This window comes from Mangifera indica, chromosome 16 (genome assembly GCF_011075055.1).
Source record: "Mangifera indica cultivar Alphonso chromosome 16, CATAS_Mindica_2.1, whole genome shotgun sequence".
Taxonomy (NCBI): Eukaryota; Viridiplantae; Streptophyta; class Magnoliopsida; order Sapindales; family Anacardiaceae; genus Mangifera; species Mangifera indica.
In genome coordinates this window covers 527,380-1,052,369 of record NC_058152.1, presented here as the reverse complement: position 1 = coordinate 1,052,369, position 524,990 = coordinate 527,380, and the positions used below count along the sequence as shown (strand labels likewise).

The following is a 524,990-nucleotide window of genomic DNA, read 5'->3' as shown; positions in this document are numbered from 1 at the left end:
GCTTGGTTGGCTAAGGTGGTGGCAATTGTCAAGCTGACCATGCCATCCAAGAAAAAGAGGATGAAAGTAAAATAAAAAGGGGAATAATAGGATGTTGCTGCAAAATTCATATATAAAAGGATATTTTAAAAATCCTTGTTAATTTAGGATGACATGCTAATTTAATTTCTTAACACGATGTTAGGATTTTTTTTCTATTGGAGTTTGGTTTTGGGTGATAAAATGTGATTTATCCCATCAAGGGTTAAAGAAGTGTTTTTGAGCTGAACCTTGGGTGGTAAAGTGATTCGCCCTTTTTTTAATGAAACCTTTGAACCATTATCTAAAAATTGATTCCACTGACAGCTAGTCACCTCATGTTCTAATTGTAGTTTATTTTTTTAATGGCCAAAACAATTATTCCCATATAAGGTACAGTAAAATTTTAAATTTTCACCCTTTAATTTTTTAAAATGTAATCATCCATCTATAATTAAATTTATATTAAAAATCTCAGTTAAGGTTAAAAGTAAAATCGTCATTTATTTAAAAAAATAAAAGTTTTATCACATTTTTCTTTCTTATATTTAAAAATCTTACATTTCTCCTAAATCTAAAGTTTGAAAAGTGATAAATACCCTTTTAGAGTTTGTTCCTCTTCCTTTGATACTGATTTCTCCTTCTTCGACCATCAATCATCGATTGTCCTCCTTTCTCCCATATCTCTCTCTTCGGTATTTCTCCCTTGCCTCTCTGGTTGTTTTTGATTGGAGATGAAAATAAAATTATTTTCATCTAAGATGAAGATACGTCGTCTTCATTTGAGATGAAGATATGTTATTTTCGTCTCTCAAAACGATGTATCTTTGTCTCAGAGGAAGAGCGTTCGTCTTCATCTTCAATTGAAGATGGTTGAAGAGGTAAGGGAGAGATAAAGGAGAGGAAGGACGATCGATGGTCGGAGAAGGAGAAATTGACATCGAAGAAAGAGAAACAAATCTTATGGGATATTTATCACTTTTCAAACTTTGGGTTGAAGAGAAATTGTAAGATTTTTACACATAGGGAGAAAAAATATGATAAAACTTTAATTTATTTAATAAATAACTGTTTTACCCCTAATCTTAACTGAATTTTTAACAGAAATTTATTTATGGTTGAGTGTTTGAGTTTTTAAAAGTTAGAGGGTGTTAAAAGTTCACTATACCTTGGGTGGGGATAAATCTTTTGGCCTTTTTTAACGGGATGTTCAGCCCAATCCAAAACCTTAAATGAAATATCATCCAACGGTTGAGATGAATGGATTAACTTTTACCCGAAGGTAGTTGTTGTCAGAAAATCAATGTACTGTGAATCAACTACCATGAAAGTGACTTGAAAACGAACATAATTGAGCCTTGGCTACTCAATAATTCTTAACCCACCCGGATCATGAGGCCTGCATTTTTTAAGGACGCTTTCTAATAATTGCAGGTTAAATTCTGTAAGGTGGCATCTCTTTCATTGGCTTCTTTTAAGCTCCATGGAGAACAAAGTCACTTATTATATTGGGTTCTAGTCGTCGTCCCCACGATCTGCTGCCTGATTGAAGGCGTTTTCCCAGTCACCATCATCATTCATGGCCAGTCTGTAAGTCTCGAATTTCTGTTCGTGTCACGATAAGTTATATGGGTATAAGTTGATTATGGTGGAAGGAATCTTTTGATGCTTTTATCTTTAAGAAGAAAAACCAATGAAAGGCTTCGAAACTGTCGGCTGCAAATTTTTTAAGCTTCCAGAAGAGAGAATTCAAAGAAATGAAGGGCTCTCAACAACCCAAGACAGCATCTTGTCTTACTCTAATACTTTCAAATTTGTTAGTATGCCAACCACTCTTCTCGTGGTGTCCCAAATAGTATATTATTGTTAAGATAAATGGGAGAAAAATGTTGGAATAATAAATGGTAAGATGTGTCATCAATTCTGTGGTTGGGCAAACATACGACTTGGTCTAGTAGCCTGATTGTTAAGAATCCATCATGGTTTTATCTTTGATGTGAGATGTTTATGTATATAAACTCAACACTTTTAAATACCTAATATTTCTCTTATATTTTGTTTTGGAGTGTTACAAATATGTCATCAATCTTGTAATTGGGCATACATCTTCCTTGTGTACTATCAAAATCATATCTAATATTTCTTTTGTACTTTGTTTTGAGTATTACGAATGTGTCATCAATCTTGTAATTAGACATATATCTTCTTTATGTACTGTCAAGATATTGATTGACTTACAGATTCAATTTATTGACTTTTACAAGATAAGAAAAACATATTTTGACAATTATATATTATTTAATCAGTTTTATCTTAATATACTCAATTGATGTGAAATATTCATATAAACTGAATTTTTTTTTTGTGTTTTATCGATGTGAAACTTTATGGTATAAGTATGACATGAATTATATTTTCTTTTTGATCTATATAATTGATGAGGCTTATTGGCTCCGAAATTATTGAAGACAGCGGCAGGCAGTGCTTATCTTGAAATAAATCCTTGTGCTGGTGAATGCTTTGCTCACATTACATGGACCCTAGCTTGCAAAAACCATGTCCATTCAACCTCACATGATAATGTTGCTCAAATTATAGTGAAAATACCTTGATGGGTTGGTTCACAACAAAAACCAACCAAAAATAAACACTTGTCGCTCTAATTATTATGATCTAGTTTAAACAAATTTTCAAATAGAAAACAATTAGAAAAAATTATAAACAAAACATAAGAAATTTTCACTACGAATGAAAAATTTTATAAGGTGAAAGAGAGATTAATTTTACCGTTTGGCATATGCTTGACAGTATGTTTGCATATCATCTATCCATGATAGGTAGCCCTTTTCTTGCTTGCAGCTTGTACCTGCTTTATGACAGATTGCTGCTATTCTACTCGCAGTTTGTTGAATTTACTTAAGAATGATGAAAAGTTCCCTCGTTGCAAATCCAAACTCCCTGAATTAGCATAAACCCTTACAGAATTTGGCCCACTCACCACTATACAACAAAGAGCATTTCTCATCTGGTGGCAAAGGGAACTTCAAGAACTTTTAAAACAAAGCTCTCTTTTTCTTCTCGGTTCAGGCCATGTAAGAAATCTGAATTAGAGGCTGCCTTAACTTGGAGTCAGAACAATAATTTCAAAAGGTTGGTGGAGATTAGAATTCTGGAATTGTCTGAATATGTTTTTGTCATTGTCTTGTTGACTAGTTGTTGTATATATGGCCCAAACATTGTGGAACCCTTCATTTTTTCGGATAGGTTTTCCAGTACTGTTCATCTCAATTGTTTTTTTCTGGATTTCAACAATCTTCAGCTATTTCTGTGCATAAAGCAGACCCGTGATGCTTTCACTGCTGTCTTATCCATGAATTACTCCATTGAAGTTAATGGAGAATATTAATCGAATCTCCATGTGAATGACTTGGGGCTCCATGTACTTAAGACATGGACCCCCGAAACACATGGACATGGCTCATGGGGCCTGCAATTGTTCTTGGAGGATTCCTTCTGATGATTAAAGATTAATAATTTCTATGCAATCAGTGATAGACCAAAAATAAAACTTAGAGGGTTAATATTGAATAAAGGTAAAATATAGCAATAGCCATTTTTTTCTCTAGGCCTGCCATTGATTCGAATTAAACTGAATTAAACTGATTTGTATCTTTTTTGTTTTGTGTTGGCAATCATTGACATCTTTATATAAGGCAAACCCATGTGGTTTCTTGGTTGTTATTGTACAGTTCTTTGTTCTACTATAAGATTTGCTTGGCAAAATCCCATGTGATGTTAGGTCCAGAGAACAGTAACTTCATTTGTGCAGATCTTTGCCTTTAATTCTGATCTGTAACTATCAAAATTGTTAAGAGGAAGAATATGTACTTCACAAAGCGTTTCCGAGAATTGAAGGGTAACCAGTGTTTAATAAAACTACGGTAAGAGACCACAAGAGTGACTTGACAAAAGGTTTCACCTACTAGGGGTTAAGCTTCTGATAATTGAAGCTAAATATTCCAAACTGTTGCCCCTCTGAATAAGTACTGCAGCTATGATATATGTATCCGATTGAATGAATATTAATTCTTCAATTTTGTTGGTGGGTATGACACCATATATTGCATTTTTCTCCAAAATTGTTGGAGTTTGTTATTATCTATACCAGATATTCTTTATCTTTCAGAAATTTGAGGAGAACATTGAAAGGCTCCGGACAATCCAACTCAGCCACCGATCTCTCTTTTGGCTTCATCTTTGCTAGCATGTCAACCACTTCTCTGTATGTCTAAAACATCTATCTCTGTCTTTGCCTTTACTGTAACTTCCCCTGGGGTAGTTTGACAAGTCAAACCAAGCGTGAGGCTGGCTTGAGCTTGGATTGAAGTCATGATATCCAGCTCGATTGGTGCTCATTGTCACCAAATGGTTGCTAGTGGAGTGAGTAGTATTGTAGTACCATCAGATGGACAAATGCGTCAAACTAAAACTTTAGCTGCAAATCAACTCAACAGTGGATTTAAGCCTAACCAACTAGAATTGAATCTGTAACATGCTAATTCAATAGCCCAATCGATGTCAAAATATTATTTATTTTGAATGCTTAGACTTTGCTTTTGGTCTTTGTAAGGTAAAACACCTTTTAATAGTTTAGAAGTTCAGAGGGAGTATTGTCTTATCATCCTGAAGCCATGTGTTATGTCCATACATATGAATCGACATCTTTTTCATGTTTTGTTAATATCTATATAATATATTGATAATGAATCAGACTATACTGTAATGTTATTGGAGCCAACCACTGCTAACCTAACCTTGCTCAGTGTTTGTCTTTATTGAAACATCTTCTACCACTTTGCTGAGTGGGGTTCAAAGATATCTAAATTGGTACTTTGACTCCTTTAGCAAGATGATATTCAGGTTTGAATCGAACAATATGTAATGAGTACGGAAATCAAAAGTTCAGTCATATCTTGAAGAGGTTCACCATCATGTGCTTTTGGATTCGGCAAACTTGGAAGATTGATATGCCTTTTTCTTTTGATGCTAGAGATTTACCAGTTCATATTCTATGTATTGCCCTGTTACTTTTGGCGCATCTGAGACCTCTCTCCAGCCCAGAATATTCTGTAAAACTTAAATTTTTATGTTAGGAGGATGGCCCGCTCATAAAGTATTTCAGTTTGGTCTAAATAAACTGCTGTATAATAACATTTCCTTGCAGTGATAGGCTACAAATGATTGAAGTGCCAGGCAATAGGATCTCTGCTATCCAATGGCTATCCTCTTCCAAATTCAGAATCTTTGTAGAATATGCACTGAATGCATCATGCACTATGAAAGTTTGATATCATCTTGACATATTATTTGAACATTCAATTGGGTACTCAAAATTGGTACATATAGTTTTTTTGAATAAATTAAGATGACTGAAAGGAAAATTTTGTGATTGTAACATGCATAGGCCAGTTTGTCTCTTACAGAAACTAATAAAGTAAAACTTTGAAGAGATAACAAAGTTTAATTAGAAAGAAAACAAGCTATGATCAATGGCACTGGCTGAGCTTCTCCCTGAGAGTAAACTTTTGCACCTTTCCAGTTGAATTGACTGGTATATCTTCAAAAACCACAGCCCTGGGAACCATATAGTTTGGTAAATGATCCTGACAAAATTTAATGAGTTCTTCAGGATTTGAATTACAACCCCCCTTCAATTTCACAAAAGCATAAGCCACCTGCTGCAATTGATCATCAGGTCTTCCAACAACAGCAGCCTCTGAAACCTTCGGATTACTTAACAACACTGCTTCCACTTCCAGTGTGCTAATAGTCTCCGCCCCAGAAATGATGATATCGTTTTTTCGGTCCTTTATTTGTATGTAACCATCAGGATTTCTGACTGCCAGATCCCCAGTATGATACCATCCATTCCTGAAAACTTCCTGAGTTTCTTCCGGATTTTTATGGTACCCCAACATTATAGCATTGGCCTTGAACATTATCTCACCGACTGTTTTCCCATCATATGGAACACTTTTCATGGTGCTTGGATCCTTCACATCCGTTTGAATGAAAAGGCTGTGAAGGCCTTCGTGGCGTCTGATCTTTTCATGTTCATCCGAGGTTGAAGAATCCCAGTCAGGTTTTTTCCAGGGCTTAACAGTGGCTATTCCAAGTACTTCTGTCATTCCATAGGCATGGCCAATGTTGAATCCTAAGCTTGAAACTTTCTCCAGGATTTGCGCCGGTGGCAATGCACCAGCAATTACAACATTTACCCTGTTCTGAAGGGGCATTTGGTCGCTTGCTGAGGCGTCTGCGATGATGTTCAGAATGGTTGGTGCACCGCAAAAGTGAGTGACTTTGTGGAGGACTATTGAATCAAATATGAGCTTTCCGGAGACATTTCTGAGGCAAATATTAGTGCCACCAAGAGCTGCAAGTGCCCAAGCGAAGCACCAGCCATTGCAGCGAAACATGTCGACTGTCCAAAGAAATACGGGCATTTCCCTCATGTCACAGCGAGAAATTTGTGCCAGTGAATTGAGATAAGCTGCTCTGTGGCTGTAAACCGCCCCTTTAGGATGCCCAGTTGTGCCTGAAGTAAAACTCACTGAAATCGGACCACATTCATCCTCTGGTTGCTGCATTTCAAAATGATCAGAATTTCCCACCTTAAGAACTTCATCATAATCCAAACAACCAGGCGGCAGATTATTTGCTGTTGAAGAAGCTGCTGCTTGATCAAACTCTGGGATTACCACAAGGAGAGGTGACTTTATACTCTTCTGAGAGAGAATGTTGAGTGCTTTGAGGACAAGTTCAACAAACTGATAATCAACAAACATGATTTTGGCCTCAAGCTGTTCAAGAATTGATGCTACCATGGCGGCATCAAATCTAGTATTAAGTGCAGAAAGAACTGCCCCAGCCATTGGGACTGCAAAATGGAGCTTGTAGAGTGCTGGAATATTTGGGGCCAGAGCTGCTACCTGCTCACAAAAATTAAATGGAACTCATGTTTGAACTTGAGCCAGTTTAATTTGCGATTGATAAATCATGTTAATAACCATGATTGAACTTTAAAGCGTCTAGATATTCATATAATCTAAGTCCTATGGCCGCCCACCTTGCCAAGACCTACAACTAAAGGACTGGCTTTGTGGGTTGTGCTGACTTGAGGCACTAATAATACCTGGATGTGCCTCCATAAGTTTTTAGTGGGCTGGTCTATACACATTATAAGCTAACCTGCCAAAATTTTTAGTTTTTTTAACGGTTCATATTGAATTAACTCATAAGTCTTATCCTGAGACTTCACACATCCCATTAGCTTTGCCCCCATGGGCTCGGTATTTTTTGCCGGTCAGTTTGACCTCTTGGACATATCTAATAATTAATTGATGATTCGGAAAAGATGATTATTATATATATCGATAATTAATATATTATTATGTAATTGAATAATTTATTTATTTATTTTATTATTAAATAAAATTACTTAATTATACGATAAAATATCAATTTATTATCATCAATTTGTTATGATTAAAAGTTTTATTGAAAATAAAAATCCATCTACACACTAAAATCAAACATGGACATTTGACAAATGTTCAAAATACTTACTGCTTGCTTTAGTGAACAAAAAATTATATTTGACTTATAAATCAAACATTAAACCCTACATTTATTATTATCTTTTCTTGTAAAATTTCAATGAACTTTCTCTCCGAAAGGGTTTTAAGTTTCCAAACAGACTAAAACAAGAGAAAAAAAAAAATCTACTTCTAAACTTCTTCATGGCTGACTTGCCTTAATTTGTCTTCAGTTTTCTATTTATTTTCAGTCAAAAGGAAAACCATATACGTATTATCATTGATATATAAATTAATATTTAATTATAAGTATACATAATTTTATTATAAATGTAATTTGGCAAAATTAATATTATGTACAAAAACGTTTCAAATTTTTAAGATACGAACTAAATATGAGCGTGTTATTGTTAACTTCACCAACTTTTGAATCAAAAGTATTTAACCCTAAAATTTATATAACTATTAAAAACAAATATAAAATGACTAAAGATTATTTTGATAAAATAATTAGACCCTAAAAGGATGTCTTTCTATATTGGAAAAAAAAAAAAACTCAATAATGTATATTCAATTAGATTATCAGTAATAAGGGACCACAGTGGATGCCTCCAGGAAATTTCTGAGATTATATTATATTCATGGAAGAACATGGACTTGCAGTCATCAATGGTGACACGAGAACGACTAAAAAAACTAAATGAAAATTGACTAAGTTTTAAAACGTAATGGCTCCTCCATTAGTGGAGCTGAACTTAGTTTAGTATTAAAAATTTACATGTAGAGCAATTAGAGAAATTTTTATGGCTAGATTCATGATAGTTGAAAATTTTGTTACAAATTTGTTTGTGGCTTGCTCAAACCTTCCTGTAAGATTGGTTAAAATACAAAGAAGAGGAAGGATCTTGATGAACTTACAATATCCCCCGGAGAAATCTGCAACTTGGCCAAAGCAGAAGCGAGTTTGAGGCAGCTTTCATACGTTTCTCTCCAGGAATATCTCACAGAGGTGCCATAAACAATGGAAGTTCTATCGCCATAGACATGAGCAGCTCGCTCTAAAAAGCTGATAGGCGTCAAGGGGACGTAGTTTGCAGAGCACTGAAGCAGGCATTCCATTTGCACTTCTCACGTCTAGTTAGGGTTTCCTACAGAAGGGAAGATAAGTGAGAGTCTATTAATAGAAGGTCAGGACGAGGGGGGTAGTTGGAGATGAGTCAGCTTCCTTATAGTAAATAAATAACGCTAGCTGGGATTTTTTTCGTTTTATATGCATAATGACAGAAAGACTTGACGTTTGATTGTTGGCGTCATACAAGTTTCGTATGAGCTTGCTCTGATGTTACTTCTTCTAGGGTTTAGAAATTTGTCAGTCAATGCCATTAACGAACAACTCCTCATCTGAATAACAAATGTATCCCTGTAAATCAATTTAATGAAGAATTTTCTTCGTCCAAATTTGCAACTATGACATCTAGCCAAAATTTCCTCATTCAAATTTACGTATACGACATCTATTAAGTTATAATCAACAACTAATCATAACGATAATGACTAAACTTATTTTTTTTATGTTTTTGTTTGACAAGTCTCTTACGACATTTAGTAAGTTATAATCAACAACTAATCATAATGATAATGACTAAACTCATTTTTTATACGTTTTTGTTTGACAAGTCTCTTACATAAAGATAGCAAAAGAATTTTATAAGATCGTAAATCTTTTAAATCTTTTAAATATTTATAAACTATTTTTCTATTCTTGTGATGTCTATAAGGATTGAAAAGCTATCATTTCCAACCAATTGAGGATCATGTAATATTAATATAATTATAATTTGTTTTTGGTTATATAAATATGAAGTGATGTAATCATGAACAATTGTTGATGATTTTATTGTATTTATTTGTTTATATCTAACCATCAGGTTTATATATATTGTACTACCATTGATGGACAGTCGTCGATGAAAATGAAGGGTCAACAACATATTTCTCATAAAAATATATATGAATAAAGCATAAAGCATGGTTGATTACCGTAGTTGATCATGCATTTGTTTGAACATCTAGAAAGAAGAATTTTGGAGATTTGGGGGTAAACTTTTCTCCTTTTTACACTAAAAAGTCTTCTTTATATATAAGTATATATACATTTATGTATTTAAAATGAATACTTATAATATTGATTTTTTTATTATAATAAAATTATATATACCTATTTTAAATATACAAATGAGTATACATTTGATATGTATTATTATATGATTGAGTAATTTTAAATTAAAAATAAATATACATAATATTGTTTATTTCCGTTAATGTTACTATCATGATATTTATACATAAATTTAAGTTGTTTCATTTTTTGTGTAAATTAAATCTTAATTGTGATTTTTATAATTTAATTAAATAAACAAATGTAGCGCGGAATCCGTCAAATGATCCAAACAAAGCATCATTTTTGCCCTAATCAACCCGTGCTTGTCGGGCCATAACATGCTGAGCTCCTTGCTTCACGCTCAACGCCAAATTTACTGTCTAAAATCCGCCATTTTAGACCTTCCTCTACCTCTCCTTCCCTCCTTTCACATATGTCAAGACGCACCGTCTCACACGTCCCATATTTATCCCAGATTGGCATAGAAGATTCATTCTTCCCGTGTTCCTTACAACTTCTGCTCGAATATTTTGTGCATTTTGCTTCCATTTTTCGGTTAAGGTTCTCCCTGTATGGCTGCAAAACAGTGGTGAAATTTCAACACAGTTGTTTTGCCGTCTATTCTAATTCTTGCATTTTGTAAGCCATGTCATCGAAGGGGAGTTCTGTGCCGAAATTTGGCGAATGGGATGTGAAAAATCCTGCCTCAGCTGATGGGTTTTCTGTGATTTTCAAAAAGGCTAGCGAAGAGAAAAGGGCAAGCATCTCTCGTGGTCGAGCGCAAATTGTGCCTCCGTCGAGGAAATATTATGAAGAAAATAGTAAACCTCCCGCCATTAAAAAATGGATTTGCTGTGCTCGTCTTCCTTGAATGAAAGTACCATTTTCTCTTCTGGTGTACTTGTATGGAACAGTTTTGTTGATTTACATCTAGGCATATATAATCATACTGTATTTGTTTGTTTGTATTTTGACAAAGTGGGGAGGAATTGCTTCTACTTTAGGGACTGGTGAGCGATCGTTTGAAAGGATCGCCACAGCTCATAAGAAAGTCTAGCCAGATTACTATAAAATTATGTACAACTTATTCACTGTATAACAGCTTGCCTGTATATCCAGTAAATTAATAGAAGCATGCATTCATGCTTCATGATGTTAGCTAGCCACAATGGATATCTATTCTTAATTGTCCTTCTCAGAAGATATGGGATGTTTGCATATAAAATTATATTTGATAAAGTTTATTATCACGAGCTAACTTTCTGCCCTGCCCATGTATCATTCTGCTTTCTTAAATATTAGTTTTGTATGCGTCTACGTTATGACTTAGAATCACTAGTTTTATCTTTTCTTAAACTCATTAAAGGAGTGATTCTAGCTTCCAACCATTTTGTGTTGGGACGATATAGTCCCCCTTCAATGTCACCCCTCAACTCAATTGTGCATGCCTCATGGCTGGAACATCTCCCAACAAACAATAACACACCTACGAAACTAATAACTATACACACTTACCTTTTAGGTTACACATACATTGTTTCTACCCAAGCCTTTGCCACACTCACCAAACTTGAGCCTTAACGTTATGTAGCGTGCAGAGCATCATCAAACACTCAACTCAGACTCTGGAGTGGCACTAGAATTTGATTATAAACGGTAAGCTTTTGGGTAATTACGTAAAACTATGTATACCCAATTTTGAATATTCGATTGACTATTCAAATGGTATATCATTATGCGATTGAATACTTTTAAATTAAACATAAAATAATATCTAATTAGGTATTCAAAATTAGGTGTATATAATATTACTCTGAGGTATAATTTTCTAATTATGCTTTGACTGTTTAATGCCACCCAATAATTAATATATTAAACAACTGATCACTACAGCTATTTAACTAGAAAGATCATCTGGTGGATTACAAACAAGGCAAGCACTAAGTAACTTTTAGCCAAGGATTATGACGAATAGACTGCAAAAGAATATCTCCATTGTGCGATATGTATCTGATCTGACAAAATTTCTGCAGAAGCTGCATGCGACCCAAATAATATTGATTTTGAAGCAACGGATGGCGATATAGTCTGAAAAGAGAACATATAATGCTGATCTATTATTTTATTCTTCATGCAGGCATGTCAGCATAATCAACTAAAACTAATCTGACTTGAGTGAGCGTGTTTTGGTGGCGAGCTGTCAAGTCAATTTAGGCTGTCATTCAGTAATCCAAAGTTGGAATGGAATAATAGAAATTGCAGAATGTGAAACACCGAGTCACAAAACCACTTTTCCACCACCGAACGGACCATAATATGCACTAAGATGAAGTCATTCCACTGCTTTGAATAGAAAGATTTGTCAACAAAGACAACACAATTCTGTCCACTCTAATCCATGTAGCTTGTACCATTTAAGTTCACAAAATAAGAACAGAAAATATAATGAAGCTCTACACTTTGATTCTGTTCTCCTCAACTTTGCTGATAGGTGCCAGGGTGAACAATGTGGAAGACAATAAGCTGGGGGAGCTGTCTGTCCAAATGGCTGTGTTGCAGTCAACATGGGCGGTGACTGGTGTGGCTCCGCAACAGAGTGCTGAACAACAGGTTGCCAGAGCAATGTAGGCGTGGTGGTTCCACCCCAACACCAAACCCTGGAGGAGGTGGTGGTATTATCAGCTAAGCTCTTTCTACAATTGGTAAAAAGAGGAGGAAGCTCACCTGGCAGAGCCCAACTATAAACCCATTAACTTTGGGAAAACTAATCCAAGAATCAAAGTTTTTTACTTTGATACCAACAAAACAGAAAATGTTAGTATATTCACTTAAATCCATTTGCAAGAAAGTAAAATTAAACTCCAATCCTCTAACTTCAACGCTTAAAAATTTCACAATTAAAAAAAAGTATGATATTATAATTGTATTATATTTGTAATATTATAAATCAATACATATATAACATATTTACTTTTAAATTGAGTAATAATTGAATTAAAATGAAAATAAGTCGTCAAATTTGACCAACTTTGGTATGACCCATTATATCAATAAGTCATACTAGACCAAGACTTGTTTTAATGTAAATTTTATGGGTTAGCATAACCCACAAAAATCGTAAGGCCCACAGAACCTTTAACAGGACAATTCGTATATTTTTATGGGCCAATTCATTAAATTATATAATTTATAAAATATTTTAATTTTTAATAATTTTTTACGAGTCAAGTCAAACTATCCTAAGAGTCTTTTATCTCAAAGCCCCCGCGTGGTCAGCCGGACCTGCAAACCGGGCAAAATAAGAGGGCCAGGGCTTGACATGTTTAAATCAGTGACATATTAATTTGAGCAATACTATGTGTATCCATTTTGGATATACAAATATATACACACTCATATATGTCATCATATAATTGGTTATTGTTTTATTCTTAATTCAAAATCATCCAATCATATGATGACATATATAAATATGTACATATTTGTGTATCCAAAATAGATACACATAGTTTTATTGTATTAATTTATATGTATTAATAGTAAAAATATTGTGGAACTATATGAAATTTCTAACTTAAAAACTTAATTTAGAGAAAAGTAGAAGCTATCCCGCGACATGCTCATCAAATTGGCATAAATTTGTTTCTTTTTTATGAAAGGAAATGTTAGAATCATGTATATGGTCTCTATCTAAGCATATATATATACTGAGTATGCAAGATAGAAACCAAAATTAAATTGCGGAATATTAAACACTAACCTCCAGCCATTGCTTGACGATTTGATGCAGAATAATCCTCTGGAAATTGTTGCAAACTTTCGTCTTCCAGGTGATCTCTTTTTCTCATAGAATGGTGTATGTTTTCAGTGTAGAAAAAGCTCACCCAGGGACCCTATTTATAGCCTGAAGAAGCATTCTACCATCAAGAATGCTACGCAAATTGTGGAGTTATGGCATGGGAGTTACAGACCATTACACCATGAAGAAGTAACTGCATGAAGCAGTTACCATTATCTCATGAAGAGGTAACCGCTGCAGTTACCATGCATGAAGCCATGAAGAAAGCAGTTACCATGCATGAAGTCATGAAGAAAGAAAAACTAACAGGAAAATCTTACTTACAACCACAACCCACTGTCTCATTGTTTGGGCAGTCCCACGTTTAACATTCAAGCTAACCTGCTTAAATTTCAATTTCTTTCATTTGTTATTCTATTGTTAGGACCTAATTTTACAGGCTAATAATGTTTTATGTTCATTAATCGTTATATATCTTTGAAAACAATGGCTGCCATCCTGATCTTTCACCATCAGCCTCGAGACAATAGCAGTAGGTCCACTACCCGCATTCTCCTCCACTTTGTCGTTATCTAATTTGCTTGCCGTGCGAATGGATTGATTCTGTGCTAAATCTGATAAGTATCTTCCAGTTCTGCTCGTTCTCACAAATCCAATCTTGACACCTATTCACACATCATAAATGCGGAAAAAGGTAGAAGCCGCCGCTGTTGAATGGTCAGAAATAACCGCAAGCATCAGCACATTTTGATCCATTTACGCCACCCGCTCTTCTTGCTCTATCTATAAGTACCCACCCCCATTTTCTTAGAACTCACGAGTCACTACAAGTGATCTAATTAATTAACAGATTAGAATGAGGTTGTGTATGTGCTTATGGGTGCTAGCAGCAGTTTGCAGTTTGGCCTCTAATCTGGGGGCCTTGGCTGAGCAATGCGGCAGCCAAGCTGGAGGGGCCGTATGTCCCGGAGGGCTTTGTTGTAGCCAGTACGGTTTCTGTGGCACCACTAATGATTATTGCGGTGCTGGTTGTCAAAGCCAGTGCACTGCTGGGGGCTCGCCGTCGACGCCCTCCACGCCAACTCCTACCCCCAGTGGCGGCGGCGGCGATATTAGTTCACTCATTAGCAAAGACCTGTTTGAACAGATTCTAAAGCACCGTAATGATGCTGCTTGCCCAGCCAAAGGCTTCTACACTTACGAAGCTTTCATCAACGCCGCCAAGTCCTTCGGCGCCTTTGCAACCACTGGTGATACAAATACCCGGAAAAGAGAAATCGCCGCCTTTTTGGCTCAAACTTCTCATGAAACTACAGGTGGGTGGCCTTCTGCACCAGATGGACCCTATGCTTGGGGATATTGCTTCAAGCAGGAACAAGGCAACCCTCCAGATTATTGTGTTGCAAGTCAACAATGGCCTTGTGCACCTGGTAAAAAATACTATGGCCGGGGTCCCATCCAAATTTCCTAGTAAGTGTGAAACACTTGATGAGTGAGTTACATTCTCCCACCCAATGTTTAGAGTTCTTACCTTTTTTACCCCTAGTTAGCAAATTAACACTTTTTAACTCAAAATCAAGTATAAATAATATTTTGTCACTCAAAATTAAACTCTATTAATGAAAAAAATAATATTAAAGGGTTAATTATTATTTTATCCTTACTATTTTATTTTTTAAAATTATTATATAACCTTAAATTAACACAAATTAAAAATAATATTTTATATATTAAAATTATGTTAAAAAACCTTTTATTTATTTTTTCATTCACTTTTATTCATTTTTTCAATAGATAAAAGTGTCTTTATCATATAATTATACATTAAAAGGTAAATTATATTTTTTTAAGATATTAGGGCTTTTATAAAATTTTTAAGAGTTATTGAAAATTTGAAAAAAGTTTAAAGGTCTTTCAAAAATTTTTGAAATATAATTTGCTCCTATTAGTTTTAAGATTTACACTTACATTCCTAACGAATTGAACAAAATGTAATAAAACTTTTTAAGAGTTAAATTATTATATTAAAAATATTTAAGTTTGATAAAAATCAATTTTTTATTTTTAAAATTAATAGACAGTAAAATTATTATATTATTTTTATCAATAAAACTATGTGTATCCACTTTGGGTACACAAATATATACACATTTATATATGTCATTATATGATTGGATGATTTTGAATTAAGAATAAAACAATAACCAATCATATGATGACATATATGACTGTGTATATATTTGTGTATTCAAAATAGGTACACATAGTATTGCTCTATTTTTATAATGTAAATTTTGCAAAGCCTTTAAATTTGGATAAAAAAATATTATTTGTAATAATTATGAGTGAAAAGCTATAGTTATGTCAAACCTCGGGTGTAAAAAGAAGTTGTTTACTCTATATTTGAATGGCTCTTCCAATTTTCTCAAATAATTAAGTTAATGGGTTGACATTGACCTTGACTTTTGACAGCAACTACAACTATGGCCCAGCAGGAAATGCCATAAACTATAACCTGTTAAACGACCCAGACGCAGTGGCAAACGACCCTGTTATTTCATTCAAGACTGCTTTCTGGTTCTGGATGACTCCACAGTCACCGAAACCTTCATGTCACGCTGTAATCACTGGCCAGTGGCAGCCGTCCGCTGCTGATACTCAGGCGGGGCGGGTCCCCGGCTATGGGGTCATCACCAACATCATCAACGGCGGTATAGAATGCGGCAAAGGTTCCACGCACAGATGGAGAATCGGATTGGATTCTATAAGAGATACTGCCAAATTTTGGGAGTGGACACTGGCAGTAACTTGGACTGCAGTAATCAAAGGCCTTTTAATGCTTAAACAGAGCCAAAATGAATCAATAATGTTACATGTTGATCAAATAAAACATCAATAATAATAAGTTGATCACTTCTATATTACATATTAATCAAGCTCTTTCCCTCGTAAATTTAACTTATGATCTTATTTGTGTACAACATACAAACAAGCCCACTTGATCGCCATTAATTCAATCTCTCTTCTCCCCCGACAGATCAACTTACCATATTTTGCTTTCCAAGGCCTGCAAAAGTATCTGATTCTAACCTCTCTGCTGTTCGTAAAACGCTCAATTTGATGATCAATAAGGGGATCATACCGAACCAGTGTAACACCGATATCGCTGTAGGGTTACTTTGCTTTGTTAATGGTGTTGATGATGCCATTGAGTTGGACGTTGGTAAAAGAATTACCATTGAAAAAATCGCTACCTGATACATTTACTTAAAAATTTTCTTGGCAAGTGTTTGTGCCAGTGTAGCGCTTTGAGAAGTGATTGTTTATGATATGAGAGGTCTAATCTTGTTGCTAATATAATCTTGATTGATCATGTTTGTAATACTAAGAATATAAGAGAAGGTGTGTATGTTGAGTAAAGCCACTGAAGTCACAAAAGTTGTAGGGGTTTATAAGCAAATGAAAGAGGAAGGTTAGAGCTTGATCTTGCTACCTTTCACACAGTTAATTTTTTGGTTGTTGAAATCTTAAGAGAGTAGATGAAGTAAAAAAATTAGTAAAATAATAGTAGAAACTGGTTATTTTTCAGATTATATTAGATATACTTTGGCTGTGGAATTGTGTCTTGAATCTTATCACAAAATAAATTTTTTAAAGGTCTTATCTCCCTTTGTTAAGAAGATTTGTAAAAGATATTCTCCTATTTTATTTTTAGTTTAATAGTGATAAAGAGTTTTATGATTTTTCCCATTTAAAAATCACACCCGAAAAGTCACATAGCTAATTAATGTGTTCATTAGGTTTGAAGTAGACCATTTGACTCTTCTCATTCTAAGAGTCATATAATTGAATGATTTATTGATTGAGTTTACATTAGGTTAGGTAAAGATCAGGTTAGAGTTTGATCTTGCTACCTTTCACACGTTAATTTTTGGATTGTTGAAATCTTAAGAGAGTAGATGAAATAAAAAAGTTAATGAAATAATAGTAGAAGCTGGTTATTTTTCAGATTATGTTAAATATACTTTGATTGTAGAATTGTGTCTTGAATCTTATCATAAAATAAATTTTTTAAAGGTCTTATCTCCATTTGTTAAAAAGATTTGTAAGAGATGTTCTCCTATTTTATTTTTAGTTTAATAGTTGTAAAGAGTTTTATGGTTTTTCCCATTTAAAAATCACACCCGAAAAGTCACATAGTTAATTAATGTGTTCATTAGGTTTGGAGTAGACTATTTGACTCTTCTCACTCTTAGAGTCATATAATTGAATGATTTATCGATTGAGTTTACATTAGGTTAGGTCAAGATTAGGTTAGAGCTTGATCTTGCTACCTTTCACACGTTAATTTTTGGGTTGTTGAAATTTTAAGAGAGTAGATGAAGTAAAAAAGTTAGTGAAATAATAGTAGAAGCTGGTTATTTTTCAGATTATGTTAGATATATTTTGGCTGTGGAATTGTGTCTTAAATCTTATCACAAAGCAAATTTTTTAAAGGTCTTATCTCTCTTTGTTAAGAAGATTTGTAAGAGATGTTCTCTTGTTTTATTTTTAGTTTAATAGTTGTAAAGAGTTTTATGGTTTTTCCTATCTAAAAATCACACCCGAAAAGTCACATAATTAATTAATGTGTTCATTAGGTTTAGAGTAGACTATTTGACTCTTCTCATTCTAAGAGTCATATAATTGAATGATTTATTGTTTGAGTTTACATTAGGTTAGGTCAAGATCAGGTTAGAGCCTGATCTTGCTACCTTTCACACGTTAATTTTTGGATTGTTGAAGTCTTAAGAGAGTAGATGAAGTAAAAAAGTTAATGAAATAATAGTAGAAGCTGGTTATTTTTCAGAATATGTTAGATATACTTTGGTTGTAGAATTGTGTTTTGAATCTTATCACAAAGTAAATTTTTTAAAGGTCTTATCTCCCTTTGTTAAGAAGATTTGTAAGAGATGTTCTCCTATTTTATTTTTAGTTTAATAGTTGTAAAGAGTTTTGTGGTTTTTCCCATCTAAAAATCACACCCGAAAAATCACATAGTTAATTAATTTGTTCATTAGGTTTGGAGTAGACCATTTGACTCTTCTCATTCTAAGAGTCATATAATTAAATGATTTATTGACTGAGTTTACATTAGGTTAGGTCAAATTAAATATTTTTTTATTTTGCTTTTTTGGTTTACTTTATTATTTTTATGGATTTAGCTATCATCAAGGTGAGGTTTATGACTGGGGAGAAAGCAAAGTATGATTTGAGGAAGAGCTTGAATCAAGGAAGGAGTTTGAGTTGGTGGGAAGATTGAAGATGTTCAAGATGTTGGGTATTTTGCTGAAGTTGTTGAAGGGTTGAAAGATTCAAGTTAAAGGAGAGGGGAGGATTTCTTGGGTTGTGACTTAAATCTTGTCTCACAAAACTTATTTAAGGAAATTTGTAAAGGATATTATTTGTTTAAAAGATTTACAAGAAACTATATATATATATAAATTATTCTGTTTTTAGATAAATTAAGTAATCTGAAATAATAAGAAATACTGATAGAATAACTAGTGATTATTGAAAGATGTAATAAAACTTTTTGAAGTTAAATAATTGTAAGGAATTTAATGGTTTTTTTTCTTCTAAAAGCCACACAATTATAAAGAGTTTTATGATTTTTCTCATTCTAAAAGTTACATAGTTGGATGATTGGGTATGAAGAAAACTCTTAAAATCTTTTTGTTTTAACTTTAAATAGAAGGAGAAATTGATAAATATATAAGTTATGAGAGATTTAAAATAATTTTTAAAATTTAGGGGTTAAAAATTAACTTTTTAGTCAAACAAAAATTAATGTTCTAATGACTTAACAAGTTTGAGCTCAAGTTCTATATATATGTATTCAAACCAAGCTTGAGCTAAGTAATCGATTGCATCCCTCTAACTCATTTCCAACTCTATCCACACTAATCTCGTCTCCATCAATTTATTCTGCATATTTATAGTCATTCCAACTCATCTCATCATTTTCAACTCCTTTTGACATCAAACTTGTCACTAAAGATGACTCATTTCTTTAATTGATCTAATGATTCAACCATAATTAAGTGTAGTTTTACCAGTTCAACTACAATTCAAAGTAGTCCAGTAGTTAAAGTTATTGAACTATCACCTATAACCACTATTACCTACGAACCTTGATCAACCCAGTTAAACTGCCAATTTAAACTGCCAATTTAATCCGAGCTTTAAAACCATGAAAGTATTTATGATTGATTTGCAATATTGAAACTACAATGTAGATATTTCATTTCTGTCAAAGTTGAATCCATTTGAAGTGATTGAATCGGCTGCATAGTATTTATGATTCATTTGCATACATTTTCTGGGCTTCCGAGTGATTGGATTCAAACGGTTGGGCCTAAGTAGTCAGAAGCTTAGGCCTTTTGACTTATTCCTCTCCCCTGTCTTCTTTCTTCTTAAGTCTCAACGCCTGCTAAACCCTAACTCTGTTGCGCCTTCATTCACCAGTTACACTGTTTCACACAGGCTCAAGTAGCAGAACAGAGTAACAAGAGCAAAATGGGCAAAATCCCACCTGTTTTACGCTCGTCAGTTTCAGCCAGTACCCTTATAAGAGCTCCATTAAAAACTGAAAATTCCCAACGCCATCACTTCAACAAAATACCGTCCAAAAAGCAGCAGCAAAAAGATTCTGACGATTCTCATAAAACGAAAATAATCCCATCTCTGTTTAAGTCGCCTGAACTCTCAGAAGCCAAGAAACTCCTTAACTCCTTTATTTCTACGAAACAAACCCCACCCGATCGCCCTTTCCACAACTCTATCCTTCAGTCCTACGCTTTGGTGTCCACCGTTGATGATTCAATCTCTCTTCTCCAGCACATGATTAAAACCAACCCCGCTTTCTCTCCTGACCGTTCAACTTACCATATTTTGCTTTCGCAGGCCTGCAAAGCACCTCATTCTGACCTCTCCCCGGTTCATAAAACGCTTAATTTGATGATCAATAATGGGTTTGAACCAAATCAGGGGACCACTGATATTGCGGTACGATCACTTTGTTCTGTTAATCGTGTTGATGATGCTGTTGAGTTGGTAAAAGAATTGTCATTGAAAAAGTCGCTGCCTGATATATATACTTATAATTTTCTTATCAAGTGTTTGTGCAAGTGTAGAGCTTTGAGTAGTGTATATGGTTTCATTGATGAGATGCGTAGTTCTTTTGATATAAAGCCTAATCTTGTAACTTATACAATCTTGATTGATAATGTTTGTAATACTAAGAATTTACGTGAGGCTATGCGACTGGTTAGTGCACTTAATGAGTCGGGGTTTAAGCCGGATTGCTTTGTGTATAACACTATTATGAAAGGTTATTGCATGTTGAGTAAAGGCAGCGAAGTTATAGGGGTCTATAAAAGAATGAAAGAAGAAGGTGTAGAGCCCGATCTTGTTACTTATAACACATTGATTTTTGGGTTGTCAAAATCTGGGAGAGTAGATGAAGCTAGAAAGTACTTGAAAATAATGGTAGAAGCTGGCCATTTTCCAGATGCTGTTACATATACTTCATTGATGAATGGGATGTGTAGGAAAGGAGACTCATTGGGTGCCCTGGCCTTGTTGGAGGAGATGGAGGCTAGGGGATGTAGTCCAAATGCTTGTACGTATAATACCTTACTGCATGGTTTGTGTAAGTCAAGGTTTTTGGAGAAAGGAATTGAATTGTATGGGCTGATCAAAGAGGGAGGCATGAAGCTTGAGACGGCTAGTTATGCCACATTTGTGAGGATGCTTTGTCGAGGTGGTAGGGTTGCCAAGGCTTACGAAGTTTTTGACTATGCAGTTGAAAGTAAGAGTTTGACAGATGTTGCTGCTTACACAACATTGGAAAGTACACTTAAGTGGCTGAAGAAAGCTAAAGAAAATGGTCATGCAGTCTAATTGGTAAGTTTTGATTACTTTTGCACTCTATTTTTTTAATTTTTTTTCTTATAGGTTTTCCTGTGTTCTGTTCGCATTGTGGTAATCAAATTATATCCCTGTGCTACAATTTGGTATTGAATCTGAATTTGTAGTGTGTTAAATTTGTTTATAACTGTTATTAGGAATAATCCTTTCTCTATTTTTTATTCCTCAAATGAATTTCTTATTATTATAATTCACTGATGCCATCAGATCACAGTTTCTCAAGGTTCATTTAAGGATATAGGCCTATCCTTTTGTATTTTAGCATTAGAGGCTTCTCCAACAGTTGAAGTTGCATTCTAGCATTCCTTAGCTCAGAATATCATGATTTTTTTTTTCTGGCAATAATCCCTCGAAATAACTTGGATGTGATTCTCATTATTTAGAGGGTTATTTTGTTGTCAGGTCATATCCACTGCATTATTTCTCAGCATAACTTCTTGAATTTCACACATGGTTCTAGATAAATGCTGCATGCTACTACATGAAAACAATATACATAACATATTCAGCAACACAGCTTATTTATTTTCTTATTTAATTTTATATGTTCATGTTATCTATTAATTTGTAGTTTGCTTGTGAATGATCCAGTGCTATGTAAATGCTAGTGTGCAACGTTCTTGCACCATTATGATCTTATTATGAGAACTGAGATTAAGAATTAATGTACTTTTGCCTCATTTATCTGGATTTATATTTGTAGTCTACCATGAAGGCTATCCATTTTTTTTGGTTAGTATTTCCCCATTTTAATGCATCAAATGTTGCCAAATTTTTAAATTTATGTATTCACCTTTTCTCTCTTTGACTACTCTACGATGATGGACGACTGCTTGTATCCATTGATGCATTTCTTAATTTGCTAATCCCAGCAGAAAAGGGTTCTCGAGCCACATATGAGAACTTTTTCCTATCCTTTACTGTTTTAGCATTGAGAGGCTTCTCTTAAGAATTGAATCTCATTCTAGCACTCTTCAGGCTTAGAATATCATGATTACATCAGGCAGTACTCTTCTGAAATAACCTGAATATGGTTCTCTTTACTTAAAGGATAATTGATTATTAGCGTGTTATACTCCCTGCATAACTTTTTTCATGTGAGAAAATTTTCTTCATAAAGTGTTGAATTCTGTGATCTACAGTTCTTACTGGCCTTAGATAGAATGCTGCTTAAAGTTACTGCATGACAACCATATACATAAGTTGTTCGGAAACTTGGCTCACTTATTTTCATATATAAGTGAAAATAATTAAACTGAAATAAATAATATGCCTGTGTATCATGTTATTACCAGCGTATAATATGCCCAAATGATCAGACCCAAAGTAGATAATTAAACTGTGATGTCTCATTGACCTGGAATTATATCTGGAGTCCATTACCATGCCTATTCATTCTTTCAGTTCCTTTGGATCCATGTTGAGGTTTCTTCTTCATGATTCTGCAAGCTGTTACATACTAACTTTAAGTTGTCAAAATTGGGACTGGAATGACTTCTTGGCTGCATTTCTTAGATCCATGTTGAGGTTTCTTCTTCATGATTCTGCAAGCTGTTACATACTAACTTCTTGTCAAAATTGGGACTGGAATGACTTCTTGGCTGCATTTCTTAATGGCAGCTCTTCGAGGTTGAGGCTCTTGTTGGTTGGGATTGAGTTTTCTGCAACAACTCCTTGGAATAATAAAGAAATGATCCATATGTAATTTCCCTTCTGACAGTCTACCTAAACAGAAAAGGTAAATCAACATGACAACTGTTTTGGGACATAAGACTGCTACAAGTTACAGAATTGCAACAATATTGTACTGTCTAGGTGATTCCTGTGGTATACTTTTTGTGTGTCTTGTGAGGATGCAAGTTTTCTGAATCAATGAGAAAAATCGGGGTGCTGCCAGTAGGTTGCGGAATCAAAGTTGTTATCTTGGAAGTACTGTGATCCATTCCATACTGCTGCTAAGGCTAGTGGATTATCACTTAGATAATGAAAGAACCACCAAGCATTTTTGAGTAGGTAGAGTTGGTTGAACTAAACTTTGTTATTGAAGATTATTGGAAGTTCTGCCATCGTGTCGTCTTGCTTTTTAGGTTGTCACCTTTTACTGAACTCATCAAACGGCTGATATAGTATTTATGATTGATTTGCAATTGCGAAACCACCATGTATATATCCATTTTTGTCAGAGTTTAATCTTTTTGGATCACAAAATTTTCTCTTCTACTTTTTTCCTGTCTTGAATGGTCTCTTCCAAGTTTTAGTTGGGATGTGCAAATTAGATAGAACTTTGACATGGGAAATCTAAGCAGAGCTCTCAAATCTGCTGAGCCTGTGTTTGCTCTCACAACATGTGCTGTCTGTATATTCATTCAGCTTCTCTCTCAATTCATTTGGAGTGATTTTCTTGCCATTTCTGCTAGCATCACTGTCCAATAATTAAACCCCCAAACTCATATTGGGAAGGCAAAAAAATTTATGCTCTGTGTAAACCATGTGAATTAGGCTCTCTGTGGCACAAATGCAACCAACATTTTGTCTACCAAGTTATTTAGAACTAATTGTTTCCCTGTCTTCAATTATAAGTTTCCCATTTGAGAATTTTGCTATTGCAATATATATATGTTAAATACTCCTCATATTACCCGTAGATTCTTGGATTTGAAGGCCAATTCTCTTGCAAATTCTGGTCTCCCTTTGTCTTTTTCTATCATGGTTTTCTCACAGTATTTCATTCCACTTGGTCAAGTACTGTTTAATTGAAAAGTCGACAACAATGAATTGGCCAGCCTTTTATGTTTTAAATTAATCTATCCTTCTCTATTATAGAATCCTCCTTTACAACAAGGCAATACCCATGATTGGGGGAGACAAAGAGGCATCTCAATCTCACCACCATGACCACTCAACAAAACAAATTTTAATTTCCCATTTCATGACCAAAAGACTAAAGAATGAATTGCTAGCACATTAAAGAATTGAAGTGTGAAATGGAAAACTGCATTTTCGTGTATATTGAAAGTGAAGGATGGCTGGGAATATGACTTTTGAAACTAAAGATCCGAAAATTGTCATTTTCACAAACCTATGGTGAAAAAAGTCTTTTGACCCATAAAAAAAGGATGAAAAATTGTTGTTACCCCCCAAAATAAATGCATAGAATCATGGACACAGAGCCATTCAGGTGCGGGCGGCCAACAAAATTTTATAGAAAAATTAATGAATAAATTCAGCATTTCTTTGACCCCCTCAACTTTTTAACTTAATATTTCACCCCATAAATCATAAATGTAACTTTCTTAAAATAACATTAAAAATAGCTTTATTAAGCAGATGTTCAGCAATCAGCACTAATATTTGCAGTGCCTGCTGCCAATTTCAATGGGGTTATTGGTGTTTTTGGCTGAGTAGGCTTAAACTGTGTGAAGCGAATGAAGTTTGCATTTAGAAAATCCTTTTGTACCCTGTGTGGTTTTTATTAAATTGTGAACCACGGTTTGTAAGAATACGCAAAATTGCGTGTATATGATATGATACTGAAACAATCCAGCATCGTCTTTCTCTCTCTCGTTCATCCTCCTTTCACATGCACTCAATATTTTTCCTTTTTTTAATACACATGGCTCTATAATGTACTGGAGTTTCTCTAAGTTTGAATAAATTAAGCATGGCCATTTTGGCCATGGGAATCGAATTCCTTCAATTAATCTGTCAATTCAGGCAGGCAATAATAGCAATAATATAACTGTTGTTATGAGCTGTATCACGGGCAAGCATCAAGCTTATTGACTGATAGAAAATGGGTAGGTGATCATTTTCATGGTGGTTGCCATTTTCAATCAAAAGAGAGCATGCCATGGCTGTCATGGTGACCACGTTTGAAAGCTGTGTTGCATGAAAGGGAACAATAAGTTTGGAATCTGAATTTAAAGCTAAAAATTTCAACACCTTAAGCAACAACAACAAATTTCCTCAACCTCTATCATAAGGACTAGGGATGCAAACGAGTATTGTTTGGCTCGAATTCTGCTTGATTGAGCTCATCTAGAGCTTGAACTTTTATGCTAAACATACAAATCCAGAATCCAACTGTAGCTTTGCCCTCAGAAGTTGCTCTAGCAATAGCCTTCATCCATGGCCTATAATTTAATCATTTTCAAAGTTGTTTTAGTCTTTAATCAATGAGAAGACAAAGAATAAAACTAGGTTTAATTATGGTAGATAGAAAGCATGCATCAAGATTGATGATTGGGGAGGCAAAGAGGCATGCAGCAGCACAAATGGCCTGCAAGGGTTGTTTACTTATTCCGTGAAATAAACGTAGCCCAATTTATGGCCACAGATTTTTAAAGAAATAATTTATGGTTACAGATTGTTGTCTAAAAATGTTACAAGGGAATCAGGAAGTTAGATGACCCACAGTGCCATCACATGAATTCTGCTATGGCTTTGACAGGCCAATCACTTGAATGTTCACGGCTTTGTTTATATATATAGATTGATTGATTCTTTGCCACTCAAACATCTCTTGCATTCTGCAGATTATTAAAACTAAACTGCTGAAGTAAAAATGGCAGGCTCTGATGATGTTCATCCTCCTAATAGGTCCATTAGTCTGCCGTCTAGAATTCACCCCAGTTGTGTTAAGTTAGAATCAAGATTAAACCAGCTTAAAGCCTGGAAAATTCCTTCAACTACAGCTAGCGCCGATGCAATCCAAAACAGCCTTGTTGGTATTGCAGAATTGTACAATTGAATTGAAGAATTCATCAACTCCCCACAAGCACAACAAGCTCTTCTTCGCCATCGAAATGGGAAACTGGTGGAAGAAGCTTTAGATGGATCAGTCACATTGCTGGACACTTGTGGCACAGCGAGAGACGTATTACTGACAATGAAGCAACACGTGCAAACTCTTCAATCTGCTCTGCGGAGAAGAGATGGAGACTCAAGCATTGAAAGCCACATTGCAGCCTATTTTAGCTTCAAAAAGAAGGGGAAAAAGGCCATTGCAAAATGCCTCGCAGAGTTGAAGAAATTGGAAAGCAAAGCTTGCATGTCTTCTGACTATTCTTCAGTCTTAGAAGCTGATCATCATCTATCATTTATAATCAAAGTTTTACAAGAAACAAGCGCCATTAACATCTCCATTTTTCGAACCCTTCTGCTATTCTTGTCCACGCCAACTATGGTTACAAAGCTAGCTGGGTGGCCATTGATCTCAAAGTTAGTCTCCATGAGACTATTAACTTCTGATCAGAAAGAGCAAAAGTTGATTAATGAAGTAGAGAATGTGGATGTTGCTCTTTACTCTCTACAGCGGACGAGCAATGGGAAGAAAATCCAATCACAGATGGCTCAAAGATTGTTAGAGACTCTTAATTTTAGTGTTGAAGCGCTTGAAGGTGGATTAGAATCCATTTTCAGATGTGTAGTCCAAAATAGAGTCTCTTTCCTTAATCTCCTCACAAATTAGTACTGTAAATGAGACCAAACTGGCCATGGCATCCGCATTTTACAGGACTGCCATTGTTCCAAATATGTGCTTCTAATGCTGGAACAACTTATTCATCAAACAAAGCATTAAGTGCCAACTGAAAGTAACTTTATCTGAGAAATTGCATAACTATTTTAATCCGCAAAATTTTCTGAAACTCCATTGACATCACCTTCCAAGATAAAGAAATATCCACTGCTTAATGCTTCTTTGTCTGCCATGGACACCTCCAAATTCTCTGTCACTTGAAATTATTGTAATTCACAGCAACCAAGTAGTCTATGCGGCCTCAAAATTTTCTCTTTGTAATTCTTGACAGACAGGAAGCACAAGATGCAATATTAATCATGTTTGCAGACTGAATTAAATTCTTTGAAATATAATTTTCTAACTCTTCTTTCATCATTTGTTTACTCAATTATTGTGTTCATTGAATTGTGAGAATTCATCCTAATTCATGATAAAAAGTTAACTAGAGTCGTTTTTGGCCTAAATCTGTAAATGAAGAATCTTTTCAAGGACAATATGTTACTGTGTTAAAAATAAGAATTGAAGGGTCTAAAGACAATATTTAACTTGTAACAATTTATGCATATTTTACTCAAATTGAATAATGAATTTACAAAATTCATGAGACCAACTCTCGAGTTCAATTTGAAAGTGAAACTCGACTTACTCATACTCAATTCAAAAACCAGACTCGAATTATTAATACTCATGTTTGACTCGACTTTGATCAGACTGAGCTTGACTCATTTATAATCTTAACTGCTTCAATGGCCTCGTCATCACCAGGCCTTATGAGAGACCACCACTTGTCCCATACACCTACTTCCAAACTGCTGCAATCCATTTTCATAATATTTTGAAGCACACATGCTCCAACGGCGAGCAATGTACGCGTCCTGATGATCCCTTTTGTGTACCTTCGTAATTGCTGATGACATCAAAGAAAAATAATAATAAGATATGGGAAACTTCATAATGAAAAAGATAAATAATCCATGGAGAGAGACAAGAGGAATACAAGCCACTCGTGCACATAATAGTTATTCATACAATAATATATCTTACCCCCTCATCGATCTGTGTGAGATCTGGATCTTGACATTTCTTAAACTGCCAATGGAGACAACCAAGACAGCCCACGTAGCAGCTGCATTATAATATTTTGAGATGGCGAGCAAGGTGGCAAGAGGGAAGCAAGCTGACCCCTTTCTTTGTGGACTGAAGTGTAAGATCTCTGATTTAATAGTTTTTGTTTGGATATAGGTATTATTTTTAATTTATTAGCTAAAAGTATCTTGATAATTTATTTAATTAGTCTTATTTTAGTATATACTTATCTAATCTTATCTTAGTCTCTCAAATAATGTTTGCTGTTTCTTGCTGATGTAAGATTATTTTGAGGGTGTCCTACAAGATTAATAAAGAAGTTGCATATTATTGAAGCTATGTTGGTCAGCATCTTGACAAGGGAACCGCATTCAGTGGAGTCTCAGACTCAATACACATGCTCATCATCGCATTGCTGTATAGAGATTTGTTTATGTTTATGGATCTTCAATGTGTCCCTATAAATAGAGAGTCATTGAGCTGATAGAACCACCTCATCATCATGGCTAGTAAATACCATGTTAGATGTATTAGTTTGCCTTCAAGGTCTCATCCTACCACCATTAGAATTGAAGAAGAGTTGAGCAAGGTTAAGTCATTGGAGGAGTCAGCAAGATTGTTATTAACATCGGGATCAATCTGCAGGACTCTTTCAGGGCTTGAGGAGTTGTACATGTGCTTGGATGATCTTCTGAATATGGCATCAAGCCAACGAGTTCTCTCTCAGAATCAGCATGAGAAGTGTATTGAGGAATTGTTGGAAGGATCTGTAAAGCTCCTGGATATCTGTGTCATCACAAGAGATGCCTTGTTGCAAATTAAGGAACATGTTCAAGCTCTTCACTCAGCCATTCGAAGGCGAAAGGGGGATTCAAGTGTTGAAAACAGCATTGCTAATTTCACTTGTTTCAGGAAGAAGATTAAAAAGGATGCTAAGAAAATGATTGTGACTCTGAAGCAAATGGATAACAGTCTTTTAACATCCCCACTCCAGGAAGAAGATCAACAACTCTCAGCTGTGATTCGAGTTCTCAGAGAAGTTAATGCAACAAGCAGCTCCATCTTTCAGTCTCTCTCGTTATTCTTGTCAGGGTCGAAGCAAAGTCTAAGCAGGTGGGCACTGGTGTCAAAACTGATGAACAAGAAAGTCACAGCATGTGAAGAGAAGAAAGAGATTGTGAATGAGTTGGAAAGTGTGGATACTGCATTGTGCAGCTGTGATGTTGAGAAGATGGAAATTATGCATGAAAGTCTAAAGGCTGCAGAGGCCAGCATTGAAAGCGTGGAGAAAGGTCTAGAGAACATGTTCAGGTGCCTGATCAGATCAAGAGCCTCCTTCCTGAACATAATCTCCCAATAGGCCATTTTTCCTTATGAGAAATCCTGCATAGGCATCCAAATTTTAGAGGATAAGCTATGGATTTCAATGTCAAACTAAGTATTGTAAAAATATTAATATATGCAGTTACACTTTGAAATACAAATAGAAATTTTCACTATTCAAATTATCATGTTTTCTTCTTTTTTGATCTGCAGTCTGATCGATTTAAAATTTGAGTTCGAACCAAGTTTGAGTAGATTTCAAAATGGATGTTGTTCAAATCCAAATCGAATTCAACCCTAACTAGATGTCAGTGTCATATAGCTATTAGATATTCAAAATAATTACTTAACCACCATAGCTTTCCTAAAATTGATGCCTCATATTACCAGGTTGCAATCCTTAAAAGAGAGATGGTGACATAACAAGCAAATTCCTGTTTTATGCTAACCACTTCTTCCATGTAATCCTGATGAGCCTGCAGAATATAATATGTTCCCCAACGAGTATCTACCTGGCCTTTCCAGATCCAAATGTGGTGTATTTCAAGGTCCTGTAAATTATGCAGAGAGTTTTGGAAAACGGTACAATATTTTATTGATGATTACCAACTTCCATGAAAATTCTGGCCTGGAGGTGGCAATGCCGGAGAGTGTTAATGGAGAAAGCTTAAACTTTTAACGCAAAATTATGTACTCAGAGAGATGTAGCATACCTAGATAACAACCATGTTTTTGCATTAAATAAGATGAGTTTTCACTATGTTTCTGGTGGAAGACGTGACAACATAACCCATTCCAAAGAAAAAACCACATTGATTCACATGCCAAGGGGCCATGGCATAGACAGAGGCACATCAAGATTGCTTTGTCTTGTCTAGATTAATGCAAAACTTTGCTGTGCTAAGACTGCATATATAACAATTTGACACTAAACCACGCATTTAAAGGGTGTTTAATTTGGGTAATTTTTATTATCAAAATAAAGAAATTACCTCAAAGATAGATTATTGAGAAGATTATTAAATATAAATGATTACTATATTTGATAAAATTTGATAAAAATAGATGATTTAAATAATTAATGTGTTTGGTTAACGATAATAAAATAATAATAAAAAATTATTTTACTTAAATACTTTTGAATATAATTATTTTTAAATATTTTTATATTATTTGTTATTTTAATTAAAAATAAATTTATATCTTAAAAAATTGATAAATAATAATATAATTATAATAAAATTAAAATTACTTTAATAATCTTTTAAAACCTAAGGTAAATATGGTAACAAATTATCATCTATATTATCTATCATATCAGTATTGATAGTAAAAAATTATTATAACTGATAAATCAAATAAAATAATATAATTAATATATCAAACAAAATAATATAAATAATAAAAAATAAATCACTAAAAGAATCTTTATAACATCACAATCAAAGGGCGTTGGGGTTAAAACAACAAAGACTTGAATTCTTATTGGCATTGGATTCTTCCACACGTGTAATTTTGCTCGTGTCAAACAATGTAACGGCTATATTTTGGGTAGGAGAGCTCGATCACATTGTCAATGAGAACGAGCTAAGTCGGTGCCAAGTGCCTGGAGCCTGCCTCCAAGAAGGACCCACGTGGCCCACTCCACCAGTAAGTGCTAAAAGATCAATCTTAATTCTAAAACATCCCTTTCTCATTCAACGGACCGTTTCTCATTCTGTCTTTTTTCACTGGAAGCTACAATGACTGTGTCTGTGGCTCATACCAAGAAGCTCATGAAGCTTGGTCTATCTCTTTTCCGCAGAGGCTTCAGCTCCTCCGAATGGTATGTTGCTTTTGTTCTTAAGATGGTTTTCGTAATACCCTTCAACTTTCTAAATTCCAAGTTTTATTTATTTATTTATTTGTTTTGTTCTCATAAGCAAAACGGCAGCGAAGATGGCCGTTGCTAGGATTAAATTGTTGAGGAACAAGAGAGAGGCCCTGGTTAAACAAATGAGACGTGACATTGCTTTGCTTCTTCAGTCTAAACAAGATGCCACTGCTCGAATCAGGGTACCTTTTTTTCCTTTAAGGCAATATTGATTGAACCAAATTTTACATTTATGATAGTAAAAAGATATTTTTCTCTTATGGGTTATGGCATTTTAGCTCTGTGTTCACAGTATTCTGATTTCAATTGCTCGTTCTTAAGCAAGACTTGGTATTCAGGAGAGCTTGTAGGTGCATTATGTCTGAGCTTGTTTTGGTTTTAGGCAAAAGATCATGTTGTTGAAAGGATTCACTTAGACCTGTTGACTTGGCTGATCCAAGCTTATATCTTCCTTCTTAGGCTATGCTTTTTAAACTCTGAATTATTCTCTCCAGAGTAACTATATCTTCGTATAGACACAATGTTCTTCAAGTGAAGTAAGTTACAGACTATTTCTCTAATCATGCCATAGCAATATTTGACAAGGCCTCTCTGCTTACAAATCAATTTGGTAATGTATGTGCTTTAGAATTATGGTTTTAGCACCTTGGATGTGGCATGTATACATTTCAAAGGATTGTTTGTTTGCATGAATCTGGTTAGATATTTTCACTCGCCAATAAGTGTTTTGTGTTTTTGTAGGTTGAACATGTGATACGAGAACAAAATGTTTTGGCTGCAAATGAGTTCATTGAGCTCTTCTGTGAGTTAATTGTGGCCAGACTAACCATCATTGCCAAGCAAAGGTTTAAAAAAATATATAAATTATAGTACTGCAAAGCTAAAATACATCTGTGATGTTGTTCTTAGCTAGATCCTATATTGCAGGGAGTGCCCTGCCGACCTAAAAGAAGGGATCGCCAGTGTGATATTTGCCTCCCCTAGGTGCTCAGAAATTCCTGAACTAGTAGCAATGAGGAAGATTTTTGAGAAAAAATATGGGAAAGATTTTGTATCTGCAGCTACTGATCTGCGGCCTAATTCTGGTGTTAATCGAATGGTAATAAAAGATTTATGACTTCAGAATTTGCAGTTTTTCTCATTCTTTTTTATATGCATTCATACTATCATGAATATCCTCATCAACTAGGTAAATTCTAGTTATATAAAGATTGAGATGGTAAATGCATGAACATTACTGCATATTATTTTCCCTTGTCGCATCACAGTATCTTTTCATACAACTTCATAGTGCTTGGCTTTACTTCCAGTTGATTGAGAAACTCTCTGTCAGAACCCCTCCTGGAGAAGTGAAGTTAAAAGTGATGAAAGAAATAGCGAAAGAGTATCAGATAGGCTGGGATACAGCAGAATCAGAAATGGAGCTTCTCAAGCCTCCAGAAGAGCGGATAGTGTGTTTTCCTCTCCCCGTCTTGTCTTTTTCACATGTTTTAACTTCAAGTTTGTTGTTGAGCTATTTTTCATTAATTCATCTCTTTGATAGGTACCAGATGTATTTGTTAGACCTACAAGCTTACCTGTGAATCATATGCCACCAGTTCAGCCTGTCGAACCTAATAAGCCAGCTACCAGGTGACTCAATCAATCTCATTTTATCGGCTGCCAAACATTTTAGACTATGAAGTTTTTCCATTCTTTTTGTTAACTTCTTCAGATTGTTGGTGCAGATCAGCAAGTAATGGAGGTAGCAGCATGCATTTTGAAGACACAACATCAGCTGCTGAAGCAGCTGCACAATCAGCAAAGCTAGCAATTGCCGCTGCAGAAGCTGCTGCCTATCTTGCAAGCAAAGGCTCCAAGCAATTCACTCAATCATGTAATTTTGATGAAATTCCAAAAGCTTCAAGCAACAAACCTGGATCTGCAACCCTCTCTGGAAATTCAGCCAGCCTATTCATGTCAAACAATCCCCCAGTGAGCGCTGAAGATCATCAACCAGGTAAAATGTTTGAATCACAGAGATTTGATAGGTCTCATTATCTTGACCAAGAAGAGAGGAGGCCTGCTCATACTGAAGGTGGAAACATCTATAGGAGGCACAGCTTCAATGCCCCTTCTGCACATTCAGATATACAGTTTGATGAATCTGATTGTGATGAGGAAATCGAAATGGAAGAGCCTCCTGCTGGCATTTATCAACCACCTGATCGACCTCCACCACCAGTGCCTTCAGTTCTTGACAAACAGGATTCAGTACATCGTGTTCATCCTAAATTGCCAGATTATGATGATCTTGCTGCACGCTTTGAATCTCTCAAGTACCGTAAATCATAAGCCTGTATCTATCTTCTTCCTTCCTTTACTGATTTTGATTTGTTACTTTAAGCTTCAGCATGAGACCTATTATATTAATGAGATAGCATTCTAGACTCATCCTCATCTTGGTATGTAATGCAACTAGTTTACTGAGCCTGACTCATCCACAAACTTCTGTAAATCAGTGCTTTCACAGGTCCTCTTCCTCTTGTTTCATAGGAACCAGTAAAGGCCAGATCTGAAATTGAGTGGATGATTAGCGTGGTTAATGCGCTTGGGAAAATTGCTTCTTACTTGTAGAGGCCATAATCTTATCCTAGAGATTCTAGTTATGTTTCCTTTTTATTTTTTGTATAAATTTTCATAACAAACTCTACTATTAAGTAATTAAATTAAATGTTACGGGCTGTCATTAGGGATGGACTCAATCCGAATGGCTCGAGCTCAGATTGTACTCGGCTCAAACGAGCTGAGTTTGAGGTGAAAAAATTTTAGCTCACACTTGACTCATCATGAAATAAAGCTCATACCACTGTCGATATTTCTTCCTTCCAGTTCTTCATATCCAGTGATCAGGATTTTTTTCACTTTTGACTATTCTTCTTCTCCAACAATTTGAACAAATCAAACTCAAATCTCAAACTGGTCTTTATCTGAGTTTAACTCAATTTGAATCCTCCCTAGTTACTATGCTTTCAAATGAGAATCAAGGTACCGATGTCAAAATGGCCCGGGGCTGCATATTCAATCATGCCTTTATGCGTATTCCCTATTGCAATTGGCTGCTATTGGGCTTATTTATGGCAATAAGGTAAAAAACAATCCGTCTACTTGAAAAAAAATTAAACCTCAGTAAAATTGCATTCATGTTCATTGAACAGAGAGCAAACGTGGAAAGGATGCTAATCCTTTCATCATAGATAAAGCATTAACCTCTTTACCAATCTATGCGAAGCCTCACCTTGTCATCAACACTGGTATTCAAGCAAGCTTCTTTAAGCCTTGAAAATTAAACTAACCTATCAAATGGAAATCTACACCATATTACATTGTATATCCGTGAACTGGGTAATCTTCCATTGGCAAATTGCACCTACTGTAATGCCATGCAGTAAAAATAACAAATGAATGTAAAACCATGCTCTCAAATAAAACCCAGCAATAAATTGTGTGGGACAAATGAAGTCAATGATACAAAGCCCCGAGATGTCAGCAGCAACGGCAAGTTAAAAAATCGAAGCATGAGTAGGGTCTTGACTTTTCTTCAAGTTCCAGGGCTGTCGGCAACCTTTCCAAATTAGTTATGCTGCTCCTAACACAACAGAATTCGTACAGATTTCTGCAGACTCCTTTACTGAAGGGATATACCCGTTCAGGAATCCCCCTGAAGTTAAAAAGAAACAGAAACAGAACTAAGAAATTGGTAAATGCATAATTTTTAAATGTTCAGTCTTTTTGACACGCCATACAATCTCCAAAAAAGCAGATCCATGGAAAAATCAATTAAATTGTCCAAGCTTCAGCTAGACATTTCTTGTAATGCATACCAACACTTTCTTCCATTAATCAACACTCAATAGAATGAAAAATGATATATAAAAGCAAAGTAAGAAGATAAGCTAACCTTAAATAGGGGATGCGTCTACGTCTTACAAGTTCATAGGTCGTCTGATTTGTCAGAATAAGATAGCTGAAATCAAAATGATATTAGAACTATAACAATGGCATTCTTAAAGATATATGACTATGTCTTTAACTTAAGTGACAGACTCCAAATTTGGTCTCATTGTATTACAACATTGGAATGGTGAGAGGAAGGTGAGCCGTGGAAGAGGTGGAATCAAAGAAAACAAGACAAAGCATTGAATACCATCTCTTTGAAAAAGCCACTTAAAACTAATTAGCCACTCAATTGTAACATAAATCTGGTGTTATGGCTCCGCACTGCTTAGAATACATGGAACACATGAACTCTAAAAAAAGTTTTCTTTTTCCAGTAGTATCTGCAAACCACTAAGCAGATATTTATTTTTACTTATACCATGTAAAATTTGTCAGAGAAGAAGTTCGCAAAGCTCCTAACTCAGGGACTTTACTAGGTAATCTGTTTTATCTAGTAAATATTGCCAATCCTACATGTCAGCATAAGATTGATGGAGGAAGATCTGTTGAGCAAACAACATGACAAGTTTATTGACCTCTAGTGCAAACATGAATCCCATACAACTTTTCTGAACTGCAATACTACATGGAAACTAGTGCAAACACTATTTTTGCCAGTCCAATATTATGGCAATTAGTAACAAACCATTACAGCACATAACATTGAAATGGAAAGTAAATTTAATATAGTATAAATCATTCAACTAAACAATAGGATTGCATCGTAAGGACACAGAACAATCATAACCATTGTAATTACCAATTCTGACTTTGTTGCTGACAAAGTGCAAGAAAAGTTTCTGCTAAAACATCAAAATAAAAATTAGAGGAAAACAAATATAAACATAAGTACCTATGAAAAAGTAGTAGTAGGAGCAGGAAAATCAAAGTTATTGCCAAAATAATCAGTAGAACTATCATGATTGCATCCTTCCACCTGAAATGATATGATTTCAGGAACAAATTCAGATTCAAGAAAAGGCAAATTGTGCAAGAATTAAAACTTAAAGTTGGCAGTATTTAAGAATAAGTTTACTACATAAAACATTGAAGCCCTCGAGTAATGCTTTCATCAAGACAAGATATTTTCAGCCATGAAATAAATTTATTACAAGATCATATGACCCAAAAAAAAAAAGTCACAATAATACATCATACCAAGCCCTTGATATGTTAGCTTTTAAATATGTAATGTACAAGATGCCAGTCCAGAGGCACAATGCTGTTTCTTCACAAATGTACCACCTACAAACATATATGTAAGAAAAACAAAAAGGAAAAAAAAAAAAAAAGAACTTGGTTAGCAAACAACATTTAAAAATAAAATGGGATACATACATCATTAATTGGTTGAATTATAGTCCTATGGTGGGAAGATATACAAACAATTACTAGAAGGCCCTAAAATATTTGCTCATTATGCTAATACTATTTTTTTTTAAAAAAAAAAAAGAGCTGCAACCAAATCAAATCAAATCAGATGATATTCTAATTGATCACAAAATAACAAAAGAACTACAAAGGTAAAAGGCTAAAATCTGAAGAAAATCAAAGAATCTATAAAAGAAAATGAAATTTGGACCCATAAGTTTATCTATCTCAACCTCAATATGAATATAAATATGGAATATATCTAGCATTTATTAACATTAAATACAATTATAATAAACATATCACATTTTATTTCACAGTGGCTGTTACATTTTTAAACTCACTGACCCCAAAACAATATGATAGGGATCACTAGATCACCACAAGTCCAAATAAAATCAATCACTTTTTCTCCAATCTCCACACTGTTAATTTGTTAAATCTACAAAAGGATAAGACATCTGACAACAATGTAAACTCACCAAAATCGACAGTGATTACCCTGGCCAACACATGTTCCAAGCCAAACACAATGATGATCAAACTGAAGAACACATCTGTCACAATCGTGACAATGCTTTGCACGTGGAGGCTGCAATTAATAACAATAAGAGGTTACATTAAAAGCAATTCAGGGATCATCAAGAAATAATGGCCAAGACTCAAGCGCGAAACCTTCAAGTGATACTATCTAAACCGACTAGTCTGTTACACTACTAGTGTGAAATATAAGTTGGAAAGAAAAAAGATTCCCAAAAACAAAACTCTAGTTGTAAAACTTCTAATGTAATGGACTAACTAATATTTTCAAGCCAGTACTATCCTACTACTTTCCTCTATAAGAAAATTAGTTAAAAGAGTGGGTAATAGATAGTTTACTTGGTGGATTGTTTATGGATCAAATCTCACTGATACCAAAGTAGGGAGTGTGGGATTTAATTTCTAATATTGAAAAAAAAAAAAATGGTTAAATTAGTTAAGAATGCTCAGATGATAAATTTAAGGGGTTGGTGAAAAATGAACACAGATAAATCAAAGCTTTTTCTCCATTCTGCCAAAAAATAGATATACGACAACCCTATATTTTCTATCACATACATATTCTACAGGCAAAGAACCTACTGAGTTTAGTTATTTAACATCAAATATTTATTAGGGTAACTCTTTAATGCCAATGGTAGCAACGCACAAAGAAATGGAAATTTTCATTATTCAATGAGAAACAAAATGCTTACAGAGGAAGTATAATCAAGTACAAAAGTGGTTCCATCAGATTTTGATTCATACAGAAAGGGGAATTAAACTTGGTAAGAAATAATGTAAATGCGGGATAATAACTGTATGGTGCAGAGCTAGCACACAGGATCAATAAAAGAACATACACAATAATGAAACCATACCTGTTCAACATTACAATATGGGCACGTCAAAGATCTGCAGAAAGCAATATAATACAGTTAGTAAACCAGCTGCTTTTTTTTTCCCTTTTCCTTTATGGGGGCAGAGGGCTTCATCAACATAATTCACATGATTTCATCCAACATAATGACTCATCAATACAAGACTGCAAGTGGCACGCAGATGAAGCTTGCCCATCTAAAGTTGTTTTGGTTACAACTGGAGTGACAAGCCAGACACAAGCAGTGATGACATCTCAAAGCATTTATGAAGTCCGTTCATAATTGATTTTGGAATTCAAACAAGTAAAAGAATATAGATCTTACAATTCAAGCAACACAACCAAAACAAGATCTCTATAGTATGGCAAATGGAGAGTTGTTCAGTAATTAGACCCGTCCCTCTCCAATGGACCAGCCTCGTTAACTCAGACCTAGTAGACACTATATCCACAATCTTTCTTAATCCAGAGCCCAGGCAGTTGCAGGGTGATAGGACACACAAACTAACCGAAAAGAACTCATTATTATATCAACATTAACATCATTCATATGTTAAATCCCACATAATCAAATCTCAATGGACCACACCTCAAAGCATTTATGAAGTCTGCTCATAATTGGTTTTGGCATTTAAAAAGGAAAAAAAATATAGATCTTACAATTCAAGCAACATAACCAAAACAAAATCTCCATAGTATGCCAAATGGAGAGTTTTTCAGTGATTAGCCCTCTCCCCCTCCAATGGACCAACCTCATTAACTCTGACCTAGTGAACACTTTAGCCACAATCTATCTTAATCCAGGGCCCAGACAGTTGCAGGGTGATAGGACACACAAACTAACCAACAAGAACTCATTATTATATCAACATTAACATCATTCATATGTTTGATCCCACATAATCAATTCTCAATAAAAGATTGGAAGTGGTAAGCAGATGAAGTACGCCAACATAAAGTTATGTTGGCTATGAATTGGTGTTACAAGCCAGAGACAAGCAGTGAAATCTAAAAGGATTTAAGAAGCATGCTTGTAATTGGCTATGGCATCAAAACTACTAACAGAAATATATCTTCAACAAATCAAGAAATATCATGAAAACAAAACTTTATAGTACACCAAATGAATAGAAGACAGAAAACCTAACTAAAATGAATTCCTTACTATAACCGCTATTAAAAAGGACATATGAGTAATACTCTGGACCATGTAAGGATTGTCATGCATGGACACACATCGATTATGCAGAACTTTTAAGAACAAGAAACAATGTAATTGCATACCTAATGGATGTCCCGGGGGGATACATCTCAAGGACTAGCTTTGTCCAGGATGTTGCATTACTTCCTGGAAGATATCTCCCTGACTGACTTTCCTCAACAGCAATGACCATGTTCCCATTTTTACTTGAAGCAGGTTGTCTTTGCTTAAACATTGCAAATAATAAATTAACAATCATGTTTAAAAAATAAAAAATTCAAGTCCATATCTTGTCAGATTCCTCATTAGTAATAGTCAAGACACACAAAAATCAAAATTAGTACTTACTTTGAGGATATGGATACCCGTCTAAACATAGCATTTGTCTCATTTACTTCTCTCATTGCATCAAGAACATAACTAAAAGTACAAAAATAAAGATGCAAGAAACAGCATTAGGCAGGAAACAAAAAATATTAAAGGTACCACTTCTCCCGATAAATATGTTACCAGTCAATTTTGAAACAAATACGATTTCATTGGCATTACCTGGGAGAAGAACCAGAGGCCACAAAATATTGCACCAATGTGATGACAAACAACAAAAGATACAATCCAGTATACCTGTAAAAAGGGGTGAAAATGTTAACTACAATGCCGCAATTACATGCTAAGAAGTTTAAATGAATAAGAAATATAACATACCAACGAATTTCTACCTTTTAAAAGATAAATAAATCATTCTACTAAAGGCAGTAAAACTCTAAGCTAAGCAAATACCTATCTAAGCAATGAATGTAAGTTTCCTCATATTCCAATTTAATGTAACGCAGAGAAACCTAATTGCAAAATACACATACCATGGTTGATGCTTGGTTTTCTCTATCAAATCACTATCGAAAAGAAAGAGAACGCCGAGAAATACCAGATGCAGCATCACTAGCGCTGCTTTCAATCCCAAAGATGATCTCCGAGCTGTTCCATTTTTTTTTTTTCGCTTTCTTCAGTTTAATTTTCTTATCAACGAAAACGAAAGCGACAAAAAAATAAATAAATAAATAAAACGTACCAGGATCGGCGAGACAAGGGAAAACGCGATAGCATCGATCGAGAACTCCGCCACCGGAGTCTCGAACGGTGGGACATAAAGCCGACAACATCGTCGTCAAAATCAAACGGTATCAGATCATTAAACAAAGGAATTTGAAAATGATTTATGTTGCCTCAGTAGCATCAGAATGTTTGTATTTGTTATATTTTCAAAATCCTATTTCTCGAGAGAGTGATAGAAAATTTAATTTTTATTATTATTATTCGATTTGGACCAAAAAGGAGCGAAGTTGCGATTGTAATCTTCACAATTACGTAGCTATTCTGTACTCGCCTCCTCTCCTATTTGGCCTAAACTTCGCGTATTTTGTCATGTGCGTATTGCGCACCCTTCACTGCATTAGAACCACCTGGATCCTGCCGCGCCGACTTGTTTTTTATTTTTTATTTTTTTCCTCTAAACTTAACATTAGGATTAACGGCGGCCGTTGGTTCATGGTAAAAGCTCCATTGTCAACCGTTAAATCATGATCCAACGGCTGGTAAGCTTTGAAATTTTTATTTTTGTTGTTTTATAAAATTATTTTCCAAAAAACAGAAAAAGTTTTTAACCCTATGAATTATTAAATGGAAAAAGTTTATAACTTTATGATTTTTTTTTTTTTAAGAAATAATCAGAAAACTAGGAAGTAATTAATTAGAGGTGTTGGTGCATGGAAAGTTTGTTGCCACCGAAACATTCATCCAACGGTCAACATCAATTTAGGAAAAGTCAAACTAAAAAGTCAACAGACCTAACAGCTTCAATCTAGCCTTTTTGTCGAAGCGGAACGTGCTTCCAAACGATTGGTTGATTTGATATTGAAGAGTAGTTGATTTTGATTGGCCCACTTGTCGTTCAAGTCTATGGAGATTTATAATGTTTAATTTAAGGCAATTAAGGCAGAGAAAGGATGGGTAGCTTTCACAAATGTCAATGGAAATTATCGAACTATGCAATTTTGAGCATGACGACAATCTGGCTTTAGTTATTCTAATTGTTGACCTAATTTGGTTCATCCATTGATGATAGTGAAGTTCTTGTAGCTGGATTAATACAATTTGATTGATACTAGGCAAGAAGGGCAATCAACACTTTCGCCTCTAAACAATCTTTGATAATATTACATATATAATTTTTAAATATAATTTTATATATAAATAACGATGTATCATCATATAATTTTATATAATTTAATATTATTTTATTTTTAATTTTTAAATATTTAATTATATAATAATATATCATTATTTTTATATAAAATTATATATAATTACCCGACTTAACTATTCTCAATATTTTCATTTGCCTCATCCTTGATTTCACCCCGTCCAACCACATTATAATTAATTAATTTAAAGACCATTGACTAAGTTAAGAACAGAATCCTTTCATTCTCCAAAATGTACATGTTGGTTAATTGGCAATTCCATCATTCATTTCCTTAATTGCCTCACCTTTATTTGGTTTAAATCGTAAAATCAGATTGAATTATTAAAAAATAATTATTTGGTGTAAATTGATAAATTTTAAAAAATTGATTTACAATTTGAATTACATTTTAAATAGATTTTAAACTATAAACTGTATTTTTTTTTAAATTTATATATAAAAAACTATTTTTGATAAATTTTTTTAATAAACAATTAAATGTATCACTTGTTTTTATATTTAATTTGTCATTTTTTTTACACGTTTATTGTATATGTATTTCATTTTTTTATATATTTATATTATATCATAGAAAACTATATTTAAATTATTATTTATTAAATACAATATATTTAAAAATGAATAATTTTTAATAGGTTTAAACTATAATCCAAATTGAATCAAACCAAATTTTTTAAATTTTGTTAGAAATTTAAAATAATTTGATTTGATTTAAAAATTTTTTCAATTTAGTTTGAAAAAAATTTTAAACCACATTAAACTAAATCGCCTATACCCTCATCTTGTATTATTATGTTAAACTTATAATCCTGAAAAAAAATTTGCTAAGCTACAGTACAAAGCTTAGGAGAAATCAAGATCTCCATGAGGAAAAAGCTGCAGGATATTCTTGTTTATGCATGAGAAAGAGACTGAGCATGAAATGCACGCCGCATAGCAACGGCATCCTCTTCATTTCCGCCAAAGCTTGAAAGCTCATAGGAAGCACCTGCATGTCGCCACAAAATCTACAATAATTCTTTCTCCCAAGGCCAGGACAAATATGAAGTGCTAATTGTCTGCCAGATGCACGTACGGCTGCAGGCAGTGCCATTGATCTAAGGGAAATGCAATTAAATGGCGATATTTTTTATGCTTCACACATACCTTCTTTTTGACAGTTAAGATTAAGCTGAGTTACAGTAATATCAGTAGCCTTGATGGCAAAAAAATTTGAGTGATAGAAAAATCTATATTCTAAGATAATATAAATTTAAGTTTATTATGAGAGAACATTTTAAAATTAAATTATGAATTTATTTAGTCTAATAATTATATGTTTGATCACATAACTCAAAATTTAACTTATTTGATATAGTTAATTCAAGATTTGAAATAATAATCGTACTCTAAGGTTTAACTTATTTGGTGTGGTATCTGTACGATTACGAGAATATTTTAGCCATTAGGAGTATCCGCCCTTGTTTTTCTGCCCGGTTTACAGGTTGGAACTTGGAACAATGACAGATTATCGTTACTCTCTTGTTTATTACTGAGCTCAATGTTATAAAATGATTCAAAGAGGCAAGTGAGAAACACAGAGATACCAACGTAAATGAAAATGGCAAAGAGGGTTCCTTCAGGTTTTCTTCTTTCTCTTTTCATTTCATCACTGAACATTGCTGTGGCCCTCTACATTCCTCCAACAAATGTTTCAGCGATGCCAGCAGTGTTTCTATTTGGTGACTCAACTTTTGATGTGGGCACTAATAATTTCTTAAATGTGAGCCAAGACATCAAAGCCAACTTCCGTTATAATGGAATAGACTTTCCTTACTCAAACCCAACTGGGAGGTTCAGCAATGGCTACAACACAGCCGATCAAATAGGTAAAAATTGCATGCCTGATGATTAATTTCTGTTAATCTGATCAGCCTTAACTTTAAATGTTTGATTGGATTAACGCATTAGTGAGGCTGCTGGGATACAAAAGGAGTCCGTCATCCTTTCTTTCTCTCCTAAATCATTCGTCCACCTTCAAGGATAGAATTCTCCGGGGTGTCAACTTTGCTTCAGGAGGCTCAGGTCTTCTTAACACAACTGGGAGTAGATATGTAAGTATATATTAATCTATACATATTGTAACAATATTTTGGTTCACTGTCAAAATATTGTTCACTTTGGATAAAACTATAAGCAATCCTATATGTATTTATTTTGGATACACGAATACGTACACGTTTATATATGTTATTATATGAGTAAGTATTATTTTATTTTTAATTTAAAATCAACTAATCGCATAATAACAGATATAAAATATGTATTTATTTATGTACTTAAAGTGAGTATATATAATTTTATTGTAAAAGTATTTATAAATATATTATCCACTTTGGATAACGTTTTTTAACTAGAATGTGTGGACACACATTCCAAACTTTCAAATTACTAGTTTTGTTTTTGAGTTTTATAAAACTAAACGCATATTTAACCAGTTTTATTTTAATATCCCGTCAATATGTATTTGATGTGACAGAAAATGTCGCTCTAGATTCAGTAGAAAATGAGGAAAGCTAACTTCAAGTTATATTTACATCGTTCACATGAATATTACAGAACAATTCGCTGTCATTGGGAAAGCAGATTGAGCAATTTTTTACTGTCTACGCAAACATTACAAGTATAACTGGCCCAGAAGAAGCTGCCAATATGGTTTCCAAATCACTGTTCCTCATTAGCGTTGGAAGCAACGACGTCTTTGATTTACAGGAGAAGACTAGAACCACGTCTCCTAGGAGCCTCTTGGTCACCATGTTGTCCGCCTACCGTGAAAATCTACAGGTGCTTACTTAATGGAATCAACAGGATCCATCGTATTTTATTTTTGTTAGCGAAGATCTTATAAGATTTCATTCACATAAATAAACATAAAATCATTCAATCCAAATAATATTAAACTTAAGGATTATAAAAATATTTAGAACACCATGCATTTAGTATTCATGTTAAAATTTTTAAAATTACTTGTATTAGAGTGATTGATCCTTCATTTTTGAGACCTCTTTAAATAACATATTTCAATGAGTAAAGTTATGCTCCCTTAGTTTTAAAGAAGAGATCTAAGTAGGTGGATGAAATCATCAAAGGCCCAATAAATTTTAAAATTCATACTATTATTATCTATCCAGATTATAACTTTTAATTATATTGAGTTTAACTTTATTGATATCCTAAATTTATCTATAAACTATCATTTGGATTATTTGATTACTTTGGTATCTATATGCAGAAACTTTATAATATTGGTGCCAGAAAATTTGGGATTATCAGCATTCCACCAATCGGCTGCTGTCCAGCTGAACGTGCAAGAAATCTTACTGTTCCTGGAGGCTGCATTGAGGAAGCAAATGAGTTTGCCAGAGAATTCTATAACGCCACGGAAGCACTTCTGGGTCAAATGAAATCAGAACTTCCTGGATTTATATATTCACTGGGAAATTCTTATGAAATGACCATGACTGTGATTGAAGATCCTTATGCCTTTGGTAAGAAATTTACTTACACATTGCTATTGAAAAATCACTGCAATATCATTTAGAGATTGAAAATTCTGATTCAGTTTATCATCTATAATTCTTAAGGAATCAAGGACACCACAACAGCTTGCTGTGGGGATGGATTTACTCAGTGTAAGCAAAATACAATTCCTTGTACAGATCGCAAAGAATACTTGTTCTGGGATCGATTCCATCCAAGTCAGAAGACTTCACAATTGGCAGCAATAATACTATATGCAGGCTCTACAAGATTTGTCAGCCCTTTCAATTTTAGTATATTGGCCACGGTTGATGTCTGAGATCTTCATTATTTCACTGCTGCAGAAATCATAACCCAAAAAAAATAAAAAAACACGTAATCTTCTGTTTTCTCGATCTGATTCAAGACAAGGAGTAATTTCTTTGTCATTGTGACATTGTTGTAATGTACTCGTATGATTCTAAATGACAAAGTTACCAAATTGAATAAAACTTACTCCCCGGTAACTCTTTAATGGTGATTTAAAGTAAGTGTGGTCATGTGAGAACTTTATCTCCTAGTCAATAGAAGGAGAATTGATTGGTACTAAAACATTATATGAACATGTAACTTTAATCTGAACCACAGGATTGTCGCATAAATTATAAATACTACATAAAATAATTTTTAGAGTTATATAAATACTTGAATAGTCATTCATCCACAATTCACAATAAAGATACCATGATTATTTGTATCAGAATGATTGATTTTGATTTTTTACTTTTGAACACTCAATAACAGTTTTAATGGGTAAAGTTGAAAAGAGAATCTAACCAATTGAAGCCTTTATAAAAAATCTAATAAACTTGTGATGCATACTAATATTTTATATTCGTATAATAACTTTTAAATGTATTAGATTTATATTTTATTAATTACTTAAAATTTATCTATAAATTGTTATTAAGTTATTCAATTATCAGATTTTATTAAATCAAAATTATAACTAATGTTAGTATACATTAAGAAATTTTCTATCAGCAGTATGATGAATGCAATATTTGTAAGAGAAGTAGGGAAGTGGGGAAGTGAGAGAGTCGACAGCATCATATTCAAGAGCAGAAACTTTGCAGAGATAACAAGGGAAGGGCATTAGCTAGCTAGCTTTCTTTGGCTCAATTCTAAATAGTGGCGTCGCATCCATCTCGACAACATCATGTTCATATGTCTAGCATCTTTGGCAGACACACACACACACACTTTAGCTAGCTTACAAAGCGGGGATTTTATTGTAAACTTTATAACTCCTTTAATTTCCACCAAGTTCTTTACCTTTTGTACTCACCCACTCCCAAAAGATCTGCATAACCCTCCTTTTCATCCCATGGATTCGCTTATCTTCATCCTCACACCTGCTACACCAAATCTTAAGCTTCTTTAATCTGTCTTTCTTATGTCCATGGACTTGATGCTCATATAAGCACAGTGAGAGTAAAGACGAACATATCCTGCCTGTGCCTACCAATTTATGCATTATTCTTTTAAGATATGCACATATATCCAGATAAGAAACTTTTAAGTTTCCAGGACAAACGCAATCCCCATCCGGTATATTTTTTGGAACTATACCAAACAGATAAAATTCTAGATCCAGTGATCCAAAATCATTGCATCAATCAATCAAGAATTCAATTTTGAAATATTGTCAAAAAGCATTTAAACTTTACTCTTTTGTGCTTAAATCTCTTCTCTTGTCACTCAATCGCCTGCATACCCTTATGTCTAGAGTTTTATATTGGAATCCCTATCCAATATTGCTATATTGATAATATTATCTTGAAACAAATTCAACTGGGGTTTTACTAGCGGGGCTGCAACATTAATTTGTATCTAATCTAACTATCAGTTTCAGAATTCACTGAGATAGCTTGTGCCCAGATTATTTCTAGTTTAAAACTGTATAGAACTTCCAAACACAATAATCTTGAAAAGAAGATCTCGGATAAATCAGAAAAAGGAACAGAAGAGATCAATTCGATTCTCTTATTTAGATTTAAGGCCATAGTATAAAGAGAACTTGTTCTTCAAAAAGATCGTAAAACAGGAAAATTAACCCATCAGTATTACAGCTTGCAGATTACAATCACAATTCACAACCCCAATTAAGCAAAATTTAAAGTGCAGTAGTCATTCTGCAATGGAACAATCCAAAAGGTCGTTTCAGAAGTGAATCCATACAGGGTAATTCCACAGTGTTTATTTCCAGAAGTCATGGCTTTCGCCATGACAACGCATGAGACCCGTCATCTCCCTGCTCAGAGCTTATCATTGAATAGGGAAAGGAGAGCTGTTTTACTTCAACTACACGGAATAGACAATGATCTTCACTTTTCCTACATACAAGCGACAAGTAATGTTTTTTACTGAACTGCTTTGGAATCAGCAAACTGCTTGTCTTTTAGTCGATTTGAATATCGAAGGTTCAGCCGGTTGCTAATTCCAATGGACATGACAAATCAATCAACTCAAAAAAGAGAGTGTTGGTATGTTAATTTCTGTTTTTTTTTGGGCGGGGGGTGGGTTCATTATGTTACACGAAGATTTTACTTTATCACCAACCGTTGGATCAGTCATACGTCAGCCCTAGATTATAATCAAGGGTTGAAAAGCGTTAACAGTATCTTTCTTTGGTAAAACCTTCACCGAGAAGAAAATGGCTGAAACAAAATGGAAAATGAGTAAACTTCAATCACATTTGCATCAAATTTAGTAAATATAAATTAAGTGGTAATTTTCTCGGGAATTTGGCAGTGAAGTTCTTGGGCTAGAATTTGGTCCTCTTACTCTAGCTAAGGATTAAATATTATTTTTATAATCAAGTTAATTCAAATATTTGAATTTAAATCAATTTAGATTGAACTCAAAATTAAATTATTTTTATTAAATTTGAACTTCTAACTTATCGTATCCAGCTCAGAGGGTTTAATATCAATTACAAAGACAAATGCCTTTCAGAGGTTTTTTTTAACAAACAACCAAGTTTTAAACAAGGACAAGAGAAAACGAGCTAATCTCACTTTGTCTTACAAGTAGAGGATAAGAGATAAAAGATAAGGTTTTATATATAAAAAAGTTGATGATATTTTAAAATTAAAATTTTAATTTACCCGATTCAAGAGTTTAACTTACTTAATATATTCAGATAAGATTTCTCATTATAAAAAAAAAAAAAAAGGTTAAGCGTCTTAATTACGAAACAAACCCTGAACAAAACTAAAAAAAATAACAAAACAAACCATTAACAACCTGGAAGCTCATCTTCTTTGGAAGGCCATTCATATCTATAATTAAATTAGAACTATATTTCAAACTGTCTAATTATTATGGTTGCTTAGTCAATAACAGCAATTATTTACTTGCTGTTAAACTGGCTTTGAAATCAAGAAATTCAAGTTGCAGGGCTGTAGCTAGGGTAAAGTGAAGAAATTGCAACGTTTTCTTTAGAAAAAAAAAGGGTTCAAAAAAACAAGGTTACAGGAAATGTCTTTTTCTTTGAGATTTTGGTTTGGGATTAAGAAATAAAGTGTAGAAGCCATGAGGGTACTTTCAAATATATATATATATATATATATATGGCTAAGTGAAAGTTCAATTATGAATTTGGAACCAATCATATCACATTTGCCACTTGTCGAAATGGTATTTGCAAAATCCAATAAAATCAGATTTACTTGTACTATAAATGACAGTATCGATTGAACGTGTCTGTGTTATTGGGACTATTGAAAAAGCAAACGTTAATCCGCTGTAAGTCTATAACTTATTATTTAAAGCTTGACCTATGACCCTTTCCGACTCAGAGTTTGACATATAAACCTTGTACACCCTTAAATATCATAATATCACATTCTTACCTAAAATCAAATTCTATTAGAAAAAACTAATAGTATAAATAAAGAAAAAAAAAATAATTTTATCGTTTGTTAGTTGCGAAAAAGTATTTAAAAAATAATTTATTTACGATTAAACCTAAATATTTAAAATATGGTAATTTAACTTTTAAAAGATGAAAAAACTCATAAATTAATCTTTAAAATTTTTTAAAATTGTAGTCACTAACATTGCTCCTTCATTATTGTCATCATCATCTTTTTTGTTATGATAAAAGTTGTCATCAATAATAACTTTCTATCAATTGATTCGATGACGAATTGATCAATTCAAAGTTGTCAATGACAACTTTCAATTGATGAGTCAATCTATTCATTATTAAATTGATTGACAATCGGTTCGTCGATTGAATTAAAATAGATAAATTGATCTAAAGAAAGAAGAGGAACGCACAAAGGAATAGAGACGAAGAGAAAGAGAGTGAAATTGACGACGACCTAAAACCAAGAAGAGTTTAGGAAGAAATTGTGAGGGTAAAAGAAAAAGAGAAACAAGTGGGTTTTTCTATAATTTAAATATTATTATATACTAATTTTAAAAAATAAAATAACAATTTTAATTATTAATATTGTGTCATGTATCTTTTTAATAAATACTTTTATTATTAAAAGTTGTTTAATCTCACGATAAATTATTAGTTTTTATTTTCGTAATTAAATAGCAAATCTGTCAAGAATAATTATCAATACTAATATTAATTAATAATTGGATTTTATTTTTTAATTGAAACTATAAAAATGACATATATTCTACAAAAATACCCATACTTTAAATAAATAAAATTACTGTGGCTGTGACAGAATAAAAAAGTAATTAGGGGCAAATTTTCGGTGGAATATGTCATTTTAGCTTTAAAGTTAGTTAAGTGTCAACTTTGAAATAAAAAAAAAATCTTAAATATTCGATATTCCAATTGAAATTAATTAATTTAGGAGAACTAAAATATAAATTAATTAGGCCCCCTAATTTCTATAAATAACCCTACTTGATCACCTCATCTCCCACCAAAGACTTTCATCTACATGCTGCTCCTCCGCTTCATTTTCTAGTTTTTAATCTTTTTCTTGTTCTTCGTCTAGGGTTAGGGTTACAGGTTTCCCTTAAGCAGCCATGGACCGAAAGCTTCGCGACTGGTCTACTCTTCCAGTAGACTTACTTGCCGTAATTGCAGGCGGCCTGAAAACGCCAAGCGACAAGCTGCGTTTTGGTGCGGTATGCAAGAAATTTCTGCTAGCCATATGTTTTCACAAAAACCGACCTTCCTTTAAAGCCCTCAGAATCCCTGTCCCTGCCCCAGCTTCCAAAAAAGACATTAAACCTCCTGAACGTTGCTTTCAGGGATACCTTGTTCTCACTGAATCCGTTTTTTACGCCATTGAACCCTTACCCACCAGAACCCCAGATAGAAATGTTTCAACATTCATCATCAGATTAGAAAAATCTTCCCTCACTGGAAGAATGAAAGTGAAGGAGCCTCTCTCCAGGTTCCGCTTTCGGCAGTTAGCAAGGTCGTTACCCAAAACCCTTAATTTAATGGACTTTCAGGTCCATGAGTTACACGAATCGTACGGTCTAGATTTTTTTGTTGTCAGGAAGAGAAAAGATAGATACATGAATTATGACCAGATGGAGTCTTCTTCTTCCTTCCATAAAGTTGTTGTTGCAACGTGTCTCGACAAGCATTATCGTGATTTCGCAGTAATGGCGACACAGGGATTTGGAGAGTTGAGCCTTTGGAGAATCGGTGAGCCGGAATGGATTAGCATTTATGAGCTAAGTAAGAGAAGTTTTTCTGGGGTTGATGTTGTGTATCACAAGCACAGATTTTATGCCATTGATGTTCGTGGATTTGCAATATCCATTGACCATCGAACTTCAAAGATTTCTTACGCTGCAAATGAGTTTTATGAGCCAATTCCTGGGCTGAAATATTTAGTGAGCTCTCTTGATAATTTGTTTCTTGTTGTTAAAACGCATTTGCCTTTTCGGGAAGAGCTTGGCTATGGGATTTGCATGTCTGTTTATGTGCTCGATGAAGTGAACCATGCGTGGCTTTACGTTGAAGGGGGCCTCGATGATCGAATTTTCTTTGTGGGGGATGATTGTTCTTTCTCTGTTTCTGCTGAGGATTTCCCTGAGCTCCGAAGCAATTCTGTTTATTTTAACGATGATGAATTTGCTGAAGCCAGTGAGGCGCATCCAGGGTGGTATCCTGGAATTTATGACGTTAAGTATGAAATGATCGGGCCAATTTCAGGATTTCCTCGTCACTCAAAGCTGTTTTGGCCGCCACCCAACTGGTTGGCCAGGATCCCCGCCGCCAGCGCTGGTGCTAAATGTAATGTTCTAAACTTTCTCTTTCATATATAGTTGTGCTGCGCATGTTTAATTCTTTCACCATTTGCATATCATTTGATGCACCTAGTTTTACTCAGTACATTCATTTAAAATCACTCAATATAATGAATATTTAATTGAGTATTTAAAATTGAATGTCCATAATTTTAGTGTTAAAATTAATGTGTCTTAGGAGTTGGGACTTTCTAATTGTTCATGCTTAGCTATTAATTTAAAGATATGCAAACCCTCAAATATGTGAAGTTGAAATTTGTTTATACATATTCATGAACTAGGGTAATTGCTTGAGCAAGAAATTAATCAAATTGTTATGAATACAATTTGAAACATCTCATCAGCTTTTTGATATGGAATACAGAAATATATGTTTTGGGATTTCTCGAATTCCATGTTTTCAATTTTCTCTACATCACAATCTGTGAAGCACAATTATATTCTATCTCGGATTTAAACTGTCTGTACTGTTCTAATTCTCTGCTTTGGCTTCTGTGAAAAGACTAAATTATATATGTACCAGAAGAGATCGCGACAGTCCCTTTGAATAAACGACATGCTATTTTGTGAATTTGTGTAATTAAGAGTTGCCCTTGTCACTAGCTTTTTTAAGTATTGATGGAATACTAAACTAGATATTAACACTATTATTATTTGTAATTAGCTTAATCTAATCTTAAATTTTCTCTTCCTTCTCAGTGGATTTGTCTTTTTTTGAAACATTGTGCAGGTTAGTTAGCTAATTGCATGGTGGAGCCAATCCTTTTATGCATTTCGGAAGCAATTTATCATCTCCTACTAAAGAAATTTCGTACTAATATAATAATTATTTCTTGCAGTCGAATACGAAGAATACTAGTAGTTTGTTTATTATTTATCAGTTTACTGGTGCTGTTGTTGCTTTGAACTTATCATACACCATTCAACTTCTAAATCTGAAGACATATAGTTATTAATTATGTTTTATATAATGTGCTAATTAATTAGTGTCATCTTGATTTTTTCATAACTATTCTGCTTAATTTTATTATGTGTTGTTGGATTAAATTCCTATTTTTTCTTAGGAACTCTCTTCTTATTTTTATTTCCTAGTAGAGTCTACTATTTTTGGAAATTAGGAATTACCAATCCTTATGATAGTTGAATTTTCATGTATGCTAGATTTATAAATTAATTGTTTACCTTATTTTATTGAGATTTCTTAGATTTGCTAGTTTATTTTCTTTATTTTAATTTTCTTGTGTAAAAAGGAATATTTTAATTATCAATAAAACTATACGCATCCAATTTAGGTATATAATTAATGTGTATCATCATGTGAATAAATGATTTTAAATTAAAAAAAACATTCACTTATGTAATGACATATATAAATGTGTATCAATTTGTATGCTTAAAATGAGTATACATAGTATTATTTTTTAATTATTAGGAGAAACGTTTTTTCTATTGAAATTAGTAGAAACGTGTTATTGAATCATAAAAATATAAGCATTCTCCATTTTATCCGAGAAGCAAATTGTGCTACCGATTGGATTGTAAGAAAGAGTCTTCCACTAATGCTTCCTTTATATTTTTTGAGGCTCCTCCTAAACTTCAAAAGATCCTAAAATGTGATTTTAGGGGAGCCTTAGCTCTCTCTTGATTTATTTTCTTTCTTAATTTTGGGCTTTGCCCCTGTTTTACCTAAAATTAAAAAAAAAAAAGATTTAGTATAGACAAAAGCGGCGAAAATAAATATATTTGACATGTATTAGTCTTTGAAATATATTGAGCTGATATTAAAACCCTAGCAATTGTTATTCCAAAATCCCGAGTCAAAACCGTTCAAAACTAAGAGACATTTGAGATATGTACTTGGGGCTCTTATGAAGAAACCCCATATGGTCTCTATTGAAGAGAAAAAGATCGCTCTTAAAACAAGGACTCACTGAGGTCTTCCATTAATTTGCATCGATTTATATAGTTTCGAATATCTAGTGCTAAACTTTATTTTAGATGTTTTTGCTGGGACCTAGATGCCTAAAATTGTTTTGTTCTTCACTCTTCAAGTCTTGTAAATTTTAGAGAATTTGAATTTGTGGAAAAATCAAAATTCAAAGCTTTTGTTGTGTGGTCTATGGATCATGAACTCAAATCCTCTCAAAATCATAGTTATCAGTATTATACAATATATAATACATTTCTTATGATACGATCCGATATAGGTAAAAAACTATACGTATCATAAAATGCATCAAATTAATATGATACGGTAAATATATCGTATGATACGATGCATGTATTATGATATAATACATATAACTGATATAACTCGATATTCCTTTTTAGTGAAAATGATAATGTTGTAGAATTACATATAAGAAATTTTAAACTTTTAAGGGTTTTTGGGGTATTTTTCAAAATAATTATGTATCAATTAAAATTTTGTAATATTTTATTTTTTAAAGATGTATTATACAATACAATACACAAAACACGATATAAAAAAATTAGGTTTTTAATACATAATATGATACATGATTTTTCTACTATACTTGAGATTATATAGAAATTCCACATTTAACCATTCAAGCTACACCGTAGGGCGAATTTTCCTTTCAAATTACACACACACACACACACACATATATATATTTTGGTAACCAAGACCCTGCCTGTATTCATTAGATAATTAAGGTTTCATAAGTATGATAGAGACTTGAACCAATAATTTTACCTTAAAAGTTCTAATGCTTCACTAGTTTTGCTAACCCTATCTTACACCTTTTATTGGAGTTGTTTTAGCTGACGCTTACTGGGGAAGATATTGGACTTGGCTGCTTTCTCCACAGTTTTCTTTATTGTAATTCTTCTTGCTTTTAACTACACCTGTTTCTTTTGACTACTTGTCTTTTGCTTGTTGTAAGTCTCCACAGCCTTCTTTGGGTAGTCCTGTAAATTAATGACTAGGGTCTCTCTCTCTCTCTCTCTTTTTTGTAACTTTCCGGGAGCCGTAGTCCAAAATGTTTTTGAAATGCATGAATGGCTTTTGAAGAATATTTTTTGTCAACCTAAGCTATTATGTATTAATTTGCTTGTATAATTGGTGTTAATTGATGACTATTTCAATTTAAGTATATTCAATTTTATTGCAAAATAGTAAGTACTTTTAGTTTTGTTTAAATTGTGCATGATTGGTATCACTTTGATTTAGTGACCGGTAGATATTTATCATTAATATTATATGTCATAGCCATATATACGCCATTTCCAAGCACAAAGAAATTTTAATAGTAGAACAATTAACACATTCAAGTACTTATAATTAACAAGGTTCATAACACTGTTTTATGGCCTGCATAGACCCAAAAAAAAAAACAAGAAAGATAAATCAAACTATTATATTTCCTACTGGAAGCACTCGGAAACTTTATTAATGTGAAAGTTTTATTTAAGTTGAACCATCCTTTAAGGTTGTATAGACTATACAAAACAGATGAAACATTAAATCTCACCAAAAAAAAAAAAACTAGCATTAGCAAGAAAATAAATAATAAAGGGATAATATCAGATGGTTAAAAGTATTTTTATTTATAATTTTAGTGATTAAATATTTACATTTTCATTAAAACTAAATAAATTTATGATTTTAATAAGAGGAAAATAGTTATTAAAAATTTATTTTTTAATTAAAAAGTTTATCAATATGAAAAATCTCATCGTTGACTGTCGTTATACCTTTTCTCATTAAAAATATTAATGGAAAAAATAAAATAAATTTTCCCGTTGTTAAAACATTTTTTTTTGTAGTGTTTAGTATTGAAATAGTCATTGCACTACATAAATCAAAAGTTTAATATTGATATATTACCACTTAATTTTAAATTCATACTCTTTTGTTCGGACCTACACCCTACCTTTATTAGTAAAGATATCCCCTGGGGACAATGTTTCTTTTTCATTTGGCACTATAAAAAGAAAATATGTGGTTTGGTTTGGTTTGACTCTCGCTTGTTTATTTCAACTTTGCCCTAGATAAATTATAGGGGACTCCTACCCTTGATTTGGCACTACAATTGTATAGGAGGAGGTTTTGAGTTTTTGCGTTTGCTTCTTTCTCCAGTATCTAGGGTATGCTGTTTGTACTACTATATGTTTTTCGTATGTATAAAATTAACTTTAACAAAAACTTCTTCCATTTTTTATAGTAAAAGGTTATGATTGTTTGCCTCTTATTCATTAATTAATTAATTATCCCAACTATATATATAAGACGTTAGGTTTTATAAATTATAGAAAGTAAGCCATTATAAGTAGAGAAATTATAAGTGAAAAAATTTTCGGTAAGATAATATTAATTAAATTTTTTTTTTTATTTTAACATCTTGCAAATTATGACTGTAGTTAGAGCTTTAAATATGGGAGCTACAAGAACAGAGAAGGTTCGTTAGAGCCTTAAATACAGATAATTCCAATGAGCAAACATCCTGCCAAAAGGAACCATGCACCAGAGCCCAGAGGGTTAATTAGCTAGGTTGGCTATGGCCACAGGTCTAAGGGCTGACTGGTTCTGCCGCTGGTAGTATGGTTGGGGTGGCATTATATGTGACTTACTTTCTAGGCTTCCAGGTGTTGAATGTTGATCACGACTTTGAAACTTTTCAGAAACCCTAAGTGAATTTTTGTTTACAAGAAGACCAAGTCAGAACAAGATAAATCACCACCCTTATGCTGTAACTAGCTACCATTTTATCATAAGTCAGTCCTGGTTGAACTTATGCATGAGATAATGCTGAATCCTTCAAAGTTTGATCATGAAATGTTGAATACAAGGAGTAGGTAAGTGTGTTCAGTCGTCTGTACAGTACTAGAGCAGGGGAAAAACAAGGCAGAATTAATCTGAAAGATTCCATCTTCTTTAAATTCACTCACCACGACTGAGTTCGACTAGACTAAAGCAAAGCAAGAGCACGAATGGCTTTTAGTAGAATACTGGTACCACAATGGCTTTATTTTTACACATGGAAAGATTGTAAGCGACCTTGGGTTAATAATGCATGAATTGACCAGTGGATCAAAATTAAACCAAGTTCTTAATTTTATATAATACTGAAACATATATGTTAGGGTTTGTATGTTAGTTTGGCTTGGGAGAGAGAAGCGTGTCTTAGTGACGCGTGAGAAATGAATCTGAGTATGGATGGGACGTCGGAAAAAGAGGAGACGAGACGAGACGAGACAAGACAATGCAGCAGTAGATTGAGTCTGGGAAATTGGAGATATGATTGGAGGGGGAGATGGCCCCCCCGGCCCCCCCAACAACGCCGCGCACCCCCAACCTCCCGACTCCTTCAACTCTACATTTCTTTTTATTGCTGTCAATGTGTAAGCCATTTCCAATCAACAGACGACACGATATGTATTGCTTTTTATTTTATGTTACATCATAGTCAGAATGGCAGATTAAAGTTGATAGGTAGCCAATTAGATCTTGACACAACCAACCAGAACTCAGGTACTTTGACATGTTCTTCCTTCTCGTATCCAACAAAAACTTTATATTGGCATAGCTAAAAGCCCTGGAAAGTTGCCCACTCGTCCGCGGATGGTTTGGGTGGTAAAAGGAGGCTTCCAAAAGGGGCATTTAGGTTCAAATATCCAATAACATATTAAAATAATACTTATAAGTTATTCAATTTAATAGTTGGTTTTGCGTAGTCTTCGGTTTAGGAGTTAGACTTATTTAATATAGTTAGTTTCATCGTATTCCTGAATGACACCCAAAAAAATAAAAAAAATAAAGTTTTTGCACTTGCTCTTTATACAAGGCATGTGGTTGGATTTTAAGTTTCACACATTTTTTACGAATCACTCTAACTTTGAAAAGATGTTTTGATTCAAATAAGGATAATTCATTGAAAAAAATTGGATACCTTCTTTGTAGAATTTTAATAACTAGTCTCTCACACTAAAAAGTTTAACCACAAAATCAAATTAAGAAGTGCATATAAAGCAGAATCTTGGATAATTTTGATTAGTGAAATAAAAATATAATGACACATAAGTAAGTTTATTAATCTATCTAAAACCTTTTCGATATAATAAGTTCATTAAACACTTTCCCACCTATAAATGACAAATAATACTTTTTAATCCAAAATCCACGTCCTTTCACGAGTGCTTCACATTATACATATAAACTACTGATGTTTCTTCCATTTGATTTTTCAACCAATCATTTTTTAAGTCTCTTGCATTCCACATTATTACCATTTATTTATATGATTTTGAAAAATGTAATTGACTATCAGAATATCACATGATGCATGTGCAATTGGCTTATTAATTATAATAAATTTAGCGTGCTTAAAAGGACCACCTCTTTCTATCCAATTTTATAAGAACAATGCTATATATATATATTTTCGATACACAGATTAGATGTATAGATACTGTGTTATTATGAAATTAGATATTATTTTATCTTTAATTTGAAATCATCCAATCACTTAATATAATATCATTTATATACTCAAATTACGTATTAAAAATAGTTTTATTGATTTTAAAATCAATTGTACTATAAGTTGATAGATAGAGAAATAGCAATGCAATGTGTGTCCATGAGTTTTGAATATAGAAATGGATATATACCCAAATGTTATGTTATTTATCATATGATTAAGAATTATTTTATTTTTAATTTAAGATAAGAAAATAATCTTATAAATATTGAAGTTCTTCTTGTTATCTCTTAGTAATAAATTTATTCATACTCCTAAACAATTGATGGATAAAAGATATGTTTAATTGTTGTTATTATAGCTAGATATAGATCATAATGCATTAGATGTTGTACGTGTAAATTCAAATAAAATTAAGTTTCAGTTTCATGGTATAACACCTTCATTAGTTGTCGATATTCTTTGTATATAAAATTCAAACATAAACCCTAGTTGACTGCAAGTGGGGAAAAAAAAAAAAAGGATCAAAGCAATTATTTTGTTCCTATATATATATATATATATATATATATAAACCAAATCCCTTTATAATGAGCAATATCAGTCGATATCAATGTGTAAACCCCACAGTATAGCACGGAGTTTAACTCTTTGGAGTTTGACCAGCCATGTTGTAGCTGTGTTGAGATGGTCACCTGATAATTGGTCATCCCAGGTCGTAGCTTAAGTTGGAATGGCTTCATCATTTCAAACACAATTACAATATTTATTTAACTTGGAAACAGCACAATATATACAACTTAAATCATTAAAAACAGATGTTCATTTTTAATTGATAACAATATTCTCGCCTACATATGATAAGGGAGTTTTGAAAAGAATATTTCTGGTGAGTAATTTAATCAGGATCATCCAACACAAACGGATCATCAACATGCTACAGATGAATATATACTATATAGTTAAATATAAATTAGAACACCCTAGTCTTAAGTTATTATTAGAATGATTTCTCTAGAAGTATCAATAAAATTACGGGCACTCAATTTTATGTATTTAATTAAATATTCAGATAATATATCATGATGTAATCGAATAATTTTGAATTAAAAATAAAAGATGAAAAGACTTATTTCTAACCAGAGATTGTTTATTTTTTAAGTTTTTATTCTTTAATTCTAAAAAACTTTTTTACTAATTTATAAATCGTTAAATTTATTAAAGATAAAATCCTTATTTTATATGGTGATGACAGATTCTCTACAAACCCAAATGGGTATTCGAAATTGACCCATTATTAAATTTTTTAAGGAAGTCAAACAACGGATCTATCATTTGTGTATAGCATTTATTTAAGTTAGGTAATCGCGAGATGATGCGACTAATCAATAAAGCAATTGTATAAATGACAAGTGTGCAGCTGACCCTAAAATCAGATATCCGATAAATTATATCATAAAATATGACTAAATTGATGGAGACTCATATTGTAACAAGGAAAAGATCGGCTCTCAAAAGGCCACCTACATGCCTTTGACGTTAATTTAACTAGAAATTAAGAAAAGAAAATGGAGACTATATTTGTGAATTAGACTTTAAGAGAGTCTATTCATTAATTAGCAATTAATAAAGGTTGAAATTAAAATAAGAAAATAAGAGGTTATTTTGTATTCATTAGACTTATAAAACAATCAAATTGTCGGCACCTAACTCTGCCTACGACGCACACATGATATGTATGATTGGATTGTGAGGTTATTTTGTATAATTAAATAAAATCATTCGATCCTAATTTTATAGAATCTATATATAAATTATAAAATATCGAATTAAATTTTTTAGAGTTATAAGAATAATTAGAACGTAATACAATTTTAATTTGTAAAATTGTCAAAATTATTTGTTAAGATTATCTCTCAGCGTGATTGATCTCTATTTTAGAAACCTCTTTATATGATAGCTTTTAATAAGACACACTATACTGCATGCGGTTTTGGATTAGAGACTTAATCAATATTTAGTATATTAATTAACCCTCTCATCGAATGTTTAAAAAAACCTTAAAACCAACGCTAACATTATTCACCCAAATCATAATCTTTTAAGAGTATCAAGTTATTTATATTGATTAATTAAACTCATCTATAAACTGATATTAAATTATTAATTTTATTAAATTAAAATCATAATTAATATTAATATATATCATAAAATATATAATATTGATAAATAATAATAAATTAATACTTAATTATATAATAACAAGTAATCTGAATATACAACTCCATTCCGGGTGCGCATAAGGCATTCAAACTCTACATGTGCATGCATGAAATTCGTCTTCTCCGGCTGATGAGGCAGTTTCAATCAGAATAAAATACAAAAAGCTTAGGTTGATTTAGCTGGAATTCTGCTTCTGCCTTAGCCAAGCGGGTGGAGGCCAGAAAGCCTCCAAGCATTTCGACAGAGCCTCCGGCTGAGCTCCCGGCGAAGTATTCTCCAAGTCAAAATAAGCAATATCCTCCGTCGGAGGATAATAATCAAAATCAATTCCAGACAAATCCATATACGTCAAGAATCCACAATTTCCTTTATACGCAGGAAACTCCATAGCTGAAAGCATGAACGAACCGTCTTCACCTAAAAACAACACTTGATCTTTCAGGCCATCTTCCGCCATCCACTTGCATTTCTCTTCGTCAAGCTTGAAAACATCCAAACGAATCCTTCCCAACGGAGGACCATGTTGAAAGTATTTGTATAGCCAATACGTGTTGAGCAAAAACAGATCGTCGCTTGATTTCACCAGGAAGTGCATCATAAGATGCGATTGGGATTTTTCGGGAGCCGCCGCAGCTTGAGTGACGTTCAGAGACTTGGGATCCACTGCAAAAGTAAAGCCGTCGAATCCCATGGCGTAGAACTTATTGTTATGATAGATAAAATCTTTACAGTAAAAATTTTCATAACCGAAATCTATGATCACCCATTTTTGGTATTTGCTTCGCCAGACGCCCACTCGCCCTTCACTGATTAATGCCATCAGTGTGAACTCGCCAGCGTTGTTATCATCCGAACAGACGACGGCCTTTTCAGCGTAAAAAGAACTGGAATTTGACACAATCTCGAGCCGCCAGGATTTAGCTATTTCCTTGACGCGATAATCCAGCAAATTGAAGGACTCGGGCAACATCTCGGAGGAGTTTTTGATGCGAAGTTTAAACATGGGATCCATGATTTGGATTTTGCCAGAGTGAGACTCTTCTACTTTGACCAGCCAAGTTTCGGTGGATTTTTCCAGGGGCTGGAAGGCGTAAACAGTGGATTCGGTGAGCTCAAGGTGGCCGTCGTCTTTCAGGCCTGGCGGGAAGGGAATTTTGACATGCGACAGCGGCGGGAGCGGCGGACGGACTGAGGTACGAAATGAGCTACAAACAGCTCGGAAACAAAGGGTTTCGATTTTTGTATTGAGGCATTCTGCGATTGAAGCAAGTACATTTTCAGGGAGATTGTCCATGGTTATGGCGATTGAATTGAATCCTGTTGAATTCCTTCAAAGTTGATAAGCATGAACATGGCAATTTCACAATTTATGTCAATATGGAAGAAGTACAGCCTGGTCCTCGTTAAAGCTTAGAGAAGGAGAATAAAGAAAGGGGAAAATCTTATTAAATAATCCAAAGGCTATGCATCTGATTCCAAAGAATCTGCATTCACACTTAAACGTTAATACGAAAGACAAGTAGAACCTAATCCCCGTACGGAAGACCTTCGATTAATCAACAGAGTAATAAACAATCAACATGTTCCTCGTAGAGGTCAACATGAATGAATATAATAACTCGCAAAGAAATGCAACATATCAGCCATCAAAATCTGACCTTTGCAACCCATTTAACTATTCTTAGAAAACTGCATCTCAGAAAGAGCAAAATCATTTGCCTGGTCCAGTATTTGTAAGATCAGTCCATAGATCTAAAATTTTATTTATTTAATATAGTGGTTTCAATCTTGTAGGAAATTGTCTAACTTAAATAAGAGTTTTTAGTTAATAAAGAAAAAATTCCCACCCTAACTTTGACAAAACAATTTTCAACCTTTTAAGTTAAAAAAAAAAAAAAAATCATTTTTCCGCTCATCATCCATCAAGTGTTAGTTTTAACAAAGGACATTTTGTCACTTTGAATAATAGGGTTAATAAAAGTTACACCTCTCGTTAACATAAATAAATTATATTTTTGTCCTAACTAAATAATATTTTTCATCTTTACCTTACTTTCGTCCTAGATTGATTAACATTGACCACCAATTTTTGGTGAAGTTGATTGAAATTGAGTAAGGAGAATTGATAATTAGAATGTTAGGGTTTTGGGAGGAGAAAGTGTTGCAATTGATGAGTCTAATCAGCCCTGCAAATTTTGTGAGGACATTAAGCTGGAGGACAAGGGAATGGAAGGAGAAGGGTGAAGAGTTAGGGTTTTTTTTAATTAAAACTTTTAACAAAATAATTAAAAAGTGTTCTCATCTTTTAGTATAAAATTAATTGATGGGAGGAAAGATAGACTTTTTAAACTTAAAGGGAGAGACTATATTACAATGTGAACTTGGATCCGATTTCAGATGTGAATTTAACAGTTCGAGAAAGATAAGCTGACAACTTTGTGGCCCAATCTTTTCTATTGGGAGTTCATTAGGTAGAGAGCCCTTTATGGCTTTGGCGAGGATCCATGTAAATCAGATGGGTTCACGGTTATGGGGATTTATACCGGCGGGTGGAGGAGCTGGGATGAGGGGTGGACTACGATTAATTTTAGTTCTGATAGAGTTTTCTTTGAAGATGACGTTTATGGTAGTGATAAATTCTATGCTTTGACGTCAATGGATCATGCTATAACTGTGGATTCGAAGTCTCTGAAAGTTAGTGAAGTTCTTGCTCCTGTGAGTGATGGGAATTACTTGGTGCCGGCTTGAAAGGATCTGGTTTTGATTGATTAACACGTGTTGGATAACTTCATCAAGCTTGGCTTTGAGGACGAGTATGATGAATGGTTTTATCCAGTTAGTTTGAATGTGATTATGATGAAAGCTCTTGTTTGAATGTGTTTAAGCTCGGGGAGGAGCACCATGTGTGGTTTCCGGTGATGAATTACTTGGAAGACAGAGTGTTGCTCTGTAGTTCGCATTGTTCAATCTCTATTTCAGCTAAAGAGTTTGCAGGGTTTTATTTTACTGATGATGCTTTCGATGAAGTTCATGCTGATCACCCTGGATTGGATGCTGGGATAATATATGACTTGGAGGATGATACTCTTGGGGCAGTCAGAGATTTCCATGGATATCCCAAGATCTTTTGGCCACCTCCAGGGTGGCTTGAGCCGACTGAGTAATTAGCAAGCGTTTTTCTTCTCTCTTATAATTATTTTGAATTCTGATTGTATTATTATTAGAAAATTCCCTATAACCTGAACAATTGAAAATACCAGGTATATTTGTCTTTTCTAGAAAACTTTGCAAGAATGATGGTACTAATTGACTGGGGAAAAAGAAACTGTAACAATCAAATATGCATAGCAAATTCTGATTTTACTGACCAATAATCTCATCTATTGGAGAAGCATTGCAGGGCATGAAGGGTGGGCTCAGAATTGAGATGCTTGCATGAGATTGAGAATTTCAAGTCGCCCTGAAGGAGTAGGGACCCCGGAGCAAGCATGATGTCTATCAAGTTTTATATTACCATGATGAGAAAAATATTTAGCATCTTCAATAATAAATGTAGATGACTAATGACACTGCTCAAATAGCCTAAATTCAGATAAATAAATCTTCTGCACACTGCTCATAGGTCAGTAAAAATTTGGCCATAGTGTCTAGGATAAATGAGGTTGTGCTAATGTTTTATGATTGTAGACTATAGTGTCTAGGAAACCATATTCATCTATGGTCATAAGATCGATGTATGCCAGAGTATTATCACACTGATCATAGGTCAGTAAAATTTTGGCTGGTAGAATCTGTCTTATGGATGCAATCGATCATAAGCGAAAGGATAAATGTTGAGGAGTCAGAAAGTAAGACAAAAAGTTCAGAGAATTATATTAGGATAGCACTAATAAAAGAGAAGACAAGAATATAATTCAAAATGATTTTCTTTTTTCTCAGTACAATACCACTCAAATCTTGCTAATAGTCAATCTGCAACTTTAACATGTCATAATAAGGAAGATGAAAATCAACATGGCACAATGCAGCAAGAATGATAATGTGGCCCATGATTCTAAACAGCATGGAAATCTGTAAAACTAGAGTAGAAGATGAAAGTTCGTTTTTTGAAACATGATTACTTTGAGGCATTATCGAGTTTATTATTCTTGTTGCAAGTTGATCAACATACAGAAAAGAATATAAAAACACAATTGCAGTTTTTGTCCCTTTGCAGGACAAGAACTGATCTAAACAAGAGTCTTTCAAAGTCCATGCTGCTGATACTTTTTTCTAATTAGAAGAAGTCAGAAACTAAAATTCCTATTTTCAATCAAGTTCATGGGAAATTTACATGGCAAAAGCATGGTAGAGGTGATACCGGCAGCCTAGAGAGTCTAGGTATTTAATGTAATTGCTCTAGTATTTATTTTAATGTTTCCCTAGCTTGAATAAGAGAGAACCCTTTATTTGGGTTGTTCTTCTTGCCTATAGGGGGAGGAGATTTTTATTTATTTCTATAAGTTGTTTTTATTGTCTAGTTATTATTTTCCATATTCTATTCAGGATTTGGCTCAGTGAATAAAACCTTAGTTGTAATTTATATTCTTTGTCCCTTATTCTTAAAGCAAAGCTACATCGTTAGTTTAGTTATTGATGTGTAAATTGGGGACCACTGAATAAGCTTAGGAATTAATCAATTTTTATATGGCATTGACAAAAGGAAAAAATACTGTGTATATTGATAAATTAATTTTCTCTTTCATTACATGTTTTTAAGTAGGCTTAGATTTACTTATTTTTTCCTTTTGTTTACTCTTGTTGTGATACCTCAGGATGCTCATTTTTTCAATATTTTATGTTTTCGCCAAATGTGTTGTTTGCTGGATGGTTAAAGTTATGAATGAAATTTTTCTTTAAAAGTTTTAATGTTTCATTAGTTTTATTAACCTTTCGGGTCTTGTTTATTTATTTATTTATTGTTTCTATTCACTTTACTTAATATACTATGGTACAGACCTGGAGGATAAAGAACTCTCAACCCAGAAAGGTGCAGCTCTCCAAAAGGTTGCAGTTCCAGGGCAGCAGAGTTCCCAGAAATGCAACACCACACAACACAGTCCAACACAGGCAGAATAGTTTTCAATGTAACAGTGCAATGTAATTCATTCAATTCGACAAAACAAACATGATTCTTGTTTTCATTCCATTCAACTTGCTTTTGATTACAATAAAGGAAGATTTCCTCTGTCTGTTAATTAAAATACCGATTCACAAAATTTACAAGGAACAGTAATTCACAAAAACACAACCGTACAGTAACTTCACCAAACACAACTATACATCAACCACAGCTGTTCGAGAGGTTGTACTCTCCCCTTCCCAGCCGCTATCCTCAAAATACTTGGCTCCCCATACTTCCATCCCCCAAGTCTATATCTACTCTTCCACTCCTTTGCCTTTTCTCTGCCACTCAGGATTTGCTACCTCATCACTTAAATTTCCCAGAATCAGGTACAAGCTCCTTGCCTCGGTCACCTGCTACTTTTGACTTCAGAGACTTTCCTGGCCTGTCTGATTATCCTCTGCCCCTCCAGCTTGGTTGCCACTTGTTATTCTTCCTTTCTTGGTCTTCTTTTTAACATATACCTTCACCCTAACATATTATCTACACAATTTCGCTCAAAAATTTGGAAAAGGATGATGCAACAACAAAGTTTCAGTTCATTTGTATCTATTCTTGTCTGGATTTGAATCTCCCTGAAAATCGTCCTCATCATTTGAAATTTGGTTTTATACTTGACTAAATTGTTAAATATTGGTGAACTGAATGGAAGTTTTAGAAACAACCGATTATGCAGAGTTTGATTTTGGGCATAGTGTGATGCCCATTCAGGCAGTCCCTCAGAAGGTTCTGGTTTCATAATTATGAAAGTATCTTTTATATTGAATGTATTTTACCCCATAATTAAGTAATTAGATGCTTCCATATTCCCAGTTATTAAATTATAAGCATGGCATAGCCATAAAGCATGCATGTTCAATTATATTTGTTCGATTGTATGGTACATATAATAATGGAAGAAAAGTTTGTCCATAAGTGCTATATAAAAATGACTTTTCTTTATATTGAAGAAGAGAACTAGGATTCATAAAGAGATCTCAAAATATGAAAAGAGGGGCAAATTTGTACAAAAATAGTGATTAAAATAGGTTAAAAACTAATGTTCATGATCCTCCCAAATAAAATTTAAGTTGTGTTTGAATGGTTCTGATCAATTAGACAGCTTACAATGTTGGGATATATCTTTGCAGGTCAGCGAATTGGATAGCCATTTTTGCATCACTGTGACAACTTCTATGCGCGTGATCTGCAGAAATTTGTGCTAATTCAGCAGCTCATAATCACCTTCCATTGTGCTGAGTGCAATCTAGGCTTGAAACCAGCAAAGGTAAACTGAATTTTGTGTTCATATTTAATTTATTGGTTTGATTGTGTGAAACAAGTAGGGATAAAGGACAAAATTTGTCGGCAAACTACCTATATGAGATACTAACTGCAGTTTAAAAATGATTTTCCTTACCAATTAAACCATATTAAGAAAGAGATTGAAGTATACCAGGGAATTATAGACCGATAAAAGCATCAAAAAATGAAGAAAACGAAGAAAACACAAGGTTACATGTAGCAACGTCAATATTATTTTAATATTTTCTCATTTCTCTTCACAATGAATGCATATGTTAATGAAGTGATATCTCATTCATACAAGAAAATACAAAAGAATAATATGTCTATATGCTAGGATTTTTATTCTGAAGAAAAAAAAACATACTAAAATTTGTACACGGAAGACAAATTTTAAAGCAGTTCTTCATAAGTTAAGCCTAAGCCGCTTATGGATTTAGGGTATTGTTCTATATCCCCCACCTATTGACCAAAAAATAGGATCCCATATGCATCGCACCTTATAATCGAAGTGGTCATTAATTCTAACATAAAAAACACGTTGTCTCTAACCTAATTAGAACGAACAATGGCAGAGTTAGTAATTGAAAATTCATGATTTACATTCAAATGGAATATTATTGTCTTGACGTAATGAATGGATTGCAGGCGGAGTCAAAAGACAAAAATAATTCAGATTTTGTCATCCACAGCATAGTCATTTCCTTTGCCTATTTTAGGGATTAAGTAACTTTTCTATTTCATTACCAAAATAATGAAAAAAATTTGCATGCCTCACCATACTTTACACTTTAATATTCATGAACCACCTTCACTTCAGTCATTATTCACTAGCTCCGTGTGATGATGATTATCCAAGGAACCTACACCTTGTTTCTGTTATTTAATATTTTTCTACATGGTTAGCTCTGGAAAATGGTGAATAGAGTTTTGTACTTGACTAAATTGGTAAATATTGATGACCTGAATACAGGTTTTTTAATCCTTGATCTTTATTATGGACTTTTTTAATCTTTTATTATGAATGCATTTTCATTTTTTGGGGGCTATTTGACCTCACAGTTAAGCAATATAAGGCTTCTATATTCTCAGTTATTGAATTGTCAACGTGACATAAAACATGCATGTTTCAGAAAAGCTGAATTATGTAATCTTATTTAGCTACATTAGTTTGATTTATGGAATATATTGTTGATAAGATTTTTCATCACTAAAAAGTTACATTTTAAGATAGATTACGGTAGTGACGGTAGTTATTAGACAATTAACTCTATTATTCATTACAATGTGAAATAAATGAATAAGAGCAATACTATGTGTACCCACTTTGGGTACACAAATGTATACACATTCATATGTGTCATCATATAATTGGTTATTATTTTATTCTTAATTCAAAATCATTCAATCACATGATGATACATATAAATGTGTATACATTTGTGTATCCAAAGTGGGTACACATAGTTTTATTGAATGAATAAAGTAATGGTCGGACAAAGTATTTCTTCAACATGGTTTGGCTTGTTGTTTAAGAGTCAGCATCCACACTTGTGGTATTAATCACTTTAAGGGAATACTTCAATAAAATATGAATAAAAATTTCAAAATAAATGTCTTGAAAATGATTGATTTAGGACCAAAAATTCTTAAGAGAGTTGATAGATTTTACGAGAGTTACTCATCTCACTTAAGACACTGAAAGAAAAATGTTACGATTTTAATCTGGAGTTAATAAAATAAAAAGTTTTTACTTTCTATCGTATACGACACTAAAAAAATATTAACTAATAAATTGCATTCTTTAAATGAGGAATGTCTATCCATAAACAAAGATGAGAGTTGTTATTTTTGTAGTTAGTCACGTTTGTTAGAGTCATCTATTACACATAATGATAAATGACAAGTTTGTCTATAAGCTACCTAACTATAAGAGACACTAGCCCTTAAAAAAATATGATATTTCTTATGAAAGATATGAACTATATTAAAGAAGATTATTGAATATATCAAGAATAATAAAAAAAAGGTCATAAATCTAAAAATGGTTCAAATCTATACCAGAAGTAAAGACAAGTTCCATCTTCCATCTCCACCCAATTAACATATATAAAGAAAAGAAGAAGCCTCTATATTCAAATGACATGTTTTTTATTTATGTGTTTGAATGCATTGTTGGTGATGAATCATAAGACAGCTTTTATTTTACTACTTGATTCAATCTGCCTACCGTTGGCATGAAGCTGTCTTTCATCTTTATTCTCATGGTTTCTGAATTAATGAAAGAATATAAAAAATGATGAATGATTTAAAGTTTTACCTACTTAAGATATCCACTTCAATTTTTTTTTATGTATCTACAAAATTCAAATTTAACTTTAGACATATTATAATGAATACGAGTAGATTTGATCTGATCTTAGCTGTTTGAGTTTATATTACTATTTGGCTAGATTCAAACTCTCTTGCATTGTCAACGTTATCAAAACAGAGCTCATATCATTAACAATTCTTTTTTCTTTTTTTCCTTTAACAATTCTTTTGTTTTTTCTTCAATGATTCTTTTAAATTTGAATAATTCTTCCTTTCGATGATTTTTCATCATCTTTTCTAACAATTTTTGTGATTTTTATCTAACAACTTTTGTTTTACTTTTCTGACAATATAGTTTATCAATCGAACAATCCAAACTTGAGTTGGCCGTTATTTAGGTTTGATGCGACTCAAATCTACTTTTACTAATAGAGATGACGTTTACAATTATGTCAAATTAAGACCCTCATTGAGAACACTCGAATGATAAAAGGTAGAATTCTTGAATTTTTTTGTTCCCCAAACCTATCTTAAATTGAAAATAATATCAATGAATAAATAAGAAAAATTATCAAAAAAGAAAAATCAATCGAACTCAAAAGAATTGTTGAAGAAAAAATAGAATCATCGATGAAACAAATTTCGATGCAACAACACTAACGAAGTGAAAGGATTTGAGCCGAGTTGAATAATAATCCGAGCTGAGATAAAAAAATAAAAAAATAAGGAAAGAGAGAGCGCGAGGAAAAGATTCCCATGTAGGTTAACCTGGGTTCAGATGCCAGAAAATCACAACGGTGACCTCAGAAAAACCTGATTTGATTGCAAAAAGAATTTAGCTCTGGGTTCAGAGTCTTCAGGCTAATCTATATTTCCCGGTTAAGAAAATAAATAGGCCTGCACTGCAGCTTTCCTCTGATTGTGGTGTTCTTGGTTCCTCGTAAACCAGCACCAGTTCAGACTCCAATATTATCTGATGTAAAGAGAATTCAGAATTCTTTCTTTTTTTCCATATAGCAAAATAAATCTCCTAATAATTTAGAACCACATATTATTGCAGTGAATTGGTGGTGATTTATTGCTTATTATTGGTGCTTCAGCTGACAAATTTTTGCTGAAATGTTATTTTTTATATTGGGTTTACAAGAATATTTCATTTTCTCCACTTATTCAATCATTTTTCCCAGGCAAAAAACTCTCAACATTTCAAGTTTTTGTTTTATTTTCCAACTCAACTTATTTTCCCATTTTAAAGATTAAAAACTTTTGTATATTTTAAGGATCATTCGACATTTTTCTAGTCAAGGATTGTCTCCTTGACATTTTCTTACCCATAAATAGCAAAAATACCTTTCTACTTGGACCTGTGAAACTAGCATATAAATCTTAGCTATGGGTGAAAAATTTTGTTGAGGCAAATTTTCGGTGAAAAATTGTTATCTAGCATTAAAAAAGTTGTGAATTTTTTGTATACGGGGAATTTGGTCAGATAAGTAAACTTGCGTATAATGATTAGACCTGTAATTATTGTATTAGATAATTCAGAATTTCATAAATCATGAACCAATGTAAAAGATTGTGAATTATTATTTTGTTTCTTTGAATGGAACATACAAGAACAAATGAAAATTCCTCTAGTGCTGTACAGAATGATTTTTCTTATCAATTCCATCAAAACTATGGATTTTCATTATTAAGACTATCAAAAGCAGAATAAACCAAAAAATAAAGCAAAATTTAAATAGAAAGATTCCCAGCATAATACCAAATTACCCAAACCCAGTTGCCTCGAAACCAGAATGGTGATCTTACAATAAACAAGAAAAGAAAAAATTGAAATTTGAACATGAATTTGTCAAAAGGAATTCCCCTTTAAGTTGACATAGTATTCATCCTAATCCACTTTTCCCCATTATGGCAATCAATAGCCCTGCTGCATTTCTCTTCTGGTTTCGCTGTTCTTGATTCCTCAAAAACCAGAAAACATGCAGAACCCAGAATCACGATAAAAGAGAAACCAGAAAATAGAGAAGGAAAAGAGAAAGATTCCCAGCTCGCAATGAAGAAAAATTATATTTTGAGTGCAAAAGAATTCTGCTTTCGGATTACAAAGTCTTGAGGCTCATCAACTTTTGCTTGTTAAGGCAATAAATAGGCCTGCGTCCGTAGTCTGATCATTTTCGTGTTCTAGCTTCCTGAAAAACCAGGAACAATGGAATGCATGCAGAGCCCAAATTTGTGATAAAAGAGAAAAGCAAGAGGAGTCATACTCGTATTACAATTCATTTTTCATATAAATGGAAATTGCTTTATAGATTAATAATTTTGATGGATTTATCCTTTCCCAGAAGACATAAGTTTCAAAAATTGCTCCTAACTATTTTGACCTTCCACTGTGGCCTGTGCTGTATTTCATGTGACAGACAAGGTCCGTAGTAAATTCTTCTTCATTTTCTCTCTCTTTACCAACTTATCGAAAAATTCAACAGAAGGGTAGGGTTGAATGTTCTCCCAGCTGAATCGCGCTGGATCAAATAACTCGATTTTGAATTATAGTTTTAATTTGATAATTTAATATGAGATTAATTTATATATCTAACTGATGATACAATAATAGATTCAAAAATAAAACTTAAAGAGGTGAATGTTGAATAAAAGTAAAATATAAAAATATTAATTCATTAAAAAATAATGAAATATAAAACAACGTAACCATTTGAGACCTTTAATAATCATTTTTGTCTTAGACAGATACGATATTATCTTCGTCTAAAATGAAAATACTCTAACAAAAACGATTTTATCTTCGTAAAAAAAAATCGAATTTATCGGTGGTTGCAAGCCCTAAGAGAAAAATATTGATTCTTCAAACTTTGAGTTGGAGGGGGGATTGTGAGTTTTCAAACTGAGAGAGCAAATATAACAAAATTTTAGTTTTTTAAATTTTTTTTTGTTAAATGATAATTTTACTCATAACCTTAACGAAGATTTTGAAAGGAAATTGGATCATAGGTGGCATTTTGAGTTTTTTAAACCTTACGAGTATGACTTTGAGAACACGTCAAAACTTGGATGGGAAATAGTTATTCAACATATTTTGAATATATAAATAAATATATATTTGATATATGTTATCATATAATTAAATATTTTAAATTAACGATATAGTAACACCTAATCATATAATAATATATATAAATACATATCCATTTATATAATATTTTCAATAAAATAATTTTTTTTATTATTAGATGCAATAAAAATTGCAAACGATCTTCTTATATAAATGGAATTCTATAAAATTCTTTCTTCTCACACAGTTTGTCGTTTCTTCTTACTAAAATTATGGTTCGTTTCCATTTATTCTTTTTTGTAATTTCAAGCAATTCCCTATACCCCAAATGGCCCTTTACCCATCTCGGATAACTTCTAACTTCTGGTAAAATTTTTTCAACACTTGTAAAGTTGAAAATATATATATAATCTCCTCACTATAATTATTCTCTAGCTTAATATAATTGTGCCTTTTTTTTAATCCCAAACAAAAATTGTAGACCGTTGGTTGTACACGAGCCAAGCTTGAGATTGTCGTGGGTCAATTTGGTGAGTTTACATGCACATGAGTTAAGTAAAATATCAATAAACCTCCAAAAGTTTCAAAACTTACACTTACATCTCTAAAATTTTATTTCATAATTTTAAGTATAGAGTAACTGTTAATTGTATAAGCTAAATTATTTAAATTTTTTTTAGTTATATAGGGTTTAAATATAATTTTAAGTCGAGTTTGAATAAATCATTATTGTCTCAAACTCCAATTGAGAGTTTCCAAACTTTGTGAGCTTGAGCCACGAGCTTTCCAACTCAACAAGCTTGAGTTTTTTCTTACTATAATAAAATCAAACTCTGATTAGACACTACTCAATTTGATCAAATTAATTGCACCTCTATTTCTGAGAATAATATTCAAATGTTTGAATTTGTTACCTTTAACTTGATGCAACGAAAAAGACATATTGATAGCCATTATCATGATATAGCATTTATAAATATCAATTTACAAAGTGATGTTTTGGTTGAATTCCAATTGTGAAGTTCCAATGACAAAGAAATTTCCTAGAAAATGAAAGAAAATTAATGAGAAAACAATTTTGTCTTAAGAGAATTACACCAAAAGTGTTGAGAAAGAAAGTGAGATCAAACTGATTATTTGAATATAGAAAATTTAGTATAACTTTTGTGAAAGGGCATACTTTTTTATGTTAATTGCTACGAAACACCTAATCGAACATTATATTTGTATAATCTATTATCAAAATATCAATAAATCTAAGATATTAAATCAACGAATTATAAGTATTTGTCGATAAAACAAGAACGAGATGTTAAATCTATGAACATCTCATATATCTTAGAAAATAAAAAAATTTGGTTAAATAGTATGTGAACTTTTAAACTGTTTAAGACATATTTTAGATTGTAAAACATAAAAACAAAATCGTAACAGACTTTATGTCCAAAATGGACAGAATCTAACATGACCAAGATATTGCATTGGAAGATTTTTCCTCTCTAGCCTTTTTAAAAATTGGATTGAATATTCAGTGACAAAACCTAGTTAAGAAAGGGGCCAAACATAGCAGTTTCAAACTATTTGGGTTTTTTAGACATTTGATTCCAAGGCTAAAATGGTCATTTACTAGTGCGCAGAACCCATGGCGTATAAAAAAAAAATCTTCATCTTTCTGCTCTTCAACGACAGAACCTTCTTCTGGCCCGTCTTCTTCATTCTCTCTCCATTTAGCATTTCATTTTTCTTTGCTAAAAATGGACTCAGTCTCAATCTTACCAGACTTCTCTGACCTTCCTAATCACTTGCTCAGCGTCATCGCTGAATACCTGGAAGATCGCTTTGACACCCACCATTTCCGCGCCGTCTGTAATTCGTTTTTTGAGTCAGCTGAACGTCCGAGAATACCCGTTTCTCCACACAAAAAGATCAAAATTTACTTCCCCTTGAGTGTCGCCGTTGAACTTTGGGGCGAGTTTGTTCTTGCTGAGTCGACAATATACGCCTTGGAGCCCCTAAACAAGATCTACAATGCCCATTTGACCTCCAACACTTGGCTGGTCAGGTTGGAAGAGACAGAGCCTGGAAAAGTCATTCTTGAAGACCCTCTTTCCAGGATTTACGTTAATCAAGTGGCCAGGAAGTTGCCACAAACGCTAAACCTTCTTGATTATCGCGTCAAAGAGATTTCTAAATCCTACCGCCTTGAACTGGTTTCCTCAACTTTTGCCCGGCACATATTATACTTTGAAAAAGTTGTTATCTCTCCACTTGGTGGCTTCTGCGTAATGGCTCTCGTTAGCGGCGGGAGAGTGGGGATATGGAGATGTTCAACCCGGAATTGGCTCAACATTGCAGTTGTTGACAATGGTTTTCGTTTCGAAGATGTTTCTTATCATGATAACAAATTCTATGCCGTGAACACTCGGGGTGCCACCATGACCGTGGATCCTGAAACTTTGGATATCTTTGAAGTTGCCGGTCCCCTTCAGGAATGGAGTAGTGGGTTCAAATATCTTGTAAATTCTTCAGATGGGATGTACCTGGTGAAAAAATTCTGGATAGAAGAATGCTGTGGTTGCCATATGGATGCTGATAAAGAAGCCTGTCCAATCCGTTTGCTTGTGTTCAAACTGGACGAGCGGAGGCGCCAGTGGCTGCCGCTGGGGGATGAGTTGAAGGACCGGGCGCTGTTCGTCGGTGAGGATTGCTCCTTCTCTATGTCGACCAAGGATTTTGCTGGGATTAAACCCAACTGTGTTTACTTTGCGGATGATGAGTTTTACAGGGTTAACAGGCATCATCCCGGTGGCAATGTTGGCATTTTTGACCTGGAGACTCAAACAGCTGCGCCACTGGGTGCCTTCCCAGGCTATTCTAAATTATTCTGGCCACCACCGCCGTGGCTCAAGCTGAGCTCCGCCTCCACCTCCAAGGTCAATGGATAAAAACAATTGTTTTTTATGTTTCACCATGAACAAGTCAAGAAATTTGTGTTTTACACTTCTAAATACTCGTAGTTACAGATGAACAACAACAACAACAATATGATAGGGATTCTGGGTACTGTTTTAACAAGTTTATTTTTTAATTTTTTGAGCTCTGAAATGTGTACTGTTCTAGTTAATTGACTAGAAATTCCAGATTTTTGTCTATAATGGCTGCTACCATGTTTTGTTTGTACACGTAAGTTTGTCTTGGAGTGGTGAATTCATTCGAAACGAATGTAAAGAGAAAGTAAGCTAAAGATATTGAGGATATGCAGCTGAAAACTTCCATTTTAAGGCTGATGTGCATTTAAAGAGATGAAAGTAAAGCCTCAGAGTAGCTCTGTAATCTAATATTCTTCATACTTTGATTCTTCATTGATTTGCGATTCATTAGCTTATATTTGTAACTTTGACTTATCTAATTTAATAGTTATAGAGTCAATTATTAGACAATCCGACTAAGATAAAGTTACTCATTATCAAAAGAAAAAACTAATTTTTTTACATTGAATAAAACCAGATGAAAATGAGGTAAAGTCATCAATAAAATTTAAATAAAAACAATCCTAATACCTAATTATATCTAAATTCTCTTTCACACAAGGCCGCATGTATTTCCCACTTGAACTTATATGAAATGAGAAATCTATTTGTTAACCCGTCAATCAATTTCATTAATGGAAACCATTACAAGAGAAAATAAGAAAGTCATTTTGCATAAAAAGTGGAATTTTAGAAAAAATAATAACAATTAACTTACTGCAATCAGTTAGATGAGAAGATGACATTAATCCATACGTTAGATTACAAAGGCAAAGTCAGGGTTATTAGTGAAATTGAATAATATGAGGATAAGAGTCGAAAAGGTGAGGGGTAAGTAATAGCAGGACTGACTAAAAGAGTGAGAGTATAGAAAGGATTCAACAAAGGTATAGACAACTAGAATTTGTCGTGGAGTTGATCGCGAGAGGATTTTGAAGGCTAGGTCTTGTGATTGGGAGATAGAATGAATAGTGTAGGGATGAGGGATTTAGTTTTATGTAATTCATGTAATCGTGTATATACATATATGGTCATGAATTTTTTTTTAAATTTTTAAATCTAATTTCAAGCACAATTACGATATAATAATATTAAACAGGTCTTGACTAAAACATTTTATTAAGCCTGCCATTCACAAATACCTTTTTCACCAAAACCGCAGCCCATCACTGTAGAGCCCCGCAAGCGACTCTTTCAAGGTCGGTTTTTTGGATCAGGCTTGTTTTAGGCCATGCCTTCGGTTGGTTTGTTCCTGGGCTTACTAAGATGACCGCCCAACTTCTGGCCCATAATTGATCTCCAACAGCATTTTAACAAAACCCCGAAAAATCTGAGCAAGAGAATCAGCCATTTCCATGGCATAATTGGTAGCAGCTAAAGTAAGAGTATGAACTTTTCAAACCGTTTTTTCTAAGCTGAACCAATCATATTGCATAGATAATGGATTTACGGACACTGGTCCAAATTAGTTAAGAGTATAATTTTAATATGGTAAAGCTAATATCACCACGGAGTTACGCCCCTTTTCCAAGTCTTGCTCAATTATTGGGACATCCCCCTTCCTTTTTTTTTTTAACTCAACTACCTCTGGAAGACAGTTTAGCAACGAGTTAAATGCCAAAAAGGTCGATTATCGGAAAAGTTGGCTTTTGCTCATGCAGCAAGCAATCTCAGCGTACATTGTCTATTCAGAAACATTGGAAATGGCATCGTCTTGTCTGATGGTAGCTCAAGTTGGTCATGATATTCTAAAAACAACGTGGGTTATTAGTTATTACTCCTCCAGCAAGCAACCATTAAGCTCCATCAGTCACTCAATCCTCGAGCCACGAGCAGACCAATCCTTAGTTATTATCTTCTTCTTCTTCTAGGTTCAGGGTTAGGGTTTGAATTCAACCGTCTATAGCCACTCCCCGATTGGACCACAGGCACAGAACGGGACAGTTATGGAGTCATCGTCTTCATGTAGTTTCTTCAGACTGAATTATCCAATTTCTTTAAAACCTGCATGCCGAAATTTCTGACACAGTTTTGATATCGTAATTTGGAAAATTTTTATCCTTGTTTGTTAACTGAGACTAATGCTATTTAGCTTTCTTTCTTCATCAGCCATCAATACTTGCCCAATTTATCATATTTGTAGTTAATTGTATAATTATAAAGATTAATATTGTTCACCGGCTCTTCTCCTTCCCCAGGTTCTCTAAGATCTTCTGGCCTCCACCAACTTGGTTGAAGAAGTTGTCTCGCTCAGCACGGAGCATTGAGAATCAATCTTAACCGTTTGAGAGCCGTATTCATATGGCCTTGATCCTTACTGATTCTGTGCTTTATGTTGACAGGTTTGAAATGTGAGATTACCAGGCAAAGCAAATTTATGTTTATCAAGACTAATAAGTTGTAATATCGATCCTCTGTATATCAGATTCCAATTTTATTTAGTGTCAGGTGCTTCTCTTTAAGGTCAGTGTCATATAGTTAGGCCTGATAAGGTTTCAGTGGGATCGTCCTTGATGTATTCTCTGAGCAGGTGTCACATTTGTTACACCTCCACTCTTGGAGAATATTTCAATCCAGTTCTTTGTTTGTATGGTCGATATTGCATGCTTCAATTATGAGATTTCATTTCAATGATAATGCATTACCTCTGTCCGAAGATGGCCTAAATTGCAACTGTGGGAGATGTCTAAACAAGAGAGCATGGGTTTGAAATTTATTAACAATATATTAAAATCAAACTCTTAACTTACTTAATGTAGTGATTATGGAACATAATGTATGGTTAAACTTGAATATAATGCATGTCACTGCAAAGGGGACATGTGTAACAACACAATTCATCTTTTGCAGATGCAGTGTGTAAAAATAGGCATAACATGTTGCTGGGTTTTGTTAACTACAAAATCTTGTACTTTATGCCCTACCCCTTCTGCGTTTCCTTCATTAGAGATTTATGCACCAGTGGAAAAAGAATTTTTACAGGTTCTTATAGAACTTTGTTGAAGGATTATGAATGTCTGCCTGCTGTTAACAAAAATTTAGCCATATATGGATTCTACTTATTAACAGTATGATGTCATGTTGATTTGATTGCCTGAGCTTGTGGAGCATCCAAATTCCAACAATATTATCTTGAACTTAAAGCACTTCAGTTCTTTTTGAAATTATTATGTGGAGGAAATTAACCTGGCAATTGTATCAAGCTGTAATCTTCTGGATAGATTCCCTTGTGCAGATAGATTCAATTTAATTAAGCATTATATGCTGCTTGATCTTGAGGTGGAGTACACCTTCATTTTCTACCCTCCTAGTCTAATCTCCATAATAATTCTTCTTGATTCCCAGAAAAACCTTACTTGAATCGTATTATTCATTAAAGGATAAACACTAATCTTACTAAATAAAAAGAATCTTAGGTTTAATGATCGATTTACAACTTTTACATCATATAAATTAAAATTTTGATTTTAAAATATTGTCAGTCAACTTATGTTCTCATACTTGAGCATCTTTGGTTACTAAGTAAAGAGTTTGTCAATTTCAAACCCATTCTCTCATGCTTGAACATTCCACCTTTTGTCAGTCCAGCTTCCCTTGGACTGCTATTTGTATTTTTGTTTCGTTGTGGGTTAGAATTTTTCTTTGTTCAAATCCAAAGACACACATCTCCAGGGGCCTTACTTTTCTTTTCCGTCAAAATTTCTGATCAGCGTTTAACCCTGCAAAGCTATGAAATCCGGAGATGGCTAGCTTTCATTGCCGATATGTTCTTACAGACTATCAAAACACTCTGTGTCTCACTGTTTTTCATTCCAAACTTATCCTTCGCTCTCCTCTATATCAATCCATTTCTCTTCTTCTAGATTGTACAGTGTTCTTTGCTATACTCAGCTCTCTTCTTCCTCCAACGACGGATGAGGAAAGGAGCCATTGGACGAAGCCCAACTGGACTTCGTTACCGCTTCAAATTTTGTCCAAGATCGGAGAAACGCTCGAGACGTTCGATGATCATCTCCGGTTTCGCTCGGTTTGCAAAACATTCCAAATGGCAATCCCTTCTCCTATCAAAACCATTATTCCAATCAAAGTTCAAAACATCTCCTTCCCCTTTTACACCGACCACGGTGTCAGCTGTGGTCGCATTGACCATTTTTTACTCACAGAGTCAACCATTTTCGCTCTTGAGCCACTCCTTAACCCTGTTTCCAGCTCAAACGAAACCTCTCAAACGTGGTTCGTTAATATTGAGAGGAAAAAAGCAGGCACTGCCGGTTGAAGGACCCTCACCGCGGATTCCGTTATCGTAAATTGCCCAACGACTTGCCCAGAACTATTAACCTGTTAAATTACCGTGTCAGGGAGATAGCCAAAGGCTACCGGCTTGCCACTTCTGGTAAAAATAATACCAGTAGAGTCCATCTGAGTAAGCTTTTCCAAAGGGAAACCACCGTCTTCTCTAAAGTTGCTGTTTCCAAATCTGCTGATAAATTTTCGTTCTTGGCGATTCACAATGAGAGCCCAGATATCTTCCGTGCCGGCGACGATGATAATCGAGGGAAACTGGTGGGGCGGAAGGATGGGGATGAAGAATTGGCGGCATTAGACATTGATGTGCATGATATTGTGGATGGTATTTACCACAATAACAGATTCTTCGCTCAGGGTTTATCAGGTCCTACTTTGGTTTTCGATGCTGAAACTCTTGAAATTGTTCAAGTTACGCACATGAAGGGCTCCAGGGGTCGACATTTTTTCGTGGAGTGGTCTGAGGATCTGTTTCTTGTGAATACGTTTTGGGATTTCAAAAGTGGCAGTGTTCTTTTAACTTTCCATGTTTATGAGCAGAACGGTCTAGATAACGACTGGGTTCCGGTGAAGGACGGCGTCGGTGACGGAGTTTTTTTACTGGGTGACGATTTTTCTTTCTCTGTTTCGGCGAAGGAGTTCTTGACATTGACTGAAAATACCGTCTACTTGCGAAAATTTCCTCAAGCCTAAAGAAATTTACCCTGGAATGAATGCCAATTTATATTCCTTGAGGGATAATACTGTTGCTCTGCCGCCGATTTTCTGGCCTCCACCGACGTGGGTGTTGGGTGGTGGTAACAGGGCTGACGTTGGCTCTTCGTCGTCCTCCTCCTCCTAACTAACGTAAATTTTTCCTTCTCTTTCAACACTCTGGCTGTTCAAGTGGGTTTTGTGCAATGTTCTATGCTTGAAAAGTTCTCCATTTGCAGGAATTCTTTACAGTTATCTAGAGCTAATTTCGGATAACTTTTTATTTCAGCCAGTGCCATTAAGTTGTATTCATTGCCATCTCCATTTGACGGTGCTCATCCTCGAGGAAAATCATCATTTTTGGGCACGAGAAAGCTTCAAGTTCATAGTTTTTTATGTTATGCATAATCCTCTCGGAATTTAAGGACATCTATCATTTTAAAATAAGCTTAAGCATCTTTTAAATATGGTTTAGTTCATTTATAAATCCCAATTTTTTTCTTTATAAAAAAAGTTGTGTAGATTTAACAGCTTTCTGTTGCAGTGCCTTGAACCCAGTGTAGCACATAACTCTTTTAAAATAAGTTTTGTTCATTTAACAGCTGTGTGTTTCAGTGACTTGAACCAAGTGTTGTTCGTAGCTCATGTTGACAAGTTCAAATTGTTCAATTGATGTGTTATTTTATTCTTCTGGCAAATGATTTTGTTGATGAAATTACAGGGTTACTGCTTGGAGGCCCCTTCTGCACCAGTATGAAATTTCCTCCCATAATAGGGTGAATTCGAACTGAGGTGGCCCAGTTCATCTGAGCGAAACTCCAATTGGACCTCCAACCATTTTTTTTTATAATATTGTTTATTTCATTAGTAGCACTATTCAATCAATCAACAACTTTCCAGAGATATTTTACACCAGCTTGTATGAGCTTGAGTTAGGCATCATGAGTCTGAATTGATCTTAAGTCAGTCTTGAGCTTGACTTCACTCGTAATCAACTCCTTCTCGTGGAGGATGCTTGTTGACTTTTTTCAACTCTTTGTATCATTCGGTAGAAACTATGATTTTATCATTACTGTGGACATAACTAAAATTACTTATTTGGTCACACAATACAGTGATGCTTATCCAAATGACATCTCTTGTAATCTAAGTTTAAATAATTCTTCCTTCAACCTCATTCCTTTGGCTTTTTTTTATATGTTCTCTTTCTGGGCATCTGACAAAAAATTTCTTATGAATTGCCTTCTACTCTTGACAGGATTCTCAACACTATTCACAGCTTTTTACAAACATGGATTTCATTCTTCAACTCATTTGTTTGATTTAAAGTTCCCTATTTCCAGTTTTCTTCATTTGCAGCTTAATTGCAGAGGCTGGTGTACCAAGTGCAGCTACACATGTAAAGTGATTAAGGGTACTTAATGGAGACCAAAACATTCAACTAGTGTAAAAAATACAAAATTATAATATAAAATAAACAAAGGTAAAAAAAAATAACGAAAACATTAAAAAAATCAAATAAAAACAAAAGAGAAGACAAGTAAATGATATGTATGACAACTTGTTTAATGTGATATGACTTGTTATGTGGCATGTAATGGTATGTTTAAGTGATAAAATATATGGAGTCAAATTTCTTACTCGTGAAAAGTTTAATTTAATTTAAATTAGTTAATAGTATTAAGTATTTAATTTAAAGTCAAATTTATATTATTATGGGATAATTATTAAGCCTTTAAAAAGTCATATTTTGATTTAATAAATAAAGAGTTAATTATAATTATTTGTTTAGGTGAATTTCAGTTAAAAATCTATCAATATTATTTTTTAATATTCCTAATTTAATTCAAACTAGTATGAATAAATTTTTCTAGTCTAACTAAAAATATAAATCTATATAAAAACTTGAATTTTGTAACTAATTAATAAATCAATCAATTTATCAAATTGTCACTAAATTTCAATTGAATTTTTCTCGAGAAACATTACACTCTTAAGCATTGTTCCTCAATCATCTTTTTAACAGTATCATAATCCCAATTACGTTTGTCTTGTATCAATACCCCGTGAAAATTTATTATGATGGATATTTGACACCTCTTTTTTTTTTTTTTTTTTTTTTTGGAATAAGAACATATGAGGTCAATGGAACCATGCAATATTTTAACTTTCGTATTTTTATTATAAATAAAATTTTCTCTTGAAAATTAAAATCAAGATCCAACATTAATTTTTGGTATTTTGCTTTGCTTGGCTTCCACGGCAAGTATAATCTTCCCATGTGAAAGTTTGACATCTGAATTGCTCTGCTCATTAATTCAACTCCTCTATCTGCTGTTGTATCTCAGAAGTCACCAGATTTTGCCGAGAATGGAGACCACTACCCCTGATTGGTCCAGTCTTCCAGACCACCTTCTCGCCTTCATCGCAAAACGTCTCCCCACGAGCATTGACACACTTCGTTTCCGTGCTGTTTGTGGTTCATTTCGCTCCTCCATTCCTCCTCCGCAAAAAACTCTATCTCCGCACAAGGGCCTTAAATTATCCATGCCGTCACTTCCAGGCCGTCGCGGACACTTGGTGCTCGCCGAGTTCACTTATTACGAGATCAAACCCCTACCCAGTAGCTCCAATCCACACCAAAATACAAATACATGGTTGGTCAAATGTGAAGAGTTGAACTCTGGCAAAGTTCGATTTGAGGATCCTCTATCTAGACATCGTCTGGGAAACTTGTCCAACAAGGTACCCGAGTCAGAAAAGTTACCACGGTATTTGAACTTGTTGGATTATCAGATCAAGGAAGTGGCTAAAGCCTATAGAGTTGAACAAGTTTATCAAGGTAAAGGTATTAATAGAAGGAAGCCTATTGTTTTCAATAAGGCTGCTGTGTCTTCAAGCTTCGATAAGATTGATGATGGGTTCGCCATTATGACGATAATTCAAGGAATGGCACTAGTGTGGAGAAATGTAGACAAGAAATGGACCAAATTAGATATTGGTTTTGATTACTTTCTTGATATAATTTACCATAATGAGAAGTTCTATGCTTTGATGTCCTCTGGTGTTGCTGTAACTGTGGAGTCCAAGTCTTTGACTGTATCTCAAGTTTCTGTTCCCCTGCAGATTGATCGTTTCTGGGATTGGTCCTATTTAGTAAAGTCCTCTCAGGGTTTGTTTCTGATTATCAAGAGATGGCAATGGCGAGTTAAACCAATTGAATTCAAGGTTTATAAACTTGATGAACAGAAATGTGGGTGGGTTCAGGTGATGGATGGATTGGAGGATTCAGTGTTTTTTGTTGGCGATGATTGTTCATTCTGTCTTTCGGCTAAACGGTTTCCGGGATGCAAAGGGAATAGTGTTTATTTCAAACATGGTCCCTTTGAAGTTAATGATTGTCACCCTGGAACTGATGGTGGGATTTTTAACTTGAAGGACAGTACAGTTGGAGGTCTCTCAGATTTTCCGGGCTATTCTAAAATCTTCTGCCCTAGGCCATCCTGGGTCGATTAGTGATTCAGCTTGTCTCCTGGATGACTGAGACTGCATGGTGAATTTCCTGGGAATGTTGGACTCACCTTGTTTGGGAATTTTTACGCTGTTCTGTCTCAGGGCAGATTCATATTTTTCGATAACTATTAATTCATCATTTGTGATAAGAATTTCTTTTATAAGATATTTATACTTTTAAAAGAAGCTCAAACGTCTTTCAAAGCATTGTAGTTCACATTTCATCCTACTCTTTTCATTCTATAAGAAGTTTATCTCTTTGTTGCAGTGTTTCATAGTAAGTGTAGTTCATTCTTCATGTGTCAACTAGTTCATTTGAGATGTTAAATTGCTATAGCTGGTTCTTATATTCTTCTGAATGATGATTTTGTTGTTGAAATTATTAGTTTACTGCTTAGAGGTTGCATTTGGATCTGTATAAAACTTGAAAGAAGAATGACGATTTGAAAATTTTCCCGTTTTGAGTTTGGTGAATCAAGCTGAAAAAAACCACATCCATGGGTTAAAACTCGATGGATTCACAAACTAGTCAAGAAAAGTTAGATCTTATTTTTGGATAAACTGAGAAAAGTCAAATCCATGCTTAGATGAGCTAACCAAAAAGAGCCAAATTGTGTTTTGGGTTGAGTCCATCCGTTTGAGCATGACGGGCTGAATTGAAAGAAATAAAATCCTTGGGTTAAAACCTAGGTAAACTCATAAACTAGACAAGAATAGCTAGACAATATTTTGAGCTAAGCTAAGAAGAGTCACACCAAGTTTAGATGCCCATCTCATGTATGACAAGTGTCAACTGGTAACTAATTACACGCAAGGGGACTGTTGATAAGTCTCACATTCAAAAGAAAAATAAATTAAAAGGTTTCATAAAGTAATGAATATCCAATCTAAATCGGAGTTCAACAATTTCACCCAAAACAGGTTAAACCCGTTATTAATAAAAATGTTGGACCATTTTCTGAAATTGGTTATATTTAGTACTCTTCTCAGGATTTGTTTTTGACGATCAAGAGCTGGCAATGGCAACTTGAACCAACTGAATTATTTTTGCAGGGTCTAAGGGAATTCTGTTTGTTTCAAACATGGTCCCTTTGAAGTGACTCATCGTCACCCTGGAAAAGACTCTCAAGGCAATTACTTTCCAATGACTTGAAGCACATTGATCTGTTTTCGTTTTGATGATTATACGACTAGTTTTCTCAACTTCATCAGCTTTCCAAAGACTCAAGGCTAGAAGGCTAATTTTGCTCGCAGTAATCTAGAATCTTACAATGAAGTTTACCTGTTCTAGTTTAGCTGAAGCATTTCTTACAGCCACATTATGCCATCAACCAGTGTAGTGCTGTGATTTTTGAAGAAAATAATCTGATGATGCTGCTGTAGAAAAAGACTGCACCAAACTTACAGCCCAGTTGATGATGAAAAATAGGAATCCATGTGTTCTTCATTTGCAGCATAATTGCAGAGGCTGGTGTACTAATAGCGCTATACATGTAAAATGAGTAAGGGTACTTGATGGGGACCAAGACATTCAATTTGTGTAAGAAAAATAGCCTAAAATATGGAATGAAAATAGGTCAAAAGAAGATTAACGAGAGAAAGACAAAAAAGTAGATAGATAGATTACCTGGAAACTAAAAATGATGTGATAATATGTTTAGCATAACATAGTGATATGATAAAGTGATCCGACTTGTTTATATGGCATGTGGTGACAACCATGTAGAGTCAAATATTCTAGTTGTGAAGAGTTTAGTTTAATTTAATTTTCTTAATGGCACTAAATATTTAATTTAAAGTCAAATTCTTATTTTCATAAGATTAATTATTAAGTCAAATTCCTATCCGGTCAGGGTTTTATTTATTTAGGAAAACTAAACTTTAGTTAAAAATTTGTTAATATTATTTCTTATAATCATAATACCTTAAAATTTGAAATTAATTAACATTACTAATTCTACTTAAACTAGGATAAATAGGTTTTCCTAATTTTATAAGTTTTCCTAGTCTAGTTAAGAAAATAAATTTATATAAAGGCATGAATTTTGTAATTCAATTCATAAATTAATCAATTCATCATATCATCAATAAATTTCAATTGAGTTTTTCTCAAGAAACATTGCATTCATAATCGTGTTCTTGTGAATGATATCATAACCCTAACTACTCTGATCCTACGTTAGAACGTATTCGGGTAAGTTTTCTTCGAGAAATCCTGGTGAAATTTTGTTTATGTATTGTAATTGGTTTAATTACATATAGTATTGTGATACTGGATAAAGCTGATTACAAATTTATTATGCTGGATATTTGGCAATTTTTTTTTCTTTTAATTTCTTTGAATAGGAACGTATGAGATCAATAGAAGCATACAAGATTTTAACTTCCATATTTTTGTTATGAATAAAATTCTCTTGAATATTAAATCAAGATCCAGCATTAATTTTTGGTATTTTGCTTTGCTTGGCTTCCAGGGCAAGTATTCCACTGGTCGTTAATTCAACCCTTGTATCTGCGGTTGTATCTCGGAAGTCACCAGATTTTGCCAAGAATGGAGACCACTACCCCTGATTGGTCCAGTCTTCCTGAGCACCTTCTCGCCTCCATCGCAGAACGTCTCCCCACGCGCATTGACACACTTCGTTTTCGTGCTGTTTGTAGTTCATTTCGCTCCTCCATTCCTACTCCACCAAAAACTCTCTCTCCCCACAATAACCTTAAATTTTCCATACCATCACTTTCAGTTCGTCATCAAGGACACTTGGTGCTGGCCGAGTTCACTTATTACGCTATCAGACCCCTTCCCAGTTGCTCCGATTCACACGAAATTGCAAATACATGGTTGGTAAAATGTGAAGACTTGAACTCTGGCAAAGTTCGATTTGAAGATCCACTGACTAGATATCGTCTAAGATTCAAGAAGGTACCCAAGTTAGAAAAGTTACCATGGTCTTTAAATTTGTTGGATTATCAGATCAAGGAAGTGGCTAAAGTCTATAGACTTGAACAAGTTTATCATGGTAATGGTTTCAATAGAAGGAGGCCTAATGTTTTCAGTAAGGCTGTTGCGTCTTCAAGCTTCGATAAGATTGATGATGGGTTTGCTGTTATGACGATAATTCGAGGAATGGCACTAGTGTGGAGAAATGTAGACAAGAAATGGACTGAAATAGACATTGGCTTTGATTACTTTCTTGATATAATTTACCATAATGAAAAGTTCTATGCTTTGAAGTCCACTGGTGTTGCTGTAACTGTGGACTCGAAGTCTTTAACCGTATCTCAAGTTTCTATACCTCTGCAGATTGAACGTTTTCCGGTTCGGTCCTTTTTAGCGAAGTCCTCTCAGGGTTTGTTTCTGATTATTAAGGGACGGCAATGGCCAGTTAAACAGATTGAATTTAAGGTCTATAAGCTTGATGAAGAGAAATGTGAGTGGGTTCAAGTGAGGGATGGATTGGAGGATTCAGTGTTTTTTTTTGGCTATGATTGTTCATTTTTTCTCTCGGCTAAAGAGTTTCCCGGATGCAAAGGGAACAGTGTTTATTTCAAACGTCGTCATCGTTGCCCTGGAACAGATGCTTGGATTTTTGACATGAAGGATGGTAGAGTTGAAAGTCTCTCTGCTATTCCAGGCTATTCTAAAATCTTCTGGCCTAGGCCAACTTGGGTTGAGTAGTGATTCGGCTTGTCTCTGGGAGGAATTAGAGCAACTGTTGCTGGAATTTTAATTCAAAATTTATTGAGCATTTTGTCTCAGCCTTATGTGTAATGTTTTCTATCTCTGTTGCTCTAAAAAATGTATTAATTTCTGAGGCTAAACATATTTATGACTGAGACTGCATAGTGAATTTCCTGGTAATGTTGACAGATTTATGCTTTCCAACAACTAAAAATTCATTACTTGTAGTTAGATTTTCTTCTATAAGATGGCTGAAAACATGTGCTTTAGAGATTCACAAAGTTTTTATAACATTGAGTTTCTTCTAAAGCAAAGAATTTTAATCCTGGAGTGATGGGCATCAAGTTTTCTGCATATCCATTTGTTGGATCTGTTTTAGGGAATTCTGACAAAGTCGAAATCCCTAATGTCTTGTATTTGATTTACGGATAAATCTCCAATCAACCAAAATCCCTAATTTCTTGCATTTGATTTAAAAATAAAATTTCTCAATCAACTCTCATGGAAATTTCTTTGGTGCTGAGTATGAGATTAGGAGCTCAGCTCAAGTATAAATAAGGGGTTTAGTTTTCCAATTACAATCATGGTTGAATTTTCTCGTTTTATTGGATCAAATCAATAAACTCAGTTCGTCCTCTCTTTCTTTGTCCTCTATAAGTGTCACTTTCGCCCACTTGATGAAAAGAATATGATGATGCCGCAGTAGAAAAAGACTGCACCTACTTACAGCCCAGTTGATGAAAAAAGGGACCCCTGTCAACTGATGAAAACCCAATATGCATGACCGCTTGGAAACAGGCAGTTCTTGAGCATGAAGCATGTGCACATTCCAGTTTCTTTCCAGCCTGTGGTGAAATATCAATAGGGAAGACAAATGATTCATTACCCAATGTGTAGTGGGTCTGCTTCTAAGCAGTCTTCTCCACCGCAGTATCATCCAGCTCCTGCTAATCAACCCCACCATCCATATCCATCAATCCTCCGCCATCTTTATTCTCTGTAAGGCATCAGTGTCCCCAACTACGCCTCTCACTGCCACCAGGAAAGCTGAATGGTAAAAGTTAGCCCCAAGCCAGATGCAGAATCTAATTGTATAGTAAACATCAGCTGCTAAGGCAAACAAAAAAACACTTGTTCTAAAAAAATCTTTGACTGAGACTGTAGGTGTTTCTAGTAATCGGAAACCCTCCAAAAATAAGCGTATGCCACTGTCTGCGGCAAGCACACAGTATTCTATTGTAAAAGGTAAAAGAATAATTTGCTCTATTCTCATTGCACGGCTGCGTGAGTGTGAATGAAGCTAAAACGTCACTTTATAATAGCTATTCGAGTGTTCCGTTTCCTCTTTAATCAATGTGGGATTGTTGTATGCATCTTTCAGGCCTAACTCTAGGTGATATGGCTCTTCTACTACTTTTTAACCAGCTTAGTAGTAAATTCCTACATTTCATAAAACTAAATAATTCATTATCGGGTCAAGGAAGTAGCTAAAGCCTGTAGACTTGAAGAAGTTTATCAAGGTAATGGTATTAATAGAAGGAAGCCTGTTGTTTTTGGTAAGGCTGCTGTGTCTTCTTGCTTCAATAAAAATGAGGATAAGTTCGACGTTATGATGACAATTCAAGGAATGGCATAGCCCATGACCGCTTGTGCATATTGAGCTATTTAATTTCTGGCTCTGTAATTTGTTCAACATAGTTAATCAATGTGTTATTTGCCTATCGGGTATTATTTTAGTGATGGGAAATTCATTATAAATGAGACCTTGATTTCTTTCAGGAAATGAATAACTAAATTCACTTATTTGGTCACTCAATACAGTGATACTCTTCCAAATGACATCTCTTGTAATTTGAGTTTGAATTGTTCTTCCCTCAACCTTATTCCATTGGCTCTATTTTATACGTAATCTTTTTAAATATGTGACATCAAATTTTTGTTCCTTATGAATTGTCTTCTACCTTTGACAGGATTCTCAAAACTATTCTCAGTACTTTACAAACATGGATTTCATTCTTCCATCTCATTTGTTTGATTTGAAGTCCTCTATTTCAAGTTTTCTTCATTTGCAGCTTAATTGCAGAGGCTGGTGTACCATGTGCAGCTATACATTTAAAATGAACAAGGGTACCTGGGTAAGCTCTATTCAAGAAATCCTACTGAAAATTTATTTATGTATTTTCCAATTTAATTTTCAGGATATTAAAATCTTCTCTTGATTATTAAAATCAAGATCCAACATTAATTATTCAGGATTTTGCTTGGCTTGGCTTCCATGGCAAGTATATTCTTGTCATGTGAAAGTTTGACTTCTGAATTGCACTGCTGTTTATTAATTCAACTCTTCATCGTCTTCTTCAACACCATCTTCTCCTTCTATCTGCTGTTGTATCTCAGAAGTCACCAATTTTTGCCAAGAATGGATACCACTACACCTGATTGGTCCAGTCTTCAGGACCACGTTCTTGCCTCCATTGCAGAGCTTCTTCCCATGAGTATCGACACACTCCGTTTTTGTGCCGTTTGTAGTTCATTTCACTCCTCGATTCCTCCTCCGCCAAAAACTCTATCTCCGCACAAGGACCTTAAATTTTCCATCCCATCAATTCCAACCCATCGCGGACACTTGGTGCTCGCTGAGTTCACTTACTATGCAATCGGACCCCTGCCAAGTAGCTCCAATCCACACCAAATTACAGATACATGGTTGCTCAAATGTGAAGAGTTGAACTCCGGCAAAGTTCGATTAGAGGATCCACCATCTAGACATCGTCTGGGAAACTTGTCCAACAAGGTATCCGAGTCGGAAAGCTACCACGGTCTTTGGACGTGTTGGATTATGGGATCAAGGAAGTGGCTAAAGCCTATAGAATTGAACAAGTTTATCAAGGTAAAGGTATTAATAGAAGGAAGCCTATTGTTTTCAGTAAGGCTGCTGTGTCATCAAGCTTCGATTAGAATGATGATGGGTTCGCCGTTATGACGATAATTCCAGCAATGGCACTAATGTGGAGATATGTAGACAAGAAATGGACCAAAATAGACGTTGGTTCTGACCACTCTCTTGATATAATTTTTCATAATGAAAAGTTCTATGCTTTGATGTCCACTGGTGTTGCCGTAACTGTGGGCTCCAAGTCTTCAACCGTATCTCAAGTTTCTGTTCCTTTGCAGATTGAACGTTTTTGGGATTCGTCCTATTTATTAAAGTTCTGTCAGGATTTGTTTCTGATCATCCAGAGATGGCAAATGCGGGTGGAACCAATTTAATTCAAGGTTTACAAGCTTGATGAAGAGAAATGTGAGTGGGTTCAGGTGATGGATGGATTGGAGGATTCAGTGTTTTTCGTTGGCAATGATTCTTCATTCTCTCTTTCGGCTAAAGAGTTTCCTGGATGCAAAGGGAATAGTGTTTATTTCAAACATGGTCCCTTTGAAGTTACCGATTGTCACCCTGGAACCGATAGTGGGATTTTTGACTTGAAGGATGGCACGGTTGGAGGTCTCTCCGCTTTTCCAGGCTATTCTAAGATCTTCTGGCCTAGACCAACTTGGGTCGAGTAGTTATTCAGCTTGTCTCCCGGTGGAATTAGAGCAACTGTTGCTTTAATTTGCTTTTCGCTATTCAATCATGCAGCATCATCAGAACTCTTCTTTCTTCAAAAATCCCAGCACCAACACGTCCTCCACAGCGTCCGCCTACCGTGAGGAGCTGAATGGTTGACAATTAGCCCCAGACACAGAGTCCACTCGTACCCAGGCAAACAAGAAAATACTTATTATCAGAACTATTCAACTGCGATTGTAGGTGTTTCCAATAATAGGAAACCCTTCAAAAATTGCCGTATGCCGCTGTCTGCGGCGAGCACACGGTATTCTTTAGTAAAAGGCGAAAGAATAGTTCGCTTTGTGCTCACCGCACGGCTGGATGACTGTTGATGAAGCTTAAGCGTTATTTTATAATAGCTATTCGAGTGTTCTGTTTTCTCTGTAGTCGATGTGGCATCGCTGCATGTATTTTTCAGGCCTCTCTCTAGGTGATGTGGCTCGTCTGCCACTTTTTAACCAACTTGGTAGTAAATTGTCAACTCCCCCATTTCAAAACTCTAAATAATTAGCTACTGACAGCTTTCAACGTCAGTTTTTGATGGTAAACAAGAAAACCCCATTCAGTTTTTCAATCCAAGTCCATCCAACAAACTAGAACTAAACTTACGTCTCTTTTATTTATTTGAACTTAGACCATGAATTTCTAACTTACCCTTTTGAAGGAAGGTAAGAAAGTAATGTTTTCATACTCAAATTAGACATTGATTTGATGGAAGATTCAGTTTGGTTCAACCAGTGATTAAATCAATTGACCGATGATCACACGGAAAACTGTTTAAATAAATATTTAAAAAAATACTTAAAATATATTTATATAATTAATCATTAAATATAAAATCTGAATTACATTAAAATAATAATAAATTTGGCGTGACACGAAAGGATGACGATTCAACATTCCAAATCAAGACCTTAGTCTATCTCTTCCAAACTGAAAGGGAATTTTTCAATAAGAGAAGAGACAATGATAAGGACAAGAAAAACTAAAATCCTCTCAATCAACAACAAGACAATGATCACAATAGATATATCTTTGTGGTCTTCTCTTTGGCTCGTCCCTTCCTTTATATTATTTTCTGAATTTTTAAATACTAAATTGCCCTTAACAATTTTGAATTATTTTAAATATGTCAAACACTTAATAAATATTCCCCGACGAAGTTCTTCGTCTATCAAAGTTTCTCTGACGCCAATCGGGCGTTCAAATAGAAGGAAAGAGATCATCGAAAAGAGAGGATGCTTCGGAAGAGAGAGGCCATCGGCAATGGAGCCGGAGATGTCGTCGGAGATTTCAAAACGAAATCCTAGGGTGAAACTGTCATTTTTTAAAACTTAGGTTGAGAGAAACTTTTAGTTTTTAAAGTTTAGGGGGACAAAAAGAGATAAAATTTTCAAGCGTTAGGGTTCTGTTAAATTTAACCTGTCATAGGTGGGTAAACGATATTTTCATAGTTAATGGAGAAAACTTTGAGAATTCCGCATAGTTTGGATGGAAAATAGTCCTTTGGCCCAATGATTGTCTGTTATAGGCAAATATGTCGCTGACAATATTTCCCACACAAGGTTTGACAAAATAATTTGTCATCCTTTAAGTTAGGAAAATCTATTTCTCACCCATTCACTAAATTTGTTAAAAAATCTGTTCTACTTTTTTTTTTTTTATAAATGTATTGAAAGATACAAAAAACTCACAAGCTATAAAACTTTGTTACAAAAAATTTATTAAATAATTTTATATTTTAAAATATATTAATTTCAATTAGAAATAGTAAAAAAATTACTAATAAAATATAGATAAGAATATCAATAACATATAATCGTATATTTGAAAGATAAACTATCTTTTTTTAAATGTTAAAGGTGTTAATAAATTTTTTAGGGGTTTAGAAATTCAAATTAAATTTGGGAGTGTTTTTGAAAAAATTAAAATTTTAATATTTTAAAAAATAACAATTACACCCAAAACCCTGACATAAACGTGATAAATTAGAAATATAAATATCATATTTAAAAACATTAAAGCTGCAATTATGTTTTCAAAATATACAAGATGAATATATAATTTTTAAAATAAAATAAGAAAAAATATCTATTTATCCCTAATAAGTCTTAAAAAATGGCATTTATATCCTATAATACGGTTTATAGTTCAGTACGGTAATATTGCAATATTTTAAACATTAGAGAAAAATACAGTTACCTTGATTAGGTGGGTGGAAAAATATCTTTTTCAAATTCAAAGTTGGGAATCGTTATTTCTTCATACCTTGGGTAGAATAGCATTTATCAGGCCCCGATCACAGCAGAACAATCAGAGTAATAATAGCACCGAAACATGAGACAGCGACTACCTACCGACAACAACGATGGCTCTTGAACCTGAACAGATCGTTTCACCGTCTAAGAGTGTTCCACAAACGGCGATGAACCGCCGCCGCCGCAATATGTTCTTAAGCAATCCATATTTGGGTCTATAGATGTTTCTCCTCCATACGGTCCATTTCCAGTCATTGATATCAGTCTATTCTCACCTTCCTCTCCACCAGCTGATGCTCACAATGAACTAGAGAAGCTCAGATCCGCTCTCAGCTCTGCAGGATGCTTCCAGGTTAAATGCATTTAACTTTCTAAATGGAATTCAGGGTTTTCAATCTTTTGCTTTTGTGATTGTTTTAAGTGGCAGGTAATCGGCCATGGGATTTCGAGTTCATTTCTTGATCAAGTTCGTGAGCTCGGGAAGCAATTTTTCGAGCTTCCAATGGAAGAGAAGCAGAAATATGCCAGAGCAACTGACCAGATTGAAGGCTATGGAAGCAACATGATAGTATCTGAAAACCAAGTAATGGACTGGTCTGATCGTCTTTCTCTTTGGATTTTTCCGGAAGATACAAGAAACCTTCATTTTTGGCCACAAAATCCTTCTGGTTTCAGGTTATCGACATTCATTTATAATATATAATCTCTGAACATAACAAAGATTTAACTTTCCATACCTGATCTTCAGGGAGATGTTAAATGAATATGCCGAGAAGGTAAGGTTTCTAGAGCAAACACTATACAAGGCGATCGCAAAGTCACTGAACTTGGAGGAGAACAGCTTCTTGAAGATGATTGGAGAGAGAGCTCCAGTTCGAGCAAGGTTTAATTTCTACCCACCTTGTTCAAGACCTGATCTTGTTCTCGGTGTCAAACCTCACACAGATAGAGGAGGAATCACAATTCTTCTGCAAGATAAAGAAGTGGAAGGTCTTCAAGTTCGTGTTGATGGCAACTGGTTTAAGGTTGCCATAGTTCCTGATGCTCTTGTCATCAATCTCGGGGATCAAATGCAGGTAATTATGATCAATCTGGTAAACTTTAAACTGAATTGAGCTTCATGAACGTAATTGTGCATATGCAGATAATGAGTAATGGTATATTCAAGAGCCCACTGCATCGGGTGGTGACAAATCCTGAAAAGCTGAGGATGTCAGTGGCGGTTGTGAGTGAAGCAGAGGTAGATAAAGAGATTGGAGTGGTGGATGGGCTGGTGAATGAAGAAAGACCAAGGTTGTATAAAAATGTCAAAAACTTTGGTGCTGTGGCTTATGAATCTTATCAGAAAGATCAAGTAGCAATAAACACCATTACAGCTTAATCATCTGTTTCATCGCCAGTGATGTACCATGAATGCTTGGTATTCAATAAGATCTTTAATATTCAGAAGCTATACATATATGTTTCAGGAATTGTACTTTCCATTGTCATTAGTAAAATTACGTGTACTAATAATAAGTACATCCAATGTTACAGGATTCGTGATGCACTTAACAAATCACTACACCCTCTAAATCTCTAATAATCCTGTAGGGAAAATCTAGTTAATAATTGATCAAATTTTACACACAAAACTCTCTCTCAAACTCCAAGAGAGAACGAAAGAGAATGATACATATAACCATTGGAAAAACTACTCCCCACTACCGAGCCAACACTTCCCTGTAAGCTAAATATGCAGGTACTTGAAACAAACTTGATTTTGCTCATTTAGTTATCTTCTTCCTGCTCACCCAAAATAATCTTAACTATGAAGTCAAGGTTACTCGGACAGAGTGGGTAAAATCTGTGTAGGTTTTGTCAGCTACTGGTCTCCCTATGGATTAGCGCTTTACTGTGGTTAACAATCCTAACTAGTGAGAAATTGGATATGTGAAAACTAGAACGTTATTCCACAAACTTATTTAGTCATGCACTACAAGTAGGAATGTTAAACATCATCTGAATTTGTGCCCTTACTGCAACTAAACTGATTCCCTAATACAAAAAGGATTTGATTCATAAAACTCTCACTTCAACATCAAAATCCAATCAGCTAAACAATCATCTTATGGAAATATCTTTGATACACTTGTCGTATTTACAACCAATCAATTAGAGAGTGAAAACGTATGTTACATGTGTTGATGTACAACGATTATAGAAAAAATATTCTCTGTTAAAATGGCTCAAACTAAAACATTATTGGTCAATGCAAGGCTCTAGTTAAAACACAAGCTATTAAGGCATAGCTGTTAGCCGTACCAAAACAATTTAAACCAGATCTACTCCACTAAGTACTGAGCTTTCAAAATTCAAGAGATGAGGGAAAGCAGACAGTTAACAGTTACTTCACCGACAGTTTTGTGAAGAAGTTTAGTGTCATGAGGAAAGTATTTGCGAAAAACTGCCATGGGGCTGTAAACATGGGGTAGTGGAGCAGCCAATGAGAAAGTACCATGCCTTCATGGGATCATATGACAGATTATAATGTGGGGTTGTCAAGTCATCAATCATTAAACACCATGATACCACAGCTCTTGGTAACAAAGCAGAACAAATGTTAACAGTAGAGTTTACATCTAACATACATAATTGCAACATACATGCAGTCATGAAGCAGCCAAATGTTTCTTAATTGCATTGGCAGATTGCTGAGCAAAATACTTCTGCCTTAGTTGCACATACGGGTATCCAATAAATGACAGAAAGTGTGCTGGCTTTGAGAGGGAAAGTATTTCATACCATACTTGGTTATCTTCATCCAGCTCAACTGAAAAGCGCTCTTCCCCAGCCTGTATTTAGGCAAATTTATGTCTTGTTAGTATAGTCTGTGTTTATATACATTGCAACACTAAAAGAATAATAAATTGTAAGTCTCAGATACAGCAGCTCTTCTCAGCTAGCCTTCTAAGAACCTATGGAGATGACAGAAAACAAAAGTAGTTTCCCTTGTTTTTTTGCAGTATAACTGCATTAAGATTTGGCTTAACACTTTAAGATAATGCATAGGTGACCAGAACAATGGTATTTTCCTTTCTCCTGTAACATTATACCCTCATTAAGACGTGAGTCAGTGAACAATTTTGGCAAACCTATGAGTTCGTGACTATGGAAGGGTGAGTAATCCCATAAGCACATGATTTTTCACCTTTGATGTTTCAACCGGACAAAAATTGGTGGAACACAAATTCTGAGCTACTTAAGGTCAATAAAAGAAATGAAATGTGATAAATTGTTTGGTGACAAGAAACGTGAATACAAAGCATTCACATTAAATACAAAAAATTCACATGCTAAACAGAAGTCTTTATCACAGTCATGGACATCTAGTGTGATAACAATACACCAATGTTCAGTGCAATTTAGAACTTGCAAGTAGCTCTAAGCTCTAAACATCACCCTTGAGCAGGAATTTACCTACTCTTCATATGTAAATCAGCCCATAGATATCATCCAGAAGCCAATTAGGCATGGAAATCCACTTTTTCATCAAACCTTTGGAAGAAAAGTTGGAAGATTTTATGGTAGAACTCCACATCTATACCTTTTATTTGGTTCGTACCTTTTGTTTGGCTTCCAAATACATTAAGTAATACATCCACGTAGATCCAAAACAAATCTACTTGTCAGGAAATTAAAACAAAATCAGCTAAAAAATTTTCTTTGTTAAAAGAGCTATAAGCTAAGCCAACCTGGCTACGATCGTGCTTATTTTGATATTGTCCAATGAAACTATTAATGATAGGACTCTAAATTTTATTTCTTGAGTGATTTTGCCTAAATTGTTAACCTAGCTCATCTCGAAAGAGGATGATGTATTTATATGATTAGGCAAAATATATGAAAGGACTAAAGTTGTTTCCTTCCAACTTTAATTTCTAAGAAGAATACATATAACTGCAGCAAGGAAAAATACACTTACAAGTAGGTGACCTTGAAGGGTTCCACTACCGAAACCGAATGAAGCCACAGGCTTTTTTGCTCGTCTACTTTCATTTATATAAACCACTTGAAGAGGCATCATGACCCACGGAAGAAACTCCTTAACACAAACACAGAACTTGGCCCCACTTTGTATTGGGGTCTCGGGATCAACAAATGCCCAATTCAACTCAAAATGTCTGCAAATTCAACAAATTAATTCCACTGGGTTCTTCTTCTCACTAGATGTTACATAAATATGTTTTGAAAGAAACCCACACACCTCCATGTCTTAAGACCTGTCTTGCTCTTCTCATAAGTATCGTGGCCTGAACCAACCAAAACACGTGCATGATTGATTAAGAAGCCATCTTTTGAGAGCTCCATATCCTCTCTAAGTTTAGATGCAGGCTTAGCAGTTGCTCCTCTGTACTTGCCATCATAGTTAAAGACACTAGACCTGTTAATAATTAACCGTTACTGGTACAATTGGACATATACATTACACACCAAAAACAGTTGCAATTTCAGGAGAAAGAACAAAAATTGAATTCAAAGTCAAATTCTTTTACTTGTCAATGCAAGCCTTCTGATCTTGAGGAGACGGTCGACCCCAGCACCAGAACACCATCTCTGTCAACAACATCCATAATCTTGACAAATATCAATTAACACTGCTCACTTAATAAAATATAAGTATGCAAAAACTAAGATGATGGAAAGTCCAATGAACTCAAATGAAGTCTTAACGCATAAATTTTATATGAAATGCAAAAGATAATATAAAATTCAAGATATGGGCAAGTCCAATAAATCAAGTAGAATTTATGTTGACAGAGAATCGGAAATTTTGATTCCTGAAGGATGATTAGCGACAGTGACTTAATTCAACAGAAGCCACAAGCTCACTTAACCGCCATAACATCTTTCATCATTATAAGAACTAAAGCAAAAAAAAAACTATAGCTGTAAAAAAGTATAACAAATTTACCTCTTAATAACGAAGAAGAAGTCGAATGTTGGGTTTGAACGAAGATTTGGGTGTGTGAATTTGATAAAGCTCTGAGTTTTTGTGGAGTTAGGGAAGAACAGAGTGGAGTGAAGGCCAAAAGCCAGACACGTCATCATCTGTTACAATTAAGACAGCTATACGACGTCGGATTCAAGGAGACATAGTTTTCCAAGTTAAACGGCGCCGTTTCGACTCCACAATCCACTCCAACTGGATCGCCGCGAAATTCGAAAAGCTTCTCCAATTCCTAGTGAATTAGTCAGGGTTAAACACCATTGGCAATGAAAAGTAGAAGTGAGAACCAAAAGAAGAAGAAGAATATATTCGAAAATGGAGTTCCAGTGAAACTCTTGAGATGGCATTACGGCCACGCTCAATTTAGGGATAAACAGCGAGGTGTTGGATATCTTTCATGGATGTTTTTAAAAGTTTAGGTAAACCAAGTGATGGCATTGAAGGAGAAAGGAATAGCTGCTGAATTATTTCACTGCTTTTTTCAAAATTTCAGGCACATTGCATCTCATCGCTGGCCATGATTTCAGGTTTGTAATCTACTGAATTGATGAGCAACAAGTGAATTTCCCCCACTTTTATGACATTCTTTTATGAATTTGGTTGAATTTTCCATTTTCTTATTGCTTATGTTGGACTTAATGCCGCTGAAACTTTCATGCTTGAGCTCTTCTATTCTTGTTTTTTAATTTACTTACAGGCCTGTTTACCATAAGCTCTCATATTTGAGGAACTGCTTTCCAGATGTACCGTTATTGGCATTGACAGCAACTGCTGCTCCCAAGTGAGTCAGGTTAATCCGCCCTGTGGAAAAGAACTGACTTCATTACTAAATTATATTATCTTTAAAGTTTGAACTTTCCCCATTCATCGAAGCATTTTTGAGTATTTTTCTCTCTTCTTCTTTTAAGTTGAATATGGCAATCTTTATAACTGGCCAAGATCTTTTGGATGATGCCTATGAAGATTTGTCTAATGCACTCAAGTCTATTGGAGATACATGTGCAATTGTATGCTGTCTCAAACACACAACTTGTGATGAGTTGTCCCGTCATCTTTCCAAAAGCTGCATTTCTTGTGCTGGTAACCAAATATTTTGCAACCCTTTTCTTGTTTCCACAGAAAGCTTTAATTTTTATGGACATAACGTGAAGTCTTCTCTTTTTTCTGGTGGATTTTCTTCATATCATGAAGGCTTGAGTAATAAATTGTATTAGACGATTGGATTTCTTCCAACACACAAGTTGTTGTGGCTACAGTTGCTCTTGGGTATGGTTGAATTTTGAAAGTCCACGTTTTTCCTGTGCTCATTTATCTCAAACTCCTTCGAAATACCTAAAATAGCTTGCTCTCAGGTTCAGAGTTATGTTTGGTGTCATAAACATGAACTTATCTTCTATACAAAAGTTCTCTGTTAGGAAATTGGTTTATATGCCAGTTATTGTATTTATTTTAATGTAGAACCCTTGTTTTCAGGTGATTTATGCTGCACTGTTTAGTTCTTTTTCATATTTCGGCACCTGGTGATGACATGAACTCAAAATAGTGTGACTTAGGACTTAGCACAATTATTGAGCTAGTGCTGTTCCTTCAGGATGGTATGTGACCTAATTGTTAATGCTTTCAATGAATTTCAGATAAGTCATTGTTTGCTTATTTTACTGTTGGTGGGTTCTGTTATGCAGGTATCTGATAGACCGCCTGTCACCAATACTTATAAAAGAAGAGGCAAGATAGGAAATTCACTTCCAGCTCAATTACAGCCATGGCAGTTGGGAATTCTAACAAATTTACCTGGATAACTCAGGCAAAACAACCTCATCTACTGGGATAAACCAAGCAAATCACTCTCATCTGGATTACCCAAACAAATGAGATAAGCAAGCTTTGAATGAGAGGCTGCTGCTTTAAAAAGGGCAACAAGCTAAGCAGAAAGGCATCCAGGAAGAAACACAAATTCAGGGGTTTAGGGGGCTTAGGCCTAGGGGGAACTGGCATGGTTGTAGCCAAGTTCCATTGGTATTTCGGTTATAATTCATTTGGTATTTCAGTAGCATTCATTTCAGAATAAACACTGAACATTTGAGCTGTATTTCATTGATTATCAATAGAAGTCATTTACATTGAATTGAGTTGTGTTCCTTTGAATTACATTACATTGCAATTGCTATTACAACACAGAAGACACATTCTGTTTACACTAAACTTGGCAGGCCGACTTCGTGGAGACTGGAAATTGAAGCATCATCTGCAGAAACAGAACAGGTACGCATCAGTATCATATGTCTCTAATGGCTCTATAATCTATCTTTGTAAGGGGTAGACAGAAAAGATGTCAAAATGGTTTGCCACTTTAATATTCCAAAATCAATGGAAGCCTATTACCATGAGTTAGGTAAAGCTGGCCTTGATCAATTGCCTTCTAGAAGTTTGTTTCATGGATTGGATGACCACAGAAGGATAGTTAGTTCATTGGCCTCAATCCTGCCAATCCTATCTCCTTTTACATTATCCGATGCTCACTGGAATTTCAACTAATTAATCAGCTCTATGCATCAGGAATTCATCTTAAGCAAGGCTGAGAGCAAGAAGTTGCAGCCCTCGAGCTCTCACAAAAGGTTGTCAAAAGAATTGATGTCCAACTTCAATCAGGTGATCTTTTGTAATTTCCCCGTGTGAGCTTTCTGTGGTGTTGATTTCTTAGAAAATCTGACCACTACACAATACAGAATGCAAGCCTACTTATTTTCATCTTATAAACTAGGTATCTACATCACCAGGAAAAAAATCATGTGCTGCTTGCAAACCTAGTTGCCAAGTTACTGGAAGAGCTACCTACTTGTGCTTTATTGGCAAAAAATTGTTTCTTCTAATTTTTCATAAGGTAATAGAATCCAAGTACTTGAAATGCTTTTGTGCATGATATTGACCTGAAAACATAAAAGTGCAAATTAACCTACATAATCTTGTGTTCCGTATTGGAAACAATGGTAGAGCAAGAAAAGCTCTAGATAACCATAGCATAGATAAACCTCTCAATCTTTGTATTATTTTGATGAACTTAAAAACAGAAACTGTCATACCTTACCTTGCCAGCAGGGTTTGGTTTTGACAGTACAGTTTTTTTGCTTTTTCCCAATTTACAGAAGTTTTTAATATGCCTACAACATTATGTCAAATATTGTTTTAAATACAGAATCTAACCAGAGAATCTGACCAGTTGAACCGTTAACTACCCACAAAAATGGTCAGTTCACTTGCAAACTTTTTTGTGTTAAAATAATTTATATTATATAATTAATGATAAATTATATAAAATTGCCGATTACCAATCAAACAGTCTAGCAATCAGTTGGACCACAGTGCCCCCTCCATCCGTTAACGTCTAGCGTGGCTTCGAAAATATTGATGCCAAGATTAATACTACGTTGAGATTTCATGCTGTTAGCCTAAATATATTCACAAAACCCATCCCTACAAACAAAACCTTGGGCTGGGCCCATGGAGAAAAAAATATTAACAAAAAATAAAACGCCGGCCCACAGCATCTTCTAGGAGATACATCTCATGGAGTACATAGACACGGCGGTGGAATCGAGTGCGGGTGCACAGGAGACTCTCGGATGATCACTCTCCAGCCCATAATCCATCATCGGACGGCATTCCAAATCCTCATCATGATCAATCACGAACTCCGGAATCTCCACCTCCTTTCTCCTGACATGCTCCCACAAATAATCAATCCTGTTCACGTACCTCAGCTTCCCATACAACCTACCACTCACAATCATTCCCCCCCTCCATTATCAACATTTAATTAATAATAAAAAATCAAGCGCTAAAAGTGCTTCAATTCGTAACTCGTTACTGGTAACTCAACTCACCCTCCATGGAAGAAAAGACGGCCAAAGGTAGCGAGAAAGAGGCGGGCCTGCAAACCGGGATGAAGAAAGTAAACAGCTTGAAGATTGTCTCTAACATTGCTTGGAATAGCATCGTAAATAGATCGCAAAGCTGAAATTCCCACAAAATTCTCGCTTCTTTGAACTCCGGTGTGGAGGTACAACACAGCAAAGCGCTTCTTCGCCAATTTGGGATAAACCCTCTCCTCCAAATACGTCTTCAGCCCTTCAGCACTCAGATCTCGAGCTATATATCATCCATGGGAAACCCTAAAACGTCAGCTTAAGAAAACACAATTAAAGAAAAAGAAAAAAAATTGAGAATTATATACCAGGGAAGCATTTCCCGATGATACGAAGGATTTTATTGCCATGTTTATCTTTGCCTTGAATCTTGAAGACCTCCAGCCTTTCTATGAGTTGTTGTTGTTCGGAGATGGACAGTGTGAGATCAGGCAACATGTTGAGGGTGATGGCAATGAGAAAGCGAAGGAAAGGAAGGGCCTTTTATAGTGAAAGCGGTGATAATTGGAGAGATAAGGAGAATATTCTGAAGCATCTTCCTTTTCTTGAATCAGACAACGTACGTGGATCACTCCCTTTGGCGTCCGTTACGCTCTCTGTTTTCAGACATCACTATTATAATCTCAACCGTCCGTTGCTAATCCATTTTCCACCAAGAAGATTACACTTTGTTTGGCTATGTTCATCTTCCATTATAAGATTATTTGACCAATAGGGTAACGTATTATTTTGAATGGGATTGGTGGTTTGTGTGTTAATTTAGAAAAATGGTTACTTTTAGTTTGATTAATTGTTAATTTGAGATTCCAGATTAGCTGAGCCAAACGTGGATAAGAGTGGCTTGAGTTTTTGACAATTCTCTTAATTCGAATTTGAATTAAACTATTAGAACTTAAATTTGATTTTTTCAAATAAATCACTAAATTAGTTGATTTGAATTTACTTGTAATTATGGTACTCCATTAATGTCTATTAAGTGATGTGTAGCCTTAAAAAAAATTGAATATATCCCAGCGGACTTCAATGTCTCAAGTAAGAAGGTTGATTGGGCCAGAGGCCCATTTCTATCAGCAATAGTGGTATGGTTTCCTCTGTTGGGGAGCCACAAGATGAAGAAATTTATATTTTTAGTACCACATCGAGCGAGCATAGTGACTCGATGAGAGCAAATGGCTATAAAAATGGCGATGAGAAATGAGTTTTAAGTATCTTTGCGCTTGGGGCAATGACGCAGCTAGTGAGGTTCTAACCGAGGCGCGTCTATTGCTGGTTGAAAACTATTTCCAAACCCCCTCTTAGGCCTGGGTTCTGCCCTGGCCTTTGAGAATTTCTGGAAGGGTTCCCTCAGGGGTAAAGCCCTACAATTCTTAGTTAAAATTTTTAATTAATATAAAATTAAATAACTGTCAATAATAATTTTTGTTTAATTATTATAAAATTAAAATTGTAAAATGCGTTTATTATGTATGGTTTTATTACACCAAATTTAACAGCGTTGTTATCAAAGAAGTACAAAACTACTGTACGGTGGCGTTTCTGAAGATCGAAGCCTCGTTCTTAACGGGACGAACGTTTGGTGCAACACAAGCAATAATATTAGAACAATAAAATTATGTGTAATTATTTTGGATATATAAATATATACATATTTATATGTGTCATTATATGATTGGATGATTGAATTAAGAATAAAACAATAACCAATCATATGATGACACATATGAGTGTGTATACATTTGTATACTTAAAGTGGGTACACATAGTATTACTCATATTAGAATTATAACAAGTTAATCGTGAATTGGATCTTCGTATAAATAGCTTGTGTTATCTGTCTATTGATTATCTTGTTGATCACATTATACACCATTTTGAAGAATTTTTTATTTTACATCATAATTAATCTTTAGATAATATTGCACACCAGTTTAAATTAGATTCGATTTGAGTTTAAACCAATCATGGGTTTGAATCAGATTCACTCTTATCCTTAAAAAATATATCTATATGGTTTTATAGATATGTAATTCTATATCTCACTATTCAAAGAATAACCAATGTTCAAACTAAACAATTAGTCCAATAAGATTAATTTGAGTGAATTTGACTTTGGTTTGAATTCATATTTGAATCAAACAATCCAAAATTGAGTTGAAGCTCTGACTCTGTTCAAGTTTAAGGGTATATTGATATTTGCTACAATGGAGCTCATCTTACTAACGATTTTTTTTTTTGTTTATGATGATTTTTTTTTTCTCTTCACTAAACATTTTTTTTTTTCAGGATTCTTATTTTTTTTAATAATTAATTTTCTTCTCTAATGATTTTTAATGATATTTTTCTTTTTTAAAGAAATATTATCTTTTTTAGTATTATTATTTATCAATCAATTAAACTGAACGTTCAAACTTCAAAAGAGTTTAGTTTAATTTAATTCGGATATATCTTTAATAAAAATTAATCTTTTAATAATAGTGAGTAAAAGAGTTTTCATTCAACAAATAGAAGTTACCCTTGCGATGACAAGCTAATCTTTCACAATATTAGCATTAGAGCATTGAGAACGTGTATGACAGATCTATTGATCATTAGAGCATTGAAACGATCTTCCTCTTAAACAATTGAGAACAGACGTAAAGATTGTCAATTGTTCTAGAAAAACTGACACGTGTTAAGCAAGCAAAGATAAATAATATCATTATCTTGCCATTTCCAACAAAAATTTTTAAGAGCGAATTTCCACCTCCAATTTACAATATCTCATATTGTCGCATCTGGGTATTCGCCACGTGTCTGGGAGTCACCAGACATAGCAAGATGTGCTCAAAGGATAAAACTTCCAGCCAATTTCCAGGCCGAATCTTATCCATGCAGATGGCAATTGCAAGTCTTCTTGCGCCCTTCCCAACATCTTAACCGCTTTTGTTTCCCTTCGTGTCGTTTTTTTCCCCCATAAAACTGTCATCTCTTAGGTGTCACCGTGATCCTTCTTCGCCATTAAATAATCGTAACAGTCATCCGTATTCATTCATTGAAGAACACAATCATGGAAGCAGCTTCCTTACTTTCATTTTCCAGCTCTCCTCTCTCTTCGCTCCCTTCTGTTCCTTCTCCTCAGAATCTCAATCACAGGTCGGTTAGCTCTAGTTTGTCATATTGATTTTACTGAGTTTGATGTTTCAACTCGTTTTTTTCAGGGGCCTGTTCTTGTTACCAGTGAGTTCACAGCGATTTAATGTTGGCATTAGTGGCAAGAGTTTGAGGCTATGGTAAGTACAAGTGTAAATTAAGAATTTTGTCGATTTTTTTTTAAATTTTTTTGTTGCTGAATTGGGTTTTCTATGTTTATATTTATATAAAGCCCGAAGGCTTGTCTCAGAGGGAATGTGGAGGCCACTGCGGTCCCAACTTCTGTGCCTGTTCGAGTGGCTCACGAGCTTCTCCAAGCAGGCCATCGTTACTTGGATGTCAGGTTTTGCTTTTAATCTTACCTGTAATTTTCAAAGTTTATTTACAGAGCTTCTTTTGTCTTTTGTTTCAATAAACAATAAACACAAATAGGTGTGTGTGTGTATGTATATATTTATATATGCAAACACTTATTTGTGTACTCAAATTGAGTAGGTATATAACTTCGTTAAATGATTCGGTTTCTGTGTAGGACTCCAGAAGAGTTCAGTGCCAGCCATGTCTCTGGGGCTGTTAATGTTCCATATCTGTACAGGGTTGGATCAGGTTTCCATTGAAATTTTCCTCTAAAATCACATAATATTAGTCATTTACTCGCTGGTTAGTGGTTTCTTCTCTATTAACTGATCTTCTTTTGGAAACTTTTGTCTCTCAACTCAGGGATGACAAAGAATCCGGAATTCCTGAAGGAAGTATCAGCTCATTTTGGAAAATACGATGAAATCATTGTTGTCGGTTCCTTCATCTGAATTTCCTCTAATTCTAATGCCTTCAAACTCCTTCAATTGGCATTGAACATGGAAGATATAATGTGAATCTGGTTTTTACAGGGGTGTGAACTCGGGAAAAGGTCTCTCATGGCTGCTACGGATCTTTTAGCTGCTGTAAGCACATCATGCTTTAACGCTTTAACTAGGTTTTTAATCATTCATGACATTAATTTATACATAACACAAAGGAAGTAAACATTCCTATTTGCTTCAAAATCAACATCTCCATGTTAGGAATCTTGCATTGGTTGAGTCTAACTAAATAAGTGTGAAGGAAAATTTCGCTCGTAATTAGTTCTTGGGCATGAGAACCTTAATGGTACTTTTGTGGATACCCTGAGATTGAAAAACAATCTCTCAGGTTTTGGGCAGGTTTGTTCTCGGCCTAAATTGGGCGTGGGTATATAAGTGCGAGGAAAAACTTGACCCACTAACTTACTTGAGCTAAAAGAGAGCCGATAGCACTTTTGTGAAGGCCCGACATTCCAGTACATTTAATGTAGCTATTGCTTTTGCCTTCCAACTTCAGGGTTATGGAGGCGTTACTGATATGGCTGGAGGGTATGCTGCCTGGAGACAAAATGGACTCCCATCTGAACTTTGATTCATGAGTGAAATTTGCAGAAAATAAAAAAATCTTTACAAAAATGTATTTACCTTACAACAGAGATGGGTAAATATTGCAAAGAAAAGTCTGTAAAGTTTGAATCAACAACATGAATAAACAAGTTATCAGCAATGGTCTCTGAACAGAGCACTTAACGGGGATTTGTAATTACTTCTCTGAATAAATCCCAGTTGATGTCGAATGTATTATAAATTCTGTCTATTTTAATTTAATTTGCAAGATTTCCATGTGAAAGCCCATTGAGAGCGGTGGATTACTATAACGATATTTGATTTGGATAATATTTTATTATTAAAATAAAAAAGTTACTCAGAAAAGTATTGAATATAAATAATTACTATATTTAATAAAAATAAGTAGGTATAGATAATTATTGTATTTAATTAGAGGTAATAAAAAATACTAATAAATTAATTTACTTAAATATTTTTGGTGAAGTGTTGATAATAATTAGATTATTATATATATTATTTATTACATTATCATTGATAATAAAATATTATTGTAATTAATAAGTAACAAAAAAATATATTAAAATTAAATAACTTTTAAAATAAATTATGATCAAAATTAATAGATATATATTAATATAATTTTACTTGTATATTTTTGTGTATCATTGATGTGATATTGTGTAAAAGTCCAAAATATCCCTGATGGATCTATTTATTTATAATTCTCTTAATTGTTTTGTGCCATTTACATTAGTTGCAATTAAGGGCACTTTAGACTGTAAAAATTCAATAATATTTTTCAATAAATACAAAATTCTCATAAATACTCTTTACAAGATTCCTGACAAAATAATAAATATTTTGGGCTTTAAAATTGAATATAAAAATAAAATATAGAAAATTCATGTAATGTAATGTAATGTAATTTTCTCATAAATGCAAGCATGGTCGATCAATCTTAATCCTTCATAAGTCAATTCAAAATTGTTTTTATTTGAATATCTCAATTTTTTAAATTGTCTTTTAAATCTTTGGTGTTATTTGTTTAAATTGTATTCTACCGAGTTATCGGGAAATTTTATTTTTTTGATAAATTTTCTCCCTTTCATTTTATTTTGGTGATTCTTCTTTTTCGTCATCTTAAATAACTTTTTTCCTTCTCTTTTTCTAAGACGGTTTTCTCACTTGTTAGAACAAAAATTTATGTATTTAAGTTAAACTCAAACTAACTCTTCAATGTAAATCCACCTCTTAATATTAATAGACTCAAATAACGTTTGGTTTGAATAATATTTTATTACTAAAAATAAAAAAATTATTTTTAAAATATATTATCTAGAAAATTATTAGATATAAATTATTACTATGTTTAATAAATTTTGATAAAAACGATTAGGTATAAATAATTATTATAGTTAGTTAGAGGTAATAAAAAAATATTAAAATATTATTTTACTTAAATGTTCTTAAGTATAATTATTTTAAAATATTTTTCATATTAGTTATCATATTAATTGATATTTTTGTTTTTAAAAATTAATAAATAAGGAAATAATTATAATAAAATTAAAATTACTTTGATATTCTTTCAATACTTAAGGTGAGAGTAATAATCAAATTACTCATTATATTATCAATTACATCATCATTAATAATAAAATATTATCAAAATATTTTATTACTTATCAATAATAAAATATTCTGTTATTATTACTTATCAATAATAAAGTCTCGGATTTATTTATTTAATAAATGCAGACAGATATCCTGTTATTTAAAAAAAAAGAAAGTGAAGTAAATCCTAACTGTTTTCTGCTTCTTGCTACCTGACAAGAGTTGAATATTTAGGTATTTTGGTTTGAAATGTATATAATTAATAATATTTCAAGTTATAATTTCATTAATTGTATCAACATAACTGTTTCCTCTGATGGGTGATTTTAATGAATGTACTTAATTCCGAAGAAGAAATGGCATTCGACCGACAGACAAAGCTGATTGAAAAGAAAGAAAGAATTCCAAGAGAATTCTTTTCAGATGTATTTAATTTCTGAAGAAGACCTCGCTCATTCTTAATGTTTCCATAAATTCAAAGCTGCAATGAAAGCAGAATTACATGGGATGTGAAAATGGAGTCTGTTCATCTTCATCCCACTGAAACTGAAACTTTGAGATGAAAAAAGAGTGAGCCCTTTTGTTAGGATTGGATTCGAGTTTGGTTCAAATCCTCATTTGAATTGGTTGAAAATATAAATAGTATTATCGGATTTATAATATTATTAATAAAATAAATAATATCATCCATTAAACTAAAATAATAACATGAATTCAGTCTGAATCAAATTGAACTGATTAGGTTTTGAGTCAAACCCTACTCTTGGCCTGCCTCTTATGCCCTAATCGTCTTATTATCCATTGTGTAACTGAGTTATTAAAAGGTAAGGGACAATCAGAACAACCACTTAATCAGTTTAATTTTCCATGAAATATGGAGTATTCCTATGGTCTATTTGTGGAAGCCCGATGTTGATATATAGACAAAATCATAATCAGAGAAATGGGATCGATCTTTTTCCTTTTTCATGGTAAAGTTTACTGGAATCTGCATAAAACTGATAAAAGAAAAACCCTAGGATCTTGCTCTAGTAGAAAAGCTTAGATGAACATGATCTCGGATTAATTAGAAGATTGAAAGAATCAACAGGAGGTCCCCATCTTCACACTGGAACTATCGAATATGGTTTTACTATTCCTGGATATGTTTCTCGCTTGTCATTCTTGCTTTCTGTGTTTTACTTTTTCAGTGAATATTTCTGTCGAGATAAACTATATGGTTATGCTTCATGTCAGTGTAGAAGAATCTGCATTGCATGTGGGAGAGATTTTAAACTTATCCCAGAATCTAGAAGTCATATATATATAGAAAGAACAAACCTTTGTTACTGATGAATGAGTGAGTTTGAACTTTGAACGCTGTTGAGAAATGAAAAAGCACCGAGATATTGGCACGGCTCAATCAGACTAAAAACATAGCACTCTAAATTAAGTACAGTTAATTTCTGAGTGAGCCAGGCCAATATCACAGCTACTGTTTCATAAACTGGCCTTCTTTTTGCCTACATAAACCCTAAATTACCACCATTTGGGATGAAGAAGAATAAATTAGACGGTCGAGAGAGGAAAGAGGAAGGAGGTGAGTGAGAAGTGAGAAGTGAGAAATGAGAATGTCTGGGTGGGGATTTAAGAAGGCAAGAGCCAAGAGATGAGTCTGCATGAGCATTTAAAACCGCGACTACCAAAGCAGAAAGCTGGCCCTCAAATTTATTTCTTCTCTACGTTGTAGAAGTTTTAAATTCGGTGCATTTATTGCTTAAGAGCACCCACTTGAATGATCATATCAGATCCAAAACCAAAAGTCAGAATTAACCATCGCTATTCACAGAAAAAACAAAAAAAAAGTGTTCATAATTTCTTGTAACATGGGCAAAAAACTGTCCTGTGTGAGATTTGAGTGCTCAAAGATTCAAAATAAAACAAGCCCATCTTTCAAATCTCAGCACCCAACAAAGGGGTCGTCCAGGATTGTGATTCTTCTCACTCGACAGGAAGCCATTAATGAGGGAATCTTTCTCTGGGAAAGACTGACCGCAGAGTTAAGAGGGGAGGCTGGCTTGTTAGAGATTAACACAATTTCAGCTTTGCATTTGCTTTCATCACAAGCCTTAATGTTTAGAGCTTATCCATGGCTCCACTTCAAAATTTTATCAAACATTTGTCACGTTTACACTAACATGGCACTTGATACATTTTCCCTAGAAAAAAGGTAAATTTAAAAGAGCGTCACCTACATATTCATAAAATCGCATTGATTTATACTAATATAGCTCTTACTATAAGATTTATTATACGTAAACAAACATAAAATCATACAATTATAATTCACTGGATTTATATATAAATTATAAAATACTAAATTAAACTTTAGAGTTTTAGAAATATTTGGATCGTCATGCAATTTGAATCCATAAAATATCTGAAATTGTTTATTGAGATCACCTCTCGATATGATTTAGTCTTTTCCTTTAGAAACATCCGTAAATGATAATTTTAAATTGTTAAGTTATATTGTATTGAGTTTTAGAACAGAGTCTTAGTTAACATATAATAGGTTAATTGACCCCATCAAGGCCAAATAAATCTCAAGGCCCGTATTTTTATTGTCCACTCAGATAATAACTTTTATGTGTATTGGACTTATATTTATTAATCACTCAAATTTATCTATAAACTAACATTGGACTATTTAATTACTCAATTTTATTAAACTAAAATCATAATTAATGTTAACCTACATATTGCAAGTTGAACTGCATGGAGATGATCTCTCTAATCTCCATTGTTCATCAGAATCAAAACAGCAAAGTGGACTTCTAATATTTTTCCACAAATCCAGTGGCTTTTTTTTTTTTAAAATTAGATATAACCTTTACATTCAATTGAGCTACCTACCTTCAATAATTGAGTTCTTATAACAGTGGAAAAAGCTTGTAAACTGCCTTAACTAATTAACTATGGTTACGAGATTGTACGTATGAATTGTCTTTCATGACATCAATGGTGGACCAAAGAAAATTCGGTTTCTTATGGGAAAAAGCTAAGAGAGAGCTAAACGCAAAAGAATTTTACGGTGAAATCAGTGTCATGCCATCTGTGTAAACAATCACATGCATGAAGAAATTAAGAAAAGAAACATACACAGAGACAAAGAGACATTATTCACATGAATGAATTATGAAGCCCACCATAAATTGTTGTTGAAATGAAAGATCAGAAAGAAAGAGAGATAAATGAGGGACGTTCCAAGTTGTTAGAACAACGAGATGTTTCCTCTTGATTTTGGTTGGTTTGAAGTAGGGTTCCAAGTTGCCAAAGAGTAAACGCAATTCCGTTGCAACTGGGAAAAGGAAGATGAGCAAGAAGAAAAGGGTTGGTTCTATAATCTCAGAGAGACTTCACCGATGCATCGCCATGGCCAAAGAGAGTTGGGCTAGATTCTACATTGCGAGGAGATGTGCAGTCATGTTAGTTTGTTGGCACAAATATGGCGAGTATTAAATTCTTTTCTGTTATCTTTCTGATTCCTTCTTCCAGCGCTGAGTTATTAGAAAGAAGAAATTAAAAGGAGAAGCTTATCGTTGTTTACAGGTTTCTAAGTTAGAAACTACTATAAGCAGGACGAGAGATCAATTTAGGGTTAAAATTTTTCATAAAAAGCTAAATGATTAATTGGAACTTATTGTTCTTCATGATCTTTTCAACAAGTTCAAGAAATTATAATTTTTTTAATTATGCACCCAAGCACCAAGTTGAGTCGAGCTATCCTTAACTTTGTTTCGATAAACTTAAACCAAATTCAAATCAAATTATTTTCATTTGAGTCGAATTTGAATCAAGAGATATTCAGTTTCAATTCGATTTAGTTCATATTCACTCTTGTACAAAGGTTTCATGTTTACTGCACATTAATTAGTTGCAATTACATTAACTTTGTTATATTAATTTGTAACGTCTTATTGCTTATCAAGATCTAAGTTAAACAAATATTAGAAAGATTATCCGGATGAGTTAAATCCGAATAAAGATGAGTTTAAACTCTTTCAAATTGGTAAAAAAAAAATCGATAGGAAGAATAATAAAACCAAAAAAATAAATTACAAGTAAACCCTCAAACTCATGATAAACTATCAAACAAAAGCTTTAACCCAAATTTAATTTATTTGAATTGAATACAGATTCGAGTTTAAGCGGATTTGACTCGAACAAATCCGCCTTTTAACTCCATGAAGGTTTCAATTTCAAATTGAAGATCATAAAACAGAATTGACAATTAGGAAGCTACAAAAACCAAAGCACCGTACCGATGGGCAGAAGTGTTTCCAAGTGTTTGATGCTCATAATAAATGAAATCTGGAATTGAGATTCCAACAAACGACAAGTAAAGATGGAAAGGTCTAATGATATTTAATGAAGTGATATGACTACACGAATGATTCAAACCAATCTTTGTTTTGTTTTTGTATTTCGATTTCGTGCTTCATCATAAATTAAAAAAAAATTAATCCCTTCATAAATGAGATATAACCATCGGCAGAACTCGAGGAGGCCTTCAATTCAAGATTTAAAATTGCCTAAATGGCAAACCAGATAAATTAGTTAACCTAAAAACTATAAAATAACAAAAAGCGGTTGTATATATAAAAAAATATATGTTTAAATCAACGGTTTATCTTATTTAATATAATTATTTTTTGTCCAATATGATGGTTGACGTGGGTTTTAGATTAAAAGACTCTCAATCCGAATATAATATCAATTATGAATTGATTGATATGATATATTTTACAAGTTATCACTTAAACATGACTCGAATTGATCTAGTATTATTAATTTTGATGGGAGTCAAATACAATACATACGAAAACTCAACCCAAATATAACTTAATTTGCGATTGAGTTGATTTGAATACAACTCAAATAAAAATTGGCATAAAAAATACTCAGTTCGAACTTCTTTTTATGTGTTACGTAAAAAATTGGCAACTCTACTCAAAATAACCGAACTCTTCTGGAATGAAGTGATTGATCATATTTACTATCGAAGAGAAGGGTAGATTGAACCCATCACACGTTTTTCTTTCGTATTCTTTCCAGCATCACCTAATTTTTTTTTTTCAAAAAAAAAAGGGTTATGATTAAAAAAATTAAAAACCTTTGAGATTATTAAAATTGCCCGTATGATCACCATCATATAAGAATAGGAAGAATATATACTTGAAAGAATAAGAAATTACTTATTGTGCTTGAAAAGTTGAGGCCATTTGTTAATGGCGAAGAAGTAGAGTCTTGACCTAGCAAAATCCAACAAAATAAAAATGAATGATAATGTCCATCAACAGCTAATCAAATTCAAAACATTAGATAATAATAATAACAATAAGTCCAAAAGACTTATTCTCAACCGAGGTTTGTTAAATCTGCAGACTGGTATTCACTAAGTATTAAAAACTCAAACTCTCACCTATGGATGGTTAAAATTAACAGAATTAGTTAATTATAAAAGTAAAAATGTTATTTAATTAGTAATATATTAAAAATAACAAAATTTTATCTATTTTTCCTTTGATTTAGAAAACTAACATTTTTCCTTGTTAAGTTTCCATTTTCTGATGAATCTCCTCCCGCCCTCTCTCCTTTCTTTGACCTTCTCTCTCTTCTCTAACGTCTTCGTCTCTGAACAAAAATTGTTTATTTTTTAAACCAAGAGAGAAATGAATAAAGTTTTATTATTTTTAATATGTTATTAATTAAATAATAATTTTACTTTTAAAACTAATTAATTTTATCAATTTTAACTATTTATAGATAAGAGTTTAAATTTTTAATACTTAATAAGTACCAATTGAAAGTTTCAAGAAACCTTGGGGTGGAATAAGTCTTTTTGGCCTAATAAAAATAATTTAATTGGTTTGATAATCGCAGCGCCATGGTCAGCATTTTTTATTTTCATGGCCTTCGGTCGCTCAAATGCCATGGCCTCTCTCTGGTCGATATTTTTAATTTTTATGCCCCTAAATTAAATTATAATAAACTGTTTTGATTTTTATAAATTTATGGAAGATCTTGCGGATATGATTGAATTATGTTTGTTCCTTAACAATTTATATAACAATACAACGAAATGCGAAAAAAAAAAGGGAAATTAAAATAATTACCCCAAAGATTAAGGGCTAAAACGAAATTACCCCTAAATTTTGACACTAAACGAAAATGCCCCAAAATTGCGAAGAGACGAAAATGCCCCTCCACTCAAAATCGTCCAAAACCACGCGCACAACAGCCAAACACACGAAACTGAAAAATTTGAATACACGATTCGCGCACTCGGCAACTCCGATTTCATCCGGCGATTTTTCCGACGTCTTCCGGCAACGACGATGGACAAAAAGGTTAGTAAAAGAACCCTTGTCATCTCTTTATGCATTTCGTTTCACAATTTGAGCGATTTGATGCGAAATTTGGGTGTTTTGAGTTAGGGTTTACGGTTTGAAATTTTCGAAGAAAATGCTTGATTTCTTGCTGATTTTGATGAATTTTGTTAGGGCTTTTATGTTAGATTAGGTTTAGAGTTGATTGTTGTTGAAATAGAGTTTGAAAAACGAAGTTTGGAAGGTGAAATGTGGCCACACGAATTCGGCAGTCACCACGCGAATGGCGCAGTGACCACGCGAATGGCGCAGTGACCACACGAATTCGTGTGGTCAGAATTCTTGTGGACGGGGAGGTGTTTTGAACTTTTCAAACTTGTTGGACTACACGGATTCGTGTGGATGGGGGTGAAAATGCGTGTTTTCATCGTGTGGTGGGGCATAGCATAAATAGGAAAACGTTGTGGGCTGGCAAAATAGCGGTCAACCCCCCGAATTCGTGCGGTTGACTCACGAATTCGCGCGGTTGACGCGCGAATTCGCGTGATGGACACGCGAATTCGTGTGGTGGGGCAAATTGCGATTTTCCAGAGTTATCCAGCATGCGTTTCCTCTTGTTGGAATCAGGGGGGCAGAATGTTATTTTATTAAATTTTAGGGCTGTTTTGATATTTTCCATATGGGATCAAATTGAAATTTAACCATCTTAAGGTTTTTTGACGTGTAGAATTCGAATTTGATATCTGTTTTTCCGAATAAGGCCTCTATGTATAGAATTGAATAATTTATTCTCTAAAATTTATAAAAATTTAATATAATTGTAATTTAATTTTCATACAGGGAGCTGTACAAAAGAGAAAAAGAGACGAAAGCAGAGATGAACTGCGATTCCCTCTCGAAAAGCACTTCAAGGCTCAAGTTACTACACGTGGATATAGAGATGTTGGAGCCGTGATAAAAAAATTATTAACAGAGAGACAATTACAAATGTTTCGACGTACATGTTTCGGACACTTCCTAGAGTTGAAGGATAGTCGATTTAGTGGGGTCCTAGTACATTCCTTCATCCTTCGAGCAGTAAATAAGGTGACTTCGGGAGAGGAGTTATGGTTTCGGGTTAATGACGTGGATGTCAGATTCAGTGCATATGAGTTCGCCATTATGACGGGCCTTCGATTCAGTCATTTGGTAGATATTGACCTCTACATTCCATCGAAGGCCACAGAGCGGATCCTCCAGACATATTTTCACGGGTGTAAATCAGTTACATATGCTGATATGAGTCGTGTTTTCCAGCAGAGACCGTGGGGGGAGGATGACACTGATGCAGTTAAGTTAGCATTGTTGTTTTATCTTCACATGAGGTTGTTAGGGAGTGACTTGAGAAAAACAATTCCCCAGAAGATATTACAATTAGCTGATCATTTGGATGGGTTTAATGCATACCCGTGGGGAGTATGAGTGTGGCAGATGACATATCGCTCTATATGCGATAACATCTCCCGAATTTCTATTGATTCCGGTCCGAAAAAGAAAAAGGAAAATCAGCTTAAGCAGTATGGCATTATGGGATTTCCATTAGCGTTTCAGGTAATTATGATATTTATTAATTCAAACAAAAAATGAATGTTTAAAATAAAATTAGTTTAATATGATTGTAAATATATACAATAATCGATTTATATTGATATTGCAGTTTTGGATTTATGAGACGCTGGACTCGTTATTTCGATGGGTAGACGAGTCGCCGTATATTGGAGCCGCCCGGATGTTGAGATGGCACACGAAGGACATTCCGGGATGGGATTCTATCTCAACTATCTTCACTGGAGATCCAGTAAGTACTAATTAATTAAATATTAACATATACTCTGGATATGACAATAATGAATACTGAAAATAAATATCTTGTAGGATGATGTTAATTTTCCATTAGATTTATCTCCTGTTGAGAGAGATACGGAGTGGTATGAGGATATCGTCCGATATACAGGGATATCGGATAGTCGATCTTCTTCGGCGTCAGGAGATGCACCATCGAGTCCTCGTGACGTCAGTTCTCCGATTGTTGCTCCTCCTCCTGTTGATGCTTCTGTTCAGCCCCCTCCCACGTGCCCGATTAGCGACCCTAGGCCCCCTACCACTGAGCACATATCACCGGATCCCGTGCCTATGCCTCCTACCACTGGATCAGATTTCTCCATTCATCACTTTGATGCTGCATTGGCTCGATGGGGAAATCTTATCTTAGATCGACTTACTGGATTAGAGGCTAGGATGGAGGATCGGTTTAGAGTCATCGAGGGTAGGATGACTGTTATGGAGGATAGATTGAGTCGTATAGTGGATACGACGACTCGTACGGAGGTCGGACACTCTCATCACACAGATACTGTCGGACAGGTAAAAAAGTTAATATTTTATAAGATATTTCATCTATTTATATACGCAATCATATGTAATTTTATAATAATTGTAAATTATATTACAGCCTTCTCGGGACGATGGTGACAGAGTATCGACAGGGGCTTTCACGTTCCCGTCTCCACCTGTTATCGATGTGAGTGTTAACTGCTTATAGTTTTTTAAGAATGTTACTTTTGAAATAAATTTTAATATGTTAAAATTATTATAGCGTCGGTTATTTGATGAGAGACCATCCCGAGAAGATATGATATTGACTGTTGATATCAGCGATTATATATCATCGCATGAGGTTTTCTCGATGGCACCTCATACGATGGTTCAGGTAATTAGAACGTCATTTTGAAATAAATGTTATATCTGAATTATTTGATTATACATTTATTAATCCCGTTAAATATAACTTATCGATTAATTAATATTAATTGCTAATACTGATACAGGATGTCGGCGACGATGGATCACTTCACATGCGGTCTTCTCCGTCGACACCTTCTGTGATTATTCCGGTTAGGCAAACATAGATATACAATATTATATCTCATTTACACATATGTAATTTGATTTTTCCTAAACTTGTTAATATCGTCCTTTGTGACAGCGGCCTGACGTTTCTGTGGCTGCGCGGATTACGGATCCCATTATGACGTCTATTTCGACGTTAGAGGTACGTACATTGTATAATGAATACTTTGTTATTTTTTTCTTAATAGTTTGATTTACTAATATTACATGTTAATATTGTCATAGGATATTACCGATGTCGATCGATCACCACATGCGGATGCTCCGATTACGGCTCCCATTGTGACGTCTGTTTCGACATTAGAGGTACGTACATTGTATAATGAATACTTTGTTATTTCTTTTCTTAATAGTTTGATTTACTAATATTAAATGTTAATATTGTCATAGGATATTACCGATGTCGATCGATCACCACATGCGGATGCTCCGATTACGGCTCCCATTGTGACGTCTGTTTCGACATTAGAGGTACGTACATTGTATAATGAATACTTTGTTATTTCTTTTCTTAATAGTTTGATTTACTAATATTAAATGTTAATATTGTCATAGGATATTACCGATGTCGATCGATCACCACATGCGGATGCTCCGATTACGGATTGGGAGGAGGTTGAGGTGAAGTGCCAGAAATTTCTTCTATCATATGTTACATTTTTTAATTTCAACAGTTGTTTAGTATGAATGCACCCATTGAAGGCAAGTTGTAAGCTTCATATATCTGGCTACAGCAATAACGTGCATGCAGGGAATCTTTGATAATTGAAAATTTCTACAAGTACATGTATGCTCCGTCAGGTCTACCAGGGCATCATATTGGCATTGGCCACTACCAAGAACCTGGTATCGCTCAGTTGTTATAGGACGCACTTCTAAGTTCGATGACTTCCGTACACGTTTTGCGATCTTATCTTCAACCCAAGGTGTGACTGGACTGGTACAAGCATCTGTAAATCATATAAATATAAATTCATCTGGTTAGTAATCAAGTATAAGTTTAGTAACACATATTTATAACATAGTATAACAGTGAATATGAACTTACTGGCATGATTTCTTCTTTCATAAAACCATCGCTGTAATGTACCTCTAATGAACTCGATCAGCATAGTAATAGGTAAACCTCGAGCATGTTTGACTAAGGCGTTAAATGACTCAGCAATATTGGTAGTCATTACATTGTACCTATGCCCTGGAAAATATGCTCGTGCCCATCGATCAAAACCCACTTCATACAAGTATGCAGTTGCCTCAGGGTGCAAACGGGACAGTGACTTCATGACCTGTTGGAATTCAAATTCAGTGTACGCCTTGGCTGCTTTCCAATACATCCATGCGACTTTAGCATTCTTTTTTGTACTTAGACCGCATGTTACAATGGAGATGGTGACAACAATAACCGTGATGCACACCAGGGAAAACTTCAGCCAATGCAGAAAATATGCTGACATGTCGATCTGAAATGATGGCCAACTGAGGTACCTCACCAATACAATCCCGCAACTTCGTTAAAAACCAGCACCATGTGTCATGATCTTCCCTGGGACCAATCCCAAAAGCAAGCGGATATATTTGATTATTTCCATCTAATGCGACAGCAATAAATAGTTGACCCAGATATCGACCCTTTAAGAAAGCAGCATCAATACAAATAACCGATCGAATATGATGTTGAAATGCACGGATACTACAACTGAACGCCATGTAAAAGTATTTGAATCGATCCTCCTCATCTGTTAGTATATGTGTCACGTCCCCGGATTACAACGCTCCAAATTAAGACAATACTCTGGTAGCAACATAAATGACTCTTCTGGTGTCCCCCTCAATGATTGAAGTGCCCAATTTCTCGCCCGCCATGCTTGTGCGTATGATATATCAATTTTATATCGGTCGGCGATATCAGCAATGATCTCCTTCGGTCGATAAATACGATCAACTAAAATGAATTTGGTCCTCAAAATCTGCCCCAAAGCTCGAGCACCTGCTTGCCTATGATGAGGTAATATCTGATTTCTGCAACATGTGTGATAGCTATCCAAACGACGTAATTCAAAGCTATCAGTTTCTCCCACCCTAACTGCCCGTGCACGCCATTTACATTCTTTGTTACGACATTCAAGAACCCATCTAAGCGTGTCTGATTTTTTCACTCTAAATTGATATCCCCTACGAAGCGCGTCTTGAGTTATCGCATCAATCACATGTTGTTTACTAGGAAATAATGTACCAACTTTTGGAGAATCAGTATCCGTCGATGCTTTAGAGTTTCTAGATGTAGATGGTTGATCAGGAAAAGGTGGTAACCAATGAAATGCATCAGTAAGAACATTCCCACCAGTAAGATTTATTTCTGGAAAATAACTCGTACCTCTAATATCGTTATTACCATAGGTCTTCTCTTCAATCTCTGGTTCTTCGATTGGAATATTATGTTCAACCTTTCCATTAAATTCACTCCAGTCTGGAAAAGTTGCTTCGCCCCCATTAAGGAATTCTTCTGCGTGATACAATGCATCAACGTTAACTTCATTTATATGTGCAAAATCTTCCTCTAAGAATTCTTGTTTCGGATTGATCTGGATATTTTGCATCTCTTCTACACCAATAGTTTGATTTTCTGGATAACTGCTCGACTCACCACCTTGAAAATCTTCATTCGCTTGTTGAGTCTCGTAACTATCATCAGTAAATGTAGTTATAACAAATACTGGAACACATTCTTTGAAGAGGTTAGATAGACCGTTAAGAACTTCAACATCCTCATCATTCGAAATTTCTATCGGAGCACCATCGTCGAGATGTCTCGGTTTCATACTCAACTGAATGTTAAATATCCGTCGATCTATATTACACTTGTCGCTCACTATTTCGATTAATTCTTCGAATGATGTGTGTTCTGGGATTTTAATCAATTTCCTATTACCTCCAACATATTTTATAACATTATCACCCTTTTCTATCCAATTTCCCTCATATCTAATTGAAGCATATCCAGCCATTTAGATTAATCCTACAATAAAATATATAATCAACATAAATAATACGACTGAAAATAATATTTACAGATGTCTATTACATAATTATACTTATTCTGTAATTCTATTATATATTGTGATTACTTAAATATATCATGTTTTGGCATTATCCTTTAAAAAATAATAATTTAATTTAAAAGGGTAGTTTTGGTATTTAAGAGGATATTTGGGGCATTTTTGTTTAAATACTTTAATATAAGGGTATTTTCGCTTAACTCCTAAAATTTGGAGCTAAATTGTATATTGCCTAAATCAAATATATAATCAACATAAATAATACGACTGAAAATAGTATTTACAGATATCTATTACACAATTATATCTATTTCATACTTCAATTTGACAAAATAATATTATTAAACATACCCTACTAATTTTTATTATTTTACTTATTACACACAACTACAATTTATTATATAAAATATCACATATAATTACATTATTAATAAAATAATAACGATTGAAGTAATATCATGTTAGCCTATACTACTATAATATTTAAAGCATAACCTATCTAATTTTTATTATTTTACATATTACATATAACTATAATTTATTATATAAAATATCACATATAATTGCATTATTAATAAAATAATAACGATTAAAGTAATGACATGGATAAATACCTCGTAATGACGAACTTTTCTCTTCACCCCCGAAATCTTGAACACGAACTTATTTTCTCTCTTCAGAAATCTCTCTCCAGAAATCTCTCTCAGATATGTTAAAAATGAAGGAAGATATGTGGTTTATATAGAAATAGAGGAAGGGTAGTTTTGGTATTATTTTGGGGCATTTTTGTTTAAATACTTTGATTTAAGGGTATTTATGCTTTAACCCCAAAATTTATGGTAAATTTGTTTATTACCCTTAAATAAAATAGTAATTTAAATTAGAAGGGTAGTTTTGGTATTTAAGGGGATATTTGGGGCATTTTCGTTTAAATACTTCAATTTAAGGGTATTTATGCTTTAACCCCAAAATTTGGGGTAAATTTGTTTATTACCCCACAAAAAAGGGCATTTATTTTAATTTCCCAAAAAAAAACCTCCTAAAAGATCGATGATATCTATAAATATATAATATAAATTTATTTATATAAATTGAGATAATAATATTTGATAGAATAATTTTATTATAAATAATAAATAATTATATTATTTATTTATAAATTATCATTTTGTTTATTTTATATTCATAGTTTTATTATAGTTAAAAGGAATCCTAGAATTCTCAAAGGCAGAAGCAAATTGCAAAGCAAAACCAACTAAAGACAAATATGAATGTCAGTGTATCCTTTCTGTACGACGAGCACAAAGTTGGAGAAAACTTCAAAGTTCTCCAAATTCTACCACTCTTTATTATATTGTAATCATCTCTGAATTAGCCCAAAATTTTCCCCAAAAAAAATAATCAACCCATGAATCTTCCACTGGCAGTCAATCCTGATGAAGCATCTCGAGAATGGATGAGCAAAGGAGACAATGCCTGGCAGCTGACAGCAACAACCATGGTGTGCATGCAGAGTGTACCTGGGCTTGTGATTTTGTATGGAAGCATGGTGAAGAAGAAATGGGCTGTGAATTCAGCCTTTATGGCGTTTTACGCCTTTGCAATGGTGCTTGTTTGCTGGGTTTTATGGGGACACAACATGGCTTTTGGCAAAAAAATGAGTCCTTTCGTGGGGAAGCCTCATGCTGCTCTCACTGATGGCTTCCTTCTGGAGCAGCCTAAGACGGGTTACCAAGTGCCCAACAGTGATTATGTGTTTTATCAGTTTGCTTTTGCTGCAATTACTGTTGTTCTGCTGGCTGGTTCGTTGCTGGGGAGGATGAATTTTTATGCTTGGATGGTGTTTGTGCCCTTGTGGGTGACATTTTCTTACACCATTGGAGCCTTCTCCATTTGGGGAGGAGGGTTTCTGGAGAACTATGTGATTGATTATGCAGGTGGCTTTGTGATTCATCTTTCTTCTGGTGTGGCTGGTTTCACTGCTGCTTATTGGGTAATTGTCATCCACAACTAATGCTTTTGTAAGTAAAAATAAATAAATAAAAACTAAAACAAAAATGAATCCTACATAGATTAATAGTAGTATTAGGTCATTGTTAATTCAAATATTTTGATTAATATAAAAGTTTCGCTATTTTAGAATCAATATAGTTACAATCTTTAATTGTCGATTTCCTCATTTTTTGTCCACTAGGTTTTCTAACAAATAAAATTCATTAAAGTTACTAAAAAAATAAAAAACCTATCAATTTATGTATTAATGATAATGTGATATTATATAATTATATATTATTTTATTTTTTTATTGTTATTAATATTTAAATTAATACTCATTATAAACCCGTATTGTTTTATTGAAAACGACAATATTTCTTTTACTTTTAATTTTTATTTAAGTTACCCAAAACCCTTATGAAAATGTATTCACCTTTTGCTTATATTAATTTTAAGATTAGTAATTATAAAAATAAATAAATAAACTGTAATTGATGGTGATTATCTTGGTGAACTAATCATATCTAACTACGGAATTTAACATCTGAAATTATGTGATTTAATAAAAATAGTAACAAAATAGTATAATTACTATTTTGAAATGATTATAATTGAAATTATCCTATTTCGAAATTCTTTTTAAATCATATCGAGATAATACAATTTTCATATCGTTGAAATTTTAAGGAAAAGGAAGCATTTAGATCTTTGGAGATTAGGAAAATTATGAAATACTGTAGATGGCTTTTTTGCTATTATTAATAAAAAGTCACCGAAAAAGATGGATTCGTCAACAATTTTCTAATAATTTCATATATTTAAATTAACTTGAAGCAAACTTGGGTTAAGACAATCCTAATTTTGAGTTTGACTTGTTTGAACCACTCCAAGTATTCTGGTTAAAAAGAAATCAAACTTTAAAGTGACTTGATAATTGATATCCTTGTTGAAAAATAAAATCCAAGAAAAATAAATTGATTTGTTTGTGTATGTGTAGGTTGGACCGAGGCACTCACGAGACAGGCAAAACTTCCCACCAAACAACATAATCCATATGCTGGGAGGAGCAGGTTTTCTGTGGCTGGGGTGGACAGGCTTCAATGGTGGAGCTCCATTTGCAGCAGGAACAATTACAGCACTAGCCATTGTCAACACTCATCTCTGTACTGCTACAAGCCTCTTGATCTGGGTCTCTCTAGACATGATCTTCTATGAGAAGAGCTCTGTTATTGGTGCAGTTCAGGGAATGATCACTGGCCTTGTTTGCATCACACCTGGAGCAGGTTAGCTACAAGTTAGGATCGTTTTATAAAACTATGTGCACCTAGTTTTAAGTACCCAATTAAATATTTAGATGATGTGTCATAATGTGATTGGATGATTATGCATTTAGGGTAAGGTAACATCAATCACATAATGACACATCATCTAAGTATTCAATATATTGCTCAAAAACCAAAATCAAAGCTATCATTTGTTTACAGGGCTTGTGGAGCCATGGGGAGCTTTTATAATGGGTGTGATGTCTGGTTCAATTCCGTGGTACACCATGATGGTTCTGCACAGAAGATCAGCCTTCTTCCAAAGCGTAGACGACACGTTGGGTGTCTTTCACACGCATGCAGTGGCTGGAGTTCTCGGGGGCGTTCTCTCCGGCATCTTGGCCAAACCGGATCTTCTAAAGCTGATGTATCCCACCAATAACTATGGTCCAGGCTTATTTTACAGCATATGGGAGATGAAACAGCTCGGCCATGGTTTTAGACAAATTTGTTTTCAGCTTCTGGGAGCAGCTTTTATCTCTGTATGGAATGTCATTATAACCACTGTGATTTGTCTTCTTATAAGCCGTTTCATTGATTTAAGAATGGATGAGGAGGATCTTGAGGTAGGAGATGATGCTGTGCACGGCGAGGAAGCTTATGCACTGTGGGGAGACGGAGAGAAAATGAAAAAATCTCTTCGTCTCCGAATTCGTCCCAGGCTTTCTTACTTCTGCCGGCGTTAAGTTTAGCAGAGTTTCAGAGTAATAAGTCTTATAAGAATGCTGTAATGCTCGTTACTGCACCTTTTGCTTGATTCTTTATTGTATAAGCATCATCACATTTGCATTTACATATCCGTAATGGTAAGTTTTGATGTTAATGGAAAGTGCTAGTTATGTGATTATTGTGCAGTAAATTTAGTACAGAAAACAGGGTACCAAGTGCGAAAAATTTCAAAGAACAACACAACCATCAGTTACTATACAATTTCAAATATACAACTAGATATCATTATATAATTAAGTGATTTTGAATTAACGATAAAATAATACCCAATTACATAATAACACATCATTTTAATACTCAATTAGATACTGAAAACTTGCACACAACATTGCTTTTTAGTATTTCACCATGGAAACATAACTCAGAAAGATACTTTGAAATGTAACTTAGATCATGAAACATGATATTCTTCTGCTTACACAAAGTGGAAATATGTACAAACTAATTGGACACAATGTGAGCATTATACTTCTTTGCAAGAGAAAATCAATTCACCATTATGATTTGGAAAATTAAGGTAGGGTTACATGATTTTCTGTTTATACAATTATGGCAACATTCCGAATTTGAATCTGTACATACCAAAATCCTCGGAGAAGTTTCTCTGTAAATGCCTTTCTTTTCAGCTTGTTCCCTCATATTAGATATTGATCTTAAAAATTCCTACCCAAATGTTCTTTGGAAAGATTTCAAGCATCTCTTCTGAGTGAGTACTCATATTGCCATCCCACGAGTTGATAACAATTTGAAAGTATTAGTGACCTGACAAAAACACGCAACCAAAATGAAAAACAAAAGCGCTGTGAAAGTTTTCCCAAAAGAGAAGCACAAGCAGCGATAAATGAGAGTAATTATACCAAGTTTGTCTACTCGACCTCTGGACTTGCGAAGCTGTTTTAATTTGTCTCTCAACATGGCTGCAGGAACCATATGATAATTACAAGGTTTAAGAACATTTGTTGCAATTAAGTAATTGTCTGGAGAAGAGTTGTTGCCAGTTATCACTCACTGAATGAGAGTGCAAAAGAAAAAAGTGAGTAGATTCACTATTAATACTTACCTGCATCATTGTACCTCTCCTCTTTGACAGCTAAAACCATATTCCTCACCAGATTAAGTTCCTCAGCAACTGAATCTGGACCTTCTGAGGCACTGGACAAGATATGCCTCATGCTTAGATTACAATAAAACAGATGATAGTAATGAGAAGGACTAAGTAATCAAAACTGAGTACCTGTCAAGGTATACATCATATGTAGGTTTTGCATCACGCCCTCTGCCTGTCCCATAACCAATTCTTATAGCATCAGCCAAGACAATTTTTTTGCTCACATAAATTGGAGCCTGTGGAAAACAAGGTTCCATGTACAAGAGCTTCAGAAAAACAGCTATGCTAAAGTGAAAGGATGTAATAGACCAAGCAGAATATGTCTGACAGATGAAGCACAAGTGGGAGAGCAAATCAGCATCCAATCAGTTCACTGCATTCGACAAATAACTACAGTTTCCAAAAAAGTTCAGACATTTAATTAATTCTGGCACAAACATTTGAAAAACAAAAAGCAGGCTATCAAGGAAGTATGTGCTTGTCCAATATAGACTACTGTTCCAAAAAGTTTCCCAGCAAAACCCTAATTTGTGCAAGTAATTCAAAAAAAAAAAAAACCAAGAACCTCTAATTAATATACATTGACATTTTCACAGCAGATGTATACCTTGCATCTATTTGCCACATTGATGGCATCTGAGGGTCGCACATTCAGATTAATAATATCATTTTTCCCTGGCTGCAAAAAAAAATTAGCTTGGCATAAAATAAAACAAAATTCAAAATATTAAAATTCAAAGATACCAAAAGAAACAATTCAGAAGCTTTTAATCACCTTACTAAGATACAACTTTGCAAAGTAAGTATTCACCACTCTTGTAGTAATTCTTACCATATTTACCTGAAATAAACATGATGTGGTAGTGTTTCAGTTATACTGAATGGTATTACACCAGAGTTATCCATACTAAGAAAAGAACCAAGATTCTATATACTCTTTCAACACTGCAATCATAGAAGGTAGAAGTATCTTTCAATAATACGCAACTAGAAGAAGCAGCTAATGATGGAAACCAAACAAAAAATACAATCCATAAGTCAGAATACACAAGAAAATCAGCTTCATACTTCATAACCAAGTTCATCCACAAGATTTTTCACGAACTGGAACTGATCTGGGCAGGCCTGCAACATAACCAAGATCAGAAACCAGCACAAACTAAACAAAAAAGAAAAAAAAATTGAATATTTAAAAAAAAAAATTACCCCATTATCTTCTCCACCAATCAATGCATCTAAAAGTTTTTCAACAGAAAACTCCCCTGCAGCAGTATAAAATTTAGTCACCACCACTCATATACAACTTTCTGCAAAAATTACAATCAAAATATATAAATCCCATTATGCTTAGAATTTATGCATATATGTATACCTACCTACAATAATCGGAAGTAAAAAATCTCCATCACAAGAAATCTTGAGAAAAATGGTGGGACTTTGAAATCGACGAAGAACTTGTCGACCGATTGAAGTGACGTCATTTCTCGAATTCTTAGCTCGGAAAGGAAACGGAATCAATCTATTAGAACTAGAACTAGAACGAGAACTCTGCCAAGTGATATCTTCTGGAAAACCTTGTCTTCGCATACGATAATGCAACACAGTTTCTACATAAATTCAACCAAAAAACAATAACAACACAATTCACTTATCCATCATCCAATGAAATTTCATACAATCAGAAACCAATAACCATTGAAATCATAAGACCTGGCACAAGGAGGGAGGCCGGGAGAAAACCGTCATCGCGACGATCGGCATAATTGGAGGATCTGACAACAAAGTTTCGGCGGGAAGATTTGCAAGAAAAGAGGACGGATTGATGAATAAGACACCGTTTCGCGGAACATAGTTGAAGCTGAACGGATACAGAACAGCAAGAAGAGGCGTTGGTTTTCGCTTGATCCCAAAAAGTCGAATTGAAACCAGAGAGTGTACGGACATGGAACTGAGCTGCAAGCATCATTATTTTTTATTAAAATTAATATTATTGATTATCTAAAATCTGAAGCAACCAACAGAGAAAGACGAACACATTCAGGCCGACGAAGCCAACGACGACTCAGCTCAGCATGTGTAGAGAGATGACAGTGGATAACATGTTTATCAGGAAATTAATATATATACATACATACATATATATATATATATTTCTTATAATTTTAAATTTTTAAATCACTTATTTCAAAATCTTTGAACAGTAGATAAATCCAAATCCAAATCCAACTCCGGCTTTTTTTTAATATTTGAAATTATAAATTTGAAAAATAAAATCATAAACAGTAAGAATAAGATGGATTGAAAATAGAAGATAGATTTCAGGCACTAAGAAATATCTTCCCATTATTTGTGGCCAAAATTACAAAAAAACACATATATATCTCCACGTGGGCCCACTAAAATTTCAAAAAATCTTAATTACCATATCATTTTTTTTTAAATATCTCAAGCATTTTTTAAAATTTTAAAATTTTTATATATATTTTTATTATATTATTATTTTTAAAAAATATATATATTAATTTATATTAATAACATATATCATATTATACAATACACTCACAATATCATATTAATTTAATACATCTCATAATACGTATTATTTTTTATTTATATCGTATTCTATCATGAAATATTAATAATTATACACTCGTATCTTATCATATCCTGATTGTCGTCATCCTAAGGTCATCTTTAAAATAATTCCCTCTTATTCCTATGTCATTGGTCCATCTTTCACAAAAAAATTAGTCAAATTTCAAATTTAGTATCATATGAGAGAAAAATAACTTTTTCAAAATTTTATCAAAAAAAGAAATATTAATTATTTCAATCAAAGAAGATCAATACAATATAATTTTAATTATTTTAATATTACTGATAAAATAATAATTTTATTTTTTAACACTCACACAAAATTTATAAATATATTATAACAGATTAAAATTCTGATGAATATTTAGATTTTTTATCACCACAGATATATACCTGTCATTTCACAAAAACTGGGGTGAAAACTTGTCCTTTTCCCGATATTTTAATCATACTTCATGTATTATGCAAGGACCATACCTGCCCAGATTTAATGGATAGGTAGTTAAAAAACTACATGTAGTTGGGTGATTGATTTTACAGTGAAAGAGCAGGCTGTGGAATGAACATTTTTCTGCTGTTGGCTACCACTTGTAAGCTCCATTGGAAGGATCATCTGGCATACATACAGTCCCGGGATGCTCAGCTTTAAGTGATTTTGGATGCTGCTAAGTCTCGTACTATTGGACTAAACAATCAGTTTGGCAATTGTAACACTGATAGCATGGATTTTATGCTGGAGTAGTCATCGGCGTTTTGGAAGCTGCAACAACAGCTTGATCAATTCGTAAGTTCTTGTGTCTTTGCCGGAGTAGAGACATAGATCAAGAGGGGTTAGACCATCCTGAGAGCAAGAAAAAGAATAGAACATCTGAGCTTTGCCAGTAACCATCCAAGGGCAACTAAACATGGCACTTAAAAAGTCGTACAGATTAAACAGACAAAAAGATCAGCGGAAATAACTCAAGTACAAAAATCTCAAACTACTAGTGACAAAGAACGCCTCTTAAATCTCAATCGCATATATATGCATAATAAAAGGGTCCCAAGTTTTGCCACACTTACAGACAGCTATCATTTTCATATAATGCTGATAAAGGACCCTCCGAAGAAATACGCCAAGCAAATTACGAGTATATTTTAGTAAGCTTCAAAAGAATGGAAATGACTCTTCCTGTTTCCAAGGCTAAAGGTGGTAGCCTATCAAGAATCTGGAGATTACTCCACAAAAGTGCCACCTCCAGGTTCCATGATAACCAAAATGCACTAGTACGGTTATTCAAGCATCCATAATCTGGTTATGTGTGAACTAACAAAGACTTTAAGACCTATACATGACAAGCTCTTGGTATATAATACGGAAAGTCAATTTTACTAAGTTAATTCTTACCTGGTTTTTCAGTGTTTTATTGGCTCCTTTAATTAATAGCAGTCTCACTATATCTGTCCTACGGGCTTGAACGGCAAGATGTAATGGTGTCCATCCATCCTGAGAAGGCCAAGTGAGAATAATCCTCAGCAGAATAAGTATCAAATAAAAATGACAAGGAACAATAGGCAATCATCAAACATACATTGTCTTGAAGATTTATATCAACATTGTATAATAGAAGAATTTTGATTGCTGGACTTGATGCTGTTTGGACAGCATAATGCAATAAAGTAGCCCCATTCTGTTGAAGCAAGAAAACAGAAATACAGAGAGTGACGTAAATGCATAAAGCTGAACAACATAAGTTAACAATAAATGCCGATACTAAATATTAAGGAACCTAAATCTTGTTAGAATAGATACATTCAGGAACAAAGAACACCAACGAAGCACATAGGAAAACATGAAGGGCCAAAAAGATGAAGATGACAATAATAGCAATAACAAAGAAATTACTCCTCCAAAGTAATGATGGAAGAATATCAAGAAAAGATATATATGGCTATGGTCCAATACAAATGGTTCAGATAATAAGCAATCTCAATTGAGGCATAAAAAACGACTTGATGAAAGGTAGCCTGTCATAAAGAAGACAAGATATGAATGGCACCGACAATAATAAGAGGCTAAATACACTCTTTACATGAATAACACATGTATATGATCCAAGGCTGAAAATTTTCAACTCACATCATCACAAACAAAAGGATTCGCTGATTCTCTCAAAAGATAGTTACTAACTGCCTGCTTATTCCCAATGATTGCTCTGTGAAGTGCAGTCAAGCCATCCTGGAAAAAAGTTAGAAACCAAAATGAAAAAAACTTCTTTAAAAAGGGCTTAAATAGTGACTAAAATTGAGTAACACTTTATTTTTATAACTATTCTGATGTATTTAACCCAAAAAAGAAAGTTGGAAAGGCAAAGGCAAAAGCAAATGGCAGTATCATATCCAGTCAACAAGTGGTCAATTTCTTTACCTTATCCACAGCATTGATGTCAACATTATGTTTCAATAAAGCATCAACAATGTAGAACTCTCCAGTTGCAGCGAGGGTATGAAGAGGTAGCCATTTTTTCTGAAAAAGATTTAATCAAAAGTTATAAACAGACAACAACATCAAGTCCACGAAAAAACTACAAGGATTATTTTACTCAAAAATAGTTAGTATTTGAAGCGAATAGTACACTGTTCCACATAGCAAACGACCCATTATAACTGCTTAAAGAGTCCACTTAAGTTTTTCGGCAAGATGCTTTCTCCCATCATTTCTTCAGTATAGGGTCCAGGGTTCAAGCACATTAATGCACAGATACAATCATACAATCTATGATCAGAAAAATTGTTGTTATAAATTCATACTCATCTGAACAACATATTATAAATTAGGTACTCCTTGTTTTATTATGTAAAAACAGGAAAGTACTTGGGTCCTAGTCTACATCATTTCCGAATCAATCTTGCCTTGGCATGTTACTTAAAAAAAAGGTAATGTACAATTCATATGAGAAACAAGGATTGAAGAAGCAGTTCTAAGCTAAGTCTCATTAATTTTCTAAAATTCTTTTAAGCCCCATTCAGTTAAGCTTAAATTCTACCCCTGTGAAAATTGTCTCCTCATTTTTCCTCCATTTGAGAGTCTGTTCTAGTTAATTTTACTGATTCTCCAACAGAAAGTTCTAGGCATTCACCAGAAAATCCTGCAAGTTCTATATCAATGATCACCGTGCTGCATCAACACCACATTCACCACCTGTTTCCCAGCTCCACCACTAGCTTTTGCCTTTCTAGTGAATTCTATACATTTCGTATCTCTTGCTGACATTCCTATAGTACCTTCCCTTCTCTCTAATCATCATATAGTTGCAAGAGCCAAAGCTGGCATTTTCAGATCGGAGATCTGTACCGCCAGTTTATCCTCTCCACAGACTTCAAATATGAGGCTCTTATCATAACAGAACCTAGAGATTTGTTCCTAGAACTTCAAATATGAAAACAGTGAGCTGTAATTGGGTTTTGAGGCTAAAATACAAGCCTGACAAAACAATTGGAAGATATAAGGCTATGCTAGCTGAAAATGGAGTATCATCTAACTCCTGGAATAGGCTTTACAGAAACCTTCAGTCCTATGTTGAGGGCTTCAACAGTAAGAATAGTACCAAGTCTGTCAATGATGAATCACTGGGGTGTAAAGCAAATTGATGTGTGCAATGCTTTTTCAAATGGAAGCTTGGGTGAAGATTAGTTCATGGAGGAACTACAGGGATTTGAAGACAAAACCAAACCTGAGTTAGTATACAAGATGGATAAAGCTCTTATTCAGGATCTTTTTTAAAAAAATGAGCCACTGCAATGGGTGTCCCACTTCTATGTGAGCTCTCCAAATCTGAAGGCCAACTCTTCTCAGATCCTACAGTGTACATATGTACAACAGGCTCTTTGCAATATGTAACTTTGACAAGGCTAAGATTGCGTCTGCAGTCAACAAGCCGGCACCTTGAAAATCCCACTGTGGTGCACTGGAGTGTAAAAGACTCCTAAGATTCTTACAGGCTACAAGCAATTTAGGAATAACACTTGATACAAAAAGAAGACTTGAAGTGACTGATTTTACAAATGCAAACGAGGGTTGCGATGCTAATGACAGAGAATTAGCAGGAGGGTACTGTATTCACTTGAGAGGAAACAAAATCTGTTGGAGTTCTAAGAAACAGAAAGTATCATCAAGATCAAGTACATTGGGTATATAGCTTTGGCAAATGTATGAGCTGAAATGGCCAGGATAAATTTTCTACAAGGTGAATTGAATACAAAGCTTAGCAACATGTCAGTGATCAGATGTAATAACAAGGGGGCTTCAGCATTGGCAGCCAATCCGGTATTCCATGGAAGAACAAAGCATGTGGAACTTGCTGAGTGTCTTTGAAAGACAGAAAATCTCAAATAAAGAGGTTGAAGTGAGATATGTTCCTATAGCAGAATAGATTGCTGATATCTTCACTAAAGCCTTGACTACTTAAAATTTCGAATATCTAAGAGACAAGCTCAATATCCTAAAAGACATTCAGGCTGAAAGGAATGAAAATAGAATTGAAGAAGCAACTCTGAGCTAAGGAAGAGCAGAAAAGTTCAGCAGTGCTAACTGCCACTTATGCTGACCTGGAAAGCTCATAGGATGCAGTTAGTTCAAACTTACTGCTTCCAAAAATTAAACCTTCAATTAACGAAACTGTTAAGTCACTTTCCTTCCAATTTTGAGTGTATACATACTGCCGTGACTCTCTGAATTCATCTATTTCCTTTCTATAAGAAATTAAGCAATAAAAAATTCACGTCCAGGTCACTGAAACCCGTTAAAGGAATCATTCAACTATAAAATGAAACTATAAAACTGCAAAACACAACACAGCAGAACCACAGTAATGAGCTTACAGAGGTAGCGGTTGCTAAATCAGGTATCTTCTTATTCAACAAAATTTTCTCCTCTTTAGTAAACAACTTTCGTGGACCTGCTTATTTGAAATCATGAAAAAAAGTCATTGATTAAACAACCCATAAACAACTAATATAACACTTTACATTACCTTCAGTTTTCTTATCAGGAGGCTCATAAGATTTGTTAAAAAACTCCGAAACATCATCCAAGCCTCGACCATAAACCGCCCATTTCGGATTCTTTGGTGCCAATCGCTTGCTCGAAGACACGTTCCTATTGGCTTCATCATCTTCAGGCTCTTTATCATCAGGCAAACGTTCAGGGTTATCAAGAACTACCGGCTTCAACTGAGCCAATTTAGCTTTCTTGTACTCCAAATATTCTTGCAAATTTAAACTCCTCAAAGGAAGATAGCCTTCTTTCCTCTGCTCAACTCGGCTACCATACTCCATTTCCTGTCTAATCTTGCGCTTATCTTTCTTCGTCAGGTTAATTTCCTCTTGAACCTGTCTCCATTTCTCCGGAACCAAATTTTCCCCTTCGACTTCCAGAGAAGCTTTTTTGCTTTCCCGTTTAGGTTTATTTGAGTCAGGTTTTTTTTCAAAACCAACGTCGTTTTGGAGGTAAGGATCCTCGAACACGCCTTCCTCGAAGACTAGACAGTCGCCGATTACACGGTCTTCAAGTTCGAGGCCGCTGTCTTGGAGAATGTAAGAAGAAGATTCAGAAGGGGAGAGAGAGTAGAGTTTTTTAGTACAGAATTTTAAGTTTTTTGGTGATGAAAAAAGCTTGTGGGGAAATGAATGAAAAGAGCGAGGAAGAAGAAAAGACGGTCTGGGGTTTAGGAGCGACAACATTGTCAAGTACTCAAGTTCACATTCTGCTCTGCGGATGAAAAGAGATTATTTATTTTGAGTCGACATGCAAATGGAGTCGTCATTTTGGGCCTCCAGTGACTTTAAACGGGCCAGCCAACTTAAACACAAAATGTTCAATCATTTTATTTGTGTCTTAATAATTATTCAATTTTTAAAAAATATTTTTTTAATTATTTACATAGTTGAGATGAATAATTATTATTCCTAATAAAGCTGGTAATTTCCGAAAAGATCCATTTCGGAGTAGAAGCGGTCGAATCTAAGTTCATTCATCCTCTAGTTAGAGACTTAATTCAAATAAAAAGTAGGACAATTGAAATCTAATTTAGGTTTATCCATCCAAAATTAAAAATAATTTAAATTCAATTTAATCTCTAAATTTAAAGTTTAAAATTCAATTCAAATCCATAAGTTAAATTTCCATTCATTAATAAAACAATATTAGCTTTTTACCCTTGTTTAATATGAATTAAATTACGAGACAAACTTAAACAAAATCAAATCATCCCTTAGCTAATAAATCAAACTCTCTCTAATTCAAATTCGATTTAACTTTAAAATTATTATATTGACCGATCTTAATTCGAGTTCAACTTAAATTTAACCTACAAATAAAATCTAGATGAATCAACTTTTGAGATCAAATTAATTCAATTTAAATTTAACCTTAAATCCATTAACTCAACACAACACACAAGCTCGGATTGAGTAATTTTGACATATAAAACTAATTATGTTTGCATCAACCCATTTGTTAAAAGGGTCAACCCATTAACCCGAACTCAAATTAAATTATTTTTATTATCTATATAGTTGAAATGAATAATTATTATCCCTAACAGGCGGTAATAACATTACATCATTTTGATGACAAAATCATAAATTTTCTAGGAGCTACATTCATAATAATAAGTTACGGCCACAAACATAATGAGCTACATTCATAACAATCACACACAGCTTATGAACTCAACCGGTTAAGCTAAGTTCACCAGCACCAGCAGCACAAAAAGTTACAGGATTAAGAAATGTCACTACCCCAGAGAACAAAAGCTTCCAAACATCCGTTTTTGACTACTTAGTTCTAGTCCAAGCTGAGGCTCAATACATCAACACATTCAATATTAAAAGTTTCATCAATCCCTTCAAAGGACACATCATAAATTGTAACAAATACCATCATCACCTAGATCCACGTGAATACCTCCTTCCCGGGCTACCGTAAGGGGAATGAGGCAGCGACCTGGATCTGTCCCTCCTTGATCTTCCAGCATGAGGAGAGTGCACAGGAGAATAATCGCGACCTCCTTGATAGGGTGAGGGCCTTGGAGACCTACGATACCCATAATCATCATGGCCAGAGCGATACCTACTACCGCGATCACCACGATAACCTTTCATAGATGCAGGAAGCAAATTTACCAGTAAAAAACTTCAGTTAAAATGCCCATTGAACCAATGAATCATTCCAATAATGGAAAACATAAAGATATTATACTCACCATGACCATAGTCCCTACTACTTTTCAGCCCAAGATAGTGTCCGGGTGTGGGAGTTCTAGCACGTTTCCTCCGAGACTGAAAGGTAAAATAAACCACCTCTATAAAACTATCCAGTATAAAATCTTACTTTAAATTACACAGAGCAATGGTAAGGAACATAATCAGAATCATTTCCACAAATTACATTACATCAGTTATTTTCAAAAACAAAATGATAACAACTTCATTAGGAAATTTTCATTTATGGGAGAAAAACCTAGCTACTAAGGAGGGAATAACAAAAAGTCTAGACACACATCTATTGCCCACTAAATGAATGCAGGTATGAAATACCATAAAATCCAGATTAGAAACTTGTTGCTAATGTCCGTTGATTAGTTGATGGGTTGAAAGTGAATGCTGAGGTTGTATAGTTGTTGGGCAATAAAGTTGCTATGTTTAGTTGATCACATGCATTTGAAAAGCTGTTTAAGCGGCCATTGATCAAGCTGTATCACTAAAGTTGACATGGATGAACTCATCATCTTTGATCCCTGCCAATATAGCTGATGCAAGATGTTCTGAATATAACCAGAAAACCTCCAAGTTAAGAACAAAGATAACCAATCAAACTGGCTATTGTTTACCACCAAGGGTGAAATCACATTACCCTCTCTACAGTGATATATCGTCCTTCAAGAACTGACTGGTTGAGATACTTAATGCAACGAGTGGCATCCTCAGTAGTATCCATTGTGACAAAAGCAAAACCTCGAGAGATGCGCGTGCGGGGCTCCACAACAAGAAAACATGAAGCAACCTGTACACAAAAACTTAAATAAATATAAAAGAAAGATAAGACATAATCCATTCATATAGACCAAGAAAACAATTAGGAAAAAAATCCAATCAATAGTAAGCATTGTGTTTAAAAAAAAAAACCTTTCCCTCCTTCGAAAAATGCTTTTCAAGGTCCCTTTCTGTGACTCTTGTAGATAGACCAGTCACGTAAAGTGTGTTTCCAGGATTTGTATCATCACCCCTGCCAGATCATTGAAATATAAGAGCAACCGAGAGAAACAAACCATCATGTAGGCAGGACCATGGTTTAAAAAACCAAATCGAGCCAGCCAGTCCAACCGGTTGAACCATCACTCGCCAGCAAAAAGGTTTTGATTCACTTGAAAACTGTTTTTGAAGTTAGACCAGACTAGACTAGATTGAACCGAACAGTATGAGCGGTTGGATCAAATAAAAAACTGGGTTTGACTTGGTTAGCATAAAAATCATTTTTTTTTAAATTTATTGGGACTTAAACCCAAGAACTCATCTATCAATTTTGCGTCTGTATACCATCAAATTATGTTTATTTTAATGTTAAAATAATTCAAATTATATATTTAATGATAAATTATACAAATTTGTTTTGAAAATTATGTTTAAACAGTCAACCAGTCCAATCACTGGTCAAACAGTCCCACTACTAGTTGGACTGGATCGCCCCCTCCATCAGATCGACGTCCAATCAAGTTCGGAATACATTGGGCAGGACTTAAGAACAGTATCATAGCATCAGGCATAACAAGAAAGCGAAAACAGAATATATAAGTTTGGTAGGCATCAGCACAAAAACGACTAACCTTCCATGACTTCTGGACCTTGATCTGGATCAGAAAGTACCATTTATATGAAAAGAAAATTTAAACAGCATTGATGTCAGATATGGCAGAAAACAAGATTGAACAAGCATCATGATTATAAACCTGAACTAAACAACAAACCTTCCACGACTTCGGGACAGTGATCTCTGCCTTGGCCTAGACAAGGATCTAGACCTAGACCTAGACCTCGAGTGTTCTCTCAAAGGGGAAGGAGACCGCATAATCCTGGTACAGCCAAAGCATTACACATCAACAAAGAGATAATTACATGAAACAAATAACCATAGGTTACAATTAAGCTCTTATCTTTGCTCACTTTAACAAAGCAAATTAAAAAAAAATTATAAAATTCTTCGACAATCCTACTTCAAACTTATCCAATTTGAAATCAGGTCATAATTTTGCTGTATACTCCGTCTCGTGAATAAAAATACTCAGAATGAATGGTTTTCAACTTAAAAAAGGACAATTAATTAAAAAAATTACACAGATCCAATTCGAATTCCTCAATAGAAAGTTAAACAGGCTCCGATCATGGACCAAAACAAGAAATTTAAACAATTCAATCTTAAATGAAAGCTGATGAAATCAATGCGATTTTCAGCTACAAGAAATGGATTTAGAGCTTACTTTTTGCGAGGAGAATCAGCCTGCGTAAAATGAAGAAGCAGTCAGATTTCAAATAATTATAAACTTAAAATATAAATAAATTAAAACAATAAAAAAATCTTACCATTTCTAAACGCCAATCAGGGAGCGATATTAGGGTTTTTTGTTTCTGAGATCACATGAGGGTTTCCTCCGAAATTCAATTTATCCAGTGTTAGTGGAAAGTTATTCTATACATTGGCGCCCATGGTATCAATGTGGAACACGAGAGCGCTACCGCAAATCAACGAAAAATCTATTTTAACCCTCACTTTTAGATAGACGTGTCCGGAGAGTGAGGGCACGACCGCGAAATTGCTAATCGTGCAGGCCCACCGAGCATTTAGACCCTAGAGGGGGTCTTGGGTAAAGCTTACGGCTAACTTGACCTAACTAATTAAAAATTTAATATAATTAAAAATTAAAATTTTATAATTTTCTGAGTTTGTAAAAACGCTAGGCATAACTAAATTATTTGAGAGTTTGTTTGATTTGGATAATATTTTATTATTAAAATAAAAAAATTATTTTGAAGATAGATTATTTAAAAAATTACTAGATATAAATTATTATTATGTTTTATAAAATTTGATAAGTATAAATAATTATTGTATTTTAATAAAATTTGGTCGTTTGGTTAAAAGAATACTAGTAAATTATTTTATTTAAATATCCTTAAATATAATTATTTTTAAATATTTTTTATATTATTTGTTATATTAATTAAAAATAAATTTGTTTTTTTTCAAAAAATTAATAAATTATAATATAATTATAATAAAATCAAAATTATCTTAATAATTTTTTAATATTTAAGGTGAATATAATAATCAGATTATCATCTATATTATCTACTATATCAGTATTGATAATAAAAGGCCAAAATAATTTTTAAATATCTAGAATCAAACGACCTCTAAATATTAATAAGTTGCACTAGATTACCCCCCCCCCCCCCCCCCCCCCCCCCCCCCCCCCCCCCCCCCCCCCCCCCCCCCCCCCATTTTGGTACGGTTTATAGGGATGCAATTTACAAATTGATGTGGGTTGTGTTAAAAGGTTGATCCAGTACAATCTGTTATCAAATAATTTAAAATTTAAAATAATTAATTTTTTTTTAAATATGTAATTTTACAAGTAGATTAATAAAATACATGCAAATCAGCTCATTAAAAGGCCAATGACAACACGGTTCAAAGAATCCCGAGTCGTGCCATTGACATAACCATGTTAGCAAGCTGGCCTCGACTCAAACAACCCATCAATCGACAGGCCTAGGCATAACAAAGAGCATCATAGTTAATCTAACATAACTCACTCCCATGTCTAAAGAGACTTCGTATCCAAATTAAGTGAAATGAAAATAGAATTCGAAGATTAAAAAGTATTTTCCCATTACAAAAAATAGTTAACTGTAAATCATTCTCAATTATGGTCGTCAAATAATAATAATATTATTGTTGTTGTGGTTATTTTTATTATTACATATAAAATCAGGAACAGATCTTTCTCCTTAACATTAAAATCAAACAGCAATAAGAAAGGATTTAAGAATTATATCTCATGAATGAATTCAACAACGAATGCATCTCTCTATTAAGATTATTCACAAGTAGACATGTCATGGGACTGGGTTGAGTCACACCCCAATTTTAGCACAGCTCCTAGGGGTAAGGTCTACAAAATTATTGGCGACAAGACCCGTGAGCCGATTGAATATGGCTTGTTAAGAAACAATAAAAAATTTAATATAATTTTAAATTTTGAAAAAATAATATATATATATATATATATATATATATATATATATATATATATATATATTTCACATGTCCACTAAAAGCATGGCCAAATGACTCTAGGCCATGCAGCAAGTCTTGTCATACTCACAGATTAGCCCAACTCGTTAGACCAGCAAATTGATCAACCTAAGCACATCCTATCTCTAGGCATAATATGTCGCACGAAAGGCAACCCAACATAGTCCACTCTCAGTGTAAGCTCAACCTACCAAAACTATTCATGAGGACAAGGGTCTGACTAGTTCTAAGCGTATTGAAATTCATAAATCAGCCAAGGAGTTCATTTCTTTTAACTGTAAGCATGTATACAAAGCTTATGTTACTCGTTCAACCCAACAGTAGTCTTCCCACAACCCACTCACATCTATAACACAAATTTACAAATTAGTACAGATTTACACACCCGGATTTAACCGATCAAATAAAAATACATGAAATTATAACATCACAACCTCAGACTATTTGTTGTCAATGTTCTTCCTTTGGTGTTTCAACAAACAACAAAAGGGGAGGTGAATTATGTGGTCAACATATCATTCAATAACAGGGAATGCACTCCAATGACTTTACCTCCTGTATCTGGAAAATTTTCATTTTCAGGTAGGGGGCTTATTGCCCCATCAGCCTCCACCTTAAGAGGATACTTTAGAAGGTGGCCCCGCAGTTGTGTGAAATTCTCAGCAGTGAATCTATTCCAGTTGTCTTTGGCGATCTGGTTTACCATCCTAACACATTCCAAACTTTCAGGCTCCTCGAAGCAAGCATCTAGCTCACCAAGATGCTCTGCCCAAAGCGAGTTCCTATATCCATATATCTGTGCAACGTACATTTTATCATGTTGGCCACATTATTTACATATGACATAGAACGACAAAATTACAACTATAGATGTTCAGCAATCATCGGAATTTAACATTCACAAATAGTTGAGCACAACATGTTTCTTAGTTGATGGATGTCAGTTCCAAAATGTCTACTTCACAGAAAAATGTGTGCCAAACTCGGATGTTCATATGCAGAGTCTTAAAATCAAATCTTAGTCAGACTAAAGTTCAAGGGATCAGAAGTCAAAATATACCTTTTAAAAGTATTACATAAATGATGATAGGGTTACTATCATATTTTCATTAATGCCAAACTTTTATGCTTTGGGATGTTTATGCTACAGCAATCATACTCACCAATGCAACAATTACACACAAAGCTGATTTTTGAAAATCTTAGGTACTTTAAAAGTACTACAGGATGTCAACTTGCTCTGTAGTCTGTTCCAGCCAAAAGTTAATAGAAAAGAAGGGCATCTAGGTGAAATAAATCATTTGAACTTAGTTCTATTCTTTCGATCGTCATCTTTCAAGAAACAGTTAGGAATGCGTACCAAATCAAAAGTTAAAATGAATATCAAGTAACTACACAGACCTGGCCATGTGTTAGTTCCATTCTTTTGATCGTCATCTTTCAAGAAACAGTTAGGAATGCGTACCAAATCAAAAGTTAAAATGAATATCAAGTAACTACACAGACCTGGCCATGTGGATGCCTCTTGTTTTTCACCCAAGAGTGATGCGGCTGATATGCACCCATGGCTATTTCAGTGTCTTTAGTCCCAGCCATTGATCTTTGATTAATGTTGGCAGATCCAACTATCACATATTCATCATCTACTATCATTCCCTTAGCATGCACATAGATCATAAACCGCTGATATTTTTGTGATTCAGAGACCTGATAGAAAACTTCGATTAGTAACTATAAATTAAAAGTATGTCCTACTTCCCTTGGAAAACTTATCATGTATCAAGTCCTTATTCTGAGATAATTAATAGCATTTGTATTTTATAATACAAGTCATGCTTCCATCAGAAAATAAATTTAAAATTAAAAGATTTATATATGTTATGTACCATGATCAAACTTAATGAAAGTCTACATCTCTACCATAAAACATTTCACATAAAAAAGTCAATCTGGAATCAAAAGCAGCAAGTAGACAGGAAAGTTCATAAGTTGACAAATTTACTTTTGGAGTCTAGGATTGCAATAATGCTTGTGACACTTTAACAGAGAAAAGAAATTGCTAATGGAGATCTAAAATTTGACATAAATACTTCTGTCAACAAGCTAATAAAAAATATAATGACAACAAAACAATTGCTGATGGTGATCCCCAAGCTGAAAGCAATACAAAAAGGTATCACTTCGGCACTGAATTGCTTTGGAAATTCTTTTTGTTCAAAATAGTTGACAGGCTAGTTTTATATAAACCTTTTACGTTAAGAACAATAAAATTGATTACCCAAAATAATTAACAAACAATTAAATTAGTCCTAAAACGAAAGTTGTACTACACTAAGCTTAGCAAAACACTAAAGGAATTATCTCCCCAGTATATACCGTTTCACCACTATTGTTTAACGCATCTGGGAGTTCTTCCCGGTTACCGAGGCAATAAAAATTGAGGTAATCTTCCAGTTTTGCTTTCATCTGCATATCTTCCAGTGCCTTTGCAACAACACTGTACATCGTCTGCATTGTCTGGCTCTGGAAAGCACAAATAAGTGAAAGTTAGACAAACTAAAATTCTGCTTTGTTATGTTTAATATACATTTTTTGATAGAAATGTCAAAACCTTTTAGACAAACTAGAATCACGAAGCCATTGAAATAGAATGTTTTCATGTTATTTTCCAAATATAAAGTTAAAGTAAACTCATAGAATCCAATTGGTTAGCAACATTGAAATAGAATATACCAATTGAATTGCTAAAGGACATTCAGTGTTTATAACAAATGCTAACAGACTTCCCATTGTGTTTCCTGAAAGGAACAGTTATGTCACCATTCTAGACCCAAGTGAAGGAACCAAACTAAATCAGGCCAATTTATGAACCAATATCATATTCGGCATAACAAAGTATAGAAATGAACTCTTAACTCTGAGCAAACAATTAACAAAAAACAATACATTATTGTTTCGAAACAATACAAGATAATACACTTTCGAAGTTGCTGGTGAACAGGTTTGGTGAAACAAGAATGAATCCATTTGATAGTTAAACTTTATACGCAAGTAATAATTCCAGTTCATAAGTCTTGGGACATATCAGAAACAAAACCTGCCAATACAGAATTTCTTGCACAGTAGCAGTCTTTGGATCACCCTCAGGCCACATAGGTATGATAACATACACCGCAAATCTCTCATTAGCTCTAATTTTACTGGCAATCTTTAGTGCCAACTCCATCGGGATAAGATTATCAGCTCCTGCTCATACAAGAACCAAATGACTTCAGAAATATATAGGGGGAATAAAATACATAGTACCATTAACTGAAAATGTTACAGAGAGATGATGGCATATAGAATTTTCTATATTAGCCCCTGAACACCTCTTTTAACGATCCGAAGAAAATTTTGCAATTAAATACTTCATACAGTTGCGTTCCTTGTATTACAAAACTTTTGGACTAACACTTCTTGATAAAAATAAAATATTGTCCGAACAGAAAAAATCTATCAGATTTTAACCTGCATTTTTATATGATGGCCATGCATAAGATGATCCAACAAAATACTGATTTTCGATATATATGAAACGCTGGGCAGATCTGATTGCTTGAATGTATGCAGTTTGAATGCTCTTATCTATTACCACATCTTTTGCACAGATAAGGTTCTGCAAAAGAAGAAATTCATCCAGAACTGATTAAGCAACAAATGACTGAAAGATTAAATTGTCAAGTGAAAATTAAGCACTGGTTATGACCTTGAATATTATCCTCTATGGATGACAGATAGGATTTCAAACTATTAAGAGAGCTAATTTAGTAGATACACAAACCTGGATTGCAGCCTTTTCAACATCTTTTGGAAATCCTTTCACTGATCCAGAGTCAATGGACCGGAAAATCTGTAAAAAAGAAAAAAATTCATTAAGAATTAAAGAAAACAAAAATAACAAACCAAGAAATAAAATTACACTCAATAACATATTTGCAGTTCATGACCTGAACGTGCCAGGTTTCAGGATTTTCTTCCTCAGAAACCTGAATTGTGGAGTCATCAATTGGAACCATTGTGGTACCATCACTTTCAACAGATAGGCGAGGACTTAGTATCCATGAGATGCGCTCTATCTTAATCAGAGAATCATCATGCCAATGAGAAACCTTTTTAAACTTTAGAGTGAATTCGGTCCACCGTGTAGCTTTCCTCCAACGCTGCTCAAAGTTTATAAGAACATCATATGCAGCAGGTCCTTCAATTCTGCAGTGCATATCATGCCACGGCTGTCTTGGAGCCTTGGTTCCAGCCTAAAATAAAAAATTTTGTAAATCCAAGTGAAGAAAAAAAGAAAGAAAACACTAGCACTAGAACTACTTGCACATGAAGGACATTTGAAAGTATAATACCATACAGTTGATTTTGAGCTAAATAGAATGCATGGTCCAGAATCAAATAAAACTGTAATGATTTTTCATGCATCTGATTATTTATTTTCAGACTGAGGCATGCAATATGTAATGAAACAAAAATCTTTACAGATAACTAGAAACATGCGTGAAAAAGAAGTAGATGATCTGAAATTTCCATGCATGGCCATAATTCAAACAGCATGGCAACTAAATGGTTTTTAAGAGAATGTGTGTGTTGGGGTGAGTGTGCTCCTTCTTGTCTTGAGAAAGGTAAATACACAAGTCTATCCGTGCTAATCAAGAAGTAACATAATGGATTCAAACCGCAAAAAATTATGCTCATCTGGACATAGTATGCTGTATAAAGAATTGTTGAAGTTAAACCAATATATGAATTTTGGCACGCAAGCCACTTACAGGATATGTAGGATTATGAAAATCGTCCTTGAACACAGAATCAAGATCATGAAAGAGACGATGGTCAGGGGTGTCATAGCGACCATCACAGAGATCAAGACCTCCTATAAATGATGTTATCTTCCGGTTATTACCGGGTGCTTGCGTGTCAACAATAACGCATTTCTGATGGTGTGTAAAGATGGTACCAACAATCTGGACAACATCAACATACAAACAGTTTTACACATCATTAATTCTAAATGAAGAATACAAATGATTTTCCAAAACTTATCAAAAACAAGCTAATACAAAAGAGTACCAAAAACATTCAACAATTATTATTTCAACTCAGTGTCAAAATGACTTTTGTGGCATTTAATCGACATACATCCATAACAGCTAACTTGTCTTCTGACTATAACTGAGACAGCAATTACTAAAATGTAAAAGAGGGATATAAGACATGCCTGTTGTTTGATAATGCTAAGCTTACTGCTACCATAACGTGGTGCCAGCACACAATTCACAGAAGAATGCTTGAAAAACTTCTTCGTTTCTTCATCATGGGTCGTCATCACTCCTGCCTGCACATTTCAGCCAGTGACGTGTTAACAATAGAACATGGAAACTAATTTTTAAAGCAGCACATTTTCTCATTGTTTCAATTTGGTTCAGAACATGTAAAAATTTGTTCCAAATTTTGTTAACAAAAGCTGAACGTCTAATATTAGCATCCTCAGCCCTTCAAACAAAAAATTATCAAAAGCCTGGTTTCAATACTCACCGTTTTGATTCCAAATTTGTCATGGGAGGTTTTGTCGTCCCAAATCAACAACAAAACCCTCACACCTTCCTCCGATTTATACTTGAGCAACTCACCAAGTGTCAAATCTTCAGCACCAACTCGCGGCGTCAGCCGAGTTGGCTCTCGAACAAGCTTAACCTTCTCAAACACAGACCAGCCGACAATGTACACCAAATGGTGAGCCTCTAAAATGGCATGACCAATATCCTCCCAGCACGTGCCCTGCTTGTAAACCTGACCACCATCAAGCTTAATGTGAGGCGAAAACCCCTCCTTCACGTGAGCATCTTGGTAAAGCGTCACTTCATGTCCCTTTCGTAACGGAAAATACGTGTTTCGAACTCCTCTCTGCTCAGGATCACCCGCAATGCCGTGGCGGTACAATGGATTCTTTTCACACGGCGTGAATTTCATCTCCAGTAGCAAGGCCGTGTCCTGCTTCGGCGTCTTACCGTCTTTGCCGTAGAACTGGAACCACCCCGAGATGAACTCGCCGGTCGCGATTCGATGCGCGGAGACTTTCGCCTTCCCAATGACCTCCGCCCCAAAGGGATCATTATCTTTAACCTGAAACTCGATGTCAGTTACAAGGTGAGCCAAGGGAATAAAAAATTGCTGGTTCCATACAGGATTCTGAGTATTCTTAATGACACGTGTCCGCGCCACAGTGGCTTGCGGCACCACCACGGTAACGTACGGATCACTGGTGATAATCTTACCGTGGCGGTGGTCATCCCCTTCGTCAGCCAAATCGCGAAGGTCAGACTTCGGTGGACTTTCGCTAACTTGACAGGCGGTGAAACAGCGACGCAAGTGTTTGGACACCAAGTCCATATTCGGCAAGCGTCGAGCCTTGATTATCTTAAGGTCCAGATCGCCGTGAAGGTAAATGTCCTCGGCCGCCGCCATGATGAAACAGTGCGGATAGGGAAATGTAGGAAGCCGTAATGCGTGAGAAGAAGAATAAAGTAGAGAGAAAGATTAGGACGAAGAAAAGAGATGAGCTGTGTCTGTCTGCTTGTCGTCGTGAGTTTGGTTCCAGTGGGAGGGCGGTCTATTTGAGAATGCGGTAAGTCGGTTGTTAATTTTAAAATCATAAAATGAAACCGCTTGATCGTATCAATGGAATGAGATAATTGTGAAAGAAAGACGAAGACGACAAAGTGAAGCAGTGAGTTTGGTTGCAGGGAAGGTGAAAAGGAAAGGATTCCATGGCTAAATGTGGATCGAATTAAGTAAGATTCAGTTTCACCTACGTTGGAATTTGATTGAATTGGCTCACAATATAAAAAAAAAAAAAAAACCCTAATTATAATTTAATTTAAAAAATAATATTATATATGCATAATTTTTGACAAATAATACATACGTAACAAAGATATTAAAATATTATTATCAAAATAACCTTAAAATTATTATAATTTTTTCTTACCAATTTTAAATTGATTCCTTTTTAATTAAAATAATAATTAAGATAAAAATATTAAAAATAAATAAATAAATAAACATTAAATTGACAGTTTATAAGAAAAATATTTAGTTATTTTTATAATTTTTATTATATTATTAATATAATTAAATCTTTTAAAAATATATAAATATTTTAATACAATCAAATATAATAATTATTAAATATAGCAATAAGTTTTATTAAAAATAATTTTTCGTAAAATTTATATTTATAATAATATTTTATTCTTTTAATTATAATTTAAACGACTTAAACACACTTAAAACATAATTATTAAAAAGATAAGAAAGAATGGACCATTTTCTTTTTAAATTGTTGACATGAGAAAAATTTTCCTGACTCCTCAGATATTAAAAACTTAACAATGACCTCCCCTAATACGCGATGAAAGGGTTGGTTAGGGTTTTAAATGGTTAAATTGATTAATTATTTAAATAAATATTAAAATAATATTTAACAAAATATAATTATGATTCAATAGTATGTGTGGTATATAATTTTTATTATATAAACTCGATTCAAGTCCTTAAAATTATAAAAGTTTTCACTTTTCTGCTTTGCCAGCTTTAAAACTGATTAAATTGAAATTAAAACAATATGTAACTGAAGAAAATTATAACTTGAAATCATTATATGTTAATTCAACATGATAGTTTAACTAAATTGACCTGAAGATTGAACCATAACTCAGTATGATTCACCTTAGTCAATCTAAATCAGTTCATTCCAATAACTAATGATAATTAAACAATGATTTGAATCTAATTAATTATCGATCATAGTCAAACTAGTTTGATTGACCTATCTAGATTTTAAAACACAAGCTTAGACATGTGTATATTATAGAGAGGATTAAAATCTCTAAAGCACTTCTCAAGTAGGCTCGAGTGAGTCCGATCCCTATGTTAAATACCTGACTATCTTCCCGAATTAAAGGTATTTACATGTAAAAAAACTATGCATACAAATAAATTTGTACAAAATTTTTTTGTATAAATTGATATGACAACGGATAATTGAGTGATCAGATTGTATACTTTTTCTTTTACTTTAAAACTATTCAATCGGATTCTAACACATTAGATTTTACATAAAAACTTGTATATATAGTACTCTTCATTTACATGTCTACCCAAACCCTTGCCCTTGGGGACATAGTTGTTTGTTTTTAATATGTAAGGGGGGCATGAGGTTTTTCCTCAAACTTGAGGGGTCTTAATTGTTTTTCCTGAACTTGATGGCAGGCCAACTGCTAACTGCCAACGCCCAACTAGAAAAAGAAAGGGTTGAAAAGATTAGATCATCGGTGGGCTTAAATGTCAACGTAATAATAAAGATTAGATCATTATTTTTGACACATTTAAAATCTCGTTTTCACTATAAATTTAAGTGAAAATCAAAAGGTTTGAATTATAATCCATGTTTACAAATTCAAATACGGTATTGATTTAGTCGAAAGGTTAGTTCAAATATTAATTAATCCGTTAATGATTAAATTAATAACATGATAAATAGAGATAACAAATTAAAAAAATTTCAATTGTTGGACCGCAATCCACCTTAATCTAATCCCCAATCTAGGTTTGAGATAAGCATGGTAGGTGGTGCATATTATTTTGTGCCCATTCTAAGCTATTATTTGCTTCTTCTTCTTTTTTCTTGTTTGGGTTTGATATATACAAATACCTGAAACTACAATTTCTACAACAATCAATTTTATGACGAAAAATAGTAATAATAAGGAATCCATATTGATAAACCAAATTGATTCTGGACTTTGATCTAATGGTCATGCACATCATCAAGCCATAATTATGATGTAATATGTTGAACTAATCTACTATACCACAATTTCATTACCTGAATTCGTGTAAATACAAAAAATACTTCAAATTACCAAGCCATAATTCTATTTGTTTATGTATTGTAGATATATCAACCATATTGATGTATCGGTTTGATCAATTGAATCAAGAAAAATCTGAACTGATTTTTTAACTTTAAACCTTAAACCATTTAACCAAGTAAAGACCCCATAGAGATGTAAAAACATTGATAAAAACTCTTGCATGTTACGCATATTTCTTCAATAATTGAGCTTCATCTAAAAACTTAGCCCTGAGAAAACCATTTCTTGATTGAATAATTGGATTTAATATATAATAACAAGATGGTTTCCTCATAGATTGACACAGGAACTTTTAAAGAAAAGTGGTAAAGATACCTTGGAGAGGAAGAATAGTATTATTCATAGGAAAGCATAGGCAATCCTTTGCTTAGACCTTACACTTGCAAAGGAATAGGAGGTGCTTTGTTTCTTCTTTTCCACAAGTTAACTTCTTTTCTTGGCTCAATGGCAACTTCTCCATCCACAAAAATGTCTTCTTCTTGTTCTTTTACTTCTTCTTTACAAACTGTCCAATCAAAGTTATTTAATGTCCCACGACTGCTTGAAAACTGCTTCATTTGGCCTAAAGAAGGAACCCTTAGAGGAACTTTAACACTCTGTTTTGGTCCCTTGAAAGAGTTTTTCTCAGCAAAGGGCTTCTTTTTCATCTCTGTGGGGAAAAAGATTGGTGGGCTTTCTTGTAAAGCAACTGGCTTAGTTTTGGGTATATTTTTCTCAGTCTTCTTGTTCTTAACTTGGCCCATGCATGAGACTTTTGGAGAGGTGGGTTCTTGTGCCGCAAAGCTCTCAGTTTTGGGTTTTCTTCTCATCTCCTTGGGAATTATGGAGATGGTTGGAGATGTGAAGCCTTTTCTAGCAGTGGCTTTGGCTGGGCTGGCTGGAGGGCTCAATTGAAAGGTCACTGGAGATGCAGCTTTTGGAAGACATGAAATGACCTGGATTCTGAGTTTTGATGGTTTCTCCATTCTCGAAACTTGTGTAAAGATCTTAGAATTACTGATTCTAAGAGGTGATTTGTACTTATACAAAGAAAGCAAAATGAATGAGTCCAAATGAATCAATGGAATCAGTCTAAAAAAGGAAAATTTCATTGCCGGCTACAATTTAATATAAATTTACCGAGCAATTGACCGTAATTTTTTAAAGGTCGGCATCTAATTTTGGTCTTCAGATATTTTAAGATTTTTTGTACAAAACCCAAAACCAGATTGAAATTCAAATGAAAACCCAATTTACAGAAATCAAATTCCCTTCTGGGTTTGTTGCAGAAAGTGGAAAATCGTAGTGGCAACATGAACATCCAGACTTTGAAATAAGTTTACAAATAGAAATGGGTCAGCCTACTGGGGAAAGTTTTACACCAGAGGTTAAACCCAGTCTCAAGTAAATCTGTGAAAACAAAAATAAGAAACAAGCGCAAGTTTATACAGGTTGAAATGTTTCCCGGTCACTCAGAGTCGAGCTTCGAGTTTTGGGTGTACACTAAGTATCCCTTGTTTGTCTGTATAAGCACTAGTGATACAGTAATAATATCAGACAATAAAGAGCCATAAATACTATGATATCCGAAGATGGTGATAGATTAATTTCTGGATAATTGCCCAGTTCTTGATATGCTTCGGTCATCACTTGCTCTGGTCATTTTTTGTACCTTTCATCCTTGGTGCTCTTGTCATCCCTGTCTGTCTGAGGGGAGTACTGACTAGTTGATGAAGGAGAGTAGCCTGGCGCACTAGGCGAGTATCCAACACTTCAGAAAAGAATCAAAAGAAATGGTAAGAACCAAACTCGTAAACTTTCAGTTTGAATTAATACTGCAAAGTGTTACTTAAAGAACTTATATCGGAAAGTCTGCTTATTACCTGTATGGTGGAGAACCCGGGCTATAGTCAGGGCTTACTCCAGATTTATATGGACTGTAAAGTGAAAAACAACAGAAACATGTAACTTTAAGATTTCACAGCAACTGAAACAACACAAATCAACACTTATCTAACAACAAAAACAGATATCAAACTAATTTTCCTCGGATCACCATACAGAGACAACATAAAAGATGCTAGTGAAACCTGTTAAACACAATGAAACAACATAATAATCAAATGCATGTTACCTGCTAGGACTAAATGAAGGGCCTGAAGGAGAATAAGATGGAGACGTAGGTGAATATGATGAAGATGTTGGGCTGCAAAAAAAAGACAGATCAATATTTAACAGAAGAAAGACAGCAATAATGCTACCAAAATACTACGAGGCAACCAAATGACAGCAGGTAAACTATTCAGCATCTATAAAAGATTTTAAGCTTCAGCACCTATTGCATTTTGAAATACCTGTAATTTGGAGATGTAGGACTGTAAGGACTGGCAGGTGACAATCTTGGGCTGCTTGGTGAATAAGCCAGCGACGGACTGTATTTGGCAGACTGAGGACCGTAACTTGGTGAAGTAGGGCTATAGGTTGGTGAGGTTGGGCTATATGTCGGTGAAGTTGGGCTGTAACCAGGAGAAGTGGGGCTATATGCTGGTGAAGTGGGGCTATATGATGGAGATGTGGGGCTGTACGAGGGTGATGTTGGGCTATAAGAAGGTGATGTTGGACTGTAGGAAGGAGATGTTGGGCTGTAAGAAGGAGACGTTGGGCTGTAAGACGGTGAAGTTGGACTGTATACAGGTGAGGTGGGGCTGTACACTGGAGAAGTAGGACTATAACTAGGTGAAGTTGGACTGTAACTTGGAGAGGTAGGGCTGTAGCTTGGCGAGGTGGGGCTGTAGCTTGGAGAGGTAGGGCTGTAACTAGGCGATGTAGGTGAGTAAGAAGGACTAGTAGGTGAATAGGCAGGACTGGTTGGACTATAACCTGGAGAACTGGGACTATAGGTTGGTGAAGTGGGGCTATATCCGGGAGAAGTGGGGCTATATCCGGGTGAGGTGGGGCTATATCCAGGTGATGTGGGACTATATCCAGGCGATGATGGACTATATCCAGGTGATGATGGGCTATAGCCTGGAGATGAAGTAGGTGAAAAGGCCATTCCACCAACATAAGGAGAAAACTGAGCATCTGTAACAGGTGACAGACGGAGATTTGGGCTAAACAAGTAACTTGGAGACATCATGCCATCGTGATAAGGAGTTCCGGAAATGGGAGAACGAGCAGGTGTCATGCCAAAGTCCAAACCTTCCATATAACTAGGCAGCTGAAGTTCAATAGCATTCTTAAGCATCTCATCATTGAGATACAATGAACAGTCTCCTGTCCCAATTGGTGCAAGCTGGCCAAGCATTATATTCTCAGTGACACCCCTCAAATAGTCCGATTCAGCATACACTGCAGCATCAAGAAGAATGTCTACAGTTTCTTCAAATGAGCATCTCATCATTGGCCCAGTATCATTGCGATTGATTCCATGCCGAGTGATGGCCATCAAGTGGCCACGATAGGTCATCGTATCACACAGGATAGCCAAATGCCGATAATTCACATAGGATCCATCAAAGGATATGACCACACGCAATTCATCCAGCAGTGCCCGACGAACTGCCTCAATCCCAAGAACTTCAATAATTTCAATTAAGTGATTGCTAGTTGTTCTCCTTGCATCAACATCTTCATGACACATAACAGCTAAAAGATTAACACCTTCTGTATCCAGCATCCACTCATCCTCAGACTTGAATCCTTGATTCTCATCGAACTTGTTTGATTTACCCTTTTTAATAAATACTTTGTTGATATCTGGAATACCTCGCAAAGCCATTTCTGTAAGCATGTTACTCTCAATCTTCTTCAGGAAAACATCATCTTCTGCTGATTCATCATTAAGTTCACCCTTTGGGGCTTCATCATTCATGATACGAATACGCAGGATAAGTTTCTCAGCATTGTCATCATTAAATATACAAGTCAAATCATCATCAAACTCAAGATTAATCTTTTCAGCAATGGCAGCCATACTTAACTTCTTATCAACCATCATTTCCCGATTCAACTGGATACGAAGCAACCAAGGAGATATTTTTTCAGGCGCAACCTCCTCATCTGGCATCTCATAATATGACTTGACAAACTCAACGTCCTCATCAATTATTGTGCTCATTGGATCTGGATCATACCATACTTCAGTAGCTTCAGTAACGCTACGAAGGGTGGTGTATTCCAATGCACATTGCACATTCTTGGCCCTTTCCTTTGTTGAGTTAATTCCAGGTTTCAGATAAACAGAAAGAGAAGGTGTTTTAATTTTCTTAGCCACATTGATAATCTCCCTCAACCTAGGAACACCGAGAGTGACATTCTTTGCGCTAACACCAGCATAGTGGAATGTATTTAGAGTCATCTGAGTGGCAGGTTCACCAATTGACTGTGCAGCAACACAACCAATCATTTCCCCAGGTGCCACAAGTGATTGCAAGAATCGTGACTCTATCTCACCAATAACCCACTCAAATGCTTCGCGAGTAAGCCTATGCTCCTGCAACACTCTTTTACTGGCAAAAGTGCTGCGCAGCAAAATATTGAAGAATAGTGTGGCATTCTTTTGGGCTTCCACGCTCAATGGATCGTCACCAGGGACAACCTTCAGCCGCTCCTGGAGCTTGTCAATAGCTTCCACCACTTCCATTGGGTGCATATCAGAGGGCCTTCGTGGATCAACTTTAAAAGTCTTTTGTGCATTCCAGATAAGTCTCTTAAGGTTAACAGGCATAGGCCAAGAACTATCACCTGAGGTTGCAATCTCTGTTGCAAGTTGGAATCTATCTGCTTCAAGCTTCTGAACTTCAGCATCAAACACATCTTGCAATTCTTTGATTGTTTTCAAATCATCAATAAATTCTTGTAACAGATAATTCGGGTTCCAGTTCTCCTGATCCATCTCAAATCTGAAAGTCTTATCAAATTCTGATTTCTTCATTTTCAGAGAATCCAGAGTCTGTGATTCAATCCAGACAGCATCCATGCCATCTTCCCCATAGAGAAATTGGATTACATCACCCAATGAGTTCCTTACAGTGCCATCATATTTAACCATAATGTCTTCCATAGCCTTCACCAGACGCCTCTGGATGTACCCAGTCTCAGATGTCTTAACTGCAGTATCTATAAGACCTTCCCTACCACCCATAGCATGGAAAAAGAACTCTTGTGGTGTCAGTCCACGGAGGTATGAGTTTTCCACAAACCCTCGACTTTCAGGCCCATAGTCATCTTTGGTGAAATGAGGCAATGTCCGATCTATAAACCCAAAGGGTATACGCTTACCCTCCACATTCTGCTGTCCGACACAAGCAGTCATCTGTGATATATTGATGAAACTTCCTTTGGATCCCGCTGTCACCATTGCCTTAAGATTATTGCTCTCCGATAAACTTTTCTGTGCACTGCTTCCAGCATCATCACGAGCCCTATTCAAAACCTGAAGATTGCACATAAATTAGTACTGACTTGAAAATATCCAAAGCAGAACCAAAATATTATAAATACTTCAACTTAGGCACCTGATTCACTTTGTTTTCAAATGACTCCATCATAGTTCTGCCAGGTTCAGGCTCTAAGCTTTTCTCTTGTGATTTCCTGATTAGAGTTTTGACATCATCTTTTGCTTTTGAAATAGTTTCATTAATCGTTTCCATTGTTGCTGCATCAGCAATTGTATCCCCAATTCCAATGCTAAAACCATTCTGCAGAAGCCAATAATTAACAAGCCACTGTGTATGTCCCAAAAATTTGCGAGCTGCATCTGGACCAACCTCCTCCCTGTATGCATGAAAAATTTCAAGAATACAAAAAATGGAATTTGCAAGAACAACTTCTTAAAGCACTAAAAGCATAGCAGTCCCATTTTCACTACAAGCATTTGGAATACTCTATATAAGAACCAAACTGTTCTAGCCAAAATCATGGCTGCCAGTCATCCCCAAAGATATTCAGCTTTCCTCTCTCCCTAACTAGAGATTTAAGCTTTATATTTCTCTAATCAAATATATTTTGCTTTCTTTTGGACCAAGAAAGATGACTATTTTAGGAAGACTCAATACATTGACCAGGCAAGATTTTTTTATTTATCATACTTTCACTGGAGTTCAGCAATGCTTAAGATAGCTAAGTCCTAGCTCATACCCAGAGAACCTACCAAATAACATGAATAAGACTTCCAGTTGATGTGCCAAGTGTCTTCTTGCAAAGGGTTCCGGTAAGGAGCTCCCCCTTTTCTATACGGACTAGAGTATCCCCTACGGTAAGTAAGCCTTTGTCAAGATCTGAGTGCCAGGCAGCAGCTTTCATTAGATTTATCTGCTTTGGGATAATGAGATTAAAAACTTGTTTTCCGGTCCAAAGAGGCCGTGGTTTCAAAATGGCCGGTTGAGGAATTTTGCCATCAAAATCTTCCCACCACATCAAGATGTTCATGAATACATCCTGCAAAAACAAAGAAAAAATTAGACTTCTGTATTGAACACAATAAACAAAAGTATGGAAGTGCCTAAAGGGAGTGGGAATGGAACAGTGGTTGTTAATATCACCTTCTCTATGAAGGTGTCCCTTTTGGTGATTTTACGACATCCTAATAGAGTATCCTGGACAATGCCCATTACAGGCCGATTTGATTGAGGGGACACAATGCACTTAGGCACCATCATTAACTCCAAAACTTCCGCTCTTGTTTCAAATGATTGAGGTACATGCATATTCATTTCATCCCCATCAAAATCAGCATTGTATGGTGAAGTGACAGATAGATTCAGGCGGAAAGTTGAGTATGGCATAATCTTGATTCTATGCCCCATGATAGACATTTTGTGAAGACTGGGCTGGCGATTAAAAAGAACAAAGTCTCCATCATTGAGATGTCGCTCCACCTGCAACCACAATAGCAACAGTTAATACTTGTTAAGGAAACCCTATAACTATTACAAAGCTGGACAGGGACACTGCCTTATAACCAAGTTCCAAGTGGTGATCGCTACTTTTCTTCAAGTATCGAAGATCAAGCCTTTGACCATCATCCCTTATAATATATTTGGCACCAGTTTTGCCAGGTGGAGGATGTGGCCCATATTCGACAAGCTCTTTTAACCTATTTTGTAAATGAAAAGACTGATTACAACAGATAACAGAAAGACTAGGATAAAAATCAAAAAGTGACAAGATTTGTGCCTTTCAATGTTATACGGAGTCACTGTTTCCGGATAAGTGAGATTTAATGCAATACTCCACGGTACTCCCAGCTGATCAATGTTGATGGTTGGATCTGGTGTTATAACAGTTCGTGCTGAGAAATCCACTCGCTTACCCATCAAATTACCCCTGATCCGTCCTTCCTTTGCCTTAAGTCTACTACATATTGATTTTATAGGTCTACCTGATCTCTGTGTAGCCTGAAGGAAAAAAGATACCACAACAATGAAGTACAAAGATGTAACATATACATGTTTATAAATATCTTCTGAGTTTCCTGTCTATATTGAGCGTGTGAGAAACCATACCCTTGGTTGCCCAGGCAATTCATTGTCAAAATAGGTAGCTATGTGGAACTGTAATAATTGTGCAAATTCTGATATAATATGTGCAGGTGCCCCATTCCTTTCCTGTCTCCTCAAATTCTCATTGTGCCGAATAATCATTGCCAATTGATGAGTTAAATCATCCTGAATTCAGTAATGACACATCATAAGAATTCATATATATAATTCTTAGTTTTCACTTTAAATATACTAGGATAGTAATATATAAAATTCGATAAGAGTAAAATTCCCATGTACCATTGAAAGAAAAGGTACAGGCTGTTCATCTAAGATGAACCAGTAAGGCAATAATTCTGCAGAAGGAAGAAAACAAGTAAATACTTGCCTCACTCCTGGAGGAGGTATCCATCATCACAGAGGGCCTCACAGGAGGTGGAGGAATGGGAAGGACCTGCAGAATCATCCAATCTGGACGGGCATAGTTGGGATTCAACCCTAACAGTTGGCAGTCCTCGTCACTAATCCTCTTCAAAACACTAAGAACCTGAGATACACAAAATGAAACTTAGCATCATACAAGAAGGAGGTTAAAAAGAAGGCAGTAACATATTATGTGCAAAAATTACCCTTTCAGCAGTAAGTGTCTGCTTCCTTTCAACAGGTTCAGGCAGTTGCTCCGGATCATCACTCTTCTTCCTTTGAGCCTTGTACTCAGCAATCATCTTCATGCCTTCAATAGTCAGCTTAGGCTGCTGAGCACCACAGCCACCCCTACTCTTCTTAACAGGTTCTTCACCATCTTCACCTTGGACATTAATCTCATCACCTCCTTCACATTTAGTTTTGTTTTTGCAAGCATCCAGAATCTTTTTAAGCCTGTTTTTGGGATTCCTTATTTTCAAGGCTTGCTTAAACTTGTGATCTTCCTGTTTGATATGCGTCAAATCCCAAATAAATGAATACGAAGATCCTTATATTTAAAATTGGAAGTACCAAGAAAACAAGCAAGCAATACCAATATATATCAGAATTGACCTATAGAAAACCAAATAAAAAGAGGGGAGACCTCAACAGCTTAGACAAAGTAAGCAAAGAAAACCAACTTCAGATGGCAGCTAAACAAAGAAAACCAACTTCAGATGGCAGCCAAACAAAGAAAACCAACTTCTGACTGCAACTGAACAAAGAAAATCAACTTCAGACTGCAACTAAACAAAGAAAACCAAATCAGACTGCAGCTTTGAAAGCCTAATAAGGTCCATGGTCCACCTTTGGAAGAACAAAAAGTCTTTTCCAACTGTATCTCTCTTAATGATAAACATGCACATGTGTGTCTAAATGCATCACCCCTGATTTCACCTCAACATGCTCACACATCCTTTTGATTCACGTTTGCCCAAACATAATTTTTCTCATGATGTTTTCAGCAGCATTTTGCTTAAATAAATGCAAATGTCTTGCCTTCAGATACTATCTACAATTCTTTGATGCTAGTGAATAACCTATATGAAAATTTCATTTAAGTGATCCATGCCAAAAGATAACAAAAATTCTTAGGAACTTCTGACATATACTAGTAGAAATGAAGAACTCAGACCAAAACCATTATATACTAATGACCAAGGTATTGTTACCTCATCTGCTAGGATTTTGGAGCAATTAAAGCAAACAGATCGCATAATGCTGAGGACAGTCTTCATAAAGCCAATGTGAAACATTGGCTTAGCAAGCTCCAAATGCCCAAAATGACCAGGACACTCAGCCATGTTTGCAGTACAAGTTTCACACTTCATCTTCCTATCAATTGTACCAAGCCGAGGATCACTTAGACCAGCTACCTTTGGCTTTCCCCTCTCAGTTGTTTCACTATGCTCAATCTGTACCACTGACATTTGCCTCTGTATACACCAGCCGTCAATCATTCAATAAGTTACAAACAGCATTTACTTGACAAAAGTAACAGCAAACATAATAAAACTTAACTATGAATACAACCCAGCTCAATAAGTATTCCCTTGAGTATAAAGCTTTTTTTTTTTTTTTTTGCTTTTCAATTCTTTTATCTTTTTCTTATTTTCTCACCAACCAAAAACAAATTATACCCCCATAAATCTCTTTCAGAAGCTTAACCATTACGATAAAGAAAAACCTAAACCAGAAGAGAAATTAGAATTTCGTAATGAGTAGAATATTCAGTACTCGCTGAGAGATTCCTAGTCTGGGTGAACCAAACAAACTACTAAGAAATAAACAGAGAATCGAGAAAAATTACAATCTCGTCAGGGCTGAGAATGCCGAACTGCACCAGGCGGACCTTGGCGACCTCCGCCGGAGAGTAAGGAAACCGCGTGTCCATGACGATCGAATTCAAGTAAGCTGAGCTAGGGTTTCAGAAAGAAATAAAAGTACCAATTTGATTTGAAAAGTCTATATGTTAAATTACGGTTCTCTGTTTTTTCCGGTTTCTATTTTCGAGTCTGTAAGTGTTAAGTTGGTGTACACTTGACAGTGAGAGAGATCAAGATTTCGACCCCCCCAGCCCCTCTCTGAAACTCTACAAAGAGAAAGACCCTAACAAAGAGAATTTCAGATCCCTCGTCGATATTTATAGACAAAAAAGCGAGTCTAGGTTAACCGATCTACTTTCTTTTCCCAGAAGGACTAAAATGCCCTCCTGTCGTTGGGTAGTGGCCAAAACAAAGAGGCATTAATGGTTATTGGGCTGGCTATACGGGCTTCCACCGTTTTATGTTGTTCATCACCCTATTAAGATGCAGTTCTAGATGTCATCTACATTTTTCTAGGCACGTTAAAAGCGAACTAAAAAATATTTGAATCAAATTAATTTTAAAAAATTATTTATTTGAATTCAATTTTAATTTAAGTTTATTTGATTTAATATATAATGTTAATAAAAAATTATTAATAAAATAAATAATATTTTAAGATAAATTCGACTCATTAAAAATTTCAAGCTTTGTGTAAGCTCAGGATCTTAAAAATTTTTGTGCCCAAGCTTCAAACCTATAAAAATATTTCGGCCTCAGGCTTTGGACTTCAGGCCTTCTTATTCTGGTCTCAAATTTTTAGCTTTGGTCTCGTTGATTAACATTTTTTGGGTTTTACACTATTTCGAGCCTGACCATGAAACTTATGAAAATTACAAAGCACTCCTATAATCTCGTCAACACTCTTACAACCTCATAAAGGTTAAAAATCTAACAAATGCACCATTATTATATAATGAATTTTCAGTATTTATCAAACTTTAGATTTGAACAATCTCTATTCAAACTCGAACCCTATAACTCAATTGATAATTTTTTTGTCTAGGCCCACTTGAGGCCCAAATTATGTTCAATATGAAATTAAATCTTTCAAGTCAAATAATCAAACCTCGGTGTTGTTTAACCTAATTGACAAATTTAAATAAACGAACAATATCATCAAATAAATGAACAATATCATTCAAGGTATAAATGAGTTAAACTCAAACTAAGCTATTAAATTGAAATTTTGACTCATTTAAGTGAAATATAGATTCAATCTCAAGTTAATAAATCAAATTCACCCATGTTATGGGGACTTATTAACTTTGCATAATATCTACCAATTTCATATTTTATATGAATTATGTTTAGGCTAAACTTATCATAATTTTGACTTGTTATGTGATTTTAAATTAAAAATAAAATAATATTAAATTATACGATAATATATTTGACATATACTTAAAAATAGATATATTAGTATTTTTATAAAAAATAATATTAAATTTAATAAAATTATATATACTTATTTAGGTACACAAATATATATATAATATAATTAAATAATTTTAAATAAAAAATATAATATAATATAATTATATAATAATATATATAAATATACCTTGTTAACTCTATTAAATTTGTAAAACAGACACGGGCTCGGTCTTGAGACTGACCTATAAACCCAGACGGTCAGTTTGGGCTTTACGCATGGAGAGAGTGCCGTGACCGGCGAACAAATATTAATTAATAATTAATATATTATTTTCAATACTCGACAGCGCTGCCATGAAATTTCCAAGCTGTGAAAATCGGTGGCAACTGCCAAGACAATACAACACAAAGAAGAGTCGAAGACCAGCTACACGGTTTCCAGATTGGAAAGAAAAAGTCTTTCGTCTTCCTTGATTTCATCGTTCACCCATTTTATAAACGAAACGCAGAACTAAACTAAGCAAAACGACGGACGATGGCTTCAATCTACAGTTGCAGCGACTGCGGGAGCAATCTGAACCTGAAGACCACCCATCTCTATCCTGCTGACTTCTTCTTCGAGGCGGGCAACAAGGGCTCACTCTCTTTCGCTTTGATCGACGACACCAAGTTCAGTTTCGAGAAAGAGGACAAGGTGAGACCCTTTTTTGAAACTCGAAACTACTGGGGAATTCAGCGAAACAGGACCAAGATTAAATGCAATAGTTGTGGTTTTCATCTTGGGTTCATTTACGATGATGGCCCTCCGCTGACTGAAAGACCTGGCCGGGCCTTTCCCTTTGGAACCAGTCAAGCCATTCCTAGAGCTCCGAGATACAGGTTCAAGACCAAGGCACTTCGGATCTCCTCCGAGACTTGAACAATTTGCTACTCTGTTCTGTTCTGTTCCGTTTTGTATTTTCGATGGGGGTTCTTATGTAGATATGCTTGTTTTAATTTATATAATGGAATTTTAATTTCAATTTCATTTTATCTTTGCATTCAATTTTTGGAAATTGAGTTTATAAGTTAAGAAATCATGGTGATTTCCACTGTGGGGTAGACAAAATTTTTAACTTTGGTATGTTTATATTAGCATCTCAAAGACTCTGTCTAATCATCTAAAATTTTATGAAAGAAAGGATTGAATGGAATGTGATTCTAGTTCAAAAATTTTGAAGGGGGAGGTGGTGTAATCTGTTCCTATCCCAAGTACGAGGAACAAAACTTGAATCTTATATTGAAAAGTATAGTGTTATGTGGTTTATATATGCTGGACTTTTCAAGCTCAACAGATAACTTTTGATGGGTGGCACTCCCAAATTTCTGATCGTAACTTTTAATGGTATTGTTGCCCAATCATTTATTGGGTCTTGGAACAAACCAAAACCTTCCTTTGAGTTTTCTGGGTGCTGGGATGGTTAAGTTATTTCATTAAATACTGCCCTTCGTTTGGTTAAATAATTCTGAATTTTTATCCAAAGCTAGATTCCCATTATATATGTACAAAATAAAAGAAAATTTTATTGTACAATGATTAGGTTAGCTTGATTGAGAAATTTTTGTTTGGATTATTGTTGGCCGTCATCAATTTGCAAGAATTGGAGTTACCAGTTACCGCATTATGGAATTTGGATTTTCTGTTGCTAACTTAGTCAGTTGTTACTTGAAAATTTAGGTTACACCTGCCAGTCAAATTTTCTTTTTTATGTTTAGTTGCAGAGACAGCCCAGGAGGATCATATACTGTTGAACTTTGTGAAAACAACTGGGCAGATTTGTGTGGGAAATTCTTCATCAGTCACAGTTGAAAGGTAGGTTGGATTAGTAGCTATGGCCGTTGGTTATTAATGTCATTCTTTGTGGCATTTATTTGTTAATTTTATGTCTTCTATCATATAGTGATTGCATACGGTGTATTTTTAGAAAAACTAGAAAAGGAAATTAGCAAAAGAGTGTCTCGTGATGAAGCCAATGAAGGTGGAAACTGAAAGTGCTAGTGCAAAGACAAAACAGGAAGTTCCACCACCACCTCCACCGCTTCCGACAGGAAGAATCTGGGTACGGAAGACGGTTACAGAGAGCATAACGAAGCAAGAGATTGCCAGGTTCTGGATGCAGAAGCGCGTTGTCGAAGAAGATCATCTCCTTGCTGCTATCAAGGCTGCAGCACGTATCAGGGCTCGTAATATCTCGGTAAGACCTTATGCTGCATTAAGTTATGTGATCAAGCACTCATGAGTTGACTCTGCAAAACATCTGAATGCCTTATTACACTCTTGTTGTCTTGTAACTGTTGCATGTGGTTTGCCAATTACTATGAGGCCTCAACAAAGTTATTGTCTAATTGTGAAGATTACAGTACAGATAACCTTTTGATTCAAGCCTATGGCATATGGTTCAAGGTGATTAGATAACCGGGAAAAGAAAATTATGGTGCTCATAACAATTTGATGATATGATAGCATAACTTGGCTCATATGATGAGAATTGGAACAAATTGAATGACCACATAGGCCGCACTTTGTATTGATATAGGCTCCGAATCTGAACAATTAACATTCTAATGATCAGTTAACTGGCTACTTTTAAGGGATCAGTGTTGCTGATCAATTGTCGCTGAATGTAAACAACCTTGATGCACAAGATATTCTTGTTCCTTCTTGCTGTAGGAGAAGAATACACCTTAGGCGTCCTCTCCTTAATTGCACTTTCATATGTTGGTACATTAGGGTCTTCCATAATACTGAAGAATTGCATGCAGGTAAAGTTAAATAGGTCTTTTGATAGAGCGGGTCTCAAATTAGTCCATAATATGCTTTCGTATGCTTAAGTGTTGGATTTTCTAATTCTAGTTCAAATTTATGATAGGAGGAAGACTACAAGCAGTTTGTAGAGTCCTTAAAGGATGATGACGGTAATGAAGCTTGCAAGAAGAATTCTTCCAGCATCCCCAGTAGCAAACAAGACGAGATTGTCAACGAAGTGCGCGTGGGAATAAAGGACTGGTTAGTACAAACATCCTGCGGACCTTATGTGAAGTAGTAAGATATGCAAGAAATGCTGAATTGAGTAAACTTTTTGTCTAACAAGCATCTTTATACTGTTATGAGCAGGTGGACCAAAAGCAAGTATGCATACCTGAACCAACCTGCCATCGAATCCATGGAGCCTCCCAGAAAACGAACTTCAACTTACATTCCCAGTTGTTTTACTTACAAACCTGTTCCCGTGTATCCTTCTTCTCTCGGAGTCTTTTAGACCATTGCAGCTTCCTTCAATTGAATATTGCATTGATTGATATTATGAAATTTGATAGCAATGTATGAATGTGATCTGCCCAATTGAGAGGCTTTACATTTAATAAGTCTGTTTTCAGATGTTACTGTTAGTATTTACTTCAGAAACAAGAAGCAGCTTCATTTTGCAGGTATGGTTTTGTGCAGTGTTTGATTTGCTACTCTTATTTTCCATCTACTTTGCATCCTACTTTTGCAGTCCTCTTCACTATCTGTCTTCTAAATACAACAAAAGCATAGATGGATTAAGGGGTGCAGTCGAACCGAATCAACTATTGTTTGGTTCGATGGAGTTTATCTAAGGCTCAAGCTCAAATGCAAACTCAACGAGCTCTAATGTTGTCAACTTGAGTTCGAGCTCGAAAGTGAAAATGGGAACTTAGGAAACTTTTAAATTTATTGATATTATAATTTAGTCAAACTCGTGAGTTCTCTTAATCGAACGCATTATATTTAATTGCTTATCCTGTTGGCAGGATCAAAGTAGTCGTTATTGTCGTCTTTTTTCATTCTCTGACCTAGCTACTCACCCTGCACCATGCAACAACAACTCTGCCCTTACCAGTTTATTCTCTGTTTGGTTCTTCTGACAGTGCCACCAACTACAGTCTCCGATTTGTTTGACATCCTGCAAGCCAGAGAGATAACGAAAAAAGATAAAAAGAAGAATCATAAAAGAAAAAACTAATGAAAGAAAAAGATCATAATGCCCAAAATAGTAAAGCCAAATATTTCAGGCTTTAACCCATTGGCAGACATTATAAATGGGAAAATTGGGTTTTTTTTAAATAAATCAAAGAAATTATTATCAGGCTTTTATAATTTTAGTTGATGACATTTAACTAACACATGCTGAATATGTTACATCACATCCAATGTTTTGATTTTTTTTTCTGGTATGACACCAATAATTTATAATTAAAAAAAAGATAAAATTTTATTATTTTAAATATTTTTTTGATATTTTATATTTATACCTTCTTTAATTTCTATCTCTTATAATTATTAAATAATAATTATTTTTTAATATTTTTAAATAAAATAATTAACTAATTTTATTAAATATCGTGATTTAATGTAGAGTACATCTTTTTATGTAATTATATGATTATTTCTTTTAGTGGGTAAAAACGGTATTTTGTATTTGTTAATTATTTTTAAATTTAATCGGACAGGGACAAAAATGGAAGACAAAAAACGAAATGCTAAAGATTGAGACAAGACAAAAATCCTAAAATTTAAAGTCTTCGTAAATTATCTTTCTAAAAATAAAAATGAAAAATGAAAAACAGGCAAAAGTCCCAAAATCTCAGAGCAGCCACTTCAGTCACGATAATTTATAACAATTTAAAATAAAATAAATGAAAAAAAAGGCCTAAGTACTCGACAGCACTTCCACGAAGTCTTTAGCTTTCTGTTTCAGATCTCGCTCTTCGAATTCAAATCTAGATTTTTGACGGATCAGAATTTCAAGGAAATTGTAGTTTTGAAATCTCAAGATCAATGATGAAGGCGAGGCATTCGCGAATCCCGCCGCGGAAATCGTCGTCGTCGTCGATGTTGATTTTGACGGTTTTGGTTATGTTTACGTTCATGATTTTGATTCTTCTTGCTCTCGGGATCTTCTCGATGCCGAGCCATCCCGGCGATTTGCCGAAAGCAAACGATCTCAATACGATCCAACATAAGATGAAGTATGTGTTTTGTTTTATGATTTAAAGTTTTGATAGGTTTTGTTGAATTGGAGGCTGCTTTTGTAATAATGTTGATTTTGTTTTGCTGTTCTGATTGTAGAATGGCGGAAAATGATGGCAAGGGGGAGCAGTGGGTTGAGGTGATCTCGTGGGAACCTCGAGCTTTTGTTTATCATAATTTCCTGGTAAGTTTTTTAATTCCTCTTTAATTTATTTCCAGTTTTGTATTATTTATTTTCAATTGGGCTTTGAAATGCTACTTATTTTGTGATTGATTGCTTTTATTAATAGCAAATCTAACGGACAATTGGGTATGACAATGCTCGATGTGTTAACATTGTGACTGATTCTTACACCCTTAAACAATAATATGAATTGTTTTAAAGGAACTGGAATGCGAAATTAGTATGCAGGTTGTGTGAACTGCATATCTTGCCTGTTTGAGAGCCACAGTTGCTGCTTTCGCTCAAGAAGCATATCGTGTATATGGGGAATCAGATATTATTGATTCCCATTCTCTTTTGAAAGATTCTATGACTTTTCAAAGCTTAATTTCCTTTTACAGCCATCACATATTAAGGATTTTTTTTTTGGCAGACCGAAGAGGAGTGTAATTACCTAATCGAACGAGCCAAGCCCCATATGCAAAAGTCAACTGTTGTTGATAGTGAAACTGGCAAGAGTAGAGATAGCAGGTGCTTAATTTAAGATAATTTTGCAGAAACAAGATTTTGTTTAATATTTTCCTCCTTTTTTGTTTTTTTGTTTCTTATGGAATAGTTAGTATCCCTCTCAATCTGCAGGGTAAGAACGAGCTCTGGAACATTTTTGGCCAGAGGACAAGACAAAATTATTAGAGACATTGAAAAAAGAATTTCAGATTTCACCTTCATACCTATTGGTATGCTGTTTGACTTGAACTACCATTTTTTGCTTGGTCATCTCTATCTGCTAAAATATAGAAAGGGTTTGTTTAAATCAATAGAATTATTTACAAAAAGGGATAAAATTTTGGAGCATATGATGATGAATTTATATAATGACTTGCAAATGAGAAAGTTATGAAAGATTTTGGAAGAATTTATGCCTTGGATCTTCTTTCTATGAAATTGAGGAAGGTAAAATCTCTTTGGTAGGTGCCTCCATTCACCTTGTCTAGGTCCCAGAAGAATGTAAGATTTTTACTTTTTCATATTTATTCATAACTTTACCCTTATCCTATTTTGAGCGGGATTAAATCCTAAGACGTTTTGTATGACCACAACAGACTGTTTTAGCTAGCTAGTAGATAGTTCTTCTAGCTACCAAAAAGAGGACATATATTACCATCATTACAATAATTTTTTTTGTGAATATTAATTTTTCTAGTTTTGAGATCAAATAGTTCAAAGATATTTTGTACTGCATGGACCATAGTGATCCCTGTCGCCCTCATTGCCTCTGTTTGGATTTAGCAGTTTGTGCCCAGCAGTAACACAAACATAACTTTTATAACCTATTCAATAAACAAGTCTTATTGGATGGACCAACAAATGGGGACTTGCATTGTTCTCCTTTCTATGAAGATTACTCTTGGCAGCACTACCACCACTCTGCTGCTACTGCATATGTTACTCTATCCAGCAGGTTACCGAGCAATTTTGATTCTGGCACCACCAGATATAGATTTACCTTCTACCATCACTACTACAACAACAACTTATGATCCCATCACTGCCAATTCACTTTTCTAGAAAAACCTGCTCCACCATGGAATAACTACCTTGTCTGCTCTAAACATCACTTCTACCTTTTTCTTTGTCCCTGTAACTTTGATTACAGATTTTTCAAGGACCACCTTTTTAACTACCACCATCCACAGTTGCAAAAGATACTGGTGAGTAGTGAACAATAAAGTAGTGTTTTTTAAATATTGTGGTGAATTCGGTTTACTCTAAATCCATGGATGCATTGCCTTTCCTTTCATCCAACACACTGCTGACGAGGAAATAGAAAGAAGCTTGTTTCAGTTGAGTATTTTGGGTCCAGTGGGTGGTTTTCTTCTGGTGATTCTATGCACAGTATGTCTTATGCTTCAATTGAGTTGTGATGTCTATATTTGTCATATTTGGTCTGAATATTCATTTGCTATTGCTTAAACTGACGCTATAGCATACAGAGCATGGGGAAGGACTGCAAGTTCTCCATTATGAACCTGGACAGAAATATGAGCCTCACTATGACTACTTCATGGATGAGTTCAACACTAAGAATGGCGGGCAACGCATGGCCACTGTGCTAATGTACCTGTAAGGCACATAAAATTTCTGTATTAGTTGCATTCAGCGTAAGTTCATAGTTGTGTTCCTATAATTTCCTTTGTTTTACATCATACAGCTCAGACGTTGAAGAAGGAGGTGAGACAGTGTTTCCTGCTGCTAAAGGGAACATTAGTGCTGTGCCTTGGTGGGATGAATTATCTGAATGTGGAAAGAAAGGTCTTTCTGTTAAACCAAAGATGGGGGATGCATTGCTTTTCTGGAGCATGAGGCCTGATGCCTCTCTAGATTCTTCTAGTTTACATGGTTAGTAAGAGTTACCATAAATTATTGCTGCATTACCCAAAAGTTTTTTCATCTCATAACAATCTTATCAAGCTGTTCTCTTTTGTTACTCCAGGAGGTTGTCCCGTGATTAAAGGAAACAAGTGGTCATCAACAAAATGGATACGCGTCAACGAGTATAAGATTTAAACTACAGACTTAAGTAATTTTCTCAATCCCTGAGTAGATCTGAATTACAAAGCAATCCACTGTTTTCTTATATGACAAGATCTATTTTCTCATCTGGCAGCAATTCGTGTTTGAGTTCTTGCGTTGTAGCAGTGCTTTTGTAAAGCCTCAGCAAAAACTCCCTGGGTTGGTGCTGTAAGTTTTAATGTTCTGCTGTACCCTGCTGCTAAACTTGCTCTTTCTTTTTTCTGTTTTCTTTTTAAGGGAGCATTCGCATGTTACTACAACATAGAATAAAATTTTTTTGGAATTTTTACGAGCATTCCAGGTTGAAAAAATTTAGGATATTTGGTTTCCTATAAGTGATGTAAAACCAAGAGCTTATATTTGTTTAATATTAGTTCTTAAATTGCTTATGGATTTTATTCTTCTTTGGGATTTTTTTCTCTTTTTAGTGAGGAATTTAAATGTCAAAAGATTCGACTAATACTTGGATGGAATTGCTAGTAAGTAACAAGCTAACCATCATATTTTGCTTCAGACTTTTTTGTGGCCAACAAGAGAAAATGACATCCTATTATATATGTTTATTCATATTTTCACTTTCAAATAGAATACCCAGTGGAAGGGTTGCAATTGAATCGAGTTTAACTGGGTTAGGTATTATTTGGCTCAAGTTTGATTCTATTGCATTTAGACAGAGCTTGAGTTCAACGAGTTGGGAGATTGCATACTCAATTTTGAGCTCAAGATATGAACGACTAACTCTAACTCGGTTCAAATAAGTACGTCAAATCCTGTAATTTATAAATTTTTCAACAATCCTCTTATGTTTAAAATTAAAGAATAAGGTTTTATGAGTGTAAGTGTAGATGGTAAATTTTTAGAGATTAGTTAATATTTTACTAGCACCAAGTAACAATAAGCTTGAGCTCAGTTCAATAGTTGAACTTGAGCCATGGAGTTCGAGCTTGGGTTCTTCCTAACAATAAATGAGTCAAACTTGGCTTGAGTCGATTGCTGTCCTACCTGGTGGGGCTGAGAAGAAGATGCAAAATTCAACAGGGCAAAAACGTGGAGGCACTGAAAAACTGCAAAATTTCATGGCACTTGGCATGAATTTCCAACTTGTTTTACGACAAAACATTTAGAATAGTATTTATGTATTTATTTTGAATATATAAATCGATATATATTTATATGTGTCATTATATAATTAAATATTATTTTATTTTTAATTTAAAATTATTCATTGTATGACGATATATATAAAAATATCTATTTATATATACGTATAATTATATTAAAAGATTAATTATAGAGATTTAACCATTACAACATCAACCTACAGTTAACGTTTGACTTTGTGTTAACAGACAATTGCATTTAAATTTATAAGAAACAAAAACATTAAGAAAATGTATTTAAATTTGAATTGTATTCAAATTTATGTCGGCAATTTTCAATTGGGTGAATAGATTGCGTATTTGCCACTTTTAGTCTAATCACTTGTACTTTGTTCAATTCGAATTCGAATTAGGAATTCCACTTTCATTTACATTAAATAGGAGTGGGTTTGAGTCAGGTAGAGGCCTAACAAAGAGCCAATTTGAGCTCAATATGAATCTACAAAGTCCAACTTCAACTCACTCAAATTAGTTAACCAAAAAAATTAACATGGGAGCAATAAAACTATAGAGAAAGAGGAGTCAAAGTCTAAATAAGAGTCATGTTGAATTTGATTCAAATTTGGAAAATCTCACATAAACTTGATATAAATCTAAAATATCCAATTTGAATTCATTCAAACTAGTAAACAGTGACATCAACAAGGGAGCAATAAAACCACCAAAACAAATCAGAAAAAAAAGGAAACCTCAAAACATATAAAGAATATTCAAAAAAGAAAAACTTTTATAAAAATTATTGGGAAACTCTTAACTCGAGTTAAACTATCAAATTAGAGTTATAACTTAAGTTTGATATGTTTAATCCAAATATGGATTCAAATCCTTATAAACTTGAATTGAATCCACCCAAAACGTCTGCTTCAAACCCATATTTTACGTTTAATTCAAAAAAGTGTTTTTGTATACTAGGAGTATACCACTCCAAATTTTACAATCTTAACAGGACTTGATCCGTCAGAAAATATGGGTTCTAATCTCAAATATTAACACGCTCGAAGTTATTATAACTTTGGATTAACAACTAACTTCACCTCCAACTTAGGTGGACAATTTAAAAAAAAAAAAAAATCATTTCTCATCAAAATTTTGTCCCGTAGATTGTATCATCTTATTATTGAAAATTGAAGTGTTTAGCGTCCCGACCTCAAACCCTCCCAATACAACGCATTTTAAAAACTACTGCACTGACACTCAAAGTTAGCCATTTAGCGGTTTAATTTATTCACTAAATCTAGTCCGGACTGCTTCAGAATTGGAACAATGCACCATGTTGCTGTATGATGCCGAGAAAATTTGCTACCGGCACAAAGCTTCCATGGTAGAAAAGGGGTTTCCAGCGAATCATTGATTTGCTTTGATCAAGTTCCTTATGACATATTGCAGAATGCCTCCGTGATCAAAGTAAGCCAATTCCACCTGTGTCGAAACTTAGAGCATGAGCTACCAATTCAAATGAGTGCGAATCCAGAGAAAAGCATAAGTAGGTAATTATGTTACCTCTGTATCGAATCTTAGTATGCACGTGAATGATTTGCCACTGTCGGTAGCCACAGTGACATCCTGACCAGGTCTGATTTCACTCAAACTGCTTGGAAGATCAATGGTGTAGCGTTCATGCCCGGTCAGTCCAAGTGTGTCGGCATCTTCCCCAGGGTTGAAGCATAAGGGAATGATGCCCATACCCACCAAATTACTACGGTGAATACGCTCAAAGCTTTTTGCAATCACAGCTTTCACACCCTGGTTTAGATTAAAACTTCAGAAATTGCCACAAGAGTGGAAAATGATAAAAACAGAAGTTAAATGAAACCAGATGAATCATAAGGGTATACCAATAACATTGGACCCTTAGCAGCCCAGTCACGAGAACTTCCACTCCCATACTCAGCACCAGCCAAAATAATGGTATCGTGCCCCTCGCTCTTGTACCTCTGTTTTCGGAAGAGTATTAAACTGGAACTAAAAAAAGACATTCTTTGGACTTTCAATTATGACTAAAAAATAGTAACTCTGAGCTATCTTATGAATTATTTTCCTTGTTTTCTTTCACAGGAGAAATATGAAGTTGGTATCGAATAGGTGATTTGGGAATCTCTACAATGGCAACATTGACTATAGACTTTTCTCCAACTAATACTTTGAACTACTTTTATCCATTTATTCGAATTCAGTCATAAAGGAATAGGCCCAAAACATGGAATATTGACTAAAAAAGAATTTTGTTGAGAAAATAAATTACCATGGCAACATCAAACACAGAGAGCTTTTCCCCTGTTGGAACATGAATTGTTTTAGGCCCAACTTCTCCATTCAACAATTTGTTGACGAGACGAATATTAGCAAAGGTGCCCCTAGCCATAATCTCATCATTACCACGGCGACTTCCATAAGAGTTAAAGTCTCTTCTATCAACACCGCGTTCCATAAGATATCTAGCTGCAGGACTGTCCTTGTGAATGCTGCCAGCAGGTGAGATGTGATCGGTTGTAATACTATCCCCAAAATTGAGCAAGCAGTAAGCGCCCCTTACACCATGGGCACCCGGAGGTGACATGGTCATGCTTTTAAAATAAGGTGGCTCATGTATATAAGTTGAATTTGCATCCCAAGCATAAAGAGTGCCAGAAGGTACAGATAATTGATTCCACATGGAGTTCCCTTGAGTGATGGCTTGATATGTGGCCTTAAACATATCAGGCAGTACATTTGCTTGAACAACCTAATGCAAGTACAGGGAAAAAAAAAGAAATGAAAATTCAGTGATCTTTCAAATTTTTATGATCTAGAAGTGACACCATAGAAGGTTCAGTACATCACCTGTGCAACTTCTACATTGGATGGCCAGATGTCCCTTAGATGTACCTTCTTTCCGTCTTTCCCCACCCCAATGGGCTCTGTTTCAAAATCAATATTGACCTAAAGCATTGCTTCTCGTTAGAAATACTTGATCCCAGAAATTGCATAAAATCAACAAAAATGAACTTTTATACACTATCATTACAAGCACAGACGAAAAAAGTTGAACATAAAAATAACAAGTCAATTTTAAATATTCAGTAGTTTCTAGATGAGCACTACAACAAAATTAGAAGTTCATATAGTATGACTACAAGCATAGAAATGCAAGAGAGAGAAGCATTGAATGTGAATATAAGAGTTTGCTGGTACATATTCATTCTCACAGAATTAGAGTTACATACTGTGCCAGCCAAAGCATAGGCAACCACAAGAGGAGGGGAAGCAAGATAATTAGCCCTTGTTAAAGGATGAACACGGCCCTCAAAATTACGGTTTCCAGACAACACAGCAGCCGCAACAATATCTAGAATTTCATGAAACAGTAAAAGACAAAGTAACTTTGAAATATTCTCAAGAAAAAAATCTGGAAGATGCTATTTATAGCAGAAAGTGACCGTTTTCAGTAATAGCTGCTGCCACTGCTTCATCAATATCTCCAGAGTTTCCAATGCAGGTAGTGCATCCATACCCAACTATATGGAATCCAAGCTGATTCAAGTACTGCTGTAAGCCACTGCAGAGATAGTTCTTTAACTCAGGAACTTGTAACAAAAACTTTTAACAAAAAATAATGGAAAAACTGTTGTAGATTCTTCCTAAGTACCTGTTCTGCAAGTACTTAGTTACAACTCCAGAACCTGGAGCAAGACTTGTCTTAATCCATGGTTTGACCTGTAAAAAGATGTATTGCAGAAATTCATAATCTTAATCACTGAGAATACTAAATACTCAAAAAGATATTCTTTTTGTATAATCTTTTTTCCAAAAAATTAGCCTAACTGCAAGAGCACTGCCAGCATCCGACCACCATCCTTCCCAGGCCAATGAAAAACAAAATAAGATCAAGAATAAATAAAAGTTAATCTATGATAGTGCTATACAGAGAACACCAGGTACCATGTACCAAGGAATCTTCATTTCACTCATTTGACCAGCCAATATGTATGGCTGTTTGATGACCTTACCTTAAAATACTCAGTTTCTACATGAAAATAATAGTATAGCACACATTACTTTTTTCAAATAGATATCACTGAAACATAGACAATGGGACAATGATGATGACAAAAACAAATTTACTCTAAAATGCAGCACATATCCCATCATATTCCAAATTTATAATGAGGAAATGATTATAGCTCTTTAGATCATAGTTCCATTTTGATTTTGTTTACATTCTTGATTTTATTTGTGATTATATGAAACAATGAACACAGAGTTGGAAGTTGGGAATAGACAACTAACCTCCAATCCTAGCTCACAAGCTTTCTTTGCAACCAAAGCAGCACCAAGCATTACACTAGGATTTGAGGTATTTGTGCAACTAGTGATAGCTGCTATAACAACATCCCCATGCCTAAGCAGTGCAGGAGTCCCATGATATGAGAACTCAGCGACCTTAGTTTGAGCTTCCTTCGGTATAGCAAATCCCTATAATACCAAACAAGAAAAAAGAAAATGATAATAATAAAGTAAGCACAAGAAGAGATATAGAAAGCAAGAGAAAGAGAGATGACGCATACAATTACTTGTCTAATTGACATACTTTGGTAAAAATCGGCCAAATTGGAAACTTTTTTAACATGCTATCCTACATCAAGTTAAACCTGTTTTTCCATCCCTAAAATTCAAAAGTGCCCTCTCAGATTATAATGATGTAAAACTAGAACTCCAGAAACTTCACTAAACAGAGCTAACTATGCCTCTAAATTACTAATCTGAGTTAGATGTAATGTGAAATTCACACCATAAAACAAACTAATAGCTGTAATATCACTATCCTTTCAATAATATCACCTCAATCCCCAGGATTTCATATCAATGTCTTGTAAAGTCTCACCCTTCTATATAGCAATTTCAAGATAATTTCTTGATTATACGAATGAAAATTTTCATCATTAGTTATTGCAAGATTCTTTTATGTCAGAGATAATGACTTTCTATCTGCTCATACAACATTGATGATCACCAATTACAAAACCCGGGTCCCCTGTACATGATACTTATGCCCAGGACATGTCAAATAAGGTCCTGTCTATGTTTGGCAGGTTCCTCACCTTGAATCCAACTCTATTATCCAAACATGCATGCCAATCTGCTTTCATTTCTCTCAATGGAACTCGATCATGTGGCCTGCAATACATTGACAATCAGAGACACGGCACAAAAAATTGGAATACTAAAAATGGGAACATAGGATGTAAGCTCTACCTCTTGGGCCCTGAAATGCAAGGTTCGACATCCTCAAGATTCAGTTCAAGACAAGATGAATACGCTCTCTCACTCTGAGGCTGAGTTCATAAACAATTTCAGAGTCAAAAACTACTTTATTGAACATGTTGGATAGAGAATTACAGTAGAATGAATAATAATAAAAAGGGCTTAATTAACCTCACTGTAGTCAACAAACATCCTATTAGCCCGCAAATAGGATTCTATCATGGCAACCTGCATTATGCCAATGAATCAGTCCATCATGAAAAGCCAGATCACATCAAACAAAATTTATGCTGATGGCCTACCGTGTCATCACTTCGGCCAGTCAGTTTCAGATACCGCAGAGTGACATGATCTACTGGAAAGAATCCCATGGTTGCACCATACTCAGGAGACATGTTGGCAATAGTGGCACGGTCTGCTAATGAAAGTTCACTCATGCCTTCCCCTGCATGCAAGCAACCAGCATCAGCAACTCATCGACTTTAAATTAACCACATGGACAGATCAAATGGTTATAACAATGAGCATACCATAGAATTCCACAAATTTGCCAACAACCCCATGCTTCCTCAGCATTTGAGTTACAGTCAAAACCAAATCAGTGGCAGTAACACCATCTCTCAGTTTTCCAGTTAGTTTAAACCCAACAACACCAGGCAAGACCATGCTCATAGGCTGCATGCAGAAAAAAGAAAAGAAAATAAATGTCTTTTGACTAATAACAACAGGAGCAAACCACTCTAACCTTCTGCTTTTGAATTTACAAGGGATAACTTATGCAAAATACACAAGTGTGAAAGTTTTTTAATCTAAAAACCTCTTTTATTATTAACTAATTAAAATACAATACGTTAGTTACATCCATGACTACAGATCATTAACTAGAATAAAAAATTCTGTAAAATCCTTCGAACTTAATAGGAGAAACCCTGAAAAAACCAGCACATTATCTAGCCCCAAGAACTCTAAATGGTATTTCAAGGTAAATTATTTTACCTGGCCAAGCATTGCAGCTTCTGCCTCTATTCCACCAACTCCCCAGCCAGCAACCCCCAATCCATCAATCATAGTAGTATGTGAATCTGTTCCAACGACACTATCAGGATAAAGCATGCCATCTGTGTTGAACACAACTCTTCCAAGGTATTCCAAATTGACCTGTGGTTGAAATCACACTCTTAATACCTTATCAAGACATGAGAAAACAACATATGGAAACACAAAATATCAATTTTCAACTAGTAAGAAAATCCCAAAGATTAGCACTGCCACCAAAGATATATCATTCTTTATGTTACCTAATCTACAACCTCATATAATGCTTGTTCATTACCTGGTGGACAATTCCTGATCCAGGAGGCACAACGAGCATGTTGTGGAAAGCATTAGAACCCCACTTAAGAAAAGCAAATCTCTCTCTGTTCCTGTGGAACTCAAGTTCCATATTTGCCTGCACTGCATTTTCTGATCTTGCTACATCAACCTGAACTGAATGATCAATAACAAGATCAACAGGAACCTGCATGAATTACAGTCCATATCAAAATACCTTCAAAATTACAGTGTATTTAACTATATTCATCCACAGAAGTTAAACTCACTAATGGATTAATTTTATTAGAATCACCACCAAGCTTGTTCATAGCATCTCGCATACAAGCAAGATCAACAACAGCAGGAACACCGGTAAAATCCTGAGAAAAAAAAAAAAAGAAAAACATTGTATCATCCTTAAACAACAACAAAAGCATTCACAGCTAGAGTTTCTTTGCACATTTTATTTATCATTTACCTGAAGAAGCACTCTAGCTGGCTTAAACGGAATCTCAACTTGCTTCGGTGCTGTATTTTCCCAATCAATAATCTTCTCAACATCCTTACTCTTAACTTCAAACTCATCGCAGTTACGAATAGCTGATTCCAAAAGTATCCTAATCGAATATGGAAGCTTATCTGCAACAACACCAAATCTCCTCATCAATTCAAATTTTCAACTCTTCTCTCATTTTTTTTTTTTCCATTTTTTCCTTTTTTTAAAAATTAAATAAATAAACTAATCCCTACTTGTTTGGACAGAATATTCGAAAAGTTTCCAAAACAACTTGACCTACTTTCTAATCGTCCTAGGAATCCAGATCATCATCAACCACATCACACAATTATATTCTTATTAAACTTTCCCTCCGTTTCTCACAAACCAAACAGAAAGTAAACAAAGACACTAACCAATTCGAGGATCGTTCAGAGCCGGCAAGCTATAGTACTTGCCAAATTCACCACCGTCAGGCCTCTCGAGAGTTTTCAATATGCTCTTGAAAGGATTCCCCGCAGCTATCAAATCACAAATCCTCCGTAATCAGATTAAATTACAGTGACACGCCAAGAAAATTAAAATTAAATCATTTCAAAAACCGATTTCAAATTTAAAAAAGAAATACAAAACTCACCCATACTGAGACGAATTAATTTTACTTTTTTAAATATATTTTCTGGACTGCTAAAGAAATGATGAATGTGTGAGATCTAAGAAGATAAGGGAAGTAGGTGAACAATGAAATCTTTTGCACAGAAGATATTGACCAAAATATATCACTGCACGGCGGCACATGTTCAATTCATTTTTGGTAATTTTCTTATGGTGCCTATTTTAGTTTGGTATATTCGACCTGCCTAGAATCATCTGATGCCAGAATTCGTTTAATTACCAGTTCGTCCCTGATGTTTAGTGTCAGCGTAGTTTATTATAAGAAAAGTTTTTCTAACATTTTGGGCCTGACATAGGGACTGCTAATACATTAATTATTTAGACAATTAATAGGGATGTTTGAGAAAAATCCATAAACCAGACAGAACTGGATGACCAAAAATTTGGCTCGATCATCTATTAGGGTTTTGGACAAATCAACCATTTATTATTTATTTATATGATAATATATTATTTATATATTTAATTATATATATAAAAATATATATTTAATTTATTATTTAATTAATAGATCGAAATATATGAAATTGAACTTAATAAATTCTATCAAATTACGATTTAATTATCGAATCAAAACAATAAAGTTGCCATTTTAACTTCGTATAGTTAAAAGCTTTTTTAAATTTTAATAATGTCATACAAACCTCACATATCCAACCGACCGGTTATGTCACAAATTGATTTTTTGTTGAATTTAACACTCGATTTAAATTTAAAATATTGATTAATGCCTTTGCTATGATAGAAAAATATTACCAATTCTAATATTATCAACAAAACTCTCAAAAATCCCGACAAATAAGAAAAATGGCTCTTATAAATTATCCTAAAATAAAATAAAATAAAACAAAGGGCTAATTTGTTTCGAATCTTTCGAACGTCATCTCCCCATGGTTGGTTTCATTTTGTTTCTGACAAGTATATGATCAAGGCCCGAAATGAAGCCCAATTAACTAGAAGTCACGTGCCCATCACAAAAAAACTACGTCGTATTTGGCAGACCGAGGCGAATGTCGGTTTGACAATTGAAGCACTTTTTTACTGCTAATGACATAAATAACACTTTATCACAATCAAGAGGACTTACTCGCAAGAGGGATCGACGACATAAAATTTATCTAGTGAGAAAACTTGTTATACTTTTAATTACATAGATCTATTAATGTAAAAAATTGCAAAAAATGAGAAATACAGAGGACTGTAACGTGCAATTTGATGCAGAAAATTATGAGCACAACAAAGTTTTTAAAATAGTTCAACTGCTAATTAGAATCTTATACTCACTATTATGTTATTAAATTTTGGCCAAAGGATTACTTCCCATCCAAAGTATGCGGTTTTCTCAATTCTCCCTCGTTAACTTTAAAAATCTCATTTACCCACCATGGGTTGTTAAAATTAACGGAATCCTAACCCCTGAAAAATTTATCTCATTTTTTCTCTTAAAATTTTAAAAACTAACAATTTTCCTCCAACCAAAGTTTTAAAAAACAACATTTTCCTTTTAAGGTTTTCAATTTTTTAGAGTTAGTTTTCTAGCGCTGTTTCTTCCTCTTCAGTGACCTCCAGGTGATGCCTTTCCTCTCCGATGCTGCCTCCTTCTGGTGATTGTCCTGAGCACGATCATCGACAAATACGAGGTCTTTGTCGACGACCGTGTCTTCATCATCGACGAAGACCTCGACTTTGTCAACGATCGTGCCCAAGACAACCGTCAGAAGGAGGTCGCGTCGAAGAGGAAGAGACATCGCTTGGAGGTCGTCAGAGAGGAAGAAACGACGTCGAAAAACTAACTTTGAAAAATTGAAAACCCTAGGGGAAAAAATGCTATTTTTTAAAATTTAAGTTAGAAAAAACTGTTAGTTTGTAAGGTTTAAGGGGAAAATAAAATCAAATTTAAGTTTATTTTTAATAATACAGATAAAATAATGATTTTACTCTTGAAACCATTAATTTTAAACAGTTACAAGTAGATAAATAAAATTTTCAAAGTTAATATGAGAAACTTGAGAAAACAGCATATGTTGGGTGGGACATAGTCCTTTGGCCTTAAATTTTCGACAAAAGATAAGCAAAGTGACAATATTTCAATATGGTCAAAGACAAAAGATGAATATGATTGGATAATTGTTGAAAATAAATTTATCTCATTGACAAGTTCATGAGATTGATTAAATCTGTCGTATCTAAGTCATTTCTGTATCTTTTGATAGAAAGCTATCTATTCATATTTTAAATGGACCCGTACATAATTGACATGGCTAGATAGTACATAAAATTCACAAAGCTAGTGGCCATTTTTGTTATCAAATCATCGGGTGGGTAACATTGCACGATGGAGATACTAATTAAAATAATTATAATTTTTTGTTTTTTATATGTATATAATTATCTTTTTTTTATTATATAAATATACCCACTTTTAATTAGATTTTTGTTTAAAAGAAAAAAATTATAAAATTTGGAATTAGTTGGGTCGATTGGCCTATCAGCTGACAAAAAAATTAGTTAGTGAGGTACTTAGCTAGTCAACTAATTTTTTAAAAATAAATTGGTTGATTCAATATTTGGTCGGTCGACCGACTATCTGGCAAACTTTTCCATTGTTAAAATCATCGAAAAAATTTATATTTTTATCTCATTTTATCTTATATCTTAATCATGATTAGGCGAGTAGATGAGTTTTATATTTTGACTGAGTGAATTTATGTTTGGCTGGAAGAATCTTGATTGGATGAATACAAAATCTAAGGATATTTTAAAAAATTTATATTGTAAGTTATATATATATATAATTAAAAAATGTGTATATATATATATATGGAAAAGAAAAAAATGAGTTATTTTAATTTATTACCGGTAATATATCCAAGCAAAGATTTATAAGTAACATGAATGGGACAACAATTTTTAATAAGAAAATTACATATAAGATAAAGGAAGTTATCGATCACATTAATCTTATAAAATTGAGATAACTTTGTCATGATTATTATTTTGTATCTATAAAAAATAAAGATGAAAAGTGATTAAACGCATCACGATATTGTAAAAATTTATCATTCTCATTGTTTTTAAGTGAATAAGTGTTTATTCGTACATTAAATTAATTCGCGGGTAAATATTATAACTTATAATTATGTGTTGTTCATATTACTAATTATTATATGATAAATAGTTATATTTTATAAGTTTGAAGGATGAAAAAGTTTTAATTACCGAAAACGATTTGACAAGAAGAAGAGAAAGACACATCAATGATCAACGGTCTATATTAAGTTGTAAAGTTTTGTTTCTTAAAACTTCACCTTTTTGCCGTCCCCTTCACACATTTGAACAACCATTCTTTGATTGATAGCTTTCATATCACATGGTAGTATTAATTTCTTCCTGCGATGAATCTTGTACCACTTCAAGGATAAAAGTGGGTTTTCCATGTGCCCATAATTTGGATTGCGACAGAAGAAGCAATTGCCCATTCACTCAAAACCCCCATCTTACACCCTTCAATAATGAAGCTTCGTACCTATCACAGGTGAAACAATTGGTTAACATGTGAAATGGTAAATGCAAGGTAAGAGAATTTAGGTTCGATTTTACACTCTAACAAATAGATATTGATTCATGAGATCAAAATTTGATTAATATTAGATAAATATAAAAGATTACCAAATAAAAAGAGGGAGCACTTAACACATACGGATTAATTGATAATAGATATCTCTTTTGTACTTAGGATCAATCTTGTTATATCCTAGGTCAGAAAATATGGGCTCTTGAGCCCCACAATCTTCATTTTCAATCCCCATTCAAACACTCTTTTTGTAATCTTTATACATATTTCATCGAAGTATTCTTTTCAAGCCATTAACATTATAACTGTAGATATAAGATTTCGAGCAATGAGCTGACCCATGTTAAAAAAACTATTATATATTTAATTTTCTTTCTACATTTAACTTCTATCTTTATGTTTATTATCGAATCCTTAATTAGTACTACTATCACAACTTAACTTACCCAAAACTCAAAATTACATACTTTAGTTGGTGAAGAAAATGTCATTAATGTGTAGAGGTTCATTTGGATAATGACAAATTCCTAAACACAAAACAAAACAAACCCTAATCTCTATCCTCTCATCAAATTTGGTTTTCTGTCTTGCGTATTAATAAAATTATCACAAGTTGAGCCCACAGTTTTGCTACGTAACCACTACCTTTTCTTCTTCTCTCTTCACAATTTACGAATTTGGTCGAATAGAAACTTGGCACTCTTAATCTCTTATACTTTAAGCATACATAGAATAATACAAGTGGTTGACTTAATGATGATTAGTTGTTCTTTAACCATCACATTCTTGGTCGGATATAGTTTAACCACCATTAAGGCAGAATTTAGTAAAATACTAGGTAAAATTAATGAAGGGGACATCCATGCACATGAACAAAGATTATTATTATTATTATTATTTTCCAGGGGATACGCAGCCTGAATCTTTTGGTTGTTAGCTCTGAAGATCTTTTCCTTTTCGTGTTTACTCTTGAAGAAGATCCAGTTGCTTGTTTGTTTATTAGGAAAATTTTGATTTAAGCTACTGCATGTATGCATGGTGACGATGATGGAGACTTCGAAGATATCAGTATAATTTTCTCTGTAGTTTAATTAATTGCAGTGTCCCCCTTGGGGTTTTATGCCTCCACCCAGCCACCCCCCAATTGTCCAAAGTTTGTAAAAACTGATAGTTTAGAAGTGGGTCACACTTAACCTAGGGATGGTTGTGATCTGAACTGGCTCAAACTCGAATCATTATTTAACTCTAATAAGTTGAATTTGAGTTAAAATCTTCAGTAACGATCTCCAGTGTGGCTTAAGATCACATCAGTCTTGCTTCATCAACAATATTTTTATGGTCAAATGACCATTTCTCATCCAAGATTTGATAAAATGATATATTCTCACATTTTAAATGTGAAAAAAAAAAACCAATCATTTTCAAATCTTGACAGTAAAAAATGAATGGAAAAATGATTTTTCCAAACTTAAAAAGTGAAAACCTATCATTATATCAAAGCTAGGAGGGAAAATAGTCATTTGGCCTTTTTTTTTTTTCAAGTTTTAATTGGCGATTTTCACCAAAATCCCTTAAAAACAGGGTAGATTTTCCACGTATTTGAAACAGTAGGACAAGACATCAATAGACTAAAATCACAGGGGTGATTCAATACTTTGCACAGGGAAAAAAAAAAAAAAGGGATTTTGCACACTGGCGAAGGAAAGAGACAGTGGCAAATTGAAGAAGATGTTCCACTGAATCCACAGGAAATTTCGAGCCCTTATCGAGCAATGTTAACTTAGAAGGAAAGAAAAGATAGACATTAATTTATTGAGACGTCCATGTTGCCTCAGACTGAGAATTTTGCCTCCAATTTTTTCATATATTTGGACTACCAGATTGACTTGACGTTGATACCCCAACCTAATTCAATTTGCTTAAGCATTTTTAAGGTGTCTTTTTTTTTTTTGGCAGTTCTGTCGAAACCTGGAAAAAATATTGCAAATTAATCGAGAGCAACAAATGTTTTTATATCCATTTTTAATAAGATTTAGATTCATAATTCCCAAAAGATCTAAATTATAATTGAATTCACTGGTCTAGTTTTATCCTTAAGGTGTTTAGACCAATGTTTTCGAATTCAAACCAACCGTTGATTTGGTGGAGGGGTGATTTACTCTACCTACTAGTCTGATTGATAATAATTTTTTTTAATTTATCATTAAATATATAATTTAAATTTTTTTAACCCTAAAATAATCGTACACATGTTCAAATTTTATAGAAAATATCTTAAATTCAATTTCTGAAAATGATTTTTTTTTAAATTGATTTTTTATATTTATCGAGTTAAATTCAATCTTTTATCTAGTCCAATTGGGCAATTCAAGCAATTCAATTTGATTTAACTTTTAAAAAAAAAAAATCTTCAAACAAGCTAGAACTATGTTAGTTGATGGGTGATAGTTCAAAACCTATGGTTTAAACAGAAAAATATGCATACTTTATTTTGGATTACTCATAAATACAATTTTGTTCAGCGAAATCTATATTATTTTAATATATTATCATGTCTTTTGTTATTATAAAATATTTATTATTAATTATTTATGAAAGAGAACCAAAATAAATTTTTTGTTATTACTAAAAATCCAATAGATTCTTATTCTTAAAAAAATCATAAAATGACTCTTTATAAATTAAATCATAACAATGTTTTACGATAATGTGCTAAGTTGAATTATATTAAACCTCGAAGATTAATTGAATCAGTAGAGCATCAAAAATTTTTACGATAAAAATCTGAATTCGAATCTTTATTATATTTATAAAATCTTAAGTTATTTAAGATCATTATATCTCAAATTTATCTTATTCAATCAATACGGATAAAATCTTCGGTTATAGGTGTACACATATGTTGATGCAGAATCACCGGCCGAAAAGGTCAACTACATTAGTATTGTCGGCCTTTCATTTCAAATTTGGGCAGCACAAACAATAAAAGCAGAAGAAAATTTATGTGGCAATTTCTTATTTGGCGTCTCAAGCGGTTACGCGGTTGAAGATTGACGTATGTAAGGTGGAAACCAAATGCTATGCTCCCTATAATTAGTCAATGCATGGGATCGAAAAGTCATAGCTAAATATTGAATTAGGTGCGAGGCAAAAAGAACTTGTTCCAATTTTGATATTATTTCCTAGTTAGATCATGAGTCCATTCATTACATCATTTAATATAATATATATAAATTATATTTTTCACCTAAATTTAAATATAAATCAAATCAAATTTAAATAAGAGTTAGTTTAAACTTGTGATTAATTTAAATTTAAAATACCCAATTTAAAATTTAATATAACGTGTTCGAATACCAAAAAAAAAGATAAATAATTATCAATAAGATAAACTTTAATATGATAATGCTAACACCATAAGAGGGTCTAAATTGAACCCAATTTGAATTGAATTTTCTTCAATTCTAATTTGATTTGCAATTTTGATGTTATTTCCTAGTTAAATCTTGAGTCTATTCCTTATATCATTTATTAGAATATGTGTAAATTACATTTTTCCGTTTAAATTTGAATTCAAATCGAGTTAAACTTAAATAAGAGTTAGTTCAAACTTGAGTTTGATTTGAATTTAGAGTGATTAGTTTGAGATTTAATATAGAGCGTTTGAATGAAAAAAAAAAAAAATTATCGATAAGACGAACTTTAATATAACAACATTAACACCATAAAAGGGTTTGAGTTGAACTCAATTTAAATTAAATTTTCTTCAATTTGAACTTGACTTGTTCAAATTGAACAACAATATAAACTCAAGTTATCTAGATCGAATTCACCCACCCCTACAAGCTAATACCCCTTGAATTAGTGAATTGAACCTAATATAATATTTTCTTTGTAACAAAAAATCTCATCTAAATCGGCTGGTTATATGGAATTAGAATACCTTATAATTATTAAATAAAACAAATTAAAATTTTAATTTTAATATATTATCAAAACCAGATATGATAATTTTGGGTAGATCACACTTTCCAAGCAACTATTCTGCACTCTACCAACCTTTTTTTTCATTTAATTTATTAAATGGTATTTTATATATTTTATAAATATAATAAAATCTTTTAAATATTTAGACAACCCTGTCGACATGTTTATTCTAGGATGCACTAATTTTTACAATATAAAAAAAAAAAACACTTTTTCGGGCCCATTTTTCTACCAGAATACTTCTTCACCCGTGAACTTTAAAAATGACACTTTTCCGCCTTCTTTTAAATTTCAATAGTAAAATTCATTAATCTTTAGGATATATACACTTAAAAAGACAAAAAAAAAAAAAAAACCTTTATTATTGTTGGTGTTACTAAAACTAAACAATATTTTATCTTTAAAACTTAATCAAATATATTTTCACCCGGAGCTTGTAGTAATTTTATGATTAATAATTATAAAAAAGATATATAAAAATTAAAACAATCATTGATGATAGTTAGAATCGCATTGAGATGATATGATTTCTTTTGAATCATATTTCGATGTAATTCTTGATAAATCACACTATCTCAATGAAATTCATTAAAATCATATCAGTATGGTGTTTGATTAGACTTTTTAAGTGTGTGATTATAATTGTTATTAACGATTTTTTTCGTTTGATGACTATTTTAATTTTACTTTTTAGGGGTTTGATTTTTTCAATTGAAGGTAAAAATATATTTGAAAATAGAAAATACTATAATACATATTTTATAATTGTATAAAAATACATTTTACTGTTACTACTAATGTTTGAATTTTGAGGGAAGATAAAAAAGTTTCATGTTAAAAATTCTAGGGTGAAAAAGGTTTACTGAGGTAAAAATAGGGTGGGAGACAGCCGTTCTCCCCAATAACTATACCCCGAGCAACACGTCTAGAATCGTCAAACGAAGTTTCTCATGATCTTTCCAATCAAATTTTCAAGCTTTGATTTTTCTTTAGATATATTTCTTTCTTTGAGATTTTGATTCAAGGAAGACAATTGAGAGAGAGAAAGAAAAAGCCAAAAAGAAAATTGGAAGCTTTAAATGCGAGTTAGTTGATACAGCCTCTTTTCATTTTCTCTTAGGTACTAAGAATACAAAACCCATCCTATCTTCTGATATATAAGGACAATATCTTTTGTAGATCACAACACCCACCTTTGCTTTTTTTGTTACATCGGAAAAAAAAAACTAGGAATCTGAATCAATGGAGTTTTATGCATACCCATCTCGTTTCTCTCTGTCTTCTTTCTCCTTGTTTGGGAATTTCTATGAAAGAGTCAAAGATTTCTGTTCTTTCGCCGTTTCTGCCATTCTTGGGAACGTTTTCTCGGCGATCTTCACTTTTTTCTTTGCGTTAGGTTGGTATCGGTTGCCTTTTCTTTATGGCCTTTTCTGTTTTGTTCAACATTATATTTGGTTTTTATTTTTGGACTCTTATTTGTTATTGACATGATAGATTGTTTTTGACCCTGATCTGCCAATGCTATATTTTTGCCTTGCCATTTTTTTATATAAGGTTATTTTGAATTTATATGGAGACAATGATGTAGGAGCATTTCATTTTTGTAATTATGTTAATGATTTTTGCGTGTCAAAAAAGTTGTCTTTTGAACATTCTGTATTGTGCGTATTTGTTTGATTTGAATTTGACATTTTGTGTAATATAGTGGGCACTTTGTTGGGAGCCATGACTGGAGCTTTAATAGGACAAGAGACAGAGAGTGGGTTTGTTCGAGGGGCTGCAGTTGGGGCCATTTCTGGAGCAGTTTTCTCCATTGAAGTCTTTGAATCTTCTCTTGTTCTTTGGCAGTCTGATGAATCTGGAATTGGGTGTCTCTTGTACTTGGTAACCAATATGTCCATACCTTTGCTGCTGCTGCTAATATGATTATTACACAAATATAATCCCAATTTGTTAAAGTCTGTTATAATTGATATCATTTAACCAACTTATAATCTTTACAAACTGCACAGATTGATGTGCTTGCAAGCCTTCTGAGTGGGAGACTTGTGCGTGAAAGAATCGGTCCAGCCATGCTCAGTGCTGTTCAGAGTCAGGTATTATGCAACAAAATTTGCAGTTTCTGATGTATTATTAGGCTTCCTTTGATCGATTGTAATGTGGAAATGGTCTCAATTTGTTGTGTATCAGATGGGAGCTGTGGAAGTAAGCTTTGAGGACATGCCTAACATCTTTGACACCAGCTGCTCAAAAGGATTAACTGGAGAATCCGTTGACAAGATACCAAAGATCACAATTAGTACTGATAACAATGTAGACGATTCTGGGGAAAAAGTCTCTTGCTCAGTTTGCCTTCAGGTTCGGCCATTATTTTCAAGTTGACTATCACAATTGTAATCAGCTGTGAATACACAATCTAATCGAAACAATTTCATTTTGTTTATGCAGGATTTTCAGCTTGGAGAAACAGTTAGAAGTTTGCCTCATTGCCATCACATGTTTCACCTGCCTTGCATAGATAAGTGGCTCCTCAATCATGCTTCATGCCCATTATGCAGAAGGGATCTGTAACTCTGCACGTTGTAAATTACCTGGTGGTAAAAAAATTTCTTTAATTATTTATACGATCATCGCCTTTACGGTTCTTGTATTTCAGTTACCCCTCTGCTTCTCACCTTCTCTGTAGTACTTCAACCATGCCTCAATTAGGATGTCTGTATGTGATTTTGATGATCCATATGTATAAAAATTTTGAGTTAATCTTTTCACCCTGTTAATGATCTTGCTACCATAAACTTTTGAAGTACAGATCGTTATAGAATGATTTATCTGATAATGTACTAGAAGGAATGTGTTGAAATATGAGTTTTCTTTTTCAAGCCATTAATGGATTTGGTGCATGGGCAGTGTAGCTCCATACCAGTTATTAAAAATGACCATAACCTGTATTGAGGGGACGAACTTATCCCAAAACCCCACTCAAATATATGTTAGCTCATATGCAGGCTCTTTATTCAATTCTGGGAAACATTATGCAGAGGCGGTAGCACCTCCTCATTTATGATTGCCGGTGCATATTTCCTACATTATTGTATAGTTTATGTAGACTTCTGGCAGTTCGTACATTCCTGATGCCGTCTGGTTACAAATGGGGCAATTTGTGTAAAATTGTCTATAATTCAAAGTCAGGCCAGCAATCCTGGATTCTTTCCACACTTTCACCTAAGCAAATCCAGTTGTTTGGAGGATTTTTCGTTTAGTACAAAATATTACTCCTCATGTAAACCCTATTCGGCAGAGTTTAACCATCGAACTGGTAAACTTTGGAGAAATTAACCCAACAATCCACCGTTCAAGTCTCACATTTTAATATGAACATATTAAAAATGTTATTATATGCACTTAAGTCCATTTGTGGAAATTTATGGTCAAATCAAATCCTTATAACTCTACATTTGAAATTTTACATTTTAACTAATTGTTTTACTGACGACGGGTATTTCAAGTCAATCTTTGCACAAGAGAATTCAACAATTTATGTATAAGTTAATTTTTACTAACAAAGATTGAAATTCGATTCCCAATGACTCCTGAAACAATTTGTGCTCATTTGATATTGATTTCTGGGAGATTGGTGAGTGATTGAAAGAGAAAATCTTCACAAATTCTAAATCTGAATCTGAATTTTACCTAAAAGAGGGGGCTGTCATTTAAATATTACAAACGAAGGTGAAGATATGATGAAAGAATAAATAATTGGTCCCTTGGCAACAAAATCAAATTAAGCACCCATGAGTTCTTTCATTATCGCATTTCCTCGAAACTACATAGAATCTTCGACCTCATGACATTTAGGGTTGAATTCAATCAGCACCAAACTTGAACAAAACCCAATATAAGATCAATTGAAATTCAAGAGAGTCAGCTCGAGATTGATGACTCAAACTTGCTCGAAAACAATTTTACTTTGAATTAAATATAGGTTAACTCTAACTTAAACTTGTTTTGTGAAAATGAACTCAATTTTTGGGTTGAACTTAATTAATTTTATGGAATAAACCCAATCCTTTGGTAAAACTTGATTCGTTCTATTCAAGTTTGAATAGTTCTGATCGAATTCAATTCTAATTAGATTTAGACTTTTTTACTATAACATTTTTTCATCCGAAAAGAAGAAACAAGTTAAAATTAGTAGGCCAGAATCTTCACCTAACTCAGTTCATGCAAGTAAAACCGGCCATCCTGCTGAATTCAATTTCATTGATTAATTTGTTTACAAGTAGACAGTATTGCAATGAGAAAATTATGCACATATATAAATACCACACCCCACAGATTCAGAAATAGGTTAGACTGGACCTAACCAACAATTTTTTCTTCCTTATTTAATGGATTAATTTCATATGCCCATAAAAATGTCTCCACAATCTCCAAATAATAATAATTATTATTTTAAAAAAACCCCATATTGGCGGAGTCTTTAATAATTTTAAAGAAATATTTAATGATTAATAAATTATCCGTATCTATTTTGAGTACATATTTTAATATATATCATTATATGATTAGATAATTCTGAATTAAGTATAAAATAATACCCAATTACATAATGACACATATAAATGTGTACCTATTTGTGTACTCAAAGTGAGTACATATAATATTACTCTTTAGTGATTTTATAAATCTAGTAGAGTTTTTCAAACTAGAGATTCAAGCGAAATCGAGGATGAATATGAAACAATTCAAATAAAAAAAATGTTAGTTTGCGTGCGAGTTTGAACTAATTCAAATGGTGAATAATGATACCAAGAAGAAGAGGAAAAATTGTTAAAAAAGAAAAAAATCGTTAGAAAAAAAAAAAACTTCAATATAATAATGCTAACAAATCCTTGAACTCAAATTGAATTGTCGAACTTCAACTTAAATTTGATCCACTTGAACTAAACATAAATTCAAATTAAAACTAACCCATTTCGATTCACCCCTGTTTAAGCTTATCTCTCTCGTATAGATACAAAATGATCCCTATCATATGCGTATAAAAATAAAAAATTCAAGTATTTATCAATAATTTAAAATTATTTGGTATTGGATGTAGAATAAATTGTTGAATTTTTAAATTTTTTTTTGGTGACTTTATTGATAAAAGCTTATAGTTTATTTGTTTATTGATCAAATTTCATAAATAAATAAATAAATAAGACTAGAATTTATTCTCTTTTACAAGCCACAAACTCAAATAGCGTAGGCTTTTTCCTTGAACCACATGTGAACTCTTCATGTTCATTTATTTATTTATTTTTATAAATAATTGAAGGTTCTCGAATTGCAACTTCACCATCTACTTTCTAACAAACAATTGGATAATTTATTTAGAAAACAAAACAAAATCATGTGACTTTATCACGTGTTTGGTTTTACCTATTGAATGTCAATTAATTTTGAAGAAATTATGACATCACCACCAGTTTTATGGCAAAGCAGGACAAAGTCAAATATTGGGAGTAGGTCTGAATTCAATTCGTCTGAATTTGAACAAAACAAAGTTTGAATTGGGCTCAAATTTAAAATCATTTAACTTTGGATTTGATTTAAATTGACTTAAACTGAATATTTGAATTGTTTCAAACTGATTCAATTATGAAAACAAACCAAATCCTTAGCTTGAATTTGGATAGATCGAATTCAACCCTCATCAAGAGATATCTATTAGAGAACTCAAAAATATTTATTTATAAAAAAAAAAAATTAGAAACATGAAAATACAAACATATTCGACATATTTGTTCTTAAAATGATAAATAAAAAATTATAATAATATAATTTGAAGTCATGCTTGAGAATATAATTGATAGTGATTTTTTATGAGTTATGTATACACAGTTTCGGTACATTATTTGAGTATATAGATATTGTGTTAGTATATGATTGAATATTATTTTATCTTTAATTCAAAATCATCCAATCATATGATGTCACATAATCTATGTATATAAATTATGTATTAAAAATATGTACGTATGATTTTATTATTTTTTTATGGACAAAAAACCAATGAAATAAAATACTAATCTAATACAATTATATCTACATTTATACAATTAAATATTTAGATAATATATTATTATATAATTAAATGATTTTGAATTAATAATAAAATAATTCTTATCCAGAGAGTGACACATAATCTTGAAAATCCAAAACCCGGTGCGCATATATAAATTGCCAAAAAGTCTTGGCACGTAATGTGTTCAAGAATCTTTCACTTTGTCTCACATAATCACAATTAATCAAATAATTAAGGATAATTAAGTAATGAAAATTGACAATTAAGTCATCTCATCGGCTACACCAAAGCAATCACAAGGAGACACAATTTGTTTTGCTTGGTTGGATTATTTCCACTTGAATGGCAAATTCTTATCTTATTGCAATACTTAGTTTCTAGAAACGATGATAATTTAATACAATTTGTCAACTTCTTTGATTCGCTAAGTGCCACGTTAATTCTGCATGCACAAACAAGGTTCCTCAAAACGGTCCGTTTTGTGCATGAAGATTTTGGCGTATGTGCCGGCCGTCCACAGAGCGATGTTGCTCGTGACTGACCGAGTCCATGTTGACATTGAGTGTGACTTTTAGCCAATCGAATATAAAAACCCAGTTGAAATGCTTCATGCTCTGCCGGCAGGCAATTGATTTTTCATCTATTTTATCTTCTCTTGAATGAAAAAAATTCAGTGTCATGCAGAGTTAGAGGAGGTGAAAATGGGAATTGCAGAGAAGTGGGTTTGAATTTGAATCTGCAGGTTTCAATGGCGAAGAGATTTTTGACAGAGAGCTCACAACCTTTAGCTAATTCTCCACAGGAAGCTCAGAAATCTGTTCCTTCTCAAGCATACATCTTGGGAAGAATTATTATCGCTGTTTTTGCAGTCTTGGTGGGGTCCTCATTGCTCGTCTTTTTCTGGAAAAAGCTCTGGCCCATTTTCAGGCGAAAATGGCGGCAAAGAGGTCAGTTTACCAAGCTCATAGCATTACTTGTATTCTATGCTTCTAAACATTTTCACTATCGAAACACCCTAAAATTGGTACGGAACATTTTAAAAATATAAAAAATTTGAAAGTTGATTTCATATTTAAGTGTTTTTCACCATTTTAAATTTTAACTTTGATTTCGTCTTTTCTCCTCTCTAACATGTTAGAATTGATTTTTTCTCTATCTTCAGATTCTTCAACTATCAATGCACACTTAAAAAAACAATTTTATCAAATTTAAGATACACTATTTATTTAGTTATCTCTTGATAAACTGAGTCGATTGAGTACACACTTTATTGTAACAAAAAAGTTAATAAATTTTACTAAAATTTAATATTAAAAAAACTTCATATTTTCATATTTTTACGTTTTTTACATTTTCATTTTCATTTTTTCTTTTGAAATTACATTTCTACGTTTCATTTTTTGCGTTTTCGTAATTAATCTATAATTATTACTGAAAATCTACGTAATACTGAATTTCAGGAGGACTGAAAGCTGAAAGTTTAATGTTGAGGTGCTTCGAGCTGGAGGAGCTACAAAGGGCAACTAAGAATTTCAGTCAAGAATGTTTGGTTGGTTCAGGGGCCTTTGGGAATGTGTACAAAGGGACATTTGAAGCAGAGGGCATACTAGCAATCAAGAGAGCTCATGCTGCTTCATACCAGAGTGTTGAAGAATTCAGAAATGGTAATTATCAAGAACAAACTCTTCTTCTGTCAAATAAAAGAACTTTAACAAAGTGTTGAAAGCAAAATATGAGGTTAATTTATTTATGTTTAGTGCTTTTGTGAAACAGAATTGAGGCTGCTTTCAAAAGTAAAGCACAGGAACCTGGTTGGTTTGGTGGGATTTTGCGAAGAAGCTGGTAAGCCAATCAAAATGTTCTCAAAGATGCAGCTGGCCATTTGTGCACAAAACAGACTTGAGTCTTGACAAAATGGTCAATTTTTTTGCTGTATAACAGGGCCCAAAGGAGCAAAAGTACTGGTGTATGAATATGTGCCAAATGGCTCTTTGCTTGACTACATCATAGGTAATGGATTCTGATCTTTTCTGTTCATTACAAACAAAGCATCTAAGGCTTCAAAAAAAGCTTAACACAGAAAAACAACTTTTTGACATTGAAATTGTGGAGTGTAGGAAGAGGAGGAAGAACCTTAACTTGGAGGCAAAGAGTAAACATAGCAATTGGAGCAGCTAAAGGCAAGTGTTTAATTTTCGCATAATTAGTCATACAAAGTAATTTTATGAATGAGGGTAGTAGAATCACGTATCATATGTGTATTAAAATTTTAATTTTTTGAATATTGTATCATGTATCGTATTTTAGAACAAGATTTTTTCCTGTGACATTATCTTACAAAATATCACAACACTCTCAAAATTTTAAAATTTTCTAGAGACACTTTGGACATGTCATTACTTCAAAAATATATATATATCAGTCTATATTAATAAAATTATTGATACGCCCACTTTATTGTACCAATTCTTGATTAACTTTACGATATGTTTCATTTCCCATTTATATTGTGTTTTATTTTACATTATATATATATATACCATATGATAAAAATAACTGTGTACAAATCGACTCACTTGAAGATTAAAGTTTATGAAAATTTTAATATTATTATGGAGGATATTTCGTCATTTCATCTTTAAGTAACAAGACATTTCCCAAAATAATAAAACAATGTGTACTCAGTTTCAAATTCATAATTGGATATTCATATAATGTGTCCTTATATAATTAGATAATTTTATATTAAAGATAAAATAATATTCAATTATATGATGACACTAAATATTTAATTGGATACTCAAAATTAAGTACAGATAATAGTGTTCTTCCTAATATTTAAAATGGTAGGATTTGGAGCTAAATGCCCCAAACCCAGGGCAAAATGTGGATAAGTGTTAACCCTTATAAACATAAGTCGGCACATATATGACAAGCAAGCAATTTTTTAATGAATTTGGTTGAAATTTTTGACAGGGATTGCTCATTTACATGAAGGGATAAAGCCAAGTATAATCCACCGTGACATAAAACCAAGTAATATTTTAGTAGGGGAGGGATTTGAAGCGAAGGTTTCTGATTTTGGTCTCGTGAAACTGGGACCACTTGATGATCAATCACACGTCAGTAGCCAAATCAAAGGGACGCCAGGATATCTTGACCCTGCATATTGTTCAAGTTTTCATTTGAGTCCTTTTAGTGACGTGTATAGCTTTGGCGTCATTCTTCTACAGCTAATTGCTGCTAGGCCTGCCGTTGACAAAACCAGAACTCGACCTCAGTATCACATCATTGAATGGGTAAGAATGCCTATAAGGAACTTGAGATAGGGGGTGTTGGGTGTGGTTTGGCTCAAGTTTAATTTTGAATTCGTGACCTAAGTTTTATTTAAATTCATACTTTGAATCTATTATTCAAATTAATGATTAAAATTCGTAATTCATTTACAAAATGACATCATTTTACATATTATTAAGTAAAACGATGTCATAATGTCAATGAATTATGAACTAACATTAAGAATCTGAATTGCGAATCTAACTAAACTAAATTCGAACCAACTCAAACTATCTTTTATCGAAGCCAAAATCGAGTCATCCTTAATTTTGGTTCCATAAACTCAAACTGAATCATTTTCAATTCGAGTCAAACTTGAGTTATAGGGTATTCAGGCTTAACTCAGTTCGTATCTACCCCTGAATGCTTACTGATATGATTGATTTGAATCTATTTGGTGGTTCACTTCATTGACAATTACATTTTCTTTTTTTTAATTGGTATCATGAAAATGAAGGCAAGGCCTAGCATAGAGAGCGGCAACATAGAACAGATTTTGGATGCACATCTTCTAGCTGCGCCATGCAACAAGGAAATCATGGTAAAAATGGGAGAACTTGGCCTAAGATGTGTGGTGAAATCACCCAAAGATCGCCCTACAATGACTCAAGTGTGGCAAGAATTAGAAGAGGTTCTTTATTCTGTTGACAACTTCGACCACAAACTATCTCTAATGTCGAAAGAGTCTCAAAGATCATCGATAGGACGGTCACGGGAATCAACGGAACAAAGGGCCCAAAAATCTATTGATAATGATCATTCTCAAAGTTTTGTGAGTATAGATGGTGTTGGATTTCAAAGGTTTCGTATTGATATGGATAACCAGTCATTTCAAAGCTCGAGTTTAAGAAAGTTTGAGATAGATAGTATTAGCTTTGATAGTGATAAGAACAATTTGAGAGAGATCAAAGAGGAAACAAATTGAGAAGATGATGTTACTAGTTGAAAATTACATAATTATTGCTTGAGCAAGTCACATTAGTTTGTGCAGACTAGTGGTTTTCAGCCTAAGTCAGAATCGTGAATAACCTGAATAAAGCTTTCCAAGCCTTTGTTTAAAAATACAAATCAATTTTTAAGGCATTAACAGTTTCCATTTTTGTTCTGTTAATGTTAAATTCAAGGTGAAAGAGAAGGAAATTAATGGCTCAAGACATGAAATCCCTAGTGAAGGTTCGTCCACGGATTTCGAACTCGAATTGAATTAAAACTTTAATTTGAATTTAGTTTGTTCCAATCAAACATGAATAAAATAATAAAAATAAAAGGACGATTCCAAAGAGGTAAATGAACAGAGAAAATGTTAGTAGACATGCCAGGCTATTTAATATAGTAGAAGTACAACAGGGTAAAAAAACAAAAAGATACAGAAGCTTAGATTTATCAACGATATTGTTCTGTAACCCACATAATAATTTACAAAGCCAGATGCCCCAAAGATTAAAAATATAAAATAAAATGAAAAAGAGAAATGGGTAGAGGAAGAGTGTACTAAGAAAGAATCTATAATGTCACTCTTTGCAGCAGAAGCAGAAGCAGCAGCACCAACGTATCTTTTCCCTTGCTTGATTCTTCCTTATGGATAGTGATATTAGGAACTAAATATAAAGATATAAGTCTTTTAAAGTTAACCCTGTTTCATTTTACATAAAAAATTATAAAAAAGAGTGCGCCCTCTACCTCTTTTTTGCATAGTCTGCAACTTGGTCCAACAGTAAGAAGAAGTTGGTTTATTGAGTGGTGGCGTTGTGTTGTTCCATTGGCATTGGCGTGGGCGTGGCACAGGGGACCAGTGTTTTAGCAGGCAGATTAACACCACCACCTCTCACAGATGAACAAGGGCCTTTCATTGAACCAGATCTGCTCACTAAATGATCATCAAGAAATACAACTATCACTGTAATGTCATCGTGGAAATGCCTGCGGACTCCTCGGTCTATCTTCTTCAAATCTGAGTATCTCATTTCTCTCTTTTTGGCAGCTTCTTGTAATGCAGCCTTCACAAGCCTCTTAGCACTCCCCTGATCAACAGCACAGTCATGCAATTACTTAACGTTTCTAACATTACTTTCTAATTTCCAATTCAATCAAACCCCATAACTTTTGTTAGTAGTAAATGTAATGTATACACCAACATGTAAACAACCAACAAAAAAATATACAAATGGAAATTATTTTATCTTAATTAACATGAAGGTTACTTCTTCAAGAGAAAATTGACGTGATATTGAGGTAAAAGATTAATACAATCTATGGCATTAACTACATAAAAAATATCATAGTGAAAATCAGTGTGCAGATAGATGTCTTACGACTCTTGGGTGATTTTGAACTATATCAACTGCTTCCTGATTGGTAAGATGCTCCCACAGTCCATCAGAAGCAAATATGACAAATTGATCATGAGGTTGAAGTTCAAGTGTAGAAATTGAAGGCTCTGAGCTCAAAATTGGCTTCTTAAAAGATTCACTAAGGCGGAACTTTGCGTACAAAGGTTCCTTGTTATATTCAGCCTTTTTCAGATATATGTCACCGATAGATCTAGAAATCTGCAAGAAAAAAAGCAAAGTAAATTTTAGAACTCTTAATCAGAATGAACATAGAACATGCTATATATAAAACTGAGTACAAAGTAATTACAGTAATTCATGAAAAGGTTAGTTCCACTATCAAATATTGTGCAAGTAATCTTTACATTTCACATTCTCATTCCAATATTTTACCCCTTCAAGTATCAATTCTAGACAATCTCTACATCCAGTCATTTACACCATGAAGGTCATAACATCTTTTATTGTTCATCTTTGTCCTCAATCTTGTGACAAGGATGTATTCATACCTTGAAAATATTTGTATTTGAAACGAGGGAGAAATAAATAAAAGACTAGTGAATGCATAAAAAAATTAACACTTAGAATCATTCTCAAATTAGTCCTTGCTCCTTCTAAAGGCCCTTAACCAAGAAATTAATCTTCTTGATACCCCTATGTTTTCTAATCATATGCCCTTCTAAAGTCAGCACTTAGCGTTCAAACATGTTTCCTCCACTTTGAAAATTTTTCATCGAACAGTCCTTGTACAATTTATCAAGTTCTAAGGTTCCTCCTTCATTACTGAAAAATTCAACCCTGAATTAAAGTATACCATGGGCAAGATTCAGTTGGTTGGTATTTGTTCCAGACCCCAGTATGGCTTATTAATGAATGGTTCAGAAGGACACAGAAAAGGACAACTAAAAGTGAAGGAAATTGAAAATTTGCACAAGGTGAGAAGGTGAATACTTTTTGATCTAACAGCTAAAGGAGCATAGGCTATACCCACTCCTTTGTTTTTGTCTTTCTTTGGTATTAACCAAATAGTATACTGGACAATACAACAGTTGGACCAACATTATGATCAAGCTGTCCACAATAGGAGCTTATGTAAAAAATAGGTTCATGACAAAAAACCAACAGCATTCACACTGAAATCTTAAAACATGAACATCGTATGAAAAGCAAACTCACCATAATTGGATGACTTACGCCTACCCAACTTGTTCATGTATTGACGTGATTAGGGTCCATAAACATGCAGCAAGAAAACAACAGAAGCAGAGCCCTTAAGGCATGCTGCCTCTTAAGAATAACATAGACTAGAAGCACTCTCAACCATTTACCTAAATTTTTTTCAGAATTAGATATGTACATAACTTTATTCTCAAATATAAGTCCAAAAAGGGCTTGCAAATTGATCCGAGGTCCAAAGTTTCAATTAGTTTTAGTTTATCATTATGCTTTCAAAAAATTTAGTGCAATCAAGTAATCAAATTTTAATATAAAATTAGTATGATAGTGGTACCGAATATATAGAGTACATGAGATTTATGGATTGACTTTCATATAGAGCATCAATCATTGTTTCCCATAGATATAACTTACCTGTATAAGGCCCTTTACACGCCACACATTGTGCTTTAAAACTACAATCTGTGAGTCTTCTGGATGCAAAGAATGCATCTCTTGTCTGACAGACTCTATCCCCACATTATGCTCTGATGAAAGCTGGACGGCAAGAATTTCCCCAGTTGCCCTTACAAGCCTCCCCAGCACAGCACGAGAATCACCAAGGTTTGCGATGTATAGGGTTCCACCACAGATCACACCAACCAGGCAGCAAGATCCAACAGCTGCTATCTGAGGCTTCATAGGCCATTGTTTAGTAACAAGGGAGAAAAATCCATCCTCTGTAGCTTGATAAGCTTTACGTATTACATCCAGAGACATGGATTGCTGCTCTGTTGTGAACCCTGTAAAACATCCATGCCAAGGTCAAGAACTCAACTTCAATCTCCAAATGATTAAGCATAAACATAACAGTCATTAAACTTTCTAAAGCCAAATTTTCTTACTCTTGAGATGCTGGAATAAGTGATCATTGATGAAACGAGAGGTCTCTGGTCCACCATGACCATCATATATACCAACAAAAGTACCGTAAGGACCAGATTCAAGAGAGCTCAAGGGGCCAGACTCAACCTGGCTCTGGTCCTCTAGCAAATTGTTGGCCTGCACAACTGCCATAGAGAATTCACCATTCACATGCTGCCCAGTGTCTTTGTACCAAAGGAGCCCGTCTTGCCGGCCTGCTGAATCCGAACTCGTGTGGACGTATTGGTCCGAGGACGGCCACCAGCAGGCCCTCAGGAAGTTCATCAATCTTGATAACATCCCTCATTTCACTCAGGCCAACAGCCTCCAATGCCTCAACATTCAGAATTGAATGCAATACACAGTTATAATATCACTTGTACCAATTCAACACACCCTCTCCTGCATAAAAATCAATATCATCATATAAATATTCTACAAAAAAAATATTAACCTAAAACTATAATTTATTAAAAAAATCGCAACATAAAATCCGATTGAATCAAAACAATTAAGCTAAGTTCCAAATAACAATCATACTGAATGATAAGAATCCATCAAAGTTCCTAAAATCTAAAACCCTTATGCAGTTGTACCAAAAACAGAAAAATCACACAAGTCCCCTATGCAAACTCTGACTTTGAAACTATACAGTTAACAAAACGACAGGACCAATGAAAATATTTCTGGCAGAAAACACCAAGAGTCAAATCTATCTCTACAGTCACTAAATTCACTACCTATACATGTGTAAATTAATATATATAATTAAAAAAATCAATCACAGTACCAATAAAACGACAATAAAACCAAAACGTGAAAGCAAAGCTTACAACACAAATTCGGGTATCTGTACAATCTCTATGTTCGGCTACTGAATCAAAACGGTTGATAACGATGAAGATCTAAACGATAGATAACAATACATGTGGGATTGAAAGCGTTAGATCTATAGATCAATCAAATCAAAACTGTAAATAACAGGGACGGGTTCCGTTTACTTCAGCAGATTCTGGAGATTTCCTTCTTTCTACAAATGTTCTAACAAATTGACTGAATAAAAATACGAATCAAAATTGAAAAAAAAAATTAAAAAGAGAAGATACAAGAAGAAGAAGATAAAATGAATAAACAGAGATGTCAATGAGTGTGTGAATAAAGAAACTGAAACTTTTTCTCTCTTTCTTTCCTTTCCTTTTTCCTTTTTGGCTTCGGCTTTCGTTTTATTTTTCTCTGCAGACAAAAGCCTTATAAAAGAAAACCAACAAGTCATGCCTCAAAGACGACAACGCATTCGCCCATCCACAGCGTGGGCTCCACAAACAAATATAAATTATATATTTTTTTTTTATTTTACATATTTTTCAGAGTATGGCCGGGTAGTTTACGTTGAATATTATTATTTAAATAATTTTATATATAAATAATAATATTATATTATATAATTTGATATTTAAAATTTAAAAATAAAATAATATTTAATTATATAATAATATATTATTATTTATATATAAAATTATATATAATTTTATCACTTTACGTTTACATTTATTTAGATAATTTTCTAAAGTATTACATGATTATTTATCATTTTCCAATAATTTCACCTCATCATGATGTATCCGTACAGGCCCGAATCAATATGAGTTGAGCCTACGGAATAATACTCAAATTTGATCGAAAAATAATTTAATTTTAAATTTTATATTAATTAATTTAAAATTAAATATTTAGATCGATTCAAATTCAACTTATTTATTTAAACAAACTCAGTTTTAGGTCCGAACTTAATGTATTCAATCTGAACACAAGTAATTTGTATCGAATCCAACTTTATATTAGGTTCACTCACTTAATAACAAATCTTCGTAATAGATGAAGATCAATTTGTGTTTTGCTATTATATAGTTATAATAATAAACTTATGTACATAAATAATGACATATTATCTTTTAAAAATAATTATATAGTTAAAGATTTTTCTCTTTTATTTCTCTTTGAGTAAAATAATAATTAAACGTGTTATCACGTGATTGAGTATTATTTTATATTTAATTTAAAATCACTGTATCACAAATAATATTCATTATTAGGATACAATTACTACTCTTTATTGGTACATATAATTTTAAGTAATATTATATATACTTATTCTAAATACACAAATAGATATACACTTATGTGTTATTATATGATTTGATATTATTTTTTAATTTAAAATTATCTAATTATATAATAATATATATCAAATATATATTTATTTATGTATTTAAAATAAATACATATAATTTTATTATATAATTTCATTAGTTTTTAGAAAGTTTATAAAGCGGCAAATCCATGATTATAAACAAAGTTGACATGCTCTTAGATATTTTTAAAATGGTCCAAAAGACTTATGCCCACCTACAGGATAATGAAATTTCAAACTTATACCCATTAATTTTTAAAAATCTAAATATTTATCTATGGTCTAATTTTTATTATATATATTTTTTTAAGATCAAAGGTAAAACTGCTATTTTATCAAAAATATATAAATTTTTCTATTTTTTCTCCCAAGTTTTAAAAATTAATATTTTACCCCAATTTCAATTTTTTTAGTTTTGAAAAGTGATATTTTTCCTCCTAAATTCCTAAGTTTTGTTGTTTCTCTTTAATGATAATCCGACTATGGTGACTCATCTCTAACAACCATCCAGTTATGATAGCTCATCTCCAGTAATTGTTTCTTTGTCTCCATCGAAGAAAAGACAAAGAAACATCGTTTTTTCGTCTCCATCGACAAAGAGACGTTGTCTTTTCGTCTCCATCGACAAAGAAACGTCTTCATCTATAGGAAGAGATAAAAATTGTCTCCGAGAAGAGACGGAGACAAAAAGACGTCTCTTCATCTCTTTGAATACATAATTCATCATAGTTTTGTTTCTTAGTTATACAATCAAAAACATATTTTGATGGTTTAAGAAGCTCACGAAATATTTAACCAATCAAATCTTTTTATTCTTAATTAATATGATATATGCAAGATAGACTTAATATCTTTTCCGTATTTTGTTAACGTAAGATTTATCTAAATGAGTTATAAGTTATAATTTTTTAATTATATAAAGTTAGGTGTGAAAAAACAGTACAAACAAAATTTGGGGAAAAAAAAAATGGAAAGTGGAGGTGGAGATTTATGAGAAAAAAAACAAAAAGAAAGGAGATTGAAATGGGTGACTAAAATTAAAATGAAACCTAAAAATAAGAGGAACATGGACGTCTTGCGTGTTGTTAGAGAATTACAACTTTTAGCTTTGAGGGGTTTCCAATTTCCAAAGAAGTGTTTACTTTTTGCACCGCAAGTGTGACATGTGTTGCCCCAGGTGTACAAATTCTTAGCCGGATCGACACGTGTCCCGTACAAAATATAAGCAAGTGGCAATTATTATATGGATGATGGATCTTGCTGGGACAAAATTTTATGGTGCACACGTGTTACCTTCTTTCAAAGTGAAATTAAATGATGTTGACTTGCATAAAGTTCAATCCCACAAGGCTCCGTTTGGTTCTCCATTTATTTTCCCATTTCGTTTTGCTTGTAAATATCAGAATTTCAAGATAGGGTTGTGTCTGGATCAAATTATTGTTCGGTTTAAGTGAATGAAGTTTTTTTTTTTTTTTTTAATTGAGAATTTTGTTTATATTAGTTAGATAAATAAATATAAAATATAATTATTATATTAAATAAATCAATAATTATAAATTTGATCATTATAACTTAAATTTATTCGTCTAATTAAAATAAATAAAATCCTAGATTATAAGAAAAAAACGTTACTCTTTCGAATTAAATAACAATTTGATCTCGACACATGGGTTTAAATTAAAGAAAATTCAGTCAAATGGGTTTTTAACAAAATTAGAAGAAAAATTAATAAAAGTTTGATTAATATAGGGTTTAAATATAGGTTTTTAATATAAAATTAAAAAACTATTAAAAGTGATCCTCACTATTATACAACTTTTAAAATTATTTTATTTTAAGGTGGAAAATTCTAGATAAAAATATTAATTAAAGTTGGGAATTTAATTTGATTTAGTAATTATAGTAATTAGGTTAATTAATACTTTGGTGATTATATTAGGGCAGCCAAATTATTTTATATATATTGTAGTTTCTAGCTCTTCCATGCACCTCTTTTTATGGCTAATCTTTTAATCTTAGTTTGGGTTTGGGTAATTCATTTGTTTGCATATAATAATTATAAGATTATATTTTAATTAATAAAATCTATGTGATTAGATGTTGCTTTATTTTTAATTTTTAATTATTTAATTACGAAAAAGTATATTATTATTTGTGTATAATATTATGTACAAATTGTGCATTACTCTATTTTAATATAAAAAATCTCACTTGGAATGCAAGTTTCAGAATAAAATTTTGGAACGTCTTTTATTCTGAAATTTTATTTTTGGAGTTTAAGTTAAAGATTAAACTTATTTTTTATAAAAACTAAATTCGAGTTTACTTAAATATTTGATTTCAAATTGATTCAGATCAAATCTAATGTTAATTTATTTTCAAGTCAAATTTGAGTTTTAGTTCTTTGGTTTCGAACCAATCTTAGCCGACTATTTTATATTCAAACCAATTTTGAACTAGGGCTTGTTTAAATTTGATTGAAATCAAATATAGTTCTAATCAAATTAATAATATATTATATATTTCGAACCATTAATATGACCAAAATACCCTTCAAAGGGTAATTTAAGTGATAAAAAAAGTATGAGTTTAAATCTTCTCTAATAACATATCAAGATCAAGTATTGACGTATCTGATTAAATAATTGTAAAGTCGATTATTAAATCTAAAATTTATCTTATTTAATATAATTAATTTCAATTTAATAAAATAATTTAACCCAAATGAGATTTCTCATTAAAACAAATAATAATAATTCAACTGAAATTTTGCCCTTCATACATGTTCATTTTTGGCTGATCCATGCCATTACATCACCAAAATTCGTTATTTTTGGAATGTGCATGCCGAGACATCACTAAAATTCACTTTTTGACTTTATTCATGAAGTGAATTTGACGTGTCAAACATCCACATTCATAATCGATGGATTTTGAAAGAGTGGAGTTGAAATTATAGCAATGCAAAGTTCACATTTATCTGTTTCACTACTTTGTGGTACAAATTGGAATGTCGCTTTGTTTGTGCGGATGTCTCATTCCAAACCTAAATTGAACTTCAAAGTCATACACTTTAATAATTAACCCATTGACTATACATTTCTAATATAATTTTTAATATTTACGTGTCTTCAATGATTATCTAGAGTTGGCATCCGTAGATTTATCGCGCTAGCATGTTGAATTACAAGTAGATTAGAATTAAATCAAAACTGAACAATGGGTAGTTCAAGTTTAATTCAAATCTAAGGCGGTTAATTCGAGATCGAACCGACTCATTTGAATTATTATATAAAAGAAAATAAATTATTCAAGAAAAAATAAAAATTATCGAAGAAAAAGACTAAAAAAAAAATTGTTTAAATATAAAACAATGACCAGAGAATAAAAAGATGAATCATTACACTAAAAGGAGAAGAAAAAATCGTTGGAAAAAGAAAAATAAAAATCGTCAAAAAATAAAAAAGAGTCGTCAGTGAAATAAGTTTCGGTGTAGTGAGGCAAGAGGGTCAAAGAAAATATTATTTTCATAGTCACACGCATTTTGTATTTCACCTCTTTATCACATGGATTTCGGTTTTAAACTTTAGTTATATAATTTTATTGTTTATCGAATTATTTAAAAAAAAAAAGAGTATATTTTAAACCCATCTCCTACAAAATACATTCTTTTTGTAGGAAGTGGATGAGGAATAAAAGGAGAGCATGAGTTGAAGATTTTAACTAGGTATGAAGTGAAAATGGGAAATCTTAGGGCCATTGAGCGTTAAAATTCTTCTTCTTCTTCAAGATTTGGTACAACTCAGGAATAATGTTGGCTGCATGTGGCTGCTCTACTAAGTGGGTTTTGGTATGGTGGGAAGCAAAAGCATGTTTTAGTTTAAAAGAGTGGTGAGATTTTGAAAGTAGCTTTTGCAAGAAGCACTTTTGTTGATAAGAGATTTTTTCTTGCCACTCAAAATATATGTGGTAGTATTTTAAAGCATTCAAAGATAATTTATGGGGATTTATTCTCTGAGTATGTTGCAAGATTTTGTATCAAAGTACTCTTTCGGTATGATCTATTTGAATCTAGATGAAGTTCTAATCATCTATCAGAGAAAAAATAATAAATGAATCTTGTAAGATTCTCAAAAAAATTTTTAATTTTTTTTGAAAACAAATATTTTTTCATCTGTCTTTCACGTTTTGTGAATAATCGAGAGATTGAGAAATATTCAAAAAGACATTTAGGCCGAAGTCAAGGGTATATCACCTATCGTGTATAGAGTTGCAAATTCGTCGAGCTTTTTAATATTAATATAATATTAAAAAACCTTTAAAATTTTAAAATCTTTTATTTATATCTTAAAGTCTTATTTTTTTTATTTTGAAAATGAAAGATTAATTGATACTATATAAGTTTGAGGCTTAACAATAATTTCTCGAGTCAAGCTTGATTCATCTATTTTTATCTCAAGCTTGACCTTAAGCTTGCAAGACTTAAGCTCATTCAATTTGAGCATTCAATTTGATTTAGTTCGATTTGATTATAACCTTGTTTATAGGGTTTAAGAGTGGAGCCTCCAGATTAAAATTTAATGAGGGGTTTATTCATAATTAATTGGTCATAAATTTCTATATAAATATTTGGTTATATCTCTTATACCTCGTAACTCTAAAATTAACAAGAAACCTAATGTAACCGCAAATATAGACATTATCGGTCAAATCATATAGCAAGCCAATCTTGAGCATAACCAAGACGAGCTCAACTCAATTTGAATGTATACTTAGAGAACAAGAGTGGCCAACGCTACAAAGAAGAAGAAGAAGAAGAAGAATTCTTGCTGAGTTAATCTCCGAAATGACAATATCGATAAAACATCAATCTCAAACTAAATTTTTTTCCTGTTGAACTGGGCTCATTCCATCCGAACTTGTTCTGCCTCTGATTGAGTCCACCACTATAGGAAAGCAAAATTTTCGGTAGCCCAAATCCAGGCCTGTAGTCCGGGTAAGCCTGGCCCAAAACCTAAGCTTTTCCCCGGGTTCGGGTGTTTACATCCCTAAAGCACGGCCTTTGGTAATAACAGGTATGAAAATGAAAACTTCTTAAGTTGATGGGGAGAATTGTCAAAGTCAAAAACTTTTTCACAAAACAACTTCGTCTTTGTTATTGTTACCACAGCAAGTAATCTCCAATCAATCTCTCTTGCAGCCCTAACTTGAATTAGCTCATGAAGAAAATCTCCAAATTCAGCTCTCAGAAATCCTAACTATTTTCCAAATTTTTAAAAAAATTATGGAGCCACCGCTGCCGTCAACGAGTTATACACTCTCTCCGCCGCCGTCTTCCTATTCCGACGCCGATTTTACTGACGCGTGGTACGGCAACATTCAGTACCTTCTAAACATCTCGGCCATCGGTCTTTTCTTCTGCGTTTTTATTTTCATCTTCGTGAAGCTTCGCAGCGACCACCGACGGATCCCCGGGCCAGCCGGTCTTGTGACGAAACTCCTTGCCGTGTGGCACGCCACGTGTCGTGAGATTGCCCGACATTGTGGAGCCGACGCCGCCCAATTCCTCCTCATTGAAGGCGGTAGCTTTGTGGCTCTTTTGTCGATCGCTGTTTTATCAATTCTTGTATTGCTTCCGTTGAATCTATACGGTGGACACGCTGCGCTGCATGATCAGTTCTCCAAAACGACGATAACTCATATCGAAAAAGGTTCAGTTTTGCTTTGGATACATTTTTTATTTGTCGTTGTCGTTGTTGGTTTAGTGCATTTAGGAATGTATGCAATTGAAGAACGATTAAAAGTGACTAGGTTTAGAGATGGGAATGGGAATTTGAGTGACCCAAAAGTGAATTCAACAGCTATATTTACAATTATGGTTCAGGGTTTACCTAAGAGTTTAGGTGACGATAGAATTGTTTTACAAGAGTATTTTCAGCATAGGTATCCTGGTAAGGTTTATAAGGTTATTGTGCCAATGGATTTATGTGCATTGGATGATTTAGCTACAAAGTTGATTCGGGTTAGAGATGAAATTACTTGGTTGGTTGCTCGTATTGACTCTAGACTTCTACCAGATCTTGATGATGATGATGAAGAAAATGTAGATGAGGGATTGTTGGGTTGGTTAGTTTATGGTTGGAAGAAAGTGAAATATTTTTGGGGGAAGGTTATGGATAGGTTGGGTTATACGGATGAAGAGAGATTAAGAAAATTGCAAGAATTGAGAGCAGAGTTGGAGGCGGAACTAGCAGCTTATAAAGAGGGTCGTGCACTAGGAGCAGGTGTTGCATTTGTGATGTTTAAGGATGTATACACCACGAATAAGGCTGTTCAGGATTTTAGGAACCAGAAGAAAAGAAGAATTGGGAAGTTCTTTTCAATTGTGGAGTTGAGGCTACAGAGGAACCAATGGAAAGTTGAACGAGCTCCATTGGCAACAGACATTTATTGGAATCATTTGGGATCAACAAAGATGTCGCTGAGACTGCGGAGGGTGCTTGTGAACTCATGCTTGCTGTTATTGCTTCTGTTTTTTAGTTCTCCTCTCGCTGTTATTAGTGCTGTGAAGAGTGCTGGGCAGATAATTAATGCAGAAGCAATGGATAATGCCCAAATGTGGTTGGCATGGGTTCAGAGTTCTAGCTGGCTTGCATCGCTGATCTTTCAGTTCTTACCAAATGTTATTATATTTGTGAGTATGTATATAGTCATTCCTTCTGCTCTTTCTTATCTCTCTAAGTTTGAACGACATTTAACTGTGTCTGGAGAGCAAAGAGCTGCACTGCTGAAGATGGTTTGCTTTTTTCTTGTAAACCTCATCCTATTGAGAGGTCTGGTTGAGTCATCCTTAGAAAGTGCTATCCTTAAGATGGGCAGTTGTTATTTGGATGGAGAAGATTGCAAGAAGATTGAGGAGTATATGAGCGCATCATTTTTGTCAAAATCATGTCTTTCCTCGCTTGCATTTCTAATCACAAGCACTTTCTTGGGAATATCTTATGATTTACTGGCTCCAATCCCTTGGATAAAGAAAAAGATTCAAAAGTTTCAGAAGAATGACATGCTTCAGCTGGTCCCTGAACAGAGTGAAGAATACCCATTAGAAAATCAGGACAGTGGCAGTCTTCAGAGACCTCTGATTAATCAAAGTACGCTAGACTCTCCCATGATGAACGGAATTGAACCTCCTGGACAAGTTCTTTCTGAGTATCCTCCTATTAGCAGAACCTCACCAATACCCAAACAGACATTTGATTTTGCGCAATATTATGCATTTAACTTGACAATATTTGCTCTGACCATGATATATTCCTCATTCGCTCCACTTGTGGTCCCAGTTGGTGCAGCCTATTTTGGGTATAGGTATGTGGTTGATAAGTACAACTTTCTGTTTGTATATAGAGTCCAGGGTTTTCCGGCTGGCAATGATGGAAGGTTGATGGACACTGTGTTGTGTATCATGCGGTTCTGTGTGGATTTATTTCTCCTTTCAATGCTCTTGTTCTTTTCAGTGCAAGGAGACTCCACAAAGCTGCAAGCCATATTTACTCTAGGATTGTTGGTGTTGTACAAACTATTGCCTTCTGATAATGATAGTTTTCGGCCAACTCTTTTAGAAGGCATTCAATCTGTTGATAGCATAGTAGAAGGGTCAATCGATTATGAGGTTTTCTCGCAGCCTAAATTCGATTGGGATACATATCATTTGTAATTTTGTGACACTGACTTGGTTTACGAATTAGTTTGACTTGTATGGGTAATATGAACAAAAATCTCTTTCTAATGGTATTGTGTAATTCTGCATGTGTCCATAAAATTTACTCGTCTTTAGACTCTCTTCTTGTATAGAGAAAGAAATTCCCCAACTTGATTGCAGTTTCAACTGATAATACATATCTAGCTATTTCTTTGTTTCTGTATAATGAGAAGCTATGTATCTTCAGCATACTTGATTACTCAAACGCAGTTTTTAACTGGAATAGGATAACATAGATTATTTTTTATCCTGGTCTGGATGGAACAAGAGTACTGTTATAATGTTTGAGCCCAAGTTGGCTCAGACTCTTATTGTGACTTGGTTCAAGCAATCTGAGTTCAACCAAGGTAGTTAGAAAATGGTTGATAGATTCATCTTTTTTTTAATGATTTTTATCTTTTCTGACAAATTATTTTCCTTTCATCTCTGATGATCATTCTTCTTTTTTTCTTTAATAGTTTCTCTGGCAAACTTGTCGCCAATTGAGTAAACTAAGCTTAATTTTGTATTGACTGATCATGTTGACTCTTATTTGGGTTTGATTCGGTTCTAATCCACTCTTATTAACCACTCTCATTCGGTGATTGGCAAATTGTTTAATAGGGTATCAGAATTTTGGGCGTAGTGAAAAAACTCTGTCAATGGGAGAGCTTCAATTCTAGAAGATTTGTTTCCCCCGAAAAGATAGCACTAGGATGAAAATGCAATTTCGAAGCCCAGCAACAAGTAAACAATCAGACAATTCACAATTGTCAGTCCAATCTTACATGTATGATGTAGGGGAGGAAATCTGGAGCAAGACTGTGATAAACAGCAGCCGATAAACTCTAATTATTATAAAAACAAGCTCTCTACTGTCAACATTCTGGACACAATAATCGATATGTTGCCTCTAATAAATTGTAATACAGGAAAGTATGATCAGAATGAATGGAACAATGGGCTATAATAAAATTATGTACACAGAAATGAAAGAAAATCTAACGCCTGAGTAAACTCGAACCTAACGTAACTTTCTATCAACATAAGATACACCAAAATAGCCTAAAATCACAACCGTAGAGGACTGCAAAAGGGTTGAGAAATAAATGACCATGGAACAGCTAAAACAATAGAGCCAATGAGACAACAAAACTAAATCGAAAGAAAAAAGACATACTGCCATGGAGAGGCAGCAATGCTTCTGATTTTTGTGAATGGTTTCTGGTCTTTTTATTTGAATCTGTACTAGAGTTGTGCCCTAGTTCAGCAGCTACAGCTGGAAGAACAGAGGTAGCATGTGGTCTCACTGGGAAATTATAAGAATCTTGAACGTCATAACCTACATAAAGGACAAAGGATATGGCTTTATATTAATGTCATGAATGAAAACAAGAGAAAATCTAATTTATGAATGAAAGAGAAACATACAGTCGAACTTCTTCCAGCCCAAGAGAAGTCTCTCTCGATCGAATACAACCCGGTAGCCAGTCATAAAGTTTTCTGTACAGAAATCAATAATGGGCAAAGAAGCAAACAAAATCAGTTACATTAAAAAGCTTACTTGGATTCTTTTTCAAGCGAAGAAGTCCACAGTAGTAAAACCTATACCAAAGCCTAATAGAATTATTGATGCCAATAAAGGGTACACTAAGCAACAAAAAACATGAATTTACATTTGTGAAATGGCTATGACATTTTACATCCTACTAGATACAATAGTAGTCTCCAGCTTAAAAGATTACAAGGTAACCAGTATACATATATTGTACTATCAATGCAATTGTTTAAGACTTACGTCCAATTATATTCAATTCTGTGCCCTTGATAACAGCCAGACAGTATACAAGTCCACTCTGCAAGAAATTTGTACTACTAGTTTTTGAGGGGGAAAAAAAGTAAAACAAGACGCAAACAAGAATAAAGGATAAAAAGACTAGGAGCAAAATACTACCTGAGAGTTGATAGAAAGTATTGGTTTGTCAACAGCAAAGTGACTTCCACCTTTCATTTTCAAACTCATATTGGGTACTAGACTACTATTTGATTAGGACTGTACATTGTAGAGAAAAATATTATGGCTAATGCAGATAGAAACTTAGAAAACAATAAGAAAAATATTAATATGACCTTGCATCATAGCCATATTCAAAAGGGATTTTTGGATCAGGTGGACGGCGTCTATCTTTTATCTGAGAATGGAACTGCAGGAGAGGTGAACTGCTCAGTTCCACACTTAATATATAAGCAAAAGAAAACGTGTAATGCCAATCGCTTACATTCTCTGAAAGCTTTGTATAAGTTGGGTAAGCCAAATATGTAAAAGAGATCCCAGTATCAAAAAGAGCTGTCAAATCAACCTCAATCAAAGCTTCTCCCAATTTAACTTGAGTTACAGTAATGTTATAGGTTGGGCTGCAATGTATTTGCAGAGTTAATTAGACGATAAACTAGATTAAAGCTTCCATCAGAAATAAATATAAGACCAAATTCAAAAACAACTGACATTAAGTAAATGAGAAATTACCACTTACTGTAATGGGTTCAAATTAAATGGAGTCTCTTCCTGGTCAGGACTACCCATGTCTCCAAAACTAATTCTTCCAATACCATCATGCCCAAAACACATGGAGAAGGAATTTGCTGTAAGACCGTCCCTAGATAATATACTGGGAACTGATATCTTCTCCATACCAAGGCCAAATAAACCATTAGGAGCCGCAATGTCCAGAAAGGAGCCACTCTAAAACTGTCCACAGCTGCAAAGTCCATAGGGCAAGGTCATGTTAACCTAGTGAAGAATTTGAAGAAACAAAAGGGACAATACAATCCACAGCATTTTACTTGATAGACAAAGCTCAAAGAAAACCTGAAACAAAACAATTAGACAACTAACCCAAATGTGACATATGCCTCAACAGACTGATTATTATCTTCTCTTGTTAAGTGCAAAACATCCTCTACCAAAACATCAGAAGTAGATGTAACATCCTTGGTCTAATAACCCGGCCCACTATTAAGATTGTCCACTTTGGACACACAGTCCATCATAGGTTTGTTTTTGGGTTTTGCAACCCAAAAAGCGTCTTGACAGTTAAGGAGCTCACAGACTATTTAACCACTCAAATTCTCTCACTACTAACCAATGTGGGATACATAGACATACCCAGCATCTCTCTCGTGCTTCCTAAGGGTATCACATACATCCCCCCTTACGAGACTCAGCGTCCTCGCTGAGGTTTGCCCCACCATCGTTCAAGAGAACACGCGGAGCTGCTCTGATACCATTTGTAACATCCCTGGTCTAATAACTGGGCCCACTGTCAAGATATTGTCCACTTTGGACACACAGTCCATCATGGGTTTGCTTCTGGGCTTTGCAACCCAAAACGCGTCTTGACAGTTAAGGAGTTCACAGACTATTTAACCACTAGTTAAGGAGTTCACAAACTATTTAACCACTCAAATTCTCCCACCACTAACCAATGTGGGATACATAGACGGACCCAGTATCTCTCCCGTGCTTTGTCGATGTGGGATTCGCCTAAGGTTATCACAGTAGAAGTCTGAGCTGAGACATAAGAAACTGAGTAAGGGCAGTTGCTAATTGTTCCAGGGCATTGATTACGTTGTTCACACAAACTGTTGTCATAGGTGACATTTTTGCTAGTTGACGACCCTTCAGGATTGTACATAGTGAGTTTAAAATCCTACAACAAGAAAATAATACATGGTTGAAAACCAACGAAGTAAATTGATCTAGACTACCATTATTAACTTTTGCCTCATGCTTAAAGTGGCATTAAACTAAAATTATATCACTCGTACCAGTCTAACATCCTGATTCAGAGGAAAAATGTAGATGTTGAACAACAATGTGCCTTCAATATTGTTTCTTAATTGCATTCTCTATAAACAAAAAGAAAAGATAGCACTTATTTAGCAAGTTTCAGTAACCCAATTATCAGTTTCATACTCTTTATAAACTGTCCAATACATTTTTTTGGATAATGTGCGACATTACATCTTACTGAAGAACTTCACTTCCGCAACGCCAATATACCGTGAATGGCACTAATATGACGCTGTAGATTACCAAATTATGTTTAAGGCTACTGGTTTGATGTGATATTACATGATAGTGAAGGCCATTATCCAGAAAGCAAAAATGCAGATGACCATACTGAAGCGTAATTAGAATCCTCAGTGGGAGCACACCGATTGCATTCACAAGGCACCCAAAAAAGGTCACTTCCCGTGTCAAGCGCCACCATAAACTTCACTCCAGGCGTCCCCAATTGGATCGGCGCGTGATGCAAGCTATTAATATTGTATTTAAAAAAAAAAACAAAATCATGAACTTCGAAACGGAAATTGATTAAATAAATGAAAGAAAAAAAACTTAGCTTACAATCCTAATGAGTTGATTTGCAAAGTAGAATTGCCATCGGCGAAAGAAAGTGATGGCGAGTTGCTATCAGCAAGGTGAAGATCATGTCTAAGCCGATCGTTGTGAGCCAAAACGACGTAGTATTCGGAGGTACCTTTGGGCGGCCAATGAGACAAGTTAGATAAGTTGTCGACAGAATCGGAGAAGCGGTGGTGCATCTTGAAGCTGAAGATGCGGCCACTGATACAGACTGGGCCGAAGAATGCCCCCCAAACTGGGAGCAAGAAGAGAAAGAATTTCAAGAAACAAGAAGGCATTTGGTTGATTAATTTTGAATTTTAATCATACGAAATGTGGGAAAGTTGAAACCCTAAAATTCAAGTCGATGTTTAAGAGGACTTGAAGTTTGTTGATGGGAAGAGTGGTAACTGTACAGGCATGTGCAGTCAGTGGGGCTGGTTTTTGACAGTTGATTGAGGCAGTTGAAAGGGCGGGAATCTTTTTGATTTTCTTTGACCGTTTTAGCGTTTTTTATTTTTGTTGTAGTTTTGTTGAAGTTAAGAGATTTCACGTGTTAGGTTCAACATTTCAATTTTTAAGCCTTATTGAAATTGAAATTAGAACTAAAAATGAAAAGCTCCATGGGTGTAAGTAATCGAGCCCAATCCGAATTAGTTTGAAAACCTAATTTAAATAACTCGAATTTGAAATTAGCTTGTTTACGCTTTGATAATATTGAGATCCGTTATACTTAGTAATGACTACAGGAAATAATTTTTCCCACCTTAGGTTAATTCCCTTAGCAGAAAGCAGAAAGGTAACCATTTTGAAATTTATGGCAGAATGCAAGCTGTGTTCATTGACATGGACAGTAGTCTTGTTGTAAGTTCTACTGTAAAATAGGCAGCTTGAAGAAGAAAACTTTTTTATCACTACATACAATATTTACTTGGTTCTCCAATGGATTGTTAAGCCCTCCATAATGCCTCTGTGTTTTGCTGCAGACTGCTATAGTTAAGGAATTGGAGGAGTTGCAGGAGGCAGTTACGAAAGGTGAATTGGAAGGAAAGAATATAAAGGAAACTTTTGATCCGGATAAGCTCATTGATGCTTAACTTGCCTGTCTGAGTTAATGAGCAGAGAGTGATCAATTTGTTGCAGTCTCTTCTAGTAGGGGATTGTTGGGTAAAGGGGTGCCATGGCAAGAGGCTTGCCAACACCGGTGGTCAGACCTAGGCTACGCGTAACTAGACGAGCAAGTCAAGACATTGTGAGGGAGGAGATGGTGGAGGTCTAGAGAAATGGTGGGGAAGATGGGGTCGGGTGTTGGTAGAGGGAGTGAGAGAGGAAGGAGACGACTTTATAAGAGAAGGGAGGCTTTGGTTGAGGTTGTAAAGGAAGGAGAGACATTTTATTTAATATGGTACAAAAATTAGAAAATCTCAGTAAAACAGAACCATTTTCAAATCTAAATAATGACCTTACAAATCACAATAAAAATATGTACAAAAGGCACATCTGGGTCTCTTTTTTTTCATATTAGCTACAAATACATAAAATACAACATACACTAAATTACTACTATAGAAGAAAAACAAAGGCCTCAAAATTTTAACCCAATTTTCTTCAACTGATAACTCAAACTGGTGAGGCAGAAGTGATCCCAAACTTATCAGAAAGCTTGGTTCTTGTAAATGGCGAAAGCAACTCCATCTGATGAATGAACTGCACATCATTCACCAAAGGGTTTTCAGCCCTTCCAGGAGGAGATCCTGAGAAGCAAGAAGGAGAGCACCCACTGCAAACTGACTCCTTTCCTTCAATCTGCTGCAGCCACCATTAAAATCCTGTTAAATCTCAGAACTTCAAAAGCAAAAAGCAGTAACAAATGAACGAACTTCAACTAACCTTTTCACCAATCATGTTCAAAACCTCAACTCTTCCATCTTCAGTACTCACTTGGCTGCAACCAAAACAAGAGAATCATCAGAAAAATACATAAAAAAACTAACCATTGATCGATAAAAATGAAACCTGTGTTTGCTGCATCTGTGGGGCTTGAGAAACTCAGGAATGGCTGGCCCCGGCCGCCGAGGCTTCGGGCAAAGTGGCCGGTTGGTCGTCTCTTTTCCTGCCTCAATATCATGAAGTTTGCTTTTAGCTGGCTTCAAGTGATGCATATTTATTTTCTCTTTGACACTCCACTGCGGCTTCAATGAACAATGAGAAGAATATATGAGTGATGAGTGATGGCAAATTGAAAAGGGTGAAAACAAGAGGGCTAAATTGCTTGGCCAAGAGTGGATTCAGGATGTGACTAATTCTTCTCTATTTCCCATCTTGGCCTACTTTTTCTTTCGTCCACGTGAGTTTGTATTTACCTTAACAGATTCCATTGTAGAAGATTTCTTCACGTTTTCCTTTAAACCGTGACTATAATCACGAGGCAATCTTCATATTTGCAGAGCTCCGAGTGTCTTGGAACTTGTTTTATGCCTACAAAGGTTGCTGTTTCTTGACAATTGTCACGATGATGAGCAAAATTTATAATTAACAACAAGAATCATGCATTATATATACCTTATTTTACCACGAGTTTTGTGAATTTAAGTAATCATAAGCCACCACAATAATGTGTATAAGTTTCACGTGCAAGGTGATTTGCACATGTTTCATTATAAAAGGGTTCCCAGTCAAAAATTAATCAATAATTTAAGTATCCAATTAGGTTTTCACACAATATTTTATCATATAATTAGGTAATTTTAGATTTCAAATAAACACTTAATCTTTAGATAAAGAGACAATCAATCATGTCATTTACAATTAATATTAAATTGATTGTTTCCCTTTCTAAGAGAATGGTTTGGAAATCGGATTAGACAGATTGACTTAACTAGGATTCAATGATTAGCCCAATCTTAGTAAAGTTTTAAAATTATTAAACTTCTTTAACTAGTAGTTGAATTGAGTGAACCATGCAAGAGCATAATTCAACCGTGGCTTTAATCTTGATCAAATTAATGAATCTATTAATATCAACATGACATGAATTTTTTTAATTGTTGAAACTCGAATTCAAATTGTAAAGACATAATTTCATTTGGTTATACATTATTCAAATGAGACTTGAGCTGGGCTTTGACCTCTGAACCAAACCCTTGACTATAGATCAAGACTCAATCCAGATATAAATACTTTGAATAAAACACATCATATATCAAAAAAATTTCATTCCAACAAGCATTTATGTACGTATAGTATTACTCTTTTATATTTGAGTAATACTATATATCACCATAACACTAAGCATTTTTTATAAAAAAAATTATTTGGCCTCAATATCAACACTAAATGGATCCTTTTTCTCCCTTAGAAGAAATCAAATATGGTAAATTTTTCAATGGGACAAAAATCCCACTAAAGATTTTCCCATCAAAATTAACATCTTAAGTCAATTATGAGTAGTTGCAAGATTATTGAGTAGCAAGTCACAAGACTGTCAACAGAAAGAAGACCAAAATTTTTCAGCCTTTTGAAAAAGCAGAAACGCTTCTTCTTGGAAATGAAATATACATAAATAAAAATCCTACACCAATTACAACTTTCAAAAGCTGCTCACAGCCCAGTCAAATAAAAAGCTTCCCCCCTGCCAAACGAACCAGACATAAGAAAAGCCCATTTGCAATTTCCACTAAGCTTTACCCTGACTAGGGGGGGTGGATTCAATCCACCCGGACCACTATTAGGCTCAGCTTAACCGGAGCTCACTTCATCAATAATTTTTCTTTTTTTTTTTTCTTTCTCCAATTTGTTTTTTAATAATTTAAATGAGTTAAGCTCGGGATGCTTATTTTAGATCTGAACCAAATGCGGTCAAGTCCACCCCTAACTCAGACCATTCATCGTTAGTGAAAAGCTTCTGAAATTTCATTTATGCCCTTCAGTTTTAACCTGAATTTAAGATCTTTTATGTTGCTAAAAGGGTATTAATGTAATTTCAATTATTTTAACACTTTCTGAACTCAAAGTGGAAAAAATTATCTCATACTATTTTCCTCCATACAAATGGGCTTTTTTAAAATAAAAATTAAAATATTTATAAAAAAAAAAAAGGGTTTGCTTGAATAAGCTTTCCTACAAATCCCGATGCAGAAAATGAATAATTTGGCAGCCAATTCTTCTTGAGGACCACAGACTCAGTGTACCTTTTTGATTCTTGTAGGAAGCTTTCATGAAATTGTCCTCACAGGGAAGATTAGGCATGAAATCATTAAAATACCCTATCAAATTGAGAATATGTTTTTTTTTTTTTTTTTTTAAGAAGAATTTATATAAAATTTAAAATTCTCAATAAAATTTATTGAAATTGAAATTTTTTTGAATATATAGTAAAATTTGTCGAGATAACTCTAGTTTCAGTTTAAATCTTAGGTAAATTCATATTTTTAATTACTTTTTATATTTTTTTAATTCCAATAATTTTTCCCACAAACTCTTCTTCATGTTTAAATATTGAACTCTTACTTAAAATTGGCCTCCCAAATGAAATGAACCCAACATGAAAAACAACAATTGGCTTGAGGGCCACCCAACAATAATGAATGGTTCTAATATTCAACTGGAAAGCTTTTATGAAATTGACCTTAACAGGAAGATTAGGCTACAAAATTATTGATACACACCACCAAAACTAGGCAAGCCAATATGTATCTTCAAGACCAAATAGATTTTCATCCCATTTTTAGCACATAAAACGAACACAAAGCTTGTACTTCAATTCATCGCTAAATTAATAATTTATTTATTTATCTACTAAAGTTTTTTTTTTTCTCGTAAATACTCTCCCATACAAATTTACCTCATATTTTTACATATCTCATCCATAATTATTAATATTTTGTAATATATAATATGTATTTTTTGATATAATATAATATAAATAAAAAATAATATATATTATAAAATATATAAAAATAATTGATATATTAAATATATTATATAATATGATACATATTATTAATATAAAACAATATACATTTTAAAAAAAATTATGTTATTGCAAAGGTATATTTGAGAGATTTTAAAATTTTAGAATATATTTATGAATTTTCAAAAATAAAATATGATAACTATAATTTTTTATTATTTTTATTTCAAAAAATTGTATTATATGACATTATATATAATAAATAATACAAAAATTAATTTTTTAATATATAATATAATATATAATTTAACTATTATATATTATACTTATTTATATTTGATTTGTCTCTCTTTGTTAAGTCTGATAAAAATGATCGGGTTCTACGTCATGCCCCATTCGTACGTAATTTTTCATGTGTCGTTTATTATTATTATTATTATTTTATTTCAGTTCAATTAAATTATAGAAGCCCAAAATTTGGGATATTAATTAAAATATACAGCACCATTCCCGCCTAAACCTTTTTCGACAACAATTATTGTGTTTTACCTTTTAAAGCAAACCGTTGTTTTCATTCCAAAAATACCCTTCGCCTAATTTCTCACTTTACCGTAACATTTTCCCGATTAATTGCTTTCCTTTCACGAAAAGCATTAAAATTAAACTACCTATAAAATTTATAAATTAAAAAAAAGATTAATATTTTATAAAATAATTGATTTTTATATATCAAAAATGTTATGTTTTTCTCTAAATTATCTGTAATGAATAAAATTTATAAATTAAAAAATAGATTAATATTTTAAAAAATAATTGATTCTGATATATCGAAAATGTTACATTTTTTTAAAATTATCTGTAATGAATAAAATTTATAAATTGAAAAACAATGCATATATCGAAAACGGTATGTTTTCCTTGAAACGGTGAGTTTTCTTCTCAAACAGGTTGCGCGAAGAGATCCGGGAATTTGGGAAGGGAATAGGTGCTTTAAGAGGTGCGCAAATTTGAGAAAGGGTGCGGAAATGGTGCAAAAATTTGGAAAGGGGTGCGGAAACCTTGTGGAAAGGGGTGTGGGTGCGGGAATCTGGAAAGGGGTGCAAAAATTTCTGAAAGGGTGCGGGAATTGTTGAAAGGGTACGACAACCGTGGCGGGTGCGTGGAAATTGTGGCAATTGCAAAAGGGTGTGACAGCTTTTGAAAGGGTTCGAAAATTGCTGAAAGGGTGTGGCAAGGGTGCAATTGCTTTTGAAAGGGTGCAACAACCATAGCGGGTGCGTGGAAATTGCGACAATTGCGAAAAGGTGCGACAGCTTCTGAAAGGGTGTGATAATTACTGAAAGGGTGCGACAGCTTCTGTGAGGGTGCGAAAAGAGTGTAACAGTTTCTGAAAGGGTAGGGGGTGCGAGAAGGGAATGGGTGCATTAAGAGATGCGGAAATTTGAAAAACGGTGCGAAAATTTGGAAAGGGGTGCGAATGCGAGTGCGCGCGTGCTGGCGCTACGTGCAGGTGCGGGAATTCGGTAAGGAGTGCAGGATTTTGGTAAGGGGTGAGGGACATTGGTAAAGGGTGATGGACATTGGTAAGGGGTGCGGGTGTGTGCACGCGCGCTGGTGCGGTGTGTGGGCGCGCACACGCCCATATGCACCAGCGCGTGCTTGCACCCGCACCTGCACCCCCATTATTATAATATAATATAATAATATAATATTATATATTAATGTAATATGTATTAATATATAATATATTAATATATATTATAATTTTCCCACACCCTTTCGCAATTTCCCTACACCCTTTCACGCACCCGTAATGCTTGTCGCGCTCGCGTTGGTGCCTGCGTGCGAGCGCCGCTTGTTGTTGCCTGCACACCCCTTTCACGCACCCTTTCGGTAATTGTCGCACACTTCCACGCACTCGGAATGCTTGTCGCACACTTTCACGCACCAGCACCTCTTCCCGCATCCTTTTCCAAATTCCCACACCCGCACCCCTTTACAAGATTTTCCCACCCTTTTTCAAATTTTCATAGCTTTTAATGCATCTATTCCCTTCCCACACCCCTTTCCAAATTCAGACAACCTGTTTGAGAAGAAAACACACCGTTTCAAGAAAAACCTATCGTTCTCGATGTATCAATTATTTTAGATATATAACAATCAATTATTTTATAAAAAATTAATTAGTTTTTTAATTTATAAATTTTATTCATGACAGATAATTTAATCTTAATGTTTTTCACAAAAGGTAGACAATTAATTGACAAAATGCTACGGTAAGATTGAGAAATTAAACGAAGGGTATTTTCGGATTAAAAAATATAATTTACTTAAAAAAATAAAATGTTAAATTTGTTACCGAAAAAAATTTAAACGGGAAAGTGGTTGCGTGTTTTAATTAATATCTCCCAAAATTTTTGTGCCATTGGGTGACAACTAAAAAGTAAAGTTAAACATTTACAATGGGAACGCCAATCTGGACTTCGAGACTTTGACTTCAGAAAATCATCAACAAAATTTGAAGGCCGTTTAACTTTCTTCGTTGAGATGATGGACAGGCAATTTCAAGTTCACACGCTTTCTGTGAAATAATGACACGTAACAAACAGTGTTAGTTTAAAACCATTTTAAATTTTAAAAAATATATTTATATATTCAGTCCAAACCCGTAAATATTAATATTTTTATATATTACTACATCGATTAATTAAAAATTATTTATAATATATATTAAATATATATTTAAAATAAAGATATATAATTTTATGAAATTTAAAAACAATTAGCCAATTTTTAATTTAACTTAGCTTATTTAATTTAAATTATAGGTTGAATTAAGGGTAACCTATATCTCGTCCAACCTTAGTTATATGGGTAATTTCTTTTATAAGAAAACTAATTCATATTAATTAGGAAATGATATCAATCGAATTTAAATAAAAATTAATTTGAATTTTTATTATCTAATAAATCATCAGAAAACTGTCCAAAAAAAATATATATTTACGAAGATAAAAAAGAAAAGGAATCACACGGAAAGATGAATATATCACAATTGCCAACCAAAAATTGTCATGTAAAATGGACTCGTTAACTATATTTGTTGATGACTGCGCTTTTAAATTTGCAGGCTCATTTGATTTTTCGTGCTTAAATCCAGCCTTAAATTAATGACATGGACAGTAGAACACGGAACATAAGGGCAAAATTGAGGTGATTTTGATCACCTTCCATTAAGGCATGTTGGATCTAATAAAAGTCATGGCTTCATTGATTATATTCTCTTCTATTCTATCAACAACTCCCACAAGTGTGAACTTTTAAGGTAGCTCTACCGTGCTCAGTGTCAATCCCGCTTGATGCTTGACACGTGTTTCGTTCATTTAATTGTCGATCTCGACAATTGAACCACTAACCAAAAGAAAACAATATTTTGGCAACTCAATTGAATCTGCTTTAATTCAATTTAGCTTTAGATTATACCTTATTTTAAGTTTGAATTTAAATTAAATTAATTTGATCATAAAATATATATTAATTTAGTTTGATTTAATACAAATAATTTAATTTAGTTTAAATTTAAATAAAAAAAGTTAATTAATTTTTTAAATTGAATCAAACTTAAATTAGAGAAAATTCAATTCAATATAATTTGAGTTTATGACTCCAATCCGTACATGAGATTTGTGACTTAAATTTGTCACTTATTAACAAAACGATTTTGTTTTATCTATGAATAAATAAAATAATATCATTTTATTTAGATTTCATTTAAATCAAACTTGAACAATTCTTAATTTTGAATTAATAAATTCAAATCATACTATTATTTATAATAATCTAACTTAGTCTATATTCACCCCTATTAGGCTTGGATATGATCCGAGTTGACTTGGTCTTAAAAGTTGATTCAGTTTGATTTAGTTTGACTCAAATTTATTTGATTAAAATTGGAACTGAACTCAAACTGAAAGATTTTGTTCATTTCTTAATTCGAGTTAAACTCAAGCCAAGAGGTATTCGATTCGAATTAATAGTTTAAATTTGTGACTTAATTCAATTTGAATCAGTTTAAATTCAATAGTTTGAATTTGTGACTTGATTCGATTCGAATTTGTGACTCGAATTAGAAATTTTGAATATTATTTAGATAAAATGATATTGTTTTATCAATGAATTATGAACTCGAGCCATAAATCCCAACCATACATTTGAACCATCAATTCGAATAATTAATTCTAATTAAACCGAGTTATGAATCTGAACAATTAATTTGAGCTATAAAATCAAACTAAACTCGAATCAAACCAAACTATAATATTTTTTATTTGAATTAAACTCAAATCGAATTTAATTTTAACTTAATAAACTTGAGTCAAATTGAGTTAAATTATTTTTTATTTAAATCAAAATTGAGTCAAAAAATATTTTAATTTAATTTGATCCGAACCCACCCTAATCCCTACCAATGGGCTATTTGCCCTTGGCACCAACACTATTTTGTGCTTTATCACGTTCACATCTAGGCTGTATTCCCTGTGCTTCCACCACTCAATGCACGTTGGAAATGCTTTTCTTCTTTATAAAATAATAATTTTAAAAAATAATTAATTTGAGTATATTCTTAAAAATGATTATTTAAATTGAAATATTATCGCTTTATGGATCATCAAATTATCAATACATGGTTGAAGGCCAATTTTTGTTTTTTTTTAAATATTTGCTATGAAACCCAATCTTCAGAATATATTCTTGAATAATAAGATGCTATATCTTTCTTCAAAGCGTCGTCGTATAATAATATAAATTAAATATTAATAAATAAAAACTTGCGATGATAATCAATGCTACGTGGACTTAAAAAATAAAAGAAGTTGAGAATTGATTATGCATTAACTTTATGATGCAATGAAGTAACTAAGATTTGACTTATGCATAAGCATTGTTTGGGATGAAATTTCTAATTTGTATTTGCAGTTTAGCCATAATATTTTTTTAATAATTATAAACAATTGACCAAAAAAATTGCTTGTTAGGGTTAAATTCAATCCAAGTTAGCTTAATTTGAATTCGAGATAAAACTTCAACTCAATGATTTAACTTGAGTTTAACCTATTTATCTATTTAATAATACTGTTTACTTATATAATAACGTTATTTACTTTTGATAATATTATGTATCAATTAAAAATGAATATTATATATTTAAGGCCAAATGACTATTTCCCATTTAAGGTATGTTGTTTTTCTAAGATTTCCCTCATTAACTTTGAAAATCCTATTTTTTCACCTATAAACGGTTAAAACTAATGGTTTCGAAGGTAAAATTGTTATTTTATCTGTATTATAAAAAATAAACTTAAATTTGATTTAATTTCTCCTCTAAACCTTAAAAACTAATAATTTCCCTCAACCCAAGTTTTAAAAAGCAACATTTCCCCCCCTAAGGTTTTCAATTTTTCATATTTAATTTTTCGGTGTCGTTTCTTCCTCTCCGATGACCTCCAAGCGATGTCTCTTCCTCTCCAACATGATCTCCTTCCGGCGGCTCTCCTGAGAGTGCTCATCGACGAAGACAAATCATCTTCGTCGAACCAAGACGAGGTTTTCGTCGATGTCCACTCCCAGGAGAGCCACTGGAAGAAAACCGTGCCGGAGAGGAAGAGTTGTCACCTGAAGGTCACCGAAGAGGAAGAAATGATACCAAAAAATTGAATCTGAAAATTGGAAACCCTAAGAGGGAAAATGTTATTTTTAAAAACTTAAGTTGGGGTGAAATATTAGTTTTTAGGATTTAGGAAAGGAAAATGATATAATTAACAGATTCAGTTAATTTTAACAGTTTATAGGTGGGTAAATGAAATTTTTAAAATTAACCGAGAAAAACTTGAGAAATATGCATACTTTAGATGGGAAATAGTCCTTTAGCCTATATTTAATATAAGGTTAAGCCAATTCTAAGTTCGGTTTGGTTAGAATGAATCCACCCTTATTATTTACGAATCGTGATTGTTGAAAAACTAAAAACATTATAGTTGAACCACATTTTATTATGTATGAAAATATTAACTTTCTAAATTATGGAGGCTTTTTTTTTGTCATATTATGGGATACAATTTTAAAAAATAAAATAAAAAAATTTTAATTACCACATTATTATTTTTAATAGATAGATCCTAATTACCTTATTATTCTAATTTTATATATGAATTTATATTTATAAAATTATTAATATAAATTAATGTATATTATATCGTATATACCATATTAGATTAATTTCTTACATCTACTTTTATATAAACGGGCATATAAATTTAACCAGAAAAACATTTAAATTGAAAAAAGAAATTCTGAAGGGCCCACCTCCTACCTCAATCTGTCACCGAGAGCGCCGCGCGGTCATCTCTTCACAGCGAGAGAAGAAATATAGAGATAATGACTTCGCTCCTTCAACTTATTTAGTTCTAGAACTTCTACTCAACTCTCCTCAGAAACGATCCAACTCGGAACTCTAACTTAAACTTAGGAGGTGAGTTGGGCTAGAACGCGTTAATTCACTTTAAATCAATCTTCGCATTTCATTTTCCTCCTCCTCCTCCTCTTCTGAGCCATGGCTGAGGAGGCTAACTGTTTCACCAGTCTTTACGCTTTGCTAATGTTACTGTGCTGCGCCACGTGTTCCTACGGGCTCGGTACTTTTGGCTTTAGCATCCATCACCGATTCTCGGATCCGGTTGAGAGAATTATGGCCGTTGATGACTTACCGGAGAAAGGAAGTTTCTCTTACTACTCTGCTCTGGCCCACCGTGACCGCCTGTTTCATGTTCGTGTTCGTGGCCGTGGCCGTGGACTTGTAACGGAAACTGATCAGACGCCGTTAACTTTTGAATATGGAAACGACACTTACCGACTCGATTTCCTTGGATTGTATGTTAATTTTTTTCTCTTTGGCCTCTCTGTTTTTTATATATTTTTTTAATCATTTATTTTATTTTTTTTCATATATGAACTGTGGGAATTGTAATTTTGATGGTTGTCGGAGAACTGTAGGGGTGATCTGTTGGCTCAAGTACTCAACTTATTTTAGGGAAATTGCTTGTTTCTTATATATAGGAAATTTATGAAGTCATTTTTAAAGAATTTTCAAAACTATATTTATAAATGGAAAGTATTTTTAGTAATTGAAAGAAAAAATAAAAAAAAAAAGGCTAAAGTTCATAAGTTTGAAGGAGAAACTGTGTTGTAATATAAACAAAAACATTTCATTGAAGACATTTTCTTTTTGTGGACTTTTTTTTCTGAGTAGGTAAAATTTTCAAACTGATATCTTGGTTTTTTCCCCCCCTCATTTAGTTTGAAGCTTATAAATTGACTGGATGGAAAATATATTCCTGTATTCTTGAAATTTTAATCTCTGTATTCTTGTTAACACTATAATTTTTCCATGGAGTAACTAATGAATTATATATGTATATATATTCCTTTGAAATTCAGTTTATATTATGCCAATGTTTCATTGGGTACACCAGCTTTGTCATACCTGGTGGCCCTAGACACCGGCAGTGATCTGTTCTGGTTGCCGTGTGATTGTGGCAGCTTTTGTATCAATGGCTTGAATTTGTCATCTGGGCAGGTATGCTATTTGATGCAGTATACTTTTTATGTTGTTGTTACTTATAAATTTGTTAGTCTTAGCTTGCTGGGTGGGTCTTATATTAGGAGGGTGACTTTTAAGTTTTAAGATTTCAGTTTGATTTAGGCAGTGGAATCACAACTGGGTATCATGGAACATTTCTGACCCATTTCTGTTAAAATTATTAATCTGAGACAAGTACTTTTTGAACTTGAGAAGCATCTGCGAAGTTTAGAATGTATCTTTAGTAGGAATCTTTTTTTGTATCTTTCAAACAACTTGGAAAAACTCTCTTTCGTCTTCTATTTTACTGTAAAACTCAAAACCGATTGATGAATTTGAGAGGTTGGAAAAATATTTAACTTTTGTTTATATACTTCTTTATTTCTACAGTCTAATGCATTTTTTTCATACAGGTAATAGAATTTAATATCTACAGCCCTAGTGCTTCATCAACAAGTTCAAAGGTTACTTGCAAGAGCTCCTTATGTGAAAACCACAGACTTTGCATTTCAGCTGCTGATAGTTGTCCTTATCAAGTTCGCTATATTTCGGAGGGCACTTCATCAACTGGGACCTTGGTTGAGGATGTACTGCACTTGATAACAAATGATAATAAACCCCAACCTGTTAATCCTCGTGTTACTTTTGGGTAGGCAAATTTCTTTATTTGTTACTTTGATGTGGTGAATTTCACCAAATTTATTTTTGAAATGTTCTACACGTTTTTGGTGCATAAAAATTCCACTGTTGAATTGCTGATGGTGAATACTAAATGGATCTTGTCATTCTGGTTATAAATTTATGATTCCAATGAGTGGAATCTTGATTTTGTTATACCTAAGATTATTGAAAGTAATGTTATAAACCTTAGGATGGTTTAAAATTTTCATCCAAACCTTGTTGATTTCATATACTACCATAGATTATAAATATAGTCCCACTATTATGTTACTTTTCATTAAATAAAGATTTACTACTCTATTGCAGCTGTGGTCGCATTCAGACTGGTTCATTTTTGAGAGGTGCAGCACCTAATGGTCTATTTGGGCTTGGTATAACCAAGCAATCGGTTCCTAGCATCTTAGCAAGTCAGGGGCTAATACCAAATTCCTTTTCCATGTGCTTTGCGACTGATGGTCTTGGGAGAATCAGCTTTGGAGACCAAGGCAGCTCAGGCCAAGGAGAAACACCATTTTCTCTGGGGCAATCACAGTAAGTGATCACTTTGATATCCCTTTCTCAGGTCCATTTGATCTAAAATTCAAGTGAGCTGTGCTAATCTTCTTGTACTGGAATTTCTTATCAGTCCAACATACAATGTTACCATCACTAAAATTATTGTTGGGGGTCTTACCGCTGATGTAGAGTTCAATGCAATTTTTGATTCTGGAACCTCTTTTACATACTTAAATGACCCAGCTTATACACAAATTTCTGAGAGTGTAAGTAGTTTAAATAACTGTTTTTAATTTTTTTATATAATGTTTCAGCTTACAATCTAATTACTTAATGATACGTTTTCCTTTTTTGGCAGTTCAATAATTTGACACAAGAAAAACGATTTCCAACTGAGAGCTTTGAGCTTCCTTTTGACTATTGTTATGTTTTGAGGTCAGTTCTGCACATAAAAGTCTACTTTGTATTAGCTTTTTCCTTTCCAAAATTGATCACTGACTTTCTTTCTACTTGCAAGCAGCTCAAATCAATCTAATATCAGTTATCCAGATGTGAATTTAACAATGAAAGGCGGTGACACATTTTTTGTCAATAAGCCAATAGTAATCGTTTCTGTCAAGGTAACACTTTTCCTGCAGCGATTTTGACTCTGGATTTCACACTTATGATGAAATTCATTGTTTTGTTTTCAGGATATCAATCTATATTGTCTTGCTGTTGTCAAAAGTGATGATGTGAGCATCATTGGACGTGAGTATTATTGTCCTCACTGATGTTTCTTGTTTTGACTGTTCTGTTGGTGGTTTGGCTTTTCCATGTCATTGGTTGAATTAGACTTAGTCAAGTTCATTCTCTTTTTGAAAGACTTGAGATGAATTCTTTATGCCTGTGAATTCTTCCAGGTAAACTTTCCTTTTTTTGTTTTTCTGGGTAAAGTTGGCTATTTCTTTATTTCTTTTTTTTGAAATAACAAATTTTGATCCTTTATCGAAAGCAGGAATCGGAAAAATGATAGGTAACTAGTTGAACAAATTGTAATAGCTTCATGATTTATTTTTACTATATATTTTCTATCTTTGTTTCTCTTCCACGTTTTTGAAGAGGAAGGGTGTTGCCTAAGGCATTTCTTTTGGTACATTGATTAGATTCATTATATCTTTTTCATCGCATAATTCCCTATGCATATTATAACAACAATGAAGGAATCTAGTTGTCTCTTAGTCTAAGTAGTAACTCTCTGAAAAAAAATGATTAAATGTGAGTTTAAATTTAAAAGGCCGCCAGGAGAAATTGTTTTCTATCTTGATTTATTGAAAACTATTACTGTGACTTGGTTTTGGAATTCATGGTTTTGAAAACTAGGACTGAATGCCCAGTTGGACCACTTTGATTGGGATCCGTAGGCCAATTCACTCTAATCGACTAGTCTTATAATTTTACCTATTGGACTGCTTTGAACCACGGTTCACTTGGGTTAAAAAAAGGAAAAAGGAGTTTTCTGCAAATCCTTTTTTGAACAATGGAATCCACTAGTTTTACCTTGGTTCAAGGTCATGTCGTGCCGACCACAAATTTAAGTTGTGAAATATTACAAATATTTATTTGTTCAAACAGTATTGTTTTCTTGGTTTAGCTATTGATTGAACTGATCCGATTGATAAAATACCTAGACCAGGTCAAGATCCAGTCCAGTAATTAATAGATTTTGTATATACTGATAGCAACAGTAATGTTCGCCTCTTTTTAGTAATTGTTTCTAATAGTTTAGTTTTTGTTTCATTTGATCCAGAAAACTTCATGACTGGCTATAAAGTAGTCTTCAATAGAGATAAGAATGTTTTGGGTTGGACACCATCCAACTGTGAGTATTTTCCTATCTCAACTTCACTTTTATGATTTACAATTTCTTTTATTTTAACACTTACACTGTAACTGGAAATGCGTATACATATTTTCAGGTTATGATGAAAGCAGCACAGGCATTTTGCCAGTTAGCCCAGCTACGAGCCCTGCAGTGCCACCAGCCATTGCAGTCAATCCAGAAGCCAGAACTGGGAACGATGGTAACTCTCCGATATCATCAGCACCGACCGCTGGAAGTCATTCACCTAAGTTACGCCCTTTTACTTTTGCCCTTGTGATGCTTCCTATTTCTGTTTTAGCCGCTTTCTGATCTTTCTTTCTTTGATCTGAGTTTAGTCGTTTCAACCAATTATCATATTGGTATTAGTGGTCATTTTTCCCTGGAGAAATGGCATGCCCTTGGAAGCATTATTGCTTCAGTTTTGTTGGCATTGGCGGCATGGATTAAAGATGGGATTGTATATATATACATATATAGGCGGTATGAACAGAGACCAGTAGGATAGATTCCCCATATACGACAGTTTATATGCTGATAATAATTTTTATTGTTAGTTATTATTGGTTTAAGAATTTGCACTAAATTTCCTGACAAGTTATGGACATTAGTCCTTGCAATAGCTGAGTGTTGTTTTGATTTGAATTTAGTTTCGTGCAATTCAGGTAAAACTCAAGCTCAAGCTTGCCCAGATGAAACGTTTTTAGCTCAAGTAGAAACTCTGTGATAGGAATAACTTATTTAAACTTGATAAATTTTAGTTAGATCTCATTAATTATATATTTATTAATTACTTTTATATTTAAAATTGAGTAATAAATTATATAAATTTATTCATACAATATGATATAATAACATATAATTAAATAATTTTAAAGTGAGAAAAAATAAACAATCATATTATTTAATAATAAAATTATATGTATCTATTTTGGGTATGTAAATATGTATATATTTATATGTATTATTATGTAATTGAATGATTTTGAATTAAAGATAAAATAATATTCAGTGATATGATGATATGTATAAGTGTGTGTATATATATATATATATATATCGAAAATAGGCACGTATAATGTTACTTGTTATCTAATTGTTAGATATTATATCAATTTATATAAATAAATTTATATAATTAAGTTAAATAATTTAGACTCTAAGAATTAGTAAAATTAGTGAAATATTAAAATTTTTAAGAAAAAAATTTAGATTTAAATATTTATAATGTTTAAAAAGTTTTAATTTATCTTATATAATAATTATGAATTTGATTATTATACTTTAAATTAATTTTTTTAATGAATAGATTCTTAATTTAAGAAAAAAACAAAAAGTTGTATAATTTAGTCCCGACCTTAGAGTGGGCAAACAGTTAAACTCAGCCGTACCCGGGCTAGGGATCTGACCCATCCAGTTAAAATACCCAATTAAAAACAGGTACACTACCATATTGACTGACAAGAGTAAATCAAATCCAAGACGAAGTTAATGTTTCATCAGTAAAGCAGAATAAATAATTCAAGAGACAACCAAACTTCAAGTATACACAGAATCTCCCATGCCTGCTGTGGACTAGCTAGGAAGTCATTTTCTGATCAATAACAAACTTGAACTGATATCTATCATATGTCTTTAAATTGTCTAGAAAAGGTTTCTGGAAGCCAATTTCCTCAGAAAGAAACTTTCACTTAAAAATCACATTCCTTGCCATTAATGAGGAGCAGCACAAGTCCATAAACATCAGTGATTATATTGATTTGGATTATATTTATCATCTCACCATGGAGGATGAAGTTTCCTGCAACTGTCAAAAGCAAGCATAAATCACAGATGCAGCATAAGGTCTAAGAAATGCTAAACCAAAGGCCTTGGTAAGCAGTTACCTCAGCTACTTCACCACTCAATACGATTTCTGCCAATTGAATGTTGCCACTTAGTCCTGAAGCTTTGTCTGGTGGCAAGATTGAAAAGCCATCAAGAAGTTTCACACACTTTAATCCCCATTTGATCATCAAGAACTCAATAAGATGATGACCACTGCACATTACTAGCAACAATAAGAATCAGGTAAAACGAGGCATGACCCCAAAAAGAACCCATCTTAAGCTGCAGTTCCTTACAATGGGAAAACTGTATCAAAACATAAGACACCAATAAAACTATGTGTATAAAAGGATGATATATCACCATGTGATCAGATGATTTTTAATTAAAAATAAAACAACATCTAATCACATTGTGACATCTCATTGTTGGTGCACAAATTTGTGTATATTATTTGTGTATATAGTGATACTCCCTGAGACAGATAGACAGACAAAATAAGAATACCTTCTATTATGATAAGTTGTTATGAAGACAGACCCTGGAGAATTTTGCAGCAGAAATGTCAAGGTGGCAAAGAGATCATCAAAGGCTTACCAACAGAAACAGAAAAAACATTTCAGTTCAAGCCAATTAAATATAAACGAATACAAATACATCAGGCTACCAAAGCAAACAATTTTACCACTTGTATCATAAAAAACATCAGCCCCAAGAATAATTTTAGGATGTAAATCGAAAACAGATGCATCCCAAACTCCCCATGTCAGTCCCATTACCTACAGCATAGAACTGAATCTCGTTAAAGAACTCATAATGGTATTTTGCTACAAATCAGCCCACTTTTTAAATATGCAAAACAAGGAAGATAATTTCTGATAGTTTACTTTACAGTTCAGTTTATTCAATTCACACACACGTTTCATATTCTCCGAAACCTGCAAAAACACACACACAGAAAAATCTTCTCATTGCAAGAACAAGTAAAAACACAATTCACAAATTAACTGTAACATGTCTATGAATTTTATCATAATAACACACTTAAAACAACAAGGTTCGAAAGAGTGTCTCTAATGCAAATTAGAAGCTTCTCCTTCAAAAATTTTCGAGGATCGACTAAAATTTGAATTTAAATTGACTTGGCCGAGAAGCAGCATAAGAATGAATAGTTAATATAAAAGACAGTTACCTCAGTTCTATCAGAATCATCAGTAAGCGTTACATCTGAACCCACTTTTGCCGCAACCAATCCAGGCAGTGAAGTCCCCGCACCAAGCTGGAAAACTCACAATCACGTAAGAAATCGACGGTAAGAACACAGAACGGGAGCTGAATAAGAAGAGGAATTGCAAAAACCTCGACTACGCTAACCCGGGAAAATCGAAATCTCTGTTGCCAAACATACTCCGCCAGGATGATGCTACAAGGCCACACGAATAGCCCATAATCCTCTTTCATATTCTGAGTCAGCATTATCAACAATTCGAAAAAACAACGTTATGATTTATATTTATACTTGTTTTCCTTTTTTCCGAGTTTTATTAGACAGAGTACCTCAATAACGGAGATGGAGAAGGAAGATTTTTCCGATTCATCGCTGAAAAAATGCCGAGATATCGTCTTCATACACTTATCGGACTTTTTGTCATCGTCTTCCTCCTGAGAATGATTACTTGCATCAGTCTCATTCATCCCGGCCACAGCACTGCCCTACTGGCGGAGGCGCCAAGCTAAATGACAACCGCCCAGTAAGCAGCGCGAAGACGGCGTCGTTCTAGGCAGATTCTATTTGATTTTTACATTAAAGATTTTTTTTCACTCAATCGACCAAACTTTCACTAATCATTTTACTTCCAAAATAAAGCAAAACAAATATCCTGATTTAAAAAATTGTATATAACCGGATAATTTTGGAAAGTGGGCCAGACCAGACAAACATGTTAAAACGGCGTCTCAACGTTTAATCCAGTAGACTACTAAAATGAACGGTCAAGATTACAAGATCCATTAAAAAAGGGAAGATCAACGCGCCATAATAGACAGTGGCCCACGGCAACAAAGGAAACATATCCGTTTGTAACCCCCGTCGCCCCTGTGATCATCATCATCCTTCAATTTCTTAATTTTGCTATTCTAGAATCAACACGAATCTTCTCCTTCTTCTTCTCCTTCTCCTTCTTCCTTCAGAGTTCACTTCGCTGGCCTGCTTCGATTCAATGGCTGTCGCTCACTACTTGGTTGCGGTTCCTTCCGCAACCTCTAAACACGCCAAAACTCCAATAATGCCTTTTTCAACTTCTTCTCCTTCTGTTCCTAAGTTTTCTCTATCTTTCTCTTCCTCTTCTCTTCGATCGAAGGCTCGAAGGCTCTATACCTTTCGTAGGTTTCGAAGAATCGTACCTAAAGGTAATTTCACTGGCTAATGAAAATTTCTTCTTGATCTTGCGTTTTTAGTTTGTAAGTTCTGAAATTTTATGTTGTATTGAGCAGTTAAGCCATCACGATTGAGAAAAATATTGATTATTGAAGGCTTCATAGTTTATTTAACTATAGTATATGACATGAAGGGAGAAAAACTTGTGCTGTTTGTGTTGTGAAGCTAATTATGCAACAAAAAGCAAGCATGTATTCGCCTTAAGCATTAAAAGATAGAGAGTGAAATGGATTATGGCACATTAGTTGTAGCTCTTCTGTTAGCAGTCGGGAGAAAGAAAGCATAACCGTGTTTTTTAACCTTGTTGAACTTGCGCTAGACCTTCTGAATGGCAATTAATTCCATGTCAAAGGTACTGTATTGGAAGAAATATCCATTGGGAGACTTAGTCATGACTTTGATAATTGAATTTTTATTGAATTTGTTTTTTATGGTAAGTCTTTTCGTTGAATTTGTTGCTTTCTTGTTTTATTTATTGTATTCTTTTTTTCTGTGCTTGGTTGTGTTATATTGATGGGTAAAGAATGCAAGGCTTATATTTGTGTATGATGACTTGGGTTTTTTGGTCTACTTGCTATCAGCTGAGGCTAAGTCTCCTGAACCTGAGGTCAGCTCAGATACAGATGCATTTACCCATTTTAAGCATCTGCTTCTGCCAATCACAGACCGGAATCCATATCTTTCTGAAGGAACAAAACAGGTGACTTTTCTTTTTGGACACCTAAATATTATGACATTTTATATAATTTCTTCAGAAAACGTTAGTATGTATTTGAGAGCCATATGACATCTGGGGATATTATATTGTATTTTCCATGAACATTTGTAGGAATTTGGAGTGCCTTGTTACATATTACATAATTTTGATATTGCAATCATTGATTTAAGTTTATTAGGAGTATCAATATGGTGTTTTCCTTGATTATCATACGATAGTGACACATTTAGTGTGCATATGAGTTTGCACTTGAATGAAATTATAGAATGTTGTTTCTCTTCCTATCTAAAGAGTAAAGCAAAGTTTTAGCTGACATGGTATTGACCATGGTTAGCCGGATGGCTTGCTAGCTTCTAGCTTTATGACTGAATAGTATCTTCTCTTACTTTGTTTACAATTATCTAATCCTTTGGTTGTAACTTTTCTAATAGGCTGCTGCAACTACTGCTACTTTAGCAAAGAAGTATGGGGCTGACATTACTGTTGTGGGTATGCAAACTGAACTCTCCTGATACCATTCTAGAATATGTTAGTGGTAGAACTAATCAGTAGAGACAAAGTTTTCTTGTACATAATGTGAGATTTCAAGGAAAATAAAACTTCATGTTCTTTGCAGTTATTGATGAAAAGCAGAGAGAATCACTGCCGGAGCATGAAAGCCAATTGTCTAGCATCCGTTGGCATCTCTCAGAAGGTTTGTATGTTTATATGGGATGAGCAAAGTGTATATTAAATACTAATTATCTACTTTCCAGAAATTCATCTTTTTATTTTCATTGATCAGTTTTCAATATAAAATTGTAGGTGGATTTCAGGAATTCAGATTATTAGAGAGACTTGGGGAAGGTAACAAGCCTACAGCTATAATTGGTGAGGTTGCAGATGACCTGAATTTGGATTTAGTGGTCTTAAGCATGGAAGCAATCCATTCCAAGCATGTGGATGCAAACCTACTGGTTGAATTTATTCCTTGCCCTGTCTTACTTCTGCCATTGTAAAATTTTTCATAGACCAAGCTATTAAAGAATTTTGTTGCAAAAGCCAGGTTTTTCTTGTTGGGCTTCTGTGATCATACAGCATTTTGGCTTGTTAATTTTGCTCGAGTCTGTCTGTCTTTATGTTTCTCTGGTCAGAGTTAATAAATCGGTACCAGGGTTATTTCATATTGATCCCTGTAGAGGGGCCAATCTGCTGTGTACAATCATGATTGATCTTGCTTTTGTTTGGAGGATACTTTTATGACACTTTTTGTGACATAAGCAGGGTTTAGTAGAACTTCTTGCCAGACACACTAGGGTTTCGCCACCATTTTTCTCATTTTATGTTTTCCTCAATAAAGTCGGTGGTCTATTGTAAAGAGCTTGCAAGAAGAGTTAGATTCGAATCAAATCGAACTCGAGTTTAGGATAGTTCAACTTTAGTACATCTTGAAAATATCTAACTCCAACCTAGATTTGAGCTCAACAAACTCCCTCAAAGCTAGTTTGAGTTCAAGTCGGTTTGAAGATAATAGAGTTTAAGTTCAGTTATAGTATTGAATCGAGGTCGAGGTAAGCTTGACTCAGTACTGTAGCCGAGCTAAAATTGATCGAAATTATACTGTTTTAATGCGCATTAATTAAAACGATATTGTTTTAGTTAATTTGAATGAAATTTTTTAGGTTCATGAGTCAAACGAGTTAAACACATCTAGACTCTAGGTTGATAATACAAATTTGTAAGTTCGAGTTTGAGCTTATTGAAATCGAGTTTATTTTATAATCATTCAAATCAAATTGGCAAACTCAGTTCGGTTTGAATATATTCCTACCCGAAGTTAAGACATGTTCTAAGTTATCTTAAATTTTCACTTCCTCCCAAGCTCAATTCACCAATTCTCGACTCAAATTCAGTTTGTTCGATTTGACCTACTCTTGTACAGATTGAATCCAGTCCTATTTGAAACTAGAAAGCACAAGTGGGCCGATCATGGAGAACACATGAATAGAAAGGGGCCATGAAAGTTACAAAACATACAACTACAGAGAAAAATTAAGCATCAAAAAAATGTGAAGGCCATTACTTCTTCAGCGTGTTTTCCAACTTAAACCTAACCGGACCTGTAAAGGAACTTTTCATTTTCAAGCACCAGTGTACCACGTTGTCCTCTGTTACTTGGACATGCTCATAAGATTTGAAGAACATCAAATTCACAAAAAATGTGTTAAAAGGGAAGAGATTGATAAGATTTTCCTTCTAATTCTTTAATTTTCTCTCTTGAGATGATTAGCAGGAATGTCGCTATTGGATTGCTCTTACTGTTGTTTTATCTTTTTCGCACAACCTCTAATTCCTTGCAGGATTTTACCATGCATAAAATGCTGGAAAAACGGGTATTATCCATAAGAAAAAAAAATCATTTTTATTGATATATTATTTTTTAATATTATTAATGATATAAATAAAATTATATTTTATTAACTTATTTATACAAACTGATATAATAATATATAATTAAATAATTCATTAATATCACAATAAAATTATGTGTATCAATTTTGAATATACAAATGAATACATACTTATATGTGTTACAATGTGATTGGATGATCTTGAATTAAGGATAAAATAATATCCAATCGCATAATGACATGCATAAATGTGTATTTATTTGTGTACCCAAGTGGATATGCATAGTATTGCTTCAAAATATTATACTTTAGCTGAACCACTAGCTTGTTAGGTTACCAAGTTGAGCAATAAGCTTAACTTGCGAGTGGCTCGCAATAGACTCAACTCGTTTGCAATCCTAATACAAACGATAGATACTAAACAAACATATGCGTCATCATATTATTTGATAATATAATTATTTACTTTATCTTTAATTTAAAATTATTCAATCGTATGATGAAATATTAATTTATTTATATCTATTAAATTGTTTATACATGAAAAATAATGGTATGTGTATATACTTTTAATATATAATTTGAAAACACAGATGATGTGTTAGTCATTATATGATTGGGTATTATTTTATCTTTAATTCAAAAAAATCTAATTATATAATAACATATCATCTGTGTATTTGAATTATGTATCAAATATATGTATTATTGACACGTTAAACATTATTTTATAAATTAATTATGAACGAAAACTTTTAAAAATCCAAAATTCATGAATGACTATTAACGAGCTTCATCAATAAATATATCTACAAAATTTATAACCCTTATCCATTAAAGCAATAATTATTGTAAATTAATTGATTTTTAAATATAAATAAAATTTGCCTAATTGGGTAAACATTATTGATATATAGTATTGTTATTCAACTTTGACCATATTGTCATCTTTAAATGTTAAAAGTATTGTTATTAACATTATACGATACATAATATATTAAAAAACAATATGTATTCAAAGATTTTTTAAAATTTCGAAAGTGTGTGATATTATTATTAAAAAAGACGTAATTTAGTGTATAATACACTATATATGAAATAAAAAATTAATTTTTATATACAATATAATATACACGATTTGTAAATTTTCTCAACTCACAATATTATAAGTTTTTACATATGAGGGGCTGATCTAACTATTGATTAACTATTGTTGAACTTTGTTATTTCAGAAATTTTGGGGGACTCTTTAATGACATGAAAACTCAGTGGGTCAAATAAATTTATTTCGATAGTATTTATTGTTTTTAGAAACAATCAAAATATTCCTATTTAAAGTAAAAAAAAAAAATAAATATCCCACTAAATTGACAAAATTTAAGCAATAAAAAATAGAGTAATATTATGTGTATTTATTTTGGGTACATAAATATATACACTCATATGTGTCATCATATGATTAATTATTGTTTTATTTTTAATTCAAAATTATCCAATCACATGATGACACATATAAATATATATATATTTGTGTACTCAAAATAGGTACACATAATTTTATGGTAAAAAATATAACTAATACTTTACAAATTTGAATAGGAATTAAATGGATAAAGGGCTATTTAAGTAAATTCACCTAACTAATCAAGCCAGGTATCAGAATTCCCAAAGAACTAAGCAACCAAATCAGTAACAGAAGAGGAGAGGCAAGCGGCCACCATCACTGCGATCTCTCTTCAGGATCGCCTACGAATTTCTTATTTAAAACCCTAGAAATTCACATACATTATCAAATCATAATTCAATTTTGTTCTCCTTCGATTTTTTCCATCATATAAATATTTTTTCTTCAGGTTTTTTCGCGGCTTAATTTCTATCGGCGATCAGCAACTCGTCTGACTCGCACACAGAAACAACAACACAATAAACCCTAAATCGATCAATGTCTACCGAGAGTGTAGATAACAACAATAACAACGGTGTGAATAGCCCCACCCAATCACGTGGCGGTGGCGGCAAAAAGGCAGTTGCGGGAAGGTCTCCGTGGGCGCAAGTCGTGTGGGCCGAATCGGATTCGAACGCGTCCGTTCCTTCATCGCAGTCAGTGTCGTCGACGGCTGTGGCTGTGGTCGAGCAAGCCGAGGAAGAGAGTGCGGAGTGTGGGACTGGCAATGCTGGCAAAAAAACAGCGTGGAATAGGCCGTCAAACGCGGCGGCGGATATTGGGCCAGTGATGGGGGCTCATGCATGGCCTGCCTTATCGGAAACAACTAGGGGATTTTCGGCAAAGTCGTCTTCTGAATCGTTGAAAGGTTTATCTGACGGATCATCATCGTCATCGCAGGTTTGAATTCTCTGTTTCGTTGCTGAGAAATTTTTGTGAATGCTTAAAAACTCAAAAGTGGTTTTAAGTATTGGATTGTTTTTCTTTTTACTGTTTTGTACTTTATGTTGTAGCGATAATAATGAGAGAACTATGGGAAGCTAAACTTAGCGTATGATCAACTCAGTTGAATTTAAAGTATATAGGTGTCAACCATTTGATAAGAATGATTAAATTTGTATGATTTAGATAATAAGTGTATAGCGATAATAAGTGCATTGTATTGTTTAGTGGGAAACAGAAAATAATAAGTGTTGTTTCAATTGTGAATTAATATAGAAATTAGAGTATTGATATGCCTTGTGTGTTTGTTAGTTTGCTTGCCGAGAAAGTTTGAGGAGGGAAAATAAATTCTGAAACATGGAATACAAACTTAGTATATTGAGTTTTAAGTGGGACTTGAAGACATTAGACAGAAGATTGTGGACACAGTTTTTCTGTTTTTTGTTTTCTCAGCAACCAAACTGAGGGTTATTGAGTTGATATTTTATATTTGTAGGTGTTGTTAACTTTTTTATGGGATATGTTTGAATTGATGGTTTAGAGTTATAATTTTTTAGTATGCATCACAAGGCTTTTGGACTTAGACAACAGATGACAATAGATTATGCCTTTGTTTATCTGAAAAATAAAGAGACGGTTATCGAGTTAATATTTTTTTAGACTGGGAATGTGTTGTTAACTTATTATAGGATATGATCGAATTGATATTTTAGCATCTTAATGTTTTATTAAGGGGATATGAGGCTGTTAAAGTATTTGCTAACATTCATGGGTATATTTGTAGGGTTCTGGAACATTAAATTTAACATCCCAGAAACAAGGCAATAATAATGTGAACTCTAATTCAACTCCAAACCATACAGCTCTGACACGCCAAAGATCTATCAAGCGTAATGGTGCAAATTCTTCTTCAAATGGTGGCCTTACTCATCCACCAGCCCAACAGGGTCCTGCTGCGGAAGGCACCTTAAATCATCCTTCTCCAAGAGATCATTCTCAGCAACGTGGTTCATTTAGAAACCGTAATGGTAATTCACATCCTCGTGGAGATGGTTCTCACTATGGGGCTAGACGTGATCATGACCGTGGAAATCAAGAATGGAATGCTCACCGAAATTTTAATGGTAGAGATGGCCACGTGCAGCACCAGAGGGTCATTCAAAGGTTTGTGAGGCATCTAGCTCCGCCACCGCCACCGCCACCACCACCACCGAGTTCTAGTCAATTTATTCCACCCCTGCCAGTGCGCCCTTTTGGCAGCCCCCTTGGCTTTCCTGGTATGGTTTTACATATTTTATGACCCTTGCTTTTAGTTTTTGGAGAGTTTGCTGAAACAGTCCTCTTTTTTCTCAGAGTTCGCTTCGCCTGTGTATTATGTTCCGGCTTCACATTCAGAGACACTCAGGGGTGTGCCTTTTGTTCCACCACTTCCACCACATGCTGTGTTTTTCCCTGCTTTGGACCCTCATTTGCATTCTAGCATTGTCAATCAGATAGATTATTATTTCAGGTAATTCTTTTACTGTTTAGTTTTTAGAATAGATCATTGTAGTTAGTTTATTCTGTGTTAATGTAGTTCCACCTCCTTTTATTTTGCAGTAATGAAAATTTAATTAGAGATACATACTTACGTCAGAACATGGATGACCAGGGTTGGGTTCCAATTACATTAATCGCAGGCTTCAAGAAAGTAAGTTTTTTGGGGGATACTCCAATTGGATTTTCTCAAACGTGATTTTCGGTGGTCTTTTGCTTATAGCTTTATCATGACAATCAGTTTGCTCATGCATGGGTGGGCATCACCTCATGGATTGTTATTTTTGAATGTTACTGTTTTTAGGCTCTTAAGAAAGACAAGAGAAAATGAAAATATAAACATAACGGTAATGTTACTCTTGGTTGATAAGTAATCTTCTTATGATATTTCCTTGCATTAGTTTTTCTTATTTCATCTTTGGTTTGGTGCTTTTTTGAGTCAGTAGTTTATTTTTTGCATTTAGAACTCCTTTTATTTTGTTAATCTTATGGTTTATTGCCCTATCAATGTGAAGGTTGTGTTTGTGGTTTTATCACTACAAACAATATGATAGTGCATTGGCCATCACCCCATTCAGCGATATTTGATTTCAGAGATCAAGTTAATATGATATATTCTTGTATTAGTTTTATAAGCTCTATGCTGTGTACCCTGTATGCTATTGTTTATGACCATGATATGGTGGATAATCTTAATTTCCCTTTTGCTTCCTCTTAAGTGTAAAGTTTGCAAGCAGGCCTACCTTTTCTTCTATTATTTTATTTGTATTAGTTGGATTATTTTCATGTGAATGTGAAGGTAAAGGGTTTCATTGAAAATTGAGAAAATTGGGGATAAACTTATTTAATGAGCTTGTTATTCTTTGCTTCCTTAACCATAGCTGTTGTAGTCTATCCTTTTTCAGATACAATCTTAATTTTTCAATCATTCCTTATTAAGTTTGTCATATAATTGTACATGTTATCTTAATTGTGAAGTCTTCTGCATTGTAAGATATTTAAGACATACTGTGACAGTTTCATAAACTTCTGCTCATTTAATTTAAGCTTAACATCGAGTTTCTATATGTACACTTTTGTTAATTAATGTTACATATGGCATTTACTTGTATCAGTCTTATATGCTCTATGTTTTGTAATATATACATTGTTTTTATGGACCATGATACTGTGGATTATCATAATTCCCCTTTTGCCTCCTCTATAGCGTATGCAAACAGCCCCTTTTTATCTGTTATTGAATTTCCATAAATACCTAAGACTAATCTTGCATCAATTTCATACGCTTCGACTCTCATTCTCTCACATAATTTAAGCTTATCATGGAGATTGTATATACACACTGTGTTTCCTTTTTATCAGGTTTATGTGGTCGATGTTTGCTAGTCTGCCCACTATTTTTTGTGGGCCATGATATTATGGGCTATCATAATTTCCTTTTTTACCTTCTTTTAGGTGTAATGTAGGGTGCCCCATTTTTTGCTGCTATTGAATTTGTATTGGTTTGATCATTGTCGTATAAATGTAAAGGCAAAAGGTTACATTGAATTTAAAAAAAGTGGTTGGGTAAACTTGTTTAACGAACTTGTTATTGTTGGCACCATCCTCATCTGTTTAGAGCCTTGTTAAGTTTGACATATAATTGTGTGCATTTTCCTAATTTTGGAATCTTTTGCATTGTTAGATACTTAAGACTAATACCATGCCAGTATCAGAAACTTCCACTCTCACATAATATATTTTACACAAAGGTTGAACTGCCAGGGGATTCTAATGTTATTCTAAACGTGGGGCTTATCTAAATTTTCGTTTTAACTGATAGTATTCATTTTTTAATTTAATCTTTTCATTTGGTACTTAGTATTTTTTCAATATATGCTCATTCCCTCTGTTTACTGGGTGAATAACAGAGTTAGTTTTAAATGTGTTGGATGATATGCCTGTATTTCCTATTTCAGTTCCTAGTTTTACCGATTCAATTTGCTGGATAATCAAGAAATTCAGTAAAATAGTGACTTTGATTAGTAGATGTATTTTAAATTGGTCAGGGTGTTTCACTTGCATGAAATTGATGTGGTCTCATAATGATGACTGGCACTTTGTGCTGGTAGCCCAGTTATAGTATGACTTTAATGCAGTTGTACTGGTTCAAATTGTGCTATTCTGCTGCTGCGATACTGGGAACTGGCATTAAGTGGTCCACCAAAACTTGACATATGGCTTAGTGAATCGATGACTCAAGATATATGAATTCTGTGTTTGTATCCTTGCATGGATGTGTATAGGTTACTTAAGCTCAAATTTTGTATACTTTTTCTGTTTCATAGGGCTATTATCTTATTTTGCTCCATAATCTTTATCTCATATCAACTTACAAATTTTATGAAGCTTGTTATAGTTTGTTCATCATAAGAACAATTTCTTATGTATTGCATATGGGGCATTTATTTTATGTTATTCCAGGACTTATTTCTTGATGGCATCTCACCTTGATTTGTATTCTTTTATGTATGAAATTTTAATGTCCTTTATATTCTGTGTCAAGGTTTTCCTCTGTGACTACCTTATTAATTCCCTGAGGGCTACCTGCATCACACACATGCAAACCATTTTGCTATTGTAAAATTAAGTAAACTAAATTCATCTGTTTCTTATATCTGGTTTTGAGCTTATTTTTTGCAATGTAATGTTCTTTTGTTTGGTTAGATATAAGCATATTGATGTTTGGTTAGATTTATACATTTACATATACATGTGCATGTTTGGTTATATATATGCATTTACATATACATGTGAATTCCGACACGCAGACAAATAAAATTAATTAATTAAACTAGCTGTCTGTCTTTTACATGAGTTTTTGAACTAATCTATCAATGCAACATTTTGTTTCTAATCAAAACCATAGAATGTTTGGTTGGGTTAAGAGTAATGCACACACGTTTCACTAGGTGAATAGACTAATTGATCTCTTTCTTAGATCAGTTTTTTTGAGTATAGGTTTGATAATGCAACATTCTTTTGTTTCTGATCAAAACCATTAATCTACTGATGGTTGCATTTAGTAAAGCATTAATCTTCAATGTATTATTTCCTGCATAAACTCTTAATTAGTCTTTGTTTTGTCAGTTGGTACATCCATCTTTTTTGTCATCTTCATCCAATTTCTACACTTTGCTCTTTATTTTGGATTTTATATATTAATACTGGTGTATTTTCCCTTGGGAGTGTACAAATGAATTATTCATATTTGGATGCACCAGTGGTGTTGCAATTCTGGTTGAACATTTTTTTAAGAAAATTAATTTAAAATCTCTTTTCAGGTTTTGCTTTTAACTGAAAATATCCAACTGATTTTGGATGCTTTGCGAAGTTCAACTGTTGTAGAAGTACAGGTATCTCTTTGAATAATGTATTTGTGTTTTTTTCATTATAATGAATTCCTTTCTCCTTGTTGCTCCACTGATCCCCTTGCAAAAATGCGACTTTCACACCGTGCTTGACCTTAATATATGTAAAAATTGACAATATATATTTATGAGTGTAAAATACCCGCAATGTGGAGCAGTTTTTATTATTGGTTAGAGATTTGCACTTGGCATGCAGGAGCAGTTGTCATCATTGCTTGTGACATCAACTTATTTTCGATTAAGATGTCAATTTTTAGAGAGATAAACATCAGGGGAGTACTTAATATAGGTTAATGATCAGTAGGTTACCCCTGCGATGAAAGAACACACCTTCTAAAATCTTCAGCTACCAAAATTTGCTACCCCAAGTATCCAGTGTTGTAATACATATGGTGTGGTTGGACATACATTGCATCAGTATTTGTGCACCATCTAATGGATCTGTGTACAACCCATTACTACTTGTCACTGCTGAAGTTACAATTTTTTATGGTTTATATCGACTAACTATATGTTTTATTTGCTGAAGTAATAAATTTTTAAGATTTATATCTACTTATATATATATATATATATTTTATTTTAGGGCAACAAAATAAGGAGACGAAATGATTGGATGCGATGGATAATACCTCCGGGTCAATTCTCTAATGTTCCAAGCGTAAAGTCTGGTCATGATAAATTGACTTCTAACTTTCAAAATATTTCATTGGAGCAGAAGACCGTACCACAATAAGCCTACCATTAGTAGGTCACCATCTGGGGATTTGAATGCTGGGACAAGTCAAGTCAGCCTTGGAGGGGGTTCAGGTTGCTCTATTTCAGCCAGAAATACAAGTTAGTAGAGTTTGGCAAGTGGTAAATAATTGGGTTGGGAGGGTTTTTAGGAAAAGGATCATTTTGAATACAATGGTTTTTCCTTGGCATGATTGAAGCTGATTTCTACTGAGTCTTGCGAGTTAAATAGAAAATTAAAAAAAAAAAAAAGAAAACCAAAAGAAAATTCAAAAAAAGAGGAGGAAAAATAAGGGGAAAAAAAAAAAAACCTTGCATGAATGAGCTAGTATAATAGCATGAGTCTTTTTGGATGTTTGGTTTTGTTGGGCAATCCCATTCTTGTTGTCATGTCATGTTGGTGTTTTCGAATGGGGATTTTTTTTGTTATGAATCTTTTGGCCTTAGGTTGGTGATGGAGCTCAGCTTATGTTACCTTTACTATTGCTCTTTCATGTGTCAATCTATAATTTCATTCATATACATTCTTCAAACCTCTGAAGATTTTTATTTCATAAAGTGGTCCTTGGTGACAAACCCTTGTTACAATTTTATTTATTATATGGAACTTTTGGAACTTATAGAAATTGCTTCTTCTATTGTTTATTTTTACTATTACCTGGTAAACAATATTTGACCTTGCTGAACTAGGATCAGAAACACTTTATTCTGATTATTTGTATTATCTTGTTAAAGGGTTCATCTTTGATTTTGGTTTATGAGAGGCAGGAGCTGTGTAGATTATTACTAACATTCGTGAACTAGTCTTTATAAACTTTAATAAAGAGTTTTTGGATATAGTTGAATTTGATCTAAATCGAACACAATTAAGACTTGGTATTTAATTTTGGATTCGATCTAAACTAATTTGAGTTTGAATGTTTGGATTGATTTGAATTTGAGATTAAATAGCTCATATCAAATCTGACTCTACTTTGCATCAAATGTGACAAACTAGAATTTTGTTTATAAGCAAATTGTTGGAGGTAAAATACTTAATTTTTAGTTCTTGTCTAGAACTTTGAAATGAAAGTTAGAAAACCACTTTGACAAGTGTGTCTTTGTAGGGTAAACAAAGTCTATGAAACTTTGAGTTAAAATTGAAGTTTTGTAAAATCATACGAAGTATTTGAAATAAGCTGATTTCAAATAAAAAAAAAAGGATTTCGATTCAATTGAGTCTGAAAGTAAGTTTGCTCAAGATTCAACTAAAAACAAGATTTCACTTAATAATTATTCCATTTTTCAATGATCGTCCTGATTAAGGTTTATAAGATATTTATACAAGAGAATCGCCTCAGGTTGGCAACAAATGTAACAACTCATCACAATTGTTGATTAAAGAAGCAAAGGGAACATTGATCATTGGGGAAATAAGTCACTTCTATCAATATTCTGCATTTTGATATCAATATCTTCTTTTTTACAAAAACGCACCGTATTAAATACTTTATACAACTGGTTGATCGATTCCAACCAAATTAGCTTAGCTGAATTGGATGAAATCCACCTATTCTTCATGTATGTTTGACGCATTAAATTTTGCACATGAATTAGGGTTCCTTTTGGTGTCTGTCTCAGCCTATTGAAAACATTAGGTTTTGGACCCACTTATCGCCACGCTCAAATTTCTTGTAAAACGTGCTTATCGAACCCAGGAATATACTCCATCTCCACGGATGCATTCAATTCTCTTACCCAAAGGTTTATTACGATGATATTCTCTGCTCCACTCCAGAGCTATACAACCTCAATGGTCCCTCTCCAATCAAATCAAGCGTTTTCTTCCATAGAAAAGTACTACCACAATGGTGCCATGCTTCTTTATCTTTCTCAAGTGCATTGCCCTCTCCTCCTTTTAAGGAATTAACAAGTTAAAGAAAGAAATACACGAGTGCCCTTTTGATCTTCAGTGAGAATGCAATTTATTTTAAGTATTAATCAAAGTATTCCATCGGAAAATTATGAATAAGCTTTGGTGCTGGTGCAGCTTCCCCATAGTACTTGCCAGTGGATGATGACACGCATACCGTTTATTAAAGCAAGTATGGAGGTGGAGGACTGGTGGGGCAACTGCAATTACGGAAGAATCTATGGCTAGAGTTTTAGGCATGATGGGTGTCGACACAATACTCGACTCTTCACTATGAAATCTACATTATAATCTTTGCTTTCTTGAATATCTTTCTTTTGGCTTTCAAATGGTTAGTTTTATAAGGACGTCTATTGGGCTAACAATTTCATGGAAGTTATAATTAAAAGGTTAGGATTAGGGTTTTCTAATGTGAAAGATAAGAAGACCTTTTTAACTCTCAACCCAGAAGTTATAATTAGCCATGGTTGAAGGGTATCTCTCTGAAGCGCCATAATTTTATGAGTAAAAAAGAAAAGTACAGACTGTTAAAAGCATTCCTTGTTTTTCTTTTTGTCTTGGCAAGCAAAAAAAAAAAAAAAAACATTTATAGTTGTATTTCTAGTATATCTTTATTAAAATTTACTCTTTTGGTACATGCGTAGGAGATTTTGAGAACCGAAGAGACAGTCGACACTGTTACTGTATAGCAACTGACTTTAGGGAGAAGATGAGAGCTTTTATCGGTCGTACAATTTAATGTTGGAAGAAACAAAATTTAGAATTTATGCATGGCCATGAATAGTTGAATGCAATGCTTCATCTTTGTCTCTTAGTCAACCTGCAATCACTTCGTATTGTTCCTCATGTGAAGCGCCAAAATATCGATCTTCTGATATGTACAATAATTTTGTTTTTAAGTAAAAATATATTATCGCTACAAATCCTTCCAAGAAGGATTGAAAGCAATCAACACTCACCTTTCTTGATGGAAAGAATGGCATAAAAAAAGTTAATACCTATTTAAGTTTGCACAACCAATTAATTTATGAACTAATCATTATTTTCTCTTGAAGTCCTATTAAAGTTTCTGTAAGAGATATCCAAAGATGAACAATATGCCTAAATCTCAAATAAGTTCAGTTAAACTCCTTTGGCGTTCCTCTTTCTTTTTCCTCTCATCCCTCGTTCTCTTTGTTTGTATTTTACTTCTTCTGCTTCTTCATTGTCTTTGATAATTGGCTATGACCTAGTTAAATTATTGATACGTATTATAAATAACATAGTTTTATTAAATATAAATAAATAAAGGAGGGTGTACAGTTTTTTAGCTCTAAAACCCAAAAAAAGATTTTGATATGATTATTTGATATTTTGCTAAATACTTTTCATCTCAACTAGGGTTTATGCATCGAGTGAACTGTAGCAAGCACCTTGGGTTGGTTATTATCAAGTCAAACTTTGAATTTGAGTGGCCGGAACCTCATATTAAAGCTGAGTCAACAATTATTATCAAATATAAGTTTAAGCATAGCATGAATTCAATCAAATTAAACTCAAACCTAATAACATTAGATTCTGTAAGACTCAATTACAACTTTATTTTTTATTAATGTCTTTTTTTTATACTAGTCAAACTGATTAATTATGTTATGCTCAAGTTGGAGTCTTAGGATTTGTGTAAATTATAATTTTGATATCATTTTATTTATGAAAAGACAAGAGAGAAAATGCATGTATAATTAATACTTAATTTACTTTTTTTTTATATACATATTTACTTCGTTAGTATCGTAGATAAGCACCCAAAGTCCCATAAAAGATGCAGCCGACTGTCCGCGAAGAACCACACAGCAGTAGCTCTGCATAAAAAGCTAAGATTTTTACTTGTTCTGCTCGCCTCTTTCAGTTAATTGCAGCTTCCTTTAACATCTTCATCCCTAATTTCCTGATCAGTGCATGTAGAACGATGCTTCCGTAATGATATCAATGTTTCTGATTATCATTGCTCATGTGATTGTAATCAAGTCCTTCTTTGAAGTTTACTGCCTCTGATAGACTCAGAAACTGAAAGACTCCCCCATTCATCTCCCATATAAACATCCACGCCAATCTGCAGAATTCTCTTGGTCCCTTGACCCTTAACCCATCTGACACTCGAGCCCAAACTTCCCTTATTGGAGCCCCTGAGCTCGAGTTTAACCGTCACGCATATTTAAGAACCACTAAGAAGAAGAACCGGCGAGTTGCTGGTGACCGCCGTCGTCAGCGCTTGAGAAGAAGAATGATTAATTAATTTCAAGTTGATTAATTCCCGCAAGTTAATCAGTTGTTGCTTTGGGGTTCTTGGTTCCATTTTCTACAGATGTACCATCGGCTGCTTAGGGCTCAGATTCAATCACTTACAAGGGAGAATGAGAGGCTCATGGAGATTGAAAACATAAAAATTAAATAGCAACATTTGTTTTACAACGAAGATTAGCACAGTGCACTGTTATATTTCACTCTTTATTTCGTGGAAGTTTGTTAATTGGTTTCAATTTTTGGGCATGCAGGCACGCATAGCTGCCAAAGCAGCTGGACTGAAGCGATCCTTGAGCTCTCATTTCTAAGCAGTGTGATCAGCTATGGCGTTCCATTCTTCAATCGTGGCAATAACTAGGTGGTGCATAAATGAGAGATAAATGGAGTCGTTGTTATTAGGTTTTGTGTTTTGTTTGCTGCTTTCTAAAGCTTTTGTGTGAGGGTTGAAGCTCAGCTGTGAGTGGCAGCTGTGAGACATCAATGAGAACGAACTCAATCATTTATCAAGAGTATGGGACAAGTAACCATGGTTTTGTATCATCTCTCTCGTACTCAATTGACGACAAGAGGCTCTCTGTTGTGGAGCAATATTTAGGACGAGGACCCATCTATGTGACAGTGTGTGAGCATCGACTTCATGATTTCCCTGTAAAAATTCTAAGAATTCAATTTGTTTTATTTCTATCTCTTTCCTTTCTTTCTTCAACAATATCTTCAATGGTGTTTGCCATGAGAATTGCCTTAGGACTCCACTTATATGACAACTTTTAACATCTTCTTCAATGCCATGGGAATCTACAGAGCTTGCACGATCGCCCGTTAGGTTTCTGGCGACTGGATTGTTGACACTATTCAACTATGCAAAACAATTTAACGCCCAAGTTCTGGGGAAACCTTAAAGTCCTTTCCCTCTCCAAAATTTTGGGGAAAAAAAATAAAGAAAGCACGTGGAATTGCATCAATCCAGTTGCACTCTACAAGATCACACCTCTTTAAGTGCAATTTGCAATTTAGACCTAGTCGCACCAGGTTTGCTGCAACTCTGGCTGAAAAAATAGCATATTTCAGGTACAATTATGGCCCAATTACACTTGAAATGTATTATTTAGCTAGAATCGAATCTAAAGAGGTTTGATCTTATCAAATCGCACCTGGCTTGGTGTTATTTTGGATGCTAGAATCTCACATTTTCATGTGTGATTTATGCCGATTGCACTAAAAAATGTGCAATTTAGTTTGAATCATATCAAGTGAAGTGTGATTCAAGATAAAAGCATTGTTGTGCTTTTGGATGTCAAATCACACTTTTGCTATTGTGTTTCAAGCAAAATTTTGCCAGAATCAACGATCGCTTTCAAAGTTAATATAATAATTTTACAATAAAGTAAAATAGTTAAAAGTAATCTGAGAATATTCTAACATAGTGTTAGGACTCTTTCTGTTAACAGAATTGAATTTTGGGTGAGAGTTTGTAGCTTAATTATTCAAGGAGTGAAAATTTATGGTTACCCCCAACCTATGGTGGGTATTCATACATAACTTTAAAAATAGATATCTTCTCCTGGCAGTGAATTCACATGCCTAATATTTGTCAAGCTCAATTTCTGGGTCCTTACTGCAATTTAGCAAAATGTGCAACCTTGTATTTCTTGTATAATTGTATTAATAAAACTATACGTATATAGTTTTGAGTCTTTAACTTCAAGTTTCACCGAAGAATATATTTTTTAAAGAGTAATACTATGAACATTTAGTTTTGAGTATCTAATTGATTGTCGAAATGATATGCAATCATACATTATTCTTCAAATAATGCTTTGATAAGTGAAAATGAGTTTCTATTTATATCTTTAAACTAGTTGTAACTAGAAACAGCAAACTAAAGAATTTCCCAATAAACTTATTTATGTTGCAAATAACAGAGAGCATGTTTTGAACTTTGAAAATGAAAGTTGAAGCTCATCGATCCATCAATTTTCCTGATAGCTGTGTTTAGGGTAACAAAATGTTTTGAAACTCTGAATTGAAAATCAAAACTCATCACATATGGCCATTGGGCTGCCTTTGTACCATTTCAGATGCTTTAAAACCCCATTATTACAACTAAGAAGAGACGTAATTTAAGCCCGGAAAAATCAATATGAACTTGTCACATCAATAGCTTCATTTTCAAACTTCTAGCTGGCTGCTCTTAGAAACCAAATTTTGTCTTTAACCTTGTTGGTGATTTAGTTAGCTTTTCTAGAAACTACAAATCAGCACAAACGGCAAGCACTGATTTAGTTTTATAGTCTTGGAAGAACGGCCAATAAAACGCAGTACAAGCCAAACTGGTTTCAATAGGACGGTGGGTTCTTCATGGTTTCTGCTCAGCATAGAACAATTCTCAGAACCCACTTCCCACCATAATCGATTGTCTTGTAAAACGTGTCGACCCCAAAGGATGTTAAACTTATAACCTAAAAACACTAGAGGGAATCTTATTATTAAATCTTCTGCTCCACTACTGTAAAACTCATATATGGCATATGGAGTGGAGACACATACGGCCCCCCGATCAAATCAAACGTCTTGAACGAACGACGTGTCGTCTTAACGCTTGTCCTTTTTTCCTCTTTCTTAAGTTTGGGTTTTGTAAATGGTGATTAAGCAGCACGATAGACAACCATCTGTTTAAGTACTTCCATTAAAGTACGATATGGGGAAATTTTTTTTTCAATTACATTTTCCTTGGTTGGCAGGAAGTTCCTTACGAATACTAACTGTTGTTGCTCCTTCCCCATGGTACTTTGGTAATGGAGGATGACGCAGTTACAGCAGCCCAAAAGAAGCTATGAAAGAAACGGAATATATAATAGAGTCACATTATCTCTCTTTGAATTTATTTAGTTTTTGGTCCAACTTAAAACTATGAAAAATTTCATTGAATGGTTAAGAAATATTGCCAAATTCCACTGCATGAATTAGGATGAACAACGTTTAAGTCTGAGGAGATATTCTTATAAAAGGCCAGAGGCTTATTTCTCCCTCAAGGTTAGTTCAATATCATAAATATATTCATAACAGCTTAAAAATTTAAACTTCTTTTTTCAGAGAGAAAGATGAAAAATTATTATTTTATTATTAAATTTTAAAATCTTAAAAATTTATATAATTTTTTCATTCAAATTTTAAAAATAAACACTTTATCTTACTCTCAAAGTTTGAAAACTTAATATTTCACCTTTTAACAGAGCTTATTAGAATAGATTGGGTTTCTGTGGTCTACATTTCATATTCATTAGCTATTTCTTCAGAGTAACATAAATTGAAAAGAAGATCAAACCAAAGAATGATAGTTAGCTCATAATACTTTTCCATTTTTTCGAGATTATGGTATCTGCATTGAATCGAGGGTTCAACAAATCAAGTTGCTAGTTCATAATTTAGCCCTCACAGTTTTATAATATGAACATCTTTTGGCACATGCATACTGATTTATTTCTCCAGATTTTCATAGGAAAAGGACAAGTAAAATGTGACTGCACGTCGATAAAAAGCCAAAGATGCTTCAATTATACAATGTATTCTATAAATTATAGAATAAAACTTTATTTTTCGCTCTTTCCCAATGATAAATTCTACGTCCATAGAAAAGTTCCTCTGATTTTACTGTGCTTTAATAACTTAAACAAATATAATAATTTTTCTCCCTCTCCAGTCTCCAGTCTTGACGATCTCTTAATATCTGCCAAGAAACCGTGTTTATTTCTTTCATATTGCCTTATCTAAAGAGAAAGATATAATTTCAATATAATCAATAAAATTATATATATAATTTTATAAATAAATAATAATATATTAATTTATCTTTAATTTTTAATTATTTAATCATATAATAATATTTATATATGTATAATATTACTTCTGTACCATAAGATTTCACAGACAACACAAATATATTTATCGGAAATTATCAAAAATAGCCAAAATATCCTTCCACTCAACAAAAATATCTAAAACCACTATTTTCAAGCAAAAATACCTAAATTCACTATTCTTAAACAAAAATATCCATGACTTTTTCTAAAATATCAAAATTACCCTTCCTTTCATTTATATAAACCTTCTCACTCAGTAGAATGGGTTAAATGAAATTTTATTAAAATTAAGGGGGTATTGTGATATTAAACATTATAAGAGCATTATAAATTTCTCAATAAAATTTTAGGAATAGATAATTGAGGGGTCAAACAAAATGTTATTAAAATTTGGGGACATTTTGATATATCGACTCGTATTTTTCAGATTTCCAAAGAATTTTTCGATTGTTGCCATTCTAGGTTTTTCAACTTTTAGAAATCAAATTTCAGTTTCGTTTTTTCGAATTTCACCATTTTACGAGATATCGACTCGTATTTTTCAGATTTTCGAAGAATTTTTTGATTGTTGCCATTCTAGGGTTTTTCAATTGTTAAAATTCGAATTTCAGTTCCATTTGTTCGAATTTCACTATTTTATGATAGATCAACTAATAATTTTTAGATTTCTGAAGAATTTTTCGATTGTTGCTATTCTAGGGTTTTTCAATTTTTAGAATTCGAATTTCAGTTCCGTTTTTTTACATTTCATCGTTTTACGATAGATTGACTCGTATTTTTCAAATTTTTGAAGAATTTTTTGATTGTTGCCATTCTAGGGTTTTTCAACTTTTAGAATTCGAATTTCAATTTCGTTTTTTCAAATTTTACCGTTTTACTAGAGATCGACTTGTATTTTTCAGATTTCTGAAGAATTTTTTAATTGTTGTCATTCTAGGGTATTTCAACTTTTAGAATTCGAATTTCAATTCTGTTTTTTCGAATTTCACCATTTTATGATATATCGACTCGTATTTTTTAGATTTCTGAAGAATTTTTTGATTATTACCATTCTAGGGTATTTCAACTTTTAGAATTCGAATTTCACCGTTTTACGATACATCACTCAAATCACATATAGAATGAAATCAAATACATATCTATATATAATGACAGATAAAGTACATCATACACATACGCACATACAATAAATATATACATACGAACATATGAAGAACGATAAACAAACAACGAGGTAACTAAATATACATCTGTGAGCTACTCGATATAGTGAAAATACAACTGCGATGCTAAACATCGACGCATAGAGGTAGACGACTCTCGGGAAAAACCGTAGCTCTGTGATAACGCTAAACACTCAAAAAAACGTAACATAAACACGCCACAGTCATCGAAGCCTAATCCCTGCTGAGGGACATCCGTCGCTCGATACAAAGCGAGGGAATCACGTCATGGAGTCCTTCCAGAAGCTATCCAAAAACTCATCACGTCTAATAACGCGGGAATAAATGTCATATACGGTCGCATGCGCTGCTCAAGAGACCATATTCCCTGAATATCATACCTCCTAATCGTATACCGTAATCGACCACTCACGAAAATCTATGACTTCGGTGACCCAATGTGCGTTGTCGAAGTTTATAGGGATGTAAACCTATAAACAGTGACAAATTTTAGTTAATTATCGTTGTCGTGAACCAATTCAATGTAATAGAAATATATATACACTATACATGATCGACCATCCCTATTTGCGAGAATTATCCTGCACAAATTTTAAAAATTCGTTAGACATTCAAAAAAACAAATATGTAAACAAATGTATTCGTGGAAAAAACATAAAAAGAAAAAGGGCAAAGGACTATTTCCCACCCATGTTTTAGCCGTTTCTCAATCACATACCCACGCCAGATGAAAAACCCAACCACCCACCCAAATTTTAATCTGTTTGTTTCCACCCACATTTTTTCAGTTAGATTAAGGGGCAAATTAGTAATTTCATCAATAATTAAAATTTTATCTCATTTTTCCCCTTTAATTTGAAAAACTAACATTTGTCCCTTGAATTAAGTTTTAAAAAATTCACTTTTTCCCCCTGAAATGCAGCCACTTTTTCCGGTGACAACTGAGAAGATTTCGTCCAGAGGTCGACCACCTCTGGACGACGATTGTTGTCCAAGAAGGACGACCGTCGTCCAGAACGGTCGACGCTTCATTCAGATCTGGACGACGCTTTGTCGTCCAGATCTCGACGACAAATCGTCATCCATTCTGGACGAGAAGATGAAGCGTCGTCCAGTCTGGAAGACGAATCATCGTCTATTTTGGACGACGAAGCGTCGTCCAGTCTGGACAACCGAGTGTCGTCCAAAGAATGGACGATCGTAGTCCATTCCAGGGACGAGCGTCATCCAGAGAATGGACGAGCCCTCGTCACTCTCCCTCCAGCCACGTCGTCGCCGGTGGTTGGAGGGAAAATGAAAAAAAATTAGGGATTTGAGGGGGTAAAAGTCACTTTTTAAAGTTTAGGGATGGGGGTAAAGTGTAACTTTTAAAATTAAAGGGGGAAAATGTGATAGAATTAAATCAGTGGAATATAAACAGTAAAATGACGGTTTTACCCCTCTATTTAACGAAAAATTTAACGACAGATGTGGGTGGAAACAAATAGATTAAATTTTGAATGGGTGATTGGGTTTTTCATTTGGCATGGGTATGTGATTGAGAAACGGCTAAAACATGGGTGGGAAATAGTCCTTTGCCCAAAGAAAAAAATATGAAATAATTAAAAAGGAAATGATAAAACTTAACAAATAAGATTGTTCGAATTCTAGACGTTGAAATACCTTAAAATGTCAATAATTGAAAAATTGATCGAAATCTAGAAATAACGAGTCGATATAGCCAAAAATGGTGAAATACGGAAAAACTGCAATGAAATGTGATTTCTATAAGTTAAAATACCATAGAATATTAACAATCGAAAAATCGATCGAAAATAAAAAAATATGAGTTGATATATCCTGAAATGATAAAAATCGAAAAAACAGAACTGAAATTGGAATTCTAAAAGTTGAAATACCCTAGAATGACAACAATAAAAAAATTCTTCGAAAATCTGAAAAATATGAGTCGATATATCGTAAAACGGTGAAATTCGAAAAAACGGAATTGAAATTCGAATTCTAAAAGTTGAAAAACTCTAGAATGACAACAATCGAAAAATTCTTCGAAAATCTACAAAATACGAGTCGATATATCATAAAATGGTGAAATTCGAAAAAATGGAACGGAAATTCGAATTCTAAAAGTTGAAAAACCCTAGAATGATAACAATAAAAAAATTCTTCAAAAATCTAAAAAATACGAGTCAATATATCGTAAAACGGTAAGATTCGAAAAAACGAAACTGAAATTTGAATTCTAAAAGTTGAAAACCCCTAGAATGGCAATAATCCAAAAAATTCTTCAGAAATCTGAAAAATACGAATCGATCTATCGTAAAACAGTGAAATTTGAAAAAACGGAACTGAAATTCGAATTCTAAAAGTTGAAAAATCCTAGAATGGCAATAATCGAAAAATTCTTCAGAAATCTGAAAAATACGAGTCGATATCTCGTAAAACGGTAAAATTCGAAAAAACGAAACTGAAATTCAAAAACACGAATCAATATATCCTATAAACGAAAAAATCAAAATATTGAATTGAAATTACGTTATTACATCGTAAATTATGGCAAAAAGCTCCAAAATTCAAAAAATTGAATCTCAAATTTGAAAATTACATATGGAAAAACCCTAAAACAGAAAAAACGGATATAAAATTCGAAAACTACACGATCAGAAACACTAGATAACAAAATTCTCAATTTACCCTTAATGAAAATTCCTTTTTAAAACAAGTCAATTGTTATTAGCAAATTTCAGAAAAATCCGCTGTGTTCTAAGGAATCTCTCTCAACTCCCAAATATTTTAACAAAACTATTTTACCCTCCTAACCCACGGTCAATGTCTGCTGACCGTGGGAAATACTGTTCCCACGGTCAAATTGCTGATCCTTCGGCAGCCATTTTCGGCTAAAATTTGGTTGTTTTGGCTTTCGATTTTTTCATAAATCAAATCTACACCTTGTATAACACAAAACCCCTCAATCAATTCAACGAAAACAATCTAGAATCAAAATATTTTAAGCATTGTTCAAATCGAAACCCTAAAATTTCAAATCTCAAAATCTCAATCAAATCTTAATAATATAAGCAATAACTTGATTCAAACAAGATTATGGGAGATATACTAACCTTCTTTGCCATTTGCGGTTGCCGAAAAACAAGAAAATCGACAGAAATCTAGTCGACCATGGGATGATTGTGGGAAAGTGGGAAATTTTGAATTTTCTTTGAATTTGCACAGTGAAATGACCGTGGGAAGTAAGAAAATTTGCTGTATTTATATATGGGGGCAGTTTTGTCATTTCAAAAACCTGGGCATTTTTGCTTAAACCTGAATATTTTGGCAATTTTCTTAGACCCCCTAAATTTTGGCTATTTTTTATAATTTCCCTATATTTTTCAAAGGCCAAACATTGCTGAAAATTTTATTTCTTGTTTTCTTCTTTGCCATGTATTTTAATGCCTCGTAATTATTATAGATTTAGAGCTAAAAAGGTACATTTAAGGTGTGCCCTAACGTAACCCGTGAAAATATTAGGTATATTTGTGACTTTTGGAAACCTCAGAGCTAAGGAAATTTAACTCGTTGGTGTTGAACGCTAAGGTTATTATAAAAGAGCCAACTGGGTGTCAACAAATCTCCACAAGGCATAAGCATTTGCATTATTCAACAAGCTTAATTAGCTCTCTCTCTCTCTTTCGTTCAAATCAACCTCCATTCCTTCGTCTCCAACCTTTCCAACCTCATCTTTTACTTCTTCTCTCCTCCCAAACTCCATTTTCAGCCTCGGCTTTCCCTCTAACAGTCGACACTGTGGAACAATTTGCATGGATCACAATGACCCTCATAAATACGGAGCTTCTGATTGTACTAGTGGAGCTTCTTTTTATTTGGTTTCTCAAGGACATTTATCTGTAACTTCTCCTGAAACTCCTTCATATTCCTCTTCTACTAACAGAAACTCCGTTCTCTGGGACTTTCTTGGCGTTTGCTCCAACAACCCACCTCTTCGACCACCGCCTGTTAATTTTCGCTCTTCATTTACAGCACCCACAAACTTTCTTACTCTAAATTCTGGAGGGGCTGAGGCTCAGCTTCACCACATCCCTTCTAACCCTCGGCCTCCTATTGCCCCTACTGTGCCTCCTTCTCCCGTTGGTGACAACCCCACTGGGCTTTTATCCTCATCCCGTCCACCCACCAAAGGGTGCAGGAGGATCGACGGTGCCACTGCTGAATATCGTCATCAACGAAAGTTGAGGAACCGAGGAGCGGCAGAGAGATCTCGCGCGAGGCGAAATGTCAGTATTATTATACATTTACGTTGTGGTTTGGAAGCTAATTTTTTTTTTTTGCTTGTTCTCCTACAGGCATACGATATGGAGCTAAAAGTAAAAATTGCAATGCTGAGGGAAGAATATGAGGAATTAAAACGAAAGGAGGAGGAGGTATAAATGTATAATTATCTAGCACAGCTTCACTATCATAATTCGAAAGGCTTATATTTCTGATGTTACATACATATATTTGTATGGCATGCAGCTCCGTTTGGCTCTTGAGGAAACCCGGCCATTGAACCTTAGACGGTCCTTCAGTGCTCCTGTGTAATCTGCTTTTTTCAGTGCTTTTGTAAGAGGTTATGCCTTTTATTTAGGAGAATCAAGAACGTTATGTTCGACTATATATTTGTGTAATTTGTGGGTTATTTTTCCTTTAATTTCTTTCTCTTACTGCCAATGAAAACAGACATCTTGATCTCTTAGCTTGTAATCCACAACCTGGATAAGCTAGCATGGAAAACTTGAGACAGTTCTTGTAGTGTGTTAATAATTTCTCCATATATTTTACCCATATTTTGAAGTGTGATTCATGTTAGAGTCAATGAATTACATTTTTCCTCCAAGGTTTGGCCTAAAAAGCCTTTTCCACCTTTTATGGTACGAAGCACACTTTTTAATCCAAAATCAAACTTTGTTTACAGGGGCATAATAGTAATTTCACCATTAAAAAGGGTGAAAAAAATGAAAAAGCAACCTTTGAACAACTTAAATGTTATACATATGATAACTTTGACACTCAATCCCTGTAACCTATTGGAAACCTTAGCCCTGATTGTTTATTGGGATCTTATCTCCACTGTCAACTTAGTCATCTTCATCACTTGTAACAAATCAATTGCCTTCACCAATTTAAAATCTCTATCGTTTCCTCTTGTCAATAAAGAAGTCATAGTTTCTAACGTCTGAGAATTTATTTCTTCTTGTTGTTTCCCATTGTTTTTACTTGCCATTTCTTTTTGTTGTTTCTCATTATTTTGTTCGAATCTCCCTTTAACATATTATTAATCTAATATAGCACTCATTCTGTTGATGACTATTTGATAACATCTTTGGTTAACTTAAATCTATCACTTTGGATTCTAATTAAACTTGAATCAACCTTTGTGTAATTTAGTTTAACTTGAATTCAAGACAGGGGCTTAATAAAACGACAAATGGGGCTAAAAATCATATACATGGAAGATAAACGGTAACTCCACTAGAATTTATTATATTTTCTAGGGTTTTGAGAAATTACGTAGGCGTGACCGGTCATATTTTAGTGAACATAAAGTTAATAAGAGAGTGATATCACCTCCGTTGTCGTCCAGCGGTTAGGATATCTGGCTTTCACCCAGGAGACCCGGGTTCGATTCCCGGCAACGGAAATTTTATTTTATTTTTTAAAATAATTCAATTTATGAATATGTTATTTATATGAAAGCATTTGCAATATTGGTAATAACATGTGAAATGTATGCGTAAGTGATGATTTGTGTTATTTTTTACCCTAAAAAAGAAAGCAACAGTGATGAAACTAAATGGGAAAATGTGAATATTTACATTTATCTTCTTCATCCGTGGGAAAATCTGCACTCTAAATTCAATGAAATTTGACACAGCTTAAAAGCCAGCAACATGGAAGGAAGAAAACCAGATCACCATCTCCTCAGTAAGCTCGTCCCTGAAGCGAAACTTGTCATCTTCATTTTTCACCGAAAACCGGCACATGGGACAAGTCTTTGAGCATCCACTGAGCCATCTATTTATGCACGCCCCATGAAACTTATGCAAGCAAGGAAGAACATGGCAGTCCTCTCTAGCTCCTTCATTCACCCCCGACAAACACACGCAACACAGCTCACTTTCATTATCTTCGGCCAAGCTTGTCGAGCCCAGAGAGCTTGAAGCACCAGCCTTGGCCTTCTGTTGAACATCGGATGCGATCAGTTCGTAGGATGGCACTGCTTTAGTACTTCTGGGCTGCCCTCCTGGGACGATTAAATTAGAGAAGAAGGAGATCAACTTCTTGAGAACCATTTGGTTTAGGGGAAGATATTAGCATTTGTTGGAGTTTTTTATAAGAGGTTTGTGGTTGAAGATGGTGGGTTGAAGGTCCAAAGTCTTTTGTGTTTCTCAGTTTTATTGCGTAGTTTCGAAGGGTAGTTGATTGGGAGAGTTTAACACAGAGCGGTTGCACCTAAACAAGAGAATTACTCTTGACCTTTCAAATGGCTTATTTTTATCAAAAACTTGAGGCATAATAAACTGAGACTGGTTATTCAAATGGCCGTTAATCTCTGCTAACAATTCAGTAATGATTCTTTTATACATGAATTCGAAATTAACATAGGCAAGCTTCCATCGACGTTGAACAGTCAAGTGGCATGATGACTGAAAGTGTTAGGAATGGTCATTTTTCATTCACGCTGCAAAACTGTTTCACAAGTTATTTTCAGAGACTATATCAATAACATGAGAAAAAGATTTTTTCAATATTGCTGCTAAACTAGTCCAACCTAAATATTTACTTTCCCTTCTTCATCACTCTCCAATTTTTGGGTGCTCACCAAACCTTGTTCTCACTTCCAATAACTTATATCTGAAATTGATTCAACTTTCACACTTACTCTTAACATTGATCTTATCGTCATCGTTCTTTTCAGTTATTTTCGTGAATCAATTTCACTATCAATTATTCACTTATCATCAATCTCTTTCCAACTCATTGTACCTCTCCATTACATATTACCCTTTTATTGGCTACTTTGATGATTTGATTTTGAACTATCTCTCTATCAATTATATCACACTTAATCTTATAAAAAAACTCTTTTTTATAGATTCCCTTATGAGCTCAATAATAGGTGACAATGTTAAGATTTTAATCAAAATGGTAGTTAGAGTTTTGAAAGCTGAATTGCAAGTTTTCTATTTTTAACTTTTTTTATTTTTGGTTATATAAATTTAATTTTTTTTTAAATGAGGTTTGATTTTAAATGATAAAACCTAATTTACACCATTGCGGAAAACATAACTACAGATCAAACCTTGGGCGGGTAAGTTCCCCTTTAATTTGATTGCTGATGTAGAACAACGGAGTGAAGAAATCAACTCTAAGCCGACCAGAGGTACAGGAATGTGTGTTGATGGCGATTACCAAATTGAATTCACTTGTCAATTCTAGTAACAAAGTTGCAAATGAATGGCAAGAATTTCAACACGAGAACTTTATAGATTTAGATCTCTACTACCCTCCACCAAACCTTACAACTTCTCTTCATTGTCTTCTTCTGCTTCTTCTTCTGTTTATAGTGGAGATGGAACGATTTCCCTCTTTAAAGCGTGTCAAAACATAAAACATCTCTTTCAAATCCAAGCTCATTTGATCACCTCTGGTCTTTTCTTCAAGAACCCATTTTGGACAATCAGGGTTCTAAAACGTTCTTCGGATTTTGGAAATATAGATTACACTATCTGGGTTTTTAAATGCATCGACAATCCTGATACTTTTTGTGTTAATGCTGTTATTAAAGCATATTCGAATAGTATTTTTCCCGACCAAGCTGTGAGTTTTTATTTTAATATGATAAAAAATGGGTTTTTGCCTAATAGTTACAGCTTTGTTCCTCTTTTGGGCTCTTGTTCGAAGATTGATTGTATTGAAGGAGGGAAAATGTGTCATGGGTTGGCTGTGAAAAATGGGGTTGATTTTGTATTACAAGTGCGGAACTGTTTAATTCATATGTATGGTTGTTTTGGAGTGATCGATTATGCTGCGAAGGTTTTCACTGAAATGTCTGAGAGGGACTTGATTTCCTGGAATTCAATGGTCGATGGGTGTGTGAGAGCGGGAAATTTGCAGGCTGCACATCAACTGTTTGATGTAATGACTGAGAGAAATGTAGTTTCTTGGAATATCATGATTAATGGTTATTTAAAGAGCGGAAACCCTGGCTGCTCGTTGAAGTTGTTTAGAGAAATGGTTAAGACTGGGTTTCAAGGAAGCTATACGACAATGGTCAGTGTACTTACAGCTTGTGGTAAGTCTGCAAGATTGAAGGAAGGAAGTTCGGTTCATGGGTTTATCATAAGGACGTCAGAAAAATCTAATGTAATTCTCAATACATCGCTGATAGATATGTATAGTAAATGCGGTAAGGTAGAGCTAGCGCAAAGAGTGTTCTATAACATGGAAATTAGGAATTTAGTTTGCTGGAATGCAATGATTTTAGGGCATTGTATTCATGGAAAACCAGAGGCTGGACTTAAATTATTTACAGACTTGGTGGATCAGACCAGAGCAGATGGAAAGAGCATTTCTCCAGACGAAATTACTTTCATCGGTGTTCTGTGTGCTTGTGCACGAGCAAAGTTATTGACAGAAGGAATAGGTTACTTCAATCAGATGATTGATTTGTATAAGATCAAGCCAAATTTTGCGCATTATTGGTGCCTGGCTAACCTTTACTCTGGTGCAGGGTTTATAGAAAAGGCTGAGGAACTCTTAGGAAAGATGCCTGAAGACATGGAATTGCCGTCAGAATCATTGGTGTGGGTCAACATACTCAGCTCATGTCGTTTCCAAGGAGATGTCGCTTTAGGGGAAAGAATAGCAAAGTCTTTGATAGACATGGATCCACACGATTTCTCTTACTATCGGTTGCTACTGAATGTCTATGATGTTGCAGGTCGGAGGGAGGATGTTGCTATGGTAAAAGAGCAAATAAAAGAAAGAAAATTCGGAAAAATGCCTGGTTGTGGTCTTGTGGACTTGAAAGAAATTGTTCATGAGTTAAAATTGTGATGTCCAAGGGAGAGGGAAAGGAAGGGAAGCTCAACATATGCGTAAATCAAGCTCAGCGACTGATATTTCTGAGCAGCATGAAAGAGATGGGAAGTAAGCATCAAAACCGCTTTTGGTGAGGATATAGGATACAGTACTGAACACTCTCCCTGTTGTATCGACACAATTCATTGCAGAGTGAATTCTAGTTAGAGTGATTACGCAGAAGAACACCAGTATCTTCTGAAAGTTCAGGATGAGATTTACAATTTTGATAGAAGTCATTCTGGTTTTTGGGCATGATGGTATCTAATTCCAAACCTTTTTTTCTGCTAATTTCATATTCTTGTGGATTAAATTTATTCTTAATTTGATAATAAATTCTCTCCTCTTTGATATGGACATTGAAACCATGCCATTTTGTCAATGTAGTTATAGCCATTGATGGCAGTAAAACTTTAGGTTTTTGAGGCATTTCATAAGCTTCATTATCAAATATGCTACTTATGTAACATTGCAGCTATTGAGGAGATGAATTGCGGATTCCAAGCAGAGTCAATTCTATAAAGCCATTTTTTACTAAAGCATTGATGATAGAACAGGGGATCTTATGTCTACAGACTGGAGAATTTAGACCTGGGTAAATGGGCCCGGACTGAACCCGGACCGGGCCTCTGAGGCTTGGTACTTTTGGACGCCCAAGCTCTGACAGACCAGGCCCTGGTCCCAGGCCAGGAGCATGCAATTGGGCCCATTTATTTTTCCATATAATTAGTTTAATTTATATCAAACTGGACATGTTCATAGTGGTGCAATGGTGGTTAATTGTTCTAATGAAATCCTTGAAGGAAGCTGGCTGTTTCCAAACTCGACCAGAGCTTCTGGGCTTTATTGGGTCATCCTCAACATTAATCTCAATGTTGGCAGCTTCCTAGTGCTTCTTGCAGTATTCTGATGACAGTTGGTACCAGTATGCCACCATCAGTGCAGTCATCTTCGATCACATGTTTGATCATTTGAGACTCGATAATGACAGCTTCATAAACCCAAAAAGCTTGTCATTAGAGCTCTTGATGATGATCTTCCATGGTGACGATGACCCGGAGAGGCTTTGTTCAAATTCCTTGAGTTTTTTGGGTTTCAAAAGAGATCAGAACCGTGGCAAGAAATGGCCAGCTCTGCTGGTTTTACAATGAGAACTAATTCTGTCTGACAATGAAGCTGATGAAGAATTTGTATATGTTCAGCTTGGAAAAAACATCCACATGCAGTAATCTCCCAACTGGTATGCACACAGCAAATATGTTAAAACTAAACTAGCTGACTTACCCTTGTTCGATTTACTCAATCACATAATGACATATCATTATTAATACACAAAATGATACTCATGTGCACATAGAATCAGAGTCTATGAAAAAATGGGCTTTGATGTTTCAAGTCAATTTGGTTAGTCTGACAAGAGTACAGAAATCCAAGTGATTAACTCAAAACACTATACCTTGAAAAAATTAGTCTATAATACACCATACATGTGTGAAATCTGGATATTACTTTACATAGAGGTGAATTCATGGTGCAGAAGCATTCTCAATACAAATTTTATATGACAGTGGCAACCAGCCGTTGCCTCTATTGAAGATTGGAAGTTGATGAATCTCCAAGCAGCAGCTAAATGAGCTTTCTTTTGGTCATTACGATTCCATGTATTGTGCGGGTGGAGGGCTTGTTTTTGTCTTCTCAGGACCTGCAAGTTGGTTTTATACCAACATAGGAAAAGGGAAATTGTTAGAAAAATCCATGAAAAAGAAGGGCATAAGGAAGCTCCAAGAAAGATAATGCAACACCACGACTTAGTATTATCAGACTTGGTAATACAATCATTTGTTCTCATTATCAGAGATATGGATGATTTTACCAAAAAAAAATTAAGCTCTAGCATGGGACATACTGTAGATGCCTCGGATTTCCACTTCTCGCCATTCTTGGACAAGAGCACAGCAGCAACACATCAAATGTGACAAAAAATCATCAATAAACCCACCCTGTGAAAGAAAGAGATTATAGGGGAAACAAATTAAAGAAAGATCAAGAGTTGCACTTTATGATTAATTATATGGGGCTAAACAAACCCCCCATCAGCGTTCATCCTAAGGTATAGTCTTGCAAGTATAAGATCATTGTGCACAATTTCCAGCAAGAAAGATGATATAAAAAATCTGCTATAAGTATGTTTTCCTTGTTTTTATTTTCCTATTCTTTATGCTGATTTAATATCCTCTAAAAATCTTAAAGTGGTCTGCTTATGTTAAATGTTTATGAAAATGATCAATCTTATAGCATTTTAAATCAACATGGCAATAGTTAAACCATATTTATGGTGTGACACACAAACAGGTGAATAAAACAACAGCAGCAGCATTCAGCCGGTTAATCATTTTCCCAATCTATTTTGTACTAACGGAAAGAGAGCATGACCTTGCAGTGGTAGAGAAATAGTACCGTGATGTTTAATGTCTTACGAAGCTTCCTTCTAACACAACAAGTGTAGCAACAGCATGATAATATCAAAGAGTATGCCATGAGATCATTACATGCTTCTGCAGAAGCTGATGAAGACAACCACAATTACAGCATGTAAGCTTTCAATTGATTATAGCCACAAATGAAATCTCAAACATGTTGAAATGCTGGGTCAACAACGATAGAAAAAGCAAACAAAGTCAAAATTCATATTAAAAAATGCAATGGCATTATCACTTTATGATCAATTTCCAATAGATTGAAAAAAAGCATGTTATAACTTTTCTAAACTGTGCAAGTCAAGATTAGAAATTAATATAATAAAACCCTGTCAGAACTAGAATCACTAGATTTGGTAACTACCAATATCTCTTAAAAGTCAAGGCAGTACCCAAAAAAATCAGGAACTTCTAAGTGAGATGCAAATGGTGATCAAAGTAACCAGATAAATTCCTCATATCTAATATTCTCCTTCACTGAAGCCAGGTAAACCAGTTTGCATCTTTAAACAAATTAGTGTGCAACAGAATTCAGAAACCTAATGATACTACCCATGACCAAGGCCAAAAGATACTCAGTGGAGCATTCAAATTTGATACAGGATGCTAGATCACTGCCACTGAAGGTGAAATCAAGGTCTGATTACCTAGTCTACCTGACAATTAAGTTTAAAAGGAGGTTGTGATAAGCATTGTCGCTTAAAAAACCATGTTCTCCTTGAGGCATCTAAAACAATTCATAGCCATTTTGCAGAAATTGTAACATTTGTAACTCAAACTGGCTTAAAGTAGATTATAAGCAAAAGAGTATGCCGATAGTATGATATATCTTGCAGGAATTCTGTTTAGTGGATCAGAGCATGTTGGAGCATTGTGCTTTAAAACAAAACTTTGAATATGATTAGTGTAATAAGAGGATTTCAACATGATCAGACTATTCCAATTTTAAATTTTAAACCAATTTTGCACAAGCAAACAAAAAAACAAACAAAACACCTAATAGAAAAATTCCTACAAAAAATACATTAGCCAATAATATGTTAAACTAGTAGGTTGGGCGTAACTTCAGGTTCCAATTCTATCACATCTAAGCACAGGATAAGCAATTATTAGTTTGAAACTGACCCAATGGTTAGAAATTACTCACACATGTGCCTGTTATTCGCCACAGTTGCAATCTTTGAAAATGTGCCACAAGGATAGAATAATGTCCTTATACCTGCAATGAGGACAAGCTGTTTAGATACTAAGAAAACATTCGGAATATACAAGATCGCAATTCAGCGGCCTATATTTCTCAAGAGTATACAGAATGTGACTTTAGTTGCAAAGTAGAAAGAGAAAAAAAAAAAATTGGGGATAGACTTCACTATCATATATTAGCAGGAGCACTAATGCAGCTATGAAAAACAAAAGCATAATTCCAGATCTCAATGTTACTGCTAAAACAGATAAACTAAAACAGTAATGCAATGGGCACGAAACATACCACTATATGAGTATTGACAAACTAATGAAGTACAACTTTCCAAAAGATAATCTAAAGTGATCAACAGCATGAGAGAACATACACAGAAGAGGTTCAGAACAACAGCCAAGCAGATCAGTATGCCATTCTTCATGCTGATAAGAGCCCCTTCTTGACAGTAGATCCTGTCCTGATGAAACTGAAGATGTGCTTCTGAACAAAAAAGGTTGCATCATACTTTCAGCATCATTTGTTATACTTGTTACAATATCGAAGCTTGTATTCATGCAAACAAATAGATGCTAAAGGACAGCAGGAATACATTAAACTCTTATAGGCACACAGCTTAAGTCCCAACTGCTTGGAATAAAACTAATCACATATAGGGTGCGTTTGGTTGAGGGGGATTAAAGATTATTCTACTAATCTATTTTTTATTACTTACATTACTTTGTTTGGTTTATAAGCAATAAAAGATTCCGGTAATCTTCTATTATCAATGATGATATGACAGACAATATAAGAGATAATCTAATTACCACTTCTACCTTAGGTATTAAAAAATTATCAAGTTAATCTTGATTTTATTATAACATATAATTTTTTTTATTAATTTTTTTAGGAAAAAAATAATCTTATTTTCAATTAATATAACAAATAACACAAAAAATATTTTAAAATAATTATACTTAAAAGTACTTAAGTAAAATAATATAATAGTATTCCTTTATTACCTCTAACCAAACATAATAATTATTTATACCTACCCATTTTTACCAAATCTTATCAAACATAATAATAATTTATACACAGTAATCTTTAAGGTAATTTATCTTCAAAGTAATATTACAATTTTACTAATAAAACTTTCCCAAAACTAAACGCCCCCATAGTTAAATCCTCTATAACAATTAAAACCACATTATCTAGTCAATACTGCAGTTACTTTTTGGCATATTCAAATTAAGTTATTGCTACATATTATAGAACAAATATACAAAAGATACACGGTGATATATACAGGCTACTCCATATGTCAACATAGGCACTATTCATGAGCTGTAATGTGCATTCAACTTAAGAGACATGGGAGCAGAAAAGAAAATATAACCTTGAAGTCGCGCGAGAATCGATTTTTTTAGGAGAGTGCTCATTATATGAATAATGTTTCTCACTATCAGCATCAGAATAGGTGTCCTCTACTTTCTTAAAAACTTTTTTCGGTGAACTCTCTTCCGGAAGAGGACCTGCTGCAACGGTTTCTGTAACATCAATCAAACGCTGAATCACTTCAAACTGCTGCACATCCATATTAGCTTGTGATAGCTGTAATTCTCGTTGAAGCTTTTCATTTTCCTTTTTCAATGCTTCATTAAACCCCATGTTTGGGTAGGAAGAAGATATAGACTTTTTAAGAACCATAGTTTCATGTTTTGAAGGTTCCCTTTGCAGGATAGCAGTTTGCAACTTTTGGTACTCCTCATCGAATGTGTATTCGCGTTGATCCTTCTCAATATCTTCCAGTCTCTCCTGTCAAGTATCAGATAAATTATTCAGCTCAACTATTATGTTATTATAACATCACCACCACATACTAGCAAGAAAACTAATCAATCCAACAGAGTGATCTTATTGATCTAACTCTCATAATACAAGACCCTAGGCACATCTTTACTGATCTATGATGCAGAACAATACGAAACAGAGTTGCATGTGGTCATCAACAAAGAAAGGCGATCCACAATAATAGAATCATCAAAAAGTAGGTCACCCTATAAAATCCCACAAGGAGACTTTAAAATATTCCTTGTAGCCCAATTAGCCCGTTGAACTTTCTTTCCATCTGGTAATTAAAATTTACATGAAACCCAAATCTAATTAAATCGAGAGATAAAAAAATAATTATAGCAGGTGCAGGGTATTCATTTTCATCGCAAGTAATTTGAAAAAGTAAACCAATCAATACTTTTGTAAACAATATACAAGCTTTTACAAATACTAAAACAGTCTGCATCTGATAGTGAAAAATAGGGGCTAAGAACAATCAATACCCTCACTCGAGCATTATCAACAAGAGTAATAAGAGGAATAATCTTCAAATATCGATCAATCTCGTTCTGCGCCCTTCGAAACTGGTACACAACGTTCCACCCCATGGCAAGGAGATACAGATAGCTCCGGTCCTGACAACTGTTTACTAAAATGTAAGACCTTCTAAGGGCATCCTCAAGCTGTTCCAAAGGCTCTCGTGTCTCCGGGTATTTCTTAAGCTCTGAGATCTTGAGCTGCTCCAACAAGTTCCCTATCAATTTCAGATGCTGCGCAAATTGCCTGCAGTTCTTTTTATGCATTCTAGCAGTAGTTGCAGCTTTTACTATCATTCCTATCAGTCGAACCGCATCAGTGCCCGTGAGTTGGGCCACGGTCGCCATCTCTCCCAAATGCTCCCAAGTTGACATCTTTGTACCACTATCTAGCTGCACAAATGAACTTTACAAGCCATGATTTATCAAAAAATAATGAAAATCCAAAAATTTAAAATTTTTTTAGTGTTTTTATTTTTTTATTTTTACCTCTTCTCAGTTCTTAGCCAAGTGTTTCAGGACAATTAGAACATCTATACTTGCTAAATCTTTCTCCAGTTGCAGTGTTCAAAAAGGAAGATCTGAGCTTACGATCTCTCCAGCCATGGCGCTCAGACTGTGTATCAAGATCACTGATGCTTCAGAAAATCCACTAAAAGATTCACAGTGGAGATATCAGCTGCAACAAAATGCAAAATTATGAGTACCAAAATCTTGAAAGTATCCATTACGCTACCTCAATGTCAACTTCTCCATAAAAATTTTTATAAAAAAAAAAAAAAAAAACTCCTCCACTAGAATTCTCTTCGACGTGAAGAGCGCCAAAATAGATATTAAATTTTATTCCAAATAATGCAAATGCTCGTGACATACTCATCAACTCCCAAGTTATTTTGAATATTCAAAATCCGGAAAGAGAAGAAGAGCACTGAATCCTGCGACTAAGAGACATTGCTTTGCGCAGAAGGCAGATTCTTCTTCTTCTTCTTCTTCAATTCAGCGAATGGATTTGGAGTCCAAAGTCCAATCTCAGTCTCAAGCTATATCTCTATCTTTTATTGGTCACAGTTTCGGTGCATTTTTGTCTCTCCATTTGGTTCAGGCACACACTGCCATCCATTTCGCCAAACCAGACAGACAAGCATTTAGTGGCAGAGATAGCATGTGAAAGTACACAAATACCCCTCCATTTGCATTGCATCATGCATCATTACTTTTCACCCGTGAGGTTTGAGTGAATTATCAAGACACCCAAGAGATTCTAAAGAGAGCATTGGTTAAGAACTTGGTTGGACTGTTTGATCGGATCAGTTTTAGCTTTTGGACTAAAGAGGGCATTTTAGTCTTCATGTACTAATCGGGTGAATCTGTTAATTTTGAAATCTTGTGGATGTCTCTGTTTTAAACTCAAACGTCATGGGTGAAAGCAATCTTTCGCGCCGCTGATTTTGGGTTGACTGTTAGCATTTCAGATAAAGCGTGAAGATGGCCAGCTGGCAAAGTTACCGGTGAGATAAAAAGTGAAAAAGACTTAATTACATTGACTAATGTGTCTTTACCATGGTTATTGGTGGTTAAAAAGGCTAGTTAATATTTGATGAAGATCGTCATGATCATCATCATGATGATGGTGGGTGGGATTTAGTTTAGAGGTCTAATCGAAATTAGTGTAATGAAAAAATATTCATAAAAATTTTATTTATTAATAATAAAACATGCAAAAGGCCTGCAATTCATGAATTAATTTTTTTTTTGATGTAAAATTTAGAAAACATGTTACACACATTTATATAAAGAAACATATAAATCAATGTAACGACTATCTAAATGACTACCCTGGCATGAGGAAATCTGATCTGGAATGCATACTGACCCGATCACGGGTATTTTTTTATCTCAATTTATTCTTTTAATTGGTCATAAATAAAATTATATATATTAAATATAGATAATTTTAAATATCAATGTTTATAATTTAATATTGGAACAAACTGAGTTCAACAAATTTATTCTCTTATATCTCTTTTATATTTAATAGATTAGAGAGGATGGTTATAATCTCATTAATTATAATTAGGATTAGATTTGAAGTAAACTTATTTAAATTTGATACGAGTTTAATAAATCTAGTTTTGAGTCTAACATATATAAATTTAAATTTAAACCCGAACTTGATATATACAAATTTGAGTTAAAATATATTTAAAAAATTTTAAACCCCACCACACAAATCATAAATAGATCAAATTCAAACAAATGAGTTCAACGAGCCAAAGCCAAATTCTGCTTGTTTATATGGATATGAATCAAATACAAACTTCTATTTTATGAAATAAACCAAACACAAATCAAACTGATCTTGAGCTCAACAAACCCAAATCAAACATAAGTTAAACTCTTTTGAAAACAAATTAAAAATGAGTTTTATCTTAATTAAACTCGATTTAATTCGAATCCATCTATAGTTATAATTCAAAGTATCAATTATCACATTATATTCTTAATAAATAAATAAATAAACAAACAAACAGCGGCTAAGTAGTGACGATAATTAGTCAAATATTCGAAGCAAAGCAAGCAAGAGTTAATAAAAAGTTAATGGATCAAGATCTGAAAAAGAGGAGAAGGATATTATTGTAATTTAATAATAGTTTGGGTGGGGAGAAACAGAAAACAGAAAACAAGACGCAAATTTCCTTTCCACGTCTGACATGCCACGTGGACCAATAATATTTAGATAACTCACATGTGTGTCCACTGCCAAATTTATTTTGTAATTTGTATGGCTGCTCATGTTGTGGAGTCGCTGTGCTAGTTTGTCCAGGATCTAAAAACAAAAGTTGCAGGCATGGCATGGCATGGCATGGCAATGGCGCATCTCAATTATTTTGGGCAGCGATTAAACTGGGAAATTATTTCATTTGTTGGGTCTTGCTTTTTTGGGTGCTGTAATTCAATCATGTCTGCCACTTTTGGGTAGAGTTTAATGAGAGAAATTGGGAAATTAAGGCATAAGAATTAGTGAAGAGAAAAGTTGGTTAAAAGTGTGGAAAAATCTTTTTCTTCACCAATATATTAAAATAAAATTTTAAATTTATTTAGTTTAATAATTATAATTATAAAATTCATCACTAAATTTAAAATTTATTATGTTTAATATAATTGGTTTGATTTTAAAAAAATATTCAATTCAAATAAAATTTCTTATTACTAAAAAATAAATACAGCATTGAAGTTAAAATCTTAAAGGGGTATTTAGTTTGGATAATATTTTATTATCAAAATAGATAGATTACTTTAAAGATAGATTACTTAAAAGATTACTGAGTATAAATAATTACTATATTTAATAAAATTTTAATACAAATTAACTAAAACAACGTTATTTTAATTAATACATATTAAAATAATATTGTATTAATTATTTGCTTTAGTTTAATTTGAATTAAAATATTTTTTAATCAATAACAACTTATTTTTTTAATAATTTCAACCCTTAATTTATTAGTTTCGAATCGATTCGAAATCAAACCTAACATAAACCCTTATTGAAGAGGACAGAATTGTTAGTGCATAGTGATTAGAAAGGCAGGAGAACACCAAACTCAGGCTGAATATGGCTTTATTTCTTCATAAAAAATGTAGTGAAAATGGATGCACGACTTCCCAATAATGAAACAAAAAAGATAATATTGATAATTTTGTATGATTAAAGGCAAAGCAAACAATTAGGCGCAAATTGATGAGACAAAAATAATAATATAAGGGTGTGGTTGGGTGGGTTGAAGTTAGGTGGAAGAATGTGATACTTAATTTTTCGTTATTACCAATAATTTGCGCTTTTCTAAGAGCAAGAATCTGCCTTCTGGGATGGACCCTCCACACCATGTTAAGATGTCAATTGAGACATTTTCAATTGAAGACATGTTTGTTATGTACATTAATTAATTAATTAATTATCTATCAAAGTATTTAAATTTTAAGGATTAATAAAATCTTAAATTTAATTTATAAAACTTTAATTTATCTTATACAATAGTTGAAAATATAATTATTATAATTTATTTTTATTTATTTAATTAATACAAACTAAATTCTTAATGAAAAAAATCTTCCCAATATATTTCGCAAAATTATGTGAACACTAGTCACGGGGACATATTTTTGTATCACGGGGCTAACTATACTTTAGTGTCACAGGCACTACTTATATTATAAAGTTTTATTCATATATTATATTTGATTATACAATTAGAATGTTGCTCATGTCCGCCGCAAAGTGAACAGAACAAAAGCTTGGCTTACAACAAAATTAGGGTAAACTCAAATTTGTTTTAAAAGAAAATAACTAACATAAAATGATATAAACCTCGTTTGCTTTTCAAAATATTTTATTAACTTTTATCGAGAAAAATGTGTGATCAACAAATCATGCTAGATAGGTGTGATTTAATAAACTTATACCTTTTTTGATATAATTTTAATTGAAACTGCACTTTTTTAATATTGTTTTAATTGTTGACTTATGTCTAAGTAAGATCACATCTTGATATATGTAATTTGTTAAAATTACATCTTTTTTATGTGATTCTACCGTAAGATCTAATCCTTTTTATATTAATGGGGTTAGATTTTGAATAATTATACATGGGTTTCTTTTTTTTTTTTTTACAAAAAAAAAAAGGAAATTGAGATAGAGATTGAGGCATATCTCTCCGGAAGACTTGAGACTTGACTTTTGCTTGTGGTCCTTTGGCAAGTTGTTGGAGCTGGTACCTATGCTCTCGTCGTCTTTGAAGTGTTGTTTCATTATCTTCCAAATCATCTTCTCTCTTTCTTTGCATCTCAACTCAGTTAGAAATGTGTCACTTGTCTTTCATTAGATAAAATATTCAAATTATCTCGAGAGATAATTATAACCTTATCGATCAGATAAATTATGTTGCGTTAATTCTAAAAGAGATGCACAATTTCAATGACACGAATCACGTTAAATAAAAAGTATTATGATGTTTCTATCTTCTTCTCTTATCATCTTTTTAAGCAAAAAAGATATGATATGAATTCTCTTTAAAAATTTTCTAATAATCTCTCAGAACCAGTCTTCATAGTTGTTTCCATTGTAAAATAGTAATAATATTATAGTAGACATGGATTCTGTTGCCCAGACAATAGACTCATATGAAAATCCGTTTCTCCTTCCACTGTTTGTATTGTTTTTGCTAATCACACAGGGACACTCTCACCACAATTTCTTCACATTGCTGCATCATCATCGTATTGGTTTAATTCCCGTATCAACGACTTTGGCTTACTAAAAATGTAGTATCACATTATTACCTAATCAATATTTTCCAATTTATTCATGAATTCTCACTAAAATCAAGTCAAGTGGGCTTGGATCAGAGCTAAAAGTGGGCTTTGATGCAGCCTTAATTCTTAGTAAAGGCCCAAAATGGTAGGAGTATCAATTTTCAATTCACGTGAGTCGACCTGTTTGCCTTGTATATATTTTGACGATGACACATCAATTCACGGGGATGTTGAATGTATCCAAATACTTTTAGTTTTAAAATATTTTTGTTAAATTATAATTTTATATCTGACCATAATAATAAAACTTAATAAAAAATAAATATTTAAATTTTTAATAATTAACGTGTGAAAAATTGTATTTACACTAAACCTTAGGTGGGAAATAGTCCTTTGGCCTTTATTTATTAATCATACTTTATTCGTAAAAGTAGCCTCCAATTTTCAAATATATTTTCCAGAAGTGATTATTTGCAAACGTGACCGTTCATATCTCTATCCACTAATAAATATTTTTCACTTTAAGAATATAATATGTTAATTGATGTTTTGAATTAAACTTAAGCAAAGTGAAATTCATTTTCGATTTATTTTCAAGGGAGCTCAATGCGGGTTTAGTTTGAACTAGCTTAACTCAAGATCAGCTCAACTCGTATTTGACTCACTTCATACATTGAAAGTTTATATTCTATTCAGATTTGTGCAGATAAGTCAAGACTCAAGCTCACCAAACTCATTTATTCAAATTTAGTTCACTTCTGGGTTGTGCAATGTAACTTAAATTATAATAGATTCATTGACCTCATCAATGTCCAATAAACCTTACGACCTATATTTATACTATATATTCCTATAATAAATCTATACTATATAAATCAATACATGATTGAGCGACGTAATTCTTTACATTTTTCATCACTTCAAAATCATTCAGTTACAAAATAAATTCGTAAAATTTGTTTATATATAAAAATTAACTTGATATCTTATCTTCATATATCTCTTTAACAAATTATAACTACTATGTGATAATCTAAACTTAAAACAATCTCGGAGCTTGATGTACCTATTACATTAAAATTGTCTCAACGCTGGCAAAATCTGATATCCTACAAGGCATTTTCGGCTACAAGTGATATCACCGGCTGCTTAGGCTTCTGTTTTAAATTTGATGAGTTTTGTTATTAGTCGTTTTCATGGCCATCGATCTCTAACTCTTGGAATTCAATTAACACAAACCACCAACCGTATCTCATCCTAAAATACTTGAGAATTTAATATATTTTGAACTATAGATCATCTGTCCAAGACCTAGCCTTTGCCGAACTGTAAATTATTGGATAAAGATACAACCTACAAAGGCAACAGCTTTAGGCGTGACTAGAAATTACTAATCTTAAGGGAGATTTAGACTGGAGCAAGAACCCAACTCCTCTGTCAGAGGTGGACACTTTCTGCGGAAAGTAAACAAATAAGAAAGCAATAAACCAGCAAACAATGCAAGAGCAAAAGAACACAAGGAATTTACATAGAAACACCAATTGAAAAAAATCCCAAGCAAAGAATGAAGAAATCACTTTACTGAAGTTTTAATGCAAGTAGGGCTGGATTCGAGCCGAGCCAGCTCGAGCTCGAGCTCGGCTCGGCTCGGTTCGAGCCCGAAACGAGCCGGGCTCAGCTCGGCTCGATCGAGCTCGAGCCGAGCCCGAGCTGGCTCGGTATATTTTTTTAAAAATTTTTTTATACAAAACGGCGTCGTTTTGATCATATATATATACAAAACGGCGTCGTTTTGATATAAAAAACGAGCCGAGCCGAGCCGAACTCGAGCCGAGCCGAGCCCGAGCTGGCTGCGAGCCGAGCTCGGCTCGGCTCGAATCCAGCCCTAAATGCAAGGAGAATACAAGAGACTGAAAATTCTCTAGAATATCAAGTCTGGCAAATTAAAAACCTATCCATTCTCTTAAGTCTCTCTTAAACTTAGTAAAAATCTGTGAAATAATGAATATATATCCCTAATAGAACAATCATTCCATTTAATAGAATGCCTGTCCTAGATAAGTCGTTCAAGTTAAGAATGAGACCATTCCACTTACCGTTCAACAGTCAGCTCAAAATTGGAGACTCACCTGTTCACATCACTGGAGCACCCGTTCTGTTGCTAGAACACCTATTTTTTTAACCTGGATTGCTAATTTTAGAAATTGGGTCATTTTACCCAACACATAGATAAGTGATTATCAACAACATAAAAGACTAGTATATTTTTATCCATCTGTTAGATTATAAAATTCTCTGGCACTATAAATTAAGTAACAATAATTGATTAAGATGACTTCGTCTTCGTGAGAGGCATTTTCTCCCCGGCATGTGAGGACTATTGCTACTCTTTCCCAACACTTTTGTTTTGTCAATTCTTAATTCTTTTTTGTGTAAGCATTCACTAAAGTGAATTCCAATTATTTACCAAAACTTTCTAAAAATTAGGTAAACCCTCGTCAGTGGATTGCCTTTCTTTTCTTTGATATCCATTAAAAACTTTTACTTCTCCATATAAGCAAATTAAAATACCAAACTCAGAAAGTTCAAATTGTTTGTAAGAAGTTGAAGAGTAGTATAACATGCACTAACATTATATATATGGATAAACATTAACATATCATCATATGATTAGGTGTTATTTTATCATTAATTTAAAAACATTTAATCACATTACGATACATCAACGTTTATACCCATATTTTCATTCATTGTTAGTGCGGAAGTTGATATCTAACACTAAAAATTAACCAATTGTCATTGGTGTAGGCCTCCCGACCATAAAAATTTTAAAATAGAAAGGTAAAACGGTAGAAGTTTTTATCTAACATTAAGAAAGAAATAATAAAGTAAAAAAAAGAGTAAATTAACTGGTAAAAGGTATAATATGAAAAGATTAGCATAAAAATGGCATAATGTATATGAGAAATAAGGAACAACAATAAGAATAAAAACTTAAAAAACTACAATATTTCTCATATGGTCTTTGTCAATGACTTAAATTCCAAAGGTACATGGACTAGGGTTTACTATAATAGCGTACATAATTTCCTCACTTGCTAGACCGATATAAGTAATTAGTATTACATTCTCATGACATTCAATCATATTGCTTATCATGAAAAGGTCACCTTTGTTTGCTTATTGAAGGTAATGTTTAAGCTTTTATTGTACATGATGAGTGTAACTAAATATAATCCTTCATACTCAAATCACGTGCATTGCTGACATGACACAAAAAAGAGAAAATAAAATAGTTAATACTAAGCCATAATTAAAAAACAACAAAACATCATATTTGACTAGAAATGATATGAAAAAGCCAATAAAGTTGGATGCATCTAGTTGAAACACCCTATTTGGCCAATTGTATCTTAAAAAAAAAAAAAAATTCACCTACTTGGATGAATTGAACTATGAGACAATCACATTTCATCTCATCAAACTTGATCTAATTCGGTGGAATCAAGTTTAGCAAGATGGAATGATACTATTTTAAAGTTCATGCAGCATCAACTAACTTACATGAAAGACTTTTTACACTAAGCGATTATTCTAAAGGGTATTTTTGTCTTAAATGCAAGAATGCGGCAAACATGATAAAATTTTGGCTGAAAAGTGGGGTTCTGGTTGGATGGTGCCATGATTCAGCTAACATATTATTATGCCAATTTGGCTAAATCCAGCTGAAACCTTCTTACTCGGCTTGCACCTCCTTTTTGTCCAACCTTCTTCTCACTCCATTCTTGTGTTTTTCGAGAGAAACTTAGAACTAGATCGAATCCATAAGTTTCGGCCAAAAAATGCAAGCTTAATATGTAAACCTTATATTTAAATCCAATACACAATTAAGGTATAAATCAATAATAACTCATTGTCCCTACACTACTCAATCAACAATAATCAATACAACAACATATTAGGAGTAGAAAAATATTATACACCTTAAATAAGAAAACATGTCAATATGGAGATTGAGTGAAAATGGAGAGATCCATTGAAGATGAAGAGGACTGAAGATGGAGTGTATATAGAGATTGAGCGTCGATGAAATAGAGTTTTGTTTGGATTCAAGGGTATTTTTGTCATTAAAATGTCTCAGGGTAACTCTCTGGAGTCTAGACTTGAGGTAGCGTAGAGAATACGCCAACTCAAGTCCACACTCAGGAAAATAAACTCTAAGCGTAATGTTTACACAGGTTGGTACAGAGGTTGCACAAAGTCCAAGCTTAATTTCTTAGGTATGGACTTGAGAAAATATTCAGGTTAATGCAGAATTTGCACGAGTTAGCATAGAGATTATGCCAATTGAAGAATATATGCTAATTGTCAAAACCATTCTACAGTTGGCATTTGTTCTATATCACATAAAAAAATACACTAACCCATTTATTTGCATCCCGCATAACCAGAAACATTTAATTCTCTTCCATCCTTCCAAAATTCTCAAACCCGTAAGTCCTAAACACAAATAAAATAAATCAAATTTAACATATAAATCTAAAATCCTAACTTAAAAAAGAAACTTAAAACCTTACAATATTGCATTCAAACTAGTTTTTGGACAAAATTTGTACAATTTAATATAAAAACACTCACAAATGATGTTCGTTTTCCAGTTTGCAAAGTAAAAATACACTTTAAACACGTGGATTGGACGCATAGTGAAAGACGATGAAGAAAAGCGAATAAAATTTCTAAATACACACTAAATCTTCCCTGTGGAAAGTTGATTTACTGGATATACCCAGATTTTTGTATGAAAGTGTATCGAAAAGGATGAAACTGATTTTTCAAATATTGGAGAATGACGAAAATTTTCAATTCATATACGAAGATAGTCTCATAAAAAATGAGACGGATGATTATATAGGTATAAAAATAAAACATGTAATTTATTATTTTATAAAACTTCGAAAATTTGGTTATTTTAATTTATATTTCTACAAACAATGTTTCTTTTAACAAATATTATTATATCTTGTGGTTACTAAGAAGCAATTTGTGTTTATCTGTTTGTTTTAATTGATTTCGAGATCCTCCATTATTAAATTGAACAGCAACTAAACCATCGAAGTAAGTTACCAGAGTTCTCCAGCACATGTCCATATTATCAGTAGAAATACTACTCCATTGTGTCCAAAGTAAGTTAAAATGCGATCAAGCTCGAAGCATGAAAGTGCTTCTGCTCAATATTCACCAGGCCTAGAAACAACGTGGTGCCTCTAGATTCCTCCACATACACCAGACAGCATGTGTCATCACAACAACAACTACACCGCCTCAATTCGCTTTTCGGCTCATGAGGTTAATAACTCATCACTCTAATTTCACACACACATATATAAGCTAGGATTCCTTGTACTGGTTTTTCTTTCTAAGAAGAATCTGATCGTTTTAAAATCACTTTCAACGATAAAATATACCTTACTAATTGCTTGGCGTGAATCAGAATCACTTACTTGTTTTGGTGTTGTTTACGTCCCGCAATGGGCTTTCTTGCTAACATCTCCAAACTCTGCGACTGCCGCGATGGCATTCTCAGCCACAAGAAATTCAAAAAAATAAAGCAATTACAGGTCTGTATTTCGAGCGCTTTTCGCATTTTCTCAAGTAGAACGATTTTCATGCTTTTCAACATGATGTTAACGACCTACGAGTGTGGGAAACATTTTTGTTTTTTGTGTGAATAAATCAGACGGTGGAGATTAAAATCAAGATGGACTGCGAAGGGTGCCAGAGAAGAGTGAAGAAATCCGTTGATGGCATGAAGGGGGTCACACGTGTGGAGGTGGACCCCAAACAAAGCAAATTGACAGTGATTGGGTACGTGGACCCTGACAAAGTGCTGGAACGCGTGAGACATCGAACGGGGAAGAAGGCAGAGTTCTGGCCTTATGTACCGTATGATGTTGTGCCTCACCCGTACGCGCCAGGCGCGTATGATAAAAAGGCCCCACCTGGGTACGTGCGAAATGTCTTGGAGGACCCCCAAGCTTCTGCCCTTGCACCTGCCTGCTCTCTCGAAGTTAAGTACACCACTGCGTTCAGTGACGACAATCCTAATGCTTGTGTTGTTCTGTAAATTAATTAATTTTTTTTTTATGGAATTATGGTATCTGATCATATTTAGTTAATTGGAATATTACTATTTTCTAGCTGAGGTTAATTGGTTTTCGGCACATCCTTCCTTGAAAGTATAATTTTAAAACCAAATCTATGGATAGATCTAAACCAAATCAATTTATACTGAGTAATTTTATTTTGACTTATTTGAACTAGTTCTAGACTAAAAACATTATTTGAAATTTGATAACAATGAAAATCTATCACATCAAAATTGAACAGTAAAATTGCAAGTAATTTGGGCTTATAGTTTAAGGTAATTTTTACTTAACTTTATCAAGTCCAACATTGAAAAAGTTTCCTCTCAATCTAAAATTGCTTTTATCATTATTGATACTTTGGCCTGGAGAAAATTAACCGGAGAAACACTGAATATACCTAATTGGAGAATAACTCCACTACCGTTTCCAAACAGAGGTCGTTCTAACGAGGCAATGATTATTTTCCACGCGTCCTGACTCTCAGTGATATACCTGTTTCCAAACACGGGGATATCTCTGCCTCTATAAGTAATGCTCTGCGAAGTTTCTCATTTCCAGGATCAGACTTGAAGATCCCCTCTAGCTTCTGTTTGCGCGTTTTGTCCTCTCAAACCCTAACCCTAAAGCCACCCTCTTGTCCCGATCTGAACAAGATTTGCGCGGGAAAATTACTTGTATCTTTACTAAAACCTTGATACCGTCTCTCTTGGCCGATTAAATTTTAGCTTTAAGTTGGATTCGATTACTTTCTTCTGACAGATCTTGAATTCTTTCACACGAAATTGCGCTTTGTCCGCTTGAGCGATGTCTCGTTGCTTCCCGTATCCTCCACCGGGATATGTGAAGAATGGTATTCGTGATGAGGCTCTGATCGAATCGATCAAGGTTTGTTTGTTGAGCATTCATGGCTTGATTGCCATTGACTGACTTGACTACTGAATGTTTTCGGTTCCCAATCGTCTGATTGTGGTAATTTGTGTATACTAGAGTAAATATTGTGTAGGGATTGTGTAAATTATGCCTCAAGTTATGAATTAAAAGAAAAAAGAAACGCATGTACACTTTAATCCTAACAATTGCTACAAAAGTCTACTGAATGTGTTCGGTTCCCAATCGCCTGATTGTGGTAATTTGTGTATACTAGAGTAAATATTGTGTTAGGGATTGTGTAAATTATACCTCAAGTTATGAATTAAAAGAAAACAGGAGCGCATGTACTCTTTAATCCGAACAGTTGCTACAAAAGTCTATCTTTATCGACTCTTAGGCGGACTCTGGGGAAGTGATTGTTCTTTTATGGTGATAAAGAATTTGACACTGAAATTGCCAGTATTCCTAGTCTTGTTTCTTTTCACTTGCATTTCGCTACCCGACGAACAAAAAACATCTAGTATTTTCTAATATGCCTGTCACTACCCAATAAAGAAATACATCTAGAGTTCTTTCATCTGACTGTCAATACCCAATGAAGAAAAAAAAATTATGTTAGTGCATTGTCGTTCTCATCATCAATAATTATATAAGTTGCCATACAGTATTTGATTAATAGGGCTGGAACAATATTTCTTCTCACGACCCATTTTTATCGCCGAACTGCCTTCTGCCCAATTGTACCTGCATTAAAATGGCATCGCATCTATGTTCATCTGAAAATTATTCTGTAATTGATGCTTAATGTTAGGTTCTTGTAAGTAGGCTCGCTTTAACCATTTAGAGCACAAACAATCAATAGAGTGTTTTCATGTTGTCACAAGATCAATATGACTGGATAAGGAACTATGGAAGAGGAGCTCCAGAAAATTCATTGCTAGCTATAGGTTTATAGACTTCATTTAGGTTGATTAAGATTCAGTACAAACTTGTGTGTTAGTTATGGTATGTATCTGATTAGGTCATGTTTGACATGGCTGGGCTGCTGGAACTACATCTTTGTTAATTACTAAATCTTATATTTTGTCATTGGGAAGAAGAATATTATGGGTTTGGAATATTATTCATAAATGTGATTCGTCTCGATATTGCCTTGGTGGTGAGATGGCAGCGTACCTGTAACTCCATGCAAAACTCTGCAATCATTCTTAAGATTGTATCTCCTTTATTAAAGGTCTTTTTTGTGGCATTTCTCTGATTGTTTTCACTTAGATACACTTTTGCATTCCTACTTGTACCAACTACATCTAAGTAAACAACTCTGTTTAAGTCTTCATGCTCTCTTCTCGATGACATTGTTGGTGCTTGCCCTTTTTGGCTATTCCCATGTTTGTTTGTTCTCAAATTGATGGTTACTTTTGTGATTTGAAGCTCCAACGCTCTGGAGAGAAGGCCAAGAAGGAAAGGAAAGGAAGGAAGAAAGATAAAAAACGGGAGAAAAAAGAAAAGGAAAAGGTTGGGGGAAGTGGAGCGGTTGAAAGTAAGAAGCACAGACATAAAAAAAGGCACAAGGATGACAGGAACCTAGAAGATCAGAAAGGAGGAGGCCTTCAAAAGGAAACAGAAAATGAACTTGAGAAGAGTAGCCTTACGGAAGAGCAAGGGCATCCTGTTGGATCTCAGAACTCTTCTGACAGCACTCTTAGAAGCACCAAAAGACAGAAGCTGAGCTCATCCCCCGATGGTGAGAATAATTCTGGTGAGTGCCTATGTGTTTTCCCCTTTCGAGGGGGAGGCTGTTTGCTTGTTGGGTTTGTTTGGTTCACATCGGCACTGATGTTCTCTCTTCAAATTGTTATTATTAATATGAAGGAAGCATTATTCGGATCCGGTTGCCTCTCCAAAGGCAAAATGATCCAGAAGTGTTACCCAGCAAGGAACAGCCTTGCACTGCCTCTGGGGGGACTTATGATGCATGTACTCAAGTGATGCAGGAACAGTCTCACAGAACAGGCTTGGAAGAGGGAGAACGGCCCTGTTCTACTTCCACAGAGATGTGTCCAGAACTCATATTAAGGATCAGTGAAGAAAAACCTTGTGACGCTACAAGAGTGTCCGAAAGTTCTGCTCAGATGGCCGAAACTGTTGTGCCATCAAGCTTGTGCTGCTGCTCCCCTCAATCTTTAAAATTGAGAGATTTTATTGAGAACTGGGTTTCACCTCCAATGGAACCTGACTGCAGTTCTGATGATATGGAGTGGCTGTTTGGGACAAAGCAGGACAAGAAATGTGGAGCCAAAATTGCTAAAGTGGGAAGTCTTGGTCTACCTCATGCAAACTACACTACTTTGCCACATGCTTGCTACTTGCCTGAGGCTGATATATATGCTTTACCATTCACCTTGCCATACTGATATGCTCTCGTGAAAATTAAATGCAGGAGCTAAATTTCCAGTAAATTTGTGCACTGTTAGTTGTTGGCAGTGCTGAGAAGTGTGAACTGAGTTTGCTGTCAAACATTTCTTGATATGTGTTGACTGTTGAGAGACTCTGGATCCATTTGTTGGGTAAATGTTGTGCGGAGATGGTTATAGATGGTTAGGGATTGACTAGTCGATTATTTCTTGTAGGAAGTAAAAATTAGAAATGTACCACAGGGCTTATTCTTCTCTATTAATATAATCATCTAATCTTCCAGAATCTCGTTCCATTTTGCCGTGAATTCATGTGCTTCTTAGAGTGTGTATGGAACAGTTTAATAGGGGACATTGCTTCTTTTTGGTGAAGTGTTGTTGGCCCAGGTCTACTAGTGATATACCTGAAATGTAGAAGAACTTTTCTCCGGGGCATCTTTGTGAAACTGGTAGGAGGTCCGGAAGATGCCTATGACGTGTGAGCCAAAAAAAAAAGTGAATAAAGCATATTCTAAGATGTTAAAAATAAATATTTGTTTATAGTAAAATTACTTGTATTAATAAAGAAAACTAATTTGAGTGACAACGCTGTTTAAATAAAATAAGACTATCAAATAAATGAGAGATTCTGTTGAAATTGGAATGCTTTGAATGTTTTTGACCCTTGACCTGCCCGTGTGAGTTAAACGAATCTTTAAGATAAAGAAGCATCATCAATTTCTTCCCAAGTACTCATTCATTCCAACTTAAAAGTGACAGCCATTCACATCGGATAATTTATTTAGGTAACAAAGATATAATAAATATTAGGCAAACATGGTAAGGAGCACACATTTTAATTTTAGGTCAATGTTGGGTTCAGATCTAAAATATCGTTTCACTATAAAAAAAATATAATAATAAATTCAAATCAAAATATAAAGAGAATTTAAACTGAGTTAGTTTAGATATAAATTTATGTTTGATTCAAATGGATTGAATTGAAACTTTATCTCCAACTCAATAAGTTGGCTCAAATTGTAGATTCACTAAAGATTCTTTATCATAACTATTTTTCTTTATTGATTATTTATTTTAACTATTTATTCTTTTATTTAATATCACTAATTATTTTTAGAATTGGTTTGAATTTATTATCTTAAATTCAAAATGAACTTAAATAGATTTTTATTTAAATTTGGTTATACCACTGGCATAGAAAAGATTATAAAAATAGAATTGAATTCCAGCGGAGTTAGGGGTATCTAATTAGCGTGTACTTTTGAACGGTAGAGATCTAACAAGGACTTACATGTCATAGCACAAATGCACAATGTTCACGCACCGCTCCCGATCCAAAGACTCGACAGGCGCTGAGTTGAGGTTGGCAGATTCGTAGAGAGTCAAACGCGACCTCGTTAACAACTAACGAGAAAGAGACTGATGATGATCGGAGACGGCATCGAAGACCAAGAGAAATGGCTCTCTGCTGGAATCACTGGTCTTCAGCAGAATGCTTTCTACATGGACCGCGCTCTGGTAAGCTTTGTTTGTTTCTTGAGAAAAAAATAGTTGATCAATCGGGAAATGTGTACATTTGAGGAAATTAAGTTCCTGTACCATGAATTTATCTTTGGTGAGCATTTCTCCTACTCATGAACCCTAAGTTTAGATTTGGTCATTTTGAATATGTGTCGTGAATATATCAGGACTCGAACAATCTTCGAGACGCTTTGAAATATTCTGCCCAAATGTTGTCTGAGCTTAGGACTTCGAAACTTTCTCCGCAGAAATACTATCAACTTTGTAAGTTTAACTCTTCGATTGGCCGTCAGCTCAAGTTATTGTTTAATTATTTATTACCGGTGGAAATGTGATTTGTTATTATTGTAATAGATATGCGAGCATTTGATGAGTTGAGGAAGCTGGAGATGTTCTTTAAAGAGGAGACACGACGTGGTTGCTCAATTATTGATCTGTATGAGCTTGTGCAGCATGCTGGCAACATATTGCCTAGACTGTAAGTTGAAGTACCTGTTAATATTAACAAAAAATATGTGTAAAAAAGTAATGTTGTGATTGCAATAGTTGTTGTGGGCATTATGTATGGTACTTAGTATTATTCGATTCAAAAACTTGCATTATAGTACTTCTATTTGTTGTATGATCTTCTTTGTATATTTCTTTATGAGTTTTCTGATCTCTGTCAGGTATCTACTCTGTACGGTAGGGTCTGTGTATATAAAATCAAAGGAAGCTCCAGCTAAGGATGTTCTTAAAGATCTTGTTGAAATGTGCCGTGGCATTCAGCATCCTCTTCGGGGGCTCTTCCTTAGGAGTTATCTTTCTCAAATTAGCAGGGATAAGTTACCTGATATTGGTTCTGAGTATGAAGGGTAAGGGAATTTTATGGTTGTTATGTCTTCTATTTTTATCATGGGAGATCACTTACTTTCTGTGGTTGAATTTGGTTTTTGGCAAATGTTCAAATAATATAGGGGTGGCTTAATTCTGATTCTACTAAAGTTGATACAGCTGTTGTGGTGCAATTTATTTGAAGCAGTCATCTATTTGTTAAGTTATTGGAAGTATTTTGCTTTGATTATTTTAACTGCCTATCTCCTGTTGTGTCAAGATCATTACCATTATGCTTGATCATTTTTGGTATTCAATGTTTTGAATCAGTAATACAGTTGGTGTAGTGGATGGGAATATGATTTTTTGATGGATTTTTGGGTCTCCGCAGGGATGCTGATACTGTCATTGATGCTGTGGAGTTTGTACTTCAGAACTTCACAGAGATGAACAAACTATGGGTGCGGATGCAACATCAGGTTGGTTGAAAACATCTATGGACTGTTTCCTGCTCTCATGTTTGGCATGCGTGTCACAGCCCCTTGCATGTCATGGAGGTAAAATTGTATCATGAGAGCATGATTTCTGGTCATGCAGGTGTTATAGTTCTTGTGAATCATTCATACTCTTAGCTGATCCTGTGTTGAGGATTGCTGTCGGGCTTTCTGGTCTGCAGGGACCTGCCCGGGAGAAGGAGAAACGGGAGAAAGAAAGGAGCGAGCTACGTGATCTTGTAATGCCAGTAACCTATATTTGGTTTATTTCACTGCCGTAATCTTGTGTACCTAATTTTGTGTACACTTATGGAAAGCTTCACTGTTGCCTCCCTTCTAATTAGGTTGGAAAGAATCTGCATGTCCTCAGTCAGATAGAGGGTGTTGACCTTGATATGTACAAAGATATTGTGCTTCCAAGAGTTCTGGAGCAGGTCTGTTGTATTGAGTTCTCTTGTAATAGATTATATTCTCTGAAGTTTATGAATGTGACTTTTACTTGCTAACAGCAATGCATCACACATCTCATTAATTTGGACAGGTTGTCAATTGTAAAGATGAGATTGCACAGTACTACCTGATGGATTGCATCATTCAAGTGTTTCCTGATGAGTATCATTTGCAAACTCTTGAAATATTGCTGGGTGCTTTCCCACAGCTTCAGGTATGTTATTTGGTGGGTTTTGTTGGGTTCGTGATTCACAAGTCTTAGGCCTCTCAAATAGCTTGTTAAGTGTTTATATATTGTGTTTAGCTCAAGAGAGATTGGTAGACTTGGCCCTTACCGTGTGATATTTGAGTTTTACTATCTAATTCAGTTTTGTTAATGCCATAAATGCTTGGAAGTTCAGCCTATTAAATTCTGTTTTTTGCTCATTTCATTTCATTGTGCTCTTGTGCCTGTCAGCCATCTGTTGACATTAGGACAGTGCTATCTCGACTGATGGAAAGGCTTTCAAATTATGCGGCTTCAAGTACAGAAGTGTTACCTGAGTTCTTGCAAGTAGAAGCATTTTCCAAGTTGAACAATGCCATAGGAAAGGTGAATTTGTGTGTTAGCCCAGAGGAATAAAGATCAAAATTTAAAATTCTATGAATTTAACTTTAGAGATTTTGAATTTTTCTTCTTTGTTTTTCTTTTTTGGAAAGTCAATTCATTCACTTTGTTATTATCATTAAATTTTGAATGCTTAGTCTGACTAATTAGTTCCTCTTACAGTGAAAAGTATGGAGGATCTTAAATGAAAATGTTTTTAACCGTTCTAACTGCTCCTATACCTCTTTTCTTTTGTATTTCATGCTCATCTCCTTTCTAATTCTAACCTTTCCTCCATCTACTGATTCTTTGAATTTGTGGATGGTTAGATTAAGTCTTATACAATACTCATCATTCAATAGCACTTTTGTATGTTTAGTTTCTTACACTTTCAAGTATTTTGTCTGAATAAGTGTTTTTTTCTTAAAGAAAAAACTTATTTTCACTATTATCATAAAATAAATTTTCAACTTCTCATATTTGTTGTTGGAAATGGAATTTGTAATGCCTATGTGATGATACAGGTGATAGAAGCACAGGTTGACATGCCTATTCTTGGAGCTGTAACTTTATATTCATCTCTGCTTACATTTACCCTTCATGTTCACCCTGATCGCCTTGATTATGCAGATCAAGTACTGGTATGTATCAATTGCATTGACTGCATGCTACATCATAAACCAAGTTACAGAAGTTAAACCTTTCTATGGTGTCTGTCTTTACCTTTTTCCTGCTTCTACCGAAGAAGAAAGCAATTGAAAAATGAAGACTGCTTTCGAATTCAATAGTGAAATTATATATATATATATAGCTAAAAATAATTATTTATTGGCTTTTTAATTAAGAGGTGAAATATAATGATATGTGCAATTTAATTTATAGTCAAGTAAACATCTCTAAAGGAATTCATTGATACTTCATTTAGGCTCTTCACTTTCAATTCTCCGTGGATTGAGTTATGAACATGAGGTTGAAAATTTGCTTTCTTAAGTTATGGTTGGGAGTGAATGGAACAATTAAAGCTATTTTACAAAGCTATGTATTAACTTGGGGTTGTTACATGCAATAGTAATGCATGCTGTTTAATAAATGTCGAGTTTCTTAGTTGAGCTTACAATTTAACATTGTACTGTGTGAGTCATTTACCAAAAAATTTCTTAGGGCGCCTAAAGGTTATTATGAATAAAGTTCAGGGTGGAGGGTAATAACTTATCTTCGTCGCTTTTCAGGGAGCTTGTGTTAAAAAACTTTCTAGCAATGGGAAACTGGATGACAGCAGAGCAACAAAACAGATTGTTTCTCTGTTAAGTGCTCCGCTGGAGAAATATAATGACATTGTCACTGTGTTGAAGCTCTCAAATTACCCTCATGTGATGGAATACCTTGACAGTGAGACTAATAAAGTCATGGCATCTGTTATAATTCAAAGCATTATGAAAAACAGCACTCATATTTCAACAGCTGAGAAGGTATGCATCTATTAATTATGTATCCAGTTATCCCGTTCTTGTGCGTGCTTCCTTGCATTGCATGTTTTCCCTTTTATTTACTTATTTTTTCTTGGTTTTATAGGTTGAGGCATTGTTTGAATTAATTAAAGGGCTTATCGAGGACTTGGATGGGAGTCTTCATGATGAGGTTATTTCGAGTTTACTTTATCACATTAATTCTGTCATCTGAGAAATATATAAGCACATTAATTCTGTTACCTGAGAAATATATAAGCAATTATGTGAAATTTCTTTCTTAATTATACTCCAGGAATTGGGTCATTGTACTTAACAGCTTTTTTCATTGAAGTTGTTCCCAAAATTTTCTTATCTATATAGGTTGATGAAGATGATTTCAAAGAAGAGCAGAATTCTGTTGCACGTCTTATTCAGATGCTGCATAATGATGACCCAGAGGAGATGTTCAAGGTACAGTTTTGATTTGGTCATACTATTTCTGGATATCAACTCTTTGTTTGTTAAATAGTGTCAAACCCTTACAATCTTATAGTTTTAGTGCTAAGGATCCTCCCAATGAAGATGTATATGCTGTACCTATTAACATTAGATGACTAATCTATTTTTTGTGTACAAAAGCTTCTTCCTTTGTCTAATGATTTGGACCTAAGCTTTAATTTTATGTGTTTGATGTGAGTGTTCAGTCTTACAAAATGTATTTAAAACTGATTAGAATGTGAAAGGGTAGTTTGATAGTTCAACATTTTATCTCAGAATAATGCTAATAGATTTTTTGCCTTCTGCTATGACTTTAAAGAAAACTTTATATGCAATGTTCAATCTGGTAAAATTTTTTGGCCATTTGTTAGTACTCCTCTACTATCAGTTTTGATTAATCAAGGATTGCTGATTGACAAAATTTTTCAAAATTCAGTGGTTTTTATTTTCAACTTCTTTAATGTTTTGCATACGGTATTTAATAAAGTTTTTTTAAGTTTGTGTTAGGATTGTTGTATCATGTGTTATTAATTTTCTTTGTCGCAAGAGTTTGTTTATCATTGTCATCTGAAACACCATATGTATTTAATGAATTGCAGGTCATATGTACAGTAAGAAAGTATATTTTGACTGGAGGACCAAAACGTCTACCATTTACTGTGCCTCCCCTTGTTTTTTCTGCACTCAAGGTTTGCTGCTTTTTTGCTTATCACATGTATGTGACTGCTAAAAATTTTGAAGTTTTAAGATTGCTTTTGTAGTTCGTATGATATTAAAGACGTCTTTTTTATTGACACGTGTAGTGTTCAGTTGTACTACCTTTAGAAAAGGATAAAAACATGAAATTAACTTTCCCTAATAGATAATTAATGTAGAACTAAATTAACTAGATCTTTGATTCATGGCCTGTACTTTTGTGTTGTAAACTTATTTTGATTCCTATTCACAATATGCTGTCTGTTATTTCCAGTTGATTCGGCATCTTCAAGGTCCAGATCAAGGTTCCAATGAGAATCCATTTGGAGAAGAGGAAACAACAACACCGAAAAAGATTTTTCAGCTTTTAAATCAGGTAGCTATCACTCACTTCCATTTTTTGAAAGTTACATGTTTACCTAGTCCAAATTGAAGAAAACCATAGGCTGTTACTCATTTCCATAATGTAAGAATCATTTCCACAAATGAAGTATACTAGTAATTGATTAGATGGTAAGGCACACTGGATGCTTGTGTCAATATTGTAATTATATCACAGTATTGTAGAGTTCTTTTATTTTAAAGAAACTCAAGTAAAGCTTATATAAATTGAGGAAAGCATCACAAACAAGTGAAACAAGCTGTCCATAGTGTAACCATGCATGTGAGTCAAGACAACCTCTGAACAGATTACATAAACAAAACAAAAAGTTCCAGAATCTATACAAAAAGTAGTCAAAATAAACTCTTTTAATCACAGTGCTGCAGCCTTCCAATTGTTAAGAATAAAGATAAAAGTCTTATCTTGAAAATCATCTGGTGTAGATGTCCACAGAGGATCCTGAAGCTTAGCGTTGTCTCATAAAAAAAATCATTTCATCTCCTTTTTTTGTTTCCAAAGATTCTTGTATTTTTTAATTACCCCTAGAAGCTTTATTTCTTTCTGAGAGGATAGAAACACGAGAAAGTAGCAGCCCAATAAAGCTTTGAGGTGTAGATAAGATTGAAACTGCCCAGCTAAAGGGCATTGCAGAAACAAGTAGCCTAGACACTCAACCTCTTTTCTACACATAATACACGAATTAGGATTGAGATGCATCTTGGTTCTTATGGTTTGAAGCCATTGGTATTAAATTTCATTTGAGCAATAGTCCAAGCCAACATTATTACATGCAAGGAACTTTTGCTTTCCAAATCAGACTTGATGAATCAAAAGAAGGGACAGAAAGATTATCAATTAAACTGTTGAAGTAGGATTTGGTAGAGAAAAAACCGATTTTTCAGTAATCCAGCATTGTCTTTTCTCCCCTCTCATTATCAAGGGAAACTCTGTCAATAAGGCCAAGAAGGTCAGTACATTCTAAAGCTTATCTATCATTCAAATTTCTTCTTAACTTTAAGATCCCAACACCAGTAGGAAGAGACAATAGTTGCTGTACTAGAAATGGAAGCATTATACCCATTTGAAAGTTTATAAACCTAAGGAAAAGGATTATAAAAAGCACTCTGCCCCACCCAAGTACCCTCCCAAAACCTACTTAACTTCACAGTACCCACCAAAAACCTCACTTTAGAATAAACTTCTCATTTGAGAGATATAGGTCCAGGGCCGGTGACAGGAACCTGTCTCAACTTCCTTTGATTCCCAGCCATTCAAGTGAAAGGCTGCATTTTCTTTTGATAACAGTGTGCCAGAGTGAGTTATCCTCTAGAGGAAATCTCCATTGTCATTTGCCCAAAAGAGCCCGACTTCTTCTGATCAAATTACCTGTGCCTGAGGGACTGATAGACTACCATACAATTAGCCCAATGGTCTTATTTGTCTTCCCTTACTCCTTCCCAAACAAAGCTTCTTATGTGTGTCTTCAGTCTCTTTGCTGCATTGATTGGGATTCTAAAAAGTGAGAGGAAATAAGCTGTAAAGCTAGAGAGAACTGATTGGTAAGAGCATGTCTGTGTTTAGATAAGCAAAGTTTCCTCCAGCCATCTAATCCTTTTTCTACTCTTTCAGTAACAGGATTCCGGAAAGCTCCTGTTCATGGACTGCCTCCTAAAGGTAATCCCAAATAATTCATTGGCCATCTCCCTCATCACAATCCACTGTAAATGCTAAAGAGGCCAATTTACCCTCTCGGGCTTGATGTCACAAAAAAAACCCCCCCCACTGCTTTAACTAGATTGAGTAATTTGGAATCATCTTCTGAGCGGATAAAAATGTGTTATCAGCAAATTGAAGTGGAGATACAGAAACTTTGTTTCTACCAATCTCAAACCTTCCAAGAGCCCAACCCCCATAGCACTATTCACCAGTCTGCTAGGAATATCCACTACTGGAGTGAATAGAAATGGAGACAGTGTGTCTCCTTGTTGAAGTTCTCTTCAAGTCATGATCTTCCATCTAGGTCTACCATTTAAGCAATAGAGAAATTAGTTTGGGCATTCCTCAATTCAATACCTGCATCTCAGCCCAATATGAAGAAATTTTGGCATAGTGGATGGTTAAATTTGCTGAAACTTGGCATCTGAATCCTTATGTCAAAGATTACTAAACTGGATAATTGGAATTCTCCTGGAAATGAAAAAAGCAATGAAAGCATGTAGGTGAATTACCCTTCCATATTATTATTGGATTAATTATGATGAGACTGTGGTTTAATACTTCTAGAAAGATGTATAAGTTTTCCTGTTGAATTGTATATGCTGCTACATGGCACCAGTTGGTACGAAGTTCTCACATGTTTTTATTATTTTATTATTATTATTATTATTTTTGGGGTATAGTTTTAATGTTTATGGCTAATTTTTTCAGACTATTGAGATTCTGCATGGTGTTCCAGCACCTGAATTGGCATTACAGTTGTACTTGCAGTGTGCAGAGGTACATAGTGATGTTTGATCTTTTGCTATCTAAAGTAACCTTAAGTTAAGTAATGCCATATTTTATTCTGTACTTCTCAATTGCTTATTAACCAGGCTGCGGATGACTGTGACTTGGAGCCTGTGGCATATGAATTTTTCACTCAAGCGTATATCCTTTATGAAGAAGAAATTTCGGTAAGTTGGTTGCCTGTCCAAGAAGTGGTCCTTTCTCATTTTATTTAAATCTTTTAACTGTGCTGTGAAGCAGAATACTTTCAACTCATTTTCTTTTCCTGAACTTCTTCTACTATAGGATTCCAGAGCACAGGTAACGGCTATACATTTAATAATAGGGACTCTTCAGAGGATGCATGTCTTTGGTGTAGAGAACAGGGATACTCTAACACACAAGGCTACAGGGGTAATTATGGTTGCATTTAATTTATCTATGGCGTTACTGAAGTCTATTCCTGATAAAGCTTCATCTGTGGCCAGTATTCTGCAAGGCTTTTAAAGAAGCCTGACCAGTGCAGAGCTGTCTATGCATGCTCACATCTCTTCTGGGTTGATGATCAGGATAACATGAAAGATGGAGAGAGGTTTGTAATTATCCATTTATTATTTATACAATGGCTTAAAATGTGTACTAAAGCTCCTGCCTGTCTACTATAATTTGCATGTCATGTAAGTTATTTACTCCAAGATAGTATATTCAAGCTGGTAAAATTGCTTCTTAAAATATGCTAACTTGCCATAAATAGGAGTTGAGTAAATTAACTTCCTTGAGTTGGAAAACAAATATATTCTATTTCAGGAAATTGTGCATAGGCATGAATGAAGTTTAGTATTACTTGATGCTAAGAGTGGAGACCATATCTAGTGTATGCCCAATTGATCATGCAAGTTTAGTATTTCATCAGCTTACCGTTTATCTGGTGTGATTTCCCCACTGTAGAAATGATTTATGCATCATGTACACTAGTGTTTTATTGTACATCATTACATGTGGATGACACATCTTGCTGGTTAGTTATTTTTCTTTTCTTGTTTTCTTCAAAATGGTGTTTTGGGCCCGAAGGGTGAGTTTTGGTACTGCTGATATCCCTGAAGAACATGATAAATATAAAAGTAATTTTATATACACTTATAATGAGTATCAATTTGGAGTGATTGAATGTATTTTTATTTTTAATTCAAAATCATATAATTATATGATGACACGTCATCATTAGTACCTATATTGGTATTCATTATAAGTCTACATATATTACTCTAAATATATATAGTTGTCATGTTTCATTTTTTCCCCTCCGTGATCTTTGACAGCTAGGACTTTTTAACTCTATTTGTTGTTTTCTGAACCAGAGTTCTGCTTTGCCTTCAACGTGCACTAAGAATAGCAAATGCTGCTCAAGAAATGTCCAATGCTACACGAGGCAGCACTGGATCAGTCACGCTTTTTGTGGAGATACTGAACAAGTAATCGTTGCACCCATTGTGTTATTATTGGAACTCAAAATAAGTTTAACAATATAAAAAAAACTGAACTGTCTATCATCTGCAGGTATCTCTATTTTTTTGAGAAGGGGAACCCGCTGATCACTGTTGCTGCAATTGGGAGCTTGATTGAGCTGATTACAACCGAGATGCAGACTGACCCAAACACCACGGACCCAGATGCAGATGCTTTCTTTGCAAGCACCATGCGGTACATACAGTTCCAGAAACAGAAGGGTGGTGCTGTGGGTGAAAGATTCGAGCCTATCAAGGCGTGACACAGTCCCTGCCACGATGTTGCTTAGATTTTGCAATCGTGCGGAGGCTGTGATGAATTTTGGTGCTTTTTTCTGCAGGTAAGTTGAGGGAATTAGGTTTTATTTGCTTTTTTCCCTGTAGCTGAAGTTCTCAGTTCATGAAAACTTGGAAGCAACATTATAATTTCTCTTCCTTTTCTATCTTCATTTGTATATGTTGTATGAATTTATTTTTTCTCTGGAACCTTGTTAGGTTATTTATCGTTTTCGGCATTTCTTGAAATATGCTCGTGATTATTATAAGATAATAATATGATAATTAAAATTTTTTATTATTTTAAAAATGATGTATCTTAATGTGATATTCGAAAAGTTAGATTTTCGATATACAATATGATGTACGGTATAGTGAATGTCCAAGAGTTCTATGTAAGCAGATATTGTCATTGTTGTTAATAGTGGGATGAAAAACTTTTGTTTTAAAAGCAACATGCCAAAATCAATCAGAACATCACCATCTCATATTATTAGGAAGAACAAACTGTGAAATATTGATTATGATACTGTAATTTATGAACATATTATTATTTTTTCAACCATCAAGTTACTGTTGAAGTTTAGGCAAAACATTAGAGCTGTTGATTTTCAAAAGATGATTTAGTTCAAATTTAAATAGCTCTGAACTGGTTCAAATTTGAGTTTAAGAGAGTTTGGTTTGTTTCAATTTTTGATTAAGGGTATAGTTTAATTTAGTTTGAATTTACTATATTAAATAATTATTAAAATGATATTATTTTGTCTATTATTAGATAAAAGGTTGAGTTTTTATTATTAAATTGTAAACTCGGATTATGAACTTGAATTAGATTAAATTAAATTATTTTTTATTTAAATTATTTTTAATTTTGGTTTAATAAATCCTACTAGAATTTGAAAATGTTATCCCTAGTTTGGTGCTTCTTCACTCCACGCTGTACGGATACATGTTTTTGGACAAACTTGGAAGATGCAATTTACTCATCATCATTCAAGTTTTTGAACTGTGATCAGAATTTAACAAAAAAAATATAATAAAGAAAACCCTCATTCAAATACCAAATCTGAAAAGTATCTGACTTCTCTTCTCTTAGTTGAAGAAGGTCACCAAGCAAGTAGCGGGTTTTAAGAATTGTTTCATGATCGGAGTCGGACCCTTTTTCTCTCTTTGATTATCACAATAAGTTCATCATTATATCTACACAATCTCCAATTAACAAACTTAATTCATCATAATTAATTTTGAAGTTAATCCGGAAGTGGAGGGAAAGGCTAATTTAAGTAATGTGGTGATGAAGTAAAGAGAGAAGAGGCTCCCGCCAGTTTCGAGTTTCAGTTTGAAGATAATGAAGAAAGGATCAGCTTCTAAATCGAGCAAGTCAAGAACATGGAGTGAGGCTGTAATGAAAGAAGCAACCGATATATTCTCCTGAGTCTCAATTTCACCTCCACAATTTCTAATGTTTTCACTGCAAAGGCCCACAAAATGCTTTCAATGTCTCCACTGATTCTGATTCTGAGAACAACCCACATTTACAATTGAAGGATTTTTTTTTTTTTGGTAGTAGTAAAATGTCAGCATCACAATCTCTGGTGCCTCTGTTGGTACTGTTTTTTCTGTTGGTGTTTTCACGTGTTGCTCATGGAAGGAGCTTTTAAGATGGCGTGACTTATGATGGGAGATCACTGATCATTAATGGTAAGAGAGAGCTTCTCTTCTCAGGTTCTGTCCAACTATCCTAGGGTGTGATTCAAAGTTTTGTAAGTTTTACACCCCATTTTGGTAGTGAACTTCCTTTATAGGACAGTGTTCTTACTCTTTCTGTTTCCATGTGAACTTATCCAGTGGACTTCCATTTTGGTTGAGAGATATTCCAAATATGAAAGTCCGCACTGATAACATACCATTTAAGGTATTCGTCATGTTTAATTTTCGATCCCCGGATTGTATAGCTTGATACAGCTAAATGGATGGTTTCTCAAAAATGGACGTTTTTCTTTTGCAGGACCACATGCAAAGATTCACCACAAAGATCATTCAGATGATGAAGGATGAGAAGCTATTTGCTTCTGAGGGAGGTCCAATAATTTTATCTCAGGTTAAGTAGCTTCTTCTGAGGAAACAGAGGGTTTTGTGATCATTTTGGACACGTAAAAGAGTGATGTCTTAATTTGTTTTGCAGATTGATGAATACACTCCAACTGAAATTGCATACAAAGAATCAGAAACTCGATACGTCCAGTGGGCAGGAACAACAGCGTTAGGACTGCGTACTGGAGTCCCCTGGATAATGTGCAAGCAAACGGATGCCCCGGATCCAATAGTGAGTGTACCTCTTGGATGAACCATCTTGGTTTTAGATGAATTGGTTCTGTGTCATTTTGGGAACTCTTAGTATGTTGGAAATTTGATTGAGAAAATAATAATAGTTAATGAGCAGATTGATACATGCAATGGGAGAAACTGTGGAGATACTTTTTCTGGCCCCAGTAAACCGAACATGCCTATTTTATGGACAGAGAATTGGACTTCTCAGTAAGTATATTACTTGATAAGCATTAATACGTTAACTAAATTTTGCTACTTGATAATTCAACTGATTTAAGGAGAACTGCGGCAAAGAGGCTTATGTTAGAATTTAGTTTCAGTCAAGTGATTGGAGATTCATGAGAATACTAGTTAGAAGGAACTAATCTTCTTTCAATGGGATTACTTGGTTATAAAGGTTTGGAATATTTGGGGACCCTCCATCTTACAGGAGAGCTGAAGATATTGCATACTCCGTTGCTCGCTTGTTCTGGTAGAATGGTACTCCAGCAAATTATTATATGGTATGTGGCTTTAAGCCCTTCTCAGAAACATTCAACATATTTGAGGTGTCAATCACTTCAAAAAGTTTCATCTGTGTAATTATTCTTGTATTCTTGCTGACAGTATTATGGTGGAACAAATTTTGGAAGATCAGGTTCAACTTTTTTAACAACTGCATGACGCTCCCATTGACGAATATGTTTAGGCATATTGAATCCCTGTCTGCATTAACCTGTTCATTGTGCGTTTAGCCTACAGTGATTTGTTGCTTGGATTTTCCTTCTTTTGAACAGAAATATGTCATCCTTAAATGCAATTTCAGCTTCTTTTCTCTTGTTGCGAAACAAAATGTTAACAAAAATGATGTCACTCAATTTTTTTCCTTCTCACCAGGCTTTGCTGAAGGAACCAAAATGGGGTCACCTTCGAGACTTGCACTCTGCTTTGAAGAAGTGCGAGCAAGCTTTGCTTTGGGGGACAGTGTCTGTTGAGAAGTTGGGTGATGATAGGGAGGTAAGCTTTGTAATAAAAAGGAAAATCTGTCAAGTGCATTGTTTTTACAATAATCTGAGCAGTTGTTTTTTGCAGGCTCATATCTATGAAGATACTAAATCTAAAACATGTGCTGCATTCTTGAGGAACAACAACTCTTAGGTACCAGCAATTGTAGAATTCAGAGGGGCCAAATATAACCTGCCCCAACGTTCTATTAGCATCCTAGCTGATTGCAAAACTGTCACTTACAATACTCAGATGGTAACGCTCTTTTAAGTTCACAAGTTCTTTTAAGAAGTGGGTTGCAAACTTTTTAACTGAACTAGAATTTCATTTTGAAGAAACTTTTGTTATGGCATGAGATAGATTGTTGCGCAACACAATTCAAGGAACTACCAGAAATCAGAAATAGGTAACAAGGATCTCAAGTGGGAGATGTCCAAAGAACAAATTCCAACTCTTGATAGTACTACAACCAAATCAATTAGCCCTTTGGAAGATTGGTCGGTTACCGAGGAAACTACAGACTACTTATGGTGCACTACAAGGTATGAAACTTTTCTGTGATATTCAAACATGTCTTCTGTTAATTTTCACAATTTCTACGTATAAAAACTCATGATTCACAGAATTGAACTGGATAAAGCTGCCTTACCTTTCCGGAAAACAGTACTCCCAGTTATTCAGATTGCAAGTCTTGGCCGCCTGTTGGTTGCGTTTGTAAATGGAGAATATATAGGTAATGACTTCCCCTGCTCTCTGGACAGGAATTTCATCTCTAATATTCAAGGTTTAGGGTAATATTCAAGGTTTGAATTCAAAATTTGTACAATATTCGATATCTACTTGACATGCACTAGTTTACAGGATCTGGACATGGAACCAGCATAAAGAAGATCTGTCTTTCAGAAACCAGTAGTTTTGAAGCCTGGAACTAATCATTTATCTCTTTTGGGTGCAACATTTGGTCTTCAGTAATGATCTTACCACTATTGTGTTATTAATGGTGATATTTTAATTCTTTTCCATAATGAAACAAGTAAGGAGCAAGTAAATTGTTTTGTTTTGTAATCATTAGGATCGTGGAATCCACTTGGAGCGAAGGTATGCTGGCTTTCGTACTGTGACAATTGAAGGTCTTAACATTGGAACTGTTGATATTTCCGATAATGGATGGGGTAATAAGGTAATATAATCAACTATTGTTCATAATCGTTCACACAAAACTGCATGTTAGAGGAAATGATTAATAAGAAATTAAACTGCTGCAGATAGGCTTGGATGGTGAAAAACTTCAGGTTTTTACGGAAACAGGTTCACAAAGTGTAAAATGGACTAAATTTAATGGAACAGGAGGACTCCTTACATGGTATCCATAATAAAATTTCTGCTAGTATATGCAAAAACTTCCCCCATCTTCTGAAACTCTTACATACAATTTTCAGGCTTATTTCGATTGCCCAGAAGGAAATGAACCTCTTACAATTAACCTAACAAGCATGTCTAAAGGCATGGCGTGGGTCAATGGTAAAAGCATTGGCCGTTACTGGGTATCTTTCCATAATCCTTTAGGAAAGCCTTCCCAGTAAGTGTGAGTGTTGCATCAATGAATTTTTTTCCTATTTGAGTTGAGTTCAGTAAGAGACAAGTTCTCACAATTTTTAAGAATATCAGATACCATATCCCCAGAGCTTTTTTGAACCCAACCAACAATCTTCTGGTAATCTTCGAGGAAACTCAAGGAAATATAGCTGGTGTCCATATCCTAACTGTCAACAGGAACACAATCTGTAGCTATATCACTGAACACAAGTTAGACAATGTGATTGCAGCTGATGATGCCAAAAAATCAACTTCCTTGAGGTGCCCTGACAGCAAACAAATTGTCAATATCGAATTTGCAAGCTATGGTAACCCTGACGGGAACTTGTGGAAACTACTTTCTTGGAAACTGCAGTTCACCAGATAGCATGAAAATTGTTGAACAGGTTGCCTTGGCTTGCTCTTTGATATGTGCACATACAAATTGCTTTGCATTATACTGTAGCTTTCTGTTGTGCTAATTGGCTTATTGTTGTTCTTGAGCGGGAGTGCTTGGGAAAAAGCATTTGTGATGTATGGCTTAATAAGAAAATTTTCAAACAGGGAGGGATATCCTTGTCCAGATATTCCTAAAACTCTTGCTGTTCAAGCTGTATGTGGTGAGAAGAAATAGAGTGTCCAGAGAGACAGGACAGTAAAAGTGAGAACATCTTCTAGTGGAAGGCTTTCTGTGGCCGCCCAGTGGATTCAACTGTTGCAACCCCCAATTTTGTAATGAAATTCAAGCAAATTATAGAAGAAAAATTGAAGTTAAATGATTATTTGCTTTCCTATTTGATTATATTAGTTTTACTTAGTTGATAATATTCACATTTCTTTTGTGATTGTAATCTATGTATTCTTTTAGTGTAAGATTAGGATTCCTTATTGGATTGTATCGAATTTATATGAATTGTACAATTGTTCATTAATGTAAGCACATAATTATTCACAATTCTTTATGGTATTAGAGTGGTGTATATTCTATTGTACTATTCAATTCTAAATACTAACTTTTTCACTATTGGAACTGGGGTTCTTTTTTAATTCTTTAGAGCCACTTTCCTACACATTTACTGTTTGATAATTTCTCCCTCATGACATAAAAATATTTATTTTCTACTGTCAACTCTCTTTTCGACGTTGCCACAAACGTGATAGAACTTATACTCTAACAATATTTTCATCACCAATAGCTTCCTTTGTCTCAATAATACTCCTTTTTTTGTGCTCACTCTCTCTCTAGCATTGTCCTCTTTCTTTTCTGGTCATAAACATAAAATTGACCTCTACTATGACAATTGTTTCTTAATTAGTGTCTTTTTTTGTCTCTAATAAAATCATATGTTATTGTGCTATTTTTTTACCAGAAATAAGCGATGAAGTTCTTACTCTTACTGTTCCTCCGTCCCTAGTAATTCTCTATCCTCTTTTTTTTCAAACCACAAACAAACATTCTTATGAATCAACATTATACATAACTACATGAGTGAATCTTATTTTATTATCCCTATACTCTCTCTTACAAGAGATTATACCCCTAATTTCATCTACTTCTCATTGATGCTATCTTACACATCAACATTGCACATGGGTGAATGAAACTTGTATTAGAATTTTTAGCTTGACTATTGGTAATTTGAAAAAATAAATTTGTGGGAATTTAGCATCAAAATTATGTAGATTTCTATATGGGTTTAAAATAGGAGTTTGGTCCAAAAGGTGTAGGAAGATTGAACCCTTTTTTCATATCAATTATTGCACAAACATATCTATGTGCTTTCTCTTTTCCCTTAAATACACAATAGCTTTTAGAAAAGAAACAATATTTGTATTCTCTAATTTGAGTAAATAATAAAGTGTGATCAATTTCAAAAGAAAGAAGAATCATCATCTACCACAATCATATCAATAATAGCATCAATTCCCATTACAATATTTACGATACATAATTATGTGATTGAATATTATTTTATCTTTAATTTAAAATCATTCGATCATATAATGATATAATCAATATTATATGTACATACTTTTAATATATAATTTAAGTATACAGATGATGTGTTATCTTATGATTGAACATTACTTTATTTTTAATTCAAAATCATCAAATCACATAGTAATATATCATTTATATACTCAAATTATATACTAAAAGAATATATACATAGTTTTATTATGATAATATTATGTGAATATCTAATTAAAAATTTAATTACTCAAAACTGGATATATAAAATTTTAGTGATTTTCTTTTAACCTTGACTAATAAATGAGAAGGACCTTGGTTGATAATGTAGTTTTGGGTGAATGAAATCATGAAATTGTGCTAAATTGCCCACGTTAGGGTTAGGTTTGCTCTCAAAAGAATTTTAAAAGATGACATTTGTGCTTTCCAAGTTTGATTAAATGATTGGCATATTTATTTTCTATGCGAGTAAATACTAAGTATAAACATTAGTGATAATTAATATTTAATTTAAAATAATTTAATTATATCATGATAAAATTATTTACATATTTAATTAATAATTAATTTATGTATATAATTTTATATATAAATAATAATATGTCATTATTTAATTAAATATTATTTAATTTTTAATTATATAATAATATAATAATATGTTATTATTTATACATATACGGTTATTCCTAGATTAAATACTAAAATAATATCACATAACATTTCAAACCATTTAAACATAAACACTACATCACAACAAACTTCAAGCAACCAAATGAAATTCAATTAAATCTTCTTAACTTTATCCCTTCTAATGACAGGATTTGCTTTTGCAATTGCTTGACGACCCAAACCCTTATAATCATAGGAGCATTCATGTTCTTCTGAAAGACGATGAAATATACAGAAAACTCCACCACACTTGCACCTGAATTCCATCTGTCCAACTTTCTTCCTGCAAACTGGACATCTCACCGCCCTAGCCTCCTCAACCTCACCACCTTCGTTCACCTGATCACTTCCTGAAACCACCGTCAACGGCGGAGGGACTGCAGACGAACTTCCCAGAACATCCATTTGCCTGGCACGCTCGTTTCTTCTGATTATAGATATCCATTCTTTCATGGAGATTGTTGAAGTCTGTGCTCTGACCCAGTTTTCACCTGGGTTTGTTTCGTTTGAGAAGGCTGTCTCCGCCCTCTCGGCAGCCTCAATGGCAGCCTGTTCCTCCACGAGAAGAAGCTGGAAACAGTTTTCGCAGTAGTTCAAGTTCTCTTCTGGGACCAAAGAGCCACAGCCATTAGCACATTTGTTCAGCCTGCTGGCTCCTCCTTCGTTTCCTTGAGAACTCATAATGTTTGAAAGAAGAAGAATCTGTGAATGTTGTTTGAGTGATCTGGGGAATTTATCATCTTCTAAAAGGAAAAAGCAAGGCTACAATTATTTGTGCACAGGTTCATTGTAGGTGTAAAGATTTAGAATGTGCTTCCTTGTACTCTTGAAACATGCATGAAATTTTAGGTCCCACAGGGTCACCAATGGTGACTTGATGTCTTTTCATGCTTCTCATTTTTCAGCTCATTTTCCTGTGTGTCTCAGTAGCCTAGCATATCAACTAGCTTCTGAATTTTACTTCAAATAATTATGCATTACAAAATGGCCAGCCAGTCTATATGGGAAAGTAGTTAGATTTTTGCATGTAGTTATTCTAAGGTTTGTTTCATTTGATATGAAAACTACCTTTGTATCTCTAAGTTGTAATTCTGTAACACATGTAGTGACATCAGAATTGTAATGTCCTCCAAAACTAGTAGGAAGCTAGCGTACAACTAGTACTATGTGGGTGTTAAAATTACAAAATATGGTAGTTAGACCTATCAATTGAGTCGGGCAAACTTGAGATTTCATTGTTTGGTCCAAAAAATTTTGTTTTGAGATAAATAGAATTTAGACATTGAATAAGCTCGGATAAAAAAAAAAAATTTCCATTAATTTATTGAATTTGAGTTTAAGCAGAGGTTGTTCAAACTTGATGTTTGATAGAGTCCAAAAATTCATTATGAATAAATATGTATTTGTCAAAGTTTTCAAATCTATAAAGGACTGTAGGGGTGTTTGTAAGTTTTTAAAGTTACAGAAATAAACTCGTAATAAACTTGAAATAGGGTGAAATTTGAAAATTTTTAATAATAAATTTGATGTCCAAATCATGGATCCAAGCTTGAACAAATCAAGTTCAATTTAGTAAGCCCAAATGACAAACCTAATAGCAGTATGTTACGATCCCAATTACAGTGCATGATATCTGAATCCTATATCGGAAAATCTAGGTTTTCATATCATTTGTCAACAAAATATTAGCTACTTGTTAATGTAATCAACTTCATTTCATGCATTACTGAAACTCATCATAGGAAAATTAGCATTTGGTTCCAATGAAATGCAAATGAGCAGCTAACATTTGTCATTTTTCTCCGTCTTTCTTTAGTTTTGTCAATTTTCTTTTAAGTGGGATTCAAAAAGTTGTTGTTGAAGTTGTTTCAACAAAGATGAAATTTTCTTCCATTAATCTTCCAATGTTGCTGTTTAAGAAAACAATGCTGCATGACAATGAGTTAAATGGGGGCCTTAGTTTTAAAAAAGGCAAGGCATGTCAGTCAGTGGGGGCTCATGGCCCCTCTGCACTTGGAAAGTTTTTGTTATGTCCACATACTTTGTATTTAAACAATTAGGGACCATTTGATTTGGGTAATATTTTATTATCAAAATTAAAAAATTATCTTGAAAATAGATTATTTGAAAGATTACTGGATATAAATAATTACTAAATTAGATAAAATTTAGTAAAAATTATAAGGTATAAATAATATTGTGTTTGGTTAGAAATAAAAAAAAATTAAGATATTATTTTACTTAAATGTCCTTGAATATAATTATTTTAAAATATATTTCATATTACTTGTTATATTAATTAAAAGTAAAAGTATTTTAGTCCTACAAATTAGTAAATAAAAATAAAATTATAATAAAATTAAAATTACCTTAGTAATTTTTTAATACCTAAAGTGAAATTTAAAATTAGATTATCACCTATATTATATGTTATATTACCATTAGTAATATAAAATTACAATAATATTTTATTATTGATAAATCAAATAAGATAATATAAATAATAAAAGATAAATTATCAATATAATTTTTATATAACACAAATCAAACGACTCTTTAGTGCTCTGTCTGTTTTATTTAGTAAAATGAGCCTTCATTATTGGTAGTTTGAAAAAATAAAAATTTGTAGGAATAAAATTCATAGCATCAAAATTAGAGATATTTATTTTTTTAACCACATTTTTTTCTCTTTAAACATATTTAACCACTTGTTTTTTCCTATTATATATATATATATATATAAACCACATTTTGGTTTGACTTTCTTTATAAAATTCATAGCATTTATTTGCTAAGTAACTTTAATATCGGTCAGAAAATTATATCATATCAATTGTTGATATATTTTCTTCCAAAAAAAAAAAAAAACTAATGGAAAGTCATATATGAATCTAAGAAAGAGATGTTAATTGACTTAAACAATTATAGATATCATGCATCCTTGCTCGGCCGACCATCCAATTTAGCCATGATCGGTCAACCAACCCCTCCTTATTGACATATATATTCATTTCGAGAGCTTGACTCTCTATTATGCTTTGTGTAATGTGCCTCACTTTTCATGTCACTACCTTTACAAACTCAAATTTCTCAACTTTTGCCATGAGTTCTATACAATTTAGTAGCACAATGTCCATGTGATAACACTTCTAAGGCCCTTTTTTTACTTTTTCAAATAATAACCTTATTTGAAGTATATATTCGTATGAGAGTTGAGACATCGAAGACTACATAAATACATCAAATGAAAGAATCTTAAACTATTACTCATGTTTATTCATAAACAAATTGAATGTGACCGTGTAACAAACTAATATCCACCATTGTTTTTTCATCTCGAATTATTTCGAACTAAAAAACACAAGAAAACTCATGTTTATTCATAAAAAAAGGACGGCAACATGCTAACTCGCCTAATTTATTTACAAACGACCGATGACTCGGCTGTATTGGCGGTGACTATGGTTTTTAGCAGTTGGGTGAGTTTTATTTATCTTGACTATATAAGTTAATGTTTAACTAGGTGAGCTTGAATTTAAAAAGGTACTTTGAATTTTTTATGTTTTGGGTTATACATGTATAATGAGAAAAAGATGTGTTACATATGTAAACGAGAGAAAAAAGTTGGTTAAAAGAATGAGTGTCCTTCCAAATTAGGTGGACTTCTAGCCTTTTGGGTTGAAAGTAGGAATGGTCCAAAAAATAAAATTGTATGGTTAGATATAGATAAATTGGACCATTGCTTATATCAAATTATTCAATAAATATAATTATTGGTTTTGTTTTTTGTTAAGATAATACTATACAAATATTTTTTGTTAATTTATTCATATAAATTAATATAATAATATCTGATTAAGTAATATTATAATATTTAGATAAAATAGTATAAATATATTTAATTGTTAAAACTAATGGGTAATTTTAACATCTATGTGAAAAAATTACTTTTTTAAATTTAAAGGATAAAAATTTATCATTTTATCAAACTTCGGGTGGAAAACAACCATTTGGCCTTTTACGAAAGATATGAATAAATGTTCAATTAATAATCTTCATTATACAATGAAATTATATATACTTATAACGACTATCAATTTAGATATCAGTAATGATGTGTCATTATATAATTGAATAATTTTTAATTAAAAAAATAATATTTAATTATATAATAATATGTTATTATTTATACTTAAATTAATATTCATTATAATTATATATAACATTCCACTTTGTTGTCTCTAACTCTAAATTGGAATTATATTATATGGCCAACAAAGTGTAAATTACAAAACATGGGTTATTTTTGCTGTGAATTGAAACCAAAATTGAATTCGATCAAATCAAATTTGAATAAGACTTAACTCAAAATCAACTTAACTCAAAAGAGTCTAGTTAAAATCGATAACTAAGATTCAAACTTAATTAAAAATAATTTAATTTTATATTTGATTTAAATCATATTTACTAATTTAAAGTCTATAAATAAATAATATTGCATATGGGTTTTAAAGCCCATGAGCCCATCCTTCTTTAACTACCAGTGGAAGACTATGTTTGTGGAGCAGGAAGAAGAGAAAGGAGAAAAAGAGTGAAGGGAAATTAGGTTTTAACAAATTGATTTAAATGTACTTCTTGTCAAGCTTACTGTTTTTTTTCCAGGGATTTCACATGCTTTGTTCCTATAATTATAGTTATAGATTAGAATAATGCCTTGCTGCTTTTAGTGGTTCAATATTTTTTTAATGCTATTTCAGGAGACAAGGATAGGAAGAAGAGAGATATTCTAAACCATACAGAGTTCCTGAGCTGGGAATTCTGGTAAGGAAATATGAGGTTTGAGACTTTTAGCATTTTTTAAATTCAATTTTCTGTTGGTGTTCAATGGATTTTTATGCTATATTCAGGAGGCAAGGATCGGAAGGAGGGAGAGATTTTGAACCCTACGGAGTTCCTGAGCTAGGAATTCAGGTAAGGAAACATGGAGTTTGAGACTTTAGCATTCTTTTTTGAAATTTGATTTCAGTTTTAGTGTTTGTTTTTCTTTCCTGAATTTTGTTGATTCCATATTCTTCTGTTGGTGTTCATGGTTTTTCATGCTACATTCAGAAGAGAAAAATAGGAAGGAGAGAGAGATTTTGAACCTTGCAGAGTTACTGAGCTTGGAATTCAGGTAAGGAACTATGGGGATTTAAGGCTTCACATTTTTTTTATTTACAGTTTTCTGTTTTTTTGTTTAAATGCTGAAACTGAAATCGTGAATTACTTTCTTGAAATCTTTGGCTAGTTCTATGATTTGAGGTGGTTGCTGTAAGATTTTAAATATATTCTTTTGGCCTTGTTATAGTATGTGAATGTGTAAAGAGTATTTTTGTATTGGGTGCTTGGGGTTATATGCAGTGTTCTGGTTTAATGTTTCATGCAGTTTGAGTTATTTTTTAGATTCTCATTCAGGAAATGCCTGCAAAACAGAGGAAATTATGACCCAATTTTTGCAGTTATTTGCTTCACATTCTATTCCTAATCAGAGATTTTACCCCAATTTAAACTCTAAAACATATAAAATCCCTCAACAACATTTAGTTCAACAGATTACATGCTTTCATCTGCACTATAAAAAGAAAAGTACTAGTGTCTAACAGCTTTCTAAACTTTGCTTATGATAAATCTTTATAGTGATATCAAATTTTACCTTTTTGTAATTAATGTAACATCTAGTCCTTGTTTTGTCAGCTTGGGAAATTGTAAATATAATTTGATAGCTGTAGTATGTTGAGGAAAATTTAATGTCCATGGCATAGATGTATTAGCCTTTTCTTCTGTAGCAAACTAAATAATCTGTTTTAAACTCGACCAATGTTACTGTTGACTAGTTTTGTTTAAGTTTGAGCTATTTCTTCTTAAATGGTTCAATGGCTGTGAAATTGTGTTTAACAGAGAAAATAATGAATAAAGCGGGAGGAAGTGGGCCAACAGCGGCAGCAGCAGCTGCAGCTGCTCAGAAGCAGAAGAATTTGATGCAAAGAGTTGAAACTGATATTGCCAATATTGTCGACAATTTTAGCCAACTAGTCAATGTTGCCAGGGTACGTATTACTAAGAACCATTTTTTCTTTTCCCGCTCTATTAATATGGCTGAGTCTAATGTCAAATAATGTACTATGACTGTTAAAAAATGCAAGAGCCTAATTCTTGAATTGTTGTTGAATGTGTGTGTAGTGATATGATAGGAAGTATGAAAATTTTCTGATTTTTGGTCAATGACACATCTCTAAGTTAATTGACTATAAGAAAAAATCTTTCACCGAAGTATAGAATGTAATTTTTTCTTCTTGCACCAAGTTTTGGGTTTTGCCATGCAATTGGAAAATTGTTCTAACATGGCCTGAAAATGTCTATTGAAGCCATCTATTCACTTTGTTGTACTTTTTTATGTGTAGGTGAGTGACCCACCTGTTAGGAATTCACAGGAAGCATTCACAATGGAGATGCGGGCATCCAGAATGGTGTGTAATCTTCTTAAAATGTTTTATTGCATAACATTTTGATCCAATACTCTAACCCACTATCAAAATTTTGTCTGTTTTAGACAAAGTCTATCATAGTTTTGTTTTTAGGTTTTGCAACTAAAAAACACATTTTGATAGTTTGGGGGCTCATAAGCTATCTAATCAATTTGTGCATCTTTAAATGATGTGAAATGTTTACACATATTTAGCATTTTTCTCGTATTTTTGTTAATATGAGATTTTCTAATAATGTTACACTCACCTCTTCTTGTGAGACCTAGCTTTCTCATTGAAATTTGTCCCATCATTGCTCAAAAGGATATGCGAAGTGAGTAATACAATTTTATAATATTCTGGTTCAATAATTCAATTCACAGTCAAAATATTATATGCTTTTGAACACATACTCCATCACAATTTTATTTTTGCGTTATGAAATTCAAAACATGTTTTGACATATGCTTATATATAATTTAACATTTCTCTCTTGTTTTGTTATATTTTCATAGACAAATCTCGTATTGACAAAGGTAGAGTTGTTAGGTATGTGTGTGCATCCTATGTGGTTTGGGGATGTTAACAAATGATTGGTTATATAGTTTTTGAGTTCATAAACTATTAAAACATGTTTTAAGTTACAAAATCTAAAATAAAACTGTGATAGATTGTATATATAAAACAAATAATATCTTGACAATAGGTGGCTATTAGACCAGAGAATGTTACAAATTTTCTCTAATTTCTTTACAATTTGTGTAACTTTTTATTAAACTATAGATCATTCAAATCTAATTATTATAGACTCTTTTTTCAGGTACTTTTCAAATGTTTAACTGCTTTCAATTTTTCATTCTCATTGCATTAATGAAGAACAGGTTCAGGCTGGTGACTCTTTGCTTAAGTTGGTATCCGAGTTAAAACAAACTGCAATATTTGCAGGATTTGCTTCTCTTACCGACCATGTAGAGCAAAAAACAGCTGAATTTAACAAACATACTGAGAAAACCGACCGCGTTTTGGCTAGAATTGGAGAGGAGGCATCTGCAAGTCTTAAAGAGCTTGAAGAGCTTTACTATTCTTCAGAACGACGAAGCTAAATTTAGCCCCATTAGGGCCATGGAAAAAAACTGGGATTTTGTATCACTTCTAGTTTAGACAAGTGTGTAGAAGTAGAATCTCTGGTTCCCAGCAATGTTTTCAGGCCCAAACCGGGTATTGATTTGGTGAAGAGACCGATTTGAGTACTCGCACGGTCAAACTGATGTGCTATTTAAATAAATATTATAAGTAAAATTTAAGACAGTTTTGATTTTATAATTTTTAAATATAAAATTTGAATTATATTTATTTAAAAATAAATTTAATATTATAACATATTTATGCTATATTTATTGATAAAATGTAAGGTTCGTCGGTGTTATTATATCAAAGCTTTTCTTTTTTAACAATGTTTTTCTCTTTTTCTGATAATTTGTTGTCTTTTTTCAATGTGAGTGTTTACTAATTAACCAAAATGGGTTTGAATTTGAATTGGGTTGAGCTTGAATAAAGATCAATTTAAGTTCGATTTAAATTCAAAATGGCTGATTTGACTCAATCAGTTATTAAATAATAACATAAGAATAAAATAGGAGAAGTTATCACAAAAAAAAAGAAGGAAGAAGAATAAGTTAGGGAAGGAAAAGTGTTTTGGTGTGGTGGCGCTAGTGAGTGTTTGGACTCAACTAAGTTTTTAAGTTAAAACTTTAATTTAAATTTGATTCTTTTGCATCGAACATAGATTTTAGCTTGAGCCACTTGACTCAAATTCACCATTGCAGAAGCAAACACTGTAATTGAGTAGTATTATGTGTATAAATAACAAGTATAATTTTATACATAAAAAATAACGTGTTATTATATGATTGGATAGTTTAAAATTAGAGATAAAATAATATATATTCGTATGATAATACGTTATTATGTATATATAAAATTATATACAGTTTTATTGCCTGTAATTAGAGGGTGATATAAGTGGTTAACGGGGTGGCATAACTTGTCATAAAACAATTAACAAAAAAAAACTTACTTGCCGTCTGTACATTGCAATATCACTTTCTAATCAGAGACACGACAACACCAACATGCTCCACCTCCCTTGTATCTGCCGCTATGATTTCGATAAACCTTTGAAATAAACGATCCATAATTTCAGGTCCAAAATGACGCTGATTCAAAGACTCATTATCAGCTCTGACAGCCTTCGCCATAATTTCAGCTGTTTTTGCCCTCTCATTCTTGTTTCCTCCGTTCACACCATCCCATGGCACTGCATTGATCTCCATTCGATCAAGTCTCAAGGACCCTTCTTTCTCTACCGCAGCCTTTATTTCTTCTGTATATGTTTCATAGTATGAAGTGTTGTGTGTATCCAACTTTTTCTCTTCAATCAAACCCTACATTATGGAACCTCATGAATTAGTCTACAACATCAATGTTGAAGAAGATTGTGTAGAAGTAGTGCCGAAAGTAGTAAAGTTGGATTTTAACTGTGCTAGTTCAACTCAAATTGGTGTTTGACTTTATTTGAACTAAATTCAAATTAAAGTTTTAGTTCAGCATCTCAACTGAAATCACAATCTAACAATATTGTTCAATCTACTAACAATATTATTTATCTTATCGGTAATACTATTTATCTCAAGCCAATTTAAACTAGTTCGAGCTTAAATTCGAATTGACTGTTTAATATTTGAGTTCAACTTAAGTTAACTTATGTTCGGGTTTGACTTGAATCCAACCCTAAAAATTAAAAAATAGGGGTGATATAAGTCACGCTAACTCGCACTCAAATCTATATTCTGCTCAAATAAGTCAAATTCGAACTGAAGTTTTAGCTCAATCTGATTTCTCTCAAGCGACATTAACAATTCACTTTGTTGACAATACTGTTCATCTTGCTAGCAGCCCTATGATGAAACTATATACCAACTTAAACAAACTTGAATTCGAACTGGGCATTAAGGATTCGAGCAGAGCTTGAGTGGGCTCTTATTTGAGTTCAATTCGGTTCAAATTCACACCTATGTAAAAGAGTTCACATTAATGTACCTGAGCAACTAAATCCTGGAAGGCCTCTCCCAAGTAATCCCAAACTAGACGGCTTTCATTCATCGGAGGTTGGATCAGGTGTTCTTCTGGCCCTGAATGACAAAACCATGCGGCCTTCAGGGATTACTTCTGTCGACCGAGACTTGAGAAATGAAGAAGAATCCCTCTCAAACTGACTCCTGTAAGCTTTAATAACGGCAGGTGGACTTGTCTTTGACAGGAATATCTTCCCTTTGTTTATCAGTGGCTTTTCTCTGTCACTCAATTCCGGAGGCACCTGAAAGCGTTTCTAGGAAAATCGAAAAGCTTTACTTCCTTTAAAACAATAGCTGAAGAGTGTTTAATGATGGAAAAGTTTACCTGGGAAAGCCAATGGAGACTGGAAGAAGAGTGCACAAAATGCAGGGATTTTGATGAGAAAATCCTGTCATAGAAAGAGCCAGGAACACCGCAAATATACATGGGCTGAATTCCAGGGCCATTCTCTTTGTGCAGGTTTTCCTGAAAATCTGGTAAAAACCGGAACACTCTGTTGAAATCATTTCCAGGAAGATCATTTAAATACACAAGAAATTCTGGTGGTGCTCGGCCAAATTCCCGGCATCTTTCGCAAAAGATGCTTGTGATCTCAGCAACTGCAAATGAAGTGTTTGGTCCAGAGGAACAGCCCAGGTCTGCAATGGTGACACAATCTGATAAATCGGAGGAAGCCAAATCCTGTAGCACTTGCCGTAGAATTGACATTGGCTTGGACAAATATGTTGTCTGTCTAGCACAAAACAAAATCAACAAGAGAAATTTTCAAAATATTTGCAAAGAAGATGCATCAGAGGTTCATATACAGAAAAATGGTTGTTTACGAACACAAATTTGCTACCTGGCTGCAACATAGATTCCCAGATACCATTTTCCTTCCCCACAAGTTTTCGTATATTTTAGAAAGAAGTGATAGAAGACAAATTATATCGGCTTGGCTTTGTAGCAGTATTTAATCAACTGGTCATTGAATCAGATTTATCAGAATTCTGCCATTTTTCTACAAGATCACATGAGCGAAAGGCCCCCCAAGACGGTAAACAAATTAGACTTGCTTAGCAAAAATCTTAATATCAGGGGCCACAACTGCAGCGCAGCAGGGGCATATGGTGCCTCATTTTTCTTCTTGTCAGGATCCCTTGGGGAATAACAGGTTGTTATGAAACCAAAAGAAAAATAAACAGCAAAATGCACAGATACTCAACACAAGAACACAAGTATTTATGTGGAAAATCTAATATTGAAAAAAATCACAGCCATACAATAGAGAAAATTTTCGCTATATTGCCTCATACATTCCTTGTGTACATTCACTTAAACACAATTTTATATACAAATTTTAACTGATAAATAGTCTACACGTGCCTTTGTTAGACACAAATCCACAGCAAGTCATACCCGTGCTACTACGGTAGGTTGCTCCAATCGACAAGTTTACTTATCCCTAACCGCTACATATACTCAAATGTATTGGGAAAAACCAATACGTGAGGACCTCGCCCCCACCCCCCATTTAAGATTAGTGATGGGCTACGGATAGGCCGAATTATTTCACTACCACCACAGATCTTCTCGAAAATTCACATTTCAAATCAGCATTTTCTGAATTCTGAGTAAACCCTTTACAGAATTTGGGTCACCACTATAGATCAGACACTAATTGAAAATTTTCAGCTAGAATGTTTAAATAAAGATGACAGTCTCCCACGTCATCATATAAACAAAATGATCTCCTATTACTGATTATCATATATCGCAAAAACAAATGAAGAAAAAGGGAAATCTGAGAGAGAGTAGGAAGAAATTGAACACCTGAATAGCACAACTTTCTTCAGACACACCTCTTTTCATCTGAAAGAGTTTAAGCCTTTCCATGGTTTTCTTAGCCTTAAGCAACATATATATAAGACCAATTAATGATGAAAAAGCCTGCAAATATAATGCTGATTATTGGAAAAATATAACTTGATGGACATGTTAGTAGTAGAGAAAGATTCTACTAGCTTGTAGTGCGTCGTTTTATCAAGCAAAAATACTGTTGACAATGAATAATTATTTGGGATTTTTCTTAGTGACAATAGTTGTTGCAATGCAATTATCTTCTAGGTCTCATCATTTCATGTTCCCTAGTACTCTTATCATACTCCCTAGCTAGCTAAAGACACATCTTCGTTCAGCCTTTTAATTAGAGGCAGCATTGGGATGTGTCACCCCACAAAATTTGGACATGACTTAAACTTAGAAAGATATGCAAATAAAGTGGGTTATGTCAAAGCCTTACGCAAAAGTTAATAAATTGATATGTCCCGCATTAAATTTTTGTGGGCTAATGTGCAAAATGAAAGCACAATCCACTGTGTCATGAATCTTGAGGTTTGATAGGTCGACACTACCAGTTGAGGATTGCATTTTTTGTGAGCCTAGGTATAACACGATCTGTGTCATGTTGGGCTGTGCCATTTTTTACTTAGCCTACTGTCTCCTCTTAAAGGAGTCGATCTATTCAAAAGCTACTCACAATCTAACTCTTATCGAGCTAGGCTCAACTTATCATTGTTGTGTAGAGCTTGAGTTTAATATTTCCTAGCTTGATGAGCTTTTAAGTTCATGACTCCATCAGAGTATAATATTATATCCCTAAAATCTTACATTTATTCGTTAAACTTTTACATTGTAGTATAAAAATTTTCATTTGGCCCCTAAGTTTTTAAATTTCACACATTTAACCTTATTGAACTTTGAATATGAAAATTAATTGATAAATATATAAATCATAAGAATTAATTGTAATTTCTTGAGAAAAACTCAAATCAATAGTTTTTATCTCAATCTTGAGCTTAAGTAAGAGTGTAATTGAATTGAGCCAAATAATGTTTAACTCAAGTTTGACTTGAGCTCAAACTCAACTAAATTAAATTCGATTCAAAAAATTAGAATTTCCCCTTAATTTTTAGATGATTATTTAAACTCCATAATTTATATACTTGTCAATTATCTTTCGTATTAAAAGTTTGAAAATAATATTTTGGAGTAAAAATATAAAATTTAAAACTTTCTGGGTCTTAATAATATTTTGCTTAAGCTACTCAAGCTCAGTTTGGCCTATTTTGCAAGCAACTTTTACAGCTCTCTTTAACCTTAACTCTACTGTACAACCCTTTAAACATAGTAACATGGTTATGGGCCAATGGCGATCCATTTGGGCTCAACATTGAAGCAATCAAACGGCATAAAATCCACAATGTTCATGTTCGCCACCCGACCCTCCATTAGCTTATTACATACGCCTTGCCAAATTTTCCTTCACACAACCCTTTACATTTTCCCGCGAAATTCTTTTCTATACATAAACTCTTCAACTGCAAGCTCTGCCATTTCTTCACACTCTCTCTTACTTTCGCAGCTTGAACGCCGCCGTTTTGAAGAAGTCGCTGCGAAGAAGAGCACTAAAAATTTCTGTAAGTCGCGGAAACGGAGTGGTTAGTATTCCGAGCTATGTTTGTTCGTCGAAATCGTGGAAGTTAGGGTTTGCTTTAGTGATTGTGATGAGAAAAGGAAGAAACGTCGTTGTTTTGTCATCATCGGATGATGAGGATGATAAACTTTCATTGAGTTCCAATCGAAGCTATAAAAAGCCTAAGGCAAGGTCTGTAATTACTCGTACAAACCCTAGGCCTGAGAAGAAGCCTCGTGTTTCGAGGTCTTGGTCTCGCTTATCTAAAAATTCTAATGGAGTGGATGAGGTATCCTTTAAATTCCTTATTGTTTGAATTTTTATTTACTGGCATTTTCCAAACCAAATATAGGACTTTGGTTCATTGTTTTGGTTTTATACTGACCTAAACTTGCTTTGTGGCTAATGCATTTATTATGAGTTGTTGTTGTAGTGAGGGCCTGAATTTTCTTTGTGTTGAATGCAGATCACGTCGTCCTTCAAAGATTTTGATGAACTTCTTGATGGGTTTAAGGCATCAGCTGGTAGGCTATTTCTCATAGTTTCTATTTTTTTTAATCTGTATTTGATGTGGTTTTTTTTTTTTAAAACTATTTTTGGGATTAATGGAATCTGCAGACCAAGGGTCTACTTAGATTTGGGTTTACTGTTTTTGTTAGTCAACCAAAGAGCTTGATAACAAAACTTCAATTAAGCTTCACAGTAACTATTTTGACTGTACAAATTAAGCTTCACGGTAACTACAAACTTAGCATTGCTAAGAACTCTAGATACACTAGGACAAAGCTTTTGAAAGACCGCCATATTTTTTGCTTTCCACAAGTAATGTACTGTTGCTAAAAAACTCCATCTTCTCAATGTACTAAGGTTAATTTTATTGCTAGCATGCCTACAGAACCAGCTCACTTCACGGAACCATTGCATACCATTCCTATTAATAGAGCAAGCTTTCAATATTTTCCCCCAATTGTGTTATAAAAGCAACAGAAAAAAACAAATGAGAAACAGATTCAGCAGCTTGATAATAAAATACACATCAATTATCAGCAATAACCTTTCATTTCAGCAATCTGCTTTTAGTTTGCATGCCATTGGTTTGCTTTTAGTTTGCATTCCATTGGTTGACATTTTGCTTTCATATAAAATTATCTTTTTTTCCTAGTTTGTTGGGAAAGTTATGGATAAAGTTATGACTCCAGTTATATTAGTCATGGTTCAATCTTGAAATTTTACCCCTCTATGTTGCTAAATGTTGCAGCATCTTGTTTGTATATGTCCTATCCACTTTTTAATAGAAATGGAATTATATTCAGGTTCTGGAAGGAGCTGCAAAAAAGAATTGTTGTGGGTTGATAAATACAAACCCTGCACCTTAGAAGAACTTGCTGTCCACAAGAAGAAGGTGCATAAATCAGAGCTAAAATTATTTATATTTTCTATATGAAAGTCAGCTTACTTTATCTATTTTGCATTTTTAGGTTGAAGAAGTTAAGACATGGTTTGAGGAAAGGCTGAGAACTTCGAAGGTACATATCAGTTGGAGATTTAAAAGAAAGTGCAAATGATACTGTAAACTATAAGCCTGATTGCTGAATAGAGTGTAATAAATAAAGTAGGCATAAGTTATTTTTGTTCCAGACAATTTTATGTTTCACTTGCTTTGTGAAACATGATGGCCTTTTCTTTGTTGTTGACAGGATGAATTTAGTAACCATGTCCTTGTCATCTCTGGGCCAGCTGGAGTAGGAAAATCTGTAAGTTACCACTCTTTTGTGCATGTGTTAATCATATTTGGAAAAGGACGATTCTTGATCATATCTTAACAGAGACATTATATCGCTTAATTATGACTTAATTAGTTAATTATCTTCTACTTACTATATTTTCAGGCTTAATGATTAATAGTTTATTTGTGCCTATTTCTTGTTTGTAATATGAGTGAACTTTTAGATTTATGTTCCAGGCTACTCCCAATTCATTACGGATATATGTTATGCATACAAGTGGGGCTGTGACCGCATATGCTTGCAACCTGATTTGGCTTTTTGCATTGCTATCTTAAGCAAATTTGATAGAAGGAAACTTATTGAAGTGTCTAGCAGTTCCATTGAGAAAGCTCACAAGTTATTGTGCTCCATGAACATTCAAGTGATAATGTTTCTTATCTTGCAGGCAACTATCCACATGATTGCGTCTCATCTTGGAGCCAAATTACATGAATGGAACACTCCTACACCCACAATTTGGCAAGAACATGCTTATAACTGTAATGCAGGTATCTTAAGTGAATATGTCCTTTAAGACAAAGTTTGCATGGAAAGCTGGGGTTGGTCAGATTATAGACTCATTTGTTTTACTGGTTATATCTTGACATTTTTAAGGTTCACAAAATGTATGTATTCTATTGAGCTTGCATATTACTTGAAGCTAAAGATTTCTGTGTCTCACCTTTGAATCATCAATTCTGAAACTTAGCACTTTGTTGCTTTGCATAAACTTCTGATTGAGTGAAATAATTTCTTGTTGAAGTTTGAATATTTGTGCAAATTAATACCATTGAAAGTTAAATATGAACATTAAATGAAACTGTTCATATTATTTAGGTGGATCAAACTTTACTTTGAGGCATGGTTTTAAAAACCAACCGGTCAGACTAGTTGGATTGTCACCCACTAGGAAAAACAGAAACTATTCTCTGGACAACTGTTTTGGGAGTTAGATCAGGTTGGACCAGGAAAAACCCCGGGTTTGACCCATTTGTTGATGTCAACATGATGACATTCGTAGAAAAGTTTCAATTTTTCTTTTAATTCATTGTTGGGACTTGAATCCAATACCTCATCCATCAATTTAGAGCATGTATACCATAAAACTAAGTTTATTTTATGTTGAAACAATTATATATTTAATGATTAATTATACAATTTTATTTTGAATATTATTTTTAATAGTTATTTGAATAGTTAACTGGTCCAACCACGGGCCAAGCCAAACCACCCCTGTCATTGGGTTGACATCTAGTCTAATTCTGAAAACATTGCTTTGAGGTCATATATGCATAAAGATAATGTTCTGTTAATTAGTTTCAATCATTAAACTGGCTACTTTCTTATGGCAGTTTTGTGTTGTTGCTACTATTGCTAGGGGTACAGTATACATCTAAGTTGGATGAGTTTGAGAATTTTGTTGAGAGAGTGAGGAAATATGGATTGATCACATCATCCTCTTCTAACAAACCAAAATCATCAGTTATACTTGTTATTGATGATATTCCTGTGACGAATGGAAGGATTGCTTTTGAAAGACTTAAAACCTGCTTGCTGCTTCTTGTGAGATCAACTTTGATACCAACAGCTGTTGTCATAACTGACTGTGGTAAAGCAGATTCAGGAGATCACCCTGCACTAATCTTGGAAGAGCTTCAGACGTCTCTTGAGAATGCTGGGGCTTGTAAGGTTACTTTCTTGAACAGCTATGCTCTCAGATCTACTTTTAAGTTATGAAATGGTCATTTGTAGCTGCTTTTGGGAATTTCAGGTTGCTTTTAATCCTATCACTAGTAATTCCATTAAGAAGACCCTTTTTAGAATATGCAGACAAGAGCAGTGTGGCCTGACTGCTGAACATGTTGATCTGCTGGCAAAAGCCAGTGGAGGGGACATCAGACATGCAATTACATCTTTGCAGTTCTTCTGTCGCAAACCAGATTTAGTGCATGATTTTTCTTCTCCCAACTATCATCTCAGTTCATCAAAGGGAAAACAAGAAGATCTCAGTGATTTGGATGGTGAATTTTCAATGCAGTTTGGTCGAGACGAGACACTTTCCCTATTTCATGCCCTGGGAAAATTTCTACACAACAAAAGAGACACTGAAAATGTTGTAGAAATGGGTATGTCATAAGTTACTTTGAAGTTTTCTCCCCCGAGCGATTGTGAAGGAGTTTTGTAACTTTCAAGAGTCACTGATAGTACATATATGTGAAGATGGAAAACATGGAACTTCTTCCTATCTTGAAGACAATTAAAGATAGTGTTTTATGTCTGTCAGAGTTTTCACTTATGAGTTACTCTTTGTGTTGTAGACCAAGATGCATTCCTTGTAAAGGAGAAGTTCTCTAGATTACCTTGGAAAATGGACACTCCTGAAAAGATTCTGTGTCAAGTCCATGGACAAGCAAGGCCTATTGCCGATTTTTTACATGAAAATGGTGACCTTTTTTTATTTGAATCTACATCTGTTGTTGACTTGCTTTCTTTTTTTCCTCCCTCTCCCTCTCCCTCTCCCCTTCTCTCTCTCTCTCTCTCTCTCTCTCTCTCTCAGAGGCACACACAGACCCCATGCTTCCAGTGTCTGACCAGCCATAAGAAAAATTCAAGACACATGCACACACACACTCACATCACAAAAGTATTGATTATATGTAACTTTTTTACAGTTCTGTTTAACTTGATGCCACTGCTTTTTTTTTATTTTTTGTAGTTTTGGATTTTCTTAGCGAGGATGCAATGGAAGATGCATGGCTTGTGGCTTCATATTTAGGTGATGCTGACTTGCTTCTTTCATCTTTTCGAGGAGTGCTGACCAGATACAATGAAGCGGAGAATGTTCTACAATCAGCTGCGGCTTCAGTTGCTGTTCGTGGAGTTCTATTTGGAAATTCACATCCACTGCCTTCTAGGTTTTTTTCACTTTCATCCTTGTACATTCTGGTTATGACCAATCCTCTTTATATATTGAGTGTTTTGCCGATTTTTGTGAATGCAGGTGGCATGCTATTCGTAGGCCAAAGCTCTGGCAAGTTGAGCAATCATCATTTCGTAATAAGGTTCTTTCCGATTTCCTTATCTGTTCCATTGCATTCAAATTTCATGCAGAGTCTCTTTAAAGGTTGTCACTTTGAGCTGCATTAGCCATCTATATTTTAAATGTGAAAATAAGGAGAGAAGTACAAACCTCAAAAAGAGCTCGTTTGTTACATACTTGTATATGCTGGATTTCACGTTCAAAATACTTGCACACCGCATGGCAAATGAAAGAGAAAGAGATTGGCAATTTACTTTTTCCTAGGGACATACACTGGTGTTTTGTCCGAAACACATCGCAATGATCTGTTCTTGTGGAAACTTAAATGAAGTGTTTGAATAGAGTTGTATTTGCATGTTATGCATCAGAAAACTGATAACTACTGTAATTGCCAAAAAAGTTGCAATTTTTTTTCTTTTTTTCTTTTTTTTTTCAGTCTGGCCATTATCAATGATGACTTTTTCTGCACCAACAGAACCCTACTTTTATAATTGATTAACCCTTCATTTTAATTTGTGATTGCAGAAGGAGATGGTAAAGAAAAAATTTATTGATTATAGCAGATTAAACTCATCTCATGTGTCTTCTGCTATAGCAACCGAGTACACGCCTGTACTTAAATGGCTCGGATACAGAACATCAGGAGGTCTTGAAGTTCATGATGTATCGATGCAAGGCAATTCGATTGAAGATGACAGTTTTGATAACATGAGCTTGGATGAGCCCGAAACTGAGATTTCTGAAGATGAAATAGAAAGTTGGTGAGCAGAGAGCTGGAGATGCAATTTGATTCATGGTTGATTTCTCCCATTTTGTTATTAGTTACTCGTTGCTCCTTGCAAGTTACTACTAACCAGAAGAAATAATGTGTATCTAATTTTCAGAAATGAGTTAAAAAAATATGGATCAGGGAACAAATGTGCACTTCAGTGTGCATGTCTCCCAAAATCCAGAACCCTAGTAATGGGTTCATTGGTGAATTTTTGTTTAGTGTATTGTCATGGTTATAATTTTTTCTTCATGTGCTGATAGATGGGTACCATCTGTTAGTCACTGGTTGATGTATTATAATGTAATTTATTGATTTTGAATCTAAGATAATATAAATAATTAAATCATTTAATCATAAAATGATACATTATCTATTAATACTCTTTAAAGATAGTTTGTTAGTACAGGTATTACGGGTCAATTGTATTTCTTCAGTTTTAAAATATAGGTGGGTGGGAAATAAGCGAGTATCTGAGTCTTGTCAGTCTGGGCATTGTTTGGTTTTTGGTTTGAATCAACTCAAACTTAAGTTAGGAGTGTCTAACTTGCTAAACTTTGCATATGACTAGTAAACTAAGTAACCGAGTTGCCCAACTAGTTTGATTCAACAAACTTAATCTCATATGGGTTTACTTTAAAATGGTATTTGGTTTGGATAATGTTTAATTATGAAAATAAAGAAATCATTTTAAAGATAAATTATTTATAAAGTTATCGGATATAAATAAGTATTATGTTTGATAAAATTTGGTAAAAATAGATAAGTATAAATAATTATTATATTTGATTAAAAATAATAAAAAAATGTTAATAAATTATTTTACTTAAATATCTTTTGATATAATTATTTTTAAAATTTTTATATTATTTGTTATATTAATTAAAATAAATTTATTTTTGTCATAAAAATTAATAAATAATAATATAATTATAATAAAATCAAGATTACTTTAGTAATCTTTTAATACTTAAAGTATAGGTGATAATCAGATTATTACCTATTTCATTTGTTATCTCACTATTGGTAATAGAATATTACTATAATATTTTATTATTGACAAACCAAACAATGTAATATAAGTAATAAAATATAGAGTACTAAGGAAATTTTTAACGCTCTGAAACCAAACAACCCCTAAGTTGCCTTATTGTTGGAGCATGTTTCGAATGTGGGTTTTGAGCAGGGGTGTGTACAGTTTGGTTTGATGCGGTTTGAGAGATTTTTTAAACTAAATTAAAAAGAACAGTTTAAAAAATTTTCAAACCAAACTAAATTGAAAAAATATGGTTTAGATTACAGTTTGAACTATAATTATCAATATTTTATAATACACAATACGTATTTTTATAATACAATATGATATGACATATGTAGAAAATTATACATATTATAAGGTGTATTGAATTAATACAATATAATAAACGTATCTTATGATACGATATATATTATCGATACGAATTGATACACTTTTTTTTAGAGAAAAAAATGGTATAGTATGAGTGTTTATAAAAAAAATTTAATGTTAAAAATGTTTGTGATATTTTCAAAATAATGATGTGTTAATTATTATTTTATAAATATTTTATTTTTTTATTTTTTTAAAAACATCTTATATGATATATGATATATAATATGAAAAATTAAGTTTTTAATATATGATTTTACTATCACAGTTTGAACTATTTAAAATTATTTTTATATATGTGTATAAAATTTAATTAAATTATAATTTTTTAAAATATAAAATATTGTAAACATATAAAATATATATATAATATTTTAAAAAATAACCAAACAAATATAAAAAAGAATAATTTTTACCGATCTTGGGGTAAACCATAGAAAGCTATAAAAGCTATAAAGATAATTATGTTATATACAGTCGAACAAATATTGCCCGCTTTACCACTTCAGGGGCTCACGGTTTTATTACGTGTCTATTGAGTTAAGAGCTTCTGACCCCTACTTATATACAAGCTCAGTAGACAGAACGGGAGCGATGTGAGACTTCAGGTCACAACACACCCTCCCATCGTTATCGTGCTGATAACGTGTTATAAACAGCCCAACAGATATTGTCCGCTTTGGGCTTTAGACCCTCACGGCTTTAAAACGCGTCTATTAAGTTAAGGGTTTATGACCCCTGCTTATATACAAGCTCAGTAGACAAAACGGGAGCGATATGAGACTTCAGGTCACAACACCCCCCCCCCCCCCCCCCCAATTGCTATCGTGCTGATAACGTGTTATAAACAGCCCAACATATATTATCTGCTTTGGACTTCAGGCTCTCACGACTTTATAACGCGGCTATTGAGTTAAGGGTTCTAGCCTCTGTTTATATATAAGCTCAGTAGACAGAACGAGAGCGATATGAGACTACAGGTCACAATAAATTAAATTATTTTCACTTTTACGTATTTTTGCTCTAAAATTATAACATAATATCACAAAAAATTTTGAATAGGCCAAAGGATTATTTCCCACTCAAGTTTAGTTGTGTTTTCAAAGTCATATTTATAGAGTTTGAGAAGCTAAAAAACTTATTAAAATCTTAGTTAGAGTTAAAGATAAAACTGTTATTTAACAAAAAAAATTAAAAAAACTAAAGTTTTATTGTCTTTACTCCTTTCAGTTTGAAAATCTCACCATTCTCTCTCCCTTTATCTAAAGTTTGAAAAATTAACATTTTCCTCCTAAAAGTTACAAATTGTTGTCAAAAAAGACACTCTGACGAAAAGATCGAAGGAAATCGGGTTCTTTAGTGCTTGGGATTTAATCAAAAGGAAGAGATAAACTGAAAAGGAGAGTCAACACAATCGAAAATGGTTGTCTTTGGCGACGGTTTGTAAGCCCTAGGGAGAAAATATTGATTTTTTAAACTTTGGGTGAGAAGAATTATGAAATTTTCAAACTGATGAAGCAAATGTAATAAAATTTTAGTTTTTTATATTTTTTATTAGAAAACGATTTTACACATAATCCTAACTGAAATTTTAAATAGATAAATGAAACTTTTAGCTTTTCAAAGTTCACAAATATGACTTTGAAAATGTATCTAAACTTGTGTGGGAAATAGTCCTTTGGCCTTTTGAACATTAGATAGGATATTTATGTGAAGAGATAACCAATGACAAAGAAATATCTACTACATATCATTCCCTAAAATAACATGTTGTACGTTTCATCTTCTATTAAATACTAGCGCTCAAAAGTCGATGTGGTTCTTAAAATTTGACAGCAGAAAGAGTGGCATTCAGGGGGAAAAGGGCAGGGCCATTGAGGATAAAAAGAACAAACTTCGGCTGGGAAAAGAACAGAGCCATTTAGGATAAAATCACCTCCCCTGCAACCAAGTGTGTTTAAAATTTTTTTGTTTCTTCACCACTGTAGTGTTCATGAATCGAAATTAGTCTCGAGTCCTCGTTTTTTCTTCATAGGTTAAGTTATTAACTCTTTCTCTCTTTCTCTGTTTCACTTGGATTTTACGTCTGGATATGCTTCCCAATTTCAAACAATTTGTCTCTTTATCACCTTTAATTTTTCAAAATTTGTGATTTACAACTCTGCGAAAAACCCTTAATTTTCTAATTCTAATCTGAAATTGGGTTAGTGGGAATTCCTTGTATCTGTAGTGGGTGGCCGTTAAAAATCATATTTTTTACTCAGTTTTGTTGAATGAGAAAGTTGTAGATGGCGAGCCGGCTCTCCCTGTCAAAGAGGCAATTGTCACAGCAGCATCAGTCAAGGGCTAGGTGGACTACATTCTTAACAAAGGTTCTTACGGACTTGATGGTTGATCAAGTTCATAAAGGGAATAGAAAAAACAATTCTTTCAACAGGAAAGCTTGGAGATTTATATGTGATGAATTCTATAAAAAAACTGGTCTCAAGTGGGATAAGGAGCAACTCAAGAATAGATATTCTGTTTTGAGAAGACAGTATGGCCTTGTGAAGTCTCTTCTTGATCACAGTGACTTCGTTTGGGATGACTCCACTGGGACTATTATAGCTACTGATGAAGCCTGGGATAAATATGGCCAGGTAATTTTGTTGTATTGTTTCATATGGTTGCTTGTTATATTTTTTTGGAAAAAATAACTGGGGTTATAGTTTCTTGGATTTATTTATTAAGCAAAATACGGAAGAGATATTGGGTATGTAGAATATCCCATATTGTTATCTGTTGACATGTGTTTTGGGTTTTAAAGCTTAAAAGCAAAACAATGAGGAATTTTATGCCGTAGGTAATATATTGACAGTTGTACTTTCAACATGCATTTTTCTTTGTTTATGTCAAGTCAAATTTCCACATAAAAAGCTGATGCATGTTCTTTATTAATCAATCTCAGGGACATGTTGATATAGAGAACATAAAACTGAATGGATGCCCTCTCTATAGACAATTAAGTTTAATATTCTCTGAGTCAGTGACTACCAATGGGAAAAATGTCCCGTCAGCTGAACTTGACGGAGCGCTTTCTTCAGAATCTGAGGATGAAATGGCAGATGATCAAGAAATCCCATCTGCTATGCCTAGTTCTAATTCAACTACAATACGAAATAAAGGTCGAAAGGGTATCAATGATGCTATTGCAAGAGCTATATTAGAAATGGCAGCAGCTTCAAAGATGAGAACAGCTGCTGTAAACTACTCTAGTAGCAGATACTCTATTGCTAGTTGTATCAAAGAATTGGACCAAATGCAGATAGTTGAAGAACAAGTCTATCTGGCAGCTCTAGATCTGTTCCACAACCGTAATGCAAGAGAAACATTCTTGTCTCTCAAAGGCGATAAAAGATTGATTTGGTTACGCAGAAAATGTATTGGGCAATGGCAATCCAGTGCCTGATACTGATAGAACTCTGCATATAATTAGTCCCAAATATTGTCCATAGTGAAACAGAAGTTATAGTTGTTTTGTATTATTATACTTAATAAAATTAATTTATAAATCAGATTTGGAGTTTATGCATCTTTGCCATGATTAACCATGTCAGCTGATCTTGTAGAATTATGCGGTGAGGCATTGCAGGTTAACTTCTGCGGTGTCTCCTCAGGGTTTTTCTCTCTTCAGTGAACATGCAAATTGATTATCATACATAAATCAAACAATTGAGGCAGCCAAGACTAATTTTACGGATCCAAATAGAAGGTAAGTATTTCCAAGCACTGTAGCAGTCTCCTATTGCAAATACAAAACAAGGTATACATAGGGCCTACTTGAAAACACCTAATCCGCACAGAGCTCCTAAGTTGCCACCCCACTTCCTGTACCAAAATGGCTCACAGCAACACATGGATTTGCATTGAAGTGAGCCTGCAACACTTCTCTGTGATTCAATCCATCAACTGAATAGGATTCATGTCATCTATACCCATAAAAACCAAATATCTTAGCCCTTTTTTTGAGATGTTGATCCCATTTCGAGGAATGAACTAAATATCATTGCCTTTTTTAAAGTTAGAGATCCCATTTCAAGGGAGTATCCTCTTTACTAGTTGCTCCTGTGTAATGCTCTGGACTTGATTGTGCAAGGACGCGAATGCTTGCATACACACACTTGAGAATCCAACCATTGCTTGAAAGACATGTGGGAAACCCATCTGGAGATTATTCATGGTCATTGCTCTCGTCACATTCACTGACTTCTCGTACTTACTCTTCTCCTCTTCTGCCTTGGTTCTTAAAATCTCCACCTTCAGTCGTTTCTCTGCAACTGGGTCCTTGCCAGAGCTGTCAGGCACTGAAAATGGACCATGCTTGTTTTCTAGTGATCTAAGCTCGGACGACTTCTTCTCAAACTCCTTAAACACAGACTCTGACTTCTTCTTTTGTTTATGTTCTTCAGTTTGTTGAACTACTATAGCATCCACCACTGTTAAGAAGCTCTTGATTCCTTCAGATGCTACTTTGTCTGGAATCCTATCAACTGCCAGCTGCCATTCTTCACAAAATGAGTAAATCCCCGATTCCTGACCATTTCTAGAAAGCAGGGGTTTGCTGAACTGAAAAAGGCTTAGGCGGAGCCACCCAGTGAGGTTCTGAATGTATTCCTGTTGGGCTTTGACTAAGTTGCAGAAAGATTGGTGCCACTGCTGAACTTGGAGCTGAAGCTGGAGAGATGATTGCCTGTGAATCTCAGATGTGGCTTCAATAGATGGAATTGTGTTGAGGTATTTGAACTGCTGAACAATGTGAGTTTGGACCTGGTGGCTCTCATACATGCTTCTCCACATGCACATTAATCTAAGAATCAAGCAAATTCAAGTGAATTACATACTGTTTTCTGGTCCATACAAGTTAAAGAGGTAACTGGAAACAGTGGGGCGAAAGACAAACCAAAAGAATAATGAAATATAAACCATATTGTCAAGAAAGGCGTTCATCCTTGTATAGGACAAGAAGCAATAAGTTACAGGAATCTCTCAATGTTTTAAGCAATTGATCGAAGAGACTATAATTGAAATCAGCATGTCAAGTCTTAGATTCTCTAACTGAGCATCAAATCCAGAAACGGACTACCCATTTTCATGTGTGTCACATCACTCTAATTAGGACTGGACCCGATATGAATCAGGGTCAAGCTCAAGTCAAATGTGAGTCAAGGTTCTTGGCTTGTTTAAAAACCTAATCAAACTTGAATTGAGGAAAATTCAGCTTGGTCCGACTTGCAAGCCAATCATTTGGCTTAGCTTGATTTGAGTTTGGTTGCGGTTAAATCAAGCCAAGTTAAATGATTGGCAAAATAATGTCGTTTTGATCATTATCAAAACAACATTATTTTAACGATAAAAAAAACGACAATATTTTAACATTTAAAACGACACATTTTGACCATCATTAATACGAGCCACGAATTCTAGTCACACAAACAAGCAATGAATTTGAGCCACAAATTACATGCCAAGTTTCGAGCTCCAAACTTCTACCCCAAGCTGAGCTTGAACTTTCCTAAATCTCAGCTCAACAAACTCGAAATGAGCTTGATCATTATGCATCTGAGTTGAACTCAAGCCAACTCGCATTAAGGCTTGGTTTGACCCGTATCCAAGTCTAACTCTAATAGTGGACCTAGGCCATATGACAAAAAGATATAATCACGCTTGAACCCTTTCAATGATCCTAAATTCCACTCTGCTAAAATCTTCTTAGAAATTTAAGCGTAATTGATTTTGTTCAAAAACCACAAAAATGGTTTTGAGGACACTAATTGCAGAATTTTGTACACATAGCAGCAGAGCAAAGTCCACATCCAATCCTGCCAACAAATACAAATTAATTGTATTTACCCACAATTCCTCCATGTTCCATCTGACCCCACTTCTAAACTTATTGTACTCCTATTACGGTGACAAGATTTTGTCCCATTAAAATTTTGAAAAGAAAAAAAAGATTAATCCTGGGTGTAAAGACAAGGAGAGACCCAATCAATGAATGAAATAGAGGTTGGCTTTGAGATGATAGCCCCACATTAATTTGCACTTAGAACCTTGGAAAAATAGGCCTCAGAATATCGCTGTTACCAGTAAAATCAGTCAAAAGTGATTCTTCGTACAGTAAAATAAGCAAACCTTCTCAGCTACATTTATATGGTTGAGTTTCCCTGGAGACATTTCCAGGTACTCTTTTATCTTGTAGTTGTTTATTAGAATTCCCCAGATCTGATAAACCAAATGCAAAATCTGTTATTCTCTAGGATCCTGGAATCGTGTTTGTGCTCTTCATTAACTTCTCAACATAAGAAAAGGAAAAAAGAACAGTCCAAAGTAAAAGCAACCAAGTTAAAGATGCCCAGATGAACTATAGCATTACTACTACTTGAAGGATCCAAAGTGTATCCATCTCTTCACTAGAAGGTGTAACATGCGACACCTAGACCTTAACTATGAGTACAGTCATTTTTCAGGATCAATATACATGCATACATATAAGAACAGGGAATTAGAAGAATACTAACCCTTTAACAAGGTCAAGGAGTTGAGGGTAGAGTTCAGTTTCTCTGATTTTGATGATTTCAGCTGATATAGTCTCAATGGCTTGAGAGGAAACCATTAATTGAGACTCTATCTTTTCAAGCTCTTTCTTGGTCTTCTCAGTCTTCAAATACTCAGCTCTTTTCACTTCCAGTTTCCTCAGCTGGTCCACCTTCTTCTCATGCTCTATCTTTATAGCTTCAGAATCCTAAACACACAAGTAGAGATATCACTTAAATATAGAGAATTGAATAATAAGCTTGTTATCTCATAAATATATATTGATATGGACCACCAACCACTTTTGACTCCCTAAATTTTTGTCCAAGAAATGCAAAGGCCGTTCTTGGGCTCCAAAAGATGAAGGCTTAGATCTTAATAATTTGATTATAAGCACAAAACTTAAGAGTTTCATCAAGTATAGTGGATGTTTGTACACAGGACAAGATGATGCCATTTTCTTTATGATCTCTTGAACTTGAACAAAAGCTGACCAGGTAACACTAGTAACTGAAGCTAGCTGTTCTTAAAAAATGAAAGAACTAAGAAAGAAAGATCTTTCAAAGAATTGTGAGAGTAGATCTCTACCTTAACCTCCTCATACAGTTTTTTCTCCCAGGCATATAGCCTCTCAATAGTTGAGGAATGGCCGACACCTCCATTGTTTCCAACCACTTGCTCACGCAAACAGCTTCCAAATGTGTCAAATTTTGGACTGGAACCCCATGTCCACAACGTTGGACTCAAACTGAAGCCATAGTTGTAAACTTTACCTGCCATGGAAGATTTACAAATCACTCATAAATATTCATTTTGAACTGAATCTATCAAAGAACTGAGCCAAGAAACCCACAAATTAATACATGCATACCTCCTTTGATTTGGGTGGGAGAAAAATTGGGACTCCGAACCTCAAGAATCACAGAAAGCTCAGCCCCAGCATTAGCAGCCTTAAGGAAATAATCATCAACTTCTTTGACAATCTCAACAATATTCTTACTATTTCTTGCCTTCACCAGAGCAAAGGGCTCAGTCCCACTAGTGTCTTTAGAGTACCCACTCACCACTGAAGGTGGCGCCGTCACACTCTCCGTCCTAGACCTACTCACTGGCACCTCAGAGATGACGGTAGTAGCCTCCTCCTCCCACTCCTCCTCAGTCATCGATCGAGCTGTTGTCTCCACAAATGGGTCCCAGAAGTCCCAAGTTGAAGATGCTGGAGGTGGAGGAGGCGGAGGTGGGGGCAGAGGAGAAGCTCCCATTGATGATGACCAAGTATCAGTGCTAGGACTTAATGGAGGCCGTCGTGGCGGTGGCGGCGGCGATGGTGGTGCTGGTGGTTGTGGTCGAACATGGTGTTGTTGTTGGTGGTGAAGAGCGGACTCATTAGTTGAAAACTGAAGAAGAGCTGAACCAGTATCGCGAAGAGAACGAAGATACATTGCATGTGAAGCTGAAAATGCTTGCCTTGCTTCCACCAGTCGTTTCATGTATTTCTTTCTGGCTCTGCATCGTGAGACTGCTTCTCCCCTCTCCAGATTTGATACACAACAACCCATCTCCCTCGAGTTTTCTCAGATCAAATCTATGGCGAATTATTCCCCTGAATTACTACCAAAAGCAAAATCAAAAACACTTTGCAAAAATACAAGCTTTGATTTTTCTCTTTGTGGCGCCCATTGTGTCAGAAGAAAAACTCTCTTTCAACTTTAATTAGTACGAAGAACACATATTCTGAACAACTCTGGTCTCTGGCTACGCTAGGTTAAGCAGAGTTTCTTTCTTTTATCATAATACGCTTTAAAAAAGACTATTCATCAGTTGTATAGATAATACAAACTCAAGCCCAATGCATGCCTGCGAATTTCTACTCTCCTTGTCCTTGTTTGAGTGTCTCTTTTACACTGCAGAAATGGGCTGTGGCGAGTGAGGTGACGGCCGTCCCGTGGTTGAATGTTGAAGTTGAAGAAGAGAGATAGAGAATGAAAGAGTCTTGTGTTGTTGCAGAGAGAGTGAACATTTGGCAGAGAGCCTGGGGCACGGTTAAAAATGATTTATATTTGAATTTAATAACGAAAATACCCTTTGTAACTTCTTTAATTACTAAAAAACCTTATTAAAATGACATTACTTAAATTTATATTCTAATAATAATATATAATTATTTGATTAAATTATTTTAAATTAAAAATAAAATAACATAAAATAATATATTATTTTTAATATTTTATATATTAAATATTAAAAACTCTAAAACTGAAAATGGACAATTAATCTAAAATCAAATTACGATAAATTTAGATTAAATTTAAGTTAAATTAATTCGAAAAAATTGAGTTATCAAAAATTACTAGTAAATTTGTATTTGTCAAAGTATTTTTATTGATAATGATAATAAAGTTATCTTTTTTAACGTGTTTTTTGATTTTTTTAATAACTGTTATTCTTTTTATTCATTAGCTTGTATGAAAACTCATCGTCAACTTATACTAAACTTTTTAAATTTAAGGTTAGTTTAAATCAGTTTTTTTTTAATTTAATTCAATTTGAATCATCTTGTTTGGCCGGGGAAATTTCTCATGGGACTTTCGAGGGTGTTTTTTGTAACTTTATATTTCAACGGGTATAAAGTGGTCTTCATTTGGTACAGATGTATTTTGCCGTTATTGGTTATTGATGTCAAACGCTTTGACTCCATTTTATTGAAAAATTCCATCAATTGCAGCCGTTGGATTTCTAGTATTTCCGAAATATCAAGGGTGAAAAGACAGGACACTCACGAGACTGACTGGCTCATTGCTTTGTTGTATCCGTTTTACAGAGTTACAACTTGCAGGAAAGATTGGGAGTTGGGACCATTGTCCTACCATGCACTATAACATTTAAGTGAAACACGGCGAGGGTATGGATGGGGAATATTTTGAGAATATTTTAAAATTAAATTTTTATTTATTTAGTATAATAATTATAAGATTATTTACCAAATTTAGAGTTTTATTATTTATCAAATCGAATCATCTATTCAATTCATAAATTAAATTAAATTAAATTAAATTATTCTTAGTTCAAATTCAGTTTAATTTTAAAATAAATCGAGTCTATTAACTTGAATTCAATTTACATTTAAACTAAATAAATTTGAATTAAATCGAATTGAACTAAGCAAACTTCCAAGCTGGAGCTAGTTTGGTTCAAGTCTAGCACTATTTAAGAGGGTTTGAGTGGAGTGCAATCAAATCGAGCTCAAGGATTTAAACTTGAGTCGACTTGAAACTTTAACTTGAGTTTCATTTATTTGAAATGAGTAATTATTTCAAATAAATTTAGTTCAGTTTGAATTTACCCCTAGTCTTATCAGATACAAATAAAAAGAATTTTATTCATAATTAAAATACATCCAATTAAGTAAATCCAAATGCAAAAATCAATAAGAAATAAAAGAGGTAGTTGGAGATTTAATTTTATATGCATAGTGTCACATGGAAGTGAAGCATCACCATCACAATTCATCATGCTCCCCACTGCAAAATCACTTGTTATAATTTTGGTTGAATGTGCGTATATGGCCATTCCCATTTTCTATTCTCAAATAAACAATGCCAAGAATGTGTCAATTGTCCAAAGTGATTAAATTATTTGAGCCCTAACATTATGTCATATGTTTAAAATATGATCCGAATCGATTTGAGCTATGAGAGTCTGAATTTGAGTTTGAATTGAATGAGTTGGGATCAAACTTGAGGATTGGATTTGTTTTCATAAATAAGTTACAATTCAAACTTATTCAAATACATAAGTTCAACAGAGTTGAAATCAAATCAAAAGTTAAATTGTTTTTAAGTTGAGTTCAAACCTTAACTTTTCGATCTCAAAGTAGATATTGTTTGAATTTAGTCCGAATCAAAACCAACCCTAGTTTAAAGTTGCTAACACAATACATGCCAATTGTCTCAAGTGTTGACATTATTTGAGCCCCAACTTTATGTCATATGTAAAACCAAATTTAATCCGAATTGTTTTAACTCAAATTTAAACTTGAATTGAATGAACCAATTTTGAGTTTATTTTTTATGAAACGGGTTAGGTTCAAACTTATTTAAACATTCAAGTTTGAATAGAATTAAAATTAAAATTATTTTTTAATTAAGTTCGGATTTCAGTTTGTCAATTTTGCGTTTATTTCAAATCGGCCCTAATAATTTATTTTAAGTTGCTATGATAAAAATCAAAACAGAGTTTGATTTGGTAAATAGATGGACCTTTTGTAGGCCCACATAAATGGGCTAAAGTTTGAACCTGGATTGGGTCAAAGGTAACCGTAAACCGTTACAGCACGTGGAAAAGGATCCGATTCGTTAGTAAACTCTTCTCCTGTAGTCTCTCTATACAGCTAAAGGCAACTCAGCTTCAACTGTGTCAGTTTTTGTTCTGAGAATTTTACAATGGTGGGAAGTATAGCAGTAGACGCAGAGTACTCGAAGGAGATAGAGAAGGCTCGTCGAGATCTTCGCCATCTTATCTTCAGCAAGAGATGCCCTGCTCTCCTTCTTCGCTTAGCGTAATATTCTTTCTTTCTTTTTTAAGTTTTAATAATGTACATGGTGAACTCTGTGATTATGAAGTTCGATGATTCTGAGCCTTTGATGAATGCATAGACAGGTGGCACGATGCTGGAACTTATGATGCTAAGACAAATACAGGTGGGCCGAATGGTACCATCAGGCATGAGCAAGAGATTTCGCATTCAGCAAATGATGGTTTAACGATTGCCGTTGATTTATTGGGTGAGGTTTTTCCACCGAGCTTTACTTATGTATTGATTCTTTTATAATTACTAGTTTGTTTTTACTTACTGTTTCTTGACTTTGTTAGAGGGAATTAAGGCCAAACATCCTAAAATTTCATATGCTGATCTTTATCAGGTAACTAGTGATCTTATATTTGTCAAGTATTGCTTTTTTTTTTTCCTGCAAAACATCTGATGGGATTTATGTAGACATGAAGTTTCTTGATTTTTGGACTTTCAGCTAGCTGGGGTTGTTGCAGTGGAGGTCACTGGAGGACCCACTATTGACTTTGTTCCTGGTAGAGAGGTATTTTATTTGAAGATGAGATGGTGTTAAATTGTTTAATTGTATTACACAATGCTAATTTTGTTATTTTCTAATCAGGATAGTACAAATTGTACAGAAGATGGACGTCTTCCTGATGCAAAACAAGGCTTGTCACTGAACTTATTATCTAATTCCATTATTTCCATTGTATCTGATGTCTTTTCCTTTTCATATATATGGCTCTGAAGCATAGTTTTTCTGCACAGCATTTGCATGCCTCAAGGTTAGGCAAGAGCCTATTTGGTTTAGACTGAATTTATAGCATTTTGTTTGCATGGGAATGGGGGTTTGGAAAGCACTTAAAAATTTTTAATGCAGAAAATTTAGTTTTATGGGGGGTTTTCATCAAGTTTACAGTCAAATATGATCCCAGGATTAGTAAGCAGTTAGTTAAGCTTGTTAAAGTTTCAAATAGTGGTACATTGTATTGTTTACAGTGACTTATAATATATTTAACAGATTGTACTCTGTTTTATTCAATATCTTTCAGGTGTAACACATATAAAGGATGTCTTTTATCGGATGGGTCTATCTGACAAGGACATTGTTGCACTGTCTGGTGGCCACACATTGGTGACATTTTGCCTGGATTCAACTTTGTAGCTATTCTCTAGTCTGATCAAATTGTATATGTAATTTCTTTTTACTTTTTTTAATTTCCTTCAGGGGTCAGCACATCCAGAAAGATCAGGCTTTGAGGGCGCTTGGACAAAGGATCCCACAAAATTCGACAACACATTCTTTGTGTATGACAAATTATCAGTGCTTTACATAAATAATAATGTATTTAACTTTTATTTACTTTCTGTCTTAGTAGTTTATGATGATATTGTGGATTTGAGCAGGGAGCTTCTGCAAGGAAATTCAGAACTGTTGCAACTTCCAACAGATAAGGCTTTATTGGAGGATCCAGAGTTCCGCCGCTACGTGGAGTTATATGCAAAGGTGATCTGGATTCTTAATAAATGGGAAGATGAATGATGAAAAATTATGTTGCATAACATTATCGATTGAGATTTCTCTTGCTCATATGGCAGGATGAGGATGCTTTCTTTTCAGACTATGCAGCATCACACAAGAAACTTTCAGAGCTAGGCTTTAAACCATGACCTTTGGGTACTAAGAGTGCTGTGAGGAACTGTAATGCATTGGCACAAGGTGCTGTGGGAGTTGCAGTTGCTGCAGCTGCAGTGATCTTTAGTTTAAATTCCATCGTAGCACATGGAATCCATATTGGAATTTTCACCAATAAGTATTTTGATTGAACTCCATGTTATTGGCAAGTCCCATTAGAGGAGGAAGTTTTTATGTCTTTCACTTTGATTTGATAATAAATGGGTATTTTATGTGGAATGGTCATTCATTTCTGATTTATTGCACTTTTGGCTGGGGTCCTAATTTTAGTATGAAGTCTAAGCTGACAGTGAATGTATCTGCTGCAGTCCTATATTACTTAGAAACTGGTGTTTATTTTCATATATGGTATTTGAAGATCCCTTTTCCCTTGGTGTTTATTTTCATATATGCAGAGGTTGCATTCTTTTGGTTCCTTCCTGAGGCAACAAATATGTGGAGTGGCAAGGAAGGAGACTTATTGAGATGTGCCTTGTTGAGGCAACAAATATATGGAGTGGCATAATAGAGTGCTGAAAGTGAGATCAATAATTTTCTTTTATTGAGATGTGCCTTGTTGAGGCATACATAAATATGTAGTAGAAAAAATAAAAAAAAATGCTACATGTTTAGTGGATACTCCTTCCATTCTGCAGGAAGTGAAGTCAAGGAGAACAAGCTTATCTCCAATGTAAGATTATGAAACTAAATTATTAGCAGATTCAGGCTTTTGGACTCAAAGAAAGAGTAATATCTTGGAAAACCTTTAGTCTCTTGTCAATCTTCCTCTTAAATATCACTGCATTGTTGTTGCTAGTTTCTTCACTCTTCCCAGCTTCAGTTGTTGAACCTAGAACTGCAGCAATAATAGCCTCTTCAAAGTCTTCGTTGTCTGGCAAAAACTGTGTCAATTTTTTGTCTGCTTCTTCAGTTGATAGCCTCCTTGTCTTGTTTTCAGTTGATAGCCTCCTTGTCTTGTTTTCAGGTTTTTCTGGTTCTACAGCAAAAGGCTTGGTGTGCTCGCCCATGTCATTCACTGTCATAGAATTAGCAGAATTTCCTGACCTTGTTCTTTTCAATTTCTCATGAAATTGATTCCCAAATGGTTCTTTCACAATTGGCTCCTTCAAAAATTTGGATGAATAAAACGGCGGCGCATCAATGTTCCATGGGTTCCCATATGGGGGAAGTTGTTTAATACTTCTCTGCTGAGGAGGGACCAGTTGATTCACAATTGTGTTCAAATCAATGTTCTCATCAGCAAAATCATCCTGAGTTTTGATTGCATTAGTTGTAGACAAGATTTTTCTATCTTTGGAAGGCTGAGACTGCCATGACTTCCCATCAGCAAAGTCATCCTGAGCTTTATTTGCAGTTGTCATTGGCAAGGCCATATGATCTTTGCAAGGCTGTGGCTGCCAAATTGATGAAGAGCCAAGAAAGGCATCAAACAGCCGACTTTGTTCAACCCGATCGCCTCCTTTATTCATCATCTCAGACTCAAGGTCTTTGAGCATCTGTTGTGCTCTTTCATAGGCCTTAAGATGAGAATCAACCCCTCTAGGTCCATCAGCAACTGCCGGTTTCACTCGCCGCAAAGTTTCTTTGGCCTCAGCAATTCTCCCTTGTTTCATCAAACAAATGCCAAGGTTGCACATCTTGTTGTTATCAGGTGCAATCATAAGCGCTCGCCGGTATGCTTCTTCTGCTTCAATGTAGTTATTCTGCTGCATCATTGCCCACCCCAAGTTCCCCTGGAACATTCAACTGACCCCAGTTCAGTGAAACATTTTATAAAAGCCATTGAACTAATTTGTATTCAAGGTACATTCTCACCAGCAATCGAGTTGCTTCTTGCTCCACAGAGACTTGAAATTTCTTGCCCTGAGATCTGGCAGTTTTTGTACGTTTCCCATTAAAAGCCAGACCTTGTTGAATCAAATACAGCTTGTGTCTCAGAAGTGCTATTTGGTCGTCCAATCTTCCACATCTCTGCACGATAATTTTCACTATCTGCTTAGTCTATAAACAATAAAAAAAGAGAAATACAAAATGGGGAAATGTTTTGAAACCTTGTAAAGATCCAACAGGATATTATCAAGGGATTCTTGTGCTTGATCCGAACAACGACTTCTCAGTGACTTGATGGCTTCAATGGCTTCTTCAGCCCGATTCTGCTGCTTCATCACTATAGCCATATCTTTCAAAGCACTATCTACTCTATCTCCAGCATTGATGGCAGCCCAAAACAAGGGAATCGCCTTCTCTGGGTCTTTATCCACCAACTAAAAACAAATAAAAAATGAAACCCCATCAAGACAAAAGACAAACCCAATAACTAAAACCGATTTAAAATTAATTTCAAAACATTCCAGAATCAATCTTACCTGCACATTCTTGGCCCTGACATAAGGACTGTCGCCTATTGGTACCTTGTGGATAGCATGAAAGGATTCTGACCGGGTTCTGGACATCCCCAGAGGCTTCGCCGGCGATGCAGGAGCCGATTTGGTTGGCCTGAAACCAGGAGGAGCGTTCCATATATCTTGCAACATCTTTAAAACCAAATTTTTTCTTCCTTTTTTTTCTAATTAGATAAGAATTTTTGTATTTCAGCGATTTTAAAGATGAAGAAGAAAGCTGTGGTTTAGAGATGCTTTTTAGGGGAAACTTTTTGAAAATTTTCGACCGTTGAAGTTACCGTTTCTGGCACTAGCCGTTAGAACGTAAGACTCCCCTCGCAATAATACTCTCAGAAAGCCACACACAGAAAATCGTTATTTCATATTCACCCCCATTATACGCGTATCTACACAATTCGCGCATCGTCCTTTATTAATTATTTCTGGTGATCCTATTTATAAAGCTTTTGCATTTATCAATGCTTTCCACTATATGATTGGACATTGATGCAGCGGATTAATTTTATCATAATATTAAAAATAATTTTATATAATTAATCATTAAACATATCATCTAAATTATTAAACATATAATCTAAATTATTTTAATATAAAGATAAACTTAATTTGGCATCATATATACTTAAATTAATATATGAAATTTTGGTTTAATTTATGTTGAGAGTTCAATTGATTTTTTATTTGATCCAAATTAATCTAATTTTAAAAATGGTTTTCAAGTAACTCATAATTGTTTTTGTTTACGGGTGATGATTTAATCACTTTGACCGATTAATCTAATCCAATTTTTAAAATCATGACATTTACATCCTTCCAGAATCTCTTTAATTATACAATTATTTTGATATAAATTTCCATAAAATGATAGAAGGCCTATTAATGAAATATTCCTAATATTAATTTATGTTGTATTAAAATGTAGTTTAGAACAAACATGAATGAAAGTTGAATCACATATTATATTATATATCAAAAACATATTTTTTTTAATGTATCGTATATTATATCATATATTAAGATGTGTTTTTTCATATAGTTATAATAAAATAATAAAAATTCTAATCTCCGAGTATCATTTTGAAAATTATTATAAATATTGTTGAAATATTAATTTTGTATATACATCCTTCTTTGTTTAAAAAAAAAAGTATTAAATAATAAAATAGTATCATATTAGATGTTATATTTATTGTATTATCAGAATTTTTTTATATATTTTTTAAAAAATTTTTTATTGTGTATTATAAGATATTAATAAAATAAAATATATAAGATTTGAAATTTTTATTAGAATAGTGGGGCTTGAAAACCAAGCCCATGCTCACAATTTAAACGTTTTAGCCATCCCTTCACAATATTTTATGGCCCAATAATAATTTATTTTAGGCCCATTTAAAAATTCTGAGAAGTTTGTAATTATACCGGTGACGAAATCCGGATGACAGAAGAGGTTGACGTAGGAACTGACGGTGGATTATTAGCTCATATTAGCTTTTATCTCGAGTACCAACTGATTTGGTTGTTTGCTCAAAGAATACGCCGCCGCTGACGACGGTTCTATGGTGACCGAGAAGTTATCAATGGCGACGACAGAAGACTACGAAGTATGTGTTTCTGTTTGTTGCCATTTTTTGAAATATTCGTTAAAAATAAATCAATTTCCTTATATTTTCTACTAATTATTGGGACTTATATTCTGGGTGTTTCATTGATGGATAATAATAATTCTGGATTTTTTTAAAATTTAATCGGTCTTTTGATAATTCTGATTGTAGATTGATGAGAAAAAACAAGCTGCTGCTGATGTACTGTTCCACTATTCAAAGTTTGTTATGGCTTGTATCGGGAATCAAGCTCGACCTTGTGACTTGAGATTGCATTTGTTGAAGGTAATAATGTGCCCGTTTGGCACTGCTTATTATTGAATTATGATTTTGGATTATGATTATAGGAATAATTGATTATGGGAGAACCGATTCTCATATGTTTGTTTCATCTTATGAGGATTGTATTATGACTGCTGGCACATAATCTAATATCTCTATTACTTTAGCTTTATTTAACAGTGGACCACTATGCTTAAATTTCTAAACTAAATTCAAAATGTACACTATTAATTAAATTTTAATAAATTATCAAGGGACACTGTAGCTGAACTTGCGCTTAGCTCTCCTCAAGTGAGCCAAGCACAGACAACTTTGAGGGGAGCTTGGCTCCTCTCAAATTGAGCCGAGTTTGAGTTAGTTCAAGCTCGAACTTGGATTGGTTCGAATCTAAGCCTAGTCTACACTATTAACTAAATTTTAATAAATTATCAAGGGACATAATTAGAAATGTAAAAAAATTAATATTCCAATAATTTAAAAAAAAAAAAAGCTAATTCTACTAGGTTTTGAATTATGATTTAAATGATCTAAATATGTGATTATAATCCATAATTTGATTATTCACAGAAACTATCTTAAATATGCCATAATTAATTATTTTATCCAATAATCTGGTTAAATAAACTATGCTAAACAGACACAATATCTAATTTCTTGGTATAATTTGGGTATTGTGTTGTTTCATTTGATTGGGAGCATGAACCTTCTTTTATACTTGCCCCATTTGAAGCCATATTGATTGACACTGGTATTTGTGGTTCATTTGTTCAGGAGATTTCTGGGTTGCCTACTACTTTGAAGAGAGAATCGTCCTCTCAAGGAACAGCTTCTCCTGATCCAATGGGCGAGTCATCAAGCTCAGGCACAGGTAAACTGAAGAAACGCTGACAGTTTTTGGCTATTTTAGTGTAAAGATGAGTTGTGGTTAGTCGTTCTTGGAGATGCTTCTTCTTTTTCAACTATTCTTTTGTAGTTACATAAACTTCTTTTTATATTGTGGAACAACAATGTGATCCAGGATTGATGATGTGTTAAATCAATTTTTTACAATCAATTATTGGGTGATTTGGACTATATGATTGACTTCTTCTTTCTAATTTTTCTAGTGGACAGAATCCCCAAGAGACTTTACTGCATATGCGAATCTGTTTATATGTTTAATGATATATGTATGATGAATGGTTTTTTTGTTATTGCAGATCTTCTTGATTCTTAGGTGAACCTGATCACACTCTAGGATATTGAACTTAAATTAGGTTAGTTTTTTCGTTATTGCAGATCTTCTTGATTCTTGGGTGTACCTGATCACACTCTAGGATGTTGAACTTAAATTAGGGTAGTCCATGGATTATCTGAGATCTTTAAGTATTAAGATAAGATTTCTCTGTTGAAAAATGTTTGAACTTATAATAGTTTCAAACACATGTGACTGTTCACTAGCTAAATAGTGATTATTTGGCCCACTTAGTCGTTTAAGATAAGGTGCATATAACATAGAAGTCAAAGTTGCAGAAACACCTCACAGAACGCTGTTGTTGGTATGTCAATGTAAAACTTTTGTTTTGGTTCCTAGTAGAACAGCATGATTCATTGGTGTTGTGCAATTTCTTGGATGCATTACCTTTTCCTCCTCTTACTGTTAATCCAGATGTCTGATTGAAAGTTTTGTCATGCCGTGCAAATAGGAGAAACAATACAATTTTTCAACCATTAACAACAACAGTGGCTCTAAAGATAAGAAGAAAAAGAAAGTAATTATCTTTCCAGGATATGGCCAAATTTTTTTTTTCCATTTTTGCTTGAATCATAGATATGCTTACGACATAACAACGAAAGGACTACCTATTAATTAATTCTATGGTTGAGTTTGTGGTTATACATCAAATTCTAAATCTGATAACTACAAGATTCTGTAATGTAAGCACCAATTCTCAAGCCAAGAACTGTAGCCATTGCCTCTATTGCCACCATTGTAGCTGCACTCTTTATTGCTTTTCAGCCTGAAGAAATTAGGAACATGGGACTTCTCTTTCTTTGTTTACCAGTTGTAGGAGGGGTTGTACGTTGTTAACAGGGCTGACTTACTGTGAGCTGAGGATTCAGTTCCATACTCTTTTCTCTGTCTGCATTTGACTGGTTATTGACCCTAAATATTTTAGTGCCTTCATTGATAAAATTTGCTCCCAGGTTTTGATTGGTGAGTCAAGGGAGCAATACATCACCTGTGTAGCTTCATTAGTAGTTCTTAATTTCAATATCTGTTCTTCTGGAAAACATTCTTGCTAAAACTGACTGATTTGAAAAAAGCACAAACAAAACCCTGTTTAAATTCGTTTAGTGAGTAGCGTAAACTTAATTATAACTTCTTCCTCATTGAAATCACCACACTTGGTATCAGGGCATATCTAGTTGCTCCTGCCACAAGGGAGAATACCAGCAGCTTATGGGTCAGCTGTAGCAGACTTATCTTTGAGCTTGAATGTAAGTGGAAAGTTCTTCACTGGTCTGGTCACCATTGTTGGTGTGAGTCTTCTTACAACATGAAAATCAAGACATGGTAGCACTAATAAACTAGCAACAAGTAATGTTGTAGTTCACTAGTTTTCCTTTGAATTAGACTCCGCTTCTTGTGATATAAATTAGTGAGTTTTAAAATATCTTGTAAAATGTGTTTAGCTTTATTATTACTGTGGAGAATATCTTGTACCTATGTATGTATTTATTGTTAGTGCATAAAATATTATTGTTTTGACATCACTATTGAGTACTGACAACCATATGCGAAAAAGAACTATTTTCCAAGGTTTTTTTCATAGGGTTTCATGACTGCAAAATCCATATTCAGTAACAAGTAGTTCCAGTTGCAAAAAAGCAAACCACACATGATATAATTAAAATCTGAAATGTGAAGGAGCAACGATAAGTAAGTCGACAAGATAACTGGAAAATACACTCAAATTCAAGTTTCCTTGGGCGGAGCCTTCTTTGCAGCCTCAGCAGCAGCTTTCTCTTCTTCAATCTCAGCTACTATGGCATCAATTTCAGCTTCATCAAGTTGCTTTAGACCATGCTCGCTTGTCATCACAGCAACTTCTATGTTTTTTCCTCCACTTTCAACAACCTATCAAGAGATATAGACATTTAAGCAATTAGACTTCTGAGACGATATACAATTGCTTAATACTGTAACTTAGTCAAATACTATACTCTTGCTTCATAACTGTATTATACTTGGCAGCATAACTTAACATTAAACATAATAAAGATGTTAATGTACGCAAACCAATGTGTTAGTGCCATTAGTATTCTGAATGCATGGCAGTCTTGGATGTAAAAGCAATTTTTTGAAGAACATGCAATACTTAGCAGTTTCACACTTAGCATGCCAGTACTACTGCAGGGTATTGCTGAGAATACACAATTATAATCCAAATGATTACTTTGCGATTTGAAGTCATTGCATGTGATTGAAGCATTCTCACACTGAATAAATATATACTCAATATATCACTATAGGATGCCAATCTACAACTTATATCATTTGTAGATCCTATGACTCTTTTTCAAAATTACCCTAAGAGATGTGTTGATTGAGATGAACTGTGAATGGTAACCAATTACATCTATTTAATGTTGGCTTTTAAGATGTAGTGAACAGATCCCAGTAGCAAGAAAATCTTGAACTCCAAACCAACTTAAACATATTTCAACAACCTGGTAATAAGATATAGACAGTTAAGAGATTACACTGCTTAGAAGATAGAAAATTGTTCGGTACTCTAGTAGTGTACTGTAATACAAAGGCGCATTCTTTGTCCACATCGGCATTTTACTTTGCAGCGTGACTAAATGAAATATCGTAGCCATGTGAAGGCTAATAAACCATTGTGTTAGTGTTAGTGGCATCCAATAAACATCGACATCTGGGGTCTAAAAGCATGATTACAGCTTGACAGTCCACAAGGTACTGTTATGACCACAAAATTATAAGCCAAATGATTAATTCATAATTGAAGTGATAGAAGCATTCCTACCGAACCTAATAAATATAAGATTGATGTATCACTATGTGAAGCAAATCTACAACTCAAACCACTTTGTTGACTCCAGAACTCTGTTCCCTAAAAGATGTATTGATCAAGATAAGAACTGTGTATGAAAAACCTATCACATCCTTTTAAATTTGGCTTTCAGGACTGTAGTTAGCAAATCCCTACAGCATGAAAATCTTTAACTCCCAACCAATTTAAACTAATTTGCTGCTCCAAAACTCACTTTTTGAAATCAGCCTTTAATATGTAGTCAAGACAAAAAATGTGAATGACAAACCATTTATCCCTTTGAAACTAGTTCATGCATATTCAAGTATTTTGTTGTCAAAATGCTTCTAACATGGACATATTTAGGAATAAGAACTTCCAAGTATAATTTGCTCACAACGTTTCTTCATATATGGTCTTATACATCTAAAAGTTCATATCATCAAGAATGAGGCATCATGAAAGAAACAATGTTTCTGTATGTAAAAGGAGGTATAAACAAATAACTTCTCAAATAGAAAAATGAGCCAGAATTTACAAACCTCAAGCAATGCTCGAATTGCAAGCTTTATAGTTTCTCTCCCAGAAGTTTCTTTATAGTTCTTCTCAAGAAATTCCCGCATTGAATTAGAGTTTCTTCCAGTTGCATTAGCTTTCCAAGCAGAAAATGTCCCGGATGGATCAGTCTGATACAGAGCTGGTATACCAGTGTATGGATCAAAACCTACTATCAAAGTAGAAAGACCGAAAGGTCTCACACCACCACTTTGTGTATACTTCTGCTGAAGACCAGCAATATAACGAGTAATATACTCAACAGTAACTGGATCCTCAACAGTCAGCCTATGGCTTTGACATTCAATTCGTGCCCTGTTAATCAGGACACGAGCATCTGCTTTCAACCCAGCACAAGCCAATGCAATGTGATTATCCAAGCTCACAATCTTCCTCACCGATCTGTAGACATTACATATTGCAAAACTGATTGAACAAATCTAGATACCGAAACTAAGCCGAAGACAATTTATTTCAATCACAAGTAATAACTCAGCATTCATTTCTTTAGCATTGATATCAATTCATAAAAAAACCCTAAACAATAGCGGCAAGGTGGAAATTTACACAACCCTAGTAAAAAGCTAATTCTTATTTAGGTTTATCGAACAAATAATAAATAATATAAAAATCATAATACGGAGAGGTACCTACCTGGAGTCTTGGAGCTTGGCCGCGGATTTCTTTTCGACGCCGAGAACGATGGTGTCGGTGCCACGTACACCGACGGCAGCGTTGCCTTTGCGAACTGCTTCCAAAGCGTACTCCACTTGGAAGAGATGGCCGTCCGGTGAAAATACTGTTATTGCTCTATCGTACCTCGCCATTGCTTTTGCTTGATCTCTCTCTCAATTTCTTGCTTCTTCTGCCTCAATTCGTCTTTATGTTGTTGATGGCTTCGGCAACTTAGCGGACAAGTCAGTAGCTTTATTTGAGAATGATCTGGTGTAGGCTGTGCACGCTTGTTATGTGCGCAATCCAATAAGATGTTGCCATATGGACTAGAAGGATTGTGCACTAAATATAACCAAATCAAACTTTCCTCTTTTTTTTTTTTTTAATAATAAATGGAAAGTGTTAAACTAATAAAATTGTTTTGAAAATAAAATAAAACAAAACAAACAATTAAAACTTGGTTGGCTTTCTCATTAGTGTTGTCTAATCAGAGTTTATCTCACTAATGATTTTGTTTTATTTTATGACTCTTTTCTTCTAATTTAAAGATTTTATTTATTAATCGAATAAATTGAGTTTTATCTTAAATTATTTATTTTAGATTCTAATTTACCTTTATTTGGGTTTAAACTGAAAAAGAATAATAGTTTATATAAAATATGGCAAATCAACTTTTGTATTTATAATTTATATTTATTGCCACTAAATCTAATATTACTTTAAAAAAATCAATAAAATCATGTATACTTATGATAAATGTCAATTTGAATATAATAATAACGTGTTAACATATGATTGAATAATTTTAAATTAAAAAAAATTAATAATATGATAAACACATTATTATTAATATCTAAATTGATACATCAAATTCCATATTCAGATATCAAACATTTGTATATATGATTATTCTTGATCCTAAATACTCAATGTTCATTTCTGTTCAACGACTAACGTGGTCTTCTTCTTCTACTCCTTGTTACTTGTTAGCTTTGTGCTTCCCATGGCCATCAAAAGTTAATCTGTGCTCATGCCCAGATGCTTCATGATGCTCTCAACCGTTATCTTGTCCTGAAGAGGTTTTGTTAGATAGCCATCCATCCCCACTTCCAAGCATTTGTCTCGGTCTGTTGACATTGCATGTGCTGTTTGAGCAATAATTTGGATGTGCAGCCCAGTTCCCTCTTCCATTTTCCTTATTTCTTTCGTAGCTTCATATCCATCCATCACTGGCATCTATTTTTGCAAGACAAACATTTGCATAAGTTAACAACCATTAAAATGCAGCAAAAACTGATAAATTCTGTGTTGTTTCTTCTAATTTCTTACCTGGCAATCCATTAGTATCAGGTCATATGGAGGATTCTTTAATGGCTCTGGTTCTAAACCTTTCTTGAGAGCTTCATTCCTTCTCACCAGTGAATTGATCATGCTTGTCATTGCTTCTACTGCTTGCAATCCATCTGACACAGCGTTAACCTTTGCCCCGGCCTTAAGCAAAATTTTCACTGCTACCATTTGGAGTAGCAATGTGTCTTCCACAACTAGTATATGCAGTCCACGAAGTTTTTCTTCATCAGACCCGCTTGATGATGAGCTACATTTGTCTTTAGGAGGACTGCTAACCAGTTTTTGCTTCTGGGATTTTGGACTTTCCTCAGAAGTGGAAGCTATTTCCTTCCCTTTTGAATTGTCAAGTGATTCTAGGCTGCTTTCAGATTGATGTTCTGAATCTGTGCTTGAATTAGTTGGTTCTGGATGTTGATCGGTGAACTCAAAAGGGTGTTTCATGAATGTATGATGTTGCGTTGGTCTTGGATTAATGAGTCTCTCTATTTTGTCTCCAAGACTCAAAGGGACCAGAGCATCTGCAATGTCACAATCAACAAGAGTTTTACTTTTTGAAGCTCCCTTGTCAGGTGAACAACTATCAATCTCCAGAGTTCTCCCTTGTAAAGCAGCTTCCAAGATTTGGATCATCTTTGTCTTGTAGAGTGGTTTGTTAACCACAATTACATGCCCTCTCTTTCTAAGCTCTGCTTTCACCATACTAGAGCTGTTATGGCTTAGAGTCCAGGCAAACTTTGCTTTCCTGGTGAACTGATCCAGTTGGTCAAGTTGACTCAACCATATACCTGACTTGAAATCCAGAAGTCCTACATCTACCACAATGATGAAAACCTGATCCTTCATGGCTTTTATGTTCAATATTTCTTTTTTCTCCGCTTGACTTAGCGAAGGCTGCTCCTCCCAGCCATTGCTCTCATTTGTTGGATTAAAGAATTCCGAAAGAATAAGTGTCAGCTGCTTCCAGTCACTTGCTTCTATGGTGGACACTTTGTTCCTGCACAGCCATTGGGACATAATCCCTCTTCCCACTCTACTGCCTAAAGCAAGTACCACCTGTTTCAAGTTTCAATATTCTGTCGTTTGATAGTTGCATACAAGAGCACAACCCAACATGAATCACACTATAACACCCCAATGCAAATGCCACATCGGTAAAATACAAGAGAGATGAGGGGTATGAATGGACATCTCTGTGAGTTTTTAAGTTATTAAGACGCGTTTTGGATTGCAAAACTCAAAAGCAAAACTATAATGAATTGTGTGTTCAAAATGGAAAATATCTTGACAGTGGACTAAGCTTATTGGAACAAGATGCTTATCCAACATCTCATTGCAGATGTGAGATTTGCTTAAGGGTGTGACAGACACTAAACAGTTATGTAAAACTTTCCGGAAAAAATAGTCCTGTATCATATAGCAGTGGAAAACCAGTACAAAATGAAGCCAATTTACACACACAACGGCTTCAAAAGGATGAAATTTACTCACCACAGTAGGCTTCGAAAACTCAACTTGGCAGCTTTGCTCGCTGCCATTTGAAGGTGTATTGAGAAGTAAGTATAATCGCATCAAAGTTCCTGGAGTGTCTTTCTTAACAACTTTCACTTCTCCCCCCATCTTCCTCACCTGCCATTAACATAATTTCAAATTTGAATTAATGTCATTCCAAATGAAATACTTTGTGTTGCTTTGTTATGTGGTTTGCATATTTTGTTTAGAAATCATACCAGTGTTCGCACAATGCTTAGTCCAAGACCAGTTCCACCATGCCTGAAAATTGAACAAATTTTACAAATAAAGTTCCCGAAGTGTTTTTTGTTAATTTCTTATTTACATTTGATTTGTAGGGAAATATATTGTATGGTTTGTAGTTTTACTGTAAAATACAATGCAATAGCTAAGACATAGGGGTGGATTTGAGCCAAGCCAGCCGAACAAAGGCTGACTTGAGCTCAACTGGAAATCCATAATGCCCATCTTGAACTCAAACTTATTTGAGCTTGTGAACTTTGTCGTTGGAGGGCTTTCGGCGTTGTAAACAATGCTGCTAAATGGATAAAAAATGTTACTGAAAGGGTAAATAATGTTATTGGAGGGGCGAATAAACTGAATTCAAATTAAACTATCAAATTGGAGTTTCAATTCAAGTTAAACTTATTTAAACTAAACTTGGAATTGAGCCCGAACCGGCTCATCTCGAATCCACCCCTGGTATGAATGTTAAGGAAAGTTAGGATTTGATTAAACTACTTACTTTCTAGTGGTTGAGGCATCAGCTTGTTCAAAACTTTCAAATACAGTTTCCCATTTGGATGGATCAATTCCTATACAAATTAACAAATAGGTATGAATATGCAGAATTGAAGTATGTTTCTTTTATAATGCATATGAAAATATCACATGTTTATATGGTTCATACCACAGCCTGTGTCTTCAATTTCAAACCAAAGAATCATCTTGTTTTCCTTTTTGCAGGTCTTCTTCGCCTGAATAGCCTGCTGCTTGAACTTGGATTTAAGAGCACACCATGATTTTTTCTGCTCAAGTAGGGACTTCCCGGAATCTTCAAAAGAACTCCAGGTCTCACACCATCCGCGGACAATAACATAACCAGCTGCATCTCATTGAAAAAGCTTTTGTGAGCAAATTGTACTATAAAGACAATTATATAGTAACATCTTGGTTGCCACTTTTTTTTTTTTTGGGGCTTTATAAGCCAAAGTCGATGTGTGATTTAGTTAAAAGTGTTACATTCACATTTAACATCCTGGTCTAATAGCCAAAGTTATAATCAATATACTATTTATTTTATACATACAGTTCATCACGGTTTGAAATATCTATACATACGTAACATCTTTTACATTTTTTGCCAATATAGGTGTTACAAATACTCTAAGAATGGTTTGCCATTTTTGTGTATAATGGCATAGAAAAGAGTTATTTGGTAACTGAATCATGCACTTACATTTTGTGAACTTGATAGAATTGCTCATAAGATTTGAAAATATCTGAACAAATCTAGCAGAGTCCCCTCGAAATGTCTCTGGCATATCATCTAAAAGGAAAAGGATCAATGAAAAATGTATCAAAATTTATAACATATGCAAACATTCATATAAAGTTCTTTCTCAGAATTAAAATTACAGTCATACCAGAGAGATCTAAAACTAACTCCACATCCTGGTTTATACACTGCACAGAGTGCATGTCGACAATTCCTTCTAGTTCCTGGCCCAAGTTGAAATCAGCCTCTTCCAAGACCAGCTTTCCTGCTTCCACCTGCACAATGTTAAAGGTAATAATAGGAAATGAGTGCAACAGCGGACTAGTCTTTCTTATTAACTGTACAATTAACAGTCTGTAACTTCAAGTTTTGGCAAATCTTAGATGAAAAACTAGTACACAATTTGGTATAGTAAAACTGGAAAAGATGGATAGCCAGTTCTAACATTTCATGTACCTTGCTCAGGTCCAATATATTGTTCAGCAGCCTCAGTAGTGCTAAGGAACATTTCCTTATTTGAGTCAGAGAAGCGTAGTGTTCACTGGCAAGGCTTGAATCAGTTATCAAGATGTCAAGGAGCCCAATAATTGCTGCCATTGGTGTTCTAAGTTCATGACTGTAAAGCAACATAAGGTGCAAGTAAAACATGTCAAAAAGGCTCATCTTGAAAAGTTTCAAGGCAAAGTTGGGGCGAAGTTATATATGCAATGTTAAGTCCTCTACATTATTGAACATACTATTTAACAGCACTTTGTGTTACTGAGACTATACACTGACCTCATGTTTGCCAGGAACTGGCTCTTGTAGTTGTTGGAAGCCTCAGCCCTTCTTCTTGCTTCCAAATGACTGATTAATTCAGCCCTTAACTTCATCTCCTTGGAGACTCCATTTGTCAATATCAAAATGCATAAGCAACCTATGATGAGAATACATACTGATGCAGATATCAAAATAATCAGAGTTTTGAAAGCTCTCTGATCAGCCTTCCCCATTATGTATTCCCTTGGTATAATTATGACACCCACCTGCACATAAACAGCATCTCAACTCAACTTCTTTGCGATAAAAATAAAATTATCTACATGGCCAAAACTTACAATGGGCAGCCTCTTCAAGTTCAGAAAGAAGGAGTCGATGTAGAAATCTTCCTTTCCCAGTTTAGCATGCTCAATGTGAACAACTTGGCCAGAAGGAAACTTGTTTCCATAAATCGTCTGCAGCCACCTTGCTCCTTTTCTTATCACATCGTCTTGAGAATCAACAGCCATCACAAGCTCTGGCTTTGTTGATGTATTTGATAACAATGGGGCATTAGTTGACGTGGCTAGCAAGTAACCTTCCTGGGAAGTTAAATATATATGCCCACTGTGCACTTCTACTAGCTCTTTCATAAGCTGGCCTACACTGGAAAGAGCTGTGGTGACTCCCACCACAGCCACAATACTTTGATTGGAAGGGCCAAAAACTGGTAGTGCTGCTGAAAGCAGCGGTGAATCAGTGAACTTACTAACTGCAACATGCCACGAAGCAGCGCCATCAGGCACCTGTGAAAGACCTGCAATGTTGATAAGATCGTCGGGAGGGATAGGCCTTGCTTTCCCAATCTTGTTCCCCGTGTTGGGATCAAGTGGTTCACGATACCAAATGGCAGAAATGTTGCCTTTTATGGATTGATCATTCCAACCTTGACTTGAGTACTTGTTGGAATCACATAGCCCACCAGCACTGATTGAATAGTTTGAGAGATCAGAGTAAATGTAGAATGTTCTGTTACTTCTGTGATCTCGATGGAACGCCTGAACAAAACCATTTCTATAGTTTATGGTAATGGCATTAAGTGCTTTGCGGCTTTGAAACAGTGACCATGTCACAGCCTTCATCGTTTCATAGAGCTGACAAAGAAACAAAACAAAACGAAGTCCAAAAGTTTACATCATTTTAAATCACATTTTATAGGATATATAAAAGGAGACGACTTAAATATTAACCTCAACTAGCTGTGCCTGAGAGGTAGGATTCGCCTGAGTTACAGAATTACTGTATTTTCTCAAGACATACTCAGAAAGCTTGACTTGGGCCATGGTTATCTCAGACGTTGAGTTCAATATGTTCCACATACGCAAAATGGGACGCTGGAGAAGCTCATAACGGAGCCCATAAGCCAAAGTGTCGAGAGATTTGGTAGTGTAAACTTTAGTGAAATGCCATGTTAGAACAGTTAACATTCCAATCAAAATAGCCAGCATTATCTGTACAAACCCATGACCAGAAAAGAGAAAAAGATAAAATCAAATCAACCAAAGTAAAGATTTCACCAACCATGAAATATACAATGAAAATATTGTAAATATCTTGAAAAGAAGACTATAGAAAAGGTAGTTTCACCAACCATGATAGCAAGGCGAACGACAAAGACACTGTAGTAAGACGTGAGACAGTGAGAGCCTGCTTGCTGGAAGTCATCGGCCTGTTGGTCAGCTCGGCACATATTTCTGCGTCCACGTGGTGCCTTCTTCCTCCTCCAGCTCAAAGAGCGGGTAAAGGCCGTGAGTCTGTGAAGTGCTTTTCTACAAGGAGTTCTAGTTAGAGGAGTGGCCATTGGCGAGCCTGAAGTTGGTGATGTTCCAGAAGTGGGTGTTGTAGTAGTGCTAGAATTAGTAATTGGTTGAATCTGTAAAGCTTTTTCAGGCATCTTGGGTGACACTAGTAGAAAGCTTCTTGATCTTTTTTCTATTTTTGAAAAAACAAAGTGGAAGTGGAGGTGAAGGTATGAAAGTAGTCCCGAGAGGAAGTATTAGTGTCAAAGATAAGTAGGGTGGATTCATGCTAAGCTCAAGTTCGAGTTTGAATAAATTTAAGTTTGGCTCTATTGAAATTTGACGAGCTTTTTTCAAATTAATTTGAGTTTTGTTTGGTTTGAAAAGAGTTAAACTTGAATTTGGTTATAGTATTAAGTTGAACTCGAAATTTGATACTATAGTTAACGTAAAGTCATTTTAATTGATTCAAATTAAACTTTTTCAAATTTATGAGTTTGGCGAGCCAAACATTCTTTAAATTCAAATTTGATAATACAAAAAATTTATGTTTGAGCTTTTTCAAATTGAGTTTGGTTTAGGCGCATTTTAACTGAGTTAGCAAACGAGTTTAAGTAAATTTAATTCGAATTTACTCATAATAGTGAACAACCCAAACAAGAAAATATGAGTTTGAAACTCGTTAAAGATATATTAAAATTAAATTATTAATTTATTTAATATAATTATTATGTATCAATTATAAAATATGAGAGTTTTACTTATATAATATGATTGGTTCACGGTGGACTAGATAAGTCAATTTATATATGGTTTCCTTCTTTAAAAAAAAAAAAAAATTGTGTGAAAAGAAATGGAAGTGGTGGTGGTGCCTGGTAAAATAAGGAGGTGGAGTTGTGTGGGTGACTTGTCAGTTCCCACTTTGTGAAGGACAAAACCTGATCTTGAATTTCATGCAAATGTTTTCAAGGGTGGTGGATAAGAGCAATAGCAAATGTATGCTTGTTGTTTTCTTCTTCTACTAATATTTTGCCACATCTTCCCCTTCCTTTTTCCCTATTCGCTATCTTAAAAATAATGTTAAATGTACATTCTTTATGCATACAAAATAGATATAAAAATAATATATCATTATATAATTAAGTGTTACTTTATTTTTAATTCAAAATATTTTAATTATATGATAATATATTATCAATATATTTATTTTATATATTCAAATGTATATCTATAATTTTATTGTTTCTTGAATTCTCTTTGCCCAGCTTCGATGCATTTTGTGGGGTACTCTAGTGGATAACAAATCTCACCTTGTGAGATATTTTAAAATTTTCACATTCTATTTATTCTTGATATATATGAATTTTACGTTCATACATTTTGTTTGGATATTTTTATTTTTTGTTTGTTTTATCGGTGATAATTTCTCTTTATATATAACGACTCTTTTCTCTTTTAATGCTACTGTTTATTAACTTAAACAATTCGAGTTTGAACTTGAATTGACCATTTTAAATTCAAACCGAGCTAATCTTTATTTGATCTTTTCAATTTAATTCAAATCCATAATAAGTTTCTCCTCAAAAGAATCGGTAGTGTTTATAAACTAGTAGAGAACAACTGATATTGAAAGCTATGACATCTAATAGCTAGAATCATTGATATGAAAAATTCAACAACCTTGCATATTATATTCATTCAACAATTATGGGATAATTTTAGACTAAGAGGGCGTTTTGTTTGGGTAATATTTTATTACCAAATAGAAAAATTATTGAGTATAAATGATTACTATGTTTAATAAAACTGGGTAAAAATGGATGGTATAAATAATTAATGTGTTTGGTTAATGGTAATAAAAGAATCTTGTAAATTATTTTACTTAAATACCCTTGAATATAATTATTTTTAAATATTTTTTATATCATTTGTTATATTAATTAAAAATAAATTTATTTTTGTCTTAAAAAATCAATAAATAATAATATAATTATAATAAAATAAAGATTACCTTAGTAATTTTTTAATACCTAAGGTAAATATGATAATCAGATTACTACCTATATTACTTGTCACATCAATATTAGTAATAGAATATTATTATAATATTTTATAAATGATAAAATAAATAAAGTAATATAAATAATAAAAGATAGATTATCAAGATAATCTTTAAAACACTTCATCCAAACGGCCCCTAAAGGTAAAATTTTGGGCAAGTTATTACTCCCAATTTAGTATGTGATTTTTTGAAGATACTGATAATGTGAATCAATTCGATTTTGTACTAAAAAATATTATTCTTTTGAATTGAAAAGGAATACCCCTATATTGATTTAAAAATGATGAAAACTTTTTATTTCCATAAACATGATTCTTCTTCCATGATTGTTTTCTTTCCGTGGTATTATTGTTCACCTTCTTATGTATTACTATTTGTCAGTTCGAGTTAACTGAATTTGAATTTAAGCTAACCATTCTAGATTATCAAGCTCGAAATACTTCTTATTCATATTTCTTTCGAATCCACACCTAATAGTTGACACATAAAATCATCAAATTTTAATAACCGCTGTTAAAAAATACCTAAGGTGCGTATGATTCAGAGAATCTTTTATTTATTACAAAAAATAAATAATCGTCACAAAGATAAATTATCTATAAGATTAATGAATATAAATTATTATCATATTTGATAAAAATAAATAGATATAAATAATTATTGTATTTGGTTAAAAGTAATAAAAGAATGTTAGTATATTATTTTACTTAAATATTTTTAAGTATAATTATTTTATAATGTTTATAATGTTACTTATTGTATTAATTGAAAATAAAGTTATTTTTGTAATGAAAAATTAATAATTAAAGATATAATTATAATAAAATCAAAATTATATTAATAATATTTTAATATTTAAAATAGAAGTAATAATCAAATTATATTTATATTATTTGTCACATCATCATTGGTAATAGAAGATAAACAAAATAAAATTATAACAATCCTAAACAAATCTCATATCGACAAAGTATAAGAGAAATATTGATTTTGTGTGCGCATCCCACATCGTTTAAGGATGTTAAAATAATATTAGTTTAGACTATAATACGTGTTTTGAGTTGTAAAGTCCATAATCCAAACTATGATAGATTGTATGTTTAAAATGGATAATATATTAATAATAGATCGAATTATTGGATCAGGAGGGTTACAAACGTCAATAATAAAATATAAATTACTAAATTAGTATTTTAATATTTCAACCAAACACCCCTAACGTCACACAAGCAAAATAATAGTAAATGGGAGAGCACGCTGGCTTCTTCCACCTTTAGCATGAAGTTTTAGTGAGTCCTACTCAGTAATCCATAAACCCTAAGATTAAATTGAAGGTTTATATAAGGCCACTTGAATTAGGTCTTAGTTCCCACTTTAAAGAAACAAGATCATGCCATATCACTTACTCTTAGTGCTCTTACACATTTTTTTTCCCACCCACCACCATACCTAAAAGATAACACTTATAATAATAATAATAATAATAATAATAATAAACCATGAAATTTTATTATTCTTTTGATTGATTTCCATTTTCCATTTGGTAGTGGGAAATTGTGTTTGTGTCTTTCATTTTCATTCTTTGCCTTTGGAGTTTTCTACTTTTTACAATTCAAAACTAATTAAAGATGAGACAATGGGCATCATTCTAGGTTTTGGGGAGTTTGGTATTGTTATAAATAAAACTTTTATTAAACTTATATAATAACATCCAACAAAGTGATAAATTATAAAAATAACAAATAGTAACCGAAATGCGAATAGAAATCCTTTATTAGAGGCAATGATTTTCGAAATCATCTCTCAGCCTTACCTATGTTTACGTAAGAAAGCAACAATTTCTTAATAAACCGGAATAAATAAATTTATCTCTAATATAATTGAATAGAAAATCAATTTTGAATTTAAAATTGAATTTTAATGGATAAGATCAAAACCTTTTGTTTTCATCATATACGTATAAAGGATCATATAGAGAATAAAGACATAAGAAAATATACCAAAAATCTTTCAAAACACACCAAAAAAATCCTTATCAACGATCTCTAAATAGCTACATCATCTTCGAAACATTCTTTTATAATCGCTACGAAAACTTTACAAAAATATTTTTGTCAAAGATAAATAACATAATCATAAATGTAAGTATCCAAAAATAGATCAAATCTTTATAAAAAACCTTTTTTCTTCTTTGTTAATCCATCTCACATGTAATCTTTATTTCGTACAAAACTTAAAATTATGTATCTTTAACCAGGACAAAAAAATGTCCCATCAAAAGTATCTATCTATTTTTAATGCATGAAGAATTGAGCTATAGATGGATCGATAGAAATATATAATATTAAATTGATAATTGGTAGACTATTCAATATTTTAGTCAACAAATATTTTATAAGAAAAAATATATATATTTTTATTTTGAGTATATAAACGAGTATATAATATATTATTATGTAATTAAATATTATTTAATTTTTAATTTTTTAATAATATAAATCAAATATATACTTATTAAATAAATATGTATAATTTTATTATAGTTATATTAAGAGAAAATATGAAAACACTAAATGTGGACGAGGAGGGTCTTGATTTATGAGTTGTTTTTCATCCATAAATTAAAGAATCTAGAAGACTGAAAGTGGACATGTGATTGAGAAGACAAAACCTAATTAAAAGAGATGAATTGATTCCTGAAATGGGTGTTGAAGAAGAGTGTTGATTAGTGGTGGAGAATTAAAGTAATCCATTTTAGAAACATATCACATCTAATTTCGGGTGCTCAATAGAGTATAAGTTTGAATCTATGTTCAATTTGAATGGATTGAATTCAAGTTTGAACTTTTACTAGGTAATTTGACTCGAATTCAAAAGTTTATTAACGATTTATCTTTGTAATATTATTTATCATCAACTAAAACGGGTTTGAATTAAAAATTTTAAATTTGAATCAAATTTAAATTAACTTTTATTTTAAGTTTGTTTGACTCGAATCCATCTTTACAAATTGACATGACATCTGTATGAAGACGAAGATACATATGATTCATGAACAGTGTGTTTAACTTGAAGAAGAAGGACCGCTATTTTCAACTGGTCAATTGGAGATTTAATTTGGGCAATTGAAGATGAAGATCTTGTTATAATATTTTGCTGGGACCCAGAAATTTAGCAGTGTTTAAGATGAACTGCGGAAAAGAAAGGAAAGCCCAAAGGATGACGTTTCGCACATTTAAGGGTAAAAGCCCATCCAATAAGAGGATGACAATTTCATTCACAATTATACGTGAATCAAAATCGAGGTAACTTAGATTGAACAAATTAATCTTGATTTAGAGTTTTAGTTTGATAAGCCAAATTGAGAGTGGCACGTTTTTACATCATTTAATTTGTTTCAAATACAAGACCATATTGATCTAAATAGGATTGAATTCAAATTCAATCAAATTTGATATGAGTTAACTCAAGATCAACTTAAATACTAAATGATTGATTTAAAATTTAGCTCGAATTTATTAGAATTGGTTAGAGATGTTATTAAAGGTCGTCAATAAGATAAATAATATGATCGACAGAAAAACAAAAACACCCAAGGGAAATACAAACTAAATTATCAAACTAAAACTCTAATTTGAATTTAGTTTAAATCAAACTAAATACCAATTCGACTAAATTGATTTAATTCAAATCTATCCCAAGAGCCAAATTAAATTGAGGGAGTCATGTTAGATTATAGTTCAACTATCAAGTCAATTAAGTTAGACTGTTTTTATTTAATTTTGTTAGCTAAATATGATATAAAAAAAAAAAAAAATGCCCACCATTTTAAATCTGTCTGTATGATGGTTAATCTACCATTCAATTTATACAAAAGTAAAATTTTACTTATGTTACTGTTATATTGATGGTGTCACCAATCCAATTACCGATGAATCAATTAAGACCCAAACCAACTCTTTAATCGTTATCCGTTAAAAGATAGTTTATATAGTAAAAAAAAAAATTATTTATAAAAATACATTAATTCAAATCTTATATATTAATACATCCAAATTAAATTATTAATTTATCTAATTTAGTGATAATAAAGTTGACCACTAAACTTAAAATTTAATCTGTTTGATATGATTAATTTAACCTTAATAAAATAATTTGATTTGTATAAAATTTCTTATTTAAAAAAAAAAAATTCTTGACCGGCAATTTCGTAAATGCCCCGTCTAGCTGGGTAAACATTGGCATTAGCATGTCAAAAGCTTCCTAGGCTAACACAGCTAGAAGTGTGTATAAAATGCCACTTGGTACTTTGAAAAACTCTGACTCAGGCTCAGATTTTAATCTAAAAGAGAAAGTCCAACAAAATAGACATGGCCAACTCCAATCAATCAATCGGTAAGTGGATATAATACAACAAACAATATAATATTATTTGGAAGAAGTCTTCTTACTGGCTTTAATCGCACTGGCTCTATTCTCAGCAGCTGCTTTAATCTCAGCAGCTGCAGCTGCAGCTGCGGCAGCAGACTTGGCTAGGGCTGAAGGCTTCACAACGTTCTTAGGGTTAATGGCCTGGCGAATCTTAAACGCCGTCCATGCAGTGCCTATTGCATGACCTGCGGCATCAAGCCCCTCATTGGTGGCTTCAGCTGCTTTCTCCCCATACCTGCAATGCAACAGCAGGATTAGTAATTAAAAGCACTACACATGCACGTGAATAGTTAAAACCAAATCAACACACAATACAATACAAAGGGAATGAGGGGATACAAAGTATTACATCCAGTTGGACTGAGGGGATCATATTTATAATATCTAACTCAAACTCATTTAAGTATACAATGTATAAGGAGAGTTGCATGGAAAATAAATATTATTTCTCATTCATCCTTTAATGTTTTTATTTTTATTTAACCTTTTTCTCTAAGTTTTGTTTCTACGTCCGCAACCAATGAACACTATTATAGGCGGAATAAATACTGTTACTAATAGATAAACAAGTCAAGATACCAAATTGAAGCTTTAATTCGAGATTAATTCATCCAAACTTAAATTCCAAATTGTTGAGGGAGGGAGGACTGCACACGCACGACAACATATAGCTTCTTCACACAATAGTGCTTGTCAATAAATTACAAAATCAATGTAAATTAATACAAATGGTTTGTTTCTGTTGCAGGGTAAATTTTACCTGTGAGAAACGAGCTCAGTAGTTACAGTTGAAGATGTTGACATGACATTCTTTCCAGCTACTTCAACTGCATCGCATACCTTGTCTATTTGCAAGGGAAAAAATATATATATATGAATATAATATAATGATAACAAAGCTCCACAAAGATATGAAAATCACAGGGAAGTTAGAAAAAAAATTATTGGTTAATAAGTCTATTAAAGTTGATATAGTTGATAGGCAGATATACAAACTTGCCCAGTACCATTTCTATGGTAAAAAGAAAAACGGGGATAGATGAAACACTGAATCATGGCAGTCATTTTCAACAAAATATATTATCCTAGTAAAGAAGAATACATAGATATATAAATGATAATTATGTTCCAGACACACATTGTTAGCCAGAGGACACTGATATGTACAAAAAACAGTCAAAGTTTAGGGTTTCCTTGATGACTGGCCCAACAAAGTAGGTTTCAATTTTCAACTTTGAACCTTTTTTTTTAAATAATTAATAAATGAAACTAAAAATCAATTCACAAAATCAGGAGCATCATCATATTCAATTGAAATTAAGAAACAAATTCCCGATAAGAAGTTTTCCATTAGTAGTTAAAATTGTAACCGCATTCTCATCTGCTCACACATAAAATCTAACCACACAGTAGAATTACCAATATTTAAATTTTATCATCATCTTTCTGACAACAGTTTACAGACTGCATGAAAAAGGGCATTAAACTACTTAAATTCAACTCCAGGATGGAAGTCAGATTTTAAAAATATGAAAGTTGTTGGGCAGATTAATATGTTTCCAGTACTGTAACCACGGTAAAAGGAAAACAGAAGGCTAACCTGAATCAATAATGTAAACCAAAACCAGCCTGAATTACATGGGTTGGTTGGTTCAAGATGCGGCTTTCTCATTAGATTGCTTCGAGTTGAAATTCACACAAACCTAACATGCTTTGGTTTGGTTGGGTAGGGCTAAAATTAAACGAAACCAACCCATGCCTACCCAAATATTAAGCCATGAATTACAGGCCAAATTCTCATAACATCAAAATTTTCCAAGAGAACCTCACAGAGAGAAATTTGATAATGAAGGTCACAATGATTCTCTAAATCAGAACTAAAATATTCTTCAACCCTACTGCCTGGCTGTCAAAACCTACTAGAGCTGGAAGATCTAGTTTCCTCTATTCATGTAGATCAAGGAAACTTTAAAACATTTTGATACATTACATTTTCTATCACATGTTCATCTATCAGACAGATGAATATTGATTATAATTGTCATCAATATAAAGACTATAGTACCAAACAGAGCTTTAAGTGAAAAATTAAAAAAAGAATATAAGCAAGAATCAGACCCTAACATCAAAAGTTTCTTCATAACCACATTTTAAGTGAATCAAATATATTCAAAATGGAAGTCCCTTTAAATTTTTTGCAGACTCAAAACATTGTGCCAAATTGTAGGATGGAATTCCAGTTGTGTGTAACATTTGGGTCTAAATGTGTCATTCAAGACAGAACTCACAATAGTTAAGTCAATCATGTTAAAAAAAAGTTAAATATAGATATTCTTTACGGAAAAAGTTGAAAATGTAATGAAAAGATAGACAAAACCCTGAACCTACTCTGGGTTTGTGGCAATCAAAGTGGCTGCAAAGGTTACACAGGCACACATTATGATTTTCCATACAAAAACTGAGACACAATGAGTGCAAAAATCTAAAATTCATGCAAATATTGAAGTTTTGTTAGCAAAGCTGCAAGGCAAAGAGAAAGAAAACTCAGTAATGTATGCAATTCAATTAAAAATTCGGATAATAGCTCAACATAATCGACATACTGAATCCATCCAGAGATGCGAGAATGATTTCCCCAGGAAGGAGGTTGATAAACTTCTTGCCATATTTTGAATTGGCAACAGAACTTGTGAAAAATCCGGAGACTTTCACCACGCCAGTGAGAACACCACTTGCCACTTTCTGTGTTGTTTTTGTGACTCGCTTAACCCTATACAAACCAATGCACCAAACTGTTACAACAGTTTATCACAAAATTAAACAACCACCAACAAAGAGTCAAATCAAATATAGCACCATTTTCCAGATATCTTGTCTACAATCATGTTAAATAACATTGCATTTGCATGTCCAATCAAACTTTAGTATTTTTATGGCCCATTCAAACATTCATTCCCATATCTCCACTAATAACGAGAACTCATACTTTGAAACAAAATCTTCCAAAATTAACAATCTGATTACCTTTTAATCCTCTTCAATGTCTCTGGACTAATCTCAGCTGCGTTCTCCCCAGGACCAATCCTCGTCTTCAAAACCCCATTTCCCCATTTCAACCTATCCACAGTAACATCTCCACACCACAAAATCCCCCTAATCAGCTGCCCTGAGCCCGCAGCTATCAATTTTGCAGCAGTCCCACTGTAATCTTCCACATTAGGGGCCAATGTAGTCCAATAAGCCGCGCACTGCTGCTCCATCTTCTCCTTCTTCTTTCCTTTCAATTCAGAAGGGGCTGTCTCCTTTGCCACTTCACCATCCAAAGCTTCCTTTGCTTTTGCCGAAACTTTCTGGACACTAAAACAGCTGTAAGCCTGTAAGATTCCCTCCAATTCTTTCAACAATTTCTCCTGACCTTTCGACGCAATCGTAAGTCCATAATTCAACACATCCGAATCCTTACCATGAGAACTTTCAGATTTACTTTTGTTTTTACTCCCCTCATCGCCACCTGTATCTGAATCTGAAAATCCAAAAGAGAAGAAATAATGAGAATCATCTAATTTAACAACCGCTTCCTCCTTCGTTAACGGCCACTGGATCTCATCAGCAACGGAAGCGAGAACAGCGACGGTGTTTCCCCCCTGAACGAGACGAATGATCTTCAAATCTCCACATGCAAGCTCAACGCTATAGGATCTATCGATAAGGTGGAGAATGGCACCGGGAATTTTAATTAGGTTTTCCTCAACGGCAAGAGGCTCGGGCGGGGCCGAGGGTTCCGGAAAGAGATTAGTAGCTAAATCGTGCATATCGAGCGTCGGATAGAGATTAGACGACGACGTATTTGAGTTAGAATTAGAGTACTGAGGATATGTTGGGGCTTCGGGATTCGAATCAATTACTTGAGGGTAAAGGGAGGGTGTCTTGTTGTTGGCTCGATTATTAGGTTCTCGTTTTCGAAACGACATTGTTTCGAGCTTGGATTGGATTGGATTGGAAATGTTGATGAAAAGAGAGTTTGCAGTGAAGGCGATTAAAAAGGATGATCGGAAATGCGTAAAAAGAGACGGAAGTGACGGTTTTAACTGTCTTGGGACCTTCCCGCGCAAGCACCGTGTTTTATTAATTAATTAATTTATTATTATCATTATTATTATTATAGAGATTCACCTTTCATATTTAATTATGACTCATCTAGAGTCAAATCAGCGATATTAAATAAATATTTAAATAATATTTAAATAAATAAAGTTGTAATTTAATAATACATAATACATATTTTTTTTCAAATAAACTCAAATTATATAATCAAAAAGAAATATGACCAATTTAATGTTAAATTAAATTAATATTAAAATAATATATAATAATGATGTATTCCTTTTTTATGGTTGCGACTTGAACTTCGAGTTAATATAAATAAATATTAAAATAATATATAATTAAATAGAATTGTTATCTAAAATTATGAAGCTTCCTTCGCAATTGTTGGGACTTGCAGACGGTAGGCATAATCAATGTTTTTAAAACCAGATTCATGGTAAAATTAATTATCTTATTAGTTTATAATTTGATCAATTCAATTAAAAAATTAATTGACTCAATTTATTATTAAATTAAAATTAAAATAATTCAAAAATTTGGTCAAAAACCAAATTTAACCAAATCAATAACAAAATTAGTTTTTTATATTAATCGAATCAAATTTAGAGTCGATTCTTGGTTCAACTGATTAAATCAGTCGATTCGATCCGGTTTTAACTCATTGGGCACAACGGTTCAACTGGATTATCAATACTATAAACTTTTGAAGGCAGGAATGTTAAAGCTCAAAACTTGCCACATGTTCATAATAATTTTATTAGGCCAGAAGTGAGCTAGAGATAATTTTCCTGTTTCAAAACTTTCTTGCCAATATATGAAAATGCAGAACAAAGTTCTAAAGCAAATCATCACAGCATATATTTTCATACTGAAGAGAGGAATGGCCATTAATTATGTTGCATTATATACAGAAATTTGCCTGAATCAATCAAAGCTCAGCTTCCCTTGGCTTCTGATCTTCTGGTTTTTCATCTTCCACCTTCACCTTAAGCCCATTCTGCGCCCAGGCCAAGTACCCTCCTCCCATGTTGCTCACATGCTTGAATCCCTATCGACAATTTATTCACAAGTAAAAGGGGCATGTAATTTATAAGAACATTGATTTGAAATCATCAATCTGGTAAATATGAATCAAGAATGTAAGTAAACTTACAGCGCTGAGAAGATCAGCTGTTGCATAAAGAGATCTGACTCCACTTTGACAGCCCTGTTTACATCTTAAATGTCAATGAACTATATAACAATTATTAGTACTGACCTAAGTTCTTCAAATTACATAAGTCAGAATTAGGGTTGCAATAGAGCCGAGTACTGCTAGACTAGAGCTCAACTCGATTGGGTTTCAAGCTCGAGCTCGAGATAAGAACTATTAACTCGAAATCAGCTAATAAAGTTACTGTTAAATTTTATACTCAAATTGAGTCAAAAACTTGCAAACTCGTTAATTAGAACAACAACAAGCTCAAACTCAATTCGAGTATAGTACTCTAAATTGCAAGAAGCTCGCAAGCGGCTCGATCTTTTCACAACCCTTAGTGTAGTAATAATTAGAACAGATAACAAATTACCACAATATAAAGATCTTCCTCCTTGCAAAGGGATGTAACCTCTTTCAAGAAATAAGGATTTTTAACTCTACCTGAAACCATAATCACATGCTTTAAATCTCACTGAAACAACTTAATTTAGAAGGGGACAATCATTAGTAAAAAATTTATACCTTCTGGAGTGTTGACATGTAAGGAATGTTGAAGATTTTAGCTGCAGCCGGATGACCTTTCTTGTACTCTCCACAGTCCTAGTAGTTTAGACCAAGACCCAAAAACTTAATCATAAATGGAAAGAAATTGTAATTAAATCAGATAATTCTTCAGAATTCTAGCTAACTGAAAGGTACCTCACATCAAGATAGACGTAGCCAGAGTTAAGCAGATCTTTAGCTGCACGAACATCAACAGTCACAATTTCTTCTTCTTCTGCTCCAGTGCCAATGCTACTAATTACAAGCAAGGAAAGAAAAAACCCATAAAGAGCAAGGGACACAGCCCAAGAAACACGAACACCCATATCAGATTAAATTCAGAAACTGATTAAAACTCTGAAACTATGAGATGATTAAGCTGTGGGTAAAAATTTAAAAGAAGTAAATGAGTCACCCGTTTTCAGCAGAACCCATGAAGCAGAAGTTGGCTTTATATAAGTGAAGGATTTTGGGTAAGGTTTTAGGAGATCAGGTGGCAGTGTTAGCTGGTATTTGACTGAGAAAACCAGCTGAAGAAGATAGAAAGTGAGGGGTGCGACTTGAGAAAACCAGCTGAAGAAGATAGAAAGTGAGCGGTGAGTCTGTGTTCCATAAGGATGCGGCGTCGTTTTGTTGCATTCATTTTAAATTTCCCTGGGAAATAATTAAATATGTAATTTCCTTTTGCACTGTGCGCCAAGGTTGGTAAGGCATCAGTTGACGGACTTATTTAACAACAAAGCTAGAGGAGATTGAGATAATGGTTTCCGAGTCATTAATGATCAGACTTATTGCATTATTAAAATAATTATCATAACAGTATTCGATCAAACAAAAACTTGATTTAGATTAAATTGTTAACAATTGAATGAAAGAATAATAAATAATAATATATATATAAATATATAATTTAAATAGACTGATAATATATTATCATATAATTAAATTTTATTTTATTTCTAATTTGTAATCATCTAATCATACACCAACACATCATCTATCTATATATATAATTTTATTTTAAAAAGAATTATAGAAACATCTCCAATCATATTTAATAATTTAAATATAAACTAGCACAATATATTCTTTTGATATTTATTTGATTGATTCATAATCAGACGTTATATATGAATAAACTAGATAATTAATTTCTTACTATAGTTAAAAATTAAAAAAAAAAAAAAAGGAAGAAGAAAGCTTGACTCAAAATTAGAAAGCAAGATGGCTTTCTACATACCTTGTAAAATTATATAACATTAAACATATTAAAATTGAATTTGATATAAATTGTCCCTTTCATATTCAAATTGAAGACAAATATTAGGGCTTTTTTTATCAAATAAATTGAATTAACTCGATGTCATATAATATAATTAAAATTTTAAAACAAGTTTTAACATTATATAATAATAGAATTAATTTAACTTAACAGTTGAATCATAGTTTGACACTAATCACTAGTTTAAACTTAAATCAATAACTAAAACAGGTTTTAACTATGAGCTGAACCAGATTTGACACCGGTTTCCGGTTAGAGTGATCGGTCCAATCCGAGTTTTAAAACAGTGCACGGAATCCAGTGGGTGAACTATCTACAAGTGTTGCACTGTACATTGCGAATAAGCAAAAGAAGCTTTCTTTGAACTTTCCTGGAAGAGGCAGAAAACTAGGATAATCCCAACCCGTTCTCGGCTGGAGATGCCAAGAGATTGTCCCAGCTGCATGTTTTCTGTCCATTTTATGGCGAAGGTTATATCAGCATCTCTTCAACATTTCAGATAGAACGAGGAATGGATAAAACTTCAACCCAGTTAAAATTAACATCCTTGGAAGATTAAAAAAACCTGAAGGAATGAAAGATAGAGAAAAGAAAGTCAGCTGAAGAGAAGCAATAAATAGAACAAGCCATAGACCAATTATGCATTTTAGATGTATAGGAAATGATAGAGCTATGAAATAAAATATATAGAATTCTTTAACGAATCAAAGTTTGTTTCAAATTTTGAAAGCATCTGGAGCCCAAAAAAATAAAAATAAAAGAGCAAAACCAGCCTAAATACTCTTTTGCATGGTTAACATAATAAAAGAGCTTCCCCAGCTCCGTATCCAGAGCAGAAGGAAACACAAAGTCATCTTTTACAGAAGGGTCAGTTTGCATACCTGATTACATTAACTAGGCAACTATCATATCAGTTTGTGAATTATATGGCCATCGTCGCATCTTGACCTGCAAGAAGAAACCCCGAATTCATAAAAGAATAAATCATTTCTGGTACCATACACCCTTGTGTATTGGAATCTTAAGATAGCACAGAGACAGAACTATTTTCCAAACATCAGGATCTACGAAAAACTGAACAGTCATTACAGCCAATAATGCTATGGCCTCATTCTGAGTTCAGGCACATCACAGTATCCAAGCAATGAACATGCTATGCACTTTCAAATTATTTATTAAGGACAGCAACTATAAGTGATGTTCTTCTTACCATACCATAGCCGTTAGAAAAAGGGGTTTAACCAATTCTACTACAAGCTTAAGTTATTTGGAGAGGTGCTATTTAATCCTTTAAAGGAAAAGCAGAACTCCACACTAAACAAATTGAAAACAAAGGTGTAACAGTTCAAGCCTAAATAGATGGTCTGCTTTGGGCTTCACGCAAATTTCCTTCATCTACGAGAAGTTGCTTTTGGATTATATGCAAATATTTTTTGCCAATACTAAGTTGAGGGGACTCAAGGTTTATAAACTAACAAATGGTCTCATTCATTAGCAACACAAGATGTGACATCAGATGCTTGACAATGCTAACCATACATACAACATTAGTGAGTGGTAGAGGCTGATCCTCTCTATGTTTACCCGGCTTTTCAGTGGGGCTTTAAGTAGCCAGGTGATGTTGGTCCCCAATAAACCACCCCCAAGACTGAGACTCCAATTTGTTACTTTGCTCAACTACTTGTTAAAAATGGCTCAAATAAATTTTCTTAAAAGCTTAAATTGTTAGGGCAAGGCACAAATTAGTTCTCACTAAATGGAAGAAAAACATGAAAGGCTTTGTAATGCTGCTTATTTAGCATCGACAATGAAAGCAGTTAGGCCTCCCCACACTGGCTCAGTTTTTTAGAAGCACTTTGAGTAACAGGGTGATGATGACCTCTATAAGCCAAAAATAAATATGAAATACTAGTCCTACATGCCACCTATATCTGTCTGCAGTAAGCACCAATAAAACATAGCCTACCAAATGCAAGAATACAGAGGAGGGCCAAATTTCTTTCATAATGAAACCTATTGTGAGAAGTTTGATTGTATGACACCAATAATACAGCACCAAAGAATTAAAAATAAAAATACAACACCAATATTAATAGGGAGTTACAAGAGCTTGCCAGTACTGATAATTTTTTTTGGTACTAAGTCTTCCTGTAGAGTTTAGTTAAAGATATGTTGTGCTTGTCTTCGTATCATCTACTCTTTGTAAAAATGAAAAATTATGAAACTTGCTAAATGCAACTCAAGAGTGTGTCTCTTTATAAATTAGCATCTTATATCAAGTGTTTGATGTATTTAATAACTCTAGCCCACATATCTAGTAATAATTTTATCAACCTTTTACTAGTGTTTGTATACTCACATCAACACCGTAAAATATTATCGAAGATCTACTCTTCTAGTTTGAGTTGTATCTGCAGTGCAGTGAACATACTCCCATTTACCAGTCAAACCCAATATTACAACATCTGTCATAATGCATTCCATCTTTTCTCTCTAGAGTGATTATTTTACATACCTGTTGATTGGGAGATGGTCTTTTTTGTGTTGATTTGGAATAAGTTGTAAGTCTAGCATAAAACAAAATAGACAGTTGAAGAAATCTTAATAAACCAAGAGTCACTAGTTTAATTTTAATATCCAACTTGGATATTACTTTCACTAAGCATGTGCAAAGGAATGCTCATGGAATCAAGGCCTGCATTGATTCGGGAGATTGCTACCAATCCAAATCCCCATGCCTAGGTCCAAACCGCACTATATCATTCCCTTGTATAACTTGCGTCTGAACTTTGACATCAGAAAATTCAAAGCAGCGTCAAGTAACAGGAAAAGTACCCACAAAGGTCTGCATTGACAACTTTCACTCCCTTGGTTAATGTTACATAAAGTGCAAGGCATATGCATTCGTTGCACACACAATCCTAAATACAGTTATTATCATAATGTCAACCAAGCATGCATCAGAAAATGTTTAATTTTCTATGTGTTGCACATGATACACTAAAAGCAAGGGATACCATAGCTTACCAACCTCAGGACATCAATTTCGGTAGGAGATGTTCACCAAACAGAATTAACATATCTCTACAAAACTATGAAAACACTTGAAGGCATTCAATCTGGGTGGTTCTCATTAGAAAATAAGCTAACAGAGCTGACAAGACTCCACAAATCACTAAAAACAATGAATGACCTTGACTCACCCACCTCAGGACCTGCAGTTTGGGTTCTCATATCAAGCTTGCACACTGGGCAGAACGTCCCCCACTTAGTCAGCCATGAACCAACACAGTTTGAATGAAATTCTGCAAGCAGCCAAGACAGTTAATCGATACTAGAAAATAGGATGCTGATTAAAATCACTTTATGATTGAGTCGGAACTACATATAAATTACACCACTAAGTACATATTTCCCCCTAAAACTGCAACTAGTGAGCTATTATGGTGGCATTTAAAGCATCATTGAGTCAAAATCAAGTCTCAACAATTTTACATATACATTATACTGCTTATTCCAAGTAATTTCAATCTACTGAAAAAGCCAAAAACATTAACAGCATAAGCAAAAACCCACCATGTTGGCAGGGTAGAACTTTAATTACTTCCCCATCTACATAATCCTCAAGGCAGATGGCACAAGTTTCTCCACCATGGCAGCAACTCACAGAAGCAGGACCAAACACAAAAGAAGGAAGAGTTTCCACTACCTGTGAATCTATGGTTTTAAGATTAGGCTCCTGTCTTCCTCGCCAATAGATCGATCCCCCGGGAGTTAAATAGGCTAAAATCAAGAAAGCTACTACCACAGAAATTGATAAAATGGGGATGGTCAGCACCGTCCACATCCCTCCATTGTAAGGCTTAATAATGCAACATTCACCCCTTCTTCCATCAGCATGCTCCCTCAAAAATTTACCGACTTGATTAGTGGTGAATACAGCATGTACCTTTACTTCCTCACGTCTCATCATCACTAAGCACAGGCAACAGCAGATAGTTTAAAAGTTCTAAAATCTAAATTTGAAAAAAAAAAATTCCAAGAAATATTATTTGCTTACTGTAAAGCAAATCAGCCTTAGGTCTATCATCATAAACAATGGCAGCTCGATATCCCGCCTCTTGAACGTTTAGGATCTTCTCCTCGAATGTACATTGACCTCTGACAATTAAAGCGAACCACACTTTTTTAGGTTCACCGAATGTCGAAATATTGCGAATCGGAGAACAAGCCTCCGGTGGATCTGCCACGTAAAGAGCTCCGCATGAGCCAGACCTACCGACATCAACAGCTGACAATAAAAAAGAGAAAATTACAATCCGAGAAAGTACAGTACAAGAGTGGTAAAAGAAAAGAGATTACCGTATTTGGCGGGAAGGGCCGGGAAGGAGACGGAGAGGGGTTTCCAAAGCACAGTAGCAGAGGACAGTGAAACGACGACGCATGCATAAATTGAAAATCCAAACAATACTGTCATCATGATTCTTTTCCTATCACTTTCTACCTTCGGATGCCGTAGATTTCCGATCACCAATGCGGGGCGCAGTCCTCCCACAGGCTGAAGCTGCTCATCTCTTTGGAGGCTGTGATCACGATAAAACGCTGCGTTTAATAAAACGGTAACGTTTCAGTGCTGCATGAAAGGCATTTAAACGTTATGATAAAACGGTGTCGTATAGGATAAAAGTCGACAAAAGTCACAAAATGAAAAGAGAAGTCGGAAACCGCCGCAAGCAAATAGGCTCAGATTGACAAGGTTCGTTATTTATGGAAGAATTGGCGAAATTACCCTTACCAGAAGCGTTCCTCGAATTCCTTCGGGAGAATGAACTGGATCCTTCGATTTATACAGCAGTGGATTCAATTCCTCGATATATAAGGTATTACAGAAATTATAGTCATTTTTGTGCTCTAAAATCAGCGAATTTTAATTGTTTTTTCGAATTTTTTTGGTTGTTTGGGAAGGTTGAAGGAGGAGAGTGAAGCTTACTTAGAAGAGATCGAAGCTGAAATAGAATGTAAACTTGAGAAAGTTGATTGGTTGGATGGCTTTTATGGTCTTCCTCCTTGTGTAAAGATTGCTAAGTCAAGGGCATATAGGGAAGGAAAGGTGATAAATTAAATTAAAGTCCATTGATGCTCGTTCTTGATTCGCAAACATGTATGCTATTCATTTGTAAACTTTGATTTGTTTTACTTTTGAGTTTTGACATGTACTGTTTGTTTCATTTTTGTTCAAAATTACAGTTATATGGAATCGATGCAGCTTCCGGAGCTGCTGTTTCGGCAATGAATATCTCAGTGGGGGATCATGTGCTTGATCTTTGTGCCGCTCCTGGTAAGGAAGCTCCTTCTGTTCTTCTACTTTACATTGAACATGTGACTAAGTTATTCTTGACAATTGATTTGATGATGTGAGGGTTTATAATTGGTACTTAAAATTATTATTTAACAAGTGATAAATAAGTTAACTTATATTGCATCCAGTGGCGAACAAAACTTGGGAAGGTTGATTCTTGTTCACTCTTCCTAGGGTAATGCTTGATTATACCTTCTAAGTTATATGTAAGCTGGAACTATGAAGCATGTTAATTGAGGAAAGGTAAAAATAAAAGAAATTCAACTCTTTTTAGGCCAAGGGGAAGATCCTTTTTTAGTATTTACTACTGGATAAGTGCGAACTTGATTCAAGAAATGTAGATGATTTTTATTTGAGGGTTGTTATGATTTTATGATATGTTGCTCACACATTTATGACCATAAAATCTTGTATTTTTAGGTGCCAAACTCTGTATGATACTGGACATTCTTGGTGATACTGGTTCTGTAACTGGAGTTGATGTTGCAAGACACCGTCTGGCAGCTTGTAGAACATTGGTGCAGAAATATGCTTTAGGAGATAGGTGTCGACTCTTTGTTGCTGATGGAACGACATTTTCCCTTGGTCCGACAAGGCCTCAATTGAATTCTGGATCAGTTAGTCAATCTGAAAGAAAGGGTAATTCATTATTATAGTCTTTAAAGTGATCTTTCAAAATATTGTAAATTATGTTTGTAATCATTGACCTAATTTAATATGTTGTCAGTATTAAACAGATGAATCTGCATTGGAACAAAGGTCAGAGACATTTGGGGAGTGGACTTCTAGGAGACCATGGAAAGAAAGAAAAAGAGCAGCTAAAGCAATTGAAAGTGCTGCTTCAGAGTTGTTTCCTAGGATTGAACACCCTGAACTTATATTCTATGGGTGCCATTCTGGCATATCTGGGCTGAGTAGAAGTGAATTGTATCAAAGTGTGGTTAACAGTGAAGTTTCATTATCTGGCTATGACAAGGTGAAGTTGTGTTTTAGCTTTGTATAATTCCTTTCTACAAATAATTGTGATCTTCCTTTATGTACTCTTGTATGATTTTTTGCAGCAGAACTAAATGTTCAATGGTTGAAACCAATTTAGGTCCTTGTGGATGCTGAGTGTACTCATGATGGGTCAATTAGACATGTCCAGAAATTTGAGAATTGGGGCTGGGCAACCCTTCAACGTCGTGTGTTGGATGCAGAGAGAACTGATAGTTTGACCAATCTTCAGGTAACTTGATTTACTCTTCTATTCTGTATGCCAGCTGCAATCCCACAGTATCAGTGCTACTCTCCACAACCACCTTTTTTCTCTCATTTTAGGATTTGGTTTGCTTCCTTTATAAGATTTGGATTCTTATTTATGCATTAGTGCAAGAGAGTAGTGTTTTTGTTTGGCTTCCAAAAGGCTGTTACATTATAGAGACACTGCTGCTAAATGTATATTTATGATAGTTTTTTTCTTTATTTACACCTGGAACTTCCTTTTGTGTGATGAACAGCATAAGTTCTTATCACAATAGATATGAGTCTTGTATTCATTGGAAGCGTAATTTAGTTGGAGTCGATGATTTAAAGCTGTACACATGGTTAATAGAGATGCATAGTTTACCTTAATGGGTTTTCAACACCTTCATTTTAACTTTGTGAAAATATGCAATAAATAAAGAAAACAGTTGGCCAAGTAAGCAACTTTATGCTAATAGCTAGCTTAAACAACGATAAATTATATTTGAGCATATTTGGATTTCACCATAGACGTTTGAAATTATAAAATAGTGAAATTTTTGTAATGAAAATGCTGAAGAGTTAAAAGAAACAGATTTCTGTTCTCTCAGAGTTTAGTTGTCGCATAGCCTAAAAGTAGAATAAAATGTATGTTTGTTTGCTAACTTTTGATTGGTGTTCCTTGTCAAAGATTTAACTGGATTCAATAATCATAGATTTAAACCTGTACACATAGTTAATGGAACAAATGAAGGGTGTTTAATTTGATGGACCTCCCACACCTTTGTATACCACTGTGTGAGAAATAACTTAAAATGAAGAAAACTGTTGGCTATGTAAGCAACTTGATATTCATAACAAAATAGGTAAATTTTCATGATCAGTTTGCTGAAGACTACAGAGAAGAAACATAATCCTATTTTCTTGGAGTCTAGAAATGGCTTGACCTAGAAAGTAGAATATATAGTTGTTTCATGATTCTGATGACGCTTCTTGCTTGTGTTCCTCAAAAGTTGAAGTGGGTATTGTATGCTGAAAGGATAATGAAGCAACATTTTATCCTTAGAAATTAAATGTGTGCAAGAGTTTTTGTATTTGGAACTTAATCATGCAGTTACACGATATTGAACTAAAAGTTTCTCTTTGGTTGCAGTTAAAACTTCTGACGAATGGTTTTAGGTTACTAAAAGTCGGGGGGTCACTTGTGTACAGCACTTGCAGGTGCATTCAGTCTTCACTTCCTATGGATCATAATATTACCCAATATGTTTGCATCTCATATTTTCTTACATCTACCATTTTGGCTGATTAGTTTGACAGTTGCCCAGAATGAAGATGTGATGGAGCAGTTTCTAAAGGAAAATGCCTTAGCTGGTAGGGTCCTTTATGCTTTGAAGTGTGACATATAACATGTTATTTTCTTTGAGATTATTTGCCGACGTTCATAGTATTGAAAATAAAAAACTGCAGGTTGATTAACTAATGGGAATTCTTTTTCCCATAGTGGGAGTTCATTTCTGAATATTTTGTTTATCTGCAGAATACATGTTTCAATGAGGTTCATTTTCTTTTGTTTATCCTTAACCTGCTCATTGTATCATTCTAATGTTGCAGAGTTGCAAGAGATAGACGCAGCCAAAGATTGGCCTTGCAGGATTGGGAGGATGCCAAAGACCTTACGCTTTGACCCCTTAACATCAAGAACCAGTGGACTATTTGTTGCAAAGTTCACAAAATTAGCCACATGATTTTCCTTGGGTCCCATTTAAGATAATTTGCGATTGGACCGTGCCATATTGAGTATTGTTAGACTTAAACTTGGATTGATTAGGTTTATGCAAAACTCAATGAGCTTGGGAGTTCTTAATTCGAGCTAAAGTTTGGAATTACCGGCTCGAGTTTGACTTGAGAGATTTTGGTTAAACCTATAATTTATATATTTATTAATTACCTCATAAATTCAAAATCGGTGAGTAATATTAAAGTTTTAGAATTTAACATATTTATTAATATTATATTTCAGTTGAACTACAAGCCTATCAAATTGAGCAATAACACTTAAATTCGAGTTCAGTTTGATAATAATTGAATTAAACTCGATCGGACTTGTTTGAAGCCCTAGTTTGGTAGTGCATTTGTTATAATTAATAATTTTATGAAATATTAATATATGAAGGTTTGGGATTACCTTTTTTTTTTCAATAAAAGACTGAATTTTTTTATTTATATATTAAAATGATGAAATGTATATTATTTTAAACAAAAATAAGTTTAGTCTTTAACCTTAATTACATAAAGTTTTTGGCTTTAATTCAAAAATAATAATTGAATAACTTAATTGACATAGATAAACGTATAAAGAGATTAAATCAATCAACAACAAAACCTGATCTCTTGATTTTTGGTACGGTCTATTAAATCACGAGTTATGTCAACCTTGTTGGCTTTGTGAGCTATATTAAAAGCTTTAAGGTCTGACTCATCAGGTAATGTGGTATGATCCGCGAAAAAAAAAAAATATATATTTAATATATATATATATGTGTGTGTGTGTGTGTATGGGAACGGACTCATAAAAACATTTGGGTCGGCTTGCCAATTGCTTGTGGACCCTAAGCTGGGCGTGGTCATATCTGCGGGCCAGGATGGCTCGCCAATTGGTGCGTCATAGCACGGAAAGTCATATGAGATTCGGTCAATATGATCCATTGACGCAAATTGCTGACATGGACAGTATCTGGCGTGCCGCATGCCAACTTGATGCAGTGGAATTGGCGTTATTTTGTCATTTTTCGTAAATTTTGAATATTGCCCTGAAAGCAGCTATGTACATTGGATTGTCCACATTCTTAGGCTTGTGGTTGTTCTGTTCGAACATAAGTAACTGGATTTACTTTATTTACATAAGCCATGAATGTTCATTCCGTCATCAATGACATTAAAAGGTAACTTTCAAGAACTTATCAAATCAAACATCATTGTCCTCCCTACATATCCAACGGACAGAACAGGTTTGGACCCAGCTTTGGAAATAATACGGTTGACTTTTTAGGTTTGGATTCACGTAGAATGCAAATTAAAATTAATGACACTTAAATATTTAATTAAATTTAAATTAAATTAGAATTAGAGTTTTAATTTGATTAGAATTCTCTTTCTATCTGTGTTATTTGTATTATTAATAATATTTAAATCAAGAATTTTTTTTATTATTAATCAAACAACTCCTTAAAAATTATAATATTATTTATCATATTAATTATTTTTTTTTTTTGTATGTTAACGAATTTGAATAAGACGTTATAGGTTTAATATGAGCTCGGATGCAGCTCTGTTCTTGTGCTAAAAAAGGCCAAATTCAAAGCCCTTGATCCACGTTTCAAAGTTTCTTTCATAACAGTCTACCTGACTGTCACGGGGGAAAGAAATGGGCATGGCCACTGCTGCAGCTGCTACAAGCAGCAGCAACGAAGTCAAAGCTCCTCTTAGTAAGTAGTCTTCTCTTTCTTTACAATTATCATCCACTTTTCGTTCCCAATACACACTCAAGTTTTTACTAACGAAAGTTAAAATTCTCATCCACAGTTCAGAAGACAAAACCCGAAGCCTCCTCGACTTTAGGAACACCAGAGGAAGATGATCCGTACGACGGCGAGAATTCAACGATTGAGCAAGTTGCTCTCACAGTCCCCACCACAGATGATCCTTCCCTCCCGACCTTCACGTTTCGCACGTTGGTTTTAGGATCTTTATCATGCGTCCTCCTCTCGTTTTTAAACCAGTTCTTCTGGTACCGCAGAGAGCCTCTCTCTGTTACTTCGATTTCGGCCCAGATCGCAGTGCTGCCTTTGGGTTACTTCATGGCCAAAACTGTCACCAGAAGAGTCTTCTTCAAGGGACGAAAGTGGGAATTCACGCTAAATCCTGGTCCGTTCAATGTTAAAGAGCATGTGTTGATCACCATCCTTGCTAATGCTGGAGCTGGCAATGTTTATGCGATTCACATCGTTAGTGTTGTCAAGGTCTTTTACAAGAAGCAGTTGACTTTCATTGTATCGTTGCTCGTCGTTTTAACAACCCAGGTGTTGGGATTTGGGTGGGCTGGTGTGTTCCGTCGATACTTGGTGGAGCCTGCAGCCATGTGGTGGCCTCAGAATTTAGTACAAGTCTCGCTGTTCAGGTTCATTTTTCTGAGTGAATTAAAATGTTTTAACATAAAAAAAAAAAGTTCTTGTTCAAGGCAATAAAGAAATGTACCATGGAGAAATTCAGTAGTGAGTGTCAAATTTAGCAATTCAACAGAGATTGTATGATTTATGAGTTGTTGTCTGCTAATTACAGTTGAAATATGTTTGTTATTTCTGTTAAAGCTTGCTATGGCAGCTTCATGTTTGATAGATGCCCGCGTATAATTCTTAGTTTTACTTGTGTGAAGGAATTTCATGTTTAGGTTTATATATAAAGCTGTCAGTTTTTGAGTGTTACCATCTTTTCAGCAGATTTCGAGCTGGTTATCTAATGTTATTTTATTCATTAGTATCATCTTTTTGTAAATGTCATGTAATCACAGGGCATTACATGAGAAAGAGGAGAGAACTAAGGGCGGACTAACAAGGAACCAATTTTTCCTTGTCGCCTTTGTTTGCAGCTTTGCTTACTATGTATTTCCAGGCTATCTCTTCCCAATGTTGACTTCTTTGTCCTGGGTTTGCTGGGTATTCCCTTCTTCTGTGTTTGCACAACAACTAGGTTCGGGGTTGCATGGTTTAGGTGTTGGTGCAATCGGTTTTGATTGGTCAAGCATATCTGCCTACCTTGGGAGCCCACTTGCAAGCCCCTGGTTTGCCACTGCCAATATTGCAGCAGGTTTTGCCTTGACCATGTATGTCATTGCTCCCATTGCCTATTGGCTTAATATCTTTAAGGCCAAGACATTTCCCATATTCTCAGACAACTTATTCACCTCAACGGGCCAAAGCTATAACATTTCAGCTATTGTAGACCAAAATTTTCACATTGACATAGAAGCTTATGATCGTGAGGGTCCTCTCTATATAAGCACTTTCTTCGCTATGTCCTATGGTGTTGGTTTTGCCTGTCTTACTGCTACCATTGTTCATGTTTTCCTGTTTCATGGGAGGTAAGCACACCTTTCTGGGTTGATTTGTTTTCTTGAAGGTATAATGCATGTTTGTCTATTGCTTTTTACTGATTAGATTTTGTTTAAATAATCTCTTAGTTGTTGATTAAAGGGGACTTTTATTTGCCAATGATTGTAATTATAAGTATATTCTGAGTTGTTCACCTGCTAGAGGCTTTAATTGGCATAGAGGATAATAATAAAAAAAATCCTTTAAGTTGCAGTAATAATGCATTAGGATTTATATAACATAATTATGCAACCATAGAAACTATGGCTCAATTTATCTCTGTGTAAATCAAAATTAGACATTGAAGGCTGGTTTCAAAATGAGAGTATCCACTAAGTTTAATTCAACTTTTTATGGTGCAGAGATATTTGGCAATTAAGTAAGTCTGCCTTTCAAACTAAGACAATGGATGTGCACACAAAGCTAATGAGAAGATACAAACAAGTACCTGAATGGTGGTTCATGTGCATCCTTTTCATAAACATTGCAATGACTTTGTTTATATGCCAATACTACCAAAATGAACTCCAATTGCCGTGGTGGGGCATCTTCCTAGCCTGCAATGTTGCCCTATTTTTCACTCTACCTGTTGGAGTCATTACTGCTACAACAAATCAGGTAAATTTAGTTCAAGTAATATTACCAATTTCAAGTGTTTTGTATAATTGAATTCATAACAAGTATGCTTTGTTGTGTTCTGTAAATTTTTTTGTCTTAGTTTGAAAAGTGTATAATAAGTCATTGATCATAGTCCAAAAATATTTTTTTAATTACGGTTGATATAGTGTTTGTGCCATTTGTGTCTGTAAATGCATTATGAGTATTGAAACATTGTTCAATTATCTCTTGGACAAACAGACACCAGCCTTGAATGTGATCACAGAGTATATTATAGGCTATATATACCCAGGATATCCTGTTGCCAATGTATGCTTCAAAGTATATGGACATATAAGCATGAAACAAGGGATCATCTTTTTGAAAGATTTCAAGCTTGGGCATTACATGAAGATTCCTCCCAGGGCTATGTTCATGGCACAGGTTAGGTACCCTTATCCCTTCCTATCTAAGGAAGATTCAAAGCATATATAACTTTTGCAGTCATATATATATTTGTCACTACATATTATGTATTGATCACATGATCTTGTTATATCAGGTAATTGGTACTATAATCTCAGCATTTGTACATTTAGGGAGTGCATGGTGGCTCTTGAATACTATCCCAGATATATGTGATAGGGAATTGCTTCCAGCAGGCAGTCCATGGACTTGCCCAAGTGACCACGTATTTTTTGATGCATCCATCATATGGGGCCTTATAGGCCCTCGAAAGATTTTTGGAGATCTTGGCCATTACTCGGCCATTAACTGGTTTTTCTTAGCTGGGGCAATAGCTCCCATCCTAGTCTGGTTTGCTCACAAGGCATTCCCAGACAAGCCCTGGATTAGGCTTATCAATATGCCTGTGCTCTTAGGTGCTGTAGTGAACATGCCACCTGCTACTGCAGTCAACTACACCAGTTGGATTCTTATCGGATTTGTCTCTGGCTTTATTGCTTACCGGTATCATCGCGATTGGTGGATTCGACACAATTATGTTTTGTCTGCGGCACTTGATGCTGGATTAGCATTTATGGGGGTGTTGTTGTATTTGTGCTTGGGAATGGAGCATATTAGTCTTGACTGGTGGAAAAGTCACTCAGATGGATGTCCATTGGCTTCCTGCCCAACTGAACCAGGTGTTGTAGTAAAAGGCTGCCCATTGTTTTAAATGTCTAAAATGCAGATGAGCTTAATTGAACTGATGTTGTAAATAGATGTATGATTTTCCATCCACTGTTATCAAAATATTGTTTGTTTTGGACATATATCTTAACAACTTAAAGAGTTTATATACTATATAACTAGTTTTATCTTAGCATCCTTAAACAAAGTAAAATGTCCATACATGCCATTATCTTTCTCGTACTTTATTGATATAAGTTTGTTTAGGAGTATTACATTTTTTGTGTTGGTATTTTGATTTGTTTATCTCAATAATAAGGTTGATGCTTTTTTTTCCAACCCTACACCTGGTTCCGATGTTTAATTATCAATATCAGTAATTCAATACATTGAATAAGAAGAAGAAAATCATATGGAAACTGATATGACAAGGTGAAGGTGCAATTCAGTTTTCTATTTTCCTTTTTATGAGTTTTTGTGATCTTCATTCCACACTCTCAGGTTATGTGTCTCTTTTATTTCTAGGTCTTTTGTATTTAATTCGTGTCAGTTTTGTATTTGAACTTAATTTTACAACTGCATGCCCTTTTTTATCTGAGGCATTTATCTCAAGATGCAGATAAAAATTCTTCATAATTCTCTTTGGTTGCTAAAAGTTGGGTGGTGGGTCACTAGCAGAGTAGTGTTTTGCTCGAGTTTGGCAAAGTTCGAGTTTGAAGCAGAAACAAAAAATTTGAACCCAGTTTAAAAAATTATATTTAAATCTCTTTTAACTTTCAAAACAAAAAATTTAAACCGCCTATTTTAAATATTTATCAGTTATCCTAGCAGACATAGTCGGTAAGATTTTACAGGCCTTTCAAAACCATATACTATAGAGGCCTTTCAATTCATGTTTAACTGACCAACACAAGATAAGAGCACTAAACCAAACGAATGTCAACTGACCATTATGAGAAGGGGTGTCTGCAAATTATACATAGACCTCACAAAGTGAATCATATATGTTCACTCAAAGGAAGTCCCATGGTTCCTTGAAAGGAACAGACCAGAAGGACTGCCATCGGGTATCAGAGCCAACCTCACACAACTTTCAGCACCTTCTTCTACAGTTAATATGCCTGTGTTGTAGTTTATATCTGTTTTAACATAGCCAGGGCAAACACAATTGACGCATAGAGTTGGGTGCTTCCTTGCCAGGATCCTTGTATAGGCATTTATAGCAGCTTTTGATACAATATAAGCAGACATTGAAACAGGCCAGCCTTTGGCTTCAAGTGAACCCTCTTTGTAACTCTTCAGATACTCATTCAACACCTCATCTACTTTCTCTTCTTTGAGGTTTTCAGTATGACTTAAAACTTGTTTAGCCCATTCATTTTTTACTCTCTGAAACAAAATGATGAGAAATGTAAGTTCTACCTTTTCAGGGAAAATATTTTAACAAACATTAATACTTCATGCACTAATAATGAATGTAAACATGGGTACAAACATTGATATGTTATCAGATAATTAAGTAATTTTAAATTAAAGAAAAAGTAACATCAAATCATAAAATGACACATCAATATTTGTATCCATGTCTATACCAATTGTTAATGTATATAATATTACTCTTTAACAAAATATCTTATATGATCGTCAACAAAGCTAAAATAACGTTTTGAATACTTGATATCTAGGATTCCAATATCCTGTTACCATTTGGAAATATGAACCTATGAAAAATAAACTATCTGGGATATTTTAATGTTTTAGAACTCAAGAAATCAACTAAAGCATGTAGTAGAATTTATCAGCCTTGTTAATCCTAAGTAAGAATATTGAAACAAAACTTATACATGTTTACCTTCAATTTTCCCATGGAGGACGAAACATTAACAATTCTTGGTGAATTAGATAACTGAAGGAGGGGAACAAGTGCTTTGCACATTCTTTTTGTGCCATGGTAATTTGTTGTAAGGCACTCTTCAGCTAACTCATAACTTTGAGTCACATTTCCATTCCATTTGCTTTGAACTACTTCCTACATAATGAGCAAAAACATATTCTTAGCAGGCTTGAGGTGGTTTCCCATACATTTCTTCCCGAGCTGCAGTATTGGTTGTCAATTGATTCTGTTACGATTCCAAGTGCAAAGTATAAGATTTGTATCTTACATTGGTAAGTATAAGCTTCTAATGTGGAGTTTATATAGTTTTAGACTTTCTAATCTTAATAGTTAGTATTTGGAGTATGTTTATCCCAAGATTTGTATCATAGGTATTAGAGCTAACATCATGTCTCCTAATTGTCGTGCGGCATGGGTGATTGCAGTATTCACCTAGGGCCAATAGAAAGCTAGCGCACAACATGACTGCATGATTATCGGGGCTGTGGATGCCACAATCCCAAGTTTAGAAAGTATAGAGTTTTGGTGTGAAGTTTATATGACTTTAGATTCTCCAATCTCAACAACTAACTTTAAGATATAGTTTTATCAAGGTTCATATTAGTTTCCCATACATTTCTTCACCTTAAAACCTTCACTTTCTCTTAATTAGAAAAGGATGACCATAAATAGTGTCCAGCATTCAGCATCATTCTTTCAGTTTCTTCTAAATTACATCCAATCACAATTGATTTTTTTCTGCTTTGGGTAATAAAACAAAATTAGTACATAATAAATGTACCTTCACCATGACTCCAGCAATCCCTGCATTGTTCACCTGCAAGCAGAAATGGGATGTTTTTTAATTTACTTCAAGACTTTTCAATAATAAATAATTCAAAAGATAAGGTAATAACACTAGTTTTAACCATATGGAATTGCTAATACGAAAAAAAAAAAACCACTGAGTCCAGCTGTTAGGCCAACCTCAAGAAAACCAGAGTAAAAACTCCAGCCTGAACAATTTCTACACTTCAAACAAAGAAATACCCGCTTTTTACTTTATGCAAAAGGGTGCCTTATGCATTTAGTCATATATTGGTTTTTATTTTTTAAATCAAATTGAATTTTGATGATTAAATAAGGAAAATTGTTTTGAAAATTATTCTAAAATTTATTTAAACCATGTTCAACCTGTCGGATCACTCGTTTCAATGCTCAGTCCGAGTCTGAAAGATAGCTACAAAGAAAAAAATTCAGGTGTGTTAACGCCACTATATATTCTCTGGCAGATATTTTAAACCAGAAGACAGATAAAACAAAAAATGGTTAATGACATGTCCCTAGGTTTAACCAAAGAAATATTTTTTCCATCTTACACAACAAGAAGAGAGACAAAAGATTTTGATGAAAATGATATTTAAATCATACCAAAATATCAAGCTTGCCAAACTGATTTCTGATGAACTCTGCGAGAGAGTGAATACTAGCAGCGTCGGCCACATCAAGCTGATGAAAGATCACATTATCAAACCCAGATTCTTTCAGCTTCTCAACAGCTTCAACGCCCCTTTTCTCATCCCTGGCCGTCAGTACAACGAAGACCCCATTTAAAGCTAATTGCCTGCATATTTCAAACCCAATTCCTTTATTCGCTCCTGTAACAACTGCATACCTGAACACAGAATCAGATAATTGGTGAAACAAGATGAAACCAAAACACGAAATAAGAAAATAAAAACTTACTACCTGCTTTTTGCTTGTTCTTCCATTGACGTTGAAGGCTACAAAGTACAGACTCTGGTGCTAAATCAGAAAGAAAGTGAGGACCTTGTTGAGGATACATTAGAGAAACCACTGAGATTTGGGTTAACAAAAATATCCCCAATGTTTTGGAAATCACATTTACCCCCGCCAGAGTGCAACAGCACAATCAAAGTTGACTCAAATCCAAAAGTTTAAGGATTAAATGCACTACTATCCATCGAAATTTTGTTCCATGGAAATCAAGGTTACCATCTATTTATAATCCTTTAATGGGTCCACTTAATACTTTATATTAAATTATCATCAACCGAACTTAACATATAATATCTATCATTTCTTTTTTGTCAAAATTATTCAACATTATGATAATATTAGTTAATTATTTACATAATACTAAAGTCAGGGGGTGAATAGAAATTGAGTGAAGCTCCAACACCCCTTGTTTAAAGTTCAATTTGATTAAAAAAGGTTTGATAGATCAAAACTACGGATGATTTAAGTTTGACTTAAATGAAAAATAGTTTGGTTCAGTTTAACTCAATGTAACTTGAGTTTATAGCACAAATTCAAAACTTAAAGTTTACAATTTATTAACAAAACAATATAGTTTTATATAATAATAAATAAAACGATGTCATTTTAATAATTATTTGATATAATGTGAATAGAGCTACAAACCAAATTCGAATCGAATCAACCATTCCCTATCTTGCAAGCTGGATTAAGTTAAACTCTTTAACTCAAGTTTAGCATGGTTTTAAAAATGAATTGACTCCTCTAACTTAAACTTTACTTGAATTCTAATAAAATAAATTTGAGTCAAACTGATTCGAATTGATTTTCAAGATCAAACTAATTCAATTTGAATCTAAGACAATCATGGATGTTTTTAGAACACTCAATGTTCATATAGGATTCTAAATCAAAGGCTCAAATTTAATGTAAACAAATTCGATTATAGTCAATTTTATGTAAAGTGCATCCATTCGAATTTAAATAGGGTTTGGCTTGAGTTTCCGATTTGGATCCATAGCTCAAGTTCACAATTTATTGACAAAACAATGTAATTTTATACAATAATTAAAAAAACAATATTATTTTGATATTTTTTTGACATAATGTGAATAGAGCAGTAAATCGAATTTGAATTGAATAAAATTGTTTTTTAGCTTTCGAGTTAGATTGAACTAAACTCTTAACTCAAGTTTAGCATGGTTTTAAAAATGAATTGACTCATATGATTTAAACTCGACTTGAATTATAATAAAATAAATTTAAATTAAACAAAATCAAATTAATTTTTAAGATCAAAGCAAATCAATTCAAAAACATAAACCAATCACAGATGGGCTTAGAGCAAGGCCCAATGTGCACATAGGATTCTAAATCAAAGGCTCAAACTTAACGTAAACATATTGGATTAGAGTCTATCTTCAGTAAAGTGGACCCACTCAGAAGCATAATAATGGAGTCCACGGTTTCTTGTGAAATACCGTAAAGCAGCAAATCACAGGACCGCAAAAGCCGTGAATGGCCATGGAGTTGCATAAATAAAGAAAGAAGGAATCCTGAAAGTTGTTTCTTGCTTGTAAGCCTGCAAATGCATTTTCACTAGGGTTTCTGTTTTTAACCCTTCGTATTAGATCTCGATCCATCTCTTAGCTTTTTAATCAATGGCTCAACTTACGCGATCAACCGGCAAAGTCACCTGGTTCGATGACATCAAGGGCTATGGTTTCATCAAGCCTGATGACGGTGGTGCAGATCTCTTCGTCCATCACAAATCCATCAAATCCGACGGTTACCGTACTCTCTACGACAACCAGCCCGTCGAATTCGATGTTCAGCTCGAACCGGACGGCAAATACCAAGCCCTTGATGTCACTTCTCCCGGCGGCGGACCAGTTCACTCTCCTAAGAAAGACAACGGTTACAGCCGTGGCGGTGGACGTGGCGGAAACTGGAAAGGTTCCAACGATAACAGGAGAAACAATAATGGGTTCGCGTCTGGTGGAGTGGTTTGTTATAACTGCGATGGAGTGGGACACGTGGCAAGGGAGTGTACTAGTAACAAAAGAAACGGAAGCTATAATGGCGGTGGTTGCTATAACTGTGGGAATCCCGAGCATTATGCCAGAGATTGTCCACGTACACAGAATAACAACGGTGCAGGTGGAGGTGGGTGTTTCAAGTGTGGTGGTTATGGGCACTTAGCGAGGGATTGTGTAAACAGGGGAAGCGGCACTGGCCGTTGCTATACATGTGGAAAGTCAGGCCACTTGGCGAGGGACTGTGTTGAGGGAAGTGGCGGCGGCGGTGGGAGTTATAGCGGTGGCGGTGGTTCGTGCTTTAACTGCGGGAAGCCAGGGCACTTCGCAAGGGAATGCACAAAGGTTTAATGAATACTAGTAAATACAGTTATTATTTCCCTTTCTTCTTGATTAATATTTGGCTACTTTTATTGGGTTTATACATAGGAGGAAATCTGATTCCATCCACCGGATTGTTGAGGAAAATTTCTTCCAGTTTTGATAATTTTCTAATCGGGCACTTATCTTCAATGGTGAATTTGTGTTTTGGTTATATATAGATGGTTTTTATTGTTCTTTGCTTCAATCCAGGCGCTGACAGACTCTGAGTGTCATAATTTGACTGAAACATTGTAATGGATTTTGGTGTATGAATTTTCAGCCTTGAAATTGGTGTCAAGTGCTTCTTAATTTTTTTTCAAATGCTACCCAATAATTTAGAAATTGATTGGCGCTTGTTCATTGCCTTCTACTGAAACTCTGTCTTTACTTGCCCTGGATGGTTTTATTGTTCTGTGCTTCAATCCAGGCATTGACAGTCACCTGAGTGATATAATTTGACTGAAACATTGTGTTGGATTTTGGTGTATGCATCTTCTCCCTTGAAATTGGTGTCAACTGTTTCTTAACTTTCTTCCAAATGCTACCTCATAATTCAGAAATTGATTGGAGCTTGTTCCTTGCCTTTTGCTGAAACTCTTTTTTGCTTGCCCTGTGATGTGCTCATGCAATGAATGGTATATTTTTTATTAATATCACCAAACCATTCTCTATTGTTAAGCCTATAATCAAATTCTTGTATCAGTGTTGTTTTCTCAACGTGTGAGCATGGAATTGTATTAATGCTTACTTCGAATTATTTGGTTTTTTAGTACCAGCTTTTACTTCTGAAAATTTTATCTTGAAGGACTTTTATTAGATCCAGATATTTCCTTGATATTCCTTTTACACTTAATACTACTCAGTTGGGGAAGGATTTGAGTCAAGCTGGCTTGGATTTGAGTCAAGCTGGCTTGGATTTGAATCTATATACTACTCAGATAGGGAAGGATTTGAGTCGAACTGGCTTGAATTTGAATCTATATTTTGTTAAGACAAGTAAAACTTAAACTCTCAGTAGCTAAACTTGAGTTGAGGGCTTGTTAGGATCGAGGGAACTTTTTTCCTTTGATAATTCTTTTTCTTTCCGATTTCACTTGAGCCAATTCTACTCTGACTGTAGCTTTTTTAGTTTTCCAATCACAAAAAGCAGGCCTTAAATTTGGGCTTTTGAAATGTTTAAATTCAAATTGGAAAGCCCTACGGTATCCCATGTTCTGAAGAACAACTGAAAGCTGTTATCCGGGGCCACATTATTTTCTTTTTCTTTATTCAGGTGATGAAATTAATTGATCTTTTTTCACCCCTTCCTAATTATACCTGCTGTTAGATTAGTAAACAGGCTAAGCTGAAACTAGTGAATTGGTTTGTGTATACTCCATGGACTGCATTACTCATTTTTGTAGGTGGTAGTTGGGAAGTTCACCAGCTGCAATCATCCACTCCTCCCTCCATCAATCCCAAAAACTTCACCATCGTTACATTTATTAAATAATACTTGAAATATCTAATTATAAATTTAAGATAAGATAAATTAAGATAAGCTCCCCAATGGCAAAGATGAGGCGTTTATTTCAATGGGTGTTAGTTTGAAACTCCTCATAGTTGACCATTATAAGGATTCTTTGTTAACCAATATATATATATATATAATTTTAAAAACTAATACGGAAGAATCCTATAAGAAACAAATTATACCGTTTCCAAATCTAATCTTACACGCTATGGGAGGTATCATAAAAAATAACCAAAAATTGAAGAGTTTATAAGAAAAACAATCAATTATTCAGGTTTATACTAATAAAACTAATCAACTTAATTAAATAAAATTTTATCCTCATCCTTAATCTTCTAACTGTGAAGTAGACCCAAATATTATCAATTACTAACTTTTATCTCAAAAATTAAGAAGTGGGAAAATAATTTTTTCAAAATCAAAAGGATAAAAACATATAATTTCCCCAATCCTTAGATGGGAAATAGTCATTTAGCCTATTTTTATGGCTTAAAAGACTACAATAAGGAGCCTTTTCTTTCATTTCAAGAGACACGAGCTATTATCATATTCACTAATTTTCACATGCTTTCACATTTGGTACAACAGAATTGTTGGTAGTTCTAAGAATCTCAGCTCTTGAGGTTGTCCTTTCGTACATTATTTTGGATTTAGAGTTATTGGTTTCCTTTTGTATTGAACTTATCAAGAAAAACAACCCTAAACTCTTCATCAGTTAGGATATGTCTCCAACAATTTCCAATTGATGATATCCTGTGAGTTGGTGCCCCTTTACACTCAAACTACCCGCATCTTTGACTATTTCTGACTACATCCATGTGATCAATGCCCCCACGCTTGTATCCCTATCTGGTTTCTAAAAAACACACATATATGTAAATTTGAGGCCATCCTTTGGAGGAATCAAATTCAGAGCACTCTGAATCCGAATGAGTCATCTCTCTCGTAGAACACGAGAAGCCTATTAAAATCCTTACCTTCAATTATTAAAATAGTTTCAGAGTCTGCCATTGTTCTGACTCCGAGATATCTTTCCCTTCTCCAAAGAAACTTAAGAGTAGTAGATACACAGTAGCCGACCTAACTGAGGCGGTTCATCTGTGTTTGCATGTGGCTGGCCAACATGGGCGGTTGGCCAAATTCCAATAAATTAATGCCACACATCACCATGCTTCCCATGTGGATCTGCACATGATCCCCGCTTTTCTCCAGGGTCTTTAAAATACACATATTCCTGAAAATAACAAGATTCCAGGATTGCTCCAGCCTCCAGGCCCAGCTCTCTCCAAATACAGAGAGCAACAAGTTGGAGCAACTTCTCTCAATGGCACCCTTACAGTTGTCTGTCATTTTATTTGCCATTAATCTTCTCTATTCGCCCTCAGGTTCTAGCAGAATCATCTCTGGTTTTATCAGTGATGTATTTCATTTTCAGGTTCTGGTTGATTGATTTTGATTTGTGTTTTATTTACAGGAATATTATCAGCAACGTTTACAATAACAAACAAGTGCAGCTACACAGTCTGGCCAGGGATACTTTCCGGAGCTGGAACCCCGGAACTTTCTACCACAGGGTTCTCCCTAGAATCAAGCCAATCGACTTCAATCTCTGTGCCTACTTCTTGGTCAGGTCGTTTATGGGGTCGCACTTTCTGCTCCCAGGACTCCACCACTAACAAATTCACTTGCCTGACCGGTGACTGTGGCTCTAGCACTTTGGAATGTTCTGGTGGCGGCACAACCCCGCCTGCCACCCTGGCTGAATTCACCCTGAACGGTGCTGGCGGGCTGGATTTTTATGATGTTAGCCTTGTCGACGGCTATAACCTTCCCATGCTGGTGACACCCGAAGGCGGAAATGGAGGGAATTGTACTGCTACTGGCTGTGTTGTGGACTTGAACAATGCCTGTCCGGCTGAGCTTCAGGTTACTGACGCCGCGAACGGCGAGTATGTGGCCTGTAAAAGCGCTTGTGAAGCATTTGGCGAACCGCAATATTGCTGCAGTGGAGCTTATGCAACGCCGGATACTTGCAAGCCATCTTCTTACTCCTTGTTTTTCAAAGCTGCGTGTCCTACAGCTTACAGCTACGCCTATGATGATGGAACGAGCACCTTCACCTGTGCCGGTGCCGATTATGCCATCACTTTCTGTCCTAACCCGAATACAAGGTAAGCCCTCCAAATTCATAACATTTTTTTTCTGTTTACACCGGATGTTCCAATTCGAAATCAATTTTGTTTGAAATTTACTGTCAACAAGCAAGCAAAATACGGCTGTGGGCGTGTGAAAGGTTGGTGTTAGAGTTGACAAAGCGTAGCCATCCAAGATTTTTTCTTATTGGGTGGGTTGGGGTTGGGGTTTCTAGACCGCGTCTTTGTTCGAGTACCTTCGGTTATATTGCTTCCCATTAATTTGAATTAATTTGAATTGATATAAATATTATTCAATAGTTTTCAATAAGATGCATAAAATCATAAGAGAAATAAATAATACTATCAATAAGAAGAGTAATATTCTAAATAAATAAATAAGTAAATTTTATATCGACTTATAAATTTAAGTTAAATTACTTATAAATCTATGATAGATTGTTGTTAGAGTTAGAGATAAACTCCAATCAAGATAATTTAATTCGAATTAATGTTGGGTTTGATTGAATCTTAAGTTTCAATTTGATAACCTAACTTAGGTTTGATTTAAACTTCATTTGATAGTGTTATTAATTTATTTATACTATTAATAATATTATCTATTTTATTAATTATATTTTTTATTTTACGAATAATATTATTTATTTTATAAACCTTTTGTTTGATCAATTCAAATTCAATTAGAACTTATTATTATGAGTTTGAGGTAAACTTCACCTATTTTATACTTGGGTTTGCATCTATTGAAATTCAATCAAGAGGTGGCATTTTTTTCTGATTGGGTCGGTTGGAGTTGGGGGTTTCCTTTGTCTGATTATATTCCTTCCCAGGTTTGATTTTAAAAAAACATTTTTCATGACGTGTTTCAATAATTAAAATTAAGCACCGTCCTCGTTGGATATAATTATTTTCAGCGACGAATTTCAATGTCTCTGGATGATTGTGACTTGTTGGTGCAGTGTCAAGTCCGCCAACGGCCAACTCCCTGCGGCTGCTAATGTACCATCAGCCGGAACAATGGCCGCCTCTGGACCCACAACAACTCCTACTTCCTTCGTTGCCACCGTCGTAATTTCAGCCGCAATTTGGAAGCTGTGGCAACTCATGTAACTTTCCAATTCTTCAGCCTTGCCTTCAACCATCTCATAAGCTTCCCGTTTCACATTCTGGGCTTGGGATTTCGGTCTTTCAGAGATTCAACATGGCGCATTGTTGGTTCTGCTATCTTTTTCAACTGGATTGAAAGATGCCGTTCTGGGAATTCTTTATGTGAATTTCAGGTCAGAAATACATCAGCAGTCACGTTTGTTGAGTTGAAGACAGAGACAGTGACTCGGCGCTGGCGTATTGAAGCCTTTTTTTAATATTTGATTTCTTATTTCAATACTAAACAGCAAGTGGAAGGTAGAATCGTTATCAATTTACGTGTAATCTTTGGCAGCCGTCCGCCTAGTAATGCCAATCCAGAAATGATGAGTTCATGTACACATTAGTTTCTTTTTGTATATATTCCTTCTGGCCAATTGAAGATAGATTCACACCCGTAAGTGGAAGTAGGTACGAATTACGCTAAGTTCGAACATCTTTGAACTCGAATTTAATTTGAATAAAAATAATTCAATTCAAATTTAGTATAAGTTTAACAAGCCCAAATTACAAGTGGTTTGAGTTTAATTCAAATAAAAAATATTTTAAATTAAGAATAAAGTAATATCTAATTACATGATACTCATTTAGGTATTTAAAACAGGGTGTGCATACTCTACAAAAATTAAAATAATTTGAGTACATAAATGATATGTCTTTATGTGATTAAATGATTTTGAATTAAAAATAACGTAACATCTAATTACACAAAATATATTATCTATACACTTAAATTATATATAAAAAATACATATATATAATATTATTATATTTTTATTAATGGGTAATTATAAAAATATATTTCATAATATAATTGTTTAATCTAATAATTTTTTTAAATTGTATTTCTCTATCAAAAATTTAATATTTTATTAGTCTGGTTAATTCTGGGCCGATGAAGTATTTTTTATTCTGGACTAATCATGGTTGAGCCCGTCCAAATGAAACTTTATTCCATTTCAACAACTCTATTCCCTTTCATGCGGTGATGAAAAGGTCAAAACTTGAAGAATCCATTCCTCTACCATTCCTTATGGCTTGTTTACTGCGTCTCCTTCCTCTGACCCAGTTCTTTTTAATTTTTTTACTAATGTTTCCTCTATTACAGCTACAAAAATAACAACATTGACCTCAAGATTGAGTGGGAGAACATTCAATAATGCTTAAGAGAAAACCAATTAAGAAAATTTAAAACAAACTAAGGATTGAACAATGAGGGTTGTCTAATTGACATTTCCTTAAAATAAATTTCCCTTCTTAAATCGAGTGTACAAAAATTTGAATAATGTCTGTTTTTCAAGAGATAATGATAATAGAATTGTAAGAAAAATACTTCTTTTCTATTTTGATATATTGGATCAATCCTAAACTTCAATACAAAAAGACTTAACACTTACAAACTTTGTAAAAGAATTTTTACGGATAAAAGAGAGAAGCCCCTTGAGCACATAAATTTCATTCATAATTATTTAATAATATATGAGCACATAATAGTTATGACTCATATTCTATGTTTGGACTCTATATACACCTGAATGACTACAAATATATCTTATGTACGTAAAAAGTGTTAAGTATCTCATATGAGAATTAAGTTTAGTATAGATACATATGTGTGAGAGAAAACAACCCCTTGAGCTCGCTTTTAGAATACGAGAGATACAATAACACTTTTCAAGTCGTAACAAGTGATATCATAACTCAAACCTAAAACTCTGGGACATAAGCCATTTTTTGTATTGTTGTTGATGATTTTAATATAATATTGGGAGCTGCCTGCCTCAGACTCAACTCAACAGAAATATCAAATTCGGAAGGCTTGGTTTATATACTAATGCGCATCACTGCCGGTTAGTGTCAAATGATAGGAACTTTCCTAAAATTAATTATAATTTAAGATTAATAAAAATGAAATAATTAAATAGTCTAATTACAGTTTACAAATATGTTTAATTTGATCAATAAGGATAAACTTAATATAATATTATTATGGACATTAAGGGTTATTAAACTTTTAATGAGGTTAAAATTAATTATTATATGTGAATTAAATATGTTCTTTGAATAGATAATAGAACAACTTTATTTTGAAAGTCATTGTTAGGGAAGTTTGAAGAGGGAAAAACTTGTCACTTCAATGCATCTATTTTTGAAAGCTTTATAGATCTAGAAACATGTATAGTTATATTGTTTCTTCGTAAATTTTGTGGTTTTAATACGATGCAGAGAAGTAAGAATCAACTCAAAACACAAATCTCAGGTTTGGAAGGCTTGGCATATATCCTTGTGGACATCAAGATCACTCAGATAGTGTCAAATTCATGTATACTTTCTCAGACGTTTTGCTTGAAATACAAAGATTCTTTGCTTGTGTCCATAAATCTCCCATTTCAGGTCCATTTTCAATGAGTCATTCATGGTGAGAGTTTCCTGACAGATTCACCTCAAGCTAGCTTTTCAGGATAAGCTGACGCAGCAGATTGAGGTGGGGTCAGGACCAGCAATGAAAGTGCCGCTAAACATCACTTCAAACCACAAACTGTTAACATGTGAAGTTGTGAACTATTGTGCAGAAACAAGCTTTTACTGATCTTGTGAATTCTTATGATGTGCGGTAAAAAATTTCAGAGAAAGTTTGTAGAGGGCATTCTACATTTTTGTTTGACAATTCAGGTGAATTTGTCGCTTGAAAGCAAAAAACCACGCCATAGATTATGAAAACTGAACTACTGGTTCACTCTTTTAAGTTGGTAATAAGTGAAAAAATCATTAATACTGAAGTTTTAAGCATAAAATGAACAAAAATTATCAAAAGCTTTCAAGAATTGAAAACCCTAACCACACTCTTAAACCTTTTAAAACTTAATAAAACTTGCAAATATAAGGTATTTATATCCGTGATGAAATGCCCATTAATTATGGGTCTTTAAGCCTTGGCTATTCAAAAGGGAACAGAATGTTACTCTGGTCATTCGGCATTCCGCCTAGATTCTAAGATTTAGGTGGAATGCTTGCTTGTTCTAGCAACACTGAAGTTTTCAGTACAAGTAGAACAAAAGATATCGAAAGCTTTCTTTAATATCAAATGCAGAATAGTAAAAAACCATGCCACGCCTTAAAACTCTATTAAAAACTTAATATAACTTGCATGTATAAGGTATTTATAATGGAACGCCCATTACGGGGTTTTAAGCCCTGGTCATTCAAAAGAGAATGAAAATGTTTCTCTACTCGTTCGACATTCTACCTAGATTCTAAAATTTAGGTGGAACAACCATTCCTCAAACTGAAACACTTGTTTTACTAATGGAATATCCGTATCAAGGTGGCTATAAATAGATAATATGATTAGACTAATCAAAGTTTTCTAAAAGCAAAATTTATATATCCTTGATGGGGTGCTACAAAAAGCACACATGGCTATTGGTGGTCTTGAAAGCTGAAGTTTAAACAGAGAAATTCTGTCAATCAGTGAGGTAAGTCCACAAGTGCGACAAATTTTCAGGGCTTTATAGCACAAAAGCTATAATCTCATTCGTATTCTGAAACTAAAGTATACATAAAATCTAACTTTTCCAAGCTACTTGCTGTACCGTTTCAGCTTTATTGATTTTTCTGTCCTGTCCACATGCTAAATTTTTCAGGACAGTTTTAAGCAAGTGACTTCCATGTCACGTATGCCTAGATCAAAGAACCTTTGAAGAAGCTCCTTGCATAACTTTATTAGAGGTGGACTTGAGCCAGCTTGATGTTCGGCTCGAATGAGATGAAATTGAGCAAGGGTAGCACTAGCTCGAGTCAGATCATAAGTGTCATTGATTTGATTCTACAATACCTTTGGTCATATTTTGTGTATTCATTTATTTAACATGATTTTTTACTAAATAAATACTTTACTGGTTTACCCAAGTTAACAATCTTCACTATTAATCTCATCTTCTTTGACAACCCCTATTCTTCTTTTTGGTAGATTTCCAATGGCTTCTTCGATGAAAAAAAAAACCAATCCAGAGAGTTGTGCACGAGTTGGCCGTTATTTAGGTTCAACTTGTTTTGTCTCTATGGCTTCAAAAGCTTACAAAGAAAGAAAGAACATGTAAATTCACTTAAATAGGGTACATTTCCAATATTCTTAGACAAATTTAAGAGGATAAAGAAAAAAAGTTAAAATATATATTTAAGAATAATCAAAGCTAAAAGACACTTTGAAGCAAATATATCTTGATAAGGCAAATTAATGCTAAAGTCATTTAGCACAACTTTGCCTCTTCCAATCAAAATTTGCTTCCACCTTAGAAATATGTCCTTCGAACTCCTTTATAAATCACCCTAATTCACCTCTGATTTTCCATATTAAACTCATAATCTTCCTTTGTAAAAATATATTAATTTTTTTAACAAGGAATCCACTTCACGGAGCTAACCCCTTTTGGGAAGAGCCTAGAGATAGATTTTTAATTTGAGCTAGTTTGATTTAAACTTACCTCTCAATTTGAATGAGTCAAATTGGAACTAAAATTTTAACTTAATAAATTAACTTAAGATTGATTTATTTATTCATTTAGTGACATTGTTTATCAACTATTGGCACTATTTATCTCTTTGATGAGATTATTTACTCGTAAACAGACCTCTGATGACATTATATATAGCAACTTATACGAGTTTGAATCAAGTATTATAGATTTGATTCAAACTCGAGTTAATCTCAAACTTTGCTTGACTTGGATTGAAACACTCCTAGCGAAGCTTGACTATCAAGTTGATAAACCCTAAGGAGATTTGTCTGACAATTTACCACCAGGACCTCCCTATTCAATGTAGACATATAGGAAGGCGCTAAAGTAGATATAAGTTAATTTTATGTGAGAGTGAGCCATTTTTCATCCTTATACACATAATGCAAGCCAAATCACTGTGTTGATGCAAAACTTTAATAAAGAAACCATGAATGCAGAAAAAAATGGAAAAGAGGACGAGCTGATGCCTATAAAAAAGACAAAGTTAAAAATGCTATCCACTGGTTACTTTACACCGCATATGGATGGTGATAGAAGTGCCGATTATAGTCTCCTTACTGATACGTACTCTCAATTCTTAATTAGAATTCTGATAAGTTTCATCGCGTTATCAACACATTATATTTTAATTTTAAAAGGATTTTACTTGATTCTGAAATTTCATGTTAAATGCTTAACAGATGTTGTGTCACGATCACTGAAGAAGCCTTGAAATACAAGCAATACAAGTAAGTTGCAGAAAATTTCTGCAGGATGAAGAAGATGATCCACTATGGCAATCTGGTTATTTTGATTTCCAATTTCTTTCTTTCAAATAATCGTTTTCTTATTGAGGAACCCACTTGGAGTAGAGTCTAACCATCAAGACCATAAACTCAGACTAGTCCAGTAACCCACCTTTAGGGATTCCTACACTAGCTCCGCAGCCCACCAACTCAAATCCGTTTACGAGAGTGCAGAGTCGAACTTAGGTTCTCCAGCTCAGATTTTACACTTTAACCTATTGCTCTACCCATAGTGGGTCTCCCACTTTCACATAGCTATTTCATGACTTTTAGGGTAAGATTTGATTTGGTTTTGTCTGTAGAGTTAATAAGAAGGGTTGGAATTAAAAGTAGGGTCGACGGCAAAACTCTTTGCACTGCTAGCTGGCCCAATGAAGAAGCTGGAAGCATAAGGCAAAACTTGTTTCAATCACTCAGTCAAATCTCTCTTGGGCGGTTAAGTGTCTTAGAATTCTAATTCCATGCTTGACTCTTCTGTCTAGTTCAAGCTAATGTACAAAGTTATTTCTTTGTAAACAAAGATGAAAACAAAAATCAATGAAAGAAAATTTCAGAAAAGTAGGTAGAAATGGAACTTATCTAAAGAAATTCCCCAAAGCAAAAATTAGTAAAATTAAAAGGAACTTTGTGAAAAAAGAAAAGATAAACGGACCCATTTACATGGAGAAAAGATGCTTACTAATAGAAAGAAAGTATATCAAAATGATCGAATCTTCATCCAACATGATTAAATTTATAGTACAACATCTCCACAGAACCATGCGATTTGCCTCTTCTTTCTCAACAACTTCATCACTTACAAATCGATTTTTGCCAGCCTCTTCTAATGGAACCCGATGTGTCCCTGTCAATCGAGCCATCGAACGACCGGCGAGTCTCCACTGTCGGTCATGGACTGAATACGTTTACATCTGCTTGCTAGGACATGGACATGTTATTCCATGTTCATTATTTCTTCAATTGTTTACTTTCATGCCTAAATCAAATAAAGAATCATACTTTTTAAGGCACAAAATAGTTTCAACTTAAAAAATGTGGAATATTATATATTCTAATAATATATATAAATACGGATATATTATTATATTATTATATATTATTTTATATGTATTTGTATTCTTAAAAAATTATCCGTATATCAAGGTTAACAAGGGTTATTATACACTAAAATATTATGTAATATTTCAATGGGTTGTTGGTAGAGGTGTCGATGGGTCGGATCGGGTAGGGCCCAAAGCCCAAACAGTAATGGGCTTTCAGGCCGAGCCGGCCCATTAATATATAAAGGCCCAAAGCCTGTCCCATATAAAAATGGTCTTAAATTAGCCGGGCCGGACTTTAAATATTTAAAAAAATTATTTAAAATTTTTAAATACAAATTATTTTTCAAATTATAAAACATAAATAAATATATACTATGATAATATTCAAATGGATTGAATTCATTTATAATATTTTGTAATGATAAAATTAAAATAAAAATAAAATTATAAATACAAAGAATTATTATTTATGAATTTAGATATTTTCTGAAAGTAATTGATGAAAGAAAATGAGATTGAAAATATAATAAAATAATTGAGATTGAGAGATTTGTAAATGAAAGTGAAAATAAAAAAAAAATTAAATAGATTTATATAAAAAAATTAAAAAAAAAATTGAAGGCCAAGGCTTCTGCTGCTTCCCTCTCTGCCTACAAGGCTTCTGCTGACGTAGAAGAAAACATAAGGCAGAAGCCTTGCTTCTGCCAGCAAAAATTAAAAGAAAAAAAATATTTTTAAACAGTAGCGAGCCAGGTCGGGCCAACCCATGGGTTTAATATTAAAGCCTGAGGCCTGACCCAATAGACCCATGCGCCTAGCCCGACACGCTACAATACCAGGTCGGACTTTCTCATGACATGCTTTTTTTCGTGCTTCATGTCGGGCCTCCATTTGACCCGCTCAATTGACGTGTCTAGTTGTTGGTTTCAACTTAGGAGGCATTTGGTTAAAGGTGATTAAAAATTACTCTAATAATCTATCTTTTATTTTTTAAATTACTTTATTTGATTTATAAATAATAAAATATTTCAATAATTTTTTATTACTAATAGTGATATGACAAGTAATATAAGAGATAATCTGATTACTACCTTTACTTTAGGTATTAAAAAATTACCAAAATAATTTTGATTTTATTATAATTATATTCTTATTTATTGATTTTTTTAAGACAAAAATAATTTCATTTTAATTAATATAAAAAATATTTTAGAACAATTATACTCAAGAGTATTTAAGTAAAATAATATACTAATATTCTTTTATTACCTCTAATCAAATACAATAAGCATTTATATCTACCTATTTTTACTAAATTTTATCAAACATAGTGATAATTTATATTTAATAATCTTCAAAGTAATCTATCTTCAAGGTAATCTTCCAATTTTGATAATAAAATATTTTTCAAACCAGACGCCCCTTAATGTTCTTAATAGGATGGAAACTCAAGAGGAAAAAACAAATAATACAACAATATGTAGAGCTAGATTTGAGCCGAATCGAGCCCGAATGTAAATTGACTCGAGTTCAGTTTGAATTTATTATGATGAATTTGAGTTAAATTCAAGCTAGTTATAAATATTGGTGAGAAACATAGTATTATTAGTAAAATAAATAATATTATATACAAGATAAATAGTATCACTAAAGTGATAAATAATTCATTAATGAGATAAACCATATCATCAGAGTGAGATTCAAGCCAAAATAAAACGAATAAAACTATAAATATAAACAAATTTTATATAAACTAAGATGATAACTTATGATTGGGGGTTGTGATTATTATAATTTTTTTCTTACTTCAAAATAATTCAATCAGATATTATCACTTGGGATTATATAAATAAATTTATACATATAGTATTACTCAAGTTAAATTAAGTTATTCGACTAAAACTTTAACTCGATTTCGATTCGATTCAATTCAAATTTTTTGTCAATTCAAACCAAAGGCTTGTTAGTAGGTGTGTGGACCTAAGTTGAAGGGAGCCCAATGGTGCAATGAATTGGTGATGGCTTGAAGTTGAAGTTCATTATATTATAAAGAGAGGACAGAGAGCGATGATTAAGATTCCCCACCACCACCGGTTATCCGCTAACCCATTCCTCACCTTCCTTCTCTCTTCTTCTGTCCACTCTTTCTTATGAGTGTGAAGAAAAAGGGAATTTTAATTTAGTTTTCTTCTATTTTGATTCTTAATCAACATTAATTCTTGGACATGGCGATTTTCACTAACCATTATCATTCTTCTGCTCAACTGCTCATCCTGAGTCTCAATCTTCTTCTGTTCGTTTCAAAAGGTTAATACAAAAGCTGAAAACTTTATGTTAATTTTTAGAATTATTCAAGATTGAAATTTAATTCATCTTGCAGGTGTTAAAGCTAACACATTCACATTTATAAACAAATGCGATTACACAGTGTGGCCCGGGATTCTGGGCAGTCCAAAATTAGACAGCACTGGCTTTGAGCTCCCCAAAGGCGCTTCCCGTTCGTTCCAGGCGCCGACAGGTTGGTCAGGCCGTTTCTGGGGAAGAACGGGCTGTGATTTTGACGATTCAGGCCACGGCAGCTGTGCCACAGCCGACTGTGGCTCCGGCCAAGTCGAATGCGACGGAGCCGGAGCAACTCCACCGGCCACCTTGGCTGAGTTCACACTTGGGTCTGGCTCTCAAGACTTCTACGACGTGAGTCTTGTTGATGGCTATAACTTGCCGATGATTGTTGAAGGCCGCGGAGGATCAGGGTCATGCTCCACCACTGGTTGTATTATAGACTTGAGCCGAAGCTGTCCAAATGAACTCAGAGCGGCGGGTGGAGCCGCTTGTAGAAGCGCTTGTGAAGCGTTTGGAAGGCCAGAATACTGTTGCAGCGGCGCGTATAATTCACCTGCCATCTGTAAACCGTCAATGTACTCAACCATTTTCAAAGCCGCGTGTCCCAAATCTTATAGCTACGCGTATGATGATGCCACCAGTACTTTTACCTGTAGCGGTGCTGATTATACCATTACATTTTGTCCTACTTTTTCAAGGTATACTTTCTGTATCTTGCCGTAGTTTAGTACATAGCATCTTTTATATACTTTGTCGATGTGAGATGACATATATATGACATCGATTCTTTCTTTTGTGCAGTTCAAAGTCGTCAAATAGTTCGTCTCCGAAGGGGACAGAAACAGCAGATGAGCCAATACAAGGGTCAGGGCCTGTTGATGCAGCTTCATTTGCAAGTTCATGGTTGGCAAATTTGGCCATTGGAGACTCGACAAGAATCCACCCTTGTTCTTCTTCTCTTCAGTATGGTTTAGCTGTGGTCATTTTTGTAATTGTCTCATCTCACATGTGGTGGTTACTGTGATTTGGAGAGCAGAGAGAAGCACCGACATGATGATCATGGATGACATAATGGTTAATTTGAATTTGCCTTGGCTGGTGAAAGATGACAAAATCCAGATAGGAAGCAACCCACTTCCTAATCCATCTTACTTGAATGTTTAGCACGCAAAACAATGCTTTCATATTAGTAATAGGAAGGTGTTTGCATTTTGCTTACTTGTATGTGGTAATGATTCTAAGATTCAATAAGAGAAAGTCAACTAAATAACAAACATGGATGAATTTGAAGCAAACCGAGTTTGAACAAGGGTCGACTTAAATCTATGAAGTCTATTTCAAGCTAACAATAACGACACTAGAAAAGTGATAGAAAAACGTTGAAAAAAAAGAAGATTGATAACTACAGTTGAAGAATAATTGTCAAAAAAAAAAGAAAAGTTATTACAAAAAATGAATCCACAATCACTGATGATTTTTTAATAATTTACTGGATTTGAGTCAACTTAATTTGAACTCAAGTTAGGGGTATCATAGCTTAAATTCAATTAATTCAAGCTAAACATTTGGGTAAACTGAGTCAATCCGATTAGGATCCAACTCTACTAACACCACTTTCATACTTGTGTCTCAAAATGCTGTGAAGCCCACTTTGTGGGTTTCTCAAGCTTTGCTTTGGTCTCTATATTTGAAAGCAGTGATTTCCATTTTGTAAGAGGTGTTTTTTATTTTTTTACCTTTTTTCTAGAAATTTTTTAAATGATAATTATGGGGTATGTATAGTCCGTTTTGATGCAATATAAGAACTTTTTCGAATCAAATTAAAAAAAAGTAGTTTGCAAAAATTTTAAACCAAACTAAACATTTTAATTTCAAACCAAATTAAAAAAATACGATTTGAATTTTGATTTAAACCTATTAAAAATTATTCACTTATAAATATATTATATATAAATAATAATAATTGAATTATAATTTTTTAGGATATGAAATAAACATATAAAATATATATGAAATACATATACAATAAACATATAAAAAAAGTAATACAAAAAAATGGTACACCAAATTATTTATTGAAAAATTATGTCAAAAATAGATTTTTATATATGTATTTTAAAAGGATACGGTTAACGGTTTGAAAATTGTCTAAACCGTAAATCATTTTTCTAAAATTTATTAACCCAGATCAAACTATATTTTTCAAATGATTCGATCCAATTTTATAGTTTAAACTAAATTATACACTTCTACATGATGTTACAGTTGAAGATGGATTGGGTTGATAGCTAGGTTGGCACAATCAAAGTTTTATCCAGGAGTTAGATTTTTTTTTAGATGATATAAGGAGGCACTCTTGGATATTAAATTGACAAAGAATCATGGCCATGTTGAATGATTTATACAATATTTCATAAGGAAAGAATGATAATTGATGAAAATCAACATCATTATAACTGCCAATTATTCCCTCTAATCATCCCACTCCAAAAAAGAGATCACTTTTTTAGTTAGTTTTCATACCAAATTATGTATCTCATAAATTATGCACAAAACTGCAATCAATTCTGCTTCTAATTCAAGTCTATGGTGTTCAAAAAATCTGTGATATCCCTTGCAGTGCAAGTTTTGAGGTTGAAAGGGACCATGTCATAAGTCAATAAGCTTTTTACGACGTCCAAAAGACTTACTCTCACCCCAAGTATTCTCTTATCTCAAGTTCTCACTTATTAACTTTAAAAATTCGAAACACTCACCTATAAATAGTTAAAATTAACAGTTTTAGGAGTAAAATCGTTATTTTATCTGTAATATTAAAAATAAACTAAAATTTAATCTCCTCCCCCCTCCCCAAACCTTAAAAACTAAAAGTTTCTCTCTAACCCAAATTTTAAAAAACGGCATTCCCCCCTAAGGTTTAATTTCCAGATCTCCACAGCCAAATCCGATGTCATCGCCGTTGATGAATATCTCCTGATGCATCCTCTCCCTTTAACGACCAAACTTTTCTCGTTTAAAAGCTTGGATGATGTCGAAAATAACTCTCAGCTTGGTTAGAAAGACGAAACTATTCGTCCTCATGAGGGAAGACAAAGATGAGATCCAACAAAGACGAGAGATCTCATTTTCATCAAGGAAGACGAAATCATCTTCCTCAACGAAACATCGTCTTCTGTTATGTTTATGATTGTCAACCAGAGGAGGAGATGATGAAGGAGTGATTGTCGGAGGAAGAGAAAAAAGATGTCGTTGGAGAAGTGTCAAAGATAGTATCAGAGTTTGAAAACTAAACCCTAAGGAGGAAAATGTTATTTTTTAAAACTTGGTCTATGGGAAAAATTGTTAGTTTTTAAAGTTTGAGAGGGAAAAGAAATAAAATTTTAAGAGATTAGAATTTTGTTAATTTTAACCGTTCATAGGTGAGTAAACAAAATTTTTAAAATTAAGAAGTGAAAACTTGAGATAAAAAGATACTTTCGGTAGGAAATAGTCCGTTGGCCTTTTATGAAACCCAGCGAAGACAAGTAGCAAAATACTCAAATCTATGTGAGAAAATCAAAGGGAAAAAAACCTTGGGCAAACAATGGAAATTATTTTCGTTAAAAATGAAAAAGTTTATAAAATGAATGAAGGATTCCGTTTTTCTCTCCATCTAAACTCTTTATCTTGACTCACTCTATTTTTGTGGCATGTACTCTATTATCTCTATTTGAATTCCTAATCTTAACTCACTCTATTTTTGTGGTTAACATATTCTTAAAACTTATACTACACCCACTATAGTAGTTTGCTTCTATCTATATGACATACTAGCTCTGCTCGACTAAAAGAATAAACGAGTAAAATCGTGTTAAAAAATGTCACTCATTATATCAGTCTACTTCCTCCACTATGTTGAGACTCAAATAAAGAAGAGTTTCACATCTAATAAACTTAAGTAAAATGAGTGGTATATAAATGTTGTGGATTGAACCTTAACATAAGCCAATTGGTTTTATGTAACATGGTTTCAATCTACATACTTGTAAGCCCAATTTATATTTCCGACATGGTATCAGAGCATGAACCAAACGGCGGGTTTAATAGCCTAAGTGTTCCTGGATACAAGTGACAACGCATCCAGCCAAAAATCGACTGAGCCAAGAGGCAGGTTTAACCACCTAGGTGCTTGCACTTAAGCGGGGGTGTTGGAGACTCAAAGAAAGAGTCCTACATCTAATAAATAAAATATAAGAAAGTGGTATATAAGTGTGTAGATTGTAAGCCCAATTTATATTTCCGACACACTATCACCACCGATATTCTTGAAAATTTGCCTTTTAAAATTGCACTCCTGAATTCGAATACCCCTTAAAGAATTTGGATCATCACTATGCAACAAACTTTAGCGTTGAAACTAGAATGATGTTGTTTCATAAAGTTGGAACAAGAATTTGTCCTTCATTGAATGTGATTAATGATGCTAAATAGTCGATTTGAAGTTATAAGGGATTGGTTGAGATTGGAAGAAAATTGTTCACGCTATCAAATATATACATACATAAACACAACAACAAAAGATGGGTTTGGGATGTCGACGATAAGACGATAAGAAGTGGGTGGGTTCAAATATTTGACTTTATGGAACTGAAATTGTGCATTGCATGGACCGAATTAGCTGTTGGTGATGGAAGTAAAGGTGAAGAATACAATAGAATCATGATCCCAGTTGCCGTCCAAAGGACTATGACCTTCAAGAGGTTGAAGGTGAAGGCTGTTTATCTTAAACCGTTAACAAAACTAGTAGAATATAAAAATTTTCAAGGTGAAAACTTAGATTTGAGTCTCTGTCACACTTATAAAATCTTGATTTATCTGATGTAATGATTGTAGATCTAGTCATTATATCTTGAATTTATCTATCCAACAAATACAAACAGAGCATTCGGTTATAAAAAAAAAAAAAGGTAAAGGTTGTTGGAGTTGATTCTTCAGCTTGTGTGTGGGGCATCAGCCATGACTGTGTACAGAAGGAAACAAACCTACTTTTCTTCAAGATAAAAAAGGTGATTGCTGGCAATCTATTCATGCCCTTTGACGCTTCTCCTAACAGTCATCACAAAAGTTCCTTTATGAGGACCAATCCTTCAAGGAAATTAAAATGACCCCAGTTTGTCGATGGTGGTAGGATAGGCCACAGAAAGCTGTTACGATTTGAAATGTAGGGTATAAGATTCGGATTTCACATTAGAAAGCTTGAACTTTGGGTGTATAGTTTATTTGGTTTTAGACCCTCTTGTCTTAACAACTAGTTTTTGAAATATAATTTTTCTAAGGTTCATATCAATTTCATTTCTCCTAGTTATAATAGTGTGACGATGGTATTGTAACATAAGTATTGAGACTACAAAGTGTGGTCGTATACTCCGTTCCACGTGCAAGTGATGTTTATATAACTTTAAACTCTTTAATTTCATTATTTCCAATCTAGAGTTTGTATGAATTTAAGTTTTCCAATCTCATTGCCGCAATATAGTGGTGCAAGGTGTATGATTTGTTTCCTACATAGAATCTACAAGCTTCCTATATGAGATTTATATGTTCTTCCAAAGTTCATGCCAAGATATTGATATTATCGTTTTGGGGCATACCCATTTAATTAATTTCATTACAACTGGTAATATTCTAAGAGTAATGTTGTGTATATCTAATTTTCGATAATCAATTAAATATTCAAATGATATATTATCATATGTATTCAGTTTTAAATAATTAATTGAATACTCAAATAATATGTCATTATTTAATCTGATTACATAATAACACATTATTTAATTACATAATTAAATATTAAAAATTAAATAAACATAATTTTATCGATATCGAATATCTGGGTTATGATCTCTTAGATTGATCTCGAATCAATCCACCGAAAAGATGACACATCCATTTGGATTAAACAAATATATAATTGTAGGTTGATTTGATAAGTATTGGCTTTGTCCATCAAAGTTGGGCTATGTCATGGTGTGAAACTGAAATCCCCTCAAGTGTTTTTCGCACGACTAGTACACTATAAATGTTTTTTAATTGCGGTTGATTAAAATGCAAGAAAAAGATACAAGACAAAAGTGTTTCATCAAGTTACGCAACAACTTCTTAGTCAAGGGTAGATTCGATTTAAATCAAATTGAAGCTTGAGTTGATTCGAATATAAATTAAATTTATAATATTTAATTTAAATTTATTTGAGTTAGTATAGGGTAATTAAGGTTGGATCCGAATCGAGTCAAGCTCGGCTCGATCGAACCCGAAACAAGCTTGGCTTACTCAAGCTCGAGCTTGCTCGAGTTGATTCAGTATATATTTTTTTTAAAATTTTTTATATAAATCGACATCGTTTTGATTAATATATATTAAAAATGACGTCGTTTTGATAAGAAAAAACGAGTCGAGCCGAACACGAGTCTGAAACGAATCGAATCGAGCTCGAACCAAACTCGAGTCGTTCATATATGAACCGAACCGAGCTCGAACTTGATTCGGCTTGGTTTGAATTCAGCCCTAAGGGTAATCGATGGGATAACTAGTACCGTTGACAAGGATAAACAGTATTACGGATATACAAATAAAATGATCTTGATCTGATTGTCGAGCTAGAACTACAATTTGAGATTAACTCATTCATGCAGCGTTATAGATTCAAACTGAGATAACTCTTTTCGTAATGATCCTGGCTAAGAAAAATAACAATTCCTTAAAATATCAAACTTTGCTGATGAAATTATCTGTTCACAAACTTTGTCAAAAAAACAATAATCAGGTTATCGTTTAGGCATATTCTCATTATTGATGCTTAGAAAACACAGCATCCTTCTTTTTGTTTTCAAAGTTGCTTTTTTTTTTTTTTTTTTAAGTTTGTAAAGTGTAATACCATATGCACTGTTGCTGATAATTACTAATAAATACTAATGGTTAAAAGCACAAACAAATCGAACAGAAGAAAATAATTTTGAGAGAGAGAGAGAGAGAGTTTGAACTCCATGAGCTCGATACAGAAACAAATGAATCAAATACTATTCAAGTTCTAATTGAAATATTATTTTTAACCGTTTATTTTTTATAAAATTATTTTAAATCTTGTAACTTATATATTTATTAATTATCTTTTAAATTTAAATTTAAAAAATAAGATATTAAAAATATAATTACAAGATTGGAAATTTTTAAAGGGTTATGATATTTTACTCCACCCAAACTGTAAACTCATCAAGTCAAGTAACACTAAGCTCAAGCTTGTTGGACCTTTTAAGTTAGTTCTTGCTCAAGCTCCTTAAGCATGTTCAAGCTTTCCATGGCAAATCCATAAGTTCATTGAAGCAAGATATAATATAGTTTGATATTATATGTTTTGAGTCTCATAATAAAATTTTATTAATCATGAGACATTTAATCGTGATATTATTTCAATAATATTTCATATACAAACGATTGAATATTAATAAATTAATATATTATTATATGATTAAATAATTTCGAGTTATAAATAATGTAAACAATTAGATTTAGATACATTGGATTTGAATCGAACTTGTAAACTTGGCTCAAACAAGCTCAACTCAAATAAACTCGCGCATGAAAATTCAATATTTTTGAATTCGAACTTTAGGGATAATTAATTTGTTAAACCCATGAGCTTAAAAAATTCAATACAAAATAACATTGTTTTAATTAATATATATTAAAATAACGCTGTTTTAATAACAAAACGAACTCAAACTCAAACTGAGCTGATAGCTAAAGAAAAAAAAAAACAAAACAAAAGCCTCACAAACCAATAAATAATAGTCTAGATGACCCACCAACACAGCAAAGACAGCATCAAATAGCTTTTGACGTTTCTCTACATCGTTCTTTAAGTGAGGGGTCTTTGTTTACTCATTGACGGCTACACCTTTTGTAGCCGTTGAAAGACCAGAGATAAGGATTCTTCCCTCTAAAAGGTCCTAACCACTCAACCACATTAACTAAAAAAACAAAAACCACGGTAACATCTAGACTCCATTTTCTATGCCACTTGGCAAACCATAAATCAGTAGTAAGCCTAGAAAGAAGGATGGACCGGGTAGCAGCCAGGACAAAATAGGCACGGACAAACCAGATCAGGTGGAATTTTATCGTGCCGTGAAGGGAAGAGACGGCCTCGGGAGAAATTTCAAATTTTTATATTAATAAGGTTAATGGGTATTTGCATGTAGAGATGGGAAGGAAATCGTGGACAAGGATGAAAGCTTTTTAAATAAATTTTTTGTTTTTAAAATTATTCTAGGTAACCCAGGATATACCTCGCAAAAAACATATTTTACACAAATACGGTAAAACCCATAATCATTTTTTGGAAAACACCCATGTGCAATCCGCCCGTATTTCAGGTCCATTCAATAGGAACTACAAAGGGGCCCTTAATATGGGCCAAAAGAGTGTACATTATATTCACTTAGGTCAACTAGATATGAAGTTTCCCTAAGAAGTGCATCTAAGCCTGAACTATGAGCAGAAAATAATTAAAACGACTGGGTTCCACGTGTTCATAGAGTAATTCTGACCAATAATGGGAAGCAATGATCTTCACTGTAATTAGGCCAGGATTCGTCTCCGTTCATGAACATCTGATGACGCTTCCAAACTTCGTCATCGTAACTCTCTGTTATGCTAAAATGCAAACCATCTTCTTCAATTTCTTCTAAAAACTTAGCCAGTGAGTCACCTCTTTTAGGGCTCAAGAAAACAGCTTCTGAGGGTCCCGTAGTTTTCAACAAGAGTTTTACTACTCGAGCAAGATCTTTATGGAATTCTTTAAAGAAAGTGCTGACAAAATGACATGTCAAGAATATCAAAGTCGATAAACTTATCTAAGAAGCAGAAAATAACATTAGTGGTTGCTCACATGTGTATGTACATGCATTGCATACTACATGCTAGAACTTTTTGTCAGTTAGCGTAGAAAACTAAGATATCTGATAACCCACAGGCCATTAAAAATTGTAGTTGACAAACAAGTGTTACCCACTAAACACTTGATAACTCAATTATAGAAGTTAAATATAATAAAAACAAGGAAAAGAGAAGTAGCAAATGAGAAAAGAAGCTTATAAAAGAATCATGCATACAAGTTCATGCAACAAGTATCACGTAGCAGGCAATAAGCAATTTGTAAACAAGTGAAAAGGACTTAGACATCTTGACATCTCAACGTCTAAAAATTAAAGCAAAAAAGTTGCTTTGCTTGCCTAATCATCCTCACAAACTCAATTTGAAAAAAGTGACTGATATAAAGAATGAGGTAGAAATCAGATGGATACAAGGATGTGAAATATTGTTTACACCTGAAGTTTAAACCCGTATGACTAGTCCCCACTACCAAAAATCAATTAAAACAAAAAAAAAAAGTCATCCAGCCCATCATTATCCCAAGAAAAAAAAAGATTATTTAATAGGGCACTATAAAGCAATTGACACATATTGAACAGTAACTTGAGGTATATGATCACTACATCCATTTGTGAAAAAACACTTTGCTTTGTACAGAAATGAAAAAGGTGAAGAGTGATGCATATTGTGATAAAATGGATAGGATATAAAATAACAGATATTACCAGTCACTTGCAACAATGACGTCAAAAAAGTTGAATAAATCTGAAAGATCTTCCTGGTTCCAGTGCAGTGTCATAGACTTCACTTTTGTGCTACCAAATGCTTCAGAGTTAGAATCTATGTTAAGCTGAATATCTGCATGTCAAGGTACATCTCTAACACCAAACACAATATATAAATAAGTAATAAAACAAATATATACAATGGGTTGTAGTTATAACAAACAGTATAAAACAAAGCAACCATGAGGCTTTACTTACCAAAAAAAAAAACACGAGCTTTCAGTGTGACCCAGGCAACCTACTACAAAATTATGGTGGGGGAAAATTATCAACTGAGAATCACTGATCACTGGCACTTCCAGCAACATAAGTAACTGAACGTCACAAGCTATAACAAAATCAATGACAAGACCTGGGTGATAATTTACCTACCGACTAATTACATCTCAAGATGAACACTAACAGAAAATACTTGACCATACGAGTATATTTGATGTCCTGAAATTTTTACAATATCCAGCACTAAAACTTAATCCTTGGATTGCCAAACCATCTTGGCTTACTGCTCAAGAGTTAACTGTCCAATTAATTACCATAAAATATAATCTAAATTAGCATAATTATATCTGAACAATTTCAAAGTCCTTAATTTGACTTGCAAATGGGTTGTGCAAGAAATTGGGCTGTAATATATTTGAGCTTTAACATGTTTGGGGCTCCAATTGTTAAAATGACTTAAATCAATCTTGGACATATTCCAACATTCCCCCTCAAATACAACTAAGGCTTCCTATTGACACTTGCCATGCTTGTGGTGGCCTATCTAAACTTGGGTCACGGTCTTCTTGGCTTAGCCCAAAACAGGGTCTAGCTATTTTTTGCTAGCCCATAGGTCCACTTGGGTTTTAATCCAAAGATCTGACTTCTTTCAAAGAGCCCACCATGCTCAAATGGGTGGATACCCAACATATTATCTACCCTTTCATTTTTCATTTTCTTCCCAACGTAAGACTTACCTATTCCAACTGGTTGCATACCATACTACATACCTTTTTTCAGCTTACTAATAGGCCAACCCAAATTGTAGGTGTTCATAGCACTAAGGAAGACTCAATAGTAGTCCGACAAGACTAGGTTTAGTTCCATTCACAGACAGTGGTGGATCTGACTTTTAAAGGGATAAAAACTTAAGTTTGGAGAACAAAATTCAACCAAAATGCCTAAGGAATCTAAATTTGCTGTGAATCTAGATGTCTCATAAGGATGACCATTATTTCCAAACAAGTAGCTTCAGTTTTCACTTTATAGCCACATAATTTTTTATCTGATAAGAAAAACATGAAGTAAATTTCACAGTATAACGTTGCTTCAGTGTTACAGGAAGTGAGACTTGAACCTAATTTGAAAGTAGAAAAAGTTCGTTCCCGAAACCCCTGATGCCTTACCACTTTCCTGCACTGTTAGAATGAAGTGACCTATCTAAACTAGCCAAAAATTGCCATACAGGAGTCCTCACATATTCTTACCAAGTTATTTTACCACAATAACACCCACAATTTCTACCAAGGGTCCTTGATTAGTTTAAAAATGCTGCCTCAAAATTTGTCCAAAGTTAAAAAGTACAATTAAAAAAATTATTATATACTTAATTAAAATGCTGTAATAGCATTGTGTATCAACTAGAGCACATACAAACCACAACTTCAACTTACTTTTCTTTGGTAATAGCAAGCTCATTTTACTGCATACACAGGGAAAGAAATTGGCAACGTATCCTCCAAATAGTCTGAAATCATATTATTGAACATCATTTTCTATCCTTTTAGAATCTAACAGGACATACCAAATCTCCCGCACAAACCAATGGCTTGCATGACTAATTAAAAGGATACAATCAACCACCTGAGGATTCCCATCAGATATTACAACTTCCAATGCCTCTGTTGTCGCTGCAATAGCAAGTCCAGCTAAACCATAGCCGGATCCAAGCTCAATAACTCTTTTAGACCTGAAGAATTAAAATTTATGCAAACAATGTTATTGCAAAGAAAAGATTTAGAGAACTTTAGTCATTAAAATACACAGATAAGCAAAAGGTAGAAAAGAAACCTAAACATTTCTGCATTTGACAAGCAGAAAAAGGCAAGAACATCTTCTGATGGCCATTGACCTGCATAAGAAAGAAAATATTAAAACAACAGACAGACACACCATGATTAACAAAGAAAATAACAGGTTACCAGCATACAGCAGCAATACTAACAGTGAGTATTAATATGTGTACTTACAATGATATGTCATTACGTGATTAAATGATTTTGAATTAAAGATAAAATAACAACCAATCACATAGTAATATGTTTTTGTTAGTACACAAAGTAATACTTATTGACAGTGCAAAAGAATGAAACTACACTACCAAGCAAAAAACATATCAAATTTTTGCTTAGACGATAAAATTTAAATCTTGATAGTTGATGTTTAAATAAGAAAAGCTAATAGCAGAAGCGGAAATAACTTACATACAATCCCTGTGTTATCAATATTATATCTATTACAAATTTCAAAATCACCAAGGTCAGCATGGTTGTCCACTCTTTGGCTGTGTAAAAATTCCATCAGAGAAACTATCACAAAACGTTCTACTAAATCAAAAACAACATTTGTTTTTGAAACGAAAAACATATAATAAAATAATATTCCAGGTTCGATTTCACAGAATGAACTCACGTGAGAAAAAGTTTGGGAGAGCCAGTTACAGGAAGCGTGTAACACACGCGCGAATCTTTAGAGGTGGAATCTGTATCTAGTAATTGGCAGGGGATCAAGTTGAATCCGCGAGTTGTTCTCCGTGAAATACGGCTAATAATTTCATCTGAGTAAATTAACGATGATTTTAGACTGGAAAAAGAGTAAAAAACCTAATTCAATATTAACCGCATTGAAAGACTAATTATAAATGATCGGAGAGTACCCGGATTTTTTGAAAGTGGACGACGAAAAAGAGCTTGACGAAGGATTTTCCATCTCAATGACGATGGTTTTGGAGTGGTCTGGATGTTTTCGGCTTCCATAACTCAGTGCCCTTCAAAGTTCTGACTCTGCGCTCAATCGCTGATAATTGATATGCGTAGGTGTTGGAAAGGATTATGATCCTTATTAAAAAGTGTACCGCTTAGCGTGTGTGCTGGAATAGCTCAGTGGGTTAGAGCGTGTGGCTGTTAACCACAAGGTCGGAGGTTCAAGCCCTCCTTCTAGCGTCTTGGCATATTTTTGAAATCTGTACCATGTTTTTGGATCTTCTCCACGAAGAAAAGATTCAACAGAGCAAAAGATTTGCCTTGAGTATGCTAGCTAATGGCCTTTACTGGAATATCTGAGCATGAAATGTAAATTTGTAAACGCGAAGAGGTTGGAGATGATGATTTAAAAGAGGCTCCAGATACAAGGAATACAGAAGACGAGGTGACGTTTCTTTATTAATAATCTAGTATGCATTTTATAAATATGAATCAATCAGATTCTTCAATGGCAGATTATTATGATTATGAGAAAATATAAATAGAACTCATATAAGCATTTTGAATTCTGCTGCAATATTTTGCATCTACATGATATTCACTCGGGTCTTGAAAAATCTGTGGAGATGATGAAAGATGAACTGCTTCATCAAGAAAGGGGAAAAAATACAGAGAATAATACACATTAATTAACTATCTACAGATTGAGGAAGAAGGAAAAAGGGAAAATGGAGGTGATTTGTACAAGAAAGTAAGCATTTAGTAGACTTCCACATTCCATTGCTCAGCTTTCTTCAATTGTCTCTTGTAATCGATCCAATCAACGCCTGAAAATATACAGCAAATACATATCAGAAATATAGCTCACGTCAGCAGGATTAGGGGCGGATCCAATCCGAAGAGGCTCAGATTGAATGCATGCTTCAACTTGAATAAGTCGATTTTGAGTTGGAGCCCCAACTCAGTAGCTCAACTCGAAATTGACCTGTTTTCCCATCCATTTATGCTATTGACTTTGATAATGATATTGTTTATCCATTTGACGTATTGTTGACACCCTTCAATGGCATTGTCTACCAACTTAAATCAGTTTAAGCTAAACATTATAAAAAATATAATCACTTGAATCCTTTCATCAAGGATTAGAGGTGGATTTGATCTAAGCTACTCAGATCAAATCCTTAGCTGGACTCAAACAAGTCAATTTTAAGCTAAAGCTCCAATTTGGTAGTCTGGCTCAAGATTGGGTTGTTTGGCCACCAGTGACACTATTGATCTCTCTAATGATTTGTTCATACCCATTTGTGACATTGTATGCCAACTCAAATGAGCTTGAGTCAAGTATTATCGAAGATATAACTTGCTTGAATTCCTTTATCGAGGATTAGAGATTGATCCAATTTGAGCTAGATATAATCAAATCTATAGCTCAAATCAAATAAGTCGATTTTAAGCTTGAGCTTTAACTCGATAGTTTGGCATGAGACCGGCTAGTTCGTCCATCTATTCATCTTTTTGATGATACTGTTCACACCTCCGACAATCTCTAATGATACTATGCATTGCTCGAATAAACTCAAACTTGAACTCAGACACACATTATACGTTCAATATGATCTCGAGCTGGCCCAGACCCAGCTTTGTTCAGACGAATCCACCCCAAGCAAGGATCTGTTAAGAAGATGTATTTCTTACCATCTCTAGCAGCCAGTGATACCATTATGTCATCAATGCCCTTCTCCATGCCCTTCAACCCACACATGTACACATAAGTGCTATCTTTCTTCAGTAATTCCCAGAGCTCTTCTGCATATTGAGCCATTCGCGTTTGAATGTACATCTTCTCTCCTTTTTGGTTCTTTTGCTCCCTGCTCACAGCAAAGTCAACCCGGAAGTTAACAGGGAACTTCTCCTTCATCTTCTCAAACTCCTGTGCCATTATGAAATATGAGTGTAAACATCAATCGGTTCAAGTTCAAAAACAAAGCAGCAAATTCAGCATCTGAGCATTGACAGAAAGGGAAGGTATAGTGGTTCACCTCCTTGTAAAGCAGGGAGCTACCAGTTGGCACACCCAAGAAAAGCCAGGCCAAACCATTGAACTATACAGATCATACAAAAAACTGAGTCACTCATAGGACCGTAATATTAATTAATGGAAACTACGCTGGTGCATATGGGTCCTGCTGTCCAGTTAGGGGGTGGGGGTTTTGCTCCCTGGTAAGCGGGCAGGGGTTCAAGGAGCAATGCCGTGAGCCCGTAAGCTGTGTTTAATTATCCACTACCTATTTCTTATCATTTGGTTACTTGCTAGACGTTACCTCTTGATAGAAGCTACCCATGCTTTGAGTTTATCTAATGAAGAACCGTTTTGGAAATTTTCTAAGGAATTAGAATCTTAGAAGGTTTGCTTTGATAATAAGATCCTAATAATATTTGGTTTAAACATGATAATCCTAGTACAAATTATCAATATTACTCTCTTGCATGACTGTGAGAGTGATTCTGGAGCAAATAGATTTATTGTAACTAGAGATGCGAAAATATTGATTATTATGGACTCTGCTATAAGTTGTCCAGTGGAGTCATGATAAATCGTGCATATTCTTTCTCTTTACTCTGACTTCTGCGAGTGCCTATGAGGAAATTGTTAGAAGTTAAAAGTAGTTTTATTTTACCTTGTAGTCTTCATGCTTCTCAAAGAAAATTTTCCACAAAAATGATCGGAAAGGAGCAATTCCAGTTCCAGTTGCAAGCTGCACAAAGAAAAATCTCAGTGAAAACAACGCAGTAAAATTACGACAAAAAATTAGTACTCAAAAGAGCAGGATCAGCACCATGATGATGGTGGCATTGGGGTCCTTAGGCATAAGCATTTCTTTCCCCACAGGTCCTGTAATCTTTGCTTCAGCCCCAGGCTTCAAGTCACCTAATACAACAACACAATTAGAGCCATCAGGTTAAATTTAGAGCCATCTTTTATTGGATATTCCTTCCTGTTTTGAAAACCATAAAGGGATTCATATTGCGTTCTAAGGCTGTATAAATAAATCATAGAACCAAAAGCTCTCCATGCTTACATAAGAAATTTGAGCAGACTCCTTTAACAATCTCTCCGTTCTCATTAGTGTACACAAGACGTTTCACACAGAGAGAAACCTGCATGACAACACTCAGATCAGATGGATTTGCAATCATGGTGTTGGTTTACAAATCCCACATTGGTTTGAAACTGAATTGGGTGTGTATTTTTAAGTGTGAGAAAAAGTTTGGCCCTTGAGCTAGCTTTTGTGGTGAAAGGGGCTTTATACCATTGGTTTGGAATTTAATTGGGTGAGTGTATATAAGTGTGAGGGAAAGTATCACCTCTTGAGCTAGCTAGCTAGCTTTTGAGGAGAGAGAGGTCTTGTACCACTTTTGTGGAAGCCAACAAGTGGTAGGCTTTAAGAACAATCCCTCCAAGGGGAAGGTTTCCAATCCAACCTACTTGAGGGGAGGTTTTGATTTGATTCCTTTGTTGGACTGATCCAGCCTAGTTGAGAAAAGGTTTTTCTTTCTTTACTCCCAATGTTTGAGGGAGTGTGGATTAGTTGTAAGTGGCGTTGGATCGATAGCCTAATGTGTGTCTAGTTTTGGACAGATAACCCAATGTATGATTAGAGAGGAAGTGTGAGTTTATTTTGAGGTTTCACTTTCTTTATTTCCTGTATTTAAGGGAGTGCGGGTATGATGTGAGTGGTGTTAAACTAATGGTCCAATGTGCGATTAGAGGGGGAGTATAGGTTTACTGTGACGGGTGTTAGACGGATGACCCCATTCCTCTGATAAGAGGAATTGAATTGGGTGTGAATATACAAGTGTGAGAATAAACCTCTCCTCTTAACCTATGCATGCATTGTAAACTTTAAATGTCACAGAAAATAAGAATTGTGGATTAGAAGCTCACAGTTTTGGAATCTCCAAAGTCACCTAGAGCACTGCTAGCAATAGAGTATAATCTCAGCTTGTGAGGCTTCCCATTCTTGTCAACACCATCAGCGATCACCCCAATGGATTGCCCTTCTCTGTAAGGGACCTCTCCTAAACCGTCCATTCAGCACAAAGCTTCAAATTTCTCATATCAATCAATCAATGAATTGAAAAGCTTTAATTTCGGGTTAGAATATGAAGAAAACGATACCTTCAGTGCTGAAGACCATGTGCCAGGTTTCTCCAGGAGCATCATCACCAGTGATCTTTGTGTTTAAAAGGCATCTGCCAGTGTAAGGGTCCTTAGGCTTGAACTTGTTAACAACAACACCTTCTTCACTTTTCTTGGATTCTTTCTTAACCGTAGCAGGAGCCTCGGTGGTGACCTGGGCTCTCACTGAAGCCACTCTCACTCCTGCAGAAACATCTCTGTAGAAGAATGGAACCTGGCAAATAGACACAGCGCCAACTAAAAATTCAGCAATGAAGCATACTACCAAAGAATTAAAATCGTATACATGCGCGTAAATTTTACCTTCTTGAAGGTGATTCTTTCAGATGAGATAGCAAAGGTTCTGGTGGGAAGAGAAGTAGATTTGGAAGATGGGAGAGAAACTGCTGCACTAACTGCAGTAGCCATGAAAACTGAGTGGAAAAGAAGAAGAGAGGAAAAATGTAATGGGCTGTGAGTGAGACGAGAAAGGGAGTAATATGGATATTGAATTGGGTGGAGGAGATTAGAAATGCAATGCAGTGGCTTATGAAAGGATAAGTTTATGAGTAGATGTATGTATGACTCTCACATTTTCCTCCAAGTACGACTGTGGTCTAAGCCACACTATCTTATTGATATTTGGTTCCCAACTTGGAAAGCTATGTTAATGGGCATATGAACACCTGAATTGGTGACCTTAACTACAGTATCCTTTTTTTCAGTCCTCTTTGCATTTACATATTTGATTTACATGCGGGGACTGGAAGTAAGAAGGGAAAGAAGAGAAACGGTGAACAGCCACAAAGTTGAAATTTCCAAGTGCCCAAATGAGCATAGCTTTTACTTGATTCAAATAATTGGGTTTGGGCCATACTAGCCAACGCTTTTGCTGTTGCTATAGTATTACATTTTGGGTCACAACTGTGGTGAGCTCTAGAGTCCTATGTAATATATGGAGTTTATACTTTGGCTCACAAACATGCCATGATATTTCCTCTATTAATATACCAATTCATCTGTGAAGTGATAATGCTGATACATCTTGATCTAACAGTTTAGATTACTGGATTTCACAAGTCAAAATGCGTTTTAATAATTTAAAAGTTTATTAGCTATTTAACCAATTTTATCCTACAATTTTTGAAGTGATACTTATATATACTTTGCATTTCTTCTATATTTTATCGATATACAATTTATATTTTGACAATTTAGAAGTTCATAGACTATTTAACCAATCTTATTTTAATATCGTCAAGTGATGTATGATATTCATACATACTTAATGTCTTTTTCATATTTTTATTGATATAAGATTTGTCTAAAATTGTTATATTTGCCCCATTTATAAAATTCACATCGTTTTGAGGTTTATTCCACCATTACTCAAGAGAACACTTGACATAGTTATGATACCATTTATAATATTTTAATCCAATAATTTGACCCATTGACAAAATATTTTCTATTTTGGATACATAATTTATTACAATTTTATTTTTAATTTTTTGTAAATAAAAACACATCTTGATAGTTATTCGCTATAAAATGGTTAATCACATCTTAAGTATAGCTGCAACATGCAGAGCTTAATGGTTACAACTTGCAACCCATCTTCATGATCTGGTAGCCAAGCAGATCTACTTGGATAAGCGATCAATAAAAAAACTATGTATACAAATAATAATATGTCATAATATATTTTTAATAATTTTAAATTAAAGATAAAATAATATACTATCATACGATAATAAATTGGTACTCAAGTGTAACCATCACCACTCATTAGCAAATATAAGTAGTGGTCAATGTTTCTCCAACTACAGCTACAAGCCAATCCTGAAATAAAATCCCGGCTCTGCAAATTGCAAAAAAATAAAAATACAAATAAAAATAAGGACTTCCAAATTATAAGTTCCCCTTCCCAAATCTATACTTCCTCCTTTGATCCCTTTTGTGAAATGATCATGTTATAGAAGCTGTCCCCGCCTGATCTTTTGGATTGCTCCACATCCTGGCTACTAAGGTGGACTCATATGAGCCCAAGACAAGCTCGAATCAAAATTATCAAATATTTAATGTCATTTGGATGGTTGTTGATAAAATAAATAGTATCATCAAATAAACAAATCAATTAAATTGTCTGAATTATAGTTTCATATTGAATTGATTTGTACAAACTAAGCCGTAAATACTCCTAGTGATCAGCCACCAATAATGTGAACCACAACCATTATTAGAAACATAAGAGGTCTCGAACTGCCAAAGCCAGCACATATAATTCCAAATAAAAAGCAAAAATTATAAATAAACAAATAATTTGATATGACAAATACCCAAACTAATAATTGGTGTGATGTGGCTTGAGTTGAGCCATGAAACTTAACATTAGCAAATGGAAAAGCTCAAAAAAGTAGCAGAAGCTGCTTTGCTATGGACTGAATATACTCCTAAACTATTACAGGATAACATCTACATTTATGTACACTTAATCAGAATGATGAAACAGAAACAACAAATTACTTTTGAATTTGATTGAATCCATGGAATCCCCTTGAACCTCTGGACTGAAAAAGTTTCAGTTTACTTCGAGCATCCTGTAACAATGGTTCAATTATTTCATCTTGGAACATGCAGCTCTGCTTAGATGCCCATTCTAGCACAGTGAGCACTTCAGCTTGGGCAAGTTCCTCTCTCTCTGGTACATGCATTGCAATGTAGCATAGAAGAACCACAGCTGATAACCGAACAATTTGTTCTCCAAAATACACAAGCTGAACCAAGTGCCTTGCCCCTCCAGCACTTATAATTGCCTTGGAGTGATCATTGTGCAGATAATTATCACTGCAGGCAAACTTTGTAAGCGCAATTGAAGCCTCCCTAGAAACTTCAGTTTCTCTTTCTTCAAGAAGTTTAACCAATGGAGCAATTATCCTTGTTTCTGTTGCTCTGAAAGTCCTAGCCAAATTCCCAATGGCCTTAATGCAAGGAATAAGAAGAGCAGAATCCGCTTTTTCAATGATAATCAATAGCTGATCAACAACAGCTTTGCAGGCGGGCGAATTGGGCTTGAATGCTGATCTTCTCAATTCAGTATCTTGCTCTGCCACTGATGTGACTTCCATCAATGCCATGGCAGAATTGTATTGAACCTCTTCGGATCCTTTCTCCAAAAGAACTGCAAAACATAACAATGCTCTGGATTCAGTTATGCTTCGACAAATGGGTAAATTTCCCTTGGCAAGATGCCAAAGGGCCCTTGCTGCCATCGCTTTCATGTAGGCCTTAGTCTCAGGGTCTTCCAGTTCTCTCCCCTTTGAACTAACCCCCGAAAGAGAGAGATTTTGCTGATGCTGCAACTGATGATTTTGCTTTGAAAAACCATTAATTCCCACATTGTTGCTCTGATTTTCAACATTCCCTACTTTCTCAACCTCCTTTGAACCAGCCTTCATTGCAATTGTTTTTGTAACCACATTATGCATTTGACTCAGATCTCTGTTTCCCATTGGATGAGGAACCTGAATGTGCTCATCATCTTCATCATGAGGCTTATTCTTAGAATTCTTACTATTAGCAACAACAGCAGCATGAATAGATGAAGCTTTGTTACTGGCAATGGCATACTTACTATGCTCCTGAACAGTCTCAAACGCCAGGTGCCCAACAAGCAGCCGAATTATATTGTGCTGTGCAAAGAGATCCTGGCATGTCGAAAAATGGGCTGCCAATTCAGAAACAGCCCACGCAACAACAGCTTGTACCTTCATAGGTCCATCTTTGAGGATTTTCACAAACACTGAGCAAACTCCACTGTGGATCATGTGTTCGACCCTTTCAGCGTTCCGTCCAAGCAGCCCAATGACTCTGGCTGCATTTTCTTGACCTTCTAACTTACCCTCTTTCACTAATTTCAGCAACGGCCCAACCCCACCTTCTTCGATAATCAGCTTCCCGTACCGATCGTTGCCACGGGCAAGCGATACAAGCGACGCTGCGGCGTCGGATTTGGCATCAAGCGAGCCTGTGCACAGAATAGCGATTTGTTCCCATATCAGACCAAGTATTGGCTCATTAGCAGCGATCGGTGGGAGGCCTAAGTGCTCATCATCACGGTCGTCCCCGAAAGCGGATACACGGAGAAGCCACGAAACATCTCCTATTGAGTTCTCTAACTGCGACGACATTTTACGAAACGCAGCAGCGGGAATGATGGTGAAGACGCGCTTGATTAATCCATTGGCGCGGCACTTGAGGACTAAAGCCAGTGCTTTCTCGAGGACTTGTTCGGTGTCTTCAATGATCCGGCGCGTGGGACGACGCTCGTAAAGGTCTGAACTGGCTCGAGCGGCTTGTCTAAGCAGTGCGGCGAGTTTTTCCGTCTTGGATTTGAGTTCGGCGCAATCTTGCTTACTGGGTGTGGCTTCATCTGCCGCTTTGACCACCTGATCAGCTAACTGAATGGGCCTGGACAAGATTTTTTTCACTTTGTCCGCCATTGCCAAACAGCGGACACCACAAACAAGGCCTGAATGTAGAAGAAGCAGAAGAAAGCAGATGAAGAAGTTATTGAAGTTTGGGCTTGAAAGGCGGAGATTATAGAGGAAAGGGGTAATGGTGCGGCAGTTGTGAAGGTGAGCTAGAATTATAAGAAAGTGGATAAGATTTTAGAAGTTTCAGAACTCTGAATCTTACATCAAATTCTCCATGATTCATGGTTCAAGGCATATTTGTAAGCAATGCATCGCCAGACGCTATGGGTACACATGATCCACGTGAAAGTCACCTGAATTATTTAAAATAATTATATAAGAAAAAATATATTTTATTGTTTTATAATTTAATATTAATCTTCAAAATGTAATATTGACGGTTATGTGATAAATGAAATTTATTTTTACTAATCTTAGCATTCGAAATTTCGATTATTCGATTACTTTGGCATGAAGCTTTCCTCTAATCTTTGACCTTTTGAAAATCATTTTTTGTTAGTTGTTAGGTTGCTATCACCTAGAGTAATCTTTCAAGAACTAAAATTACACAAGCTTTATATCAATAAAATACGAAAGAAATGTCAAAGCGATCAAAATCTAGATGGGACTATTAAATCAAGTATGTCACATCCACTTATTAATTTAGATGGGGCACATGGAGGGTTTGGCTTCCATCACATGATACCATTGCACTTTATACTGAAAGCTCCAATCAAATTATAGCTTTTTTCAGCTCTCAAGAACATTATGATAAGAGAAGAGAGACATGCAACCACTCTTTCATAGATTTGGCCAGTAAATAAATGTATGAGGGTGATATATAATGGTAAAAGTTAAATAAATCATCAATATAAGAAGTTTGATTTTTACCAAATTGGAAACTATAAACCAAAATGTTATTTCTATTCTAAATGTAAACAACATACACTAGATTAATTATGACCGGCATTTTTCTAAATATTTTATAAGTAATTAGGTTTTTTTTTAATTCAATCCTTCGTTCTACTAATAATCTGTTAGTTGAGTTCATGTATATTGTTGAGAATGATATTGGCCATGGTTTTTTTTTTTTTTTTGACTGGTGTTAAGACCTAACTAGGGATGAATTCGAACCCAAGCCAATTTATTTATCTTGTCGATAATATTGTTTATTTGTTTTTTTAACGATATTATTTATTTTTTTAATAATATTATTTATCTCATTGACAATTCTCTAATGACATTGTTTAACATTTTAAATAAACTTAAATTCGAGCTAAATATTTTATATTCTAATCAAGCTCTCGCCTTAAATTTATCTCTCAACCAAACATGCTTTAATACCTAAAGTGCCTAAAGTTGGGCATGAAGCCCATCAAATGTTACTATAGTTAAAACTGGTTAAAATGAGATTTATATTTGAAAAATTGTTCATTTAAAGTTCTAAGATTGATGGAATGGGCATGCCATCGTAAGTGAGTACGCATTCCAAACAATGAAGTAACAAAGCATGACTGTTTTAGCCTTTGAAATGTCTAGAAGAGAAAATTGATCATTCCAAAGAATTTGTCATCATCGAATCTAGAAACACATTAATGGTTCCAATGGTTGATTCAAGAATAGAATGCAAGAGAGAGAGAGAGAGAGAGAACGAGTTTGTTCCATATAGAAAGAATAAGGTTGAAATGTGAAAGGGTGTTCTATCGATAAAATGCACATTATATCTAGCAAGATAGAAAATTAAGTTGTCGTACATTTGTATTTTAAGTTTTACTATATAAGAAAAACCCTAATTTACAATACCAAGAGTTTTTAGACTGACTCTTTTCAATGTCTAATCAAAGAAGGGCAGTTCCGTGGGCGTAAACACATCACGTAAAATTTGTATGTTTTGAGATTGATTACTTTTGCCTTCTTCCAAGACTGACTAACAACAAAACCTGAGAGAGGCCATGGACATGGAGCATGATCTTGAATTCAACAACTACTGAAACAAATTGATGTTACCATTTACTTACAGAAATTAGCAATCCACATCGCTCTCCTCGTCCACAAAACATATATGAACTTAATTCATTCACTCCAGCTCCACCACCTCTATTTATTAAGAGCCCTCAATAAGTTTTTCGGTTAACAATTAAGCATGTTATTTATCCGTAAATCAAATTAGGATACTGGTAGAAGATTTATTACTCAAAGACCGTGAAAAAATTTCTACTTGATAGAAATCTTTATATTTCATCTCGTGTATGTGGAGAAAAGTCATTATTTTCTATTAAATCAAGATCATACAATCAATGTAATCATCTTATTTTTTATTATTAGAATATGAATAAATCTTTGAATTTACACTTGTATTAGGCATACTCCGATACTGTATTTGTAAGGGATTGAATAGAGCATAGGGGGCTTCATCATAAAGCAATCACTCTTGTAATTCCTATTAATAATTTACCTCTGTGTCAAGACTATGATAATACGTATAACGGAGGGGAGGGGGAGGGGGAGGGGGCAAAGAAGCGGAGAGGATAGAGAGAAATTTGTTTCCTGAGGGTGGGAGACAAGGATTTCTTGTAATTTCCATAGTAAGGATTGAAAAGGAAAGGGATATGTCCAACTTTTTGGTGACAGGGATGAGGATAGCCATCCCCGACCCATCGCTTTCCACGTCATCTCTGAAAATACAATTTAGTTTCAACTTGATCTGAAGGCCAGAACAAACGGTAAAAACTTTTACAACTTCTGGATTATATTACTGGCAAAGCATCTGCACTTTTTGCGTTCATGTGTTGATGTTGCTCCAGAAGGGCACAATTAAACGATCTTCTCGATCATGTGGGTGGGACTTGGAGTTCCTGCAGAAGAATCACTTCTTGAGATTCCTTCACGAGGTTATAAAATGAAGGAAATAGTTTGCCTGTAGCACAAAGTCGAAAGCTTTCAGAACCAGAAATTGAGTTTGGCTTTGTACATACAAGAACAAAGATGCAGAGGTATATTTTAAAACAGTTTCCACCTCCTTGCAATTACATGGTACTCCCTAGACTCATGCTTTATAATTGGGATTTTAATATATGCAGTCTTAGTGTCCATATGAATTGGTTGTATGTTAACTCTGTTAGACCCGGTCAAATATTGTATGTGAACATAATGTTAGCATCACCCTCCATGCTAATCGATTGCAACTAGAAGATGCGATGATAATTTTAACATTAAATGATATAAACTTCAATATAACCACAATTCACTCTTATTTATTACACTTGAAATTCTAACACATGCAACCTAACTTCATGTTAACTCAAGACGAACACTATATTCTCAGTGTCTGATATCACCACTTATATCATACGATTACAATTGAAAAATATGAAAATAACTTTGATATTAAACAATATCAATATTAAAACAATTGTACACCCCAAAAATCAACCGTTAATTTCAGAGTATCTTTAACCATATAAACCTCGTACCAAACACCCGTAGCTTATGAAATGGAATCCAAAAACATAGAAGCAAGAGGAGCTTATTAGGCTCACGTGTTGGAAGCTCATTATTTACTACTCCATTCTCTCTTTTCATATTTGAAAAGATATTATGCACATGCATATTAGGCAACCGGTCCGACCGAAATAGGTACTTAAAATAGTTTTTATCCCGGTCCGATTTTAAAAACTTTGGTTGGAAGCACATTATTTACTGCTCCATTCTCTCTTTTCATATTTGAAAAGATATGCACATCTAAATTAGGCAAGTGGGGGACACATGGATCATCACCTTTGCATATTAATGGACTAAGAGTTAACAATGGGTCCGGTAGCCTTGTGGTGCTAGCTAGGTTTGAAAACTACTTTGGCTGCATCTAGAGCGCACGTCTTTCCTCGAAGCAGCCAAGACCTCGACTATACTCTTGACATAATGGTCGTTATCGCATTTAATGAACAGTTTGAGTCACAAAGATAAAAGTATGTCCAAAAGAGAGTAAGTCTAAATCTCACTGTAAATAAATATATTAAGATAAAATTTTTAATTTAATTAATATATTGGTTCTAGGATCAGTTATTAAATCTAAAATTTTATTAACTTAATATAATCGATTTAATCTCAAAGAAGTGATTCGACTCAAGTAAAGAAATCTATATAAAATTTGTAATACTTAATGCCTCATGTTTCAAGCAGCACCAGTAGGACTGCGATTGTACGTCAATTGTTGCGTATATCTACAAAAGTGAATATACATTCGTCGTCCTCGCAGAAGTTCACAATGGAAATTAGATTCACAGCAGAGCACAAAGCGCCACTCTCATCCCATTGCAACGATAGTTCTGCAAGCACATTGCTGGATTTAATGCGTGTACCACCGATAAGTAAGATGAATTTTAGAAATTTGGGTGCAAGAACATAAATAACAATAATATTATATGCATAAAAATGATGTATCATTATGTGATTAAGTATTATTTTATCTTTAATTTTTAACTATCTAATCATATTATGATACGTCATTATTTTTGTAAAAAATTTTATATATAACACTACTCTATAAATAAACAAAAAATTAGTGTTAAGATTTTTTTTTTTTCCGCTAGAATCAAATCACGATCCCTTTTCTTTCCCATTATTCTGTATTTATGATATTTAGAGTTACGGTTACATAATTTAGGGTAATACAATAGTTAGTAATATGATAGATATTGTAATGATCTTATCGATTTTGACGATGATGAGTCTCTGACAATAAGAAACTAATTATTCAATATTGGATGACTTTTTTTTTGATAAATAATTAATCAAAGAATTTCACAAAGTAACATATACTGAATGATTGTTGTTTTGTGGCTTTGTGGGAAGCCTCGTGGACGAAAAATCTAGACAGGATAATAAAAGTTGCGCCCTTGTGGGAAGCAAGCCATTGCATGTTGCACATGGTAAATTAGCCTTTCATTGCTCTGTCGGCCACAATACAAGGCTGGCTGAATCCATGAAACTACGCACCTCCTTCCCACAGTAGTGATCCATCTCGTCATTATTAATTTGCAAGGTACGTACATATATCTAATACATGCATGCAGGCTCGCGGGCAGATTTAGACATGCGTAAGACAAGATTTGGATGTATTAATTTACCTTTTTTGAGCCATTAATTTGAGGACCACACGCCCCTTCTCCTTCCGTCTGCATCTAAAACGAGCGAGATACGAAGGAGCGTGGCAAAGTTTGGTCCCTTTCCTGCTTCCTGCAGGCTGCTGTGGAACGGAGTTCAAGTTTGAGGCTTCAATCCAAGAGAGAATGAACTATACGTAACCTTTTTAATGGACTCTAGATTGTTGGTGGCAAACTGAAAATGAAATGCTTCTAAAAAATAGTTTGAATAATAAATGAGTGAGATATCAGAACATGGGTTTAAAATAGTTATGAGACCGGTCATTAAATCTGTTGTTTGGTGTGGTCAATCATCGTTAAAAGAAAAAAAACTAAAAATGAAATCTTTGTTTATTTTCTTTTTTATTAGATAAAAAGTGAAGTGAGAGAAAACCCATGAAAATCAATAAATATAATACTCAAATTTATGCATTTTAACAAATTAATTATGAAAAAAAATTTGATCATGAATGCTAATAAAGGGAATGACAGCCCCCTAAAGGCAAATACATTGCCGAACCATGTAAATTTTATATGTGTTTTTGTGATTGGTAGATTTTCTTTGTCATATTATTTTCTCTTGAGTTATTGTGTTATTCTATTCTGGTTCTCTCTTTTCTAAGAACTAATGGCCTTGTGCAAAGCTGAGGCACGACAGGCAATGTACATTGATATATATTTTTATGGACTTGAAATGTTACTAGCTTTTTAAGTTTTTCTGGCTATGAATCTATACTTAGCAGGAATTACCAAGCCTGTGAAACGTGCTTGTCTCACGCAAAAGGCCAAAAGACATATTCCCAAACTCTTGTCCATAAAGTTTTAAAAACTCATATAGCTATTTATGGATTGTTAAAGTTATCAAATTCATTAGTTCTAAATATAACTATATACAACCTCAATTCATGACCCACCAATTTTCGTTCACACCAGTGGGTTGTCCGGAGCACACAGCCCACACGCCAACTATATACAACCTCAATTCTGCAGAACCCAACCTACATTGTCATAACAAGAAGCAATAAAGCCGACAACTCAGCTTTAGACTCAGTTCCCTCACCATTTAAGCCCCAGAATTCAGCATTTATCACTTCAACTGCACACACTTGAGATGGGTAGATTAACCTAGCTCGAGTTTTAGCCAAGTACAACACAGGACTGTTATTTGAGGGATAAGCCTGCGACAAAAGTTATTGGGATGATGAAGAAAAGAACAAAAATGAGCATCTGATGTGCTTGTGAGAAAACCTTTTCTAGACGATTGTTAGACAGGGGAGATCCCACCCAGATACACCTCTATAATTCAAATCCATATATGATGACAATTAACAAAATTATTGAAGTGACATAGGAAAGGGATTGGAGCATCCTTTTCTTGTGATTAATATTATTCACTTTATTGAGTTGATTGATTCCATGTGTGGTTCAATATTTGGCCACACATGACTAATCTTAGAGGATAAATCTTTACAATGACTTTATTCGAAAAATGAAATATACAACGTGAAATGTGTTGTGCTATAGTTCCCTACCTACAAACAAAACGTCTCCTCAAAAAGTAATCATTTATACAAGTAATAATCTTTTATCTCAATTAATGGATAAATATTCCTTAATTAATGAAAGAATATAATATGTCAATTGACATCTCTTTGCATGTCATCTGCCTATTATGAAAAAAAAGAATATGAACACGCTTATACATATCATCATATAATTAAATATTGTTTTATCTTTAATTCAGAATCACCTAATCACATGATAACACATATAAATATGTATATATTTGTATATTTAAAATGAGTATATATAATTTTATTGATAACTTATTGCATTATTGATTTCGACCGTGATGTTGTTCGTAATATAATTGTTTAGGAAGTTAATGTTTTGAATTTGAACTTTAAATTGTAAGAGAGAACATTATAACCCCTTTTCTGAATCCAGTAAATACACCTATTTCTTGGGCTTAATTTTATTAAAGTGGTGGATGTCCTGGGCTGACTCCAATGGAAAACTTTGGGTCTTAAGTAAACTCTTTCCAGGCCTCAATTGTGCTAAAGAAAAACCCGAAGGACGAAAGTGTAAAATGTGGACCTGAATTGAATTGCCAGTATTCTCCTAGTTCATTTGTTAAATTTCTTCTCTCATTTTTTGGCTTCAGCATGTGTTTTCTGAAAATTCCAAAACAAAGTTAAAACCATCACACCATTATCTTGGAAAGCTGGACTTTGTGACCCTGAAAGCTTGAATCTGTTTTTGTAACTTGATGAACTTTTCTTTGTGATAAGGATTTGGCTGAATTAGTCAAAATTAATTAATACAACATTTTGAAATTTGTTTAATATTAAATCCATTGGACCGCACTCTTCGAGTCAATGCCCAACTCCAACATTAGCCGAAATGGCAAATCTGACCATGGGTCCACCTCTCTCAAAGCTGGTTAGAGCCCCAAAACCTAAAATTTTTCAACCCACCATTAAAAGCATGGTCTGGGAGAAAATTTTGTTGTTGGCGGTAGCTCTAATCAAACTGATGATATTGTTGTCAATCATCTTCAAGAAAGAAAAATTTACATACAAGTCTGACTTAAAAAACCTGTGATTTGGGTTAGCCAGGGCCACAAAGATATTACTTCTGCCATTGATTGTGGCTTGAGCGGTGGAATCCAAAGCAAACAACTCAATATTAGCATCGCCATCAAGGAGTGGCGTGAGTGGCAAAAATTGGACAGTCAAACAACAAATAAAATATAAACTCTTGACTAATCTAATATTATAGTTGGAGGGTCATAGGTCAATTATCGAATCTAAAGTTTTATCTAATTGTTATAATCAGTTCAAACCTAATTAAATCAAAAATATAATTTTCAACTAGCTATAAACTAAAAACGATTTTGGTTTTTAAGTCTACTTTGCCATGGCCACATTTTTCTTGTCTTATGGATGTGGACATCATATAAAATTCAACTATCTTTCATTTTCTTATCTTCATGTTTGCATGAAAAGAAAAAGGCAATTAACTGGATGTAGGCAATATTTTAATTTTCAGGAACGAAAAAAAGTGTTGGAGTCTATAATTTGTTTCCAATACTTTCTAAAGTATTAAAAAAATCATGGTGCTAGAAATGAAATCTTCTCTTTCCTTTTGGAAAGAGATTTGTCTCTTTCTTTTTGTTCCATAATTTCTTTTGAAATTCTTCTTCTATGGTGTCTATTGGATGGTTTGAATGACTCTTCAAATACAGAAATGGACCAAGATCTTGGATTCTAGTTGGCTTCGAGTTGAGCCAACTTTTGTTGGTTCTAGTTTCAGTTTCCATTAATACTGTACCAGTTTGTGTAGAAACGACTTAGTCTCTCTACAACGTTTATCTCAGGTTGTTGTCCATAACACAATGATTCAATTTGAGCCGTGACAATAATCTACACATATAAAAATATAATTTGTAGCAAGTATAAAAAAAAGCACAATCAAGATTGCATAATCTGGTTTATGCAAGAACTCTTCCATCGCTTTAATGCTATAAGCTACCTCTCAAAAACTCTAAACTCAAATAAATATATATACACAAGCAAGAGAGACATTCCCATACATACAAAATACTAAATCTGCAATAATTTTTTTTTTACTAGGAATCCTCTTATGGCCTGGCCATGAAGCCAGTAAATCCAGAAGACAATAACCCAAGCATATCAGAAGAAACTAGTATATGTCAGTAAATCCTGGAGAGACTAACCTAACAACCCACAGTCATAGCCTCCTACTTTAATACAAACATAAGACAAGGAACTAGTATATGCAGAGAAATCCTACAGACACTAACCCAACAACCCACAGTCATAGTCTCCCACCTCAATACAAGCATATCAGAAGAAGCTACTGTATGCCGGTAAATCTTGGAGACACTAACCCTGCAACCCACCATCATAACATCTCACTTCAATAAAAGCACATCAAAAGGAGCTAGTATATGTTGGTAAATCCTGGAGACACTAACCCAGCAACCCATAGTCATAATCTTCCACTTCAATTCAAGCATATCACAAGGAGCTACTATATGCACCAAGTATGGAGTCGAACTTGCGTCTTCTAACTCTACGCTAGATATTTCATACCTTAACCAAATTCGACCCAGGTTAGTAGCACCTTAATTGGGCCAGTCAACTCTCTACCAACACTGGTCAGTCTCCCAGTTCCGGCCAGAATATCCTGAAAGTCCTGAAACAGTGGTCAACGGTCTGTTTCTTCGGAAAAGTTTCTGATCATAGACAGCACGTTTTTTAGGATCCGAGAGAGTGCAATAAGCAGCATGAATCTTGATGAAGGCGTCCGCCGACGAATCCTTACAATCAATTGCTGCAACGTCGGGATGGCAAGTCCTGGCTAATCGTCGATATGCTGTCTTAATCTCGTGATTAGATGCTCCAATGGGTATTCCGAGAATCTGGTAAAGTGAGGCGCATGATGCCATGGGATGAGGACTCAGATATGTGGTCGTGGTGGTGATTGACCTTGTAGATTCGTTAAAAGCGTATGAATAAGCTGCTGCTGCTGTTGTTGTTGTTGTGGCCGCAAGAGTTGGATGAAATCTGACTCGTGAAGATGTTGGGATTGTTGTTTTGATGTTGATGCCAAGAATTGCGGAGGGGAGAAGTGGAGAAGAAGAGAGCCTGGTGATGAGATAAGAGGAGAGGTTTCGGTGTTTTTTATATGTAAACTGAGAGGAGTTACGGATAATATCGATATTGCAATGTTTCTCAAACACTAACATAATCAACGCATGTGGGCACTGTAGATTGCATAACATTAAACTGTAGTAAATGTTGGAATGTTATGATTTCAAATTTAGATCCCATGGGGAAAAAATATGGAACTATGTTTTCTTGAGGTTCATACAATGGGAATATTCATCAATTGGCTGGAAATGTGTAGAACTTTTTCTTATTGAAAAGGCCAAAAGATCCCACCTAAGCTATAATAAAGTCGTAGATATGGCAGCTAATTTTTTAAAATTTAAATATATATTTATTACTTAATTTTTATTAAAATTTTTTATTAAAGTTAAAGATAAATTTATCATTTCAATAATAATATTAAAAAAATTATAATTTTATCTTTTTTTTTCTCTTAAATTTTGAAAACTAACCATCTCACCTCATTTTTTCAATTTTTTCAATTTTAAAAAGTAATTTTTTCACCCCCTAAATCCTTAGGTTTCTTCTCTTTCTCTCATGTGACCATCCGACAGTGGCAGTAATATCTCTATTGATAAAGATATCTCTTCATCGACAGAGACGAACCATCGACAAAAAGATAGAGATCATTGACGTAGATGATTGTTAAAGAATGACAGAAAATACTTAAGGATTTGTGAGAGGAAAAACTACTTTTAAAAATTAGAAAAGTTTTGAAAATTAGGTAAAAATATTAATTTTCAAAACTTAAGAGAAAAAAGAATATAATTATACTTTTTTTAATATTATCGATAAAATGATAATTTATCTTTGATTCTAACAAAAAAAATTTAAATAAAAATTTAATAATAAATAAATATTTAAATTTTTTAAAATTAACAAATATGTATTTAAAATTTTAGTACAGCGTGGGTGGAAATAAGATAAGGGCTCATCCAATAGTGTGGAAGGTGGGGTACGATGATGATTGATGAGTCAGCTATAAGTTTATCTAGATTGTACGTGTACTGTAGATATGGCTGAGTGACCATTTGGATTTTTGTTTTTTATGTTTTTATTTTTGAAAAGATTGGATTCTGATTTTAAAGATTTTCTATCGGATTAGAACCATTAGAACAGAATGCCATTCAATCAAAACTCATTAATAATTAACCCAATGGACACAATTCTAGAAGAGGTGAAAAACAACCGGCAGATAAATATCGTATCAGGTTATAGGTCGAGATAAAAAACAGATAAAGTATGTATGATTTCATCGAAAAGTAATAATAAAGAAATAAGGGTCAATTTTTGTCATAAATCTTTGTAATCTTTTTTAACATTAAACAACAGTATCCTATCATCTTACAACTATTTCTTACATTCCCAACTATTATAATCAAAGTGTAATCACTCTCTGATCATATCAAAATCACATAATTATAATGACATCATTAAGTCACAAGATTTCACACTTAACTTATTTAGATATATATATATATATATATATATATATATATATAAAACCCTAATACCCATTAGTATAAATTCAAATGAGAGATATTTCTAACACTTTAATAACATTCTAACATTGTAATATTGTTATTTTATTTAAAGCATTCAATTAAAATCACCTTCGTGAAAATAAGCTCTTGACTTATTAGTAGAACCATGTTAAACATTTTGTTTTCTCTTGATCTTCTTGTGTTTTTTCATCTTTTTACACTGAATTCCACAATGGTTTAGTGTACACATTCGACACTTTTCCTTGCGTTGAATTTGAAAAGTTTATTATTTTTCTAATGTTTAAGTTCTACTTCTCCAATTTAGCTGGGCGCATCTGTGTCTCGATCATTACAAGTCAGCTGGCCAAAATGAGTGGATAAACATTAATGGATAAGAACAAAGAAAGAGGGTTTCACGGGATACCTAAGTTGAAGGATGACAAAAGATCCCTTCATCATGGACAATGATACTTACGTTTCCAACAAAACTATGAGTATTTATAATGATAAACGAAAATCAATGGTATGACCTATTTTTAAGTTCATGAGATGAATAAATGTCAAGACAAACAATTCCTCATAGATTGTGTTGACGAACATAAGTCGCAAAGTACAGACTTTGCCATATACTAGATATAACTCATCATCAACAATAGTATTTTTTGTGGGAACAATGCTAGATGCTCACCCCAAAGTCCCCTCAATTAGGGTGTTGTGTTGATATCAATATCCTACAATGGTTAGGAATCAAGGGCTTTGGGAAAATATAACTCTTTGGTATAAAAATAACAGAAGTCAAATCAGACAATACCTCACAACCATATTGGCAAACGAAGTCGCACGAATTAAAACCTGTCATGTGATAGATCTAGACCATCATCAACAATGCTACAATTCTCGTTATTGTAAAATGGATCAAATGTAACCAGGAGCAAAATTAAAATTAATTAGTTCCTAGTTATATATAATTGATTTATGGAATTTCAAACCATCTCTGTCAAGAACAAACATGGGTACAACTTCATCTCTTGGAATTATAATCGCAAAAAGATTGAAACAACAATTTCATCTAGTTAGAATAAAGATAAACACATAAAGGCAAACAAAGTCCACATCATTGTTAACTTTTCTATGTGAAACTAAGATGATATTATCTTTCTTGGCGTTGAGATTTGCACCATCGATAAATATATTGAAACGTTGAAGAAACTTAATGTGAGAATATTACAACATGAGAAAAATGTCTAGACGGTTTTTAACATAGTCTGACAAAATACCAAGATTCTACGTCTATGGTGGACACATTATTTGAATAATGTAAACAGAAAGACAGTATTACAAAGCAAGATAGCAAATTGAGTGCTACACAACTCCCTCTTTGTCATCTCAATGCCAGGCATTTATACTAATTAAGACTAGGGTTGTATTGTTTTGTGAAGAGCAAAAATCTGAGGCTTGAAGAGTGTTATCGAGATATGATATGGTAAGAGAGTAATTACATTTTAATTGTGATTGTTAAAATTATTATAAGTGCCTTCAAGACAAAAAGGAAACTATTATAGGGCATAGACCCTTGTTTCTTATTTGTAGCTTTCAGATGAAATTATGCCTTATCCAAGCCTTCTTCTCAAGTTGTGGGCTAGCGTGACGTCTATACAAAGAAAATGTTTTGACTGCATGTCATCTTTCCATTGAAAGGATTAAACCTTGTTTTTTTTTTTTTTTCTATTTCACATATCAAACTTAAAAATTTTCCTATTGATATAAATATACTTTCACGATTCTTATTGAAAATATCAAACCAATCACATTACTTTCAAAATAAAATAAAACAAATAATCCTAATTGTATTTATTATATACCTTCAATAGAAAATACTAAAAGTTTTGATCACTTTTAAAGAAAAATCTAAAAAATTTTGAAAGTTCACTTCAATATAAAAAAAACAAACTTCAATCTCTTTAATTGAAAAGAAGTAATAATTCAATACCTCAAGGTTGGCAGTTCTTTCTTCTGTCACTTTGAGCAAATACCATTTGTTATTCATCCTATTACATGCAACCATTATCCCCATCCCATCAAGGCAAATCAAATGTTTTTCAATCAAAAGCATATCGAGAATTATATTTCAGGTCAAGACCCATTAAATTCTACATTTCTTTAGAGACCAACCATTAAAAAATTAAAAAGTATAGGTCTCAGAGAACAGCTGTGACCGTGGGGATCTCTAAAGAACATGACCTCTGGATAGTTAAGATTAGGAGTGACATGATAACTACAGGATGCTAAGAAAAGAGAACAGAAGGCAAGTCGGTGTAGGATGCATGGTTTTGATCCTGATGGCCAGTCCAATCTAGGTGAAGTTCTAAAAGATTCAGTTATTGAACCGTTTCATACTGTGGTTGAACCAAGTGAACTGCGTTGGGTCAATCCGGGTCCAATAGACCTATTGACGTCAATATGATTCAAAAAAATTTTCGCAATTGTTAGGACTCATTGTCTCAACAATTGGTAAAGCAGGCTAAGCATGCAATGCATCACCAAACCACAACTCCATTTGGGTATATATAGTAAATATATATGTATATTACCAGTTCTAATATCCCAGTTTAACAGCCAATCCAACCAAGAAAGACCCAAACCAGCCCCTTGACCAAGTCAAGGCCTGGTTTGAGTCTGAAAACATTGGTGGAATGGGCATATTCCTGGAAGAAGAGAAAAAACAGGCGTTACTACCACAAGAAGCTTAAAAATTCTTAACCAAAATAACTAGATAAGAAAAATGAAAAAAATTGCAGTCATTAGAAGGGAAAAAAAAAAACCTTTTTCATCTATTTTCCTTCTCTTTTAACTACATTACACTTACAAAAACGTAATTACAGTGATAAATACCTGTGAAGATACAATGTCAAGATCCCCCCAACCAAGTACAGTATGAAGCTGCAAACGACATTTAATTTTAAGTGAATTGATATAACAGAAAAGATAGAAATTAGGTTTTAAATTATTACCTCAGTGAGATCAAGGAGGCAACACTTGGGAGAGGTAGGGGTGGACAACTTACCTTTCACTTGCAAACCATGAGACAACATTATTGTTTGTGCTTGGATTTTGAAGAAGCCCATTTAAAGTAACCACAATTTGCTTCAGAATTAGAAGCAGGTCCCTAAAAAGAAAAGAACTGGTTAGTTGGAACATAAACACTTCAATGGCAACGTGCTCATCTGTTCCAAAAATCAGAGATTTGAAAGGAATAAAAGAAGAAATTAAATGGCAGCTCCTGTGTTCGTGTACCATAATGGAACACCGCTTAGTAATATTAGATAATAAAACTACAATATGTCAAAATAACTAATAAGAAGATGATCGAGTGCTGATCCTACTGAACCAGCATCCAGATGAGTGTTCTGGATATGGCATTGTACTTTAAATAAATTTGCTGCTGTGTAAATTTGAAACCAAGATTTATTCAGACTTTTAACTGGTACACAAAACAACAGCCCCTAAAGAACCACCAACATTTATATAATCTAATGTCTCAAAACAAACCTTGATAGAACCTGAGCTATAGGCTCCACTAGTTTTTCTTTAATGATTATGAAACCTAGAGATTAAATAGCAATGAATCAAATCAAATCAGAACAAGAATACCAAAATTTGGAAAAATTCTCACTGATACTGAAGATGTTTACAAGGAGAAGAAGAGAGATCAAATTTTCTCTAAAAACACTAAATATAGAGAAAACCCTAATTTCATAAGATTCATACAATACTGTGGATACTAAAAGTTCAAATATTATGCTACAGTAACTGAACTAAAAAACTGATGGACCGGTCAATTAAGAAAGGTTCATACAGCAGAGGCAAAGCCTCCACATAGTATTCAGTCAGTCCAATCCAGAATTCAGGTCACCACTAGACAACACTGCCAGTATTTGTCACTCTGAACAACTGGGTAATTAACTGTTCTACATCTTTACTTTTCATCCCCAAAAAGAATCAGGTTTAATTTCTTTAAGGTTTTTTACTTTCTGCATTCAGACCAAAAATTGTGACTTTACATGAATATAACAGATTAGTTATAAAGAATGTGAAATACCTCCGCTCGAGCACAAACATAAAATCTGCGACCAATTGTCGGACCCGGTTTCTTCACCACTCGAGCAACACAAGGTTCCCTGTGGCCCTTACAAAGAGGTATAGTGTTCTCCATGAGTTGTTGTATCCTCTTCCATTCAAGTAAAGCAATGTTATTTTTCTCTGTGTCCAGAGAACATTTGCCATCTTGTTCCTCTTGATCCTGTGAGCATGGACTCAAATTCACATCATGCAGCTCAGGATGACAATTATTATAATCGGCCACAGGAGTTGTGTCATGAAGGGATTCCAGGACATCTGCCGGATTAAGTGAGGTATCAGTAACCAATTTGCCCACATCTTGCCTAGGGTTTGGACTCTTCTGAAAAAATGACTTCAGTGAGAGTTGTGAAAATTGATTTTTTCTTGCTTTTTTATTGGCTCTGTCACCAGGAATTAAATGAATGTGTTTACAATTCCCAGTTGTAATTGTGGAGTCGCAAACAGCATCCTTAGGTAGATCTCTATGATTCTCATGGGTTTTCCACAATTTTCCTTTAGGTTCTTGGTTGGCAAAAGAACAGTGGTCACTAGGGGGCATTCCCAGTTCATGGCAGTTGTTAAAGGATCTTTCAACACTCTCACTGAAACGCTCCATTTTCGTCATTTCGGTAGTAAGTGAGCTTGAGGCCTCGCCAGATTTAGTTTCTTTAGCAACCTCTCTTTTCATTAACACAGACACTGCAAATAGAAATATAAATATATATGCATCAAATGCCAAGACAAATAGAAATATAAATATTTCATAGTTAAATGCCAAGAACTGCAAACAAATGGTGTTGCTAAGATAGAATTTTAATTAGAGGGATTCAATGATTCAAAGCCCAACCTACAATCTTTAGGAATCAGGAAACTTGTGATGTTTCCCTATGAGAGTATCTCTAAGGAATTGAATTTCAGACCTTGAAGGAGCAGGCCATAATTCAAAACATACAAATCAATTAGACATTTGGTACAAAACAAGAACACTATGCAAAGAAATTTCTTAAATCATCATCATGGTTGCCAGAATGATTCCTACTCCCCTTAGTCAGATAAATTAGTAATACACAATGAAACATTATCCATAATAATTGAAATAAGAAGCATTTCATCACAATTTAAATGCTGTCTACAGGAAGCAAAGTCTTGATTCTACATAAGGTAACGGTTCTTTATTCTACGTCATGAGTTACCGCAAATTCACAAATTTGTTTCCTGTATCTGTTTACTAGTGTTACACTAAACAAGAGTTTTGGATGAAGACACTGCCGTTAATATCCAGCACGGACCCGTGGATCGTAAAATGAAAGGGTTTAAACTATTGAATCCCTCTACTTCAATTTTTTTCTCAATGGATTTCAAAAGGATACAGACTAAAATGCTGTTGAGTTTATATATTTCAAGCCCAAAAGCCATTTTGAATATCTTGGATAAATGCAAAATCCCTCTCTTTTGTGCATAGATAAGGGATTTCAGAGGTTAGGCAATAGAGAACCAGAAAGTGAAATGGAGAAATAGGAAGAATAAGAGAAAGTAAAATAGGGAGAACAACAAGAAAGAGGGGAACACAAGAAGAAATTAGAGAGAAGGAAATAAGCTATGGGGAGAAGCTCCTAATGTATTTATTCATAAACCAGGCATGATAACAATAATGATTAAAGAGTTAAGAAACCAAATCCTAACCAAAATATAATTCTAATCCCCAAAAAACAGTTAAAAAAAGTTTAATTTAACTGAGACAATTCAATCCTAAAATATAAAATACAAGGACTAAATAGCCCTTTGCATCCTTCCTATATTTACAACATCATGAGCATTCCAGACCTCTTAAACAGAACATCAATGTATAATAATAACATTTCTGAAGGGTGTGATGTTCAAAACTTATTGAAATAATATTATTATTCAATTAATTTCTACAAGAGCCATTAATTCCCCATACACAGGTATTCTATACAGTAAACTAAAACTAAATTTATTAAGTAATTACAGCGGCTTTTTATATTCACCAATATTCTATACAAGTAGACAATCACAGTCAAACCACTGCAACTAAGTCACAGTAAAACTTGATCAATCTGATCTAAAAACAAATTCCATAACCTAACAAATGCAATATCATATGATGAAATCAAGAAAGCAAACAATAACTCAGTCAAAAATTAAAGCAATTCAAAAAGTTTACCAATTAACGTCACTTCACAAATTAGTGCATTATAATTTAAATAAAATAGATGCCTAATTTAAAAGACTCTACCATCAGAAGATAAGAATATTAATCTCACCAAGGGTTTGTTGGAGACCACGGATCATGGGTAGGTATCTAGAAGCTAAAGATGGAGTGCTATGTTCAGGAATAACAGGAACTTCACCAAAACTCGTATAAACAGGAGCATGGTCTGAACCTTCTAATTTGATATTCATCCCTCCTTTCCACCTAGTTCTGGAACAGGTCCAATTATCAACTGACAAAACTGAACTCATAGCATGATATTACCCTATTCACAAGTACACTTACCCCAATGTATTTCCAGGTTTCCACCGTTTATACTCTACCAGTATGTCACACTCCTTAACATGGCAAGTTACAAAGTTATGGCCTTCCAGGTCATGCTTTTCATGTAAGCATGGCCCACCACAGAGAATATGGTCAATTCTTGTCCCATAATTAAATTGCTCTGCACCTGTATTAGATGGCCAGCATGTGTATGCATCCCTTCTGGATAATAGTAAGAGAGAAAAATGAGGTTATCAGAACAAAGACTTAGGAAAATACAAGCAACAATTAATATGGAGACTGAAGCAATACTACTATACAAATCTTAAACAAATACAACACAATCTCAGATAGACAGAAAAGTTAAATAGTCACAATCATGTCAAAAACTGTGCGAAGACACAACATGTGATCATTTCTTATTTTTTGTGAAAATGATACAACTGATATATTAGAGTGTTCCAGAAATTACAAAAGTGTGGAGAATAAAATTATATTTAGATTAGAAAAGAAAAAACCAAAGTATTCATCATTGGTGATGAAGAAAACTTCAATCTTATTTCTTAGTTTCTACATTCAAATCATGCAAACAAAGAAATTTTCAAATATTAGAACAACCTAAGAGCTTAAATAGGTACAATAACCCTACATATATATGAAGCCATATTAAATCCAAACTAGATGTTGTATTCTCTAACATCAGCAATCATCATTAGTCATAATAAATTCAGAAGTCAGTTCAAGTTCTAAACCTTTCAGGATGTTTTGCTCTGAAAACATCAAAAAAGGGGCCACCAGATTCCACCAGCAACGATCTAAACCATCTTCTGAACCTGCAAAGTAGTTCATTCACATGAACAAATCATTGGTTGTGAAGCTGAATAATGTTAAAGGTTCAAAAAAAAAAAAGTCAGCTCCAAGAACAGCAAGAAGCTTATAAAACAAAAACCAAAGAAATCAGACAGCAGCTTACTCATTCTCCTCAAAATCCGGTTCGGCCTCACAGCGATCTATGGCAGCAGGAGCAATGTTGAGATCACCAACCACAAATATCCTCCTCTTTTGACACAAGAGAAACTCCCATCTTTTCTACACAAAACATTACCAGTGTCGCACCATAAATTTCATGTTTGCTAATTAATCCTAATGATCAACATCACAACCAATCTTTCATAGTAAGCCAAAAACGTTAAGGAAAACCGATTAGGCATTCATACTAGAGACACAAAGACCGCAATACAACAAAAGAAAAGGATTACCTGTAATATCTTGAAAAATTTATGCTTAAACTGAATCCTGTCCACATCATCACTACCAGCTCGTGGCCCGTAAATATTAAACAGAACTGATCAGTTGTAACATAAATTTCATCATTAACTCAATAATTGCAAGATAAATCCCTCCCCAAAAAGTAAGAAAATTAAAACTTCTCTATTGTCATAGTTTTAACTCACTGAAATGACCGTGATCGGTAATTATACAACGTCCCTCACCATCAACCTTACAGAGCTCATCTTTGGCAAATTCCTCAAGACCTTCCACAATTTTACTTCCAGAAGCATCTAAAACACCAGTAAAGCCTTCTTCTGCAGCCACCGGCAGGGCCACTTCATTACTTGAAAACGCTGAATTCACACGGCAAAATGTCGCTACTCCTAGAGAAATTAAAATGGAATAAAACGTAATTGCTTTTAAAATGTTAATTCTTCAATAAAAAAAGAAATGTGACGTGTTGTTTTGGCCTTGGCAATTAAATAAGATCCTAGCCAATATTAAACCAAAACAACAAAAAACACATTGCCAATATTCAGCCAAAAACAGCAAATAATCACAACAAATAAAGAAACAGAACCTATTTTATTGATAAAGGGGGATTTACAGTGGATAAATCAGCGAGGAGGCAGGGTCTCCCAATTCCGGCAATTCAAGGCACCAGAGACCTCCCAAATCAGCCTAAAAGGCTGCCCACAGCCTAAGCTATCCAAACCCTAATTTTCTTCCTTCCTTCCTTCACCATGTACAACCTTAACCTACAGAATTAAGACATGTGCCCCACAAAAACCCATAATTCCTACCACAGTCAAACAAACAGCTTACCGGAATAACCAGTTCGGCCTTTATCGGAAGTACGCGTGCAAGAAAAGAAAGACTCGTATCCTTCAGCCAATACTAAATCCGATTTCAGTTCTTGTCTTCTTAATTTCGTCTCCTGTGTTGGGGCAAATCGTGAAAATTGAATATACTTCAACAAGCACGAATTATAAATGCGCAAATGTGTGTTAAGAAGAAGAAGAAGGGAGCTGACCTGGAAGCAGATGATGTCAGCGTCGAAAGAGTCGAGTAATTTGCGAAGAGAGCCGAACTGAGAGATGCGTTGTCTTAGACCATTGACATTGTATGTTACTATCTTCATCATCGTTCATCTCTCTGCTTGACTGCCTCCAAGGTACAGGTTACTCACGAGTCGCGCCAACGGTTCTCTTTTGAGTTACCGGGCACTGGTGCTGAAGAACCTGAAACGATGTCGTTCTTTTTCCGCAGAGACAAAAAACTGAGTTCCGGTTTACAGTGACACGTTACACGAGAACACGTCGTCGTCAAAAAACTATTTTTCTTCTTTTTTATTCATCATTTCATTTGCCACCTTAACAAAGCCGAATTTAATAAAACTACTTTTTCGCGCTTTAAATTTAAAAAATCTAATTTTTTTTTTTTACCCGTCTGATAAATTCTTTTATAGAATGTTAGGAAGGATAACAACACATTTAAATATCCAATTAACACTCTTTTTTTGTTAGTTAAAAAAAAAACTAAATTATTAATTTTTTTATTTAAGAAAAACAGAATTTCCAAATTTTCTTATAAAGTGAACTAAACTTTTAATGTTTATATTGAAAACGTTAAATAAACAAATTTAGAATTGTTTAATTTATTTTATTTTAAAAGCAAATTTATTAATTTAATGCTTTTAATAAAAAATAATTAAAATTTTAATATCATTAACAGAAAAAAATTAAAACTTTTATCATCGCAATTAAAAAAATAAAAAATTTAATCTTTTTAATAAAAGAGATAAAATTTAATCTTTTTAATAAAAAAAATAATCTACTGAAATGTTCTACTTCTTTACTCAACCTAAATTGCAATTTACCCTGTTAGTTAAAAATTATTTTAAAATTACTCTGGAAAGACTGTTCCTCTCCTCTTGCCTCCACCCTTGCGTTGCCATCAACCATCTCTTCAATTTCCCACCATTATAAGGTTGAACCCTCCCATTCGAGCTCCAAGCGCATCCAGATTGGGCAACGCCCCTTGGGACCGAAAGGGCAACCTAATAATTACAATTTTGCAACCAACCTTGGACTTGAATATAGCCAACGAACAATGTTATTTATACTCAGTTTCAATTACTCATTTAGATACATAAATAATATGTTATTATATGATTAAATATTATTTTATCTTAAATTCAAAATTAACCAATTATGAATTCTCAAAATTAGGTATACTTAGTTTTGTTGTATAGGCAACAATCAAGATTCTATTTACAAGTAATTTCCTTTAACCACCACATAGTGTTGATTTCTTCTCATCATAATACTAAGCTCTTGGTATAAATTTAACCTCACTTCAGAAAACATCTTTTTCAAAAACATGTATAAACATGAGTGAATCCTGATACACAGATGTACACACAGGCAGCAGTAGCACCATCTGTTATGGACTCGTCTTCCTTGCAGACATACTGAAAACATCCAAGCCAAGACCTCTCTAAGCCAAAAAAATGTTTTCAAGATCCAAAGACGTAAGCTCATTGTTCAAACTAAATAGGTTCCTCACGTAGCCGAGGAGCTCCATCCATCCCTATATCCTCTTATTTCCCTCAATTCTACAACTTGAAAGCTTAATTTACAACGTCCTGGAATGCTGATGGCCAGTCGGGCTACCACTCACATTTTGTGAACTAATGCTTGCAGTTCTTAAAAGCCTGCGGAATTCCGGAAGGCTTATTCTCCCATCTTTGTCAATATCTGCCTCCTCAAGAAGTGGGTCAATTGAGCCTCTTAAACCCGTATGCTGAAACAACCGAAAAAAGCAAAACGACTTTTAACTCATGAACTTAAGAATGGTGTTTTCATTCTGGACAAGATAATTGTTAAGTGGGTGATCGTTTATTAATGATAAATGTTACTCACCATTCTAAGTTCCTCAGGTGTTATAAACCCATCTCTATCTAAGTCGAACTTCTCAAAAGCAGCCTGTGATCGATGTTGCCACTTCTCAGAGTTGTGTTCCTCCAGCTGATGCACATGTAGTGTAGCTGCAACAAATTCACGGAAATCCACAAGCCCATCTGTGTTGCAATCAATCTGCATCAAAAACATCAGCAATCCTGTCAAAATATATCATAGAAAGCAAAGAGTTTTCACATAATGGAAATAGATTGATTTGTCGAAGGCACTTTATCAGTTTTAAGTAGGAAGGAGAGCTTGTAGGCAAGATGCATTTAATAGCAATAACGGAAAAAAAATTAAAAACTTCGACAAAATAAATAAGACAGGGCTGCCACTGAAATGAAATAGAAAAACAGATAGTTCCATTGCATGAGAGGAAAATGAGGAGCCAGTGTTCACCGCTTGAAGAATCTCTAACACACGTGGTTCCTTCAACTTAAAGGGAAGATCTTTCGCCAGGGCCTGTACTGAAACCATCCTTGTCAGCAGAAAAAACCAAAAAAAGACTGCATGCATGAGAATAAATGTTCTCTATGAGACGAATATAATAAGGAAACCATCAGTAACAGTGACAGGAAGGTTGACCTGTCTCATCTCTTCAAGACTGATAGAGCCATTTTTGTCTACATCAATTGCATCAAATTGATCTTTGAGATCAGATAGCTCCTCTTCATCCAGTGTGCTAGCTAATGCCTGCAAGACAATCAATTAATCAAAAAGAAATTATCAACAACAACATCAACTTTATTCTATCTAGAGAATGCTCTAAAATTAAAATAAAATGTCTTACTCTTAGAGCAAACTGTTTCAATCGACTGTACTTCACAAATTGCCGCATGTTATTCAAAACAGATATATCAATAGGAATCTCAGATGCATCTCCTCCTTCTCTAACCCATGGATGTGCTGCCAAACAAATAAAACACTACTTGAAAATTTGATCAAGCAAAGCAGTAGGCCACAGAAAATCACCTTTTCGCCCTATAAGAGTAACATTTTTCATTCTCAATTTTTCAGTTTGCAATGAACCATCTTTTTTCTTTATTTTTTTCTCATTAGCAGCTTGTAATGCATTATAATATCAATTTTTTGTTTCCGAGCGATAATTATACACATACATAGTGCCTGAGCAGCTGTTAGTCTAGCCCGAGGATCCTTCACCAGTAACTTCCTTACAAAATCTATGGCACTATTGCTTATAGTTGGCCATGGTTTGCGACGAAAATCAGGCTTGCTCCTTAAAACCTGTGGATATAACACATTCATTTCACTAGACAGCAATAAAACAACAGAAACAAAATGTCGATTTATCTAAGATACATAGTGATTAAATCATGTGAGATATTTATTACTAAAAAAAAAAAGATATTAATATACATAACACAGGAAAAGAAGATATAAATAAAATCTAACACACACACACATATATATGAACTGAAATACAGGGCAAAATGGTGTCCAGTTTCTTTCTGTTAAAGTAGCATAACAGTAACAGAATATCCTGAAAGTAGACGCAAAGAGGTTCTGTGATAAGATCAGGTATTAATATCTAAGAAAAATCCACATATGCAATATTGTGATCGATACATCTCTACAAAAAAGTAAACACAACATTCATCACACGTTACACAGCCTAACATCAAGGAAGATAAAGGAAACAGAATTGAGAATTGTGTTACACCTCCTTGAATATACCATCCTCGGTCTTGTCCCAAAAGGGTCGCCTCCCACAGAGCAAAATGTATGTAATCACACCAATACTCCAGACATCTGATTCAGGTCCTGATTTTCGTTTCAGTACTTCTGGAGCAACATAGTAGGCACTGCCAACTATATCTTGAAACCTCTTCCCTGAAATATATAGTAACTTTAGGATTACATGGGCTTCAGGCTCAATAAAAACGGTCAATCACATCAGCGAGTGAGCATCAGTTGCCACTGACTTTTGGAATACTCAAAGTAGAATAAACAATGTTCAACTCTCTCATGAGGAAGCATGAAATGATTGAACTCTACTCACCTGGTTTTATAAAGTCTGACAAGCCAAAATCTGTAGCCGTCAAAGGCGAGTCCTCTTTGGTAGACTTAAAAAGAAAGTTCTACAGATAACAAAACATAACAAAGGAATTAATGTCAAGCTACATGACCCCAGAATATAACCTCATATTTAATCCATGCTAAAGTACTTGAATATACCTCAGGTTTCATGTCACGGTGTACTAAACCATGCAAATGACACTCAGCTGCAACTTTGAGCATCTGACGTACAACTACTGCAGCATCTTTCTCCGTATAACGGCTGTCCTTCCTGATTACAGAAAACCCCAAGTAAACAACTGCAGTAAAAAGCAGTACCAAAAGTTGTTCTTTTTTCAAGGATCTAAGAATACTCACTTGGCCAATATTCGATCCAATAATTCACCACCCTCACATAACCTAATCAAAGGCAATTCAATTAATACAGCAAGATGGAAACATGAAAATTTTTAATCAGAAGGGAAAAGGAGATATATATTGCAAACTAAGAATTAATACTGTAGAAAAATATAAAGATCAGACAAGAAATAAAAGGGAAACATAGTTAAATGCACAGCACAACAACTTAACAGTCAAACAGTTGAAAAAGGGAAGAACTTCAAGAATAATGCAATTACTTAAACAGCACACATGAACCCTGGAATAGTCAAGGAAATTAAAAAGCCCTCATATAAAACTTACTCCATTACAATATATACATAAGAATCATCTTCGAACACATTATGGAACTGAACTACATTCTCATGGCCTGCAAGAGCCTGCAAAATCTTGACCTCTCTCTTAACATCCTCGACAGCAATAGGAAGAAGCATCTGACACCAAAGCCAATGATTTGATTTGTAAACATTCACAGAACATTTAAAAAGATTCATAAATAAGTGAGCAACAATCAAAATATAACGAATACATTTTATAATAAATTTATCTTTTGTAAACAGTAAAGCAAAAACTTCAGCAACTGAGACACTTCACAGATGCGATAGCAATTCCTTCCCTCTCTTAGTGATGTCTTCTAGCCAAAATAAAGGGCAATCTAACAATTAAGGTTAGCAAATTATGCAGAAAAACATCAAAATTATGTCAAAACTTCAAAATTCTTCACAATAATTGGTTCTGTAATATAATAATTGCTTATCTTCACTAATACATGCGGACAGATTTACGTACTTATCCACATCATTAACGCAAAGAAAATAGATACAGAGAGAAAGTTCCATCAACAAAGATTTTCATTACCACAAAGCAACAAAATTGAATTAAATTGACCCTGAAAGTAAAACCCAGTTCGTAAAATAAGCCAGCCTTACCTTATTCTTGTCAATTTTCTTGACGGCGACACGATCTCCACTTGTCTTATCGGCGGCAACATAAGTGTATCCAAATTGCCCATGTCCCAATAATTTTCCGATGGAATACCTTTTATCAAAATCTTTTGCATACCCGAAATCCGTACGCTTCCCACACGGTATCATCCCAGTTTGTCCCTTCGTTTTGGCCTTGTCTCTTTTAGGATTCTTCACCTGCTGCTGAGTATAATTATTCTTAACATGCTTTGTTTCATTCCTTCCTTTTTCATTATTGGTCCGGTCTGTATTATCTTTCCGACGATGTTTGACGCTGTTGTTGTTGTTGTTGCTGTTGGAGCCACTAACTTTCGTCGTTGAAAGACAGAGACCCATCTTCAAATTATTGCAGTTTCAAAATGGTAAGCTGTTTTGAGAGAAGCAACCCATGAGAAAACTGAATAAATATTGACTGACAATCGACAGAGGAAAGAAGGGAGTAGATGGGAGGAAGAAGAGAAGAAAGAGGCAAGAAGAGAGTGCCTGGCACTGGTCAAAAGAGACTTTTGAATCATAAATTTGATCTTCAACGGACAAGTCTCTTTCTGATCGCCATGTCTCCCATTAAATTGCTGTCTTGGCTTCATCAGAAAGATGCCAAGCGTCGACTTGCTCCCATTTTTATAGTCATTTTTTACAGCTTTTTCCATTTCCTCAACTAACATATTTCAGTTTTCATTTTCTTTTTATACAAGTTAAAGCAATAAAGTACCATGTCCCACCCAATGTTGAAGAAACTACATTCCCATCCCTAGAATCCTTAAACTATACATGTTCACCCAAAACTGAATTCCTATGATAATTAATATAATAAAATAAGAATATAAGGCATAAAAATAATTTAAACTTCCCAAAATCTAGAAAAAAAACAATCTTAAATGAGTTAAAAAAGGTCAAAGATAATGTTAGATTACACATGAAAATATGTGATTTGTTTATTTACTATTCCAATTAGGGTTACAAACAAATTACTCATAATTCAGTTCGTGTCAAATTGAGTGTGACTCTATTATTATAAAATTGAGCTGAACTCTATTATTGTCGAGTCAAACATGAACTCATTGTTACTCAACTTAATGAGTTCATAAGTTCACGACTTGAATTAAATAAGTTTACTATTATAAACTTTGAGAAATTAAATTTATTGTTTATACCCATAAAATCTTGTTTTATGACTTTGAGCATAAAGAGTAATTGATAATTATATAACCTATAAGGTTTAATTATAATTTATCAAACCCAAGTTTTTCATAAATGCAGTAGAACATAACTCGAGCTAAGCAAAAACACTTGAATAACTTGATTGTAGGTTTGTAGCCTTAATTTCAACCTCTCGGTTGCACATTTTTTAGGTGTAATTCAATTAAAATACCCCCATAAAGATCTTGATTTAGTCATATCCAACAAGATCACATTTTGGTTAGTCGGAGTAATACGATAATTTAATTGTCCAATATCATGTCAAGTTTTTTCCGTTAATAAAGTTAGGTTTTGTGTAAAAATTTATAGTTTAGGAATTTAAGAGGTGAGAACTTGCGATTTCTCCAAAGTTTGGGTAGAAAAGATAATTCACCAAGCTTAAAACCTTGTAAAAATTGTAATGTGATATTCCTATAAATATTAATTATAATTACATAATGGTCTACCATATTTTACTGTATATCCAACTCAGTTTTACAAGGCGTCGGACCAAAGACTTGGTCTAATTATTTTGGGTCACTGTGACTATGATGTTATTATATATTTTATTTATATCATCCATTGTTGAATTAACACTGGTTCATGTTTGTTGTCTATTTTCGACACCGACATCGGGCCAACTTTTCAACTATATATCATATCAAAACTTATAATATCCTTGACTTGGTCTAATTCTTTATTTTAGGATTCAATTCGAATCAAACTAATTCAATTTAATCAGATATAATTTGAATTCGTTTAATTTAAATTTTAATCAAATTTAATTTAAAAATGTTAGTTTATTTTTTAATTCTAGTTGAACTCATGTTAGAGAGAGTTTAGATCAGTTTGTCTTGAATTCAATTTAAATTCATAATTTAGATTCATAATTTGAATTTCTGACTCATTAATAAAGACGTTGTTTTTCTCATTATTGGATAAAATAATAACATTTTGTCAATGAATCACAAACTAGAAATATAAATCTGAGCCATAAATTCACTAATGAATTTGAACTATGAATTTGAATTGAACAAAACTAAGTCATTTTTTATTCAAACCGAACTCAAGTTACCCTCAATTTTGAGTCAATAATTTGAACCAAACTTAAATTAGACTAATTTTTATTTAAATCAAACTTAAACTTAAGAGTATTTAGACTCGATTTAATTCGTACTTATCTCTAATTTTGAATATCACATATGACCATACAGAGATCTTGACTCTTCATTATTGTAAAAAGAGTAACAATTAAGATTATAAGAACTATTAATTAATATAAATACCAATATAAATTTGGGTTGTAGCTAAGTTAAGTCAAATCAAATATTGTTTCATTTGAATTTTAGCTTAACGACATTTAGGTAACAAATATGTATTGATTTTGCGAGATTGTATTAGATTATTGTCATAGAAGAGGCAAGAAACGACGAAATTAGAAATGTGTTACGCAAGAATATGAAAAACAGAAAAACATGTCTTTTTTATATTTTATTTGTTTTTTAAATTTTTTTAAAGATTAAATGATAATTTTACTTATTTATTATATATTTTTTAATTAATAAAACTAGGTTTAGATATAAAAAAAAGCTTTTTTAATGCATTTAAGAAATAAAAAGTGCTTTATAAACTATTACTTACGTGGGAACATGTAAATCATTCAAAAATCGAAGCCGCAAACATGAGCCACTCCTTGCCGACACATTAAAAACTCAAACCGTTTGGCCCAATTGAACCCAAATTTTGATGAACTGACTTCTCGCTATTTAATTTTTTAAAACTCTCATTCCTACGTATTATCTATTTTTGTTCCACAATTTGTTAGGTGTTTTTTTGTTAAATAATTATTTTATTTTTTATTAAAATTATTATTAATATTTAATATAAATATCAAATTATCAACATATTTTTACCAATTTAAAATTATCACTTAAACACTTAAAAAATATTAAAACTCTAAATTAACTTTAAAATATTATGTTTTGGTCAAATTTTTTGAGGTATAATTGTTATTTTTTAAGTTAATGATAGACATATTAAAAATTTCAAAATTTCAAAAGATCCACTAACTCTTTTTTAAATTTCTAAAATTTTTATTTAAATGTCTAATATTTTTAAAATTTACAATTCACTTTTGATCTTTTAAAAAAGGAAAAATATAAAAATAAAAGAGAAAATAATAAGAAAATAAAAAATAAAAAAATATAAGCAAAATAATTTTTTTGATATTTTTCTCAATATAATTCATTAATGAGAGAGAATAACAGATAAAAATATTTTTTTTTTTAATTTAAATAATGAGATTTTGTCGTTTCAACAAATGGGAATGGATTATGGTTTTTTGGCCAACCATTTGAAAAGAGGGCAACCAAGATTCCAAGCAAAACATTACAAAAGTAATTTAATAAATTTATGGTAACCTGTCACCATCAATAGGAACAAAATTAAAACTTTTGAACCTTAGTTTGGCTATTATTTACACGTAATTGTATATTTTATATAAAAGTTTATGTGAATTTGAATAATGTTACGGTTATTTTTAACAACTATGATTCCATTTTTATAATAATTAAATTGGATTTTACCTAACAAAAATATAAAATTTGCCAAGGGAGAATATCCCTTTGTAAGTTAACTGTACAAAAAATAACGTCATTTTTTAAATTATAAAATTGTACTTTTATAAAAAAATAGATTTTTGATTAATTTTTAACAATCAAATTTTTTTTTGATATTCAATAACATGAGCATTTCCTTTCTAAATCTTTGAATAGATATGAAAATAAATTTATTTTTGTTCGAATAACTTAAAACCTTACGGAGCGATCGCCATTTTGGGGATGAAGCATGTTTGCTCATTGACTTCAACTTGTACCGAACAAACAGTCACGACTTTAACGAACATTCCGTTTTCCTTAACCGAGAACAAGATCGATAGTTCCCTTATTAATCGAGTTTTTTGGCTTTTTCGGGATAGCATTTAAGCTTAAATTTAAAAAGACAATTCTACCCATCATACCTTAACAGCCTGATACTCATACAGCCACGACGATATCCTGGCTTTCAAACGATTTCGTCGAGTCTAAACTCGCCTCAGCCATGGAGAATGATCGCAACCAAGTTAGAACGGTCGATCCGTTTCTTCTACAATATCAGCCATCTGAACTCAGGATTGCCTCCGAATTTCTCGCCACGTGGCAACCTTACCTCTGCAGAGATCTTTGCCAGCACTGCACCGAAACCCTCGCCGATCGTATCCGTTCGCTCGACTCAGGTATTTGACTTCCTGTTTACTTTTTTAGAAAGTTTTAGTGGTGTAGTTGGCATTACTGTTGCCGTTGCCTTCTTGGTAGCATACTTCTGTGTATGTGGAATAAAATTACTAAAATATATTCTTCTTAGGGTTTCGGAATTTGTATCACAATTTTTTTTATGTTAATTTGTGTATAGATATTGACAATGGCAAATCGGAATGCTTAAATTTGGACGATAATGAAGCTTGTTCAGAAATTATAAATGATACTTGCGACACAAATTCTCTTGGAAGTTGGAAAGATGCTGCAGAAATTAGTTCACTGGCCAGTTGTGGAGATGGGGCAAATGGTTGTTCTGAGAATAAGCCAGAAGCTTCAACAACTGGTGGATTAACTTCTGGTTTGCCAACTCCACGGATATCCTGGGCTGACATGGCTCAAGAAGACGAGCTTGAGGAAGGAGAAGATTCAGAAGAACAACATGAATTGGATGAGCCAGTGGTTGATATTAATGTTTCATCTGGGGAATTGAGGAGTTCAGAGGTTCTTGTGAAGCCCCAGTTGTCCAGGGAACAGAGAGAGTACATTCGGTTTATGAATGTAAAGAGGGAGAAGGATTTCATTTGTTTGGAGAAGATTAAAGGGAAAATATATAATATTTTGAAGGGACTTGAGCTCCATGAGGGTGTGTTTAGTTCTGCTGAGCAGAAGAGGATTGTTGACTATATTTATGTACTTAAGGAGAAGGGGAAAAAGGGAGAACTAAAAGGTTAGTTTTGTTTTCTAGTTTACTTTGTATGTGCCTTTCTTGATTTTCAATTTGATGTAATTTTTTAATTATTTTTGTACGTAGGTTTTTACTTTCTGTGGAAAATTCTGAGGTTTGTGCTAATTTGTCTGATGTATCATGTTTTACATCACTATTGTCACATTGCACTATTCCTTGTATGCACACATGATACATGTGGTTGGTATGAGAACCTAATGTTTGTTTGGCAGTAACTTTAGATAAATATTCGCAAAAAATTGCAACCTTTGTTCACGCCTGGTGCAGCAAAGTGCCAGATTTAACTTATTGCTTCAATTACCCCACTTAGGTTGCTTTCAATTTCATCACAATTCTAATTATTTGCCAGTGTTAGATTTAGTTTATTGACTGATTATTGTGCTTGTATTTCTATCTAGCTCTGCTGTTCTAGGTTGTGTGAGTGAGACCTATACTAATCCCATTGGAACAATTTTAATTTTAATTTTAGATTTATATTACTGAAAGAATCTTACAACTCTATATTCTAAATTTTAGAACATTCTTTTGCTTTAAGCTTTAATGTCTTAAACATATATTTATTTAGTCATTGGCAGATGAACATTGCTGATGGACAGTAATTAACATATATCTGGGATATTTGCAGAGCTAACATACTCAGCACCCCAAAAGTGGATGAAGGGCAAAGGTCGTGTCACTATTCAATTTGGTTGCTGCTATAATTATGCGAAAGTAAGTTTTCTTTTTATCGTTGAATGAAAAGTATTAATCAATCTATCTTTCTAAACCCAAGGGTTGAGATTAACGGTAAAAGCCTTTGATTTGAACCAAGAGGTTTAAGTGGTTGAATTTCCTTGAGGTGTCCTACACAGGATATTATATATTTCTAGTTTCCTTGTTACCAAGGTCGTAGGTATGGAAGTAGCTGCCAGTTTTGATCCCAGTGAACATGTAAGGATTGTTTTCTAGGTATTAACAGAAAACAGGGGCAAACCAGTTGTCGTCATAATATGTTTTGTTAATAATGGTGTGGTTCCAATATAATCAAAACTTCTTGTTGTACAGTAAATGATTTTCATATCATTGTTGCAGGATAAGAATGGTAATCCACCAGGCATTCTCCAAGATGCCATTGTAGATCCTCTACCTCCTCTATTTAAGGTGATGATTAGAAGGCTGGTCCGGTGGCATATACTTCCTCCTACCTGTGTGCCTGATAGCTGTATTGTCAACATTTATGAAGAAGGGGATTGCATACCACCTCACATTGATAACCATGAATTTGTTCGACCTTTTTGTACAGTATCATTTCTTAGTGAGTGTAATATTGTTTTTGGATCAAACTTAAAGGTTGTGGGTGCTGGTGAATTTACCGGTTCAATTGCAATCCCCTTGCCTGTGGGGTAAGTACAAAATCCTTCCTTCCATGACTGTTTTTGTTTTGGTTCTTCTGGATGATTGAATTAGATTCATACAGTGAGTATTATTTTCTTTCAGATCTGTTCTTGTCTTAAATGGAAATGCAGCTGATGTGGCTAAGCATTGTGTGCCTTCAGTTCCTACAAAGAGGTAGACATCGCAACCTTTTAACAACAATTTGTGAATGTTTTTTGTCACTGTTTCTTTTAGTTTTAGGGCCGCTAAGTCTTATTTTGCATGGTCTTAAAAATTTGATTTTGAAACTGAGAGCGATAAATTGGATGTTGTATTTTTAAGATTTGATAATGCTAATCAGTATCTGAGATAAGAGTTGCAACAAAAAAAAAAAAAAAACCTTTGGTGGAAGGATTGTGTGAACATTTGTTTTCCTTTTCAACAAATTACATTTGTTCTACATTCTGTTCTACGTCAGACCTTTGAATGGGTGATTAGGAAGTTACATAGCTTGGGGGCCTAAATTACACTTGGGAGGTTTACCACCCATCAACAAGCTGCTGAAGTGGCAGGTTATTTGTCATGAAAGGGGAAAAATATGCTTCATTAATGAAGTTAATTCTTACACCTTTTTTGTGGTTGATTTTCCAATAATCTCATATTTGAACTATGAATATAGTACAAGTGAACAAGAAGTTGAAAATGTTCTTTGATAATGAAACAATTTAGTTTTTTTTTTTTTAAATTTTCTGTCTATTGTAAAGTTGGATAATGTTTTCTGTATATTCTACAAGATTGTCTGAAAAACAGCTGGTTACTGTGATTTCTTTCTTCTTATTTTCTTTTTTAACTAAAAGGAAGATTCTAAAGAATGATGATAAATACCTCCATAACTAGTGCACCTTGTGATTGTCTTAGGATATCAATTACATTCAGAAGAATGGATGAATCAAAGCGACCTATTGGGTTTGCACCGGAACCCGATTTGCAGGGAATTGAACCATTGTCTTATGACATGGAGAAAGCTGTAAGTTTAAATTGCCCTACATCTGATTCTCATTCAAAAAGGCAGCCAAGAAGAGAGTGTACTGAGAAGGGAAGGGAACATATTGAGCGAAGTCATGTCCATGCAGAACCTCAATACTTGAGTCGTTCTCGAAGAGGGCCTGCAAGTAAACAGAGGGTGAGGCCAAGCTTTGGCAGTTGATTCATTGATATTATCATCCAATTATGTGTTGGTCTAGCTCTGTATAGCTGAATGTCGGTTGCAGATATTTGGCTTCTTTCAGTTTGCTTGGAAGGTTTATTTCAAGTGCAAATCAGGTGTGTACAAGAAAATGGGTGCATGGTTGAGTGTTTATTCCTTCAGTACACTGCTTGTGCTGGTGTATTGCTACGGCATGTATTCAGATTACATTCTATTATCTGATCATTACACAACTTACTGTTATATGCTTGATAATCATTTATGTTGGGTCTGCAGTTGGTTTTAGGCTAAAAAAAAAATAATGCAATGTGTACTTATAATGAGTTATCAATAATAATGTTTCATCATTTATTGAGTATTATTATTATTATTTTTTAAATCATTCAATTATACGGTGATACATATTCAGTAGAACCTAATTAAGTACTCATTTTAAATGCATCATCTTTATCTTCACCTGCCATTAAGTGGCATGGTAGAAACCCCAGTAGTCATCTTCACCTGTTGATCTCACATATTTGCGAGAACTAGGCACTTAACTCGGTTGATCCAGTGTTGCCACGGAAACACAATCTCGATCTTACATGGTGGCAAGGCCCTGACAATTTATAGTGGATAGAATCAACGAGACCTAGTTCAGTCAAGAGTCTCTCCACTGTTGCTTGTGAAGGCGATGTGACAAACATTATCGCTCTACTATTACAAGTAAAGACAACACTGCCAGGAACGAAGCTCCTGGTTGTCGACAGTGGAGGAGGGTTGCTCTGGATCTGGTCAAGGCCAAACAGTTGTGCGGCAGCAAGATGTCAGCCTCGACGTCGAGCCACCTCTGCTAGATGATTTCTGAGCATTGTATTGTGTTGCCAATCAGTGGCAAAAAGGTTTCATAATCAAATATTTTATATCTTAGGGGTGGATTTCACCTAAACCTAGCTATCAACTGGTTCAAGCTGAAACCATAGGAGTAATACTTGTTTAAATTTGAATTTGAGTTTATTCAAACTAATATATGGTAAAGAATTACTAATTATAAATAGTATTATTAATGAGATAAATTGTATCAATAAATAGACAAATAATATAATCTTAAACCAAATTTCAATTCAAAATCAACTTATTAGAGCTATGTTTTGAATCCAATCTAAGTCAATTTTGAAAAGATCCACCCTAATTTTATTATTCTTCCTAAGATGAATCCGGTATCTTTCGGCATGCACACTAGGCAGCAAAGTCTGGAAGATTGAAAAAAAAAAAAAGCCAAAATAAAAAGGTGCAAAAAATATTGTATAGTTGAATTTGCAGCTGGTATTTATTGAACAGTGGGGAGCTGATGAATATCAGGACCCCTTGAACACGGAGGAAGGGGAGAGAGGAGAAGAATCCAACTGGTAAAGATTAATCGCCGGCCCGACAAACCGGAAAAGTATCCAAGCTCCAATCATGATAAAAATGGAGGCGTAAGCAAACTTGTTGAGCCAGAAAAGCATACCCTTCTCTCCCATGTAGAGTTCCATTGCCTTCTCACTGAGGTTCATGTCATCCCACTTCTTAACCGACGTCGTACTAGCCGGAGCTTGCATCTTTAAGGGACGTTGTTTATCCGTTACGCCATCTTCCATTTTCTGTTTCTGTCTTCTTGAGCGTCTGCGAAACCGTATCCCCACGGCGTCTGGTGGTGGTTTTATTGCTGGAGGAACTGGCTGTGGAGCATCGCTGCTGCCATCAGTGTTACTTGTACTGCCACTGGCGCAGCTAATGGGGATGATTCTGATAGATCGTCCACAGAAACCGTTTTTTCGGAGTTTTTGAGCCAGTCTTGTGGTGTTTGAAGGTCTTGAGGAGATGGGGACCCATGATGATGGTGGTTTTGACGACGGACTGTGGAGGATGGTGGTGGTGTTCATGGCTTCAACCACCGAATGGTTGGCTGTCCTTGTGCTTATCCATGGTAGGATCTTGGTTATATATCCAGGAAATTACAGGAACCCCCTAAAGTTTTACTTAATGACTTATTCTTATAAAGTGTTTTAATTTATCTGTTTTTAGTTTTGATTATTTAAAAGTATATTTAATTTAATAATAATATATTATTTAAATAAAGATTTATTGGCATAAATTAATATATAATTTTAATTAATAATAATAATAATAATAATATATTACATTATAATTGAGGTACGATAATTATTAATATTTAAATTGTTAATATGTTATCAAACTTAGTCTAGTATTAACATAATTAAATTGATTTTTTATTTTTAATAAATTAAAATAAAATAATATGAGTAATAAAATTTTAAATTTTTATTAAAGAAGTAAATTTGCAAATTTTTTTAAAATAGTAATTTTTTTTTCAAAATATCAAATTAATCATTTTATTTTAAAAATAAATTAAAATAATAACACTAATTATGTTCTATTAGTATCTTTAATATGCAATAATAAAAATTTGATTTTTTAATTAAAAATATAAATAATAAAATTATGTACATAAATTATAAATACAAATTTATGGATAAATAATTATATATTATTATATAATTAAATAATTTTAAATTAAAAATAAAATAATATTTAATTATATAATAATATATAATTATTTATGCGTATATTTATACTCATAATTAGTAGGTATAATACTACTCAAATATAAAAATTCGGTAATTAGATTAATTTAAAAAAGAAAAAAAAGTTGGTATTTGATAATTTGGTAATTTTATTAACTAAAATAAAGAAGGAAAGCATCTTATAAAAGGAAACACCAGCTGCCATCTTCAACGTTCCTTCACTTTTTCATTTTCAGACGCGCTCGTATAATCTGCTGCAGTCAAGCCCATCCAATTCTTCTGCTTTCCTGAATTTGCAAGGTGCCTTCTAGCGATCATCATCATTCTTCCTATATAATTCTTTCTGATTTGTCTCTATATTTCATGAATTTTGTTCTCATTTGAAGCATTTACGTCTACTATTTTCTTTTTTCTATTTTTTGCGAATTTTCAGCCTTTGCCTTTAAATCATAGGGTTTATTTTAAGATTATAATGTTGGTATCTACTTTATTAGTAGTGGGTTTCAATCAAAATTAGGGCTTTGTTGATTCAGATTGTTAATTCGGGTTTCAAAGGGTCTTGTGTGATCTTCTAAACGGTCAATCTTTTGTTTTTTCTGTTTGTTCTTGCTGGTGATACTTGGAAATTGGGTATTGTATTTTGTAGCAGGGTTTGTGTTTCATGACCTCTTAGGAAAAGTTACAGTAATTGGTAGGAAGCTTTTTGGGTCCTTAGTAGCGAAAGGTTGTCTTTGTGTTATCTGATCCATTATTATGAGCTGATTTGAGTATCGGCTTCCCCCATATTGATCTGAATTTGGAGGATTTATGTACTTTGGACATAGTTTTGTTCTATATATGCAAGTGATATAGTGTAATCTGAGTCTTTAACTTATCATAGATAATACAATCGTCAAAGTCTAGAAACTGCAAGTTCATTCAGATTCTTCAATTTTTTCACATTGAGGATTTGGAAGTAAATTGCAAAGCATACAAAGACAAAAATGTGCGAGTTATTTCATCATTAAAATTCATATTTAGGTAGAATCCCATATTTTGATTTTCTCATTTTACACATTGGGGTTGTAAACATCTTGTGCATAGGAAAGTGAATGGTTTGCAGTCTGTTAATAATTGTAAAGAGTGTCATCTGATAACTACTATGTATATTGTGTTGTTACTCTTTTGAAAAGATTATTTATCCTGTTTGTATCTTTTTGATGCTTGAGTCTTGATTGCTAAAATTTTGTGGACTATAGTGAATGGCATCTGAGGAAGATGTGCACTTCTCAAATCTGAGGTCTCTGCTTACGGGAGCTGATGAAATGCAAAACCAGGAGACAGAACGAAAACCATCAACAGATGAGATGTTCAAGAGGAACCTTATAAAGTTAAAGGAATGTATGGAGGGTTCTGATGGAGATACAGAGAAGGAATTAGAAGTTCTTTGGCGACGGGTAAAAACTACTGCAAAGCTATTGGCTTTCTTGAAATCAAAAGCAAGAATCATGGCTATCCCGGATTTAGCACATACATCATGTGGCATCAAACAATTGGAAGGTGTTGGTCTTCTTGATAAAAATGGTACTCCTTTATCCAGTTGGTCTAGGAACGTTGATCTTTCTTTATTTGATGGTCCTGATGAAGAGACATGGATTGGAATTACTAAACAGCAAGGGTCTATTGATGAACAGGATGGAGCTTATACTGTTGAATTACTTAAGTCTGTTCAGATGGTCACAGATGTTATGGAAGCTCTTGTTAAGAGGGTTATAATGGCAGAATCTGAAACTGCTATTGAAAAAGAGAAGGTAAGTTTAGGTCAGGAAGAAGTTAGGAAGAAGGCTAACCAAATTGAGAACATGTCTTTAAAGTTGGAGGAAATGGAGCGTTTTGCTCTAGTTACAAATGGTGTTCTGAATGAAATGCGGCAGAGAGTTGAGGACCTGGTTGAAGAGACATCAAGACAGAGGCAGCGAGCTGCAGAAAATGAACAGGAGTTATGTCGTGTGAAACGGGAATTCGAGTCTCTGAAATCTTTTGTTAGTACTCTTATCAGCGTGAGGGAAACACTTATTTCATCAGAGAAGCAATTTCAAACTATTGAGAGGCTTTTTGAACGGTCGGTGTGCTTTTAAATGCTTTGGCTTTACTTTTTCTTTGTTGTTGAGTATTTGCTTTGTTGAAGCATGGCCAAATTGTTCATGTTCATGTGACCTAAAAATTTAGTATGAGCTGGTTCCTTAGGAAGTTTTCTCCCCCCACCCCAAACCAAATAAAATGGAAAAGCTTTATATAAGAAAAGTGGTTGACATTTTTATAATGGCAGTGTCTATGTTCAACTCTTATTTGTGTACAACTCTAATAAGCAGCATACTGCTTTTTTGGTTGGGAATTTTTCAGAGAGTTTACAATGTTATTCTGTTGTGAAGCAGGCTAGTTGCTAAGACAACACAATTGGAGGGTGAGAAGATGCAAAAGGAGGCTGAAGTGCAGAAACTTATGGAAGAAAATCTGAGGTTAACTGACCTTCTTGACATGAAGGAAGCTCAACTTTCGGCCATGAATGAGCAATGCAAAGTAATGGCATTGAGTGCCTCAAACATTTAATCTGGTTGGGTTTGTCTTGTACTTGTGCTTGTTGGCATGGCATGAAAATTGCATCAGAAGGTTTGTCTTGCATCCATACTTGAAAATGTAAAATTATGAAGAGGTCATTGACTTGTTATGAGCTGCTGGTCTTCTTTTTTATGTTGGAAAACTGAATCCAGGAAGTATGAATCAAAGTGTGCCATTAGAATGAGAATTGTTGTGTGAGTTCAATAGTTTAGTAGGTTTTACATGTATTTGGTGTAGGCTGCTGGCAAATATTGGTTTCCTGTTGATTAGAGGGCTGTAAACGAGCGTAACTACTTGCCAGTTCAGCTATTGATTAGAGGGCTGTAAACAGTGTAACTACTTGCCAGTTCAGCCATTGTCAAGCGGTTGACAAGCTTGAGCTCACTGTTTCCTGGTTTGATGAGCTTGTAAGCTTTTGTCTTAGATCGAGTATAATATTAATAAACTCTCAAAATCTCATATTTACCATCCTAACCTTTTCATCTTACTATGACAAATTTCATTTGTCTCCCTAAACTTTTAAAATTTGCATATAAAACTCAATGCGGAACTTTCAATACATGATACAAAGTTTCAGTTTTTTTGACTGAAATTTGTTGACGTAAGCCCAAGACAACATCTTTCTGCCTTGAGGTATGTTATATCGGTATTTAATTAGTTACTTAAAATCAGGTATATAACATTAGAGAATAAACTTAATTCAAATATATATAATGTAATATGTATCCTCAGATTATTATTTTTTTGTATTATTTCAAATTTCAAGTAAAATATCCTCAATTCAAACTAAAACCAAAATAAAATCTTATCAAAATTGTTAAACCCTAACCAAACATGAAAAAAATGGTTGGGTGTATTTTGTATCAGTTTGAGCAAAATTGAATTCAGTTTCCGGTTGATCCAAACTAGATTTTATGGCAAAAACATAAAAAACCCTAAATTAATACACACACACACATATATATATATATATATGTATAATCATGTAATTATGTCAAAAATAAACTAAATAATATAATGATATTTGTAATAAAAAATTTTAAAAACTAAAATTTTATTATGTTTGTACTGCTTAATTTGAAAATCTCACAATTTTCTTCACCCAAAATTTGAAAAATCAGCATTTTCTTCCTAAGGTTTGTAAACTGTCATAGGAGACGACTGTTTCTGATCGCATTGGCTCTACCTTCCTACTTATCTTTCCCTACCAATTAAATCCCAATAACCAATGAAACCGATTTCCTTCAATGAAAACGAAATCGTTTTCATTTTGGACGAAAACAACGTGACTGTCTGAAACCTCTGATGGTCATTTTCATTTGAAACAATGTGGCTAGATGAAAACAACGATTTTGTCTTCGTTGAAGGAAATCGATTTTGCTAGTGGTTGAGATTTGATCATCAAGAAGAGATAAACCAAAAGGAGAATTAACATGGTTGCAAACCCTAAGGAAAAAATATTCATTTTTTCAATTTTGGATAGAGGGGAGGGAATTATAGGATTTTTAAATTAAAAATATTAAATATAATAAAACTTTAATTTTTTAAATTTTTTGTTAAATGATGATTTTATCTCTAATTCTAATTAAATTTTGAAATGTAAGAGTAAGATATTAGTCCTCTTAAACCGTGTGGATATAACTTTGATGACGCATCTAGACTACGGTGGGGAGTAAACCTTTGCTTGCTAAAGTATCCGTATAGACTGCCCTGCCAAAACGAAAATAGCTATGCAGCGTTCAACGTTTGAAGATGGGCAAAAAACTAACCAATCACATCAATAAATGGCATGCTTCCAAGTAATGTTGTATGGGTTTGGTAGTTTCTATTCGGATTTCAATTGAGAAAGCCTCACAATTTCCGCAAGAATGCAAGGGGAAAACCAGCTCCGGCCGGAGCTTCAGGACAGTGCCTCTGCCGCTAAGCCTCAGCAGAACCTTAATATATTGAACATCACTAACGATGGCGAGAACAGGGTATTCTCTATTTTTTGTTTCTTACATCTATTTCATACCTAATTCTGAGGTTTTTGCGTGATGACGTTTCAAACTCTAGGGTTAATTATTGTGCTTTGCTTCTATTTATACTTTGAATTTATCTTAGTCTTCAAGCTTTTTTACATCTTAAATTCTTCAAAAACTAGACGAATTTGTTCACCCAATTAAACGTTTTAAGTTCTGTTGCTGTTTTTTTCTATCTGATTTTCTTGAATTTTGGATATTGGGGAGTTTTAAATATTTTGAATTGTAATATGTGCATTTAGTCTCAGCGCTTTTGGTTTAGTTTTTGAGGTTTTGATCATATTGTAATGCTTATTTTGATGGGATTTTTGTTGCTGATTTAGAGTGCAATCAAGAGGCATAAAGATGTAGAATTAACTGTTCCAATTGTTTATGGAACGATGGCGTTTTACCTTGGTCGAAAGGCCAGCGAGTAAGTTTTTTTTTTCTCCACAGTATTTTTATATGCCTTCTATGTGTTTTGATAATCTTACCCATGCATGCTTCATCATCTAGGTCTCAGTCACATAAGTGGACTGTCTATGTACGTGGGGCCACAAACGAGGATCTTGGAGTTGTAATTAATCGAGTAGTTTTCCAGTTGCATCCAAGTTTCAATAACCCTACAAGGGTGGTTGAATCGCCTCCATTTGAATTAACAGAATGTGGTTGGGGTGAATTTGAAATTGGCATCACCCTTTTCTTCCACACTGATGTTTGTGATAAGCAGCTGGATCTGTGAGTAGTTTTTTGTTTGTTACTGCCTTCGTTTATTCGACAAGGCAGCCTAATCACTGGTGGTGTTCAATTTTCACAGGTTTCATCATCTGAAGTTGTATCCTGAATCTGAATCTGGTCCCCAGACAACCAAAAAACCGGTTGTTGTGGAAACTTATAATGAGATTGTTTTCCCTGAACCTTCTGAGGGTTTCCTTGCTCGCGTGTTTGATCATCCTGCTGTAATTGTGCCTCGACCACTGGCTGGTGTTCACATGCCTACTATCAGTGAAGTCCCTTGCTTTTTTCCCTGAGATTTTTTCCCATTATGATATCTATGAGGTTATTTATGGTGTTTGAATTTCTGCAGCACCACTTTATATCATGAATGAGCAGGGAAAAGGTGAAACCAAGAATCATCCTCTTAGCCAGTGGTACTTGAATTTCTCTGAGGCAGATGAGCTTTTGAAACTTGCTGCAGCACGTCAGCAGGTTAGATGGCTTTGTTTCCTTTTCGCTTGACTAAGTTACTTGGTTGAACTCTTCATAATTGTTTATTATGTTTATTATGGTAGTTATACTAGTTATTGCCAATGTGTGCTGTTTGTTTTTCAAGGAGATTTGAAATAGTATCCAGTTTTGATGAGAAAATAGTGTCAAAAAAATTGTTAGTTACCAATCATTTATGACTGTTGGCAGTTATTGTAAATCAGTAACTTCTGTTGTTTAGAGTTGTCATTGTCATGTAACATCTTGGTTTTACAGTTCTTCCATACTCCATCATTGTGGTTATTAATCAGATTTATTCTGGTAGCTATGAGCATTGATTCACCTTTACTAATGTTTTGTGGCATTTCTGCTTTATTTTGCACACCAGATTTAAAATTTGATGGACAGACAATGCTTATTGAACCATATGGGGATATATTATCTGATGAATTATGCATGAAATTTGCTAGGTGCAAGCTCATATAGTTAAGCTGAGAAGACAATTGAGTTTGATGAGTGGGGTGCCTGAATCAGCAAACCCGTCATCTGGATATGAATGTGTGTAAGCATGGTAGAATACTTTTGAATTTCCTAAATCAAGTGCCAGTCATGGATAACAGGTTATTAGCTGTACACAAGTAGATTAGGTCAGTTCTAAGGACCTCTTTAGTGTTAACTTTTTGTATTATAAATGTGCTTTTCTGTAAGATATAACTTATTGATGTTCAGATAATTATAATTGATGTTTCTGGAGTATTTATATATATGGGTGTTTTCTTCTTTGTTTATCTGGGCATCTGCAGAGAGAGAATGTACCTGACCAGATATGAAATCTCTGATAGTTGAATGGTATGCACCAGGTGTGTAAATCGAGCTGAGCTGCTTGGTTTGTTTGTTGGCTTATGACTTGGCTTGAGTAAAATATCAATAAACCTTTAAAATTTACAAATCTTATACTCACACTCTTAAAATCTTACTCTTAGACTTTAAATATGAAGGTAATTGATAAATATACAAGTTACAAGGGTTCAAGAATTTTTTGAACTGAGTTCGAGCCAAGAACTATTGGGCTTGATTACACTCCTAGTATGCACACATAAGGGGTGACATTCAAGACACTTAGATCTAGGATTTGAATTATGATCCCCTTGAAGATTGAAAGAGATGACATTTGCCGGGATCCAACTTTCCCATTCTATCCTGATTGACAGCGTCAGTGCACTTGTAGGCCTGTAGTGGTTGTGGCTAAGAATCTCTGTGGGGTGATTATTTAAGTAATTGCAACAATGAAGAGAACTGAATTTGCCGGAAAATAATGCACTCTTAGTGATGGGTTTATTATTTTTATTATCAGTTAATTTCATATTTTTTAAATTATTTTGTGTCAAAATCTTAGTATCATCCTTGGTACAATGATGTACAGATTGATAGCCAACAAATAAAAACCAAGGTGCAGGCGGCAGTGGTGTTCTGTTAACAAAAGTAGCATGGGCTTCGCATGCATGTGATCGTTGGACTGGGTCGTTTTCTGCTCAAAAAAATTTTCTTGCATGGATCAACGACTATTATGGTTTTAGGATTAAGTGTAGATTTGAGTTAAGTGGAACTTAAACAGTGATTGATTTGACTTTGAATTGAATATAAAAAATTGAGTTTGAGCTTACTCAAGCTAATAATGAGGCCATTGGAGAAATTGTTGGAAAGTGTTAGAAATGAAGATAAAGAATCGTTAAAAAAAAAAAATCATCAAAAAAATAATTAAAGACAAAGCAATGTCGTTAGAGAAGATGAATTTGTCATTGATTTTCTGTCAAATCATTGAAAAAGAAGCAATGTCATTGGAAAGGATGAAGATGTTATTGACTTTCCAACAATGCGTTGGATTTGAACTAATTTGAGTTCAACTCATTTGAGCCAAAACAGACTTTGCTTGGCTTGAATTCAATCTTACTTAATATGAAAAAAATTAACCCAAAAAAAGAAAAAAACAGAGAAGATTAGTTGGTGAGTTTTGCCTATTGACAATGATGTGCTATCCTCTGGTTTTATCCTTGATATTCCAAATTCAATTTGATTCAGAGAACATGGGAAGCGCCATTGCCCATGGCCCAAACGTGGGTTCCATTTTGGCTTGGAATTTTTATTGATTTGGTGTTGGTACGTGGTAGGCATCAATTAATTAGTAGTGTTATAATTATATGTATCTTATTTTAAATATCTAATGATATATTTAAATTATATATATCTTTATATGATTGAATGTTTATCTTTAATTTAAAATTATTTAATTAAATAATAATATATTATTTGAAATCTAATGACAAAAAGTCTATGATACTTCAAGTATTTGAATTTATAGAATTAGGTCTGTCAACCCATTTAGGGAGAAACAACAAAAGAAGTTGACTTATGATTATGACTCAAACAAGTTCCTAAATCTATGTAGTTTTTGGCAGGAGAGACATTACAAGTTTGTCATTACAAGTTCCTCAAACAAGTTTGTCTTCTCCAATTTATTTCACAATGAGTTGAAAGGTTAAGAGACTAAATCTTATGCTACTCTTTATCTTCTGTATTTTATTACTGTTGTCAAATTTTCCTCTCTGAATTTTCAGTTTTTGTTTATTTTTCATATGACCACATGGAATGGGATGCTTGAATAAGTCAATCTAGAGTCAGAGTTTTAGTTTGGCAATTTGACTTGATTTTGATTCATTTGTTTTTCAGTTACATTGTGTATCTCGTAAATAACTTTTCGGTAATATTATATATCATTTCGAATAAGCTTAAGTTAAGTATTATAAATTTAAACTAAATGAGTTTAACTTTGTTTAGATAATCCACTCGTAATTTTAATTAGACTTTTGCCTTAATATGCTCATATTGAAGTTGAAAACCCGACAATAAATTTTTGGATTAATTGCAGTAGAATTTACTGACTTGTTGGATGGGTTATATTTCCCATTCAAGTAGGATTGTGATTTAATGGGATCCTTATCTCATTATCGGAGCGCAAATTAAGGTTAGCCAAGTTTAGAGATGAAACCATCAATATCATGCTTTCTTATAGCTGTTGAAGGAAGTGAGACAAAAGTTGGTCTTCCTCATTTTCTGGTCGATGGCATAAATTGCCAGAAGTCTGTTCCTTGAAGGAGCCCAAACAAACTACATTTAAAAACAACCACAATTTCTCCACATCCCCAACTCTTTTGTACCCAGCACAACTGGTGGTCCTCATACCTGGGTTCAAATTATCCAACCACTATCTGTACTTCCTTTATACTCTTTCAGAACTTTGAGTTCGACTATCCAAAAGAGCAACGGGCTATTGGTTGGAACTTCATTTTAATTAGTCACTCCCAAAAACTCTAGGATGGAGTTGTTGCCATCCCAAAAGCTAACTCAAAGTGTGAGACTTTCACTCACACTTATACACAAACACCTAGCCCTTTATCAAGAATGTGAGACAACCCACCAACATAACTTATCTTTGAACTTGAAAACATTCATCTCTTCTACTAGATCTATTGATTTGATTTGTCCAATATAGGTTCAACCTTATAAAAAATATTGCCAACTTTCAGGAAAACATAAAAAACCACAAGAGTTGAAAGCTGTTTGCTGGATAAAGGATGCTTACCATGTCCACTGTTCTGCACATGTCCATCAAAGAGAGGGGAAGACACAAAGTAGAAATGCTCGGCACCCATCTTTTTCCAAAGCTATGAATAGAAAGAAAGACAATGATGAATAGAATAGACCACATATCCCCAAGAGAAAAGCACTAGTAATAGTACAAATTGGAATATACATTATTTCAAAACTTTTGAATATGATTGCATAATAGCTAGAAAACTTTTGTAAGACAAATTTTGTTCATTGAACCCTTACTTGAATCGAACTGACTTAATCAAATCTGAATTGACTATTCTAAACAAGTGAATACTTTAACTCTAATAACTAATTCTACAACTGCTATATTAGATAAATTAAACATTTTTAATAAATTTCAAACTCACCCCCTCTTGCTTGAGTGCCCCTAATTTTGCCACTAATTTTGTCACTCAAGCTACGCTATGGGGCTCAATGAACCCTTATTGCCTTTAAAGAAAACAACAAAGGTAGGGTAATCCCAAATAGAGTTAAAAGAGAAAAGGACTATTTCCCACCCAAATTTTGGTTGAAATTTAAAATCACACCCACGACAGTTGAATAGTCAAAACTCCAATCCATGACTTAACTTTTGTTAATTTTTTCTATTAAATGGAAGGGTAAAATGGTTATTTTATCATTTATATTAAAAAAATAAAGTTTATTACTTTTTCTCTACCCTCAAATTTTAGAAACTAACATTTCACTCTTACCTAATGTTTTGAAACTTTGAAAAGTAACATTTTCACCCTCAAACCAAGGGTTTCCATATTTTTCAAACTCAACTACTCCCTAACTTTCAAAAATAGCAATTTCACTGCCACTCTTCAACTTCAGCTTTTAGCATCCCTTCTGGCGTCATCTCCAGCCTTCTCCTTATTTTGGTGCAATTGCAAGAGGTTTAGGGTAGAGATCTCCATCTCTTCGTCGCGCGGTGGTGCGACAAAGAGACATTTTTTCGTCACACGGTGGTGCAACAAAGAAATATTTCTTCGTTGCACCAAGAGAAGGAGGAGGCCGAAAAAGACTTCAAAAGGGATGTCGAAAGCTAAAGTTAAAGTTGAAGAGTGGGGGTAAAACTATTATTTTTGGAAGTTATGAGAGAGAAAATATTATTTTTTAAAGTTTCAAAACTTTAAGCGAAAGTAAAATGTTAGTTTCTAAAACCTGGGGAGGAAAAAAGTAATAAATTTTATATTTTTTTAATATAAACAATAAAATGAATATTTTATATTTTTTTTTAACAGAAAAAGTTAACAAAAGTTTGGCCACGCATGGGTGAGGGTTTGGAATTTCCAACTACCGTAAGTGTGATTGGAATTTTAGCCAAAATTTGGGTGGGAAATAGTGCTTCTCCCGAGTTAGAACCTGCATGCCTTTGTGCACAGTCTCTTCCAAAACCCCTTCGGCCTGTTCATTGTCCCCACACCCCACATGATTTTGTTTCATTTCTCTTCTTCTTCTTTAAATAAATACCCTCTCAATCTCTTGTTTCATTCCCCCACAACTTCTCCTTCAAACTCAACACCAACAATGCCTGTGAAGAAACCCAACAAACACCCTCAACCAGCAGCTCTCAAACGCATTCTCAAGAGATGCTCAAGCTTCGGGAAGAAAAATGATGTCCATGATGAGCCAGAAGGTCTTCCTGGTGATGTACCAAAAGGTCACTTTGCTGTGTATGTTGGCCAAAACAGAAGCAGACACATCATCCCAATCTCAATACTGTCCCACCCTGAGTTTAAGGCTTTACTTAACAAGGCTGAAGAGGAGTACGGGTTTAAGCATGACATGGGTCTCACCCTCCCCTGTGATGAAGTTGTTTTCCTCAGCTTAACAGCAATGACCAGATGAATGATCTTTGATAGCTAAGGTAGGGATAGTTGGTAGGTAAATCACTACTAGGGTTTTTTGGAAAATAACTTCCAGTTGAAGCCTGAAGGCATACACCATCTAGCTTTTAACCATGACTTACATATAAAGTAATCTTCTTTGTTATTAGATATTCTAGTGGTCTTCTGTTAGTTTGCTGGATGTTGAAAATATATTTTGTCACTTCGTGAAATTCTTCTCATTATCGGAAAACTCTCTCTTTTTATCCTTGTGTGTTCTGGAGTATAGTCCAGCCAAGACTAAATATTAGTTTTGGCCATAAATGTTGTCAGGTGTCACCAAAGAACAAATAAATATCCTAATAGAATAAATATTATTATTGATAAAATAAATAATATTATTAACAAAATAAACAATCTCATCAAAATATGACTTAAGCTGAAATCTAATCCAGTATAAACATGCCTGAACGCCTGGTGAGACCTAAGAAATTAACTACCCCTGCTTGCTAGAAACTAGTTATGTTACAGCAATTTAGCTACAAACATAGAAAGAGATGAAAAGAGAGATAAAAAGGTGAAATTGCTGACACAGAAAACAATAAGTGCATGAATGTTGGGGAGTCTACTGTATCTGATGCAACATAGCACTGTTATCTTTGTTTTCTGTTGCCACTAGCTTTTTCCACAGGCTGATGGAAGTCCCCTGTCTTGAAAATTCACCGGTGAAACAAAGATAAGAAAATTTAAGTAAGAAGGTAAACGTTTAAAGCCTGTTGGAGATATATTAAAATTAAATTCTTAATTTTTTTTTATTAATACCAATTTAAAATATTTAAGAGATACCCAATTTGGATTCTCATCTCTCAAATTTATCTTACGTTAATAGAACCTGTATGTACAGAAATATATCATCAGAATTTCAAAGAAGACATAAAACAAATGTCCCGTACATATAAAAGAGATAAAAGAAACTAGATGAGGGGATCGATGAACAATACTTAGACAAAGAAATGAACCAAAGAACAATACTTCTATATTGGATTATATCTTATGACACCTTCAACATTTTGGCCATCTATGGCTGCTAGCTGGCTAGCAATGTGTCAATGGAGATTAGAGTGTGACAACATAAGTGAATTTCATTTTCCCACCCAGGTTTTAGTCAGAGAAAAATTTCAGCTCTTTAATGGTTTAAATCACATTTTCTGGTTTAAAATCAAATTTCTTTAATGAAAAATGTAGTCATTTTTATTTCTAAAATTTTGAAAGAAAGAAAAAGAATTGAACTCAAATTCTTTGATTATCCCACTTTTTTCAAGCTCGAACATAAACATAATACTAATAAATTTGTCTTCAAATGCTATACTTCTCTCAAAATCACAACCATCGAAACTTAACCTCTTTTTCATCTCTCTTCAGATTGTCACCCCTACTATCGTTGTTAGCCTCGGTCCTAGCTTAGATTTCATTGACTGCATCATTGACGGCAAGTATGTCTCCCTCCATACTGTCCCTTCTGTCCATCTATGTGAAATCTCCATCTCCGAAATCTCCAACCACTTGAAACTCAATAAAAACCCTCTTTAAAACTACATCATCAAAGGGTAAAAAAGTGTTTTTGGGCCAAACCTTGAGTGGGAAAATGTAATTCACTCGATAATAAATCAATATTTAAGAAATAATGTTGAACTTTGATAAGACTAGGCTTGATTTTGATTCATAAACTTAATTATCATCACCAACCTTCATTAGCAATTCTATTGTAAATTTGGTGCTCGTGTCAAGCTGCTTGGGGTTTTTTGGAAGATCTCTCCTCCCTTGTCTCCATCATTTTTAGCTGTCTGCAATCTGCAAATACTTTGACAACCTAATCTCAGACTGTTGCACCTTTCTCTTATTATTCAGTCGTATATAGTATGTTATAGGAACACGGCTAATCTCTTCCTCTCATGAACAAACATTTAGATTTGCATGTTTGCATGTGCATGTGCATGTCTTGTATTGTATGTATTATTGTAATCTCATACTGAAATTCAGAAAGGGATGGATGTGTATTTATCAGGAATTTCCTTATCCTACCTTATGATTCATTGAATTTTACATATTAATTAAGGATGGACCCATGATCGGACCGCACCACAACTCTGTTTATATTTATGTATATATATGTCATCGGTGGCATTTGTAGCTGGTGCACTTGATGCAATCTTGTTAGAATCACACTTGGGATGTTTGTGATTTAGCCTGATCACACAAATCCCATATAGTATTTCGACGAAATTGTATAATGTGATTCTACCAAAATTGCACCATCACAAGTGTTAGTATGGCTAAATCGCACCGTAACGTCGAAATTGCAACTAAAAGCATTATTCTAAGTTTGGGTTTTTTCCAATTAAAGATAGGTGTTAAGTTGGCGAAGGAAATCAAATTTGTTTGTATTTAGAACTGCAAATAGACGAAAAGTGAAAAAAATGTGGTTAAACCACTTTACTTTGGTCTGATATTCTCACTGCTTATCTCAAGAACTTTGGTGAAGTTATGAAACAGATAGATATCAATAGAGTTGGGAAATGGTCAGGACGGCCAAATTTTAAGGCAGTCACAAATTGGATTCAAGTGGTGCCTCCTGACTCCTGTCTAAACCACAATTGTCCACCAGAACAAAGACTGCACCTGCAATTATGCTACTGCCGCCGAGTGGTGTGGTGGACTCTTCATTTATGTGCTCACAGCTATGTGTTCTTACTCATGTCTCCATTTTTAGGGAAAAAAATACCTAAACTTTTGTCCCTTTATAAGCTTAACCATCAATTGAATATCTTTAATTGAGGATATACACATCATCTGAATACCCAATATATCCTACGGTACAAATAAATACAAAGGAAGTCGTCTCCCGTTCATGATTTCAGGGTTCTTTAAGATGAAGAGAATCAGGTGATATAGAGACCAGTTCATCCTGAAAACGTATACATCTTTCCAACTTTTCATGGCAGTTAAACACATATAGTTCGTTGAAAATCCGAAGTAATGGTAACATGAAACTTGCCTGAAGATATGATAGTCGGAATCTTATCAAAGCTGCCTGTGAAATCCTTGATCAGCCTGAAATGTGCCTGTAAACATTGGTATGGACTGGTGAAAGACGACAGCTTAGCACCTCAAAAACTATAACTAGAACAGCAAACGGCTTCTTGTTTTTTTGCAAATGAACGAGCTTAAATAATCAATGAAGAAAAACTCAATATTGTTAAAAGGTTATGGCTGGGTAGACTATGGGTGAGAGGTCCAACCTACTATGCATTGGTTGGCTAGATTTTCTCTCCAAAAATCTCTACGCGTTCAAAGTTGTAATTCAGGGAGATTTTAAAACCAGAAAACCAATCACTTAGATAGTTTTAAGAGTTCTACTTATTTAAAAAGTTTGGCATTTCAATTCAGTACATTATAACTTTTAAGTAGATCGTGCAAATAAGATTGAAATTGTTTGTTCTTGTAAATTTAATCTTACTATATTGTCAGATTTATCACATCAAGAAATTATGATGGTTTATTTTGTGTCTATGAATATAATCAAATATTCCTCTGGAATCCTGCAACTAGTGACATAATGACTCTCCCAAAATACAGAAGCCCAATTCTTTCACGGTCAGGTGATCCTGGTGCATTTTATTGTAGTATTGGATTCGGATTAGATCTTTCCTTCGAAAAATGACTGCAAATTGGTTTTGATAAGCACACTTTGGGACGATAAAACAAATTTGTTCTATGAATTCTCGTATGTTTCGTTTTGCAATCTGAATACTGATTCCTAGAAAGATTTTGAAAGTGGTTGAACTTCCTTGTTATCGTTTGCTTAAAATGTCTGACAATACTCAAAACTAGGAACATATAACATTATACATATTTTAACGGTGCTTGCCTGCTTGATATTGGACCTCTGTTAGGAGTCCAGCAACTGCTTGGATTATGGAAGAATGGTGCATTTTTCATTGAATCGACCATTAAAAAACTGCTTTTATATGATCCTGGTAGGGATTCAGATTAAAAACTGTTGCAATGGAAGTTTGGAAACCTGACTACTATCAAGCCACACAACAGTTTGAAGGTACTAAGGCTGCTGCATTACTAAAAGTGGAATTGATTCGAGCTAAAAGAGCTTAATGCTTTTGGGTTTGCAACAAAGTTTAGGATTTTGGAGGGACTGAAATTATGGAAAAGGAGTCATTGCTGGAAATGATTCTGGTTGCTGGATTCAATACACGGCAGCTGTCATGGCGACTTTAGTTCATTTGGCGATTTACAGAGTTAGAGATGATTCTGGTGCACCATCGATTGTGAAATTTGGAAAAACTAGAAGAGCTTTAGCATTCAGTAAAACAACACAGTTATTCTACTGCTGTTCATCCTTAAGCAATGACAGAACGTTAGTGTTTTATATTCTGTAAATTTTAATTTCGATTCTAATTGCATGCAATTCAGTTTCTATACATAAATAGAACATTCAAGATGTTTAACTAAATCTTGAAGGCAAATCTATAATTGAGCAAAGGCTTCTTCCAAAATCCAGCAGACATTTTTAGCGGTCGGTGCAGCAGAGCAGGCCATGTTAACCCATCAAAAGCAAATGATCCAGGGCTTGATTTATACAGATCAACAGGCATGATGCATTGTATGTCGTAATAATGTACAGCGCTCATAAGGGTCAGTCATTACTGGAATTATGGATTCTATCTTAACCAAACTGTGCTAAAACCAGCTCGAGCAATGATCGAAGTGATAATGCCTAGCTCGGACATATAACTGGTTTACAAAAAAGTCTGAACATTGATGCAGAGCTTGCCCAAGGATAATTGGATTTGTACTGAGCCCAATAGTTGTACTGGCAATCGTTAGTTTTAGGGGGTTTTTTAAGGAGTAAGCAAAATATTTTAAAACTTGTAAGTGTTTATTTACGTATTAATAAAGTTATAAGTTTATCGAATTGAAAAACAACGAACATAAATATAATATTTGGATTTGAGTTAAAGTTCAATTTGACAATAATTTAGTTAAACTCAACTTAACATGAATCGAATCACATATAGTTTGTGAGTAACTCGACTAGTTTGTATCCCTTATAATTATCACCCATGTACTTGACAATTGCTTAAATTTATTTATAAAACTAAGGGGGTGTTATGAAATTAAGGAATGATGTATTGGACTGAGTTTGATTAAAAAAACCCTAAAGAATATTAGAGAACCAGTAAACGATGTCGTATAGAAAAAACTTGTCTATAAATATAAGAGAGAAACCCTAGTTTCTCCTGTGCAAACCCTGATCTTACAAAACTGCCGCCTGACCTTCTTTCTCTAAGGAACTATGGGTAGAGTCATCCGCGCTCAGCGTAAGGGTGCCGGTTCTGTCTTCAAGTCGCACACCCACCACCGCAAGGGGCCGGCCCAATTCCGGAGCCTTGATTTTGGTGAGCGCAATGGGTATCTCAAGGGAGTTATCACTGAAATTATCCACGATCCTGGTCGTGGTGCCCCACTCGCCCGAGTCACTTTCCGCCACCCATTTCGATACATGAAACAGAAGGAGCTGTTCATTGCTGCCGAGGGTATGTACACTGGGCAGTTTGTGTACTGCGGCAAAAAGGCCACTCTCGTGGTCGGTAACGTGTTACCTGTTAGATCTATCCCTGAAGGTGCTGTCGTTTGTAACGTTGAGCATCATGTTGGTGACCGTGGTGTCTTTGCTAGGTCTTCTGGTGATTACGCTGTCATCATCAGTCATAACCCCGATAACGACACCACCAGGTCTCTTCATTTTTCTTAACATTTATGAATTTATTGGTTTATGTTTTATCTGTGATTTTCTTTATTTGTTGATATTAATGTCTTGTTTGATGATATTTGAGGATTTATTAATCACTGCTAATGACACCCTAGGTTAAATTTTTGGCGCATATTACTTATATCCATTTCATTCATATGCTATCTGTTTCACTTAGTAATTAGGAAACTTGATTTGTTGACCTGCTTGCTGTGCTGGATTTGAGCCTGAGCCGTGCCTGAACATTGGTGGGCTTGCTTGATCTCTGTTCGAATCCATAAAGGCCAGCTGGAGGTCTTGCCGTATGAATAGGGCCACTGGCTGAATAAATAGGACCACTGTCTGGATGAATAATGTTGCAAGGAATTTGAGCTGAGCCAGCTTGTTATCTTTTTTCATGTATTTCACCATGGTGGATTTTGTCACCTTATGGGTTTGAAATGTTTTATGACATGATAAATGTTTTAGTGTTTTGTTTTCTTTCAAAAATTTATTGGAATGAGCAGTATTGGAAGTGACCTAATGTTGCAATGTGTTTTGAGATTGAGATTAATTATACTATTTGCTTGATAGGTTTGAAGAGAATTTGGGATCATTAGCTTTTTTGATAAAATCATTTGAAACTTATGTAGAAAAGCAATCATAGTTCTTGTTGATATTAAATTGATGTTGAATTAATTTCTACAGACTCAAGCTTCCATCCGGTGCCAAGAAGATTGTTCCAAGTGGGTGCAGAGCCATGATTGGGCAGGTTGCTGGTGGTGGAAGGACTGAGAAACCCCTTCTGAAAGCTGGAAATGCTTACCACAAATTCAGAGTGAAGAGAAACTGCTGGCCTAAGGTACGTGGTGTGGCAATGAACCCGGTGGAGCATCCTCATGGAGGAGGTAACCACCAGCACATTGGGCATGCCAGCACTGTGAGGCGTGATGCACCTCCTGGCCAGAAAGTTGGTCTTATTGCTGCAAGGAGGACTGGTCGTCTCAGAGGTCAAGCTGCTGCAACTGCTTCCAAGGCTGATAAGGCTTAGTTTCCTGAGTTTTATTTATTGCTTTCTATCTAAAATCTGTTATCAATCTTATGGAGTTCTATCAGAAGCTATTATTTAGCACATTTTACAGTAGAAAGTTTTGTTCAGATTTGGATCGAAAGACTTGTTTCTTTTTTTGGTTGGTTTGAAATTTAGATTTATGTTAATTTTCTAATCTTATTATGTGTTTTCTATGAACGATTTTGATTTCTTTGAATTGAAATCTCATCAGATTTACTATGGAAATGTTGTTATGGCATACCCCAGCAGTGCATCTTCAGATATATAGCGTTCTCATTGGCTCACAATCCCCTTCTGCAATAATTGCATGGATTAATCGCTCTTAATGGATTGGATATATTGGAAATAAGACATCTCCTTCCCTGTATGTCTGTTCATTAGTATTCATCTCATATTACATAAAAGTATTTCTCATTTGAAACATCAAATATTATGAATTGACTTTAACAAAGGAGTGGATTCAATCCAAGATAGTATGTACTAGACAGATGTAGATTGGCTCATTCGATCATTTATTGACATCATTAATTTTATAGTCAACATTGATTACTTTTTTAATAATACTATTTATTTTGTAGTGCATTATCTAATATAATATTATATAGTAATTTGAATAAGTTTGAACTCATATTGATTTTATGTTCAACTTAATTAGGATAAAATCCATCATATTTTTAACACTTTGCCTAATAAAGAGATAAGGGATGTCAATGGGACAAGATGTCTATAGAATAAGGAGTCGAATATCTTAATTTTCGTTTTTGCTTCTGCAGGAAATTCCCTTTCCATTCTCATGTGCTTAGAAAAATATTTGTAATAATTTAAATTTTTAAAAACAATACAATATTTAGGAATATATAAAGAGAGGTCAAACCGGAGAGAGCATAGGTCGAGGATATTACCTTTCTATCCTCGACTATATTGATTTTAGTCTAATGCTGGTCTGGTCTCTATCTCGATTAAGAAATCCTGCCCTTACTCAAAGAGAGACGGTTTGAAAATCCGATTTGAATGATCGAATTATCATTCTTAAAAAGACACCTGCTCTAATGGGTTGGGGTCTCACAATACGATGCCCAAGTAGATACCTCGAATTCACTCTTTCTCACCATGGCAAATCTCTCACTACCTTACATACTTTCTCTCATTCTACTTGCACTGTCATTTCCCGATAAAACATTCTGCATTCGGTTTCCTGATCGGATCACGAATACCGTTCAGAACCAACCGGACAGCCCCTTAAACACTGCCGTTTTCGCCCTTGGCTCCTTCTGGAGATCGGAAGCCGTTTTCGGATGCTTAAATGGAGTCGTGCGTACCACCGCTGGATACGCTGGCGGATCCAAAACCAACCCTGAATTTCGGAGCTTGGGTGATCATGCCGAGTCCGTTCTGGTACTTTTTTTATTGATTATCGGTACATACATTCTTTAATTCTTATAAATATTTGATTTTTCTTTTAATTTTTCTAATTTCTAAGTTTAGGACGCTGTCTTGCTAAGTATCTGTCTGTTTTCAGAATTATTAAATTGATGTTGTCAAAATAGTGTCAGTAAGCTAATTAGATGGACTTGGTGCCTGCAAATGTTCTGGCAATTTGATCATGCCGGTAAGAATGGATTCATCCGAGAGCTCGGATCGAATCCACAATGTCCAGCTCAAACTCGAGCTTGTTTAAGTTAGTGTACAATGTCACTGGAGGGCTGTCGACGGGATAAATAATATGTTGGGAGGGCAAACTGTATTGTTGATGGGATGAACAATATCATCAGATGGGCGAACGAGATGATCTCAATCTGAATTGCCGAGTTGGAACTTTAACTTGAGATTAGCTTGTTCAAGCCAGGCAAACTCGGCTTGGATCCATCTCTGGTCATGTGATGTTGTGTTTCACTATGGTTAGTAAGTTGTAGGCTTTAGATTTTGTTGAACTAGTTTAGTTTTAACTTCTCAGAAATTATTCTCTCTTGGGAGATCTTATATAATTTTAATATATGGGCTATATGATTTCACAATATCATGTGATTTTAGTTTCCCTTTAAAACTGCTTAAGTTTTCCTAGCAATAATTTAAGCATGGATATTATTTCAAAATAATCAACTTTTATCGGAAGTTCTTGATTCCTAATCAATATGGCGTATGAACTCTTTTTTTTTCATGGAGAATAATACTACAGTTACTAAATTTTCTTACCAATTTATTTAACAAACTAATGTGTTTGAATGTGATTAGGTGATCTAATTATTTAGATTACCTATAATTCAAAATCACTCAATCACATCAAAAGACGTCAGTTTATATGAATAAGTTAGTAAGTGTAGTATTATTCTCGTAAAATCAAGTTCGCTAGGGACAGTTGCTTAGTCAATCTCCTGTTTTTTTCTTACTTATTCAAGCTTTAATCAGAGCTGGTGACAAAATTACATCTTCCTCCCATTACTTTCTATGCAGCTTCAATCAATTTGCTATGGTTCGTACCATGTGTATGGAAATTTGTCTGATATGGTTTTCTGAATGCTTTGAAGGTTGAGTACGATCCTAGGTTGATCACTTTTAGGCAACTTTTGGAGGTTTTTTGGTCAAGTCATGATTGTAGGCAAGTATTTGGGCAAGGTCCTGACGTGGGTAATCAATACAGGTGAAAATGTTTGCAGAGAGCTTCTGTTTGTTCTTTACATTTTTTTTTCTTGTAATTAATGCCTATTTCTTACTTCATGTCATAATCAAAGATAATCTGTAAACCATTACCTGTGAACAGGTCTATTATTTTCACTAGTGGAACAGATGAGTCTAGATTGGCTGCTCTTAGCAAAGAAAAAGAGCAAATGAAGTCGAAGAGGAGCATCGTGGCTACTCAAATTCAAAAACTTGGAAATTTTTATCCTGCAGAGCCTGAGCATCAGGTCTAGTATACCTTAGTTCTTCTTCTTATTATTATTATTTTTTCAAAATGTTTAAGTCAACTATTCTTAGTTCTTTTTCCTGCCATTTTTCCCTGCAAAAGATTGGACAAACATCTGTTGTTTGGTTTTGTTACTGTAAAAACTTCTTCAGCCTCAGCCTAATGGAAAAGATAAAATTTTTTAGTGGAGAACATGAAGCCGATAATGAACTTGAAACGATTGAGTAATATAGATATTGTTGAAGACAATAAGTAGCTCTTTCTGATTTTATCAATGTTGCAATGATGGGCATGTGATTTCTTTTGCAGTGTTACTACGTACAACAGTAAAAATCATTGGTTAAGAACATTGACTTTGATTGTTGTGATCGTGCAGAAATTTGAGCTCAAACGGAACCCTTTCCTTCTTCAGCTGATGGGAAACTTACCACAAGAGGAGCTTGAGAAGTCAAGTCTGGCTGCAAAACTAAACGGCTATGCAGCAGAGCTTTGCCCTCCAAAGGTTCAGAAGCTGATTGATGATAAGATCAAAGGTATAATTAGAAAAGGTTGGCCTATTTTGAGAGATGTGTAACGGGTCTTTGACATTAGAATTTAATATCAATCAATAAAACTGTGTACTTATAATTTATATCAATTTGAGTAACAATGATGATATGTTACTATATATTTAGTGATTTTGAATTGACGATAAAATAATGAGTAATTATATAGTGACACATTATCATTGATACGCAAATTAATACTCATTATAACTGTAAGTGGTATTGCTTGATATACTCTTTGTCTGTTAATAATATTCTTATCAAATTTTATTATTTTGTGGGAATTGGACTTGTCAAAAATAAAAAGTTGCAGATAGACTGAATTGAAATTTGAGAGTTAGATTATTGAAGCTTCCACTGAAGTGAAGTTAGATTTTTTTTTTGTATGAATAATTCAGTTTCTTCATGTTTAACTTTATTTGTTGCTATGGTTATGTAGGTTCCAATTAGGTGAAAAGTAATCACATCAGTAAGAGTTCTGATTCACGGTGGTTTTTGGGGGATTGGTATCCTGTGATAATGTGGAGGAGGTGCAATGCAAAATGATTCCTTTTAAGATTGGATTCGAACCAATTCAGTTGGGTTTGATTCAAACTTTAGAGTTTTAGTTTGATAACAAGATTCAAATTTGACTCAAATCTCTTTCAGTAACATTTTTTATCCTATTGATAATATTATTCATTTCGTCAACGATATTATTTATTTTGTTTGCAACCAACAAAATCCCCAATAGCCTCATAACTTTCAAAAAAATATATTTAACAGTTATCATTTTTTTATTCAAAGTTATGCGTGAAGGTCTTTTAACGGTGTAAATATAAGATTTGAAATTTTTAGAAACTTATTAAATTTTATTCGAATCGAATTGTAAGCTCACAAACTTATGAAACTAATTAATAATACATTCGAGTTTGATTTGAAAGTCGAAGCTACTTGCAACTCACTTGTGTATATCCCTAGGGTGATTGCCATGTAGCTCGAGTATCTAACCTTTACATAATGATTTAATTTTTATGGATTTAACTATAAATACAAAATTATTACAAACATCAAAACAATATATTGTTTACACAATTAAATGATAATATATATATTTATAAAAATATTAATTTTGAATATTAATTATGATATATTATTATATAATTATTTTTTTATAATTTTAATTTTAATTATTTAATTATATAGTAATATCATTAATATTTAAATTAATATTTATTATAAGGAAAGAACAATGACCATCTTAAACCATCTTCCTTTTAACTTGTGTGACGGATGTGATTCTTCGTCTTGTTATCTATGTTGACTACTTACATTTAATTGATTATAAGAAATTATTAAAAAAAAAACATTAAATATTTAATGTTACAACAATGTTATTAAGCGCTCATCCAATGACCAGATCGGTTTTAATCAATTAATAAACAAATAATTATTAAAAATAATATTTAAACAATTTTCAATATTAGTAAGGGTTAGTTTAAATCCCAATTGATTATTTTTATGTTGATATCATTTTGATATAAGAGTTTGGATCAAGAAATAGGCAAGTTTGACAATATTTCATCTTAATTAATAATTTTTATCTAATTTATTCTAGTTTATTTCATCACCCAAACCATATTCGATTGTAATTTATCCCAATTTATAAGTCTTATGTAGTTTAATCTATCATTCTGATTGAATTCGATCGTAATTTATCATGCTTCGGAGCCTTTACCTAGTTTAATCTATCACCCCAACTAGATTGACTTTTTGTTTGAATAGGTCAAAAGTCATAATTACTCATCATCTAATGGTTTCAATTACCTAGTTTAATTCACCGTCTTCATCCCGGCAGCCTTTACTTGGTCTAATCAGTCACTCAAATTGGTGTTCGTTTCCATTCAAATAGGTCAAACCCACTAACCCAATATTTTTAAAACCATGATTGCCCTTTCAACTCCACGAATCAAAACGCACCGCAGTGCACTGCACCACTAACTAACATGACACCATGAGTCGGCCATTTTTAACAGCTCATTCATACCTCACCTTGACTTATAAACGTCGCCTGTCTCTATAAAACAGTTAAGTTCAGAGCTGCCATTTGCATTTTCGCCCTCAATCGACTGCTTCCTTCTCTCACACCGTACATCAATGGCATCTGACAACAACGACACTGCCAGATCTGGGTGCATCAACAATGGCGACGCCGCCAATCCTCTACGCAAAATTGCCTTGATCACGGGTATTACCGGCCAAGACGGTTCTTATCTAACCGAATTCCTCCTCGACAAGGGCTACGAAGTCCACGGCTTGATCCGTCGCTCCTCCAACTTCAATACGCAGCGTATCAACCACATCTACATCGACCCTCACAACGCCCACAAGGCCCGGATGAAGCTCCACTATGCCGATCTCACCGACGCCTCTTCTCTTCGGCGTTGGCTCGACACTATTCTCCCTGACGAGGTTTACAATTTGGCCGCACAGTCACACGTGGCAGTCTCCTTCGAGATCCCAGATTACACCGCTGATGTGGTGGCTACTGGTGCCCTCCGTTTACTTGAAGCCGTCAGATCTCACATTGCCGCCACGGGGAGGTCCCACATCCGGTATTACCAAGCTGGATCGTCCGAAATGTTCGGATCGACTCCGCCTCCACAATCCGAAACCAGCCCTTTCCATCCTAGATCTCCGTACGCCGCTTCCAAATGCGCTGCGCATTGGTACACAGTTAATTACCGGGAAGCTTATGGGCTCTTTGCTTGTAACGGGATTTTGTTCAACCATGAATCGCCCAGGAGAGGTGAAAATTTTGTGACTAGAAAGATAACTCGTGCGGTGGGGAGGATCAAGATCGGTTTACAGAGCAAATTGTTTTTGGGGAATTTACAGGCATCCAGAGATTGGGGATTTGCAGGTGATTATGTGGAGGCAATGTGGATGATGTTACAGCAAGAAAAACCTGATGATTATGTGGTGGCAACCGAGGAATCACATACTGTGGAGGAGTTTCTAGAGGTGGCATTTGGGTATGTGGGTTTGAATTGGAAGGATCACGTGGTGATTGACAAGAGGTACTTCAGGCCAGCCGAAGTGGATAATTTGAAGGGGGATTCAAGCAAGGCTAGGAAAGTGCTTGGGTGGAAACCTAAAGTGGGGTTTGAGAGGTTGGTGAAGATGATGGTTGATGAAGATATTGAATTGGCCAAAAGAGAGAAGGTTCTTGTTGATGCTGGATACATGGATGCCCAGCAACAGCCTTGATTTGTTAAATTTTCTGCTGGATCTGTGTGTTTCTAGAGTTTCAATCAATATAGTTTGATTTTGGAGGAGAATATTTATTTGGTTCAAACTGTTCTATGTTGTTCGAGTCTCTGTAACTTCATTCATTCAACTTCAGGTACTTGTTTCCTGTTACTATCAGTCTATATTTGCATTTCTAACTTTTTAAGTTTTGAACGCTGAAACTCCAATGTCAAGAGATTATCAGTGTCATCCTGTGTCGGTGGCTTTCAGTTTGGATTATTCTAGTGTTATAAATTAGCCTACATGTTGTGTTAGGGATTCACCATGCATGGTTAATGATGCATCCATCCTTCTAAACACTGGGACACTAATGAATAATATCCTGAGAAGGACTTGCAGTTATTGGTTGTTATAGTTTATCTTCTAAAGTAGATCTGGTTTTATTTACTCAATCATTTATCCAAGGAAAGAATCACTGATATCGGTGGGGTTCCTTGTTGCCACTTCTAGGAGTGGATCCAATCAGAGCTGGTTTGGATGAAATCTATAACTCGATTTGAACAAATTGATTTCATTCTACAGTTTCAGCTCAATAGCTCAGTTCGAGATCAACTCATTTTTTCATCTAGTGATATGGTGCATCCCACTAATTCGAACGAGCTCAAATTCAAATTTAAACTAAACATTATAGCTTTGATCATAGTTCGAGCCAAATACAAGTTTGGTTTGACTTAAATTGAATTCACCCCCTATTCTTATATTTTCTTTGTGTGAGTAAGCTTTTAGGTTGGATTCAATCCAAACTACTCAAACTCAATTTGAATGAGCCGAATTCGAATCGATTTGAACATTTGAGTTCAAACCGGTTTAAATTAAATATAAAGTTAAATTATTTTTTAACTGAGTTCGAGACTCAAATTATTGATTTTGAACTAACTCTTTTAAATTCGAGTCAATCTTGAATTAAGTTTTATATGGACTCAAACTAGATCAAATTCAACCCTAGTTAGATCTGACTGAATGTATGACACTGGACACTATTCTCTCTGTGGATATGAAATAGGAAAATTTTTCTTTCTATAATTTCTTCAATGATTTTTTAATCACAAGTGATGAACTGCAAATATGAGTTCAAAAAGAATGTTTTGTTGATTCAATCAGACTTGCTCATCCAAGTGTTCGTCAAGATACAGGTTAGACTCCTTATTGGGTATGTAAATCCCAACAAAAAGGAAAATTATACACAAAAAAAAAAAAGGTTAGTCTAACTAGGCTTCTGTAGAGGACTACTTACACTCAGAATCCTTTTGCAAGGACGATGAGGTACAGCTAACCTCTGATCCAGTAGACAATCCAAAGGGCTTTATAGATGCCTGGAGTGATTCTGGTCCCTCAGCAGCAATTCTCTTGCACAGTGCATCACAGTTACTCATAACTTCAGTCAACCTTCCTTTTAGCTCCCCAAGTTCCACTTGCAACGAATGAACTGCATGGATTTTCCAATTTATTAAAAACTTAATAGTTAATACAGTTCATCAAAGAATTTGCAAATAAGGCTGGATTTAAACCAAGTCACTCTAGAGCTTGGGCTTGCTCAAGTTCAAGCTCGGCTTGAGTTTGACAAGTTTTGACTCAGCTTGGCTATAATCCACCCCTATTTGCAAGTTGTAGTCCTAGTTGATATGTCCAGACAGTTTATGGTGTAAGCTCTACCACAAATGCTAGTCCACATTTTCACTTCACAGTCTTGAGCAAACAGATTCTGATAAAATTTTCTTTTACTTTTTATTATAATGTAAACCAGCAAATTGCATTAATAGAATTGAGTTGATAAAATGCAGATTTAGCAATAATTGCAATTCGACAGCCCAATAATTTTACAGTATAAGCATTCTGACACCGAACAATTACCTCCTGATAAATGCTGTGAAGTTGCCTTCATTGCCGACACTGAATAATTAAATCGTTGAAGAAGTTTGATTGCCAAAGCATCTGCAACTTCTATCTTGTTTTCCACCTCTCCCTGCAATGATTTTTCTTTTTACACAGTTATATTGTTTGCAACATAGAATTCCTAATTTTTTTAGCTACTATATAGATTAATTATTTCTAGTTTGAGTAGGATGTTAACCAATTTACAGCCCTGACTCCAAAGTTGAACATAACTTTAAAGTCAAGGGCAAACCATCAGAACTTTTCAGTTTATGAGTAAATATTCTTATAAAAAGTTGACAATTCCACCAAGGTCCACCACCCAGTTCAAAACTAGTCCATCATCATATGTAAAACAATGATATAATAGCTAACATTTTACAGTCAATAAAACATCAGTTATGCATTTGAATCCATCCAGAAACTTCATGACAAACCACAGGTCTGAAAACTGATCCAGTTCAACAAGCATCCGATGCATATTTGACTTTTGTCTTTGACGATCAATTAAACATGATAGCAAATTTAATATCTTCGGGCCAGGTCTATATCCCAGAGTAAATTTGAACTAGAATCTTAATCCAATTCCCTGATCTAGAAATATAAAGATCAGATTTTGGATTCATGGGCATCCACACCATCTGATCCATCTTATGCCTTTGGGATATCTAAGTCCATATTAAATTATTATTATTATTATTATTTTGGTAAGTCCATATTAAATTATTAATGGATTCTTATCTAACTCCTCAAATTTATCATCAGCAACACAATTACACAAACCTGTCTCTTGCTAATTTGTTGAACCTTCTCCTCCTGCCAATCACGATACATTGAGAAAAGCTCCAACAACACCTTAGGATTCACCGTAGCTTCATTGACCATGGATAAAGCAATGGCAAAGATTAGCTCCATGAACCAGATAGTTAAAAGTTTATAAATTGATGAGCAGCTTTGTAAAAAAATAACTTGACACAACAAAGATGCTTATTTTACCACAAATAGATGGAGAAGCAGAGGAACAAAACTATAGATAGAATAGGAATGAGAAGATATGGCAGAAAAATCATAATATATATATATATAGATAGATAGAGAGAGAGAGAGAGAGAGAGTGAGAGTGAGACGAACTGAACATGCAAGAGGGAAGGGGGATATCTTATATCCACAAGAACTAGAAAGGGAAGAAAGACCAGAAACATTAAGCATATGAAAAAAACCAATATTTATATCTAACCATCAACAAGCAAACCCACAATTAATGGGGTATAATTGTACCAACATATATATATATATATATAAATTTCTTCTTATTTTTTTACAAGTTAGGAAGCAAATTATATATACAAGGGTATACTTCTAAATATATTAATGGGGGTGGTCAATTTGGAGAGTCTCATGTGTGGGTTAATTTGCATTAGTCTCAGTGAATAATGGTAAACGGGTGCAATTTTCCATGAAAAAATTACTAAAGTAGTCTTAGACTAATTGTACTCTTCCATGTCATAAACACATGCATTACAAAATTAGCCACCTCTTATCACATTACTGTGAATAGTATTAGACTCAAAAAGGAGAACAAAAAAAACTATTAATCTTTATTTTATCCGCTAACACCCACTCATTATGAACCACGTTCACTCTCCTTTAAATTTTTTTAACTTGAGTACAACTCTAATAGACTACTAGACCAAAAGGCTTTTCCCAATTGAAATCTATTCACTATATCCATAATCATAATAACAGAAGGAAAATTCCAGCAAGATGTAACACATCCTTGATTTGTTCATGTCTGTGAACTAAAAAATTACAAGATGAAGATATTATCTAGTAATCATTTATAGTGCATAAAAGGCGACCTACACTCAAAAAAGAATTTTTATTTATTTTGTTTCAGAAGAAAACAAGCAAACAAAACTTCCACAAAAGAAGAAGATCGGGAAATTATGTTGCTCGTGGTGGGTAACAGAAAGCATGTTAGGGAACGATTCATTGTTCCAATCTGCAATGCAGATTTTATAATATCAACTTCTATGGTGAAACTAACCTTTTAACTTGTCATAAAAATCATGTACAACTAAAACGTAGAAATTATAGACAGAAAACATATGGATGTGACGAGAAGGAGTTTCACAGGGAGAAGCACCAGAATGTTCCATAAATCATAAAAATTGATTCTCAATCAATATAGTAAGTAAATAATTTTAAATGAAAAGTATATTAATACTCTCTAACTGAAAAGTATATTCATATGAGGCAGTTCAATATGTAATCTTAATTAATACTCTCTAACTCAACATATTTCTTGTTGAAAGCATTGCCCTCATGCTGTTTTATTGATATAATAAGCTTTGCTTGCAAAACCATATAATAATCATTAATCATCCATCCTGCTTAACCGAATCCTCAGAATTTGATTTTTTGTACCTTGGTACCTTTAATAGCAATTTTAGAACAAAATCCAAATCTCAAAAACCAGAATTCAACTCATGGAAACAAATAGAAGCAATCTTCAAACCACTATAACTAACCTACCTGAAGTTGAAGAAGAAGATTGTTTTCTCACTAAAATGTCAGTCAAGCTACCCTCCGTTGGTGGTGTTGTCAATATCGGCGTTGTCTATAGAGGCAAAATATTAAAATTAAAAAAAAAAAAAAAACCCAATTAATACAAACTCCTCCACAACGAAAAAAATAAAAATAAAATAGAAGGCTCACAATTCTTAGGGCTTTCAGTTTCTCCAAAATGGGATCGACGCTTTCTGATCTTTGGGAGACGGTGGTGATCTGATCAACTGGTCTCTTCAGGATTAGAAAAAATTACGTAAATGTTCAAATTAAGAAGGGAATTCAACAGGAATATGTGAAAAAAAAAAAAAAAAGCTTGAAATGCACTTAAAGAGTTACCGGTAATGTTGATTCGGAGGCGCCCATCTTTCTGAACTCAACTTCAAAGTTGAAGCTAATTTATGAAATCGAAATCGCCAATTTCATCACTTACAAGCATTGATGGAAGGAAGATAGGAAAGCGAATCTCTGAGACCGACAGTGCTTTGGATCTCTACTCGAACAGATTTGAAGTTCGGTAATTACACAGGTCGGGTTTTCGTTGTGACCTATGTACCCATAATGGTTATTTAGTACGATGTCGTTTTAAAATCCCCAGTGGCTGTTGGACGAGGTAAATAGGGTAGGGCATTCTTTGAAAAAATTTCACATTTGTTTTAAAATCTATATCGAATCGGTCGATTTAACCAATCTGACTAAGATCTATCAGTAGCAATTACTCCAAGTGATAATCCAATGGTTATGAATTGTGGTTTAACTGCAAAATTTTACTAGTAAATACCTAATTTAGAAATAAATTAAAAGATAAATTAACATTTTAAAAAAGATGTGGTGAATGTTAAAAATGATTAGATTAATGTTATAAATGAATCAATAATAAAATTAATATTAAAAATGATGAGATCAATATTAATAAATTCAAATGGATTATTTTATTGGATCAATGTTGAATCAAAATAGAAACAATAAAATCAAAATATGTAAAATGTTCATAAAACCCTTATAATTTTCATTAATCACACAGATATCACTTTAACTCCCTATTTTTCACTACTACTTTGTTAACACCCAAAGTTTTATTTGTGACTATATAACTTTATCATCAAAACAAGGCTAAAGGATTTATTCCCACCCAAAGTATGTTATTATCTCAAGTTTTCTCTTTTTAATTTTAAAAATCTCATTTATCCACTCATAAATAGTTAAAATTAACTGTTTCAAAAGTAAAATCGATATTTTATCTGTAATATTAAAAATAAATTAATATTTTATTTTATTTTTTCCCTAAAACTGTAAAAACTAATCATTTCTCTTTAGGCCAAGTTTTAAAAAATTGTATTCCTCCCCTAGGATTTAGTCTTCAATCCCCAGTATCAAATCTGATGTCATCACCGACAATGAAACTTTCCTGACGCATCACCATGCTCTAGCAGTCTCTTCTCTCATTTGGAATGTCGATCGATTTGAATCTGGCCTAGAAAGACAAAAATGATCGTTTTCGTCTTTCTAGGCTAGATTCGAGTCAGTCGATGTTCTAAAGAAGGGGAGAGAGATCGTCGAAGCATGGTGATGCATCGGAGAAACTTCGTTATTGACGATGGTGTCGGATTGGCACCAGGGATTGAAAACAAAATCTTAAGAGGGGAATGTTATTTTTTTAAACTTGACCTAAAAAGGAAATGATTAGTTTTTAAGGTTTGAGAGAAAAAAAGATAAAATTTAAAATTGTTAAAGTTTCGTTAATTTTAACTATTCATAAATAGATAAATAAGATTTTTAAAATTAATATATAAAAACTTAAGATAACAATATATTTTGAATGAAAAATAATCCTTGAGCCTCAAAACAAAATTAAAGATATAATATTACTCTTAAACGGTTTATCAATTAGACCATGAATAGATTTAGAATGGCTACTTTACTTCATCTTTCTAGACTAGAGTTGAGTCAGTCGATGTTCCAAAGAAGGGGAGGGAAATTGTCGGAGCATGATGATACGTCAAAGAAGCTTCATCATCAACGATGGTGTCAGATTGGCATTTAAAAACTAAATACTAAAGGGAGAATGTTATTTTTTTAAACTTGACTTAGAGAGAAAATAGTTAGTTTTAAGGGTTTGAGGGGAAAAAAGATAAAATTTTAAATCGTTAGAGTTTCGTTAATTTTAACTGTCTATAAGTGGGTAAATATGATTTTTAAAATTAACAGAGAAAAACTTGAGATAACAACATATTTTAGGTAAAAAATAATCCTTGAGCCTCAAAACAAAATTAAAGATATAATATTACTCTTAAACAGTTTATCAATTAGACCATGAATAGATCTAGATTGGCTATTTACTATGACAATATCAAATCCACATACAAAAATCATGATATAATATATATAATATCTTTAAAATCTCCATATTCTTTCGTTGATTCACAATATCAGATCTGAATAATTTATCAGTTTGACTATTGATAGACCTGACTCAACCCCCTCCGTAGGTCAATGTGAAAAATCAACAAAACCCTAAAATTTTCATTGACTCCGATAGACATTTTTTGACCCCTTATATTTGAACAATATTCCCTAAACCCATTTGTGATTCCATTTCCACCGCACGTATCCCCTAAACACCTTGCGATGTGACTTAGGCCAGAAAAAGAAATTAAATCGATCAAAATTCGGTTGACCTCTCCTGTGGTTTTACCGTATTGCGCTGCTATCTAGGGTTAATTGATGAGAACCCGAAATGCTGACCCTGCGAAATCAACGGTCACCAGGAAGACGCTGCCGGTGAGGAAAGCTGTTGGTAAAGTTCATTCTCCAACCTCATCGGAATCTCTGACATCTAAAATCGTGGAAACAAAGCGCGGTTCTGTCGGCAAAGCAAAGGCCAACGACACGACACCTCCACAACATACTACGAGTTCTGATTCCAAGTCTGATAAATTGCCGGGTATAATTTAACTATGAATTCTTACAGTTATGGTTATTTGTTTTCGTTAGTTTTAGAAGAGAGCTAATATGAACTAAAAGTTGGAATAAAGGGATTCTTAATAATTTAAAGTTCAAACTCGTCGACTGAATCAGCTTTTCTCTGTAGATATGAGGCATCATGTAAATAGAGACTTGTGGGTTAGAAATCAAGTGATGACTCATATTATTTTTAGTTATGTGGTCATTTTACCTTGCTGTTGAAAAATTTATGACGGATGATTCTATTTTCGGCGATATTGTTCTCAATATTGGTGGAATTTTATTTTTTTTAGTCTGTCTTGACATGTAAGTTTGTCATTTGTCAATCAATTTTAACAACTTTGAATTGATTGTTAGTTGATGAAGTGACAGCATTAGCTGAAACTGCCACAATGAACCTAGTGAAAAAAGCAGCCGTTCCAGGCACTAGGCCAGGAGCAAAGAAGAAGCTAGTGAAGACTAAAACCCAGGATTCTCAGCAAGCTGTGAAGGCAAGAACAGAAGAATTTAGTGTTGAAAACATTGGAGAACCTATAAAGCAGGAAGAAAACATAGTGGAAGTGGAAGAACCTGCTGTTGCAAATGTCATAGAAGGCTCACAAGAGGAGGGAACTGCAGCCAAAGATGATGAGGAATCAGTTAAGCAGGTAAAAACATCAGTGGAAGAAGATGCTAGTAAGCATGTTGGGGATTCTGTGAAGAAAAAAGAACTTGTTAGGGAGTTTGCAAAATTTAATGAAAATAAAAAACTCAGCTTTTACAACAATGAACAGCAAGGGGATTTTGTGAAGCAAAAAGATCCAGTTGCTCTGGGGCTTGCAAAATCCAATGTTAGGGAAAAAGTGAGCATTCAAAATAAACTAGAGGATGTGGAGGAGGACCTGGAGGAGGATGATGAAATAGAAACTCTCGATGACAGTCAGGAGCCCAAGATTGGGCTTATTGACAAGGATGAAAACGTGAAAGCCAAGCTGCTGGTAGAAGATGCTGAACCTGAACAGGATGAGTATGGTGGTTATGAGATGTTTGAAGACTACGGTGATCAAGTAGACTATGGAGATCATGAGGAGGAAGAGATTGCAGAGGATGATATAGAGGAGCCTGCTGAAGAAGCTGAGACACTGGAGGATGAAAACAGGGAATTGAAAGCAATTGCAAGAGACCGTAGGATTAAGAAGGAGCATGAGATATTTGTTGGTGGTTTAGATCGTGATGCTACGGAGGAGGATGTGAGGAAGGTTTTTGAGAGGATTGGAGAAATAGCTGAAGTTCGGTTACACAAGAATTTTGCAACAAATAAGAATAAGGGTTATGCATTTGTGAAGTTTGCAAACAAGCTGCATGCACAGCGGGCTTTGTCTGAGATGAAAAACCCTGTGGTATTGATCTGTTTATTTTTTCTGTTTTATTGGCTTATAAGTTCTGTGCTAATTTTTTCTCAACAGATTTGTGGAAAGCGATGTGGGACTGCACCAAGTGAGGACAACGATACGTTGTTCGTGGGAAATATCTGCAATACTTGGACCAAGGAGGCTGTAAGTGTCTAGCTTGTTTTATTTGATAGTTGTCAAGTTTGATAGCTCATCCTTGATGTTTATGTGGGTTGGCAGATTAAACAAAAGTTGAAAGAGTATGGTGTTGAAGGTGTTGAGAACGTTACTCTTGTTTCAGATGCTCAGCATGAGGGGTTGAGTCGTGGTTTTGCATTTGTTGAGTTTTCTTGTCATGTTGATGCCATGGCTGCATATAAGAGGCTTCAGAAGCCTGATGTTGTGTTTGGCCACCCTGAGAGAACTGTCAAAGTTGCTTTTGCTGAACCTTTGAGGGAACCTGATCCGATAATAATGGCTCAGGTGAAGACAGTATTTCTTGATGGGGTTCCTCCTCACTGGAATGAAGACCAAGTTAAGGGGCAGATACAAGGGTTTGGGGAGATTGTACGCATTGTCCTGGCCCGGAATATGTCGACCGCTAAAAGGAAAGATTATGGTTTTGTTGATTTCTCAACCCATGAAGCTGCTGTTACTTGCATCAATGGCATAAATAATAAAGAAGTGGTTGATGGCAACTCCCTGGTGAAGCTCTTAGTTCAATACTGGATGTGTTTAGGTTTAATATATATGCATTGTCTTTATATTTACTGAAGATGGAATATAACTGATTGCATTGTGTTTTCATGTGCTCCCAGGTAAAACTGAAAGCAAGGCTGTCAAATCCCATGCCAAAAACTCAAGCAGTGAAGGGTGGAATGTGTGGTGGATATCGAATTGGTCATGGTGGCAGTGGAGCCGTTTCCAGATATGGTAATCTATTATCTTTATAGAATTAAGCTCTGGATATTCATATGCATATTATTTCCCCTTTGATGTGGCATCTTTTCGGCTTGTAGGAAGAAGTTTTGGTCAGGGTGGACATCACTTCAACCGGGTGAATTTCCAACGGGGCAGGGGTTTCTATCAACGTGGACGCGGACAATTTCGTAGAATAGGTCCCAATGACTATGGCCTTGATAACCGATACACAGAATTTCGTGGGAGGCCATTTATGGGACGAGGTTATCTCTTGCTCTCTCTCTTTCCCTGTGTGTGTTCTTACGTTCACATGCATGCACAGAGGCATCTTGATGTGTAACACAAAATATGCTTGTGTTTAATTTATTTGATTTACATCACTTGCTCAAAAGCAGGAGGAAGAAGGGGTTCTTTCAGAGGTGGTCATTATACATCTGGTAGAGCAATGGCAGCAGCTGGCCCATCAAGGCCTAATTCCAGTAGGCATTGGCTTGATGTCCCCGATAGAGGACATGGGGATCATTTTTCCTATAGGAGGCAACCATTTTCTCCAGATGAAGATTTTGATAGACGTTATATTGAAAGACATGTTATTGACCCTTATAATTATGATGACTGTGCACATGGTGTGAAGAGACCATTTTATGCAGTAGTGAGTTTCTTCTTCTTTTCTTTTTATTTCTTCTTCCGAACTTTCTGGTATGTTACTGAATTTTTATCTCCTTAAATTTTGTTCCTGTTTCCTGCATTCACCCTCCTGGTGTTCCCTATTATGTGAAATTTGTTTCCTGCTCTAGGACCATGATCCTGATTATATGGGATCAAGTAGACTCCGCCGACGGCTGGACTATAATGATCCTGCAGTTTCACTTCGTGGAAATTATTACCATGGTATGTACTCCTTATGAGCAACATTGATTTCTTTAGGTGGGCTTAATGATTAATGAATTATAATATTGCTTGTATTGCTTTGGTATTCTGTAGATGATTATGGAGCTGGCAGTGGTCTCTACTCGGATGATTATTATGTTTCTGATGTAAGCTCACAGTCTTTAATATGTGTGTGTTATATAAATAGCCTTTTCATGATTTTCTTGAACCCTTTTTTGTTTACAGTATGGTGCATATCCACCTTATTATGGGGATGATCACTCATATGGAGGTGGTTATTACTACTAGACTCAAGAACCTTGGGTAATGCTGGACTCCTTGAAAATTTTAGTTTCTCAGATTTTATAGTGAACGCTGTCATATTATAATGTTCAACCTTTCTTGTACAATTTTGTCTAGGTTGGCTTGCAAATGCTGGTTGCTGGGCTTGCTGCTAAAATATATGGTTGCAGTCTCGTTTTTTATACTTTTTTTTAGTATCTTCATTCTGCTTTTCTCTTTGCCTTCCATCCCCTGTACTTCTCTTTCTTGTTCTCAGTTATTGGTAGAAGATCTTGAGTTTTAATTTGTATAGTTAGGTTACGTCTCTGAAGGATCTGAATTAAGAAGCTTATAATATTCCTATATTGTGGAGACTTAGTAGATGTCTGTTCTTTCTGCTCTAGGTGTGAAGTGCTTGTGGATTTTTTCTATGGTTGGTTGTGGTAAAGGGCAGTATCAATTTCCTTATATTTCATGGTCTACATAATGGATCTAGCTCACATAGTGATGCTTAATGTTGAATCTTTTGAAAGGAAATAGACTGGGTGACTCTTTCTGGAAGTGGAGAGTTCAAGTTAAGGTTCTTCTTATATTCTTACAAGTGCTGAGGATGGTTTAAACTTTGAATGCTGATGGAGGCCTTGCACAGATGTTTCTAAAGTTTTTGTAGAGAAATGAAAAAGTGTAGACCTTCTGTAGGATTAATGAAATCTGAGCCCTGCCTACTGATCCAATGTTTTATGGATGGAAGATGTGTTTAATCAATTTTTGTGGTTACTTGAGCGGATATTGTAGTGTTAAAGGTCATGTCATCCTTTTAATAATTAATTATAATAAGTTTGTGGCTTTTTTTTTTGCAACATTATGCCACTGTTCACAAATTCATCTGCCTAAAAGCTTATCGGGAATTGTGATTTTTATTTGAAATGTGCTGCCCCAAATAAAATTGAGACTTGCCAAATCATATTATTTTGATCCTTTTTTTGGTGGAGTGCAAGGTGAATTATGGCATTTGGTGCTTCAGTAATAAAATTTTATTCATATTTCAGGAGAGATCTTGATGATATTCTTTTCTATGGGCAACATGAAACTTTTGGATTGGAATTTGAAATCAAATATTGATTGTGATTTCTTGGTAAGGGGACTTGTAGAGTTTGGTGATAGCTTTTACTACGGTCATTTGCTTTCTTATTCAAATTGCAATTAAATATTTTTATTTATTAATTTTACATCAATCACAATTCATGTGAGATGTGACAACTTGTAAACATAGCTTGATAGTGATATATATTTCTCCCTGAATTAGATGGTTGAGTTTGCAAGTGTGGTTGGTGGTTGCAAAGGTCTTTGAATTCCATATAGTATAAATTGAGGATTGCATTTGGAAAGTAAGTCTGGCTATTAATGGAGGATATATTTTGCTATTCTAATTCATCCAATGTAGTATTGATTATTGAGGTCAAGGTTTTAGCTTTGGGTTGAATATGTTTTGCCATGGAAGTGACGCTCTAGTTGCTTTTATTTTATAAAAAATGGATTATGATATAAATCCTGTTTCTTTCCCAGTGAAGAAATATCTTGAAGTGTGATGGAAAGGGGAACTTATACATCTTAAGCTACTATACTCTGCAAGTTTGGTGTATTAAATACGGTCTTTTGAGAGTAAGCATTAGTTTTGTTTGATTAGAAAGAACCTGGAGAGTTGTCTCTCTTTTTGTTACCTAATGATTACATTGGTTGGTACTAGAAAGTGTCTCCTCATTTCATTTGTGCATTGGGATTGGCATATCATGTAAATAATAGTTTTTTTTTTTTTATTTCTGATCATTTTATTGGTTTGTGTCAGGTACAGCTTCTGTTCTCTTGTCTGTTATGTTGAATAATTTGTTATTCTTAAGGCATTCAAATTCTGGTGTTCTAATTGGATAACTAAGTCTAAAATATGATTTAGGAGAAATCTTGATACAACAAAGATAAATAATAATCATTGCACATATATTTGGCTTGGTTGAACAAGGGCATAATGATTGATTGCCATGTTTCTAAAATGTGCATGGATGATAAATATATATAATTACATCTCTTGATTTATGAGTTGTGGCCACAATGGATGATAGTTGCATATTTGGGATTATCTAGAATGATAATTCCATCACACTTCTTTTGCCTGCCAGATTGACGGAAGCAACATGTTGTGCTAGAAGTTGCATTTAGATTTTCTGTAATTTTTTCAATACTGTGTTAAAATTCAGTCTCAATGTCTCCCATAGTTGTTTATATGCCAACAGTAGCTGTACTGGTTCTAAATTTGCTTTGTATATTCAAGGTGCACCATGTTTGCTCTATGATTTAAGTTTGTTATTCTGCAGTGTTGTTTCATTATATATTTTGCAAATCCATTTTTGGGTTCTAGCTAGGGCATAGAGTTTGAGATTCATTACAGAATTGACAATGGATCTTAGAGCTTTTTATATTTCATAAACCACTTCCCTTTTCCATCTCCTTCATATCTCTTGATTTCATCCTTAGAGTTCAAGGGAATATTGTTTGTTTCCCCCCATGTTAATCATATTTGTCTCCAATTTCCATTGGAAAATGTGACTTGTGATATGAATCAAAATAATTTTTAACTTTGTATATGTTAGACCTCTCTGTAAGCAGGTCTATGCGCGTAAGCATAGGGATGCCAGTTGGGAATACTGACTGGGTGAGGTGAGAAAATTAATTACTGCTGGAGACCACGTGGAAGGCAAGGACAGGCTAAAGGAGTATGTCCAGGTTGATTGAGGTAGGGAAGTAAGTAGTGTGGTGTGTGGAAAGAAAAGGGGAAGGATTTAGGGAAGTAGGAGGCTAAGGCCTGGGAGGGACTGGCTCCATTAATTTGCCAGATGACTTTTTTCTTTGTGCCAGTTTGTTGCTTGAGTGTCTCATGGAGTGTATTGACTGGATTACTGGTAAATAATATTGGTTTCGGTCTGTTTCCAGAAGAACTGATCTGTCTGTGTTTGTGAATATTGGTGAGTTGGAGTTGGTTTTGCAGGTCACTAACAGTATAGAACATATGTTTCATTCTGTTTTCTGTAAAGTACTCTTATTTAGGAGGTACCGTTTGATGTAATTCCAAATTAGATCAACTTGAATTTCATGTCCCTCTTGCAATGGTTCGGTGTGGCTGCAACCTTTTTGCTTTGAAGGGAATTTTAGATTCATTATTTCTAAGTGGTGAAAGAGTAAAGAAAAGGGAGAGTGAAAGAAGCGGAATTACTGGTATTCTTTTTATCTTTGCAGTTGTATAATGTGATAATATTCTCTTCCAAACATGCTTGTAATATAGTGTTTTAATTATCGGATAGCGAATATAACTCAAACATATGCTTGGGAGAACAAATTCCAATCGTCTGTATTCTGTCCTTCTTAGGATTTTGATTCCATCTCATTTTCACTACTTTTTCATTCAATAATACTTTATGTTGTCATTATTTGATCAAATAATTTTGAATTATAAATAAAATTAACAATTAAATCACTCACTTTGATGTGATTTTTCATCATTACCTGATGTATGCAATTCAGAATCTTGTCTTAGTTAAATTATGATAGCAACGATTAGATTTTGAGTAGACTTTGGTGTCTACTATTGTGCGATGTGAATGCAGATGAACAAAACATATACTTTAGAGAATAAGGCATGAGATTTTTAACGTGATTCGGTCCGATGATTAGAATGTTTATGTCTATAATGTAGCTATTAGCATATATGTATTATGTAGAGAATGGGTAGAGAATGGATATAATTAATGATATCTGCTCTAGTGATCTCTTTTTTTCATGATGATTCTCTCTTAGATAGTCTTTTATACTTATAGAATTGATAAGGAGAAGTGACATTCAAATTAGAATGAGCAAGGGATTCTTAATTCAAGTAATGATTGATTTTAAGGACTTGGAAGTATTTCGATTGAAAAGGTGAAGATAACTACCCCATTGTGGTCATGGATGAAAAGTAAGAAAACCCTCATGCAAGATTTTGGATCCCGACCTTGAGTTGAAATATCTACTTGTATTTTTTAACTATGATCTCGTGGTTGATTGTTGATTGAGATGACTCAAATCTTTGAATAAGAATGTTAGATAAATATCTTGCTGGGTAGGTAATATCGTATAACAACTCAATTATATGATGATGATAAGTCCGACAACAATATCTAATACAAATAGTACTCATCTTGTAAGTACATTAGACTACAGTGGAGGTTTTATCTTATGTCCATTATGTTCTGACAACCTAGGATTATGTTAACTTGCAGGCAAATTGGTTGAAATTTAACTTAAATCAACTCGATTATCATGTCTAGAATCTTTAACCTGGGACATGATATAATTGTCCTTTATATCAATATGATTTTAAGATAATAATTAGAACAATTTGATTCAACCATTGAATCGTAATTTAATATTAGTCACTTAGTTCAATCTTAAGTCAATTTGATCTAATGGTTAAGACAACTTTTAGTCATAGCTCAGGGTGGATTTATATTAATTCTCAATTGATCCAATTTAGTTTTTAAAATAGTGCTTTGAGGATGTGGAGGACTATGATGATTATTGGTGTCGTTGAAGGAAAGCTTATGCAGCATTATCCTGTCATTGAAACCATTGGTAGTAATTTTCTCAAAGGTTTTTTTTTTTCTTTCTCTGTACTTCTACATTACTGAAGCAAATTTGCGAAGAACAAAGGAGAAATTGGCACTTACATGATAGGATTATCTACTAAATGCTCGGATTTGAATCAAGTTAACTTAGGTTTATATTCATGTTCGGCTCAAACGAGTATAATTAGAGTGGGAGTTTCATTTTATCATTTTAGTTTGAGTTTAGTTTGATTGACCCTTTGATAGTATTATTTATTCTATTGATAATACTATTTATTTTATCGATAATATTTTGATAATATTATGTATTAGTTTGAACAAATTTGAGTTTGAGTTACATATTATAGATTTAAGTCAAATTCAATTCATTTTTTGTTTGGACTCAATTCAAGTAAAATCCAAACTTAATTTTACTCCATATTGCTCTCCTTACCATGGACACTTTCTTAGCTTCCATCCTACCTAAATTTTATGTCAAAACCCTAATCCTAACTCAAGAATTTGAATCCTCAACTCCAACAAGAAAGCACACAATGGACAGAAGAGAACCAAAGCCTGCCCCAAAACAATGTTCCATCATGTGTTATGCTAAACGAAAACACATTAAAGCAATGGTTATATTGGCCCCCACGTGTACGTTCTAGATACTTCCTTGCAAAGCCGAACACTCCCGAGATTTTAAGAACCAATCAAACCACTTCACGCGGATCGTTCTCTGCTATAAATCCAAGAAAACCACTTCATGATAGGATGAAGAGTGAAGAAGAATCTGTTTAGCTTTCATGACGGCTGAAGAAGTGGAAACTAACCCGCCGGAGAAGATGGTTACTCGGGAGAGGAAGCCTAAGCCTCCCAAGGAGAAGCCGCCCGAGACTCCTAGAGAGAAGAAACCAAAAACTGCTCCTCATCCTCCTTACTTTGAGGTTTGTTCATGTTATTGATCATGATCTTCGTCTAAATAGAGTTTTTTGTGTAAAATTTTGAACTGGGTTTGGTACTTTTCAACTGGGCAGATGATAAAGGAGGCTCTTTTGGCTCTGAAGGATAAGAGTGGATCTAGTCCTCGCGCCATAGCCAAGTATATAGAAGAAAAGCATCAGGCGGTGCTTCCGGCGAACTTCAAGAAGATGCTGGGTGTGCAGTTGAAAAACTCTGCTGCGAAGGGGAAGCTCATCAAGATCAGGGCGTCTTACATGCTGGCTGAAGGAGTAGCTACTAAGGGGAAGGCACGTGTGAAGGAGAAAGTTCCCATCATCATCATGGAGAAGACAAGATCTGCAACAGCAGTTTCTCTGAAAAAAGCAGAGGTTCCAGTGAAGGCTTCCATGAAGAAAACTAAGGTTTCTTCCTCAGGGAAGCCTAAGCAACTGAAGTCCATAAGGACTCCACTTGCAAGGAAGGCCAGGAAAAAGGCTACTTAGAGACCCATAAAGCTGCAGCGTACTAGTATAAAAATTGTATAAATTGTAGTTCGATCTTTGGTTGTGAGAGTTGCCTTTATGTAGGTTTCTTTGTTAATAATGTAGATTCTATGTCCTCTTCTCGAGAATTTCCATAGTAAGTCTCTGTAACCTGCTGCAACTTAGTGGTTTCAAAGATTAGCTAGGAGTGGAGTGGGACAGTTTGGGAAATATGAGATACCATTGTAACATACGACTTTGAGTTAATAATAAGCTTTTTAGTCCATAATGCATTTGAGTTCATCATTTGATTTGATTTGAATTATTCAACATAGATTTGTTTGCTTAATGGGTATAATTTATTGTGATGATATTTATTGTTTTGATCTATGATACGGTATCTTGATTTAGTGGTGATACTATATGTTAATTTAGTTTGATCGAATTTTGAACGGATGTTACGAACTTGATTTGGGTTTTAGTTAAACATAAGTTTGGATCAATTGGCATGGAAAAACCCGCTTCATCAATGAATCCTATATTTGGTGGAAGTGTCTCATCAGAGATCAGTGGGCTTGGTGGGTGGGGTGGGTAGGGTAGTGGATCATTCATTATGTGCATGTTTATGTAGTGCATACTTTTGTGTCATTTCATAGGATGTTCTGATTTGATTAGGAGTAAATGGTAACGCGTCTATCTTAACTAAGGTCTTTTGTCTTTGGATTCGGACTTTAGACTTATCATATTAGATAGGCCACATGGTTAGTTTTCATAGGTTGATAAAATGATAGGTTTTCCTTTTAAAATTTGACCCAAAAAAAAAGGTTATTTTAATAATTAAAACGTATTTATATTAGTTTATAGATTGGAATATTTTGCTGTATATTTGTTTTGGGAAGCATTAAAAAATATTAGGAAGCTATAACAAAAATAGGAGCCAAAACTATTGATGGATTTCTTGCAAAATTGTAGATGGGTTGTCTCATAAATGTAGGAAGCCTGAATGTGCAACTAGTTTTATGTTGAAAGTCCATTAAACTAAGATGATTTTAGGGGTGGATTTTGCCTGCAACAGCTTGGATAGAGTCGGTTCAGGTTTGTTTAAACTTGGTTTGAATTCAAAAAATCTAATTCAAGCTTGTGATAAATTTGTTGAAAAGGCCACTAAAGGCAGTGGAGAAGAAGAAAAAGGTCATCAAAGATTAAGACATGAATCATCGAAAATTATAAGGCTGTTAGTAAGGCGTAGGGCTTGGTTTTGTGGATAGGGCTGCACTTGTTGGGCTCCTCCTCATCTTGTCCGTCCGGGTTTTAGGCCCTCTAAAATGCTAATATATGAACTATAATAAGGGCTGCCTTCAAAATCAGGCTTTCAGTGAAAAGAAGAAAGATTTGTCTATCCAGTGGTGGATTCAAGCCTTACCAGAATAGAAGTCTGTTTGAGTTCGATTCGAATTTAAATTGATCATTTTAAGATTGAGTTTAATTTATTTAAGTGACATTGAGTTCATAGGAGAAGAAAAAGAAAAATTTTCAAAGCAAATGAATATATTAACGATCTCAGGTTTACTTATATCGAATCTAACTCTACATGTGCCTTTAAAAATGTCCAAGTTATGACAATGCAAAGTGACAAATTCTTTTAACAACAAAATCATTAAACCAAGACAGACAACCAAGTCAATTCCCAAGTTAGGTATGGTGGAGAGGAGTCATGGCCATCTTATTCAACATCTGGACGAACGTTTGCAATTAACCAATTAATATTCGGCAAAGAAATATCAGTGCAACATCATGATAATAGCTTCTCTTAGAACTCCCCTTTCACATTGACAATATGCCACACTGTAATTGGTCATATTGTTTTCGCTTACTAATAATGAGGGCAATAGCTAGAATTCCACATTTGTATTCTTTGAATGCTGATTCACTATGTGTTACTTCTTGTAGGGTGGAGGTAGAGAGCGTAGAGTTTAAGGCGAGCTGAACCTGGGTATAGCTGATTTAAGCTCAATTTAAATCTTAAATGATAATTTAAGTTGATCAAAAATATCTTTAAAAGTATTAATAGGATAAATAGTATTATTGATTATATAAATAGTATCATTGATAGAAAAGATTTAAACCGATCCAAATAACATATCGTTTATAGGTTATATATGTTTTGTCAAGATGTCATATCCATTTTATAAAAGATAAAAGTTTATCCATTGAATCATGTGATTGGATCAACACTTTCTGAATTTGTATTACATTTTTTTAATATTCCAGTCACCACTCTGCATCACAGGCCTTATCTGTGCATGTAAAGTTCATTGATATAAAGAAAGGGCTGGTTGCTTTGTTGCGTGCCATGATGAGCATCATTGTTATTATTCGAAAGGAAAGGCTCAGTTTGGTCAACTGATTGAAATGGCAGTAGATTCATGTTCATCTTTCTGATCGCCCAGTACAAGCATGACAGCAATTGACGTCGACATTCTTCATTGGCCTATGAGCTTAGATTTACAGTCCCACCATGCTTGAGATGAAACAGCTTGCTAGTGCAACAATCACGAGAAGATACATTTTTCCTTTGGACTTTCAACAAAGTTTTATTGCTTTCATTTGTTTTGGAAGATGATTGCTTCAACTGAGAATGACATTTTCGCCTTTTTGGAGTCGGCAGGAGGTCCATCCACTTTTTTACATAGAGAAAGAAAGGTATAGGTGTTCTATACCGGTTAATCAAATCAGTTTAATATCTTTTTTTAATCTAACCAAATTTTTTATTTGAAAAGAACTATAAATAAAAACTGAATTAATTGGTTAATATCAAATATTCCGACTAAATTTTCAATTAACTATTTTTAGATTAAATTTATAGATAGGCAATTATTCTGACCTTAGAGTTCACATTTTCTTCGATTCATCCAAAATGGTGAATGAATAATGAAACGGGTCGCTCTTTATTAAACAATTCTTCTTCTTAAATAACCCATCGATACTATTTACTAACCAATTGAACCAAGTTTAAATTTAAGTTGATTATTCTAATTTCGAGCAAAGCTCAAACCAACCCTTTTCGAGCTTGATTATATTACCGGTACTGGTATTCACTTGAACCAGAACGTGGATCAATCAATTCGGGTGTTGGATTACATTTTGAAACTAAGAATCAGCATTTATCAGTAGTTCAATTGTTAAATGCGATTGAATATCCATAACATTAAGATAGCTAGTGTGAACGAAAGAAGCTGTTCGCGAATGAGATAATCATTTAGGCACACACAGTGAAATTCAAAAAGCAAAATTGTATATGTTAATATACAGGTTGTAGTTGTGCAGAAAGGTGAGGTTAGTGATGCGTGGCGCCAAGAGAAAATGTGAAGGCTATACCAAAAACAAGCATGCCCAGCAGCAGGAGCCACCGTGCACAGCGCATGCTAGACAATCCAATGGCCCACGCCTAGCCCACATGCATCTCGATGCTGTTAGGAATATACAGGAAGGTTGTATTTGCGTTCAAAGGAAATATAATCCAAACCCTTTTAAGGGTGATTTGAGTGATAAAACTGAGGGTGTCCAAATGAGAGAGTATAGGTTCGAAACCCATTAACAATAAACCAAGAGCAAAAGTGAGGTCAAGTCATTAGATCTAAGGTTTTTCTTGATTGATACGAAATTCATCTCATTCCTATACCTGCTTCGTATGAGATGAAATCTTGTACCGGCTTGGTATGATACTTGCCCAAAACTAAGGTTTGAGACTATTTTTTTTATCTATATCTACAATACGTCTTTTTAAGAGAAAAACTATGGAATCAATTAAATCTAAAGTTAATAATACCTTAAGACTTTAAGCGATCATTATATACAAATTGTCACAACATCGATACGAGTGATATTATATAATACATATCATATAATAAATTTATAATAGGTCGAACAACTAGTTAAGATATGTAATATTAGACATCTTGACAATCCATGTTCAACTACACACATCCATAAATAGACTTAAATGCATATTTAAACACCTTCTGATATATCTGTATTGAAGTAAGAATCTCATTCAAATCTATCAATTTGATGATGAGACTCCATTTAGTCGATTCCTCGCAAAAAAAATAAAAAATAAAAAGATACAAAACTAGAAAACATTTATAGCCTTTAAAACTAGAAATGATCATAATTATTACATAAACTTTTATTAATCCTCAATCTTAAGTAGCAAGCCAACTAGTCAAAGTTACATGAATCCTGTCGCACTGTGTAGCTTAGTTTAGAGCAGTGCAGGTAGCAGCTTCTAGCTTTGTTAATGGAAACTACGTAGACCTTCATGACCCATTTCTTATTTGCTATCCAATATGCCATTCATTCATGTAAAATAATACCTGCATTTCGATCTCGAAAGAGAGGGAGAGAGAGAGGCAGAGTTTTTTCACTCATTCACCACCATAATTTTACAGTATATAATATCATCAAATATTTATAATACAGTACCAATAAAAGCCTCTTCATCTCTCGCCCTTCATGACCTTCAATTCTCTTGTTCCCCTTCCTTCTTCTACCACTCTTGCAATAACAGCAATGCAATATCAGCGTTAGTTTCTGCATCAAAGCTTGACTGTTCATGGCCTTCAAATCGTTCTTGATCTTGACTTAGTTGTGATGCAACAAACTTGTCCAATGCCCTCCAATCAGTCACGTTCTTCATTTTTTTATTTTCTGATGTTAGTGATATTGAACTCGGCCTCTTTAAGATTGGCAGAGATGGGCTCTCCAGCTGAGGAAGCTGTAAATATTGATCAGATTGGATGAAGTTACTTAAGCTGTCCCCTTCTACCTCCTGCTTGCACATGAAATTCTGGGATAGAAAGCTTGGGGTTTGTCTTGATATGTATTCACCTGGATCAACCACTGAGCTGACTCCACTGGGTTCATCGTAGAAGTAGCTCGAGTCCCACCCTTCCAGGCCCTTGGCTTGGCCACTGGTTCGTTTCTTGAAGGCTCGGCAAACGACCCATCCTTCTTCCTGCATTAACTTAAAACGATGCTGGTGAGATAAGACACAGGAACTTTATACAGAGTTTGAGAAGCTCAGAGTTTCTCTTTCTGGTGTGATACTGATAGATAGATACAAGCTAAGAAGAAAATTGGAATTTTGCTTCTGACAAAGTGAATGAGAACAGACAGAAAGACCATGCTTTTGACAAAGGAATTAGATGAAAGCTACCAAAGTGCTATAGAGTTACTATTAACTTTTTTGACCCTTACAAAGGGAGCTCACCTTTATGTGGAAATCATATACAAAATGCTATTATATATACAAATATAGATGTAAACGTTGACATATTATTATGTGATTAGATATTATTTAATCTCTAATTCAAAATCACTCAATTATATAAAATATTAACATTTATACATATATATATATATATATATATTCATTATTAATGTATGAAATATTACTAATAAAGAGGAGGGCATTGCAAATAATGATATGTGCACAAAAAGCTAAAAGGGGCATTGTTTTTATTTCAAGTTAAAAATTAAAGGGGAATTCTAGAAATCGAATCCATGACTAGACTCGAACAAGTTAATTTCGAGTTATAGCTCCAAGTCAATAGCTCGAGATCAATTTGTTTGTCTTTTTGGTAATATTATCTCACCGATAACATTGTTTACCTTTTAACGTTAATATTCACTCTAATGACAGTCCTTCAGTGATACATTGTGCATCTATTCGAACAAGCTCAAACTTGAGCTCAAGTTTGACACTATAACTTCAATCCAAGCTTGAGTCAACATCATACTTGATTCGGTTTGAATCAAATTTACGCTTAAAAAAGGAGAGCTCATCTTTCAAGAAAACATGATCAAGAGAATAATAGTATATATATGTATTAATAATAATTATAAATATGAATACAAATATTGATATGTCATTTATGTTACTATATTACTTAATCACATGATACATTAACATTTGTATTGGTGTTAAAACTTAATTGGTAGGATATGAAGTAATGTTGATGATGGGGACGTGGTATGTGTACAAAAAGCAAAAGGAGGGCTTTTATTTTCCTTTTAAGTTAAAAACAAAAACCTATTATGTGAGTTCATAGCAAGCTACAAGAAGATAAGCAGGACGTACTTAATATTTTGATCCACTGCCGGAAAGAAAGAGTTCCTATGCAACTTTTATACAAAAACGGACAGAAATGGACTCCAAATCCCCCTCTAATTAATTTGACACAAACAAATGAAAGAGACAGATCCACTAATTAGGTCAAGAAACACTGTTAATAATTAATTAGCACTAAGCATGTGGAAGACCATGAAGACGAATTTTGTCGTTTAAATAATGTAACATCTCAACGGAAAAAGAGAGAGAGAGAGAGAGGGGAGGATTATGAATAATGCTTGCCTGTGGAGGGCCATTCTCATCAGATTCAAGCCGGTATTCATGCATTATCCAGTCAGTTTTCTGTCCATTGGGGGCTCTCCCTTTGTAGAAGACAAGGGTTTTCCTCATTCCGATGAGTTTTGATTTATCGTAGACAGCCTTATCACGTCCGGTTGCCTTCCAGAATCCTGCCATGGTGGCCCTGTTAGTCCTTGTCCCCGTTGGGTACTTCTTATCCTTGTGACTAAAGAAGTACCACTCGTTCTGCTCTTCATACCCGATCCGGCATCTCTCTGTTCAACATCATGCAAAACTTATACATATATGTACAACTTTATGAGGTTTCTCGTATTAATATATATAAAGTCATGCTAAGATAATGTAAATCCTGAAATCAAGCTAACTAGACCAAAGAAAGAGTCATTAAAGACTTAATGTTATGGAAACAACTCCCGAAGATCAAGTCTAGATTTAATTACCAAGGTTGTAAACTATAATACTGAATATATAAATAAATCTTATTAACTTATTCATATATCCTAGTATAATAATATGTAAATAATTTACATATTATTATATATTATATATCACTTATTGTATTATATCATATAATACACCATTTTAAAATTATTAATAATAAAATAATAAAAAATTTAATTATTATGTCATCGTCTTAAAAAATATCATAAACATTTCTAAAATTCTAAAATTTATCAAATATATCTTTATTACATCATCATTTTTTCCAAAAATTATATTGATTTATATTTGTAAATCCACCTAATAACACCAACTTTCCATTCATTTTATTATAAATTTTTTTTTAACCTGAATCCTATTGTATTATTGAAGATTTATTGTGTATGATAGAATACTAATACAAACAAATAGCTTGGTGATTGCTTTGTTTACTTTTTTTTTTTATTAAATTATCCAATTACATATCTTATATATATGCGAATTATTAAGATTTGTTTATACATAATATTAAAGTATAACTACATTTTAATGCTAAGTGAATATATACCATCCAACGTACTATTCAACCACTTAACCGATCCCGTTAATGGTAAGATGAGAACCGTAAAAAGTGAAAGCAAAGCAAGAAGAAGAAGAATACCTTGGAGATCCCATGGCTCTATTCTATAGAGATCGATATCTCTGATAACATCAAGATCGATCTTCTGGGATGCCATCTTCTTTCTGAGATAATAGCCAACAAGCTCCTCATCCGTCGGATGGAAACGGAATCCTGGCGGGACAAATGACTCCATTGACTCCATCATATCTGCTGCTGCTGCATGCATTAAATTCAAGACTAACATTAATACTTCCACCATTTACTTCATCATCTTTAAATCATAACAAACGAGAATTGTCATTAAGAGAGAAGAGAACCCAGAACCAGAGCCCCAAAAAGCTAAAAACTTCAAGGAAGAAATAATGAATTTTCCAAATAAAAGGTGACAAGTGTTATCAGATATAATTATCAGCTCATTTGGTGGCCAGCAACAATCAAACATTCCATCTCTGAATGAAAATATGGCGCGTGTTACAACAAACCATACAATGATCTATCGTTTCTTTTTTTTCTAGGGATGTATTAAAGAGAGGAAGAGGGTAAAAGGAAAAGGAAAAGAAAACCAAATGATGAGAGCTTGTTTTGGAACTTAATTAGAGTGTGTTTTGTGAAGGTCTAAAGAAACGGACAAGTTGAGGTTTGTGCCTAATGATGCTGTCTTCTGTTGGTGAATGGTAGGAATGATGCATCAAGAACGGGGTTTCCACTCAAATGCTATTATTTATACAATGTGTTCTTCGACCCGTAAGATATCTATTAGGAAAAGCCTAAAGATCTAGGCATCTCAACCAGTGACCAACTATAAGAATAGCAATCAAGGAACGCGGGTAGATAATCCAGTTAGAAGACATGAGAAGACCTCTACTTAAAAGGAAATCTCTCCAGAATTATTTTCTTTACCACTCAAACTATTACTTTACACCTCGTGTTACAAAGTTAGCATAGTAGAATGTAGAGGATGAGGATGGATGACGCTAGCACAATTTAGCACGCGTTTCTTGAAAGAGACAAGGCGAGGAAGCCTGCCAAACAGGGAAAATTAAAAGACAAAAAGGAAAGAAAAGAAAAGAAAAAAGGTCTACTCTTAAGTCTCCTGCAGAGCCTGTGTCTAGTTGTTGAAACGGGCTCTGACCCTTTTGTCTGTCTGTCGAGAATTTCCATGGCACATCTGACCTTTTTTGTTTTCAGAGATCACTTTGAGAAAATGCCCATTTAGGGCTATATATGGCTCTTTTCTCTGAAGAGTCAAATCGTAAAAACGACCTCCAAACTCTTCACTAATTGGGTAGCTAAGATTATCATGTCAAAAGGTTTGTGTTTTGAAGAGAGGTCAAGAAGGTTGGGTGAGGCTGATTTGTCAAGATGTAAATACTTGCATTTTCTTTAGAGAGAGAGATAGAAGAAGAAGGAGAAGGGGAAAGTTGGGACTTGCCGCTTGGTTTATAACAATATTTTACCAAATTTCAGTCTTCATTAGGTAGCTTCTTTGACTTAACAAAATTATGCAAAAACCAGACAGGATTATGACATAAATTGAAATAATATAGGTAAGCGATGTGCTACTTAGTGAGTGGAGAGAAGAAATTATTCGAAAAGAAAGCTGGTAAAGGTGACAGCGTCTGATCATACTTCTCATTCCCAACAACAACAACAACAACAAGCCAAAGCCTCATATAGTTGAAATCCTAAGAAACCCATATTCATTTATACACGTTGAACACCGTACACTTTTGTAAGAGGTGGAAGGAACTACATGATAATAAGATATATATATATATATATGATGAATGTCCATAGCTTAGTTACCTGCAGCTGAAAAGCAGAAGGAAGTCTGGTGTGTTAAGTCGTTAGAGACAAAAGAAGAAGAGAAAGAAGGAAGTAGTAAGTAGAGAATAGAGAAGAAAAGTCCATTAACAAGTGAGAGATGAAGAGAATATAAAAACGCAGAGGAAGGACCGCTCGATTGCGCATGGGTTGATGGCTGTCCCCAGTTGCTCGCGTCATTTCCTAGCTTCTTCCACGTTCACTTTTTCCATTCTTCTCCAAACCATTCGCGAGAATTAGATAATGTCTCTTAACCGTAACTCCTTCGTTCACCATTGTTACTCGTATAGTAAAACACGACATTACAACAACATCCAGTAAGTAGCCTGAGTCGTATAGTACACAGAGAGATTTCAAACATGGTATAATACAAACGAGCAATAATCTTTATTTAGAATATACTAAAAAAAGGTATGATTCCACTTAAATAAAAGTAAGCTTCCTTAAAAAAAAACAAAAATTAAATACAACAATATGCTATATATATATATATATATATATATTGTATAGTATAATATGAGTGAAAAATTATATCTATCTAAGATATATTAAAAATTGATATAATATATGAATATATCTTATAATATTATATTTTATGATTTGTATCAATTATTTAAATGATATGCATTAAAATATTTTTTCGGAGAACTGATTACATAAAAATAATATATCCGAAAAATTTTAAATTTTAAAGTATTTATGATTTTTTATTTTTATTTTTTGTTGTTTTATTATTATATTTTAATGATTTTAACCCATCTTTAAACCCGATCAAACAACGACATTTACGCTTCTCAGGAAATATCGCGAAGAAAACACGATATTTTGATCACTTTTTGCCTTCAAGCTTTCTTACATGAGGTCTTTTCCTGGGGACTCCCAGCTCACATGGCTTCACATACGGCTTTTCTTTCGGCTATTCATTCCAATTTACGAAGATGCCCTGCCTCTTCTATGACGCGGTGTCGTATAGTTACCAATCTCACTGACAAGGCACGTTAACATCACCACATGGGGGTCAGCACTGTGTCGCACTCAGGGGGGTTTTGGTCATTTCGCATTCACTGACGGCATTCAAAATGATTTCTCGACAAGTATCTTTTAGAAGAAAAAGGAAAACGTACGTTGAGAGTAACAGAGAGACACGTGGCGGATACAGACTGGAGTGGCATCGTTCTTTACGTAGAAGATAAACAAAGCAAAAGACAAAAATATATCGCCAGGCCAGCCTTTGATTGCCAGGAGGCCCAGGACCCCCACTACCTTCCACCTTCAGCTTTTGCCCATTAAAAATTAATGGAAGCTGGATTGATTAGATTCTTTATTTGGTTTGTAGGACAGAAAAGAAGAAGCTTCGTCTGTTTGAGTTCGAACGAGATAGCAAGACAAAAACTAGCTAGGTATTAAAGTAAATCTTTGAGTGTCGTCAACTGCAATGGCTTGATATAGACTAATAACAAAGACTGTTTTTGGCGTTCCTTTCTAATTCGTTTTGATAATAGAACAAGGATTCCAAGGTGATGCATATGGGATTGTCGACCATTTTGTCTTTAAATCACTACGACTGATGTATATGGGATCCTGGTGAGGAGACGGGGGTGCAGGGATATGGCCAAGCAATTTGAGCTTAATTCATGAATGGCAATGGATTCAAGTTTAATCGAGTTTAGTGTGAATTTGATCTTGATTTGAATCTATAATATCTAGTAGTACAAACTTATTCGAGTGGATATACAATATTGTTGAAATATTGTCATTGAAATAAATAATATTATCATATTGATAAATAATATCATGAGAGAGATAAATAAATCGAACTTGAATCGAGTTATTAAATTGAAACTTTAACTTGGGTTTGGGTTGTTTGAGTTGAATAATAGATTTGAATTGAGTCAGTTTGACTCGAATTTATCTTTACTCGTAAAGAATCCCTTTAGATTTCTCTTTCTAATAGAAACCATAATAAAATTGGTTTTGGAATAAGAATCTAACAGGTAATTTTAGGATAAGAAATCTCTATGGTATGCTTAATATAACAACTCATTTGCAAATTTATTGTTTATTCATTGTAATAATATAAGAGATGAAGAGATATTAAAATAATATTGATTGAGTTTGTTGGATGTAGTTATGTTTTGAGTGAATCCGGATAAATCGCAGGATGTCCCAGAGATAAACAAGTTGTTTTGGTTTCTTTCTTGGATTAACAGTTTGGTTCTTGCCATGATAGAGCAATGGACTGTCTGCAAAAAGTAGGAGAAGAATATTAGTTCTATGGAGATAAAAGCTCCGATCATACTTCCCACTTCATTCCTATCAGTTTTAGTAAGAATATAAACAAATGAGTGAAGAACACGGTGTTGCATAACTCAGGTTGCATTTGTTTCTGCAATTATTTCAAGTCACTTTTTTACAAGCCATTTCCTGCAAAGAAATCCTGGAAAAAAGTTGTAGAATAAGCTATGGTGAATATTTCTGAGAAAAATTCAAACTGGTTCATTGGCTAGCTTCCTCCTTCCCTTAAAAAGCAATCGCATACACAAGCTGTTCACTTTTCAAGAACACGAAACTACTCAAACTTGGGATATTCATTTTTGCAGTTGATTTTCTAGTGTGGTAAGTGTTCACTTATTAACACTAGAAATTGAAGGCGGCCCTCAAAATGTTTAAAGTTATATCCGAACCAAGCTAACTCAATCTTAATCTTATACTTAGTTTAAACAAACCCTAATTTAAGTTCGAGGCAAGCATTCAAAAAGTCATCAACAATTCATTTTTCCTAACGGCTTTTCATTATTCTTGACATAAGTGAGTAAATATGATGAATTCTGGTTTTGCAACATATCTATATGAGCCATTTACGATATATGAGCTTTTTATATGTGTTCTTCTATGGCCATAGCTTATGAATAAATATGTAGCTCATTTGGAAGTCATGTGCAAGATAATCTAATTCAGTTTGGCCAATTTAGTGAAGATATGTAATTATTATGTCCCCATAAATCATCTTTAATTTTACTAGTACACGGACAATATAAGTAATTAATCAATGCTTAAAAACCAGTACACCATTATTATTTTCTCGCCTTTCAAATTATCCAAATATGCATTTGAACATTAAAATTGGTGACCACTTGTTGATAATGTCTGAATACACATATAAAGGGTCTCATTACTTGATTAGTGGGTAGGGGTTCCGCTCCCTGGAAAGCAAGTGGGCGAATCGTAAATAAGGTTAGATTTGAATCAGATTGGCTCGACATAAATCGGTTTAACTCAAAATTGTTTATGTCAAACTCGAACTAAGTTTGAGTCGTGAGGGTAAACTCATTTCTAATATGAGTTGAACATGAGTTAAAGAGAGTTTAGTTTTATCACACTTACAAGTCAGTTGATGACTCGATTCAATTTGAGTTTAGCTTGTACCTCAATTCGAATTATGTCAAACAATTATCAAAATAATGTTTTGTCATTATTACGTAAAATAATTTATTTCATCAATGAGTCGTAAATTCACACCATGAATTCAAGTCAAGCTTCAAACTTAAAACATAGAAATCAATTCAAACTAGAGTTACCCATAACTTTAATTTGTTGAACTTAAATCAAACTCAACTCATTATATTTTTTTATTTAAGTTGAACTCGAGTTAAAGGATATTTAAACTCAATTTGATTTGTATTCAACCTTACCTGTAATTGGTTTGGATTTAACGTAAAAAAAATTGTTTTAGGTTAGAAATATTCCTAATTTATGAATAAAAATCCTAATAAAATTTGTCTTACAAATAAAAACTTGACTTGAGCTTCTCTTATATAATAATATTTTTTGTTTAACTGTTTCTGTGTTTATCTACTTTATTCAAGTCGTGGGTAAATTGGGAGTCAAACATGGTGAAAATGTCCTGTCCAAGCTGAATTTGGAAAGAAATTATACTGTTTGTTGTCTTTGAAAGGGATTAAAATCATTCTTTTTACTTCATTCAATAATTAGAACAAAATTTCCTTTCTGCTTACTTATTACGGCAAAATGTAGAATTTAGTGCATATAATTTTAAAAGTTAGGTGAGAAATGAAGATGTAAATGTAATAACTATAAAACCTCTCATTCATTCGCGGCCAAATTTTCTCAACATTCATCTTCTAATGAAGCCAATTGAAGTTATTGAAAAAAATAAATTCATCAAATTTTTTTTTATAACTTACTAGATTTGAATCGATTTAATTTAAATTTGAGTTAGAAATAGTTTTTCTCAAGTTTAAATAATTCAAACGGAACAATAAACTAAAAATAATTACTCATTTCAATTCAAATCTAGGAAAAGAGGAGGTGGATGGATTTTTGTTGAGCTGGGTAATTAAGGAGGAATAGTGGACACGTAGGACGGTGGTGGTCGGTCGTAGTCACCAATCATGCGGCGGACCGCATAATTGAACTTATTTAACCTCCAACTCTGGTCCCTACCACCATAAAAAACCTTCACTCTCAAAGCTGGGGCGGTGAGCCAGCCAAAGAATAACTTAATAAAAAAAAAATCCTCAAATTTATTTATTTATAAATGGACAATAATAATTTATATACAAACAAATATAAGAAAAATCAATAAATGTGGAGGTATAAGTTTGCGTAACCAGCAAAAGGAGATCCTTGGGGGTCCCTATTTGGATCTTTAACTCTGTTGACATCGACCCTTCTCCAAACTCTTTCTTTCTCGGCCGTGAATCCATCTAAAGAATAAATATTTTACAGCTTACCAATTGATGCCGGTTGGTGAAGATAGACCATCATTTATGTAGAACAATTGGTCAAGGTGTGGTCAAAGAATCTAGTTTAACTCTACATTTTTATAAATAAATTTGAGTCATGTATTAACATCTTCTGATATATCTATACTAAAATATGAGGTTTCATAATAAATTATTATATTAGTTTTCTTGAGATTAAAAATAGATATAAATCGAATCAAATCCGAAATGGGTATTTTTTTAATTCTATGGCAGACTCTTGAGCTTCACTCTTGTCTTCCTCTTCACCAGAGACACTAATGTGTAAAACAGAAGCTTCTTCCAAGGATAAAAACCATGATTGCTCCTTAATAGCTACTAATTCTAACACTTGCATTGACCAGAAATTAAATATTTATACTTTTCTAGACCCTCATAGCATCTTCACTCAGGACAGTAGCTATTTATGACCGAAAATTTTTAAGTTTTGGATCCCATTTGTTAATGCATATAATTAGACCCCTTTAGTTTTAGATTTAATTCAAATTGATTCAAATTTAAATATTTATATTAATTTAAATTTAATTTATTTATAAAAACAAACATAATTATTTTTAATTTGACCTCAAGCAGTTTAGACAGAATGAAACACAATTTGTATGTGCAACAATTTAATTGGTTTTTCACTTTTTTGTCATGTAAAACACGTGGTATTATAGTCACAGGTGAGCTGAGGCACTGTGCAGCCAGCAATAGGTGACTGGTGGTTTGTATGGTGAGCTGGCTCAGATGAAGCCTATAGCTCAGCTCAATCAAATAAATTCCAAATTAAAGTTTTGATTTGATAATTTAATTTAAGATTGGCCTGTTTATTTATTTAATAATATTATTTATTTTATTGATAGACTGAAGTGATATTATATACTAGTTTAAATGAATTAGAATTAAATATTATGACTTTGTTAAGCTCATACCAATATCCAACTAAGTTCGGAACAAATCCATCTTGCTTTGGTGCTCTCCACCTCATCCCTGTGTCCTTTGAGAGCTCTCAATAAAATATAAGTGGGGGTCCAATTCCATTTGATGAATATGCGTATGAATTGACAAGTCTGTTTTGATTAATTGCTTACCTTCTTGCACAGACATTTCTCTTTTTTGTTCTAGATACAGGCTTTGCCTCGATCATGAGTGTCTGGATTGCCCTTCTCATCTGAAAAATGACACAAACCCAATTTGTTTTATGTCCATTGTTAGAGTTTCTCCTTGTAAAATATGCAAATGTGCAACAGTAAAGCTTTAATGATACACGAATAGTGATATAAGCAACAACGCATTTGAGTTTTGATTTCAATTAGAGATATTATTAGCAAATATATTTATTATAATAGTATAAATAAAAAGATATTAAAATAACATTAATTCTATTATATATAACTCTGTTTTGGATTATCTGAAATAAAACTTATGTTTTTTTCTTTATTGTTTACTTTAATTTTAGTGTTATTATTTGCTTTATTAATTTTACATGTTTCTTAGTTTGTTTACGAAAACTCTAAAATGAGTATTCAAATGCCTCGCCAAAATCAAAATACTAAACATTCAAATACGGTTTTTTTTTTAACAAGCATTAAGTTAAAACAATAAGATAAGGTGGGCTAATATTGAATTATTGCATAGATCATTGCATAGTAATGGATTCTCCATGAAGTCTTTTGGTCATTATTAAGGGAGATAGTGAGTATTGTTAATGTTTATGTCATCTATTAGTTTATGAACTAATTGATCATCGCTAATTAGGGTTAAATTAAGTTTAAATAAAAGTCAGTTTAAACTCACTAATATCCAAAACTATTGGTTTGAATTCGAATTTAACTTAATTAGTTAGTAAAAAATAATACTAGAGAAGAAAATAACAAATGATCGAAAAATATGAATTCTAATATAGTAATGATAATGAACCCTCAAACTCAAATAGAGCTAAATTTTCAGATCAAATTTCATTTATTCAAACCAAGTATAGTTTTGAGTATGAACTATTTCGACTCGCATCCACCCCTGGATCTAATATATTACCTTATTAATTACATTGCTATATTATATATAGATAACAAAATAGACTAATCGCAAAACGAAAACACAATAAAATTAAATGATTGCATTTTCGGTGGGTTGTCCATGTATCCATGGATAATTATTTTCAAGTAATGCTTCAATCCATCAGCTTTACATATTACTTTTAGGGACCCATTATTTACTTCACTTGAATCTATGATAACTAAAAATGAACGTGTGGCACGATACTTCTCGGTGAAGGTGCTAGCATTTCTCCATATTCGAATTCAATTGAGTTTACAGTTAATTCAAATTTAAATCAAATTCATAATATTTAATTTAAACTTGATTGAGTTGATATATAATATTATTAAAAGATTGTTGATCGAATAAATATTTTTATTGTTAAATAAACTATATTATTAAATAGATAAATAAATTAAACTGTCAAATCTGAATTTTAACTATGAATCAAGTTAATTTGAATTGAATCTATACGAATTCACAAGTAAATTTGAGACTTAGAGAACAAGAGCGTTACATACCCGAAGCATTAAAATGTACAATAATGAAAGCGAATTGAATCATTTCAATTGCTTTAAAGGTTAAGCAATTGCACGTGTCAATTGAAATCCTTCCAATTCGATGTAAACTTCATTCAGAAAGATCAGCCCATGGGCCTATTTTACAGGATGTTTAACCTTTTAGTTAGAGCTAGGGTTCGGTTTGATTGGAACTAATTTAAAATCGGCTCAAAATTCAGATTAAAAATGTTTTATATTGAATGATAGAATTCAAATTGATCAAATTGATTTGATTTAAACTGTTTAAATTCAAATTTAAGTTTAAATCAAAAGAGTTAAAATCGAGTTAAGGATTGTATTTGTTATTATAAAACAAGTTAAATTCGAATCGATTGAAACATTTAACTTTAAATTGATTTAAACATTTTAATTAAAGTTAGCTCGAACCAAATTTAAAGTTAAATTATTTAGTCAAATTTGAATCTAGACTCGTTAAATTTGAATCGATTTCGAATTGACTCTTTTAAATTTAAACTTATCTCAAATTGAGTTTTATTTAAAATAGCCTAGATTGAATTAAGTTTTCCATTGTGATCAAAGAAGGTAAAGTTTAAGAGTTTAAATTCAAACTTGAATCGGATAAATTATAAATCGAGTAAAGAATTAGACTTATTTTCATAAAATAAGTCGAATTTAAATTTTAACCCGCGGTCTCAAACCAATTTTGAATTAACTGTTTTATTTTCTTATCAATTTCAAACTTGGGCTTGCCTGGATCGGCCAGGATTGAATCCGGCCCTAACTTCACGTTTCCCATGTGCCATCTACGCCCGTGTGAAACTTCCTCCGGAATTTCCGGTCTTCTCCAATCCCGTTCCCCTCCAAAATTCCTCCCTCTGGAAATCCGTCGATAATCTAACAGTCAGGCAAAAATGCCATCTACATTCAGCGGAGACGAGACGGCGCCGTTTTTCGGCTTCCTCGGCGCCGCAGCTGCCCTTTTTTTTTCATGTACGATCCTTACCCTGAATCGACACTCATGACTAATTTTCTTCTTCTTTTTAGAAAAAATAAATAAATAAAATGAACGATTTCAGGTATGGGAGCAGCCTATGGAACGGCAAAGAGCGGAGTGGGCGTGGCTTCAATGGGAGTGATGAGGCCAGAGCTGGTAATGAAATCGATAGTGCCCGTGGTTATGGCTGGAGTTTTAGGTATTTATGGTTTAATTATCGCTGTTATTATCAGCACTGGTATTAACCCAAAAGCCAAATCCTATTACCTCTTTGATGGCTACGCTCATTTGTCTTCGGGTCTCGCTTGTGGTCTCGCCGGCCTCTCTGCTGGCATGGCTATCGGCATTGTTGGTGATGCTGGTGTTAGGTATTTACTATTCCTTTTATTACTTGATCATATTGTATTTATTTCATTCTCTGAACTATGTGAGTGTCTCTTTCTCTTAGCTAGAAATTAGAAAATTTATTGCTTCAGATTCATCAAGAGAGTTGTTGTGGATTCGCATTCATTGAATTGTTTGAAATATCAAGTGATCATCAATCTAAAACTAATGCTTCTTTGACAATTTTTTAATGGGATATCCTTGGATGAAGATACTGAAGTGGGAATTGTTCTAGTTAAGAAAAAAAGGAATTTGAGTTGCTTGATTATTGCTCTTGTTGTAAAATTTATGCTGCATTGACATACCTGGAACACTCAGCACTGTTGAATAATATAATGCAAGATTGAAGCAAAATGTTCTCTTTTCAATATATAATGAGACTCGAATTGGAACAATGTATAACAAAAAATTGTGATTAGGTGTTACGGGGCATATCCTTACAATTGTTGGGACTTGAATTGCATAATAAAAATTTTAAATACTCATGTTAATGTCAGCATGACAGTTTGACTGAATTGACCCAATGATTAAACCATATCCTAAGGTGAATTGCCTAGTTCAACTGCAGGTGATTCAATGGCTGATATTAGTTTAAAATTTGACCTAGACCAAATTGACCACTAGGGCACGATTAAACCAGTTCAACCGATTGGTCCAATCTAGATTTTAAAACCATGTTTAGTCCAACTATTTCTTAAGAATGACAAGTCATTCTATCAAGCTATTATTGGATGTGCAACTGGCAATAGTTGGCTTATTTTAGCTTGGGCAACCTGTTAACTGTTTTAGTTGTTCTATCACTGTTTAGTTGGATTATCAACTTGGTTTTGTATGTGTTTTCTGATTTATTTCCATAAAAAAGAATTTGCTTTCCTGAAACTAGATTGGATCTTTTTGTAGGGCTAATGCACAACAACCAAAGCTTTTTGTTGGAATGATTCTTATTCTCATATTTGCTGAGGCATTGGCACTGTATGGGCTCATTGTTGGAATTATCTTGTCGTCCCGAGCTGGCCAATCCAGAGCAGATTAGATGCCATATGATTGAATGGGTTGTTGGCATAACTCAGTCATTCTTCTAAGGTTGGTGATGTTAGAACATCATGTGCTTGTTTGTTCTATTAGGAGCAAGTTTTTCGTCAAAATAAAGCTTCAAATTCTTGTTGAAACCATTATTTATAAAACCAATGGTGCATATTATTTGTCATCTTTGATAGAATTTCCTTTTTCCTTTCGGATGGATTTCATTTTTATGATTTAGCCATGTCTATATTTTTCATATGATCAACAGTCTTATTAAAAGAATGAATCAACAAAATAGATATTGATAGTTCATGTAATGCTGCAGAAACTTAATACATTTAGAGATAGATTTGAATCAAACTAATTAAGAGTCAAATCAAGTTAAATTTAAATCCAGAATGACTACCTTAAACTCAAGTCAAGTTTGAACTAAATAAACTGAAACTGCACTAAGTCAACCTTTAATTTCAAGCTATCCCAGTGCGGTCCAACCCTAATTTTTAGGTTCGCCACTGGCTCACCTGCTGCTACATTTGAAATCTGCTTGGAGCCCCCAGTTTTTGACCCAAGTATAGAAACCAGACACGTACCAACCAAATTTTAATAATAATAATTCTAGGTTACTGTCCGGCGTGATGTTGTTTTGTTGTATCCAATTAAAATTATATAAATTCGAGACTTATTTCTTAACGGTCACTGCTTCTGATTGGGAATGATTTCAATATATAAAATTGTTTTATTATCCATGGCCTCCTTTACGCCTCCCCTCGCAATTTTTAGCTGGTTCTGAAGAATCTTTGCGTTTTAGGCCTTATGCTGCAGCCACGTGCTGCGAACCAGGAACTCCAATGCTCCAATTATTTATGGAAGGCCAAAACACTTGTTTCCTCCAAAAGTTTTATGTAATCCCAAAGTCTCGTAGATCAATTTTTAAAAGTTTAAATATTTATTTATGAGTTAATTTTTATAAAAAATTTCAGTTAAAATTAAGAGTAAAATAGTCATTTAATAAAAAAATTATATCATATTTTCTCTCTAGGTTTAAAAACTATTATTTTTCCCCTGCATAAGGTTTGAAAAATGAAAATTTCCCTTATCGGGTTTGTAGTTTTCCCTTACTGCTATTCATATGATAACCGAAGCAGATCAACCTCCATATCGGCTCTCTTTCCTCTCTCAAATAATGATAAATCATTGATCAATTAAAAATGGGTTGATAATTCGTTAACACGAAGACAAAGCATATATATGTGTCGCACAAATCCATTTCAATAGATTTGTGTGTTGACTTGAAGAAGAAATTGATTATACGCGAAGATGACCCTTAATTTGTACGACGCATAAATCTACTTCATCTTTGTGTCGATGAATCATTGGGTCATCCTCAGTTGATCAAAAATTTATCATCGTTTGGGAGAGGAAGGAGCGTTAGTATGGAGATTGGACGACTCCGATCATTGGAGAAGCAACAACGAAGAAAAACTATAAAACGTAGGGGGAAACGTTTATTTTACAAACCTTAGGCTAGGAGGGATGATAGTTTTTAAACCAATAGAAAAAATGTAATAAAATTTTAGTTTTCTAAAATTTTTTATTAAATAATGATTTTATCCTTAACTATAACTGATATTTTTAATAAAAATTGATTCATAAATAGATGTTTTGGTGTTTTAAAATTGACAAGTTAGACTTGGCATTACATCAAGCCTTAAGTGGAAACAAGTCTTTTGGCCTTTATGAAATAGAACATAACCCTTAATTAGAATCCAACCTAAGGAGGACTTAAAATTTAGGATCCCTCCTATTTTCAGTCCACAAAATCCCTTCATAAAACTTAGGCCAAAGGACTATTTCCCATCCAAACTATGCTGAAATGTCAAAGTTCCCCCCATTAACTATGAAAATACCGTTTACCTATCTATGAACAGTTAAAATTAACGATAATAAGAGTGAAATCGTTATTTTATATTTAATATTAAAAATAAACTTAAATTTGATTTTATTTCTCCCCCTAAATTTAAAAAACTAACTTTTCTCCCCTAAGCCAAGTTTGAAAAGATCACATTTCCCCCCCTAGGGTTTAGTTTCCAAACACATTCACTTTCTCCGGTGCCATCGCCGGTTGTCTCTCCCTCCCAACGGTCTGCCTCAACTTCACCCCAACCCATCCGACGTCGAGAGATGTCGTCTGGAAAGAGAAATCGTCTTCTCAGATGAAGAAGACTAGATCGATCGATCTCGTCTTCGTCGTTTGGAAAGACGATTTGTCTTCCCAGACGAAGACGAGATGACTCGTCATCCTCTGGGAAGATGAGTCGTCTTCCTAGAAGACAAAGACGAGATCGATCGATCTTGTCTTTATCGTCTGGGAAAATGATTTCTCTTTCCAAATGACATTTATCGGTGCTGGATAGGTTGGGATGGCGTTGAGGTGGGTCGTCATAGAAGAGAAACCTTCGGGAGGGAGAGACAGCTGGCGATGGCACCGGAAAAAGTGAACGGGTTTTGAAACTAAACCCTAGGGGGGGAAATACGATCTTTTCAAACTTGGCTTAGAGAATAAAATATTAGTTTTAAACTTTTAGGGGGGAAAATGAGATCAAATTTATAAGGGTTAGGGTTCAGTTAATTTTAACCACTCATGGATGGATAAATGATATTTTCATAGTTAATGGAGGAAACTTGAACGATTCAGCATAGTTTGGGTGGGAAATAGTCCTTTCGCCTAAAACTTAACGCAATCGAAGGCTCCACGTGGTGGCCACAGGGACCGAAAACAAATTAAAGTTATACCACTGAGGTCATCAGGCCCAATGCTCGTAAGAAGACTACAACTAATTAACTATTTTGCCAGACTCTATACCTCGGAGTCGGACCCCTAACATTAACGGCTACATTTTTTGCTACTGCCACCTGACTAAATCAGACTCTTTTGGCGGGAAAAGACCTGTGGAGCCCACCCTCAGTTCAGGTATGACCATCTGTACCCATGACCAGGGTTTCAAATTTTACATTTTTCAGAATAGTTTGAATCTAAACTCAAATTAAATAAATTAAATTTAAATTAAAAATTAAATTTGTATTTATAAAATAAACTGATAGAAACATTCAAAATCAAATTAATTAAAATTAAATTTAAAATAAAATTATTTTTGAATTGAATTTGAATTTTAACTTGTTAATATCAAGTTAATTTCAAATTAATTTTTTCTATTTAAATAAATCTCAAAGTGGGTCTTACTTAATGGAAAGTGTTTAAAATTTTACTCTCCCAAAAAGGTCGATTTTAATATAAGTTTGAAATTAAATTTAAATCTAGAATAAACAAATGCAATTTCAGTCAATTAGATTCACTTTCATAAACACAAATTGATTTAAATATTTAAATTTATATTAACTTAGATCTAATACAATATAAAATTATTTTTAAGTTGATTTCAAATATTAATTTATTAATCGTAAACCAATTTCAAATTGATTTTTTAAAATTTAAATTGATCTCCAACTAGGTTTTGTTCAAATTTAAACCATATCAAATCCAACCCTACATCTCGATGCCTACTGAAAAATCAAAATGGCAAAAATGAAAAAAAAGATTTCGAATGAACGATTTACATTCTATATTAAAAAACCGATGGTTAATGTCTTGCAACAAAAAAAATAATAATAATGAAATTATGCTGGTGAAGGTTGAGAGGTTGGATCGGCTGATGAGGGAATATCAGGACCAACACGACAACCTTCTAACATGAAGACAATGTCTGACATGATGGGTCGATCAAGAGGATCTGGTGCTGTACACAGTAACCCCACTTTAACTCCAAGCAAGAATTCTTCCCATTCTGATGATTCCGGGTCAAGCTCGAGCAAGCCTGGCTCCAGTAGTTCTGTGATTTGGCCTTTTTGCAGTTGCTTCTTCACCCATTTTACAATATCTTCATCTTGTGTGAACATCAGTGGCCTTTTTCCAGTTAGTAGCTCGAGCAACACTATGCCAAAACTGTATACATCTGATTCTTTTGTGGTTTCCCCTGTGAGTATTGCTTCCGGAGAGACATAACCCAATGTGCCAACTGATGTTGCAGAACTGGAAGTTTCTGCTGGGGTTGGGACTGTAAGACGGTCTAGCCCGAATTCGGATAAGTGAGCTTCGAAATCGGCATCAAAGAGAACGTTTTGTGGTTTGATATCACCATGGACCATGTTGGATGTGTGTAGGAAGGACAAGCCTCGAGCAATGCCTAGCGCTATGAGATGGCGCATTGGCCAATTCAAGACATGGCCATCGTGGTGTGATGCTTCTTGAAGGAGAGTTGCGAGATTTCCGTTGGGCATGTAGTCAAAGACTAGAAGTCTTAAATCGGGTGCTCCCGCGTAGTAGCCTCGAAGAACTGTCAGATTCCGGTGCTTTACTTTGCCTAAGAATTCAGCTTCTTTTCTAAATATGTTTTCATCCAGTGATCCATCTGGTAGGCGGCGAATTGAGGCCACCATCCCATCATTGTAGCAAGCCTTGAAAACAAGACCATATCGACTTCTGCTAAGCACATTTTCTTCGTCAAATTGCCTCGTTGCTTCAATTGTTTCTGCTAGTGTTATCTTCTTGTTAAACATAACCAGTTTTGGCCCTCCATTATCCGTGCTGCCACGACCCCCACTTGTTCTTGAGCTAGCTCTCGCTGGACTATGCTTCTTCTCTGCAGCTGCACCTTCTTTTAGCTTCTTGCGCCACTGTAAGAGGCTGAAAATATAGAAGCAACAACACAATGCCAAGAGACAAGCACCACCAGCAACTATAACTATCAACAGAATCAACCTCTTCCTCCCATTTTTATCAGTTATGTTCTCACATTTCCGGCCCAATGGCTTTCCACATAAATCTTGATTATTTGCAAATGCTGATGGATCATTAAATCTGGAACTCAGTAATACCGGAATCTCACCGTCTAAATTATTACTTGAGACATTGAAATATACAAGTCCAGTTATCTGTGCAAGATTCGCTGGAATTTCTCCACTAAAGTTGTTGCTTGAGAGATCCAGCACTGTGAGGTTCAATAATTTTGATAATGAGTCTGGTATGCTTCCTGAAAGATGATTGGCGTCCACAAACAAAGATCTTAATGAAGAGCATAGTGAGACTTCTTCTGGAAGTTCCCCAGTTAAATTGTTGATACCTAAGTCAAGCACGTTCAAATTTGAAAGATGGGAGAGATCAGCTGGAATGTGGCCCGTCAAAGAATTTGACCGGAGCTCTAGAACTTGAAGATCAGAGCAATTGCCAAGCTCTGGTGGAATCAACCCAGAAATGTGATTATCAGACAATGACAGAACAACGAGTGAGTGAAGAAAGCCAAAGGTCACCGGAATTTTACCAAAGAACCCATTGAACGATAAATTCAAATATCGCAAACCCATCAAACTACTAAAACCCTCAGGAACATCTCCAGATAATTGATTTTCTTGCAAAGCAATGACTTGTAGATTTGGCAGACCAGCAAGCTCAAACGGCAACTCACCAGACAGATTCTGCTTGCTCAAATCAAGAGCGGTTAACTTCAAAAGATTTCCCAAGCTAGCAGGCAATCGCCCTGAAAAAGCATTACCACTCAGATTAAAAACCATTAACTGACTCAAATTCCCAATACCTGCTGGAATGTCACCAGAAAAATTGTTCTCACTGAGGTCCAAAGTGGTCAAATTTCTCATTCCCATTAACTCTTCCGGAAAGCTTCCACTCAAATTATTGTGTCTAAAGTTTAAGGTCTCAAGCTCTGAAAGATTATGAAAACTCATTGGAAGTGGACCGGAGAAGAGATTTCCAGCAAGTGTTAGACTCTTTAACCCTCTTACATCACCCAAAAATACAGGAATCTCCCCTGAAAATTGATTCCCTTCAAGATTAAGAACACTTAAAGAGATACATTTCTCAATCTCAACTGGAATCACACCACTAAAAGAATTATTAGCCATCTTCAACTCCTCTAATCTTGACAAATTCCCAATCTCAGCTGGAATATCACCAGAAAACAAGTTACCCGAAACATCCAAAATTGTCAAAGACGATATACGTGTTAACCACAATGGAAAACTCCCCCCAATCCGATTCTGTTGAAGATCCAGGACTTGCAAAACACTATAACAAGATCCCGTCTCAGGCCCAATGACATCCGTAAACGTATTGAACCCTAACTGCACCATCCTAATCGACGGCGGATAGACCGAGACATTGCAAAACATGGACATCGGAACCTTCCCAGAGAGATTATTCTGTGAGAGCGAGACAACCTGAAGTTTAGGTAAAGCTCCAATCGCTGCGGGGATCACTCCCCCAAGTGCATTGCCTTGAACACTCAAATGCACAAGCGATGAAAGGTTAGCTAATACTGACGGCAAAGTCCCTTCCAATAAATTGAAGTCCAGCCAAAGGTACTGTAAATTTTGCAGTTCACCTAAACTCGCTGGAATCTCTCGAGAAAACTGATTATACGATAAATTAATCAGCTGAAGCTGAGACAAGTTAGCAATGGTCTCTGGTATCGAACCAGAGAAAGCATTTGACGAGAGATCTAAATACTTGAGATTTCGCGGGAGATCTACTGCTATCTCTCCCGAGAGACGGTTTTGAGCCACGTTCAAAATTTCAAGGTTGGAGAGATTACCGATATTCTCCGGGAGGTTGCCGGAGAGTGAGTTGTACTGCAAAAACACAGCGCGCAGGAGCGTGCATTGCGAGAGCGAGGAAGGGATAGTCCCGTTGAAGAAGTTGGACCTCAGGCTTAACTTCCTCAGCATATGCAACTTACCCAGATGGTCACTTACTGGACCGCCGAGCTGGAGCCGAGGTAGCCTGAGCTCGTTGACTCGGTTGTCAGCGCATGTGACTCCACGCCAGTCGCATGGAGCCGAAGGACTCGATGAATCCCAGCCATTCAAAACTCCAAGTGGGTCATGAAGACTTAGCTTGAAGGAGGTCAAAGCTTCAATCTCAGCTAAACTCTCAGCGCTTCGTCCGACGACGGCGGCGAAAGCTAAAAACGGTGCGCAGCAGAGCACCATAAACAAGGAAAATAAAAACAGCCCCATATGGTAACAACCCAGAAGTTCTTGTTTGTCGACGAAAGGAAATGAAATAAGTTCAGACTAAAGAGTGGAGAAGGAGAAGTTAGGGATAACGGACAGTGTAGAGGCAGCGTATGTTAGCAGAGACAAGAGCAGCAGCGTGCTATCTGGAGAAGTTGCTGCCATAAGTTGCGCCGGAGGGGGCGTATTGTTGTTTTAGCAGAGTGAGAGAGAGAAAGAGTGACAGAGAGGGTTGAGTTGAAGTGGGTGAGTCAACTCACTGTGAATGTTTTGCTTTACTTTTACCGCTCGCTTCATCACCAGGAGAACCCTTTGAAGAAGCACTTTTCAAAACGGCAGATAGTGGGGCTGTCTGTTGTCGTTTTTTAGCGTTTTATGTTGAGATTTGATACGTTATGACGTGGGCTGAATAATTTGCTCTTTTGGCTTTTTTATCTTTGCTTTGTTGTTTTTTTATATATTGTCAGCAAAATATTATTCTTAGTCAAATTACAATTATGACCGTATATTTGGTTTATTATCAAAATTAAAATATTAATATAAATATAAATTATTTTTAAAATTAATGGATATACATTGATGTCATGTTTAAATAAATTGATATGTATATATATAATTATTGTACTTAATTAATAATAGACGTGTCAATTTAGCTTACTGATCTTCACTAGTTGTTATCAAATTTAACAGAGAACTAATACAATCAAAAGATTCGTATAAATAGATTTGAACTGAGTCAATTACGAACAAAAACTAAGTTAATTTCGGTTTGAATGTAGAATGACCAACTTAAGTTTGACTTACTCAAACTAGTGAACACTAATATTAGATAAGAAGAATAGCTATTGAAGAAAAAAAATTATTGAAGAAGAGGAAGAAAAAAAGCTGATAGTGTAGCGCTCTCGATCACTCACATCAATCTCAAGTTATTTTTAAGTTTGATTAATTAAATCTTCTTTAACTTAAATTTGACTTATTCAAATCAAAAACTGATTTAAGCTTGAGCAAATTCAGCTCAGATCCACCCATAGAGGTAGATAAAGTATATATATATGAGGTTTAACTATTTAATTGTCAATAAAACTAAAACCCTCTTAAATAAAAAAAGAGGGTTGATTTTTTTTTAACGAAAAACCCTTACATCAATCGGGTTATCTCATCAAATTTCAATCAATCACATCAAACAAAAAAAAAACATTTGGTTTAATATTAAACTCTATAATTACTATATTAAATAATTTAAATTTTTAATTTTAATATATTTCTAACAAGTTTTAAACTCATGATGCCCTTATCTTTGCCACTCAAAGGGCAAAAACGTCATTATAAACTCAAATTTGGGTCAACTGCACAAGGAACTAAGTAAGCACATGGGAGGCCATTCGTTTCTTTCTTTCTGATATCTTTGACTTTGTTTGGGAGATTACTTAGCTTTTCTTCTCTTTTTTTTTTAACTGCCCATTCAATTCAATAAAGGCTAACTACTCAACAAGGTGGGCCTGAGCCAGAAATTATGGAGAAATAAGAGACGAAACCCAGATCTGGTAGAGGGAAACTTTGAATTATTAATTTTATATTAGCGGGAGCTTCAAATTTGTGTCAAAGACAAATGAGAATCAAGATTGGTTGGTGGGTTGGTTGGTTGGTAGGTAGGGCAAGTCGAGAAAGATGGTGAGCTTTTTACAGGTTATGATTCTTCACCATGATAACATGTCTCAGTTCTTTTTCGCAGGTGCTTTTTAATTCAACCCAATCAAGGACCCACTTCAGTAATTCTCCCCTGTATACACACACCTAATATCTTTATCATGTTTTACCAATGTGAAATTCTATAAGTATCATAGTGGCTATCACTATTGCTATTTCCTCTCATGGATAATAGGTTGTATTGAATTGAGTTGGAACTTTGATCTTTAGATTAAATGAGTTAAGTTCAAGCTAATAATTGAATTTGTTTTCACTAAACACATAAAGTTTGAGTTGACTCAAGTAGTATCTAAAGTTAAATTAATATATAGTCGGATTCAAGTATCAATTTATGGATATTGAGCTAATTTTTTTAGATCTGAATCTATCTTAAATTATGGTTTAATTGGGTTTGACTTGAATCAAATCCTATGATATAACTTGGTTAGGTAGTGCTTTGGTTATAGGGGTAGATTCGAGCCAAAATGAACTTAGATAAAGGTTAACTCGAGTTTAACTTGAATTTGAAATGTCAAGCTTGAGTTTGAACTTGAATTGAATTGAATAGTGAACAATGACATTGGAATGACTGTCAAGAAATAAAAGCTTATGTAAAGAATCATTAATGAACTCTCAAATTTGAATTAAGTTATTGAATTAAAGTTTTATCTCGAATTTAATTTATTCAAACTGAATATGGATTTAAACCTAAATAGATTCAATTCAAATCCTACCCTAGATTTTGATTTAATCAATGGACTGGTTGCTGGTGAATACAGGAGTATTTTAGCGGGTGCTTTAATTTCTTAATGGATTATTTGTTGAAAATAAAACAAAAGTTAATTGTTAATGTAAATATAATTGTTATACAAATATGATTTATTAATTTTAATATGATTCTTTAAAGGGGCCTTTTTTCAGTTTGTATTGGGCCGACCCAAACCCAATCAAGTTTGAAATTGAAGGCCCAATACTGCTTAATAGTATCGCACAAATGGGTCAGGTCGGGCAACAAGGACGAAAATTGTTGGCACGAATGGGTTTAATGGGTTGAAAATAGTGGGCTTATGTTAGGCTTACACTTGAAACAAATGGGCTTGGTTGACACAGACGAATAATCGTGGATTCGACCTAAGATAAATCAAGTTTAAAGTCAATTTTAGATCGGATTGAATCTATAATATCTAATTCAAGCTCAAACTCACTTAAATTAGTGTATGATATTATCGAAAATTATTGATAGAATGAATAATATTATATGAGTATAAAATAATATCATTGTCTAGAAAAATACTATCAATAGATAAAAAAAAGGGGCCAA

The 524,990-nt window shown here is 34.0% G+C and overlaps 82 protein-coding genes, 3 long non-coding RNA genes, 5 other non-coding genes and 4 pseudogenes across 134 annotated transcripts; 52 read left to right on the top strand and 42 right to left on the bottom strand.

Moving 5' to 3' along the window:
* Positions 1-5,361: 5,361 nt before the first annotated feature.
* On the bottom strand, positions 5,362-8,840 carry LOC123198776 (butanoate--CoA ligase AAE1-like). Its single transcript, XM_044613547.1, has 2 exons — positions 8,535-8,840; positions 5,362-7,010 (listed from the first exon to the last, which is right to left on the bottom strand). Exons 1-2 carry the CDS (start codon positions 8,733-8,735, stop codon positions 5,565-5,567), a joined length of 1,647 nt encoding a protein of 548 aa, XP_044469482.1. The 5' UTR covers positions 8,736-8,840; the 3' UTR covers positions 5,362-5,564.
* Positions 8,841-14,374: 5,534 nt separating this feature from the next.
* Positions 14,375-16,508, top strand: LOC123198701 (basic endochitinase-like). The gene is given in 3 exon segments (XM_044613448.1): positions 14,375-15,046; positions 16,049-16,308; positions 16,311-16,508. Coding segments are annotated over 3 exon segments (984 nt in total). The 5' UTR covers positions 14,375-14,432; the 3' UTR covers positions 16,421-16,508.
* A 3,493-nt stretch (positions 16,509-20,001) lies between these two features.
* LOC123199675 (pentatricopeptide repeat-containing protein At2g17670) lies at positions 20,002-23,755 on the top strand. 3 transcript variants are annotated; one of them, XM_044614709.1, is made up of 2 exons: positions 20,002-21,523; positions 22,952-23,755. In XM_044614709.1, the coding sequence occupies exon 1, from the start codon at positions 20,135-20,137 to the stop codon at positions 21,518-21,520; it is 1,386 nt and encodes a 461-aa protein (XP_044470644.1). In that variant the 5' UTR covers positions 20,002-20,134; the 3' UTR covers positions 21,521-21,523; positions 22,952-23,755. The 3 variants fall into 3 exon arrangements, with proteins under 3 accessions (XP_044470644.1, XP_044470645.1, XP_044470643.1); XM_044614710.1 differs by lacking the exon at positions 22,952-23,755 and adding an exon at positions 21,755-22,227; XM_044614708.1 differs by having other exon boundaries at positions 20,006-21,523; positions 23,168-23,755.
* Positions 23,756-26,083: 2,328 nt separating this feature from the next.
* Positions 26,084-27,151, top strand: LOC123199319. Its single transcript, XM_044614259.1, has one exon. It carries the CDS (start codon positions 26,436-26,438, stop codon positions 27,015-27,017), a length of 582 nt encoding a protein of 193 aa, XP_044470194.1. The 5' UTR covers positions 26,084-26,435; the 3' UTR covers positions 27,018-27,151.
* Positions 27,152-28,656: 1,505 nt separating this feature from the next.
* On the top strand, positions 28,657-29,514 carry LOC123199533. The gene has a single exon (XM_044614571.1). It carries the CDS (start codon positions 28,657-28,659, stop codon positions 29,512-29,514), a length of 858 nt encoding a protein of 285 aa, XP_044470506.1.
* Positions 29,515-31,060: 1,546 nt separating this feature from the next.
* Positions 31,061-33,916, top strand: LOC123199317 (IST1 homolog). The gene is made up of 8 exons (XM_044614257.1): positions 31,061-31,127; positions 31,215-31,302; positions 31,400-31,532; positions 32,092-32,195; positions 32,278-32,449; positions 32,661-32,801; positions 32,894-32,982; positions 33,078-33,916. The coding sequence occupies exons 2-8, from the start codon at positions 31,220-31,222 to the stop codon at positions 33,682-33,684; spliced, it is 1,329 nt and encodes a 442-aa protein (XP_044470192.1). The 5' UTR covers positions 31,061-31,127; positions 31,215-31,219; the 3' UTR covers positions 33,685-33,916.
* A 578-nt stretch (positions 33,917-34,494) lies between these two features.
* Positions 34,495-40,721, bottom strand: LOC123199318 (protein S-acyltransferase 10-like). Its single transcript, XM_044614258.1, has 11 exons — positions 40,369-40,721; positions 40,160-40,274; positions 39,849-39,923; positions 39,648-39,719; positions 39,383-39,520; positions 38,100-38,133; positions 37,182-37,291; positions 36,487-36,573; positions 36,182-36,265; positions 35,291-35,356; positions 34,495-35,050 (listed from the first exon to the last, which is right to left on the bottom strand). Exons 1-11 carry the CDS (start codon positions 40,457-40,459, stop codon positions 34,876-34,878), a joined length of 1,047 nt encoding a protein of 348 aa, XP_044470193.1. The 5' UTR covers positions 40,460-40,721; the 3' UTR covers positions 34,495-34,875.
* Positions 40,722-43,158: 2,437 nt separating this feature from the next.
* Positions 43,159-45,478, top strand: LOC123199532 (GDSL esterase/lipase At5g55050-like). The gene is made up of 5 exons (XM_044614570.1): positions 43,159-43,430; positions 43,513-43,655; positions 44,161-44,385; positions 44,834-45,089; positions 45,186-45,478. Exons 1-5 carry the CDS (start codon positions 43,163-43,165, stop codon positions 45,398-45,400), a joined length of 1,107 nt encoding a protein of 368 aa, XP_044470505.1. The 5' UTR covers positions 43,159-43,162; the 3' UTR covers positions 45,401-45,478.
* Positions 45,479-50,008: 4,530 nt separating this feature from the next.
* LOC123198913 (F-box protein At4g35733-like) lies at positions 50,009-52,375 on the top strand. Its single transcript, XM_044613720.1, has 2 exons — positions 50,009-51,352; positions 52,097-52,375. Exons 1-2 carry the CDS (start codon positions 50,125-50,127, stop codon positions 52,099-52,101), a joined length of 1,233 nt encoding a protein of 410 aa, XP_044469655.1. The 5' UTR covers positions 50,009-50,124; the 3' UTR covers positions 52,102-52,375.
* A 7,835-nt stretch (positions 52,376-60,210) lies between these two features.
* On the bottom strand, positions 60,211-61,329 carry LOC123199531 (F-box protein SKIP23-like). The gene has a single exon (XM_044614569.1). It carries the CDS (start codon positions 61,327-61,329, stop codon positions 60,211-60,213), a length of 1,119 nt encoding a protein of 372 aa, XP_044470504.1.
* A 12,241-nt stretch (positions 61,330-73,570) lies between these two features.
* On the top strand, positions 73,571-75,130 carry LOC123199723 (F-box protein SKIP23-like). The gene has a single exon (XM_044614774.1). It carries the CDS (start codon positions 73,624-73,626, stop codon positions 74,812-74,814), a length of 1,191 nt encoding a protein of 396 aa, XP_044470709.1. The 5' UTR covers positions 73,571-73,623; the 3' UTR covers positions 74,815-75,130.
* Positions 75,131-78,943: 3,813 nt separating this feature from the next.
* LOC123199530 lies at positions 78,944-79,896 on the top strand. The gene is made up of 2 exons (XM_044614568.1): positions 78,944-79,131; positions 79,257-79,896. The coding sequence occupies exons 1-2, from the start codon at positions 78,944-78,946 to the stop codon at positions 79,894-79,896; spliced, it is 828 nt and encodes a 275-aa protein (XP_044470503.1).
* A 2,332-nt stretch (positions 79,897-82,228) lies between these two features.
* LOC123199818 (F-box protein SKIP23-like) lies at positions 82,229-83,683 on the top strand. The gene has a single exon (XM_044614889.1). It carries the CDS (start codon positions 82,267-82,269, stop codon positions 83,410-83,412), a length of 1,146 nt encoding a protein of 381 aa, XP_044470824.1. The 5' UTR covers positions 82,229-82,266; the 3' UTR covers positions 83,413-83,683.
* Positions 83,684-85,960: 2,277 nt separating this feature from the next.
* Positions 85,961-87,088, top strand: LOC123199529 (F-box protein SKIP23-like). The gene has a single exon (XM_044614567.1). The coding sequence runs from the start codon at positions 85,961-85,963 to the stop codon at positions 87,086-87,088; it is 1,128 nt and encodes a 375-aa protein (XP_044470502.1).
* A 1,167-nt stretch (positions 87,089-88,255) lies between these two features.
* LOC123199832 lies at positions 88,256-88,373 on the bottom strand. Its single transcript, XR_006498438.1, has one exon. It is a non-coding gene; the product is annotated as a U5 spliceosomal RNA (small nuclear RNA).
* Positions 88,374-90,900: 2,527 nt separating this feature from the next.
* Positions 90,901-91,017, bottom strand: LOC123199830. The gene has a single exon (XR_006498437.1). It is a non-coding gene; the product is annotated as a U5 spliceosomal RNA (small nuclear RNA).
* Positions 91,018-93,051: 2,034 nt separating this feature from the next.
* On the top strand, positions 93,052-94,477 carry LOC123198837 (annotated as a pseudogene).
* A 1,011-nt stretch (positions 94,478-95,488) lies between these two features.
* LOC123199456 (UPF0548 protein At2g17695) lies at positions 95,489-98,036 on the bottom strand. The gene is made up of 5 exons (XM_044614468.1): positions 97,911-98,036; positions 97,492-97,552; positions 97,203-97,379; positions 96,921-97,119; positions 95,489-95,790 (listed from the first exon to the last, which is right to left on the bottom strand). Exons 2-5 carry the CDS (start codon positions 97,548-97,550, stop codon positions 95,608-95,610), a joined length of 618 nt encoding a protein of 205 aa, XP_044470403.1. The 5' UTR covers positions 97,551-97,552; positions 97,911-98,036; the 3' UTR covers positions 95,489-95,607.
* Positions 98,037-98,125: 89 nt separating this feature from the next.
* Positions 98,126-100,831, top strand: LOC123199457. Of its 7 annotated transcripts, XR_006498381.1 has the most exons (6): positions 98,144-98,473; positions 98,644-99,026; positions 99,138-99,212; positions 99,420-99,541; positions 99,629-100,208; positions 100,503-100,831. It is a non-coding gene; the product is annotated as an uncharacterized LOC123199457 (long non-coding RNA). The 7 variants fall into 7 exon arrangements; XR_006498382.1 differs by having other exon boundaries at positions 98,126-98,473; positions 98,644-98,727; positions 98,855-99,541; XR_006498380.1 differs by having other exon boundaries at positions 98,132-98,473; positions 99,138-99,541.
* A 517-nt stretch (positions 100,832-101,348) lies between these two features.
* On the bottom strand, positions 101,349-102,348 carry LOC123199455 (ganglioside-induced differentiation-associated protein 2-like). Its single transcript, XM_044614467.1, has 3 exons — positions 102,178-102,348; positions 101,828-102,092; positions 101,349-101,717 (listed from the first exon to the last, which is right to left on the bottom strand). Exons 1-3 carry the CDS (start codon positions 102,305-102,307, stop codon positions 101,495-101,497), a joined length of 618 nt encoding a protein of 205 aa, XP_044470402.1. The 5' UTR covers positions 102,308-102,348; the 3' UTR covers positions 101,349-101,494.
* Positions 102,349-103,076: 728 nt separating this feature from the next.
* LOC123199850 lies at positions 103,077-103,227 on the top strand. Its single transcript, XR_006498453.1, has one exon. It is a non-coding gene; the product is annotated as a U4 spliceosomal RNA (small nuclear RNA).
* A 1,392-nt stretch (positions 103,228-104,619) lies between these two features.
* On the top strand, positions 104,620-106,690 carry LOC123198667 (thiosulfate sulfurtransferase 16, chloroplastic). Of its 2 annotated transcripts, none has more exons than XM_044613411.1 (7): positions 104,620-105,001; positions 105,067-105,138; positions 105,231-105,341; positions 105,531-105,604; positions 105,719-105,789; positions 105,889-105,942; positions 106,190-106,341. In XM_044613411.1, exons 1-7 carry the CDS (start codon positions 104,916-104,918, stop codon positions 106,274-106,276), a joined length of 555 nt encoding a protein of 184 aa, XP_044469346.1. In that variant the 5' UTR covers positions 104,620-104,915; the 3' UTR covers positions 106,277-106,341. The 2 variants fall into 2 exon arrangements, with proteins under 2 accessions (XP_044469346.1, XP_044469347.1); XM_044613412.1 differs by lacking the exon at positions 106,190-106,341 and adding an exon at positions 106,358-106,690 and having other exon boundaries at positions 104,629-105,001.
* A 1,762-nt stretch (positions 106,691-108,452) lies between these two features.
* On the bottom strand, positions 108,453-109,420 carry LOC123199792. The gene is made up of 2 exons (XR_006498421.1): positions 109,345-109,420; positions 108,453-109,271 (listed from the first exon to the last, which is right to left on the bottom strand). It is a non-coding gene; the product is annotated as an uncharacterized LOC123199792 (long non-coding RNA).
* An 8,602-nt stretch (positions 109,421-118,022) lies between these two features.
* Positions 118,023-118,798, bottom strand: LOC123199527. Its single transcript, XM_044614565.1, has 2 exons — positions 118,393-118,798; positions 118,023-118,294 (listed from the first exon to the last, which is right to left on the bottom strand). Exons 1-2 carry the CDS (start codon positions 118,796-118,798, stop codon positions 118,023-118,025), a joined length of 678 nt encoding a protein of 225 aa, XP_044470500.1.
* A 2,860-nt stretch (positions 118,799-121,658) lies between these two features.
* On the top strand, positions 121,659-124,546 carry LOC123199807 (ammonium transporter 2 member 3-like). Its single transcript, XM_044614869.1, has 3 exons — positions 121,659-122,393; positions 123,393-123,678; positions 123,880-124,546. Exons 1-3 carry the CDS (start codon positions 121,809-121,811, stop codon positions 124,401-124,403), a joined length of 1,395 nt encoding a protein of 464 aa, XP_044470804.1. The 5' UTR covers positions 121,659-121,808; the 3' UTR covers positions 124,404-124,546.
* A 369-nt stretch (positions 124,547-124,915) lies between these two features.
* LOC123199808 (bifunctional nuclease 2-like) lies at positions 124,916-127,745 on the bottom strand. 3 transcript variants are annotated; one of them, XM_044614871.1, is made up of 11 exons: positions 127,588-127,745; positions 127,265-127,507; positions 126,931-127,161; positions 126,761-126,816; positions 126,623-126,679; positions 126,330-126,395; positions 126,162-126,233; positions 125,681-125,790; positions 125,507-125,598; positions 125,304-125,423; positions 124,916-125,208 (listed from the first exon to the last, which is right to left on the bottom strand). In XM_044614871.1, exons 1-11 carry the CDS (start codon positions 127,589-127,591, stop codon positions 125,201-125,203), a joined length of 1,059 nt encoding a protein of 352 aa, XP_044470806.1. In that variant the 5' UTR covers positions 127,592-127,745; the 3' UTR covers positions 124,916-125,200. The 3 variants fall into 3 exon arrangements, with proteins under 3 accessions (XP_044470806.1, XP_044470805.1, XP_044470807.1); XM_044614870.1 differs by having other exon boundaries at positions 127,265-127,668; XM_044614872.1 differs by having other exon boundaries at positions 125,304-125,363; positions 127,265-127,667.
* An 833-nt stretch (positions 127,746-128,578) lies between these two features.
* Positions 128,579-133,893, bottom strand: LOC123199821 (ankyrin repeat domain-containing protein, chloroplastic). 2 transcript variants are annotated; one of them, XR_006498430.1, is made up of 8 exons: positions 133,162-133,893; positions 133,010-133,086; positions 130,557-130,655; positions 130,269-130,367; positions 129,721-129,819; positions 129,537-129,635; positions 128,822-128,990; positions 128,579-128,790 (listed from the first exon to the last, which is right to left on the bottom strand). XR_006498430.1 is itself a non-coding variant. In XM_044614892.1 (7 exons), the coding sequence occupies exons 1-7, from the start codon at positions 133,868-133,870 to the stop codon at positions 128,892-128,894; spliced, it is 1,281 nt and encodes a 426-aa protein (XP_044470827.1). In that variant the 5' UTR covers positions 133,871-133,893; the 3' UTR covers positions 128,579-128,891. The 2 variants fall into 2 exon arrangements, 1 of the variants encoding a protein (XP_044470827.1); XM_044614892.1 differs by having other exon boundaries at positions 128,579-128,990.
* A 915-nt stretch (positions 133,894-134,808) lies between these two features.
* On the bottom strand, positions 134,809-137,906 carry LOC123199791 (serine/arginine-rich splicing factor SR45a-like). Its single transcript, XM_044614849.1, has 8 exons — positions 137,768-137,906; positions 137,665-137,684; positions 137,155-137,259; positions 137,014-137,037; positions 136,316-136,415; positions 136,044-136,193; positions 135,394-135,469; positions 134,809-135,285 (listed from the first exon to the last, which is right to left on the bottom strand). The coding sequence occupies exons 1-8, from the start codon at positions 137,768-137,770 to the stop codon at positions 135,074-135,076; spliced, it is 690 nt and encodes a 229-aa protein (XP_044470784.1). The 5' UTR covers positions 137,771-137,906; the 3' UTR covers positions 134,809-135,073.
* A 1,831-nt stretch (positions 137,907-139,737) lies between these two features.
* On the bottom strand, positions 139,738-146,349 carry LOC123199363 (phospholipase D delta-like). Its single transcript, XM_044614334.1, has 10 exons — positions 145,083-146,349; positions 144,766-144,882; positions 144,317-144,511; positions 143,492-143,797; positions 143,326-143,394; positions 143,013-143,160; positions 142,600-142,748; positions 141,879-142,025; positions 141,009-141,209; positions 139,738-140,298 (listed from the first exon to the last, which is right to left on the bottom strand). Exons 1-10 carry the CDS (start codon positions 146,010-146,012, stop codon positions 140,002-140,004), a joined length of 2,559 nt encoding a protein of 852 aa, XP_044470269.1. The 5' UTR covers positions 146,013-146,349; the 3' UTR covers positions 139,738-140,001.
* A 2,453-nt stretch (positions 146,350-148,802) lies between these two features.
* LOC123198626 (uncharacterized protein At1g76070-like) lies at positions 148,803-149,574 on the bottom strand. The gene has a single exon (XM_044613349.1). The coding sequence runs from the start codon at positions 149,572-149,574 to the stop codon at positions 148,858-148,860; it is 717 nt and encodes a 238-aa protein (XP_044469284.1). The 3' UTR covers positions 148,803-148,857.
* Positions 149,575-149,714: 140 nt separating this feature from the next.
* Positions 149,715-158,529, bottom strand: LOC123198625 (DNA-directed RNA polymerase II subunit RPB1). The gene is made up of 14 exons (XM_044613348.1): positions 158,222-158,529; positions 157,584-157,847; positions 156,576-156,875; positions 156,335-156,493; positions 155,971-156,132; positions 155,642-155,862; positions 155,420-155,561; positions 155,008-155,343; positions 154,617-154,903; positions 153,982-154,240; positions 150,817-153,899; positions 150,597-150,668; positions 150,346-150,399; positions 149,715-150,233 (listed from the first exon to the last, which is right to left on the bottom strand). The coding sequence occupies exons 1-14, from the start codon at positions 158,303-158,305 to the stop codon at positions 150,122-150,124; spliced, it is 5,535 nt and encodes a 1,844-aa protein (XP_044469283.1). The 5' UTR covers positions 158,306-158,529; the 3' UTR covers positions 149,715-150,121.
* A 1,386-nt stretch (positions 158,530-159,915) lies between these two features.
* Positions 159,916-163,124, top strand: LOC123199372. 2 transcript variants are annotated; one of them, XR_006498333.1, is made up of 3 exons: positions 159,916-161,887; positions 162,563-162,699; positions 162,808-163,124. XR_006498333.1 is itself a non-coding variant. In XM_044614344.1 (3 exons), exons 1-3 carry the CDS (start codon positions 161,657-161,659, stop codon positions 162,950-162,952), a joined length of 513 nt encoding a protein of 170 aa, XP_044470279.1. In that variant the 5' UTR covers positions 161,577-161,656; the 3' UTR covers positions 162,953-163,124. The 2 variants fall into 2 exon arrangements, 1 of the variants encoding a protein (XP_044470279.1); XM_044614344.1 differs by having other exon boundaries at positions 161,577-161,887.
* Positions 163,125-164,269: 1,145 nt separating this feature from the next.
* LOC123199371 (probable prolyl 4-hydroxylase 10) lies at positions 164,270-167,811 on the top strand. The gene is made up of 8 exons (XM_044614343.1): positions 164,270-164,684; positions 164,785-164,869; positions 165,282-165,379; positions 165,488-165,585; positions 166,843-166,972; positions 167,061-167,248; positions 167,343-167,429; positions 167,517-167,811. The coding sequence occupies exons 1-7, from the start codon at positions 164,494-164,496 to the stop codon at positions 167,414-167,416; spliced, it is 864 nt and encodes a 287-aa protein (XP_044470278.1). The 5' UTR covers positions 164,270-164,493; the 3' UTR covers positions 167,417-167,429; positions 167,517-167,811.
* Positions 167,812-169,656: 1,845 nt separating this feature from the next.
* On the bottom strand, positions 169,657-176,453 carry LOC123199370 (aconitate hydratase 1). Its single transcript, XM_044614341.1, has 20 exons — positions 176,271-176,453; positions 176,050-176,154; positions 175,616-175,776; positions 175,425-175,517; positions 175,157-175,342; positions 174,820-174,981; positions 174,354-174,498; positions 174,126-174,268; positions 173,995-174,051; positions 173,815-173,894; positions 173,661-173,736; positions 172,849-173,034; positions 172,208-172,275; positions 171,999-172,117; positions 171,786-171,907; positions 171,403-171,501; positions 170,825-171,304; positions 170,418-170,516; positions 170,083-170,325; positions 169,657-170,001 (listed from the first exon to the last, which is right to left on the bottom strand). The coding sequence occupies exons 1-20, from the start codon at positions 176,272-176,274 to the stop codon at positions 169,927-169,929; spliced, it is 2,703 nt and encodes a 900-aa protein (XP_044470276.1). The 5' UTR covers positions 176,275-176,453; the 3' UTR covers positions 169,657-169,926.
* An 8,385-nt stretch (positions 176,454-184,838) lies between these two features.
* Positions 184,839-186,646, top strand: LOC123198769 (NEP1-interacting protein-like 1). The gene is made up of 5 exons (XM_044613537.1): positions 184,839-185,265; positions 185,575-185,753; positions 185,882-185,965; positions 186,060-186,227; positions 186,318-186,646. The coding sequence occupies exons 1-5, from the start codon at positions 185,112-185,114 to the stop codon at positions 186,438-186,440; spliced, it is 708 nt and encodes a 235-aa protein (XP_044469472.1). The 5' UTR covers positions 184,839-185,111; the 3' UTR covers positions 186,441-186,646.
* A 3,903-nt stretch (positions 186,647-190,549) lies between these two features.
* LOC123198767 (receptor-like protein kinase THESEUS 1) lies at positions 190,550-194,433 on the top strand. The gene is made up of 7 exons (XM_044613531.1): positions 190,550-190,886; positions 191,400-191,603; positions 191,713-191,781; positions 191,881-191,949; positions 192,057-192,119; positions 192,916-193,238; positions 193,733-194,433. Exons 1-7 carry the CDS (start codon positions 190,688-190,690, stop codon positions 194,198-194,200), a joined length of 1,395 nt encoding a protein of 464 aa, XP_044469466.1. The 5' UTR covers positions 190,550-190,687; the 3' UTR covers positions 194,201-194,433.
* Positions 194,434-194,576: 143 nt separating this feature from the next.
* Positions 194,577-198,917, bottom strand: LOC123198768 (probable protein phosphatase 2C 60). 5 transcript variants are annotated; one of them, XM_044613533.1, is made up of 6 exons: positions 198,686-198,916; positions 198,518-198,589; positions 197,666-198,086; positions 197,196-197,563; positions 195,588-195,824; positions 194,577-195,296 (listed from the first exon to the last, which is right to left on the bottom strand). In XM_044613533.1, exons 3-6 carry the CDS (start codon positions 197,982-197,984, stop codon positions 195,006-195,008), a joined length of 1,215 nt encoding a protein of 404 aa, XP_044469468.1. In that variant the 5' UTR covers positions 197,985-198,086; positions 198,518-198,589; positions 198,686-198,916; the 3' UTR covers positions 194,577-195,005. The 5 variants fall into 5 exon arrangements, 4 of the variants coding, with proteins under 4 accessions (XP_044469468.1, XP_044469467.1, XP_044469470.1 ...); XR_006498128.1 differs by having other exon boundaries at positions 194,577-194,873; positions 194,956-195,296; positions 198,518-198,917; XM_044613532.1 differs by having other exon boundaries at positions 198,518-198,917.
* A 6,084-nt stretch (positions 198,918-205,001) lies between these two features.
* On the top strand, positions 205,002-207,681 carry LOC123199744 (CSC1-like protein At4g35870). Its single transcript, XM_044614795.1, has one exon. It carries the CDS (start codon positions 205,160-205,162, stop codon positions 207,587-207,589), a length of 2,430 nt encoding a protein of 809 aa, XP_044470730.1. The 5' UTR covers positions 205,002-205,159; the 3' UTR covers positions 207,590-207,681.
* Positions 207,682-208,425: 744 nt separating this feature from the next.
* Positions 208,426-212,415, bottom strand: LOC123199668 (annotated as a pseudogene).
* A 1,090-nt stretch (positions 212,416-213,505) lies between these two features.
* Positions 213,506-214,279, bottom strand: LOC123199795. Of its 2 annotated transcripts, none has more exons than XM_044614851.1 (3): positions 214,038-214,279; positions 213,912-213,966; positions 213,506-213,830 (listed from the first exon to the last, which is right to left on the bottom strand). In XM_044614851.1, the coding sequence occupies exons 1-3, from the start codon at positions 214,181-214,183 to the stop codon at positions 213,642-213,644; spliced, it is 390 nt and encodes a 129-aa protein (XP_044470786.1). In that variant the 5' UTR covers positions 214,184-214,279; the 3' UTR covers positions 213,506-213,641. The 2 variants fall into 2 exon arrangements, with proteins under 2 accessions (XP_044470786.1, XP_044470787.1); XM_044614852.1 differs by having other exon boundaries at positions 213,506-213,827.
* An 8,999-nt stretch (positions 214,280-223,278) lies between these two features.
* LOC123199333 (aspartyl protease family protein 1-like) lies at positions 223,279-228,251 on the top strand. Its single transcript, XM_044614282.1, has 10 exons — positions 223,279-223,860; positions 224,428-224,566; positions 224,983-225,218; positions 225,557-225,781; positions 225,876-226,011; positions 226,104-226,180; positions 226,266-226,365; positions 226,438-226,495; positions 227,535-227,606; positions 227,704-228,251. Exons 1-10 carry the CDS (start codon positions 223,544-223,546, stop codon positions 227,916-227,918), a joined length of 1,575 nt encoding a protein of 524 aa, XP_044470217.1. The 5' UTR covers positions 223,279-223,543; the 3' UTR covers positions 227,919-228,251.
* An 822-nt stretch (positions 228,252-229,073) lies between these two features.
* On the bottom strand, positions 229,074-231,290 carry LOC123199477 (methyltransferase-like protein 23). Of its 3 annotated transcripts, none has more exons than XM_044614500.1 (8): positions 230,991-231,290; positions 230,793-230,897; positions 230,626-230,712; positions 230,321-230,371; positions 230,119-230,212; positions 229,941-230,025; positions 229,493-229,646; positions 229,074-229,413 (listed from the first exon to the last, which is right to left on the bottom strand). In XM_044614500.1, the coding sequence occupies exons 1-8, from the start codon at positions 231,126-231,128 to the stop codon at positions 229,381-229,383; spliced, it is 747 nt and encodes a 248-aa protein (XP_044470435.1). In that variant the 5' UTR covers positions 231,129-231,290; the 3' UTR covers positions 229,074-229,380. The 3 variants fall into 3 exon arrangements, with proteins under 3 accessions (XP_044470435.1, XP_044470436.1, XP_044470437.1); XM_044614501.1 differs by having other exon boundaries at positions 229,074-229,407; XM_044614502.1 differs by having other exon boundaries at positions 230,808-230,897.
* A 244-nt stretch (positions 231,291-231,534) lies between these two features.
* On the top strand, positions 231,535-233,877 carry LOC123199479. Its single transcript, XM_044614503.1, has 5 exons — positions 231,535-231,842; positions 232,452-232,570; positions 233,020-233,077; positions 233,205-233,282; positions 233,393-233,877. Exons 1-5 carry the CDS (start codon positions 231,653-231,655, stop codon positions 233,584-233,586), a joined length of 639 nt encoding a protein of 212 aa, XP_044470438.1. The 5' UTR covers positions 231,535-231,652; the 3' UTR covers positions 233,587-233,877.
* A 2,752-nt stretch (positions 233,878-236,629) lies between these two features.
* On the top strand, positions 236,630-243,671 carry LOC123199426 (la-related protein 1C-like). The gene is made up of 6 exons (XM_044614428.1): positions 236,630-237,322; positions 238,149-238,641; positions 238,718-238,874; positions 238,964-239,054; positions 242,224-242,295; positions 242,897-243,671. The coding sequence occupies exons 1-6, from the start codon at positions 236,921-236,923 to the stop codon at positions 243,044-243,046; spliced, it is 1,365 nt and encodes a 454-aa protein (XP_044470363.1). The 5' UTR covers positions 236,630-236,920; the 3' UTR covers positions 243,047-243,671.
* A 12,428-nt stretch (positions 243,672-256,099) lies between these two features.
* LOC123199526 (bZIP transcription factor 27-like) lies at positions 256,100-256,880 on the top strand. Its single transcript, XM_044614563.1, has 3 exons — positions 256,100-256,573; positions 256,643-256,720; positions 256,815-256,880. The coding sequence occupies exons 1-3, from the start codon at positions 256,100-256,102 to the stop codon at positions 256,878-256,880; spliced, it is 618 nt and encodes a 205-aa protein (XP_044470498.1).
* A 1,027-nt stretch (positions 256,881-257,907) lies between these two features.
* Positions 257,908-257,979, top strand: TRNAE-UUC. The gene has a single exon. It is a non-coding gene; the product is annotated as a tRNA-Glu (tRNA).
* Positions 257,980-258,214: 235 nt separating this feature from the next.
* Positions 258,215-258,631, bottom strand: LOC123199525 (probable E3 ubiquitin-protein ligase ATL45). Its single transcript, XM_044614562.1, has one exon. It carries the CDS (start codon positions 258,629-258,631, stop codon positions 258,215-258,217), a length of 417 nt encoding a protein of 138 aa, XP_044470497.1.
* A 980-nt stretch (positions 258,632-259,611) lies between these two features.
* LOC123199329 (pentatricopeptide repeat-containing protein At3g51320) lies at positions 259,612-263,125 on the top strand. 2 transcript variants are annotated; one of them, XM_044614277.1, is made up of 2 exons: positions 259,612-260,985; positions 261,073-263,125. In XM_044614277.1, exons 1-2 carry the CDS (start codon positions 259,797-259,799, stop codon positions 261,396-261,398), a joined length of 1,515 nt encoding a protein of 504 aa, XP_044470212.1. In that variant the 5' UTR covers positions 259,612-259,796; the 3' UTR covers positions 261,399-263,125. The 2 variants fall into 2 exon arrangements, with proteins under 2 accessions (XP_044470212.1, XP_044470211.1); XM_044614276.1 differs by having other exon boundaries at positions 259,613-263,125.
* Positions 262,790-268,581, bottom strand: LOC123199330 (protein MID1-COMPLEMENTING ACTIVITY 1-like). 3 transcript variants are annotated; one of them, XM_044614280.1, is made up of 9 exons: positions 268,325-268,581; positions 267,941-268,130; positions 267,419-267,857; positions 266,479-266,897; positions 265,471-265,580; positions 265,047-265,118; positions 263,880-263,986; positions 263,296-263,422; positions 262,790-263,124 (listed from the first exon to the last, which is right to left on the bottom strand). In XM_044614280.1, the coding sequence occupies exons 3-8, from the start codon at positions 267,824-267,826 to the stop codon at positions 263,306-263,308; spliced, it is 1,233 nt and encodes a 410-aa protein (XP_044470215.1). In that variant the 5' UTR covers positions 267,827-267,857; positions 267,941-268,130; positions 268,325-268,581; the 3' UTR covers positions 262,790-263,124; positions 263,296-263,305. The 3 variants fall into 3 exon arrangements, with proteins under 3 accessions (XP_044470215.1, XP_044470213.1, XP_044470214.1); XM_044614278.1 differs by having other exon boundaries at positions 263,329-263,422; positions 268,325-268,580; XM_044614279.1 differs by having other exon boundaries at positions 263,329-263,422; positions 267,419-267,844; positions 268,325-268,580.
* An 8,447-nt stretch (positions 268,582-277,028) lies between these two features.
* On the bottom strand, positions 277,029-278,497 carry LOC123198849. Its single transcript, XR_006498159.1, has 2 exons — positions 278,266-278,497; positions 277,029-277,264 (listed from the first exon to the last, which is right to left on the bottom strand). It is a non-coding gene; the product is annotated as an uncharacterized LOC123198849 (long non-coding RNA).
* Positions 278,255-278,972, top strand: LOC123198848 (heavy metal-associated isoprenylated plant protein 27). Its single transcript, XM_044613639.1, has 2 exons — positions 278,255-278,382; positions 278,502-278,972. The coding sequence occupies exons 1-2, from the start codon at positions 278,293-278,295 to the stop codon at positions 278,886-278,888; spliced, it is 477 nt and encodes a 158-aa protein (XP_044469574.1). The 5' UTR covers positions 278,255-278,292; the 3' UTR covers positions 278,889-278,972.
* A 474-nt stretch (positions 278,973-279,446) lies between these two features.
* Positions 279,447-282,480, top strand: LOC123199374. Its single transcript, XM_044614345.1, has 3 exons — positions 279,447-279,795; positions 281,212-281,539; positions 281,653-282,480. Exons 1-3 carry the CDS (start codon positions 279,715-279,717, stop codon positions 282,192-282,194), a joined length of 951 nt encoding a protein of 316 aa, XP_044470280.1. The 5' UTR covers positions 279,447-279,714; the 3' UTR covers positions 282,195-282,480.
* Positions 282,481-283,481: 1,001 nt separating this feature from the next.
* On the top strand, positions 283,482-293,596 carry LOC123199096 (vacuolar protein sorting-associated protein 35A-like). Its single transcript, XM_044613934.1, has 21 exons — positions 283,482-283,712; positions 283,883-283,979; positions 284,070-284,193; positions 284,384-284,569; positions 284,920-285,007; positions 285,205-285,261; positions 285,367-285,456; positions 285,564-285,686; positions 285,930-286,064; positions 286,583-286,699; positions 287,288-287,527; positions 287,631-287,696; positions 287,888-287,977; positions 288,604-288,693; positions 288,975-289,076; positions 291,510-291,578; positions 291,674-291,754; positions 291,873-291,980; positions 292,055-292,158; positions 292,925-293,038; positions 293,124-293,596. Exons 1-21 carry the CDS (start codon positions 283,617-283,619, stop codon positions 293,332-293,334), a joined length of 2,388 nt encoding a protein of 795 aa, XP_044469869.1. The 5' UTR covers positions 283,482-283,616; the 3' UTR covers positions 293,335-293,596.
* A 1,543-nt stretch (positions 293,597-295,139) lies between these two features.
* Positions 295,140-299,108, top strand: LOC123199524 (annotated as a pseudogene).
* A 1,884-nt stretch (positions 299,109-300,992) lies between these two features.
* LOC123199523 (zinc finger A20 and AN1 domain-containing stress-associated protein 1-like) lies at positions 300,993-301,559 on the bottom strand. Its single transcript, XM_044614561.1, has one exon. It carries the CDS (start codon positions 301,557-301,559, stop codon positions 300,993-300,995), a length of 567 nt encoding a protein of 188 aa, XP_044470496.1.
* A 3,838-nt stretch (positions 301,560-305,397) lies between these two features.
* LOC123199095 (mediator of RNA polymerase II transcription subunit 22a-like) lies at positions 305,398-308,689 on the top strand. 3 transcript variants are annotated; one of them, XM_044613932.1, is made up of 7 exons: positions 305,398-305,506; positions 305,636-305,699; positions 305,786-305,849; positions 305,988-306,051; positions 306,816-306,964; positions 307,319-307,384; positions 308,263-308,689. In XM_044613932.1, the coding sequence occupies exons 5-7, from the start codon at positions 306,824-306,826 to the stop codon at positions 308,482-308,484; spliced, it is 429 nt and encodes a 142-aa protein (XP_044469867.1). In that variant the 5' UTR covers positions 305,398-305,506; positions 305,636-305,699; positions 305,786-305,849; positions 305,988-306,051; positions 306,816-306,823; the 3' UTR covers positions 308,485-308,689. The 3 variants fall into 3 exon arrangements, with proteins under 3 accessions (XP_044469867.1, XP_044469865.1, XP_044469868.1); XM_044613930.1 differs by having other exon boundaries at positions 305,412-305,484; XM_044613933.1 differs by lacking the exon at positions 305,786-305,849 and having other exon boundaries at positions 305,432-305,699.
* Positions 308,690-309,398: 709 nt separating this feature from the next.
* On the bottom strand, positions 309,399-311,224 carry LOC123199522 (annotated as a pseudogene).
* Positions 311,225-313,765: 2,541 nt separating this feature from the next.
* Positions 313,766-319,756, top strand: LOC123198529 (cell cycle checkpoint protein RAD17). The gene is made up of 12 exons (XM_044613213.1): positions 313,766-314,259; positions 314,437-314,494; positions 315,284-315,372; positions 315,449-315,496; positions 315,668-315,724; positions 316,143-316,245; positions 317,115-317,425; positions 317,508-317,862; positions 318,055-318,180; positions 318,453-318,651; positions 318,738-318,798; positions 319,302-319,756. Exons 1-12 carry the CDS (start codon positions 314,062-314,064, stop codon positions 319,539-319,541), a joined length of 1,845 nt encoding a protein of 614 aa, XP_044469148.1. The 5' UTR covers positions 313,766-314,061; the 3' UTR covers positions 319,542-319,756.
* Positions 319,757-322,749: 2,993 nt separating this feature from the next.
* On the top strand, positions 322,750-324,507 carry LOC123199435 (L10-interacting MYB domain-containing protein-like). Its single transcript, XM_044614442.1, has 2 exons — positions 322,750-323,592; positions 323,901-324,507. The coding sequence occupies exons 1-2, from the start codon at positions 323,242-323,244 to the stop codon at positions 324,399-324,401; spliced, it is 852 nt and encodes a 283-aa protein (XP_044470377.1). The 5' UTR covers positions 322,750-323,241; the 3' UTR covers positions 324,402-324,507.
* Positions 324,508-324,664: 157 nt separating this feature from the next.
* On the bottom strand, positions 324,665-329,545 carry LOC123199434 (protein ALTERED PHOSPHATE STARVATION RESPONSE 1-like). The gene is made up of 4 exons (XM_044614441.1): positions 328,398-329,545; positions 328,115-328,299; positions 327,511-327,734; positions 324,665-325,799 (listed from the first exon to the last, which is right to left on the bottom strand). Exons 1-4 carry the CDS (start codon positions 329,083-329,085, stop codon positions 325,028-325,030), a joined length of 1,869 nt encoding a protein of 622 aa, XP_044470376.1. The 5' UTR covers positions 329,086-329,545; the 3' UTR covers positions 324,665-325,027.
* Positions 329,546-331,926: 2,381 nt separating this feature from the next.
* Positions 331,927-333,993, top strand: LOC123198607 (L-ascorbate peroxidase 3-like). The gene is made up of 9 exons (XM_044613322.1): positions 331,927-332,084; positions 332,186-332,310; positions 332,399-332,448; positions 332,554-332,619; positions 332,698-332,746; positions 333,131-333,213; positions 333,307-333,386; positions 333,486-333,585; positions 333,678-333,993. Exons 1-9 carry the CDS (start codon positions 331,969-331,971, stop codon positions 333,747-333,749), a joined length of 741 nt encoding a protein of 246 aa, XP_044469257.1. The 5' UTR covers positions 331,927-331,968; the 3' UTR covers positions 333,750-333,993.
* Positions 333,994-334,293: 300 nt separating this feature from the next.
* On the bottom strand, positions 334,294-336,461 carry LOC123198606 (protein POLLENLESS 3-LIKE 2-like). The gene is made up of 4 exons (XM_044613321.1): positions 336,141-336,461; positions 335,826-336,038; positions 335,590-335,745; positions 334,294-335,507 (listed from the first exon to the last, which is right to left on the bottom strand). The coding sequence occupies exons 1-4, from the start codon at positions 336,306-336,308 to the stop codon at positions 334,476-334,478; spliced, it is 1,569 nt and encodes a 522-aa protein (XP_044469256.1). The 5' UTR covers positions 336,309-336,461; the 3' UTR covers positions 334,294-334,475.
* A 1,127-nt stretch (positions 336,462-337,588) lies between these two features.
* LOC123199404 lies at positions 337,589-340,819 on the top strand. Of its 3 annotated transcripts, XM_044614381.1 has the most exons (5): positions 337,589-337,780; positions 337,952-338,065; positions 338,834-338,930; positions 339,262-339,318; positions 340,461-340,819. In XM_044614381.1, exons 1-4 carry the CDS (start codon positions 337,736-337,738, stop codon positions 339,276-339,278), a joined length of 273 nt encoding a protein of 90 aa, XP_044470316.1. In that variant the 5' UTR covers positions 337,589-337,735; the 3' UTR covers positions 339,279-339,318; positions 340,461-340,819. The 3 variants fall into 3 exon arrangements, with proteins under 3 accessions (XP_044470316.1, XP_044470315.1, XP_044470318.1); XM_044614383.1 differs by lacking the exon at positions 339,262-339,318 and having other exon boundaries at positions 337,590-337,780; XM_044614380.1 differs by lacking the exons at positions 339,262-339,318; positions 340,461-340,819 and having other exon boundaries at positions 338,834-339,136.
* Positions 340,820-340,854: 35 nt separating this feature from the next.
* Positions 340,855-343,567, bottom strand: LOC123199403 (proteasome subunit alpha type-7). The gene is made up of 3 exons (XM_044614379.1): positions 343,312-343,567; positions 342,645-343,059; positions 340,855-341,183 (listed from the first exon to the last, which is right to left on the bottom strand). The coding sequence occupies exons 1-3, from the start codon at positions 343,482-343,484 to the stop codon at positions 341,022-341,024; spliced, it is 750 nt and encodes a 249-aa protein (XP_044470314.1). The 5' UTR covers positions 343,485-343,567; the 3' UTR covers positions 340,855-341,021.
* A 617-nt stretch (positions 343,568-344,184) lies between these two features.
* LOC123198852 (histidine kinase 1-like) lies at positions 344,185-350,482 on the bottom strand. The gene is made up of 13 exons (XM_044613644.1): positions 350,079-350,482; positions 349,678-349,938; positions 348,787-349,581; positions 348,467-348,714; positions 348,146-348,305; positions 347,838-347,964; positions 347,651-347,740; positions 347,102-347,296; positions 346,937-347,006; positions 346,410-346,452; positions 346,171-346,308; positions 344,662-345,735; positions 344,185-344,568 (listed from the first exon to the last, which is right to left on the bottom strand). The coding sequence occupies exons 1-13, from the start codon at positions 350,379-350,381 to the stop codon at positions 344,350-344,352; spliced, it is 3,723 nt and encodes a 1,240-aa protein (XP_044469579.1). The 5' UTR covers positions 350,382-350,482; the 3' UTR covers positions 344,185-344,349.
* Positions 350,483-356,593: 6,111 nt separating this feature from the next.
* Positions 356,594-360,816, bottom strand: LOC123199736 (protein EARLY-RESPONSIVE TO DEHYDRATION 7, chloroplastic-like). The gene is made up of 4 exons (XM_044614788.1): positions 359,744-360,816; positions 359,323-359,489; positions 357,480-357,564; positions 356,594-356,954 (listed from the first exon to the last, which is right to left on the bottom strand). Exons 1-4 carry the CDS (start codon positions 360,688-360,690, stop codon positions 356,717-356,719), a joined length of 1,437 nt encoding a protein of 478 aa, XP_044470723.1. The 5' UTR covers positions 360,691-360,816; the 3' UTR covers positions 356,594-356,716.
* An 846-nt stretch (positions 360,817-361,662) lies between these two features.
* On the bottom strand, positions 361,663-368,351 carry LOC123199521 (receptor homology region, transmembrane domain- and RING domain-containing protein 1). Its single transcript, XM_044614560.1, is given in 11 exon segments — positions 361,663-361,874; positions 361,980-362,033; positions 362,395-362,465; positions 362,547-362,561; positions 362,564-362,624; positions 362,714-362,819; positions 364,745-364,797; positions 367,057-367,154; positions 367,426-367,824; positions 367,910-368,140; positions 368,212-368,351. Coding segments are annotated over 11 exon segments (1,326 nt in total). The 5' UTR covers positions 368,330-368,351; the 3' UTR covers positions 361,663-361,754.
* Positions 368,352-368,587: 236 nt separating this feature from the next.
* On the top strand, positions 368,588-372,398 carry LOC123199062 (25S rRNA (cytosine-C(5))-methyltransferase NSUN5). 2 transcript variants are annotated; one of them, XM_044613878.1, is made up of 9 exons: positions 368,588-368,729; positions 368,815-368,959; positions 369,097-369,187; positions 369,629-369,847; positions 369,946-370,184; positions 370,305-370,436; positions 371,586-371,653; positions 371,753-371,806; positions 372,047-372,398. In XM_044613878.1, exons 1-8 carry the CDS (start codon positions 368,617-368,619, stop codon positions 371,763-371,765), a joined length of 1,020 nt encoding a protein of 339 aa, XP_044469813.1. In that variant the 5' UTR covers positions 368,588-368,616; the 3' UTR covers positions 371,766-371,806; positions 372,047-372,398. The 2 variants fall into 2 exon arrangements, with proteins under 2 accessions (XP_044469813.1, XP_044469812.1); XM_044613877.1 differs by having other exon boundaries at positions 371,745-371,806.
* Positions 372,399-373,724: 1,326 nt separating this feature from the next.
* LOC123199465 (oligopeptide transporter 7-like) lies at positions 373,725-377,534 on the top strand. The gene is made up of 6 exons (XM_044614484.1): positions 373,725-373,920; positions 374,018-374,612; positions 375,003-375,572; positions 375,945-376,200; positions 376,441-376,623; positions 376,742-377,534. The coding sequence occupies exons 1-6, from the start codon at positions 373,860-373,862 to the stop codon at positions 377,354-377,356; spliced, it is 2,280 nt and encodes a 759-aa protein (XP_044470419.1). The 5' UTR covers positions 373,725-373,859; the 3' UTR covers positions 377,357-377,534.
* A 617-nt stretch (positions 377,535-378,151) lies between these two features.
* LOC123198656 ((+)-neomenthol dehydrogenase-like) lies at positions 378,152-381,112 on the bottom strand. Its single transcript, XM_044613392.1, has 5 exons — positions 380,933-381,112; positions 380,615-380,858; positions 379,986-380,021; positions 379,163-379,339; positions 378,152-378,699 (listed from the first exon to the last, which is right to left on the bottom strand). Exons 1-5 carry the CDS (start codon positions 380,953-380,955, stop codon positions 378,319-378,321), a joined length of 861 nt encoding a protein of 286 aa, XP_044469327.1. The 5' UTR covers positions 380,956-381,112; the 3' UTR covers positions 378,152-378,318.
* Positions 381,113-382,430: 1,318 nt separating this feature from the next.
* LOC123198504 (cold shock domain-containing protein 3) lies at positions 382,431-383,659 on the top strand. Its single transcript, XM_044613188.1, has 2 exons — positions 382,431-383,343; positions 383,428-383,659. Exons 1-2 carry the CDS (start codon positions 382,624-382,626, stop codon positions 383,437-383,439), a joined length of 732 nt encoding a protein of 243 aa, XP_044469123.1. The 5' UTR covers positions 382,431-382,623; the 3' UTR covers positions 383,440-383,659.
* Positions 383,660-385,597: 1,938 nt separating this feature from the next.
* Positions 385,598-388,514, top strand: LOC123198668 (pathogenesis-related thaumatin-like protein 3.5). The gene is made up of 3 exons (XM_044613413.1): positions 385,598-386,259; positions 386,349-387,045; positions 387,987-388,514. Exons 1-3 carry the CDS (start codon positions 386,199-386,201, stop codon positions 388,135-388,137), a joined length of 909 nt encoding a protein of 302 aa, XP_044469348.1. The 5' UTR covers positions 385,598-386,198; the 3' UTR covers positions 388,138-388,514.
* An 8,072-nt stretch (positions 388,515-396,586) lies between these two features.
* Positions 396,587-398,082, top strand: LOC123198589 (thaumatin-like protein 1). Its single transcript, XM_044613300.1, has 3 exons — positions 396,587-396,828; positions 396,902-397,562; positions 397,666-398,082. Exons 1-3 carry the CDS (start codon positions 396,747-396,749, stop codon positions 397,886-397,888), a joined length of 966 nt encoding a protein of 321 aa, XP_044469235.1. The 5' UTR covers positions 396,587-396,746; the 3' UTR covers positions 397,889-398,082.
* Positions 398,083-405,185: 7,103 nt separating this feature from the next.
* On the bottom strand, positions 405,186-409,878 carry LOC123199055 (calmodulin-lysine N-methyltransferase). Its single transcript, XM_044613865.1, has 7 exons — positions 409,474-409,878; positions 409,230-409,374; positions 409,022-409,101; positions 408,609-408,669; positions 408,392-408,507; positions 406,500-406,632; positions 405,186-405,711 (listed from the first exon to the last, which is right to left on the bottom strand). Exons 1-7 carry the CDS (start codon positions 409,571-409,573, stop codon positions 405,432-405,434), a joined length of 915 nt encoding a protein of 304 aa, XP_044469800.1. The 5' UTR covers positions 409,574-409,878; the 3' UTR covers positions 405,186-405,431.
* Positions 409,686-409,759, top strand: TRNAN-GUU. The gene has a single exon. It is a non-coding gene; the product is annotated as a tRNA-Asn (tRNA).
* Positions 409,879-410,044: 166 nt separating the features above from the next.
* LOC123199054 (ferredoxin--NADP reductase, leaf-type isozyme, chloroplastic-like) lies at positions 410,045-414,344 on the bottom strand. Its single transcript, XM_044613864.1, has 9 exons — positions 414,024-414,344; positions 413,700-413,934; positions 413,466-413,599; positions 412,600-412,678; positions 412,357-412,448; positions 412,198-412,275; positions 411,559-411,621; positions 411,215-411,449; positions 410,045-410,346 (listed from the first exon to the last, which is right to left on the bottom strand). The coding sequence occupies exons 1-9, from the start codon at positions 414,126-414,128 to the stop codon at positions 410,279-410,281; spliced, it is 1,089 nt and encodes a 362-aa protein (XP_044469799.1). The 5' UTR covers positions 414,129-414,344; the 3' UTR covers positions 410,045-410,278.
* A 1,684-nt stretch (positions 414,345-416,028) lies between these two features.
* Positions 416,029-418,447, bottom strand: LOC123198854. Its single transcript, XM_044613646.1, has one exon. It carries the CDS (start codon positions 418,199-418,201, stop codon positions 416,222-416,224), a length of 1,980 nt encoding a protein of 659 aa, XP_044469581.1. The 5' UTR covers positions 418,202-418,447; the 3' UTR covers positions 416,029-416,221.
* An 8,474-nt stretch (positions 418,448-426,921) lies between these two features.
* LOC123198636 (chaperone protein dnaJ 11, chloroplastic) lies at positions 426,922-428,090 on the bottom strand. The gene has a single exon (XM_044613366.1). It carries the CDS (start codon positions 428,087-428,089, stop codon positions 427,487-427,489), a length of 603 nt encoding a protein of 200 aa, XP_044469301.1. The 5' UTR covers position 428,090; the 3' UTR covers positions 426,922-427,486.
* A 1,957-nt stretch (positions 428,091-430,047) lies between these two features.
* LOC123199209 (DNA-(apurinic or apyrimidinic site) endonuclease 2) lies at positions 430,048-438,760 on the bottom strand. 9 transcript variants are annotated; one of them, XR_006498229.1, is made up of 12 exons: positions 438,418-438,760; positions 438,210-438,321; positions 437,567-437,767; positions 437,372-437,457; positions 437,086-437,201; positions 436,865-436,945; positions 436,134-436,334; positions 435,901-436,058; positions 433,596-434,314; positions 432,561-432,662; positions 432,389-432,436; positions 430,048-430,348 (listed from the first exon to the last, which is right to left on the bottom strand). XR_006498229.1 is itself a non-coding variant. In XM_044614119.1 (11 exons), exons 1-10 carry the CDS (start codon positions 438,526-438,528, stop codon positions 432,588-432,590), a joined length of 1,854 nt encoding a protein of 617 aa, XP_044470054.1. In that variant the 5' UTR covers positions 438,529-438,760; the 3' UTR covers positions 432,280-432,436; positions 432,561-432,587. The 9 variants fall into 9 exon arrangements, 5 of the variants coding, with proteins under 5 accessions (XP_044470054.1, XP_044470055.1, XP_044470056.1 ...); XR_006498230.1 differs by lacking the exon at positions 430,048-430,348 and adding an exon at positions 431,482-432,201 and having other exon boundaries at positions 432,508-432,662; XR_006498228.1 differs by lacking the exon at positions 430,048-430,348 and adding an exon at positions 431,482-432,201.
* Positions 438,761-439,602: 842 nt separating this feature from the next.
* Positions 439,603-444,346, bottom strand: LOC123199210 (calcium-dependent protein kinase 28-like). 2 transcript variants are annotated; one of them, XM_044614123.1, is made up of 13 exons: positions 444,211-444,346; positions 443,692-444,094; positions 443,066-443,196; positions 442,742-442,783; positions 442,544-442,655; positions 442,368-442,446; positions 442,029-442,198; positions 441,466-441,592; positions 441,138-441,253; positions 440,933-441,040; positions 440,747-440,809; positions 440,309-440,482; positions 439,603-440,189 (listed from the first exon to the last, which is right to left on the bottom strand). In XM_044614123.1, the coding sequence occupies exons 2-13, from the start codon at positions 444,061-444,063 to the stop codon at positions 440,022-440,024; spliced, it is 1,662 nt and encodes a 553-aa protein (XP_044470058.1). In that variant the 5' UTR covers positions 444,064-444,094; positions 444,211-444,346; the 3' UTR covers positions 439,603-440,021. The 2 variants fall into 2 exon arrangements, with proteins under 2 accessions (XP_044470058.1, XP_044470059.1); XM_044614124.1 differs by lacking the exon at positions 440,747-440,809 and having other exon boundaries at positions 443,692-444,330.
* Positions 444,347-447,902: 3,556 nt separating this feature from the next.
* Positions 447,903-451,854, top strand: LOC123199765 (RNA demethylase ALKBH9B-like). Its single transcript, XM_044614817.1, has 6 exons — positions 447,903-448,180; positions 448,357-448,929; positions 449,573-449,658; positions 450,019-450,329; positions 450,424-450,495; positions 451,219-451,854. Exons 1-6 carry the CDS (start codon positions 448,006-448,008, stop codon positions 451,505-451,507), a joined length of 1,506 nt encoding a protein of 501 aa, XP_044470752.1. The 5' UTR covers positions 447,903-448,005; the 3' UTR covers positions 451,508-451,854.
* A 938-nt stretch (positions 451,855-452,792) lies between these two features.
* On the bottom strand, positions 452,793-453,470 carry LOC123198826. Its single transcript, XM_044613613.1, has one exon. The coding sequence runs from the start codon at positions 453,409-453,411 to the stop codon at positions 452,845-452,847; it is 567 nt and encodes a 188-aa protein (XP_044469548.1). The 5' UTR covers positions 453,412-453,470; the 3' UTR covers positions 452,793-452,844.
* A 748-nt stretch (positions 453,471-454,218) lies between these two features.
* On the top strand, positions 454,219-457,146 carry LOC123199206. The gene is made up of 3 exons (XM_044614109.1): positions 454,219-454,374; positions 455,313-456,175; positions 456,489-457,146. The coding sequence occupies exons 2-3, from the start codon at positions 455,316-455,318 to the stop codon at positions 456,661-456,663; spliced, it is 1,035 nt and encodes a 344-aa protein (XP_044470044.1). The 5' UTR covers positions 454,219-454,374; positions 455,313-455,315; the 3' UTR covers positions 456,664-457,146.
* Positions 457,147-458,333: 1,187 nt separating this feature from the next.
* On the top strand, positions 458,334-460,666 carry LOC123199207 (transcription initiation factor TFIID subunit 14b-like). 2 transcript variants are annotated; one of them, XM_044614111.1, is made up of 6 exons: positions 458,334-458,648; positions 459,017-459,105; positions 459,189-459,410; positions 459,490-459,677; positions 459,760-459,881; positions 460,267-460,407. In XM_044614111.1, the coding sequence occupies exons 1-6, from the start codon at positions 458,541-458,543 to the stop codon at positions 460,270-460,272; spliced, it is 735 nt and encodes a 244-aa protein (XP_044470046.1). In that variant the 5' UTR covers positions 458,334-458,540; the 3' UTR covers positions 460,273-460,407. The 2 variants fall into 2 exon arrangements, with proteins under 2 accessions (XP_044470046.1, XP_044470045.1); XM_044614110.1 differs by having other exon boundaries at positions 458,335-458,648; positions 460,349-460,666.
* A 4,318-nt stretch (positions 460,667-464,984) lies between these two features.
* On the top strand, positions 464,985-465,680 carry LOC123199702 (auxin-responsive protein SAUR50-like). Its single transcript, XM_044614743.1, has one exon. The coding sequence runs from the start codon at positions 465,063-465,065 to the stop codon at positions 465,381-465,383; it is 321 nt and encodes a 106-aa protein (XP_044470678.1). The 5' UTR covers positions 464,985-465,062; the 3' UTR covers positions 465,384-465,680.
* Positions 465,681-470,662: 4,982 nt separating this feature from the next.
* On the top strand, positions 470,663-472,464 carry LOC123199748 (60S ribosomal protein L8-3). Its single transcript, XM_044614799.1, has 2 exons — positions 470,663-471,172; positions 471,876-472,464. The coding sequence occupies exons 1-2, from the start codon at positions 470,733-470,735 to the stop codon at positions 472,216-472,218; spliced, it is 783 nt and encodes a 260-aa protein (XP_044470734.1). The 5' UTR covers positions 470,663-470,732; the 3' UTR covers positions 472,219-472,464.
* Positions 472,465-473,134: 670 nt separating this feature from the next.
* LOC123198771 (peptide methionine sulfoxide reductase A5-like) lies at positions 473,135-476,376 on the top strand. 2 transcript variants are annotated; one of them, XM_044613540.1, is made up of 5 exons: positions 473,135-473,634; positions 474,765-474,877; positions 474,998-475,142; positions 475,518-475,674; positions 476,126-476,376. In XM_044613540.1, the coding sequence occupies exons 1-5, from the start codon at positions 473,350-473,352 to the stop codon at positions 476,134-476,136; spliced, it is 711 nt and encodes a 236-aa protein (XP_044469475.1). In that variant the 5' UTR covers positions 473,135-473,349; the 3' UTR covers positions 476,137-476,376. The 2 variants fall into 2 exon arrangements, with proteins under 2 accessions (XP_044469475.1, XP_044469474.1); XM_044613539.1 differs by lacking the exon at positions 476,126-476,376 and having other exon boundaries at positions 473,136-473,634; positions 475,518-475,808.
* A 1,230-nt stretch (positions 476,377-477,606) lies between these two features.
* LOC123199474 (GDP-mannose 4,6 dehydratase 1-like) lies at positions 477,607-479,319 on the top strand. Its single transcript, XM_044614497.1, has one exon. It carries the CDS (start codon positions 477,823-477,825, stop codon positions 478,933-478,935), a length of 1,113 nt encoding a protein of 370 aa, XP_044470432.1. The 5' UTR covers positions 477,607-477,822; the 3' UTR covers positions 478,936-479,319.
* A 728-nt stretch (positions 479,320-480,047) lies between these two features.
* LOC123198660 lies at positions 480,048-483,950 on the bottom strand. Its single transcript, XM_044613397.1, has 6 exons — positions 483,757-483,950; positions 483,568-483,651; positions 483,385-483,469; positions 481,633-481,721; positions 480,829-480,940; positions 480,048-480,403 (listed from the first exon to the last, which is right to left on the bottom strand). The coding sequence occupies exons 1-6, from the start codon at positions 483,781-483,783 to the stop codon at positions 480,204-480,206; spliced, it is 597 nt and encodes a 198-aa protein (XP_044469332.1). The 5' UTR covers positions 483,784-483,950; the 3' UTR covers positions 480,048-480,203.
* A 2,065-nt stretch (positions 483,951-486,015) lies between these two features.
* On the top strand, positions 486,016-493,196 carry LOC123198521 (nucleolin-like). Of its 4 annotated transcripts, none has more exons than XR_006498049.1 (12): positions 486,016-486,361; positions 486,739-487,760; positions 487,827-487,916; positions 487,992-488,456; positions 488,570-488,684; positions 488,771-488,935; positions 489,068-489,324; positions 489,470-489,563; positions 489,657-489,709; positions 489,789-489,866; positions 489,963-490,008; positions 492,470-493,196. XR_006498049.1 is itself a non-coding variant. In XM_044613204.1 (11 exons), the coding sequence occupies exons 1-10, from the start codon at positions 486,142-486,144 to the stop codon at positions 489,849-489,851; spliced, it is 2,544 nt and encodes an 847-aa protein (XP_044469139.1). In that variant the 5' UTR covers positions 486,016-486,141; the 3' UTR covers positions 489,852-489,866; positions 489,963-490,705. The 4 variants fall into 4 exon arrangements, 1 of the variants encoding a protein (XP_044469139.1); XR_006498048.1 differs by lacking the exon at positions 492,470-493,196 and adding an exon at positions 490,874-491,146; XR_006498047.1 differs by lacking the exon at positions 492,470-493,196 and adding an exon at positions 490,229-490,705.
* A 1,974-nt stretch (positions 493,197-495,170) lies between these two features.
* On the top strand, positions 495,171-496,165 carry LOC123198522 (histone H1). The gene is made up of 2 exons (XM_044613205.1): positions 495,171-495,399; positions 495,490-496,165. The coding sequence occupies exons 1-2, from the start codon at positions 495,259-495,261 to the stop codon at positions 495,895-495,897; spliced, it is 549 nt and encodes a 182-aa protein (XP_044469140.1). The 5' UTR covers positions 495,171-495,258; the 3' UTR covers positions 495,898-496,165.
* A 3,836-nt stretch (positions 496,166-500,001) lies between these two features.
* LOC123198595 (NAC domain-containing protein 37-like) lies at positions 500,002-505,254 on the bottom strand. Of its 3 annotated transcripts, none has more exons than XM_044613307.1 (4): positions 505,158-505,254; positions 503,391-503,567; positions 502,292-502,563; positions 500,002-500,893 (listed from the first exon to the last, which is right to left on the bottom strand). In XM_044613307.1, exons 2-4 carry the CDS (start codon positions 503,554-503,556, stop codon positions 500,426-500,428), a joined length of 906 nt encoding a protein of 301 aa, XP_044469242.1. In that variant the 5' UTR covers positions 503,557-503,567; positions 505,158-505,254; the 3' UTR covers positions 500,002-500,425. The 3 variants fall into 3 exon arrangements, with proteins under 3 accessions (XP_044469242.1, XP_044469241.1, XP_044469243.1); XM_044613306.1 differs by lacking the exon at positions 505,158-505,254 and adding an exon at positions 504,434-504,701; XM_044613308.1 differs by lacking the exon at positions 505,158-505,254 and adding an exon at positions 503,669-504,254.
* An 8,031-nt stretch (positions 505,255-513,285) lies between these two features.
* Positions 513,286-515,084, top strand: LOC123198596 (V-type proton ATPase 16 kDa proteolipid subunit-like). Its single transcript, XM_044613310.1, has 3 exons — positions 513,286-513,489; positions 513,576-513,861; positions 514,778-515,084. The coding sequence occupies exons 1-3, from the start codon at positions 513,411-513,413 to the stop codon at positions 514,908-514,910; spliced, it is 498 nt and encodes a 165-aa protein (XP_044469245.1). The 5' UTR covers positions 513,286-513,410; the 3' UTR covers positions 514,911-515,084.
* A 3,400-nt stretch (positions 515,085-518,484) lies between these two features.
* LOC123198681 (probable LRR receptor-like serine/threonine-protein kinase At4g36180) lies at positions 518,485-522,337 on the bottom strand. Its single transcript, XM_044613425.1, has one exon. It carries the CDS (start codon positions 521,984-521,986, stop codon positions 518,576-518,578), a length of 3,411 nt encoding a protein of 1,136 aa, XP_044469360.1. The 5' UTR covers positions 521,987-522,337; the 3' UTR covers positions 518,485-518,575.
* Between the last annotated feature and the right edge of the window lie 2,653 nt (positions 522,338-524,990).

Bases quoted from the DNA above. Each gene is read 5' to 3' on its own strand.
- LOC123199329 (XM_044614276.1), top strand. From the start codon at position 259,797: ATGGCAAGAATTTCAACACGAGAACTTTATAGATTTAGATCTCTACTA.
- LOC123198596 (XM_044613310.1), top strand. From the start codon at position 513,411: ATGCCATCTACATTCAGCGGAGACGAGACGGCGCCGTTTTTCGGCTTC. The intron at 513,490-513,575 runs GTACGATCCTTA...GAACGATTTCAG, and splicing joins AGCTGCCCTTTTTTTTTCAT to GTATGGGAGCAGCCTATGGA. The intron at 513,862-514,777 runs GTATTTACTATT...ATCTTTTTGTAG, and splicing joins GTTGGTGATGCTGGTGTTAG to GGCTAATGCACAACAACCAA.
- LOC123198848 (XM_044613639.1), top strand. From the start codon at position 278,293: ATGGGCTTTCTTGCTAACATCTCCAAACTCTGCGACTGCCGCGATGGC. The intron at 278,383-278,501 runs GTCTGTATTTCG...TGAATAAATCAG, and splicing joins AAAAAATAAAGCAATTACAG to ACGGTGGAGATTAAAATCAA.
- LOC123199404 (XM_044614380.1), top strand. From the start codon at position 337,736: ATGGTGACCGAGAAGTTATCAATGGCGACGACAGAAGACTACGAA. The intron at 337,781-337,951 runs GTATGTGTTTCT...TTCTGATTGTAG, and splicing joins CGACGACAGAAGACTACGAA to ATTGATGAGAAAAAACAAGC. The intron at 338,066-338,833 runs GTAATAATGTGC...TCATTTGTTCAG, and splicing joins TGAGATTGCATTTGTTGAAG to GAGATTTCTGGGTTGCCTAC.
- LOC123198625 (XM_044613348.1), bottom strand. From the start codon at position 158,305: ATGGACACGCGGTTTCCTTACTCTCCGGCGGAGGTCGCCAAGGTCCGC. The intron at 154,241-154,616 runs GTAGGTTCTCTG...TCATGCATACAG, and splicing joins AGTCTTATTCATGTTATTTG to GGAGGAGGTTGGTCCAGATG. The intron at 150,669-150,816 runs GTATTTCAAAAT...TTTTTTTTGCAG, and splicing joins CCTACATCTCCAAATTACAG to CCCAACATCTTCATCATATT.
- LOC123198656 (XM_044613392.1), bottom strand. From the start codon at position 380,955: ATGGAAGAACAAGCAAAAAGCAG. The intron at 380,859-380,932 runs GTAGTAAGTTTT...TTCTGTGTTCAG, and splicing joins GAAGAACAAGCAAAAAGCAG to GTATGCAGTTGTTACAGGAG. The intron at 378,700-379,162 runs GTAAACATGTAT...ATTTTGTTTCAG, and splicing joins CCTCCATGGGAAAATTGAAG to AGAGTAAAAAATGAATGGGC.
- LOC123199403 (XM_044614379.1), bottom strand. From the start codon at position 343,484: ATGGCGAGGTACGATAGAGCAATAACAGTATTTTCACCGGACGGCCAT. The intron at 343,060-343,311 runs GTAGGTACCTCT...TAATGTCTACAG, and splicing joins GCCAAGCTCCAAGACTCCAG to ATCGGTGAGGAAGATTGTGA. The intron at 341,184-342,644 runs GTTTGTAAATTC...ATCTCTTGATAG, and splicing joins CAATTCGAGCATTGCTTGAG to GTTGTTGAAAGTGGAGGAAA.
- LOC123198771 (XM_044613539.1), top strand. From the start codon at position 473,350: ATGGCAAATCTCTCACTACCTTACATACTTTCTCTCATTCTACTTGCA. The intron at 473,635-474,764 runs GTACTTTTTTTA...AATGCTTTGAAG, and splicing joins ATCATGCCGAGTCCGTTCTG to GTTGAGTACGATCCTAGGTT. The intron at 475,143-475,517 runs GTCTAGTATACC...GTGATCGTGCAG, and splicing joins CTGCAGAGCCTGAGCATCAG to AAATTTGAGCTCAAACGGAA.
- LOC123199744 (XM_044614795.1), top strand. From the start codon at position 205,160: ATGGAGCCACCGCTGCCGTCAACGAGTTATACACTCTCTCCGCCGCCG.
- LOC123198607 (XM_044613322.1), top strand. From the start codon at position 331,969: ATGGTGGGAAGTATAGCAGTAGACGCAGAGTACTCGAAGGAGATAGAG. The intron at 332,085-332,185 runs GTAATATTCTTT...ATGCATAGACAG, and splicing joins GCTCTCCTTCTTCGCTTAGC to GTGGCACGATGCTGGAACTT. The intron at 333,214-333,306 runs GTGACATTTTGC...AATTTCCTTCAG, and splicing joins TGTCTGGTGGCCACACATTG to GGGTCAGCACATCCAGAAAG.
- LOC123199434 (XM_044614441.1), bottom strand. From the start codon at position 329,085: ATGGGTTGTTGTGTATCAAATCTGGAGAGGGGAGAAGCAGTCTCACGA. The intron at 327,735-328,114 runs GTAGAGATCTAC...TTGTGTGTTTAG, and splicing joins AACTGTATGAGGAGGTTAAG to GATTCTGAAGCTATAAAGAT. The intron at 325,800-327,510 runs GTTAGTATTCTT...CTTGATTCTTAG, and splicing joins CTCCTTGACCTTGTTAAAGG to ATTAATGTGCATGTGGAGAA.
- LOC123199465 (XM_044614484.1), top strand. From the start codon at position 373,860: ATGGGCATGGCCACTGCTGCAGCTGCTACAAGCAGCAGCAACGAAGTC. The intron at 375,573-375,944 runs GTAAGCACACCT...TTTATGGTGCAG, and splicing joins GTTTTCCTGTTTCATGGGAG to AGATATTTGGCAATTAAGTA. The intron at 376,201-376,440 runs GTAAATTTAGTT...TTGGACAAACAG, and splicing joins TTACTGCTACAACAAATCAG to ACACCAGCCTTGAATGTGAT.
- LOC123198529 (XM_044613213.1), top strand. From the start codon at position 314,062: ATGAGAAAAGGAAGAAACGTCGTTGTTTTGTCATCATCGGATGATGAG. The intron at 317,426-317,507 runs GTTACTTTCTTG...TGGGAATTTCAG, and splicing joins AGAATGCTGGGGCTTGTAAG to GTTGCTTTTAATCCTATCAC. The intron at 318,652-318,737 runs GTTTTTTTCACT...TTGTGAATGCAG, and splicing joins TCACATCCACTGCCTTCTAG to GTGGCATGCTATTCGTAGGC.
- LOC123198826 (XM_044613613.1), bottom strand. From the start codon at position 453,411: ATGAACACCACCACCATCCTCCACAGTCCGTCGTCAAAACCACCATCA.
- LOC123199523 (XM_044614561.1), bottom strand. From the start codon at position 301,559: ATGAGTTCTCAAGGAAACGAAGGAGGAGCCAGCAGGCTGAACAAATGT.
- LOC123199096 (XM_044613934.1), top strand. From the start codon at position 283,617: ATGATGATCGGAGACGGCATCGAAGACCAAGAGAAATGGCTCTCTGCT. The intron at 283,980-284,069 runs GTAAGTTTAACT...TTATTGTAATAG, and splicing joins GCAGAAATACTATCAACTTT to ATATGCGAGCATTTGATGAG. The intron at 285,262-285,366 runs GTAATGCCAGTA...CCTTCTAATTAG, and splicing joins GGAGCGAGCTACGTGATCTT to GTTGGAAAGAATCTGCATGT.
- LOC123199371 (XM_044614343.1), top strand. From the start codon at position 164,494: ATGATGAAGGCGAGGCATTCGCGAATCCCGCCGCGGAAATCGTCGTCG. The intron at 164,685-164,784 runs GTATGTGTTTTG...TTCTGATTGTAG, and splicing joins ACGATCCAACATAAGATGAA to AATGGCGGAAAATGATGGCA. The intron at 164,870-165,281 runs GTAAGTTTTTTA...TTTTTTTGGCAG, and splicing joins TTGTTTATCATAATTTCCTG to ACCGAAGAGGAGTGTAATTA.
- LOC123198595 (XM_044613306.1), bottom strand. From the start codon at position 504,512: ATGGAAATTCTCGACAGACAGACAAAAGGGTCAGAGCCCGTTTCAACA. The intron at 503,568-504,433 runs GTAGACCTTTTT...TAATGCATGCAG, and splicing joins GCTCTGCAGGAGACTTAAGA to CAGCAGCAGATATGATGGAG. The intron at 500,894-502,291 runs GCAAGCATTATT...AAGTTAATGCAG, and splicing joins ATGAGAATGGCCCTCCACAG to GAAGAAGGATGGGTCGTTTG.
- LOC123198769 (XM_044613537.1), top strand. From the start codon at position 185,112: ATGGAGTTTTATGCATACCCATCTCGTTTCTCTCTGTCTTCTTTCTCC. The intron at 185,966-186,059 runs GTATTATGCAAC...GTTGTGTATCAG, and splicing joins TCAGTGCTGTTCAGAGTCAG to ATGGGAGCTGTGGAAGTAAG. The intron at 186,228-186,317 runs GTTCGGCCATTA...TTGTTTATGCAG, and splicing joins CTTGCTCAGTTTGCCTTCAG to GATTTTCAGCTTGGAGAAAC.
- LOC123199319 (XM_044614259.1), top strand. From the start codon at position 26,436: ATGAAGCAACACGTGCAAACTCTTCAATCTGCTCTGCGGAGAAGAGAT.
- LOC123198681 (XM_044613425.1), bottom strand. From the start codon at position 521,986: ATGGGGCTGTTTTTATTTTCCTTGTTTATGGTGCTCTGCTGCGCACCG.
- LOC123199370 (XM_044614341.1), bottom strand. The intron at 174,269-174,353 runs GTATGCTCATTG...GCTTGCATGCAG, and splicing joins CAAATTTGTGGAATTCTATG to GGGAAGGCATGAGTGAACTT. The intron at 171,502-171,785 runs GTATGTAACTCT...GCAATGCTTTAG, and splicing joins CCTATGCTTTGGCTGGCACA to GTCAATATTGATTTTGAAAC.
- LOC123198854 (XM_044613646.1), bottom strand. From the start codon at position 418,201: ATGGCGGACAAAGTGAAAAAAATCTTGTCCAGGCCCATTCAGTTAGCT.
- LOC123199791 (XM_044614849.1), bottom strand. The intron at 135,470-136,043 runs GTAATGTGATTT...TTTACCTTTCAG, and splicing joins GATATATCACTGTAGAGAGG to TCTCGGAGGAAACGTGCTAG. The intron at 135,286-135,393 runs GTGAGTATAATA...CATCTATGAAAG, and splicing joins TAGTAGGGACTATGGTCATG to GTTATCGTGGTGATCGCGGT.
- LOC123199054 (XM_044613864.1), bottom strand. From the start codon at position 414,128: ATGGCTACTGCAGTTAGTGCAGCAGTTTCTCTCCCATCTTCCAAATCT. The intron at 413,935-414,023 runs GTAAAATTTACG...TCTATTTGCCAG, and splicing joins AAAGAATCACCTTCAAGAAG to GTTCCATTCTTCTACAGAGA. The intron at 413,600-413,699 runs GTATCGTTTTCT...TGGACGGTTTAG, and splicing joins CATGGTCTTCAGCACTGAAG to GAGAGGTCCCTTACAGAGAA.
- LOC123199808 (XM_044614870.1), bottom strand. From the start codon at position 127,520: ATGATGCTTGCAGCTCAGTTCCATGTCCGTACACTCTCTGGTTTCAAT. The intron at 127,162-127,264 runs GTCTTATGATTT...GAATTTATGTAG, and splicing joins GGCCTCCCTCCTTGTGCCAG to AAACTGTGTTGCATTATCGT. The intron at 126,396-126,622 runs GTATGAAGCTGA...TGTTTATTTCAG, and splicing joins TGGATGAACTTGGTTATGAA to GTAAATATGGTAAGAATTAC.
- LOC123199062 (XM_044613877.1), top strand. From the start codon at position 368,617: ATGGAAGAATTGGCGAAATTACCCTTACCAGAAGCGTTCCTCGAATTC. The intron at 370,437-371,585 runs GTAACTTGATTT...CTTTGGTTGCAG, and splicing joins ATAGTTTGACCAATCTTCAG to TTAAAACTTCTGACGAATGG. The intron at 371,807-372,046 runs GTAGGGTCCTTT...CTAATGTTGCAG, and splicing joins AAAGGAAAATGCCTTAGCTG to AGTTGCAAGAGATAGACGCA.
- LOC123199675 (XM_044614709.1), top strand. From the start codon at position 20,135: ATGGGCAAAATCCCACCTGTTTTACGCTCGTCAGTTTCAGCCAGTACC.
- LOC123199531 (XM_044614569.1), bottom strand. From the start codon at position 61,329: ATGGACAATCTCCCTGAAAATGTACTTGCTTCAATCGCAGAATGCCTC.
- LOC123199055 (XM_044613865.1), bottom strand. From the start codon at position 409,573: ATGGAAGCCGAAAACATCCAGACCACTCCAAAACCATCGTCATTGAGA. The intron at 409,102-409,229 runs GTGAGTTCATTC...ATTTTTACACAG, and splicing joins TCTCCCAAACTTTTTCTCAC to CCAAAGAGTGGACAACCATG. The intron at 406,633-408,391 runs GTATCCTTTTAA...CTTGACATGCAG, and splicing joins GAATCCTCAGGTGGTTGATT to ATATTCAGCTTAACATAGAT.
- LOC123199807 (XM_044614869.1), top strand. From the start codon at position 121,809: ATGAATCTTCCACTGGCAGTCAATCCTGATGAAGCATCTCGAGAATGG. The intron at 122,394-123,392 runs GTAATTGTCATC...GTGTATGTGTAG, and splicing joins GTTTCACTGCTGCTTATTGG to GTTGGACCGAGGCACTCACG. The intron at 123,679-123,879 runs GTTAGCTACAAG...ATTTGTTTACAG, and splicing joins TTGCATCACACCTGGAGCAG to GGCTTGTGGAGCCATGGGGA.
- LOC123198606 (XM_044613321.1), bottom strand. From the start codon at position 336,308: ATGTTGCAAGATATATGGAACGCTCCTCCTGGTTTCAGGCCAACCAAA. The intron at 335,746-335,825 runs GTTTCAAAACAT...ATTATCGTGCAG, and splicing joins TCCTGTTGGATCTTTACAAG to AGATGTGGAAGATTGGACGA. The intron at 335,508-335,589 runs GTGAGAATGTAC...TGAATGTTCCAG, and splicing joins AAGAAGCAACTCGATTGCTG to GGGAACTTGGGGTGGGCAAT.
- LOC123199209 (XM_044614118.1), bottom strand. From the start codon at position 438,528: ATGATGAAGATAGTAACATACAATGTCAATGGTCTAAGACAACGCATC. The intron at 436,059-436,133 runs GTAAGTGTACTT...GACCTGTTCCAG, and splicing joins AAACCTGGAAATACATTGGG to AACTAGGTGGAAAGGAGGGA. The intron at 434,315-435,900 runs GTGAGATTAATA...TTCTATTTGCAG, and splicing joins TGGTCTCCAACAAACCCTTG to TGTCTGTGTTAATGAAAAGA.
- LOC123199477 (XM_044614500.1), bottom strand. From the start codon at position 231,128: ATGAATGAGACTGATGCAAGTAATCATTCTCAGGAGGAAGACGATGAC. The intron at 230,713-230,792 runs GTTTTTGCAATT...TGAGTTTTCCAG, and splicing joins CCCGGGTTAGCGTAGTCGAG to CTTGGTGCGGGGACTTCACT. The intron at 230,026-230,118 runs GTAAAATTGTTT...TCTGTTGGTAAG, and splicing joins TGTTTTTTATGATACAAGTG to CCTTTGATGATCTCTTTGCC.
- LOC123199532 (XM_044614570.1), top strand. From the start codon at position 43,163: ATGGCAAAGAGGGTTCCTTCAGGTTTTCTTCTTTCTCTTTTCATTTCA. The intron at 43,431-43,512 runs GTAAAAATTGCA...TTAACGCATTAG, and splicing joins CAACACAGCCGATCAAATAG to TGAGGCTGCTGGGATACAAA. The intron at 44,386-44,833 runs GTGCTTACTTAA...ATCTATATGCAG, and splicing joins CCTACCGTGAAAATCTACAG to AAACTTTATAATATTGGTGC.
- LOC123198660 (XM_044613397.1), bottom strand. From the start codon at position 483,783: ATGGGCGCCTCCGAATCAACATTACCG. The intron at 483,652-483,756 runs GTAACTCTTTAA...CTAATCCTGAAG, and splicing joins CCTCCGAATCAACATTACCG to AGACCAGTTGATCAGATCAC. The intron at 481,722-483,384 runs GTAGGTTAGTTA...TGGTCAATGAAG, and splicing joins ATCTTCTTCTTCAACTTCAG to CTACGGTGAATCCTAAGGTG.
- LOC123199455 (XM_044614467.1), bottom strand. From the start codon at position 102,307: ATGTTGCCTGATCTCACACTGTCCATCTCCGAACAACAACAACTCATA. The intron at 102,093-102,177 runs GTATATAATTCT...GATGATATATAG, and splicing joins CATCGGGAAATGCTTCCCTG to CTCGAGATCTGAGTGCTGAA. The intron at 101,718-101,827 runs GTGAGTTGAGTT...TGTGAGTGGTAG, and splicing joins CGTCTTTTCTTCCATGGAGG to GTTGTATGGGAAGCTGAGGT.
- LOC123198852 (XM_044613644.1), bottom strand. From the start codon at position 350,381: ATGCCTGAAAAAGCTTTACAGATTCAACCAATTACTAATTCTAGCACT. The intron at 346,309-346,409 runs GTATGATTTCTA...TGTTAATGGCAG, and splicing joins TAAGCATTGTGCGAACACTG to GTGAGGAAGATGGGGGGAGA. The intron at 344,569-344,661 runs GTAAGAAATTAG...TTGCAAAAATAG, and splicing joins TGATACTAATGGATTGCCAG to ATGCCAGTGATGGATGGATA.
- LOC123198589 (XM_044613300.1), top strand. From the start codon at position 396,747: ATGGCGATTTTCACTAACCATTATCATTCTTCTGCTCAACTGCTCATC. The intron at 396,829-396,901 runs GTTAATACAAAA...TTCATCTTGCAG, and splicing joins TCTTCTGTTCGTTTCAAAAG to GTGTTAAAGCTAACACATTC. The intron at 397,563-397,665 runs GTATACTTTCTG...TCTTTTGTGCAG, and splicing joins TTTTGTCCTACTTTTTCAAG to TTCAAAGTCGTCAAATAGTT.
- LOC123199318 (XM_044614258.1), bottom strand. From the start codon at position 40,459: ATGTTGTCGGCTTTATGTCCCACCGTTCGAGACTCCGGTGGCGGAGTT. The intron at 40,275-40,368 runs GTACGTTTTATT...AAAATGGAACAG, and splicing joins CCCTTGTCTCGCCGATCCTG to CTCGGAGATCATCTTTGGGA. The intron at 35,051-35,290 runs GTTAGCTTATCT...TTTTAACTTCAG, and splicing joins AGACGCATCCCCTATTTAAG to GGGGATTCCTGAACGGGTAT.
- LOC123199456 (XM_044614468.1), bottom strand. From the start codon at position 97,550: ATGGTGTTCTGGTGCTGGGGTCGACCGTCTCCTCAAGATCAGAAGGCT. The intron at 97,380-97,491 runs GTAAAAGAATTT...AATTATTAACAG, and splicing joins CAGAAGGCTTGCATTGACAA to GTCTAGTGTCTTTAACTATG. The intron at 95,791-96,920 runs GTAAGTGTATTT...GCCTAAATACAG, and splicing joins CCCTTCAAGGTCACCTACTT to GCTGGGGAAGAGCGCTTTTC.
- LOC123198776 (XM_044613547.1), bottom strand. From the start codon at position 8,735: ATGGAATGCCTGCTTCAGTGCTCTGCAAACTACGTCCCCTTGACGCCT. The intron at 7,011-8,534 runs GTAAGTTCATCA...TTTTGTGAGCAG, and splicing joins AGATTTCTCCGGGGGATATT to GTAGCAGCTCTGGCCCCAAA.
- LOC123198667 (XM_044613411.1), top strand. From the start codon at position 104,916: ATGGAAGCAGCTTCCTTACTTTCATTTTCCAGCTCTCCTCTCTCTTCG. The intron at 105,002-105,066 runs GTCGGTTAGCTC...CGTTTTTTTCAG, and splicing joins CCTCAGAATCTCAATCACAG to GGGCCTGTTCTTGTTACCAG. The intron at 105,342-105,530 runs GTTTTGCTTTTA...GTTTCTGTGTAG, and splicing joins CATCGTTACTTGGATGTCAG to GACTCCAGAAGAGTTCAGTG.
- LOC123198668 (XM_044613413.1), top strand. From the start codon at position 386,199: ATGGCACCCTTACAGTTGTCTGTCATTTTATTTGCCATTAATCTTCTC. The intron at 386,260-386,348 runs GTTCTAGCAGAA...TTTTATTTACAG, and splicing joins TCTTCTCTATTCGCCCTCAG to GAATATTATCAGCAACGTTT. The intron at 387,046-387,986 runs GTAAGCCCTCCA...TTGTTGGTGCAG, and splicing joins TGTCCTAACCCGAATACAAG to TGTCAAGTCCGCCAACGGCC.
- LOC123199372 (XM_044614344.1), top strand. From the start codon at position 161,657: ATGAAGCCAATGAAGGTGGAAACTGAAAGTGCTAGTGCAAAGACAAAA. The intron at 161,888-162,562 runs GTAAGACCTTAT...AATTTATGATAG, and splicing joins TCAGGGCTCGTAATATCTCG to GAGGAAGACTACAAGCAGTT. The intron at 162,700-162,807 runs GTTAGTACAAAC...TGTTATGAGCAG, and splicing joins CGCGTGGGAATAAAGGACTG to GTGGACCAAAAGCAAGTATG.
- LOC123198768 (XM_044613532.1), bottom strand. From the start codon at position 197,984: ATGTTATCAAGATTGATGAACTTCCTGAGGGCCTGCTGGTGGCCGTCC. The intron at 195,825-197,195 runs GTAAGTTATATC...TTTTTCTTGCAG, and splicing joins GTGTAAAGGGCCTTATACAG to ATTTCTAGATCTATCGGTGA. The intron at 195,297-195,587 runs GTAAGACATCTA...GCTGTTGATCAG, and splicing joins TTCAAAATCACCCAAGAGTC to GGGAGTGCTAAGAGGCTTGT.
- LOC123199363 (XM_044614334.1), bottom strand. From the start codon at position 146,012: ATGGCGGCGGCCGAGGACATTTACCTTCACGGCGATCTGGACCTTAAG. The intron at 144,512-144,765 runs GCATGTCTTATA...GATGTTGTCCAG, and splicing joins TTAGCATTATCAAACAACAG to ATTGTTGGTACCATCTTTAC. The intron at 140,299-141,008 runs GTCTGTGTAGTT...TACGTTGCACAG, and splicing joins AGAGGCATCCACATGGCCAG to ATATATGGATATAGGAACTC.
- LOC123199526 (XM_044614563.1), top strand. From the start codon at position 256,100: ATGGATCACAATGACCCTCATAAATACGGAGCTTCTGATTGTACTAGT. The intron at 256,574-256,642 runs GTCAGTATTATT...GTTCTCCTACAG, and splicing joins GATCTCGCGCGAGGCGAAAT to GCATACGATATGGAGCTAAA. The intron at 256,721-256,814 runs GTATAAATGTAT...TATGGCATGCAG, and splicing joins TAAAACGAAAGGAGGAGGAG to CTCCGTTTGGCTCTTGAGGA.
- LOC123199795 (XM_044614851.1), bottom strand. From the start codon at position 214,183: ATGCATCACTTGAAGCCAGCTAAAAGCAAACTTCATGATATTGAGGCA. The intron at 213,967-214,037 runs GTTTCATTTTTA...TTTTGGTTGCAG, and splicing joins CACAGATGCAGCAAACACAG to CCAAGTGAGTACTGAAGATG. The intron at 213,831-213,911 runs GTTAGTTGAAGT...TGGTGGCTGCAG, and splicing joins TGAACATGATTGGTGAAAAG to CAGATTGAAGGAAAGGAGTC.
- LOC123199330 (XM_044614278.1), bottom strand. From the start codon at position 267,826: ATGTCAACTTGGGAGCATTTGGGAGAGATGGCGACCGTGGCCCAACTC. The intron at 263,987-265,046 runs GTGAGTAATTTC...TGTCTTCATCAG, and splicing joins GGCGAATAACAGGCACATGT to CTTCTGCAGAAGCATGTAAT. The intron at 263,125-263,328 runs GTATGTCCCATG...ACCAACTTGCAG, and splicing joins GGAAATCCGAGGCATCTACA to GTCCTGAGAAGACAAAAACA.
- LOC123199474 (XM_044614497.1), top strand. From the start codon at position 477,823: ATGGCATCTGACAACAACGACACTGCCAGATCTGGGTGCATCAACAAT.
- LOC123199748 (XM_044614799.1), top strand. From the start codon at position 470,733: ATGGGTAGAGTCATCCGCGCTCAGCGTAAGGGTGCCGGTTCTGTCTTC. The intron at 471,173-471,875 runs GTCTCTTCATTT...TAATTTCTACAG, and splicing joins CCCGATAACGACACCACCAG to ACTCAAGCTTCCATCCGGTG.
- LOC123199374 (XM_044614345.1), top strand. From the start codon at position 279,715: ATGTCTCGTTGCTTCCCGTATCCTCCACCGGGATATGTGAAGAATGGT. The intron at 279,796-281,211 runs GTTTGTTTGTTG...TGTGATTTGAAG, and splicing joins CTCTGATCGAATCGATCAAG to CTCCAACGCTCTGGAGAGAA. The intron at 281,540-281,652 runs GTGAGTGCCTAT...ATTAATATGAAG, and splicing joins CGATGGTGAGAATAATTCTG to GAAGCATTATTCGGATCCGG.
- LOC123199207 (XM_044614110.1), top strand. From the start codon at position 458,541: ATGCAAGGGGAAAACCAGCTCCGGCCGGAGCTTCAGGACAGTGCCTCT. The intron at 459,106-459,188 runs GTAAGTTTTTTT...TTCATCATCTAG, and splicing joins CTTGGTCGAAAGGCCAGCGA to GTCTCAGTCACATAAGTGGA. The intron at 459,411-459,489 runs GTGAGTAGTTTT...CAATTTTCACAG, and splicing joins TGTGATAAGCAGCTGGATCT to GTTTCATCATCTGAAGTTGT.
- LOC123199479 (XM_044614503.1), top strand. From the start codon at position 231,653: ATGGCTGTCGCTCACTACTTGGTTGCGGTTCCTTCCGCAACCTCTAAA. The intron at 231,843-232,451 runs GTAATTTCACTG...ACTTGCTATCAG, and splicing joins TCGAAGAATCGTACCTAAAG to CTGAGGCTAAGTCTCCTGAA. The intron at 233,078-233,204 runs GTATGCAAACTG...TGTTCTTTGCAG, and splicing joins GGCTGACATTACTGTTGTGG to TTATTGATGAAAAGCAGAGA.
- LOC123198767 (XM_044613531.1), top strand. From the start codon at position 190,688: ATGGCGAAGAGATTTTTGACAGAGAGCTCACAACCTTTAGCTAATTCT. The intron at 191,950-192,056 runs GTAATGGATTCT...TGTGGAGTGTAG, and splicing joins TTTGCTTGACTACATCATAG to GAAGAGGAGGAAGAACCTTA. The intron at 192,120-192,915 runs GCAAGTGTTTAA...AATTTTTGACAG, and splicing joins AGCAATTGGAGCAGCTAAAG to GGATTGCTCATTTACATGAA.
- LOC123198636 (XM_044613366.1), bottom strand. From the start codon at position 428,089: ATGTTAGTGTTTGAGAAACATTGCAATATCGATATTATCCGTAACTCC.
- LOC123199702 (XM_044614743.1), top strand. From the start codon at position 465,063: ATGCCTGTGAAGAAACCCAACAAACACCCTCAACCAGCAGCTCTCAAA.
- LOC123199527 (XM_044614565.1), bottom strand. From the start codon at position 118,798: ATGTCAGCATATTTTCTGCATTGGCTGAAGTTTTCCCTGGTGTGCATC. The intron at 118,295-118,392 runs GTAAGTTCATAT...TATGATTTACAG, and splicing joins TGAAAGAAGAAATCATGCCA to ATGCTTGTACCAGTCCAGTC.
- LOC123198504 (XM_044613188.1), top strand. From the start codon at position 382,624: ATGGCTCAACTTACGCGATCAACCGGCAAAGTCACCTGGTTCGATGAC.
- LOC123199426 (XM_044614428.1), top strand. From the start codon at position 236,921: ATGTCTACCGAGAGTGTAGATAACAACAATAACAACGGTGTGAATAGC. The intron at 239,055-242,223 runs GTAAGTTTTTTG...ATCTCTTTTCAG, and splicing joins TAATCGCAGGCTTCAAGAAA to GTTTTGCTTTTAACTGAAAA. The intron at 242,296-242,896 runs GTATCTCTTTGA...ATTTTATTTTAG, and splicing joins CAACTGTTGTAGAAGTACAG to GGCAACAAAATAAGGAGACG.
- LOC123199529 (XM_044614567.1), top strand. From the start codon at position 85,961: ATGGAGACCACTACCCCTGATTGGTCCAGTCTTCCTGAGCACCTTCTC.
- LOC123199317 (XM_044614257.1), top strand. From the start codon at position 31,220: ATGACTGTGTCTGTGGCTCATACCAAGAAGCTCATGAAGCTTGGTCTA. The intron at 32,196-32,277 runs GTTTAAAAAAAT...CCTATATTGCAG, and splicing joins ACCATCATTGCCAAGCAAAG to GGAGTGCCCTGCCGACCTAA. The intron at 32,450-32,660 runs GTAATAAAAGAT...CTTTACTTCCAG, and splicing joins ATTCTGGTGTTAATCGAATG to TTGATTGAGAAACTCTCTGT.
- LOC123199533 (XM_044614571.1), top strand. From the start codon at position 28,657: ATGGCTAGTAAATACCATGTTAGATGTATTAGTTTGCCTTCAAGGTCT.
- LOC123199525 (XM_044614562.1), bottom strand. From the start codon at position 258,631: ATGGTTCTCAAGAAGTTGATCTCCTTCTTCTCTAATTTAATCGTCCCA.
- LOC123198522 (XM_044613205.1), top strand. From the start codon at position 495,259: ATGACGGCTGAAGAAGTGGAAACTAACCCGCCGGAGAAGATGGTTACT. The intron at 495,400-495,489 runs GTTTGTTCATGT...TCAACTGGGCAG, and splicing joins CTCATCCTCCTTACTTTGAG to ATGATAAAGGAGGCTCTTTT.
- LOC123199435 (XM_044614442.1), top strand. From the start codon at position 323,242: ATGGCGAGCCGGCTCTCCCTGTCAAAGAGGCAATTGTCACAGCAGCAT. The intron at 323,593-323,900 runs GTAATTTTGTTG...AATCAATCTCAG, and splicing joins CCTGGGATAAATATGGCCAG to GGACATGTTGATATAGAGAA.
- LOC123199530 (XM_044614568.1), top strand. From the start codon at position 78,944: ATGGCAATCCCTTCTCCTATCAAAACCATTATTCCAATCAAAGTTCAA. The intron at 79,132-79,256 runs GTTCGTTAATAT...TTACCGTGTCAG, and splicing joins AACGAAACCTCTCAAACGTG to GGAGATAGCCAAAGGCTACC.
- LOC123199206 (XM_044614109.1), top strand. From the start codon at position 455,316: ATGGCATCTGAGGAAGATGTGCACTTCTCAAATCTGAGGTCTCTGCTT. The intron at 456,176-456,488 runs GTCGGTGTGCTT...GTTGTGAAGCAG, and splicing joins ATTGAGAGGCTTTTTGAACG to GCTAGTTGCTAAGACAACAC.
- LOC123198626 (XM_044613349.1), bottom strand. From the start codon at position 149,574: ATGAAATTTTCCTTTTTTAGACTGATTCCATTGATTCATTTGGACTCA.
- LOC123199723 (XM_044614774.1), top strand. From the start codon at position 73,624: ATGGACTCAGTCTCAATCTTACCAGACTTCTCTGACCTTCCTAATCAC.
- LOC123199095 (XM_044613932.1), top strand. From the start codon at position 306,824: ATGAATAAAGCGGGAGGAAGTGGGCCAACAGCGGCAGCAGCAGCTGCA. The intron at 306,965-307,318 runs GTACGTATTACT...TTTTATGTGTAG, and splicing joins AACTAGTCAATGTTGCCAGG to GTGAGTGACCCACCTGTTAG. The intron at 307,385-308,262 runs GTGTGTAATCTT...AATGAAGAACAG, and splicing joins AGATGCGGGCATCCAGAATG to GTTCAGGCTGGTGACTCTTT.
- LOC123199765 (XM_044614817.1), top strand. From the start codon at position 448,006: ATGGAGAATGATCGCAACCAAGTTAGAACGGTCGATCCGTTTCTTCTA. The intron at 448,181-448,356 runs GTATTTGACTTC...ATTTGTGTATAG, and splicing joins TATCCGTTCGCTCGACTCAG to ATATTGACAATGGCAAATCG. The intron at 450,330-450,423 runs GTAAGTACAAAA...ATTTTCTTTCAG, and splicing joins GCAATCCCCTTGCCTGTGGG to ATCTGTTCTTGTCTTAAATG.
- LOC123199333 (XM_044614282.1), top strand. From the start codon at position 223,544: ATGGCTGAGGAGGCTAACTGTTTCACCAGTCTTTACGCTTTGCTAATG. The intron at 223,861-224,427 runs GTATGTTAATTT...TTTGAAATTCAG, and splicing joins CGACTCGATTTCCTTGGATT to TTTATATTATGCCAATGTTT. The intron at 225,782-225,875 runs GTAAGTGATCAC...ATTTCTTATCAG, and splicing joins TTTTCTCTGGGGCAATCACA to TCCAACATACAATGTTACCA.
- LOC123198521 (XM_044613204.1), top strand. From the start codon at position 486,142: ATGAGAACCCGAAATGCTGACCCTGCGAAATCAACGGTCACCAGGAAG. The intron at 487,917-487,991 runs GTAAGTGTCTAG...GTGGGTTGGCAG, and splicing joins ATACTTGGACCAAGGAGGCT to ATTAAACAAAAGTTGAAAGA. The intron at 489,564-489,656 runs GTATGTACTCCT...GGTATTCTGTAG, and splicing joins TCGTGGAAATTATTACCATG to ATGATTATGGAGCTGGCAGT.
- LOC123199821 (XM_044614892.1), bottom strand. From the start codon at position 133,870: ATGTTGTCGCTCCTAAACCCCAGACCGTCTTTTCTTCTTCCTCGCTCT. The intron at 133,087-133,161 runs GTAATGTAAAGT...TCAAATAAGCAG, and splicing joins TCCTGATAAGAAAACTGAAG to GTCCACGAAAGTTGTTTACT. The intron at 129,820-130,268 runs GTGAGTTGAAAA...TTGCTTCAACAG, and splicing joins ATCCTTTTGTTTGTGATGAT to AATGGGGCTACTTTATTGCA.
- LOC123199210 (XM_044614123.1), bottom strand. From the start codon at position 444,063: ATGGGTCTCTGTCTTTCAACGACGAAAGTTAGTGGCTCCAACAGCAAC. The intron at 441,593-442,028 runs GTGTAACACAAT...TTATATCCACAG, and splicing joins AGGATGGTATATTCAAGGAG to GTTTTAAGGAGCAAGCCTGA. The intron at 441,041-441,137 runs GTAAGACATTTT...ATTGTCTTGCAG, and splicing joins TGAAACAGTTTGCTCTAAGA to GCATTAGCTAGCACACTGGA.
- LOC123199818 (XM_044614889.1), top strand. From the start codon at position 82,267: ATGGAGACCACTACCCCTGATTGGTCCAGTCTTCCAGACCACCTTCTC.
- LOC123198913 (XM_044613720.1), top strand. From the start codon at position 50,125: ATGGACCGAAAGCTTCGCGACTGGTCTACTCTTCCAGTAGACTTACTT.
- LOC123199736 (XM_044614788.1), bottom strand. From the start codon at position 360,690: ATGTCGTTTCGAAAACGAGAACCTAATAATCGAGCCAACAACAAGACA. The intron at 359,490-359,743 runs GTAATCAGATTG...TGGTTTGTATAG, and splicing joins ACATTGAAGAGGATTAAAAG to GGTTAAGCGAGTCACAAAAA. The intron at 357,565-359,322 runs GTATGTCGATTA...CCTTGCAAATAG, and splicing joins CGCATCTCTGGATGGATTCA to ACAAGGTATGCGATGCAGTT.